Source organism: Camelus bactrianus, chromosome 14 (genome assembly GCF_048773025.1).
Source record: "Camelus bactrianus isolate YW-2024 breed Bactrian camel chromosome 14, ASM4877302v1, whole genome shotgun sequence".
NCBI classification, from domain to species: domain Eukaryota; kingdom Metazoa; phylum Chordata; class Mammalia; order Artiodactyla; family Camelidae; genus Camelus; species Camelus bactrianus.
The window spans coordinates 15,035,951-15,468,395 of NC_133552.1; the positions used below are offsets into that span (position 1 = coordinate 15,035,951).

The following is a 432,445-nucleotide window of genomic DNA, read 5'->3' on the forward strand; positions in this document are numbered from 1 at the left end:
CTGAGCAATAGCATGAAAGTTTCTCTTCAATTAGGGAGAGTGGTAGACATGCAACTTCTATCGCCTTAAGAACACAAGTTGAAGTAATCTATTTATTCATTCTAAGCTTTAGGTGTTTTTTTCTTCCTGTCAAATGGGTGGTTGGACTAGGATCACATAACGTGAGGGCCTGCAGTTCTTAAGTGACTAACTCCCTAAAGTGCATTAAAAAACATGAATTGACATTTAAGGAAAAAGACATGAAAGAAAAAGAACCCAGCTGTTTGGCTTCCCTTGAAAACCTGGAGCTTTAGCTAGACTGGCCCATAGTCTGATATAGCGACAATGGCATGAAACCTTTAAATGAGCCTGTGTTTACTGACAGGCTCACCCACCCCCTCACCAAAATGTCCTGGACGTAGCCTGGCCAGCAAAGGCTTCTAAATTAATGACCCCTGGACCTCGGATTCTCTATAAAACTAATGTTTTCTTTAATCTCTTTATGGTTATATTTCTCCCAACCTTTAAATGACCTCAGTGTCATTTGAATTGTACTATAACATCGCATGTATCTGCCATAGATTCTGAAACTAAGTTATTTCACATACATTCAAAGAAGCCCATCTGCTCCAGAAGGCAACTGTCAGGGTTACGGATCCAAATTTCCCTTAATCATTTCTACGATGACCCTAAAGGGAGAGGCTATACTCCGGAGCGTCTGTGGGCCAGGACTTGACTACTTCCTGAAAGCTAAGAAGATTATGTGTCGTAGTGGAACAAGAAGCGCAGCGGGTACAGAAATGCCAAATCTGCCAGAGTGCAGGTCACAGAACCGGGTTTGGGAGGATGAGAAGGAAACGGACGCTACAGAGCTAATCTGTTCAGGTGTTTCTTGAGTATTCATGACGTGCCAAGCACTGTATTAACAGAGGTATTCAGCATTAGAACCCACCACTGTCCCTACTTGGAGCTAATTTCGGTGCAGTAAGCCAGGTATAACACATACATAAACACATATATCACATACATATATATGTACATGTCAGGTGGAAATAAGTGTTAATTATAATACCAAAGCAGAGCAAAGGAATAGCGAATGAGGGTGGCTACTATTTCAGGAGACCCCCTAAAGACGCAATGGAGCAAACCGCAAAGCGTGCGTCCGTTTCTAATTTTCTAGGCTATGCGAAGCGAGCTGCTCCTCCCAGGGAGCCCCGCCCCCTCCTCCCAATAGGGTGCAAAGTGCCATCTCCGGGGAAGCCCCTCCCACTCCCCGCCCAGAGGCGGCCTTGGGGGCGGGGCCTCGAGCCAAGTGGAAAGCCGCGCGCTTAGGGTTCCCGGCATCCTCCTGGTTCTGTCAAGAGCAGGAGTTACCCCTGCCAGAGAGTGGCATTCTGGGAACTGTAGTTTCCGCCTGCAGCTCCGCGTCTCGGGAGGCCAGTAAAAGCCTCTAAGTCGCTTTATTGCTGCCACAGGACTTGTAGCCCTGAGGGGTTGTGGGGAGGCTTTGCTAGGAAGGGGCGGGGGTCATCCCGAGAACCACAGGGCACATCTAGCCAGGCGAGCGTCCAGGCCGGAGGCCGCCTCCGGTCACGTGACGCCAGCCTCCTCAGGCGCGCGCGGCTCCTCAGGGTTCCCGCCCCATCCCGCCAGTCTGTCGGCCTGCACCTCCCCCGGCGCTGCTGCCACCTCGCGCTCGGAGGCGTCACGGAACGTGCTCGCCTATCCCCCTCCCCCTCCTTTCCCCTCCCGCCCTCCTCTACCTCCCCCTCCCGCGCCGAGACTCGCCGCCGCCGCAGCCGCAGGAGTAGCCGCCGCTGGAGCCGCGCGCAGCCATGGCCGAGAACCCCGGCTTGGAGAACCACCGCATCAAGAGCTTTAAGAATAAGGGCCGAGATGTGGAAGTGAGTGTGCTTCCGCGGCTGGGGCCCACCCGGCTCGCCCGCCTGGCCGCGCCGGCCCCGAGGCGGCGGGGAGGGGCAGGGGGCCGGCGCCGGGCTGGTTCTCGCCGGCTCGCGGTGGGTCGGAGTTGGCCGCCGCCTCCCGTCACCGCGGCCCGGGGCTGGGCGGAGCGGGCGGCGGGACGCGGGCCGGGCTGCAGCCGCCCTCCGGAGCTGCCGACGCAGAGACCGGGAAATGCCGGGGTTTTCGGCCCCGTCACGCGGGCGCGGCCTGCTGTCGGCGAGGAAGGGATGTGGAGCTGAGGCGGGGTCCGTGGGCCGGGGCCTCGCGGGCCAGGGATGCTACCGCCCCGGGTTGTCGACCGCCCCGTGGAGGGGGCGGCCGCGGCTCGCGCCCGCTGCCTATGCAACCTCCCGCCCGGCTCAGCCCCCTCAGTGCCTCCCGCGTTGCCGCACATGGAGCCTCGGCTCTGCCGGTCCCCGCGCCTACCTTCTGCGAGCCGGGCCCAAGCGGGCGGTGGCGGCCCGCAGAGGGGGGTGGGGACCAGCCGGGTAACTGACTTGTTTGAGGGTGGTGGATGGGGGAGGGTAGGATGCGCCAGGACCATTTTCTTATATTCCAGCGCTGTTCTCTGGACCAGTCGTGCTGAGCTGTTCCAGCTCATACTCTTGTTACTGCTGGCATTTGGAGCAAACCGAAGGTGGACAATAGTTTACCATCTATTGTGTTGAGGCTTTGGAAGAGACGTTGTTCCTACCTCCGCTCGCAGGATGTGTTTTCTTAGCCTTTTCTTGTAGTGGAGGTGTGCATAGGGTAATCATTTCTTTGACATGTTTTACTGGAATAAATTGGATACATAGGTTCATACGGCCTTGTGTGTATCTCTTGCTCTAAGCTGGTAGAATTTCCAAGTGGTTGCAAAACTGTAAACATTCATCGTGGTCAGTCAGTTCGTTGCTACTCAGCATGTTGCCATTGTCTCGTTAAGGTGACATTAGCAGGTACTATTTGCAAACTCGGCTTATCCTGGCAGCGCTAGAGGTCTCTCTGCAGCTACTAAAAGCAATGTAGTATAATGCACAAACTTCACTGAGAGTCTGATCTCTGGATTTGTTAGGAGGAAAGTGTTTTCAAGTCCACAGCCTCCTTTTCTAATACTAGGTGACATGATTTGCTCTTTTGTCATTCTTGCTAAGGGGGCCAGTGTGACTAAGAAGTGTGCATTTTATCCTGTCTAAAAGAGAAAAGGTGGTGGGGAATATATACCATTCAGCGTTCTGTTTTGTAGAAAAAGATGAAATTCAGGCCATGTTTCATTAAATACCATTTGGAAAACATTAAATACCAATTGGAAAAAAACCTAAGGAAATACTATGGAATTCGCATTTGATTGAGACAAATAAAGGTCATCTATTTCTGTCCTGAAGAAATGGTTTAATTTCTTTTGTGAGAAATATTTATAAGCAAGGGTGAAACTTAGAAATAGCAACAAGAAATTTTGGAACTGCCTCTTGTTATTGGTCCACTTGATGATAGGAGTTAATTTTGAGCTTTTCCCATCAGTGATTGTTCTTGAAAGCTTACTCCCTATTATAAAGCAAAACTAAATGTAGTTTGAAAAATACCCATATTTGTATAGAAGAACTAACATTCTTTCCCCTATTGGATATTGATACAGGTTTTTGGCTTATCATTTGCCTCTGCTGTGTTCTGGGAGCTCTGTGGTACCCATTAAGGACTCTTGCACATAATACACACATAGTAAATATATGGTGATGATCAGAATATAATCAATGACTTCTAGATGCCTGAAAAAGATGCATGGTTGCTAAGCCTTTCAGGCTGAAAATATTGGTCACAACATTACAATTCCCAGGATACACGAAGGTAACAAAAGCATGAAATAGCAAACATTTAAATGGTGGTTCCATGTGGCAGACACTATACTAAGAGCTTCATGATACCTCTTTTAATCCTAATGACAGCTTTATGAGCTAGGTGTAGCATTATCCCCACTTTACAGGAGGAAAGTATTTTAGATGAGGAAATTCACAAGTGCTTATACAGCCTGCACAAGGTCATGGAGTGGGTGTGAGCATTCATTCATTCATTAGTTGTCTACAGGGTATCTAACGATGTTCAGTCTTTGCCTCAAGGAGTTTATCTTCACAGTTCAGCAGGAGTGACGGAAAAGTAAACTGTTAGTTATGATGCAGTACATCCCTAAGGGTATCCTCAGAATGCATGAGAAGATACTGACTTGGAGCTGAGCGTTCAAGGGTATCCTCAGAATGCATGAGAAGATACTGACTTGGAGCTGAGCGTTCAAGGGAGATGTTCTGTTTGATTCCTAGTCGATGAATGGGAGTGAGTTGATCCTGAAGGATGAAAGAAAGTTGGCCAGGGAAAGGGAGAGGGCAAGGAAGGGGCATTCCAGACGTGAGGGAGCAGTAATTGAAGAGTCCTGAGAGAATGCAGTAGGACCGCTAGAGAGGGATGCTAGAAATGTGACTAAAGGGTGAGCTGGGGTCAAGTCTGATCAGGTGCCTTTATTGTGGAATTTGGTATGAGTAGACACCCTATCTAATTTAGTCTTATCCATTAGAAACCATATTACACTAGAGACTTATGTTGCAGCCTAGCTCTGTGCCTAAGTAGTAGTGATTATCAGGCAATTTCAGAAACAATGAGGTGTACTTTGATGAGGTATCATTCCTACCTTTTCACATATAGGATAGATACAAGATAAAATATATTGTAAATTATATAGCCACCTGATACACAAATAAGATGCCAAGTGCTAGAATAAAATACATATTTCCTAAAGAAAGTAAAAGTGTGAAGTTATACCAGGGAATTGTGAATAGGAAGAAGATTGAGGAAGAAAGTAGTTTCATGGTCAGTTCAGTTGGAAATCACTTCGCAAAAGAAAGATTGGTGAATTTTATAGGAAGTATGTACTAAACTTGAACAGGGCATAAGAGCAATTAGTAACTAAAGATCCAGGTAAAAAAGAAGAGATTAAAAAGTGAAGAGATGAGAATTCTGAGAGTATTTCTGTGGCAGAGTTCCTTAGAAACTTCTTGATGAGGAAATATGAAGGGATTTATTCCAGCGTAGAGTTAGAAGGTGTAACATGATTACAGCAATGGAAAAAAGTGACTGGTAATAGTATCTAGAATTAATTCTAGAGGAATAGTGCTGTTATTCATATGCAAGGAGGAATTTTCCCAACAATTGAGACTGAGAGTGGTCCTAACATGGAATGAAGATTTGAACCTCCTCTTCCTTTCTCTTCCTCTTCTCTGTAAAGCTCACAGGAGAGAAAGAGATAAAGGTTGTCCTGAGGTTTACAGATGGAGATGGGGAGGGACTGATTATCACAGACCACACTATAGGGCTTGGCTGAGGGGAATGGATTTTGTACCTAAAACTAGAAAATACATAGTGAAGAGGAAACTCTTAATTCTTTTATTTGAGGTGGAATGTGTATTTTAATACCAGACCTTATGTAAGGCATTAGTTCTTAGACTTTTTTCCTTTTTGAAAAAGTATTTAAAACTTTTCAAATATACTTATGGAAGAGTGCACAAAACAGAAATGGTCCACTTAGTGAATACTTATAAATCAGACATGTAGGTAACTGCCATCCAGTCAACTTTTCTTTTTCTTGCTCCTGTATACTTCAAGGATGTGACATTTTCATCGGTGACAATAACTAATTACTATTTAAAATGTTTTAACATTTATTGAATATTTACAATGTACCTCTACCAAGTACGTTATATGGATTATTTAGCTAGTCTTCATAATCCCATGAAGTATGTATTATTACCCACATTTACTGCTGAGGAAACTTGAAGCCTACAACTCTTAAGTAGCTAGCCCTAAGTCCTAGGGTGGCTTAAGTGGCAGAGCCTAGACTGGCAGTGAAGCAACATGACGCCAAAGCCAGAACTCTTGCTCCCTGTGCTTTACTGTCTCTTCACCTAGTAGTGCCTGAGACTTGACATATCGTGTACATCTGGAAGTTAATTAATGGGGAAAATATTTAAGAAATTTTGACTATCAGAGAAATTCTTATTTTGATATTTTAAAGCCTTGCTAATAAAAACATCTTATTTATCGTTTGATTTATTTGCCGTTTGTTTTTTCACTCTTGGAAAATTTCCTTATTAGTAAGAAGCCAGTTAATTGGTTTCACTGAAAAATAACCCCCCATATCCTTGGCCTTAACACTTAAACTTTATGCTTCAGTTTCTAACACTAGGGATAAAAATCTTCTCATCCACAAATTCATCTAGCACTACCAAACTTGCTTCTCTCTCTCTCTCTGGAACCTCTGTTGGTAAGAGGTCCTACCTGAATGTTCAAGATTAAAACCTTTTCCTTGACTTTGATTCCCTTCTTCCCTTTCTTCACTTTTCTGTGTTAATCATCTGATATTTTTACCTTTCTTACCAACCTTACCACCCTGCCCTAATTTAGGCCTCTGTCACTGTCACTTATACAAGTATGACAGTGCACTTGGTTTCCCTATAACTTCCCTCCCCAGTGAATCTTACAGATTGATCTTCCTGAAATCTTTTTGTGTTATTCCTGGCAAATCATCCCATTGCCTTGAGGATAAAATTAAAAGTCCTTAGCATGCCATACATAATTTCACAAAAGACTTTGCCTTTTCTATCTCATCTACCACTTTTCCCTCTATTTTCTGTATATTTTATATTGTCATCCATGATAAAATACCTGACATGGTGGGGTAACCAATCCATTTCCTTTCTGTGCCTTTGTAAATGCTGTTCTCCTGTATACTTTTGCTGTTTTGTGGGGCTCACTCTGGCAAACTCTTTCTTCACTCAGACTCATTCATGTATTTGTGGAACGCCAAGATTATAATTCTGCCGCATCATGTCATTATAGTTCAAAAAACCCTTCAGAAATTCTCCACAGGGTCTTTCCTGACTAATAGCATACTCAGTACTATCAATTCCTATTTTTTAACTTCTCTCTAATGCTTTTCCAAGTGAATTTTTCTTTACCTCTTTGAGGTAAATTGCTGTGATGTACAGCAAATTCTGAGTATATAGCAGCTGTTAAAGCATGTGTTCCCTATCCAGAAGCCCACTGAGGGTAGGGACCTTGGGCTGGGATGGGTCATTTAGTGACTAGTATATAGCATTTAATAAATATTTAAGAGACTGAATGATATAATTGAAAACACTCTACATTTGGGAATGAAAGGTACAATATTATTCTAAAATGTTGATAATTTCTTTTGTTGTTGACTTTATGGTGCTGAAACTTGCCTGACCTCCTGTGACAATCTGTTTTGGTATAACGTATTTCTGTAACATGAACTAATTCGGACTTGAATGATGAAAAGGAATGATGTTAGTTCATGCAAAATTCATGTTGGTTTCATATTTGATTTTTACCAGCACATTAATCATTTAGCCCTCCCAAGTAACAGCAGTTGAACACAAGCAGTTGAAATGCAGAAACACAGTTGAACATAAGCAAGCCCAGGAGTACACGTCTTGGCTCCATTTAACTAATACTCTGTCTTAAAGGTGCTTCTTGCCCCAACCATATTGATATATTTCCCTCTTTCTTCCTAATTTTGCAGAATATGAAGTTTTTCAGGAATCTATATGTCATATAGCAGATATACTATATCTTGAATTCACCAGTGTGGCATATGATCTCTCCTGGTCCTTCTGCCTCATTGATTTACTCCTTTTTGGTTGGCTTTGCCAACCCTTCTTTCTGTCCATTGAGTATAGTCATGTCTTGGGATTCTGTCTGCTGCTCACTTCTCTATAGACTTTTTCTTGCCGGTTATCAGCAATTCCCTTAGTTTTAGCCATCATTTCAGTGTGAGGAACTTAAATCTGTTTTAATCATCTGGTGGAAATTAATCACGTGAGCATCACATCAGCTTCTCAGGCTCAGAGTGTTTAAAGCTATGTCCTGTCTTTGTTTTTTTCTTTTTTCTGTTTATGGCATCATCACTCTTGCTGTGACCTGAACTTGAAACTTGAGAGGCTTCTTGGACTCCTTCCTCATCTTCCACATTCAGTCAGATGCCAGTCATGTAGCTTGAATCTCTGCTGTCTCTGGATTTGGGCCCTGCCTCTCTATTCCACTGCCTCCAGCCTACTTGCAGCCTTATATTTATCACCTAGTAGTTTAAAAGTTGCCTCCAAATTGTGTTCTTTCTCCAATTCTTGAGATTTTTCAGTGAGGCTGTACCTGATTACTTCTCCAGGTTTTGTGTCCATCCCTCACACACCTCACCTCTGGCTTTTTAAGCTCTAGCGACACTGAACTTCTTATATGCTTATACGTAATCTGGAATCCCTCCCTCCCTTGCTTGCCAGTGCTATTTCTATTCTCAGGGTTACCCTGCTGACTGGAATATCCTTCCCTGCCTCCTGTTGCCTGACTAATTCCTACCCCTCTTAAATACTCAACTCTCAGTTTAGCTCTTCTGAGAAATCTTTCTGAATCCTTCCTCATCCTTCTAGATTGAGTTAGGAACATTTCTTTGCTCATTGTAGCTATGATAATATATTTTAATTATATTTTACCTGTTCCTCATATATATACCTCCATTGTCTACTTCTTAGTACAGTGGCTGAAACAAAAAGGACACTATAATATTTCTTCAGTGAGTACATCTGTTCTAAGTACTACTGGCACAGTAATTTTCCTATGGTATGTTTTTTAACTGAAACTTTTAATCTTTTAGTGTCTTTTCTTACTGCTTCCCTAATCAAGTCTAAGCTTTTTATTCTGATAGGTAAAATACTGGGAGATTAAGACACATGCATAGTGAAATAATTTTTAACAGTTTCTTATACATTATGACAATTGACTCCTGAAGACTTAAGGCTACTTCTCTAAAAAATAAGAATGCATTCTTAAATACCACATCACCCCAACACAATTAATCATTTCCTAATAGTATCTAATGTAGTCCACATTTAAATTACCTTTTTTAAAATTTAATTTTTTTTTTTTTGCATTTGGTTGTTAGAACCATGATTACAGAAGATCTGATCACATTTAGTTATGTTTTTTAAGTCTCCTTTAATCTAGAACAGGTTCCTCCTACCATTTTTTATGTATTGTGGTAAATATACAGAACATAAAATTTTGACCATTTTAAGTGTACAGTTCTGTGGCATTAAGTACATTCCCACTGTTGTGTAACCATCCCCACTATCCATCTCCAGAATTTTTCATCTTCCTCAACTGAAACTGTGTCCCCATTAAACAATAACTGCATTCCTCAATCTCCCCAGTCCCTGGCAACCTCTCTTCTTTCTGTCTTAATGAATTTGACAATTTAGGAACTTCATATAAGTAGAATGACACAGTGTTTTTCCTTTTGTGACTGACTTTTTTTCACTCTGGTAGCATCTTCAAGATTTATCCATGTTCCAGCTTATGTCAAAATTTACTTCCTTTTAATGGCTGAATAATATTCCAGTGTATGGATATACCACATTTGGTTTACCCATTCATCCACTGACAAATCCTTGGGTTGCTTCCACCTTTTGGCTATTTTCCCCCACCATTTTTAAAATGACATTAATTTGTTGAAGAAGTCATGTCAGGTTTCTTATATTAAACCACATGAAACTGTCATTTTTGAGGTTTAGAACAGCTAAATATCATCAGTTTCATATGGTTCAACCTATTAGAATGTCCTGATTACTGAATTTGTCTTTCTTTGTGGTGTTGCTTAACTTGTTCCTCCTATTTCTTAGCAACCTCTGGATTTTCTGTAAACTGGAAGTTGATTTTGAAGGCTTATCTTTAGTTTAAGCATGTTTTGATAAAGAAAAAAAAACCTTCAATTGGTGATGCTTTGTGCTTCAGAATATATCCTAATAGTGATGATAAGCTTGATCAGATGGTTCAGATGATAAAGAGTAGTTTCATGTCGTGATGTCATAGTTACTACATTTGGTGAAATGAATTTTGGTTGTTTAGATGAAATGTGATAAAAGCTTGAATAACATTTGAAGTGAAAAAGTCACTTGATTTCCTGGGACCCAGAAATGGAGTTAGAGAATATATCTAGAAAATCTAATTTCAGAGTCAGTGACATTCTTTTTCCATGACTGACAGCACTCCTAATTTGACTTTTTGTTTTTTTAGCGTAAGATTTGTCTATCTGCACATTTCCAAGTCTCTATTCCTTTACTTTGAAAGTAAAGCAATATTAAACATGTAAGGAGGATGTAGCTATACTTTGTGGCAGTTTTGCCATTAAGAAAAATTTTGTCACAGCTTAGGATACCAACATTAACAATTAAAATATGGTAAAATAAATCATGAACGTATTACTTGGAATTAATCTTTCTGAACTGTTGTGTTTTCTGGGTTATAAGTTTATTTGTTTATGTACCATATTTTTTTTCATTTTGGAATGCCAGTGTTTTTGAATATGCCTATTACATGTCTCGCCTTCTTAAAGAGAATGTAGTTTAGTTGTTCTCTTGGTTTTTAAGAATCACCATTATGCATATGGCTATCAGTTGTTACTTTTATGTAAGTGATGCCTTCAACTTCTTAGGTTTGTCAGAATTTTGGCCTTAATTTCTATGCTTGTGGAGTTTTGCTTATCATAATTTTTTTTTTTTTGGCCTGTCCTTCCCTTGCTCTTAGTCTGTCAGCTTTCTTTTTGATATTGTCAGCACGTTTACCTGTAGTAGCTCTTCTATTCCCTTTTAATTTGTTGTTTCATATACAGTTTATATCCTAGTGACTTTGATAACAGATATATTGAACATTTATCTAGCATTTGCTATGGGCCAGGCAGGCATTGTTCATTCCAAATATTATAAATATGAATAATACTGTCCTTGCTTTAAGGAAGTTCAAGTTGATGGGAGAGACTGATACATAAGCATATACTTAGTATACAGTATTAAGTTCTATGATATAGGTCCATAGTTTGCAAAGTACTTTGAGTGCATGGAGAAAGGGAGTGACTGTATCTGCAGGAACTGAGTAAGATTACACAGAAGATCACACTTGAGCTAGGTCTTGAAGGAGTGGGAGTTTGCCAAGACAAAAAGATAAATAATATGAATAACAGTGACTGTCACGGAGTGTTAAAGGCATGGCGTGTTCAAGCAACAGTTGATATGGTAACCATACACGTATTCCCCCTTCTTTTGGAAATAGCATTCTTGTCGATTTGGCCTTTGGAAGCTACTCTTCTGCCATTGGATACCTCTTGGTGGGATTTTTAATCTAAATGCTCTGGCCTCCTTTGCTAAATTAAAGTGCTTCACCCTTTCTGGATAACACAAAAAAGGCTAATCAAATGCTGTCCCCTGGCATTTAAATCTTGAGTGAGCTGACACTGCAACCTAAGTGATTCATCCTGGCAGAAATACTGTGAAGAAAAATTTCATTAATTCCTGCCACCGAGATCCATGGTTGCTTTCATCCTGATTTTTTCATAGATCTCATTCTTTAGCTTTTCCTTTGGTTCTCTGAATTGCTCTGTATTTTTCCAGTAAATTCTCCTGCCCACCCCTCTTTGCTTCTTAAATTAACTCATTTGTTTCTATTGTTTGCAACATAACTCTAATTTAAGGTGATAATTGTCCTGGTCTGCTTAGGACTGAGGGAGTTCTCAGGACACAGGACTTTGTTCAAACCAGGAAAGTCCTGGGCAAACCTTAAACCAGGCTCTATTCTAACTGAAACAGTTCAGGAATAAGGATAATGAGTTTTGGGAGCCAAATATTCAGATGGAAATATCCAGTATGCAGCTGAAAATAATGTGTGCAGAACTAGCTTGCTTCAGTTACTTCACTCAGCAGTTATCTGAATTCTGAGCTAAGTGTGAGGGATAAAACAGTGAAAGTAATGATAACCAATAATTGCTGAGTACTTACTATGTCCAAGGTACTCTGCTTAAAAGAGTAATCTTAAATAATCCTCACAAAGTTGCCATTATACAGATGAAGAAAATGAATTAAATAATTTGCTTAAGAACATACAACTAGTAAGAGGCAAAACTGGCATTCAGTCCTAGGTTTCCTGCTGTAAAAACTTGTGCCTTTAGTAACCATTCTCCTACTCTGCCTCAGGGCCCTGCTCAAGGAAGACTAGTATGGAAATGATGTAAAAACAAACAAATAATTATTATAATGGAATTAGTAGAGAGTACAGTGGGCACATAGGGGAAGTGCATAGGTGAATCTGGAAAGGCTTCAAGGAATTGATTGTGCTTAAGCTAAAACTAGAAAAATGTTTAGTTATTTCTTTGATAGTAAATCTTGGATGGGCCTGGAAGTAAGAAATAACGTCATATGTTCTGGGGAAACCAAATTCACTCAGTATTTTTTACAGGTGGAGTGGTTAGAGAGTTGGAAAAGATAGGTAGGGATCAGATTGTGAAAAAGCTCTCCTGTGGGGAAAATCTGAAATTGGGAAGTGGATTTCATGCATTGAGAACTGTTGCTTTGGTTGCGCTATAGGAGATGGATTGGTGAGGGTGGGAAGGAGCTTGGGAGGAACAGTTAGAAAACTCTCAGGGATCTCAGAGATAGGTAGGTGGTCTGACTAATAGCACTGGCATTGAGGTCCAAAGGCAGGACATTATTAGGACTATTTACTTGGTGTATTTTATCTTTTAGGACAGAGGTTAGCAATCTTTTTCTGCAAAGGGCCACAATAGTTTTAAAAGCCTAAATATTTTAGGCTTTGAGGGCCTTACTGCTTATATCACAACTATTCAGCTCTGCTGTGAGCATTAAAGCAGCCATAGACAACAGGCAAACAAATAAAACTTATTTACAAAATCGGGTGGAGGGCTAGATTTGGCTCATAGGTCCTAGTTTGCCTACCCCTGTTCTAGAATGATGCATCAGTGGTGAAGTTTTAGAAAATAGCTCAAGCAGTGATTGGAGTGTTTAAGATGGTAATATAGAATTATCTTATAGGGATAAGAGGAAGAGAGGACTAGGGGAGGAAAGAATCCCAGGAACGACATCATTTTAGGGGACTAAAGAAAATCCCCTGAAGAATGTGTCTGTAGGAACCTTACAGCATAGTGGTAGGTCAGAACTTTAGTGGAGAAGAGCTTCCTGAAGGAGGGATAATAGTTGTGTATCAAATGCTACAGAGGAGAGAGGTATGATGAGGGATAAAACAGTGAAAGTAATGAAATAAGCTGTTCATTGTAGTTGGAGGCCACTGATAAGGGGAAAACCCAGAGAGAGGTGGGGGCTGGGAGCTAGATTATGGTGGGGTAGGGAGTGAGTTGGAGTTGATGTAGATAGGATCAGGCAGTAAAAACTCAGTTTAAAAATTTGGTAGCCATGGGAAGGAGGGACCACAGCTGAGTTTGAGGAGGAAGTAGCGTTAAAGAAGGCTTTTTGCTTGTTATTTGTTGAGATTCGTGGGACTAACTAATGTGTGTTGGCTAAACTGAAGAAACTAGAGCATATGAGACTTAACCTGGCTAGAAAAGGAATGAATGATTGAGTCTGGAGTAGTGGGGAGCTGTTAGCCAGGTGAGGTAAGACGTGTACACTGTGGTTGGGTTTTGAAGCAGCCTCAGTTGGAAAGGACTTAGAGAAGTACAGACAGAAGTGAGGATGGGCTGCAGTGGGGTAGGGAAACTGGAACAGATTATGCCTGATGATGGCCTCTGTTTTCTTTTAACAAAGTTATCTCCAGAGAATAAAGGGTCTAAGAGAGGTGACACTGGAAGAAAAGGTGTTTAGGGGAATGTAAAATATCTAGAAATGAAGACCCAGCTGAGATTGGTAAAGCCGTCCCTTGGTGTTGGTGGGAGATTGGTTCCAGGAGCCCCCTTGGATACCAGAATCTGTGGATACTCAAGTCCCTTTATAAAATGGCATATATAGTAGATGAATACAGTTGGCCCTTTGAATCCAGGGATGCAGAGGACCAGCAGTACTGTAGTAGTATTTTGGTAACAGCTGTGAATAATTTTCAATTGATTGTATCAGATTTAGCTAAGAATGCATTCTAGATTATAGTTAGAATTGTTAGTTGAGACAAATATAAAGAAATCATACCTAGTTCAATCATAAAAAAAAAATTTGAACTAGCAAGATGTAGAACTTGAATCCAGACCCTTTTTCCCACAGATGTAGAAACTAAAGGCATAGAGAAGTAGTGAATGTGGTCCACTCACCTAGTTGCTAACCAGGTTTTCTGATTCCAGTACTTGGGTAACACAACACACTTAAAAGCAAAAACTATATTTTAGAAACCTTTGAAACATACAATAGTAGAGAGAATAATGTATCAAACTCCTGGGTACCATTTTAAAACAGTTTTAATTTTTAGCCAGTGTTGTTTCATGTGTATCCCTACCCACTTTTACCCTTCTCTGGAATGTTTTGAAGCAAATTACAGACATCCTGTCTTATATGTCAATATTTTAACATGTATGTCTAAGAGGTAAGTCTGATTCTGACACCAGTTCCATTGTGAGGGTTTTTTCCTCACACCAAGCAATTCTACCACATCAGCTAGGTGCCCTACAATTCAACTAAATTCTGACACTGTCTACGTGGAGATAGCGTCATAAAATCTACAGGTTAAGGGTTCAGTTCTATAAGACTGCCCCCCACCCCCACCCCCACCCCTGCACGCCTCTAAGCAACTGGCCATAAACCTCCTCGAGTTGGATTAATTTGGCTCAACGAACCCAGAGAAACATGTTACTTACTAGATTACTGGCTTATTATAAAAGTATACAACTCAGGAGCAGTCTGATGGAAGAGATGCATAGGACAAGGTGTGTGGGAAAGGAGTGGAGCTTCCATCCTCTCTCAGAGCGCACTAATCTCCAATAATCCGTATATTCACTAGCCCGGAACTGACCTTTCAAGTTTTTATGAAAGCATGATTGATTAAATTATTGGCCATTGGTGATAGAACTCAATCTCCAGCTCCACTGCTCTCCCTGGAGGTTGAGGGGTAGGGCTGAAAGTTCCAACCCTCTAATGACAGATCTGGTTCTCCTGACAGCCAGCCCGCAATCTTAGGTTACCTGAGGCTGTCAAAGGAGGGTTATTAACATAACAAAAGACACCTTTCCTGCTCTCCACACTTAGGAAATTACCAAGGTTTTAGGAGTTCTGTACCTGGAACAGTGGATAAAGACCAAATATGTATTTCATATTGTAAATCACAGTGTCATAGTAAGACATATGATATTATTGTACTTTAAACACCCCAAATAATAATTGTCATATTAAATACGCAGTTAAAAACACTTGATATGAAATTTCAAAGTAATAATACTCACTATTATACCGCACATTTGTAACCGAAAGGAGCCTTCTTGTCCAAGGTTAGAATGTGACATAGTAAATAGTATTTTTAATTTTTCCCTCTCTACTCTCTAACTAAGAAAAGGAATAAAGAAATAATCCTATCTCCCTCAAAATATGTTGATAACATGTAGTTAATTTTTAACTTCCAAAGATAGTATACAAATTATTATAGAATGAGGAGAATTTATGGAAATAAAGGCTTATTCATATTTATAATATTTTGATAGTGATTTTTTTCAGTTTTTAAAATGAAAATGACTAATGAATGCTACATATTATAAGAAATATGTTAAAACACTTTGTGTCTCTTGAACAGCTTGATATATTCAGTTTGTTACCTTGACTTAAAAAACACAAAACAAAAAGTTTTCTTATTAAATAGGTGACCTGAAAAGGAGGATCATGTTCACTAAATATCAGGCTATCGGTAGAGATGCGTGCACACCTATGCATACCTAACCTAGAAGCTGGGTGTTACACAGTGTTAATCTGTGTAGCAGAGAACCATGGACTATATACAGTTGGTATCTTTTTGTAAATTTGAACCAGTTTTGATAACTTGAATCTAGTTCCATGAATATCATATGTATGTATCTTGGTTTTGGAATAATTTATAATTAGGAACATTGATTGAAGCTTTTTTTTTCTTTTTAACTTTGCTAAGTAACTTTTTAATAACTTATGCCACCTGGTGTTTTAAACAGAAACATAGGAAGTGGATAGAGTATTTTGGAAATAGTGCTGCATAACATTAATTTGTGTACTAATTCATATTGGAAGTTAATTATCTATTAACTTACTAGTTTTACTTCTGTTTATTCTATTTGCTATTATTTAAAAGTTAAATATATTTTAAAGGGAAAGAGAAGAAGATAAAATATAAATCATGATTCTAAATAAAATTTCAGATGTATTCACAAATTTTATGGAGAAAGTTTATAAACTGGTAATTCTTAATTCAGATTTACTCTTGTATGAAAATAAATTCTCATTGGCTAAAATCCTTTCATAGGCGTGACAATAATTTAAAATGCTTCCTCAGTCCCCTTGGACAATATAAAGTTACTGTTATGGACTATGACTGGTAGCAGCAGTGTGTTTTTCAGTTATGTGTTGAGATCTGGGAACATTGTTTTTGATTGGAATAAAGGAATTGATACTTGGTTGTTAGAGTTCTGTAATTGTTGGACATTTGCTTTTGTTTTCTAAGTTTTATGAATGTGAGGCTAATGCAAACAAACATTTTTGTGTATCCTTTTGAAACTCTGGGAAAATGGAATATTTAAGGAGTTGAATTAATGAAATTTTGGAATACAGAAGGAGAAAGTTCATGTGATTATGGTAAAGTACAAATAGCATTGTTACTGAGTGACTCACTGCAAGTTCAGGTTTAACATTAATTGTGCAAACTACCTTTTTTTGATATTGTGGAGCATAGGGTAATAAAAATGAATGAAATGAGATCCCTGCCTTCAAGGGGGATTTAATCTAATAGAGTAAATAATACAGCTATAGGTAATGATAAGACAATATGATAGTTTGATAAAAGTAAAGGTGGTTTGGGAATTCCAGCCTTAAAGATTTGACAAAGCTTTATTGTGGAGATAACATGAAGTAGGAATGTTTCAAGGTTTGAACAAGATGTGGAGGTTAGTTATATATATATAGCAGAAATAATTTTTTTTCTTAAGCTAATTGCTTGACAACAGTGTATGGACGACCTTCCCTCTAGTTTGTTGCAGTGACCCAGAGCATTAGCACAAGGATCTCTTAGATCACTGTTTCTCATCTGGTATGCAGCCCTCAGGGTGGCCCGCCAGGGATCTGAGTGGTGGAGCCCTTGAGATCTTGGCCCTTAATGTCAGTGTGCTGTACAAATATTTCATGTGTGCCCTATGATCTGACAGAAGTTGGGAAGCACTATTTTACACTACTTGATAATTCTCTTCTTGTAATAAGCTCTTTAGTATATTGTTTAGCTTTTGTGAAAAACAGCTAGAATATTTTCGTAATAAGAACACATTCTGGATAAATTGTATTGGGTACCAGTGCAGACAGAATTTTCTACTAAATTAGACATTAGCTCCATGCACTGGAGGTTTTTCACTCCACTACCAGGGAAAAACTGGGCCCTACCAGTTTTTTCCAATTTAATTCTAAGGTTTTGTGTTTGTGAACATGATGGCATTTAGTGAGGATATGATGTTTGGGGTCATGGATAAACTTTAAATATAACATGACCAAAATATCCCTCCATATGCTTTTCTTCTGGTGCTGGACCTGTTTCTGAGAAAACTACGCTTCTTAGTAGGACAGGTATTTGAGAGGAAGGGAAGTTGACCAAATATGCTTATGTTAGGGACAAGCTTGACAGGAAGTCCAGAGCTGCCTTCCGAAAAGGGGCAGAAAAAGGAGAAGGAAGCAGAAGAGAAACTTAAAGTTCTGAGTTTATAACTGGAAAGAAACCAGACATCTGGACACCCAGGTCAAGGTGTTACAGGAGGGTCCTATTAGTGACTGCCACCAAGTGTTGAATTCATATAGCTATAGATTTTGAGGGGCTAGTGTGGCTCGAAATAACCCTTTCCCTGAGGGTTTGAAGAGGAGAAATTCGAGTCCCAGCTCTCTTAAATCAGTGAAAGTGACTCAGATGACTGTAGCAAAGGGATAGTTTTGGTACTACAAACTTTCAGAGGATGGCTACCTTTTGTTTTGTTTCGTTTTTTGTTAGTGAAATAGAAGATACCTGGTGTCCTCGGGTATTTTAGGAATCTTAAGAAAAGATCTAGCATCTTCCTGCTCTTCTTGTCAGCTCTTCTGCCTAGTAAACTTTAGTAATGTCAGTTTGGCTATGTAACAGTACTGTAAATAAAATCACTTTTACATAAAATAAATAAGCACAGTATTAAATAAGTGTCATATAAACATTATTATAAGTTTTATTTATAACACTGGTAAGAGTTAGTTATTGACTGCTTACAAATTTTTTTAATTACAGGGAATATGTATTGACTGCTACAGTGGTGATAAGAAACACCAGTCTGGTGCACAGAACGGTTTTTAGTAGGAGAAAAAAATTAGAATGTTATTGATAATTATACATTATAGAAAAATTAATTTTTGAGACAAATTAATTTAGGAAGGGTTTTAAATAATTTGAGTACTTTTCAGTAGAATAACGAACTTGTTTTAAATTACAGGGATAATATACACAACAGATAGAATAAATTCAAAGGAGAAAATGAGACATGTCACCCTTACCACCTCTCTTTCTGCAAGTAATAACTGCTTTTAATAAATTTTGTTGAGGTATATTTATCCATTTTAAGTGTTTAGCTTGATGAGTTTTGACAAATAATTACTCCCTTGTAACCACAATCACAATCAAGATGTAGAATATTTATTTCCCCTCAAAGTTCCCCCATGTCCCTTTGCAGTCAGTTCTCCCTTTCCCCCAGCTCCAGGCAAACACTAATCTGCTTTCTGCCACTATAGATTAGATTGCCTTTTCAACAATTTTATGTAATATAATCACAATATGTACTCCTTTGGGTTTGGCTTCATTTTGTTTACTATAACATGTAACATTAATATTGTTTTGTTTACTTAGAGTTCATTCTTTTTAATTGCTGATCCATATTCCATTGTGTGAATATGTCACAATTTATTTATCCATTCACTTGTTACTGGATATATGGGTTCTGGCCAGTTTGGGGCACTTATGTGTAAGACTGCTATGATACTTGTTTACAAGCTTGTGTGGGGGGCGTGTGTGTGTGTGTGTGTGTGTGTGTTTCCTTTGATAAATACCTGGGAGTAAAATGGCTGGATTACATGGTGAGTTTGTCTTTAAATTTGTAAGAGACTTTGAAACTCTTCTCCAATGTGGTTGTAGCATTTTGCATTTCTATCAGCAGTATGTGAATTCCAGTTGCTCCACATCCTCACCAGTATTGGCAGTTTTTTAAATTTTTATCATTTTAGTGAGCGTGTAGTGGTGTCTTGTTATGGTTTTAGTTTGCATTTTTCTCCTGTGTTTCCTTCTGGAGTTTGTTAGTTTCAGCTATTACACTTAGGTTTATAATTCATTTTGGATTAGTATTTGTGTATACTTTTAGATAGGGGTTGATGTTCATCTAGAACTCATTGAATAACCTTGGTACTTTTGTTGAAAATCAATTGATTGTATATGTTTGGGTCTGTTTCTGAACTCCATTCAGTTTTATTGATATGTATGTCTATTCCTATGCCATTATCTCACTGTCTACTGCTGTAACTTTATTGAAATCAGCTTATGTAAATCTTCTAACTTTGTCCCTTCTTTCAAGATTGTTTTGGCCACATAGCAGACACTTGTAGATCATTCACTCAGCAACAGCAGAATACACATTCTTCTCAAGTTCACATGGAACATTCCACATGTTATGGAACATATGTAGAATGTTTATATATTATGAAAATTCTAGGGTAGTTCATATGTTTGGCCATAAAATAAGTCTCAATATATTAAAAAATATTAAAATCGCAGTAAATATGTTCTCTGACCACAGTGTAATAAAATTAGAAATCAGTAACAAAGGAATTTAGGAAATTCCACAAATAACATAGAAATTAAACAACACATTTCTCAATAACAAATGGGTCAAAGAAATCACAAGGGAATTTGAAAACACTTTGAGATGAATGGAAATGAAAACACAACATATCAGGACTTCCTGAATGAAGCTAAAGCAGTGCTCAGGAAATTTATAGCTGTAAATGCCTATATTGAAAAAAGAAGTATAAACTAAACTTAAAGCAAGCAGAAGGAAGGAGAGGAAGGAAATCACAAAAATTAGATCCAGTGTAAATAAAACAGAATAGAGAAACAATAGAGAAAATCAATGAAACCAGAAGTTATTTCTTTTAAAGTAGCAACAAAATTGGCAAACCTTTAGCTATACTGCTGAAAAAAAGAAGACTCAAATGACATTACAGAAATAAAACATAATAAGGGAATACTGTGAACAGTTATAAGCCAGCAAATTATATAACTGAGATGAAATGGAGTAATTTCTAGAAAGACACAGATTATCGAAACTAACTCAAGAGGAAATAGAAAATCTGAATAGACTTGCAGCAAGTAAAGAGATTGAATTCATAATCATAAAACTTCCCATAAAGAAAAGCCCAGGACCAGAAGGCTTCACTGGTGAATTCTACCAAATGTAGTGTATCCATTCAATGGAATACTATTCAGCAACAAAAAGAAGTACTGAAATATGCTACAACATAAATTAATCTCAAAATCATTATGCTAAGTAAAGAAGCCAAGACAAAAAAAAAAAAAAAAAAAAAAAAAAGGCCACATATTATGGTTCCTTTTAAATGAAATGTCCAGGCAGTAAGATTCATAGATACAGAAAGTAGATTTGTGATTGCCAGGGACTGTGGAGTAGGGGTAGGGGAATGAATGATAAAGGATATGTGGTTTCTTATAGGAAAATGTTCTAAAATTAGATAATGGTGATGGTGGCACAACTCTGAATATACTGAAACCTGTTAAACTTACACTTCAAAGAAGTGAATTTTATGATATGTGAATTATATCTGAATAAAGCTGTTATTATAGAAGAAGGTAAATTATGCCTAATACTAGCACAAATTACCTTACCTACTGAAGGCATTTTCAGAATGGAAAAGTGTGTGTAATAAGAGTAACATGGAGTTCTGTCTTTCAATAATAGTGTAGTACCTTAGACTGAGTTACTGGACAATTATCAGCTCTGGACAAAATATATTAAATATTTCATTTAAAGGTATTAGAAAGTGATCAGAAGTAGGCAGAAACTGGAGGGGAGCCTATTATTAAAACATAACTATCTGATGAAATTTGTGAGTTAGTGTCTGAGGATCACTCTGTAATCCTCTCGCTTCTTGGGGCAGGATACTGCAGCCTTATTGGCTTGAAGTATGAGTACAGAGTTCCAGGATGACAAAACAGCTGGAAACTTAGGTGGAAATCCTGGAAGATCAAGAGCTATAAAAAGAGTGAGTCCTGCATTTTCCAGTGAAGACATACAGGTGGCCAATAGGCACATGAAACGATGCTCAATATCACTCTTAAATTATCAGAGAAATACAAATCAAAACTATAATGAGGTGTCACTTCACACCAGTCAGAATGACCATCATTAAAAAGTCCACAAACGATAATGCTGCAGGGAGTGTGGAGAAAAGTGAACCTTCCCACATTGTTTGTGGGAATATGATTTGGTACAGTCATTATGGAGGACAGGATAGATGTTCCTTGAAAAACTAAAAATAGACTTACCATATGATCCAGCAATCCCATTCCTGGGCATATATCTGGAGGGAACTCAAAAAGTTATATGCACCCCAGTGTTCATAGAGCACTGTTTATAGTAGCCAAGACATAGAAGCAACCTAAATGTCCATTGGCAGATGACTAGATAAAGAAGCTGTGGTGTATTTATACAATGGAATACTATTCAGCCATAAAAAGAATAAAATTATGCTATTTGCAGCAACACGGTTGGACCTTGAGATTATCATACTAAGTGAAGTAAGTCAGACAGAGAAAGACAAATATACAATACCACACAAATGGACTTATTTACAAAACAGAAATACATGGAAAACAAGCTTATGGTTACCAAAGGGGAAAGGTTGAGGGAGGGATAAATTAGGAGGTTGGGGTTAGCAGATACAAGCTACTATATATAAAACAGATCAACAACAAGATGCTACTGTATAGCACAGGGAACTATATTCAATATTTTGTAATAGCCTATAATGAAAAAGAATATGAAAAAGAATATACATATATATGTATAACTGAATCACTATGCTGTACACCAGAAACTAATACAACATTATAAATCAGCTATATCTCAATTAAAAAAAAAAGAATGTCCTAAAATTTGCATGTAAGATCTGCCCAAATGCTTGGCAATCTGCTGTACTATGCATGTACTGTGCATGCACAAACACACACACATGCTGGGCTATTTAATGGAAGTTGAGTCGTAGGACATTAATTCTACATAGATTGTTTTAAGGTAGTTTCAAATTGTAATCCCTAGTGAGAAAACTAATAAAATGAAAAATAAAAAAGCAAATCTAAAAGGCTAGTAGAGCAATCAAACAGAATACTTAAACAATTTGATTAACCTAAAAGAAGTCAGGCAAGTGGGAATAGAGGAACACAGAAAATAGATTGAGACAGTAGAAAACAAAAATAGCACAGCAAATGCCTAACTTCAGCTACACAATTACATTAAATATAAATGGACTAAAGTACTCCAACTAAAAGTCAGAAATTATTAGACTGGATTAAGCAGGACCCAACTGTATACTATCCACAAGAACTGTATTTTATATACAAAGATGCGAACAGTTTAAAAGTAGAAAGATGAAAAATAGTAATAGAAGTATGTACATTTTAGACCTTGATTTACATGTATGTATAAGTTAAATATATATGCTATTGGTACTCACATTGAAACTTCATGAGTTAATAAGTCACAAGTTTGAATGAATTGTTTGTATAGGTATACCTACCTCACTTTGTACAGTAAATAATCCTATTCGGTAGACATTCATTAAGGACCTGTTATTGCACATACTTTCACTTGAAATAATAAGGAAGATAGATCATGGTACCTTCATTTCTTAGAAAAGGAATCTGGGGTTCAGTGAGTTTCAGTAATATGTCCAGGATCACATAACAAGTTGGTGACAAAGCCATTCATGCACTCTTTCCATTGCATCACTCTTGCTTTAACACCTAATAAGGTACATAGAAATTTTTTTTTTTTTACAGTTTGAATCATATTCTCTAAGGCTTATTTTTTTAAAGCAGCTTTGTTGAGGTATAATTAACATACAATAAACTGTACATGTTTAAAGTGCACATTTGATAAGTTTTGACACATACAGTCATGAACCCATCACCACAGTCAAGATAATGAACATATTCATAATGTGCAACAATTCTCCTTTCTCTATTTTGGGTGGCATTCTTCTTGCATTAAATTATTTCATGGTATTGCTCAAAAATTTTAAATTCTTGAGACATGAAAATCAATCTTCTAGTCCTATCTTTCCAGCCTTCTTGTGTCTTAAAGGAATACCATTGCAGAGTTATTTGTAAAGTGAAAAATCTCACTCTCCTCAATTTTAAAAAATTCTAGTTGATATTTAGGACTACAGGTGCAATGAAAATTTGTTTGCAATGGAATTAGAATAGACGTTTTTGAGGAATTGAAACAAGTTTCAATTTTTTGATACTAGGTTTACTAGTAAACTCCATCCTTTGTGATATTTTTTAAACTGTAGCTAGCAGACCGGTGGTACTTAGTAGGGAAGGAGGTTTTGAGTTCCCTACTCATTCTTAATTTCCCATACTTAATAAGATCTTTTAAGTCAAAATAATGTTTATCTTCCAGACATGATAAAATTCAAATAACAAATTTAATATAAAGTTCTGGTTTTTAAATTCTAAGTTGTTTGCTTTTTAATTACTACTAGAAAAAGGCTAAATATTTCAAATTTTGGGCAGTCCCTCTAGCACAGGAAAAAGGACAGGAAAGTCCTTTTACCCCAGATTCATAATCCAAAATTATAAGGCAATGAGGAAATAAATCTATTATAGGTAATGTACTGATACCAAAAATAGTCTTAAATCTCCTAAGAAATTCAGTAATACAGATATCAGAGAAAGACTATAAAATAATATTTTTAAATGATTGAATCATTTAAAGAAGGAATCAGAAACATGAGGGAAATATGCCGAAGTAGATCAGGCATATTTGAAAAGGACTTAATATAGCTAGAAATGAAAAATAAAATCATTGACATGAAATACTCTGGACAGAAGTGAAGGATTTAATAATAGAAATGCTGATTACAACCTGTAGAAAAGGGAAATAAACAAAGATAACTACCTACTTTGTGATGCAAACTGTGCCTGGTACTTTTGTTAGTGTTTATCTCATGTAATCTTCATAACCACTTTTTGAGGTGGTTTAATGTCTTACGTTTAAAGAGTACTGTTTTCTACAGATAGGGTAAAAACAGGTGAAGCGAAATCAGTGAGGAAACTGATGAACTCAGTTTTGAATACGTCAAGGAACTGATGAGGTATTTGGGGAGGTGATCTAGGAGACACTCCAGCTCAGGAGAGAGGTCTAGGCTTAAAGTTTTAAGCTGCTTAAATTCCCAAGGTTGTTGGATGTGGAATATACCAAAATCTGTTTATTTACAAATATAGTGATTTATTTAAAGGATGCTGGCCAAAGGGAGCTACAGATGAAGGGATGATTCAAGTCTGACATCTGAAATTTACTGTCCATGTTGAGTGCTTTTCCTTCTCAGAAACTAAACTTCCTTACAGATACTCCCTTCCTGCCCCATCATACATTTTATTCATTTCTCATGGGTAGCAGCTTAAAAAATATAGTTGTGCACATAAACTGTCATCAGCTGGTGAGGATAATCCCTTTACCTTCAGTTTAAAATAATTTGGTATTTTCTTGTGGGGCTTATCCTTGAATGAGGTCTTCACATATGATTAGTAGTACTGTTTTAACAGTTTATCAATCAAAAGTAATGGTTTATTCATCTGTGGTACTGGCATAAAAAGGCATGTAGATCAATGGAATAGAATTAAGAGTATAGAAAAAAACTTTTACATTTACAACCAATTGATTTTCAACAGGGTGTCAAAATAATTCAACAAGGGGAAGTTGTCTTATTATCAAAAAGGTGTTGGGACAACTGAACTGGATATCCTCATGTAAAGGAATGAACTTAGGCTCAAACTATGTAAAATTAACTCAAAATGGAACGAAAACCTAAATGTAAGGGCTAACATACAGGAAACTCCAGGAGAAAAAAAAAAAGTAGGTATAAATCTTTGTGACCTTGTCTTGGGCAGTAGTTTCTTAGTGACATCAAAAATACAGCCAACCACATAAAAAATAGATAAACTGGACTTCATTAAAGTATATTTTTGCTTCAAAGGAGATCATCAAGAAAGTGAAATGAAGCCCACAGGATGAAAGAAAGTATTTGCAAATCATGTTTGATAAGGGACTTGTATCTAGAATATATAAGAGATTCTTAAAACTCAATAATAAAAAGACAACCTGATTCAAAAATAGGCAATGGGTTTAAATGGATATTTCTCAAAAAAAAAAAAAATACACAGATGGCCAATAGGCTCATGAAAAGATACTAAACATCAACAGTCACAGTGTGATGCTACTTCTTGTACCCTCTTGCACGGGTGTTGAGATAGAATGAAAGGAGAAGAGGATGTTTGAGGATACAGTTTACTGGTGATGGGATCGAGGAGGAAATTTGAATCTGCATAATAGGAAGTTGAGGGAATTGCTACTATCTAATCGTCTCTGTTTTCTTAATAAATACAAGGCCTGGTTTTCTGCGGAGAGGAAGGAGGATATGGAAAAGGGGCTTGAGAGCAGTAGCTTTTTGTACAAAATCTATCCTGAGAAGACTGGGACGATTTCCAAATAGCAAGCACTGAGAGCCTAATGGCGATTAGAGACCTAGAATAGATAGATAATGCCCATATTGGAGGTTGAGGGGTTTTGCTTGCTTGTTTGTTTTTGTTTGGTTTTTCTCTTGTAGCACTTAGCAGCTCTGCTCTTGGAGTGAGAATTGAAGTGACCCGGGGTTAGCTTTTTACTGGGGCAACAAGATACAAGTTTGGGGGGCAGAGGTGTTGAGGTATGAGGACTATGTAAGAAAGGAGAAAAACAGGAAAGGGTTAATAAATTGGGAGAGAATCAACGAGCTAAGGGACTAAAGTAATCTTTGTGGATCTAGGTCAGTCTTTCGAATGGCTAATTAATGGGAAATTGTCTAATGCCTTAATTGGATCTAGGGAGTTTTGCTGCTAGGGTCAAAGAGTCTTCAAATTAGAGAACACTGTACATAGTGTTTAAGAGAAAGCCTACCCATTTCGTATTAAAATTTGAATATTTCTTAGTTTTTGAATGAAATGTAAAACCCCAAAATTTATCCCAATTGGACTGGCACATCTGTGGCTGGTTCTTAATGAAAGGATTGCTAGAAACTTAGAAAATAAGAACCCTAGTCTGCACCTGACCAACCTCGTGAACTGGGCTGTTTGAAGGGTTGTTGAAGACACCAAGGATATTATCAAGGCTTGGTTTGAACAGGAAAACTAAGCCAAATGCTAGAGTCTTCAGTGATTATAAGGGTGCTGGTGATAAATGAGAGTAGGCACAAGGTGATACGGTTAAATGGTATAAGCCTTTTCCATAGCTGGGTAAAAGCAGCAGTCTTGAACTGGTATAGAGGTAGATGTGACTTTGACCCTGACACGTGGACTATGGCAGCATCATTAATGATGATGAAAATAGCTAATGTTCACTGAGAACTTCCTGTGCCAGACACTGTCTCTGTTGTAAACATTTACCATGAATTTGACTCATTTGTTGCAATAATCCTATGAGGCATTGTTATCATAATTTTTCGTTAAAGAAGCTGAGATGCCAGTAACATTCCCAAAATATCAGTAAGTTTGTGTGGGGGGAGCCAGGATTTAAACCTATACCAAAGCTGATGTTTCTAACCACTGTGTTTTGCCATTATAAGGTAGCATACTAATGTAATTTGTCTAATATGGGTGTATTCAATGTGTGTTGAATAATTTACGTAAGTACCTTAGAGGAAAATTGTTCAGCATAATTTTGAATGCCTTCTACTTTAGTGATAATTGTGTTTTATATTTTATGTGAGTGTTAACCTAGAGCAATGGTTGAGAATGTGGTTCCTGGACCAGCAGCATCAATACCCAATATCACCTGGGATCTTGTTGGAAACAAATTCTTAACCCTTACCCCAGACCTGCTGCTTGAGAAACTCTGGGAGTGGAGCCCAGCAGTCTGTGTTTTAACAAACCAGATTATTCTGATGCAGGCTAAAATTTTGAGAACTACTAACCTAGAGCAAAGTGTAGCATGAGAAGGTGAATGAGAGTTTTAAATTATAAAACTATTTTATAATTGAGAGTGCTATTGAGATTGCCATTGTTTTCTGGATCACTCTGAGGATTGTGTTTTCTGGATCACTCTGAGGATTGAAATCTGATGGGGAATTATAAGCATCAGTTTATGCTTTGTATGACTGCAGCTTGGTATGTTGATGCTACTGGGCACAAGTGAGATGGCAAAATGTCAGTGGATTACTACTGCTGACAACTCAGAATGCATGGTGGAATATCAGTAGTGTTCTTTCCTCTCCTTTAAACACGAAAAATTATATACTATCTATACAAAAATAGGTAATGTAGATAGAAGTTTTGAAGCAACGATAGAACAAGTATCCGTGAATCCAATATTCAGTTTAAGAACTAGAACAAAACCTACCCCTCTGATTCCATCCCTAGCTTCCTACCAAAAGTAATCCACTGTTGGATGTGTAAATTACTACTTTGCTTTTCTAAATTTACTATACATGTCTGTATCCTGAAATGACATGGTTTTTCGTTTTACTTGCTTGTTTTTTTTATAATTTGAAAAATTTGTACTGTATTTGTAACAGAAAGATTTTTTTTCGACTTGTTTCGTTCATGTAATGTTACATTTCTGGATTTATTCTTGTAGCTGTAGTTTAATCATCCACGTTGTGCTGAGTAATGAGTGTCTCACAATTCATGTATTCTCCTTTTAATGAATATTTGAGTTGCTTTCAATATTTTTGTTTTTGCTTTTTGCTATTACAAACCAATGATGTCAGAAGCCACTTACATATATCTTACAGTACATATATGCAAGAGTTTCTGTAGGAGTTATACCTTGGAGTAGAATTGTGTCCATAGGTATTTTTCAGCTTTACCAGATGTTGGCAAATTTTTTTCCCCAAATATGGTTGGACAAACAGACATTTCACCAGTTGCTCTGCATCTTTATGAACACTTGGTGATGTTATACCTACTAATGCTTTGTCAACCTTAAGTGCAAAATGGTATCTGGGTGTGGTCTTAATTTGAATTTTCTTGATTACTAAGGCTGACCACCTTTCCTTGTTGGCTGTTATTGTTTCATTCTATGAAATGCCTTTTCCTGTCTTTCTCCTGTTTTTTCTGTTTTCGTTTCTTATTGATGTGTGAGTGCTTTATATATTCTGGTTATTTATTACTCATACTTCAAGTATCCTTCCAGTTTGGCTTGTCTTTTCACACTCTCTGTGGCATCTTTAAAAGTATAGAAATTCTAAATTTTAATGGAGTTTTTCTTTTCGTTTTAGCATTTTGTGTCCTCTCTCTTCACTAAGGGATCATAAAGATATTTTTCTTTAAAAGTTTAAAGTACTGCTTTTGTAAGTTTTCAAACCATTTGGAATTGATTTTTGTGTAGGGTGATATAGTAGGTATCCAGTTTCTTTCTTTCTTTTTTTTTTTTTGGCACGTGGATAATTACTTTGTCTTTTTTCCCAGCGGTCTGCAATGCTATCTCTATCATACCAAGTTTCCATTTATGTTTGGGTTTATTTTGGGGCTCTGTTCTATTGGTGAATTTATTTTCTACTTTAATCTTTATATATTTTATTATGTATCTTTAAAAGTAATTTTTAAAATTACAGCTAAACATAATTAATAGTAGTAACTTACTATTAAATATCGAGTGTTCAGATTTCCCCAGTGTTCTTTTACATGTAGTACACACACACACACACGCCAATCTGTGTATAAAACACATTATAGTTTATTTGGATCAGTATCCAAATAAGGTCCATATATTGTGATTGATTGATATGTCTTTAAATCCTTTTTAATCTATAGGCTCCTATGCCATCCCAAGCCAGTCATCCTTCTCCCCTTCTTTTTTGCCTTGTTGCTTGTTTTTGCTGGAGAAATGGGGGTTTTATCCTGAATTTTGATGGCTGCAACCTCATGGTGTTTAGTATGTCCTGTTCACTGCATATCCTGTAAATTGGTTGTTAAATGTAGAGGCTTGGTATGCTTTATTTATTCATTTATTTTCCAAGAGTGGTTTGTATGTGGTATTATATGCATTAAAAAAATTTTTTTTGAAGTATAGTCAGTTTACAATGTTGTTTCAATTTCTGGTGTATAGCATAACGTTTTAGTCATGCATGTACATATATATTCCTTTTCATATTCTTTTTCATTATAGGCAATTAGATGGTATTGTATATAGTCACCTGTGCTATACAATATAAACTTGTTGTTTATCTATTTTATGTATAGTAGTTAGTATCTGCAAATCTTGAACTCCCTTTTTATCCCTTCCCCACCCTCTATCCCCTCTGGTAACCAACACTGTTTTCTATATCTATGAGTCTGTTTCTGTTTTGTAAATAAGTTCATTTGTGTGTGTGTGTGTTTTAGATTCCGCATATAAATATCATATGGTATTTTTCTTTCTCTTTCTGGCTTACTTCACTTAAAATGATGATCTCCATTCCATCCATGTTGCTGCAAATGGCATTATTTCATTCTTTTTATGGCTGAGTGATATTCCATTGTATAAATATACCACAGCTTCTTTATCCAGTCATCTTTCAATGGACATTTAGGTTGCTTCCGTGTCTTGGCTATTGTAAACAGTGCTGCATGAACATTGGGGTGCATTTAACTTTTAGAATTAGAATTCCTTCCGGATATGTGCCCAGGATTAGGATTGCTGGATCATATGGTAAGTCTGTTTTTAGTTTTTTGAGGAATCTCCGTACCGTTTTCCATGACTGCACCAAACTACATTCCCATTCTCTGACAATTAGCAATATTGAACGTTTTCATGTGCCTATTGTCCATTTGTATGTCTTCATTGGAGAACTGCTTGTTTAGGTTTTCTGCCCATTTTTGATTTTTTTTTTTGGGGGGTTATTAAGTTGTATGAGCTGTTTATATATTCTGGAAATTAAGCCCTTGTCAGTTGCATTATTTGCAGATATTTTTCTCCCATTCTGTAGGTTGTCTTTTTGTTGTGCTTATGGTTTCCTTTGTTGTACAAAAGCTTATGAGTTTAATTTGGTCCCACTTGTTAATTTTTGCTTTTGCTTCTATTGCCTGGTTAGACTGCCCTAGGAGAACACTGCCAAGATTTATGTCAGGAAATGTTTTGCTTGTGTTTTCTAAGAGGTTTATAGTGTCTTGAATTATGTTTAAGTCTTTAAGCCATTTTAAGTTTATTTTTGTATTGGATGTGGTATTATATGCTTAAAAATTTTTATTGAGATATAATTTGCACACATTTTCACGTCTTCTCAATGGTTTTTAGTAAATTCATACTAAACATAAGAATCGTGCAACCATTACCACATCCAATTTTTAAATATCTTCATTACCACAAAAAGAAACTTTATGCCCTATTATGTGCATTATTTAAGTTGGTTGTAACTTCTTCCTCTCCTTCTCGGTATCTGATGTAAAGTATACCCTGTTTTTACAAGTTTTTTTTTTTTTAAATGAACTTTATTTTCAGATAATTGTCAATTCACATGCAGTTGTAAAACATAATACAAAGAGACCTTGTACTCAGTTTCCCCCAGTGGTAACATCTTGCATCATTATAGTAAAATATTAATATTTATACAGTCGAGATATAAAACATGTCCTTCATCACAGGAATCTCTCCTGTTGCCATTTTGTAGCCATGCTTACTTCCTCGCATCCCACCCCCTCCTCAACCCCTGGCAACCACTCATCTCTTCTTTATTTCTATAATTTTGTTATTTCAAGAGTATTATATAAAAGGAATGACATGGTATATAACCTTTGGGGATTGGCTTTTTTTTTTTTTTTCTCTCTCAGCATAATCTCTGGAGATTCATCCAAGTTGTTGCTTATATCAATAGTTCATTCCTTTTTATGTTGGGTAGCATTCCATGGTATGGATGTACCACCATTTGTTTAAACTGTGAAGGATATCTGGGTTGCTTCCAGCTTTGGGCTATTATGAATAAAACATTTGTGTACAGGTTTCTTATGAACGTAAGCTTTTATTTCTCTGGGATAAATGTCCAGAAGTACAATTGCTAAAGCCCTATGGTATTTGCATGTTTAGATTTTTAAGAAAGTTTTCCAGATACCATTTTACATTCCCAGCAGCCATGTATGAGTTTCTGCACATCTTTATCAGCATTTGGTGTTGTCACAGTTGTTTAATTTTACTTTTCTGACAGATGTGTAGTAATAACTCATTTGGTTTTTATTTGCATTTCTCTAATGGCTAATACTATTGAACATCATTTCATATGCTTATTTGCCATTTGCATGTCCTCTTTGATGAAATGTCTCTTCATTTTTTTTTTGTCCATTTTCTGATTAGTTAATTCTTCTAATATGGAGCTTTGAAAGTTCTCTGTATATTCTAGATACTAGTCCTTTATCATATTTATGTATGGTTTGCAATTTTTTCCCCAGTGTCTAGCTTGTCTTTTCATCCTCTTCACATGGGAGCTTTCTCAGAGCAAAAATTTTAAACCTTTGATAAGGTCCAGTTTACCAAGTTATTCCTTGTATGTATCATACTTTTAGGGTTAAGTCTAAGAATTCTCTGCCTATTTTCAAATCCCAAAGGTTTTTTTCTTAATTTTTTCCTACAAGTTTTATGGTTTTACATTAAATGTGATCTATTTTGTGTCTTTTTTTGTGTAAGGTATGAGTCTTAAGTTGAGGGTCGTACATTTGTCTGTCAGTACCTACCTGAACAGTACCATTTGTTGAAAAGCTGTCTTTCCTCTATTGAATTGCTTTCACACCTTTGTCCAAAATCAATAGAGCATATTTGTTTAGGTCTATTTTGGGTTCTCTGTTTTGTTCCATTAATCAGTGTATATATTCCTCCACCATCACACAGTGTTTGTTACTGTAACTATATAATAACAAATCTTAAAGTTGGGTGGACTGGTTCCTCCTACTTTATTTTTTTTTCAAAATTATTTTAGTTATTCTAATTTCTTTGACTTTCTATTTAAACTTTAGAGTAGTTGTTTTTGTTTGTTTGGTTTTTGGTTTTTGTTTTGTATCTACAAAAAGTATTACAGGGATTTTGAGAGGAATTGTGTTAAACCTGTATGTCATTGTGGGGAGAACTGACATCAAGTTGAGTCTACTAATCCATAATCACAGTGCCTCTCCAATTTTTTAGATCTTTGAATTCCTTCATCAGTGTTGTATCATTTTCAACATATTTGTCCTCTACATGTATTGTTAGGTTCATACCTAAGTATTTATTTTTTGAGAGATTATAAATTACATTGTCTGTATTTTTAATTTCAGTGCCCATGTGTTCATTGCTAATACATAGACATGCAAATTGATTTTTGTATTTTTATCTTTTATCCTGTGACCTTGTTGAACTCACTTACTAGATCTACCTTATAAATCATTAGATTTTCTTCTTATTTGGCCTGATGTCCAGAGGCATTTTCCCTCCCTTCCCTTCCCTTTCTTCCTCTCCTTTCCCTTCTCTCCTTCTTTTTTTTTGAAATCCACTAGTCTTACTAATGTATCTTAGTATTGGTTTTTCTGGGTTGATTTCCTGGGTTTTTGGTATGCTCTTTCAGTATTTCATTTCAAATCTGTTAGTTTCAGGATTTTTTTTCCCTTTAATTATAGATTTTAATATTTGCTCTGTTTCAGTGCAACATGCTGCTCCTATGTCTTATGGCATAGAATTTGACCCTAATACTTTTCTGTTGTTCATTTTATAATAGGTTTTCCTAAACTTTTTGGAGCAAGGGATCGGTCAGGATAGCTTTTCTAGCTTTACCACTCTAGATCCCTTCTTAGTTTTTTTTTTTTTTTAACAAAGTGACTCTGTGTGTGTGTGTGTGTGTGTGTGTGTGTGTGTGTGTTCGTTCGTTCCTATTTCCTGAGATCTGGTTCTGTTTCACTAAACCACTTTCATCTGGATCCTCTCTTTCCTTTGCTGTTCTCTTGGAATTCTCCCAGAAATTTCTTTTCAGTTGTAGAGAGTCTACTCTCATCATATCTTAACAATGTGGGCATGTGCAAAAAGATCCCTTCCATTTGGAAATTTTACTACCCATGAGTTATATTATAATAAAATAATAAAACAAGCTTTAGACAGAATTCGCTATTTATACAAACATGTATTAGCAAGCAGTCAAAAAGTCATACAGCTTGTTTTGTGGGTTTAACCCTTTTAGACTCCAAACTACCACCTTGCAATAAAACTTCAAACCTAAGCAGATATCACAAAGATCTGACTAGGATTAGGGGACAGAATCCTCGAAGGTGGGGTAGGACACAGGATCAAAGGGAAGCTTAGCCTCAAAAACTTGTCTGAAGACAGACTGCAGGGTTTGCCAGATTCTTAAATTGCAAACAGGTGAGAATCAAGGCACCTAGTTAATCAATGTATCTTGAACAATTCCATTTCAGCAATAAAAAATTATTTCCAGCATCTGTTATACTAGTTAACAAACCAGTGTCTAAATTCAGATGTTGATATTGGAAGCACTAACTAATTGGGAGCAAACTCATGATTTGGGTGCTTCAAATGCTAACCCTCTCTGAGGTGTAGATTCCTAATGTAGAGTACTTAAGAGGTTAGCTCACCACCTCTATCCATGCTGAAGTAGTATTTTAATAGGAATTGCAGTGTGGCAGTAACTTGATCATATTTTGGAGGGGATAGGCTGCCTGGATCTTTTTTGTTATGTATTATCTTACAACAATTTATAAACAATTAAGTGTCGTAGTTATTGCAGTAAAAATATTTTTTCTTTTTAGTTCCAGTAACAATTGGATTAGATGCCCATATAGGCAGATTTTTAACAGTAGTGCAATTCTGATCTTCAAGTGAAGAAAGACAAAGCTCTACAGAATGAGCAAATAGCAAAAGAATCATTAAATAAAATCATAGCATACTGGATCTGGCGGTGTTTTAAAATTATAATAGACCATGACATGTAGCCTTTATGAGCCTCTATTCTGAAAATGTAAGCATTTACCATACTTACATATGTAATAAAATAACGCATCATATCAGTATGTCAAGGGGAGAGGGGATATCTAGTCATTTCAATAATTCCTGTTGAGACACTCCAGATAGATTCTCTTAGTAAACTTAGAAAGATACTTCTTAACTTCTGATAAAAAGTATCTATCCCAAACTTACTTTTATTTTTATGTGACTTTTAAGGCTATGACAAAGAGTCACTTTTTTAAAAAAAATTAATCATTTGAGATAGAATACACTGATGGCAGGCATCAGAGATCAGCTCTGGCTGGCTTAAGCAAAACCATAATTTATTGGAAAAACATGGGGAAGTTCATAGAATGAGTAGGGACACCAGTTAATTGGGAATACAAGTCCAGGACATAGGCACAATTCACTGCCTTGTCCAAATACTCCCTTTAGAAGTTAATGTGCTTTTTTTTTTCATTCCATCTTACTCAAGGTTCAGAGTTAAAGGAGAGAGTTCTGTTGGCAAAGTTTGAGTCTTATGCTAGGAGAGAGTGAGATTCCATCAATACTGTACACAGTGGAGAATATATTAGATCCTTGAAGAAACCTGAGGGTAGTTCAGAAAGGAGAATGGATCCGAGGCAGCCAAGCTTCACTTCCCACTCCTCACAGAACTAACCAACAGATACCCAGTAAAATAGACAGGAGTTCTGGCTTTTTAACCTCCTGTAGTTCATCATTTAAAGTCTAAAACTGATTAATACTTAAGAATGCAATCTAAAAAAATTTTTGATCTTAAATGCCTAGGACCTTAATTTATATAGCAGTATCAATATTTAGATACTTATGAATTTTTTGTTTTTCTTTTCAGACAATGCGAAGACACAGAAATGAAGTGACAGTTGAACTACGAAAGGTAAGAGTGATTTGTGTTTAATAAAAAGTAATTGGATTTTTCTGAAGTTAAAATTTTATATAACTTGAGTAATGAAAATACTATGGCAAATCAGTGGTCATCCCTAAAACTACACAGCATAAAACTGTATTATTAAATAGTTTATAATGGCATAGACTTATAATAGGTTCCATTTATTGAAGTACCAGGTACTGTATGAAGTACTCGATCACTATCACTGAAATTTTCACGACATCTGTTGTAGTTCAGATGTTTTCTTAATATCCTCTTTCTATGGGCTATGTGCTGGACAGAATTCCTCCACCTTCCTTATACAAAAGGTATATACATAACTTGTTAAAGATGTTTTAGAAAAATAAAAGTAGAATTGCCTTATATCTTTTTTTAAATTTTTAAAAACTGAAGTACAGTCATTTACAATGTGTCAATCTCTAGTGTACAGCACAATGTCTCAGTAAATGCATATATTCATTTACGTTTTTTTTTCCATTAGAGGTTACTGCAAGATATTGAACATAGTTCCCTCTGCTATACAGAAGAAACTTTTTTTAAAAGTCTATTTTTATATATAGTGGCTAACATTTGTAAATCCTAAACTCCCAAATTTATCCCTTCCCACCCACTTTCGCCGGTAACTGTAAGATTGTGTACTAAAGTCTGCGAGTCTGTTTCTGTTTGTAGATGAATTCATAGTGTCCTAGAATTGCCTTATATCTTACCAATTGAATGCATCTGCTGTTAAAATTTATTTTATTTTCTTCTATTATTTTTGAATTATCTTCATCAGATTGTGTTTTCATACAAGCACATTTTAAGCGAATTTTAACTATCATTTAAGAAAGTATGCATAATAAATTCTATTTACATGTACATTTAAAAAAATAGATTTGAAACATATTTCTAAATCTTAGTGTTTGTCTTGGATTAGATCCTTTTCATGATCTGATTTACTCCTGAAACTCATATATTAAATTACTGCCTTGAAACTTTTCAGTTTTAGAGAGAAGGAAGGTCTTGATTCTGAAAGTACACACACTCTCAGTGAGTCATTAGAATTAAATAAACCTGTGCATTTATTTACTCAATAAGTATTTATTTAATACCCACTTTGTGTCAGGAATTTTTGTTCAGCATTGATGATATACTCATTGGTATAGTATATAGTTCCTGAAATCTTCTGTAACCCTCTTCCCCATTTTTTATTAAATTTAAAAGATACTTGCTAATGCCTGTGTTCTTTCAACTCCTTAACTTCTTCGTGAATACTTACAGATGAATAGCAGTGATTTGGCAATCATATTTCAAGTTTTTTCAGATCCTTAGGTCATTTGGACCGCAGAAGTGAACTAAGCCTTAGCTTAATGAAGTGAGTAAGGTGAGCTCCTTGCCAGTCTTAGCACTTTGGACTTAGCTTCTTTTTTTCCCCCCCTTTTTAACTTTTTATTAACATACAGCATACATACAAAAAAGTCAATACAACTTAAGTGTATAGCTTAATGAATTTTCACAAAGTAAACACATCTGTGTAACCAGCTCCTATATCAAGAAAGAAAACATTACCTGTATCCCAAGTTCCCTTCCCAGGTGCATCTGTCCCCTAAAGGTAACCATTATCCTGATTTCTAACACTGTAGATTATTTTGCATATTTTGCACTTTATGTAGACTGGTGTGTGTCCTTTTGTGCCTGGTTTTTCATTCATCATGTGAAGATCATTCTCTTTGTTAGAGTCAGTAGGAATAAAATTGGAAGCAAGTAAGTATTCTTTTTTTTTTTGTCATCTCTTTATGAAGTACATATGAAGAAATACACCAGCAACCCCCAGATCCCCAGTAAAATCCGCTTTACTTTCCCTTAACTTTTTGTGCTTGGAATACAACTCTAAAACTTTTGTACTGATCCTGGTATTTTTCAGAACCTTCCCCTGTTTTAAGTTCTTTAGCCCTTCTGATATGCTTATAAATCTAAGCTATTCACTTATATTTATATTTGGTGATTTGTTCCTTACATAGTTGTGCTGACTTCTATTTAATTCATAGAATTAAAATTTCTTGCTTGTCAGAGTACATCTTTTTAAATACTCATCTTGGTTACCTTAGAGACCTTTTATCTCATCTTTTTTTTTTCTCCTTCTGGATAACATTATTTCCTTTCTAATTACTATGATTAATTCTTGAAAATCTTTGTAGGAGGATCTAAATGAAATTAACTAAAGAAATCTTAAGCAGTTCCTTATTTCACATTTAAGAATTCCCTGAGTAAATAGCAGAAAGTGAACCCTTCCTGAAACAAAGCCTAAACATTAGACAAAACTTAATTGATTTTAATGCAAGTTTACAGAAGTGTGGAGAGCCCTTCAAGAGAAGATTCCTCTATTCTTTATAGTCAGAGTGTCTGCCTCTGATTCCAGCCTTGCTATCTGTACTGCTCCATTGAGGAGAAAATCATAGCATTGTTATTACTGACATTGAGATTCTTGAAAACACAAGAATAGAGAACTAGTCCCCAGTGTTTCTTAGATGAGCTCTACCCCTTTCTATTAGATGGTAACCTTCTAAAGCGAAGGTAGTAACCACGCTTCCCCCAACCTCTCGCCTCATCCCAGGTCTCTCTCCCAGCCCACCTGAAAATACCTACTCAAATTCTTGACATGCAGTTGGTACTCATTAAATGCTCAAATCCAAGAATTTAATTGAATTATAATAGCTTAAAATTCTTCTTAAATTTAAATCATTTATTGAAATTTTAAGAAAAACATTTTAGATATAGAATATTGCTACTCAAAAGTCCTGATATGTGACAAGTTAAGGAGCTTGTGTCAGAATATTAAACAAGACACTACTTTCTTTACTGAGAAGATCTTTCTTCCTAAATAAATAAATGATGGAACTAAATGGTGTGTTTAGTTTCACAGTTGGTTTCTAGCACAAACTCCTTATCTTGTAACAAACTTGTAACAGTTCAAGGACTTCTAGCCAATCTAATGACCATACTTAATGACACTGATACTGATCTATCAAAATTGAAGGTGAGATCTAGTTATTTATATGTACTGCTTTACTGGCCTCAAATTCTTTTTGTTTGAATTCTCTTTTCTTCCTTTACCTCCTAGATTTCTTGCTTTCTTATTTAATTAGGCCCTTATGCATTCATACTTACGCAGAAGTCTAAACTTCTGTTTTATATCATGCTGTAAACAGAGTTACATAGGAATTAAATAACTTGCCTAAAGTCACACAGCTGAAAAATGTCAGAGCTGAGCTCTTAACCATTATGTTATGATGCCTCATACATTTATAGTGGTAAATGTTTAACTGAATAATGCTTCATAAATTGAAAATCAGTCCAAAACCTGTCACTGGCATTTATAACTTTAGCACATTTATATTATATTCTCTTGATGATTGATCAGTCATATATGCCATAGGGCTTTACTGTCATTAGATCTGGGGTTACAGCAAGTCAAGTTCTTACATAAAGAAAAACACCACCAAAATGCCCTGTTGGACAGATCAGACTAGTTGTTTGACTTTTTAGTAAAATATCTCTTTTTTAAAATATCCTGAATTCCCCATGTTAACAAGCTAAAGAAGAAAAATCATATGATCATATCAGTTGATGCTGAAAAAGCATTTCATACCCTTTCTTGATAAAACTTTCAAAAAATTATACATAGAAGGGAAAATTACTTAGAGTTGATGAACAGCATCTGCCAAAAACCCATAGCTAACATCTTATTTAATTGTGAAAGATGAAAAGCTTCTCTCCTAAATCTGGGAACAAGACAAGGATGTCCATTCTCAACACTCTTATTTAACATTAGTGCTGAAAGTTCTAGCCAGTGCCATAAGTCAAGAAAAAGAACTAAAAGATTGGTTTGGAGCAGAAGAAATAAACTGTCCCTATTTGCAGATGACGTGATAATCTATGTAAAAAATGCTGAAGAATCTACAAGAAAAAAGCTTCTAGAACTAGTAAGTGATTTCAGCAAGATCACACATAAAAGTCAGTCACTTATAAATGCTAATAATGAGCTTTCAGCAACCAAAATTAAAAGCACGATACCACTCATTGGTCACTCCAAAGAAAATAAAATGCATTGGTATATTTTAACAAAACATGTATAAAATCTGTATGCTGAATATTATAAAATGCTGATGAGAGAAATCAAATAAGACTTAAGTAAAGGGAGAAACATGCACTGTGGTAATGGATTAGAAGACTTAATATAGTTCTCAAATTTATCTATTGTTACCAAAATCTCACCAAGGTTCTTTGTAGACATAGACAGTCTTATTCTAAAATGTATATGGAAAGGCACAGGCTCTGCAAGAGCTAAAACAAATCCTGAGAAAAAATAAAATAGGAGCCATTGCTCTTTCCAATATTAAAGCTAGTGGAATAGCTAGGATAATGAATACTGTCTGGTATTAGCAGAAGGATAGATCTGTGGGACAAAAGACAGAATGCAGAAATAAACCCACACGAAAACACCCAAATGATTTTTAGCAAAGGTGCAAAACTAATTCAATGGAGGAAGGATAGTCTTTTCAACAAATGGTACTAGAACATCCATATGCAAAACAAAGGGAAAAAAATAACCTCAACCTAAGTTTCACATCTTATACAAAACACAAAATGGATTCTAGACTCAAATGTGCAGCATAAAACTTTTAGAGAAAAAATGGAGGCAACTGACCAGGAGCCAAAGAGTTCTTATACTTCACCATAAACTTGTAATTCATAAAAGGAAAATCAACCATAGCAAATTAAAAAATACTGCTCTGTGAAAGCCCATGAATAGGATGAAAATATAAGCTAGGAACTGGAAGAAAACCATATATCCATTATAGGACTATTATCTAGCATATGTAATAAACTCTTAAAGCTCCACAGTAAAAAAACAAACAATCCAACTAGAAAATGGGCAAAAGATATAAAGAGACATTTCATTGAAGGAGATATACAGTTGGTAATGATGATGATTAATGCATCATTAGCCATCAGGGAAATATGGATTAAAACCAACTAAGCATATATCAGGACAGCTTAAATAAAAAATAGTGATAATGAGGTTGGGGTATAGTGCAGTGATAGAGCACATACTTAGCATACATGAGGTCCTGGGTTCAATCCCTAGTACTTCCAAAAAGAAAAAGAAAAAAAAAATTGTAAAAAAAAAAAAAAGCAGTAACACCAAATACTGATGAGGATGCAGAGAAACTGAATCACTCATATGTTGCTGGTGGGAATGTAAAACGGTACAGTCAGTCTGGAAAACATGTAACTAGTATATGTATCACCAGCCACACTCCTAAACATTTACCCAGAGATAAGAAAATGGGTGTTCATACAAAACCTATACACAGATGTTGATAAAAACTTTATTTTATAATAGCCGAAACCTGGAAACAACCTGATGTCCTTTAGAGGGCAAATGGTTAAACTATGGTATATTCATGAAATAACACCTAGCTATAAAAAGGAACTATATTGATAGGAGCAACAGCTTGTATGAATTTCCAGAGAATTATGCTGGGCGAAAAAAGCTCATAAAAAAGATTATATATTATATAATTCCATTTAGAGAATATTTTTGAAATGATAAAATTTTAGAAATGGAGGGAGAACAGATTAATGGTTGCCAGGGGTTTAGTTGGAGCAGGCAAGTGAGAGGGAGATGGTTTGCTTATAAAAAGAGCAGCAGGAGGGCATCTCCTGGTTTTGGAACTTTTCAGTATCCTGACTATAATGGTGGATACAAGAACCTATACAGGTGTTAAAATTGTATAGAACTAAATACACATAAACACACATACAGTGAATGCAAATAAGACCTAACATCTGAATAAGATCAGTGAATTGTATCAGTGTTACTGTCCTGGTTGTGATGTTATACTATAATGTTGCAAAATGATACCATGGGGTAGTATCCTGGGCAAAGTGTACAAGGGACTTCTGCATTATTTCTTACAACTGCATGCAGATTTACAGTTACCTCAATAAAAGTTTCCATTTAAAAAACCCTGAATTGGTAAATTAGAGTCCAAGAAAAGCAGCCATTTGATAAGATCAGCTCAGTGTTCCTGCGGGAAAAGTAATTTGTGTTAGGTTGTCAGATTTTTACCTGATTGATGAACAAGTAATACTTTGGTGGGGTTTTTTTTCTTTTAATTTTCAAAGTATGACAAACTGAGCAGACTGCTCCAAATGTAAATATAACATATAAAACTCATGGGGTGAATATTCATGTAACCACCCAGCAGTAGTGTCACTTCATAAATGTTAATATTGAGGGGAAAGTCTCTCTTTTGAGCATTTTTTCTACCTCTTTACAAGCATTTAGACACAGCCAGAATTGGGCTACTTCTAAGAAGAAGCAAGCCATTGAATATATTTAAGAAATAAAAATCTGTAGCCACAACCTGGGTTCAAATCTTAACTGATATTTCCTAGGTATATAATTTAATTTAGCCAGATTCTCTGTGTCCCCATTTACTTATCTGTAAAATAAAGATTTAAATTTTACAGGAACTAAAACTAGATAAAGATTTAAGACAATGAAGATATTGCTGGGTAAAAACAGATTTAATTATTTCAGGTTTGAAATGTGGCTGGTAAATAATTATCTATCTTTTTCATAATATTTAAAAGAAGTAGCTGCTGACATCAGTTCCACAAATTTAGTATAGAATTGCAAGCCACTTTTTCCAAAATGGAATGAAAAAGAAGAATTTCAGGATATAAGATTAATAATACAGAATTTATTAACTCAAAAAAATTAGGTTAAATCATAAGAAATTGCCCATAATTAACCTTTTTGATCTACAGAGTGGCAATTCCATGTGGTTCAACCAATTACCAGAAAACAGAAGATCTAAAAAGCGTTAAGTATATGCACAGGTTAATAGATTAATAATAGATTTCTAAAGGAACTTTAAAAATGGATCTAATCTATGTGTGTGTTTGTAGATGAGATAGATGTTGAAACCAGGCTAGTTTCCATATCCTCTGAGCTCCCCTCCCACTTGACAAAAGAGAAAGATACCTTTTCTGGATGCTGAACTTGTGAATTATCTAGGAGGGTAAAAATCTCTAAATTATCAATTACAAGTTGAAGTTACTGGTTTCGATGAAGCCTCCTTTAATGATTAATCAAATCACCAGAAACCTACCCAAAGACTGATTATCTTTCCTTGGCTTGTAAATGAATTTTATTAAGAGTAAAAAGTATGACTTTCATGCCCTAGGATATTTGGGACTATGTTAGGATGTTTTCAATTCAAATGCAAAGGTTGTTACTTAATTTTTGATATAAGAAACATTTACTAAGAAGCTATAATAACAGTAAACTTGTATGTGCCTAATAACATATGTCCAAATAGATACAAAGCCAAAATTGACAGAATTACAAGGAGAAATTTGTCAAAGACATAATCATTGTGAGAGGTATTTTAGTCAACAATAAACACCCAATTAATAGGAGATTAAAAGGTAGATAATTTAATTTCCAAATATTATCTAATGAACACATATAAAATCCCACACAAATTTGAAAATTGGTTTTGTAATAGTATAAAGCCATATTTGTTGCACCGTATATTGTATACACTCCATAATGAACTCAAAGAGATATCTTAGGATATTCTAAAATTTTTGACAAAAACACAGTGACAACTTAACATTTCAGATACCACAGAATTATTAGACCTTGAGATAGTTCACAATTTAAACATCAGATTGCACTGTCTTTTTCAATCACGTATTTTGTCTGAGTGAAATAAATTTTTTTTCTTTTCATTTATATGTTTCTACCTCAAAGTACTATTAGTTGTTTGGACCTAACTACTCAATAAAGGAAACTAGTATTATCTTTTGTCTACACTATGAACTGAGAAAGTTTGGGAAACTCTGGAATAAAGCATATGTCAGCTAATTTCAGAGTGTTGTACAAACTGTGTTCTCTTATCACAATAAAATAAAATTAGAAATCAGTGAGTAAGGCAGTTACAAAAACCTTAAAATTGTGAAAAAAAAAAGTAAGCGCTTCTAAATACCTTGGGCATCAAGAAATGCTAATGGAAATTAGTAATGCCAAGATAGGATCAATAGGAAGATATTGCATGTCAGAACCTGTGGAATACCGTTGAAGTGATATTTTACAAGAGAACTTTATAGCGAGTAGAGAGAAAGGAATATAAAAGACATTAACTCATATATAGCATAGGTTTCAAAATATTAGTACATGACTTAGTCTTTGCTCCATGATGAACCACTCCAAAACTAAGTGGCTTAACACCACAGCCATTTTATTCAGCTAACAATTCTTTGGGTTGGCAGAGTGATTCTTCTGGCCTGGGCCAGTTCTCTCTCTGCTGGGCTCCATCATTCATCTCTAGTCAGTTGGTGGGTTAGCTGGTGACTGGATGAGCTAAGATGGTTTCACATGTTCCAGCTGAGACTTTGGTTGTCCTTCATATAGCGTCATCCTTGAGCAGACTAACTTAGAGTTGTTCACATGGTAGTTCTCAAATTGTAAGAGCAACAAGAGAGGACATGCTCGGTTGTGTAGGCACTTTTCAAGTCCATTTACTTGATGTCCCATTGCCAAAGCAAGTCACACAGCCAACCTAGAATAAGTGCAGGACCCAACTATCCAGGGGCATGGATATGGAAAAGGGAATTATAGCCATTTTTGCAAACAATCGACCACAATTTGAATGTGAGCAATTTTATGCCAATAAATTTGAAAACTTAGGTGAATTTTAAAATAATGAAAGAAATTATATCAGTAGCTAAAAATTTAACCTCTCCCACCCCCTGAAAAGAAAAGGTAACCTTACAGATGGAGCTCCAGCAAGCATTCAAGGAACAGATAATTTCAGCCTAATTAAATGATTTCAGAGAAGGTAAAGAGGGAACACTTAACCAGCTCATTTTATGAGGCTAGCAAACCATGACACCAAGAACCAGACCAGGACAGCATGAGAAAAGATGCTTATAAGCTAGTTTCATTTATATACATAGGTGAAAAAAATCCCCAATAAAATATTAGTAAATAATCCAGTAATGAATATATATATGTGTATGTATATTTATTTTTAATTCCAAGAAAGGTTTATCCCAGGACTTACAAGGTTCTGAGTTTAACATTAGAAAATCAATTAATTTACCACATTTATAGATGAAAGGGGAAAGTTATATGCCTATTTCAATAGATGCAAAAAAAAAAAGCACAATTTAATAAAATTCAACACCTATTTGCAGCTTAAAAAGATTTTTTTAAATTTAGCAAATTAGGATTAGAGAGGAGCTTCCTTACCAAAAAAAGACAGCAAACATAGCATATAATGACAAAATGCTATTCCTGGATTGGATTTGTGTGTATAGAGGAGGTTTTAGTTGTGTTTATGCTTTGTATTCCTTTTAAGCCTGAAATACCTGGGAGAGTAGGAGGAATAGAGGGAGTAAGATCCCTAAAAGGCCTTTGGAAGCTTGATTATTCAGGCTCTGGAATAGAGGGAGCAGAGCATGAAAATAGAATAGGATCAGGGTTAGAATAATTTTTGTTTTATCTTTTTTAATTCTGCTGAAACTTTTTAAATGGATTAAATTCTAAGAGATGCTAAAAGTTATTATATGATATAATAGATTTTAAGATTAACTGTTACAGATCACAAACTACATAGTTTTTTTTTTAATTTGGAAACAATTTCAAACTTGCAGCTTGAGATTCAGAGTTGCAAGAATAGTACAAGAAAAACCATACACTTTTCACTCAGCACCCAGCTTCCTTGATTCTTAGCATTTTTTGATAGTTGTCTTATTCTCACTGTCTCTCTGATTTTTACATATATGTAACTATATATATAGTTTTATCCACACACACACACACACACACACACACTTTTTCCCTTGAACCAGTGAAGCTGCAGCATGGTGCCCCTTATATACCCTTATATCTCACAAAAGCGTATAACTTCCTATGTAATCTTAGTGCATTTGTCAAGTTCACATGGGTAGATTTCTACTATCCAAATCCATAGACTCCATTCATGTTTTGCCAGTTTTTCCCAATAATGTCCTTTAAAATTCAAGACCTGATCTAGGATTAGACATTACAATTAGTAGTCATGTTTTTTAAGTCTCCTTCAATCCAACAGTTCCTCAGTTGTTATCTTTCATGACTGTATTTCTAAAGAGTACAGACTGGTTTTTTAATAGAATGACAGGTTTGGATTTGTCTGACTTTTCTCAGTTTGTTGTTATTATTACAACTACTACTATTATTTTAGTCAGGAATACCACAAAAGTGATATTGTTTTCTCAGTACTTCAGAGCAAAAGGCACAAAATGTTAATTTTTCCTTTACTCTTGATGATAACCTTTGCCACTTGGTCAAGATTCTGTCTGCCAAGTTTTCCCAATATAAATCATTAACTATTTTGTGGGAAGCCTCTTGAGGCTATAAAATATCAATGCATGGATTTTAATATTTGTGGCATGCATAATTTAAAAATACTGTAGAATTAATTATTTAAGTAGTTACTAAAGAAGTATACTGTGCTATAATTGGAAATTGGTAATCTCCTAAGGATTAGCATGTATATAAATATCAGTTTGTTTAAACATGCTTGCTTATACATAGTACAAAAGTAGATGTCATGTAGATAAGCCACTAAGCTTCAGATATATATTTCTAGCTTTAACTTTCTATTTGATCTGAATTATAACATTAATTTTCATACATCATCAGTAACTTTCTATTATAATCAAACACTTCTATAAATATTGTACTGAGGACTAGATAATAAACCCTTGGAAATTTTACATCAAAAAGGATCTTGAATTGCCAAAGCATTACTGAAGAGAAAGAAAGAGGCTGGAGGAATAACTCTCCCAGACTTCAGACAATACTATAGAGCTACAGTCATCAAGACAGCATGGTATTGGTACAAAAACAGACATATAGACCAATGGAACAGAATAGAGAGCCCAGAAATGAATCCTCAAACTTTTGGTCAACTAATCTTTGACCAAGGAGGCAAGAATATACAATGGAATAAAGACAGTCTCTTTAACAAATGGTGTTGGGAAAACTGGACAGCAACATGTAAAACAATGAAGCTAGAACACTCCCTTACACCATACACAAAAATCAACTCAAGATGGATCAAAGACTTAAACATAAGGCAAGATACAATAAACCTCCTAGAGGAAAATATAGGCAAAACATTATCTGACATACATCTCAAAAATTTTCTCCTAGAAGAAATAAAAGCAAGAATAAACAAATGGGACCTAATTAAACTTACAAGCTTCTGCACAGCAAAGGAAACCATAAGTAAAACAAATAAACAACCTACGGAATGGGAGAAAATTTTTGCAAATGAAACTGACAAAGGCTTGATCTCCAGAATATATAAGCAGCTCATACGACTTAATCAGAAAAAACCAAACAACCCAATCCAAAAATGGGCAAAAGACCTAAACAAGCAATTCTCCAAGGAAGACATACAAATGATCAATAAGCACATGAAAAAATGGTCAGTATCACTAATTATCAGAGAAATGCAAATCAAAACTACAATGAGGTATCACCTCACACCAATCAGAATGGCCATCATTCAAAAATCCACAAATGACAAATGCTGGAGAAGCTGTGGAGAAAGGGGAACCCTCCTATGCTGCTGGTGGGAATGCAGTTTGGTGAAGCCACTGTGGAAAACAGTGTGGAGATTCCTCAAAAGACTAGGAATAGACTTACCATATGACCCAGGAATCCCACTCCTGGGCTTATATCCAGAAGGAACCCTACTTCAGGATGACACCTGCACCCCAGTGTTCATAGCAGCACTATTTACAATAGCTAAGACATGGAAACAGCCTAAATGTCCATCAACAGATGACTGGATAAAGAAGAGGTGGTATATTTATACAATGGAATACTACTCAGCCATAAAAACCAACAACATAACGCCATTTGCAGCAACATGGATGCTCCTGGAGAATGTCATTCTAAGTGAAGTAAGCCAGAAAGAGAAAGAAAAATACCATATGAGATTGCTCATATGTGGAATCTTAAAAAAAAAAAAAGAAAAAAACAAAGCATAAATACAAAACACAAAAAGACTCATAGACATAGAATACAAACTTGTGGTTGCCAAGGGGGCAGAGGGTGGGAAGGGATAGACGGGATTTCAAAATTGTAGAATAGATAAACAAGATTATACTGTATAGCACAGGGAAATATACACAAGATCTTATGGTAGCTCACAGAGAAAAAAATGTGACAATGAATATATATGTTCATGTATAACTGAAAAATTGTGCTCTACACTGGAATTTGACACAACATTGTAAAATGATTATAAATCAGTAAAAAATGTTTAAAAAAAGGATCTTAGAATTCATTTAGTCTTTAATTTATTTTGACTTAATTCTATAAACAAACTAAAACCTTAGAGAAAATTGTAATTTATCCAAAGTTGTATATTATGTGAAAAGGCCCAAGTTGCCACTACAAAGAGTTGAAATCAAGTAAAATGTAGAAATATTTTTGCTAGTAGAGAATTCTTGTTGTAAAAGCCAGATAGCAAGAGTTTAAATCTGAGATAATGGCAAGTAGGTCGCATTTATGCTAATGAATTCCCATTCTCCAAACTCCCAACAAACGTACAGACCTTAACATTTGAACAGTGAACTTTTTCTCATTAACCTGACTTCTTAATGAATTGCTTTAGGCTACCAATAGCGATAAGTTGATGAAAGCTAGCATACTAGTTGAAATATATTTGTTAGACTTTTGTAATAATAATAATGTATCCCCAAATTTAAATCTTCACTGCAGATTAGGAGGCACAGTATTAGTCAAAACAGTTGGTGCTTAATAAATTGAGTGTGTGTGTGTGTGTGTGTGTGTGTGTGTGTGTGTGTGTATGAAAGGTGGTCTTTAAACCAGTTAATTTTGTAACCAAATCCAGAATGTGGCCTGTCATTGGTTTGCAGCATACACACTTAATTCATACTATCCTTAGGTAGAGATTTAATGTTTGTTTCACAATTGCATGATAAAACTGAAATAATTTTAATAGATTTTTGACTAATAGTAACCTTCATGACTTCTTAACCACTTACTGATTGCCTTTCAGAACAAAAGAGATGAACATTTACTGAAAAAAAGAAATGTTCCCCAAGAAGAAAGTTTAGAAGATTCAGATGTTGATGCTGATTTTAAAGCAGTAAGTTGCCATGTTCTTATAAAGTGTTTTTAAAATATTTTTTATAATAACGGGAGAACTTCATTGTTAGTCTAAGACCAATTTTACAATGATAATTAAAGTATATTAACTCTTAACTTTAGTAGACTATTTAATAAGTATAATTTTGCTATTAAACTCTTTGCTGAACTATTTTTTTTTCTTTTTAAGCAAAATGTAACACTAGAAGCTATATTGCAGGTATGTTATTAATTTAATAGCCTCATTTCGAAGTATTTTGAAATTGATTTATTTTTAATTTCTGAAATTTACATTTGGTGTTGCAGAATGCCACAAGTGATAACCCAGTGGTCCAGTTGAGTGCTGTCCAGGCTGCAAGGTAGATACTAATTTGTTCACAGAAAGAATTATGTCACACCTAGGGAGTCTTAGCTGATGGTCTAGAAGTAGTGCATTGTTATTTCTGTTCACAGTTTGAACATTGTAGCAGTTAATTTCTTATATTTGTTTTTCTAGAAAGCTACTATCCAGTGACAGAAACCCCCCAATTGATGACCTAATAAAATCTGGGATTTTACCAATTCTAGTCAAATGTCTAGAAAGGGATGATAAGTAAGTATGAATTTGACTTCCTGTTCAGTTTTTCAGCTAACTGAAAATTAGTGATTGTTATTTAACCAATGGGTTCAGTTTGGTTTTGCGTTTATTACATTTCTCATTTGTCACGCATTTTAATGTAATTTCCTTATTCTCTGATCATACTCAGCAGAGCTAGTTTCTCTTTTTAGTTTATGAAGTGTGTGTATATTTTCCAGGAAAATTTTAGCTTATTTATTGTCTATTATAACTTATCTCAAATATTTATAGTCTTTATTTGCTAGTTGTTTTTTTAAGTAATATTTTAAAACAACCCAAATAGTGTTTGAGTCACTCTTTGCTTATGCGTCTATATATAGATTAACCTCCTGACTTGAGTCAACATGAATGGCTTCCAGAACTGAGTAGCTCTTTCTTACCCTGGGAGTATTCCAGCTAATTCACTGATACTCTACAAAGTCTTTAACAGAACTCTAACTGTGATTAGTTATCTAACATCATGCTTTTTATTTGTGATAGGCTAAAAGTAAGAGGGCAGATTATAATTTTCCAAAATAGAAAGGGGAAAACACCACTTGATATCTTTTGAGGTACTGGCCCCATTTCTGTTAGTGTTTAGAGATATCTTGATGTGCTGTATCTTAAACCTCATCAGTTTGGATTAACTGATGAGAATGTAAGTTTGAACTCCAAAATATATTAAAACAAAGGCTAATGTTGCATTTAAGGCACATTTAGACTAAAACTTGGAATATTTTGCTAAATGTCTATGGGATTTTCATTTAACTAGATAAAAATAGTGGTATATAAATGCTGCCACTGAGGGTTCTTATTATTTAAAAATACTTTCTTCTGCTTCCATGGTGTGCCACAACCATCCCTCCAAAATCCCTTAACACGTTTTTATACTATCATATATATTTCCTGTAACATGATTTATTTAAGTAAAAATAACTCTTATTTCAGTTCTTAAAAAAAGTTATATGTACCTCGGCCTTTAGGGCATTCTTTGTTTTTGGTCTGCTTTTCTTTCTTCTCCTTTTTTTTTTAACTTTCCAGTCTTTGGCATAGACTCATTTGTGTGGGTATGTCTGTGAAATACAGCATATATACAGAAGAGTACACGAAAATATGTACAGAACTGTGTAACTACCACCCAAAGTAAAAATAGAAAATTGTCAGTAGTTTTGATCTGACTTGATGGATTTGTCATGGAAAATTGTGTTATAATATAAAAGACCATAGACTTTGGAGCCAAATAGACTTGGTTTAAATTCAGGGTTTGCTGTGGACCAAACCCAGGTAGTTTCTAAGCCGCAAATACCTCATCTATAAAATTTGGGTGGTTGTGAGGAATGAAATAATATATATAAAAACACTACACAATACCAAGTTTATAATAAATGTTCATTTATTGTTTACTTACTGCATTCATTATTTATTTTTTCTCTGTCTTCTCTCTCTTTTTTCAAATGACATCTTAGAAGACTTTCCTTGGCTTTGTAATTGTACTTTTTACATCTTTGTTTTCTCATTTAAGACCTTCATTTTCAGTATTTTGCCAAACCACCTAGCATAACCTAATAACCCTTTCTTCTTCCAATCTGGGACAACATACACTGTCTCATCTTTGCTCATATCATCCTTTTATTTCTCTTCTGCCCTGATACCCTCTTATTTTGCCAAAATTCATCATGTAGTTCTTGTCTGCTCCTCCATTTTCCCTTCTGTGCCATCTTTTTAACCTCACCACCTGCTATATTGCCGACATTTATTCACCATAAAACCTTTTCCTTCTTGTATCTCTCTAACCTTTTAATATTAACAACCTCACTCTCTTTCTTTGATATTTATAGTTTCTTCTAAGTCCCTAACCTGACTCTTCTTGGTTTCTGCTCTCTATTACCTCTTCCCCCTTTGGTATTCTATTTAAAGGAATTTATGTTTCTCAGCTATATCCTAATTTAATAAATATAATTTCCTTTTAACAGATTTTTTCTACATCAGTCTTTAACCTTTTTTAATCTGTTCTGCACACCATGCACTCCAATTTTATTTTCTTTACTTTTCAGTGGCACTCTATACTTAGTATATCTATAGAATTAATTTCAAGTTCTGAAACCTGAGATTTGAGTCCTGCCCCCTCCACAACTCACACACTTAGATACCCTGCCTTCCAGTTGCATCCCATATTATATTTTTGCATATCTTCTTGGCTTCAGCTCTCTTGACCTCTTCCTAGTCGTCTGTACACATCATGATTATCCCACCCATGATACTTTTATTTGTATTTCTAGCTATCAGTGCCTTTTTTTCTTTATCATTCTTTGAAAAGCTAGTTCAGTTTTCACTTTCTTTGTGAGGTCTTCCATCACTATTCCAAATTGCAATGATCTCATTCTTTCAGCAAAATTATGAAGCCTTGTAATATCTCCAGTGTTTAAAGCAGATGGTGTGGTGGAATCAGAGCTTTAAGACCAGTCTAGAAGTTGTGGCAATGATTCAGATGAGATGGTGAGGGCCTCAGCTAGCACAGTGATATTAGGGTTGGTGCTATAAATATAATAAATATTTATGAGGTAAAATAGACATGACCTATTAATTAGATGTCTGTGGGAGAGGAAGGAGTCAAGGAAAATAAAGACTGACTGAATTTTGCAACTACTGATGGACATAAAGAAGTTGGTTTTTATTGACTGACTTTGAGACCCAGTGGTGGACTTTGAGACATTCAGGTGTAGATGTCCAACATGGGACATAGCAAAGTGAAACTCAAAGACAAGGTAAAGGATAATCTATGGGTCATAAATGTAAATGGTAGTTATGTGTCTAAAGATTTTTTATTGTTCTTTACAGTCCTTCATTACAGTTTGAAGCTGCTTGGGCATTAACTAATATAGCATCAGGAACTTCTGCACAGACTCAAGCTGTTGTACAGTCTAGTAAGTACATTAACTTCCTTACTCGTTGGGCCTTTTTTTTTTAAGGAAGGAAGTGGAGTTTTAGTGTAAAGTTTTATCTTACAACATTTTTAAGCTTGTGACTATTATAAGTTACTTTTGATAGTTGATATCTTTACCATAACTATCATTAATCTATCATTAAATAATTTTAATTGTGGTTACTAAAAAGTAAATAAGAGTTTTATCTTTTTGGGTAGAGATCATCTCCTAATAATTTAAAATTTTTTGTTTCTGGTACCTCCAAGGTGCTGAGTAGCTTAGGCCTTTTAGCTTGTAACATAAGTATTTTTAAAATTTTGCCTACCTTAAGACGGGCTATTAGTGTGTTGACCCAATCTGACAAAAGCTCTTTGAAAGATGTCACTAAGTAGTCTGAAGTGTGGGGCACTTAACAGACATTAGGTGGTACTCAAGATGATGCTAAGTAGTAAATGATATAGCAATAAGTTACATTGAATCAGGGAGTGAGAATACTGTTCTCTTCCTCTTTTGTTTTAGATATTTCAGTGATGTCAGGGAGAAGGTTTCCAGTTAGATATTGATTGTAACAAAAGTGGAACAGATTTCTAGACTAGGGCTTTCAGTAGAGATTAGTGGGTATAATTTAATAACAATTTTTTGTTTTCATTTAAAATTTTTTGGTTATTTTCTATATGTGGTAAGTGATACTGGGATTCTATTTACAGAAGTGATAAAATGAGTTAAAATGCAAATATGAGTCGATTGAAACCCTCATATATTGCTGATGAGAATGTAAAATATTGCAGCCTCTCTGAAAAACAGTCTATTGAAAGGTTAACCATAGAGTTATCATATGACCCAGCAGTTCCCCTACTATGTAGAACCAAGAGATATGAAAAACAGAAAGCCTTGTACAGAAATGTTTGCAGCAATGTTACTCATAATATTCCCCAAATAGGAATAACCCCAATATCCATTAGCTGATGAGTAGATAACAAAATGTAGTATACCATGGAATATGATTCAGCAATAAAAAAATGAAATTTTTAAAAATAAAAAGAATGAAATACTGATATGTGCTACAACATGGATGAACCTCAGAAACATTATGCTAAGTGAAACAATCTAAACAAAAAAAAACACATATTATACGATTTCATTTATATGAAAATGTCCAGAATAGGAAAATCTCGAGGACTGAAAGCAGAGTAAATGGTTGCCTAGGGCTGGGAGTGGGTAGTAGGACTGTTCTGGGTATGAGATTTCTTTTGGGGGTGATGGAAATGTTGTAAAATTAGATTGTGGTGATGACCACAGAGCTCTGTATAAATACTAAAAATCATTGAATTATACACTTAAACAGATAAATTATATTGCATGTAAATTATATTTCAATAAAGTGGTTAAAAAGTGAGTCAATTTTAATTTAAATGTTAAATAAATAATACAGGTAGTGCATAGATACAGCTAAAAATCCCAGAGGTAGTATACAATTGACTGAAATTTAAGAGAAAATGATCTAACTTATGCTTAGTTTCCTACTAGAATCAGTATGATACCAGTGTTTTAGAATTTGAGTTAACGTGTAAGTTATGTAAAGAGTAAGCATTATAATGATATATTATTGTGAAATATAAAGTAGGCCTGATACGAGAATAATCAGTTCTTTAATTAATCTCATATCTAGATTGGGATCACATTGACTAAAGTATTATATTCTAAGTTTACATGTAACATTCAGGGTAGAAACTTTAATACATTTTAGATAGAATTTCATGCTGCTGTTTTCTTTTAATAGCACAATAGCAACTTTTAGACACTGTCAGTAGGTCTGTTATTTGAGTATTACTAGAAGAAAATACTAAAATTTATTATTCTTAGGGTAAATGTATTTGCCACATTTATCATTTAATGAACTATATTGGGCAACTGTAGTGCTCCAGGCTCTGTATGTTTTATCAGTTTATTTAGGCTGAAATGTGTAAACTCATCAACACTTGCAGTATAAATCGTTTTTCTTTATCGTAGATGCCGTACCTCTTTTTCTGAGACTTCTCCATTCACCACATCAGAATGTTTGTGAACAAGCAGTATGGGCTTTGGGAAACATTATAGGTAAGTTGCATTTAGGTTTGAAAAGATTCCAATTAAGTATCTCAATTAACTTTTTTCCTACATTGGCATAGCCATTACACACTATGTTTCCTCTAATTTTAACATGGCTTGACTGTCTTTTTGCCTCATAAATACTAATGTAAGATGGTACCTTTTTGAAATGGATATGCAATTTGCTATCAGGATTGGTAGGTTAAATTTGTGTTCCCCAAATCAAAATCTGGAGAAACAGCAGCCCTTGATGCCCTTGACTAATGGTGAGGAAACATAGAACATCAGTGTCCCAACATGAGTCATTGCATACATTTCAGACTTTCTCATCCTGAATGTAATTTTTTTTTAAATACAATTTTCATTTCTGTAGGTGATGGTCCTCAATGTAGAGATTATGTCATATCACTGGGAGTTGTCAAACCTCTTCTGTCCTTCATCAATCCCTCCATTCCCATCACCTTCCTTCGGAACGTCACATGGGTCATTGTCAATCTCTGCAGGAATAAAGACCCCCCACCGCCTATGGAGACAGTTCAGGAGGTAAATGAAGAATTGCAAAGGCCAGATGGTATATTTTCCCTATGTTTATGCTTTAGATTTTCATGTACAGGGAATGAAATAATGCATATTCTGATTTCATTGCAGGTATGAGATTTTTTTAAGTAGCATATCATATTTAATTTTTGATTCCTGTGAAATGAAAGTTGAGACTATTGGGGCACCTAAAAGAATGTCAGTCCACACTAACTCTTATTTTTAAACGACTATGTTCATAAAAGGAAAACTGAAAAATACAAAAGAAAAAAATAAAATCTCGAAAGTTTTATTACTACCTTGCACTGTTGGTTTAGCACTAAAAAAATAAGGGACTGCTATAGATAAAAGTAGTGTACTTATATGCAAATATTCTTAAGTGATTTTGTGTTAAGTCCAATTGAAATTTCTCTTGATTCCTGACAAAATTCATGTTCTAAATATGTGGCATGCTTTGTGTTAAATCTGCTAATTAAAACAAAGTAAAATCTTGTCTGTTTATGCTTTGTAAACAGGTTTGAGTATTTTAAGTTTTTAAAAGTCCTGTGTAATCTTTAATCATTTAAACATTTCTGTGTAGAGAAATGTTGACTGTGAATCTTTAAGCTTTTTAATTGACATCTTTCACCATCTTCTGCCACCTCTTGCTCTTATGGAAAGGGTACTTAGTGATTCCCTCCCTTTCACCCTTCCTTCCTGATTTTAAAAAAGATCTGTAATGTCTTGAGTGCAGCAAACTTTATACTTTGTACTTGTCATAATTTTTTTTTTTACTAAATCTAAGGTCAAAAATTTTGATTTGACTCAAGTAATTTATTAATTAAAATCTTATTTTTTACTTTAAACAGGTAGGTGAGACAATGATGGCAGTTTTAAGAATAGCTTTTTAAAAATAGTTATGCTATATGCTTGTATCTCCATTCTTTCCAGTTAACATTGTATATCATAAACAAGATTATTGAAAACAAATGTTTTCCTTTAAGGTACATTAATCTCTGCTAGATTTATCTGGATATTTTAGACATCTGAAGTGTATTTTTGGTTTTTCAGATTGAACTTAATCAGATTTTCATTTTCCTAATACAAATTCAAACAAAATTAATGTTACTTTTCTTGCCCTGAAAATAGTATTTACTGCTTTTTAAAAAGTCAAAGTTAATCATTTTTACAAAGACATATTCATCAACTCTAGTGTTATTTGTTGTTTATCTTCTTTCCTCAGATTTTGCCAGCATTATGTGTCCTCATATACCATACAGACATAAACGTAAGTAAAACAGAAGCTTAGATTTGAGATTTTGCCCTTGATGGCACTGAACGGGTTATTTATTCTTATGCTTTTAATAATTGTCAACTTATATCTTATTAGCTTATCAAGCTTCCACAATATATATGTAGTTTTCAGAAATAGGATAAAGGTTAAATTTATTATCTTAAATCAGACAACAAAAATGTTAACTTAAGAGAAATCACATAGGTAGTTAATTTAGTCATTTGTATCATTAGTGTTTTTAAGTGTTAATATTTATAAAGTGGTAAAGCACCTAATTTTTAAAAAATCTTATTTGATTCTTACAATACATAGGCTATATATTACTGTCCCCATTTTAAAGAATAAGAAATTGAGCCTTAGGGAAAGATGAAGTGACTTACCCAAAGTTGTTGAGCTTGTAAGGGTCAAAGTTGGTATTTAAAACAGATCTTCTGATGACAGATCTTGTTTAATTTCTGTGAAACTACACTGCCTGCCATGCTACTGCCTTTTGAGATACAGTATTGAAGGATATCAGGTATAGTTTTAAATGCAAAGGCATTTTTGGATAATCTGTTCATTACATGGGATTTAGTTAAACATTTATTATATGTATTCTGGCAAACTTTGTTATTGGGCAATCTAAAAATTCTCCTAATGTAGCAAGCAACGCTAAATGTTATTCTTCTACAGAGTAAAACAGTGGATAAGTTTCCCTGAATTTAGAATTAATTCTGGTGTTATCTAGCATTGATTTGGCTTCTCATGTTCTAACTAAGATCTCTTTCTGATTTGTTGTATATTTGTGTTTTTATAATCCTATCTTTGTCTACACACATACATAATGTGTGTGTATGTGTGTCAGAATTATGTGTAATTTATCATTGGGATGAAGAAAATACATCATTGCTAACATTTCTAAAGAGGCAATATAGTTATATAAACTTTGAACCACACATTTCCCTAGTTAATTTTAGGCCTTAGGCTCTTAGAGAAGAATCTTTTAAAGGTAACTAAAGTAACTTTTTATTTGTGATGTGTTAGTCTAAACACTCATAGAAATTCAGTGAAATCTGTTTAGTTAATATACTGTTCTATTTCCAAAATGGATATAAAAGGGATTTATCAAAAGATATAAGATAATAAATATCTTAAAAGAAAGGAGGAAGAGGCAAATTATTTTTTAAAACGTATTTGTTGCTTTTGAATGCTAAAGTTAGTCCTAAGCTTTCTGACAGCTATAATTAAAGGGGAAATAAGCAAAATACCTGATTTTTCCATTAAGACTTTTCCCCTAGGACATTATGGAATTGATTATAGGTGAAATAAAAGCTCCTAGCATCTATTGGTCATATTTATTTGAAAACTAGAGGTATTAGAGTGACAAAGTACTATAGTAATAAGTATATCTGTCAGGTTTAATAAACACAGATTATTCCACATAAGCCAGAATTGTGCCAAGAATTGTAGGCTCAAAGGTGAAGAAGACATGGAGGCTCTGCCTTCTAAGACCTAAACATTAGAAGCAGATAAAAAGAGTGAAAGGAGGGAACTTTTGTCAATGACTTGGTGTGCTGAAATTGTTTCTATAATCTCTTTTATCTTACAATCTCCCTTATATGTTTTGTTGTCCTATTTTATAAGTAAGGAGATTGAAACTCAGTAAAGTAAAAGAACCTAAGTAAACTCATACAATGTATAAGAGCCATAGCTGAGAATTGTATGCTCTTTCATACCATGATCACATAAACAAACAATATGGTTTGCAAATAATCAAGAAAAGTAAAACAGGAAAATGACCAAAATGCTAGAATTATGAAAGCACATATTCTCTCTGGCAACCAGAATGCTTCACTAAAAAGGTAACATTTGAAATAATCATTATAAGGAGAAGGATGGTTGTGGAGTGGTGATAGAGGTGGCAGGGATGAGTATGTTCATAGCTGGCATTTATTAAGGGTTTAAAATATAGGATGAGCAGGATTTTGTCAGGTTAAAAAAGTCATTTCAAGTATATAAGGAAAGATACTAAGGACTCAAGAGAATACATGGAGGGTTGTGGAGAATATGGGTAGTTAATACCCCCAACACACTTGCTGGGGAGTTAAGCTGCAGGATTTTGAATCCTGTGTTAAGGAGTTTGGGCTTTATCTTTTAATCAGTGCAGAGTCATTGAAGATTTTTAAATAGAGGAGTGATATGCTTATGTGTGTTATAGTCAGATAACTTGGACGAGGTAAGGAAGGTCTGGAACGGGGAAAGTTTGAATGTAGGCTGGCCTATTATGCTATCATAGTAGGTTTAAGGAAGTTGATGAAGGCATGAACTTGAAGCAGTTAGGGGAGATAAAGTGAGTAGAACTTCAATAGGAAAGGATCAAGAAGAAGGAGAAATAAAAGTTACTTTGGTTTCTACTTTGGCAGTCTATATGGGTGAAAATGCCATGAACCATCACCAGAAGGAGTCAAACAAAAGGATGAGACTGGTCTAGGAAGATGATGAGGTTATTGTAGGACAGACAATTGATTCTGATTTACTTGCTGTTCATGCATAGTAATGTTTTTAAGAAAGAAAAGGCAATACAGATTTGAGATTTATCAGTATTTAAGGGATTCCTGAAAATATGGACATTGAGTAAGATTCATAAGAAGGGCTAAAAATTGAATTCTGTGGAATTCTCTGCATTTGAGCAGTGGCAGCAAGGGAAAAAGAACCAGCCAAGGACCAACTACTTTTTTAAGAAGAAAGAAGGAAGCATAACTTACGAAGCAAAGAGTAGGGAAAAAAATAAGGCAGAGATTTAGCAGGTTCTAGATCATACAGAGTCTTGTATACCACCTTAAGATCTTGTAGCTGTTAGGGAACCAAAGAATAATGATCTGATTTTGTATTATGGATTGATAGTTCATTCCACTGAGTGGAGTGTAGATTTTAGAGGAAAGTGGAGTTGAGAAGACAGATCAGTGGTAATTTTGCGGTATGGATGAGAGAAAATTAGGACCAGTACTAGAGCTTAGACATTAGGAATAAAAAGACTAGGGAAGACTAGAGAAATGTTTAGATGATAAATTTGCTGGTTTTGATGTGCGTGGTGCGAGAAAAGAGGAGATGGGAATAATACCTGGCTTTCTAACTTGGATCTTAGGGTAGGACACAACCAAAAACAGGAATAGCAGCAAGGAGAGATACAGAACAGCAGGAATGACTTCATTTATCAGACAGTGACTAGTGAGACTGATGGAGAAATGGGGTTGGAATCTGGAGAGAATTAGGTAGCTTACGGACTTTAATATGCCTTTGTGACATTAAAAGAAAAATTAAATATTGACCCCGAGTAGTAGAGAAAAAATCTGGACTGATTCAGGTCAATCTGTGTTCATTTGCTTTCTAGTTATTGTGCTGCTTAAAGTGCAGTTGTGGTGATTCCATAGCATTTGATTTACCTATCCTTTTTGAAGTTGTTCATCCATGGCTTAACATGCCCAGGCAGTGTTGAGTGTTACCCAACATTTGATACAAATCTACCTTATTTTGCTCCTGGTACAGATGAAATTAGTCAGTTGTAGCAGATTGGTTATGTGCTAAGACTTGATTGTTAGTGATACTCGGTGATAAATGTTTCGGGGTCCCCCAAACCACCCTCAAGTTCAGTAATTTGCCGGAAGGAATCACTGAAAAAGCTTTTACACCCATGCTTAACATTTAATACAGCAAAAGACACTGGGTATCCTACAAGTTAATTCAATTCTGACACTATCTACCTGAAGATAGTGTCAAATCCTACACTCAAGATCTGGTGCTCAGTCCCACATGAAAGCCCCTCCTTCCCCCTACCCACTGCCCCACTTCAAATGCCAGTCACAAGCCCAGGTTATCACCTCTTCTTCTGACCAACTAGCTATAGACTAGAGGTTTCCAAGATCCTTTCCTTGAGTTCAGTTAATTTGCTAGAGTAGTTCAGAGAACTCAGAGAAACAATTACATTTACCAGCTTTTTAAAGGATATGATAAAGGATACAGATGAAAGCCAGATGAAGAGATACATAGAGCAAGGGCTGGGAGGGTCCAAAACAAAGAAACTTTTATCCTCTTGAAGTTAGGGTGTTTCACCCTCCTGGTGTTGATATGTTCACCAGCCTGGAAGCTTGTCAACCCCCAACTGTTGGGATTTTATGGATGTTTTCAAATGTAGACATGACCAATTATTAACTCCACTTCTAGCCCCTCTTCCTTCTCCAGAGTTTGAAGGGCAGGGCTGCAAATTCCAAGGGTCTAATCATGGCTGCATCTTTCTGGTAACCAGTCTTCATCCAGGAGGCCATCCAGAGTTGCCTCATTAGAGCAAAAGATGATCTTAATGCTCTTATCACTTAGGAAATTACAAGGGTTTAGGAGCCCTGTGTCAGGGATAGGGTCAAAGACCAAATATTGGAGCAAGAAATGATCTTAGTGTTCTTATCACTTAGCAATTTGTAAGGGTTTTAGAGCCCTATGCTAGAAACTGGGGCAGAGACCACTATATTTCTTATTTCACAACATTAAAATCAACAAAGGCAAAAGGCACATAGGGCAGAGTTTAGGAGAAACCTGGTGCAAGTTTCCAGTTGTCTTCTCCCAGTAGATTGGTAAGGACAGTGCTTTATTCTCCCAGCAATCATGTATGGCGACATAAGTATTACCAACCAGAAAGCTCCTGAACTTTGGTGTCCAGGGTTTCTGTTGAGGGGTCAGTCACATAATCTTGGACAGCTTGCATGACTGATTTTTAACTGCTCGATCTCTATCCCCTCCCAGAAGTCAAATTGATAGAGTGTGGCTCAAGGCCCTAGTCAAACAAAAAGATATTTACCACGGAATCACATTGTTAGCATAAACTGTCTGTCTGGTCCAAGGTCTCAGGAATGCAGTGTTATCAGGCAGGATTATCCAAGGGCTCAGAGGTTATCTTGAAGGAGCTGATCAAGGGCCAATCCTTTCTTTGCAATGTGTAGGATCTGAGCACACCAAACATATAAAGATTAATTGTAAGTATATAGTAACTTGGTTCAGCTCTAGTTGTCTCTAAAGCATGTGTGAAGTTAACATTCCATAGACATTCCACAGACATCTATCTTCTAGGAAGTGTTATACATGTTAATTGCAGTTTTCAGTAGGGGTGCCTAACAGCACATTATTTGTTAGCGTATTTACTGGAGGTGATAAAAATCAGTAAAGCCCTTTGAGATGAGTATATTCTTGTTGGAAGACTTTGCGTTGCTAGAGATTTTCCTTTGATTTATGTGATGCCAGTTTTCAAGGAGTTTGTTAGTTCAAAACCTTGACCTGAGCTATCTGTCTTTTGCATATGTGTATGTGTCTCCTACTGTGTATTTAGAGATCAGCTTTCTACCATTCATCAATTGTCTGGAATATTTCTCAAGTAAAAAGTTTTAACACTTTGTAGCAGAGAAAAACAGACATGACTAGTGAAAAAGTAACTCAGGATTGCTGAAGACTTCATTGGCACATGATTAATCTGATTATTAGCTGGAAGGAAAGGAGTATACTTGGACTATTAGTGGCTATAAAAGCCACATAGTTTAGCATAAAATCCAGAAAAAGGGAAACCAAGGAAAAAGAATAGTAGAGGGGGAAGGTGTGACATAGGAGAATCAGCTTAGATGGGAAAAGGCAGCAAAAGGTAAAATTACAAACATCAGACATTGAGTAACTGTTAGCCTGATAATAGAGATGAGGAAAGCAAACTGATAAAAATAGAAGGAACTAGAATAGCCTGATAATCTTGTGCTGTGAATTTCAACATTTTAAAACTTTTTTAAAGTGACATTTTTCAGTGAAGGCCCAATATATTATAAAACAAAACTAAAAAGACTTTAAGAGTCTGTAATTTCAGGGGGCCTGAGGCCTACCTGTAGCTTACTTTCCTCCATCAGCCTTTCAGTTGTTCTCATGGAGATCCCACCAAAAACCATTAACTGATCTCAGCTTAGAAACCTTAAATATTTTATTTTTCTAGGCTCCTGTATATTAGTTAGGGGGAAAAAAAAAGATTCTCTGCTAGTAATTAGAGGCTATGTAATGGAAACAGTTACGTTTCATTTAGTGGCCTCCTAAAACCTCCCAGACCAAAGCAACCAGTATCATTCTGCACAGTATTCCATTTTGTGGACATGATTTATTCAAACACACTATTTTGGGTAGGCAGTTAGGCTGTTTCCTGAATTCTGAAAATACAATTAATGGAGCAGGAAGTAATCTTGTGTATTTTCATATTATTGGAGATATACTTCAGGGTGAATTCCTAGAAACAGGATTGCTAGGTCAGAGAGGGAGCATATTGTAGTTTTTTGTTATATACTGCCAAATTCCCTGCCATAGGGGCTGTGCCATTTTGCATTTCCAGCAGCAACATACAAAAGTGACTTTCTCCATAGCCTTGCCAATAGAATGTGTTGTCACATTCTTAATTTTTGCTAGTCTATGAGAAAATGTATCTCATTTGTAATATATGTTTTACCTTTCTGAGTGAAGTTGAACGTGATTTCATATGTTGAAGAGCCATTTTTATACCTTTGCAAATAGCCTGTTCATATCTATTGCTCATTTTTCTGTCAGAGTTTTGGTCTTTTTTTCCTTAGCTTCTAAGATCTCTTTATGTATTATGGATATTAACTCTTTATTTGTGATACATATTTAAAATGTTTTCCTAATTTGTCTTTTGGCTTTTCTTTGGGTTTGATGTATTGAGTTATAGGTTTTTGGTTTTGGTTTTGGGTTTTTTTTCTTTATGTTGAGGAAATATCCATAAAATTCTGTTTTGAGTGTTGATGTCAAGAATGGGTGTTGGAATTTTTTATTGTCTATGAAGATAATCATGTGATTTTTCTCCTTAAATCTATTAATATGACATACATTGATATTCCTAAAATTGAACTGTCCTTGCATTCCTTGAATAATCCCACTGATCATCATGTATTATTTTCTTGATGTGGTGTGGTATCACTAATAATTTATTTAGAATTTTTACATCACTATTCATGTAAGTGATACTGGTTTGCAATTTTATTCTCTATGCTATCTTTATTTGGTATTAATATTATATGTTTATTGCATTTTGAAAGTTTAAATATTAACATTATGCTTCATTTATTTTGTAAGCTCTGGAACAATTTATATAGCATGGAGTCTGTCTGATCTTTGAATATTTGGTAGTTTGCCCCTTGAAACCTTTTGGGTCTTGATACTTTGTGGGATTAGTTCCTTGATAATTTTCTGTTTTTGCTATGTAAATTGGCTTGTTTAAGCTGTCTCTACGGGGTCAGTTTTTTGTAAACTGTTGTTATAAGAAATTGTTCATTTCACCTAGGTTTTCAGCTTTGCTTGCATGTAAGTATGCAAAGTAGTCTCTGTGTGTTTGTTTTGTTTGTTTTTAATTTATTGTTTCAAGGGTCATTTTCTTCATCATTTCTTATTTTGTACATTTGTGTTCTCTGCACCACTTTCTCTAATTGTGTTAGCTAGGACTTCTTTCCATTTCAGTTTTTCAACGAACCAGGATTCCAATTTATTAATTAGATCTGTGATTTTTCTGTTCTTTACCTCATTACTTTCTACTTTTGTATTTATTGGGGTGTTTTTGTTTTGTTTTACTTTTTTTTGATTTGCTCTGTTCTTTTTCTAGTTTTTTATTTGGGATTTCTTTTCAGTCTTTTAAGTTCTATTGTATTCTGTTGTATACATCTTTAAGGCTATGAACTTGCCTTTGAATACTGCTTTGAATAAATCCTGTAGATTCTGATATATGATGTTTTTATTATAACTTTCTAGAAAATTTTTTGTATTTTCTTTTTCATCCAAGAGTTGTTTGATATAAGGCCCTTAAATTTCCATATGGAAAGCCTTTTGATATTTATTTTATTTTTATATAATATATTATTTATTATTTATTTATTATCTAATATTTTATTTATATTTATAAAATATTTTACATTGTATCTAATTTTATTGTCTTATAATAGTTTTATAATTTCTGCTTTATATGCTTGATATTTCTTTGGACCTAATAATATTTTTGTTCTCCATATACAAGTTACAAGTTACATTATCTACTATCGAGGTTTAAATTTCAGTGTATATTCATAAAATCTATGTCCTCATTTTTTGTCTACTTGACCTCTCATACTGACAGTAGTGTGTGAAAAAAATCTACATCAGTATATTTCTTTTTCTTGCACCTTTTTAGTTTCTCCTTTGTAGTGGTGTTTGCAGAGTTATTTGGTGAATAGATGTTTATAACAGTTATATATTCATTGTAAATTGTGAATTTTACAAAGTAGCTTTCTTTGTTCTTTGTAGTACTTTGTAGACTGAATTCTGCTGGTCTGCCAACAGGACAGAAGTCTCTGCTTTCTTATCATTTACTTGGTACACTTTTGCTTGTACCTTTATATTTAGCCTTTCTGAATGACTTTGTTTTAGGTGTGTCGCTTATATACAGCATAGAGTTGGGTTTTCTTTTGGGAGCCAGTTTGAAAATCTTTTTCTTATTATAGGTGAATTAAGCCCATTCATATTGTTCGGTACATTTGGTTTCAACTCTGTCCTATTATTTTATTATGATTTCTGTGTGTTTTATTTTCTACTTAGTGTTCTTTCTTTTCTTCTTTTAAAATTTCCATTGGTATTTGGGAAGGTTTATTTTTGTTCTAATGTTATTTTTATACTTAACCCTTTTATAATGCCCTTTGCTTTTTTACCATCTGGTTTGAGAGGTTTGATGGTATTCTTTGACTCCTATATTTACCCACACAGCAAGTGATGAGCTTATTCTATTTTCTCTCTTCTCTGACCTCATCTTCCCATTTTTGAGTCTAGGTTTGTGTCTTTTGCCTAGTTTGGAAAGTTTTCTGCAATCATCTCTTCAAATGTTTTTTCAGCTTCACCTCTCTTTCTGGGACCCTAATGATACAAATGTTAGATCTTTTGTTACCATCCCTATACATTCTTGCAATCACCTCCCCCCCCCCCACCGTTGGATGATTTGTACTGATCTATCTTTGAGTTTGTTGATTTTTCTTCCTCTCTCCATTCTACTACTGAGTCAGTCCTTCCAGTGAGTTTTAAATTTGGGGTACTGAGTTTTTTTGTTTTAAATTCCATTTGGTTCTTTTTTATGTCTCCTGTTTCTTTGCTGAGACCTCCAATATTTTATTTGTTTCAAATGTGTTCATAGTACCTTGCTGAAGTATTTTTATGACAGTTACTTTTAAATCCTTGTCAGATAATTCCAATATCTGCATCATTTCAGCATTGGCATCTGTTGACTGTCTTTTCCTTTTTCAGTTGTGATGTTCCTGATTCTTGGTATGAGTTATTTTTGGCTGTATCCTGCACATTTGGGGTATTATATTATGAAGCTCTGATTTCTGTTTAAATCTTATTACCTGTTACTGCGCGTGGGTAGTAGACAAGCCTTGCTCACACACACAGCATCTGCAAACACCCTCCAGGAGGGAGGCCTTCCTGCGGGTGTGGGATGGTCCATGGGTGCAGCTTTCAGGCATAGCTTCTGTCCTCCCATTTTGAAGTTGCAATATTTCTGTTTTTCCAGAACATGTAACATTTATAAATTATTCTTCTGCTTGTATCTTCACATTTGCACTAGTCTTTGATCTACAATGAAATATTTCCTCACTTATCTTTTAGTTGAATGAAGCTCATCCTCTAGTAAAGGTGTCAGCAGATTTTTCTGTAAAGGACAAACAGTAAATACTGTAGGATTTGGGGGCTGCATAGTCTCTGTCCCACAGCTGTGGAGTAGCTTTACTGGGATGTGTTACTTTAAGCTTTCGCCTCTCCTCTCCGCTCTGGTCTCACATAGACTTAGGGCAAGAGGTCCATACAAAAGCTAGAATTCAGTTTTTTATCTTCTTAAAATTTGAAATGTATAGTATTCTCATAGTCCTAGTGATGTGGAAGGTGTGGGCTATATGTGGTTTTATTTGCTCTTCTTATTCATCTATATGGTTTTTTGAAGGATGCATGAAGGGATTTGAATTCAGGTGGCTGCTGTTACTTTAGAGCAACAGAATGTCTTTAATTTGGATACTCTGCTAGGAAACATCTCTGGATTTCACATGAGATCAGACCTGTGGTTACATTCCTCAGTAAAGACACCAAGGAAAAATACACACAAGCTCTTTGACTTTGAATGAGTCAACAAACCTGAACTTGTTTTGGGGGTTTTTCTATTATTTGCAAAATTAGATGGGTGTAAGGCATGGTTTATACTACATGCTCTTCATTTGGGGACATTTTTCAAGGACTTTGCAAATAATTAACTTTTTTTCAAAGTTAAAATGCCAAATCATTTTTTTTAATCTGTTTAATAGTCTGAAAAATTAATTAAACATGCTAATAAACATGTCTGAAATCACCAGCATAGATAGATGATCTTTCTGGTCTCTTCTAGACTTGAAGCCGCATGAAATATTGGTCTGCTGATCTCATTCTATATATAAAGTGTTTCCTTGTGATTATTGGGTATACAATTTGTGGTAGGAGGGAGAATTACTTTCTGCCTGTTTTAAATTTATCTACTTAATATATAAATGTGGAAGTTGGGATTGAAGTTGTCCCAGACTTCTGGTCTCATTTTTGTGAAGAGTGACCTGACGTAGCCGTTGAGAAAGTTTTATCTAGTACTTAATAGATTTATCAGCCAAGCAAGCTAAAGCCACCAAGCTAAGGCATAAAATTTAATAATTTTTTATGTCACCATCCCATAAGTGTGTTACGTATTTTAAGCATTCAAACAAATACATAAAAAGTGTTCATTCTTTTTTACTTCCTGTAGATTCTTGTAGATACAGTTTGGGCGCTGTCCTATCTGACAGACGGAGGTAACGAGCAGATACAGATGGTTATTGATTCAGGGGTTGTGCCATTTCTTGTGCCCCTTCTGAGCCACCAAGAAGTGAAAGTTCAAGTAAGTATTTAGGCTTTTTTTTTATTTGTATAAAATTGTATTTGCTATAACCAGTTAACTTGTACAACCAGGCTGCAGTTCTGTCTATATGCACATATCTTCAATATTTCTTCTGCTGTTTTACTGAAGCTGATTTTGTGGATTTCCAAATCTTTATCTCATCCAGATTCCTTGCTGAGTTTCAGACTCATATAGCCAGTTGTTCTTGAATCCTTAGACATATCCTGTAAGAACTCCTGCAAGCACTCCATTCTCATTTCAACCAGACAGAAATGGAACATCTCATCTTCTCCCACACACTTGCTCCCCTTCCTGCGTCCCCTCTCAGTGGACAGCAGAGTCCAAGCCAGGAACCCTAACTCCTCCTTTTATTTCCCCTCCATTACAAACCCTGTCAGTCTTTATTATATAGCTTTCAAATCTGTTTTCTTCTCATATCTAGAGCCCCTGGTTTACTTCAAGATTCATTTTCTTTTCTCCAGATAATTGCAACAGTTTCCTAACTGCATTTCCTCCTCTCTCTCTAGGTTCTCCTAATTAGGGGTAGGTGGCTGATAAATCTGTTCATCCCACTTCTGCCAAAGTGACTTCTAGATAGAAATGTGTGCCCATTCCAGGCCTTTATTAAAATCTTTCTGTGGTACCAATTTAGTAACAGATAAAAATAGCTGTTAAAAATGGACCTTTACATTTTTTTACTTTAATTTCCCTTTATTTTTAAGTCTTTTTTCCCAATAATTTTCCACTCAATTTTTCCACAGTTCCAATTTTCACAAGACTGTTGATTAAAATTCAGAACTGCTTCTAAGTTCTGCAGAACGCTTTGTGTAAGAATGCAGTAAATGTTAATCATGCACCCCTTGCATTTTTACATTTTCTCAGGATTAGAGAAAAACATAGCATCAGTTTCATCATAAACAGATACATTTATGGAAAACATTTTATCCCCACCCCAGACAGCAGCACTCAGAGCGGTTGGCAACATAGTGACGGGTACCGACGAGCAGACCCAGGTTGTTCTCAACTGCGATGTCCTGTCACACTTCCCGAATCTCTTATCACACCCAAAAGAGAAGATAAATAAGGTAAGGCACATAACAGCCTCATCACTGCATTTCTTTCTTTTTGTATGTCTCATTTTTAACTGCCTCCTTGTTTCTATCGCTACTTGTTTGTGATTCTCTTCAAAATCACTGCAGTTAAGATGAGAATTATTTTGAATCGCCCCTGCAGTTACTTTGTTACAACTGCTTGCTGTAAGTGCTGCCATGATCATCACATATTAAAAATTATTTTTATATTAACTAGTGTTTTTATTTCAGTAGATTGAGCAGTTGCAACAATCAGTAAATTAGTAGCCACTGTGTGAGAGTGCATACAAAATTTTCCTTTGGATGACTGGTACCTGTTTTTTGGGAGGAGGGCTGCCATCTTTTATTAAAAAATGGAGAGATCATAATTTAATCTCCCTACAATATTAGGTTGGACATAATACAGTACCTAAATTAAAGGATCGTTAAAATTGCTTTTTAAAAAGATTTTTAAGCTTGAGATGTAAACTTACTGTTAAATATGTGCTTAAGTTCAGTCTTCATGTCAGGCTTATTTCACATTGCGTAATGTTTTCAAGATTCATCCATGTTGGAGCACATATCGGAACTTCATTCTTTTTTATGGCTGAATAAATATTACACTGTGCATATATACCACATTTTGTTCATTCATTCATTCATTGATGGACACTTGGACTGTTTCTCCCTTTTGGCTATTGTGAATAATGCTGCTATGAACTTTGGTGTACAAGTGTCTGAGTCTCTGCTTTCAATTCCTTTGGGTATATATCTATGAGTAAAACTTTTAGGTCATATGGTAATTCCATGTTAGCTTTTTGAGGAACTGCCAAACTCTTTTTCCATAGCAGCTACAGCATTTTACATTCCCACAAGCGATGTATGAGGGTTCCACTTCCTTGTTTTTGTTTTGTTTTTTATAGCTACCCTAGTGCTGTGAAGTGGTGTCTCATGGTTTCGATTTGCATTTAGTTTAATCTAGTTTCATCTACTGAAATACCGCCATCCCCCAAACCAGCAGAACTGATCATTTCTTCTGTGTCATAACTATATTTATATAATTGCTTGACTATAATTTGACAGTTGGATTCTTATAGAAAAGTATGCTGTCAGAAATCACATTTATAGGTACTTTTGTTCCAATGAAGGGAAAGAAGCCAGTGCCTTTTAGACTCTAGGCCAGTTATTTTTACTGTAGAAATTCCAATAACATAGGTGATTTTTACAGCTAAATGTATTCTGTAATTGGAAGCAGAGCAGAGAAGTGAGGAAGCTGGACAGAGTGGGTAGAGACAAGGTCTGGCCTGTGATCCGAGATGCTCTGTGAAAGTATCATGGGGCAAAGGAAAAGGGTTCATATGGATACCTGCTCGGCTTCGGCAAGTAGGTAGTTGGCTTCAGAAGTTTTTCACTTTGAGTATTTGTGCTGTTTGCTTCTTGGTTACATTATAGTTCCTTGGAGGTATAAGTTACCAAGTCATTTTTTCTTTTATCCTCAACATTTTAGTTTGAAAATTTTCAAACCTACAAGAAATATGCAAAAATAGTGTAGTGAATACCCATATACTCTATTAAACACCAATTCACCAGCCATTAACATCCTACCACAATGGGATGGCAAAATAAATTTACAATTTTGAGGAAGAGGACATACATTGACAATTTAAAATTGCAATAAACCTATTTGTTTGTGACATAAATCCTTTAAGGTTACAATAAAATTTGTTATATAGACCATCCTAGACTAGTTAGAAGCTTAATTTCTAAAAATATCTTGCAAGTAAATATTTTTACAATAAAGCAATTCACCTTTCAGAAGCAGTTTTAACAAAGTATTAAGAAATTCAGTCTTCTATTTATTTCTGTCGTCTGTCTTTTAGAGGGAACTCATGCACCAAGAATGTAAGCTCCATGAATAAAGATTTTTTTGTCTGTTTTGTTCACTGCCATATCATCATTGTCTAAAACAGTGCCTAGCCTGCAGTCCTAGGCATCTGTATTATTGAAGGGATCAGTGCTAGTTAATGGGCCCAGATATTAGGTATAGAAGTTTCATTATATGCTTAAAATGGGAGATTCTGTATAACCTGATTGCCTTTTAGATGCATTTCCCTTAATGCAACTGAGGTGATTTTGTTATTGTATATATAAAGTACAGTAAAATAAAAATATAAACACATTAAAGATATTCAAATAAAAGTGCCTTTTATTTTGTTCAATTCTAGGAAGCAGTGTGGTTCCTTTCTAACATTACAGCAGGCAACCAGCAACAAGTTCAAGCTGTAATAGATGCTGGATTAATCCCTATGATTATTCATCAACTTGCTAAGGTCAGTCATATTATGAGTTCATGTCTGCTAATACATTATAACTAAGACTTCTTGGACAAAAATATTCATTTTAACATTTGTTTTTTAACCTTCAGGGTGACTTTGGAACACAAAAAGAAGCTGCTTGGGCAATTAGTAACTTAACGATAAGTGGCAGAAAAGATCAAGTGAGTTTGGAAAAAAACTATTATAATTGTTCATATTGCAAAGTATATACTGCTGTTAGGTTTAGAAGTTGCTGATTGTTTTTAGGACCTGTACTTTTTTTTTTTTTTTTTTTTGAGGGGGGTTGGGGGAAGATAATTATATAAGTAAGAGTATTTCTTTTCTTTTGTTTTCTAGGTTGAATACCTTGTACAGCAAAATGTAATACCACCATTCTGTAATTTACTGTCAGTAAAAGATTCTCAAGTTGTTCAAGTGGTTCTAGATGGTCTGAAAAACATTCTGATAATGGCTGGTGACGAAGCAAGCACAGTAGCTGAAATAATAGAAGAATGTGGAGGTAAGAGGGTTGATGGAAGAAAAACAGTTGAGCACTGAAACTCTGAAACATTAGTTCCTTTAAAGACAGCTAATTAGAAAGAAAACTGTCTGGTTACATTGCTGTTAACATCATTAGAGGATGTTGCTAGCTGTACTAGTATTCCAAGAAGATTTTCCAGAAAATAACTGGTTGTGAAAGTCACTCCATAACTGTCCTAGAGATTCACATTGCTCTTTAGGAAGCACACACTCCTCTTTAAGTCACATTGCATGAGAGCAAATGAAAAGCTCTGAAAAACCACTGTCGTAAAGAAACTTAAAAGCTTTGTTTAATTCAGCATTTCTCAAACTCTTTGACAGTGAAACACTTTTTTTCATGTTATACCTATTATCACGTGATTCTGTGGCCCTCACTTTATGAAATCCGATTCCATGTTGCTAGAGAAGGTTAATGATTTCAGAGTCACCTAGATATTGTGTTTCAGTGTTATGATTGCTAGAACTGCATGCTAAAGTTACTACTAGAGCAGTTACTTTGAAATTTTAATGAGAAAGAACAGTGATTTGAAATACTAAATCGTTATTTTCTCTGGTAATGACATATGAAGCATATATTTTATAATTCTGTTTTTAGAGGTGCCTGTACGTACTAAACTGCCCAAACCTTAAATTAACTTATCCTAACACCATGTTTTATTTTTTATGTTCTGATGATTAATTTGTATGATTATACTACCCAGTTTATTTTTTTAAGAGAAAACAAATGAGATAACATCATAGAATATTCAGCCTGGAAATATTTTCTTAATAACAAGAGGAAAATAGAAACGTTAAGGGGTCTTGTCCATGGTCAGAGAAGAAATAGAAGCATGATTAAAATCCTGGACTTCGTACTACTATTAATTCTCTGTTCATTTCGTTTTTAAGATATTTTACTTTTGAAGATAATTTGAAATTAGCATTGTAGTCTGTTCAGGACAACTTAACCCAGAAAGTTTTAGCTACAGAATTGGTACTCTTCAACTTTTTATCAATATAGTTGCTTCTGTCTATGAGAGAAATACTTAATAACTAGGATACATATTTACTTAGATTTTATTATTTATAAAGCACTTTACATCCATTATCTTTGACACCTATTTTCCCATTTTTCTCATTTGTATATTACTGTATAAAAAAGTAAAGTATTTCAAAATAACCTAGCAAAAAAGACATTTCAAGGAAGAATGCTTATTGTTAAGGATTTAATAGACCTGTGCATCTGATACATAAAGTAAATATATTGGGAATATAAATAAAGGCATTCTGGGAGGGGGAGGATGTTGCTCAGTGGTTAGAGTACATGCTTAGCATGCATGAGGTCCTGGGTTCAGTCGCCAGTACCTCCATTAAAATAACTAAATAAATAAACCTAATTACCTTCCCCCCAAAACAAAAGCAAAAAACCCCACAAACAAGATAAATAAAATGCAAAGAAAGAAAGGCATCCTACAGTTACTGTTCTGAAAAAATATTTCCCAAGTTCTCAGTGGCTATAGGAGATAAACACCCTATTCATTTTTTAAAAAGAAATTACTTCAAAATTTAAAGTTTTGTCTTCTATTTATATCAATATTAAGTTTCTGAAATTTTATTTTAGTAGCTATATAAAAATAATAACATTTGGAAAACAAAGAGAAAGATAAAAATTACTATATGCAATAGTCTGGTTATTATTAAAGCAGCCTGGGGAAATTTGTGTTCTAGTTCTGTCACTAACTTGTCGCATAACCTAAAATAAATCCCCTTACGTCTCTGTGCCACAGCTTCCTCATCTGTCAAATGGAGTTTTTAGGTATTTTTTAAACTGCCTGCCTCAAGGGCCAGGGTGTACCTCAAGGGCCAGGGTGTACCTCAAGGACTTCTAAAGAGAAAGAAATCAGTGGGAGCTGCTCTCCAACCAGAGCAGCTCACGTTTTTATCTATTTTTTTAGACAAACTATCATCTTTGGAGGGTGGTGGGAGAGTGTTCTGAGTTCCTTAGTATTTTCCATGATTAAAATGAACATAGTTTTGATTAGTATGTGCATAATTATTTTGATTATTTTATTTTTACAGGTTTGGAGAAAATTGAAGTTTTACAGCAACACGAAAATGAAGATATATATAAATTAGCATTTGAAATCATAGATCAGTATTTCTCTGGTGATGATGTAAGTATATGTTTAAGTATGGTATGTCCGCATTTACATTAAAATCTATACATAAAGTAAGTTCACTAAGAATCTTCCTTTTATCATTAATGTGACTTAAGTTTATATTGTATTTCTGTCACCTTGTTGCTTCTATAATTTGTTAAATGGGAAGAAATAGTAATTGTAGAAATAGTATCTGTTCAAATAGGTGAAATAAATCTACAGATACAGGAACTTAAGAATGGGATAATTTTTATATGTTTATTCAGTTTTAAATTGTTAAATTTCTTAATATCATTATTATTGACTTACTTAAATATTTTTTGGTGATAAGAGCATTCATATAGAATTCTCTCCTAAGAAGTAAATCAATTCTGCTTACACTGTAATGTGTAGTATCTTAACATAATAAGGATTTTTCTCTTACTCCTTACAGATTGATGAAGATCCTAGCCTCATTCCTGAAGCAACACAAGGAGGTACTTACAATTTTGATCCAACAGCCAACCTTCAAACAAAAGAATTTAATTTTTAAGTTCCATTGAGTGCAGCATCTTTCCCACATTCAACATGAAGCACCACCAGATGGCTACCAAATGACAAGAACAACAGCTACAAAAGGCTCCAAAACGTACATGCCTCTTTGTTTCGATGCTTCTAAAGCAAGCCATGTCTCAGTCACTTTGCAGTTGCCAAAAGCCACTATCACATGGACTGTAAATGCATATGCATGATTTCCTAAACTGTTTTAGAATTCTCCTTAACAGTCTCGACTACCCCAATTTTCCCTGTTCCCTGGTGCCGCCCGCTGACAGCTGCAGTCTCCAGTTTAGAATATTCCATAGTGGTGGCATGTCAGCTGCCCACTTGATACTCCTTTGGAAAATGGTGCGCTGTGGATCAAGACACTTTGGTATGACGCATACACACGTTGGAAGACTTTAAAGAGGTGCAGTCTGATCTGAGCCTCCGTCATTGTCCTCCACAAACATTTTCATACTCTTTATGTGGAAGAATAGATTTTAAAGTACAAGCCAAATGATTTTCATTGGTGGAACTGACACACACACAAAAGTAACTTAAAAAAAGAAACTTGGTTATTGATTAAACAGATAAGTTAAAAAACAAAAACTGTACTTCATCTACCAGTAATTGATGTGTTTATTATCTGCCTCAGAAGCCAGGGTTGGAGGAAGAACTTTAGCTATGGATGGTAATGCTTTCGCCATTATACCTAATTTTGAGAACAGCAAGCCCTATTTGACCACTCACTTCAGCCTGTGTGTTCCTGCTGTTTTGAAGTAATCAAATGCTGTGCATGGTATTTTACCTGAGCTGCAACCTGTTACGGACTTGAACTTCTGTTTAAGTTGAAAGCAAGAGTCCTTGACTATAAAGAAATAAACAAATAAAAACAAAAAATACAAAGGTCTGAAGTACCCATTGGTGATATTAAAAAAGAAAATCTTGCTTTCAGCTTTCAGGAGTTAATATTTTTTGTTTTAAATTGATAATTGGATATGGTTGATTTATATTGGGTTTAAACTGTGGAGCTTTCATGTTTACTGTAATTTAGTCTTAAAATATTTTTTACTTAGTAACCAGTGCTTTTGATAATGTGGTTGGCAACATACCAGCAACTATTTAGAAGTGTCATAAAACTTCTTTCTTTGAGTATTGGAAAGTTCATCCAGATCCTACTCGAAAAGTATATTCATATAATAAAAGATTCAGACAAGGATCTGCGTAGAGGAATAATCTGCAGTTATTTAACATAAACCTGATTTGCAGTGATCTTTAAGTAATTCTGCAAAATCTGGTATTACTATGTAAAGTCATTGCTTTTGGAAAATTGTCTGACCCAGTTAGTTATTAATGAAAGAATATGGATTTGAAAATTTTTAAACTGAATAATTTGTGCTGTCACAGAAATGGTTTTGTTGCTGTTGTTTACTGGGTATAATTTCCCAATGCATTGATGTGAAGGGATAGAAAATCTAAACTAATTTAGTTATGCGGTGGGAGGGGGGTTGTATTTACTGTGATGAAGATGAGACAGATGCCATCAGAGCTTTGTGGATCAGCAGGGGTGTTTTCACTGATAAACAACACATAGCAGGTGTGCATTCATTACAAATATATGTATCTGCCAAGGTGGAGCCACTTTAAAGAGTGAGTTTTGTCTTGTATCTAAAGTGGATACAAGCGTATGTTTAAACTGCAAGATTTTTACTTGCTAGAGAATCTGTTTTAATATAGTGGTTTGGCCTCTGATTATTTATAGGTTTTATAAATTTTAGAATCAATTTCTCTTTAAGGTGGCTCAGATTTTTCAACTCTTGTGCACATAAAATTGAGTTGAAGTTCATTGTGCCTTTTTTTCTTTATCCAAATTTTGCGTTAAAGCTTCATATGGATAACTGCATCCTGTTCAGACACTGTAGTCTAAATTTTCAAGACTGTGTGGTGTTCACTAAAAGTAGGAATAACAAAGTCAAAGCTAATTAAGGTCACAAACTTCAGTGAAACCCTTAAAGTCCAAATCTTCTTGATATTGTGAATTGTACCCCTTCCAGTTTAGTTTCTTCTGGACTCTCCATACTTACTGACAGTTACCTTTTAAATTTTGCACACATTGAGATAAAATTGGGCCTCTTCTGTGCCGATTCCTATTTCCTCTTGTGTTTCAAGTGCAAACTAACATAAGTGAACATTAGCATCAAGTAGTGCAGACATATGTATGCATTTGCTTGATTCAATTTGTTGTGACCTTATCAGTTTGGAATTGGAATTGCACCATTTCGTAGATAAAGGAAACTAAGTATATTGCTGCACTTTTAAGTTTTCAAAACAGTGTTGAAAAATTGCATTGTTTTTATTTTTTTTAAACTCAGTTTAAAAAGACTAAAACGTTCTTTCAAAAGAGGCATCTAAATGTGTTCCTAATTTTGTATATGGGCTTAGGTTTTGTAACCAATAAAAAGCTGCTATCAAATACGACAAAACATTGAAGAACTTATTTCTTAAAGTATCTTAATTTGCTCATTTTGTTTTCTATGTGGTTAAATTTAAATTTGGAATTATTTTCCAAACATCGGCCACAATGGAGGTGAATCATAAATTATTCTTGCATTGTATTTTAATATCTCCTTTCCACCATAACAAACCAGGATGACCAATAACAATGCTAGATTTAAGAGTATCTTGTCACAAATAAGCACGAAAATCTGTGCTAATTTCCTAAACTGCCGTAACAAAGTACCACAAACCAGATGGCTTAAAACAATAGAAACTTCCTGTTAAACAGTTCTGGAGGCTAAAAGTCTGAAGTCAAGGTGATGGCTGGGACATGTTCTCTCTAGGGGAGGATCCTTGTCTCTTCCTGCTCGTGGTCGTTATCAGCATACCTTGGCATTCCTCAGCTTGTAGCTACATCACTCCAACCTCTGCCTTCATCATCACATGGTGTTCTCTCTACATATCTCAGGTTTAAATACCATAACTCAGAGAAAGGTCATTTGAAGAAGGTAGGGTAATTATGACTTTCATGAAGCAAAAATTCAAACTTTATTTAACTCCTGTCTAATCCTTGAAAACAAGAACTATAGAAGATAGTAATTGAAATAAACCTAACAATTTTAACCTGTTAGAAGTTCTGGATCTAAATGAAATCTTGAATTAATTAGAAGAACAAAGGAGCAGCTAAATTTTTAGTATACAAATATTTTTACATTTGTGTATTGCCACTTCAAATTATTTTTCAAAGAACTCGGTGTGTAAGTAAGTAAATTGTAGTACTGCTATATAATCTTGCCATAATTTTCCTTCAGACCAGTTGTCCTTTTCAGGAGATTAATTACTTAATTATTGCAAGTAAAAATTTGTGAATGTCAGTGGTCTTTCAGTGATAGTTATGAATTTTCTTAACCCTAGTTGAACCGAAGATTTTAATTAAATCTACTTGGAGATAGAAAATATAATTTCTGTATATTACACCATAAGTCTTAAGGCATATAGCTCTCTACAACCCACCAGTCATCTGTCGAAAGTTTAAGAGAATATTCTTCATATAAATGTTGTACTTTGTTAAATAACTAAAAAACTGGGTAGAATGATTCTCAGAAGCATTATGTATACCTGTATTCAGTTGACCCATAAACAACATGGGTTTGAACTACGTGGGTCCACTTATACAGGGAATTTTTTTCAATAGCAAACAACACAGTACTACATGAACCGAGGTTGACTGAATCTGTGGATGTGCAACAGCTGACCCGGAGGAACTGCTGTGTGCAGAGACTGCGTATGTGGAGGGCTGACTGAATTATAGGCAGAGTTTTGAATGTGCAGAGGGGTCAGTGCCCCACCCCTACGTTGTTCAAGGGTCAACTGTATGTAGATGGGCTCAGTACTCTAATCAAGAGAAAGTGTTTAGTAAAAGGGTTGTGGGGATGCAGCCTGTTCACATCCTTGGCCTCTTTATTTGCCTATGAAATTCCTCAACTAACTTTAACCTAAGTCAGGGTTTCTCAAACCCTTCAGTATTGACATTTTAGGCTGGGTAATTCTTTGTTGTGGGAGGCTGTCCTGCGTGTTGTAGGGTGTTCAGTAGCATCCATAGGCTCTGCCCACTGTGGGTAGCACCTCTCTACTCACTCAGGACCACCAAAAATGTCTCAAGACACTGCCATCTATTTCCTGGGGACCAAAATTGCCCCAAGTGTGAACCACTGAACTAAATCAGTTCCTGTAGGAAACTTCTCCTCTCAAATGAGACAGCCTAAATCATGCCTTTTTGTTCTATGAATGGTCCCAGGCATTTTTTTTTTTTCAGATGCATAAGATAAAAAGAGGAGACCAAAATGTGCCTTTTCTCCATTCTCACTTTTAAGAGAAATCGGAGCTAGAGCTAACTACATTTCCCCAATCACCTGTGGGAACTCCTGGTGGTACTGAGCGCATCTACTGCAAAGGACTTAGAAGCAGGGATATGGAGTAACTATTCTCTTAAATGTATCACGTGGCTAAAAGTTGTATGAAACAACTAAATGTGTTGATTGCCCTTTGTCTTCTCAACACTGCCCTGTAGCAGTGTTTTCCAAACATTTTTAGTTGAAGATCTTGACGTTCTCTGGGAAAGCTGGGGGTGGACCACAAAAATTACAGCATAGTTGGAAAAACATTTGAAGCATTCTGAGAGACAGGTCTCATCAGGAAACTTACAAGTTTATTAAAAATGATTAAAAGCAGGGGATCTATGTATGGCTGAGCAAAGGATGTGTTCCTTGCAGGGAATTTCTTCTACAGTATCCCTCTTGCCAACCCTAAAGACCTACTGTCTACTTTCTTGAGTAATTCTCTTTTTTCAATCTGTGGTCCCCAAATGGGGACCGTGTGCCAAGGAATGCATGAAGCTGGAAGAGAAACCAGGCACATCTGAAGGACGGTGGTTTTACTTGATGGTAAGTAAAACAGTTTTATGATGATATAAGCCTAAGTGTAGGGAGTAAAGAACACATTTTGCATAACATTTTAAAGATAAAGTCGGTTTTTGAGGCAGGCTATTTTATGGACACATTCCTGCAGGAGGAATGTGGAGTCAGAAGAGTCTGAGAAGTGAATGATGTGGCACTTACTCCAAGTGAGCCTTTCTACTTGTAGAGAAGCTTGATTGTTACCAAGTCTTTTCTTAATACGGAATAGAAGTCACCACTCTTAAATGACCATCATTATAAATTAACTGTTCTTGATTCCAGGTAGACTTTTAGTCCCAGATGGCAGAATAGACATCTGCTTTTATCAGCTTCCTTAGCCTGAACACCCCATGCCTTTTAGCCATCCTGCTTGTAAGTCTTTCCTGGACCTGGTTCCTGTCAGCGTCATGCATTCCAAGGACCTCAGGAATAGAGTGCGGTGTGGCTAGTTTCTAGGTACCATGGAATGGCAGCATTCCTTAATCTGGATATTTAATTCTGTTAATGTTTTACCAGCTTCATCATAATTAGATTTGTGATTAAGTAACAGCTTCAGTTCCTTTGTCTTCAGGTCTCTTCGACCTAGTAGTTAGGCATTTACACTTTTCAAACCTAAATAGAAGAATTTGTGAATTTCATATTATTGATTTCAGCCAGTTTTCTTCATAAGAACAGATTCTATGTATGTATCCTTTCCATGTCTTCAGTCTTTTATGAGTAAGAATTTTGACCAAGCCTTTAGAAACATTCAAATAGTTCTTGAGCACCCTTCCCATGCCAGCTGGGGCACACGATACACACACACACACACACACACACACACACACACACACACACACACAGGAATAAAAGTAAAAGTTTTATAAATAAAAGACAAATGCTAGAAAAAAAAGATATATATCTATACAATGATATGCAACAGAATTGGCCTAGTTAGGAAGATGAGAATCAGGCTGGCAGTGAGTTCTCACTAAGTACCAGCTACTGGTATGAGCACTTGAGAAGTACCAACTCGCCCCCAACAACTCTGTGGTGAAGTTTTTATCAGGCAGAGAGAGGTTAAGTTTTCCCAAAAGTACGTAGCCGATAGTGGTGAAGAAAAAGCAGGAGTTAATTGGGCAGATTCACTGGAAAAGCTTTACTGGCAGAGGAAACAGTACATACAAAGTTGGAAGCAGCATGGGAGTTCAAGGGAGTGAGAGAAAGTAGAGCTGCAGCGCAGATGACAGTTGGGAGGAGGACTACCAGGGACAGGGGAGGGGCCAAAGAGAGGCAGGTGTCAGACCCCACGCCTGCAAGGCATATAAGGAAATTTTGGTATTCTAAGAGCGATGGTAAATCATCATTAAGCAAAAGAGATAGGAGAATCGTGTTTAATAGCAATCACTGGCTGGTAAGTTGAGAACAGGAAATGTACTTCGGGTTTAGTGATGTGTACAGGTGAAAATAGTGAGTGTGATGCACTGAGGTAAGAGATGGTGAACAGCTTGGTCCATGAAGTCATGTGACCAAGAGATACTCAGCAGCTAAAAGACAAGAGCTGGTGATGCCTTAGATCTGGAGTTTGGGGGTGATGTCTGTGTTTCTGGGTTGCTGTAACTGCTGAATGGAGGTAACATAAGATAGCGAACATTGGTGGAGACTCAGACATAGTGAGTAAAGGGTGATGGGTTCAGTTTGGGTTGTGTTGAGTGAAGACATTCAAATGACCATCAAGTAGGGCAGTTGAAAATACTGGTTTGGAGCTCAAAGGAGAGGGCTGGGCTACAAATTTGAATCCTCTGCCTATTTTGTTGGTTATTAAAGCAGGGAATGAGGGTGAGACTGCCTGGGTCCAGCATTTGGAGTTAAAACAGGGCTTAGGACTGAGTGTTGTGGAGTTCCAGCATTCAGAGGGCACCTAGAGAAGGGTGAGCTTGTAAAGAAAACAAGATATGGCCAGGATGGTGGGAAGAAAACCCTGTGCGTTTTCTCAGAAAACCAAGGGAAAAGAGATTTCAGTGCCCAGTGATGCTGCTGAGAGGTCAAGCAAGGTAAGGACGGGAAATGTCCTTTGGTTAGTGATGCAGAGGTCACTGGTCACCTTGGTGAGAGCTGTATCACCGCGGTACTGAGGGCGGAAACAGGATCAGTGGGAAGGACTGACGAGCTGGGGCAGACTATGAAGACAGGAAATCTCAGTTTCTTAGGTTTTTATTTTGCTTAGAAGGGGAACAGAGCAGGAGAGTCACTAAAGAGTGGTATGGGGGCAATTGATGGGGGAAATCTAGTTGAGGAAGACATTGAATACACAAGAGAAGAGCAAAGAGTGATCATCAATTTTCTAACTTACAGGAGAGAATCCAAAGCATAGGTGGCAGGATTGGCCACACTTACTTCTTCAGCCAACAGTTATTTAATTGAGCAACCAGTATATGCCAAACTCTAACAGGTGCCAGGGATACGGCAGTAACCAAGCCAGACACAACCCATGGCCTTGTGGAGTTTATATTCTAGTGGCAAGAGATTAGCAATACATGTCTAAAGAAATAATTTCATCTGGTGTTAACTACTATATAAAAAGTTACATAGGTAGTAACTAGGGGAGAAAGTTTTTGAACTTGTGTTCAGTGCCAGAAATCATTGTTTCAACTGTGTAAAATACACATAATATTTACCATCTTAAACATTTACAAGTGTACAGTTCAATAGAGTTAAATATATTCATACTGTTGTGCAACCATGCTCCAGAACTCCATCTTGCAAAATTGAAACTCAATAGCAGGTGAACAACTTGCCTTTTCTCCCAACTGCCAGCCCCTGGCAATCACCATTCTATTTTCTGTCTCTAGGAAAATAGTTACCTCATTTAAAGGGAATTATGCAGTCTTTTTCTTTTGTGACTGACTTATTTCACTCAGTATAATGTCCTCAAGTTTCATCCATGTTGTCACATATCAGGATTTCCTTTTTTTATATGGCTGAATAATATTCCGTTGTATGCATGTAACACCTTTCAAAACAATGAACAATTGAATGTTTTTTAGTATATGCACCCTAGTGATACATAGTATAAGTATATATTTTTAAATAATTCATTTTTTATCTGAAATTTATCATGGTGTCCAATATTTTATCTGGCTACCCAAAATTGAAGGCACAGACTTGATCAGTGTGGGTTACAATCACTTTTAACTCTGATTCCTTTCTCCAGTGCTAAGTCTCTAAGAAACAGAGCCCTATGTAAGGGAGAAGGGGAGAAGGTTAAAATCAAGCAAACAAAAAGATGCTAGCAAAACTAGAGAGAACAGGTTAACATGGTGACCTAGATGAAGTGGCACTTCATTTGAGGAGAGCCTTCGGGCGTTGGTTCCAGAAGCCCCGGTGTATACTCAACTCCGCAGACGTTCAAATCCCAGTTGGCCCTCCCTATCCGCGGGTGCCAAACCCACGAGAACGGACGGCCGACTGTAGTTGTCCATTAAGACCTCAGAGTGCAGGACAGAAAAGCAAAGGCTTTGGTTTCACCCAGTTACTGGGCCTCAGCCCAGTCTCCGAGAGTCCTTGTACGAGTTATTTATTCTGAACCTGTTTTCACATTTGTAAAACAGGAAAACACTGACCTCCTAGGGTTGTCGTGAAGTTAGATAATACAACGCAGGTGAAAGTACCTAGTTCCAAGCCGAAGGGGTCTCTTGCTCCTCTCCCCCATGCTTTTACTGCTATTCTGGATTTTTAAGAAACAGAGTCAGAGTAAACCACGAGGGCTTTAAAAAGCCGACTGGGGACTGAAAATGCCATTGGCCCGAATCTCTCCTGCAAAACTTGCAAGAGCCTAATTAGAACTTTTTGTCCCTAAAATTCTCCCTGGTCCATTGGCAAAATTTCCGCCATTTGGACTTTACCTTGCGGCTTAAGGTTTTGAACCACGTTAAAAAATAAACTGCATCAAAAGATGTGGCCCTATTACCACTTCTTTGGGCGTGGTCAGGGAACAGGTTTGGTCCTGGCAGTTACTCATTCGAGATGCTGAGCACGGTCCTGACTTCAGAAAACCTCCCGGCTCTGAGGGCGGGATAGACGGGGAGGCGGGGAGGCGGGGAGGCGGGAGGGGAAGCCTCCCCCCCGCCCCGCCCCCGCCGGGAGCCCCGCCCCGCCCTCCCACTCCCGGCTCTCCCGGTCCGCGTTCCCAGCATTCCGGTTCGGGAGCAGGAAGCATGCGCGCTGCGGGGGAGCTGGGCGCCGAGGCGGGCGCCTCGCTGCTTCTGTGCGCCGCGCTGCTGGCCGTGGGCTGCGCGCTCGGCCTGCGCCTGGGCCGCGGGCGGGGGGCGGCGGACCGCGGGGCGCTCGCCTGGCTCTGCTTCGACGCCCTGGTGCACTTCGCACTGGTAAGTGTCGTCGCCTCCCACCCACCCCTCTTTCCTTTCTGGCTCCAGGGAGTTTCCTGAAAAGGACTGGGGGACGACTCCATCCCCGCTGGCGGGAAGTCTGCGTGGAGGCCGCGGTGTCCGTGGCCTTTGGCCAGTTGCTGCAATTCTCCCAGGTCCCAAGTCCGTGAAAAGAGAGTGCAGTTTCCCTAGTGTTGCCAATTCCTCTACCAAATTAAAAAAACAAAACAAAACAAAACAAAATTGTTACTGTAAGCTGCTGAAGGGCTTTGACTTACTTGATTTTGTAACCTGCACATCAGTGTTGCACATAACTGAGAGAGAGTTTTTGAACCCCCAGAGGGAGCAAGGAGAGGTGATGAGGCACGCTGGGGCCAGTGCCAAAGCCCAAACCCCCCTTGCCCTAATAGTATTCATTTATTGAGTGACGACTTTGTGCCAGGCACAGTACTGTGTTTAAAATTTCTGGTCTTCACAAGCATCCCGTAAGCTACTTATTACTGTCACCAATTTACAGAGGAGAAAACAGACCCTGCAGAGTTGGGTGATTGTACAAATGCCGCACAGCTGGCATGATCCAGTCAATTTTAGTCTGGCTCCAAATCTTCCACTTTATTTCACACCAGGCTTTAGGAACCGTATCCCTAAAACTTCAGCCCCCTTTGTAAATGGCCAGGGGTGTTGTATTTAAGAGATTCCACTGAAAAGCCCTCTTCCCCAGGCACGCACTTTTTTTTTTTTTTTAAGTTTTTTTAAAACTGTATAGAGATATCTTTTTTGTTGTTGCAAATTTGACCCTGCTTAAATCTAGGCAGACTTATAGCTAATGTGAAGCCAGAGTGTGCAGTCAGTCCAACCGAGGATTTGGGGAGGGGGGGCAGGAAATTCCAGAAATTTCCACAAAAGCAAAACTTGAATTTGCTGCACTGAGAACCATTTATTTAGCATTTCCGTTGTATTTACAACGATTTACATAGCATTTACATTATATTAGGTATTACAAGTAAGCTAGAGATTATTTAAAATATAGGGGAGGATGTCAGGTTATATGCAAATACTACACCATTTTTATACAAGGGACTTGAGCAGTTGGGGATTTTGACTTCCCTAGGGCTTGGAAGCAATCCACCATGGATACTGAGGGAGGACTGAAGTGTTGAGAAATCTATAGATGTTTATCAGTTGGGTATGTGCATGTACAAGATGTTACTGGAATGATGAAATTCCTTCTTCCCTAACAGTCAACTTGCACAGCTAATGAGGGTAAGTGTTTCCCTCAACTCCTTTATTTATAGAATTGATTTTTAAGCTATCATTGAACACAAGGTGTCCCAAAGAACGGAGGCAAATACAACAGATTGCTAAGACCACTTCAAGAAAATTGTGTTAAATTTTAGACTTACAAAAATATAAAAACATCAAGACAGACCCAAACATCCACAACCTTGTTTAAAGTTGTCTACTTTTCAAGCACAAACCATGACAAGTGACACCATAGATAGCTCTATACCTTGAGGTGTAGACCCATGTGTGGAATCACTGCTCCTCTCTCCACCTTCCTTGTTCTGAAGGGAATGTGCCACCCCCCCCCCAAAAGCCCCATCTTGTGCCATTTACCTGTCCCAGCTGCAAAACTTCCCATTATTTGAATGCACCATACTTTAGTTCTTTAATTCTAGAATGCATATTTTTTCCCACACATTAGAACAATCAATGACATAACCATTGTGGGTTATTTTACTGATATTTTATGTCTCTGAGATGTATCTTAACAACTGATGATGAAATATAAATAAAACTAAGCCCATTTATATAGACTGGTTACATTTGGTATTTACACACAGTGCTTCAACCAGCATCTTTGTACACATATCTTAGAGATTGGTGAGGAGGGCACTTGAATTAAGCTGTTGAGGCCTGCAAGACAAATGCATGTCCATATTATCTTTGGAATTCTTGGAAATTTGTTGAAAGAAAACCTAGAAATGTGACATGAGCAAAGATTGTAATGTAAAGCCTCAAGGAGAACTGAAACCACAACTCACGTGTTGCCGCTAGAACCTGAGCTGCCTCTCCTCACCTTTTTGACTTTACTTCTCAAATAGGAGGAGATGTTTGAGGTCTGTTGGCCACCATCAAATACAGAGCTTTTCTGTTGGACAGAATTTCAAGCCAAGCATTCTCAGAGGTAGTTCAGCTCGCAGAGTGTGGTTACCTGGGGCTGCAGCACTGACCTTCAGTTCAGTTGGCTATGGCCAGGATGAAGGTCTGGCTGATCTCCCACCTGATGGGAGCCATGGCAACATGCATGAAGAAATCAGTGGTTGGCTCACCAATCCTCAGAGGTTACTATGGGCGTTTCACGCACTGGTGCATCATGGGTTTTTCCTCGTCTGTAATCTTAAGTATTGCATTCTAGGCATGGCCAGACCCTGGACACAGGATATATTATGTCTATGTTTGGGAAACATCTTGAAGTCCAGATTGATTAGAACACAAGATTTACATAGGATAAGATTCCAGCAATATCTTTTATGTGCACATATCCAACTGATAAACATCTATAGACCTAGGTGATTATCAAAAACTTTGCTTTCACTTTTCTTTCTCAATACTTCTGTCCTCCCTCAGTATCCGGGGTGGATTGTTTCCAGGCCCCCTAAAAATACCAAAATCCACAAATGCTCAAGTCCTTTATGTAAAGTGGGGGGACAGGCTAGAAAGAGAACTTGAATGACAGTTTAGACTTTGAGTTTCATTCTGTGCTAGGAAGCCATTGAAGGGTTTCAGGCAGGGAAGTAGCATGGCCAAAGCAGATCCTTCAAAAGATAATTTGATGGTGGTGCTAAGTCAGAGGCTGTGAGGGGTCTGAGATTTTGCCCTTCTTACAAGTTAAACAGGTTAGGCTGGTTGATTCTCTAAGCCCCACAGGACAATGCAGTGAGGGCCAGATGATACTTGCACATGCTGTGGGTGCGTAACAGGAGAGGAACCCCCAAAGAGATCCCAGTCAGTGCAGGAATAGGAGACATACATGGAGAATTGTCTCCCAACATGGTGCAGGGTGGATTGGAAAGAATAGTTCAGGGGCAGGAGGTCAGCCAAAAGCAACTGCAGTACCATAGAAGTGAGAAGAAGGAACTGAGCTAAGGTGGAAGCTAAAATGGGAAGGAGAGGTAAATATGAGGGACTTTGCAAAGGGAATTTTATAAGTCAAAATGACTGCTTATACATTGGGGGCAGAGATGATCTTGGAGTTTAGAATCTGGTCGTTGTGGGTACCGTTGATAATGTTAACAAAGACAGGAAGGTCAGATTTTAGAACTATGAATCTGGGGCTCTGGTGTGTAGTTGAGGGGAAATGTCCAGAAGGCAATTAAAAATGTAAGACAATTTGGAGAGACAGAGTCAGGGCAGAATAGAGTTGGAAAGTCCTCGCTGCATTGGAGGAGGCAGCAGGCATTCCTAGGAATGGGTGGTTTCTGAGTAGCGACTGCTTTGGCTGATGATTTAATCCTCGTAGAACTGGGTAGTGGCAATGCCCTTTGTTTACCAAGGTAACTCAGGACAGCGCAGGGGCAGGCAAGGGACTCTGGGATCTGTTTAGGATGAGAGGTGCTGAGTGTGTTTGTGAGCAAGAGCTGGCCGAGGGAAGAGCTAAGTGCAGAGACACGTGCCGGCAGCGCTTGGTGGCTGGTGCTCGCCTGGCGCGTGAATTGGCCTCAGGCAGAGCTGAATCTCCCTGAACCCACTTGTCCTCGGGGTGAAGGGCAGCTGTGGAGAACCTGGGCTGCAACAGTCTCTTGTTCATTCTGCTGTGACCCCCCTGGGTAGTCTTTCCTTAAGAAGTCCTGCATAATTCCATTAATTTGTGTGTTTTGGATATTACCCTTGTCCGTTTAACATCACCACCTGTTCCTTACCTTCCACGACAGTAACTTCAGCCTCTGATCTTGGGACTTCCTAAAAATTTCTTCCTCCTACTACTTTATCACTAGGTCTGAAGTCACCGTCTGTTACTGTCTCCTGTTTCCCTTTCCTTTTTTGGCATCATCATCTTCAGTTTTGCTCTAAGATAGGTATCCTCTCTGGTAAATGAATTTATAGTCCTCATGCTGTTTGGAAGACCTGGTAAATCACAGTTGGTTTAGCTGTGTATTAATGGTAAGGCTTTATGATGGTAAATTTTATGTGCCAACTTGACGAGGGACCATGGGGTGCCCAGATATTTTGGCAAACATTATTCTGGGTGTTTGTTTGAGGGTGTTTTTGGATGAGGTTTGCATTTAAATTGGTAGAGTAAAGCAGAGTGCCTTCCCTAACGTGGGTGAGCCTCATCCCATTAGGTGAAGACCTGACTGAAGCACAAAGACTGACAGTCCCTCAAGTAAGAGAGAATTCCTCCTGCCTGACCACCTTTAAACTGGAACTGCCTTCGGACTTGAACTGAAACAATGGCTTTCCCTGGGTCTTAAGCCTGCCAGCCTTCAGACTAGATCCACACCATTGACTCTCCCTGTTCTCAGTCCTTCGGACTTGGACTAGAAATAACTACATGAGCTTTCTTGGGTCCCCAGCTTGCTGACTTACCCAGCAGGTCGTGGGACTTGTAAGCCTTCATAATTTCATAAGCCAGTTCCTTATGATAAATCTCTTTAGATAGGTAGGTAGGTAGGTAGATAGATAGATACACACACACACACACACACAGATACAGATTTAGATGTGGATATGATCTCCCATTGGTTCTGTTTCTCTGGAGAACCTTAATACAAACTTAGAAATGGTGCTAAATTAAAAGCCCAAGGAATAGTGCCCATAATGACACTTTGCCCATTGTTTAGGGTGTGGGCAGACAATCCTTGTACTTCTGCAGACCCAAATTCAGTCTGTTTTCTAACATCATGAAGAAGGATGTTACTGAGTCCTAGGAATGGCTGGCTACATCACCACATCTCAGAATGGCATATATTTATATTGTTCCTCATTTCCACCAAATTTGAGTATCTGGGCACCTATGTCTTGCTGTGCTGCATAGACAGAATGGATGGCCCTCATCCTCCCAGAGCTTGTGGAATAGCAGGGTTTTTCTCTTGTTCATATGGAGAATAATAGTACTAATGTCACTTACAGTGTGAAATCCACATGAGAAATTTCTTTTGCAAATAAGTGCTAGGAGAAGCTTAGTTTCTCCTAAAAAAATTGTTTTGTCTACTCTGATGGCAAGAACAGTATAAATGTTTCTCCTTTTCACTTTGGCTGCTTGGAAGCTTACAACCACATTAAGCTCTATAATAATGACAAAACGTGGTGTGCATATATATACATTCTTATTGACCCCTGATCCAAATTCTTATGTATATTTTACCATTCAGTTGAATGGGTTTTTTTTTTTCTATAATTGACCTAAAATCTTTCATGTAAGAAGAAAGTATGTAAATACTTCAAAAAAATGTAATGCAGCTAAAATTTATTTCTTTTGGAATGGAAAGGATATTCTAGGGAAATATCATTTTTACTTTATAACACTAAACACAATTTGTAACTATTTTCTCTTCCTCTGTCTCCAGTAGCTGGCATGGTACCTGGTATATAGGAGCTATTCTGAAGTATTTGTTAGTATTGAATGAATGGAAGAATAATCCTATCCTTTTAATTTATAGCAGTTTCAGTTACTTACATTTTAAGCCTCAGATTGCTCAGATATCTAAAATGTCAGTTCTTTTTCTATGTCAGATAGTCTTTTAAGACAAAATTTTTTAAAATTTGTATTTCTATGATCATTGTAAAATTAAACATTTACATATTTAAAAGAAAGAAAAAGATAAAAATTACTCAGAAAATTGTTGTTAATATTCTTAATAGTATTCCAGAATTTATATGAAAATATGTACCCAGATAAATATTTTTGGAAATTCTTTTTACAAAAAGGGGATCATGCTATTCATTCTTTGTTGCTTTTTTCCTTTAACTGTGTTCAGTGATCATCTATATCAGTATTGAACTACCTTATAATTTTAAATAACAGCATAGGATTCCATTATACTTTATATAGGACCTACTTAACCAGTCACTAATTGTTGGACTTACAGGCTCTTTCCTGTTGTTGGCAATTATATAGAATACTCTCTGGGCATTTTCATGCACTTGTCTCAAGTATTTACCCAGGATGAATCCTGAAAGTAGAATTGCTGGCTCAAAGGGAAGCCAGTTTTTAAAGATTCCAGAAAGATGGTACCCATTTATATTCCCATCAGCAGCTTCCTCACACTCATCCAGTATGAGGTATCAACTGTGTCAGGTACCTCTTTTGCATACTCTCAGGTCTTCTTGGCCTCATCTGACCCTTGACTGTATACTCTGCTCCTGCCACCACTACAGCAACCAACTTCAGCGTCATTCCAGCCCAATCAGGCAGCACCTACTCCCACCTCCTGCCCCAGGCCCTTTGGCTGTCACTCAGGAGTGAGATCCTGGGGACCCACTCAGCTCCCACACACCATGGGATGAACCTTTGATGGTGGTATTTGGGAGCCACAGGATAAATTCTTCTTCCCTCCTCCCCCAAGATGGACTCCTCAGAGAAACAGTCGTTCATACAATTCTGGAACAATTCAAGATGGTAGACATCAGTTAGCTTGTTACTAAGCAACATTACTAAGTTACTAACCCCAGTGATGCTGCCTCATATCTGATTCATCCTCCTTCTCTGTCTCATGTCCCGTTTCCCGTCCTCTGCCTCTTTGGGATAGCAATCCCCATAAAAGTAGTAGAACATAGTATAATGCTTTCTGGGGGGACCCAGGTCAAAAGATCTTTTTCCTTAATAGTTACATACTGTTCCATAGCGTGGATATATTATAATTGAACCAACCATGCAACCTCTGCTTCATTTGTTCCCTCCCTTCCTTCCTTGAAATTCCACCTTTATCAATGCTTAAAGTCTTTTATATGCATAGATATGATTGGGGATTTTTTTTATTGAAGTATAGTCAGTTACAATGTTGTATCAATTTCTGGTGTACTGCATAATAGTTCAGTCATGAATATACATATATATATATTCATTTTCACACTCTTTTTCATTATAGGTTACTACAAGATATTGAATATAGCTCCCTGTGCTACACAGTATAAACTTCTTGTTTATCTATTTTATATATAGTAGCTAGGATCTGCAAATCTCAAACTGGGGATTTTTAAAATTTGGTTCTGTTTTATGAATCTTTTGGTTTCAGTTCTGTCTACACTATTTCTTATTATTTTAGCATATAGTGCATTTAATATCTGATAAAGCAAATCTTATCACCCTTTACAAGCACCTTAAAATGTATTATATATCCTTCCAGATGAACTTTAGATTCATTTTGCCAGTTCTAAAACTTGGTATTTTGATTTAGGATTTTCTTAAATACATTAATTTGAGATTAAGTAACATCTTTACAATACTGAGTCTCCTTTTCTAAGAACTGAGTGGATCCCAGTTTGTTTAAATCTTCTGTTACAGTCTCTTAAAATTTACTTCTAAATATTTTATATTTTCTTTGCTACTATGAAACACTTTTCTCCTGTTTTCTAACTGATTCTTGTTGCTGTAAGTGAAAGTTCCTGGGCTGCATGGCTATGTCTGTATCGTCACCAGCAACTTGTATAAATTTTCTTTTTCCACCTCCAGCTATATTGATTTAAAATGTACCCATTTTGTGTGCAGTGTGATGAATTTTGGTGATTGTGTAAAGTTATGTAACCACTATCACTGTAACAGTATAGAATATTTTCATCACTTTTTGGAAAGTTTTTTCATGCCCCTTTGTAGATGAACCCAACCCTGATCTCTAGCCCCTGGAAATACTGATCTGAGTTCTTGACATTGAAGTTTTGCTGTTTCTAGAATTTCATATAGCAGGGAGGGGCTAGCTTAGTGGTAGAGCGCATGCCTAGCATGCACAAGGTCCTCGGTTCAATCCCCAGCACCTCCATTAAAAATAAACAAACAAACAAATAGACAAACCAACCAACCTAATTACCTCTCCTCCCCCTCAAAACAAAACAAACAAAAAATAATGGTCATATTTCTAGAATTTCATATAAATGAAATCACATGGTCTTTTATTTAGCATAATTTATTGACTAGTATCCTAGTATATGGCTATATCTTAATTTATGTATCCATTTATCAGTTAATGAACATTTGGGTTGTTTCTAGTTTGGGGCTGTCATAAATAATGCTGCTGTGAGTGTCTGCTTACAAGTCTTTGGGCGTATGTTTTTATTTCTCCTGAGTAAATGCCTAGGTGTGCGGATTCTTTCACTAGTGGTTCTGAGTCAGAGGCAGCTCTGCATTAAGATGCCTGTTTGCCTCCTGGTGGCTCTTCTCTCAGGTCTGCTCCCTTTTCTACTACCTGCTGGCTTTCTCACACTTTACTCTTTTTCTGTGTCCCGTAGCATCTACGCGTGCCCATGTGGGTTGAGTTTGGGTTGAACTGAAGACGTGTTGGGGTCCTAACCCCCAGGACCTCAAAATGTGGCCTTATTTAGAGATCTGGTCTTAACGAAGGTAATCAAGTTCAACTGAGGTCATTAGGGTGAGTCCTCACCCAATACGATTGATCTCCTTACAAAAAGGGGACATTTTGACACAGACACACACTCACAGGGAGCACACCATGTGATGATGAAGACAGATCAGCGTGATGCTTCCACAAGCCAAGGGATGCCCCATCAAACCCCGAGAAGGTGTGGGGGAAAGGCATGGAACAGATCCTCCCTCACAGCCTCACCCTACTAATACCTTGATCCTGGACATCCAATCTCCAGATCTGTGAGTCGGTTAATATTGTGAGTTTAAGCCATTCAGTTTGTGGTACTGTTTCAGGCAGCCCAACCAAACTAATATCCCGTGCTTCCTGTTAACTTGAGTTTACTCATAATGTTGATTTGTTCTTGTCCTCTCCTGACTTCTCATACATATTAATTTTCAGAATCAAATTGGATTCATTCCATATTTTTCAGTTTGTGTTCCAGAGGGTAAGAATTCCATTGGTATCTGAGTGTGGTGTCTTGGATAGGCTGCTCTGTGTCCTGGCGGCCCACCTGTGTGTTGTGTGCTCTGAAGTCCTGTCACCCCTCCTTGTCCCCCCTGATCCTGTGGACCAATCCCCTGCAGTCAGAGGAGCGGCTGTCTCAGTGTAGAACACAGTTTCCCACAGCTGTCCGGGCCGTGGGGACTGGGACTGGAGGCCCATGCCGGGCACAGCAGGCATCACGACCAGCACGTCCAAAGGGATGCCCAGTACTGCCTGCGGGAAGTGAGGAGGCCACCTTCATCGAGGAAGGGGCTGTAAGAACCGAGTAGTCCAGTCTCCCCCTTGATACAGGAATTTTACTAATAGCACAGATAGACGTCAGGTCATCCACCCTTTGCTTGAAAACTTTTAGTTAGTGCTATCTTTCCAAAATGGAATAGCTCTAGTTATAAGAAGATTCTTCCTTATGTTGAGAGAAAATTAGCCCCCTCTGACTCCTGCTCATTGGGCCTAGTTGTGCCCTCTTGTGCACAGACCCAAAGAGGAGTTGAATCCTGTGTCTACACAGTAGCTCCACCTGGTCTCTATGCCTTCCATGGCTTCTCATGGCACGATTTCTTGGCGCTTTCCTGTCTTGTCACTTGTCCTCACACGTGCCACGGGCTGCTTTTCAGGAGCAGTGCTGGTTACTCAGCGCTGTTCCAGAGGAGGTCTGGCCCTTATCCAAGAAGCCCGGGGCAGGGGGGAGGGTATAGCTCAGGTGGCAGAGCGTGCTTAGCAAGCACAAGGTTCAGTCCCAGGCACCTCCTCTAAAAATAAATACATAAATGGGTAAACCTAATTATCTCCCCCTTCAAAAAAGAAAGTCTGAAAAAAAAAAAAGGCTGGGGTAGAGTGAGAAGGTGGAAAGAATATGGGCTTTGGGATCCAACAGACATGCTGTTGCAGCTGGCTCTGCCACTGGCCGCCCGTGAGACCCCTCCCTGCTGAAAATCCTTTCTGTAAGGCAGAGGGGAAGGAAAGAAGGAAGGCAGGCAGGCAGGGAGGGAGGAAGCAAGCTTGCTTTTTCTATCTCAGTTTCCTTACTGTCTTAGTCCTTTCAGGCTGCTATAGCAAAATACCAGAGACCAAGTGGCTTCTAGGCAACAGACATTTATTTCTCACAGTCCCAGAGGGTACACTCTGAGATCGGGGCACCAGCGTGGTCAGCTGAGGACCCGCTCACTGGCTCCTAGCTGGCTCCTTCTCCCGCGTCCTCACCTGGTGGGCAGGGCTCCGGGTCTCTTGGGAGCCTCTTTAAAAGGCACTGATCCCATTCCTCACGATCCCACCCAAAGGTCCCACCTCCTAATACCATCGTCTTTTGGGAGTAGGATTTCAACAGAATTTTGGGGCCATATCTATAAAGTAGGGAAATATTTTCTTCAAGTGGTTGTTATGAGGGCTAAATAAAACTTTATAATTGAGGGCAGTGGTTCTCAAACTGGACTGTGCACAGGAATCAGCTGGGCACCTGTTTACAGTGCAGACTCTGACTCCATGGTCTGGGGTGGGGTCACAGAATCGGCCCTTGTCACAGGCTCCCAGGGTGCAAAACATGCTGTGGTGGGTGGACCACATTTGAATAGCAGGGATGTGGGACCCCTGGCACAGGGCCTGGCATTTAGCAGAGTTCAGTCATTGTTCACTCTGCCTCTGTCCCTTTTGTGACCCCCTCCTTGCCATCCTCCTTACGTGGACTAACTTTTCATTTTCCTCCCATCCCTGTGTAATAGTGGGATCATACACATGTCCAATTAAGATGAGCCTTGAAAGATTTCAAATCTCTTATCTGAGAAGCAGCAACTGTCTCAGCAGAGAAGGGTATATTTTTAAAAAGGGAGAGATGTTTTTCAAGTCCTAAATCAAACACTAAGCTGCCATGTTGTAGGAACAATAGAGCTTGTGTGGCTGTTTGATACCCGAAGTTCTGAAAGGACCAGCAGGCCCATTGTTAATATTAGGCGACAGCCCATCTGCTGGGGCAGGTTCCATCAAACAGAAGTCGTCGTGTCATTAAGTGGACGACAGCTGGGCGGCATAGATGCGTGAAGTCACTAAAGCCTTGTCATCGAGGTGCCCTCGGAGGCTGAAGCAGCTGATCCTTCCAGAAACAATGATGTAGACTGTTACCATGACATGGAAAATCAAGTCTGATTAGGCTAAGATTTTGTGAGTCAGATTAGGAAATGCTAATAAATTTTGACAGGGTTTACATACTTGATTCTATTCTTACTCGGCTTTATTCTCTCACAATTAATGAACATTGCACTGTTTTTCTGGTTCTTCATTCAATGCACTTCAAAAAAAAAAAAAAAGAACCTTGCAAATACATTTAAATACAAACTCAGCCTTTACAAATACAAACCCAAATGACAAAAAATAAAATATGTGTTCTTTTATTTCTAAAAAGCCTTTTTGCTGCTAAATTTTTCTTTAAGGGTGAAATGAGTAAATTGGGCATTCCAATGAGTGAAATGGTCATTGAATTATAGATAACAGAAGCTTGCCCAGTTCAAGCTTTTTTTTTTGACTTGCAACTGTCTTAAAGTCTATAGAATACGTTGTTAAAATTACATTTCTGAAACATCTTAAGTGAAAAAATGAGACTGGCCTTAGTTACTTAATTTATTTGCCGTGATACATTTTAGCTTTTAAGCTCAAAATCTTTTAGCATGTTGTTAGCAACTCAGTTAGATACGTATAGTTCAGTCGTATTTGAGAGCATCCAATGTAAATTTTCCTATGTTTTTTAAAGCAAAATTCCTGATACAAAGAACTTAAAAATTTTAAATTCTGGCGAGGACCTGGGCGAGCTGAGCCTCAGGCTCACAACTGTGGTCCGGGGGCCCTGCTCGCGTGTTAGAAGCGTGAAGGCAGAGGGCCTCTGGGACCCCGGGGTCCTGAAATGCTAGGGGCAACAGTTGTCTTGCCAAGCTGCTAGGTATCTTTTTAAAATCAAGTTTTTCTATGAAAAATTTCAACAAACATAGAGAGAATGGTGTAATGAGCTGGTTTGGTGTTTTCAAATTTTGCTGCACTTGCTTCACTGGTCACTTTTTTCTTCTCCTCCCTCCTTCCCCTCCTTTTCCTCCCCTTCTCCCTCCCTTCTTTTTTCTTGTGTTATTGCTGAAGTATTTTAAAGGGAATGCAGACACCCTGTCATTTTCCCCCTCTGCCCTGAGTAAGTCTGTCTCTAAAAATTCAGATTATGCTTGTTAAGGGCATGTTTATGCCCCTCAGACGATCGTAGGAATGACAGAAGCTCAGGAATTCTTGAAGACATCTTCCTGCCTGGCCAGTCGGGGGGGTCTGTCCTGGTGGTTGCCACAAGCTTGGCTTTCCCATGGCTGATGGGCACTGGCAGGTGTAGAACCCACAACACATGCCCACTGAAAACGCTGGGGCTCAAACAGGCCCTGACCCCACACCCTCCCCGGGGCCCCCTCCCTGCACACCGGACCCTGTGCTGACAGGCATTCCCACCCGGGCCACTGCTCATGGGCCTCATCAGTGTGGTCAGCGGACCAAGGTCTGCGTTCAGGGCTTCCAGTCAATAAGGGACACTCTGTCAAAAGGTGAAGATGTACGAATATACGTATGACTGTGCTTGGCAAATAGTAACTAATGTTTTCAATGACTTTGATCTTAGGCCTCTGTTTGCTTAGAAGAGATCTTGTTCAGAAGCCCCCAAAGAATCTTTAGGCCCAGAAGAGCTGGTCTCATTCTGAAGATGGGCGGCCGCCTCCTGCCCCTGCCTGGCTCAGCTTTGCATTGAGTCTGTTACTGGGGGAGAGTCACCTGCAGGTGGCGCAGCCTACAGTGCTGGACCCGCGGCTGTCAATCCACGTTTCTCACCGAGTCTTCTTGTAGGATAAGGGAGGCCAATCTTAGCATCACAGAACCTTCCAGAGTTGGACCATCGGTTCCCTAGAACCCTGCTCACCACTTTTCACTGTGTTCTTTTCCTGGCTTTTATCTGAATGTTCTTCCTGTGGTGGGACACACCAGGGCTCGGTGGTGTAGGGAAGGATCACAAGCCTTAGAGCTGTCTTGGGGAAGAATCGAATAGTTGCTAATGCTAACGGTACATGGCCTACTTTATGAAGGAAAGCCAAGTGTTTGTGCATTTCTTCGGCTCCCTTTTTACATAAAGCACAAGGGCAGGGTCCCTGTGAAGAACCAGTGCACCATCCAGGTCTACACTGGCCCACCACACCTGCCCCAGGTCTATTTCTTCCATCAAACAAGAGCATTTTTTCCATGTAGTGAATGTTTTACCCAAAGACGTTTGCAAACCGTGTGTCCAGACCCATTTCATCTCTGTTATAGCAAGGGAAAACCTGAGGACAAAGAAATTAGGAGACCCAACCAACACTACATGATGATAGAATTGTCTATCAAAGCTCACCATCCATGTAATCTGTGTAAATTGTGTTAATCACACAAAGTCCTGCAGCTGAGCTTTGCTAGTGGGAGAGACGGACAGGGAAATAAACCATTATCATGCATTCTGGTGAGTGAGTGATAGAATTGTGTCCTGGTCTAGAGGGAGCACCAAGGAGAGGAGTCACTGGGGTTTTAAAGACTGAAGAGGAGTTTGTCAAGTGACGGGAGAGTGGAGGCAGGCAAGATTGGCTGCAGACCCCTTGTTCCCATGATGGATTGTCAGATCTTGCTCTAGGAGTCTTATGATAGTGGCCCCTACTCTGCTTTACCAAATGCTTTGACTTTTTAAAAAAATCTTTCTCAGCTTTTATTGAAGTATAGTTTTTACAATGTTGTGTTAGTTTCTGGTGTACAGCATAGTGGTTCCGTCACACCATGTGTATATTTTTTTATATTCTTTTTCATTATAGGTTATTACAAGATACTGAATATAGTTCTCTGTGCTATACAGTAGGACCTTATCTATTTATATATAGTAGTTTATATCTGCTAATCCCAAACTTCTAATTTATCCCTCCCCCACTTTCCCCTTTGGTAACCTTAAGTTTATTTTCTATGTCTGTGAATCTGTTCCTGCTTTGTAAATAAGTTCTGAAACCTTTGACTTTAGCAGAATAATGGGTTAATCTTGCCCATGGAGCATTCTAGCCCATCCAGTTCAAGTGCCAAGTGGTGACATCTCCACTGGAAGTACATGTATATTTTTAACAACAACAAACAAACAAACAAACAAACAATGGGCAAAAAAAATCTAAACAGACATATCTTCAAAGAAAATACACAAATGGCCAATAAACACATGGAAAGATCAGTAGTCATTAGGGAGATGCAAATCAAAACCACACTGAGATACCTACTTTGCAGCCACTAGGACAGCTGTTAACCACAAAGGAAAATAACAAGTATTGGCAAGGACATGCAGGAACCTGGGACCCTGGTGTGTGGCTGGTGGGAACGCAAAACGGTGCAGCCGCTGTGGAAAATACAGAGTGAGGGTTCTTCAAAAAGTAAAGCATAGAATGACCATGTCATCCAGCAGTTCACTTCTACACAAGTACCCAAAGGAATTGGAAATAGAATACTCCACTTGCCACATTCTTAAGTGACAAAATACTGAATGTGTAGAGTAAGAATGATATTTACATAATCATTTTGTCAATGCTGTTGATTGGCTTTTCAGCTTTTAGAATCCGCTTACAGATAAAATGGGAAAGACAGATAATGTTTACAGAAGGAGAATGGAAATGTAACCAATCTCATTGCCCAAGCAGAGCGGACAGAGGTGGAGAGTTGGAATTGGGGAGGAGAAGGAGAGAGTGTGGTGGGGGCTCTCCTCATCCTATGTGGGAAGAAGTCCAAATTCTGAGCGACACTCATGAATGAACAAGCTGGGGTTTTAAGCTTGTTACTTAAGTTACAAATTTGGATAACTAACAGAAGAATGAAAGGGAGCAATATAGCTATGAAGGGGGTTCAGAACATGTCACTCCACAGTGTGCCGCTTTGGCATTTTGATTATTTTGAACTGAAGGCAACTGAGAAACAGTAGTTGCAGGAGGGGAACCTCTGACCTCTTTCCTTTCTATCTAAAAGCGGGTCTTTGGATTTCCCATAAGAAAGGTGCCCTCCCTGTACCAGGAAGAAAAGAATGTTCTTATCGCTGGGGACTGGAGGTCAATGCTGAAATGGTCCTGTACAAACAAACCAACTAAAATACTCTCCCATTACTTTCCCTCATATATAGTCACTGTCTCACAATTTACTGTCCTTAGCCCAAGCCCCCTTGTCTCGTCACATCCCTGCAATTTATTGTTCTTTGTGTAAAAGGGGATATAAGTTTTGGGGCCTATTCGCTTATTCAGGTCTTCATTTTCCCTTCAGAGACTCCTGTGTCCATGTAAACATAATAAATAAAATGAGTAAAGCTTTTCTCCTGTTAAATCTATGTCAGTTAATTTGTAGGCCAGCTGCAGAACCTAAGAGGGCAGAAGGAAGTTTTTCCTCCCCTACGCTATCAAAACCTGGAAGGAGGAAGGGGGAGGGGAAGCAGTGTAAATTAGATCCTAATTTTTCAGGATGGGCAGTTAACTGACAATGTCTGAAGATACAGCAGTGTAAGCGTATCATGAGTTACAGTTGCCGGAGCTTCAGACAGAACTGGTAGAAAGGAGCAGCCTCTGGGGAGCTGAACTAGAAGTCAGCTTAGGGATCAGGCAGGGACACAGGTTTGATGTCACAAAAGTGGTTTTGGTAAAAAGAAATGAGGGGGAAAAAGCTGTACTGACCAGCAACAAAATTTGTTCAAAGGAGCAACGTGACAATCACATACCCCTGTGAAGTCTAGTTAATTAGTTTTGGAAATTTTAGGCAAAGAACTATTTCAGTGATGGGGAAATGCTAAGCATAATTACAGATACTTCATTACCTGAAATTTCAAAGGTAGCCTGTAAGCATTTTTAATTTTCCTAAATTTCCCCTCATTCAGGAAAATGTTCAACCCTGGTAAAGATATTTGAATGCCACTTCTGTTAAGAAAGATCTTGGATTTTTTGGGAGGGGGGTGAGACAAAATGAATTACTGTGAGGTACTTTACAAAGGTGTAAAATCCCTGGAATAATCCAGAATTTAGCTTATAACATTTAAGCACTTCCCTGTGCAGTATTTTCAAATTATCTTTTCCCCCATCAGACATACCTCTGCTTTTACAATACCAATCATTGCAAACTAGCACATATTATAAAAACATTCGGTTTGGAAATACCCATTTTCACAGTCAGGGAACCAGGCTCCTGGATCCCCACACCAGCGCTGAGGCTGCAGACTGGGATGTGGACTCCTGGGGTGCAGGGGTGCAGGGGTGCTGACGTGCACTCAGTTGCATCTGTGGTGCCTTCCTGTGTCTGTGATGCTAAATTAGAGCATGCTTTTGTCTTCTTCTCTCCAGGAAGGCCCTTTTGTCTACTTGTCTTTGGTAGGAAACATCGCAGATTCTGATGCCTTGATTGCTTCATTGTGTAAGTAATTTTAAATGTTTTCATTTTGCCATGTTTGAGGGGATTCATTGCAAGTGTGGCTATCAATTAAACGAGTACTTGTACCCCATATTGTGTGATTCTATTTACATGAATTAAAGAATGAATGAGTGGGGTTATTTTTGTGAACGTCTAAACATCCACTGATCTCTTAGTTCCGAAAGCATTGACCTTTTACTTGCGGTATTTTTAAGTTTCGGGTGCACTGTGTGGTACATTTCACCTGTTGTATGTATGTTTAAATTTAGAGAGAAAGCTTTTACTTTCACCGTTACATGGTTCCAGTTGGGTCATGGCTGGCCGTCGGCTAAGGACATGCCGGACGGCTCCCCCTGGCCTGTGGGCTGCGTCTGGCCTTTCACAGAATCTCCCCTCAGCGTGTGTCTGTGTGTTATCTCATTAAATAGCTAATCCTGTTTACTGGCCTGTCCTTTCTGTCGGGACAGTCTTTCATCAGAAGCCTTTGTCCCTGGTCCCAGAGGGATCCTAACTCTAGCCATTAAGAAACTAGACCTTTGTGCTGCTCAGACCCATCAGATCACATAGATAATTTTTGACCATTCGTACCTTTTCTAAGTAATGTGGGAGCAGTATTTAAAGGGAGAAAAGAGGTGGGGACTTTGGGGTTTTTTTCCTCTGGTTATTTGAGATCTTAGGACCAGCACATATTACTTTAATAAAAAAAGAAAGAGAGAGAGAGTCCAGCTGTAAAAAGACTTTCTGGCCTCATGGTACTTTTATAAGAAACCATCCAGATAATGGGGTCAGGAAAGATTTCTTAGGGCATGCCCACTCCCCCAAGTCAGCACAATTGAGGCTCTTGTGGTGTCTGTTGTTAGTTCCGGCTCCTGTAGCAGGACCGAAATGCCCTCTTTGTCCATTCTGGATTTATTCTGTCATCCAGGCTATATTGTTCCCCTCCCTGCTGCCCCCTCAGCACTTAATTTCTCTTTGATTATTCATAAATGCATCTTTAAAAAAAAAAACCACTTTCTTAATAATAATTTTCCCATATCTGATGTATACTTACAGACTTTGTATTGAAATTTTGAAGTAAGGAATTATAATGCATTTACCAAGATAATTGTAAAAGATTGTCTTTGCAAAATCCATGTTGAATTAATTTAGAATTCTGCTTATGATGAAAAGGGAGGAGGTAAAAAGGGCCCATATGTAAAAGCACTGTGGAAACTGCAAATTTTTTTCAAATACAACACGATATTGTTGTTGTTACCTGTGTCAGGTGGCAAAGGTGTTTTTGTCTCAGGGCTTTTCCTGCTTCCACTAAGGCATGTTGATGACTGTAGAGAGAGCGGCAGTTACTCTTTATCTCCTCCTCGGGGTGGGGGGAAAGGTCATTTCCATTGAATGTCATAAAAATGATTGCCAAACACGTAACAAAATGTATTTTGTTTTTAGGGAAAGAATACAGCAAAGCTGATGCAAGATGGCTCTATTTTGATCCAACTATTGTGTCTTTGGAAATTACGACTGTTGTCCTGGATGGGTGTCTGGCATTGGTCCTCATTTATGCCATCATCAAAGAGAAATGTTATCGGTAAGTGCACTTTCTCCTATCCTGCTGAAAAGAGGAGAAACATTAGCTGTCCCAATGCCAGAGTGACATTTGGAGAAGATAATGACCACAGTTCTTTGTTAGACGAAAAGTAGGGTAGAAACAAAAATTGTCTGATATAAGGATCATGGTACTACCAGGATCATTTCAGATGGTTCAAAATTTAAAAAAAAAAAATGAGAAATACGATTATAGTGAAAGTTTCAGTGCTGTATAGGCAAGCACAGTGTTAACAACATTGGATGCTTTGCCACCAATGTTTTGGAGAATAAAGGGTAATATTTCTGTCCTCCCCCCAAATATTTCCATCCACCCCAAATCATTCTAGGAAAATCTTTTCCAATTTTGCACCTGACACAAAGAAAAATCTCTTATGTAATTCTGTGCTAGACATACAAGATAAATAAGAGATCTTTTCACAAGCAAGATGTGGAGGGCGTGAGGAAGGCAGAGAGTGGGGAGAGGAAGGAGGAAGGTGGCAGGTTAACCATCCATCCATCAGACTCTGAAACTTTGAACTCTGCTTCCTCCCTCCCTTCCCCTCCTCTCCTTCTTAGGGACAAAATGACCTGGGACAAATAGATTGCTATCCTGGGGATGATTCCCTGAAACAATGTCAAGTAGGCACAGTGACGTTCAATTTTCCACCCTCTTGTTTCAAAGAAGAAGTCTTAATGGAAAGCTTCATAAAATTTCAGATTTGAAAGAGACCTCAAGGTCATTTAATCCTCTTTCTCTCACCCAGTTTTACATAGAGTTGGCAGAAAAAAATTAAATTTCTCTTTGGTGTCTCTGACTTTATGATCTTGGTTGTAGATTTACTACATGTGCCTATTTGTTTATTATTTCAAACATTTATAACATGTGTATCGTTTACTTACTATGTGCTGGGAGCAGTGCTGATTCCTTAATCTGTGTGTCTCATTTTAATCTCCACAATATTATTCGAGGAAGGGACTCAAATTATCCCTTTTACAATGGGTGAAATTGTGGCTTATAGAGAGATTCCCATCTTTACTGGGTCAGATGTGACCTCACTAAATCTTCTGATGAATAGGACAGGGTACCCAAGAGACCTAATTTAATTCTGAGAACAGTCTTCTAGAAAGCGTAGTATTGCTTTTCTAAGGAAGGCATGGGTCTTCCTTAATTATCAACTTGCACCAACAGAGGAGCACTACGCAACACCTGGGGCCCACATTCAGGGAGGGTTTCTGCCGTGGAAGACTGTGTTGATGCTGCCATTAAAGGAAAGATGTCATGATTTGGGTGCCAAGCTGTGCCAAGCTGACAGTTTCAGCCCTTGTCTCTTTCTCTCTAACAGGCATTTCATACAGATTACCCTGTGCGTGTGTGAGTTGTATGGCGGGTGGATGACCTTCTGCCCAGACTGGCTTATGGGAAGCCCCAACCTCAATACCAACAGTCGGCTCTACTTCTGGGTCTATCTGGTATTTTTCAATGGTGTGTGGGTTCTGATCCCGGGACTGTTACTGTGGCAGTCATGGGAGGAACTCAAGAAAATGCATCACAGAGGAACCAATTCAGGCAAAAAGTTCCAGTAAATTTTCAAAATAATCTTGCTTTATGAGCCAGAATGAGTCAAACCTTTTTGTTTTGACAAAAATGTAACACATTCCGGTCTACACTTTCTTTTTATATTGTTCTTGAACAGCCTAATTGATTTCAGTTAAATCAATTTCAGATTGATTGTAAGGTGGCAAGTTTTTGTTGTTTTTTTTCCAATTAAATGGTGACATAGGGAACAGAATACATTTTAATATATAATAATAATACATTTAATTATACATTTTTACAGCTAGCATTGTTCTACATTAATAAATTTCCATGAAATGCCATAGAGCAGGTTATATTATTTTTTTATTCCAAAGAACATGTTGTTGCTTCAACTTTTGATCTTCCCACCAGTCTTTTGGTTACTAAAGTGAAATCAGAAACAAAATTCTGTTTTGCATTTGTATTTTACCAAATTTGTGAAGCCAACCAAAAATGATAGTAGAGGAATTTGTAAGTGAGCTTGAAGAAGAAAAAAATGGAAGAACATATTCTCTAAAAAGGATACAAAAAATTGGAAAAGTTTGACTACATTAAAAGTAAGTACTTCAGTTCATCAAAATCCAACATTAGGAGAGTGAAGAAGGAAGCCAGAAGGTAGAAGATATTTGTAGTACATTTCACTGACAAAAGATTTATCCCAGTGGGTAAATCAAGTAGAAAAAGATATGCAGTCTGATAAAAAAAAGTTGACAAAATATTTGAATAAATACTTCACAAACGAGAAGGGAATTTGGAAAATGATAATTAAGGTCACAATAAGATGTAGCTACACACCAATCAAAATGGCTAAAAATAAAGAGACTGACAGTGAAGAGTGCTGGTGAAGATGTGGAGCAGCTGGAACTCTCATACAGTGCTTGTAGACTGTAAAGAGGAAACCTGCTTTGAAATAACTGTTAAACTGAACACATGCATGCCCTAAAACCTAGCCGTCTGACTCTTAGGTATGCTTCACAAAAGTGCTTACCGTGTGTACCAGAATGGCAGCATTATTCGTAATAGCCCCAAACCAGAAACAACCTAAATGAATAAATTGTGGTATAAACATACAATGGACTACTTTACAATGAGAATCACAGGAATGAAAATTAACAACCTACTTCTGCCTATGACTGCATGGATGAATTTCACAGACTTATTAATGGAGGAAGCCAGACTAAAGTGATACATGTTGTATGAATTCATTTATGTAATGTCCCAAAACAGATAAAACTACGGTGTTAGAAATCAGGATAGAGGTTGCCTTTGGGAAACCTTCGTCATGGGGAGAAGTCATGAAGGGGCTTCTGAGATGCTGGTAATGTGCTATTTTTTTTCATTTGAGCAGTGGTTACAGTTTGTGATAATTCATTCAGCTGGATCTTTATGAATGGTGTGCTTTCCTCTATATTTGTTATACTTCAGTTTTTAAAGTTTATTTATAAAGATTCCTGGTATGAAGACCTGAAACATGTGGGTTCCAAGTGGGTCCTGATGAAGAGGACGCTGTGTCCTTGACAAAAGATTTATTACATCTCAGGCTGTGTCTAACAGTGTCCCCCACGTAGGCTGAAGGCAGGATGCCAGAGAGAGTCTATAAAAGCCTTTCTATGAGGGATTACCTAGTTGTTTCCAGTATTTTGCTCTCTGCTGATCTGGCTCAATCCAAGGGTAAACAGTAGAGAAAAATGGATGGGCCACGTGTCCTGCAGACGGTCCTGAAAACATGATTTCTCTCAATTGAGTTTTTGCTGAGTATTGGATGGGAAAGAAGTGGAGATTATAGACTCTGAAAGGAACTTGGAAGACAGATACACTCTACTGACAAGTAAGGACAGATCTAAATGTTTTAACCATTAAGTGAGTTGGGAGAAGGGTTGGTGTCCCCTTATGAAAGTCTAACAGGTCACTGTGAACAGAAGCCCATCTCCCTGTGACAGGGAGGTAGGGGCAAGGTGAGAGAGGTGACACTGTATTTCATTAGTTCTAAGATAGGTGTCTTCTACACCCATGATGACATTTAGAAAGTTAGAATGCGTTTTTACAGTTGATGTGTCATAGTTGAGTTGACGGTGTTTTCTCTTTCAAAAACGTGATGCAGCTTATAATTGACAGCATCTTCTAAATAAGTACCACCTTCAGTGTTTCCTAGGAGCCAGCCATAGAAGGCATATTTTGATGGGTATAAAAAATGATTTGCAATAAGTTATGAATTGCTTATATTGAAGGTAACTAGGTTCCTACAAACTGTCCGTCCCTCCCCAGTGTTGTTTACACTGTAAATTTCCTTTGCAAACTCTTCCTTTCCAGATAATGTTGAGGCAAGTATCAATATAAACTATCTAAAATCAGAGTCTAAGTGATGTTTTCTTGTATTTAATGATGTTGGCTCTACAGCTCCTGAAGTGCTAGCCTGGGGGCTCCAGGAAAAGTCTACAGACTACAATATGAAATGGTGACATAAAGCTTCGTCCAAAAAAGGCTTGATGGAAACCAAAATGCAAGAAGCTTGGAAGAGAATCCTTAGTTTTCTTTCTTTTCAAATTGTTCTTAAAATCCATGAACCTTTGTTTGTTATGAAAGCTGGAGTTTGGATCTAAAAATAACTAATTTATGATGAGAATAATTGGGCAAAGCCTTGAATGAGAAAGGTTAACTGTTAAGGTTAAGATTGCTGTCCTTAATTTTAATAAAATGCCCTTGAGGTTATAGGGAGGGGAGGGCCTGGCAGGACTGAGCTAACTGAGAGGCAGGCCTCCTCCCCCAGCTGCCCTTTTAGAATCTCTACATCCTCTTGCCACTTTCCCCAATTCCTTGACCCCCTGGCAGTCAAGACCTAACAAAATCTGTATCCTACCACCCTTCACTGTGGGAAGCAGATCACATCCATTAATTAACATTAAGATGCAACTAACTGATAGTGGTTTGAGGTATTATCCTACCCAAATGTATTTATTTGCATTAAAAAGTGTATTATATAAATGCTACATGTCTGTTGCTGAAAAATGGAAAATCCAGATAAGCAAAAAGAAAAAACTAATAATTACCCCAGTATCATCAGACAGAACTGCTATTACAAATGTAATTTCCATTTCCCAAGCTCGTGTCTGTGCACGCATCAACATTTGGGGGAGATTTTTAACATCTGAAGGAGGATTTAACCTCTCCCCTTCCTCCCTCTCTCCCTTGCCCCAGATTTATCATCCAAAAAGTAGCCGATCTGCATGAACACACACAACTGACTGGATAGCATTACAGAACACGCCCCCATTCTTGAGAAATTCATGCACTTACAGGGAAGTAGCAGTTATCATTTATTTTTGGAGACCAGTTTCCTTAGATGTTTATGTCTACACAGATCAAGTTGACGTCTTAAAATATTGGATTGGCCACCTCCCAACTCTTCCAGGGAGGGATCAAGTGTGCTGAGCATGTTTCAGTGTTACGTTTTAGGTGTTTAATCCCTTCCCCTCCAGAAGCCTACTCTCGGTCCCCTGGCTGTCAGGAGGGGAGGGCTCTGAATTCTTGCAGTCCTTGTCTGTGTCACTTAAGTCGCCCTGTATTGTTTTTATTTTTGACATCCACCTTCCCAACTGCACAGGGGTCCCACAAGGCCACACTTAGAATCCTAGAATCATGTATTGTTTAAAGGGGCCTTCAACGGGTCCAGTTCATACACCAAAAGGCAGAGGCTCAGCGGGGTTAGATAACTTGCGCAAGGCCACAGAGCTTTTCAGCGAACTAGAACCTAGTGAATTGAAAGTGCTCTTTCTAGTCCAACAGTGTTAGACATGTTCCCAGGACCTACAAGCTATGAAAATTACTCCGTTTTCTGGATTTTTTTTTAATGGTGAAAAAAATTTAACTTCAGGGTATTTCTGATCATCTGGGTCCATTCATTATATTTGAATAGCCTCTCAATTTCATTGTTTTGATTTTGAGTTTTGTTTTGTCCTGTTAGTATTTTTCACTGGTTGGACCAAGTGGCTGGGTGACAACAGTTAACTTTAATGCAGTGGCTTTTCCAGGGTCAGGGGTCCCCACTTTTTCTAATTTGAGCCTCACTCCAGCACAGCGCACCACCTCTTGTTCCCCACAAATGTGTTTGTTGATGATGCATTTTAGTTAAAAATAAATTGAACATTCTGTCTGGGCCTCTCATTTCTGATTCACCGTGTTGTAGAGTAACCGTGAAACAGGTTTTTGGCATTTCGTGGTTACATTTTGGAAGTCAGACTGATTTCAGTCCCCGGGGGTGGGATCCTCACTAAGAACTGGAAGCAAGAAGCGGACTTCATTAAGATTCAGCGTCTGTCCGGAAGTCGGCCCACAAATATTCATGCTCCCTTTAACAGTGACATCTGGTGGCCCTGGGGTAACAGGACAGTAAATGAGTGGCTGATCTGTGAATTTTGATGAGATGACCGTGTTCTATATAGTAAAACAGTGGCCTGTCACCACAGGAGTCCCTGCTCTTTCCCAGGGAGCCCTGTTTCCTCCCGGGACACACACCCCTCCAGTCACCCCACACCCAGGAAGCACCTGCTGGGGCGCCCTCCTCCCAGCCCCCTGGCTGCCTGGCTGGGAGGAATGGGACTTGCCCCGTTGGGCGCGTGTCAGCCTCAGCCACGTTAGGCCTGGCCTGGATTCTGGTGCTCAAGGGCCAGTGATTTACTGCCTTCCTGGGCAGCAGGTGGCCAGAGTATTTTTAGTGTCTGGGGCCTTTAGGAGAAGGGTTGGCTGAGGGTAGAGGCAGCGGTGAGGACTGGGGGAGTCGGCTCTTCAAGGTTCAAGTTCAGAGTCTCGCATGATGGGATCTGTTTCCTAACCTGTGGGCTTTCAGGTTCTTGGCACATCTCATATCTGTCTGCCCTTGTCCTTTTCTTAGTTTGTAAGCAGGAGCTAGAAAAAGTGAAATCTTTGGGATGCCAAGTTGTTTGGTATCTAGGAAAAAGACAGGGTACCATGAACTCCCTGCACGTGTTTTCATTCCACTTCAAAGCACTTTTCTGTTCGCTGTATTATCTGATCCTCACGATGATTCCTTGAACCCCATGGACAGGGATTATCCTCTTCCTTCTACAGAAGAAGAACTCGGGGAAGAAAGGCGAGCATCTGCCCCACGCTTGGGGAACCTGGATCCGGGCTGTGCCGCTTTGCCACGAAGTGGTGCTGAGGTGGACCCCGCTTCCCCTGCTCATGTGCCATGGCATTCAGGGCAAAATGTTTAACTCCTCAGTCTCCTTATCCCGAAACTGAGAGTAGCGGTACTTGGCACACGCAGTTGTGAGGATGAGCATATATTAAACACTCCACCCGCTGTTCTTATCTTGTCCAAATAAAAGCTCACACATTTATTTAGATTTGATTAGGTCTGTGGCCCAGGTTCTGAATATATGACATCACTGCTGCCTGCGTGTGAGAGACTTACCTCAAAACTGACTATTTAATATGCAAGGTGCTCAGGTCTGGAGCAGAAATCCACTGTTGGAAACCGGGGCTTCTGAGCAGGAACAGCAGAGAATAGAAGGTAAACGTTAAGGAAAAGAATCTGAAAAGAAAAAAATATGTATGTGTATGTATAACTGAATCGCTTTGCTGTACACTTGAAACTAACATTGTAAATCAGCTACACTTCAGTAAAAAATAAAATTAAAAAAAGGTAAACACAAAGAGGTCTGTGCACCCAGAAGCTTCGTCAGTCCGACCATCCGAGACTGGGTTTGTGTTACTTTTGCGCTGCGGTTACCTGGTCGGGTAGGTGCTTGTGTGAGTTCTTGTCCTTGGCATCCTTGCGTTTCCTTTCTAAGGAAACATTCTGCTTGTGCTTCAGGGAAGAGGGATTTTCATCAGCACCTGGATGGAGCAGGGAGAGACCTGGAGAAACTGGGCAGGTGAAGTGACCGAGCCTCCTGCATTGAGGGAGCTGGATGCAGCTGCGATTGTGAGTTGCCAACTCCTGTATTTCGCCCAGACCAGCTGAGCTGGTTCCTCAGGCTGTCCTCCCAGGGCTGTCCCTACCACGTCCCTACCACGTCCGGAGCCAAGCCTGACAAAGGCTTGAGCCTCAAGGTTTCCAGCTGGGGGACAGGGTTGCTGTCAGGCTGATCTTAGTTTAAGGTGGGGCTGTCAACAGGCCATGGGTCTGTAGGTCCACTGGGTCCCAGCCTCCATGCTGGACCTTAGAACTGGACCTCTGCCTGCGTGTCTTGTTTAGTTAGCACTTCAGTTTCCCACAGGAATAGAATCTGTCTCAAACCTCAGTCCACCTTCCTATTGGCCCTGAAACTAAACAGAACTCACCAGTGCAGAGGGGCTTGACACACAAGGGATCAGATCCTTTTCCTGTTAGCACCACTCCCCCTACGGATGCCCAGCACCTACACTGGAAAGTGTTGTCAGTGGTTCACTTAATCTGAGGTTGTGTTCCATGTAGAAAGGGTTCGGTGGTCATGATCAAAAGCTAGATACCATACCCCCGCCTGCCATGTTTTAGAGATTGGCTATCCCCATCATCATCTTGAGGGTTCTGAGATGCCCCACAGTGGAGAAACCTGTTTAATTCCATTAAACCCGGCATTGCCCAAGCTTGTTGGGCCATGGAACCCTCTTTGTAGGCCAACAGCCCTTCGCAACCTTTAGAACATGTGATTCACAGCCACCTCGGGAGAGCTGTCTCACGAGGCTTAACTCGTGGCTGCATCCAGCCCAGATGCCATCTGCTTGGACACTGATCCCTCCCGAAAGTGAACCTGAGCTCATCCCGTCACGAGTCAGCCCTCCTGGCCCATCTCCCAGGGCCAATCCCACTCAGCCCTGGCTTTCTGCCACCTTCCAGTCTGCCTGGCAGCTGAGCCATCGCAGGGCAGCAGGGAGAGAGGATTCCCTGTGTCTTCGAATCTGCCCCTACCGCCTTCACCGTCCTGACCCAGATCAACACCAGTGGGTACTGCTCACTTGGAGGCCGGGAGCCCACTGGGCAGCCATCTCCTCGCTCTCCCCTGCTTTCCTCCCTTCCAGTTCCTCACCCTGTGCTCCCCAACACCTTGGAGTGCCCTGGGCCTGGGAGGAGCCTTTTATTAAGTGAACCAGTCCCACACAGCCTCATTCCTGATTTGGAAGACTTCTGAAAATGTATTACCCGATTTTTTTCTTAAATCCAAGCAAGGTGTGAACCACAGCCCTTGAATCTACCTGTTCTTCATCCTTGGTTTCCCTTGCCTTCGCATCTTTGGACCCCTCAAGTTTTGGTTGAGTCTCTCCCACCCGCCAGCCCCACTCCAAGCAGAGCTGACAGCAGGAAGGACGGGGCTGCTTTATGACAGGGCTGGGTGCGGTTAAATCCCAAGGGGTCCTGCCCAGCTAAGGTGCATTTCTCCCTCTGCTTCATGTTTTCCTCCTCTCTGCTTTGATGAACACCATACAGCAGTCTCTGCTTTGAATCCATTCTGAGATCTCCGGCTCTAGAACACATTGCCTGCGCTTCATTTTTTACTAAAACCTTCCCTCAGCATAGCATCTAATCAGTACATTCACATTACGTTAGGATCAACTAAACACCCCCAAGATGGAAGAGAGTTGTTATAACCAGGGCCTCCTACTACGAGAATGTGAAACTAGGAAACCAAGGAATCTAAGGATTCTAATATGCAATTTCACACAACTTAAAACCGAGAAGTAGCCATTGTCACTGCATTCTCCCCCTCCACATCCTGGAGTGCATACCCTGCTGGCGCAGTCACGTTTATATTGGACGTTTATATTGGACTGTCTTCAGTAAAAAAGGCCAAGCATATGCTAAGTATCATCTTCTGTCGCCCACCACACTTCTGTGGTTGGAAGTTCTTTTCCTTAGCTCACAAATGAGTAAAGACTTGAGCTCTTTGTCTGGTTTGCACTTGGGATACCATCCCTGAGCATGACTTTATAAACCTGTGCAGTCTTGGTGTAAAACTGTGGATGAGTAGTTTCCAACATCCAGTGCTTGTATTAGTCACCAGCACTGAGGGGGAGGGAACACAACCTTCTCCGCGGCACGCAGCAGTAAGCATTCCTCTTCAGAGCTCTGTGGGTCATCTGGGATCTGGCTGATCCTGGCTGGGCTCCGCTGGCTGGCTCGGCTCAGGCTGCAGCAGCTCAGTGGCTCTGCCTCTCGCTTCAGGTCTGGACTGCCTTGGGAGCTCTGCTCCACATGCCTTTCATCGGATCCTCCTTAGACAGCAGGCTAGCGGAAGCTTGTTCTTCTGATGTCAGTGGCACAGGCAGAAGAGGGTACACCCCAGTGTGCAGACACTTTTCAAGCCCCTGCTTGTATTCATCTACTAACATCCCATTGACAAAGAAAGTCATGTGGCCATGCCCATCTTCGACAAGGAAGGACACTCCATCTATGAGGAAGCCATAGCAAGTGTGTGGATGGAGAAAGGAGTGAAGAACTGGGGCCAGTGATACCACCAGGCTCACCCGTGGCACACAGGAAAGATAAAGGTTTCTTCTGCCAACTGCTGCTAGCAGTGTTTTGTTGCAAAGGTGCTACAGCGAGCTTGGCAGTCCTGGGAAACTTCTGAAGGTTAAACAGCTCACAGGCTCCCTGTGGCCAGAAAACCAGGTGACCACCCTGCTCCATCCGAGTCAGGTTCTGGTGACTTGGATGGGTAGCCCAGGGGCCCAAGTGAGGAGGGCGCAACAGTGGAAGTGCAGAGAGCAGCACAGCAACCAAAGAACTCTTCCATGGCTAAGGGTGCGACCCTTTATGCTCTGACACGTGCCAAGGAGAGCACTGAGGAGGTCAGAGCCCCTGGGACCAGCCAGGGCGAGATCAGCTTCACCCAAGAATCAGGACAGGAAGGAAAACCAAATAGGCAAGGGTGAGATTCTGACCTGAGCCAACAATTAGTCAGGTTTATATGCTTAAATTAACCATGATGTTCTGGTTGCTGTAGCTTTATTTATTTATCATTCAAAATAAAAAATAATACAGATGTCTCATTTAAATAAAAATAGAGGCTTATCATGGAAGTAAAAACAGAGGCTTATAATGGAAAACAGCAGTTTCCTGCCTCACCCCTACAATCTCCTAATTACTTGTCCCCAGAAGCAGCTGTTTTAGCTGTGTCTTCTGACACTTTATCTACATTTTTTTTCCAGGCTTACATAGCTATTTCTTGATTTTTCAACTTTAGACATAGTCTGTTCTCTTCCTACCTTGGAAAACAAGAATTTAACTCTTACAGGCTCCCCCATGCTCCACCCACACACCTATATTTCCCTTCCCCCATCTTCCCAATATAGATATTTCGGTTAAATAAATATTTTAGTGTTTACATTATTATGACTGTGTGAAAACTTTTCACAACTGAGCCATTTGGTGTATTATACACGATTATATTTCCTTTCAGTGCTCAACTTCTTGTTTCCCCAGGAGCCTTTTTTTTAACTGTTTGGTTTTTTTACATACTTATCAATAATACAACCCTGAACTCTCAGAACTGAACATTTCACTGACATGGTCAAGTAGATTAAACTACTAGGTTGGTTGGTTGGTTGGTTTGAGACAGCCTTCTGGGAACCTCTGTTGTTCTTGTTCTGAAAATTCCTTTGCTTCCCTCTAGTGGTGAATTCCACGTTGCCTGCGTCTCGTGTCCTCATTTTGGTTTATTCTCTTGAGGGAGCATGACTACCAGTAGACTTCTAATAAAAGATGTGTGAGTCCTTGTTTGTCTGAAAATGTCATTATTCTGTTCTCAATTGATTGACAGTGTGATTGGGTGTAAAATTCTAGGTTGGAAATAATTTTCCCGCAGACTGTTTTCTTTTAACTTTTCATTTGGAATAATTTTAGGTTTACAGAAAAGTTCCAAGAACGTCACAGAGTTCTACCTACTGCCTTCACCCGGTGTCCCCTAACGCTACCATCTTACATAACCACAGCACAGCGATCAAAGCTAAAGAATTAACTATCATGCCCCAAGAAGGGTACAACAGAAAGAAAGAAAAAAACAAAACCTTAAGAAATTAACTTTGGTACACTACTGTTAACAAAATGACGGACTTCAGATGTCACCAGTTTTTCCCAATAATGTCACTTTATTTTTCCAGGATCCAGGCTAGGATCTCACATTGTGTTTAGCTGCCGAGTCTCCTTAGTCTCCTCCAATCAGGAGCAGGTCCTCAGTCTGTCTTTGTCTTTCATGATCTTAACAGTTTTGAAGAATCCTGGTCTGGTATCGTGTAGAATGTCCCTCAACTTGAATTTGTCTGATGTTTTCTCATGATGAGACAGAGGGCTTGGATGTGGGGCAAGATTGTCACAGGTGACGTGCCCTTCCCAGCACATCTCACCTGGGGTGCATGGTGGTGCTGGGACTTCTCACTGAGGATGTTTGTGCCAGGCTTCTCCACTCTAGAATTACTATTTTTCCTTTTATAATTAATAAACATATTGTTAGACATACTTTAAGACTATGCAAATGTCTTGTTTATCCTCAGACTTTCACCCACAAATTTTAGCAGCCATTGGTGAATCTTGGCTGCAACAGTTTTTACTGTAATGCTCTTAATGGTAATTTTCTATTTCCCTCATTTCTTTTACACTTATTAATGAAACTCTTTTGCAAAATAGAGCTGTCCCTTCTCCTCCACGTATTTAGTCATTTATTTATTTGTTTCAGCATGGACTCATAGTTACTTTATTCTAGTGGTTGTAGTACAATTTTATTATTCACGTTGCCCTCTGAATTTTGAAGCCTCTGCTCAATTATCCTTCAGATTTCACTATTGCTTTAAGAAGTTTAATGCTATTATGATTCTTTACCTTTCGTATGTGACCGGTTTTTCTTTTTGGGGATGTTCTGAAATTTTACAAAATTGTGCTTTTGTGTTTATCTTTTATCATGCATTTATATCGGGCATGCCATGGACCCTTTCAAGCTGGAAACTTATGTGTTCTGGGAAATGTTCATGCTTTATTTATTTATCTGGTGATTTATCCCCATTACCCACTTTTTCTTTCTTTCTTTCTTTTTTTTTTTTTTTTGTTTTTTTTTTTTTGTTTCTGGGACACCATTATTCTGATGCCAAACTTTAGAAATAATCCTCTAGTTTTCTTATGTTTTAATTTCCAATTTTTCATCCTTTATCTTTTTGTTCTACTTTTTAGGAGTTTTTGTTTCTCCTCTATCTTCCAATTTTGTACTGGATTTTTCAGTGTAGATTTCCAAGAGCTTTTTCTTGTTTTATAAATATTTTCATAGCTATCTCTCTTCGTGGATGTGATATCTTCTCTTATTTGTAAAGACTTTTATCATTTGGGGGAAGTTTTCTTTTGCTTCCTGCAATGATCTCTTTCCTCTGAGTTGCTTTTTTGCTGTTTGTTTCTCTCTTTCTCTCTCTCTTTCTTTCATGTTGAAGACTTTTTCTCAGATGACCTGTCATCCTTTATTGTCTGTTCATATTTGAGTTAGACGTTGAACAGGATACCCACACCAGGTCCTTTGGGAAGGGAAACATGTACCTTCCCAGTGGAGAGGCCCAGCAGTCACCACCTTTACCAAGTGATCAAGCTTTACTTTCCCACTAGTGAGACAGGCAGGCATTGTGTCCTGATGTGATGCAGCATGAAGTAGAGAATTTCACCTGTGTGTCTTGCCAAAAATGTCTAATCTGAATCTAGTTGCACCTTTAGATCTACCTTCCACTTGACAGGATTTCCAGGAGATACAGGACAAGTTAAATGATACCAGACCCAATCAGACAAGTCTGATATGAGACCCTCCTTCAATTAAGTGGTCTGGTCCCTTCAAAAAGTCAGCACCATGGGGCAAACAAAAGGAAGGAAGACTGTTCCAGGAAGGAGAATAAAGGGACATAGTGACCAAATGCAATGGCATTCTAGAGACGAGGGAGATTTGAATATGGACTGAATATTAGAATATATTTGGGTACTATTTTAAATTTTCTTAGGTGTGATATGAATTTGGTTATGTACGAAAAGATTCTTATTCTTTGGATAGAGATACTGAAATATGCTGAGGTAAAATATTGTAATGTCTGCAACTTACTTTCAAATGGTTCAAAAAAACAGTATACGTACACACCTGTACCTAAAGAGAAAGCAAGTGTGTTAAGATGTTAACAACTGCAGAATTTAAGAGGTGGGTATATGGGTATTTGTCACAGTATTTTTTCTACTTTTCTGTATATTTACATTTTTCTGTAATAAAAATGTAGGTGGAGAAAAAAGGAAGATACCAAAAAGTTGCTAGAAGCTTATGTGAGCCCTGGGTACATGGGCAGGCAAGGCTCATCAATTGGGAGGCAACGATTTTATCTGGGGACCTTCAAATGTCCGTGTTGTGTGTCTTCTCTCGGTGGCTGGAGGAGCTCTCTGGGAGCTGAATGGGGAAGGGGTCCGAGCAGCCTCATCGGTCATTTCACAGACTTTCCGGGAATTCTCCTGTTTTCATGTATGTCTCACTTCATCCTCAGCGGGGTAACTCCTCAGAGAATACACTGATGGTATCCTCCCCGGGGCAGAGGGCCAGTTGCCTGGCCTGGGTAAAACAGCAAGGAGCCTGAGGGTCTGTCTCTTCATACAGACTTTCCACCAGTTCCATTCCCAGCCCCACCTCAGAGCTCCCTAATATCCCAAGTCCTGAGATCCCCTGGGGTTCGGTGCAGAAGGGCTTGCTTACCTCTGTGAGGCATGATTTCTGGGCCACACCTCTGCAGAGGTTCAAATTCTGCTGTGTGACCTGGGGCAAGTTATTTAACCTCTCTCTGCCTCATCTCCATAATCAGGGTTCAAACTTGAGCGTTGTTGGGGGATTGTATGAATTAATACACCTTCAACACTTAGATGGGTGCCCGGCACAGAGTAAGTCCTTTGACTACACACGTACATCCCAACTCCCACCAACTTAGGTTTCCACTTTCTCTGGCCTGTGAGGTCACTCTCCATCTTCCACAATTTTAGTGCAATCTCAAGCCTGCTATTCTCCCTTCTGCTCTCTTTGTCCTTGTGGGCCTTGGCCTTTTTTTTCTTTTTTAATCCCTTTACTGTCTGTCCACTGAGGTTGAGAAGATAGGAGGGTTACATGTAAGTGTGCATTCCACATTAAACCACAAGTCTCAATGACTTTGTCTCTCTCCGCCCCTCCTAAGGTCTCCATTCAGGTAGTGCGTTCATCATACTGCAGCTAAACTCGTGGAGTGTTGCAGGCAGAGCCTGGGGAGCGAACATCCAGGCTTCTCAGTCAGGTCTGGAACCAGCTCCGGATGTTATATCGAGAACCCGCTGGGTGAGTGTTCCAGGGACCCCATTCCCAAATCTACTGAGTCATCACCGCTGACTGTGGGGAAGAAAGGGCAGAGGTGGGGCTGCCCAGAAACTTGTGTAAGAACCTCGTGACCCATGGCAGTGGCAGAACCAAACAGCCAGCAGTCTTCTCGCTGGGGCTTGGCTGGGTTAATTTGCCCAGTTGGTGAGGAACAGAGCTCGTGTTCCAGTCAGTTGTGACCAACTTCAAGGCCAGACTCCAAGCCGGTGTGTGCAGCCGAGTGCGACTAGACAGCACCCTCTGAGTAACGGGTAGGGTTGCATCTCCATTTTGGTAGCAATCCTCTTAATGGAAGAATTTTCATAACCCTGAAAATCTTTATATACACTTCTTTGTATCTTTCATATTTCCCGTCCAGGCGAAGCCAACACTAAATGCCACACGAAATTGAAATTTATGGAATTCAAACAAAGAATAAAAATTGCAAAATGATACGGTGTCATGTTCATAATCCAGAGATAATTTATAGTCATGACGCCTCCTTTTATTGGAAGAATTGGGAATGCTTTTATGAGAATTAATTAGTCTAGGTTTGTAATTTCATGCTTGAAGTAGGCTGCAAAAGTACCCATGTGAACCAGGTTGCTGGAGGGGGAGCAGGGTGAGGGAGACGGATTCATTATTAGGTTTACAGCTTGAAATCTGAGGCGGAACAATGCCATTTCTCACAGAAAATATTTAAATACTTAACAATCCGTAGCCACATAGCCAAATTTCCTTGGGGATGAATATTTCAGAGGAGTGGCAATCAGGGCAAAGAGGTAAAAATAAAAGACTCATTTTTTTTTCCTTTCTAAAATTGTTTTGTTTTTTTCCTGAGCTGCTGCTTTTACGAGCCGTGTGGGAAAGGCACGTAGGGTCACGAGACTCTCCACGACTTCAGAGGCAATTATAGGTTCCCGGAATTCTGCGGCAGGTGAGAGCTGCGGGTCGTACTGAACTTGCGTTCATTGTTCCTAATTAAGTGCCCTCCAGAATCTTATAGGAGGCCTTCGGGTTGACCCTTCGCCCATGTCTTCTTGTTTCTTTTCTTTTCTTCCCTTCCCTCCCCTCCCCTCCTCTTTTCTTTTTAATGGCAGTACTGGGGATTGAACCCAGCATCTGGTGCATGCTGGGCATGCGCTCTACCGCTGAGCGCTACCCTCCCCCCGTCGCCCACGTGTTCTTACTGCTCGTGGGTGCAACCCGGAGCTCACAGAGCCCGGGCCGATGGGACCTGTTGGGGAAATACAATACTAAAAACAAATCTCCTACCAACCCAGAAAATCTTCTCCACAAAGGTAGGAGAGAAAGAAAACAGTTTTATTACTGAATAAGCGTTAAACGAGAATGCGATGTGTGCATCGCAGGCAGTCAGCTAAGAGACCGCCAAGACAGCGGGGAATCTCAGCCGCGCGCAGACGCAGCCCCTTACCGTACGAGGTAATGACTAGTCGTCACGCAACAGGACTTGAAGGCGCCCTTTGTCACACAGAGGTCATCCTGTATTGGCCTGGTAATTGGGGTCACCATCTGTGTTAGCTAATTGGCTTTAGCCTAAAGAAAAACAAACTTTTGTCTTTATGACGGGAGGTAGTTTTGCAACTTGGAAGGAGGCTCACACCTTCCCTCAGAGATGGGAGACAGGGTCCTGTCTCCCTTAACGATGGCATTTCAAAGGGATGGCTCCCAGGTCCTTGAGAAAGACATTCCTGAGTCCTAAAGCTGGCAAGAGGCTGATTGAGCTTTTTAAAAGATTTACATACGTTTCAAAGCGACAGAGGGAATTAGAGTTATGTTTTCTAAAATGACTGCTCTAAGAAGGAGGGAGGAGAAACCTCTTCCCTTCTTTTCAACAGGGAGAGTTAAGCCTCTTATTTTTAGTTTGTATTTGCCCTTTCTGCCCCAAGAGATGGCAGCATAGGTTGACGCCTCCACCTCCGCTCACTCAGGGACTCTTCCATCTTCACCCGAGTGCAGCCTGAACAGCCCTCTCCTTCCTCGACCCACCTGCATCTGTCTGTCTGCGGGGCTGGGTCTTAGGCGGAAGGGAGCGGCGCCCCACTGCCTACCGTGTTGAGTTGCGTCATGTGGGTTCTGAGGAAAGTACGAGGTGACCTCACCTCCCCACCTGACCTTGAGTTCTAAAGCCTCAAGGACCAGAAGGCAGGCAAGGTCCTGGCTCACCGGGGACCTTGCTGGGGGTGGGGGCCTGGACGCAGCTGCCCCCAGCCCTGGAGGGAGGAGGCAAGTGTGGAGATCTGTGAGGACCCACAAGTGAAACCCCCAAACGCAGCAGCACCAGACCAAAACCCAGCTCCTCGGTTCTTACTTTCACCAAAGGGATTGCTTCTGAGCAAGAGGGAAAAGAGAAACATCTTAAAAATCAATGAGTCAGAAACTGAGAAATTCAACTCCATATGCAAAGGGGTAATCAGTTCTACAACGTGGAACAAATCTGACTGTATACAGTGTTCACAGAAGAAAAAAAAAACGGGTTCGTTTATATACAAGAAGGAGATAGACACGTGCCACTCTGCATTGACAGCCATGTCCTCCCTGGCACCTCTGCACCACTTCACTCCCTCTCATGGGTTAACAGGAAGCTGATGGATCTGAAAGTGTGGGGGAATTGGAAAATACTTCTCCAGTTAGGAGAGCACCTTTTAAAAATCAAAATAAAACTGAAGGCACGATTTGTTTTTTCCTAAGGCCCCCGTGCTGTAGCTCTGTGATATAACTACGTGTGTACACATGTGTGGGTCCATGTATGCATATCTCTGAGCAGAAGAGCAGGAGGGAAGCCCTCCATCTGCCCCACCATGTCCCCGGGGGGCTCTGGCCTGCCTCGGCAGGGGAGGCAAAGGCTGAGGCGGTCCTCCTGGCCACTGAGTGCCCTGCCCTGTGTTTGGCAGTGGCCAGGGTGGTGGAATTCCCAGAAGCACCAGTGTTGACCTGTTGCCTCTCTTGCTCCTGATAGGCAAGACTAGCTCCCCCGTGGTTTTCAGGGAAGATTCTAAAAGAGGATGGTGATCCACCCTCCCTCCAGAGCCTAGAGTGAGAGCAGAAGGAGGGATGGGAGCCCTGGAGAGGGCAAGGCCAGACCACTGCCTGGGCACTGCGAAGCATCCTCGTCTCCTCCCAGGCACTGGCTCTGGGCCCTGCACCTGCTCTCACTGGTGGTCTTGGGGGGCTCAGCCTTTCCCAGAGCCCTGGCGGGGGTGGGGTCCTGCACCCGCACCACATCACCTGTGGCAGCCCCTCCACACTCTCCTCTTGGGCACTTCTTGGCCCTGTGTCCCCACTTCACACCCCTCTCTCCTACACAGACTGAAAGTCAGGTACTTCTGAGCATGATATATTCTAGAAAGAGTGTGTATGACTTTTTGCTGTTGTTTTTACAGCAGAGGATGCCCAAAGTGTAGGTTTGTGCTGCCATTTTGATTCTAAAGCCAACGCACCTCTTGGTGTTCTCATGTCTTGGACATGTTTATTCTGGACATTTCAGAGGACCTGGGGACTCCCTGCCCTCATTGACTTGAACTTGACATGGTTCTTAGGACATTTTGCTTTGCTGTCCTTCTTCCCAAATCTTATCTGAGGGTGATGATGAAAGGAGACTCCCTGGGGATAATTAAGACTGAGCACATCTGCCTTCCAGGATCTGGGGCTGTCGGCTCACACTCAGAGCTACCCGCTGCCTTCCTGGTCCACTTTGTCTTGTCCAGCAAGGAGCACACACTTGGAGCTGGGCAAGAGCATGGTTCATCCCGGTGTCGGGGGAAGACCGAGCCGGCTGAAGCGGGAGATTGTTGAGAGAAAGGGGAAAAGATGCTCGCAACGTGGGAAATTCTCAAGTGGCAGAAAAGAAGAGGGAAACCACAGCCGAAGCAGTTAAGTGAAGCCTGGAGTCCCTGGGGATCTTAGAGGAGCCAAATTTGGGCTCTAAGAGGAGCCAAAGGCTCCAGAGGTCCCTTGGGCTCTAGGGACTGGGCTGAGGTCATGGCACCTGTATGGGAACAGATGTGGCCTTATGCTTGCTTGGACGACAGAAAACTCTGATCTAAGCTCAACAGAAAAGCAAGGGCATCAAAGCGGCATTCCTTCTGTAAAAGAGGATTGGAAGATTCTGCCCACCAGCTCAGCGAGGTATGCTGAAGCAAATGGTCTCTCTTGGGATTTTGGTGCAAAGGAAAACAATCACCTGTCAGAAATTAACTTCCTGGGGCCTGTGCCGACTGAGTGCAGAGTTCAGATTTCTACAACGTGTGAGGTCCGTCAGCCCCAGGCAGAGAAACTAACATAATATTTGGTCTAAAACACTTGAAACCTCCAGGATCCTAGAAGATGCTAACGTGAAACCACTGTGGAGAAACATGGTCACAACCCAGCGCACGTGGGAGTCACACAGGAAAAACAAATCCTGCTGAAGATGAGCTTACAACAAAAAATGACAAATCATGTGAGGAGGAAATGAGCCTCCACGAGGAGGAACCAGCAGGGTGCACCCAGAGAGTCCTCGGTGCCTCCAGCCCTGCAGATCATGGGAGAGTCTGAAAGGAGCTATTAACACATTCATACCCAGCGTTTCAAAAGCAGAGCGCAGCAGTGCTGGCGCCTTCCCAACCTGTTCCCCCTGTGTCCACCTTCTCAGTCCATTCCAGTCCCTCCTGTCATGCAGACTCAAAATCTGGAGCATCTTCAAACTCTTTCTGTCTCATTTTTCTCTCTTAAAAGTGGCTCTCAGTTTTCTTGTCTTCCTGTCCTGTCATGGCAGTGATCATCTAGCTGGGCTCCCTGCCTTTCTGCCCCCAGCACCCCCCACTTCTCTTTATCTCATCCCCACACTGCCACTAAATTATTCTTGTAAACAGAAGCCAGATGATTTCACTTCTCCGAGACAAACTCCTGATTATGAACATCTAAGGCTTCTTCCCCAGTTTGGAGCTCAACTTTCTTTCCAGTTTTGTTTCCTGTCATAATACATCACCCTCACCCACCCCTCACCCCAACCTCCTGTCTCGGCCTTTCCAGCTTATTTGTCCTTCTCACACTGTCCCTCAGGCCTCCAGGCTCTCTTTCCTCCGACTAGACTGCTCCGCCATCGCATCTGCCGACTGAAGGTCAACCTTGGCTTAAACCTTCCAGGAGCATGATGTCGTGGGAGAAGGCAGGCATCATCAAGGCTAGAATATCTGGTTTCAAATCCCAGGAGTGTCGCTTAAGAGCAGTGCCTCAAGCAAATCACAACCTCTCTGAGCCTCAGTTTCCAATTATATAAAATGGGAATGTTACCTGCTTTGCAGAGTTGGGAGAATTTGAGATAATCTCTGCAAAGCACTGGGCACAGAACCAGCCCCAGTATGTGCTCAGTAAACAGTTGCTGAATTGATTCTCCATCCTCACCTTTTTATAGGAGGCTGCTTTTTATGTCCTCCTGATTCCCCAGCCAAAGCTCCATGAGGCCAGAGGCCTCGTCTCCTTTGTCTTCGCATCTGTGCACTTTCCCGTGTCTAACAGAGTTTTGGAACACATTGATTGACAAGTGGTGGAGAGAACTAGGCACACCTGACCTGATGTCAGAAGGGAAGACGTGGGCAGAGCTGCCTCCCAGATGCTGGAAGGGCCAGTTTACCTGGTGTCACTCCAGCGAGGGCAGAACCACCGTCAAGAGCTATAAGGAGACTGATGTCAGCCCAGGGTGGGAAGGACTGTCCAACACTTAGAGCTGCGTAACATGCGAGCAAGTGCCAGATGGAAGCTACTTGCCATTAACAAACTCAGATTGTACAAAGTATCCCTGGGTTGGATGAGGATAAGACCGGATCGGTGATTCTTAACTTTGGGGAGTCACAGGTGCCTTTGAAAGTCTGATAAAACTTAAATGGATCTTTTCTAGAAAAATGGCCCAAAGCATAACAGTTTGCAAATCATTTCAGGAGCTTCATGGATCCTAGGTAAGGCTCACCTGAAAAAGCACCCTACTAGGATGCTATGTTCAACGTTCTTTTTCCTAATTAATAATGAGAGGTTCACTGCTGTTATTCATATCTTCAAAATTCACACCTCCCATGTAGAGGGCCAGCTTCATATTTAAACCTCAGTGCCCTTTGCCATGAATTCAATGCTCAATGGATTTTTGGATTAAGTGAATGAATAAATAAATGAATGAAACGATTGACTAGTCATCTTTAAGGAAACCTATGTGCTACAAGAAGAGAAGAGAAGAAAAAAAGAAAACAATGAAAGGTTTTAGAAAAAGACCAGCACAGGATAACAAAAAGTTAGACATGATTAATCGGGTCAAAGGAGAGGATCAGTTTGGGAAGGCCCAAACTCGTGGCCTCTGCCCAGGGCTGGGTCCCACTGTGAGCTTCTAAACCCAAGATTCCATGGGAGCAGACGGCGTCCTGCTGGCCCTGGCCGCCTGCCTTCCCAGTGACGGTGGCACATACCAGGGGCTACCAGGGAAAATCACTCATAAGATCATGACCACATCCAGGTGATACTCTGATTTGATTTTGAAACCTCTTTTCACCCTGTGAATTCAGGTCTTATTCTGCAATCGTTTGTTCTGTTATTACAATGTTCACACTTGGTAATGAGTAACCAAACAATGTATATGGAGGGATATTTTTTCCCTTGGAGTACCATTATTCAAAAACTAGTTGAGTTTCGCATAAACGCCTATGACAATAAGTCCCAAGAGGAAAATAGCCCAAGCACAGGAGGATTTCTAGTTTGATAAACTGAATTTAAGATTCTCCAGGATTAGCTGATCTTCCAGGCCGCGGGAGCGAAGACAGGCGTCTCTGCCCGGGCGGACTTCTGCCTCTCCCCGCGGCCGCCCCTCTGCCCTCAACTGGAGACGCTGCAGCTGCTGCGGGATTTCAGGAGGCGCCGCAGGCTTTCCAGGGCCTGGGGCAGTCCCTCGCCGGTGAGCGCGCTGCAGGCCCGCAGCTCCCAACAGCGCCGCTGGCACCTGGGCAGGCCCAGCCTGTCTCTGATCTCTGGCAGCGGCAGGGCATGGGGCGCCTCCTGCTTGTTGGCCAGCACCAGCAGAGGGACGCCTGCCATGTGGAGGTCGTCCAGGACCTCCATGAGCTCAGCTGCTGCCTCGGGCAAGCGGGCTCCGTCTGTGCTGTCCAGCACGAACACGAGGATGTCTGTGCCCTCCAGGTAGTCCTTCCAGCTTTCCCTGAGCTGGCCCTGCCCACCCACATCCCAGACAGTCAGAGACACGTGTCCAGGCTCTTCAAGAGACTCTACGTTGAAACCCACGGTGGGCAGGGTCTCCACCAGCTGGTAGCCCTTCAGTTTGTACAGGAGCGTGGTCTTGCCAGCCGAGTCCAGGCCCATCATCACCACCTGGGCTTCTGCCTTGTGACCTCGGGAATTCACAGGCCCCATGGGAGCCTCTGCCCAACCCTAGGGGAGAAAGGCCGGGTGCACACATCAGCCCTTCCTTTCTGAAGGAACATAGATCCATGCGGGCACATGGAAGGAGAGCCTTTACACCCAAAGTAGGAAGTGTCCACCACATCAGGTTTCCCCACAGGCCTGGGCTTCGAAATTGCCGGGAGTCGGGGTGTGTGAGTCACCATCAACGGATCCATCTCCGGGGATGCCTGCTGCAGAGGAGAGGGCCAGGCCTCCCGGGAGACACGGAATGTGGGCTCACATTCCTCGGTGGTTAAAGAGGGGGCCCATCAACACTCTATTAGACAAACCCAGTTCAATAGAAGGGACTAATGGATGTCTTCGATTCTGGCTGGTCCGTGGCTTCTAGCCTCTGTGGTCCCCCTGTAAGCCCACAGCCCGATTGGACACTGTCTACCTTAGGGTCAGTGCACAGAGGGAGGAGGACAGTTGGCTCATGGTAACTTCTGCTGCTTTGGAACTCCCCACAGGACCAGGCTGTTGTCCTGCAAACAGTGGCTATTTATTAAAAACTGTTGACTGCGGACAAATTTTCCAGTCAGAGAAAAGTGGTTGCCTCAGGGCCTTACCAAGATAAATTACACTCGTTTTCAAGAATCCCAGATTTTAAGACTAAGACCTGATCCCAGCTTAGTCCAGGGAAACCTTGGCTGGAACAGGTGAAGGGACATCTCACCCCCAGGGAATATATTTCAGCTGCCCCTGGAGGAAGACAAGACAGCCTCTGTTCATCCCTTGTGCCAGGGGTAGAAGAGGAAAAACGACCATTACCTCGGTGTTATTAGGCTGTGTCCGGAAGCTCCCGCTCTGTGGCGGTCTCCTCCCTGCAGCTGCTCCCTGCTAAGACTCTGCTAAGTCTGCAGTAAGGTCCCAAGAGCAAAAAGTGAAGGAAATGAAGAAGCTGTGGCTGGTTCTTCTTTTTCTGCTTCCTTTTCTCGAGTGGGTGGGGGTGGGGCTGGTCCCCAGCCCCTCCCTCATCCTCAGGCTCCCTGAGCAGTGCTCCTGCCAGGGACATGCCACAAAGATGTCCCCGGCTCTGCAGCTCCAGACAGAGTGAGACCCAGCATCAGCTCCCGTTCCTCAGCAGCTCAGACTCTGTGCAGGAGGGAGGGCGCCAAGTTCAGAACTGTGCCCAAGTTTAGCTGTTTCTGGTCCTCTTCCCCTCACAGTCCCGTGATCCCTTCAGTGGAGACATCTGAGAATCGAACCTTTTCCTTCAGCCCAGTGTTTTTCTGGTGCCTGGAGATTCTTTCATTTGCTAGGAACCACATGTGCATAGAAGCTGCTTAAGTAGGATTAAAACACTGAAAAAAAAATCAATTTAAATGTTGAAGGCAAATCAAAATAGAGAAGGTAACCCATAGACATTTAAAAGTTGTGTTAATATGGTGGAACTGAAGGTGATTAAGCTTATTGCTTAATTTGTTTTTCTTGAACAGTGTCATTATGTTTTTCCCAGTAAAAATGATACCTCTTGAAAATAAGACTTTCAAAAAATTGAATAGTCAGACGCCGTTGCTTCTGTGGCTGTCTGATTCAGATCTGGAGTTCCAGGGATTTGGCTTTTTAACCGATAACTATTACGCTTCCTGGCACATTCTTTCATTAAGACATCAAGAACCATGTTGGGGGTTATGGTTCTCTCGTTTTACCAATGAAGAAACAGGCTCAGACAGGATAAATAATTTGCTCATGATCTTGTTAAGATTTATAATTCATTTATTATTCATCTCTTTCTTTTGCATCATGCAGTGTTACTCACCGAGAAAGTGCTTTGCAAATGGCAAGCACCTTATTGTTACGGTTGTTGCCGTTAGGCTGATGTATTTTATCAGGAGGAAGCGACAGGAAAAATCAGAAACACTGGCACCGCTGTGTCATGCTGCTGATGTTATCATTGTTTTGCTCTTTTGCAAGCCTGTGGTTTTGACTGTCGTTGTTCACCCCGGGCTGGGGTGTGTGTGGTGAGAGACAGAAGCATGATGGAAGGGATTTGGAGGTAGAAGTGTTGTCAAAGAAAAAGCAAAGCTGGACAATGGTTAAAGTGGTTAAAAAAAATGTATATATATATATATGATTCAGTACTATTGCAATAGGGGAAAGAGACCTTCATACAGAACTGGGCTCAATTCTGAATACAACATGGGCAAGTGGGGATTTATAGCCAAGGAGATGGGGTGGGGGGAGGAGTGCAGTCAGTGGATGGAAAATTACTAACAAGAAACATCAGGGGAAAGGGGGGTCCTGTCTAAACCAACCTAATAGGCTCTTCACTTAAGACAGGCCAAGGTGATCAGACTTCATCTGGGGGATGGCAGAGGATGAGGAATCTGATCAAATAGTGAATGTGGAGATTCTGATTAAACTGATTTAGTAGGGTTTTTGCTAAAACTGATTTTATAAGGACTGTCTGGAGCGGGGCTTGTCCGTCTCGCCCGTGGTGCTGGGCGATCAGATAAAGCTGGGACCCAGCCCTGTCCAGGCTGACGAATCAGTGGGAATCCTGCCAGGATTCAATTTGCAGGAAGATTGGGGCCAACAGAGGATAAGGACTCAGCAGGTGGAAGATAAGGGGTGTTTGGAGGCTGAGGATCCAGAGGGTGCTACTCTGGCCCTGGTTCCCCCTGTCTGAGCCTGGGGGAGGGGAGGGGACGGACAGAGGCTGAAGAAGCCATTCACTCAGAGGCACCGCACCAGGCTGCTTGGGTGCAGAGTGCCCCCAGGTGACCCAGTGAGGGAGGAACCCTCCCCAGCTTCCTGCCCAGAGGATTCCAGGGAAGCCTGGGTCGACAGGGCCAGCATGAAGGCTATCTAGTGGGCTCTTAAAGAGACATTGCCCTCCAGGGTCTAGACAGGCACGGGGGGGAGGACCCGTGACCGCTTAAATAAATGAGCCTTTCCTGAGGGCTAAGATCCCTAATGAGCTGGAGGAGACCCGAGCCGGGGGGAACCATGCTTACACTGAATGGGGTGTTAGTTCTACCCAAAGGCCTTGCGGACAGAATTACCTGTGTACAGCCCAGCCCCATGCCTTCGGCTCAACAAGGAGGGAATCTTTTCATTGGGCGCCCTCGTGTGGGAAGCTTTAGAAGGGCTGCTGTCCTGGGAGGCAACGAAGAGCAGAAGGTAACAGTGTGGGCTTTGATTTGGAACCCTGGGGTGGGGGAAACTTGGCTTCCACTACTTACTTGCTGTGTCACCCCATGCATGTCCCTGAACTTCTCTGTGCCTCAGTTTCTCTGTCTGTAAAGTGGGTGATGATTGTAATAATGGTAGCTAACTTAAAGGGTGATGGGGAGGATTACATAAGTTAAGGCACATCAGGTTCTTAGCTGCAAATCAGGTACCTCGTCCCAGGTTAGTACCATGAAATAAGGAAGGGAGCCATCAGAAGGAGAGGTGTGACCTGAGGCTGCAGCTTCTACAGCTAACAAAGAAGAGGGGCTCTGAGAGGCTCACTGATACCAGGAGGGACAAGGGTCCTGTACCCCACCTCTACTGCCCCAAGAACTTCGGGCTTCCCACCAGGGCCGCTGAGTAGAGCCCCATGGTTCAGAGAGTGAGTTTAAAAGTTTACGTTTGCCAGTGCTCATGCAGGCAGTCAGGACTGGAGGATCGAGGCACCCTCTCTGAACCCGCAAAGAAATGATCTATAAGCGGAGTGCTACTTCTTACATTTCCAATGGGATCTGCTCAGCCCAAGGTCAGGGACCAGCTTTCTGTGCGGCGCACCTGGAGAAGGCGGCGGGGGAGGAGGGGCACGTGGTAGATGCAGGGTCCTGTGTGAATCAGCCCTGGAAACCGCATCCTAACAGGCTATTTGGGCACAATGGAAAGTTGGTGGTTTTCAAGGGATTGTTTATCGTGGAACGGAGCCTGGTGATGGCTTTCATTTCTCCTCCCTACAGGTAGGTCCAAAGGAAGAAAGTGCTAGAGTCAGGGCTTTGTTCCCCTGGAAAGTGCTGGAGAAATGCTGACAGATTCCTCCTTTCCAGACGTCCTTTCCTGGGCTTCCTGGGGCCTCCAGCTTTCTGTTTGTCTGGCCTCATCTTTCCCTAGTCTCTCACTTTCTCAACTCGCACAACACTCAAGTAAGTAACTGGTTTCCAAGGACTGCATCTTTCAAAGATCAGATTTCATTTATATTTTCAAACTCTCCATACAAAATTCAAAAGGTTCTAAGGGGGTGAGTGTCGAGGAAGTTTCCCTCTCACCCCTGTCCTCCAGACAGGCCGGTCCTTTCCTTAGAAAAAATCCCCATCATCAGCTTCTTAGATATTTTCCCCAGAGATAGTCCTTGCACGTCTAAGCAAGTATGATGCCTTCGTTTTTCATGTTTTTCCTTTTTTTCCCCTAAATGGTAACAAACTTTGAGGCATTTAATCTCTTGAGTAAATCTTCTCTCAATCAGAGTTTCTTAGCCGTGGTCTCCGTCAAGGGCAGTGGGGGCCATCCCCCGGCGAGGGATGTGAGGGAGCATGTGAAAGTTGTCTTTGGGGGTATTGTGGTGGGAATCAACCCTCCAGCCATGCTCGAGGTGGACATGCTCTGAGATGTTTAACTGCATCTATGACTATCCTTTATTGCACAACCCCATGGAGCCCTAAGTAGTAAATCTGAATTAGGGGTGGTTGCCACAGGTGCAGTGTGTTTAGAGGAGCCCAGTTACAGGTAGGTATGGCCCTGGGTAGGCTTTCCCCAGGCTCGGAGAAAGTGGGCAGGCTGCACAAGGCCAGCTCATAGGCAGAGACCAGGAACTCTCGGGGCAGCACTTGGAAAGTTTGGTGAGTGCACACTGCTATATTCAGAGACTCTAGGCGCCCTGCAGTGCCCAGGATAATTCCACACAAGGAAGAACGGTTCTTGAATTTGAATTCAACTTTTGAATGCCACGGACATGTATGTCCTTTTAAAATCCCACTATTTTAAAATTATCTGATCTTAGAACCTAGTTTTGTTTTATATGTATGAAAACCCAGACAGTGTTCTGCAGTTTCACATACATTACATTTTCCAGAAATGTCACGACTCTGTGAATTGAGGAAAGCTTGCACTTTGTTTTGTTTGGAGCTTTAGCGTGAGCTCTTCACCATCGTAGAAAATCTCATCTCTGACCGCACCAAGCCTGCAGCGTTGAAGTTGTTGAAAAGACGCAGGAAAACACTGTGGGAGGTGCCTTTGTGGCCACGTTATTTCTTCTGTGTTTAGGTGCAAGAATTTGTCAGCTTTGTTACCATGATTGTGCCTGAGCATTTATGATGGAAATAGAGATTCTGTTACTACATTTACCTTCCGTTTATTTATTCCTTATCTCTTAGCTACAGCATTATATTGATTTTCACTCAAGACTATGTGGGCAGGTAGATTCTATTTCTGATTTTCATTTCTTGATGTAAATGGACATTATAAAATATGTGTTATATAAAACAAGAGGTGAGTTGCTGTTTGGAGCCCCTCCTACAGGAGGAGATAGTTGGGTAGAGGAAAAGATAAGTGAGGGGCCAGTCTTGGGGGAGCCAGGTGGAATGAAAATGGGGGACCCTAAATCAGAAGTCCTACGTCATGACAGCCGGAAGGTTCATCTTGCTGTCTGGTCAACGAGGTCTGTTCCTTCGAGGTAGTGTGCTGTCTTATCCTATGTGGATCTTGGCTTCTACCATGTCCTGAGAGCCCAGGGTGAATCAATAGGAAACATTCTCCAGAAAGTAATTTGTTCTGCCAGCGGCATGTGGAAGCAGTTTCCCTGTGTTCCCTAAATCCTGGGTGTTGGATGCTCTGAGCATCTTCACAGTGTCTGAAGAGCTGGACTGTCTTCCTGGTACATCTTCCCCACTGTCTGTGTGGAGGGTCCTGGAGCTTGGGCTCCTGCTGGGAGGCCTTCCTGGGCCGCAGCTGCAGGCCCATGTCTGCATCTTTGCTGCCCAGGTCTGCTGCTTGGCTGCCTGAAATCCAGCTAATGGCCTTAGTGGAGAGAAAATAATGCCCTTTGTGTGCCTGACGGTTATCACTGTCATCTTTTCTCATCCTTCCTCCATTTCCTGGCCAGAGTATCTTCAACAGTCCATGGCCCCCTTATTTCCTGTGTTCCATTGCACTTACTTAATAATCAGTTTGCCAGTTATAGTCTGGCCTAATTATAGCTGTTCCACGTGGTTGTAACCAGAGTGTACATACATGTCTGTATTCTGGTTTGTTTCATTTAAGTCTGTACAGAAAATTACACTGCCTTATCCCTACATAGTCTCCAATAAAAACTTTTGTGTTGGCTTCATAATTATACTACATCAGGAAGAAATATTATGATTTACTCCCAAAATAATGCTGAACTAAAGATTTTGCGAGTTAAGTTTTTCTCTTCATTTGGATTATTTCCATTGTCTAGATTGGCAGAGTTGGGATTTCTGGGACAGAAGAAATGAGCAGTTTCTGGCTTGCTCAGATCTTACAATTTGTCATCATGTGGTACTATGAGTTATGCCTTGATTTTACACGCTAGATTTTTCTTTTCCTTTTTTTTTTTTCTTTTATAGGCTGTCTGGCCCCCCAGCTTCCAGGCCCCAAACACCCATGTTTGGAGTTCCTCAGCCTTTCAGAGAGGAAGTGGTGGCTGAATGTACTGTCCCCAGAGCAGTAGGGAAAGGCTTCCAGGTGCCACGGAGACTGGGGAGTGGAGGAAACAGTTCCACTCTTGAGGACTTTGAGGTAATGGTTGTAATGACTATGATATTGGTAGCTACCATTTACTGAGTTCCTTCATGTTAGGCGTTTAATAATCTCATTTCCTCCTCACGACCACCCTGCCAGGTAGGCACTGTTCTCACCATTTTGTTAAGAAAAAGCAGAGGGTCAGAGAGACACAGTAACTGTGTTCAGCAGCAGGTTCCAGAACATCAAGCCACAAGTGGCTGAAAGTAGGTTTTCTTATGATCTCATGGAAGGAGGGAGGTGGCTCCAGGTTGATTTGACAGCTCAGCAGTGTCATCGAGGACCCAATCTCTTTCCACGTGGATGCTTTGGTATCATCAGCTTGTGGGCGATGTTTGCTTTCCTTGGGGCAGCAACACCAAGCTACTCACGCACAGAGCTGAATTCAAAAGCAGGAGGGAGGGAAAGGCGGCAGTCTTCTTGTACATTTGTGTGCAGGTGTGTGTGTATTTATTTTATCAGGAAGCCAATATTCCCCCAAAGCCTCCCAGTCAATTTTCTCTAATATCTCATCTTCCAAGAGAATGAAATTACTTGGCTTGGCCAGGCAGGTTTCACCTCTGAACAAACTGTCTCCATCTCTGATAGCTGAATACAGTTGCATTCTTCTTAGCAAGAAGAAAGTTAGATGGGCAACAGTGTCTGCCGTGTTTCCCTGACATTCCACGGTAGAAGGTTGTCTTCTTACAGCACAGTGCTCTCTTCCAAGACCTCTGTCTTTTAACATGAGTTAACACTGTGTGTGTCTATGTGTCTGTCTGTGTCCCCGTGGGCGTGTCCCAGGTACTCATAATTTGTTACTTGTGTAGCCTAGTCATCAAATCTGAAAGTAAGAAATCAGAGGAAATGCTGCAGTGATCCTTGCTTGCTTCTTGCAAACAAGAGACAGGGCAGAACAGTGAGGCTGAATCAGTGAGGCACCATCATAAGTTAGAAAGAAGGCAGGCTGAAGAACTAGGAGATCTGGATTCTAGCCCCAGACCTGCTACTTTCTATCTGCGTTACCTTGGCTAAGTTATTTGATCTTTCTAAACCTCAATTTTCTAATCTGTAAAGCAAGAAGGTTGGACCAAGTCATCTCTAAATTTCGTTCAGCTCTAATGTTCTGTAGATACAATGCAATTTTTATTAAGCAGCTATGAGCTACACTCTGTATAGTCTATCACAGTATTTGTTTAAAAACTATTCAAAAAGTATCTGCATGCCACATCAATGGGAGAGGTCAACTATTCATGTATATGAAGACTAGGACATCATGTAACAGAATTAGATACAGAATATTATAATATTGCAGGTTATTTTTAAATGTTTTTATTTTTTAAATTGAAATATAGTCAGTTTACAATGTTGTGTCAATTTCTGGTGTACAGCATAATGTTTCAGTCGTACATATACATACATATATTCCTTTTCACATTCTTTTTCACTATAGATTATTACAAGATATTGAATACAGTTCCCTGTGCTATACAGAAGAAACTTGTTATTTATCTATTTTATATATAGTAGTTAATATCTGCAAATCTCGAACTCCCAATTTATCCATTCCCACCCCTTTTCCCCCCAGTAACCATGTTTGTTTTTTATGTCTGTGAGTCTGTTTCTGTTTTGTAAATAAGTTCAGTTGTGTCTTCCTTTTTAATTTTATTTAGATTCCACATATGAGTGATATCATGTGGTATTTTTCTTCCTCTTTCTGGCTTACTTCACTTAAAATGATGATCTCCATATCAATCCATGTTGCTGCAAATGGCATTATTTTATTCTTTTTTATGGCTGAGTAGTATTCCATTATATAAATATACCACAGTTTCTTTATCCAGTCATTTTCTCAATGGACATTTAGGTTGTTTCCATATCTTGGCTATTGTATATAGCACTGTTATGAACATTGGGGTATGTGTATCTTTTTGAATTAGAGTTCCCTCCAGACATATGCCCAGGTGTGGGATTGTTGGATCATATGGTAAGTCTATTTTTAGTCTTTTGAGGAGTCTCCATACTGTTTTCCATAGTGGCTACACCGAACTAAATTCCTACCAACACCGTAGGAGGGTTCCCTTTTCTCCACATCCTCTCTAGCATTTATCATTTGTGGACTTTTGAATAGTGGCCCTTCTGACTAGTATAAAGTGATAATTCATTGTAGTTTTGATTTGCATTTCTCTAATAATTAGCAATATTGACAAGCATTTTTTCATGTGCCTCTTGGCCATTTGTATGCATTCACTGGAGGATTGCTTGTTTAGGTCTTTTGTCCATTTTTGGATTTGTTTGTTTGTTTTTTTGTTATTAAGTTGTATGAGCTATTTATATATTCTGGAAATGAAACCTTTGTTAGTCACATCATTTGCAAATATTTTCTCCCTTTCCATTAAATGCCTTTATTTTGCATTACAAATTGTACTTCCAATTATTATCACTCTAAGTAGCTTGCATTTTACATTTACAGCACAGCTCATCTTCCAGAACTTTTCTGCTGTTTCTAGTTTCCATTTGATTGGAAACACCATCTCTTTATAACCGAGTAAGGAATATGGCAAAGCTGGGGGAAATTTTTTTGCCTTTCTCTTTTCGCTTTCTCTCTCCTTCTGAACAGAAATAGTATCTTGGCAGTGGATCTCTGTTGCTTAACACACACACACACACACACACACACACAGAGGAAAAGGAAACGACAGTGGATGCTCTGCTTTCTGAAACAGTGTGAGAAAGAGCTGAAGAATGTTAGCTTTGCACTGAAGCTCCTTCAGCTGCTGCTTTTACAGCATTTGTAGGAGGTTTCCTGACACTTAGGGGCCGGAGACTGCCTGCTGAAAATATGCAGGAGGGGGAATGTGGAAGCCAAGACAAACGTGTGTGATGAGCTCCAGCCGTGCCTCAAAACAGGAGCTGATGACTGGGAGCCTTCACTGTTTTCCTTCCAAGGTTGTTTCAGTATGCAAAGTGGGTCCCTGGCAGCAGCTGCTGTTCAATCAGCCACATTTCCTGAACTGGATCATGTATTTTTAGTTGGCAGGAAAAAACCCGCTTGATTAGGAAGGCGGGTGGAAGGTCACTTCACGGTTAGAAACTCAGATCAGCACTTGAGACTTCCCCACGTTTCCCGGATGAGTTCCTGTCACTCTGGGCAGCGACCAGCAAAGTGTTTACTTCATTCTCTTCTTTTTAATAAAAAAAAATTGCATAAGTAATGGTGAATATATGTTTCTGTATGAGAGTCAGACAATTTAAAAGTCTACAGGGTGATATTCCTAAATTCACCCTCCAAATCACTAGTCCCCTCCTCGGGTAACCGTAATCCACAGTTTGATTTACATTTTTACAATTATCTTCCTATAATATACTTACATATTTTGGAGCACACGTATATTTTATTATTTTATTGGTTGTTTTTATTTGGTTAGGTCTTTTAATGTAATTGTGATGGCTGTCACTGACTGACTTCACTTAGCAGTGTTTGTGTGATCTCTCCATGTTAGTATATATAGGTTCACTGAATTATTTTTTGTTGTTATTTTTAAAAAGAATTTATTAAATACTGAGAAGGCCATAAGATGTATACTACTAAAATGTTTACAGATGAAATTATGTGATCCTGAGATTTGCTTGTAAATCATCTGTCAAAGGAGAAGAAGTAGCTTGGGATTTGGCCATAAATTGATAATTATGGAAGCGAGGTAGACTAGGGGTGCACTATAGCAGGGTTTCCATTTTGCATACATTTGAAAATTTCCATAGTAAAATATAATAAGAGGCATAAACTATTCCAGTTACCCAAACCTCTGATTTTGCTGTAGCTCACAGGCTTCTGGGGCTCCTATGCTTTGTCACATTTCACAATTTGTTCTGCAAAAATTCAAAAGTTGCCTTCTCTGGAAGCCTCACTGCCTTGGCAGATGCAAGGTGCCTTTGTTTTACCCTCACTACACTTTGTATATACAACCCCGAACACACACAACACACATACATCCTCACACAATCAAAGGACACATCTTATTAAACTGAGATTTTAAAAAGGAGCTATCACTGTACTCAGTACCTAGTCTGGATCATCCATGATATCTTCATTAGTTTATTTATTCCATCCAACAGCTCTGGGAAGATATTTTGGTCCCCATTTATAGATAAAGAAACTGAGGCTGAAAGAGATTGAGGAACTTGCCCCATCTTAGTTTTTTTCTTTTTTATTCTCAGTCAAATGTCAAATCATTTCTCAACAACTATATTTTTATAAATACATGTGAAGAGTGATCAATACAAAAACAGAAGCAAGCACAAATCTCTAAGAAGGAACGTTATCGCTGTTAGATGAGACTCCCAGGAGAAGATGAACTGTAGCGTCTCTGAGTCAGGCTGAATTTAGCTTCCTTGGGACTTCGGCAGGAGCCCTTTCTGGGGCAGTCAGTGGGCAAGGCCCTGACAGTCTTAGGAAGCACAGAGCTCACTTCGGGGGCAGCTGGCCCAGTCCAGCACTGGTTACCCATGGTCAATAGGAATGGACTGCTCTGTATTTTTAGCTCTCAGGAGCCGACAAATGAGAATACTTCTTGGGGTGAAGGGAGTATTCTCAGCTGATCCTGGCCGTAGGGCATGGAGAGGAGGGGAGAACCTTCATCAATACATGTTCAAGGCCAGCTGAATACAGATAAGAATCTGAGCCAGGGTGGCCTGGGAGTATTTTCCTCCAGGGAACGAGTGTGTGATGACAGCGATGTAGCTCGGTGATAACAGCCCTCACTGCGTCAGTCTGTTAAGTCATCCTACCTCAATTTCAACTGCTTGTTCTCCACATGGTATGCACATTCTTTGAGATTCCCTTGACCTCTCTCCTGTGTTGGATCCTCCGCTTTTGGATTCCAGGTTATCCTCTTTCTTGGGTCACTCTGTTACCTTGGTGGAGCTCATCTCCAGTAGCTTTTTGTTCTTTTTTTTTTTAATGGAGGTACTGGGGATTGAACCCAGGGCCTCATGCATGCTAAGCATGCAGCTCTACCACTGAGCTATACTCCTCCACCCTCCAGTAGCTTTTTAGATGCATAAGAGGTATGTTTTTTGAGACCTTGGATCTCTGAAAATGTCTTTATTTCACTCTAGCAAACGATTGATAGTTTGGCTTTGGGTGTGAAAGTCCAGGATGGAAATTATGTCCTCTTAGAACTTTGGAGGCATTGCTCCTTTGTGTTCTGGCTTCCACTGTGGCTGTTGAGAATCTAAAACCAGACTCTTGATCCATTGAATATGACTTTTTTTCTCTCTGGAAATTCATAAAATCTTTTCTTTGTTCCAGGAATTCTGAGATTTCATAATCAGGTGTCTTGATGTGAGTCTGTTTTCATCCATCATGTTGGAAACTTAGCGGGCCCTTTACTCTGCTGCTTACTGCTAGGAGTACATTACCTTCAGTTCCGGAACATCTTGAATTCTCCTCCCCATGTTTTATGTTTTCCCTTGCCGGAAATCCTATATTTGGTTGCTGAGCTCTGACTTATTCTCCAATTCAAAAAATATTATCTTTCCTTTCTTACACCTTTGCCTTTTCGCTCAACTTTCTGGAAGATTTCCTCAACATTATCTTTTAACCCTTCCATTACATTTTTCATTTCATCTATGATTTTTCCCCCCAAGGGCTCTATTTTGTCTCTGAATTTTTAAAATAGCATGCTTATTTTATAGCATCTCTTTGAGTTTCCACAGAACCAAGTAGAATGACAGTAGGAGGCCCTGAATCAGAAGACAAATGCAGTTAACAGCCAGATGGGTCATGTTCTGATTTTTCAGGTTAGTGGAGTCTGTCTCCTTCACAGTGGCATGCAGTCTACTTTCCATCATGGAGCCTGCCAGCCTGCTCCTACCTGGATCCTGCCTGCCACCTTGGAACAGAATGCTGTCTTGTCAATGTGTGTGATGATTGCATGGGGGTGGAGGGGGCAGGTGAAGGAGCACAAAACACTCACCAATGTAGCCCATGTGGTGGGCTATAAAATAAGTGTGACCATAGTGGAATTAAGGTAGTAATAGATAGTGAAAGATACCTGGACACCCCCTCAGATATTTTGAAATTAAATACTACACTTCTAAATAACCCATAGATCAAAGAAGAAATTGCAGAGGGTATTAGAAAATATTTTAAGCTGAATGAAAATGGAAATACAGCCTCTCAAAATTTGTGGGTTACAGCAAAAGCCCTGAGAAACTCATACACTTCAGTACTTATATTAGAAAAGACGAAAGATATAAAATCAATTATCTATGTACCAATCTCAAAATGAGAGAAAAAAGAAAAGCTAACTAAATAAAAAATAAGTAGAAGAAATAAAATAATCAAAATAAAAATGGAAATCAATTAAATGGAAAAAATACAGAAAATTGTTGATCTTAAAGATTAATGAAATTTCGTAAACTGCTGATAAGTGATTAAGCAAAAAGAGAAGATTATGAAGAATAAAAAAAGACATCATTATAAATATTAGACATTAAGAAAACTGACAAGGAGGATATTATGGACAACCTTTTACTGATAAAATCAACAACTTAGATGAATTGAATAAATACTATTTAATGAGTAAGCTATCTTTTTTTTCCTGGCTAACTTGAAATTCACCTTTATTGTACACTAATTCATATATTGACATGTAGGTGCGGGTTTGAATGTTTCTGCCTTCTATATTACATTTCATTATTGGTTTGCTCCCAGAGCAAGTGCTCCAGGGAACAAGTGGGAAGCTGCATCCCTCACCTCTTCTGACCCAGCCACAGAAGTCACATCGGCCACTTCCACTGCACTTTATTGCTGACAAGCAAATTATAAGCCCACTCAGATTCAAAAAGAGGATACACAGACTCCATCTTTCCGTGGGAGGGGTAAAGAGTTTGTGGCTATTTAAAAAAAATCCACGCTTTCTTTAGTGGCAGTGCTTCTAATGTTTTCATTAAGTATAAAATTTAGTGTAGGTTTTGCACAAATGTCCTTTTTAATAAAAAATTTGAGGACCTCTCAGATTAGATTATGGGCAAATAAAAAGAAACGAGTTGTCATTTGTTTTTCTCAAAGACAAATTAGTATAATTCATGGAGAATAATTTTTTACTGAGGTATAGTCAGTTTACAATGTATCAATTTGTGTCAATCTGTACAGCACAATGTTTCAGTCATACATATACATACATATTTTTTTCATATTCTTTTTCGGTATAGGTTACTACAAGATATTGAATATAGTTCTCTCTGCTCTACAGTGGGACCTTGTTGTTTATCTATTTTATATATGGTAGTTAGGATCTGCAAATCTCGAATTCCCAATTTATCCCTTCCCATCCCCTTTTCCCACTGGTAACCATAAGTTTGTTTTCTATATATGTGAGTATGTTTCTATTTTGTAAATAATTTCATCTGAGTCTTTTTTTTTAGATTTCACCTATAAGTGAAATCATATAATTTTTTTTCTCTTTCTGTCCGACTTCACTTAGAACAACGATCTCCAGGTTCATCCATGTTCCTGCAATGGCATTACTTTATTCTTTTTTATGGCTGAGTAGTATCCCATTGTATAAATACACCACAACTTCATTATTCAGTCATCTGCTGAGGGACATTTAGGGTGTTTCCATGTCTTGGCTGTTGCATATAGTGCTGCGTGAACATTGGGGTGCATGTATCTTTTCAAATTAGAGTTCCCTCCAAATATATACCCAGGAATGGGATTGCTGGATCATATGGTAAGTCTATTTTTAGTTTTTTGAGGAATCTCCATACTGTTTTCCATAATGGCTACACCAAACTACATTGCCACCAACAGTGTATATGTTGTTAAAAGTCTAGGAACTGGTGAACTCTGTATAAATTATTATTCTCCTTCTTCCTATGGGTGTTTTATGCATATTTGAACAGTCCTTGGATATCCCTACTGCATGACTGGGAATTCTGCCTTCTAATCTGGCTCATTGATTCACTTCTGAGTGGACTGAGATAAATCCTACTAATTGTTGAATTTGTTTCCTTGTTTGTAAAGCACTGAAGTAATCCTCTTGTGAAAGTACCTGGGCCACATTTTAAAAGATGATCACCTCTGTAGCAGGATCAGAAAAAATTGCAATAATTTTAGAATTAGATGAAGAAATGTATCTCAAAATTAAAAAGTACTTAAACCTATAGAATTTACCATAGCTGGGTGTGAATTTCTTATCAAAGGCAGTATCACATCCAGGTTGGTTAGTAAATAAATGAGAGGCAAATACAGTTAATGAGACTACATTTAACAGATGTTAGGATCTGCCACATGGTGGCAGACTTAACTCTGCATTGTGCTGCTTCTTCAAGAACCGAATCTTAATGCCTGGCTTTAACTACGTCAAACCACATCTTTTAGGTTAACTTTTAAAAAGGATGACATAAGTTACAAGTTTGTCAAGATTATATTTTCTTATAATGTCCTTTGCACTATCTAATACTTTCAATGGCACATTCTACCTCTAGATCCCAATTTCTTCTGAATTAAAATGATGGGTTTGGATTACTTGCAGTTCTAAAATTGTCATACCACTCTTATAACTAAAAGAAAGCCTAAATATCCTTCTTCAGTAACAAGCATTTCAGTCATACTACAGGTAACTTGATAAGGAATATAGTTTTTGAGTTAGATTGCCTAGGTTTGAATTTGAATCCTGCCATTTATTAACTGTGAGTTTTAGGTAAGGGACTTCGCCTATCAAAATTCCAGTTTCCTCATCTGTAAAGTGGTATGTTATAGTACACATCCTATGGGGTTGTTAGGATTAAGTGGGGGAAAAAATGTATGTGTGGCAGAGACTTTTTCTTGGGCAGTCAGCCAAATCACATTTCACATCTTCACCTGCAGTTGGTTGTGGCCATATGACTGAATTCTGGCCAGTGGGATGTGAGAGGAAGAGACACATCCTACTCCTTCGCTCAGCTCAGCTCACAAAAATCTCCTCTGTGAATTTCCCTGTTCCTTCACCTTCTGCACTTTCAATGTAAGTGGGATCCTTTCCAACCAGGATGTCTTAGAAGCCTTTGACTAAATATATGTTAAACATGGTGGGAAAAAGTCTTTCAGGAATGGAAGGAAATTTGGTCCCCAAATCATGGCGTGGAGGAGAGCTTTATACCTATTAGGAGTACTGGTTTTGGACTTTATGTGAGTGAGAAATAAACTTCACTTAAGCTACTGAGATTCTGGGATTTATCTATTTATCTATTATGGCAACTAGCATTAACTAAAATAGCATGTAAAGCACTTAGCACAATACCTGCTTAATTAATGATAGATATTAAGGTCATGACTCTTAATAATACAAACCGAGAGCCTAAAAATTCTGAACTCTGAACAAGCAATAGTATGGAGATCCCTTCTGCAGCATATGAGATATGCCCCCCTACTTCTTTTTTAAGCTGGAGAAAATCTAGGAAATAAAGTTGTGTGAAGAAGTAGTAAAAATCTGAGCAATTCATGTATGTAAATTTTAAAATATTTTGTATTTATATTGGCTACATTTGGTGGGGAATTTAACAGAATATAAAAGAAGGAAAATCAAATGAAAATGTAAATTGGTGTTATCTTTAAAATAATATCTTTTTTTAATTGAGGTATAGTTGATGTATAATATCATATGTTTCAGATGTACAACATAGTGATTCACAATTTTTAAAGGTTATATTCCATTTATAGTTATAAAATATTGCCTATATGCCCTGTATTGTACTCTATATCCCTGTCACTTATTTATTTTATACACAGTAGTTTGTCCCTCTTCATCCTCTACCTCTATCTTGCCCCTCCCCCGTCCCTCTTCTCACCGGTAACCACTAGTTTGTTCTCTACAGCTGTGTAAAATAGTATTTTAAATTATTTCTTCCCTGTGATGGCTTTGGTCACGGTTAATGATTCATTCAATGATTTCTCTCAGTATTTCACACAATGCTTATTTTTCTTTCTTGAAAATGTCTTCTTTCTTGGCTCCAACACTTTATGATTTTTTTGCATTTTTGCTCACGTCTATTCCCTGTTTTCTCTAATAAAATTCTACCTCTCTTAAAGCCCAGATCAAATTTCATATATTTAGTCAGAGACTTCTAAGACATCCTGGTTGGAAAGAATCCCACTTACACTGAACTGTAACGTTTAGACAATCCACAGCTCTTAACCATGTGCTGTCTTTCATCCGAGGGTTTACTTTTGGGTGAGTTTGTATAGCTTGCTTCTCCCTAATTAGATTGTAAAATACCTGATGAGAGAGAGGCTTTTTTTTTTTTTTTTTTTTGTATTGTCCTCAGAAAAGAGCAGAGTTCTGTGTAAATAGTTATTGATACTTGATTCATTGGTTTAAAAGCCCCAAGTATATGAGACTTCCCCTAACATTTTAATATCTGTCTTTCATTGTGTTTTATAAGAATGAAGAACAACCACTGAATAATGATTTATAGGCGGGGGACAGTAGTGTCGTGGCAGAGGTGGTATTTTATGGTCAGTGGTTTCTGTCAGAGGAAATTTACAAAGAATAAATTGGTGCCTGATATTACATACTGAAGTGAGGACAATTTTATCGGTACTACCAGTTAAACTTATTTTGGTTTTTTTGTTGGTCCTTTATCCTAACTATTCATTTCGTTCTTTCTTTTTTGCATATTTTCTTAAGATGTTTTCCTTAAAAATATTAAAAGTTATAGGTGAATTTTTAAATATTTTATATGCAACATCATAAGGACCTTAAATGTTTAACTCTGAATCTTGCCTTTCATCTTCAGTTCGATGCTGTATAATGTCCTAATCTCGTCCTGTGTTTATGCTCTAAACATTAATAATTTTGTTTAGTTAGTGTTTAGATTTACCAATGTATCTACTAATTTCTTTGCTCATTGTTGATTCTTGCATTCTAATCCTTCCTCCTGGGTTTATTTTTCCTCTTTCTGCAAGGGTCTGTGAGTGGAAGATTCTCTTAGTCTTGGTTTAAAAATGTCTTTATATTATCCTCACCTTTGAATGTTAGTTTACTAGATAGAGGGTTCTAGATTAACAGATATTTCCCATCATCATTTTGCAGATATTATTTCCTTATCCTCTGGCATCTGTTTGTGATAAAATACCAGCTTTGTCCATATAGTGTTTCTTTGTAGGTAATGTGACTTTCAGGCCAATCCCTAACATTTGTAGAACTCAGGACAAAACTACAAGTGGAGGCCCACATATCAAATGTCTAAAAATTCATAAGTTAAAATTCAAGCTAACAACTTGTTAAGTAAAATATGTTCTATTCTCATGTCTTGACAAAGGTAGCTTAAATACAGCTTTTTAATAACCTGGATGGCCACTCCTTGAATTTAGGATTCTGGGAATCCTTGGTGATCCATATTGGAACTTGACGTGGCAGGGAGAGATTACCATCCTGGTCCCTGTAACAGAGTTCCTCCCTCATCTTTTCCAATCCCAGCTTCATCCCACATTGCACAGAGCTTCACACACAAGCCTGGGGACCCTCCACTTCCAAGCCCTACAACAGCCCCTCCCTGGCCACCCCGTGGCATGCCGTCTGTCCTTGGGGGGATGGACATAAGGGAGAGGTCCATGTAGGGCCTAGCAGTGGGCTGGGAATTCCAGGGTCTTGGGCACCTGGAACATGGTTGAGAGGGAAGGGGCAAACTTTGGGTGGGTGTGTTTCTTGATGCTGCAGTAACCTCCTTAATGGTTTTCTCCTATCCAGTCTGTTTTCCACACTGTCAGAGAATTTTTCAAAAATGCAAATCCCAGCATTTTACTCTCTTGCTTAAAAACCCTTTAAAGGTCTCCAGTGCATTTGAAACAAAATCCTTTAAAGGGACTACAGATCTCTGGGTGGTACGTCAACATACTAAGCTCTTCAGGAAGAGCCTTTATCCAAGATGCTTCTCTTTTAAAACACTCTCCTACCTGCTCTTCTCACGACTGACTTCTATCTATCGTGTAGTTCTTGGCTTAAATGTTACCTCCCCTCCAAGTACACCTTCCCTGTATTTGCTATCGCTGCATCTTGCTCATTTCCTTCCCAGTACAGATCCCAAATTTATTTTACTTGTTAATTATCTTCTCCTCCAAACTGTAATCTGCCCTAGAGAGACTGTCACAGATAAGGTTTCCTGGGAAGTCAACTCTGGGATCGAGATGAGCACATAGAAAGTTTATTCAGGAGGCCTCTAATCAACACCTGTTAAACAAAAGAAAGCAGGCCTGAACATCAGTTGAGCATCAGTGACTTGGAGCAAACCAGCTCTCTTTAGCTGGCGCAGTTCCTAAGAGGGCTGCCAGCTGTGGTCTGGTCAGGGCAGCATCGCATCCAGGATGGTATATACCTTGCGCCACTCAGATCCACTTTCTTCATGTGAGTCCTGGGAGTAGCTCCTTCATGATGCTGGGGTGCCGTTTTTCCTGGGGACGCGTATAAAAGGAAGGTTAGTAAGATGGAGTGCACCCCCACCCGCAGCTGCAGCTGGTCTTAAAGCTGCATCCTGTACTCATGCCCTCCCTCCTCTGCTGGTCCTTTCTAGATTCTCCTCACCGTCAGTTAGCACCTCTGAAGGTTTAAGTAACTTACCTGGTGGAGTGACTCAGACTCTCAAAATCGATGAGTTCTAGTTACTGTTTACCATGGCTTCTCAGGCTGCACCTACCATTCTTGTCCACTTGCCATCAAAATTGCACAAGACAGTACTAAAAGACATCTGAATTTATTATCTGGGTGCCAAACACATGCCTCTCTGCCTCCATTGTGTAGTAGTAACCCTACTGCCTCTTGCTGATGAGTCAATTACCCCCACCAGGATCTTACTCTTGCCTGCTGGTCCTTGACATGAGGGGCCCAGTGTGCCTGGAAGGTGGTGTAGCTTCAAGTTCAATGCAGGCTCTTGCTGTGTTCCCTGATAGAAATGTTCCTCCTCTGGGAACCAAGACCTTTAAACCTGTGGTTATAGTTGGGAGAATGAAAACCACAAGTTCCCCAAGTGGGTCACCAGAATTGATGGTGAAAAGGGACACTCCTACTTCCACACCTTGGATCTCATTTCCAGGTATTCTCCCACTGGGGATTCAGCATCATATAGTGGTGATTGTTTTAGAGCCTTACTGTGTCCTGAAGGGTAGCACTTTATCCTCTCAGGGTATCATCTCCAAGCTGGAAGTTCAGCGAGGCTTTCAACAGGCTGTTCCACTGCTTATTAGGCCAATAGCTGCTGTGTGTTATGCCATGTGATAGGTCCAGTGGATTCCATGGTCAAGTGCCCACTGCTACCTCTCCTTTGCTATTAAATGGGTTCCCTGTTCCGATTCCATATTTAAGAAGCTCTTTCATCTGACAAAGGACACGGAAGCTATTCTAAACAGGCTGTACTGGATCACTTTTATGCATAAAAGTGATGTTATGTGGGAGTGATATTGACAGTATGAGAGGTCCAGTCTCACTCCTGGTCTAGAGAGCAAAGTCGACTCATCTCCTTATGCCACCGGTTCAGCATGACATCCGCCTCAGCACAGGTGAAGACATGGATCAGCAGAGTGACCTGCTTTAGCCAGGGCTAAGATCCTTGTTTGTTTATTTAACGTGCTTGCATGGTGAGCAAAGGGAATCCATCTGGTTCCTGGGGAGAGGGAAAAAAGGAATTAGAATTCTTTCCCAAGTCTCCATGACCACTTTTCTCAATCTTTCCTCCCACCCCTGTTTTATGCCACGTTTATTTATACCAACTCTACGAGCAGAAATTATCTCCAAAGGAGTTTTTCAATAATGATTGAGGTTGTAAAACTTACGATGACTGATCACGTTTACCTGTTTGGTTAAGTGAATTGAAATTCACGGTGGAATCTCCCCCTGGGTAGATTCTATATTTTTTTACACTTGCAAAAGCCTGAAAGTTATGTCATTCTCAATTCTCAGAAATAATGATATTGTTTTTGAGACTGTCAGACAGATTTCCTGACTGTATATTACATAAACAGGTGAGCAATTTTATATAGTGATCTAAACGTTTCCTATTTAGCCATTATAAGGGTTGGTGGTTCTCTAGCATATTTCTCCCAATCTTGACCAACCCCATGGGGAAAGAAGGGGCAGAGAAGAAAAGGTGAAGATAAGCTGAGTGCTGTCAGCTGTTTTCATTCTCTCAGGAGAAATAATATTTCAGTCTTTTGAGGAAGTAACTGAAATCCCTATTAATTTTGCTTGCCCAATACCAAGAACTTTCCGGTGACCCATGAAAAACACATCTGCCCGGAGGAACTTGAGAAGATTTTCTTGGCAAAGACAATTGTGTAAGAGGTTCAGTCAATCAGGAGTTAGACAGTCCAGCTGAAGGAAGTGGGGAAGGATTGGCTGACCCACACCTGCCCCGAGTGACACTCAGAGGAAGAAGAGCACAGTGGAGGGAAAGGAGTAAACAAAAGACAATGTTCTCATTTTCCTTTTACTGAGAAATTAACTTTTGAAATGAAATTCTGAAGCCTCCAAGAGTGATTAGAATTGTTCTCCTGTGTCCCACCCCACCTTAAACCTTACAATAACTGTGTTTCATTAGGTTCTTGAGAGATACTTTTTACCAGCATTGTCCTGTATTAACGTGGACATTAAGAGTGGTTCTCCCCCTTCCCCATCCCTGGAGGCAGAGCCCAGTTTCTTTCTTTTTTCTTTTCTTTTTTCCTTTTTTTAATTGAAGTATAGTCAGTTACAATGTGTCAATTTCTGGTGTACAGCACAATGCCAGTTTCTTTCCCAAAGTACTGCTTGAAAATTGAGCTCTTTTGCCCTATAGAAAAAGTTTAGGGGGTTCTAAAATAATCCTTTGGAACAAGTAATTTTGCTGTTTTTTAAATAGCTATTATAGAGAGCTTTTGCAGCTGGAAAAACAAGTGAAAAAAAATCACCTAGCACTAGTCCACAGGATAACTTTAGGTGAAAAGCCAATGATTTGTCTAATGGAAAGTTACTCAATCCAATAAACAATACTAATACTAATAAATATTTAATTTTTAAAAGTGTATTAACGTTAAGCTAATTAGGTTTCCTTTGTTCCAGTTGTAAATGAGGTCAAGTCCAGCCATACAGAGTTACTTGCTTTTCTTAAATAAATTGTTTAATACTTTTGAACTTACTGCTCTCTCTTCTGAAGGGTCTTTTTGCCCCTTCGTCATCTAACTACTACTACTTGTCCACCAAATTCACCTTCCCAGGAAGTTTTTCCCTAACCCCTTGTTTCATTTGTGGTCCCTCGTTTGTGTTCACTTAGTATTCTCTATCGTACTTTTCATCCTGTCCTGGAATAACCAGGCTACACATTCCTTGAGATCAGCAACCAGGTCTGACTCAACTTTTCATCCTCCAAGATGCTCCGGATACAGCATCTGGCACATGTTAAGCAGTGAATGCTCCGGAAATATTTGATCATGCAAATCCCAAGCCCCCATTTTTCCCTCAGACGAACATGTTTTGCATAAGTAATTTTGATCAGGTTGGAGCCTAAAAAAAACTGACTTTAGTTTCTTTGAGAAAAGTAGGCCTCTTTTAGTGAATTCACTGAACTGCTACTACCTTGGTCAAACTACTTCATTCAGTGGATAATGAGGATCTTCAACATGGACCCTCATTCCGTGAATACTGAGGGCACTGAAATAAGCTCAGAAGTCCCACTTTAAATAGTTTATAATGTAGGGAAGAAGATAGGGATAGACAACTTACTTCTCACAGGAAATGAATAGTACATTTCCGGGCAATGTGAGATTTATATCAGAATATGTACAGGGTCCTGGAAATCAGGGAATAAGTTACACGTGGCACCACCTGAATGAACTTCAGTTGCTCATGCTGTTGAACCAGGGGGAGGATACCAGGAAGGAAGACAAGAGTAGGTGGTATTTGACCTGGATTTTGAAAGATGAGTAGGAGAAATGATGTATACCTTGGGGCGTTGTTAAGGATAACCAACACTTGACAGTGGTTAAAGCAGCAAGAACTGACTTTATTCAGGAACTATTCCAATAGGGGAAAAGAAACCTCTCTACAAACTAGGCTCAACTCCCCTATTGCAATTATTTCTTATCAAAATCTGTTTTTACTGCTGTAACTACTGTCCGGGTCTGGTTTTCTTTATGGAAGAAGAGGGTAGTGATTCAAGGCATTTCAGACAGAGGCAGAGAGTGAACAAACGCAAAGAGGAGTAAAGTAACTTAGAGAAAATGTAAGTAATCCAAAGAAAGTTGAGTAGTCAAGAAAAATAGAAATTCTCTGCAGCCAGGGTCCTGAGCAGTGTGTTGAGCAAGTGCTGGAAGATGAGGAAAAGTATGCTTTTTTAGTAGATTAGCTGAGCTGTTTGGGGATACTTAGAAAATGATATGTTTTCCTATTTAAACGGGAAAAGTATGTTTGAACAAGATTGCTCGGAAAGTTATGCCTAGAATTTGGGACTTTATCCTGCGGCGCCAACTGGGAGTTTCCAGAGAGCAGTGCAGTATTTTAGAAAGATGACTGTAGTCTCAATAGATGATGGGCTGGATGGAGCTACAGGAAGCATCCCCACTCCCAGCCTCAGTTTATTCATTTATAATAAAAAAAAAATGGGTCATTTGCCGTCTTAGGTCCCTTCCGATCTTAACAGCCTGCTGCCGAAGTACCGCTGCCTTCCTTTCATTACCTGAGCCCTGTGCCTCACTCCCTCCTTCCTTCTGATCTTGGTCCAGTTCCCACCTTCTCTATCCCTCGGCTTTATTTAGGTGCTTTTTGACCGGTAGGTAGGTGGGTATGGGGAGTCGGGGGCGAGGGGAGGAAACGTCTCTGGAGTATAACGAATCTCTCCTCCGAGGCTCCTTGTCCCCACAGCACCACCTGAGTAGTGCCCACAGTAGGCAGAGCGCGCTATGGGGCAGGCAGAGGAGTTTCCAGTGGCTTGTCCGTCCTGGGTCCCTTTGGGGTGGCTGGACAGCTCTCCCCACGGCCAACCATCTGGGGAGGGCGGCAGGGGCCGCCACTCGCGCGTCCCGGGTTTCCTAAGAGACAAAAGCCTGAAAGTCTCGGCAGCCACCTAGCGCCACCGCCACTCTCCGCAGCGCCGGGGGCTGGACTCGGACGGCCGATCGGCTGGCCCAAGGCCAAGAGAGCGCAGGCTCGCGGCGGGCCCGCGGGCGGATTCGCCCGGAGCAGGCGGGGCGCCGGCATCACGTGAGGCGGCCCTGACACGTGACCCGGCGGCCCGCCCCCGGCGCCCCCTCCAGCTCCGCCCCTTCCCCGGCCACTAGCTGGTGATTCTCCGGCTCGCGCCGCTTCCGAGGTTCCCGCGGAGCTCCTGGTGGCCGGGCCTGGATGGACGGCGCGCGGCCGCGGCTGGGCTCCCAGGTAGCCAAGGTTGGGGGGCGGTGCGGGCAGGAGCTCGTGGAGGCCCCTTCTGCCCCTGCCTTCTCCTTGCTCCCCCTTTCCCCGCGGGGCTGTCGCCGCGCCCCGTTACTCCTGCGCCCTCCCTCCCTCGTGCCCTCCTGTCCCGGCCCCGGGATCCCCTGGCCTCCCCCACCGGCTCCCGGCCCGCAGGGCGCTGCGTCCGGGCGGGTGATGGGGCGGTCAGTCCCGCACCGTTAGCGCCTCCGCGAGCGTTTCTTCCGAGGAGGAGGTGGAGGGACAGGGTGGGAATAGGCTCGGGAAAGTTTTCCCTGCTCCCTCTCTTTTTTGAGCTGCAGGGACGCGATTTTGCTCGTTGTTAAAGCCTCACCGCTCTCGGCGCTGTTCGGCTGGGAGGAGACCGCCCCTCTTGTTCTCCCTCGGCCCTCCCTAAGATCCTAGCATCTCCTCCTTCGCCTCCAAAGGGTAGTGGGGTCACAAACCATACTCTACGCCGTTTGCCTTTCTTCCACAGCAGAGTCCACAAAGGGATTTCGCTTAGTAGGGAGTTCTATCCAGAGTGCAGTGAACGGAGTGAAAAGATATTTCTCTTGTTCTATCTCGGGTAGGCTATCTGCTCTGTTTTATTTAAGATGACCATCTAGGCACTCTGTTCTCTCGAGAGCGGCTTTTTGTTTGTATTTGTTTGCATGTGAGACACTCCGAAGTCTACTGCAGAACTCTTTGCACCTGGGGACTGCAATTTTAAAAAGCAATATTATAAGGCTTTAAAAAAAAACCCAGTTTTATAGTCTTGTTCGTCTTTGGCCTGTTCTTTGTGGGGGAGAATTATAGCTCTTGGGGGCAAAAACTGAGTTTCTGAAACGTGTGCATTGTGGGCTAGTAACAAAACATCAAGGTATAAAATGCTGAAAGGAATGAAAAGTGATTTAACCCTGACAACCCAGACAGTTTATGGTATGCTTTGAATTTTAGAAACTTCATTTGAAATGAGCCTGGGTGAATTTCACCTCTCTGAACTGCTTTCAAGGTTGAATATACAACTGTATATGTAGATTCTATTAATATAGCAGTTAATCTGTGGAATGGATATCTTTTACCATTGTGCAAAAACTCGTCTATTAATACTTCTAGACAGGTCATTTTAGACACAAAAGCACAAGGTAAAATTTATATCATCTAAAGATGAGAAGTTAGTATTTTGGATAATAAGTCCTTTTTACTATACAAATTTATTGGGTTGATGTGTTCAGATGGTGAGTTTTCAGGTTGTAACATATTGTGGTATCCAAATCCGGTTCATTCCTGAGCCTAGGAGAGCCAGTAGCAAAAGTTTGAGTTTTGAAGAACAAATCTTCAGCCAAAATTTTCTTTGGTTCTTGAGTTTAGATAGAGTTTGGATAGCAAGAGTTCAGATAGCTGGGGCTCTCTCTATTTTTTAGTATGAGATACACTTCAGAAAAAATGAGATCATTCTCCTGCATACATAATGAATTGTAAGGTGTGAGATGACTTCAGAAAATGATGAATCCCAGCCGGGGAATACTATACTCAGACCATTCCTGAAGAATGGTCTCTGTTCTCCCCACAAGCCCAGAAAAGAAAATGCCATGGCTTTTCTGAGCTTAGTATTGCACAGGGCAAAAAGAATACATTTGCCCAGGTATTCTTTCTGATGCCTAAGAAGAAATTCTGGTTTTGGAAATTGACAGTCTGTTTCTTCTCTAGGGCTTCAGTCCTGAATTCAAGTGGTATCACGGAAACATCAGTAATACTGTTTACAGCTGTGGTAGAGTGTTTCCAAAGATGACTGTCAGCAGTTGCTCCCATCCCTCTATTTGATTGCTGCTCCTTCCATCAAGGTGTGGGGTCTCTTTCTGCTCCATGTGACTTTCTTTGACCAATAGAATATGGTGGAAGTGCTCTGTGCCTGTTCTGTGCAGAGTCCTGAAGAGGCCTGGCAGCTTTAGCATTCACCCTGTAGGAAGCCAATCAGCATAAAGAGAGGCTTGAGCTAGACCAGGTGGAGAAAGAGAGCCCACCTAGAGTGGCCCAGGTTTGTGAGCAGGGCCTGTTTCGGCCCTAATCAAGCTCCCCGTGCCTGTGAGCTCATGAGTAAACCCAGCTGAGTCCAGTCAAAACTTACTGAGAGCAATAACAAATTGCTACCTTTTTAATCCACCACGTTTTGGGATGGTATGTTACTCAGCAAAAAAGAACTGAAACAACAACTTAGCACCTCTTGCCATAAAACCCCTGGTACAAATCTAATTCACATTTAAGTCAGTCCCAAGATGTGATCCCTGAGCATAAAATTGTGGTCAGCGTATACAGTAGTGTAACTGAGCAGGACCCCGTGGGACCTTCGAGGATCAGGCCCTCCCCCATATCCTCTGCTGCAGCTCCTCTCTGAAGCACCCAGATAATAGTATCTTGTATATTTCCTGAGTTTTTCAGATGCTTAAAATCACCACCAAAGGGAAGAAATTAACTACTTGGTGATGGAGAACAAGTGGCCCCCAGACCTTCTGGCGCCTAGGGGTTGATAGTGTAGATCACCCTGTTACCACAGCACCAACCAATCAGAGAAGTGAGCACAGCTGATCTCATACCCTCTGCCCCCGCCCCCCCCCCCCTTACCTGGCCTTTAAATATGCTTTGCTGAAACCCTTCGGGTAGTTTGGGCTTTTCTTGGGCATGAGCCACCTCTTCCTCCTTGCTCAGCCCTGCAAGAAACCTTTCTCTGCTCCAAACTTCGATATTTCAGTTTGGCCTCAGGGTGTGGCATTGCCTTTGGTAACAGTAGCATGCTTTAAAGATACTTAATTAAATCTTCATATTACATAGGGATGTACTTATTGAATTAGTTAAACTGAAGACTGTCTGTATCTTGTGCTCTCCTAGGTTACTGATTAAGTCAAAAATCACTTTCTTTTGTGTGATTGGTTATTATTTGTATATATGATTGTTATTATCAGTGTTAACACTTGGTGATATGATTATCTGACATGTTTTAAAGAAACTGCCCATTATTGAGATGACAGATGTGTGGTGTTCCTTGCAGTTTGTCATTTGATGAATTTAGCCCTGTGATTGTAGTTATCAGTCCTGACAGTACAGATGTAAGATCTGCAGCAGTAAACACATGTCTGAGAGGTGCTTTGCTTTCAAGGGTCGAGGAGAGTGAATCTTAATGCAAATGGTCATTTCTAGTGTATATGTTACAGGATTTTAAACAAAACAGGTGATGGATTTTTCAGGGACATTCCTCATTGCCTTCAAATGAGAAAATCCTGTGAGCAACTTTCCATTCCAACTCTGGTTAGATCGGTTTTAAAAACACACACACAAAAAACCTCTTTCCTGGAGAAGAAAATCTCAGGCAATCAGATGGGGTATCTATGTAGACTTACGGTCTCCAGCTTCCACTGGGCTCTGTCTTATCATCTTTCTTGGTTTCCCTGGTCAGTGCTCTTTCGCATCCTCCCTGGCGACTGCCTCAGATTTTCCTACCCTTGTTTTATGGCTTTACCCCACTTTCTGTTGCTACCTCTCCTCTTACTCTCAACAGAAAGCCGTCCCTCTTCCTTCATAGGGAGAATAGGTGACCTCAGAAGAGAATGCCCTCAAATGCAAATCAAACCCACAGTGAGACAGCACTTCGCACCCACTAGGATGGCTATAATGAAAAAGATAATAATCAGGAGAGGATATGGAGAAATTGGAACCCTCTTAAACTGCTGGTGGAAATGAAAAAGGCACACTCATTTAGCAGGCTCTCATTAGCAGAGACAGAGAAGGAGAAAGAAATTGCTGCAAACTCTGGTTCCCTGGTCTTTAAACTTCCTTTCTCCAGATCCATCCTTTCCTTCCTCTCTTGTAATAGAAGATTCTGCCCTTTCTACAGCTTGTCGACACCTCTCCTTCAGATCTCGTTCCCTGTTCTCAGAAACCTCATTTAGTTCTGACCTGCTCATCTTTCTCTCGGCTGGCTCCTTCGCATTAACACTTAAACCTTTTCAAGTCTCTAACATGTTTAAAATAAAAAGATCACCCAAAATATGTCCTTCAGCTCCAGCCCATTTTATAATCACTCTCCTTTCTCCTTTACAGTCAAAATTTCTTGAACAAGTTCTTTATATTCATTGTTTTCTTTTCGTCACCTTTCATACTCTCTTTGACCTGTCGCAGCCGGGGCTTGTCCATCCATGACCTCCCTGAAACTCTTGTAAAGTTCACCAATAATTTTTGTTAAATCCAGTGGGCATTTCTCAGCCCTTACCTTGCTTAGCCTCTCAGGAGCTTTTGACACTGACACCACCTCCTCTGTGTGACGCCCCAGTCCCAAGGCTTCTGAGACACTGCGTTCTCCTTGCTGGTTGTCTCCCGACCCTGCGTGGTCCTTCCCTGTCTTTGAGGCGTTCTCCTTGTCCCTTTGCAGTTGGAGTTCCTCTGAGTTCTGTCCAAGATCCCCTTCTCTTAGTCCGCACACTTTTTCCTGAGTGAGTTCCTGCCAGATTTCCAAATCTCCAAGTGAGATTGCCTTCTTGATCTTCAGATTTTATAAATCTATCTGTTGGACATAGCCACTTTGATATCCCACAGGTAGCTAGATGTAAAATGTCCAGAGTAGAATTCCTCATCTCGCCCTGAAACTTGCTGTGTTCTGTGCCATCGTGAGTGGCATTATAGTTCCCCCGGTTGCCTAAGCTCAGCATCTGAGTGTCATCTCTGGGCTCTGCCTCTCCCTTATCCAGCTCCCTCCTCCCATTCAGTCAGTTACAGAATGCTTTTGAGTCTGTCTCTGGCTGTTTTCTCCACTTCCGTTCCCCTGGCATAGGCTTCCATTCTTTCTGGCTCTGAGTCCGTCCTGTCCTCCTCCATCACCCTCATCTCTTCTCTGCATTCAGCCAAAGTACCTTTCACAGACATACAGCGGATCACACCACTTCCCTGCTTAAGATCCTTTCGTGGTTACTTGTTGCTCTTAGGATGAAGTCTAAGCTTTTTGGCTACAGCCATGCTAAAGTTCTTTCAGTTTCTCCACCAGGCTTTTTTTACCTGGCATATGTGTTCCCTGTTTCTGCTGTCTGCCTTCTCTTCAGGTATTTGCCGCTTCCCAGTTCTGGTGTTTCCACAGCTTCCAAACCTCCCGGTCAGAGCACGGCCACACTGGCCAGCATCTGTTTATGTGCTGGACCCTTCCGGCTCCCTAGAAGTTCTGCTGGGGGCTGGGGAAGGGTGGTGCTGGCTTCTTGTTTACCTAGAGGACATTCAGCAAACATTTACTGTGAATACGGTGTGGGGCTGCCTGTCCGTTGCTGGGAATTTAGTTTGGCTTTAGGCCATCACAGGGTACAGTTGATACTTTTCATGCAGCAGAGAGTAGAAGATGAGATCACTTTAGAGATATCCTGGCAGGAAAGGTTCATGATACCGCAAATAGATTTGAACTTGGGCCCCTCTGGTCCAGCCTTGGACTCATTAGAAAAATAAAATGAAGTATTATTGTGTTCTATCCATTTCTTTAACTGTTGACCCATTTATTTTTATGTGGTCTGTTTTGCAAAGTCTGTATGTTTGGTGCAACAAAGAACAAAACCGTAGAAGAAAATTATTTGTAATCATGGGGATTTCTTTTCTAGTTTCCTTTTGAAAATAAAAGTGTCTCATGAAAGCAACAGCTTCACAACCTCGGATTTTTTTTTTTTTTTTTTTTTTGCTGTTAATGTTATTGCCAGGTTGTTGTGCTAACCTGAGCACATGGCTTCGGTAGAATTGTTTCTTCACGTACAGTGAGCTGTCAGATTCCAGGTGTCCTAGAATTGCCTAAAGCTTTCGGCCTCTTGGATGATGGAGCTAAAGAATTGCTTCCCGATCACTATGGCAAATTGTGTTTCAAGTCAAGTGACTTGTTGGTGGTTGGGAAGTGACAGTTGTCTTCTTAAATGAGTGATGAATTGGAGCAAAGCTGCTGAGGCAAAGGGCAGTCACAGTGTTAGGAAATTCTAAGACAGCAGTCACGCTGTTTTTAGACGACTGTAGGAGGATTAACTCGTCACCTTTACAGCTGCAACTTTGAGGGATGGCATAACTCCTCTGGAGAATGCCTAGAGTCCCTTGTCTTTGTGAAATTTGTCAGGTATTCAGGACTTTCTTTCCTTCCCTACCTATCATTCTGTCAGTGTGGTAATGTTGCAGAAGAGAGAGGTGGTGATGCTGTTCTAGCAGCTGGGGCAGTAACAGTGTCAGTGTCTCAGCAAACCTCTGAAACATTGCTTCTTTGCAGTACTTATACCAGAGAAGAGATGAAAGTTTTAAAGTGCATTTTTATTTAAACATTTGTAAGGCTGATTCTCTTAGAGGCTTGCTTGGGCCTGGGAAATACGCCTGGTGTCTAAATCAGAGTCGTAGCATCTGCTCAGTCTCAGAAAGCTCACCAGAATAAGTATGGAAGAAATTGATGTAACTTGTGGCTCTTTTGTAACTTGAGGGTTTTTGAATTGCTTTTGCTGTAGTGTAGATATGTGACATTAAGTTGTAAATTGCACCTTCAAAAGTCCACCCCACGCCCTACAACTCCTCTGTTTGAAAGTTTTCCTAGAATTGAGATATAGTGTACTCAAAAATAGGGAAAGGTGGCCACACCCTTAAATCTTTTGTGTTCAAATGGGAACTTCCACTGGTGAAAAAGGAAGAAGGCTATGGAAAAAACTCTTGTTCCTGCAGGAAATCTGGATGATCTTCACTGAGGAAGTGCTTACATTTTGTCATGTGCTAGGATACTGAGAATTTGACTTCTGGGATTTCATATGTCAGTTTTCTGGGCGATTCAATTTTTATATAGTTTAGCTGTTGTGCACATAATTTTTTTCCACTTACACATTAACACTTATCCCGTGGACTATATATTTGCATGTCGTATCTCATTGCTTAGTTACTCCACTTACGTTGGCATTCTAGGTTTCCACTTACTAGGATTGACTTTGTCCTTAAGCTCCTGAGAGGCAGGGACCGTGGTTATATTGCTTTATGGTTTCCCCCAGCATTATTGGTGTGTGGGGTCATTGTCAGACAAATTAACATATTTTGTCATTTTGTTCACATTAGCATGTGGAAGTGCTTTTTTTTGTAAGGCATCTTAGACTTTATCAATAGCTTATTAACTATGAACAAATTCCTATTATGAGGTGACTTAGCGATAAGCTGATAACTAAAGTCATCATCCAGTTTATGAAAATAGAGAAATCTTCATTAGGGATCTTCAGTTTATATGTAAGTGCTTTAATTTAATATTTTGCAATGAAAACAATCATGTTTCATATTTGACATTCCTGTTTCAAATAGTCTGAACCTGGCTTATGGCTTGTATGTTGAAGAACGTATAGGGCATTTTTAAATGGATTGTTCCAGCATTCAGAGTCCTTCCTGTTTCCTGTGAGGTTATCAGCTTCCACCATAAAGAATGATACAAATTCACTCCATGCCCCAAGGATGACACCAGAAGAGTCAGAATCATGGGGCTAACCAGTTCTGCAGGATTGCTTGCTCTGTTTTGACCTCTTTTTCTTAGCCAGCTTTTAGGTCAGCAGAAGACGAGTCAGTCAGGAGGTGTAAAGTCCTGTCGGTGACATCAGCCTCCTTTGTGCTGAACATACCTGGTTAGAGCTGGGGGGATGAGGTCTGTGTGAAAGCCACATGCTGGCTTACAAAGCAGCCCTAAACTTTTAGTACTGTGTAGTATTGAGACCATTCTTTCATCAAAAACAAAGTTTTCCTATACTATTTTCTTCATTTCCTGTTTTTTTTAACTTTCTAAACAGAATTCAAATATATTTTTGTTAGATCAGTAAAGCAAAGCCCTCCCCCCACCTTCCCTTAATACTGGGTTCTCCGGGGAAGGGACAATAAATGTGCTGTTAGAGGGATCGAGACTGGTTGCTACGTTGCTCCTTCAGTCTTCTAGTTCTAAATGTAGATTTCTAAAATTGGAAGGTCTGTGTGTGCCCTCCTGAGTGAATTTGCTTCCAGAGTGTAAAATGAAATAACCTTTCTTCACTGTGCCACCCCCAGCGCTGAGGGACAGTGTCAGTCGCTGGGAAGAGCCAGCCAAGGGGATGGCTGTAGCTCTGTAGAGCTGATGGACACAGCAAGTCTGTGGGAACGTAGGCTGTATTTTCAGGTGCCAAAGAAAATCCAGGTGTGTTGGCATGTTGTCCTCAGAGGGCAGTAAACTCTTTTCCAGGCTCTGCTTGCTTTCCACTTTTCTGTTCTTCTATCCTTGCTTTATCTCCATCAGCAAAAGAAGAAAAAATCACTGATTCACCTCTTAATGAGTGATAATTCAGTCTGAACATATCAGTGCTATTTATGAGAAAGTAGTTCCTAAATAAAATAGTAGATAAAAATAATGTTGCAAAATTCACTATCTTATTGAACTTCAGAAGCAACTATTTAATATATCTGAAATGCTAATTACAACTCATTTTTATGATTATCAGTCAAGCCCTGGAAGGACCTGTTCATCACAGCAGTTAGTTTGGTCTAGTTTGAATTGCTGTATGTACTGGCAAGTTCTAAGATTATGTCTGTTCTAGAATTGTTCCATTCCGAATTTCCCTAATCTGAACTTGCCTTCCCAGGACAGAATTAATGAATTATGATTGTACTTTTCCAAAATTATTTTTTTAGGTCTGAAACCCTTCTACATTTAATTTTAAAAAATATATCTTAGTCCATAGCCCAAGGGTGCACCTTGTGCCACAAACTTGTGAGCTCCCTGAGGACAAAGGTCGCATTTGGTCTCCAGGGCCTACCTCCCAGTGGTTTTTGGAAGAATGAAGGAACCAGTAACATTCTCAAAGTTTAGCCAGGTTAACTGAGACAGGCATATTGTGGAATACATTTCTTTTAGAGGTAATTTTTACATTTGGAGCATTTTAAAAACAGATGCTGGTGTACATTTATGAGACAAGATGAAGTCAGAAGGACGTAGTGTTGGAGAAATTCAGTCATTAAAGGGCCAGGACTGAGGTTCTCTGTAAGAGGAATCTGAGGGGAGGGGGTTGAATCCTCCTGACTGTGCCATTTACTGCTCTGTGACTTGGGAGGTCATTTCACGTTTGAGCCTCATCGTCACCTGGTAAGAGTGGATGGTGGTCTCTTCCTTGGGAGAGTGTTATGAAGGTTAAATTAAATAATGTGTGTGAAGCTGCCTGGCACAGTATCTCCAACAAAGCAGGTTCTTGATGGTTGTTATTTGTTAATTTCTAACCTCCTGCTCTTTGTTTGCTTCCCTGGATTGTGTTGCTAGGAGTAAGTTATTTGCTTCGCCAACATTACTGCCTTTTTTGCTCTCATGAATTCACAAATCCCCCTTAGCTTCTTCATTACATCTTGAACATACAGTTGTAGATCTTTATAGAACAGCTTTTTGGGAAACCCAGGCTCAGGAAAGTTAGTGGCACATCCCACTGATTGATTAAAAGTAAACCTGGGGGTAAAACCCAGGCCTCAGGACTCCCAGTCCTTTCTAATATGCCAAGGCTGTTGCTTTTTTGAGAAGTGTGGACATGGAAGATTAAGACCTGATTTCTGTGTTGACTCCCAGGTTACAAGTGTTGGGAGAAATAGCTCGTAAAATAAAGCTTCAAGTAATTTAGCAATGAGTAAACTCAGTTCATATAATAAGCCATCATTAGGCAAGTTAGCTTGATTTTTCAGCAGATTACCATACCCTTAGGGCAGAGTTACCTGTAAACTGGTTAATGACTTCAGGGTAATTTTACTGCTCTTAGGAAATTGTATGGCTTTGAATGATAATATCCCTTTGTGTTGTAATTTTAAAGGTGGTGAATCATATTTTTATTAATTATTTCCCCCTATTTAAAATGTAATTGTATATTATATAAAATATTAAATTTTGAAGAGTGATACGGTTCATATTCTAGGAAAATAAGACTTCTGGAGTTTTGTGACATTTACCTGCTTATATTTACACTGTTTCACTTTTTGTGGTTTTTTTCCTACTGTTATGTAAGAGGCACAAGGCAGACCATTTGGGAGGCATCTTTTTTTTGTTTTTAAACTTCTAAAAGCATTTAAGACAATCTTCTTATGATACAAAGAACACTCACAAATCAAGAGCAAAGTGAAGAAAGACAGTTCAGTAGGAAAGATAGGGGCTTTATGTAAAAGGGTGACACCTGGGCTCTTAATCACATGAGACTGAGAGGGGAAGGGTGCAGACGCTGGCTCCAGGTGTTGGAGGAAAATGGGGCGTGAGATGATGGTCACGTCCTAGGTCTTGGGCGAGTCCCTGGGATGGGACATGCCCCAACAAGTAAGGGTCCTTTGGGCAGGAAGGAATTCAAGAGCGAGCTGTAGCGAGTGAAGGTAGATTTATTCAAGGAGACACATACTCCATAGACAGAGTGCAGGCTGTCTCAGTGGTCAGGAGAGAGCGACCACCAGGTGTTTGTAGGGTTGTTAGTTTTTATGGGCGTGGTAACTTCATATGCTAACAAATGGAAAGATTATTCTAAGTACTTGGGGAAGGGGCTGGGATTCCCAAGAATTGGGCTATCACCCACTTTTTGACATTTTATGGTCAGTGTCGGAACTGTCATGGCACCTGTGGGAGTGCTGTTCAGCATGCTGATGCACTACAGTGAGCACTGATACACTACAGTGAGCGTGTGATGAAGCTCAGGGTCTGCTGGGAGTTGAATCTTCCCCTCCCTTGGTGCTAACTGCTGTGTTTTAATGGTTGCGCGCTGCCTTCCCACCTTGGCATGGCTTCACGTCCTGAGTCTGCCACTTACTAATTTGAGCAGACTCGTAAAATCTCTGCCTCCATTTCCTTGTCTGTAAAGTGAGGATTAAATGAAGTAATAAATGTAAAATACTTGTAACAGTGCTTGGCACATAGTGCTCAAGACGTGTTAGTTGTTATTGTCGCCATGACTGTGATTTTTAAAAAAAATGCCCAACCTCACTCACTGTAAGAGAAATTCAAGTTTAAGCACAACTGAGACACGGTGATAATACACACTGTGCAGCAGGGTGTGGGTGAAAGGTGCTGCCGTACACGGCTTTTCTGTATGCCGGTGCTGCTTCAGTAGAGGACAGTGTGAAATCCCTGTGAAAGGTAAGACAGCCGTTAGACTTTGACCCTGCAGGAATTTATCTTAGAAACTTATGTGTACTCAAAGACATGTGTAAACAGTAATGTATGCAGCCAGTAATTTCAGTATTCCTGTTAGCAACAGACTGGAAGTGACTTAAATGTCTCAGTAGAAAGAGGTAAATTGTTGAATCCATTGGTGGAATGCTCTATAGACTCATTGAAAAGAACGAAGTAGGCCTTACACGAGCTGGTACAGAATGGTTCCAAGGATGCCCTGCTAGGGAGGGAAACGCGCTCGCCCACACTCACGCATAATGTTGGGTAGGTCTGCGCTGTCCCTGGAGGGAATTAGAAGCAGCAGCTGGGAGTGGTTGCCTTTGAGGAGAGGGTCAGGAAGGATGGCAGGGAGACTTTCCTATCCCCTTTTGTACTATTTGAAACAAAAAATTTTTAACGTGTTTATGTATTCGTTTTTAGCCTTTGCCAAATCCTTTACCAGTTCCCACCAACACACACACACAGACACACACACACACACACTCATGCGCACTTTTCAGAACATTTAAATGTTATTCCAGGAGTCTGGCTGTACAGTGATAGGGACCAGCCTATCCTGATGGTGTTTAATGCCCATTTTTTTTTTTAAGTGAAAGCAAGTTTATTTAGAGCGATACACATTCCATAGACAATGAGGTCCAGTTTCAGAAGAGAGGTGACCCCTTTAATGCTTATTGAATACGCGCTGTGACCCTTGGGGCATAGCAGGCACCTGGTCATTGTCATACAAGTTGGAGCTGTTGGGAGAAATCTCCCTGGTGACCGACACTGCATCCTTGACTGTAAGCCCAAACCCCGAGGCTGTCTCTGTAGGTGCTGTCAGAGGTGCTGGAGCCCGAAAGACCTTGGCTTGCTTGGCTATTTTTAGAGGTCTGAGAGGAGGGTAAGTAGGTAGGAACTTCAAGAGTTCTGAACCTCATTAGGAAATCCTGGTTATATTTGTCAACTATTTGGCTCTGTTTCAGTTTGCAGAGGTGAGAGCCAGAATGGAAACTCACTTAGCACGATAGATTTTACGCTTTGTACAGCCCCCTGAAATTTCAAGAAGTACTTTTTGACCCTGGGAGAATTGGAGCCATGATCAGGACTCTTTGTGTAAAACTCCTTAAATAGGTTAGATTTGGGATTTTAGGGAAATTTATGCACATCTCTACTTTCTGTAGGGTACTCATTAAGCTAATTGCTATTTGCATGACGGGTATAGTCATCGGTTCTGACACCAAGATGCCGGTGAACTGTCTTACCCTTTGTTCATATAACTTTCCTTAGTGTGAAATGAAATGTGGGCTGTATATGTGTAGAACATGTGGTCATATAAATTAGGACCAGAATATAATACTTTGCTTTATGGTTTCATCCAGTAAATCTTAGGCTACTGCTTCTCAGTATTTTTGCCACTCTGGGCTCTGAGGGATGTCCCATTTCTATCATTAAACAGTGGCTCAGTGTGGCAGTGCTTTTCTGCGAGGGATGGGGTCTTTCAGGGCATCCTGGGGCAGCAGTGGGAGAGTGGGGAGGTAGATGTGATGATTCCGACTTCCATAACACACACACTCTCTCTCCTAATCCAGAATCAATTACCTTAGACCAAAGAATGTTATAACCTTTATCTCAATACCCCGGAGGGAAAAATACCTGATGAGACCTTGGTTTCATCTAATTAGCATGTTTTCTCTCCATTATCTGCTGTCGGGTTGCAGATAAATATGTGTGTGACAGGTAAGCACTGACTTGTGGGCAAGACAGACAGCTGGTTCCTCCTGTTACAGGAAAAGGCCCAGGTTTGAAGGTGGAGGAAGGACTGGACACATTGCTGGGGAACGTGAGCGACCCATTTCACCAAAAGTAGGTGGTGTATTCTGGAATTGGCTTTTGTTTCCTTTTATTAACATCTTTCTAAGTTAGTTTAGTGGTGATTTAATTTTTTTTTTTTGGAATCCTTTTTGTTTGTTACAGCAAAGATGTCGGCTTATTTGTAGGAATTACTTGAAGCCCGAGTCATGGTGGATGTAGGCAAGTGGCCAATCTTCACTCTGCTCTCGCCTCAAGAAATTGCATCTATTCGGAAGGCTTGTGTCTTTGGCACCTCAGCCAACGAGGCACTGTATGTTACTGACAACGATGAGGTAAGAATCTCTCAAAACCCAGAGTTTAATTTGGGGGCTTGTTTTGGGGTTGAGCCTTAAAGCGTGCAGTTTGAAGACTGAGAAAAGGTGGGACATAAAGGGAACCTGAAATCCAAGAAGTCAGTGTCTTGGATAGAGTTTGTCCTTTTTTCCCATTTCTTGGTTTACTGCCCCTCGTCCCTGCTACTCTGAGTGTCATTGTGTAGCCAAATATTCTAAACCGTTAAGTTGTGTCAGCAGAGGTTGAATTTTTCTTCACAGCCACGTCGCTCTCTTCCTTCCTACTGAGCTATCAAACTGAGATTAAGTGTGTAGGACTTTCCGAGTGGAGAAGGGAGCCTTTGTGTGACTTCAGGCCGAGTGACTCAGACAGAGCTGTTTGTTTCCCAGGTCTTTGTGTTTGGACTGAACTACAGTAACTGTCTAGGAACTGGAGATAACCAGAGTACACTGGTACCCAAAAAGCTGGAAGCCCTGTGTGGAAAGAAGATTAAAAGCCTTAGTTATGGGAGTGGACCGCATGTTCTTCTCAGCACTGAAGGTACGGTGGGAGCAAATCCAGCTTCTCAGTTTGGGGGTAATTGAGCAGTGAATTGTAAGCCAAGGCGTGGCAGGGCTGTGTCAGACAGTGAATTTCGAATTATTTGTTCCTCAATTTTTGAGGGGAAGTACATAAAGCACACAAAAGTTAAACACTTCAGGCTCCCTCTGGAGCAGGCATAGGATGACTTGCAAACTTCTGAGGTTTTAGACGACGTATGTAAAGTTGTGGAAGACGAGCTAAGCGAACAAAGTGGTCCTTCAGCCTAATTTCTCAGTGTGTTTGTCGTAGCAAGGCAACGTCCAGGTTTTGCTTGGTATATTTTTATAAACACAGGTGATACTGGTTTTCCTTTCTTTGTGTAGTTTCTGAATCTTGAATTCAAGAAGTCTCAGCTCACACCCTGGTGTTCCTGTGGGTGCCACATGGAGAGGACGTGGGGTGGATTCTCCTTTTCCTCTGCCTCCTCACCATCACTGAGGGTCCTCTGCGTTCTTCCTCGGGGATGTATGTGCACTGCAGGCACCCAGAACTCTCTGAAAATCTGCTCTGTGAGGCCCAGCTTCTTCCCTGTATGTTGCAGGCGCATTAGTTCTTGCTCCGTCTCTAGCTCTTTGTTGGGTAAACTGCGTGTGGGAGAGCTGGCTTCGCTGCCTTTCTGTCTCTAGTCTGGGGAATCACAGCTTCCTTGGATGTGACTGTGGGTCTTAGGATTGAGCTTTGTAGTTGCCTATAACTTGCATCTGAATCCTCTCCAAGGTCTGCATCTTTCTCAAGCTGTGAGATCCAGATCTGAGCGTGATTGTTGAGTAAGAGCGTAACTGGTATGGAGCATAATGAGGTGATTATCTGGCTTCCGCCTTGTATAACCATGCCTCCTGGCATCACACAGGCTCTTCCAGGCAGTTGCTGCTTTGCTGACTGGTTCAGCTTGTCACCCATCATGACCTAATGATTTAATGTTTTCATAACACGTGTTAATTTTAACTAGGCACTGATTTCTGACTATAAAATACTGAAGCAGTTTTTTTTAGAGCAAACATACTAAAACATATACATTCAAATTCTTGGTTTTCTTCCAAGTGGTGACCTTGGGAAACTATAACTCTTCTTTTGGAGTTATTTTCAGAGTCTAAATTATACAGTTTTAACCATCTTGAGTGTTACAATTAAGATGTAAATAAACATAAAACATACAAATATAAAATAAGTGGTTTTCTTGTGGGCGTAGTCTTTTTGTTTTTAATTCCATTTTAATAGAATACATTTTACACAACATACATTAAACATGCTGTACACCATGTATCATGTATGCATGATACATATATGTGTGTGTTACACATTAGAACAGATAGTCACGATTTAAAAAAATTTAACGCTTTAAGCCATCAAATAGTTTATGGCTTTTAGTAAAAAAGACAGAAGGGCTCTGCCTCACCCCTCTTCACTCTTAGAAATTGCTCTTCAGAAGGAACGACTTTTTAACTCCTTCAGATGTTTCTTCTGGTATTTAATCTCGTATTTTTATGCCTGTGTTGCTATTTCTGAATTTTCAGTTTTAGATATTATCATTTGACTTTTGTAATGGAGATAGAATTCAGCTCCCTTTCTCTTACCTTCCCTCCCCTTACCCCATCACTGTTAGTGATATCACCACCATTTTGGTTAAATCAGTGTTCAGTGTTCACATTACTAGGACTCTGTAAGGATTATTTATAGCTGAGCCATCTCCTTTCTTGTACCGCTGTTTATTTTCTGAGCTTTTCTAGGCATCCATCATTAACGTGTGCCCACGCTCTTCCATAGCACAGTATTGCTTCTCAGCGTCTCTGAGCACACCGGGTCATCTCCGGAGGCCTCTGTGCCCCTGCTCCAGCCTGGACTGGTCACTCTAGGCTCCCGCACAGCTGTCGGCTAGAACTTCATTTCACCTGCATCCTGGAAGTCCTTTCACCTTTGTCCTTTCTGGATCCCCTATTTTTTGTGTCCTGTGTCTTTCTCCTTGGATTATACCCTCACTTGGGCAAAATACATTCTTTAGTAGCTTCCCAAGGAAGGGGATGTGAGAGAAATCTTTGAGACCCTGTCTTAAAAATGCCTTTATTTTACCCATGCAATTGACCAATGGTTTGGCTGAACAAAAAAACAAAACAAAAAAACCCCCAGTATTTAATGTTCCAGTCCTTTGATAGTATTTTGAGCATTTGCATCTACTACCTGGTATTCAAAACTCGGTCCAGAGTAAGGGTCTCTTCCTGTTAGGATCCATTTATAGTCCCCAGGGCTACTGGCATTGGTCCAATGTCCTCACCAGTCAGCTCTGTGCAGGGCCTTCTCCTGGGGAATTTTCCCGGTAGCCATCTGCAGTCCCTGTCTCTCTTGTTGACAGAACCATTCTTGTTGGCGTTCTGTGCCTCTCAGGGCACAAGAGGTATATATCTAGGTTTGCCTCATCTCTGGATTACTGCAGCGCCCCCGTGTCCTCTTGTTTCATGGACCCAGGGGCCACCTCAAGGGAGAGCACCAAATGGTCCACTTGGTGGCTCCAGTCACCTTCCGAACCTAGAAGGGGGTTCTTGTCATGGCATCGACACGTCCACCAGTTGTCCCTTTAACAGTCCGGTTTCCATTGCCCATCTACCCAACCACATGGCTGGGCCACTGGCTGCAGCCCATGCATCAGTGAAGACCCAAACCTGGGGACTTTTACCATTGCTCAATTCTCCCATCACCGCTAGGGAGACAGCCTGCAGTTCACTGAGCTGATTTATTCTTGCCTCCTTCAGTCAGTCTTGCCATCCGCTGGTCTTAATGCGGCTACTTTCCAAACAGGATATTATCCATTTGTCTTGGAACTGCCGTCTGTAAAGCAGGCAGCACTCGGTTGCTCAGTTAGAGCTGCTCACAGGGCACGTCCACGGGGCAGTCAGTTCCAGCATTTCCTCAGGCGGCTCTAAAGTCGGTCGTGGAGGAGAGGCTGCCTGCTTACACTAGGGCAGGCGCCTGCATTCCCCGGCAGCCTGCTCCCGTGTGAACCGTTTCCGTTTTATTATGGAACTCTGCTGGGCACTGCCTTCCTTAGTGGAGTGCTGCCCCGACATCACCCAGGACACTGTGGGTATGTCAGCTCTCATGATTATTTTATGTCCTTCTCAATGCCCAGTAGCAGGCTGCTAATTGTCTCTCAGGTGGTGTGTACTGAGAGGCAGCATCTGGGAATTTTCTGGTCTGAAATCCCAGTCATCACTGCTGGGAGGTGCTCATGGGTTTGCCATAAGCTCTTGCTGCAAAGTGCAGGTAGAAGACACCCCCAAAATCGTATCTTTGTGGGTCATAAAGCCGCAAAGGCATTGGCAGAGCCTCTCCCTTCTAATTTGGACTCGGTCTGCTCTTGTTCATGTCCCCACACAGTATAGCTTTCTTTTGGCTAATGATGTAGATGGGAGCTAGCATTGTTCCCAGATGTGGACTTTGCATCCTCCAAACACCAGATAAACCAGCCAAATGCTGGGCTGCTGCCGCTTTGGACCTAGGGGTGGGTTGCAGCAGCAGTTTAGTTTTAGTCTCCTGTGGAATATCCTGTGTGGCTTCAGCAGATTATTCCTGAGAATTTTTCTGTTTGGGCAGGCCCTGGGACCTTAACGGGATTTATCAACCAGCCCTGGTTGGTTGTGTGTGTTGTCATTGCATTCAGATTAGTCCTATCTTAATTATCACAACATTGTAAACTGACTCTACTTCAATTTAAAAAACCCAAAAAACAAATTAGTTGTGTCTTGCTCTTCAGTTTCTGATACCATCATAATGTCATCAAGACCTGCATCAAGTCCGAATCCCTTCGGACCACATTATGATAGTCAGCCAGTGAGTTCAGATAACCCCGTGGTGGCAGAGTAAGAGTGAACTGGGATCCTTCCCACGTGAAGGCAGACTGCTGCTGACTCTTCTCTGAGATGGAGACGGAGAAGAAAGCAGATGTGAGGTCAGCCCCTGAGTTCCGCCTCCGTCAGCCTGCAGAGTCTTCTGTGTGCTTGACATCGTGCGGAGAACTGCTCAGGCCGTGGGTGGCACAACTTTATTTAAGCCTCCGTAGTCTACGGTTAATCCCCACGAGCCATCCGCCTTTCTCCCTGGCCACATGCAGCTGTCGTATAGCGAATTCGTGGGCACCAGCACTCCAGCTTCTAGCACACCATTAACTAAAGCAGTGAGCTCTTCTCACCCCCCAGGTGTCCCGTACTGCTCTACAGTGACCACCTGTGTGGGTGCAGGCGGGTCTCCTGGTTCCAGTCTAGCGAGCCCAGTTAAAACCGGCGTGAGGGCAGATTTACTTGCCTTCTGTTTTATAATATTAGTTTGGGGAAGCAATGTCCAGTCAGACGTAATATCCAGCTCAATAATACATTCAGGTAAAAGAGATGTGACCACCTCACACAAAATCTGTTCCAAAATCCCAGTTTTCATCCAGACTTTCATTTGAATCCCATCAGCTGTTGCCTGTCCACTGCGTCCTCCTGTTCTGACCTTAGCTGTTAAGACTTCACCAACAGGTTGTGGAATCACAGTGCATTGGGCTCCTGTATCAAGGAGTCCCAGGAAAGTTTCTTCTCCCTCCTGCTGGCTGTCCTACCCACACTGTGCTTTTGCCCTTGGGTGCCTGGCTGGGGGTGGGGCCAGAAGACCCTGGCTTTCAGGTTAATCTTTATCTTGATTAATCTTCCTTCCAGGGGATTCCTGGTTGGGGATTCTCATCTTAATCCTTGCCTTCTGGCTTTTTAAGCACCTCTAAGCTGGGATAAAGTGGACTTGTTTGGAGTCCTTTAATGTTAGAGACCAACATGGGGTCCCATTGGTTGACCAATTTCTGGCAGTGCTGTAGCCACACCTTGATTTCAGCTTCATCACCCATCCCTCATCAATGTCTGCTTTGCTCATCCCATTTTTCAACAGTCATCTGAAGGCTTTTGCTCTACTGGTTTGAGTTCCTTCACTCTCCCCTCTGTTTCTCCCCATTTTCATAATTAACATTCTTGGTATCGGTAAGACCCATACAGGAAAGCTGAGATAGCAGATCTGATGATGCTTCTCATACTGTTCGATTTTGTAGCAGTCACAACAGGGGCACTCTCAGTCTCAGCACTTACCAGTTGGCATATTCAATGGATGAACATCCCAGTCATCGTAAAGCTAATCCCACGTCTCTTGCATACAGAGCCTCCCAGCTGCTTCGTTGAGGGCGTTCCATTTGACATTTGTAGGGGACTTGCAAAATACCTTTTCTCAGGATAAGCACACTCTACAGTGGCTTTTATCCAGTCCACCAGCTGGACTGTTACCTGGGGAATAACCTCCTGTGTAGTGTGGATCATGTACAGCCATCTGTGCTTGTTCAAAAGAGCTGTGGCTCCTGCATCCACCCACATGTGCTGTTCCACCCTGCAGCCTTCAAAACCAAAAACACCGACCTTAAATCAGTTACTGTCACAGTCCATTCAGTGCAGGTTCCTCAGGAAGCTGATGATACCGGTCCTCCACATGAGCCAGTTCCTTCACACTGTGTCCCTGGTTTTAGTCGTTTCTTGGTCTTGCCCTTCCTCTATATTAACTACCTTCCTGGTGTACAGAGGTCTTAGAGGTACTTTCTGTTGCCCCTGCATAATTTTTCCCTTTCTAGGCAGCTTTGAGGCAAACGACTGAAGCTCAGGTTGACCCAAATCTGAGCTTGGTTCAGCATCAAGGCCTGACCCGGCACTTTTTTATTTTCATTTTGGCTTACAGATAAAATAACCAAGGAATTGTATATTTAGCATGCCTCTTAGTACTTTGTTTTTCCTTATGTATCCAGTGAACCAGCCCCTTGGGAGTCGGGTCTGCTCCAATTTCTAAATTCCATTGGTAGCTTTTACCTTTAGAAACTGATCACAGTATAGCTGCAGTTTCCTACCACGGTGACTGGTCACCATCCAGGGATCAATGTTTCCTCATTTCCTGCCCTTTTATCCTTTCTCTTCAAAAGCCACATGTGTCCATGAGCCAGGGCTGTTTTTGCAAATCCCATTTCTGACTCCAACTAAACAGAGTTCCTGGACACAGTTGTGTTGTGTGTGTGTGCGTGCGTGCACATGCTTCCCGACACCAGCAAGCAGTCTTTGGATGCCAGTCTTTGGGTGTCCAAGAATTTAACCCAATTCTGACATAGTCTATCTGGAGATAGAATCAGGTTCCACAGGTAAAGGACTCAGTCCCACAAGACCACCTACCTCAGATGCTGGTGGCCAGCCCAGGTTGTTACCTGTGCTTCTGCTCAACCTGCTGCAAAAAAAAAAAAAAACCAAAAAAACCCCCCTCTCTTCAGGTTTGATTAGTTTACTGGAATGACTCACAGAACTCAGGAACATCTGTTTACCCACCAGATTACTGATTATTATAGAAGGCGACTAAAGGATATGAATCAACAGCCCGAATAAAGGAGCTTCTATCCTGTTGGAGCTTGGGGCCTGGCACAGTGGGTTGTGTAAAGCATTCGGCCTCCCCAACGTGGAAGCTGTCTGAAAAGGGGCCAAAAATCTGTCCTTTGGAATTTTTATGGAGGCTTCCTTACATAGTCAGAATTAAGTCATTGGCTAATGGCAGTTGATTCAACCTCCATGCCTCCTCCCTTTTCCGGAAACTGGGGAGTGGGAAGAAAAGTTCCAATCCTCTAATCATGTGGTTGATTCTCCTGGCAGCAGCCCTACTGTCTTTAGGTGCTTCCAAAAGTCACCTCATTCACATAACAAAAGATACTTTTTAGCTTTCTCAGCACCTAGGTTTTGGGAGCTGTGAGCCAAGAGCTATGGATGAAGACCTGATATATGCAAGAAATATATTTTCATCAGCTGAATGACCAAATAGAGATTTCTTACAAATCACAATATTGCAAAAAGAAATGAAGGTTGGGGAATGAGTTGTGTAACGTCTGGAGAAGGAAATACAGGGGTTACTGTTTCTTCCTTGAGCTGATTCTTTGTGTGTGGCCATCCTGTATAGATGGAGTTGTTTATGCCTGGGGCCACAATGGATATAGCCAGCTTGGGAATGGGACGACCAACCAAGGCATTGCTCCCATCCAAGTCTGCACCAACCTCTTGATCAAGCAAGTGGTTGAAGTAGCTTGTGGCTCTCATCATTCAATGGCTCTGGCAGCTGATGGAGAGGTAAGTGTCCTGCCTTTAGTCTTTATTTTTAAACTGTGGTAAAATACACATAATATAAAATTTACCTTCTTAACCATTTTTAAGTGTACAATTTAGTGACATTAAGTACATTTACATTGTTGCGTAACTGTCACCACCATCCATCCACAGTACTTTTCATCTTGCAAAAGCGAAACTCTGCACCCATTAAACATGAACTCTCCACTTTGTCTCCCCACCAGCCCCTGGCAACCACCATTCTACTTTCTGTCTCTAGCTACCACTCCAGGTACCTTGTGTGAAAGGAATCATACAGTTTTTATCCATTGTGACCGCCTTATTTCACTTGGCATAATGTTCTCAAGGTTCACCTGTATGGTAGCATGTGTCAGAATTTCATTTCTTAATAAGGCTGAATAATATTTCATTGTTTATCTATTTATCAATTGATGGATTTGGGGGTGGTTTTCACCTTTTGGCTCTTATGAAAGTGCCTTTATTTATTTATTTATTTATTTAGGGGGCTAATTAGGTCTATTTATTTTAGAGGAGGTACTAGGGACTGAACCCTGGATCTCATGCATGCTGAGCATGCTTTCTACCACTTGAGCTATTCCCTCCCCAAAAGTGCCTTGCTTTATTTTTACTTTATTTTATTTTTTTGAGTGGGGGAGGTAATTAGGTCTTTTTATTTTAGAGGAGGTACTAGGCATTGAACCCAGGATCTCATGCATGCTGAGCTCACATGCCCTCTACCACTTGAGCTATTCCCTCCCCAAAAGTGCCTTGCTTTAAAAAATAATGAAATAATGACCACATTTGTACTCCAGTATGGTGTTGTTAACTGAAATAAATGCACTGCCTTAAAGTTGAGAGTTATGTTTTATTTGGTGGACATTTCTGAGGACTCAAACCCCTTCGAGCCTGGGATGACACTCTCTTAGATCGCTCTGAGGGACTGCTCTGAAGAGGTACGGGAAGAGCTAGGATGTATAGAGTTTTACAACAAAGACCAGGTAGTTGGAACATTAAAAGATTACTTGTTAACTGAAGAAAACGAGACAGATCAAGTTAAAGAATTTAGCGCTTTTCTATGTATGGGAGGCAGCAAACCTTTGGGCTCATTGAATTCATTCCTTTGACAAGCATCTAGCTGTCCTGTCCTTTCTTGTTCTGAGTCCCCTCAGAGTGCACCATTGTGAGTGGCTGCAGAGGCTGGGCTGCAGGCTTGTCTTCGCTGGGGGATGGTGGCAGCGGCTGATGACTTGATGGCTTCAGGATTCTTTGCTTACTGATACGGCTTGCTGTATTTTTCATTCACAGTGTGAACATAGCAACCCTGTGCGCATAGCTAAAAACATTATGGGAACAAGCCCTTTTGCTAACACAGCTTATATTATGTGATCAGCACCACTCTTTTGATGACTTAATTCTTAAGACAGTTGAGTCTCATGCTCTTTGCTAAGACTACAAATCAGCTGTGTGTGACAACTTTCTGTATTTTTGTTTTTTTAATGACCCCATCCCTTGAAGTCTATCTTGTTTTTCAGTAAATGTAATGATGTCAGTGGGTCCTGTGCAACTTGTTTATCCCCCAAGTTCCATGCTTGTCTTAAATACTACTCGTCCTGTTGATTCTCCCTTCCAGTCTCCTGTATCCTCTTGTTCCTCTCCATCTCCATCACCTTAGGTCAGGCCTTGTCATCTCCTGGACTGTTGCTATGGTCTCTTTTATTCCATGGCTTTTTAATTGGTCTCCCTGTGTGGTTTGATTTCTCTGCCCCCCTGTAATTTCTGAGACACAGATCAGATCACATTGTTCCCTGTTCAAAGTCCTTCAGGGGTGTTACAGTGAGTCTACTAAGTAGGGCAGGTGATGGATGAAGAAGCAAAGCAGCTCAGGGAGATCAGGGTTGCATGGGGGGGATGTGCTGAAGCCAAGCCTGTGCTCGGGATCCACTGTTCCTAGGCTGTTTCTTGGTTAGTGGAACCCCAGTTTGTTTTTGTTTTTTTTTTTAAATAAAAGGCAGCTGTATTGGAAGGGGACTTGGGATATTTGAAAAGAAATGCAGAAGAATGATTCTTGACATTAGAACTTGCTAGTTTGTACAGCCTGGATTCCTGGTGCTTTAGCCTTAAGCATATGCTACTCTGGATAACTGTGGTAAATATTTGCATTATTACACTGGCTGTTCCTGTGAATCCACTTTCAGGGAATATTGCAGGTTCTTACTTTGGTAACTGTGAAACGAACCTGTAGCATATATTTTTAAGACATCAGCCCTGAGTTTACCATGGTAGCCTTGGGCACTCTCAGACATGTGAACTTAGAAGTGCTGACAGAGGAGAGAGAATTGTGGAAGCCAGAGCTCAGGATGTGAGGACCTCTTCCTGCAGGCTGGTGAAGGGGGTGGGAGGGGCCCTTACCGATTCCAGCGTTGGGGGAACTTACCTCCTCTACTGACTCTTCTCTCTAGTCCCTCTTCTTTGATAGGCTCAGTTGCTAATTCACTCGAAGTGACTTTGCATTTTGTCATCTTGGTTATCAGATTTTGACAGCCTAGAGATCTATTTATGTCTCTCTCTCCCTTAGAAATCTGGCTTTCAGTTATGCAGATCACAGATCAGAAGTAAGCAGGGTGCAGCTGTGGAGGGGAGCTGCTTGGAGCTGACAAACAGCAAATGAGAACTCAGAGAAAACGTGGCTGAGAGGGGCCTGACAAGCGGGTGTCCTGCCTGTAGGGACAAGCATCTCCTTAGTGCTTGTGAGCATTTCTGTGTTACGACTTGAAACTGTGATTGATAATTATGATTGTGATGGTCCTGAGTCATCAGGAAAGTTATGTCATGTCTCATATTGGTGATTAGTGAGACAGGGAAAAGCATAGTATGGTTTTGAAGGTTTCCATGGGGGAAAAAAAAGACTATTTGTGTCCAAAGAGTTGGGCAGATTATCTATATCTCTTATACCTATGTGGCATATACCTTGTTTCCTACTGATGCCAGATTAAAGGAACATATATAGATGCCATCATTAGAGAGGCAGTGTAGTTAGTGGTTAGGAGCACCGGTGGGCTGCTTGGGTTCACATTTGGTGTAAATTGTGCTTACTAGTATGCAACCTCAAGCAAGTCACTTAACCTCTCTGTTTCCATTTCCATGTATAAAATGAGGCTGATAATAGTATCTACCCTTGGGTCACCTTACAGGATTACTATGGGGATTAGATTAATGCATGTAAAGCATTTAGAGCCATTTAGCACATTGTAAATTCTTATTAAATAGGCTTATTTTATTTTATGATCATTATTGTTTTTTAGAGGTAGAATTTTCACCCTTTGCTTTTCTTTTCCTCTTCCATTGTGCAGGTATTTGCATGGGGCTATAACAACTGTGGCCAGGTGGGATCAGGATCCACAGCAAATCAACCAACTCCTCGGAAAGTTACCAATTGTTTACATATTAAGAGGGTGGTTGGCATTGCCTGTGGTCAGACCTCGTCCATGGCTGTTCTGGACAATGGAGAGGTGAGCAATCTCTGCATCCCTCTTTTTCCTCCCCCCTCCTCTTTCAGTGAAATGTCCTTTTCCTCGAGGGTGCATGCATTAGGTCATGGAGGGAGGAGTACTTTGTTTTGACAGCTCCATGGGTAGTTAACTGGTTACTGACTGAGGCGTAATCAGGAAATGTTTGCTTCTCGGTATGAATTTTTAAATTCCAAGATTTATCTGCAAGTAAGGATTCTAATATGTTTTTACTAGATCCAAATAGCCTAATGCTTTAGAGGTATTTGTGATTTAATGTAATAGTTTAAAGAATTCGATACTACCGCCTTCTCCCAATAAAAAAATGACCTGTGCACTCTTTAAAAGTCAGCTGATGATGTTTATAAGCGGTCAGTGACCACCAATGGGCATGAAGTCTTTGTGCCCACTCACACTTAGAATGTTTGTCCATAGGAGGAAGCAACTTGTAAAAGCAGATTTTTTTTGTCCTGATTATTGTTAGCTGCTTTAAAAAATCCACCTCTCAGTGATCCTCTATCATGGTTACCTTTGAGTTGATGGTTATTTCTATAAAATTATTCTGGTTGCAACTTCTACTTAAATGAATCTGTTACCACCTCTGTCTGCACAAAAATCACTCGGAGATGCTTCATTCTGCGCCCTCTCCCTGGAATGACTTCACCTCCATTTAGTCCTGCTCAGATTTCTGCTTTCTGAAAAGTTTTTCTGAAACTTTCTTCCTGTGGCTAAATCCTTTCTCCTCTCTCCCTACAGTATCTTGATTTTATCTCTATTATAGCTCTTGCCACCCGGCTGCAAAATTGCATATGTCCACCTCCCCTGTTGAATTGTTTCCAAAGACTTATTCCTCGTACCTTTCACAGTGTCCTGACATACAGTAGGTGCTCCATAATTGTTAATGAGCTTCAACTTCTCTTTATAAAGCAAGAATTAGGGACTTGCCCAAGGCTATCCACTAGTAAGTTTTGGAGTAGGAACTGCCAAGTTCTATCATCCCCACCCCTAAAGCATCTTCTATTTGGAGATCAGCTGTAGGATCACACGCAGCAGAGAATGAGCGTTGGCAGTGAAAAAAGTAACTGATCAGTTTAGATGGAGTGCTTTTTATCTCTTCCCTCTCGCAAGCCGTTTTAAGCCTCTTCTCCCCCTTTCTCTCTCTAAGGTGTATGGCTGGGGTTACAACGGCAATGGGCAGCTCGGCTTGGGAAACAATGGCAATCAGCTGACCCCTGTGAGAGTGGCAGCTTTGCACAGCGTGTGTGTGAACCAGGTATGTGTGGTGGCCTCTCTGGTTCCCGTCTGTCTTCCCTGCTCTGACTTTCAGGAATATTGGAGATTTATTCTTCAGTAAGTCTTTTCGAACTGTGCCTTCATCTTCCAATTTAATATTATATCCTCCCTAAATTCCCGTGATGAGAAGGAAGGCCATGGTGCTAGCACACTGGTCTTGACAAGTAAAAAGAGCTATTGGAAAAATGCAGTAGTCTCAGGTTTAGGCTTTTCTAACGCTTTTTTAATGTTCCAGAGAATGTCAGTCCACACCTGGTGATGAATTGGCATTCTGCAGAAGCTGGCTGTCACCGTTAAGTAGATGTTTTCCCCGCCCTTCCTGTTCTCCTGCTTACAGTGGCCATGTAAATTTCCTTGCAGATTGTCTGCGGCTATGCACACACCCTAGCACTAACCGATGAAGGCTTGCTCTATGCCTGGGGAGCTAACACGTATGGGCAGCTGGGAACTGGCAATAAAAATAACCTGCTAAGCCCTGCACACATCATGGTGGAGAAAGAAAGGTAATGTGGCTGTCCCACGTCTTGGGATTGTGTGTGCACTGGGACTTGGGACTGTGTGTGCTGGAGCTGTGATGTGTGGCTCTGTAACTCTTCTGTTTGTTAACATTCTCATTTTGAACAAAAGAGGATGAGTACCAGTCTGAATGAACATGAAGTTGAGGTGGTTCTTATGTGGCTTTCTAGGATAGGATAGGCTTTAATGCATCTTGATATTCCTACATATTTCTTGCTGCCTGTTTAGTAGGGAAGTAAAATAGGGTCTGTCACCAGGTTGAGATTCAGAGCGTAGTACAGACTTTTCCTTTGAGCCAACTAAAACAACTTAAGAATAAATAAAACCTGCCCCCAGAAGGGCATTATCTGTTTAAATATTGATTTGATTTAATGTGTGTTAGTGGAATAGATGCTTACTGGGTGTTCAGCCAGATTGTGAGGTCTCACCCACTAAGTCTGAGAATGCTGACTTCCGATTCCGGGGCCTTGCCTGGGAAGCATACCAGGAGATGTGGTAGGTTTGGCTTGACGTCCATTTGGATTGGGATGTTGGGAGTCCATGACCCCTAGACCAGTTCTGAGCCCTGGTTGGGGACGGGAGAAGAGGCGGTATTTAAGGAAATGGCATATGGGAGACAGTATTATTCTGCGGCTTTCTAAGCCCCCAGAACTGTCCGGACATTTTTTCACTGTCCGTGTTCCTCATTTACTTTGGTTTCTAGTCCCTTTTCCCAAGTTTTCCTTATTATTCATCCTAACTCAGAATGAGGTTAGGGTGAGAAGAGGGGCAGCCAAGAAAGGAGAAATACTGTTCTGTTGCTCCAGTCTTCTGGTTTTGTCAGTATGACTTGGCAGCTAATGTCCCTCAATCTTGGGTTGTTTTTTGAGGTGTTCTGAGCATGAACTTTTTACTGACCTTATGTGGTGTGCGTGGGCTTCTGTGAAAAGAAGTGATGTGCATTTTCTTAAAACTCTTCAGGGTAGTGGAGATTGCAGCCTGCCACTCTGCCCACATGTCTGCTGCCAAGACGCAGGGAGGGCACGTGTACATGTGGGGCCAGTGCCGGGGCCAGTCGGTGACCCTGCCCCACCTCACCCACTTCTCCTGCACCGATGATGTGTTCGCCTGCTTCGCCACGCCTGCCGTCACGTGGCGCCTCCTGTCCGTGGGTAAGAAAACTCGGGGCTGCTTCCCCTGGAAGAATGGTTACTATTAACTGATCGGTGTTCCTGCGTATTGGCTGGCTGTGGGCTCTTTTATTCTGGAATATTTTTTTCTCCATTAGCTTTAGTAACCTTTCTGAAAATTAGATCTGCATAGCATATTTATTAAACTGTTAAGAAATATTATATGGATTTATTATTTTCTCCTTTGAACTGTTTTCATTTTAATTGAGGTGAGATTCACATACATAAAATTAACCATTTTAGAGTGTATAATTCAGAGACATTTAGTACATTCACATGGTTGTGCAACCACCATTTATATGACGTTCTAGAACATTTTCATCACTGTAAAAGAAAACCCTATACAACAAACTAGTGAGTAAAACCAAAAAGAGGCAGACTCACAGATACAGAGGACAAACTAGTGGTTGCCAAGGGGGACGGGCAAATCAAGGGTGAGGGAGTAGGAGGTGCTAACTGTTGGGTGTAAGATAGTCTCAAAGATGTATTACACAGCCGGGGGAATACAGCCAATATTTTGTAATAACTGTCAATGGAAAGTAACCTGTAGAAATTGTATAAAAAATAAAAGTCATTAAAAAAGAAAACCCTGTACCCATTCAGCAGTCACTCCCCATTCTCCCTTTCGCCCAGCCACTGGCAACCACCAGTTTACTTTTTGTTTCTGTGGATTTAACCTGTTCTGGATAACTCATGTTAGAGGAATCCTACGATATGCAGCCTTTAGTGTCTGGCTTCTTTTACTCGGTGCTTTTGAGACCTGTCCAGGTTGTAGTGTGTATCAACACGTCTTTCCTTCTAATGGCTGAATAGTGTTCCATTGCATGTATGGACCGCATTTTGTTTATCCACTTAATCTGTTGATGGACATTTGGATGGTTTCCACCTTTTGACTATTATGAATAGTGCTGTTATGAACATTCATGTACAACTATTGGAGGAACCTGTTCTTAAGTGCTTTTGTTACACAAAATGTATTACATAAGTTAATATAACGTGAACCACAAATGAACTTTAAAAAAGGTGAAGAACTTGTGATTTTGTTAACGTTGTGGAGTTGTTAGTTCCACTTTTCTTTCCCTCTTTATCTTTTAACCGGTCTTCAAAGACTTTCATTTCTGAAGGGATCAAAACAAAGGTGTTAGAAAGGATAGTGGAATTGAGGGTGATTTTTGGTTACATAATCTGTCCCTTTTCTGAATACTGTCTTCTACAAGAGTCCATTGTTGATTGAAAGTGTTAAGATGTCATCACGCTGAGTAGCTGTTAACAAGATGACTTTAGTCTCTTTTTCTTTTATTTCTTGTTTATTTCTGCCGCCTTGCCCAGGTATTTCTTCTAAATTGTTCTTTTTTGTTTGTAACACAGAGGGAATAAGTGGGTCATGATACTCTGTACTTGAAAATTAGTGTAGCTCTTGACAGCACAGGGTCTGGGTTGCTCAGCAACTGGTATCGAAGGCTAGTCTGTGACTGTGTCATGCTCACGTGTGTCAGGCAGCTGGAGCTGCCCCATCATCAGGTGGCCAGTTTTTCTGATCATGGGGGCAAGAGTACATTTAGGAAACATTAAGCTGCTACTCAACTTAAAAGTGAAACGAACGGAACATTTCCAGGTTCTCTAATACAGTATATTTTTTGCAGTGAATATCATGGCTAGAAAAAATTTAGTTCATAGAATGGAACCGTTTGACCATACGTATACACCTGGCCCACATCTTCAGATTCCCATATACTGCTTAATCTGGACCTGTTTATAAAAGGCTCCCCTCAGGTTCTTGCATCTTAAAATCCTGCTTCTGAAAAGACATCCTTTTCAGAACAAGCGTCCTAACGTTTTCTTTTTTTTTGCATAAATTAATTAATTAATTAATTATTGAAGTCTAGTTGATTTATAATGTGTCTAACATTTTCTTACTGTTAAGTCTGGAAAAACTATGGTCATTGGCTGTTATCTCCTAGGTGATTTCTTTCCCTTCCACTCGCTGAAAGTTTCCTCTCAGTTAATGATCTCAGCTGAGTGTTGGGAGGAAAGTCAAGGGGTGAATTCACACCTCTGAAGACTATTTCTTCTCTGAAGGGAGGTACTATATCTCTTGCCAGAAACCAAGAAGGTCCAACCCTTAGGACTAGATGCAGGAGTGGAGGTACTAAGGAGCTGGTTTGGGGATGAGGGTGGGGAGTATTGCAGACTCTTGGACTCTCGTTCATCTTAGTTATCTCCTTTCATTCACCAGAGATCCAGGTTACAGGGTCAGGGAAGCCTGGTTTTTGAGAGCCTGCCCACCTCTCTCCACAGCCTAGAGAGCTCACATTCTGGGGGTAGGAGGAAGCTGTAGGTTAAGGTAACAGGGCTTAGGCAGATGATACTTCTTTGGGAGATTCTGTGAATCAAGCTCATGGAAAGCTTGTTTCAGCCCAGGTTTTAGCAGCAGTCCCCCCTCTAAGAGTTGCCCTGGTGACAGCAGCTGCTGAGAGTCACCTTCTCATCCTGGCGGCATCGAACCTGTCTCCTGCGTCTGTGGTACCCGAGTACCTTCATTCAGTGCCAGGGAGGGTCTCTGGAATTTTTTAATTTCCCCCTTAGCCGCCTTCTCCTTATTCTCCTTTGTTTACTCATATGAAGCACAAGAAAGCGCTTGTACAAATGCCTTTACTGTTCTTCGTGATTACACAGTTCTACTTACATATAAGTAGACTTACGTGTACTTACACCTTCTGGTCAGGCAGCATGATCACGTTTTCGTAAAACTGTCCCTTTTGAGTATACACGCCTACTAAGTAGATTTGCTCTGCTTTTAGATTCTGTGTAAGGAGTATCATTTGTACTGCATTAATTTTTAGGGTTAAGAGGGATGTTGCGAATCCAGATACTGAGGAAAAAGGGTTTCTTTGCAAAAGAACATGACTCTCAGCATATAACCACTTGCGTGGTGAGTTTGTTCTTAGGACTCTTTGAGTTGCATTTACCAGTCCCTTGAAAGTACCCCAAGACAAAGAAAGGTGTTCTTAGTGTTTCAGTCAAGGAAAACGGATAAATCTTACCCTTAAAACAGAACCACTCAACTTTTGAGAGCAGTTATATAATCCTAACGACCTATAACTTTTTCTTTTTTAAAAAATTCACATTTCTAATGTCTAACTTAGCATGTAAGACTGGTATTTGGCCTTTCCAAACATGTATTTTTTTGTAGTTTATACACTGAGGATACTTGGCTAACAGCAGGTGCTGAGTCACATTCTCAGCTTGGAGGACATCGAAAACTGTCTTCTGAGTCCACAGCAGAGTACCTTCATTCAGCGCCTATGAAGGTCTCTGGGATTTTTTGTTTTCCTGTTAGCCTGTGACATTTAATTTCTGTGAAATTGATTTTAATGTAATACTGTGAAATTGATTTGTCAGGTAAGGCCTGACTCTTCTGAAAAAATCTGGTGGAATTATCCATCATGCTAATCATGATCTTTCAGAAGTCTTCCAAGGCTTGAGTATGTTTCCTGAGCTCCCTGTGTTAATGTGCTTGCTTCTTTCAGAGCATGAAGACTTCTTAACAGTTGCAGAGTCACTGAAGAAAGAATTTGACAGTCCAGAAACGGCTGACCTGAAGTTTCGAATCGATGGGAAATATATCCATGTCCATAAAGCTGTTTTGAAAATCAGGTATTTTTGCATGAGCTTTGAGACATCAGTAACATTACTTTCTTCTGAAATGTCTGTTTCTTTGTTATTCCACAAAATGGTGACTGATAATAACCTTGACAGAAGAGAGAAATGGCACAACATAATGATTTTCTGTATTATTTTGTAAATGAAGGATCTTGTGAATACTTATTTCCACCCAAAATTTTGTTTACATGGTTTTAAAAAAATGCAGAAGGTTGTCAATGAAAAGCGTATCTGTCCTCTTTTAGTCTTAAAGATTCGTTTTCCCCAAGGAGAAAACTCTTATGAATACTGGACTTCTGGCCCTGAAAGATACCTAATTCCCAGTGAAAGGAATGTTCTTTAAATATAGTAAATGGCAGGAGTTCTTTGTATAAATGGGAGGGAACTTTGTATTTATTAATAACTGCTTGGACCATTGCTCACTGAGGCTGTCATTACAGACAAAGAGGCACAAAAAATGAGACCATTGAGAGTTAAACTGGCTACTTATAGTCTCTGAAAATTTAGTTAAAAATCAATTTACAGAACAACATGTTTTAAGGGAACCCAAAAGCTATGTCATTCGTTATTTAAGGGAATAAGTATCCGCATCAGAGCATTAATTGAAAAGATAAATGGGAAATGTTTCTATCTGTGAACCTGTGGTCAACCAGTCTGCTACTTTCATGTAAAATTTTCTGACTGATTTTATCTATTTTTCCTTGCTTAGACAACTATTTACATCCCACATGAAGTAATTTTCTTTGTAAGTGAAGCCATTCTTTTAGTATTCTGAATGGATATTGAAAATATCTTTGTGTTTATACTGTATCTCATTTTAAAAGGATTTGAAAAGGTGATTTTTTTCTAAAGCCCAAAATGTATGCTATAATTGAAGAAAATATTCAGAAATCAGTTCCTCGTATAGATGGACTTGTCCATGTAAATGCAATACAAAAAGACCCACTTAGTTTTTCTTGAAATATGTGACTGTCCTCATGAATGTGTTTTCTAAGTAAATTGGGAACAGGCTTGGGAGGAGACGGAGGGGAGCAGGTCAAAGTGAAGGAACAGAATGGGGTTGGTGGCTGTTTTGAAGATGAGTCAGAAAGGAGGGGAAATTGTCTTGTCAGGTAATGGAACAAAATCCTCTTAAACATGATCCAATTAACATTTGAAACAGTTTGAAGAATATGCTGATTACCTGAAATAAAAACCAAAGGAATCATTTAAGTGATGTTAATATATAGTCAGAAGTTTGAACACTCTTTTTTGAATTTCCTTTAATTTCATTGTTTAAAGTGCACTTCTGTACAACGTTTTCTTTTAAAAAAATGGACTTCAATTTAAATAAAAAAATAAAGTAAACCGTGATCTTAATTGAGACTGTCAATTGGAAATAGTGGTACTGTTGAAGTGCTCTGTACTCCTAGGGTCTATGCATAATTCTTACTATATAATAGGCGGGACCGTCAGAAGTGACAGTGCGTGTCTGTAAAAGGTGAATATAAAAGCCCTTACACGTGGACTATGTTTGGGTCCTCGTACGTGGAACATCTTTAGCTAAAGACTCACGATCCTGATGTGTGTGCCCTTGAATATAGAAGTTACACACACCTGTAATGTTTGTTTATCTGATTTCATCAACCTAATTAGGTAACTTTTGCTGTTCTGTTTTAGATGTGAGCACTTTCGATCCATGTTCCAGTCTTACTGGAATGAGGACATGAAGGAGGTGATTGAAATAGACCAGTTTTCTTACCCAGTGTACCGTGCCTTCCTCCAGTACCTCTACACAGATACAGTGGATCTGCCACCTGAAGATGCTATAGGTACCAGCCACGGGGGAACTGGCCAAGCCACAGGGTCAAAGAGTACATCTTCTCATATTCTTATAGCATTGAACTGTAAAAAGTTTTAGGTTTTAGTTTTAGGTTTTTACATGGATTTTAAAGAAGATTTGAAGTAAATGTCTTTAAAAATACTGTTATTTAGTTATCATGGTTAATAATTTGGACACAGTTTATTTATGACTGTGAACTTATTTCAGTTTTTTAATGTTGAAGTATAAGTTGCTAATACTTTTAATGTATCATTTTAGAAACAAAATAAGGGGGGAAATTCCATTTTTCCCCTTTGTACTTTAGAAGAAATTGTATAAAGTGAGTGTAGGAGAGGTATGTTTGAGAGGTCGGGGAGGGAGGGAGTGAAGAAGAATATATTGAATAAAATTCAGAGTATTGTTCACTAAGAAGCTTCTACTGATTTGTCTTGTAACTCTGCTCACCAGAATGAAATATATATGTGTTTATAAATTAGTGGAAATAATCATAAATTTGATTAAGCCTTCCACACTTTACTTCTAGGTCTTTTGGATTTGGCAACGTCTTACTGTGAAAACAGACTGAAGAAACTTTGTCAGCACATTATCAAGCGAGGAATCACCGTGGAGAATGCCTTTTCATTGTTCTCTGCTGCGGTCAGATACGATGCAGAGGTAACATAGAACAGCAAGCAGAAACCCAAAGCACTTAACTCCCTGTGAGCCTGTTTTCCACCCCTCTTTTTCTCAGATAAGTTACAAGTAGTGCAATGAGCAACTTCACTTCTTTTTAGGGAAGCTAAGAACTGACCCCTAAAACATGAAATATGACCTTGCTTCTTTATTCCCTGTTCACAGTTTCAAAAATGGTTGTTTCTGTACTTTCACTTTTATCTAAGATAAGAACCTAACTGCAGTCCCAGAGGCTGCACTGCAGGTTGGAGTAGAAAGCGCCACCCCTAATAGGACTAAAGACAGCATGTTTTAGTTTCCAGTATTTCTCCAGGTCAGCTTACGTATTGTCCTCAGGACACACGTTGCTGCCTCCCCTGCTTCACCCTGTCAAAGTCAGGGCTGCCTTGTGACTTACTCCTGTGTGTGCTCTGAAATTCTGTCATCGTCTGATTATCACTCGTGATTATTCATAGGTGAAGAGCTTGCTCTGGACTCCTTTTTTTGTTTACTTTTTATACTGGATTGAATTCCTCATCTGGGATCCATAGATCTCTAGAGAGTCTCTGAATGAATGGGCTTTTGGGAGTCTGAAATTTTGTGCTTATGTGCATTTTCTTGAAGTTAAGAACCATGGTATCATCAGATTGTAATAAATTTCCTGTGAGCAGGAACTGTATCTTACTCATCTGTGTGCCCTGTGGTGCCTGGCACACGGGAAGTGCACTGGGTGACAAATCGTTTCTGAACTGGGTGGCGATCATACCACCAGGAGGATGCATTAAGGATAATGACTGAACTAAAGGCTGGTTTGGTTGGTTTTACAAATACATGGAGAATAAAAGTCAAAGAGCAATAGCTTTGGAAGTCAAGATGTCTAGTGAAGGTATGCACCCTTCCAAATGACACAGTCTATTCTTACATGTATTTTGTCACCGTACTGACAAGGCAGATTACCTGGTATCAGGGAATTTACCAAACACCTGCTGAGATCTGCAGCGATGGCCTTGGAGTTGTGGTGGAGGACAGACTTCATCTTGGTCACACTTGGGGACTGAAATGGACCATTAATGTCTTGTATTTTCAAACTGTATCCTATTTTTATTTCAGATTATGTTATGTTTATAAATATTTGATGAGGTCAAATATAGCTGACTTTCTCTGTGGGCTTTTCAACAGATGGAATGATGATCAAAGTAAATCATTCCTAATAAGAAATCGAACTATAGTTTTTTCCTGTACCCTTTCTTTGACGCCATGGATGTCTATCAGAAATGCCATTTCTTCAGATTTTATTTCCACCCAATGATGTAATTTTGAATTGGTCCATGGCTTTTCTTTCTGTTTGGTGATAGACTTTAGAATCTTCCATGTCTTTCCGTACGCCGCCTCAGTACTGATGGGTTCCATATTCTTGGGATTAGGATCTTGTTGACTGAAACCAGTCACAACCACCTGGGCAGAGGCAGCTATCTCAGCTCTAGTTGCTAGAAATTTCTCTAATTATCAGCTAAAATTGACCCCAGAAAGTTTACTGAAAAGCCTTATGTAAGCTTCTGCCGGCACTAGTGATCATTTCCTTCACTTTCCTCATATTAAGTATAAGCACACTAAAAGCTGTCCCTTTTTAAGACCACAAATGCACGTGCTTCCCTGGAGTATGTCACAGTGCGAGCATGTAGATGGTGCTTAGAAATATATGTTGAGTGAAATGAACGAATGCATGTACTTCAAGTACCTCACCATGAACTTGTGCTTTTTAAAAAAAATGTAAAAACAAACGGCTCATGACCCTGCAAATACTACATACTCAGTTGTAGAAAATTAGAAAACAGAGGACTTTAAAAAGCCTTCTTTCTAGGTTGTGTTGTTTCTGGTTCTGTTAGGAGTTATATAATTGATTCATATGCCTTTACAGTGTATTTCCTTAATACTATTGAAGGTAGCAGCTAAATAAATGAAGTCTCTAGAATATAAAAACAGAACCCGCTTACTCTGTCTGGTAGTTGATGAGACGCTGCTGCAAAGGCAGATTGGAAATCGACTGCAACGTCCATTATTTTCAGAAGTTCAGCTTGGGGTTCCTAGATGACTTTTCCCTCATTCTGTGGGTTGATGGAGACTGCCTGCCTCTCACTTTTCTTCTCTTTTCTATAAAAATTGCTGTAGTTCCTCCATACTCCCTTTTGACAAGAGAATTTTTCAACAAGTGTACACACATAAAAGGAACACAAATGTATTGACTCCGTAGTTGTGAAGATTTTAAAAGTAAGCTAATTGTCGTGGAGCCCTTGTGTTATGAATGCACTGTCAAACTTTCTGCAAGTTTTAATAAAGTAAAGGACTTGGAGCACTTCGATATTCCTCTAGTATAAACCTGAATAAGTATTGACATCAAGGGAGAAAGTGTGAGTAAAACGTTTTCTCCTGATAGTTCTGATCGCATTATAAATATAAACATTTTAAAATGCTTTTATTTATACTGTTTCTTTTCAGGAAAATTTTGTTTTCTGTGCATATTTGAACATTAGAAGAAACAGTTGGGAAGTATTTGTTTAACCAGAGTAGAACTTTCCAGATAATCCTACTTTCTGAACAACTATGTCTTAAAATTTTGGTTTTGGTGGGAAGCATTAAAAATAAGCCCAGAAATCTAATTCCAAAACTGATTTGCAATGTGAGTATCAGAAAGCTTTGTGCTAAAGCCAGGTGGTCAGCATTTATTCTTTCAGGGGGCCAAATTAAAAGTTTTTCTTGATCAGTAGACTGTAAAATATTGTTTGGGTAGTGAGAGAAAGCACCTTATAAAATTTTTTTCCAGTCTGGTGAGACATTTAAATATATTCTGAAAAACAAAATCAAGCCCACTTTGATGTGGAATATTTTATACTTGATACACAGTTGACCCGTCAACAATGCAGGGGTTTATCATCTATAACCTACAGTCGGCCCTCCGTGTGCGGGCTTCCTCTGCATCCGGGGATTCAGCCAACCTCGGGGCCTGTGGTGCTGCAGTGCCCACTACTGAAAAGTACCCTGGGTGGGGACCCGCGCAGTTCAGACCCACGTTGTTCAAAGGTCAGCTCTACTGCCCAGTGAATTCTAGACTTATGGTGTTTGGGTTTTGTTACCTAATTATTTTAACAAGGCATTTGGACAGTTAGGCGCGGTTCTCAGATCTGCAACCTGAAATGGGTCTCAAGGGTGGCTTGTGACGTAAAGGCACCTTGCCCTGTCTCACGCTGGCCAAGTGGCCTTTAAGAGGAAGTCTTAGCACTCATTATTTTAGCTTTAGGATTTTAAGACTGGGTAAGAACTCTGTTGAAGTTTGCATTAACATTTTAAAAATGTGGATATTAAGACTGTCAATTCTCTGTGTTTTGTTACTACAGAAAATCTATGACAAGGAGAAACAACCTCTTTTCAGAGTATGTAGAGTGATTAGAATAATTTAAATGTTTAAAGACTTGGAATGAATTTGTAAATTTAGGTTTGCAATATGTTATTTTGGTTTTCTTTGCTAATTGCAACAAAACTGATATTTTATAAGATTTGCCTTAGAACCACTTTATAATAATTTCACCACAGAATGTCATAAACATGGACTTTGATTTCTAAAATACCAAGAATACTGTATTAGACCCCTTGATTTTAACACTCTTTCCCACTGCCCTATTCCATGCCCTTGAGAAGATGCTTAGGAACTTTTTTCATCTACTGGTTAAGTGCTCCTTCTCCTCTTTCTTGGTGGTTTTTTTTGTTTGTTTTGTTCTGTCTTTTTGTTTTTTTTTTTTGTTTTGTTAAGTCCAGCAGTTCCCTAGTTGACTTATTAGTTGGGTAAGAGTTGCATTTTCTTCTAGGTAGATGAAGCTCTGATCACTTGCAGGCTGAGGTGAACAGATCATGTAGGTTTCTATAGTATTTAAGAACTATCCGAAGGGTGTTTATCTAGTCCACACATCAGCATTTACAGCAGACTGGCTCAGGGCCAGGTTGCTAAGTGAATCTGTTTGGCTGTTGCACTCTGTGGTTCACTCAGGTGAACGTGCAAATTCCAGTTTCTCTCCAAGTATGTTCAGTGCTTCCTTCTCCAAAGATCTGCCTTAACCAAGGTTTAATTAGTTAAACAACCCAGATTTAGATTGGTTTCAGTATTCTTTAGGTAGACTTTTAATGTTTGAAACTGTTAAACATTTGTTGTTGAATACAGTTGAGCCTTGATCAGCACAGGTTTGAACTGCCCAGGTCCAGTTAGTATATGGATGTTTTCCAATAGTAGGTCCTACAGTCGTACGCTATCTGAGGCTGGTTGAACCTGCGCATGTGGAAGGCCAAGTATAAATTATACTTGGATCAACCTCTGTGTTGTTCAAGGGTCAACTGTACTGAGAAATCTCACCAAACTAATTGGAGGGGAAGGGAAGGCAGTTTGATGAAACAGTTTTCATAGATGTATGAACTGGTTTGTAATTAGGAGCACCATTTGTATACCTGGACTATATAAAAAAATTCTTAAAATTTATACTAAAGTAATCTGTACAATTAGTAAACTGAATAGGCTCACTTTTTCATAATTTTACAAAGACCTTTAATTCCAAATTAGCAGACATACAAGTGGTAAGGTTTTGCAGTGCCAGAATTTGATATACTCTTTCTCCTTTGAATCGGAAATTATGTAATTAAAACTTAATATTTAAAGATGCTTATATGATACCTTACATGGTTTGAAGAACTTTTTGTGCTGTGACTGGCTGCTTCTTCCTAAGTTATGTGTAGGTAAACTAGTGTTCTATTTTTATAATTGAGACTAAAATATGACTTTCATCTTTTTGTGGAATATAATTTAGTCCCTAGAGCTGTTAATTAACTGACCATCGGGTTATAATATGAGGAGTGGTGCTTCTTCCTTAACAGTAATGTGAGAAAGAATGTTTTATATCATTTAACATTTTAGTTTATTGTAATACACAGAGCATTCAGCTGTATATTCAGCCCACTGGGAATCTCTTATTAAAAAAACACAGATCCAGAGATTGTGCTAACATTTTAAATGCATTTTCAGTTATCTGGAAAGTAAAACTCTAGCAGCAGCTGGCTGAGACCTCAGATGTGGTTGATCTCTTACTGGTTCTATGAGTGGAGGGGGCGTCTTTCAGCTAGGGACAGAGAGGCTCTTAGAATAAAGAAGTCTTTGTTTGCAGGGGTCTGAAAGGGGTGTTTCCCTAGTGGTAAGTGGCCCTTCTCTACCCTGCCAGAGTTCTTATCTGGTGGTGGCTCGTAACACAAAGCCAAGACCCTCCAGTTTAACTGCTGTTGGGTTCCTGGTTTGGTAGAACCTTGAATATTGATTGACTTTCAGCATCGCCGGCCACGTGATAGAACTCAAGCTATTAGACTTCGTCTTTGTGTGCATTCCACGTACCTAACTGATTGATACATGTTCCAACTTTGGAAGGAATAAACAGCATGATAGTAGAGTGTTGCTGGGGATGAAAGCATGTGTCAGCATAGGGAGAAATAAGAGTTTTAAACTGTTCTGAGTTACCACTTGTTTACGCTCCTTTCCTTCTGAATGTTGGTAGTTGGTGACTTCCATCTGTCTAACTGAAAAGTCACGTCTCTGACTGTTCTACTCTGCACGGACTATCTGAGAAATCAGTGTGGTGGGAGTTGTAGTATATTCTTTGTGGCTTTAAAAGTGAAGGCATTTTTATGTAGGAGAGCATGAAAAGTCCTTGAATTTTTATTTTTCACTTGTCACTTTAGGTTGAACACATCTCTCTATCACTTTTCTGTTTCTTTATTAAAGTCTTCTCTTCCTTAAGCCAGATGACCCACATCTTAATTCTTTTCTCTGACTTTGTGTGTGTGTGTGTGTTTGTGGAAGGGGAGGTAATTAGGTCTGTTTACTTATTTACTTTTTAATAGAGGTACTGGGGATTGAACCCAGGACCTTGTGCATGCTATGCATGTGCTCCACCACTGAGCTACACCAACCCCTCCCCGACTTTTTGAATGTAGTATAAACATATGATACGGACTAAAGTCGCTTTCAGCATTTTAAAACCATGTCTTTGAGTGACTAGATTATGTGGTAACCATAAGGAAGCTATCCTCCCACCCCCCACCCAACTGTGTGTGTGTGTGTGTGTGTGTGTGTGTGTGTGTGTGTGTGTGTGTGTGTGTGTGTGTGTGTTTTGAAGAGTCAGGCTTGAGTTAGGGAAACCACTGCTTTTACTGCATGGGGAGTAAATAGTATGCATTTTTCTGACCCAGACCTGTAGTCACTTGTTTGCCTTGTTTGAGGTTTTAGGCCTCAAATCTCTTTTCTGTGGGAGGGTGAGAGATTTGGGGTGAGGGAACTGGAGAGAAGTATTCAAAGTTAATAAAAAAAGGCCTCTTCTTGTTTCTATTTTTGTTGTGTGTGTCTAGGATTTAGAAGAATTCTGCTTTAAGTTTTGCGTCAATCATTTGACAGAAGTTACACAGACTGCAGCATTTTGGCAAATGGATGGCCCTCTGCTAAAGGAATTCATTGCTAAAGCCAGTAAATGTGGAGCCTTTAAGAACTGAAGCCCGAGGCTGCTGGGTTTTGTGTGAGTGCTCTGGGGCTGGTGGTGGCCTGTCATTTGCGCTCTACGGGTGATGTAATTCTGCAGGTAAAAACCCACCAGGTTGTGCTCTTGCTGAGACCCAGTTCTCTGTGGAGGGATGTGTGAAGGGTGTACAGTGAACCCACTTTAAACAACTGTTGTTTCCAGATACGTATGTTTTAAATGTGACTTTACATTTGGCTGAGATGCTGTAAAAGGGTGAAAATTTAGCTGGTGGTTTTTTGTTTTATTTGTTTTTGATTAGAGGAACTTCTGAAGTTGGAAAGGGGAGATTTGTGGCAACTCTCCTGGCTCACATATCAACAACCCTTTTGACACCAGGAGTTGGGATAGCGTGTGAATTGTGAGGTGAACACAGAGGCCCCGCCAGGCATTCAAGATGCTGACTTGGGGCTTGTTGAAGGGCTGCATTAGTTGCTAGTTCAGTAGCCTTACTGTGAAGGAATAGTTAAGATTGTTTGAGACTTTTGTTTGTGTATTTGCATTATTGATGACATTTTTTAAACTTCAAAATAATATTCAATTTAATATAAATCCATTGTAATGCTAATTAATGTAAAGATAAATTTCTAGGCTAGTCAAGGTTTCTCTTAAGACTTAAGTACATAAGGAGTAGTGACATAGACCTGTGAAAAGTGGATAGTGAAAGAAGCTTCATTTGGGCAAAGGTGAACATTTTATAAATCAGAGTCTCCGCTACTAACAGTGTTTTATTAAGGTTAAATTTGAGAATCCAGATTTAACACCCTTCCCCTTTCCTGCTATAATGCTCCTCATAAGAGAAAAATAATGATGTATTCAGTATACTCTTGCCTTCCTAAATTGTGGTGGCTGAAATCATCAGATCTGCTACGTCTGACTCAAAAAAGTAGTTCTTAAAACCAAGTTTCTTACAGGGCTTAATGGAATTTGTTTTATCAATTTTATTAATGCCAAATACCATCACAGATTTTGCTTATTTGAAATTTCACCAGCTTTCACATTTGATTTTCCTTTCCTTTCCATTGTGTTAGGTATAATATTTGGCACAATTTAACTTCAAAAACGGATCTAAATTATTGGGGTTACTTTTTGGTTTGATTATAAAATGTGACATTGGGAGGTAAGTGTTCAACTGAGTTTTATCATGTGTGTCCCTTGAACTTGCTTCAAGAACAAAGTTCTGTTCTGCTCTCTGGCCCAAAGACTCATTTCCCTATTTGTGGGGGCTCCCTTAGTGAACTCTTTTTCCTGTTAGGAAGGTCTCCCATCTGAACTTGGAGCCTATATACATTTTCAGAGCCAAATTTACAAGAGGATGAAGAGAGGCTGCAGCTACTATTTTTAGTATTGCTTCTAAGTGTGTGTGAGGGAGGTGAGGGCCCAAAGATGGAAATTCATTGATCAGTGAAGTAAATACAAACCCAGAAGTCCCAGCCTCCTTTTCTCGACCTTGTTACAAGTGATTGAAGCCCAGGGAGTTACTGGGTTAAACTTAGTTCTGCAACATGATCCAATTTTCTTACTAGGTTAATAAATGTACATTAATTTGATTATTAGCTACTATCAGTAGTATTTGTAGTAATCACTATCTGTAGGCTTATGATCTGGACAAAACAAGGACTAAAGTATGTTTACTGTTGCTCTTACTTGAAAAAAAAGCTAAAAAAAGCACAAATTAAAGTAGTGGGTCCATTTCCATAGATAGTTCGCTCATTGAACAACTATTTACTGAGTTCCTAAAAGGTGAATAACCACTTCTCAGATTACTGAATAATTTGTATGAGTATGTATTCAGTGAAGAGAGCAGGAATAAGTCCTTCAGAAAGTAGTTGAGTATCTCTTTTTAAAAAATACACTCTTTTTTCTACTTGGTTTTGTTGTTAGTCATAGCAGGAGATGAAAACTATTCTTTGAATTGCTTTTTTTCATCCGATGTAATAATGAAAGCCAAAATATCCATATTTCTTAAAACAGCCCTACAATGTACTCTTGAACTTCTTACTGGAACAATGTTTGATACTCTAGTTACATAGGCTGTATTTATGTAATGTTTAGAATGACATGTTAATAAATAAAGCAGTCTGTTACAGTGGGCATGCAGAGTTGTTTCCCCCCTCTCTCCAAAATCAATAATAGGCGGCTTTAAAAAGGAAGGAGATTCTGACATGCTGAGGCTTGCATGAATCTTGAGGACATCATGCTAAGTGAAACAAGCCGGTCACAAAAGGACAAGTACTGTATGAGTCTACCTGTATGAGGCACTTGGAAGAGTCAAGTTCATAGCAAGTAGAACGGCGGTTGCCAGAAGCTGGGGAAAGGGAGGGGGAATGATGAGTTGTTAAGAGGTACAGAGTTTCACTTTTGCAAGATGAAAAGAGTTCTGGGCATGGATGGTCCACAGCCTTATGAATGTATTTAATACATTGAACTGTACACTTAAACATGGTTCACATGGTAAATTTTATGTTATGTGTATTTTGCCACAATTTTTAAAAAATCAGCACTCTGATTCTTGGATATTAGGCTGAAAACAGGGTCTACCACAAACATGCCAACTGTTCCTCAACTCTCCCCACCAGCCAGTAGATATGCTTTGGTTTCATTCCTGCTGAAAGATACTACAGTTGACCTGTCGCAGCAGAAAAATGTATGCGGATCTTTTGGGGGACTTATAAATGCAGGGAGAGTCGCAGTCCTTATCCTCAAGGAATGTAGATTATTAGAGAGGTTTAGGAATTAACGACATAATAATGTTTATAAACTGCTTCTTGTAAGTTAGTGACAGGAAACCCAATAGGGTTAATATGGGGAGCAGTTGTTCTGAAGGTCATGTTTGTGCAGCACAGGGGAAAACACGAAGCGTCCTTTAAGCTCATTTCCAAAATGACAGTGAGGAACTCAAGCAAAAGCTTAAGAGGTCGGGACTAATGAGCCTTCCATAACTTTACCATAAGCAAGCTTGGTTAGGATGGAGAAAATAAACCAGGACCCCTCAGAGGAAACAGTGGCAAGGGGCAGGCGTTTGTGTGTGTGTGTGTGTGTGTGTGTGTGTGTGTCTGTCTGTCTGTCTGTGTGTGTGTGTGTACATTTATGTTCCACAATGCTAGGGTACCATAAAGTAGGCAGGATTAGGCTCAAATTAATTTTTTTCAGTAGTGACACGGCTGAAGTTCAAACCTGGGTCTGTTAAATTTGCCCAACGTTTGCCACTTGACGACTGCCTCATACATGTTGCTCCATTGTGCCGAGTTACCACCACGAATGACTGATGAAATTTGAAAGTAAAGTGGAGGACAGAGGGTTTTTTAGAAATAAACAACATGACATCAGAACTGTTACTCAGATAAGCTGTGCTGTAGATGGACCGTCAGGGGAGGCAGCTGAAGTTACAGCGGTCATTGAGACCAGGGGAAGTCTTTTTGCAGTGGGTTTGGAATGGAGTCTTGGCTTCCGTAGCTTTTTAAAATTGAGGCATAGTTGATTTGCAGCATTATCTTAGTTTCAGGTATACGACATAGTGATTCAAAATTTTTATAGATTATACTCCACTTATAGTTATTATAAAATATTGGCTCTGTTCCCTGTGCTGTACAGGATATCTTTGTAGCTTGTTTTATATGTAGTAGTTTGTACCTCTTAATATCCTCCCCCTATCTTGCCCCCCCCGCCTTGCCCCACTGGTAACCACCAGTTTATTCTCTGTATCTGTGAGCCTGTTTCATTTTTATTGTATTCACTAGTTTGTTTTATTTTTTATATTCCATATATAAGTGATACCATACAGTATTTTTCTTTCTTACTCCGCTAAACAGAATACCCTCCAGGTCCATCCATGTTGTTGCAAATGGCAAAATTTCATTCTTTTTTATGGCGGACTGGTGTTTATGTATATATTATATATGCACATACATACACATACCACATCTTCTTTATTCATCATCTGTTGATGGACACTTAGATTGCTTCCGTATCATGGCTGTTCTAAATAATGCTGCTGTAAACACTGGGTTGCATGTATATTTTTGAATTACTGTTTTCATTTTCTTTAGTTATATACCCAGGAGTGGAATTGCTGGATCATATGATAGTTCTGTTTTTGGTTTTTTTCAGGAACCTTCATACTGTTTTCCACAGTGGCTGCCACCAGCAGTGTACAGGGGTTCCCTTTTCTCCACAGCCTCACCAGTATTTGTGGTCTTTTTGACGATAGCCATTCTGACAGATGTGAGATGGTATTTCATTATAGTTTTGATTTGCATTTCCCTAATGATTAGTGGTGTTGAGAATCTTCATGTTCCTGTTGGCCATCTATATGTCCTTTTAGGAAAAATGTCCATTCAGATCTTCTGCCCATTTTTTAATTGGGTTTATTTTTTGATGTTGAGTTGTATGAGCTGTTTATGTTTATATATATGTGTGTGTGTGTGTGTATTTTTAACGAATTTTTTTTGTTTGGGGGGGTGGTAATTAGGTTTATTATTATTTATTTTAATGGAGGTACTGGGGATTGAACTGAGGACCTTGTGCGTGCATGTTAAGCATGCACTCTACCACTGAGTTCCCTTATATTTTGGATATTAACTCTGTCGGTCATGTCATTTGAAAATATTTTCTCCCATTCAGTAGTTGTCTTTTCATTTTGTTGATGGTTAATGTGTCATTTAAGGCCGGTTTTTCCTTACTGATTTTCTGTCTGGATGATCTGTCCATTGATGTAATTGGGGTGTTAAAGTTCCCTATTATTGTGTTGTTAATACTTATGTCTTAACATTTGCTTTATGTATTTAGGTGGTCTTATGTTGGATGCATATATTTTTACAATTGTTATATCTTCTTGGATTGATCCTTTGATCATCATGTAATGTTCTTCTTTGCCTCTTGTAACAGCCTTTGTTCTAAGGTCTATTTTGTCTGATATAATATTGCTACCCTTGCTTTCTTTTGATTTCCATTTGCTTGGAATGCCTTTTTCCATCCCCTCACTTTCAGACTGTGTGTCTTTAGATCTGAAGTGAGCCTCTTGTAGGCAGCATATATACGGGTTGGTTGTGTTTTTGTATCTATTCAGCCACTCTGTCTTTTGATTGGGGCATTTAGTCCATTTACAGTTAAAGTAATTATTGATGTATATGTTTTTATTGGCATTTTGTTAATTGTTTTGGGGTTTTTTGTTTTATTTTGTTACTTTCTTCTTTTGTTCTCTTCCCTTGTGATTTGATGACTATCTTTAGTGTTATGTTTGATTCCTTTTTCTCTTATGTGTGCATACCTACTAAAGATTTTTGGTTTGTGGTTACCATGAGGTTTTTGTGTAGCAGTCTCTGTCTCTCTCTCTCTATATATACATATATATGAATATATGAGTATTTTAAGTTGCTGATCTCTTAATTTCAAATGCATTTTAACAGCCCTACATTTGTACTCTCCTCCCCTCATGATGACTGTTTTTGACATTTTAAATCTATTTGTCTAGTCTGTCCCTTAACTGCTTATTGTGGATATAGATGATTTTGCTACTTCTGTCATTTAACCTTCCTATACCCTTTGTGTGTGAAGGATTTCCTACCTTTACTGTGTGTTTGCCTTTACCAGTGAGCTTTTTTCTTTCAAAATTTTCACGTTTTTAGTTGATGGTTAATTAAAAACCTTTTCTTTTTCACTTAGAAAATTCCCTTGAACAGTTTTTGTAAAACTGGCTTGATGGTGCTGAACTCTATTGGCTTCCCTTGTCTGTAAAACTTTTGATTTCTCCTTTAGATCTGAATGAGAGCCTGGTTGGGTAGTGTATTCTTGGTTGTAGGTTTTTCCCTTTTGTCACTTTAAATATATTGTGCCACTCCCTTCTGGCCTGCAGAGTTCCTGCTGAAAAGTCAGCTGGTAGCTTTATGGGAGTTCTCTTGCATGTAACTTGTTGCTTTTTGATTGCTGCTTGTAATATTCTCTCTCTCTCTCTTTTCTTTTTCTTTTAGTTGAGGTATAGTCAGTTTACAATGTTGTGTCAGTTTCTGGTGAACAGCATAATGTTTCAGTCATATATACACATACATATATTCTTTTTCATTATAGGTGACTACAAGATAATTGAATTTAGTTTCCCGTGCTATACAGTAGAAACTTGTTTTTAATATCCTCTCTTTATCTTAAAATTTTGCCATAATTACATTATGTCTTGGTGTGGACCTCTTTGGGTTGATCCTGTCTGGGACTCTGTGCTTCCTGGACTTGGGTGACTATTTCCTTTCCCAAGCCAGGGAACTTTTCAGCTATTATGTCTTTAAATATGTTCTCAGGCCCTTTCTCTCACTCTTCTCCTTCTGGGATGCCTATAATGTGAAATGTCACTATACTTGTTATTGTCCCAGAGGTCTCTTAAATTGTCCTCATTCTTTTTTTTTTTCTTCTGTTCGGTATCAGTGATTTCCACTACTCTGTATCGCAGCTGATCCATTCATCTGTGTCATCTAGTCTACTGTTGTTTCCTTCTAGTGTATTTTGTATTTCAGATACTGTGTTCATCATCTCTGTTTGGTTGTTCTTTATATTTTCTAACTCTTTGTTAAAAACTTCTGACTTTTTGCTCAGTTCATTCTTCTTCTGAATTATTTGATCATCTTTACAACTGTTACCTTGAACTCCTTCCTGGGTAGACTGCCTGTCTCCACTTCACTTCATTCTTCCTCTGGAGTTTAATCTTCTTCCTTTGTTTGATACATGTTTCTCTGTCACCTCATTTTTCCTAACTTGCTGTATTTATTTCTAGGTATCAGGTTGGTTATGTTTTCTGACCTTGGAGAAGTGGCCTTTTGTTGGAGATGTCCTGGGTGTCCCAGAAATGCACTCCCCTCTCATCACCAGAGCTGTGGTGTGCCCTCCATGTGGGCTACAGGGGTCCTTCTGTTGTGGCAGTCTGGTAGGTGTGGCTGGCACCTGGTCCGGTTGGCAGCCAGGCCCTGTCTGGTACAGAGGCAGCTGGCCACTGGTTGGTGGTTGGATCATGAGGTGGCTGGCTGTGGAACCCTGGGGGCTTGGCCCTGGGGCTAGTGCTGGCCCACTGGAGCATAGAGTCAGGGTCTAAGAGATACTGGGGCTGGTTCCCACTTACTGGCAGGAGATGCCAGGTCCTGGGGCTAATGTTGGCCTCCTGGCAGGCAGAACCAGGTCCTGGGGTCTCGTTGCAGGGCCTAGGGGTCCCAGAGCTGGCGTCAGACTGCTGGTGGGTGGGGTCGGTTCCTGACATAACTGGCTATAGGGTCTGGGGTGTCCCGAAGCTTACGTTCATCTCCTGGTGGGCGGGGCTTGGGTCCAGCCGGTCCCAGGCTGACGCTGGCCTGCTGGTGGTGGGCTGGGGCCTGTCATGGCAGGCTTCAGGGCTGTGGTTGTCCTGTAGGGGTAAGGCTGGTCCCGAGGCTAGAGCAGGCTCCCTGGTGGGTGGGGCCCAGGTCCAGCAGATTCTGGGGCTGCTGCCTGCCCACTGGTGGGCGGAGCTGGGTCCCAGGGTCTCTGGCTGCAGGTCCCTGGGTGTCCCATGTCTAGTGCCTGTGCACTGGTTTGTGGGGTTAGGTCCTAGGCCCTCTGGTGGGCAGCGCTGTGTTCAGGGGTGGCTCTAGGCTCAGGGGGTCTTAAGGCGGCCTGACTGCTGGTAGGTTGGGTATGTCCTCCCCCAGTTAGTTGTTTGGCCTGAGGTATCCCTGCATTGGTGCCTGCAGGCTGGTGAGGGGGGGTGCAGCTGGATCCTGAGGCAGGTAAGCTAGAGGGTGGGTTCCAAAATGGCCCTCACTAGCACCAGTGTCCACGTGGTTGAACGGGCTCCCAGAGAGGACTGCTGCCAGCGTCTGTGTCCCCAGGTGAGCTCCAGTTGCTGTCTGCTTCTCAGGGACCTTCCATGATCAGCAGGTAGGTCTGTCCCAGGCTCCTTTCAAATTCCTGCTTCCTGGGTCCTGGACCATGTGGGATTTCATGTGCACCCTTTAAGAGTGGAGTCTGTTTCCCCCTGCCCTCTGGGACTCCCGAAAGCAAGTCCCACTGGCCTTCAAAGCCAGATGTTCTCGCGGCTCATCTTGCTGGTGCCAGGACCTGTGGGTTGGGGATCCCTGTGGCTCAGACTCCTTGCTCCTTGGGAAGAACCTCTGTGATTGTAATTATTCTCCCATTTGTGGGTCACCCACCCAGGGGGGTGGGTCTTGATATACCACATAGCCCACCACCACCTGCACAACCGCCCCATCTTGTTGTGGCTCCTTCTTTATAGCTTTAGTTGTAAAAGAACTTTTCTGTTAGGTTCCGGCCTTTTTGGTCCATAGTTGTTCCATAAATGTAATTTTGGTGTTCCTGAGAGACGAGGTGAGCTTAGGGTCCTCCCTCTCTGCCATCTTCTAAAATACTTGTAGTTTGTTAAATGCCTCAGGGGATTCTGATGTGTAGCCGTATTTAAAAACCACTGAGATTTTGCCTCTCAGGTAGTCATGATGTGGGCTGGGATTACCATTACAACAGGAATCAACATCATATTCTTCATGCAGCAGGTATTTTTGAGTATATTATGCACCAGACACCATGCTGGGGGCTCAGACCAAACTCACGTTGAAATCTAGCATTACTGTGAATCACAGTAGCATGGTAAAAATGCAGAAATGTGAATGTGAAGGGGGTCAGACGTGGTGGTAGAGCATAGAAATCTGAATTATATATTGTTAGGTAGAGAAAAATCTTCAGAGGAGTTCAGTTTTAAATGTTTATTTGGAAGATGATGTTATGCCCATGTGGTGACTAGCCAAAGAGAAATTTAAAAAGCAGACAGGTACCTTTGATACAGGTATAATATTCAAAATTTATTATAGAAAGAGGCATTATGGGCTAGAACTAGATAAAAACAGTTTATGCATTTATAGAGCACACTAGGTGCTGACAATGTGGCAGGGAGAACACAGGAATAGTTTCTGCCCTCAGACTGCTTAAACTCCACTGGTTTGATGTCTAATGCTGTGGGTTACACTGAGAAGGGACATGAAGAGAAAGTACTCTCAGATGGAATAGGTGGGAGAACTGGTGTAAGATCTGCAGGAGGAACAGGGAGAGGAAGGTGCAAGAGCAGTGAAGACTCCACAGCAGGATGTGCAAAGGTCCTGGAGGCAGGAGCACCTGGTGTGTTACTGGAGTCCATTTAGCTGAGAGGGGAGGCCACCAGGGGAGTTGCAGTGCAGAGGGTGGGAGCGATGGGAAGCATGATCCAGTTTACTCGAGTAGAATCTGAGAAATACTTCATTGGAGGGGAGAGGTAGAAGTGACATGATGATGAGGAGGAGGCAGTAAACAATCAGGCAGGAGATGCCGCTCAGCAGGAAGAGGTAAGAGGTGGTATGGATCAACGTTTTGAGGAACAAAGAGACACAAGTGTCACAGGCCTAGGACGTGTGGCTTTCATAGGCACGTCTCCAGCTTTCAGCCTGTTTGCAACTGTGCCTGATTCCCTGCTTAGGAAATGATCATTTTTAAGAAGATAGGGAAGAATCTGAAGTCGAACTGGACTGAAGGTCAGAGCACAAGGTTTGTTTTAAGTCCTGAAGTAGCTCAATCTCTTCCTTCAGTTGCCGCTGCTGTTCTTCAGATTGATGAATTTTATTCTCTATGGCTGTGACAAGAGGAAACCAGATGATTTCGGATTATTCAGTAGTTTTATGAATGATGTACTATTTCTAGCCCCTTTTGAAGGTGCATAGCACACAATGCTGTGCCCCAAATGAAAAGGATCTAGGGTCTTGTGAGCAGGGACTGATGCTTTTCTGCCTCTGCTTCCTCTTTCTTCCAATTCAGGATGGAATTCTGGTATTTTATCACACAGAAAGCTGGTCAGTAAATCTTAAAAAGTTTTGTATGCATTTATAGCAGAAAAGTACATTCTGTGTGTATCTTTGAGAACTCGAAAGCAGCGACTACAGAACCTTCATGCTGCACAGTATCTCCTTACTGAGAGACAGTAACTGGAGAGAGCATGTGGTTAGAATATCAAGGATAAGGCAGATCTTTCATAAGATGCACCCAGTTTTTAATGTTACATGAAAGCTTTTATTTAGAAACAGGAAGGCTTTTATTGTGGAAACTTAGACGAGACTTTTAGTTAGGCTTTAGAAATACTACCACTCACTGGCAGTGTCATTTTTTTTAAAAAACCTCAAAATTGAAGAATATTAAAACACACAAATATGTAATTTCTCCTTAGAATACCTGTATACCTGTAGTTAACCTTCTGGAACATTAGAAAGGCTGAATTAAGCATGAGCATCTTTATCAGTTGATGTGTGAGAAGTTAAGTCTTGTAAGTTGGTTCTCATGCAGTTCCAAATAGTGTCTCCTCCTGGTCCCACACCCCCTGAATTCTACACTGTAATGTACTTACACCCAGCTAACCCACCCAGCTAGCGACGTGTAACATGTTCCAAACATGTAACTTCTATATGAAAGAAAAATAAATATGAAAGTCCCCTCAAAAATAAAGCTTTTCAGAAAAAAATTTTAAAGGCTGCTTAAAAAAATGGATACTCCCATTAGAAGTATGCAGACTTGGTAGATTAAAAAAAATATTTTCCTGATTATAAATGTAATATGACAGTCAAAAAGAAATGTGTAATATGAAAACAAAAATGAGAAAGGTTTGTGTATACTGAGACAGGGCTATGAAATAATATTCTCTCCACAGGGAAAACCTATTTTCCTAACACGTTTGCTGAACAGACAGATCTATGGAAAAGAACAGAGAGCAGGGCACTGTGTGTGCAGCTTCCGGGGGAGCCACAGACCCCGAATTCCATGTGAACCGGTGGCCTCCACTCCCGCCGGGGGCGGGCACAGTGCCCCCCGCCTGCCCAGTTGTGTGGCAGCCTTGATGGAGAAGTCAGGTCAGACTCACTGGTGTGGAAACTAAGTCTGTTTGGAAGGCACCTGAAACAACGGTGAAAACACCTATTCAATAAATGGTTGGTGCTTTATGGAAAGGGTAAGTCTCTGTTCCCGCCAGGCTCTCTTTAAAAAATTTATTGGCTACTCTTTTTTTTTTTGGTGACGAACTTTAGAGTCAGTCACAACCCTCCCTCCTCCATTACACTGAAGAGTAATGTTGGGAGGACTGAAATTTATACACATGGCACCAAGTGAGAGGGAGACAGTTACCAAGGTGGCTGATGACTGCCTCACCAGTTCCTGCTGATTTCTGAACATGGTGCCCAAACACTTCTATCTTGCAATCAACTTTTTGTTGTTTCTATTTTTTTAAATGAGTTTTTCCCTGATTACAAAAGTACTGTGTGTATGTTGAGAATGTGGAAAGTACAATGCGGCACTAAGACAAAAGAAACCACTACAGTCCAGCCACCCACAGATGACAGTTTCCATGTGACTGGTGGTTCTGTGTGCACGCGCGTCTCTGTGTGTATTTTTTTCTTGTGCGTGAGGGCTGGCTCACACTGTGTTGTAATGGGGCTTTCTCATTTAATGAATAATGAACATTCTTCTCAGATACGAATGAAGGATTTTTATCACCTGAACAGTATTGTATTATTTCATTGTATTTTAATATATACGATATTTATAAACTCTGCTGCTTGGTTATAACTCACATACCTGCTTGAAGATTTACTAATGTGTCTTCAAACAATCTACAGTCAAAAAGTGAAGTCCCAATTTCTTCATAGTCTGGAGGGAGAAAAACAAACATTTTCAGTTTTAATTTAAATCATTTATACAGGCAGACGCACCTCACAAAATCATCCAAATAAGGACAAGCCCCAGAGCAGGCGCCCCTGCAGACTGCAGCAGGGGCGGGGCCTAGTTATCTGTTCTGACAAGCCCCCCAGGTGGTTCTGAGGGGCAGGCTCAAGTTCCAGATGTGCCTGGTCTAGAGACAAGAATAAAAAATGTCATCAGTGAGCTTTGGGAAATGCCTACTTTTAACTTCACTTTTTGGTTTTGTCCTTATAAAAAAAAAAAAAAAGCCCTTTCTATAATATTTTCTACTGTTGCCTAAAATACAGACTGCCAAGCTTCTCCCTTTAAGATAGCTATACAGTTGACCCTTGAACAACAATGGGGGTCAGCAACCCTGACCCCCATGCAGGTGAAAATCCAAGCATAACTTGAGTTGGCCCCCAACGTACGTGGTTCCGCATCTACAGATTGTGTTGCACTGTAGTATTTATTGAAAAAAAATCTGGGTGTAAGTAGACCTGTACAATACAAGCCGGAGTTATTTAAGTGGCAACTATATTTATAATACAGTTTTTAAGCTTGTAACACAGGTTCTAAGAAGGCTGAGCGGCTCTATACCTGCGTGTACAAATGGAGCTTGCGCTTCCCAGAGAGCGTTCTGTGAAAGGCCACATTTAACTAACATCAGCCAGAGCATTAAAAATTATTTCTTTGTTCTACACTTCACAATAGAAAAAAGGTCATTTGCTTTTTAAGGAAGAGAATTTAAGTCAAATCAAAACTGCAACATGATGCCATTCTCAGATCTTAGCAGCAAGTGTGCTTGGTGCGGGCGGGGGTGTGTGACTGGCTCTGGTTCTGAACACGCCCATTCTCTTGCTGGTCACTCAGTTATGAACCTCTGAAAAATACATCAGATTTTCAGGGCATCAATTTTTTTTTCTTTTACTAAATTCTTGTTGATTTATAAAAGACGAGATCAAGGAACAATGAATTGTATTAAAGAATGAGATAAAAGAAAAAAGAAATAGGGCAGAAAAAATGTGCACTATTTTGGGGGGTCGTGGGGGGCGGATTATTTCGCATGTAGGTTTGTGAGAAGTCTCTGTACAAATTTTGTTATTTCGGTACCTGATTCTGAAGTGGTCTCATCCATGAGTCTTCCCTGAATCGAATGAAGTTTGTCTAATATTTCTTCAAATAAAGTATTAAGAAGCCCTGCTTCTTTACATTTCTTAAGAAAAGTGGCTTTCACAATTGCATCTAAGAACAAGAAAACCATTTTAGAGGGAAATGGCCTGTCCCTGAGCAGCTGTCCCACATCACTTATCACTCCTTCAGACTCTACCTAATGGGTGAGCATTATTAGTTAAGATAGTACATACAGCACCTTTATCTTTTCTATTGTGATTTCATCATACCTCAAATTTTTCTAGCTAAAACAATGAAATGTTATAAAGAGTGAAAATAAAAACTTCTCTTAGAATAATTATATGAATAAAGAGGATTTTCTAAAATTTAGCTTCAAATCTTTGTGATAACAGCCTCCCTCAAGTTTTTTCCATCACAGTTTACTGTTGGTCATTACGGAGTGTCTGTTTCCTTAACAGAAAACTACAAATACTGGCTTTAGCTTCTTAGGGGAGGGGTGTCACACTGTGAGGGGTGGCATGTCATTGGATTCTGAGCTCAGGCAACCCTAGCTTCTATATCAAGAAATGTACAGAGTGATGATAGTTATGACAAAGGATTTCTACTCTTACATAATTACTACAAGCCTAGAAGAATAAAGTGGGACACCAACTTTGAACTTCATGGGTCAGCATTTCCCTAAGTACGTACAGATCGTATATGTTACAGACAAAATTTAAAGCAAACCTGTGGGTCTGCCATCCTTCTCTTTCATTTGTTTTACGAATCTATTCAACGTCATTCTTTCAAGTGGCTAGGAGGAAAGAAAAATCAACATTACTTTACACTGACTTTTTACTGTTGACATTTAATGTTGCCTAAAATGAAAACCAAACTGCGGTAAAAATAATGTTCCATCTATAGGTATAAACATCAAATATATTTTTGTTTTGTGTAACAAAGCATGAAGAGTTGTAACAAGCACCTCTTTTATAAAGTGTGAGAGGCAAAAGTTGCTGGCTTGTATTAATTTAGCTTATATAAGCTGATGTGTAAAAAAACTGTTTCAGAGCCCCAAAATGTCTTCATATGCTTTACACATAATAGGAATCCAGAAGATTATGAATTTGCAAATTAGGTGAAACGTGGATCCTGCAGCTGGGAAATACTTGGCTAGGTAAGGATGCTCCACTGCACGTCTGCCCATTTCAAGACCATAAGCACCTAGTGGGCTCACGCCCTCTCACTGGTCCGGTAGCAGGGGGTGCACTACAGGAGCCACGGGACAGCCACCTCCTGCAGGGTATGTGCTTGGATACCCAAGACACATCCCGCTTCTCTTTAACATTCATCTTATCAGCAGTCACCCTTTATCCTCATGTCACCTGAAATTCAGAATGGTTAAAAAAAAAAAAAGACGTTGTACAAAGAAACTTAAAGCTATAGTAAAATTAAGTCAGATTACCTGTATGTGATTGCCTGTTGAGGCACGTTTTTTCCCTCTTCTTTTCACTCCTGAAAAGTGAGCGGAAAGCACAAGTTATGTAGACGCTGGAATCCATAAAGGAAAAGACTGATGCTTGACTACATACAACTCTTGGATGCCAAAAGTTACTACAAAGTCAAACGATATGTCAAACTTAGACTAAATGTTTGCAAGACATGATAAAAGGCCAACCTTTAAAATATAAAAAGATATAAATTAATATGAAGGCAACTAGGTAGAAAAATGGGCAAGTGGGGAACTCTGCGGAGAGGGTTCATTAAATATAAAAACAAAGTCACAGGAAAACAAATATAATTGATCAAAAGATAGGGGAATACACGCAATTTCACCCAGAAGTAAAGATATGCAAACTACAATTTTTCACTGATCAGACTGACAAAGATGATGTTTAATATACAGCGTTTGCAAAGATTTGGGTAACTGTGTACTGCTCGTGCGGGCTTTTTGGAAGATAATTAGCCAACAGTCATCAGAAGTGCCACTGTATACTTTTTGACCCAGCAATCTACTCACAGAAAGTCTTCATAACAGTACAGTTGCATAAAGGCATAAAGATGAGTGGAGAAATGTTAACTACAGTATTAAATATGATAGAAGAAGCTGGAAATAACTTATATGTCCGTCATGCGGAGACTGGTTCAATTGTGGCTCAGCTATACAACTGAATAATAAACACTGGAATACTATGCAGGCTTTTAAAAATGAGGTAAAATCCATTTATATCCACTGATAGGGAAGAACCTCTAAGATATAAGCAAAGTATAGTCATAGGTATGTTTGTATACACAGAATTCAAAAGAAACTGATGTTTCCTCTGGGAAGAGGATTCATTACAGTGTTATAATCTGCTTTTTAAAACAGACACGTTATTGTCATCTTTCCCTGTCAGTAAAGATTGACAGCAGTATTTTTATAGTATTTCTGATAAAAGGACAATGGGTAATGGCTGAAGAGGGAGGGCTGGCATGGCAGGGAACTAAGCCTTTTCCTGCGGTCCGACTCCCGTCCACAGACAGCGTCCTGGATCCAGTGCTGCAAGACTGCTGTCCCGGCAGTTCACGGAGGCCGCTTAACTCCAGGCAGCCAGGACCCAATTCCTCAATTCCCTTAGTTAGAATGGAAATGCTAACCATGCACTCTTAGGAAAATCACTTTCAGGGAACATGCAACACTTTATCAGTTTTATCTACCAAAAATTCTGATACACTTTTTAGAAGACAAGTATCGTAAAAGTTAAAACGCTTTTTACCGTGTCTTGGTTTGGTCCTCTGACTGCAGTGAGGATGGAAGATGCCAGACAAAGGCTTCACTGAGAGTAGGTCTAGTTCACAAAGAAGAGTTAGTCCCTAACAGTGCACACCGCACAGAGACTGACAACTAAATTTTAAAAGTATAGACAATTTTAACTCAAAAATTTGTATTTTAACTGAGTGAGGCTAGTAAATCAGACGATTCCATGTCTTACCTAAATGTAAACCCATAATACTAAATTTTAGAGACTTACCATTTTGAGTGTCAGCATGTTGTTGGCAAAACACTCTGAAAACATGAAATTGCAAAGAATCAAATATTTTTATTTACACTTTCCAAATGCCTATTGTGATTTTAAAAAGGAACTAACCTATTTTTCATGACAACTTAACCCTAAATATTTGTTAAAAAAAAACAAAAAACCAACCTGCTGGTCAAGCCTGTGTAAGTTACTGGCCCACATCAAGTGGAGATGGAGCCTGTACCTGCGTCCCCTGTGCGCTCGAGCCTCAGACAGGTCGGCGTGCTCTCTTAAGGGGTGAGTGCTCCCTAAATATTTTGAACAATATTTGTTCATATATAGTGGTCACTGGGATTTTACTGTGTAAAGGTACCTAGAGATTCGACATCTAAGACACAAATTTTCATCTGACTACAGAAAGTTCTGCTGACTTTCAACAATAAGTAGCACAAAATTATATGCGTTAATTTGGGGGGGGGATGGTGGTGAATGTAGTTTTCTAACTCAACAGGCATCTCCCCCAGGTCTTAGATTTGAGCCGCATGGTCCTAGCACTGATGAGTGCCCTGGAAGAGAAGGAGGTAGAGCAGGCTTCAGCAAAGGAGTGCTGTGAGTGAACGTGGCGAGGAGCTACTCAGGCCCTGCTGTCTTTCCAGCCTTTCTTTCTTCCTCCTCAGCCCCCAGCCGTGTCTCCCTTCCTTTCCTTACGGGGTTGACCCCAGGATGCAGGGTCCCCTCGCCTAGGGGAATGTGTGTCTTCTTCCCGTCTGATACCACTTCCCGCCTCGTCCATGCAGACTTCCCAGCAAACCCCGCTGCTCCCCCAATCAGTATTAATCTCCTCACCCTTTGGATTCTGCTATCTCTGAGCTTTTTTGTTTGCAAGGTACTTAATTTTTTTTTTTATTATGGGAAATTTCAAACATATGTGAAGGTGGAGGAGATATGATGAACTCCCATGCCCCCACTCATCATCCATTTTCAACAATTATCAACTCAAGGCCAAGCCAGTTTCACGTCAGTCCCCTCCTGCCCCATCCTGCCATGTGCTTCTGCTAGTTTTGACCTCTCTGGTCCTCCCATGGGGTGATGAGTTTTAGTCTATGTCTTGTTACTCTATATTCTCACGGCACCTAGCAAGGGGCCTTGTGCATGACAGGCACTCAGAATGTTTAAATTCAATTTAAAAACGAATAAAAGTTCACCTGATACTTGACAAAATAATAACAAAAATGATTACTTCATTGAGTCTCTATTCATTGGTCCTGCTACTGTATGATCAGTATTTTTTCAAACTTTAAGGTATAACAGGAACTCGATTCCTTTTTGTTTGATCTTGTAGCTCTGCTAATAATAGTCTTTCTAGTATTCTAGGTCTTTGGAGAAGTCAAAATAAAACAAGCTCTTTGGAAAGGTAAATAATAAAAGTGAAATAGAATGTTACAAGCTATGAGTTACTCAGCAAATCGAATATAAAATTAACATATTTACGCATTTTCTTTCTAGTCTCAAGCAAGAAAATACCTATAGAAGTTATAAAATCAGATTTTAAGTTATTTAGCAAACTTCTTTTAATGTTAGGCTTGCCCGTATTTTAGAATATATGGCCCCTAAGCTTAAAGAGGATACGGTGAAGAGCAAAGACGCGAACCCTGAAGCCCATCTCTGCCACTTAACCAAATATGTGGCCTGGGTACAAATTACTAAGAATCTCAGGGCCTCAGTTTCCTCATCTGTAAAGTGGGAATAATAGTATCTACCTTACTGGGCTATTACGAGTATTAAATAGATCAACATTTGTAAAGTACTCTGAAGTATTCCTGGCATAAAGTAGGTGGTTATTAAAGTAATAAAATAAAATAATGCTGGAACACAGGTCAAATTGGGGATATGTGCCCACAGGGGAAAAAAAAATCTACCCTCCATATGGATTTGTAAAATATCATTTAGGAGTATAACAGATCTTACATGAATCATATTAAAAAATAATCCTCTCATAAAACTACTACTATTATTCTGAAGCTATGATTTAAAATATTTTACTGAAATTTAAAATGTTTAGTTCAATCAGAATCTATTCACATGCCCCAAAGAAGAAAGAGGCATCTGCCTGGCCTGTCAATGTTAATCATCCTTCTCTGTTTTATTCCATCTTACAACTTTACAAAGATCAAAACTGTTTTTAAGACTGTTTTTTTCTTTTGACTGTATATCTCGGACTGCATCTACATACAAAAAAAAAGTTAGTTGAACATGACCTCAATCAATTTAGTTAACAGCTGGCTTATGATTTCTTCTGACTAAATTATATAATAACTTAACTGAACTGACATCTTTCATCAGAAGGAAGATCAAGTTTCTTCCTGGATAAAACATATACTTCTATTGTATTGGGCTTGACATATGCTGTACTGGGTCAAAATTAACATTAGAGAATGACTGAAAGACAAGGATCAAGATTTCAAAGTCAAAGGCAACACAAACAAGGTTTCTTCAAGGACTGAATGACTGATATAACTATTTGCTAGTTTTTTAAAAAATCATTTTTAGAAGCTATTTATAGTTAAGAGGGTGGTGACGATGGTGGGAAAATACATATATTTGGAGACAAGATGGATAAAGCACAGACCTGTGACTAACATCTCAGGCTCCTTTCTTTGCAAAAAAAGAGCAAGTGTGAACTGGTTCCCAGTCTCGTGGCCACTTATTAAGTCACTTGTGCCACTGTGATAACCAGGGCTTTACACCAGGCAAGAAAGGATTCGGGGAGAGTAAAACCCCAAACCAACCAACCCCGCTTCTTTCCTTCCTAGGACACTTGGGGAAGGCGTTGTGAAGTCGGGTTCCCAACTGGGCATCCCCCAAACCATGTTCTTACTTGGTAACCATTTACATAAAAACAGCTTAAAAATACCTCCTTGTCTTAATCTAACCATTCCTTATTCCAATCCCCCATGCGTGGCTTAAAACTGTTTTATTATATACTTATAAATTCCTTGAGATTCATCAGTTTGTAGAGCTGCGCGGTCACTCTTGGCACAGAAAAAGTGGTAATTCTTGGCACAGGATCTTAAATCGCATCCCACGGTGGCTCCTCTTTCACCACAAAATGTGCATTTCTACAGAAGAATAGATTTTACTGAGTAAGCACCTGTTTTTTCGAACCTTTGTTAAAATTTAAAGTTGGAGATGTCATTAAATGTTATTTTTAAGTCGGCAGCCCTAATGTCCTCAGCTACAAACACTGCGTCCTGACATTTGGCTCCTCATTTTGAAATTTCAGCAAAACCTCAGCTAATTGTAACGTTTTATAATGATCTGATTAAAAGCAGAAAACCCTTTGTGTTTCACACACGTAAAAATCCCCTTCTCTTTAAAAGAGATTCCTAAAAAGCAGGGTTGGCAAAACTGTCCAGCTTTAGGCAAGAGATGCTGTTGGGGACAATGAGCCTGTGGCCCAGGGCAGTGCCTGGCAGTGCCACTGACAACTGTGTGATCTCGAGCCAGTCCCTTCCCCTCTCCTGGACCTGGATTCCTCCCTGGGGATAACAATCCCAGAGGCACTGCTGAGGACAATGTCAGAGAAAGTAAGTGAAACCTCTTTGGAAGCGATGTAGAAAGGCCACAAATGTAAAAAACAAACAAAAAAACCAAACCAAAAATCCCCTGAGTAATGTTTTTTCCTTAGTTCAATTCATTAGATCCCTTGCTTTGATGTGTCAGCCTACTGGTCTGATATGAAGGTGGGGTGGGGATGGGGAGGAGGACAGTAGGTGGCCACAGAAATTTAACTCTGGGGAATCTGAGCCATGACCAAGGCTGGGTTCCATCATGCTCTGCCTGGATGAAGTGGAAGCACAATGAAACCACCTTGCAAAACAGGAAGTGACAGCTTGCATGGCATCCCGAGGTCAGCACAAGCAACGATGTACATTAAAGAAAATTCAAATACTTGTGAGAAATTAGACTGTGCCAAAGGTAGAATTTCAAATCAGAGCACGAAGAATCATCATTTAATGTTGGGGGGCCATCTGAATATATGTGTAGAAAAAAAAATAAAGTTAGATCCCTACCTCACAATATATACTCAAATAAATTCCTTGTGGATTAAAGCTCTAACTATGTAAAAATAAATTTTAAAACTATAAAAATTAGAAAATAAAGGAGAAAGAAAAAAAAGCATGGTATTGAGGTGAGGAAGGCTTTCTAAGCAAGGTGGGAAACTCAGAAGCTTCAAAGAGAAAGACCAAGAGAACTGACTATGTAAAAAATTTAAGCTCCATTTTTAAGGTGATAGATACCCTAAAAAAATTAAAAGGAAAAGACTGTTTGCTGCATAGTTGATAAAGGGTTGATAACTCAAAGAAAAATAGGGAGAGGCAAATCACAGAAGAAATGCAAATGGCTCAGAAACGCTGACTCACAGAAAGACGACCAAGTAGCTGTGAAGCAGCGGGCACTGCCCTAGGACGGGGAGCCAGCGGTGGGTCTGGTACCTGCTGCGTGAAGGCAGCATTCTAGTGGAGACGACAGACAACGAGCACAGAAAGCAAACTTTAAAATATAGTGACATGCTTCGTAGAGGACTGAGATAAGGCACAGGGACAGTGTCACTGGTTCCTACTTCAGATGGGATGGTCAGTGATACAGGAGGCCTCCCTGAGGAGGCAATCTAGAAGCTTAGATTTTAATAAGAGCTCCTCGTCTGCATAAAAGCAGGGGGGAGGTCATTATAAGCAGGAGGTCTAATGTTCTTGAGGCAGGAAGCTTTCCCACTGGCAAGCTTCCAGGAGGGACAGGAGGGACAGGCTAGAGCTGCCGGAGCAGAGAGGAGGCAAGAGGTAGGGGAGGGCAGGGTCATGCAGGGCTCACAAGCCAGAGTGATGAGCTGGGGTTTTATATTCATGCATGGGGAGCATAAACCGACTCATATTTTAAAGACACTGTTCTGGCTGGGGAGGGATGGGCAGGAGAAAGCAGGGCAAGCGTCAGTAGTGTTCAGCAACTGTCTGCGAGAGTGTTATCAGTGACTTCACCATGGTGGTTGAGTGACAGTGAGAGAGAAGGGGAGGATGCAAGGCCTGTGGGGCGGTGCTGCTGTCACGATGGGCTGGGGCTGGGGAGGAGGTGATGGTGCGTAAATCATGTGCTGTCTGAGGAGAGTGGTGAACAGGACTGGATGGCCCATGATTGTGTGTGTAGGGGATGGAACTGTGTTCTTTTCCAGCCTGTTTACTATGAGATGCTATCAGATATCCATGTAGATACGTCAGGCTGGTCTCTGGGGCTGGGGATACAGAGTCCCTGGCGTAAGAACACTACTGAAGCCATGGGAATTGGATGAGGTCACTAGGAAGGATGTTTCAATGGAGGAAGGAGCCCAGGACAGAGCTCTGGGCACTTCCAACTGTAGCGGTTGAGCAGAGAACGAAAAATAGCCAAGGAACCTGGGAAGAAGCAGCCAGAAAGGTGAGAGACATTCTAGCAGTGTGTCCAGGGAGTAAAGAAGAAAATGCTTCAAGATGCAGGGCAGAGCGCCTGTGTGATGATACTGCTGAAAGGTCAACCAAGGTCAGACAAGTGACATTGTAATTGACCAGCTTTCTATGTATATAGGAGGGTTTTTTTTTTTAAAGATGACGTCAGTTGGTTGTGTTTTTATGTTGCAGCGAATAATCTAGTAGAAAGAGGGGATACTGATGTGAAGTGGGTGGAGGAAATTTCAAGAGCCTAGTCCTTAAGGAGGGAAGAGGATGGCTCCAAAGCCAAAATGGAGGGTTGATTTTGGCAGAAGGGAGGTCTGAGAGTCTGGGGACAGAGGTGTGTGGGGCGGTAGTTTGGTACTAGGAGTTCCTGTCTAATCACTTCCAATTTCTTGGTAAGAATCAGGCAAAGAAATGTACACCAAGAGTGAACTCATTAATGTAAACCATGGCCTCTGGGTGTTTCTGATGTGTCCTTGTTGTTCAGCAGTTGTAACAAATGTCCCCTCTAGTGGGGATACTGGTAAAGGGGAAGCTGTGCATGTGTGGAGATGGAGGGGAACACAGGAACTCTGTTATCTTCCCCGCAGTTTTCCTGTAAACTTAAAACTGCCCTAAAAAATAAAGTTTATCAAAAAAAAAAAACCACCAATAAACAGGCATAGTCATCAACTTGGGAATGGGAAGCTGCCATCGGGGAGAGGTTTTAAAGAGATGAAGAGGATACGAAACAGTAAATGTGGTGGGTGAAGAATGACGGTTCATTTGAGGTTTATGGCCATGAATCTAAGATCAGTCAAAACATTTGTGGGTTTTTGCCTGGTTGTTCAACTGCTCAAGTGCCAGCACTGCTCAGCACAAGCAGACATCAGACAGACACACCGCAACAGGTTGGGCTGGGGGAGGAAGGAAGCAGTGTGCGCCGGGGAGGGAGATGGGGGTCTGTAAGGGAGTGACTGCGCACTGGACCACAGCTAGGTGCGGGGCGGCCGATGTAAAGGGGTCACTGTAGTACTGCTGGATCTGGGTGAGCTGGGAGGATGGGAGATGCCTAAGGGGAAGTAATGTTCAACTTCTCCAGTGATCAGGCAAATGCAAGGTAAAACCCTGCCAGACTGGCGAACATTAATAAGGTTTGTGATACTCAGTTTTGTCAAGGGCTAGGAGAAGTGGCCTTTCATCCATGTCCAAGAACAGAAGTATAAAGTGGTATAGTCTTTCTCTGGGGTAGTTTGTCAGCACATTTCAAAGATTTTAAAGGGAATTCTCTTTGACTCAGTTGTCCCACTTCGAGGAAAGTGCTGGACAGCACCACTCAAACCAGCACAGAAGGATAATGCACAGACGTTTCCTGCAGTTAAAGTGAAAACCAGAGTCAACTCATCATCTAACAACAAGGGGATGGCTTCACGCATTCTGGTACATCCTTCCCTTCCACGGTAATGGAATACAGTGAGGTCAGTAAAGACAATGCCAAGGAGAATTCTATGCTTACGGTTTTATGAACTTGCCATGTCTTCTTTCTCGCCTTCGATGCTTTTGCATGCCCTGACCACTCGCTCTAGAATTACTCCTTCCCCATCTTCACTTTCACCCCCAACCCCAACTAGGAAGGCTTCCTGAACCCCAACTGTGCTGAGCCGCCTGCTTGCTGAGCCGCCTGCTTACTGAACACCCTGTGCTGACACCTCTCAAAGAACATCCTGTGGTGTGGAAACCACCCACATATATGCTGACATCTCGCAAGGACTAAAAAACGTTTGCTCCAGATCACAAACCTGATTGTGAATTGTGGTGTGTGGCAAGGGTGTCAGCGCTCACACTTGCTGTACTGCTGATTAAGCATGAAGGGCTGGTCACAGAGGGAGTCTATGGCCACAGACCCAGTAGGGTAACTACTCAGGAATCCTTCCTTCCCAGGGGGCGCTCACCCCAGCTCTGAGGGTAGATCCTGATGGTTATGGTCGCCTCTAGCAACAGGTATAGAAAGAGGGGTGTGGCCTAATTAAACTTTCAGAAGGACTCTTATTTCATGCTTGTGGATGAACTTTATCGCTAGACAGGAACAAGAAAGCTTGATGCTTTGGTTGCTGCCTGTGGCCACCCTATGATCACAAGGGGACCAGGTGATGAGGGCAGAGGGGGCAGGAGGGCGGAAAGGATGGTGGGACCTTGATGACATCACTGAGCCAATGAATCAACCAACCTTGAAGCCAGTTTTCCCTCTGGCTAAGTGAGAAAATAAGCACCCTTTTTGTTAAAGATAGACTGAGTTGGGGCTCCTTCTACTTACAGCCAAAGCATTCTAACTCACATCTACTTTGCTAGTGAAGCATGTTGTAGTCTATTTTAAATACTAAATATTCCGTCAAATCTCAGTTTCCAGTACAAGTCCTACTTGTTTCAGCTCTCCAACAGGCACCTTTATCCCTGCTTTATCAATCAAATAGACTTTCTTTTGACAGCAACCTTGAGGGTCTGTTCATCTTGTGTGAGTAATAAGACCATTTATACTTACCAACTTCCTTCCTCTGTTGATTTCTTTCTTCACTGACAGCACATCAAAATGTCTACCATCATTGTATGAATCATGATCCTCACATTCCACAAGTGCAGAAGAATACAGCTGCAGAATGGGAAAAGAAAAAGCCCAGAGTACGCACAAAGTAATGCTGAAAGGTACAAGTCAGAGAATGGAACCAAAAAGTACTCAGGACTGGAAGATGGGTTAGGGGTAGAACAGTGACCACCCTTCGGGGTGTGTGAGCAGATCTCAGGCCACCCTGCTTTTCTTTGGAAGTGGTCCTGATCCCCAGGCATGTTTTTTTTTTTTTTTTTTTTTTTTTTTTTTACAGCATAACCCTGACCCCTCAATGGCTAAAAGTCCCCATCCTAGGAGAGTGAACTAGGCTCTGAGCTACATGGTCAGAGCAAGTCAGTCTACATAGAGAGAAAAACAAAAGCAAGGGCTAGAGAGAACATCCTGGGTTCCTGGAGGCGTCCCAGTTCCTGTTTCTTGGACCCACTTGCGTGTCTGCCTTCAGGAACCATGAAATGCCCCTGCAACCTTATTACAAAGCCCCTTTTATATTTAGGTTGGCTCAAGCTTCTATGAGTTACTTGAAACCAAGAGAATCCAAACTACCTCTAAATGAAAGATCAACATTACACATATACTCAAATAATAAAGGGCATGAAAAACATGGGAAAAATTTGTTGACATTGGTAGAGGCAAAGATTTCTTATAAAAAGCAGAAACTATAAAGAAAAAAGTTATTAAGTTGGACTTCATCAAAATTAAAACTTTTTGCTCTTTTAAAGACATTGCAGAGAAAACGAAAAGGCAAGCCAGTGATAGGGAGAAAATATTCGTAATTCATATATCTGACCAAAATACTCATCCAGAATATGGGAAAAACTCTCGCCATTCAATAATAAGACAAAATTCAATTAAAAATGGGGAAAAAAAATCTAAAGACACTTGGTAGAAGGAGAGTTATGAATGACAAATAAGCACATGAAAAGATGAGATGCTCAATATCAACAACCTTCAGGCAAATTAAAATCACAGTGAAATACCAATACACACTCACTAGACTGGTTAGAATTAAAAAGACTGAAAATACCAAGTGTCATTGAGGGTGTGGAGCAAATTAAACTCTTACACATTGTTGGTAGAAGTGTAAAATGATGCAATCACCTTTAAAGTTAAACATGTGCTTTCTTTTTTTAAAAATTTAATTAATTGATTAATTAATTTAATGGCGGTAATTCGGGATTGAACCCAGGACTTCGTGCATACTAAGCCTGAACTCTACCATTGAGCTATACCCTCCCCCCAAACATGCACTTTCTTTATGACCCAGCATTCCTCTTCTAGGTATTCACCCAAGAGGAATAAAAGCATGTGTCCACTCACAAATGAGGCAAGAATATACAATGGAGAAAAGACGGTCTTTTCAATAAGTAGTGCTAGGGAAACCAGACAGCTACATGGAAAAAAAAAATGAAAGTAGAACATCTTCTCATATTATATACAAAATAAACTAAAAATGGATTAAAGACCTAAACCTAAAACTGGACACCATAAAATTCCCAGAAGAAAACAGGCAGAACACTCTTTGACATAAATTGTAGCAATTTTTTTTTGGATTTATCTCTAACGGCAAAGGAAACAAAAGCAAAAATAAACAAATGGGACCTCATTAAACTTAAAGGCTTTTGCATTGACAAACCATCAACAAAACAAAAAGACAACCTACTAAATAGGAGAAATCGTCTTTGCAAATGGTATGGGGTAAGGGGTTAATATTCAAAATATACAAAAGCTCATACAACTCCATATCATAAAACAACCTGACTGAAAAATAGGCAGAAGTCCTGAATAGACACTTTTTTCAAAGAAGACATACAGATGGCCAAAAGGCACATGAAAAGATGCTCAACACCACTAATCATTAGGGAAATGCAAATCAAAACCACAATGAGGTAGTACCTCACACCTGTCAAAATGGCTATCATCAAAAAGACCACAAACAAATATTGGTGAGGATGTGGAGAAAAGGGAACCCTTGTACACTGATGGTGGGAATTTAAACTAGTACAGCCACTGTGGAAAATAATATGGAGGTTTCTTAAAAAACTAAAAATAGAAGTACCTTATGATCCAGCAATTCTATTCCTGGGTATACAGGCAAACAAAATGAAAACATGAATTTGAAAAGATACATGCACCCCATTGTTCACAGCAGCACTATTTACAATAGCCAAGATATGGAAGCAACCTAAGTGTCCATCAACAAATGAATGGATAAAGAAGATGTGGTATATACATATATACACACACAATAGACTACTACTCAGCCATTAAAAAAAATGGAATTTTGCCATTTGCAACAACATGGATGGGATTGGAGGGTATTATGCCCAGTAAAATAAGACAGAGAAAGATGAATACTGCATGTTATCATTTATGCGGAATCTAAAACAATAGAACATTCTAGTGAATATAACACATAAAAGTTTATGTCCAAATGAAGACTCATATTCAGATGTTCACAGAATATTTATCCTAATTTGTCCAAACTAGAATATATATGTCTATCAACAGGTAAATGGATAAACAAATTGTGATACATCCATACAATGGAATACTATGCAGAAATAAAAAGGAACAAAAATACAGATACAAGCAACAACATGGAAGAACCGCCAAATACTGTGCTGAGCAAAAGAAGCCAGATACAAAGCATACATACTCTAGGATTCCTTTCATACAAGATTCAAAAAAGACAGGATCAATCTATAGGGGCCGGGGGTGGGGAGGAAGCAACTGCAAGGAGGCATGAAGGAACCTTCCAGGATAATGGAAATGTCCTGCATCTTGATTGTGGTGGTGGTTACATTGGTAAATACGTGTCTTAATACTCTCCGACTGTACACTTAAAATGGGTGCCTTTTAAGTGTAAATTATACCAACAAAGTTAACTAAAAACAGTAACAAACTAATATTCACAGTATATTAGAATAAAACATCACAATCAAATAGTGTTAATCTCAAATCCCAGAATGGTTAAACAACAGAAAATAAACAAGCACATAACTTATTACTAACAGATTACAAGGAGAAAATTTGAGACATGAAAACCAAATATAACCCATAAATCAGAATCTTCTGTTATAAAGAAAGTTATTAGGAGACCTGAACCTGAAACCTGGGTGGTTTAAGGATTAGGTGGTAGTAATATATTAATGTTAAATTCCTGATTTTGATGATTACATTGTGATTATGTGAGAGAATGTCCTTGTTTGTAGGAAATACATACTGAAGTATTCAGGAAAGTGACATATCGTGCCTCTTATTTCAAATAGTTCCAACAAAAAAGGTTCTCTGTACTGTATGTGCAACTAACTTTTTTTGAGATTAAAAAAGGAAAAACATCAAATTGTATATATAAAAAAATAAAATAAAGCATCCAACATTGCACCTGGCCAGAGGAAGAGAGGGAAAGAATGCAGAAAATCATTACAGTAGATGCAGGAAAAAAGCACTTCATATTATTCAATACTTTAACTTGCAGCAAACTAGAAATAAATGGGAACTTCATAGTTTTAAGAAAGTGAAAGTATTAAAAACCTGAAGTGTACACAAATTTAATGATAAAACCTTAGAAGCATCCCAGTGATAAAAGAAACAAGACAAGGCTCCCAACTTTAAATGCTTCTAATCACCATTATAACAAAATGTTCTAGAAAAAGGCAGTAAAACAAGAAAAAGAAATTAAGAGGCCTAGAAATTTAAGGGAAAAAAATTTAAATAGTTTTTATTTATAGATGAGGATTGTCCAAATAAAATATCCATGTGAATTTAAAGATTTTAGAACTAATAAGAGTTTGGCAAGATTGTTAGATAAGATTAAAAAAACTTTTTGTATATACCAAGAACAGCTCATTTAAGAAAGGTATTATGCAAAGTAACAAAACAACAAAGCCAGGAATACGCCTAACCCGAAGTTCTAGACCTCTATAGAAAAAAAAAAAATGGTTGGACATTTCTGAAATTCATAAAAGACGACCTGAATAATTGGAGAGACAGACCCTATTCATGGATAGAATAACTCATACATTACAAGGGTGTCTATTTTTTCCCAAATTCACCTATAAATTCAGGGGAATTCCAGTTAAAATTACAACAAAAATTTTTGTGGAACCTCATAAGCTGATTCCAAAATTCAAAGTGCCAAAAAAAGAAAACAAAAAACCAGCCAAGTGTTATCCTAAAATCAGAGTAATTAAGAGTGTTGTACTAGCTCAGGGATACACAAGTGACCGATGGAACAAAAGAGAGAGCCAGAAACAGGTCTGTGCACGTACGATGATAATGTTAGCAGCACATGGATAAGCCCGGGGGTTCTAGAACTAGACAGCCAGGTGAGAGTCCTGGCTCAGTCACTTGCAGCTGTGCGATCCTGAGCAAGTGGCTTAATTTGTGCCTCAGCTGTTTCACCTTTATTTGGGGTTTAATTACAATACCCACCACTCAGGTTAGTGGTGAGGATTAATAATTTATTATAGGTTAAGCTCCCAGAACATTACCTTACTCACAGTGGAAACCAAATAATAACAATAGTTATCATTATTACCACGACAAATCAGTGAGGAAAGGATAGATTATTCGATAAATAGTGCTGGGGGAAGTGGCTAATCATATGCAAAATAAATAAAAGTAGATCCCTACTTTACATGGTAATGCAAATAAATTCCAGTTGGATTAAGAAACTAAAGAAAAGCAAAATTTTAAAACTTTTTGGAAAAGAGATAAAACCTTAGTACAGAAAAGAATTTCTTAGGGGAAAAATCCTACAAATCATAACACAAAATAATGAAGAATGTTAATTACATTACAGGCTTCTGTGTGACAGAAAAGCCCATAAATAAAATTAAAATCCAACACATCTAAGAAAGCATTAGACTATTTATATATGAATATATATAAGCAAAACCAAGATCGCAAAGAAAGCGTAGTCTATGAACACAAGTCATAGAATCGAAACACAGAAGCGCAGCAAACCAGGTGCAAACCCACTAAGTAATCCAGGAACTGCCAAGGCAAACAATGAGAGACTAATTCACACCCATCGGGGAAAAAACTAAAATCTCAAGAGTATCGTGACAGACACCAAACCATAGATCCAGGGAGGCACTGTAAAGAGAATGAAAAGAAAAGCCACAGATGGCGAGAAACTATTTGTACAACATATCTGATAAAGGACTGGTAGCCAAGATATAAAGAGTTCTTAAACCTTCATAAGAAAACAAACAACCCCCCCAAATTGTTATTATGATGCCAAAAAAAAAAAAAGGAAGAAAGAAAATGAACAACCCAATTAAAAAACTGGACCAAGTATCTGAACAGACAACACCCAAGAAGATATACAAACGGCAAATAGTAGAAAAAGATGCTCAGCATCACACGCCATCGTATGTCATTATAGAATTACAAATTAGAGTATGAACAGTACGAACTCTCCCTCACGCTGGTGGGAATGGAATGGTACAGCCATGTTGGAGGACAGCTGGGCAATTTCTTACAATATTAAACATGTTCTTACCATATCTCCTCCCCTCTCCCGCCAAAAACCACCCAAAAACCTCACAGAATCAAGTATTGACAAGAAAGGAAAGAAATGAACTCTGAAACAATGGTGGAAGTCAAACTTGGTACAATCCCTTTGGAGAGCAATTTGGCACAGTTAGTGGGCTTGCAAAACTCTCCCTCCCTGTGGCCAGCAGTTCTGCTTTTAGCTGTGTGCCCCAGACCAGAGAAATTTTCCCGTGAATTAGGAGACCTAGACAAGGATGTTCACGGAAGCTGGTTAGTCACATAAAAAAACTGGAAAACCCTACATGCTCATTCACAGAATAGTTTGATAGTGATTATAGTTATGAAATGGAACCCTATAAATTTAACATTAAACATTAGAACTAAGTTTACCAACATGGATATATCTCAAAATCCACAGAATTTGACAGAAATTCTTGGACAGAAAGTCCAAGAACATGTAAAACAGTATCATATCTTAGTTTATAAATACTTCAGTATATGTGGTGGAAGCATAAAATGTAAAACACGGGACAATAAGAAACCAAATTTGTGATGGTGATTACCTCTGAGAAGGGAGGGAGAGAAGGGAACAGAGGGGAGAGCTCTTAACAATTTGTTTCATTTCTTAAAAAAAAAAGTCAAGCTGAAGCCAATACCATACATAATATCACAATTTTATAAGTCTGGGTGAAATGTCTATGGGTATCAGTTGATCTTGAAATATTTCATTAACATATCTTTAAAACAGCTTCTTCATCATCATTCTTTGTGTTTGATCAGTCATAAATAAAATTAAAAGTAATCATAAGGTGATAGAATCTGAAACAGTTTAAAAAGTTAGAAAAATATGCTCCCCAAATCCCCAATTAAAAGCCCAAAACATGGTCTGCCAACTCATTATTCTTTGTATCCAAAGTACATTTATCTATTTTGGTATGTCCTGCCTAAAAGGACTCATGTGTTTTCAAGCAACTTACCAAACAGTTTTCATGAGCAGCTATATTCTCTGACTGTGCAAAGTACAGGACACTACACTCGAAGTCTTTGGGGCAGAGTGCACACCTCCTTTTTTGCAACTTTTCTGCAACCTGAAAGACACCTATAAAGTAACATCCCTGATGAGAAATGGAAAAGTGGAAATTCCTGGTCTCCATTAACTCCTCCACTAGTCTTAAATTAGAGGGCAAGGAACCCATTTTTACAGGAGATTTTCAACTCCCAGGGAGAAAAAAATCAGGACCCAAGTGGAAAAGAAAGCAACTTTGTATTATTTTAACGGCTTAATGAAAGGGAAGGAAAAAAAGATTCATTTAAAATGCCTAAACATGAGGAAAACCTTTATCTAAGAAACATAAGCAGGAATTTAAATACAAAGCTCTCAGAACACGGCCTTGCCCATAGTAAGCTCTCAATAATAATTAATGACATCATAAATCAACAAGAAAACAACGGTGCATTCAAGAAATAGTGCTTTGACTAACTACCTATAAAAAAGAATTTAGATCCCTGTATCATACTATATCAAAAGTAAACTTGGGGTGAATTAAAGTGAGCCATGTACTTTAAATGTGCTGTAACCTAGCATTATATAGTAAGTTAGGAGAGAAAGATACATGAAGATAGGGACCAGATTTCTTTTTTTAAAGAGAGAAACAGAAGGAAAGAAACTTAAGGAGAGCTAGGAAGAACAGGCAAGAGGCCGAGAGAAAAGTCAGGTGTTCCCAATACCCCACCAAGCGCCATCAGTGAGCGGTAACCTCCTCCAACCTGTTTGCTATTAATTTGGCCACAAGCATTCATTTAACAATTTCTTTGCCCTTTCCAATGCTCACCCTCTTATTTATTTGGTTTTCTGTGGCAGAAAACACTTCCAATTTTATTTTCAAATTTTATTTTTGAAACAAAAACTTAATCACATAATGGCAAAAGTTTTTAATTTAGATGAGGTTAACTGCTTAAGTGCTTCTTAAAAGTCCTTTTTGTTACTCAAAAGTGTTAGATCTCTTGGTGTCTCTCTTAAATTAGACCTTGCAGTTCACAATGTCAGAAGACCTCACTTTGGAGCTAGCATTTATTTCATACTCAGGTGAGTTTCTTCTTTAATTAACATCTGTTCCCTCAATTTGTGTCCTACCTAGTAGGACTACAGATCAGTAATCCCCCTGCTCCACACCAACCAAGAAAAAGGGGGGAGACGGACATAAAACTCCTCAGATGGAACGCAATGGGCTAACTGCTTTTCATTCATCTCAAACCACCACAAGTTGGGAACACTTCCCATGCAAAAGTCATTGTGCTGAGAGCTCGAGACCAGGGCTGTCTGCAGAAACAGAATGTGGTCACGGTGGGGCTGAAGAATTTCTAGGAGCCTCAAGGAAAAAAGCAGAAAGAAACAGGTGAAATTAATCTCAATATAGGCTTTATTCAACCAAATATATCCAAAATACTAGCCCTTCAGCATTTAATCAATAAAACAATTATTAATTCATTCTTTTGTACTGAGTCTTTGAAACCCAGTGTTATTTGGCAATTATAGCACGTCTCAGTTGGACGAGCCCCATTTTCAGTGCTCGAAAGCTGTATGTGGAGAGTGGCAACTGTACGGAACAGCATACTACAGGACATAAAAGAGACACGAGACAGAACTGTTACCTGCAAGAAATGACAGAATAAACAAGGAGACCAAATAGCGATCAGGAAAACAAAACAACAGAATAAATGGCACAGAGTGATGCAACTGCTCGCTCAGTGGGAAATACAGAACATGCTATGGACAGAGGAGGAAGTGCTCCCTGTGGGATGGAGTGTTGTCAAGGACACAGGCCTCGAGCTGCTACAACCTGAAGACAGAGAGAAAGGGAGGCAGGGGTGGGAGGGGCACTGCAGGCAGAAACAGCGATGTGGGAAGAGGCTAAGAGGTCTGGCTGCGGACAGAAAACCAGCCGGGCTGAAGAGGAGAGTTCATGCAAAGGAATCGGGAAAAGAATTTGAGAAACAGATGGTGAAAGGCTTCCAGGAAGGATTTTTGAGCAGGGGAATAAAACGATGAAAGAACAGTTTTTAATTACCATTTCAATACATGGAGAGAAATTCTGTGTTCCTGGGTAGGAAGGCTGGACGTTACAATGCTGTCAATTCTACCTCAAATAAGTGTAGACAAAAAAACCCAAAAAAACAAACAAAAAAAAACGCTGCCTGCCATTACAGTAAACAAAGAATGTTGCCTGCCATTCAAGAACAAACGTTGCCACCATCAAGCCGTCAGCTATTCCAGCACCCCCACCCCCACCCCCACCACCCAATGGTGGGCCCTCAGGGGATTCAGGACGGAAAAAGGATACTGGCCTTAGACAGTTAAGATGTACTTCTAAAGAATAATTTCAATGAACCCAAACTTTTGTATCTTCCCGTACATAGAAAAGCACTAAAATCATTAACTTGAGATATCTGTTTTTTGTGATGAGCAGTAATCTTTTGATGTTCAACTACACGGGGTTTTTGTTTGTTTTTTTCTTAAGCAAAAACTCCTACATATCCTGACTCCTCCCTCACCTCTTCAAAGTAGTTCCTCATGGCTATCTGAGAGGCTGTCTCCCAGGCTATAGATCTCAGTAAGGTCCCAAAATCAAACATAGCTCATAATTTTTAGGTTGTGTGTTTTTCTTCAGTCGACCTAAGTTTTAGGTTTAATGTCATTTCAACTTAAATCTCAAAAAGGTAACTTTAAAGAACATGAAAAAAAAAAAAAGATTATTTGGAAGAATAAATGGACACGGGCAGTGAAGAGAACTTTGAAAAAAGAAAAAGAGAGGGCATCTGCCTGATTTAAAAATATATTACAAAGGTACAGCTAGGATAGAAGGTTGGATGACCATGTCAAAGGGAAGAACACAAAGTGCAGAGAAAAGTGGCTCATAACCTCTAATTAAGATACCATACAGCGGCGTCTGCGTTTCTTCTCTGGCACTGATGCCCTCAGCCCATTTTTCCATTGGGTTATTCATTATTTTCTTACTGACTTATAAGAGCCTGTGATGTATCTGGATATTAACTATTAGTCATGTAAGTAGCCTTTTAACTTTGTTTATAATGTTCTTTGATATACAGAATGTTTAAATGTTTTATTTGATGAAATTATATCAATGTTTTATTTTATGGTTTCTCACTCTTGGGTGAGGGTAACATAATTTAGAATTCTGACACTTCCTATTTTCATCCAGAATTTTATTTTTTACATTAAAATATTAAGATGAAATTTGCTTTATTGTAAAGTATGAGATGGAGATCTAACATTTTCATAATGGCTGGCCACTGACTTAAAATCTTTTTCATATATTTAATATTACATATATTTAGTTTGTTCCCTATACTTGTTTCGTTCCACTGACCTGCAACTTCCCCCACCAATACTACACTTTACAATTTTCAATACTTCAGAATATATTTTAGTATTTGACCACCAAAGCCTCCCTCTAGATGAAAATGGGAAAGAATAGGCCAGTATCTTATTCACTTCAGGCCCAGAATCTACTTTGATAAAATAGTGTTCCTATTTAAAAGAACATTGAAACTGGACATTAAAATTTGCAAAGCATGGACGAAAAAAAGTGTCAGGAAGATAAACTACTAGTGCTAAAATTCCCTAATAATATGATAATGTTTGACAGGATATGCAGCACCCTCTCTTGTTGTGTAAGAGCTAGACATTTTTGCAACGTCACCCTTCCCTGTGCAAAGCTACATCTTCAGACAGGTGAGGTGCACTGGGCTGAGCTATTAGGCCACCGATACCTGAGCGTGGCCCCTGTGCTTGTTCTCTCTGGGTACCCTGCCCCTCTGGGCTACACTGGCAAGTCTGCAGGGTCTTGGCACCTGGGAATACACAGGTGGTGGCAACACTGCTGTGCTCTGATCTCCACAGCTTCTACTGCTGATGGACAGAAACCCAAGGTGGGACACACAGGCTCCCCCTAATAACTTTTTCCTGCTAAAATACCCTCTCAACACAGTTTCCTAAAAGATCCTGGCTATTCTAACTTCTTTATTTTTCTAGACTCAATGATGCACATAACTCTCTGCAGTTGGAGGAGTCCCATTAGAAGCTTTTACACAGACAGGCATCCCTCACTATCTGAATGCTTGCTATATAGTATCTGAAATTCATGGACCGAATACATTTGGATAACTTGCCAGGTATCCCTCATTATCTAAACTCAAGAACTGCAGATATTTAAACAGCACGGGATGGGTATATCACTGAGGCTGAGGCATTTTACACAAGAGTTGATTGGTCTCCAACTGTAGCTGAGACCAAGAACCATGAAGATATGTCAGGCTCCCCAAGGTCCTTTTATTGGGTCTAGCAGGCTTGAGGACTCACAGAGACTGAGTCGACAAGAATTCTCAAAAATGAAACTGGTAGTTAACAAAGGTTCTAAGGAATGAAGCTGAAGAAAAATTGTAAGCCCAGAACACATGAACTATGACTAACTCAAACCAACAAAATGGCGGTCTTTCTGGCAGTCTCTGGGCCAACCTCCACCTGAGAAGGGACTCCTAAGGCCACAATCTCTGCAGGGTGTCTTCCCAATGCTTTTCTTCCCAGAGAATGGCAATCTACTGAAAGGACAGAATCTTGGGTAGTCAGAATGGCCAAGGAACATGTTCTGCCACTAACAAAATGAGTGAAACTGATGAAAGGAGATTCACTAACCCTGCTTCCATTCACAATCCCCTTCCAGGAAGGTACAATCTACATTCTGGACTGGCAACGATGCTGGCTTGGAAATTTCTTCTTCTTTTCTCCCTTGATCACTGGTTTTCAGTGCAGTTTACTATTTTAGTTCTTCCACTGTCTATCAGACGTGTAGAAGTCAATTTTATTACTGAGTCTAGTGACGGCATAAGACCAAAACAGAAGAGGAGTATACATTATTTGAGGCTTGGTAATGGACTTGAAAAATGGCTCCATCACATTGTCTCTAGATGGTGTGATCGGTTATAACTCTGGGAGAAGTTTGATTGAATATGTATTTGGGATAGCTAGAATGCATTACTGAGAACAACTTAAGAATATATAAAGAGGAATACGGATGAGTGTGTTGTAGGAGAGTGGTGATGGGCAGCCAAGGAGTAAGATGTTCAGTGGACTTCAGAGTATCCACTTGGCTCACAAGTGTACACAGGGATGACCACCAGTAGGCATGTCTGTACTATGTGACTCCATTTCCCGAGGCACAGCTGCCAGACCCAGAGGACCTACCTGCCCACCTCTCTGATATAAAGAATTCAGAATAGAAGATTTTAGTTCAGAGTGGGCTGGTTTCTTGAAGATGTGAAAACTGGGAAGCTGTGAGGGTAATCCTTTTTTACTCCAGCATCAGGAAAATTGGACCAGAGAAAGAGAAGAAGAAAGCAGATATGCTGAGTCCTGTCAAAGTTTATGGTGGCCTCTCAGGTCCTGGTTTGTGGCTCTTTTTGGAAAATGCTATAGTACCTGTGCCCCTGGAGTCTGTGAGTCTAGTCTCCTTGCTTTCCAGTAATAAGCATCCCCTTTGCTTAAGTGAGATCAAGTTGGTTTTGTACTATTTGCAGCCAACAAGTCCTATTTCACAGTGGAAATACCGTGACCGAATGTCTCTGTGTGTAGGCATGTGTGTATGTATGTGTGTCTGTGCACATGTGCGTTTAAGAGAGTGTTCTGGCAGCAGTGTGACAAGTGGACTGCCCTGCTCTCATTATCTTTCACCTGGTCCGTTCTGATAATCTCATCTCCCTGCTCTGCTTCTCCTGTCATGACTCTACTCCATTCTTCCAGTTGCTGCCAGAGTGATCTACCTAAAATGTACATCTGCCATGTTTCTTTTCTGCTAAAGACCCTTTTCCATCACCTAAAGAACAGAAGCCAGGCTCTTTAGTGGTACATACAAGCCCACTCATTCCTTCAACAAGTACTTAGTAAGAACTTACTAGGTATTGTTTTAAGCACTAGAAATAAAGCATGGAGTAAGATACAAATTTCAACTCTCACGGAACTTATACTCTAGTAGCAGAGACAGACATCAAACAAGTATTATCTTCAGGTAGTGGAAAGTGCTATGAAGAACAAGGAAGGAGGCAGAGATTAATGAGGGCAGGGGGATGGCTCTTCTAAACAGGATGGGCAGGTATCCCACCAATATTTGTCCCAAATGTCCCAAAGAAAACTCCTGCTTACCTGCACACACCCACTTATTCCAGACCTGCTCAGCCACCACCAGCCTTCCCCATTCCATTCACGCAATTGCTCAGGTCAAAACCCTAGGCGTTTTCTTTGGGACATACTCAGTTTGAGATTATTCCAAACATCGATGAAGTTGGTGTTGGGAGTCTTAAGTGAGTAGGTCCTGGGGGGACCCAGGCCAAAGTTCACAACAGCTTGTACCTGGTAAGAGGTAAATGTACACATGCGCTAGTAGCATGAGTACGCATTATGAACACTACGCATGCGCCACTGGCATTATAAAAGGACAAGTGCGTACACCTGAGCGCCACAGCGCGACCCACTTGTATTGCAATATAGTGCTATTTTGCGCCACTCCGGCTCTGCACACATTATATCGGCTCCTCCCGCCTTCTTCCGGTTGGGCAACTCACCTCCTCAAATCCCTCTTCAGCCTCCATCGGCTGACAGTTGGTTATCCAAGTCTGGAGTTTGGGGAAAAGGTCAGGATGGAACCTCATCTCCAGTAACTCCTCATCGTGCGTTCTGTATATACACTAGCTGAACAGAAACATTCAACTGCTTGGCTTGTAGTTGCCACATCTGATGTTTTGCGGCTGATGCCTTTACTTGTGTCTTCATCTCTGCCTGCAACGCCCTTTCAACCTCCTATCTCTGGGTGATTCTTGCCCTTTAAAACTAAGATACGGCATCCTTGATTCCTAAACGCTTTCCTAGAACACCTGGTTGATTTGGAGGAACCCCTCACCTGTGCCTCTGCGGTTCTTGGTGGGTCATACACGAGTTGCTCATTAGATTACCTAGGGCAGGGTCCGCCTCAGTTTCTCTTTATCCCCAGCACCTGACCCTGAGCCTGCGCCGGGCAGGAGCGCTACACCTGTTGAAGTGCAGGGACAGAACCCACTCAGGCTGTTGCCTCACTCAAGAGGGCCGCAGAGGACTTGAACTACTAACTGGAGAGGAGCGGGTGGTTCCAAAACGTCACATTCTCTGTGCAAACTTTCCAAACTGCTTCCTGATCACTTCTCTTCAGGAGTCCACCTGCAGCCTACCTCTCCCGGGGCACTTCCACAGCATTGTTTTAGCGGTGGGTGGAGCCGCGCTGAGAGAGCAAAGCTGGCGTTCTGCCAGATTTCCTTGTTGCCAGCATTTCTAGTGCTGTAGGCTGTCCCATCGGCAGTGGGCGACGTAAATGGAAGGCAAACCTGCCCCCCTCGGGAGAAGCCCTGGGCGGCGGTCTGGGCGCAGGGCCGCTGGCGGAGGACGCCCAGAGCCCAAGCGGCTGCCGAGGCGAGTCCTCGGCGCGGCCTCGGGAGGCGAGTCCCGGGCCCCCAAGCGGCGGCGACCAGAGAGTGGCCCTGGGTCCGGACTGTGGCTGCCAGACACCGCCCACCCCGCCCGTCCTGGCCGTGCCCCGCGCGGTACTCACCCGTTGGCAGAGGGCCCGCGTCCCGGGCGTCCGATCCGCTGGCGCCGCCGGCCGACTGGGGCGCGGAAGACAACGCCGCGTCCATGACTTCGCTCGGCGTCCGTCCGACGGCTGCGCACTGCGTCCGCGCTGCCGGAAGTCGGTTTCGGAGCAGCCCGCGTGGAAACCCCCCGCCCCGGGGAAGTCCCGCGCCTGGAGGGGCGCGTCGGGCGTGCAGACGGGGCCCCCAACTTCTCCACATCTACATCTGATTTTGAATGCTTTTTCAAAGTCACCCCAGGCGCTCCCCACCCCCACCCCCCCACATCTCCTACGGTCAGTGGTCAGAGGAAAGGTGGCCAAAGCCGCCCCACCCCGACTCAGCTGGAGAAATGATTGCTCTTTTGAAGGTTTACCCCTTATTTTCTAAAAACTATCCCACCAAATTTGGCCTAAATAGGTCTATCGTAAATGGACGCAGAATTAACTGAGCTTAATTCCAGTTGCTAGTCGCAAGCCTTTATTTAGCACCCATGGGGTACACAGCACCATACAAGACGAGGTTTTTGGTGCATACAACAAATACACATGAAGAGAACATAAATTTCATATAATTAAATTAGTTAAAAAATAAGTTGCTTTGGAAAACAAGCGTGTAGTAGTTTGCGGTTTGCTGAGGAAATAATCAAATGAAAACTCCTGGAGGTCTTGCTTTTTGAGCAGGTTTTAAACAGAGGAAAGGAGGCAAATTTGGGAGAGAAAAGAGAAACAATATTTAAAAGGATAATGCGGGTAGTCTTGACAAACACAAAAATGGATTACAGAAGCAAGACTGTGGGGCTGCAAAAAGGGAGAAAAGAGAAGGCTCTGGCAGCAAAGTTTTGGGTTTTTTTGTTTTGTTTCGTTTTTGCCTTCAAGCAGGAAGACTGAAGAGGTCTCCTTGCCAGGCCAAAAAGAAAGTCCTAAAGAGGCTGAATTAGGACTGAATAGTTCAGCTAGGTCATGGCGAAATAATTTTAGTGGAAGAACCCTTTCCCAAACTCTCAGTTTATAATCTCAGTTTTCCAGTGTTCCACCCTTAGGTATGAGCAGACTGCCAAAATCACTAACCAAGGAAAGACTAAACCATGAAAGACAAATACCAAATTGAAACAAAGAAACAAACCTTGGAGGTCACAGAATACTCAAGAAGAAAAAAAATTGTTATGAATGCCTGTATGGGTGTGTTATACTACAGTATTTTCAAAGAGATAAGATACTGCAACCATGAACCAAAAATAGGATGCTATTCAGAGAAGAAAAGAAAGCTCTAGAAATAAAAAAATGAGACCCCCCCCAACTCTCCCCCCAAAACCACAATAGACAAATTGGAAGATTAAGTTGAGGAAATCTCCCAGAAAGTAGAGCAAGAAGACAAAGCTGGAAATTAAGAGAGAAAATAAGAAAATAAGAGACCCAATCCTGGATAACAGGAATTCCAGAAAGAGAACAGATAAGGACTCATTAAAGAAATAGCTCAAGAAAATTTCTCTGAAGAACAAAGTTTTCATTTGAAAGATCCCACCAAGCACCTGGTACAAGGGATGACAATGACTTACTGAGAACAGAACATTGGGACAAAGAGAATGCTTTAAGTTTGAAGAGAGATAAAAGTTGGTCACATATACAAAGGATAAGAAAAAGAACGGCATGTGACTTCCAATAGTCACCCTGTAACCCAGAGGTAGGATATTTTCAGACTTCACAGCAGCAACACTGGAGTCTAGCAGATGTGTTCAAAATTGGGCATGGAAGCTACTCAAGAATTCTATACCCCGCCAAAATAGAAATCAAGTATAAGAGTAAAATAACATGTTCAAACATACAAGTCTCAAAATATTTCTCATTTTTCTCTTTCAAAAGCTACTGTAGGATTGTTTCATCAGGCTGTGGAGGTAAATCAAGGAAAAGGGAAACAATGGGATTTAATCAGAAACAGATCTGACATAAGAGCGACAAAGAGAGTTTCTAGCACGCTGATGGAAGATGATGACTGTGAACAAGTACACACCGAAGCAGATCAAGATGTCAGATTTGTGCACAAAAACATTTTCCATACTCATCAAATGTCTTCACTTTATCTTAGCGCACTGCCTAAAAGTCCTGCATCTTTACTGTGAATAAATGGACTTTTCAACTTTTCTCAACTGTCCACTGGCTGTTGGGTTGAGTTTTTTTGCTCCATTTCCTAGCTCTTTGGTTTCCCACTCCCTAAACCAATTTCAAGTCAATTTTTTGTTTACTTCAGTATTTTTAAAGAAATTAACTTGGGCCCAAACTTAGAATAGATTTTTGTTTGGAAGATAACCAAACTAAACCCAGAACTGAGTTCAGAAAAAAAGGAAAAAACCCCTTCAAAACTCAGGACTACTTTTAATTACTCCTTTTTGAGCCAGTATTCCCATCCTGGTTCCAAGGGGGGAAGTTCCTGGCAGCCAAATGTGCATCTTTGTCATGGATAAAATTAGTTTTAACTCTTGGAGATTCTCATCCCCTTTCCACTAGACACTCATGGCTAGGTAACCTACAGCAAAGTACCTCCCTTCTTCTTTAGGAAAATAATTTGCACATCATGCCCAGGAGAGTCCAAGGCTCTGTTTCAGACTTTGCAGCTCAGTAGAATTGTTCTGTTTTGTTAAGTGAAATTTTTGCCCAGCACAATCACTTCTGGCCTAAATAAGCCAAGTCTATTTTCTAGGTCTCCTTTTCTTATGACTCTGTCTAAAACAAAAATACTCCAATTTTTCCAAGTTTCTTTTTCCTCTTTTCCTTTCAGTATTTGTACTGAAGGAGTGAAGAGAAGCTTTCATCTCAAAGAGTGTGCCAAAACCTTCCCCACAGGAGAGCGTCTCTCTCTTTGCACTCGGTGGATTGATTGGATAGTGTTTCAAGGAGCCAGATTTAGCTTGTCCAACTAGTATTAAAATACACGAAGTAATATGCATAAAGTTAGTTTTGACATATTCTTTAGGCTCTGTTGTCCATCTTATGGCTCATAATGCTGAATTATTTGCCAGGAATTAAACATAAATAAATATTGTAGGTAAAGATATGAAATTTGGCCCTTTAGGGGCCATGAAAGTCAAAGATAATAATTACAAAAGCAGTAAGAAGAGCTGAAATCAACTGTGATATTTGTTTTTCTTAATATATAATTTATAAATAAGTTACAAATTATATACTGGTATTTCATATAAAATATACACTTCCATCCTACTCATGTAAAGTCAAACAGCAGTAAGAATAAAGAGATACCCAATGCATATGAAAATGTCCTTATTTTGTTCCTAACATTTCTAAGTTATGCAAGTGAACTCCCCAACAAGGGTAAACTGAGAGGAATTCTCTTGATGGATTACAACCTAAATTTATTCCACTGACCACTGGGGGTTCTTTTGCAAGGCTCTAATTTCAGTCTGATAAGCTAATTTCATGAACAGGCATTAGCTACAGATTTATAATATTTTTTTCCTACACTTATTAACCCCACATTGGCAGAGGATTTCTTTCTCAGGCATAGTTCCAGCTTCATAACCATAATCCCATGTTAGTTCTGTTCTTGCTTTCACATACCTAGAAAGAAATTTAAAAAATAATCATAAATTACTTTGAGTAACTACCAAATGAACCAAATTTGATTATATCAATTTTCAAGTTAACATAATTAACCATCCTCAAAAATACAGTTTACTCTCCAGTACCCACCAATTAGGAATGCTCTTTTACGAAGAATAATTATTTGAGTTTTATTTCAAATCTATTAAAATCCTAATTAAGAAGAAATTTGTCAATATCCACAAGGAAGGAAGTGTGTTTTGGAAGCAGTGGAAGCCAGTGACACAATGAGGCCTGTGGCTTGGTGGTTGTGGGTAGCACTGTGCATCATTTATCCCCTGAATTGAACTGGCTGAAACCTGCCATCCATAACCTTTTCAGGCATTAATGCTAAGAGAAAATGAGAATTAGAATTTCAGCTATTTAAAATTTTATTGACTACAAACAGTTTGGGACAATTGAATATTCTAGGGTACCAGATATTTGGGGCTATAGCATTTACCTTCTTTTAATATTTTTCTGTTGTTATTTTTTGAAGTCACAATTTCAAAATTAAATCATATGAAAAATTTTCAAACCTGTTGGTGAAGAACGCCACCAATGGAAAATTTCTGTCATGTGTTTCTACAAAAACATTCTGTACCAAAAGATTTGGGCAACAGCTATGCTGTTAAAAAAAACAAAACAAAACACAGAGGTTAGATACAGCATAAAGTTTGATACCTTGTTCTTTGAAGCATTAGGATACCATTCTGTTTGTAACACATCTCACTTATTTTTATTTTCTTTTTTTTCCTAACTAGTATGTAAAATAGCATACCTCATTACAGTTTTGTAAATGGTAGAAATCCATTCAGAAAAGTCCTGTTTTGACATTCTTATATTTTGCCAGTAAAAATGCAAAATGGTACAAACCTCCATAGAATATAATTTGCCAATATTTATCATTCTTTATAAATTCATTTCTCTTCTGATCCAGCAATCCCGTATCTGGGAATGTATTCTACAGATACATCTGCATGTGTATCTGTGTGTAAGACTATTCATTGAGCATTGTTTTTGACAGCAGAAGTTTGGAAACAACACAAATGTCTTAAATAAGGGGACTGGTTAAACAAACTTTGGGATACCCACACACAGGAATTTTATGCAGCTATAAACAAAACCAAAAAGAACGACAAGCTCTGTGTACTGATATAGAAAGATCTCCAGGATATACTATTAATTAAAAAAAAATAAGCCATAGGACAGTGAATATTTAATACACTATCTTTCATGTAAGGGGTATAAATAAGAACATATATTTATATTTACTCATATTTGCATAAGGAAACACTGTAAGAATATAAAGAAAGGAATAAAAATGATCTTACTATAGAGGGTGGAGTAGGGGCAAGGTGAATGGGGACAGAGTATGTGTCTTTTTTTTTTAACAAAACAAAAAGTTTACTATGAAGTAAAAAAAAAGTTTAATATGACATGTGTTTTACATCCTAGTCAAACAGGCCCTTTGGAAAGGGGACCTGTGTAAGCAATTGATTTCTCTGCTGAACACAACCATTATTTATCTTTGCTCCAAGGCTTCTAATATGATGACACTGTTTCCTTCTATTACCACCATTCTAATATTGTTCTGTTGTCCTCTAGCTGCCATCTCCACACTTCCATCGCCAGATTCACAAAGGCATCAAATCCCAGCAACATTCCTCAGATGTCTACCACCATTTAATTTCAATCATAACTTCCTGTCTATACATTGTTTTTTCAATTTGGGCTGGGTGAGCTTTACTTATGGTGCTTCCTTGGCAGAAGTTACCCTAAAACAGAATTCTGTTTGGCTGTTACATATGTATGTATGTATTCTCTATGGCTTTTATTTTATTTTAATTTTTAAATCATGTGAATGTATTGCCTATGCAGAAAATTCAATTAAAAAAAGAAAGAAAGAAAAGCCCTGTTTTTTCCCTCCTACAAACACAGGAGGGACCCAGCTGATGAAACCAAACATACTGTTCTGGGATAGCTGCCATTCAACATAAGTGATTGGAAAGAAAGCCATGACAGTTCTTTGTGGGGGATAATTCTTTAATGATCTCTTGTCACTCCTGGCATGTTTAATATCTCCTAGCATGTTTGACAATAGTGTAAAAGTGGTCAGAGTGGAACAGAGAACGGCAGTTGTGGGAAGGAAGGAAGGAAGGAAGGAAGGAGAGGATTCTATTTCCTGTTAGCCAAGTATCCTCTTAACTAGGAGAGAAAAAAAGAAACAAGCCAAATAAGCAGATTTACCTATCAAGGAAAAAAGCTCTCTAGTTTTAAAGATTTTTTAACTTAAGCATATTTTCTCTTTTGATGGCAGCTGAATTACGTGTAAAATTATCACTGAACGTAAATTTCAAACCTTTCAAAGGTCACACTTTAAAGAGGTGTTAAGCTTAGCAAAGGGAATGTGTAAAAGAATTATGGGCCATGCATGCTCCCCATTTCTTTAAGGGAAAAGTCAAAGCTGCCCATGCCACTAATTCAGCATCACAGAAAGGGAGAAGAGCTCTGATACAGATCAAAGAGAATTAAGGCCATATCCAGGGGTCAGTGTGCTAGAATAGAACTTTCCAAAGGATGTGTGAAGAGTTTCAAAGTTCCCATCCTCCTCCCAGCACTCCTCTTCACTCTCCTACACAGGCTAAGCAAGGACAAAGCGGAGCCCAGAGAGTAGGGGCATGCGGGTGGCTTCCACGTGGTTCAGTTGGCCAAAGACAGGAGAGACTATATTCACACCAGGACTAGAGTTTGAAGGGGATTTTGTTTGTTTGTTTTGGTCTGGAGGATTCCTGGGACCATACATTCTTTGATAAGTATATGATGGTAGGAGGCAGGATAGGATAGGAGTCTCATGGGAAGACCACTAGGGAACTCGAATTCTACATTGCACTGTAGTTATGACCAACAATACAAATTGTCCCTCTTATCATGAAGATGTCAGAAGTCTTAAGTGTCAATGAACCTTAAAATCAGACAAATCATAAATATTTCTCTATGTAAATGAAAATAAATCTCATTTCATGTATCCCAAACATACACAGAAACAGAAAATGACTATGGTTTGGGAATAAAAAGAGTAAGACAGTAAAATGCAATATTCCGATAAATGTACTGGTTTTCTGCGCTAAGCCACTAAATCACTTAAAACTTAGAGTAAGTAAAACATAAGTACTTCAACTGATTTTTTTGAACAGTTAGAGGCATTTCTGAATAAGACATTATATAAGACACAAAAGAGAAGCTTATTCGACATGTCCCACTGTGATTTATTTCGAAGTAACAAATCTGGAAAACGTTTCAATAAACATATATGATATTCTTACATACCATTTCTTAAGCTAATGTTTACTCTGTGCTAGGTACCGTACAAGCACTTTATAAAAATATTATTAATTTATTCTTCACAACATCCTAGACAGTTATTATCTCCATATTACAGAGGTAGGAAAAATAAGACATAGAGGTCAAGCAACATGCCCAAGGTCATACAAGTGGAGGACTGGAATTCTAATCCTGGTAGTCTGGCTTTGGAGTCTGTTAATCATATTTTCCTCATAATTTTGTTAAGAAGCATAGAAAAAAATGTGTTTAGAAATAGGACCATATACTCACATTAAGGAAGCGGCCCACGTTTCCTTCTTTTGTGGCATCCAATAAAAACACATTCCCTTTACTGAACTTCTTTAGAGAATCAGACGAAGCATTCTTGGTTTCACTTGGCAAATTTTTATCACAAAAGACTTGCTGGTTTTGACATGCCGCGGATTTTTCCTCTTGGAGTTTTTGTATTTGAACCTTAAAATCCTTTGTAACATTCTGATTATCCAGTGTGACTGCCTGGTTACATCTGCCCCCTGGTGGAGTTTCTTCTCTACATTTTGTTATATCTATCACATCTGATTCAATCCAAAGGTTGTCTTCAGAATCTTCAACTTGATTTGAGCTTGAGTCCTCTAACAAACATTTTAGAAGGAATTGTCAGGAAATATACTTGGCTGAGCAACAGTGCTGAGATTAACAATCCTAATTAAATGCTAGTTGTGTTAATTATTGCTAATCCTTATAATGTGTTAAGGTAGACAGTACTCCAACTTTACAAATGAAAACTTCAAGCCTCTGAGGGGTTAAGGGATTCACTTAACTCACAATAGTAATGAGAAGTGGGGTAACAAACCCAGAAATACCTAGCTCCAAAGTCTATCTTCTTTCTACTACATAACAAGCCTTTTTATGAATCTGTATACATGTTGCTTCCTGTTACTGTATTTAATCTACTCTTTACAGACTGACTTCCTCTTTTCAAGTTTGGAGTCTGCAGTTAAGTATATTCTGAACAGCTACAACAGAGAGGATATTTAGGGAGCACTTTAGGCCTCTGATGGAGTCACCTTCTACAAGTCCCAATAGCAAGAACTATTCCTATGGGTTTTGTATATATAAGTGTTTGGTGTTTTTGCTAGATGAGCACTCAATAATTACACTTACAAATAACAATACTTCAGAAGAAGATGAACTGCTTATTTTTCTTATCCAACAATGGATATAATTTTTGAGACTATTCAAAACTATGAATGCATGCCAAATGGAATAAGTAAAATGATTTATTTTTAGAAAGTCATTTGGGCCACAAAGAAATTCACTGCCACAAAAAATTAGACTCTAAAACAATGTTCTTGATTTAATCATCACTATTGCTGGCTGCCGTTCCTACCTGTCCTCATATTTTAATCATATGGGTTACTTGTGCACCATAATAGTACATAACTAATTTTTGTAGTGCCTGCTATATGCACTGTACTGGTCAATGAAAATGACAAAAGAACCAAAAGCAATAGTATTCATATGGCTCACATGCATTAAATGGTGATATATCAGAATGTCATCCCAAAATATGCATCTTTGACATAAGAAGTATTCTGAGCTAAGGGCAATTAAGCAACAGTGCAGGAAAAGCTTTCAGCCCTTCCTCATGTGCCTAAAAAGCAGGATATAAATTTACAGAAGTGTGTCTCCTCCTACCAGGAAGGACAAAAGTTAATTACCAGAGACTACTTTAGACCTGTATCAGCTTTGAGACTGAACCACAAGAATCTACATAGCAATCTTGAGTAGCCTTTATCCACCATTAGTTTCCCATATATTTGCCTTCCCACAATTTCCACTCCTAGAGACTCAAGGTCCTTTTCCTTTGTCTTGTTGCTCCTCTAAAGATTTATTATTCTTTGACTAACTGCCAGAGAAATCAGACTTTTAAGCCACCTCTCTGAGTTACTCATTTCTGAGTATTCACATGTGTTACATGTACAATACACATAGCAACAAACTTCTGTTTTTCTCTTGTCAGTCTTTTGCCAGTCTAACCTACAGGGCCCCAGCTGGACAACCTAAGATGGGCACAAAAAGAGGTTTTCCACCTCTACAGGTGAAATAAGGTTTTCCACCTCATCAGGTGAAATTATTATATTACATAAGTGCACATTCTTGATAGAGCTTTTCTGTCAAGGAGCTGCCTTGCCTCTTCCAATCTCCATCCTTTAAGACCAGGTAGGAGTTGGCAGTGCAGATGCAAAGAAGCCCAAAGAGAAAGGAGACAGTGGTTGGTTAGTTCTTCACAAAGGGTCATCTCTCAGCCTGTCTCCCCACTGAAGGATATACTAAAATGCAAATGAACTAAAATCTAGCTTTGTCAGGTTGCAATATTAACTATGGCAGGACTGGTAACACTGAAAGATAAGCACTCAGGGTAGCAATATTTTCACTTTTTGCTAAGCATCCCCTGCAGCAGCAATGGCTGGAATATTATAGGAGAATGATGTATCTTTATTTTCAAAGGACTGTAAACAAAGAGTTAAGGAAACGGCTGCTTTGGACAACGCTTCCAAAGACACAGGTAACACCATGGACTATGGAGACTCAGAATTGTCCAACCCATTCTCCTGCCATGCATCAGATCATGCCTGCCATCTAGGTCAGAGGTCAGCAAACTTCTGTAAGAAGACAAAAAGTAAAACTGTAGGCTTTGTGGGCCACATGGTCTGTGTTGTAACTATTCAGTTGTGCTGCTACAGTGTGAAAGTAGACAGAGCCAATACGTAAATGAGAGTGGGCTATGTTCCAATATAAATTTCATTTATGGACACTGAAATGGTAATTTCCTAACATTTTCAACTGTCACAAAGTATTATTCATTTTCCCCATTTTTTCTCTTATTTAAAAAGGTAAAAATTATCTTATCTCATAGGCCATACATACTATGGTTTGTGGGCTGGATTTGGCCCACAAACCATAGTTTGCCAAACCTCTGATCTAGACAAGCAGAAACTCTTGTGATGAATGCAGCATTTTTGTTATGGAGTCTGAGACAATGAGCCACAAATACTGAGCGAAAGAGACAAAAAGGCAGAAAAGGCAGGCAATCATAGAGTGAAACAAAGCCTACTTCTCATTTCCTTGGCTTTAGAGTTCAGATGTAGCTGGGTCGATTTAAATCCACCAGTATCTTCTGAGGTTACAGACTCTGAGGAAGTAAATCCCTTAAAAGAAAACAAGGAAGATATGTTTACTTTACAGGTCAGGAACCAGCTAGTAAGCCACAGTGCTGGAGGGCCAACCCAGGTCTACGTAATCCCATGGCCCAATCTTCCATAATTATGTGGTACTGAGGAGGTATGTTACTAGGCAGAGGGCAAATATTGGCACACCACCTAAGGCAGAGTTTTTGTTTTCAATCAACACAACCTTACTGTGAACTACCATTATGTCTGCCTCTGTTCTTTTTCCTGCATCATTCTCTGTGTCTAAGTTATAGTCTCTGACTAGTTTTCTTCTCAGTACAGACTGAAAAGTGTACCCTCAGAGGCTATCATGTAAAATGTTGCTTTCTGAATGATTCTTTCTTTAGGCTACATCTCTTCTTTCTCCCACATCTCACAACCATATCTCCTTAACCTAAATCCTTTTTTCTTATTCCGTAACACTATCAACTCTTGAACACATCAGCTTCTCCTACAAATTCTCAGATTGGATAGCTCCCAATCCCAGTAGAACACACTGTCAGACCATGACCAACATTCTCCTTATATATCTAAGTTGGGAACATGCCAACCACCATGGAGGATACTAAGTAAACAAAACATGGTCCTAACTCTTTAACAGCATGATATTCCAAAATAATAAAAGAAATCCTACACAGTATTAAGTAACATAAACAATTTGAACTAACTAAAAGATAGGAAAGTAAGATAATGTTCCCAGAAGGGTACATCTACATTTTACAGTTTTTACCATCTTTTTCCCATTGTGTTGAATAATGGTCGTCTTGGTTTTAGGACTTCTAATGACTGAATGATATTGAATTCTTGAAACATTGTTACATTTCATTTCTCTGAAAAGGAAAAAAAGTTAATTCTGTATATCAAAACGCTCTATTGTACCCTGAAATATAGATCATATCACTGTTGCATAAATATCCACTAGAAATTAGTCTATGCCTACACCTCACTAGAAGAAAATATATTTTAAAGTCAATCATTTTCGAAGTATATTTAAAAAATGAAGAAAATCTAACAAAAACTTTGCTAATAAAATGGTGATAGAAAGTAAAAAGAACTGCAAAAGTTATGACATCCATAAAGAACCTGACTAAAGTCAAAGTTTTTAAAGATAAAACTCCAGAAATGAAACACTAAAGAAATAAAGCACGTTGGCTAGATTTAAAAATCTAAGTGCTCTAAATTTCTCACAGTGTTAAACTTACAACCGTGAAGCAAGTTGGCATATAGGAGACATGTAGGCATGGGGCGGAACGAAGGACAAAAGAGAAAGAACCACTCTTGATCGATGGTATAGAGTATCGATCAGTCTTGACTGGGCCCCTAAGATCTTACTCACGCAGTAGGTTCCTTGGGATGAAGGTGGAGCTTAGGTGGACATGCCTCAGTCACAGCGCTTCCGGGATGCGTTTCCAATTCTAACGGGATAACTTCAACCTCACAATCTGCAACTTCTATTTTCCTCTTTTTTGAAAACATATTTTTCGTAATATTCTCTTCTTTTCCATTTTCTTCAATAGCATCAGGTTTGTCGGTGTTAGATCTGCTTAGTAATCTTCCTAAAGGAAAAAAGTAAAAGAGTTTAACATGACAAAAAATAAATAATGGCTGAGTAACAGAAGGGCATCTCTGTTGTGCTCCATTACTAAAGAACCGTCTAAGGTATGCCTTATTTCTAGAATGAAGATAAACACTAACTCATCCAAAACTATTGCAAGAAATAATAAATAAAAGCCCAAGAAGAGATTTCATATCTTCCAGTACATGAAAAGATATAGGGCGTCTAAAAGAAGTATCTGTTGTGGTTATATAACATGAAAGAGAAGAGATTTAGCTACAATAATATAAAATAAAAATACAGATCAGAAAGCATTCCAGAAAATTAGAGAGGTGAACTCATTTTAAAAGTGCAGCTTTTGTGTCTAGTTATAACTGCTTTATCATTTGAAACCTTCACTCTTTTTTATAAAGTGATCTATTTAAATCTGTGGTGATATGTGCCTATTGTTCTCATATTACACCCTAGAGTAATTAAAATCTTAGTCTAAAGTTCATGTATTTTCTTTCAAGGGACTCAAAATTATGGTTAACAAGTCAAAATCAGCAGCTGGATCAGAGAGATACTTTAGGTTCATTTTCTAGCAACACAGATAAAGCCAAGGATACTTCCCGTACAACATTTGGCATTTTATAGGCAGCTGACTCTCGTCAAAGAGTTATTCTGAGAAATATGAGAGACTAATGTCTAGGCAAGTTGTGTAGTATGTGTGTCTGTAAGTACTATGTGGCAGGAATCCGGGTGTGATGATTCTGAACTCCGATCATTCTCGCCCTGACGTGAACCTGGAATTTCAGATGAGGATGGTTGCTCCGGTCCCTGCTGCCTACTACACTTCCTTTAGACTGCCTCCAGAGCCCTTTCTCCAGACTTTCTCATTTCATGGGACACACAGAAAGTGAGGATTTTTGCCTGACACTCTCGGGTAAAATGACGAGGCTATTAGAGACCAATGTGTCTGGCCTGGGGGCTGTGGCCTCAAAGAATCAATAACGCACACCTGTAACACACCGGTTGGGAAGTTTTGCTCAGAATGTGGGCAACTCTCTCAAGTCCCTGAAATGGAGTGAACTGCCTAAAGTCACTGCCTGAATCATCACCTGAAGGTTTTTATTACAATGTTAACTTGTTAAATTCTAATAGCTCAAGACATAGAACAAGATAGTCTTTGATTAATAATCCTTACGTTAGCAAATCAGTCATTTAGTTTTCCAATTTAAAAAGTTTTCTTACCTTACCCCCAAAGCAGCTGTAGCCACGGAGACCAAAAAATGTGCTTTACACAATAACCCAAGTATCCCTTAGCCTTTCTTTTCTGGAATACCCAGTATCTCCTAAGGTATCCCATCCCTTCAGTGCTCAGTTTCCCAGTCACTTGTCTTCCTCTCATGCTCCTCCTATATATTGTTGCTCTTATATTTGCTAGAGATCTCAATGGCCCTGACTAGTAAAATGGAGATTCAGAAATGCAGATCCTACTGTAGAGGAATGTGAAAGTAAACCTTTGCTTTACCTGAATAAATGCAAACAAATGTCCCTCTGTCAATGTCATCAAGACAACGTACTCCCCATCCTTTCTTCTCAGTTTTGAACACTTGCAGCCTCACTTGAGGTCCATGCTGGACAACTCGGTTTTGACACATTCGCCGATTACATTTGCACAACAGGCTACATTCATAAATGCTGTTAATAAAATATACAAAAGAAAATCACCCAGACATCCTAAACTAAAAGCAAAAGCACTCTATATTGCTGTCTCACTAGTAATTACCAAGGGAGACAGACTAAGTGCAGAGGCTCCTAGAGCTGGACTGCCTGGTTCCCATCGTAGCTCCAGCACTTACTAACTGCCTGACCTTGGATTTAACCTCTCTACGTTTCAATTTTCCATTTTAAAAACGGGGATTATATGATACTATCTACCTCATGAGGTCGTTTAATGAAGATTTAATGAGTCAGTATCTACAAGGTGCTTGAGACAATGCCTGACACATAGTAAAGGTTAGCTCTTCAAAAATGTCTAGCAATGTCTGTGAAGGAGATGTCTCAGAAGGGAAACTCTAGGAAGAAACATTTTCAGTTTCTATTTTTTAACAACAACAACCTTCAAAGGCTGAAAACCCCCAATTCTCAGATGAGCTCTGCACAGTATGTTTCTTAATGGCGAAATGTCTATCCCCAGAGGGGTAAGAGACTCAAAGCAGGTGAGTGCTGAGTACACTCTGCATGCTTTACGTGTGCTCTGACTTCCATTTCCAAGAACAATTACAGCTCTGTTTTGTTAATTCCTTAATTCAGATTTTTGGTATAAGAAATTAAGACTTAACACCTATAAGACTATAAGCCACCTTCAAAGTACAAATGATAAAGTACCCACCTTCAAAGATACCAACACCCTCCAATAAATTCTCAAAGTATCTTACCCAGTAGGTATCTGTCTCAGTAGTCTTTTATATTTATATCCAGTGGTTATTTTATTACTTGACAAGGGGCAAGTCCTGGCATTCCTTGCTGTCAGTTGAAGACATGCACATTTAGTTCTAAAAGGAAGGCAATGGATGGAGAAGTCAGAATAAAAAAGCACCAAGTTAAGTAAAGAGACTGTCTTGACAAAAGTGTGAAGGATGTAATTGTATTTACAACAGTCATTTGGCTCATGGACTTTTGGACTTCTTCCCTCAGCAAAACAGACCTCTTTAAAAGACATTTACCAAAAGTTTATAATTATAAACTCCCCTGTTACTTCTATTTGCTCATGAAATGAATACTTAACTATACGAGTTTTCTTTAAACTTTTCAAATGAATTCTTTTCCTATTCAGTAGAACCTTCTTTGTGAAAATTCTCCTAGGTCTGGTCTCATACAATGGGTAAACTTCTACGTGTCAAACTCAAAAGGGCATTCATAGTTCTGCAGATGTCTTATGTTATCTTTTCCTAATGACATGAAAACAGACGAGGGAAACTGATGTTGGTTATCTGACTGCTACAATCCATTTTTTATAACACTGCTAAGCAGTAAACATGCAACCATAAAATCTTTTTCCCTCTAATTATTTAGATGATTATCTAACATGACAAGGTCTTATAACTGGATAGGGAGTAAGGAACCTGGGTATCTCAGCTATAAACTAGATATGTGACTACTGGTGAGCTGGTTAAAATCTCTGGATCTTGTCTCCTTTGTTGAGTTAGTAAGTGACTTTAAGGTCTTTTCCTCCATGATTTGCTCCTATTATTTTTCTGTATATATACAAAACACGTCAGAGTGGTAGGTACTGTTTGCAACAGAAAAAAACAAGCAATAAATTCATTAATTGGGATTCTATTTACAGATGTAGAAATCTACTGCTGCTTCTTTCAATAAGACTTTGTTTGCAAAGTTTAAAAAGTATAGAAAAATACAAACAATAATATAATAAACACTCATATTTCCACCACATAGAATTAGCTGTCATCATTTTTTTCTAGTCCTTTTTCCTATGTATATATAGTTGACCCTTGAACAACATGAGTTTGATTTTGAACTGCATGGATTTATTTACAGGTGGATTTTTTTTAGTAGTAAGCACTATAGTACTACACAGTCCCTGGTTGGCTGAATCTGAGGTTTGCTGAATCTGCGGATGTGGAATTGCAGATGTAGAACTGCTTACATGGAGGGCTGATTATGTTATATGTTATATTTTTGACTGCATGGAAGGTTGGCAACCCAACCAGTGTTGTTCAAGGGTCAATTGTAATTTAAAACATACATACTGTATATATGATATTCCTTAAAAAAAGAAGCATTACAGATAAAACTAAACTGAACATCCTTATTCTCATGCACATGCTGTAAGCATCTCTAGAATAGCAGCTTTCAAATATTTACTATGATTCACAGTAAGAAATATATTTTCTTCATGATCCAACACAGGCATAAATATTTATATATACGTGTATGTGTATAAACTGAAATAACAGTGGCATGAAACTTTACCTTATCACATGGATATCACTTGGATATTTTCTATACAATTTGATTTTTTAAATGCTAGTTACAACCCCTTAAGTGATTTTACATCCTACTAAACCTGTAGCTTGGAAAACATTGCTCTAGGTATACTTAAAAGTACTATTTCTGGAAAGGAGGTATGCATGTCTTTGTTGTGTAATTGTGTGAACACCCTCCTCTCTCCCCATACCAAATGATTATCTGGCTTGGTACAGAATTCGTTTTACATGTATCTTCCTTCAGCATTTTAAGCTAACGTGCCTCTTTTTTGTCTTCTATTATTTCTGATGGAAAGTGTGTTGTCAATCTATTCTTCCTCTTTTCTAGGTGACAGTGTGAGATTTACTCTTTACCTTAGATACTTTTTAAGTTGCATTATTTCATTTTAGATGTACTGTTATCTTCTTTTCCCTTCCTAGTACACGGTAGGCTTTTTCACTCTGAGGGTTCCTGCCTTCAGTTCTGGAAAATTCTCAGCCATTATTTCTTTGAATGATGCTCTTTTCCTCTTCTTAAATATATGTTGGAATTTCTCATTTATCTTCCATATTTTTTAACCTGCAAATTATTTCCCCCATATCTTTATCTCTCTGTATTCTGGGGGATCTCTTTAGTTTTGCCTTGCAATTCACTAATTCTTTCTCCAGCTATACCAGTGCTTCCATTTAGTTCATCTATTTAGTTTTTTTATTTCAATGACCGTATGTTATATTTCCCATTTTCCAAATGGTATTTTTCATATACAGTATACTTTTAAAAAAATTCCTTTTCTTGTTTCATGGGTGCTAATATTTTATGACTTTGGACATTTTTAAACATACCTATTTTAAAGTCTCTTTCAGTCATATTCTACATTTATCTCTGATTCTTCAGGTATGATTTCTCCCACTATGCTGCCTTCATGGTCCTAAACATCTATGTGGGCTTTGACTGTTTGAAATCATACTTTTTTGGAGTTTACTCCTGGATGCTCCTCTACTTTGGTTGCTTTCCCCATTGCTCTGGCTCCAATTCATGGGTTTCACATCTATAAACCTGGTTGTTATGCATACATAGCTAGGCCTTGTGAGAAATTAGCCTATTTCCCAATCTTGTGCAGGTCCCTGTTTCTGTCCCATGGGAGAGCTCTCTGCCATGCATGGGACATGTTTAATCCCCATTCCTGTCAGGATCAAATCCCTGGCCACAGTGCTCATGACCAGTTCCAGATCCCAGTGGGCTTCAGCCCTTGCTTATTTTGTGTGTGTGTGTGATTTCTCTTGTAATTTCTGACCAATAGATGAAAATACGTATACTCGTGGTACATGTTTTGTGAGGGTTAGTTTCTACAGTCTAAGACAAAAAAATCACAGTCAAATTTCTTCTTAAAAAACTCCATTAAACTGACCACAAAGTAAAGTAAACACTGCCTAACAGTTAGTTTTTCCTCTAGGACTGAAAGAGATTGGGCTTGGCCAGATATAGATGGGTTATATTTAGAGGCAATGCTTTAAAAAACCCTTATATTTAAACAGAATAAAACTTGGCACAGTGAGAGGTTTCCTTTAAAACAAGCCTAAAGGAACTAAGCCAAATTGAGGTAACAGCAGATTTATTTATCTCATCTCACACTCCAACTAACTGAGAGGATGGTAAAAAGTACTATCCATACTACTTTCTCTTTATCTCTCTCATTCTTTTTCTTCTTCCTAGTACAGGTAGCTAAATTTGCATTAAATTAAATGTATACATAATGCAACTCTGTTTTATATATGCATACCTATAAATACTAGTAAATTAGATACCCTTAAAACAAAAATGGTTTTCAAAGTCTTAACATATTAGAGTATATTTTCATTTTTTAATGGAATGTCAATTTTATCATTAGGCGAGGCACCATTAACTTTTTAAAAAAGTAGTAAGGAAATGATTTGTAAAAGTAAAATATAATGTATGACATAGTGGTTAAGAGCATGGGTTCAAATCCTGGTTCTTAAATTCGACCTTACAATTGGCTTCTCAACTTCCTCACTTGTAACATGGAAATATTACCTACCTCATGGGGTTTCGTGACGACTAAGTAAGAAAACATATGTAAAGCACCTGTCACCGCGCTTGGCACAGTTACATGGCATTAGCTGTAACTGTTGCTATTAAGATTATGGTACTAGATTAAAGGGAATACTTATCCTTGGAAGAAATAATTTCCAAATCACTAAAATAACTGGTAATAGAGTTTTCTTTCCTATTGCTAATGAGAGAGTACATTTTTCTATTTGAGATTCTTTAACCTGATTAGATAGATAGACAGACAGACAAACTTGATACACAGCAGGACTTCTTGACAAGTACCTCTACATTCAGAAGATTTTTTGAAATGCCATGTTTTTCTACTCACATGTCTATGCAGCCCTCAGAACAGTCACATGAATCAGTAAACATGTTGGAAAAGCTGTTTAGATAATATGCTCGTGGCCACATAGTCTTTCTGTACTTAAACAGTGGAAGCTTTCTATTGTCAATTTCATTACAGAAAGAAATGGGCACTGATTCCACTCCATTGCTAATATCCACATCAGAAACAATTTCTTCTTGCTTTGGGTAATTCCGAGTCAACTGAACATAGGTATTGAAAGAAAAGTTATCTGTAAATAGAAAGTTACACTCTGTCTCAAGCAGGTAACGAAAAACTTCCTCCTCGTTTCGTAGACTCCTTCCACAAGGGGTTTTATAACTCACGTGGAGTGCTGAAGAATGAGAGTTTGTCTTCGCATGTCGTCTTTGGAAGTGGCATTTGATTGGTAGCTGCAAAGGGTTTTCTCCCTTGAAGGTTAGCGGCATTTTCATCAGACAGGCACCAGAGCAGGCATGACTTCGGTAAGATAAATTTGAAGATGATTCTTTTTCTCTAAAGTCTGCAATTTTATTTTCCAGAGGGGGAGTTTCCTTATTTTCTGTAGGTCTGTTTAAAATTAATTATTTATTAGTATCCCTTTTCAAAAAAACACTGCACACTAAGGTGGTAATTAGTTCCTATTAGCTTCTTCTTAGGCAATACTAAAATAAGCCAGACTCTGAAATAAACATTTTACTACATTCTGCTGCTATATAAAGTTATACCCCAAAAGAGATTTTTTTCTTCTAGACACTAAATATGTGGGTTTTTCTCCAGCACCAGGTGTCCAATAATTCAGTTCAATTCTGATGCTACCTACCTGAAGTCAGTATCAGATTCCACAGGTTAAATGGAATTTAACCTGTCCCATAAGACTGCCCCATTCCAGATGCCAAATGCAATTTCCACATCACTTATACTTCTGACCAACCCATGAGTTCCCACAACCCCCTCCTCAGGTTTGATAATTTGCTACAAAGACTCACAGAACTCAGGTAAGCACTTTGCCATCACCAGTTTAAATAAAAGATACATCTCAGGAATAGCCAAATAGAAAAGATGCATGGGGCAAGGTGTACTCTCCAAGTACCTCCTAGCAATTCAAAGTGTTCACCAACCAGGAAGCTCTAGCAACTCTGTTGTTTAAAGGTTTTTATGGAGGCTTAACTGCTTACGTATGAAGGATTAAATCATTGGCCACTGGTGATTCTCTCCATCTCCAGCCCTTCTCCCCTCCCTGGAGGTTGGGAGGTAGAGCTGAAAGTTTCAAGCTTTTAGTCAAGATTTAGTTTTTCTGGTGACCAGTCTCGCCTTAAGTTATCTAGGAGTCCCTCATCAAGAGTCATCTCATGAGCACGCCAAAGGCACTCCTACCACTCAGGAGATTCCAAAGCTTTTAGAACCTGTGTGTTAGGGATTCACACAAAGCAAGCATCTTTCTGATTATACCACAATCTAATTTCAGGATATTCCAGAAAGGTGATTACAGTTCTAACTTTTTGCTATAGCACCTAGCAAACTTAAGAGTTCATTTAGGGCATGCATTCAATAAAGTGCTGAAGAAGGTTATATCTTCAGACATGCTTGGTTCAAGCTTTTTGTCTGCAAAAAGCAGTGAAGGCTAGGCAAAAAAATAATTAATTCATTAAGAATCCTTTATGCTGTTCTTTTGCCTTTCACAATTGTATCAACTGAATTTTCCCCATGATATGTAACCCACCTAGTCTCATACTGACACATCTGAAAATGGTAAACTGAGAGGAGAAAATGGAGCGGTTACTGATTTAAAAAAAAAAAAAATCTATAAAGATTCCGTGTGTTTGGAACTCAAGTTTCAAACTTTCACAAAAAAAAAACCCCTAGGTTTTTTGTTTTACGTAATATTTTCTAACTATCTTTAGGTATCTGTTATTTATTATAAAAGTAATACAGGTATTTTAGATATTTTTTAATACACACTATATAAACCAGCACTGTCCAACAGAACTTTCTGTACTGATGGAAACATTCTATATCTGTGCTGTCCAATTGGGTAGCCACTAGCCACATGGGGCTACTGAACACCTTCAAATGTGGCTAGTGTGACCAAACAACTGAATTTTAAATTTCATTTGATTTTAATTAATTCAAATTTAAATAACCACATGCAGCTAGTGGCCACCATATCAAATGCATATATATGAGGTTCCTCATCCTTTTTCTGGCTGTACAGTAATCATCTGCATAAATTCCAATTTATATAACTAGTCCTCTATTGGTTCCAATCTTTTGCTTTTACAAATCATGATTAATGAATAACCTTGTACATAATAATTTCATACACGTAAAGATATCACTGCAGAATACATCCAGCAGCGGGAGTACTAGGTCACAGGGTAAGTGGATTAGGAATTTTGTTAAGATTGCCAAGTTGCTCTGCATAGCTCAGCCTCTCCAGCAATTTATGAGAGTGCCTGCTTTCACAGAGCCTGATCAATGAATGGCTCCTGATGCTTTTGGATTTCTAATGGTCTAATAGGTGAAAGGATGTACTATAATTTATTTATAAATCTTTTAATGGTGGAATTGTGTTTCCAATTTTTCTCTATGGTACTACTTTGATGAACATCCTCATATATAAATCCTTGACCAAGTTTCTGATTATTACCCTAGGATACACTCCTTTAAAGAGGAATTACTAGGTCAAGAGGAATATATATTTAAAAAATGACTTTTATTAATAAAACTTTCAAATATACACTTAAGAGTATATTTTTCCTCATTAGAAAAGACTGATATGTTGGACCCTCATGTACTTGTGAGAACTCCAGAATTTACAGCACATCACAACCCCATCCAAACCTCTGCCCTGAGAGAGAACCAAACTCTAGCAAGGCTTCTGGCAGCATAAGGCCATGTATGGCTTTAGGATAACCCCAGCCTCCCAATAAAATGCCTGCCCGAGAAAGCTCAAGGCTGTTTCTTCTAGCCAGTACCTAAGGTAAGCCCCTGACCTACTCATTTAGTAAGAAGGTCTTATAATTATGAATCTTTCCCCCATCCCTCTGCGATGGATAAGTATCTCCTACAACTCAGGAGTGTCTTTCTTAAGGACCTGAAAGCCATTCCTTTGATAGATAATCATCAGGAAGGACAGGGCCTCAGTCCTCTAGTCTCTGCGGGAGGACACAATCCTAACTTGATGGTGGCCAGCAAGCACACACAGCTGGCCCAGGGGCATTCATACTGATCAATCTTTAGTAAGTTTTCAGTTGAGCCCCTGCTGGTCCTCCTTCCCTCCTCCCTCACTGCCCTTTAAAACACCAGTCACCTCAGCACAATTCATAATGGAGCTCAGCTTTTATTCCTGCTGACCATAGCTACTGAATAAAATGTTTTTACCACTTTAAATAATGTCTGGCTTTGTTTATCTTTGATACTTATTACCGAACTTTAATAATTACCAATATTTTGCCTATTTTATTTCATCTATTCTCCACCCCTCTTGCCCTACCCGGAAACACACTGGGGCAAATCCTTATCTGAAATAATTATGTATTTCTAACAAATAAGACTTCTAAAAATATATACTCTCAATGGTCTATCTTCGCATTTACCTGATTGTCTTAAAATATGAATCAGAATTCAAACTCCCACACACTGTATTTCATTCAGATGTCTTTTATGTCTCTAACCTTACAAAATGCTCCCTCACTCTTCATTAATGACATTTATTTGTTGAAATTAAATTGGGTCATTTGCCCTATAGTATTTCCTACATTCTGGAATTTGGCTAATGCCTTCCTTGTGGTGTTGTCATTTAACTCACTCCTTTTCATTCCTGGCAAATCAGTAGTCAGTTCTAGAAGCTGGATTTGATTCAGGTTCAGTTTTGGTAGGGAGGATAACCTGTGGGTGGTGCTATGAATTTCCTATTACATCACATAAGGAGACAATGTCTGATCACTTTTAGAGATGCTTAGATTTATAAGTGGGTTTGGGTGTTTCCATCCATTTTAAAGTTCTTTGCGAATTTTTTACTTTACAGTTTTGGCACTCACTCATGACCATTGTCTAGGCCAGTGCTACTCAAGGTGTGGTGATGCCAGTTTCCAGTGGTTTGTTACCAATTCATGATTAAGTACAACAATTGAAAGTGCAAAAGTTTAGAAACTTTTACAGCAATTTAACATTGCTACAACATTTTATTGCATTGTACAAGAGTATCACTCCTTAATAAATTGGAAGTTTAAAACAAAACACCTGTTCTGACCACAGTTCACTTGTGAGCACTGGCCTAAGGCCACTGTTTCCTAGGGGAAGAGTCGGGGGAGGATAGTTGTAAAAATAACAGTCCTCTAATTCTATATTCCTACTGCATTTTCTGGCTGAGTTCTTTTACAAAGAAATTTTCCTCATCAACTTGGGTTATTCTGAAACACAGTTAGGATAAGCAAAGGCAGAAGAGATTCCTTCTCTTTAATTACTAGTATTCAGAATGATGAGTTGTATCCTAGCAATTACCGAACTGACAGATTTTAAAAGTTTTATTATGAACTCATGGATTTTTATACATTTAAATGATTGAATCAATCACAGTGATTATTCCTTTTGATGTTCAAATTGTGCCATGTTTGGCCAGTGGGAACTACATCAAGTTTGCTCCTATACCTAACACTATTGATAGTTTTTGACAGCTCTTTTGCTTTCTTGAAGTTACAAGATGTCCCAGGTCTGGAATCAGCCTCTTTTCTAAGGGACTGTGGTTCCATTTAGTGAGAAATGACATTTAACAATTACAATCATGGTGCTAGGAGGTACACACATTTTATTCAATACAGACTGCCAAACTGCTTTCCAAAAAGGCTGGACCAGTTTACACTCTCAGTATGAATGCTGATCTACTTGAATATTATTTAAAAATTTTTCATCAATTGAATAGATGAAAAATGTTACCTGTTAATTTGCATTTCTCTAAATAAGGAGTTTGAACATAATTTCATGGTTTTTTTTGCCCTTTCATTAACTGTATATTCATATGCTTTGCCCATTTTCCTTCTGGGGACTTGTTCATCCATTCATTTGTTCGTTCATTCATTCTTCCATCAAAGATTTCTTGAATGCTTGCTATGTACTAGGTACTATGGAAACAATGAAGAGAGCTCCGTGATCTCAAGGAGCTTACATTCTTGGCAGAGAATTAAATGCTTATAATAAAGTATAAATAATGTTATGAATAATGCTATGATACATAATGTTATGGAGAGGCATTTAATTATTATTTTTCTGTTTTTTAGAGTTCTAATTTTATAATTAATTTTTCTATGGTTTGGGAGTCCAGTTTCATCCAGAATTTATTTTCATGTACCATGAAGATCTAACTTCAATTTTCCAAATGATATTCCATTGTTCCAGTCTTTTACTAAATACTGTAATGAGTTCTTCTTTCATCTTCTGATTTTTGACTTACTAACTTAATCATCTCAAGTTTTTACAAACACATAAAAATGTTCTCTTATTTTCTAGACTTATTCTGTCTCTTGATTGAACTGTTAATTCTTATACCAACACAAGATTGTTTTCTAGAGGTTGACAGAACATTTTGATATTTCTCAAGGCAAGTTCTTCCTCACTATTTTTCCTTTTAAACATGTTCTAGGTGTTTTCTGATTAAATTTATAATAGTTTGCCAAGTTAAAAAAAATCCAAGTGCCTGGATTCATATGAAATTAAATTAAGAGTATAATTTGAGAAGAATTTGTATTTTTACAATATGCAGTTTTCCAATCCAGGAACACAGTAAATTTATCCACTCATTAAAATCTTTAGTTTTAACATTCTTCATGTATTTTACTTTTTGATATTGTGAATGGAGACTTTATTTCATATTTTCTAATAGTATAGAGTTAAATATTTTTATTTTATGTGATTATGTCACTAAACCTTTTTAGCTTAATAACTTTACACTTGAATTTTAGATTTTCTAGGAAGATAAGTTTATCTACAAATAATTTTACTTTGTATATTTCCTTTTATATTTTATTGTACTGGCTAGAGTTTGCAGAAAAATACTGAATGACAATTACGATAGCAAGCATTCCTGTAAATCTTTATTTAAAGGAAATGCCTCTAAGTTCCATCAGTATATAGAAGGCGGATATTGGTTTAAGAAACATATTCTCTACCACATTAAAAAAAGAATTCGATTTCTAATGGTTCATATTGACTTAAAAATTTTTTTTTAATTTTTGAGGGGGAGAGGTAATTAGGTTTATTTATTTGTTTTAATGCAGGTACTGGGGATTGAACCCAAGACCTCGTGTATGCTAAGCACGTGCTCTATCACTGAGCTATACCTCCCCACCGTATTGATTTTTTAAAGTCTTTTGATATCTGTTAAGATAAGCCTTTTTTCCTATGGTTTAGTCCTGTAAAATAATGTATTTCCTAAAACTAAATCATTCTTGCTTGACTAGTATAATTTTTACTTGGTCATCTCATTCTTTTAATATTTCTCTGGATCAGAATTGCTAAAATTTTATTTAGAATCTCTATATCCATAAGAGCAATATTTAAACTTTTTAGGGCCATAAATCTCTTGACAATCTGATGAAAGCTATCAACGCTCTCTAGAAATACAATTAATATAAAATTTTGCATACTATTCAGGGCCTCCATAGCCCCTAGTTTAAGGATTCATCTTTATTATAATTAACTCTATATTTAGATGGTTTCCATGCTACTTCTTAACTACTATGTCTTATACATTCTGACTCCTCTTTTGATCAGCAAGAAGATTTTTGAGAAAGTTTCCCAGAAAGTTATGTAGACATACTCTTTTTAGATTTTGCTGAGGTAAAATGTGGTGCTAGCCTGATTTTTGTTGTTTGGTGGCTTTTTTGTTTGTTTCGGGACTTACAAGATATTTATACCTTATGATTGATAATAAAACTTTTAAAAAATCCGTATTTATCTACCAGTAATTTTTATTACTGTGGTACTTTTAAAACCTTTTGCCTCCAGACTTGATGTTTTCTTATACTCAGAAATTATCTTTTTGATTACTGTATCTGCTTAGTTTATTCTAGCTTCCAGTATTTTTGTTCATTTGTTTTAGTTCAGAACAAAATATGGCAGACGTTTCCACAAACAATGCTTTCGTAGGGCAAGTTTACATTATTTTTTAATATACTGAAAATGCCTACATTTCACATTTATTTAGGTATGAAAATTTTTAATGGAAACTATATGTATTTTCATTTCCTAGCTGCTGAAACAACTCTAAATAGTAGTTTAGCCATTGTGATTTCTTGCACTGGAGCTGTAAGCACAGCACATTGGCCCTAAATCTATTACCTTAGCTTGAAATTCTTAGCATTTCCTAAAGAACATAACATATGGATGATTCTGAAATTATTTCTGTAGTATCCACTAAAATTCTTGTTTTTCTTTTAATAGCATCTTTTATAAGAACATTATTCACCGTTTTCTTTTTCTTATCTGCTTGCCCTTTTCTTCTGCATTTTGGGTAATCTTATAGACCCCAGATTATACTTTTAATCTCCTTATAGGTGACTTTCACAATGAATAATTTCTTAAAAGAAAGGCTGGGATAAAACTGATCACTGCGTTACTATATATAATAGGAAATATTTGAAACAATCTAATTATCCATCCTTAAAGGAATGGATAAATTAATGTACTATTTTCACGTTATGGAAATCCAAACAAGAGGTAAAGGGAATGAAATAGATCTATACACAGCAAACAACATGATTAGATCTCAAAACTAATGCTGAGTAAAACAAGAGGGCGTATGTGTGAATATTTATGTAAAATTTTAAAACTACAAGTAATACTACTGTATATTATTTATGGCTATCTAAATATTTTTAAAAGAACTAGAAAAATAACAGAGGATACCCAGGCAAATAGGGGAAAAGAACTTGTCATGGTGAGAAGTTAGGTACGGCTCAAAGAAACTACAGTGTTTTGTTTTCTTTTTAAAGAAGAGACTGGAAGTAAATACAATGAAATGCTAATAGCTGTTAATTCTGAATGGTGTGAGTATGGGTTTTGGCTATATTCCTTTATATATTTTCAATCTTTAACATTTCTTGAAAAGACAGTAAAAAATACTGGATGAGAATGTAGCTAAAAGATCCATGCAAATCCATCACTACCCATGGACTATAATGCAATGGCACCTAATGCACTAAAAATGAGGGGGAAAAATAGAAAAAAAATGAGGTAAGGTTACGTTTTGCCTTAAACAATTTTAACGTATTTTAGCTTTTTTGAATAATGTTGGGGGTATATTCCATAGTAAGAAATATATTCTATAATGCACCTTTTGTTTTACTCTTCCACTTAACTTTCATCTTCTTTAGCCTAGTCCATGTTAGTAGTTGTTTTTATTTTTTAATTAATTAGTCAATTATTTAATTAAGGTATCCAATATTTCCTTGTTTTTTAAAGCCCATGCCTGGAACTTCTTTTTCCTTATTATTCAATGCCAGGTTCCTTTCTACCATTTTTTTCTTATAAAGCATCATAGTATATTCTGAACAATAAGCACTTCTATTTATTTATCCACCTGAGATATATATCCTTTTCTTTGGTTTCATTCAGTGTTGACTGTAATAAATTCTTTTAGGCTCTTACAGCTTTGTTCTTTGTTTTGATATAAGCTTATATACCTACATTGTTGTATAACCAGGAAACTGAATGTTTCATTTCCCTTTTCAATTTGCCTTAACCAAATAAATTATATTCCAAACTGGTTTCTGTGGCATCCTTTTCTTCAGATGTCATCTGACTTCCCCTATTTCAACTATGATCTTTCTTTGTTCCTGCTTTGCTATTTTTGGGGAAGGGGAATATGAAATACTAGTTTGAGGACTCCAAAGGTTCTTTTCTGAATATGGAGGGGCTAACTCAGAGTATATGTGAGAGAGAAATCTGAATCTGGGCTATCTTTAAATAATTTTCTTAAATAATAACTAATAATTGTACAGTAGTTTCCAGTTTACAATGTACTTTTACATAATCTCCTCATGTAACAGTAAGTACAGCTCCAAGTTAGTCATTACTGGAAAAACATACAATTAGAACTACTTAGAACTAAAATGTAATAGAAACATGTTGGTAAAATCTGTCAGTTTGGAATTTAGGATTTCAAGAAAGTTAGCTAACCCAGCTTAAAAGTACCCTTCTGGTGAATAATTTAATAAAAATTAAGAGGTGTAAGGCTCAAGTTACTAGGCAATTAAAAAAGGAGGAAAAAAATCTTTTAATATTTATAAAGAAGAGTTAGAAAAGAAGCAGGAAAACTTGGAAATGAAACACTGATATGAACCTAAGAAACATTTCTTTTCTTATCTGTGCTTCACTTCATAAAACAAATGAAAGAAAGCCAACTTACTACAAGTCTCAGGAGTTAAGTGACCTAATTTCAATCCCATTTTGTAGGGAGGCAGATCAACTTTCTTTTATATATGAAGATACGTTACTGGAAAAAACAAAAACAAAAATATAGAAAACCAATCCTATGCACAGTCCTGCAGACCTAGTTACTGACCCTCTATAAAAATGCCAGAGGTAATCAAAGGACAAGTAGGTAAGTAGGTATACCTATGTCATAGCTCACTTATATGGACTGGAAACTCAATTCAAGTCAAGAATAAGATACATAAAGCCGGTTTCCCACCAGACGTTAAGAGTTCCCATTTGATTTTGTCATTGGAAAATTGTATGACCTTGAGTGATTCAGCTAGGGTTGAGAACCCATGACTTAAGTTATTCACCATGCAGTTTGCTTATGTGACTACCGGCCTGCTAGGGGTTTGACTACTGAAAGCAAAATAAGTAATAAGCACATGATCTGCAGAGGAAATACAAAAGGAATTATTTAAATATAAACAACTTTGTCTTTTCCATCTGTAAGTATTGCCCTCTAGCTGGAAAGACAAGACAAAAATGAAAAGAAGTCATGAAAGCCTGTGACAGTTAAAAAGGGGTCCTAGAACACGAGTTCTTTAAACATACTAAAATTCTAGGCCCAAACAAATTAAATCCCAAAGTCTTCAAAAAACTTCAATTATGAATAAAAAATGGGGAAATGCCACTCTGATCTTTTAAAAAAGGAAACATTCCAGAAAGTACAGAATGGTTAGCTTAATATTATTCTCTAAGTAATTTCTGGAAGAGAGAATCTAACATGATATTTGAATACTTAGAATCTGAAAAGCCAACATGGACTATGTGAAAAAAGTACAAATTAACCCAATTTTCTTTTTTGATAAGGTTAATGATAAGGTTTGATAAAGTTTGGTAATGATTTAGAATGCTAAAGAAGTGAATCTTGATTTCTCAAGACAGCTCTGTAAGTAAGATACAGAAATGGAGGTGGGACAATGGTAGAAGTAAGTAAATTTACAGTTGGTTGAACAGTTTTTTCTGACGAGTAATGAAAAGGTGTCTAGTAGTGAAGCCAGCCAGGTTTTGCCTCTGGTCCTGTCCTATCCAATACTATCTTCAATGACCATAACAAAGACTAGAAAGCTTATTTAATATATCTGTACAAGATGAAAATCCACAAAGAAAGTATAACAGATAAGAGATTCAAAATTCAAAAGGATTCTGATAAGCTAGGATAATTAACCTAAAACCAAAAAGGGGCAATTGATAAGAAAAAACTACCCGCTGCATTTAGGTTTAAAATACAATTATCTATAAATATAAGATGGGGGACAGTTTGTTTAGGGGTAGTTTATAAGAAAAAGTCATATTTTCGTGACTTGGGGTAAACGAATTTGTTTTTAAAAGGTAATAAAATTTTATTTATGCTATATATTTAAAAGTCAGAATGTCTAGAAAAAAATTTTGTTTTGTGAGCTACTGAAATGGCCAGTAAAGGAGTTTTAAAAGTATGAACTTAGCTTTTTCTAAGATCATTTTTAAAAAAGTTTTATGACTCTTTTAGATTCAAACTGTAATGGTACCTATAATATTTATAAATGCAAATCATATGTAATAAACATCAAAGAGGAAAAAAAAGAATTCTACACTGACAATTTTTTTGGTCAAGTTAATATGTAGCTGAAAAAACTAATTAAGGCAATAAACTTAAGAAGTTTCTTTTTAAGAACTTTCTAAAGACATTTTTTTGTTCTTCAAAATTCTGTTCCCTGCCCTAGCACACAACACTTTTAGAAACTTTCCTTTAACTAAGAACTTGAAAGTATTAGTACAGGCATTACCTACTGAAAATAAAGCCTAAGTGTCAGAGTGTCAGATTTCTTCTTACACAATTCTATTTTATGCTAAGGAAACTTTACTGGAATTAGTGTTAAATGAGAAAGAAAAGATCAGAAAAATTCAGCCAATTTTCATAAACTTCTCAATACTAATTTAGAGCTGTTATGCTTTTTAAAAACTGAACTGATATTGAAGGAAATACTTTTGACCCTTTTCAATACTCCTCTTCAAAAGAAATAGTCCAGGAAAAATATTTTCCTAGTTAAAAAAAACCCAGTAAACTTTGTGTATATTAATAATATATACAAAGACATCCGAAGCTAAATTTTATTAAAAGACTTGACTACCTAGGGATAGTAACAAATAAGTAGCCTATATAGGGAGTCATGAACCTACATAAAATACACAACTTTTAAAATTTGTGATGGGAAAAAGTCCTTTTTTTAATAGATTCTATCTATTCTTATGTTGAATGATTAGCAATAGTAAATCCCTTTCTGGGAGCAAAAGCATTAACAACATAAATAAATTAAACTTATACACATACAGAGAGGTACGGTCTTCTGGAAAGGAGTCTTCATATGACGTAGATGGCAATGACCTTGATTTCTTTTCCTGTGCATTCTCGGCCACAGACGTGTGACCTACATGAAAAATTACAAACATGATAACAAGTGTGCCAAGTTAAAAATCATTCACTCTAGTATCTAAATAATATTTATTAACTAGAGATACATGGGGCCCTTAACTCTGCAAACATATTAAGATTTCAAGGTTGAGCCAAAAAATTAGGTGTCGACATTTTCAAAAACATTAATAAGATAGGATAAAATAAAAGACTTAGGATAGAAGAGACTTCTACTGCAGAAATTCTAGTTTGGCCTGAGCTTTACCTGAATTTTAATCAGCCTTTAAGGTGAACATCAAGAATCTCTATTTCTGCTTCCATTTTACAGAAAAATAACATAGCTCTTTAAGCCTCTATAAAAGGTCGCGAAACGAAAACTTTATGTGTCTTTTGTTTCCTCATTATTCTGCTATCTGTTTTTTTTGGGGGGGGGGAGGGAGGTATTTGGGTACCTCTTTTTGTCTTACCATTTCTATCTTCATTTCTCTTACTTTCTCCTATATCTTTCTACACTTAATTTCATCTCATTTCTTGTCTTTTCCAATTTCATCTATTCTTACTCTCTAACATGACTCCAATATAGAAATAAGCTGTATATATAATGAAAAAAGTTACAGATTTCCTGCTATTATTTTGAAAAAAATGGATATGTGGAATATTCTATGTTTGGTTTAAAATTTTTTTTAATTGTGCCTTTTTCCTATGCAGTGATGGACCTTAAGAAAATAAGTAATTCTAATCCCACTTTAGATTATTAACTTGCATTGGTTCTTTAGTGCAGACTAGTTTTAGTAAAAAGGAGAAAAAAGTTTAAGCAAATAGAAGAGTAGTTTAAATTATAATCCAAGGTCATCCTTGGCTAATTGGAAAGCAAATATCCCTCACAGTTCTCTAGGTAAAGAAAGAAGATTTAAATTCTGAGAGTTAAAGAGAGCTGTAACTGATTAAAAAACAAATAAGTTTTACAAATTAAAAATTTCTTATTTTTTCCCAGCTAATTTCTTTGAATGAGACATATAAATTCATACTAACAAATATGAATAAAACATGTTTATAAGCATGGTTAGAAATAAGATTTACTAAAAAAAACAATTGAGATTTTAAATTAACCATTAGATAAGGAAAGAAAGGGGAAATAATAGTTTCAAGAAAATAGTATCCAATTCTCTGTATGGGGATAAAGGAAATATTTACAGAATTATACACAAGCAAAGAAAAATAAAAGTAATTAGTGGTTTGGGGAATTCAGGCTGGATCTGGGATGGCTTGTTTTGACATCAACACCAAGTCCTTTTGTTTCTCCCAGTCTCAATATTCCTTTTAAAATAAATATTAACATGAATCTTTATTACTAGAAAGTGTCTAATCCCTGCATTATTCAGTGGCAATGTCAATTACATAACTCCCCAATTACTTTAAAAACATTGTCTACCACTAGCAAACATATACTTTTATTTTGATGAATTCATTACGCTTCAGATGAACTACATAGAAATATGAAACTGTAATATTCAGCACTTCTATTGATGAATTCATTACTTTAAAAGAACCAAACAAAAACTGAACTTTCTTTTGGTGGGAAAGATTGTTTCAGAAAGAAAAAAAGAAATGTTGTTTAGAATTAGTTCCTCTTACTACCTCCTGCATTTAAAGCTTGTCTTTAGCAAAACTAATGTAATCCCCTAAAGGTATGTTGATTCCAAGTGCTACTGAAGGCTACTGGGAGAAAGATTGTTTTAAAAAAAAAAACCTACCCTTCTAAAACTATACATTAGCTTCTGAAATTAAGAATATTTTTGAATAACAAAAGCTTTCTTTAAAATAAACTGATGATGTTAAGCCATATTTTGAGATTTAAAACCTGAAGACTTCAAAGTATGACAGTTAAAATAATCACAATGTGTTGAGATTTATAGGATAGTGATCTTGATAAAATAACTTTTCAATTTTTCTTTTTCTAATCCTGGTACATTATCTTTCTTCAATTTCTTCTAAAATGAATTTGTTTAGAGTTTAGAAGACTGATGGTATAATAATCATCTAGAAACAAAAATATTTTCCATCAGTTAATCTATACCAGAGTAACTCTTTCTAGTATTGTTTCTTACAAAGCAGGTTTATAGTGGTTTGGAGTCTTGGAACTCTATTTGCCATTCTTAGAGAAGCTTTTTGAAGAAGAGTTACATTTGTTCATTCTTTCCCTTGGAGGTTTAGTAGGGTATGCATTTCCCATCTCTGGATAGGTAGTACTTTTTATCTAATAAGGGAACTGATTTACGTATTTTACCTAAATGGATTTTAAAGTTTTATTTTAAATTATCTTTAGAACTTGACATTATCAGGCTGGCTTGCTTCAAGTCAAGAAAATAGCAGAGAATATTCTAGTTTGGGATTAGAAACATACATACCCTTTATCAATGTTGAATTGTTATTTATAGTTGCTTCATTCACTAGAACCATTGCTTGGATGTATTCTGTTAAAGAAAGGAAAAAAGAATGAAAATAATCAGCAGCAGCATCTTTACTCAAGGTGCCAGCTACCATGCTAAGCAATTTACAAACTTTATCTCATTCAATCTTCACAACTCCTCTGAGAGGTTCTCATGATTATTTGCATTAGAGATAAAAAAAATTGAGGCTTAGAGGGTAAGCCACGTATTCCAGGTGAATCAGCTAGGAAGTGGCAGAACTGGATTCCAACCTACATATATCTGATTCATGAAGGAAAGAGAAGGGATCTTATAATAAAAGACAGTATTAATTTGTGGACACACACATAATAGATAAATGTCATAAATGTCATAAGAACATTCAGAAAGTATTAAGAATACTCTGAGGGAAAATAAAGAATAGTTCTGGGGGAAAATCTGTTTGAAAATCATATGTTCTGATGGAATGAAGGAAGTTTCCACATAAAAATCTCTGTTCTACAAACTTGGGTTGAAGGCAAAAAAATAGAAAAAAGTAAAAACTTGAATGACCAAACTGATTGCCTATGTAGGATGCAAGTTTTGCTTTCAAAAGACTAGTAGGGCAAGTTCTGTTTAAAGAAGGCAAAATAGGGGGAGGGTACAGCTCAAGTGTTAGAGAGCATGCTTAGCATGCACAAAGTCCTGGGTTCATTTCCCAGTACCTTCTCTAAAAATAAATAAACCTAATTACCTCCTCTCCCTAAAATAAAAAAATTAAAAAATAATAAAGTAGGAAAAATATATTTATATATGTACTTTTATATTTAAAAAACACAAGTTGTCTCTGAATGATGGGGTAATGGATAATTTTTTATATTTTTCCATATGTACCAAATGTTCTACAATGAGCAGATATTACTTTTGCAATACACTCCCCTCTCCACCCTCCAAAAAAAGATAAAATGAGAGAGAAAAAGGTAGCCTGAGATACAAAGAGATAAATTCAGTAGCTATTATTCAAAGTAATCATCTTCATTCATTTTTACAAAATGTCCATGGCATGGTAGAAGCAAGTTTTTATAGAAGCAGAGCATGTATACATACAAAGCAAATAGAACTGATGTTTGGTTCTTAGAAAACAAATTATTTGACTTTTAAAATGAACAGCTATACTGGAAATACAATTATACTGTATTGCCAGTGGGTAATATTTAGCATCAAATGTATTAAAACTGTTTTTTTTTTCGCTTCATACCTTTATTTGTGGCAGACCCATCTTTGATCTTTCGTTTCAGTGACTGCAGTACATTTTGCACTTGTTCAAATATGAAATCCACTTTTCCATCATCTTCCAGCCCCATCCAGAAAGTTTTTGCATCACCTAAAATAAGTGAATGGCTTAAGAGCTGAACAGAAACAGACTGTAATTTCCCTAAGCCACCAGTTATGAAAAATCCACTTGGTTTCTAATTATTAAAATCAAGATTTAATTGGTTTCTTAATTTCCTCAAGGAAAAAAGATTTTGGTCACTATTTCTTTCCAAAGAACTAGACACAAAGACTGTGATCTAGGTATCTCACTTATTTCTGCTAATTAAAAAAAAAAAAAAAACTTGAAAACTTTAGTGACACTATTTCTTAACTGGAAAAAGAAGGAATGACTTCATTCCAGGGTGGGAAGGGCATATTTATAACACGTATGCAGTTTAAGTTTCAGAGACATAATCTCTACTGAGTGTGGAAATGGATGGTTTCAGAATGAAACATCTCAACAATTGTTGAAATAACTAAATGTCTAACAATAATGCTTTAAAAATGTCTTTGATATTAATTTTTTAATAATTATGTTGGCTGAAGAAAAACATACAACCTAAAAATTTCTAATTATGTTTTATTCAGGTATCTTACTGAGGACTACAGCCTGGGAGATAGCCTCTCAGACAGCTCCAAGGAACTGCTCCAAAGAGGTAAAAGAGGAGCCAGGATACATAGGAGTTTTTTTGCTGGGGGGAGAAAACAAACAAATACATAGTCTAACATCAAAAGATTACTGCTAATCACAAAAAAAACAGACACCTCAGGTTAATGATTTTAGTGCTTTTCTAGTATGCGAAGATGCTGGGCTCATTGAAATTACTCATTAGATACGCATCTTAACTATCTGGGGGCAGTATCCTGTTTTTCTCCATTCTGAATTCCCCTCAGAGTGTGCTGTTGGGGGTGGATGCAGTGGCTGATGGCTGGATGGCAGGCAACATTCACTGTTTATTGAAACAGCAGGCAACGTTTTTTGTCCATGATTACATGAGGCAAAATAATGTTTCAAGTTTTTATAGATAAAGTTACGTAGATAAGCCAAGATTTCTGACGCCCAGCAAGCTAACACCTTAATCAAAAATTTCCTAGAGAAATAATCTTTTCAAAGCTGAAAACTGAAATATGAGAAAGGCAATTAAAATAAATTGGCAAAAGCCAAATCTTACACTGTTTAAAAGTAATGAAAATACCTAAAATGTTAAATATAAATTTATAAAACATACAAAATTAATGTTTAAAATTAATAGGGCCTTAAGTAAAAAGAGGAACATAGTACTTTAGAAAGGTCACTTGAGGAGCCACTGGGAGGATTAATGAGCAGATAGTATGGAAAGTTTACAAAAAAAATACATTTTCCTTAATAAAAATTAAACATAGATCCTCCAAATTGGTAACGGACTAAGATGCTTTAAAAAAAAATAGCTTAGGCCTCAGAGTCCCAACTCTCTCTGGCAGTCACTTTACCCAAAGGGGACCTCTGGCTAATTAGGGCTGCTGCCACCAGAGCAGCCTCAGGAGGGGTGCTGTTACCAGGTTTACTCTCTGGCCTGTTGTGTACTACCCAAGACTAGCCTGCTTTTGATTCTCCACAGCACAGATCAGACAAAGGTTTCAACATCTGAAACAAATGCAATGGGAACGGACAAAAGGGATGAGGAATGATGATATAGAGACAGACAAGGGATGTCTTGTGTGCCATGCTGAGCAACTTTATTTTTATGTGGAAGGCTTTGGGGAAGTCTCTCAAGAGGTTTAAGCATCCGATTATGTAATTAGATTTGTTTCTTAAAAATATGAGTCAGTGGCAGTGGGAAAAGGGAGGAGTCAAGAATGATTTCTAAGTTTCTGACACAGGCAACCATATATATATTGTAACAGTATTCATTATGATAGGAAATAAAGGTAGAGAGAAAAGTGAGAATTTCAAGTAGGGTGAGTAAACTGGATACACAGGCTTCAGTAAGATCTAGTCCAGATGTACAAATTTTGGAGTCAACAGTACACAAATTCTTGCTGAAGCCACAGAGTAGATATCATTACAGAGAATGTGTAGAATGAGAAGAGGGTCTTCTTTAGAACATCAGTATGTAAGTGAGGAGTACAAGGAAAAGGAACCATAGACTGAGAAGGAATATAGGTAGGAGCAGGTACTTGGATGGAAAATCAAATCAGTATACTAATCTTGCCACTACTTGCTTCCAGAAATGAAGAATACTATATGATTACTCTACTGTTTGTCCAAACATGCTCTATTACTTAGCTAGATAAGAGTATTTATTGCAAGAACATAATTATGAAGCAAAAGGTATGGCAGCTTTGTAAAGAAGGGAGATAAGTAAATTACAGTTATACTACATCTCTTCCCATCTCACTCAAGATAGAAAATCTTTGTAAATAGGCAATGCTCATGAATCACACTGATCTGAGTACATTTACTAGATGAGTATTTATGGAGTGCTTACTAAATACATTGACAATGACCTAGGAATTTGTATGTGTATTTCTCCATCCATCCCTTGATGAGATTCAGGGCATTGGTCTAGAGAATCTCTAAGACATCATTAAGCTTGTGATCAGCAAAGTGTAGTCTACAAACCACTGGGAGTCCCCAGATTCTTTCAGAGATTATGCTAGGTCAAACTATTTTAATAGTAATACTAAGACACTATTTGCCTTTTTTTTCCTTCCTATGTTGACATTAGCTTATGGTTCAAAAGCATTGGTGAATAAAAGTGTTGGTGCCTTAGCATGAATCGAGGCAGTAGCACCAGAATACCAGTAAGTCATTTTATTATTTACCACCAATTTCACTTAAGAAGATCCTTGATAAAGCAACATAAATGATTACCACAGTACAACAGCTGTCTCAAGGAAAGTACTAGTGAGACTGAGTTTTAAGCTCAACTAGCTGCTTTTCTTTTTCATGGAAAATCATTTTTACTTAAAAGAACCACTAAAAAGTAATTATGGTTTTCAGACTGGTACACAGTCTGAAACATATTGGTACACATTTTCTCAAACATGAACAAAGTGACCCTGTCACTTGAAGGACAAAATTGACAGCATTTGTTACTAATGATAAAATTCAGGTTAACAAGTTAAAACTGAAAATTTAGAAAACTTGCATCTGCCATGTAAGCTTGAGAGCGCCTTGATAATTAACCACTTTTTGATGAAACTGGCAACAATATTAGTAAGTGTAATTTTTAATACTGTATGATGAAATGTACCAACCTTTGGAAAATCTGTATAATTCATTGAGCCAATGTTTTCCAAGTGGTCAATGGATGATGTTATAAAATCGCACACGTGTAAATGACCCATTCAAAGTACAAAACAAACCAGTGGATTTTAATGCAACCGAGTATAAAAAAAAAAAAGCTCACTGATATGAATTCAGATTCTACACTATAACTAACCTTGAAGAATTGACTACTTAATTGTAGTTTTGTAGTTGTATCAAAGGAAAATATCCAGTTAACTGAGAAGATAATTAAAACATTCTTCCTTTTTCCAACTTCATTTTCTTTATACGTTTACACTAAAGCAACATATCCCAACAGATTAAATACAGAAGCAGACATGAGTATTTCTCTTCTGTTAAGCCAACTATTAAAGGAATTTGTAAAAATATAAAACAATGATCTTTGTTTAAAAAAATACTTATTTCTCACGAAAATGTAATTTTTAACATGTTGGGTTTACTGTTTTTTAAAAAATGAGCCAATTACCATTTTTTAAGCTTCTCAGTTTCTAATACAGTAAATTTGAACAGATATTATCCTTATAAACAAAAACTATTAGGGGTTTTTAACTACTTTTAAGACTATACAGTGTTCCTGAGACCAAAGGAAAGTTTGAGAACCACTGGCCTATATAACAGTCCAGTGAGATCAGTATTATAGTCTGTATAATGGTGTATATATTACAAGTACAATAAAGGGCAGTGAAACTATTCTGTATGGTACTGCAATGGTGCATACATGACATTATGCATTTGTCAAAACCCGTAGAACTTTAAAGCACAAAGAGTGAAGTTCAATGTATGCAAATTTTAAAATATCATTTAAGAGATAAGGGATCCCAGGAAGGAATGCAGACTATGATAAGAGAATCTAACTGTATTACAAATGTACACACAACCTCATTGAAGAGGTCGGTGGAAAAGGTGCTGACCTAAATAACTTTGGAAATAAGTGGCATCTGTAAGACTAAAGACAAAAGGAACTGGCATAACCACTAAGGTGTCCCACCTGGGAATAAATTTCTATTTCTGATACTGTTATACATGTATACTGGAATTGAGCAATTAAAAAAAATGGAAAACAGATGATGGGCGTTTACAGATAAGTAAGGAGAATAGGCTAGAATGATCCAAGTGGTAATAGATTAGAGCAAAAACATCAGCATAAACTCATGTTTAGCTTAATACAGATACCGATGGTTACTAGATACGTGTATACACAAGTATATGTATATACACCTTGCTCTGTCAACTGAGAGGGCCTATAAGCAAGATACCCCAGTAACAACAAACACACCTATCACCCAGACCCTGATTTCTAATACCATTCTCCAATAAAAGAAACCATGGCTCATTCAAGAAGTGGCTGATTCTAGGACTACGGCAGGAAATATACAAGATGAGTCTGGAGCTTCTTCTAGGACCAGAAGATAAGGAAATGCTAAAAACCAAACACATGCAAACAAAATAAAAACCACCTACATAGATGGGATTATGTCAAAGGGACAGGAAGCTGACTGAAAGGGTGCCAATGCCAAATCCCGGGGCAATATGAGTAACAAAATAAAACAGTACTGGATTATAACTCAAAGTATAAAGCTAATATCCATGAGTCCATACCGATATAAATAAATGATTGAATAAATACATAAATCAGGGAAAGGAGACAAATCTTCGTTGTAGAAGAATTCCAAATAATTAATGTAGATACTCTGTTTTTAGAGCAGGGGAGTATAAATCCCCACTCCTTAAGTGTAGGCTGCACATAGTAATTTTCTATCAAAGAGAAAGGGAGGGGGGAAAAAGACTAGTAATTTACAGTGGAGAAACCACATAATACTATGTCAGCCAGGTAGGTGAACAAGCTCAGTATCAACAAGTGAGAAATCATGCTGATAACATGTACCCTTAATGTCATGTGGTAAAAAAATGGCACTTTCCCTCTATGGTCTTCCTCCCAAAAATCCATAACCCCAGTCTAATCATGAGGAAAAAAATTAGTCAATAATTCCAATAGAATGGCATCTTATAAAACACTTGGATACAAAATCCTACAAAAACAAGGAAAATCTGAGAAACTGTCATATCCAAGAGGACCCTAAGGAGACATGACAAGTAAATGTAATGTGGTTTCCTGGATGGGATCCTAGAACAGAAAAAGACATCAGGTGAAAACTAAGGACAAAAGAATAAACTATGGACTTTAGTTAATAATAATGTCTCAATAATGGTTTATTAATTGTAACAAAAATGTACCAGCCAAATGTAAGATGTTACTTATAGGCAGAACTGGGTGCAAAGTATATGGGAACTCTTTTACCGTCCCCCCAAATTTTCTGTAAATTTAAGTTTTCTAAAAAGTAAACTTTTAAAAAGCACATTAAAGTGCTGACTTAACATTACAGATATACAATTAGTTATAAAGACAGTCAAAATTGTTGGCTACATAAGAATAAATCCTTAATTTCCTATAACTCAGAAAAGTCACTTGCATTGAAAAACCTTGAAAATTCCACAATTCAGCTTCATTAAGTATTCTATATACTTTTAAACATGAAGTTTAACAATGGTTTCTTGACCTACCATTTTTTTCTCCCATCTTTTGGCGTCGTTTACAGAAATGAAAATCTTCAAAATTAACTTTATCAAAGAACTGAATCACTTTGATTGGAGAATATAACTGGAATCCAACTGTGGTCTCTATGAAATTTGCAGTCCTCAGAGAAAATACATCATTATAGCATTCTAAACCAAATATTCCTTGATATTTGAATTTTCAAGTAGAGATCGCAGTTGAAGAAATTTTCAGAATTGATCACTAATCCAACTTAATGACAAGTTCGTGCATCTTCATCAGATGAATACTTATAGGCGTATCAGATCACTGACAATATCTTTTTAAAAATAAAAATCAACTCCATCTTTTGGTCCATGAATGCATGAAACATTCTGTAAGGAAAACAATAAGGAATGGTGCATATTTGTGAATATTAAAATATATAAGAAAAAAGAGATTGTTCTATCTTTTAAAATAGCATGAACCATTTTAAAAAAAGAATATATATTAACTTGAAAAATGTGTAAAATATCAATATTAGGAAGATTACAGAAAAATTAAGAATCACCTATTTAATATATATGTTAATTAGTACAAACTATCCCTATTTTATAAAACTTTAAAAATGGGAATAATAATATTAACTACTTCAAAAGACTGTTTTGAGGATAAGTCTTGATCACTTAGAATAGTACCTGGCACATACAAAAGAATCAATAAATGCTAGCAATTATTATTATTCTTTAAGTACATATACTTTTAAAACAAAATTTGAATTTTAGTATATATAATTTTTTTTAATCTTTCATTGATAATATACCCTGCACTTTTCCCCATCATTAATATTTTCCTATGACTTTTAAGTGGCTATATAACATACTTTGGTCTATAATTCACCTATTAAATTACACTAAAGAATTTTGATAATTAAATTTTAATATGCTGTTAATTAGTACTATAAACAAACCTCTATTTGGACATTTAGGTTGTTTCACTTTTCCAATATAATAAACAATGCTGGCATATACTTTACGTATTTCTTTGATTATTTCCTTAAGATATACACCTAGAAGTGGAACTAAAAGGTCAAAAAGAGGTCAGCAATTTTCAGCCTCAAGATATTAGTCAACATATGATGGATTTTTATCCCACTCCTACACCAAATCCACAGAAAATGTTAAATTAAGAAAAAGGTGAAGTCATGCTGAAAACAGAAAGGAATTCTCTATAAACTGAGTCTGTGGGACCTCTTTGAGGAAAGGAAACACGAAGTTGCAGAGATAATGCCAACCACAAACGCATCAGGGCAAAAGAGCAAATCCTCTCAGAGGAGATGAGTACACAACCAAGACTGACCAAACATCTGAAGAAAGCTACACCACGAAGGAGACTTAACAAGCCCGCCAAACTGATGGACTTACATTCAAAAGGAGAATTAAAGAGCATCCTGAAAATAAGTTTAAAACAAATATTATTGTATTTACTATCCTCATAGGGCTAAAGAAGGAAACCTCATCCATGAATTAACATACCATTTTGAAAAATAACCAATTGGATATCTTGGATATAAAAACAGTTGTTGTATAAAGTCAGTAGATAGTCATAATGACAGCATAGACTCAGATGAAGAGCCAGTTAGAAGATGGAAGACTGAGTTGAGCAATGCACTCAGAACACAGAGCAAAGAAGTAACAAGAGGAGGGATAACTTGAATAAAGAAAAGGCAGTAATGACCAAAAATTTCTCCGAACTGGAAAACACATTAGCCCATTAAGGGTCCATTGAACACCGAGCAGGATAAAATTCTTAATACATATCACTAGACAAACTGGATAAACATCAGAATATCAAGAACAAAGACAAAGCATAAGAAGCTTACAGAAAATCTAGATTATCTAAAAGGAATGTGTATCAGATTGGTAATTAGACTTCTCATCAGAAACACCATATGCAAAATGTTAAGGGAAAAATAGGTCTGAACCCAGAATACTATTTCAGCCAAGTTGTCTTTCAATAGTGAGGGTTAAAAACATAGGCTTTTACAGACATTCAAACAACCACTCAGAAACTCTGAAAGAAATAAAGAAGTACTTCATGAGTAAAAATTAAGCTAGAAGGAAGTACTGAGGTACAAGAAGCAACAGTGAGCAAATGAGTAAAACACACTAATGCTAGATAAATACAGATTAAAAATGGATTTTAATAAATGAAACAAAAATGCTAGAAGATACAACCATAGGAAATTACGTTCTTTTTTGGGGAGAAGGGATAGAAGAGGATTATCGCACAATCAGAGAAAGCAAAGTAGAAGCACCCTAAGTTCTTTGTAGGGAGGATATCAATACTAACTAAATGTACACTTCGCTAAGAAAATATAAATTTAAGAACTGTGTTAAAAATGTAAAAGTAATCTATGAAAAAGAAAACAGGTAGAACAAAGAAAAAAGATAAATGGAAAATAATATATAAAAGATACAAAGAGAAGCATGGTAAATAAAAGGATGAGAAAAAGGGCAATTATGTTAATAACCACAAAAAAGGTGAATGTGTTAATCTTACTTATTAAAGGACAGACTCTCAGACTAAATTGCGAGCAAAACCTAGCTATGGTATTTTTAAATAAGAGATCCCCTTAAATCACATAAAATGTCATCAAAGGTTGAAATGAAGGAATGTGAAAAAAAGACATACTGGCAAATACAAGAAGAAACATTCACATCAAACAAAATAGAAGTTAATATGAAAACTAGTAAAAGAGACAAAAAAAATTTTATACTGACAACAGAACAATTCACCATGACTATCTAATTGAAATTATTGACTAAATACCAAATGGGCTTAAGAAGTGAAAAACCCAATTGGAGGGATAAGTTCAAAAAAGAAATTAAAACAACACTTAAAGATCTTATCAGAGCTGCATGCCACACATTCCCATATCTCATTCCCAGTATACCAGGTCCAGAAAGTTTTATAGATGAATTCTACAAAACTTTCAAGGAACAGATAATTTCTATAGTATACAAACTGTTCCAGAGCAGAAAAAATATGGGAAGCCACCCAATATTTTTTTGAGATTCGTGTAACCTTGACACATAAGAGAAGAAACTCAAGGTCAAAAGCACTTCTTGGTACAGGAGCAAAAATAGTAAGTAAAAATATGCAGCAGTAGAGTAAAAGTATTGTTACCAAAGTGTAGTTTATCCCAAGAATACACCAAAAGTTTAACATGAGAAAGTTTATCAATGTAAATTTTTACATTAACAGATAAATAGAGGAAAACTCTATTGGAGTTACAAGAGGAAGTAATCTTAAATACAGAAAAACAAAACAAAAAAATTCAATGAAAGTCAACAACTATTCTGAGGAGGGGCAGGGGAAGAGGAAGAACTCTTGCAAACTAGGAATAAAAGAGGACTTCTTTAACCTGATAAAGACTATACAACAAAACTAAGAAGCAAACATCATACTCAACAATGAAACAATAGAAGCATTTTCATTAAAGCCAGGCACTGGATGAGGACACTTGCCACCACTGCTCTTATCTGATATTTTACTGGAAGTCTTAGAAAAATACAGTAAAGTAAAAAGAGATATAAAGACTGTACAGGGTAAATCTATCTGTAGAATAAATAAGCAAAAACTAACAAACTTCAAGTTTTAACTTAAAGTTAAAAGCCAAGCAAAGAGTTAGGAGAAAATGTCTGTAATGGATTTGAATAACTAACAAAAAAGGGACATAGCCACAGACACTGAAGAAATTTTTAAAAATTATACAGGACACACAATATCCAGAACACATAAAGAACTCCTTAAATCATTAAGTAAAAGTTGATTAGATAGAAAAATGGGTAATTTTAAAAAGAAATTATAGAAATATATATATATATATATATATATATATATATATATATATATATATATATACACAGTAAGGTCAATACGCATAATTAGATACTGCAATCTTAACTAGTACTCAGAGAATTAATAAAAAAATCTTTAAATGAGTATAATTTTCACCCATCAGAAGGGCATAAAGTAGGATGATGGTATCTGGTGTTGGTTTAGATTGTAGGCAAACTGAACTTTCATAGACTACTTTGTAGGATGTGTAAATTAGTAGAAGTATTTTGGAGGCAAATTTGGCAAGACCTATTGAAATTTAAAATGTTCGTAACTTAAAACTAAGCAATTCCACTTTCAGGTGTATATCCTTGAGAAATAACACATGTACATAAGAAAACTCATACAGGGATTTCCCTGCAGCATTGTTCATAAGGTGAAAAACTGGGAACAACCTAATGCCTACCAAGAGGACAATGGTAAATAAAATGTGCTACACAATACATATCAAATAAAACATAATTTAATATAAAAACTGATAAAAGACACAAAGGTAAATATTTTACATTAACAAAACAATTCAGTAATACACTGGAACACTGTTCAGCAAATGAGCTGCATAATAGTGAGCTATACAATAACAACACGTTTACACTGTAAAACACTGTCAAGTAAATAAAGCTACAGAATTATATAGTATGATACCATTTCCATGTTAAGAATTACAAATGCTTATATGCACCTACAGAGAATATGTAAGTGTGAAAAAGGACTTGAAGGCTCTACACCAGGAGAGAGGGGGTACTCAGGATTGTGAATTGTGCTTTTAATCTTAATTTCGGTTCTAATTCTATAAAAGGAGACTGTAAAAATGTACTAATTTAAAAATTAAGCATATAGTTTTCAAAAAGGGACTGTCCATTTTAAAGGCTTCTGGAGCATACTGCCGAACTGCTTTTGGGAAATTTTCTACCAATTTATTCTGCCACCTATGGTATGGCATATAAGCACACTCAGTAACAGCATCTTTTTAAAGAAAGCTCTCACCAATGTTGTTCATACCTTCTGAAAATTCAAAAGTAACTGAATTTACAAAATTAAAACATGTTTACTGAAGAGTTTGCAAAATATAGTAAAGCACAGAGAAGAAAATTTAAATCACTCATAATCTCACCATCCAGAGACAACCAGTGTTATTTTAGAGTGTAACAGGATCTTTAAATTTGCTCATATTTTTTCCCTTTCCCGCTTTTTCATTTTGGCAGAAAAATAATCAGTCGGTTTCGCTCCAATTTACGCGTTCCTTTTCGCATTTGCATATATGCTGTTATGACCATTTCCTCTCCGTTCCGTATGTTTTAATTGTGATGACAGTAATGAACATTTACTGGGTATAAACCATGTGTCAGGCACGCTTCTAAAGACCTCATGTGTTTTTATTAATCTCCGTAACAGTCATGTGGGATAAATTAGCATGTCTTTCTCACGAGAAAGCTAAAGCAAGTCACACTGTAAGTGGCAGAGAAAAACTAAGGAACCAAGCAGCCTGGTTTCAGAGCCCTTTTTTTGGATTATTCCAATCGACTGCCTCGTTCATTAATACATACAGAACTCATTGCATGTTTCCACTTGCTGAAGAGCACAATTACATACTGTCCCTTATTTTAATTACCTATTGGGGATAATTACTTATTGGGTTGTGGTTAGAGTCAGGAGATCTTAGGATCTAATCTCAACTCCACGGTCTGGGGTAAATGATTTTACTTATTTAGGGTTTATGTCGTCTTACCTGTGAAATGGGTCAGTGATTAAACCGTCAAGTTCTGCTTCTGGATTTTGGACTGCAGTCCATTTCCCGCAGCCCCTTTTACAGCCTCAGGTTCCCAGCTGCTTAGGAATCACCTTATATGAAGGTATGCACGGGGTGACAAGACACTGAAATGGGGGTTGAGAGCTCAGAGCACCCGCGGTCCCTTCTCCAGCGCGGGACTGCACATGGGTGAAAGGACGAGGCTGCAAGGACTGGGATCCACGCGGCCGAGAGCTCCGCCAAGTTCCCGGGTGCTGGGCGGAAAGAACCGTCGGAAGGGCCACCCACGGCCGTGCCTCGGTTACACTGGCTAGACTGCGCTTTCCACGCCGCCCACCAGACCTGAGTGCTGCCCTCCGCTCGCTCCGGTGGCGAGGCTGGGTTCCCTCGCGGGTCGAGCTCCTCTCCCACTCCGCGCCGCGGAGACCCTACGGCCCGGTGCCCCTTGGCCGGGAAGTACCACACCGGTTACTAGACCTCACCTCAGCAACAACTGTCCCGCCTCGCCTCACCCGGGGAGGGAGGACCGCGGGATCTCTAACATCCAGGCCTACCAAAGACGAACCCTAAGTGGGAGGAGTCGGACACCGACTGGCGGGGAAGCAATTGGTTGCTCACTCCACGGGGGTCCACGCCTCAAAGGTTCCGCGCGCGTACAGTCCTCAACGCGGCGGCGCTACAGCGCGCCGCCTCCCGATTGGCTGTTGGAGCTCTCGGGTTGTCTCGCGCTCTCTGGATGGACCAATGGGAATATCCACAGTCCAGAGGCCGGCATCGCTGGAGTGGTAGCGCATCTGTTTCCTTCGGTAGGTGTTTGGCTGCCATCTTGTGTGTGGCTGGGACTGGGCTTCTTGGAGATTGATAGCTTACTTAGCGGCTCAAGATGTGGAGGTGTCCTGAGGGAGCAGTGGAGGGGAGGGGCTGAGGGAACAGAACTGGCCCCTCGTTACCTGCCTGAAAGGGAAAGGTTTCCCTGGTCCTAGTCTCAGCCCTGGTTAGGGAGGGCGATGAATGGTGGCGGTGATGGGGATCGCAGGCTTTGGTTTGTTTGTTGTCGTAGGGGCCTGGTGGGGACTCTGATGCCTTATCACTAATTCTTTGGGTTCAAGGGAGCTATTCCAATAATCTTTGTCTCGGAAAGATTCTGACCATCAACCCCCTTTACTGACAAAGGAGGTTGACTGATGGATGGAGTGCCTGATTCAAAAAGGAGCAACCTGGTAATGGAGGGGGAGAGAGGGAGACGCCTTCTGGACTATCCAGAGGTTCGAAAAATACATCTTCATTTTCTGTCATTTGAGAGGGAGTGACTGCTGAAGTGTTTGCTCTACTCGGTAGTTAACCTCTGACTAAGGCCGTCCTGTGAGTGTCAGGTTCTGCGTTTGGGCAGTTTTATTCGTTAGTATACAGCCAGCATTCCTGCAGTGGGGTTTTTTTTTTTTAAGCTAGAAAGTCGTGGTCTTTGCAGAAACAGTGGAAGTGAAGGAAGAATTTTGTCCAGTGTTGGTTTTCCTGGTTACAGTCTGCTGAAGATTTAGGAATCTCTTGGCATGCTTGGTAGCTTCGTCATGGGTAGGGAGAGGCTTTTGTAAGAGAAAGCATCTTAACTTATGAGCCCTTTTTGGGGTAGGAGGAAGGAGACCGGAATTACCTCCTTTTCCTCCTCATTATTTTGAAAAATGAAAGTAGAAGGCACAGATTGTCATTCATTTGAGGGGAGATTTTATCGAATCCGAAAACCTAACCGATAATAGACTAATATTTTGTGATTAATTTTAGCAGTTTGGCACTCATGAGAAGAAAGCAAAGATACTTATTGCCTTGAGTTTAGTTTTCAGTTATCCAAGGTTAAGTGGTAACCGAACCAAGTTAACAGTATCGTGTATTTTGTGGCAGGAATACCAAAGAAAACAACAGTAAAATAATTCACTAATTTAAAATTAATTTTCTTTTTAAATTTTACTTTTTAATCCATAAGTCTTAAAAACTTAAGTTGCAGGAGTTCAAGTATCAATAATTTCATGTCGAGTTGATGGCTAAGGTACTACCTAAGGAATTTTGGTGTCTGCAGAGAGTTTTGGAACCAATCCTGGGCAGATTTCAACAGTACAGTCTATCCAAGTTAAGATAGCTGGCTAACAAACACCAAGTACACAAAGTAGCTGCTCAGTAAATGTTTGCAAAAACGTGTATAACTTTCACATCTAATAGTGCCTGGCATATATTCAATAGTGTAATTGTCAAATGAATAAATTAAAAAATGAAATAATTGGAAGGTAGGGATATACGTTTTTTTGGTCTATCTTATAATTTTTTAACCTGCTTTCTGGAAAACTTGAGTTGCAGTTTGAAATAAATTTATTTGTTGCTTCCAACTTATATATATGAGTAATACTAAGGATAGGTTCATAATCCTTTTTTGTGAGGTCTGTTTGAGATGTTAGTATAGAGAAATTTAGATAATGAGAATGAGCCCTCAAGTAATAATGCCCTATTTGCCATTTTTTTTTTGAAAGCATACAGGCTCAGTAAATGAATACCAAATTTATCAGTGCTTTCAATCTCTTCTGCTGAAGAAAATTTATTGCTTTTCAATTTCCACAAGACAAAGTCAAAATATTGCAACTTTACATTTACTATATTGCATGAATATGTTCTGTAGATAAGTATTATTTTAATATAATAAATTAGGTATCTTCAAATTTTTCTTAAAGAATACAATTCTCTAGATTTCATAATAAATAATCTGAAGATCCTTAGGCATTTTTAAAAATATCACTTTTGTGTGAACTATGTCAAGTGATTTAAGTAAAAGTGATTTAAATTAGGTTGATACGTTAGAGAATTTTAAAATTGCAGTCTCATACAAATTTAGTTTTCCCATTGTCAAGTGATGCACACCATTTAATTATAAAAGAAAAAATTTGATGACACCTTTTAAATGAATATGTTTTGTGACAGAATGTAGATTATAATCTATTTATCTAATACAGCATGAAAAAAAATTAAAAACTGCTCTCAGAACCTGTTTGGAATTCTTGCATTTGGTACTTTAGAAATCTAAATGATTTTATGAGTGAAGGTTTTAGAGTGATTATAAGCACTTTTAAAAATTGTTATTAAAGTATAGTTGATTTACAATATTACATTAGCTTCAGGTATATACCATAGTAATTCAATATTTTTATAGATTACACTTAATACAAAGTTATTATAAAATACTGACTATATTTGTTACTGAACTGAACTTGGGTTCGCTCACCTGCCATGCAGCAAAGCCAGTTTATTGACACTGGGTTATGGTGAAGGAAAGTACATCGTTTATTGCAGAGCCCCACAAGGAGTATGGGCAGCTCAAGCTCAGAAGATCTGAACTCAGTGGTTTTCTCGGGCTCAGTTTTAAAGGCAACATTTGGGAATGGAGGTTGCAGGATTCATGACTTGCTTCTGATTGGTTGGTGGTGAGGTAACAGGATGATGTTTCAGGAATCTTAATCATCAACCTTCTGGTTCCAACCAGTCTGGGGAACTCAGGGAAAGCCTAGTAGACTAAAGCCTTTATCTACAAATGGGAAATGAGGGACACAGAAGGACTTTTGTACCCAGGAGGGCCCTGCAGGGTCCTGCTTGGTTTCAGTCCCCTTTTTTCTTTGATACTCCTCAATCTTGAGGGAAACAGGTGTGGGATAAGAAAGGGAATAGGTTTTAGATACAGAAGTTAATCATAAACTTGGCAGAGGAACTTGGTTTTAGGGGGACTCAGTTTCATATTCCCTGTGGTGTACTTTACTAACTTTTATTTTATACCTAGTAGTTTGTACCTCTTTTTAAAAAATTGGAATAGTTAACAATGTGTCAATTTCTGGTGTATAGCATAAAGTTTCAGTCATACACATACATATATTCATTTTCATATTCTTTTTCATTATAGGTTACTATGAGATATTGAATATAGTTCCCTATGCTATACAGAAGACAGTTGTTTTTTTATGTCTATTTTATATATAGTAGTTAGTATTGCAAATCTTGAACTCCCAATTTATCCCTTTTCACCCCCTCCCCCCATAACCATAAGTTTACTTGTTTACTATGTCTTGGAGTCTGTTTCTGTTTTGTAGATAAGTCCATTTGCGTCTTTTTTTTTTTTTTTAAAGATTCCACATATGAGTGATATATGGTATTTTTCTTTCTCTTTCTGGCTTGATTCACTTAGAATGATGATCTCCAGGTCCATCCATGTTGCCGCAAATGGCATTATTTTATTCTTTTTTATGACTGAGTAGTATTCCATTGTATAACTATACCACAGCTTCTTTATTCAATCATAATAGAGAGTCCAGAAATAAACCTACAGGCTTATGGTCAATTAACCTTCCACAAAGGAGGCAAGAATATACAATGGGGAAAAGACAGCCTCTTCAGCAAGTAGCATTGGGAAAACTCGACAGCTGCATGTAAATCAATGAAGTTAGAACACTCCCTCACACTGTACACAAAAATAAATTCAAAATGGCTTAAAGACTTAAATTATCAGACAAGGCACTATAAACCTCATAGAAGAAAACAGGCAAACATTTTCTGACATAAATCTTAGCAGTTCTCCTAGGCCAGTCTACCCAGTTTGTACCTCTTAATCCCCTTCCTCTCTGGGTAACCACTAGTTTGTTCTTTGTATCTGTGAATCTGTTTCTGCTTTGTTACATTTGTTCATTCATTTTATTTGTAAGTTCTACATATACGTGAAAATATAAACACTTCTTTATTAAAGAAAACATTAAAATGTGATAGATTTTCCCCTCAGTAACTTAAAAACCAAATTGCATATAATAATCATTCCTCTTTTTAAATTTATTTTTGAAGTACTAGGAATACCTTGCTGGGCTTTGTAAATGATTTTGACCTTATCAATGTCACTTTGGGAGAACATTTTGAGATTTTCAGAAGTATTTCTATATTCCTCATTAATTTGGTGCACTTCACCATTACTTTTCTGATCTTTAAATAATCACGTCCATTAAGGAAATAAATTGAGCAGTGTGACTAAAAGATGATATAAAATTATATAAAGATCAAAATGACTACTGCAGTTTGTGGTGTCCAGCTAATCAATGCAATTGATTGATTGCCTGAATCATGAGAATGTCCATTAACTCCTGAAAGTGCTTGTGAGGTAAACATATGGGACATTCATCTTATTTCACTTAAAGGAGGAAACGTTTAAATTATTATATATTTGGGTTTTTTCTTTAAGATAGGGGAATTGAAACACTAAAATTTTGCTTTTACAATGACTTCTCCCTTTGAAATCTCATTTGTTTCTGCTGTTTAAACTATCTTTATGTGCAAATGAACCCTAATTCTAGGTCAAGTTCTGCTCTTTTAAGCATTTAATACACATTTCTCACAGCCTTTTGTACAGTTAGATCTACTCAATTTATATACTACTCTCCCTCTTTCTTGTTTCCTACCTGGATTAATGGGATAAGCATCTTCTGAGTGGCTCAGATTTAAAACTTCAAATTCTTACCTTTCTCTTTTGTCCAGTTGTATAATCTGTAGCTTCAACCTCCAAAATGGCTTTCCTCCTCATTTTCTACTTTCATTGCCACTGCCCTAATTTAGGCCTGCCTTTTCTTTTTCTTAACCACACTTTATATGCTGCTGTATTACTGACAAATCTTGTACTCCTTAACTTGAAATTTGTATTAGTTAAGACATAGGTTTGGCTACTGTGACACAGAAACTGAAAAACATAGTTGTGGCCTAAAAAAATAAGATAAAAAATTTCTTTCTTTCCTATATGGAAGTATGAGCTGGCCAAGTAGCTCTGCTAGAAAACGTTGTCAGGGGACCAAGCTCCTTCTGATCTGTTGCTCTGTGATCCTCATGCAGCTCCATCCTGTGGACCAAGGTGGCTGTGTTACTTCCTGCCATTATAAGCCACAGGCTTCAGTCAAAGGCTAAAATGGAAGGGGGAGAGGGGATAAAATATTTGCAGGTGGTAGTAAGAGTAGGATTTTATTCTCAACCTTAAGTTTTAAAAGTTATTTCTATATTGTAACAAAAATTTTTAAAGTAACAATTTCATTTCTGTTATGATTTCAAGAGCTTTTGATGATTCTGTTGGGTTCCTACAGTTATATTTTGGAGGGTAAGGTGGGTAGCTTGTGACCCTCAAATATTATCCCTGTGGCTCATCACTTGCTGACCTAGGGACTGCTTTGTACTTTCCTTCTCTCTGTGTAAAAATGGTTTCCACTGCCCCAAATTTCTTTTGAAAGTAATCTATGCCTAGCTCAACTTTCTCCCTCTTGAAGGATAAACATGGTTCATTCAATCACAATCTCGTCTAACCAGCCTATATTCAAATTCTTCATTTCTACATATTTGCTTATAAGAAACAAAATACTCCCTGGAAAGCAAGACTCCTTCCTGAGTCAGGAACGCATGTTTGTATGCAGTTGATATTGGATAAATGTTTCTTTATTTGAAGTATATTTCATATTGCAAATAGAAGGAAGAATTGAGTGGGGAGGTCAGAGGTAGGCCTGCCTTGATTTACGGGGAAAGTGTGATCTATACCTTTGGGGAGTGTATTCATCTTTTACAAATCAACAAATAAAAACATCGGTACCCTGAAAAAATGAACAAAGCACATGAACTCATAAGAACAAGCACAAAGGGCTTCCATGAAAAGTATTTAACCTGTAGATAAAGAAATATTTAAAGAAATTTGTCAGAATGCATCAAGAAACAAAAATACGTATACTCTTTGACCCTTTCTAGGAAGCTTCTGTGGAAGTGGAGATAGAGTAAAAGCTTTATTGTAATTTTATACTTGTGAAAAATTGGAAATAAAAAATATTATCCAATGGTAAAAGAATGGCTTTATAAATTATGGCACACCCACCATGATAAACTATATTTCAACTTTTTAAAAAGATTATTTTTAACATTTTCAAAGGGTGTTTAGTGATACAGTCTATTTAATGACAAGAAAATGGTCACAATTTTGTGTTTCATGAGGAAAGTATAAAATAGTTTTTGAGGAAATGCAGTGAGATACCACTATATGACCTCTTAGAATGGCAAGAAAGAAAAAAAAAGAAGAAGAAAAGAGAAATACACAAGTGCTGGCAAGGATGCAAAGTAACAGGACTCAAATCTTGCTGGTGGGAATGCAAATCCTGTAGACATTTGGAAGACAGTTCGACAGTTTCTTGTAAAATCAGAGATGCCTTATCTTCTGACCAAGCAGTCTCACTCCTAGATTGAAATTTAGCAGCAAGATAGGAGCACTCCATTAGCTTCTCTTTCTTGTCAGCATTTGTGGCATTATGAATTTTTTAAAAATGTAGCCATTATAAAGAGATATTAAGCAGCATCTCAGTATGCTTTTAATTTGTATTTCCCCAATGACTATTGTATGCTTTTCTCATGAAAAGTGAAATGAAAACCTGTGATCTTCTCTCTGCAAATATTTATAGCAGTTGTATTTATAATCACCAAAAACTGGAAACAACCCAGGTATCTCTCAACTAGGGAATGGATTTTTAAAAACTGAAGTATGTCCATACAGTGTAACACAGGAAAACTTCTTCTTAGTCTAGGATAACATATAGATATATTAGGAAAGGGACTATGATATAACTACATAGTAAGTTATCATAAGAAAAAAACAAAAATGAGCCATAAAAGATTGCATCATATAATGAAGACACACCAGAAAAAATGTGGCCAAAAAGCAGATGAAAATGGTAATTAAATATTTCAAAACAAGCAAAGAGAAATTAAGGAAAAGATGAAACCTTTAAAAGAACCCCACAAATCAGAAATAAAAGGAGCTCAGAAATGAGATGACTAGGCTAGAGAAAGATGTGAAATGAGAGCTTGCAGAACTCCAGAAAGAATAAGAAAAAAATATTTTAAAGTGATGATTAAATTAGAAAACAAGAGTGAATATATAGAATATAGAGAGAATAGAATGAAAACTGGGACAGTTATAAAAATCTGTTACATATTAGACCACAAAAAAAATGCCTCAGTTGTAAAAAAAAAAAATAAAAAGTCAAACAAAATTTTGACCATACGCAACAAAACTAGAAAATAATTCAAAAATAAAAAAATAAAACCTGGCTCGAGGTTTCCTCAAGGATTCTGTAGGATGATGGCAATGGTCTAAATCCAAATCTCTCTATATATTCTTTAAAAAAAAAACCATGCAGATCTATAAGGATCGCAAATTAAATCACCACCATGCTTGCCTAACTAACACAATTACAAATTATGGGGATGTAGGGGAATAAACACTGAAATGCAGCAGAGCCAGCTCTGGGACCCATGCTGAAGTGACAAGTGAGGTTGAGGTTTTAGAGCAGAGGAGAGGGAAGCAGTTTCCTGAGGTCAATAGAATGCAGGTAAAATTAACATCAGGAAGAGAACCCCACCCAAAGGAGGGAAATCCTAAGAAATTTGAGACTCCTTAGATGAAAGGAAGGGACTTGAAAGTGCATGGGACCAATGAGGCAGCCTCAGAAAGGTACTGCTCTGGGAAGAGGATGACTTGGAAGGGTCACCATTTTCCTGGAGGCTTGGTGATAAAGAAAAAAAGGGATAGTAGAAATTAAGGATCTTGGTGAAATGGAGTAGAAGACAGATGAACCTCTTTTTCCCCCCAAAAAGGAGTCATTGATTTTTTAAAAAATTCTGTACCTTATTAAGCCAACAGAAGGTGCTATTGAACTAAAAAAGTCCATTATTTCTTCCAAATCCCTCACTTCTATCTACGTACTGTTGTTACGTGGTTTAGGAAAATTAAAACACATCAAAATGAACAGAAACAACATCCATATAAATTACTATAAGTAGAAAACATATAATGAGATTCAAAATATTTCAGCGGATGAATAGTCTCCCCCACAGCTTATCCAACTACAGAGCTGAAGAAAACTATCTGAATTAAATAATAAACATACTCCTTCCTGAATGAAATACCCTTAAATGAGCATTTACAGAGGTAGTCCTCAAGTTCAGAACCCCAAAACAAATGGAGAAAAAAGGAAAGCTAGGAAAAGTGAATTTACTGAACTCAGGAAATAGAATAAACAAAAAGAAAAATCGTCTCTTAAAATAAAGCTAAAGTCCAAGGTACCTAAAGGAGAATAGATTTGACTGAATATAAGGGGCATTGAGGAAATACACGAAGACAACCAAAAGAATGAAAATTATATAAAAAGAGACTGAGAGAAAGGGATTAATATAGATGATATGTAAAAATTAGAGTTTCTAAGAAGAAAAAAATAATAGAGGTAATATTTAAACTTAAATCAGTGAAAACATTCTGCAAGTAGCAGAAAACTTAAATCTACGTATTGAAAAGATTCATTGTATGCTGGGAAAATTAATCCAGAGTAGTCAACACTAAGTCACATCCTAATAAAACTATTGGACTTTCAAGATAATGAAAAGTATCTCTGGGCTTCCAGGCAGAAAGATAAAGTTAGTAACAAACTTCTCAATGGTAGCCTACAAAGCAAAATAGCCATGGAACAAATTTAAAGTCTATGAAATTGTATGCCAAGGATTTTATAACTATGACTCAGTCTCAGAAGAAAATAAAAACCATGATAAATTCCATTATATTAAAAAGATTTACGTGATGAAAAATGCCATGAGCAAAGTCAAAAGACAAGTGGGAAGAAATATTTGAACTTATATCACAAAGACCTAATCTCCTTAATGAAAATAAACTCCTAAAAAATCAAGGCAAATTACCATCAACCTGATAGAAAAATGGGCCAAAGACATGAAAACAGATTTCATGGAGAAAGAAATACAGATGACAAAACGTAGAAAAGATGTTCAACTTGAATCATACAAAGAGAAATACAAATGAAAGCTATTCTAAAAATTACAGCTACACTAAAGCCTTTCTCACCAAAATGCAAAGTTCTTCAGTATACTCTACGGACTGTGGGGAAGCCAGCACTGATTTCCCTACTGCTGGTCGGGATGGATACGAAAGCATGAAGTGTAGGAGGGAATTTGGTAGTATCTGGCAAAATCACACATGTATGTATCCTTCGACCCACACTCTGACTTCTAGGGATCTGTTCTAAAGACATGCGAGCATAAAATGTAAACTGGCATTTGTATAAGATTAGTCACAATAGCATTACTTGTATTAGCGAAAGATTGGAAACAACCAAAATGCCCATTAACTGATTGAAGTACATGCAACAATGGAACAATCTCCAGGTAGATGGTGTCCCTTCCAAGTCACTCTTTCCCCCCAGAAGTCATAAAGAGAATGTAGAAAGTCTCCAGGTACCAGTATAGGGTAATCTACAGAATATATTATGAAGTGGAAAAAAACAAAGGCACAGGAGAGTATATAGAGTATATGTGCAGAAGGAAGGAATGGGAAAGGTGCCAATGGTGAAGGAAGGATTTCTCTAATTATAACTTGTTTATGTAGTTTCAATCTTAGAATCATGTATGTTTACATATTCAAAAGTAAAATTAAATAAAAAAGTAGAAACATCTAAGACGGAATTTAAATACATTTATATAACTATATAATATTTTGTTGACATAAACCCCACAGGAAAAGGGACAACTTTAGTGACTGTAGAACATAGATTTTGGACAGTACAGTTGGCCCTCTGTATCTGCAGTTTTTGTATCTGCAGATTCAACCAACCACAGGTTAAGAATATTAGGGAAAAACAATTCCAGAAAGTTCCAAAAAGCGGAACTTGAATTTGCCACATGCCAGCAACTATTTACGTGGCATATACATTGTATTAGGTATTATAAGTAATTGAGAGATGATTTAAAGTATATGGGAGGATGTGCATAGGATATATGCAGTCACTATGCCACTTTATTTTTTTTTCTTATTTTTCCTTTTTTATTTTCTGCTATGCCACTTTATATACGGGACTTGAGCATCTGTGGGTTTTGGTGTAGGGGAAGAGGAGCTGGAACCAATCCCCCATGGATACTGAGGAATGACTGTACTGTCTTAGTGGAGTGTATTCAGTAGTATAATTGTTGTATTGCTATTTTTGAAGTATTTTATGTATATTGTTGGGTAAAATAATCGTTGCAAAGTGTTGATAATTGTTGAACACAACCCCAAAAGTTTATCAAGGCTATGACTTAGAAAATTTAGTCTGGAAAGTCCTTTGACAGATTGTGCAAAGTGGAAATGAAATACAAAACTACACAGAAGGACAGCTAATACAATATAGAGTGCAGGTTACGTGACAGGCTTCATGCTGTGTAACTTGGCTCTTGCAGCTGCCCGTTGACACTAGTGAAATTATTTTCCCAAGAGAATCAGAGATGTTGAGATTTAAACCCAGATCTATGTGATTCCAAACTCTGTGTTTTTTTTACTATGTTATTACAGGATATACATTATTGAGAAGAAAGAACATCAAGAGCTAACTGTTCTGTTTAAACCTGTAGTGGCTGCTCAGAAAATAAATTTTAAAAGATGCAGACCCCAAGTCAGTGGTTTATACATTCTTCATGTAAGAGCATTGTACTAAAGGAAAGAAGTGTAAGTTTTCTCTTATTTCTAGTGGGAAAATGTACACATACACACATGTACATACACATGTCCTTATGCTGATGTTGGAGATAAAAAAATTTTTTGAAGTTGCCATTGATGACTGAAAACAGTAAAAGATGTGAACTATAACTGGCAAAGCAGTAAAGAAAACTACATAATAGGCCTGGGTTTTTTTCATGATGCTGTTAAAAGTAGAAAACCTTTCAAAGCTTCCCTTTCAGAGCTCTTCTAAGTTTTGTGTAACTTTTTTGTACACATTGGCCTTTAAGATACTAGTTTATATAAGGTACGTTTCCTCTTGTGGAAGGTGAGGGCTGATGGAGATTTCAGTTATGCTAAAGCTCCCTTCCCCCAAACCACCCCTTCGCATTTCTGCTGGTTTCCCCTAATGTTAAAATATTTTTATTTGGTTCAATACTACTTTTTTAAAAGTCTGCCACTTGAAGTAATTGGGGTAGGGGGATTTTCCTATTTTAATTTGATATATTTGTGTATGCTGGAAATTTAATTTACAGTTCTATATACCTGATAATAATAAGAAAATAAGTTGAAATTTGTATAAATTAAAATAATATTTTTTAAAATATTAATTTTTAAGCTTTTCTTTTTATCAGAAGCTGTGTTGATCAGTGACTTTGGTGAAGGCTGAGAGTGTCGAAGCAAGTTTGCAGGTGATAAACAACTTCTAAGGTAAGCTAATACAATAATTCAGTCAAGATTATAAGTGCCCTTGACAGACTTGTAGGCTACAGTAACACACTAAAATAAAATTTATCAGGAATAATTATAATATCCTGATTTAAATTTTACAAGACAATTTTAGAAGTATTAAACAGACTTCTATTTCTGGCAAGATGGTAGGCAAGAGATCCACCAAATATATAAAATACTGGATCCAATATTTTTTTAAAAACTTAAAAATGAATGAATGAACCTATAAGAAAATAAAGGAAACTTTCTGGGGCTAGAAACCAAGGAAGTAAATTCTGTGAGGTAAAGAAGTGCTGAAGTCTCTGAATACTTGGGGGGCTTCCATGGGTTTCTGTTGGCAAAGAAACTTGTGCATGGAGAAGAATGGGGACTGGGGAAAATTCCTTGCATTCTGCAAAGTGTAGAGGGCTGGTCAGAGACCATCCTGGAGAGCGCACAGCTCTGGGTAGAGTTAAAATCTCCCTGAATTATTCCTGGTCACCAGCTCACATTCATTTGGATCTGAGGCCTTATTTTATACTATTTTCATGGTCCCTAAACTTTGCAAATGGGGAGTTTTTTTTTGGTGGTGTTGCCATTTTTTTTAAACTTTTTTTATTGAGTTATAGTCATTTTACAATGTTGTGTCAAATTCCAGTGTAGAGCACAATTTTTCAGTTATACATGAACATACATGCATTCATTGTTACATCTTTTGCTGTGAGCCACCACAAGATCCTGTATATATTTCCCTGTGCTACACAGTACAATCTTGTTTATCTATTCTACATTTTGAAATCCCAGTCTGTCCCTTCCCACCCCCTATCCCCCTGGCAACCACAAGTTTGTATTCTATGTCTATGAGACAGTTTCTGTTTTGTTGTTTTTTTTTGTTTTGTTTTTTTTTTTTTTTTTAGATTCCACATATGAGTTATCTTATATGGTATTTTTCTTTCTCTTTCTGGCTTACTTCACTTAGAATGACATTCTCCAGGAACATCCATGTTGCTGCAAATGGCATTATTTTGTCGGTTTTTATGGCTAAATAGTATTCCACAAATGGAGAGTTTTAATTTAAAACAGACTTGGGTCTGTAACGCTCTTCAGTACCTGCCAGAAGCAATCACAGATCCTCCATGAGGGAGTTATCAACCCAGTTATCAAATAATCATAGTTGAAATTCTTAAAATAAACTCATACACATTTTTTTAAAGTCACAAAATATAACAGGGGGAAAAATCAAAACATTATGAGCAAGAGTCAGCAAAAACCACAACTGAAACAGATCTACAGAGATTCCAGCTACTAGAAATATCCATCATAAGATAAAAATTTAATATATTTAATAAAAAAGAGGGATTCTAAAACATAAGTAAAGACTATAGAAGTGACCAGGCATATTAAAATTACCAATCAGAATATCAGAAATGAAAAATCCTGTAATGGAATTTAAAAATTAAATGGTATGTAAAGCCAGCATATAAGGCACAGAGCTGATTATGAGGAAAGTCAGTACTGAAGTGGACGACCTGAGAGTAAGCCTGAGATGAGCTTCACTAGAGACAAAGCGTTATCCCCTTCGAAGGGGCAGGAACAAAAAACAACTAATTTTGTTTTTAATGAATTCCCCAACTCATCACTTAAAAGTCTGCACTTCCTCTTTGTCTTTCCTTTTGATGCAATACAAAGAATATAGTAGCAGAACAGGAAAGTGATTCATAATTTTTAAAAATCAGTCGGAGATATTTTCACAAGTGTTTGCTGAGGATAAAGCAGTGAACAAAACACACACGTTCCCTTCCTTCACATTAGCTTACAGTCTAGTGTCACTCAAGTTGTCAGCTACGAAGTATAGATCAGGACGACAGCAGACTTACTCCTTTGCGCTCATAACTTTCCTCAACGTGGGATTTTAATGGAAACTCAGGAGTCTGCAGACTTCACCATGTTCACATGATACAACAGTGTAGTGTGTGTAACTTATATGTATGTATCAGAGCCTACATTTTAAAAATGCCTATTTATAGAGAAACATAGCTGTTGCTTTAAAAAACTTTTTTTTTTCACTTAAAAATGTTATGGTAGAAAACTTGATTTATTTTCTTTTTAAACTGTCTCTGTGTCTCATTGTTCTCTTCACTCTTTACTGTTGACTTCTTTTCTCATTAGGATCTTTGAGTTTTACCTCTCCACAGGCTTCCTCCTCTGACAGCAGATGTGTGGACCTAAACAACAAACATCCCTCCCTGCCCACCACTCTATCTCAGAAACCTTTTCCTATATATTTCTGTTTTATCCATGATTTTCTTTTCTCCCTTTTTCCTCGCTCTCTTTCTTTCCCGTTTCCTAACGTTTCCCCCTTCTCCTTTCATTCCAGTCTTCAAGTTTTTCCTAGAACACTTTCCCTTGCTGGGAGTATCTTCCCCTTTCCTATCCCACTATCCAAATCCTAGTACTTTTTCGAAGTGCATCTAAATTCTTCCATTAATTCTTTACCATTTCTTTCCTCACTAGGTAATCTCTATACTATCCCTTATAATACTTGGTCTCTTTATTTTTCCTTCCTTTAAAATTTTCTTCAATCTTTAAACTATGATGTAATTGTTTCATATACATAACTAAGTTTTCTCCCCCAAAGTTGTAAGCTCCTTGAAGGTAAGTCCCTTGTTGCAGACTTCTTTTTAATTCCTTAGAGAACCTAATACTACAGTAAGCTTGTAGAAACACTGATAAGAAGTTGCCTCATGTAACTGAGTGATAGTGGAGAATTAGGCTATAATGGGTAGTTAACTTGAAAATCAGTTGTATGGGTAAATCTTCAGAATCATTGGTAACATTGCATTGAAAACAGTGACAACTTTTGCATATGGTTACCAGCTACAAAAGGCCAAAATCTTCATTTAAAGTGAAACAGAGTTTATTACTATTAAATGATTACTTTATAGCTTCTTTCAAAGGAGAACTGGCATCATGATTTTCAATTCTAATTTATGCTTATATTGTCAGTGAATAAGTTAAAAATAGATTATAAAATGGTGGGGAGTTGGGGTGAAGTAGCCACTCCCTAAATGTCTACATACAGAGAGGTAGTTGACCAAACTGGTACACCAATATTAAGGTTTAATAGCAGCTCTTTAAAAAGAATAAAGTCAATCTATCAAATCTGGCATGTCAAGAAATCCAGTATCTACTATTAAGAAACACAGATAACTTACACAGCAGTGTGTGTGGTATGATCCCATTTTTAAAAAGTTGTGTGTATTGGTAAACAAACACACATAGGTCTGTGTGCGCCTGGAGAAAAAAAATGTCAGGAAGAGTAAAAGTAAATGAGTACTAGTTGTTAACTTCGGGGAGTGTAGTTAGAGAAGAGGAAGATAGGGAATTCTCAAGCAATTAGAAAAGCATATAAAATTAAAAGTTAGGTTTTTTTTTTTTTTACAATGAGCATTTATTTTGAAATCAAAATGCTGAAAAAATTTTAAATATGAATATAGCAGGAAAAGTACACTAGTTTGTATTTTATTTGTCAAACAAGATGCCATTCTGTGTTTGCATTTATTAAAGGTATTTTTCTGTGGTTAATAGTTACTAATAGATTGTAAGCATTTCTCCTACTCTAGATCATGTTTTATAAGTCTTCAGAGTTATGGTCAAAGAGAGAGGAGTTCAACCATAGTCACTGAACTACTTCTATAGAGTTTTTTCTATTCAATGAACATGTTTTATTATAAATTCTATGTGTTTGCCATCAGTGACTTTGAGTATGAAAATTAATTATCTTGTCTAAAAGTACTTTCTAATATTAACAAGCTTCAAAATGTAGAAAGCGGTACTTTGAGATTAGTTTCCCTTGACATTTTAAACAGAGTAGTTTATAACTCAAGGTTTTCTGTCCCTTTACTCAGCCTAATTCTTTGTCCTTCCTATGTTCTTTAGATCTTGTTTTTCTTCTTGGCTGTAGTGCACCAGCTTACAAATTATACTTTTAAAGATTTATAACAGAGATAACATGATTTTCCAACGTAAAATTTTTTGTGTAGCTTTGATTTCAATAATTTTTAGCAAAGTGAAAGTTTGTAAAACCTTGGAAAATTGAAAGATGACATACTTTATAAAAAGAGAACATGTGTCAGTTCTCAGTAGGTTGAGAGTTGTTCTTTTATTAAAAGCTGTGTTGTGTTCTTAATTGATTCAAGCAAGAACTTGTCAAAAAAGTACCAACCATGGAGAAAACAGCAAATAGATCCAGCAAAGAAGGGCAGGGAAATATGAGAATTATCACTATCTGGCTATGGTTATAGCTCGAAGCCCATTTTTGCTGGTTATGCTGCTGTTGTATATGTTGTATCTCAGGATCCTATGATTTCTTTCTTACTTCATTCTTTGTTATTCCTTAAATTGGAGGTTGTAGGAGTACTATAGCATGTATTTCACTTATTTACTGTTTGTGGTACAACTGTAGATGTACATGAGTTATAGCTTTTAGCTTTTCTTCTTAATACATTTATATGGTGGTTTTTCTTTTTTTTTGATAACTTCAGTTTTCACTCTGCTCAAATGCACACTCTATTACTTTACTCTCATTCTCTTCAAATGATCATAAGTCCTTTTCTGAGAAAAGGGAAGCAATCATATACTTCCTAACTTCATTCCTCTTTATCTGAACAGTTTCCTTACTCACATTTTCTCATTCCTTTTCATTTTAGAAAAATATATATCATTCTTCTTGGGGCTTAAACTTTCTGCTTATGTTCCTGATCCCGTCCTCCACTGTGGGCTGAAGAATCTTGACTCATTAATTATCCTCTTCCTCTTGCATCTTCCTCATATCTGCACCACCATTCAATCTACTGAGAGTTCAAAGTGAAAAAAAAAAAAAGCAACAAAATCCCTTTTGTTAGTCCTTCAAGCTCTCCTTCCATTCCTTATCAGACACTTGAAAACAGTAATACATGCTCTTGCCTCCATGACCTCATCCTTAACCTCTTACAGTCCTAATTTTGCCCGTGACCGTTTGCTGTGTATCAAGTACTACTAAGACTCCAGCCGCTCATCCAGTGTTCTAGGCAGGGCTGTTGAGCCACGCGACCTGGATCAGAACCAGTATTACCATCTTCCCAGAAGGACTGGCTTGGAGTCCTCCGCCTGCTTTATGCTTTGCTATACTGTGGTATGCTCTGGTGATCCCAGTCTGGCTTTGGTCTATCAGCCTGTGTCTTTAGGATTTTAGGGGAATATGAATTCTTAAAGATGCCTTTTCCTATCGTAGGTGGTTCTCTGAATACCCCTAATACTTTTACTTTGTCAGAATTGAAAAGAGGGCCTTAGGTTACAGGTCCAGGCAGGATGCTCTTCACTGCTCTCCAGCGTTCATTATTGACGCACACTCTGAGTTCCTGATGTTCTCCCTTTTGGTCGCAGTGATAGTATACTTGTCTGGTTCTCCTGTCCTTCTTTACCACTGTTTTATTAGTCTTTTTTTTTTTTCCTATGACCACTTATAGGTGTTCCCTAAAGTTTTGTTCTTGGTGCTCTTTTTGGTCTCTCACACTGCATGGGCAGAATGGGTAACCCCCAGGTATACTGCCCTGGCTGTGTTTTCCCTCCAGGTTCTGGTTCTGTATAGGCATCTATATCCAGAAGTCTTGCTGGCACCTGAAGATTGTTACATATCAAGCAACTGGTTATTTTGTAAAAATTTGCTTTTCCTTCTTTGGTCCTTATTTATTTTGAAGATATTACTATCTACTCTTTCACACAAGCATTTTCATTGTCATCTTGTCTCTTCTCTCAAGTACCATGTACATTTATTCATTTGCCAGACCTATTGTCTCTGATATTCATCGTCATCCTAGACTAGTGCAGTTGCCTTTAACTTCATCTCCTCCTGTTTCTCTGCTCTTTTGATTCTTCTTCAACACTACCAAATTCAGATTCATGAAGGAGAACTTGATTACATCATGGCTCCCTTTTGCCCACAAATTAACAGTTAACTCGTTAGCCTAGTATGAAAGGCTCTTCATAATCCGATCCTAACCTGTTTTTCTTTTTTTTTAACTGTCATTCACATAGCATTTCCTCCTGATAAATTACTTTTTGTTGCTTACATCTTGTACTTCCCAAATGTCTGTTCCTATCTCCATGTGTCTAAATTGTACCCATCATTCAAGACTGAGTTCCAGTGCACCTTTGCTGTGAAACAGCCTCTGGTTCTTCAAGATATAAGTTTTTTTTTGGCTCTTCTGAATTTTTATGGTATTTCACTGGTCTTTTCTTTCGTGATTCATAACTTTTTGCCTTACACTGTAGTTATTTTTGGTACATGTCTTATATCCCCTAATAGAATATGAATTCTTTATTCCAACTCCATATCCTAAAGAGCAGATTTCCCTCAGATGGTTGGATGAATGAATCCTGCATGTTGAAGTGATGAGAAAGTTGTAACAGATCCTTGCCATTGTAAACAAGTGTTCAGGGCCATTGCATTTAGTTGTTTGGTTTGTCCACTGCCCAAAGTCTCCTGAAATCGAGCTCACATCCCCCTCCCCCCACATCAAACTATTGCCAGGCTGGTGCAGGGCTGCATCTGCCTGGAGGATGGTGCTGTTTGCTGGTTAATCTATGCATCTGCTTGGCTGCACCTGTCCCTTTTTCTGACTTTCACCAAAGCATCATATAAACTAGTAGCAACTCTGAAAGTACTGACAGTATTAATTGAAGTTCATTATGAGAACTACTTTGTGTCACATAGAAAATACCCCAAAATTGTTTGTTGGAATGAAAGATGGATGAATAGAGTGTAAAAGAAAGCATTGTTATAGAGCATCTCCTTGATAATTTGTTATTAATTGCAAATGTACAAATATTCTGGAACCCTTGTGTCACTTCTAGAACCTCTGAGATTGCTTTTAGTTTTTTACTTAGGTCAAATAACTGATAGTCTCATTTCCCCTGCCCGCACCTCAACCCTATCTCTTGGTTAGAGTAAATTAGACAAAACTCCAGGGTTTCTGTATCCCTAACCTATGCTTTTTTAAAATGCTGCATCCAGAATTCTTTTAATAGAATTGTTTTGGTCTGGTTGGTATCTAAGACAAATTTAAAAGTCCTTAAACACACAGTTAGTGATTTGGTGGTGGTGTGGGTATGTGTGTCTCTGGAGCACTTAGTATAGCTCTGTGCATCTACTAAGTGTTTAATAAGTGAGCTTGATCACAAACTGCTTGTGACTCCTCCAGTGGATCTGCCCCATTCGAAAATAGTGACAGAGCAACTGCAAGTTGGATGATACACTTTTAATATATGCTAGAGTTTTTTTTTTTAATTTTATGAGTGGAACAGTGTCTAACATTTAACACTTAACTAAGTGCAAGTCGTGTATGTATACTGTTTCACTTGATTCTCACAACTAGTCCTGGAAGTGTATGCTATTATCTCCAGTTTAAAGATATGTTACTTCTGCATGGTTTGTTTTCATTCAAACCTAATTCCGAAGATTTATTACCTATGAAACTAGCCATTGATATGAGAAGAATGTTCAGAATAGTTTATCACATAAAGGCCTTTGGAGGCCATATATCTGTATTTATTTATTAATAAATAGATACAGGTATAGATATACTTTATCTTGGCATTAGGGAAACAAGGCAGTCATTCCTTGGACTGGCGTAGTAGATCTTATTGCTTAGGGCTAAATATTGCAGCTGCCACTGCAGCTTAGTACCAGCAGGGGGCCAGAGTAGTGCTACAAAATTAGAAAAAGATTGATGTCCTCGGCTTTAAGAGATTTGGAAATACAGCCAGTGGGTAGCAGTCTCACCTAATTTTTGTAATTTACGCTTCCGCCTTCCTAACAAAAAGCAGGAGATGGGAAGCAGAGTTAGTTATAACAGAAACCAAACTAATGAAGTTGTTATCTTGCTGAAGTTAAGATCTTTTAAAGATTTCCAAATTTGGCCAAGGATCAGCAATTAATGGATAGTTGGAAATGTGTTTTCATCCTATCAGTTAACCCTCATTTCAGTGCAAATTGGACACCTCTTTTCTCCTCTAGCATTTCTTCTGTATTCTGCTTTTATGAAAGCAGTTTGAATATCTTCAAGCAAGTTCCAAGGCCACAGTGTAAATTCTGTCTGAAATGGGAATTATGAGAAGGAAGAACTAGAGATAGCTATGGTACGTGGATACCATGACAGACTCCTAAGATAGTCAGCAGACGTTTTGCTTTGGGGCTTCCTTTTTGGCATAAGGCTACTGAAGCATAAGTCTAATGTTATTCCTGGGCTACCTGAAGGTGTAACTGTGGTATTCTGTGTCTACACTGTAGTCTTCAGGAAGAGAGAAAAATAGAGAAACAAAAGCATAAATGAGAAGTGAGAGAAAAAAGGCAGTGGGAGTAAGAAAGAGATAAATACCACTTTAAAAAAAGAAAGATCTGTAGTCACCCAAATTAGCAGAATTACAACAGGTTCACAATACTTGTTAGCATACTCAGCATATACATATATTTTTATAATAATAAAAGTAATAATCATTTCTGTTATAACACTTGTTTTGAAAACATAAATTTGTTTTAGTATGATTGATACGTTAGGTACCAGTTGGAGCATAATCCAGATTTCTTGTTTGCTTTTGTGCAGTTTCATGAATGCAGAAAACCACCTAGCTGAACCAGGCCCTGGAGAAATACACAAAATACAGACATGCACACACCTCGGACATGTACCAGCTATCTCTGTGTACCACATGTTATAGGAGTCACATTCATCCACGTTTGTTGTTACAGCTTCTCCAGCTGATTTCAGATAATCCTGTTTCCACTATTTCAAAATAATTCACAAGCTGCAAGTCTTCTAACCCCACCTCCACAAGCAAATGTCAGGTCTCTTTCAAGGAAAAGTGCCATTTTTATTGTGGTATTTATGTATTTTTTAACCACCTAACATACATAAAACTGTGCTACTGTTTTTATTAGGTTTCTGCCTTTAAAAAAAAAAGTCTGACAAAATATTTGAGTATTGAGCTCCAATCCTATTTTCCCCATAATTCCTGTGGTTCTTACTGCATCATATTGTGTAACATGGTGATTTTTAGGAAATGTTACTTCATTTTGTAGCAAAACTGTACATGTTGATTGTAGAATATTTGGATAACACAAGAATACATGAACATGATCACCAGTGTTCCAACTAATGTTAACATTTGGTATTCTTTCCACGTCCATATGGAAGGAAAGGTTCATGTAAAAATATAGAACAAAAATTGGGGGCTCATATTCTTTACTAAGTTTAGCATCTTGGATGTTTTAAGCTTGGTATTATGCAATAAATATATCCTCATTTCTTTAAATATTTTGAAACAACTTGACCATGATATTCTGTGTGGATGAATGAACTCCACTCACTTAATATTCAGCAGGTATGCTGAGTGGCTTGCAACTATGCTGGTTGTTTGGACATCTGCTTTGATTGGTCAGTGCCCATGCCACATGGAATCCAATAAGTAAATATACTCAATCATGTAGTTTTGGACTTCAGTTTCTGGGTTTTTTTTTTGTTTTTGTTTTTTTTTGCTCAGTGTTAGTGTGATAAATATTTCTGTATCTGCTTTCTCGCATACTTATTATTCTTAGAATAAATTTGTAGACATTGAATTATTAAACAAGAAGGAATATGAGTATTTTAAGTCTTTTACAACTTCCTGTTAATTTCCCTATAGAAAAATTTGTAAATTTACACTCTATGTTAAAGTACTACAGTTCTTGTTTTATTGTTTCTTCATCAACCTTAGAAGTATAATTAAGACAAACACAAGAACAAACTTGATTATCTGTTTAGGTAAATACAGTGTTATTGATCAGGAGAGAAGAACGTGGGGGAAAATAGAGGCTGACTCCTTTCTGTAGGGAGTTAAATACAGAAGGACGTGGACAATGGGAAGTGTAGTGATGGATAGAACTGATAGATAGGAATTTATTTAGGTAATAGATGAATGTACTAGGTTAGGATTTTTTTTAGAAGATGCAGGCAAGGTAAGGGTGAAAGGAGGCTGTAAAATTTGTCTTCTATCACTTAAAAATGCTGAATAATGGGGAGGGTATAGCTCCAGTGGTCTAGTGCATGCTTAGCATACACAAGGTCCTGGGTTCAATCCCCAGTACCTCCTCCAAAAATAAATAAAACAAGCAAACCTAATTACCTCCCCCCCTAGAAAAAAAATAAATAAATAAAAAGTGACTGCTGTAAAAATGCTGAATGATCCAATGTTATAAGCAAAGTCAAAAAAAAAAAAAAAGAGAAAATTTGAGAGAAAAATCTTACTTAAGACTCTCTTAGACATTACTTCCAGTTGTCAGATTTTAAGCCACCCTTCTCATGATAATGATATTGTAAATGAGCAAAGTCACAGATAAATGAAATGAATCATAGAGTAATATGTGGTTTTGCAAAGCTCCACCTGTGTAGAATTTGAGTCAAAAGATTTTGGATAAAAGATATGAGCTCATATGGGAAAGGATAACTTAAAGGGCATATCTAGAATCTGAGAGCTTAAGAACTTCCTAAGCATTGTGCTTGCCTAATGTGTCTCCAGTGTGATCACAGCCTTGAGTTAAATTAGTATGAGCAAAAGCAGAGAGGCACAAAGTATAAGAAAAATATGATTAGAATCTAGGAGAAGCCTGAAAACACAAACATCTTCTGCTTCTCCCTTGTGGGACAGTCAACCCTGGAATACAGAGCAATCTAATGGGATGCAGCCTAGGTATACGGGGAGGTGTGCCCCATTTGGGGGGAAGAGGCCAAGATGGAAGCAGTTTAACCTGGGGACTTGAGTAGTGGGCAGATCTAGGAAGCTGGTTAGAGACAAGAATCACAATAGTAGATCCAGATTCAACAATTTCTGGCTTTGATTAGTAGAAGACAAAAAGCAAAGTGATTAGAAGCCACATAATAATCTAAGACAGTTGACTTGTCAAAGAAATTCAAGCCTGAGAAATAAAAATCCATCACTTTCCATCCCTTGCCAACTCCCAGACCCCAAAATCTGACCCCCAAACAAGCAGACTGGCTTCAGCGGGAAAACTCCCAGTCAGGAACCATTCACAAATGTGACTTTGGAGACAACTAGTAGGGAGGGTTCTCCCAGGGATTAGAGAGATCAGAACCAGGGCCAACCAGTTTGGAAGCTGAGGAACTCATCCCCAGGCAGGAAAGCTTGCTCTTCTTGTCCAGCAAAATATCATATATATTATAGATTAATGTTTCTTCACTTCCCCCTTTTGATGTGGGTGTATTTAGTGCCGGTTTCCTGTTTCTCTTTGCCTTGTTCATTGGTAGTCTTGGGTAGGGGAGTAAACTTATAATTGAGCCACAGGATACTAGACCATAAGGAGCTACTTGAAACTTGATAAAAGCATAATACCAACAGAGAGCTTGGAACTGGATGCAGTAAGTGGACACTTTTGAGTAAGTGTGAGTGCACTGTTAGTGACACTTGAAAACATCCCCCTGGAGAAATGGCTCATTCCAGATGTGGGACAAAGTAAATACAAGGTGAGCCTGTGATATTTTGTTGAACAAGAAAGCAGTGAAAGTTCAAAGATTATTGAAATTGTATCAAAAGGATGCAGGGGCTATGTTGAAAGGCCAAAATTTGGGAAAATTTGAGCAATTATTTAAGATACCTCATACATGCCATCACAGATCCTCTAGGACTCACTTGTCTCATTTCAGCTCTATGCCAGCTTCATGCAGTCATAACCTAATAGCTTCAGCTCCTGTCATTCTGTAAGCCCTTTGCTACCTGCCCCAGGGCTTCCGAGTGCCCACTGCTATTGGGTCCACTTGGTGCCCAGACCCACACATGTGCAACCCAGAATAACAGAGGAGTTGAACTCAAGTGTAGGGGAGTTAGTGTCCTTTTGGGAAAGACTTTGATCAATAGAAGATGAGAGCCAGTATATAAATTCTTCCTCTTCCTTTCCTGCCCTCCAACCCCCAAACCCTAGGGGTGATTCTGAAATATACTTTATATGGCTTCTAAGAGTTCAGTCTGGTAGATTTAATAGATAGCCACCTCTATTGACTCTCCCTCTTTCTTTGTATTATTCCCCTTTCTCCCTCATTCTTGCTTACTGTGATTGGATTTCTCATTAAAATAATATTACATGAGCCTTTTGCTTCAGACCCTGCCTTTGGGGAGAACGTAGGCTAGGAAGACAGCACCATAAAGAATAATGCCTGTAATTGATTGAAACATACTGAGTATATAAAAATCTATAAAACCTATAATGATATTCAAAAGGAGAAAGACTTCTCCCACAGTGGGGTGGTGGGGAACAATCTCTCATTTGCCACCATTGGAAGTGAATATTATCAGCTTCTTACTCTCAAAACTGGTAATTAAATAAAGAGAAGCCATTATCATGCCTTTTCAATTAGAAATACAGTTGGGGAGAAGCTCTTCTCTGCAGAAAAGTGCCAGCCAATATATGTAGGAAGAACAGAATTTTTAAAGTCACCAGTTTGCAACCCTGGTGAAGAGACTGATTTAGTCAGGGATCACCAATGAATACTAAAATCACTGGAGTAAGCACTGATAGAGAATTGCATATTTGCATGTTGACAGAATATCGGTCTACATCCTACTAGCTAGTCAAAAAGGAAAACAAGTCTTTTCCATAAAGAAGTTTGCTATCATTACCCTAACTCAGTCATCAAACATACATCACTGATAGTGGGACAGTGAGACTGTTGCCTCTTGATATGATACATTATGAACTTATGACATTTTCTTGTCAAAATGTTTGTGTTTTATTATGCTTTTAGAGCAGATTTCTCGTCTATAGGAAATACAGGTGAAAGAAGAACAAGTAAAGTGGCACCACAAAACATATTCTCCAAATTTCTGTAAAAGAGTTGTCTTGGTTTTTTGAAAATGTTTCCTTTTTAAAAGGAAAGGGGAGGAGGGTATAACAAATTCAATGCATTATTCTTAAATAGATCTGGTCTGAAAAAACTGTCTTACCCAGAGAGCAAATAAATACTCACCTGTATAGCTTTTTTATAGTTTAATGTTTCATTACCAGTATTCTATTTTTATCTTGTAAGATATTTATCATTTTTATTGATCTTTCAAATAATCAGGTTTTGTTTCATTGATATTTTTCATTGTTTTGTGTCTAACTTTATTGATTTTTGCTCTTTATCATTTTCTTTTTTCTGCTTTCTTTGGGTTTAATTTACTCCACTGGTTTCTCCAGGTGAAAGCTGAGGTTATTGACTTGAAGCATGCCTTCTTTTCTAATTTAAGTAATAAATGTTAAACACGTCTCTCTAGATACTTCTTTACCTGCATCCTACAGATTTTGATGTTATGTTTTCCTCTTCATTCAGTTCAAAATAATTTCTGATTTCTGCATTTATTTCTTCTTTGACCAGTGGGTTATTTAGTAGTGTGCTATATAGTTCAGTTCTTGGTGATGATTTGAGGGGAACTCTCTGCAGATCTCTGGGGCTTACTTTGCAGCTCTCTGGTATTTTGCCGTGTAAATTTTAGTCACATTGGCCTTCTGGAATTAACAACTCTGTCTTTTCAACTCAGGGAGACTGCAATGCTCTGTATGGGTTCCCCTTCCTGCTCTGCAGCCTGGGGCAAGAGTAAGATTTACCTTTGTTTCCTTTCTTTCAGGGATTACTGGGCTGAGCTGCCTGGTATCCAGTGTCTGAAGACCATTGTTTTATTAATTTTGTCCAGTTTTTAGTTATATAAGACAGAGGACTAAATCTAGTCCCTATTACACCATCATAGCCTGAATCAGAAGTCCCTGTAATTGTATTTTTAATTCTCTGTCCAAATAATTTTTAGAAGAATGCTCTTTTTAATTTTCAAGTATTAATAGGGTTTTTAAAGAACATTTTCTATCTTTTGAAACGTTTAAAAAGAACTTCTAGTTTCAGTGTGTTATATTTAGAGAATGAAGTTTACACTACTTCTCCTTTGAAAATTTATTGATGTGTTTGTGGCCTAATGTAAGGTCACTTTTTATGATTTCTTTATGTGTATGTTAAAAAATTGTATTTAGTAGGAATCAAATATAAACATACACACATTTATATGTAGAGAGTCTAATTATATATTAAATACCTTGTCTTTATTTTGTGCCTTAGAATCCATCATAGACTGATATAAAGTCTCCAAATTTTGAAGTGACTTTAAAAAAAAAATCAGCCCTGTATTTATTCTAAGTGCTATCTTTACGAATTCTAAATGTCTTCAGTTATACCAGAACTCTTTGAGTATAATCTTAGACTCAGGAAGATAGTAGGCTCTTAATATCCCTCAGTGGTTTTCCATTTAACGTTTCTTTGAAAATACGAAATATGATTCCAAATTTATAAAACTACTAATTTGAAGTAATAGTCAGCAGACTGATCTCTAGTCTTAATGCCAATTTTTAGGTGTTAAAATTTCCTTATAATATATTTAACTTTTAAAAGTCTAGATTAAATGAGCCAGATAAAGAAATATGTATTTTATAATAAATATATGTAGGTTAAGAAATATATACTAAATATATATGATATACACGCTAGGAAAGCTAAGATTTATTCGCTCAACTTATTTTTCTTAACGATAAACTAGTATTTACAAATATTTACCTTTCACTTTATTCAAGCTCATATTCTTAGAGTTATTTCAGTTCTGCAGAGAGTGAGATGAAAGTAGTAATAGGTCTAATAACTATATCTGCCAGCTCTGTAATTGGGAGATCTGTCAGAAGAGCCCGAGCATTTTGATTGGAAACACAGTGGGAGACAGAACATACAAGTGTCAGGGGCTAAGGAACTGGAACAGAAGAGTCCACAGCAGGCTCTGACTGGCTTTCTCACAGAGTCAGCACGTGTTCCAAGCTGAATATCTTGCCTTCTAACTCCAAAGAATCCAACAAATGCCACCTAAGCCTGTCACCAACCATCCCCCTCAGCTTCCTACCTAATTCCTCATCCCCAAACCCTGCAGAGAGATTCATAATTTTAAGATATCTTACTCCATAACTATACATGTATAATGATGAAAAAAAAAATTGTAACCTTAGCTTTTCAAAGTCTCATTGAAGAGGTTTTATGCATCCTGACCAATAGTCCTTGGGTGTAGGAAGGGGGAGACATTCTAAACAAAATAATTACATTTGGTTTGCACATAAATGGGATAAGCTGCTCTATTTAATAGTTCCGGTGGTAATAACTTTCTGTGTTCTCTATAATTTCCTTTTTATAACTAAAATATTGGTTCTAAGTTTCAAAATGTACCATAGTTTTTTAAAAATTAAATTTTCACAAAATTAAATTACTTAAAATTAAATTATGAATACTCTAATTCTAACATCTTCCTTGCTTTTTAAATCTCAGGATTAAATTAATAATATTTGTGTATTTACTTGCTGTACTTTCTTATTATGTTTGGAAATAGCATCTTCCCTGAGGAACTAACATATTAGCAGATAAATCTGTTATTATCACTGTCAACACGCCTTTGTTAGAAACATTTATTTACATTTTTAAACAATATGGTCAGGCCAGTTTAATCTGTTGACAGAACTCCATGCATGAACAAATAGGATTTAAAGGGAAAAAAATGTGATGAGAAAAAATTCTTGTTTATGCCTAGACTTTTTTTTTTTTTTTGGCGAAGAATTAAATTTGCCTCAGCTTAATTGCTTTGCACATTCTTGTGACATTGCATGATTGGAGGGAGGAAATAAAAGGGAGCTGTGACTGTGTGGTATGTATCTAAATGAGTGCGTTAGAGAGGGAGAGGAGAACGCATAAGCAAGCTGGTTTGACCAGAAACAGAACTGCCTGTGACAGATTAAGAGACAAGCAAGGCTTGGAATCTGAGAGCAAGCGAAGAGAGTGGAAATTTACAGCTGCCCTGTGTGAGTGTTCAAGTGATCATTTTCTGCTAACGTTTTCCGGTGGTAACTGTTACTCTTCAAAGAGAGAGACAGAAAGTCAAGACGGGATTGTGGAAACTCTTTTCTCTGCCACAGTTTGGTAACAGGAGGTACCCTCTATTAAATGGAAGATAAAGGCTACTTCATCTAAAGTGCTTTGAGCCCCAGAGAGAGCTGTCTTCAGCACCTCACCATGTGTCTACTTTTCGTTGCTTAGACAAGTCTGGGCTTTTCTGTAACATTTGGTGAGTATCAACCGAGTTACCTATACTGCCTCACGGAAAAGAAATTAATATGATAAACTTCAGTTTTATTTGAGGCTTTACAGTTCTTGCTTATATATTCATTTTAAACCATGCTGTTACCTTGTTTCTTTGTGCATGATGAACTGCTGTTACTAGGAGAGATTTTTAAAAACAACTACAAAACAATACTTCTCTGTTGCCTAAGGCACTTGAATAATTACCAACTATTCTGTGTCCATGGAATATCTTATTTTGGAAATGAGTTTTTATTTACAAAGAGTTTCTAAAAATAAAATAGTGGCAGGATACCATTTTTCATGTTTCTCTTTCAACTGCATGAAAATTCAAAAGTTACCTCTCTGTCTATTGTCAGTAAATTTAAAATGATCATTGTGGTGTTTGGTATTTTTAGTTATTATAAATTACAGCATTCCCTCATAATTAAATTAGAAATGTTAATGATGCCATTAGTTAAAGGGATATATAATTTAAATGTTGAATGCTTCTGTTAGATCCAAAGGACACATGATTTTTTCAAAGTTCTGTAATGAAAATAAAAATTACACAATTTACATATCAGATTTATTATTTGATACAAAATGAGTGCAGATGGATTTCAAATTAAGGAATAAGCAGTTATTTTGTTCTTATAGCTGGTATATATATTGTTCTCATATAAAACTGTTCTGCTGAAGAACTGTTTTAACCAGAAGCATATATGTATATAAGCAACAGAGCAGGGAAAAAAGAATAAACTCTTAAAATGTGTATTTACATTCAGTAAAAACTTCATTTATATGATCTTAACATAGGAGATTGCATACTAATTTTATATACATCTTTTTAAAGGCATCGGTGCAAGGCATGTAATCATTCTTCTGTGGGAGGAAGAAAGTGTATATGGTTAGCTGCTCAAGTGAGTCACTGCATAAAGATGCATCATTCTAAGCAAAGTTTCTAATCTACTCTCTGCCAGCCTCAAAAAAAGATGTCTTTAGTTATTGATTCAAGTGAGTCCTTTAAGGCAGATCAATTTGGCAGAAATGAAAACTTCAGCAGAGTGTCAATGAACATACTGAAAGAGTTTGTAATTTTATTTTACAAATAATTTTAAAAGGCTGTACTTTCCCTAATATTTCCTGTATGTGTGCAGAAGCCTGTAGAACAGGTTTTGTTTTGTGGGGGTTTGTGGGTTTTTTTTTTAACCTGTTGATCTATGTATAAGAAGAAACTCCGCTGGTCTGTGAAAACCGTTTCTGGACCAATATCTTGCACTTGAAGTCAAAAGTAACTACAGTAGAGATAATATCACAAACCAACTTTTACTATTTTACAGAATTTCCCACATTTCCCTTCCACAGAATTTCCCTTCCATCCTTAGACTGATGGAAGATTTGCACACAGCTTTACGAACTTGAGAATAATTTTTTACTTTCAACTAGTAATTCATTGGTATTATCTTAGTAGTGGCCCATTTCTTAAGCCATATAGAAATAAAGAATAAGTCACCCCCAATTTGCAAATGTTTTACACCTTAGAAGTTTATTTGTGAGTGTGTTGTTGGGAATTTGGGACCCATCTTCTTTGGGAAACAGTTTAACAAATGATTGCTTTGTGTTTATTACATTTTATATATGCTATAGGAAAACCATTGCAACCCTGAAAAATATTAGAAAATTTTAGCTGTATAAAATCAATTATAGTGATGAAACTAAATATAAAGACAGTTATATTGAATAAGACATTATTTTTATTTATCCTAAATATTAATGCTTGAAGAAACTCAGTATGCTTATCAGTGGGATTTCTAGGTACTTTTCAGAGCTTCCAAGGTTGATTGCACTGCTTATGAGATCTAATCTTACATTAAAATCAGTGATGCTTCTTTTCCTTCCTACAGGAATATTTCTAGCCACTGCTTTTATGCTTATCAGTCATTTCTGAGGAGTAGCCCAGTGCCTGGCACATAAATAGCTACCTAATACATAGTTACTAGGTGAGGACTGAACTCTTTCTTTGGTTCACAAAAATGGAACTGAGTAACTTTTCCAAGGTATCTAAGAAAGGAAAGGGGTTTAGGGACACACACTTTTCATTATGAGAAAGAGATGGCCTGGCAAGAATTGAGTTTTAAGAAGCAAACAAAGCAATAGAAGTACAGAACAGGCCCAACTCAAGAGAAGACGAAAAGATGGTGGTGTAACTTGGTGGTGATCCTGAGCTGGTAGGGATGCTGATGAGGGGACGTAGTTTACAAGCCGGGTATCTTGACATGGAACGTTCTGAAGTAAGTTGTCAACTTTAACTCAGAAGAATTATGTATTTGCATATGTGTACTAGGACCTGTACAAAGAAATGTGGCCTATTTGGAAAACTCAAATTAGGCCTATCCAAATTAAGTTTAGTTATATAGGCCCCAAAAGTTTCTCTACAGTAATGGAAAATAATCTGAAATATATATATATATAATATAATTGAATTACTTTGTTGTACACCTGAAACCAACACAAACTTGTAAATCAACTATACTTCAATTTTAAAAAGTTTCTCTAAAGGGCCAAGATATAAACTGTTTAAGTTAGTAATGCAATAAACATATGTATTATTAATTAATAGTGAAATAAACAATACAGTGAATGCAGATTATACTTATCTTGGATGATTTTTAGTGGCAGAAAAACCTTTTCATTTGATCAAGAAATACTGTCTTATATTTCAGATCATATTTTAAAAGTAATGATTTTAAGTAGTCTGAAGTGCCACATAGTAGGTGCATAATATATATCTGTTGAATGATCGAATGAAATGAAGTGGAATAGTTTGACAATTTTCCATTTCTGAGATACGGATGCCTGTGGACATGTATGTGTACATATGTATTTATAATGCTGCTTAAAGATAATATTTAGCTGACATTCCTTTAGCAAGGAAAAATCTATTATAACTATATTAGCATGCTTTTTACTTATGGACATACATAATGTTCCACTGGTAATTAAAACAATTGGTTTGAAATGAAATCTTTACTCCTTGTAAATGAAACAATAAATTTTTCAGTTTTGTGAATTATGTCTTAAATTTCTAGCAGAAACTCATCTAGTCTCTTCCAGAAACATCACTGTAAATGAAGTTTCTGATTGTTTTTTTTTCTGGAAGAACAGTCTAGTAGGTTAATATTTAGAATAATAAATAAATTAGTAGTTGTATGTCTTCCTAACTTCATATACTAATTCTATTTTTGAATTATTTCAGTGATTACAAACATTAGAATTAAGAAGCAATTCCCAAGTACATGGGTTTTTCTTCTTCTTGTAAAAGAGTTTTTATCCTGATGTAAATCTGATCAAGGCTTCCAGATAAGTAAGGGTACATAAAAAATTCTTACAAGTTTTCCATTTCAATGTAAATTGTTCATTTTTAGAAAATGTCTCTCCCTCAAAGTCTGTTAATAAAACTTACAAAAACAAGATCATTCTTAGTCATTTTGAACTGAGAAAAAGGATGATCAGTGAAAGTCCTTATTTATACTTTGTCTACTGATTTTCACTCATTTCTGTAGGTTTTCAAGTACAAAACTCAATTGCAGCATCTTCTAATCACATATAGGATGTATATTTTAAAATGGAACAACTGAAGGGTAGAGGGCATTGATTGGAAGGTACTTTGACATATGCTTTATGATGGATTTGGCATCATAACATATATAACTATAATGATATACTTTGTAAATCATTATATCTGAGAAGGCAATTCTAAATTATGATTTTGTGATGGGAAGAGGCCTATTTGGATACAAATACAGTAGAACTTTTAGGTGTACTTGTTAGTAAAATTTACATTTGATCAAATGTACCTACCCATTTTAAGAGAACATTTCACTGAATATTGACAAATATATATACTCATGTACTCTCCATCCCATTAATTTTTTTTAAATGAATCTTTTTGGCCCAATTATTTGACATAGGTGCACTTTTGATTGCATTATTTCTATTTGTGAGTCCTATTTGAAATATAGATAAAGGAATAGTAATTCCTCAACTTCTCTGAATTTTTTTTTAATATGGTGGTTTAATTTTTGTTGGTTTGAGAGACGGTCCCTGTGACTTCAATTTAACTGTTCCCCTCTCACTTATTGTTGATTGTGAAGTAAACCTGTATGGAGGAAAAGAAGGCTCATTTTTGAGCTGGCTTTCTTATAGTGAGTTAGCAGCTTGGTTATATTTTTTATGGTTTTACCTGTGGAAATCTTGAGACTTTTCTTGTCTTCAGAGATAAATCCTCCACTCCCTTAAGCTTTTGTGGGAAATCTTCAAAATTAGAACTATTGTTGAACAGCACAGTTGGAGGTTCATCATAAAGGCCTAGAAATACTCATTAGCCACCTACAGATAGACATTTATTCCCCTTTAAAACATTTTAAGAGATAACAATGAGGGCATTTAATGTCCCCAAATGACCCCTTCTCCCACCTTCCCTGTCCCTGTCCCCCTTCAAACACACTCCTCTCCACTTTTGTCACTGAGCATGTTCAGATGACTCACTTGAGCGATTGGCTTTGGGCCATGTTTAGAGGAGCTCACACGTAAGTTAGGAATATGAAATATTTAACTGTGTATTAGGAAAGGGAATGCTGCCAAAATCTACTACAAAATCTACAGGGCCTGAGTGCCCTGGGAGAAGAGCTAAACACTTTTTTTGGCTTTCTCTCCAGAATCTAAGCCAAGTACTACTCTTCATGAAATTTCATAGCCAAAGTAACAGAAATCATATTTGTTTGACTAATGCTTTGAAAAGGCATGATGATCAGATATTCCACAGTTTGAACTTTAGAAAAACAATTGTTTTGTCATTAAAAATATCATCAATGAGAAGGTGTTTCCATTGTAAAAGCATTTGTATGATCTATTAAACAAAGTTTGGGGAAAAAAGAGAAAATTTGAAGGCAGAAGAAAATTAAATATTCATAAGCCAGCTACCTGAAGGCAATCACTATTAACTTTTTTAAATTATTTTTTCTATGCATAGGTTTTGTATATTTGTAATTTTGTGTGTAATTTTACATAGTTGTAGTTATGCTCTATACTATGGGATGGTGTTTTTCACAACATTTCCATTTTATTTTGCCTCCTTTGTAAACATTTTCATAACCATATACTATATGTCATCAAATCTAAGCAGCCATTGGTTGTAAGTCATATACTTTATGTACCACTAAGAAAGGAAAAAAAAAATCCTGCTAGTTAATGTAAGGTCCCATCAATTTAAGACACATGTAAATTTTTATAGGTGTTAAAATGGAAAAATTAAAAAGTTATAAAGAGAACCCTTACTAGTTTATTTTCTTAGGACAGATTGATAGAAGCAGAATTACTAAGTCAGAGGCTGTGACTATTTAAGGGTTCTAGATCCGTATTGCCAAATTACTGTCCAGCTTATATTCCCACCACTAAGAAAAGAGAGGGCCTGTTGCATCTCACCATCACTAGAGTTGAATTTTCTCAAAACAACAACAAAAACCTTTGTTATATAATGGACGAAATAGCTCTTCACTTTAAGTTTGCATTTTTTCATTATAGAGAATAAACATTTATTATATGTTTAACTGTATTTCCTCCTTTGTGGTTTTCCATTATCTATGTATTATTTCCTTAATGTTTTTCTTATTTGTCTTAAGAAATCTCATTTTATAATGTTATTAGCCCTCTGTCTTTGATATTCATGTCACTGAAGTCTCTTTGTTGTTTTCTTATAGTCTTATCTATAAAAATTCAAAAAATTTTATTAGATTTGTAGCATATTAACTGATTTGTTAGCCTTTTTCTTTGAGATTTATTTCATCACTTCTAAAATTAGAGAAATTATTTTACATGCAGAAATTTGAAAGTCACGTATAGTAACATCTGTATCTGGCCTGTTTTGTTCCATTGGTTTTTCATGTGTCACTGTTACAGTACTTTACAACACTTTTAATTTCATTCCCTCTTAAATCATCTTCCTTTTTAAAGTTTGTTATCCTTGGTATTTTGGTATTCTTGACTTAATTTAGTTACCAAAACCTTTTTTGGACTTGTGACTGGAATTGTATCAAATTATGAACTTTAGAAATAACTGACATTATAATAATATTCAACTTCTCTATTCAAAAACACGACAAGTTTTCCTGTTCAGTTATTTTCTTAGTTATATGGGTTTTTCCCCTCAAATCGATTTATTGTTTCAGGAAAGAAGAATTGTGCTCATTATAGATAATACAGAAAAATATCAGGATGAAAAAATTGTAGGTGTATCACAAATCTTATTCAGATAATACCATTAACATTAGCAGAGCCACATTACGGAAATTACTCAGTGGCTATATACCGTTAAAAGGGTGGCTTGCTGAAGGATTGAACAAATAGACACATCTTCTACATCTTTAAGTAAATCTTTCATTTGTTAGTTTTCTATTTCAGGAACAGTAATTATCCTTAAACTGAATTATCACTGTCAGTTTTACACAGTGATAGATTCTTTACTTTTAACTTTTTATTTTGGGATAACTATAAATTCATATGCAGTTATAAGATACAATACAGAGAGCTCCTGGATAGCCTTCATCTAGTTTCCCCCTGTAGTGATATCTTGCATATTCATTATCAGGTAGTGAAATCAATTTAATGGATAATAATCAGCATTTTTTTAATGCTGTAGGATAGAACAAATAGAATAGAATGGAATGTATCCAGAGGGCAGGTATTGTTTCATGAAACAATTATACGATCATTTATACATTCCTTTGTTCTGAGTCAGTGTAAAATGCATTTCTCACTGCAAGTCACTATTAAAAAAGATGAAACCACTGCACTTGAGAAATTCTCATAAAATGTACAAGAAGACATGCAAAAGAATCTGTGTTTTAATTATGTGTGCCATAATAAACAACTGAAAACAATTAGAATTTGGAGAACTGATAAACGGTGGTAGAGTCATACAGTGGGATGCTATACTATACAACAGGTACGATTAAAGGAACTAGGGATTCAAGTATTAACATGAATAAATCTCATAAGCAGAGTGTTGAGGGGAGAAGAAAGGAACTGACAATGTGATACCATTTCTATAAAGCTTTAAAACATACACAACAATACCATATATTGTCTGTGATATTAGTACAGATGTGAAAGCTTGTGTAAGTCAGATGATATGATAAAGAGGCACAGTATGAGCCAGAGGGCAATGGGATCAGAGATGAACCAAGGGAGTTGCTTTGGTTGTTTTGATTTTTCTTAAGCTGAGTGGTCCATATACAAGAACTTGTCGCATAGTTTTCTGTTTCTTCCTCTGTATGCCCCAAATATTTTATTTAAGCTAAATTAAATTAAAGTACTTAGGGGAAAAAGTCCTGCTGAAGCTTTTTGACTAGCTTGATGGTGTTAAAATCCACCTGTGAGCCAACTGCTGTAGCCAGGGCAGTGGAAGGAATACTCTGGCTGCGCTGGGTCATGTCCCCACCCTTTTGGTAGGTGGGGTGGGAAGGAGAGCAGACTGGTCTAGCGCCACAAGAAACGGGGACCAAAAAGTACCAGAGATTTTCTCTTTTTACTTTTCTGATTCAGTTATTTCTACTGCTATTGTTATTCCATCCTTATTTTCTTGGAGATTTTTGAGGCAGCTTCCTTGTTAACTTATTTAGTTGAAGTCTTATTTTTATTCCCATATGAATGAATCGTAGATTCTCACCCTCCCACATGTTCTGCCAGCAATATCAAGGCTCCCTTTCAAAAGCTATTTCTGGTTTTTAAAATTTATCCTGTTGAACTCTTGTGGGTTTGGCTCCATCTCATCTTTCTGTAAAAATTTTAGTTAATGTCCCCAGTCTATTCACACATAAATATGTTGGCTAGAGACTTAATTATGAGGTTATAGACTTTCCCTTTCGGGACTCTGTAGATTCTCTCCACCGTCTTACGACGTTTATTTTTATGAAAATCTGAAGACAAACCTGACTTTTTTCCTTTTTGTTTTGTAGGAATGAGCTTTAAAAGAGGAATGTCTGTTTTTTCCAAAAGCCACAAGACACTGTGTATTCTCCATATCTCTATAGTATACACGACACACACAAATGCACACGGAGTATCTTTCTTCATTTTAGTTTTTTTGACCTTTTCTGGCATTCTGGCAAAACTCTGTGGTGTCTATGTCTCCCATTACATCGTGTGCTCTCTAAGGCTTATTCATTTTACTTTTTTTTTTTTTTTTTTTTTACTGGTGCAATGCCTGGCCCCTTATCAGTGCTCAGTAAGTATTTTTTGAATGAATAAATATACACTGATTAACTCTGCACCTTTTGGTTGTCCTCAATCAGTTTTCTGTGGGATCTTTTCTGCTCTATGCAGATTTGTATTGCCATGCTGCATTTGGGGTATATGCATGTATATTATGTGGTTTTGATCTTTTATATTGGCCAGCTCTCTTTTTGTCTTAAGTCGTTTTCTTTTTCTCTTTTTTCCAATTATATCTGTTCTATCTCCTACAGAGAATTCATTTTGGAAGTAACCTTTCCTGTCCAAGTCCACAGGGCATTTTTCCCCTTTTCTTATGCTGGGTTTTTTTTTTTTTTAAAGAACCAATGTTATTTGTTGTTTATTCTGTTTACTCACTTTGGAAAGTAGAAAAGTGTAATAGGGCCAGTGTCAAGTCTTCTGATATTTGTGTGCTGCATAGAGCACTAACGCTGGAGGGCAGGTTGATGTGTGTGACCCCAACACAGTTTTCAGTGCCCAGGAGGCATTCATTTAGTGTCAGTCTGTTGGACTTAACAAGGCATCTTCTCCTGTTTCTGCTTCCTATGTTGCTGAAATATACTGTGTGTTCTTAAAACTCAGAGGTAGAATTTATGGAAAAATTAATCCTCCCAGTTTATCCCAAGGAAGCACCATTTTCAGGACTCCTCCATTCCTTTTGTCTCCACCTTCGCACTTTATCTTTGGCCATGATGGACACTAGGAGCTAGACTTAGCATGGATATGGACCAGTGATGAATAGCCTAGAGCTCACTGTATGTGGCCTAATTTCAAAATATGATGCTCCATCTTTCTTTAAGAATCCCCTCTTACAGTATAAAGTTTCCTCAAAAAGTTAAAATAGAACTGCATATGATATAGCAATTTCACTTTTGGGTATTTATTCAAAGGAAATGAAAACACTAATTCATAAAGAAACATGCAACCTCATGTTCATAGCAGCATTATTTATAATAGCCAAGGTATGGAAACATCCTAAGCGCCTATCAATGGATGAATGAATAAAGAAAATGTGCCCTCTCTCTTTTTATGTATTATACACACACACACACACACACACAAACACACTGGAATATTATTCAGCCGTAACAAGAATGAAATCTTGCCATTTGTGATAACATATATGGGCCTTTGAGGGCCCATTTCATAAGTGAAATAAATCAGAAAAAGACAAATACCATATGATCTCATTTACATGTGGAATCTAAAAAACAAAAAAACAAAAAACAAGCTTATAGGTACAGAGAACAGATTAGTGGTTGCCAAAGGTGAAGGGTGAAGTGTGGGTGAAATGGGCAAAGGGGGTCAAAAGGTACAAACTTCCAGTTACAAAATAAGTTAGTCATAAGGATATATTGGAAAATAAAATAAGTTAACTAAACTGGTATTAAAAAAAATAAATACAGGGTCATAACTTCTGAATCATAGTGGATCAGTTACCAACTCAGTACTAGATGGGAGTTTAATACCTTGCATTTGTTTATCAGGTAATGTTGAATGCCAGTTGGTCTTGATCGCAAACAACAAACACAGAAGAAATTTATTAAATGGATATAAGATAACTTAGAGATCTGACAGAAATCCTAGGGAACCAGATTTGGAAAGTAGGAGTCCCGGAGGATGAGGGACTTAGAACCATAGCTAAGATTATACCACAGGAATGGCTGGTTTGGGTGCTGCTGTTAATAGCTTTGTACATTTGTGTGTGATATTCTTCATTGGTTAATTGCATCATTGTTAATAAGAAAAATATGAGGAAAAAAGGAATTAAGCCCAAAGTCAATAGGGTGCTGGTAAAGTAAATTATATAATAACTTAATAAGAATTTTTATTACTTAATAATACTAATATTTGCATAATATATCTGTTTAACAGATATTGCTATAAAAATATTATAGTAGATCTAAACATACATTCATAGAATGATATTTAAGATATAAAAAGTGAGGGAAAGTTGAAAAATACTATATTTAGTATTGTTCTATTTTGGTTACAAAATATATTTTTATATGTGTAGGAAAAATTCAGGAGGATTGTGTACCAAACTGATAATAGTTGTCATCTCTGAATGATCAGTTAATGGGAGCCTTTGATTTATTACATCATATTTCTGTAATGTTTGATGTATTTTTGCTAATAAATGTAAGGTAAATAAATATACCTGTACTAATCAGACTCTTCAGGTTTTGATTTTTTTCCCTAACACTTACAGATTTTTCGTATAAATAGGACAATGACAGCTGTATTTGGCTTTCTCTGCTCTGTGTAAATAGATGGTCTCAGAAACAAGGCTTGATTTTCCTTTTACCTTTCCATTTCCCCCAACATGGTAGTCTTCATTTCATCAGGAAGTATGGCCAGCTGAATTATTGAAGAATAAATGAAAACCAGATTCTAAATAGTTTTACATTGTAATTTTCTGGTTGCTATGGAGTGGCATACTTTTTAAATGTTGCTTTACCACAGTATGTGGATCCTAATCCACTTCTGTTTCACATGTTTACTTTATCATTATTATTATTGCCATTAGCATCATCATCATCAACACTCTCTTTAGTCAAAATATCTGGTTTTAAATACCAGCTTTTTTTTCTAAAAATACTCCTTTCCCCATTCTTGCATAAATCTTGAATTTCTATTGTAGGAAAACTTTTAAACTTTGAGTAAAATTTTTAGGTAAGCTTAAAAAAATCTTCCTTAAAATATTTTACATGTTTTTAAATTTGGCATAAAAATTGATGAAACTCATTTTAGCTTGATTGATTTTAATGTTTCATATTACTGAATTAGTTATTGAAACCTTCTAAGACATTTTGGTATAACAATTTAATCATGTTAAGAATTAAATTCATAATTTTTGTTTATTTGTTTGTTTGTCTTCAGCATTCCATATTGGAAGAAGAGATTTCCATAGATTTAAAAAAAATGCCTTTGTTTAGTAAATCCCACAAAAATCCAGCAGAAATTGTGAAAATTCTGAAAGACAACTTGGCCATTTTGGAAAAGCAAGACAAAAAGACAGACAAGGTATGAGCTAAAACAATAACATTGTTATTAAAATGCACAAATAGACCAAAAACCAACATAAAGGCTTAATGAAGAATCCTAAAAGGGGAGGGTATAACTCAGTGGTAGACGGCATGCCTAGCATGTGCGAGGTCCTGGGTTCAATCCCCAGTACCTCCATTAAAAAAAAATTAATAAATTTAATTGCTCCCCTCTCCAAAAGTCCTAAATATGGTCTGTGATGCACATGTAGGATCTCTGTAAATATATTTAAATTGATTTCAGGTTTTATGTAACTGATAATTGTTTTTTTCTGACGTTGTATTTTATTTTATTTTTTTAATTTGAGAGTTATTTACTTTTTCAGTTGAAGTATAGTCAGTTTACAATGTTGTCTCAATTTCTGGTGCACAGCATAATGTTTCAGTCATACATATACATACATATTCCTTTTGATATTCTTTTCCATTTTAGGTTACTATAAGATATTGAATATAATTCCCTGTGCTGTACAGTATGAACTTGTTGTTTTATCTAGCAACTGACAATGGTTGATTCTGTTGTCTTGAACTCTTTGATTCACTATCTGGAGCCTCTGACCAAACTTGGATTTCTCTAGACTTAAACTAAGCTTAAGCTTAAACTAAGTGGTAATGGAATATTAGTCATAAAAAAGAATGAGATCTTGCTATTTGCAACAACATGGATGGACTTAGAAGGTATTATGCTAAGTGAAATAAGTCAGGTAGAGAAAAACAAATACAGTATGGTTTCATTTATATGTGGAATCTAAAAAACAAAATAAAACAAATGAACGAACATGAAACAGAAATAGAATTATAGATATAGAGAACAAACAGGTGGTTGCCAGAGGCTGGCAGAGGATGGCAAGAAGCAGGGGGAAGAAATTAGTGAGGGAGATTAAGAGGTACAAACTTACAGTTGCAAAATGAATGCATTACAGGTATGAAAGGTACAGTAACTATGTAATACCTTTATATAGTGACATATCAAGACTAAACTTATCATAGTGATAATTTTGAAATGTATAGAAATGTTGGATCACTATGTTACATAACAGAAACTAATATAGTGTTGTAGGTAAATTATACTTCAAAAACAAAAACTTAGAAAAAGATCAGATTTGTGGTATCAGAGGCAGGGGTTAGTGGGGAGAGGGAATTGGATGAAGGTAGTCAAAAGGCACAAACTTTCAGTTATGAGATAAATACCAGGGATGTAATGTACAACATGATAAATGTAACTGGCACTACTGTGTGTTACATATGAAAGTTGTTAAGAGAGTAAACCCTAAGAATTCTCATCACAAGGAAAAATACATTTTTTTCTGCTTCTTTACTTTTATATCTATATGAGATGATGGATGTTCACTAAACTTATTGTGATAATCATTTCATGATATATGTAAGTCAAATCATTATGCTGTACACCTTAAACTTTTATAGTGCTGTATGTCAATTATATTTCAATAAAACTGGAGGAAAATTCAGAATAAAAAAAATCTAAGGAGTTATTCTGGTATATAATGTTTTACTGACATGAAGGGTAAAAGAATGAATTTATGTTTAAAGACCAACTGATAGTTTCTACTACAGTGCGACCTCATTTTAACAATGTTTTAAGGTCCTACTGCAGGGCTTCCTCAGAGGAAGGGGTTTTTAGTACTTTAGCTATTCTTTCAAAGGGACATTGAATTCTTCATATTCCATTCGTCTCTAAAGTGACTAGTTTATGGCAAGATTCAAAACATCTATAAAATAAATACCCTTGATTCATAGTATTTTTCTGTCCCAGTGAATGATACAATATTGTATTCTTGTAAGGATGTAGAAAAAAATTTTTCATCTTACATCTTGTAAGGAATGTAGAAATATATTTTTAATTCTAGTGTATTTTGTAATATTGATCCAAGTATTGGCCCAATAGAATGAAGAAATGACCTTCATGGTAAGGGTAGATCTAAATGACAAAAGAGAGAAAAAAGAAAAAAAAAAAGATACTAATTTTCAATAGTAATCAAGTAAAGGCCAATTAGAACGACAGTAAATTCATGCTGTACACTTACTATCTTGTCAAAAATGAAAAATGCCTGATGATATTAAGTGTTGACAAGTGTGGAGAGCAATAAAAACTTTCACTCACTATGAGTGATGAAGTATACATTGATATTTGGAAATGAGCTCAGTATATTATCTGTTAAATATGAAAATTTACATGTTCTAAGACCTTGCAGTTCTCCTCCTAAAATAAACTCTAGTGATATTCTGGCACATGGGTACAAGAATGTCCATAGCACTGTTGTTCATAATAACCCCTCAGTGGAAACAACCCCGATGTCCATCAGCAATAAAGCTGGTAAAGAAGTTGTGGTTCAGCCACCAATGGAACACTGCTGAGCAATGAATGTTAAAAGAACTGCTGCTACATGCAGCGCCATGGATGAACCTCACAAATAGAGCACTGAGCGAAAGAAGCAAAGTACGAGCGGGTCCAGGTCCTATTCCAAATCAGCAGAACTAAACTATGTTGTTTTGGGATACAAACATAGGTAAGAAAATTGTCAAGAAAAGTAAATAAATAATTGTCATCAAAGACATAAAAGGATTTACTTCTCGGCTGAAAAGGGGGCATTCAAGTGACTTCTGGGACGCTAAAAATGTGCTATTCCTTGACCTGTGTTATGGTGATACGGGTGTTTGCTTTATAATTATTCTCAACTCTGTATATGTTTAAAGCACTCTTCTGTAGGTATATCTCACGATTTAAGAAACTTCCAACCTTTAATAAATTAAGGATTGCTTCAGTCATATTATAAAATGTATCTGGAAATTAATTTTTAAGTAGTATCATGCTACTGTGAGTTGTTTTATTTTGCTTTATTCTCCTTATTTCCTTCTCCAATTATAATGATTAGAGTATAATACTTGAAAGTAGTAAAACTGTATTTCTTTTAAAATATCCAGCAAATCGTTAACTAATTGGCCTGTTCTCCTTTCCTCACCTGTCTTTTAAAAAATTTTCTATTGAGTATAATTAACACATCGTATAATCCATCATTTTAAAGTGTACAATTCAGTGATTACTAGTATATTCACAGAGTTGTGCAACCAACACCACTCTCTAGTTTCGGGACATTTTCCAGCACCTCATCCTCCCCTCCCCAGGCGCTAGTACTCACTAATTTACTTTCTACCTTTATGGATTTGCCTGTTATTCCTTAAAATGTAGTGAGAATTTTTTTTTTCAAGTTTCATAGATAGCAAAAAGGTAATGATTATGTGTAAGAGATAAGTGGATTGACAAAGTTTATGGATTTTTGACAACATATGATTTTATACCTACTTCATTGAAAAATCAGAAGAATAGGGATTTATTGAAAAACATTAACAAATGCTTTAAAGAAAGACTGCCAGCTACTGATAAGTCTTCAAAATGGACTCAATTTAATTTACAAGAGTTAAATTTGTAATTGTTAGCAAAGTTCACTATGTCTAAGTATGATTTAAAGATTGTTTCACTTATGTTGACTAAGCAGAAATATTAAAAGTCTTTCTTTTGTAAATAAATTTTAGTAATATTTTCAGAAACAAAAAGCAGTGCCTACCAAATGGTTTTTGTCTGTGTACAGAGTTCTTTGATCATAAATAAGCAGGGCTCAAGAGGTAGTTTTTATTTGCTTTTTTGTTTATAGCCTGAAAGTTGTTATTACTCTTAACTATTAGCATTCTTTTTGGTCCCTAGGCTTCAGAAGAAGTGTCGAAATCACTGCAAGCAATGAAAGAAATTCTGTGTGGTGCAAGTGACAAGGAACCCCCGACGGAAGCTGTGGCTCAGCTTGCACAAGAACTCTACAACACTGGGCTGCTGGTGACGCTGATAGCTGACCTACAGCTCATAGACTTTGAGGTAAACCATCTGCAAAAGGATAAGTCTGCTCTCTAGTTTTTACATACATGACTACCAATATTTGACTGTAATTTTTTATTACTGTTTACATATTATTTAAAGTCCCATTTTTCCCTAAAACTTAAAATTTCTGATCTTTTTAAAAGCAAAAAGTATACTATACTTAAGTTTTATGCAGCTAAGTAGCAAGGTTGGTGCCAATAATAACAGTAAAAAGAGGTAACATTTGCCGAGTGCTTACTACCTGGTATACAGTTTCCAAGCACTCATCTCATTTAATCCTTAAAGCAACCAATGTGATCAGTACTATAGATGTATATCTACATCTGTATATACATTTTTGTTTTATAGATGAAAAATCTAAAGTTCAAAGATACTAAGTAATTTGCCCAGAGTCACTCAGTTACTAAGAGCCAAAGCTGAGATTCAGACTCACTGTCTCCCAAGCCTGTTCTTTAAATTAAAATATTTATACCAATGAGTTAAGAAGTTTGTTGAATGCTACTAATATTGGATATTTATCTCATTTTGAAAATAATTATACCTAATTATGTAAATAATAAAACAACAACTTAAAAGCAGGAGTGGTGAACATGTGTAAGCATTTTATTATCTATGGTATATCTAACTTAGAACAGTCATTTTTCAATGAAGTATGTGTATATAGGGCACACTTTAATGAAAGAAGTCTTGGTTTTTATTTGTTTGTTGTTTTTGTTAATGTTATCAGGGTTTTGATAACTATCAGGGAAGTGCTTGGGTCTCAATTAATTTTCAGAGATAAAAGAGAATGGAGATTTCTGATGTAAATTGCCTTTAGTTTGTCACTGAGGAAGTGAAAGGAAACTCATTACAGTGACTAGACCAAGATAAGGCCAGGCCTCTAGGGATCTGGGGAAATACTAGCCCACAGCTATCTGGACGGCTTAGATGGGGGATATTTTGGCCAACTGGAGCCAAGGAGGAGGAATGCAGAGCCAGACTGCTCTGGAGATGTGAAGCCAGGTGTGTAGACTGGAAGCAACCCTGCCTGAGGGAGGACCACACAGGACCCAGACTTCAACTTAGCCTTCCTTTCAGAAACACTGTTCTTTTTCTTTCCTTCCCTCTCTTATCTGTTTCTCTGTCTTTGACATTTTCTGCTCAATAATCTCTTTTCCTACTTATTTTTCTTGCCTGGCTTCTCACTCTCCCTCTCCATCTGACTCCCTCCCCATTTCCTTTTTAAACTGGGCATATGTGGAATTAAAGTGTTGTTTTATCATTGTGTTTGTATACTTTCATTTTTTAAAACTCAGTTTAAACTGAAGTATTATGATGTTGCATTGACTAAACACTTAACCTCCTCTCCCTCCTGAAACCCCACTGGAATGGCAATAAATGTATGAGTTTTGGGGGCCCAAGGGACAAAGAGAAATGGACCAGGGACATCAGGGAAAGAGATGCTCATGGAAGTTTTGGGAGTACACACCTGGGTGAAGGGGTAGGAACCACCTTAAGAAGGCTTGCAGAGAGGGATGCTGACAATAAGGACCCCAGGGAGCATCCAACAGGCCTGGGAGCCCATTTCTCTGTCCCACCTGCTCTCAGGGCACAGCCAGCTGGTGGTTACAAGAATCTACACACGTGATAAAATGACGAAGAACCACATATACACTCTGTATCAATTTCCTGGTTTTGATAGTCTACTAAAATTATGTAAGATGTAACCGTCAGGGAACTAGGTGAAGGATATATGGGACATCTCTGTACCATCCTTGCAAATCCTATAACTCTATAATTATTTCAAAATAAAGTTAAAATAAAAAAAAAAAAGAGGTATTATGGGCATTTGTAGGAGTCAAAGGTTTTTCCAAGGAAAAAAACCCTTGACTTGGATTTAGAATTGTTTATAGAATCCTTGCTCTGCCATTCAGGAGTCAGTAATGTGACCTCTTTGAAACTAAATTTTCTCATCTGTAAAATAGGAATAATACGAACTTACAGCATTGCTTTTAAATATTAAACTAAGTAAAATGTATACACATGTATATTTAATGGAAGAACACTAAATACATGTGCAAATATATACAAATGTCAGATAGTATATTCTCATCTCTCCTTCTCAAACTTAATTCAAATGTAAGCTGGTTTATTTTTGCTATAACCCTTGATGTTTGTTTCTTTGTTTATTATTTTAGTTTTAAATTTAGTTGGTGAGTGACCATAAATGAGAAACTCCCTGCTTTTGGATTACAGTATTATATTTCTATAAATCTCCTATTGTTTTGCACATATTCCTGGAAACAGCAATGTGTCAAGCTATTATCATCATTAATGAATATGTTAGCTTGAGTTAGTTTATGAGATTAGCCTAGTTTGTGATTGGATGCTGAAAGGAATATGACTAAAGATCGTTAATGTTTTGAAGAATAAGTCAGGGATGAGATGCTGTCAGGTCCAGTGACCTGGAGGAGCCTTGAGCAACCACAGAATAGCGTAGGTTCAAAGTGCCCTACAAGAACTGGGGAGGGACGAGTACACCAAAGAAAAACTTTGAGTGCCTCACAGCTTTGTTCTGCGTTGGCTTGGATAACAAAAGAGGAATAATCAGAAACACTTATGCAACTTTCCCTTATTTTACAAGGTATCCTGAAAATAAATACATTGAGGGAAGAAGTTTACTTAAAAATTATTCTGCGATTAAGGCATTTAATTACCTAAAAATTGACTTATACATTATCAAGTAGTAAACTTTTACTCTCTGGAATCCTTGGGGAAAAAATATCTTTATGAATATTTGAATTTTCCATATAACTGAAGATTAACTCTTCATATACAGAGAGTTAAGTAGATTACTTTTGTGAATTACTTTACATTTTCTTTATAAACTGCATTATATACTTGCCTCTCCTCCAAAATAATATACTCCATGTAATAATTTTTTACTGATGACAACACTATTATTTATGAAGATCTGTTATTGTAATCATTGCAGACAGTTCTTTTTTTTCAGCTTTATTGACCAGACAGTTCTTGACTTTGTTCATTCAATTGATGTAACACAATGCCTAGAATATAGTTATAAATGAATGTGATATTCAGTAAATGAAGCTGTCCTCCTCAGTCAAGCTCATAGAAAATAAATACTTATAAATACTTCTTGGTTGAATGAGTGAATGAAAAAGTTAAAATTTAAAACAATTCAGTTTTAAGCATTCCAGCAACTACACACTCACCGTATTTTCAGGAAGGAGGCACCACCATTACTAGCACCATCAGCCTACTTGCAGAAATGTGCTAAGTATTTCTCTGGACTGGAAACGTGAACGATCAGCCCACAGGCAGCAGCTTTCCTTTTCAAGCGTAAAGTATCCATATAAATGAGTGACCAATTTATAAAACTCCTCCTAACTTCAAAACTCAGTCTAATCACACAGAACCCTGCCTTCCTCATCTGTTGCTTCATAGGTAGCACTGGAACAGCCCCTTCTGGACTGAGAGCATCTTGAGTTCTAGGACTGCGTCTCTCACCCCTAGTGTCACATCCATTGGTTGGGTGAATGAGTGAATGCAGGAGTGCGTGAGAAATAGAAGCAGAGGTAAGGGAATTGGACCAAAGGAAGATGTCCTGAGGCACATCTGTAAGCCGCTTTTCTTAAGGAATTAGTACATGTGTAGAAGATAATTCAAGAGAAATTATATTTCAGTAAGTGAATAGCCTCTCCTGGGGTTTCTTCGAAGAGTACAACAGTCATTTGACTGTAAAATCTTTGGTATGTTTTCGTAACAGGAAGGAAAAGCTATTACTTTAGGGATGGGCTGCAGCTTTTGCCAGATAACCCAAAAGGATGGAGCATTCCTTAGAGAGAAAAAAAGAACTTTTGTTCAGAGGACATCTAGATGGGCTTTTTTGTTAGTTGTGAAAGGCGAGGTCTCTAGGCAGTGTTTGGAAGGAAAAGACTGAAAGAAAAGAGCTTAGGTTCCCTTTGCAGAGTAAAGTAACAGAAATTTGAGAAATGCCTTCTCTGGCTAAATTCGATAGGAGTAGGAAATAGAAGAGTGATCGGAGAAGGGTTTGGAGTAAGGGAGAGAGAAGGCTCCAGAACCATGACAGAGGAAGGGGCTTAAGGAAAAAGATGATCAGGAATGCCGAGGAACCTTTAATAATAGTGATATGTAGGATTCAACTTGAAGCTGTTTCTGCACAGTGCTATAATTACCCTTTGTTACCCTTAAACCCTTGATAAAAGAACTATGTACTAATAGTATATGTGGAGTGAAGAAGAAGTGGCGGTTCTCTACACTTGGGATAAACAGTTTAGAAAATAACTAGTTGAGAAAATAACAAGTTGTGGGAGGCAAGACAATGAACAAGGGTTGAGAGGAGTGAGGAGCAGGGATTTGAAGTGCAGAACTGATAGCAGTGATGGTGGTCCAGGGTGTTGCCTTAGACTGGGTAGTGGGGACTGACTCAGGAATCTGTGTGGCAAACCCATTTTCTCCTTCAGGAATCGAGAGGAAAGTATTGGAAGATCTTGCTGTTATGTGAATAAGGGCTAGTTAGAAGGCAGAGCTTTGAGTTAAAATTGTTTAAAAAGAAAATCTATTACTTGATGGCCATAAATTTTTATCTAATCTTTTAAGCCTTAAAATTGCTGACAGGAAAAAAAAAAAAAACTACTTCAGCATATTTTTATGAGGTTTTAAAATAGAGTTAGGCCTGAGATTGCAAGGTTTCTGATTCATGGGCTCAGGATCAAACTCAGAGCTGTGTTTTTGAGGTTTGGCCACTATTCAAGACACAGCTTTGGGTTCTTTTGATGTTTTGAAACACAATGTGATAACAGATCAAAGGATGAAAATGTATTGCATGTAAGAGTTGATGCATTCATTTTAAAGGCAGATGTGCCTTGCAAAACTAGGGAGGATACACAGTTCAGGTTGAATTAGAAAGCAGCTCAAAGAAGCAGAAAACTTTCTACTGTGATAATTTAATCTCTAATGATTATTTATTGCTACTTCTAAAAAATAAGCAGAATAAGCACTCCAGGTTCAACTAGGTAAGCCGTTTTATGGTCCTAAGTTTTTTAAAATTTCCACCCCCTGAAAATCCTTTCCTGTTCTCTAGCCCTGATTAAAGCGGTCCTTAACCTTTGGTTTTATTAGTGTGAAAATGAGAAATCATGAAGTCTTAAGACACAAGTTTTGACTGTATTTCAAGCATTTAACAATTTGAAATGCTTACTCTGTATAGGGCATTGATTTTATCTGGTCTTGATTCTGTTTGGTCGATTATGCATTTTGCACCTAACATTAGACAAACTAAGTCAAAGAATTTCCAGTCTTCGGTTGGAAAGTACTGTATCATGTTAAATGGAATTTTATGTTATTTTTTACCCTATTGTCCTCTTAAAACTAAGGAATATGAACTTCAGAAGCATTTATACTTGTAAAGGTACATTTATGGGTGATTAAAATCCTTAATTAGGTCCTTAATCAGAAGCATAATTAATTGTATTCCCCCTATAAAATGTAAGACAGTGACCATTTTAGTTTGACCTTACAATACTTTTAAAGGATTGTAACATGCTGTAAGGACTGCTTGTGCCATGTGTACTACACAAAATGTTTTGTCTGCCCAGCCCCTCCACTTCCTGAGGCATGCTCCTTCCTTCCCCACCCACATGGATACAGTGGGAACAACCATTCTGTCCCAACATGACACCCTGACCAGCACACAGCTGACTGGCCTAGCAGTGGACATACGACTGAAGCAGGGCCAGGATATTTCTGTAGGATTCTGGAACCGGTTCTGAGATAGAACCCTATGAGTTAAAGATATTAAATACAGTTTCTCCATTGGTGGCCAGGTTTCCTACCAGGTAGACTAAAGAAGTAGAGGAAGCCAGCCTGTAGAGAGGACAGAGAGGAGAATGAAGAAGGTAGGTGGAGAGATACAGGAACAGGGGTCGGGGGGAGTTCCCGATGGAATTCATGTAATAGGTAAATTTAATTACACTTAAAATGTTTTGAGAGCAAAGATTCTAAGCTAGCCTGCACTTGGATTGTCTGTTTACTAACTTCCCTAGTAAACTAGTTTAGTTTGAATTCTAGCCCCCTGCAAAAGAGCCCTTGCTAATCCGTGCAGTGAATGCCGCTCATTTTGCAGACTGCTCTGCCTGTCTAGTTCTGCGCTGAAATTGGGTACAAACATTTGCTCTCTCCACCTCAGCTCTCCCTGCCCCTTTCCACCAAGCCAGCACACCTAGGGGTAGAATAGAGAAGTCCATGACTTCAATGACTACGATTGTTTCATTTCTTTAAATTTAGGTATAATTTACAAACAGTAACATTCTCCTTTTTTAGTGCACAGTTCTGAGTTACAGAGAAATTCTATCCCCCCACCCCAAGTTCTCCAATGCCCTTTTGTAATTAACTCCTTTTCCTACCCCTCAGCCTCAGGTAACCACTGATCTATCTTCTGTCCTTGTATTTTTGCCTTTGCAAATGTGTAAATGGAATTGTACAGAAGGTAGCCTTTTGAGACTGGCTTCTTTCACTTAGTATGATGCATTTGCAATTCATCCATGTTGTTGCTCTGTATCAAGAGTTTTTCCTTTTTATTGCTGAGTAGTATTTCATTGCATGGATGTACCACAGATCATTTATCTGTCCCTTAATTGAGGGATAAATGGGGAATTTCCAACTTTTAACAATTACAGATAAAACCTTTGTAACCATTTATGTACAACTTTGTTGTGTGTGTGAATGTAGATTTTCACTTCACTTGGATAAATACAAAGGAGTAGGATTGTTGGATAATGTCAGGGTTTTTCTGTTTGTTTGCTTTGGCTTTTTAATTTTATCCATTATAGTGTTAGTGATATCTCTTTGAGATTTTAATTTGTATTCCCTTAATGACTAATGGTGTTGAACATCTTTTTATTTGTTTGTTTGCCACCATATCTCTTTTTTTGTGAAGTGTTCCTTCAGATCTTTTGCTCTCTTTTTGCTTGGCTGTTGAATTTTGAGAACTGTATATGTATTCTGTATTCATGTGAGCTGCTGCAGTTTAAAGTGAATGTTTCCTTTTCTAGTCCCTGCCCTCTTTCACACTCTCATTTGTCTTTTGTCATTTATGTTATCAGTGAAGGATGCTCTTTATCAGCAGTTATTTCTAATTTCTGTGACTGCTGTTCATCACTTCTTTGTCTTCTTTTTCTCTCTTCTTATCTGATTCCAGTTGATACTTCCATGTATATCATTCATTCAGCAGTCCATCATGGAACATCTCGTATCAGGGCTGACCTTTGTTGCATCTGCCAGCTAACACAAGTGCTTGTTCAGGTTTGAAATCTGATCAGTTACGTTATGTATAATCTTAGAATTACCGGCTAATCGCAGGCATTTGGGGGCATTTCTAGATGTTGCCTCATTATCATCAAAGATGCTATTAGGGTTTTTTTTTTTTTTCTTTTTCCTTTCTTCTGGCCTCTTCCAGGTCCAGAGCTTGAGATCTGGTAGCCTGAGGGTCACAGAACACAGTTTTGAAATAGTTAAGGCATTACTCCAGTTAGATATAGTGTAATGAATGGGTATCTACAAAGTTTGCATGCAGTGAAGAGACCATCCTTTATCATCTTGTTTCTGTTTAAATTTTCTCTAATCCTTTCCATGCTGATCCTTTCCTCTGTTTGGAAAGCTGCCCCTGGTGGCAGAGTTTGTTATCCACGGGGGGCTTCCCTAGCCTTTGCACACATTTGCTCATGAACTAGAAGAATGTTTTCCTCTGTGTGAAATTTGGATAGAGTTCTGTGGAGCTTCATTTCTACTGTTCACCGGAATGCCGTATGGAAATGTTCTGTGGCATTTCACTGGGAAGTATGAAAAACATGTTCTTATGACATTTCAAAGAGGACTGATATTTATTCTGCAGTACTACACTGTAGAGTCTAGAAAGGTTTGAACAAAACAAATGACTTCTTTCATTTCAAAATTCATTTATATTCACAGCCATACCTCTTTTATACAACAAACATATTCTTTAACATCTGTTTAAATGAAATTTCATGTTGTACGAACATTTTTTTTAGTATTTTTAAAATATGAGAGCAACTGATTCTTAAGTATCCTTTTAAATTGAAGGTTCCCAATTTTCTATTAAGATTTGGATTTTATATTATGTTTTTTCTTAAAGGAATATGTAATTTGCTTTTCCATGTACCTGTTCTTTATCTCTCTGTCTCTCCTTCCCTTAGTCTTTCTTTCTCCCTGGCTCTGTTTCCTTCTTTTCTTCTTTACTCTCTCCTATATTTCTTCCTCCCTTATTTCCACCTCTTCCTTTATTTCTTTCCATGAAATAAACTAAAAACAATGATTAGCTATAGATATTCTTTACATTTAATCATTGCCAACATTTTAATGTTTTGATTCTTTATTTCTGTCAGTTAGACATGCCACAGTTTATTTAACCATACCTAATTCTGATATATTGATTGTTTCTAACTTTATTATCACAACTACTATAAATATCTCTGTGCCTGAAACTTTTTTTCCCTATATTTAGGATTGTTATTTAGGATTCTTTTCTCAGGCTAGATTTCCCAATGTGAATTCTAGGACATCAGTCAAATTAGATTGCTTTATATCCTCACCAACAATGAATTGAATTTTATCATTTAAAAATTTACTGGGACTCTGGACCAAGATGGCAACATAGGAGACTCCTGAGTTTCTCCCCTTTGATGCACCGAATGTATAGTTACACATAGAGGAATTCCCTCTGAGAAGGAATTCAGAAACTAGCTGAGTGACTCATTGGTTGTCTGAGAAAATATCCACATCAAAATGGGTAGGAAAGGCTGAGACACATTCTCACCATAAACCCTAGTCCAGCACAGCACCATATTTTTGGGAGGGAACCCCCAACTCCCAGTTTATCCCTGGGGTTTGGACCACACATCAAGTGCCCCTACTAAGGCTGGCAACTGAGGGATGGGCCTCCAAATCGCCTATCTGTGAAAGCTACAGGGCTTGCATTCATGAGTCCCACAGGACTGTAGCAAACAAAGAAGCAGGTTTTACTGGGCACATGAGCACATTGCTACCATCCCTCAACCTGCAGGACCAGCACAGAGGGAACAGGCAAATATGTCTATCTCCTAGTCTTTCCCTGGAAGGGGTTAGACTACATGCTTCACAAGCTGCTGCCTAAGGGTCTGGTTTCTAATTAACATGTATCTAGTTGCTCTAGCTGTGATCCTCCCAGAGCCCAAAAAAACTAATGGGCACTTCCCTTGCCTTCTTCCTCCTCCAGCTTGCTCCAACAAGACAACCAAGTTGCCAGTATCTCCCTGGAAGGAGCTTCTCCACACATCTAGTGCCCTAACTTTTATGGCTGTCACCCAAGGGACAGGCCCCCTAATCAGCTGACTCTGATAGCTAATGGTATTTGCATTCATGAGTCTTGTAAACAAGAGACTCACTTCAGCTTTAAGGACACACACAGACTGAATATGAAGGGGTAGAAAAAGATACTCCATGCAAATGGAAATTAAAAGAAAACAGAGGTAACTATACTTATATCAGACAAAATAGACTTTAAGCCAAAAACTGTAAGAGACAAAGAAGGTCATTATATAATAATAAAGGAGTCAGTTCATCAAGATGTTAAAATATTTATGTACCCAATATTGGAGCACCTAAATATATAAAGTAAATATTAACACATCTGAGGGGAGAAATGCACACAACACAATAATACTTGAGGACTTTAATACCCCACTTTCAACAGTGGAGCGATCATCCAGACAGAAAATCAATACAGAAAAATTATACTTAAACTACATGTTAGACCAGATGAACCTAACAGACATAAACAAAACATTCCATCCAACAAGAGCAGAATACACATTCTCAAGCGAACATGGAACATTGTCTTGAATAGATCATATGTTAGGACATAAAACGAGTCTTAGTAAATTTAAGATGATTGAAAGAATATCAGGCATCTTTTATGACTAGAAAATTCACATATGTGGAAATTAAACAACATGCCCCTAAACAACCAATAGGTCAAGGAGAAATCAAAAGAGAAAATTTTTAAATATTGTGAGACAAATGAAAATGGAAACACATACTAAAACTTATGGGATGCATCAAAAGCAGTTCTAAGAGGAAAGTTTATAGCAACAAATGTCTACATTAAGAAAAAAGAAAGATCTCAAATAACCTAACTTTACATCTCAAGGAACTAGAAAAAGAAGAATAAGCTAACCCCACATTACTAGAAGGAAAGAAATAACAAAGATCAGAGCAGAAATAAATGAGAGACTAGGAAAATAATAGAAAAGGTCAATAAAACTAAGAGCTTGTTTTTTTAAAGTATAAAATTGACACATCTTTAGCTAGACCAAGAAGAAAACAAAGAAGACTCAAATAAGTAAAATTAAAAATGAAAGAGGAGACATGGCAACTGGTAACACAGAAATACTAAGGATCATAAGAAATTACTACAAATATACCAGCAAATCGGACAACTAATAATAACTGGATAAATTCTTAGAAACACACAACCTACTGAGATGAAATCATGAAGAAACAGAAAATCTGAACAGAGCAATAGCAAGTAAGGATACTGAATCAGTAATCAAAAGCCTCCCACCAAAACTGACCCGGACCAGATAGTTTCATCGGTGAACTTAATAAATATTTAAAGAAGAATTATGTCAATCCTTCCCAAACTCTTCCAAAAATAGAAAAGGGAACACTTCGAAACTAATGTTGTGAAGCCAGCATTACCCTGGTACTAAAGCCAGAAAAAAAACACTGTAAGACCAGAAAATTACAGGCCAGTATCCCTGATGAACATGGATGCAAAAATCCTCAACAAAATAGCAAACCAAATTTAACAGTACATTAAAAGGATTATACATCATAATCAAGTGGGATTTATTCCAGGCATGCAAGAATGGTTTAACATCCACAAATCAATCAATGTAATATACCACATTAACAAAATGAAGGATAAATATCTATGATTATCTCAATAACACAGGAAAAGCATTTGACAAAATTCAACATCTTTTCATAATAAAAACTCTGAACAGATTGGGTAGAGTTGGAACATACTTCAACATAATAAATTCTGTGTATGAAAAGCCCGTAGCTAACATCATACTCACAGGCGGAAAACTGAAAGCTTTTCCTCTAAGATCAAGAACATCTTTTACGTGCTTATAACCATCCGTATATCCTCTTTGATGAAAAGGCTCTTCATGTCTTTTACCCGTTTTCTAATTGAATTGTTTGTTTTCCGTACTATTAAGTTTTAAAGGATGCTTTACATATCTTAGATACTAGATTTTGTCATATATGTGAAGTAGTTTCTCCCAGTCTATAATTTTCTTTTCATCCTATTAACAGGATCTTTACAGAACAAAAGTCCTTAATTTTAATGAAGTCCAAATTTATTGATTTTTGTTTTATAGATTGTGCCTTCACTGTCAAGTTTAAGAAGTCTTTGCCTAACTCTATATCCTGGAGATTTTCCTTTAATTTTTCCTTAAAGTTTTATAGTTTTATGTCTTATATTTAAGTCTGTGATCCATTTTGAGCCAGTTTTTAATAAGGTGAATAATACCCTTTAAGAATGTTTTTATATTACTATTCTTCAGTACTTGGTCCATATGGTTAGTAGCTTTCAAATTGAGTAATTAATTGAATAATCTTATTGTCTTCTCTTCATTTGGGGTCTTAGTTCTTTTGGTATTAAAAAAAAAAAGTGCCACATTAATAGATAAGAGAGATTCAGTGGCCCATGTTTGTGATAAAGAGTTTTTGGATGGCTATGTCTCTAAACTAATAAATCAGTCCAGTAAATATTTAATGCTTACTATATACTGAGCCTTAATGTAACCTTGATAGTCCTTAATTTCCTTACTTATAATATGTACACTATACAGTTGTTAGCAAAAGTCCCTGGCACAGATAAGCACTAAATAACGTTAGTTGCTGTGACAGTGGTCATATAGGTGGAGGGGGAAGTAGGGAAAGAGGAGGTACTAGTTGATACAGGCAGAGATGGTGTTGTATATAGAGGGCCACTTCCTAGAGGTGAATACTCCTGAACTGAATCTTAAAGGATGACTAAAAACTAGCTAGAAAAAGAAAGGAAGGAAAAGCACTCAGGACAAACAGAAGAGGAAGAGTATGAACAAAGATGCTGAAGCATGAAATAACATGTATAAGCGTCTGTAAGTGTAGGTCCTACAGCAGTTTGGTATTAATAGAACTTGAGGTCGGAAATGGAAAGTGAGAAGTGGCTGGAGAGGTAAGCAAGACCAGGTCATGGAAAGCACTGGGCTTTTTTTCTAAGCAAAGGGAGTTGTTGAAGAGCTTAAGAGAAGAGAATCATCTGGTTGGATTTACATTTCTGGGTAGCTCACTCTGCAGAGTGAAGGATGCTTTGAGGTGGAGGGCATAACTGGAAGGCACCCTTCAATAGTTCAGTTGTGAGATGAAGGCCAGGATCAGGGCCACAGTAAATGAGAATGGAAAGTCTGGAGCTTCAACTGGAGAAACAGGCTAGTCTCAGGTTGTAGGGTGTGTGAGAGTGGCAGGTCTTGTATGTGAGGACACTAAGAAGCCCTGCCCACGATGGGCTACAGTTCCTCTGGCTCAGGCTACTGGGACTGAGTGGTGTCTTCAATTCATCTAAGTTAGGTATGATTTCTTATCATCACTTAAAGTCAAATATATTTACTAATAGAAAACTCATGTTCTTTTTTTTTAATGCATCAAAGTGGAAGGGGAATGGATAAAGTGGAAGGGGAAAATAACCATGAAGTGTATCTAAGAAAAAGGAATTCAATTCAAACCTGCATTTGCTAAAGTCTTTATTTTCTTCATATATTTTCCCTCCTTACTTATGAAGGTTTTAAAAATGTTAATGATTTTCTTCTTAATCTTCTTACCTTCTAAGAGGTAAAAAGCCAAAGAATTTAGCTGTGTCATATTTCTTACTATTTTATATTCTTCTGTGCCATTTCATTTACTACTGTGAGAAATAGGCTTCTATTTGTTCTAACTTCTTATAGTGCAAATGCTGTGGAAGGGAGCTGCATCAATTTTGTACACTCTGTGTTTGAATGTTTGAAAGTACAGCTGATTAAAGACATATGAAAAAATAAATTAATGTTTTTGCATATTATAAAGGATAGTGCTGTTTCTGAATGTGTGTGTATGTATATAAACAGCTTTTGAGATAATAATTTGCATGCCATACAATTCACCCATTTAAAGCATACAACAAAGTTTATTTCTTTTACAGGGAAAAAAAGATGTAACCCATATCTTTAACAACATCCTGAGAAGACAGATAGGCACTCGGAGTCCTACTGTGGAGTACATCAGTGCTCATCCTCATGTCCTGTTTATGCTCCTCAAAGGGTAGGTGCACGGTTTCCTTTAAAGTGGGTTTGAGTTTTAAAACGTTGTTAAAAGTACATAGCATTAGATTCACTTGAGATACAATCACTTCCCTTTTGGAATCACAATAAATGTATTTGCCATATTTGAAGTCAGCCCTCCAGGTTTATGTCTCCGTGATTACTTAGGCTGCAGCAAAATCTTTTAAATAAAGTTCCTTCTTCACTGCCTCTCTTTCCTCCACTTTCCTGTTATCTATACCTATTACATTATTGCCTGTGTTTCCCAATCTGCCCTTTTCCTGGCTGCCCATTTATCCTTTTTGCGTAAGACTGAATCCCCTCATTACACACAAACACACACACACACACACACACACACACACTATTCTTCCCACGGCTAGCATCTACTAAGATGACATGCTTCCACGTGTATGTATATGGGACCATAGGGCAGCCAAAAAACTAAAGCCTAGTCAGATAACAGATAATAGAATCCCCGATTATTACTTTTTATGTATACTCATTTATGAATATTTCATGAGCATTTTGAGGCTACCCTAACTCCTAAGACCAGAAATCTGGGTGTAGCAAGGCTTGGGGATAGCAGACTATCTTTTGCTTCCCCTTCCCTACCTTTCTGCTTTACCGTCTTGAACCTAGCATGCTGTTGCATACCTAGTCCATCTCATCTGTGTTCAATTCCCAAATCTTTTCTTGTACATTTTAAACATTTAACTATATCAGAATAATACATACCAATAGTTTAAAAATCAGATATATCAACAAACAGCAGCTCTTTGCCCCTTCTTTTCCAGTCCTCAGTCCCACTGCCCAAAGTGAACGACTTTCATCTTTTTTACTTCTTCATCTGATATTTACCTCTATATTACAAATAATGGGCTTTTACTAATCTTTTGATTTACCAATTAAAAAAAAATCTTTTAACTTTCTCATAGACTAGTTGACAATTTAGTTTCTCCACCATCACTGTTACTCCATTTTTCCCCCTCACCCTCCCAATGTACTTTATTACAATTTTTTATTTTATTAAAATCTCATTCATATTATATAGCTATGAAATATTTATTCATTGTTGAACAAAGTACTATTCTATGATTACTTTGTTTTTTGTGCAAAGTATTGTTTTTACTGGAGAATTAAAGTCTTTTGATTCTGGAAAGGGAAATATACATGTGTCATGTATTAGTTAGGGTTTCTAACAAAACTTAAGCTTTATAACAAATAGACCCCAAAATAGAGTGATCCAACTACAGGACAAGTTTATTTGTCACGTAATAGAGCAGGTCAGCAGGGGTTCCTTCAACATGTGGTTCCTAAGATCACTTTGTTGATTGCCATTTCAGCCCACAGGAAGGCAAAAATACATGGGAGAATTTATGAGCCAGGCCTGGAAATGGCTCACATTACTCCTACTCACATTCCGTTTGAGAGCACTTAGTCACTTGGCCCCTTAATTCTTAAGGGAACCTGAGAAATGTAGTCTAGTGCCCAAGAATTGAAGAATGGATTTCAGTGGACAGCTAACATTCTCTGTCACATTTTATTTCTTTGAAGATTTATTCCCTTTTGTTTTCTCTGTTCTCACTTTCTAGATCTCCTGTTAATCAAAGATAAATCTCTGGGATTGATTTCTTATCTCTTCTATTTTCCATTTCTGGGTCTTTTTGTTTTACTTGTCAGAGATGTTCTTAATTTTATCTTCTATTGAAGATAAACTCTACAAATTTTCCTTTCAGTAATGCTATTTTTAATTTATAATAACTTTTGTTTTGTTCTCTGATTATTGCTTTTTCTGGTCTCTTGCACTTCTTGGCTGTGACCCTTGGGCAAGTCACTGCTTCTTTCTAAGCTTCAGTTTCCTTATTGTTAAATAAGAGTAAAATTTGTGATATTACCTTTGCACTAAAATAATGTTGTGTTAAATGCCATTGACTATGCATTGTCAGACTGACCTGTGTTTTTAGAGTTCTGCTGTTTACTTGCTAAGACCTTGGGCAAGTTACCTAACTTCCTTAAGTCTTGGTTTCCTCACTGCAATATGAAGACGATAACAATACCTACTTCATTTAAGTAGGTCGTTATGAGTCTTCAGTGAGATAGTTCTTGCAGAGCATAGCACCAAGCACATGGTGCTCATAGATGCATAAGTGTCAGAATAATATTATAAAGGAAAGTGCTCTTTTCCAGCTCAGATAGATCTACAAGATTTAATAGGATGTGATCTGCATAGCTGGTCATTTGTAGATAAGGCTGAAATGACCAATTTGTACCTGCTTCTGGAGATTCTGATATGTTAAGCTAAAGCATTTGGCATTTTCCTGTAGGAAATGGGGAGCCATTGGAGAGTTTTGGGAAAAGAAGAATATCAGATTTGTGTTTCAGGAAGTGAAGATAAATTAATAGTCATTTGAAGTTAGTTTGTAAATAAATGATCCCTTGAGAATGCTGAAATGTCTTGTCCTAAAAATATAGTGGGGATCATGTCAGCTGATGCAGAAGAGTGGTGGTGTGGACAGTCTGAAACAGTATCTTTCACTGTGGGGTCACTGTGTGAAGGGGTGCAAGCAACTCCACATGCTTCATTCCTGGAGTGGCAATGATTGGTCTGGAGGATCTCCTTCCTGGAGCTGCTGTCACTGAATAACAGTCAGGTGATGGCAACTGTCTTGTATTTATTTTGTGCAAAGAACTGCATCAGATACGAGTGGCTCTGCTAAAGACATGGATTTAGTGTCTTCTTCCCAAGGAACTTATTGCTGTTAAGCTTTAAGAATTCAGATTAATGAAGCAGAAAAGCCATCCAATAAGTTACAAAGTATGGTTGTAGGGTAATTTTAAAGTAATTTCATTCCTTTTATGTATGGTATAATATACATATATACGTTTATACCTTCTATATGCTTTGTGGAAGATGTGAAAATTTAGCATAATGGGATATTTATTTTTTAAATTAACTTAGTGAAGAATTACAACTTATACTGAGGAAAACAACTTTATCTTCCCTTTCTAGAAATAATGAGATAGAACATAAGCAACTAATTCTAATTATTATTCATTAATAATTTAACTGCTGGAACATATTACAGATCTATAGTGAGCCTTTATTATTTGTGATGTGCACAGGATTCATTAGTGTGTAGTTGTCCCCTCTGTTTCTCTCACCGCCTCCCCCTCTTTCAGTGGAGAGAGTTGAGAAAAAAACCTGGTGATGGGAAGCCAGGCAAGGAAACTAGACTAAGCTAGGAGGTTATGTCCACTAGCACAAACAGGACTCAGAGGTGAGGAGAAAGGGATCAGAGGGAGAAAACCCACCAATACCAGGAGAGGGTTTGGGAGGTTTCATAGTGGAGACTTTAAAGTAGCTGCAGAGCGAATTAGAAGAGGAAACAGAGTTTGAGAAGTGGTGTAAGTTACAAAATGATAACTTTGAGAGACACATGATAAAGATTGGAATCTCTTTTAATAACTTTTTACTGCTGGATTATGTTTCTGATTCTGTAAAACATGTGAGGCCATGTTTTTTTTTTAAATTATGATTACATGTAAAGTTTACTGAGTATGAATAATCAGTATATCTTTATATATCTTTATTATATCTTTAATTATTTGAAAATGTGTCTCTGTCCTTTTTGGTGGTGAATTTTATGATGAATTCAAGTGGCTACTATTCTTTGACAAATTATTTGATGCAACAGATTATTCAATTTCTGAACAAACTATTAAGCTGATGTAAGTAGAAATTTTCCTTATATTTGAAATATGAACTCTTCTGTTCATTCATCATCTATATTTACAAATAATCCTGTTTTAATGGATAATTTGTAATAATTATATATCCTTTTTTCTGTATTTAAGAAAAAACTTAGTTTTTATGTATTTTCTGATATGTGGAAAAATAATTTTGAATCATTTACTTAAAATGCTACTTTCTTAATGTATAGATTTCTAAGACTCCATTTCCATGTAATTATAGCACACAATGGAAAAATAGGAATTGTTTATTTTAAGCATAACTCCCTCAATTCTGATTCATCAGGAAAGTTTTATAAAATGTCTTTCCATTTTTTCTAAAAAGTTAATCATTAGTTTAGTTTGTAAGACTGAAACTGCTAATTACTTCATTTATTAGGGTCTTCAATAATAATAATAGTAATAATAGCACTAATAATAGTAAGTAATAGTAATAGTAGTAGGTAACATAGTACTTACTACATGTCAGGTCCTGCCGTGTATTTATATAATAGTCCTGTGGGTAGTTATTGTTATTGTTGTTGTTCTTGTTATTATACCCATTTTATCAATGTGAATATTACAACCCAGAGAGGTTAAGTAACTTATCCAAAGTCACATAGCTAGTATGATTTAAACTCTAGTAGTGTGGCTCCAGAATCTGCACTCTCAGAACAACTGAGTCTTCAAGCAGTCTTCAAACAGTGAGAAGAGATAACTCATTACAACTTGTTTTTTTACCAGTATATTCTATGGGAGCACAGATGAAGAAGCCATGATCTCTGCTTGGGATGTCAAAAATGAAGCAGGTCTTAAAGTAGAAAATTGCCAAATGGACACAGAGAGTAGAAAGATTAGGTACCTTCCATGCAAAGGCATAGAGGCATCAAAATGCACAATATGTTTGAAGGATGACAAGGATTCTGATGCAATTGGAGCCAAGTATGAATGGAAAGTAGGGATGGGGATAAAGCTGGAAAGGCTAATACCAGGTTATGAAGTCTTTCATGTCCTACTAAGGAGTCTGAAGGTTATTCTACAGGCAACATGGAACCACTCAATGACTAGATGTGATGAGTTCTGGTGGCAATATGGAAAATGGCTTGGAGAGTTGGGGGTCTGAGATTCCAGCTTGGAAGAGTCCAAGCAAGAGATAATTAGGGCCAGAACTTCAGTGGTGATATTGGAAATGAAGAGGAGCAGATATTTTTTAAACTTTATTTTCTGATTCAAAGAAATATATGTTTATTATCTAAAAATTCAAACATTTTAGTAATGTATAATATAGAAAAGGAGAGCATACCTTAATTTCTCCCAAAGAACCTGTTGTCAAAATTTGGTGATGACTCCTCTGGTTTTTACTCTCTATTATAATGATTCTTCTTGTATTTTTTAACCCACCTTTAAACTCATTTCTTCACATCCTGTTTTGTAGATACCATTTATTGAGTGCTTGCTATGTGCCAGATATTGCATTCAATGTCTTTTCTTATGTTATTTCATTTAATCCTTCTAGTGTACTGTGAGGACTATGTATTCTTACCATTTTACGGATGAGGAAATTGAAACTTAGAGTTAAGTTTATTGGTCAAGATTATACAGCTAATAAATGACAGAGCAAAGTTTTCAATCCAGATCTGATTTTAAGTCCCATCTTCTTTACCTTTAATATACCCTTAATAAGATTTGAGGACCCTCCAGATGGGAAGGAAGAGGGAAATAGAGAAGGCCCTGGCGACAGGGTATACAACAGGAAGACAATGGAACCATTGTTCCGGAATCACAACTTTACCCATTATCATTTTCTAGGTTATCTTGAAGTGCTAGAGGTTTAGCCCTTTATTAAAGGCCAGAATTTTTACTGAATTATCTCTTGTAAAATTGAAAAGTTGGGACATAACTTATTGGTACATTCATACATCAAACAGTAATGTTATTTAGGGATATGATAGTAACGTGCTGTATTGAACCTATGTCTAACCATAAAGAATGTAAGACAGATTAAAAAAAAAAGAAAAAAAAAGAATGTAAGACAGAAAGAAATTGATTCTAGTCTATCAGGGAGAATCAACAAATATGAGAAACAAAACATGGTTAAAGGATTTAGAGCCCATATTTTATGAAAAGATTATTGAAAAGGACTTTCTTACCCAACAAACTTTTCTCCTAGCCCATGCAAGTGACATTCAAGGGTACTGAGGGAACTTGAGGATGAGATCACTAAACTGCTATCAGTGATCCATAAGGAACCACTGCTAGAGGAAGATATTCCAGAAGTCCAATATTAAAATAATAAATTTCTCCCACTAATCTTATTTTAAAAATTTTATTGCAAAAAGTTTCAAACATACTCAAAAGTAGAAAGTACAAAGAAATCCCATGTACCCATCACCCAGCCTTAACAACCATCGTTATTTTGCTGTGTTCATTTCATCTACTTTCCTAAAACCCCCTCTCTTTTTTTCTTTTCTTTTTTTTTTTGGCTGGAGTATTTTTTTTTAATTCTTACTTTTTATTGAAGTGTAGTCAATTTACAGTGTTAGTTTCAGGTGTACGGCAAAGTGACTTAGTGTTTTTTATATATATATATATATATATATATATATATATATATATATATATATATATACATACACACACACACACACACACACACACATATACATATATATGTATTTTTTATTTATCTTTCTGTCCCCTCTTGTCCTTCTCCCTCTCCCTCTTCTTCCTAATTCCTCCTCCTCCTCACCCCCGTATCCCTGTAGTATCATTATGGACTAGCGGATTTAGTATTTTTCCATATATCTTATAGCTGCACACTTCTGGGCATATATCCAGATAAAACTACAACTTGAAAAGGTATATGCATCCCAATATTCATAGCAGCACCATTTACAATAGCCAAGACATGGAAGCAACCTAAATGTCCATTGACAGATGAATGGATAAAGAAGATGTGGTATGTGTATGTATATGTACACACACACATATGCACGCTCAATGGAATATTACTTGGTCATAAAAAAGAAATAATGCCATTTGCAGCAACACGGATGGACCTAGAGATCACCATACTAAGTGAAGTAAGTCAAAGACAAATATATGATACTACTTATATGTGGAATTTTAAAAAGATGATACAAATGAACTTATGTACAAATCAGAAATAGACTCGCAGACATAGAAAATGAACTATGGTTACTAAAGGGGAAAGGGGTGGGGGATAGGGGTAAATTAGGTGTTTGGGATTAACATATACACACTACTATATATAATAGATAAATAACACAGAACTACTGTATAGCACAGGGAACTATATTTAATATCTTGTAATAACCTATAATGGAAAAGAATCTGAAAAAGAATATATATCTATAATTGAATCACTTTGTTATACACCTGAAACTAACACATTATAAATCAACTATACTTCAATTAAAAATTTTAAAAGCTTAAAAAAATTGATGCTCGATTATCCATCTGTGGCCTCTTCAAGTTGACCCAGGCCCTTTTAATATCACTACCATTAGTTTGTGAGAGTTTCCTTGCTTTCTGGTGCAAGATATAATAGTCCCATCTTGTACATTTCCTAACACAGACCTAGAATTAGCCATTTCTACCCAGGACTCTTGCTCCTTTTGGTGATAAATGTTTCTTAGAGTCTATAATCCAGATGCTAGGGATGCTCACTGACATTGGATTGTTGTCGCATCTCAGCCTTTTCAGTGGATGGAGTTAGCTCATTATTTTCAAGGTAAGCAAATGTTTCTAGATTATAAGCAAGATTTCTTGACTATATTGAGGCCAAGTGTTTGTTGAACAGCATTTTACAAAACTTTTCCTAGCGCTAGCTGACACTGTTTTGCTTCCAGCAATAAGTCATTTTCCCCCTTACATAACATAATCTGTGTTCTTAAGTTGAGATATTCTTGACACAAGATCTTTCTTCTAACCATTTTCTGTGTAATGATTATTGTAGCTCCCTGCTGTTACATTTTGACTTTCATTAAACTTGAAACAGATCTTGTATGCTGTTATTATTTGGATAAGCATGCACATGAAGTAGCGTGCCACACTGACACACTCCAGACTATATGATCCAAACTAAGAATAGGAAGGAAGATATAATTCAGTTCTATAAAATAGTGGTTCAACATAGATTGGATTAACCTTTATTGGCAACTGCTATTAAGTTAGTCATTATGGAGAACATAGTGATTTGTCATAGTCTTTGTCCTTGAGAATCTTATCCACAAGTAGAATAGAATAGATGATATAAATACTGATTCTTTGCCAAACCTAAGGATATTAATATTATTGGGATTTGAAACTTCAGATGGGCTTAACTTTTGGAGCATTTCTTTATATAGTAGGCAATAAACTATCAAAAGTCAGTATCTTGGAAGGTAGTCAGGTTGAAATGATGTATGTGAATTACAGATCCCTTAAAGAGTACTGAGGAAAACTAGGAATTTCTTTATATATCCCAACTTATTCCTAACTTTAAGAAGTTGTCATCTCAGAGAATAACATTTCCACTCTTGTGTACAAACTACTGGGATGGAATGATAAGTATTCTGACCCCAAGGAGTATTTTTTAAAATATTTTCTTGGTTCTCAAGAATAGTCAGTGCATCAAAGATGGTTCTAATATACTTCACCAAATGAAAAGAAAAAGAACTAATTATATACAAAAGTTCAAATAAAAACTTTTTGTAGATAGTCTCAGTTTGACAGTTGAATTAAGAAATGAGAAGATGTTGGCTAGAGACCATACAGCTTTGTCTATAAGCTGAAGTTTGTGTCTCATTAGAGTCCTCTAGTATTAAGAATTTTAGTCAGAGTTTGAAGTTTGTTAAATTCATTATATGCTTTTGTGAAAAACATTATGCTAGGCACTCTTCAGAGACTGGGGTAGGGATTGGGGGAAGGTAACAATAAATAAGACATGGATACTATATGGAGACTCTGGTAGAGGAGGAGAGGGGAAGCTAGTAGGATAAGTAAAACATATCCTCAGAAATTAAGTTGTTTGTAATGAGGTAAAGAAAGCGGATTTACAACAACCTACTGCAATGTAGTATAGAACAGATTGAGAAGAGTGCTCAAGTGGAATTACAGACAAGCTGTTGTAGAAGGATGAGGGAGGGGAGAGTGATTCTGAATGGTAGGTGATGGGAAACACTTCAAGGAGGAGGTGGCATTTGAACTAAGTATTGAAAAATGAGAGAGAATCTTAGAAGTGGAAACTTAAGGAGAAGGGCATTCTAGGTTGAGAGAATGACATAACCCCAAGGAATTAAGGGATGTGATGGAAGATGAAATTGAGAAGTTTAAAGCAAAATAAGTCCATAAATATTTTACTAATAAGTCTGGATTTTAATTGCCTGTCTCTTAAGTTCTTTCTCTTGGTCAACAGTCTTCATTTTCTATTTTCTTAAGTACCCTGTCATTAAACGGCAGTGTTTTCTCCATCACATTTCAGGAAACATACCCCTCTTTATAGCATCTTTAATAAAACCCACCTTATAACTCTTCCATGTGTACCAATAGGCTGATTTTCAAATTCTTCTAAGAAAAATTGCAAGCACTATAAATTGGTATTTTTAAAGTATTCTGCAAAGAATCATGCCCATCTGAACGTATTAGCATTTAATGTTAATATGAATTTTTCAGGGAATATTCGGATGATAACAAAAATGAATAAATATCACCCTAGTTTAATGAATTCTCTTAAATACCTTTGGCTTGCAGAGCTGCTGGTTCTTTCCTTGGAGCCTTTGCACAGTTAGTCTCTGCCTGGAGCATCTTGCTCCTTCCCTGACCACTCAGACTAAAGTAAAGCAAATCAAGTAGTCACACACTATAGGGTGCCCATTTTAGTGTCTTCAGTTTCACAGCACTGAAATACATGAAATTATCTTCTCATTGTTCATAGTCCGTCTCCTCCCCTTCCAGATGCATTCTTACTAAAATGTGAACGCTAGGAAAGGCAGTGACCTTGTCTGCTTACTGCTGTATCCCCAGCGTCTGGAGTAGTGCCAGGCACATTGTAAATATTCCTTGGGTATTGAATGAGTGGTGTTTGAATGAACTGTGACAAATGGTATCTGAGTTTTTATTAACAGCAGTATTGAAATGGTTCTTTTGATTCCATTAATATCATTTTGTTAATAGGATAACATAATTCTCTATTTCTGTCTCGTTTCTGCTTTAGATATGAAGCCCCACAGATTGCCTTACGTTGTGGGATTATGCTGAGAGAATGTATTCGACATGAACCACTTGCCAAAATCATCCTCTTTTCTAATCAGTTCAGAGATTTCTTTAAGTATGTGGAGTTGTCAACGTTTGATATTGCTTCAGATGCCTTTGCTACTTTTAAGGTAATTTTTTTTCTTAATCAGCTGGGTCATTTAGTTTCAGCATTTAGTCATTTGGCCTCTGAAGAGGCAGTTTAATTTTAAAAACCAGAAAATTATATTCCTTAGGCCTGAGCATAGCCAACTGTGTACAATGTGGATCATAGGAGGACTCAGTAAATAGAACGCAGTCTGTTAGACCCATTTTCACATTACGAAAAAAGCAACTCAGAATGCTTGTCATAAGTTCATATGAAGTGAATTCCAATATATAAGTGAAAGAGGAATTTGCAGTACTCTGTGTATAGCGTGCTTTCATTTATGCTAAAAGCAAAGGGTGTAAGCTGCCACTTAAAGTGTACATGCACGGAATCCTCTGGAAGGGTATCTGGGAAACAGTAACAGTGGTTACTCCAAGGAAAGGCCCTGGGAAGGGAGATGGACAGCTACATCTTTGGGTATGAAGGAATCACATTATTTTATCAGTGTAATTTTAAATTCCCATATGGTGAAACAAAATACTAATATATAATCACCTATATTTTTATAAGCTTATTACCTACTGTGTTATATAGGAAATAAATTTAATCTAACTTAATTTTTATTAAAAATTTTAAAACTATTAAAATACATATACCACAGAATTTATGATGGTTAATTTTTTATGTGCAGTTCAGTAGTGTTAAGTATATTCATATTGTTGTGCAACCAATCTGGAGAATTTTTTTATCTTGCAAAACTGAAACTGTTATCTTTATACTTATTAAACAACAACTCCATTTCCCAAGCCCTCCAGCCCCTGGCAACCACCGTTCTACTTTCTGTTTCTGAGTCTGACCATCCAAAAGAAGATCAAAGAGCATATTAGAAATAGTGTAGCTAATTTGCAAACTGAAATGCTAGAACTTGTACATCCAGTAAATCATGACGCATTCAAAATTTCTATTTTAGAAAACCATGTACTTATTCGTATGCTTCTGCTATTATTTAATTTATTTTGAAATCAGTATCAGTGTCTATAGCATGTTCATTTTTCAATAATGGCAAATCTTTATCCTGCAAGGGCAGATCAAAGTGTTAGAAACAGCAAAAAGCTATTTGACATCCCAGTTAGTGGATAAAGTGAGTGATGAAGAAAGTTAGAACTGTTTTGGGTTTTGGTGATAATAATTACAATGATAATAAAAATAAATTTCAAAATGACTAAAACAGAGTGATTTTCTTTAGTGTCTCCAAATTAACCCTGGCGGCCATTTTAGAAGAGGAATTCCAACAATACTCTAAGCTGATGTTGTAATAGCATCATTGAAAAAAATAGGTTTTCAAGTTAATTATAAAACAGACAAGACTCATTTAAATGTATATATGCAAATTCATTTCTTTAAAGGCATTTTAGCAATTTATTTGTTCTAGTTACATAATTCCAAATTTACTTAATTCTTTCTTTCAGGATATAAATATAAATTTTTACTTAATTATAATCCATGTGTGACATTTTATTTTTATACATTATTTTAAATACATATTCAACAACATTGACATAGTTCATATACTAATATTAAAGTATACTTTATGTGCATGGTTTGAAAGTTGCCTCTGACCTAGATGATAAATAGTCCTTTGTAACAGCTCTCCAGCAGTGGAGAAAGGTGAAAGCAGTTGTTTTTTGTGCCCAAAGCTACATATTATATGTAGACAAGGAATTTACTGGTCCTGTTCTGAGAAGGTTCCTTAAATCTATTAAAAGGTATGTTAGATCACATGGTGGCAGAATAACGGTTGTACAGTGGCTACAGATGAGCCCCCCCAAGAGTAAATCTAGAACACATGTAGGAGGGGCGTTGGTGCATCAAATAAGAAGAATGACATTTAACACTGAGGATGGTACCATTTCTTTCTGGCAAATATCTTTCCCTAAACAACTAAGGAGATGTTTTCTATTAATAGATACTGTGTCCCATTTTTCCCCCTTTTCTATCAGATGACTCTGCTGTCATGGAAACTAATTCCTTTTTTAAAAAGCTGTAAATAAGACTTCACAAATAACTGTAAACATAGAACAACTCTAATGGAGGGGAGAAGCAAATGCAAATAAGTATTTTTGAAAATTTCCCCAAAGATTTTTTTCAGCATTTAATAGGATTAACTATACTTGATGATAATGTCTCTCATGTTTGGCCCAATTCAATTTTCAGCACAATATTGAATCACAAAAATAATAATGTTTTGATTTGTATTTGAGCGTATTTTCCATTGAACTTAAGTCCTTGAAAATCTAAATAACCATAAAAAGTTTCTTAGTAAGCTGATATTGAAAATGCCAGTTTTCTATATTTTACCAAAATGCTGTGATTAATGTAATGACCATAAGTCACTGTTTTGTTTTGTTTTGTTTTGTTTTGTTTTTAAGTAGCTGGTTTCAAGGAGATTTGTTTGTTTGTTTGGTTTTATTTCAGTTTTGGCTTTTGTTTTTAACCTCTTAGACTTAACCTTTTTGTTTTGAGCTGCATGTTGACTGTTGCCCAGTTTAATCATTAATATTTTAACATTGTTGGTTTTTTTGTCATGGTATTGTATACAAATTGTCCTTTCCCTAAAAGGATTCCTTACAAGCACAGTCTCTTTCCTCCCTCCAAGAATTGACATAAGAAGTGGTTTGAATTTCATCTCTCTCTGCACCTGATTAGCTGTATGTCCTTGAGCAAGTTGGTTAACATTTGAGTTTCATTTTCTTCACCTATGAGGTGAGGAAAATCATCCCCATTTTTGAAGAGTTGTGAAGATTAGAAATAACATATGTAAGGTGCTCCATACACTGTCCAGCACGTGGTAAACCCTCAGCAAACGCAGCTGCTGCTGGCTGATGGAGTGGCATGTCCCTGCCACTGAGTGTGTCTCTGTCACTTTATACCCCGAGTTCTCCCAAGCTGTGTAGAATTCACTAGAATATCAATATCAGGTTTTTTTGGTATAATACTTAGACTGTTAGAACCTAGTCCTGTCAAAACAGAATTGTTAGGAGGTGGGATGAAAGAGTACACTATTTCAAATGATTTTTTAAATTTTTTAAATGCTTTAAAATTTGAATGTTATTTTTCTTTGCAATTTTCTGCTTTTTCTTTTTTAGGTGGGATCCTAGTTTTTCCCCACTCAGTTATTTGATCTATAATAATGCAACAACTGTATTTGTCTATGTATTGTGTGTATATATGCATGCATGTTATATGTGTGTGTATATATATATATATATATATATATATATATATATATATATATATGCATAGTCCCTCCAGTTTTGTGCATACATTTATTTTGTATTTAAATTTGAGGGTATATCTATGTGTATGTAATGTATACACACTCAAGTGTAAGAGTGTGTGCACAAATCACTTATTGGCTGTATCATCATACACATGTGCTGGAGGAATTCTACCCTACCATGCTGTATTTTCTATTACTGGATTTTAGTTATTTTTCCCCTTAGAATTGGAAGGAGCTGCTACTAGCAGAACTCCCTCCTTATTCCTCTTTCTTTGCTGTACCACTAATGTACAGTGCAAGGAAAGTCTTTCCAGGAAGCACTCATCTGCAACGTGCTCTTTCCATTGCTGCCATCGCTGCAGGTGCAGGGCCTGAGGCCATGGGAGGCTGCAGTCCTCGCACTCAAGGCTGACGACTGTCCTAAGAGTGCAGAACTCCACGGGTGCAGCAATCCAGTGTCTGCCGCAGCCCATGGAGAGAGCCTCTTTCTAACCTGGGTCAGCTCAGAAAATCACTGATACTGCTCAGGAGATTGGGGAAGAGAATATCTGAAAACTAGGCATCTTAAATATCCACTTAAAAAAGATTAGGGACCTCCAAGGATGCTGTGGAACTACCTTACTCTCTCAGGGATCCCCTGATATAGGAACTAGTTTGAATTTTGACCTCGGACAGACCAAAAATGAATTCATTAGAGGGTTTTTCTGTTTTAAAATTCCAGTTCCAGGACAGTACTTGATGTTCTACTAGGAAAAAAAGTACCATGTTTCCATTGAGAGACTCACTGGTCAATCAAGTTGTGATAATAAGTAATAGGAAATGAAATGAATAGCCAGTCTCATTATTTGTGAACTTGAAAATTGCAGTGCAAAATGCTTTAAATATTTAAATTTTTATTGAAAGGGAAGTAAGTGGATTTTACCATTGCTGCCTTCTTTTTCTCTGTGAGGTAATGTTCTGTATCTTCTATATATGCATTTAGGAAGGTTTAATTAAATATGTATTAAAGTATAAGAATTTATTTTGGAAAACTTTAACATTCTTGTTAGGTTTTTAATTAAATTCTGCATGGTACCTGGAACAGGGTATTTAGCCTTTAAGCATATAAAAAGGATTAGCTGAGGCTTGTTTTCTTTCAACGTCAAGGTGAATTAAGGATATAATTGAGTTGTGAGTTGAGAGGCAAATGTTCCTTTATGCTTGTTTTGTTCAGTTTTCTGAGAGTTATGTCTGTAATTAGATCAGGCTACTTGTATTCAACTTTGAAAGGGCACATTGTGCTACTTAGTAACTGCACGACACTTCATAGCCCATTAACCCAAGAGCAGGACAGTGCTGAGATGGCAGTTTAATGTCATTCTTGTGCTTCCCAGCATCCTAGGCACATCTCTTTTAAAAGCGATTAAGGAAAAAAACTAAAGGTTAATCATTGGAAATCTGTTAACTTGTGAGATATGGTTTTAGACCATTCCTTTTTAAAAAGTGGTTATTAATGACATTTTTAAAACAGCATCATAAACTTTATTTGAATATTTATTATCTCATATACACAATACAGAATTATGGCTTGAAGAAATATACTATAAACTTGTCTCTTAGGTGACATTTGTTTCACTAGTTAAATTATTTCTATAATATAATGATATGAATTTAAAGCACTCGGTTGTTTTAACATGAAACAAATTGTTATTTTACATGTTAAACTAAAAATGGAAATAATTTTGTGATGTAAATGCAAATATTCTTTTGAAATGTTCATGTTTCAAATTAATGAACTTATAAAATCTCAGAAGGAAAAGAAAGATTTGTAAAGTGTATTAACTATAGTAAAGTTTTTTCACTTGACTGTTCTTCTTCTAGGATTTACTAACCAGACATAAAGTTTTGGTAGCAGACTTCTTAGAACAAAATTATGACACTGTGAGTACAAGTCATTTTTAAGTCTTCATCTCATTCTTTCTTGCTTCCTCTCCCTCCCTCTTAGATCTATGAGCACTTAATCCTATTTATGAAACACAATTGAAACCAACCATAGGCTCAGTTTTTTTATTACCTGGAAACCAGGTCATCAGGAAACTTTAAGGAAGACAGAGGATGGCAGGAGATGAAGGCTTTCTTGTTTTCACATCTCTTCCTGCTATTGTGCTCTGGTGCTCCAGGAAGCAACTAGAACCTGCTCACTCCGATCCTGACTTAAGAGCATCCATGTTGCCCTTGAGAGGCCATAGGTAACCCCAAATGGAAGCTCACCCCACCCTTACTAAAGTGAATTATTTTACGTGGTCACTAAGTAGTTTTATTTACTAATAGGAATATCAAAATACATATCTGTCTTCCAGCTCCCTTCTCTAAGGGTGAATCCAACTCATCCTTTTGATACTCAGCCATAACTGTTACTGAACCAAACGTGGGTCCACTCGCCCAACATGCAGCAAAGCCAATCTGCTGACACCGATTGTGGTGAAGGAAACTTCAGTTTATTGCAGGGCTCAGCAAGGAGTGTGGGGCAGCTAATGCTCAAAAGGCCCGAATCCCCAGTGGTTTTCAGGGAAGGATTTTTAAAGGCAACATTAAAGATAAGGGTTGTGGGGGTGCCTGATCAGCTTGTGGACTTCTGATTGGTTGGTGGATGTGACAGGGTGGTATTTCAGGGGTTAACATCATCAACCTTTTGGTTCCAGCCAGTATGCGGTCTGTGTGCTTATGCTTGTCAGTGTGCAGTTAACTCCTCCCACCTGGTGGGGGTTTTAGTGTCTGCAGAACAACTCAAGGGTATGGCTCAGGATGTTACCTCTAGACCTTCAGGAGGAACTAAGGGTCCTTGATGTTGTTTTATGGTTAAACTATTACTTTGTCTTGCTTGACTGTTTTCCTTTGCTTCTGCTTTTTCTCACTTCTCTGATTAAATTTGCTCCTTGGAACTTGGGGGGAGCCTAAGAAGCTAAAGCTTTTCTACAAACAAGAGGTGGGGGACTCGGGGGGGTGTGTCCCTGGGAAGGCCCCTCAGGGTCCTGCTGGGATTCACAGTGTGACTCTTCTGGGAAGCTTTCCCTAGTCCCCCACCCCTGAACACACACGCATACATGCACACACGCACACACGCACAACACACACACTAACTCACTCTTTCTCTCTCTTTCTCTCTCCCCCCTCCGTCACTCTCTTCTCTCCCACACATTTTTCACATTGTAATATTATCTTCCTGACTGGTTCTTAAGCTCCTTAAGGGGAAGGAACCTTATCTAACACAGGGGTTCAGAATACAGTACAGACTTTAGTGTCTACTTTCTTTGCTTCAGGGTCCTGCCCTGCCTCCTACCAATTATGTGACCCTGGACAAGTTACTGCACTTACCGAAAAATGACGATATTAATAATACCAACTTCATAGGGTTGTTGTAGGAATTTGACAAGATTTAAAGTTTTTAGGATAGTACCATGGCAAGCACTCAGTATTAATTTTTATCATTATTACTTGTATCCCTACTTAATTCAGTGCCACACATTTGGTGGTGTTCAAAGAACACTGAATGAACAGATCCATCCAAGAGCTGCTGTGCTTTTGCTAAATGTATAAAGTAGAAACATAAAGTAGAAACAGCATAAAGCAGAAAACAGCACAAACCTAGAAGCAAAACTTTGTAACGTTTGTTCCAGTATTAGTGTAGCTGCTCTAGACCAGTGCTGTCCAGTTGAAATACAATGCAAGCCACTACATACTTCAACATTTTCTAGTTAGCCACACACAAAGATAAAAGGAAACAGATGACTCTGGGAAGACAGGGCATACCCTGCCTAGCAGTATCCTGTGTCTTCACACATCCAAATCACAGAAATTAAACTGTGGCTTTTTTATTCATAAATTGTTTGCGGATCTTCTTTTGATTTGAGATTAAGAATTATCAATATAATTGTAAAATCAAGTGATTTTCATATCCTAAAGTTATCAAGAAAATACCCATGAGATCAACTGAATACCTTGATCAAAGTATAGAACATGAAGGGAGAAAAATGTATTGCCTGAGGTATCCAAAAGCTTCAAGACTAAAAGAAAATCACATATTTTTGAATTTAGGAAATGAACTGTTATTATAGTTTGGTTATTCAGTAACTATTGATGCTGGATGGATCGATAAAGACTCATTAGATGCTATATTTATAATAAATGAAAATAAAGAAGGCTAAGATAGCTTATGACAAAACCTGCAGTAGAAACTTATGGCCTTTTCTATAGAAGGAGTGAGATAAATGTGTTGTGCAAATTGCATTCAAGGATAATCAGCAGCAGTTGGAGAGACCGTAACCTCACTGTCTTTAGCCCTTGTTTACCTGAATGTGTCTTGTGCCTGTAGCCCCTTTGTGTGTGTGTGGTGGCTTCACGGATGCTGGGCCCCCGTCGCTGACCTGATCGTCAGCCCCGAGAACTCTGAAGCAAGCGCGCAAGCTCCTAGAGCAGTGAAATCACTGCTGGGTTTACACGCTAATACTTACTTTCTTTTCATTAGATTTTTGAAGACTATGAGAAGTTGCTTCAGTCTGAGAATTATGTGACTAAGAGACAATCATTAAAGGTAATAACAAATTTCTTTTAGAGTTTCCAGACGTTGATATCTTGTTGGTAAATGATTGGTGTATAGTGGACAATATAGAAAAATTACTCTTTTTTTTTTGTAATTTGAGAAGTAGGTTTTATGTTATGACTGTACTTTGTAGCAAAACAATGTAAGTGCCCTGCCTCAAACAATTTTTGGAAGTAACAACATAAATAATAAGAACAGGAGAAGTACAGGATGGGCGGGGGGCGTGTGTGTATGTAACTGGACGGCATTTGCAACCTGAGCTTCTAACGCCTGTGGAAACGCCACTCCTCCTCATCAGACAGGGACAGGGCAGAGCAGGGCCACGTCTGTCTGTGAGTGGCCTTCCCTTCCTCGACGAAAAGATGCCTGGAAGCAGCCATTTGGCCAAGAGCAGGTGGGACCGTATCCTGTTCCCTTGTTAATACTTGTAAAATGGTTAGAGCAGAGCCTAGCACGTGGTAAGACCTAGATATGTTTGCTAAATAAAACTGAAGTAGATTTCATTAATAACTATGCCTCATCACTGTTCCCAGGGCTCAGTCTGTGGAAGGTGTTTATCTATTCTAATAAATACCTGGGACTAGAGTATGCGTGAGACTTTTTCCTACCAGGATGTGTTTGCATTTAAAAATAGAAGCCTGTTAATCTAGCGGATGTATGATTAGCACAACATGGACTACAGATTTGGTGGGTGGCAGAGGCGAGTGAGGACTCACCGCTGTGTGCTGCTGCCTGGCCCTCCGCTGTCCACCCTCTCTCCTCTTCACCTGGTTCTCCACCTGGAGACCTCAGCGCCATCACCAGGGGTAAAGGGCATGTGACTGTACAGTATCTGGTATAGAAATTCTCCTTTGAACGCTCCCTTTTCAAACTGATTGTTTCCTGCTTATTTACAGATCCCCCAGCCCCCACATAAGGCCTCTTTCTTGTTCTTTATTAATCCAGCCAGACCCACCACACGGGCTGCTATTCCTACCGGAATCCTTTACAGTTGACTGTCACAAATACTCGATTTTCAATATGGTAAAACTGAGCACTGGTTGGACAGTGAAAACACCAGTAAAAGACACACCAAGCTTATTAAGAATGCAGTAAGTGTTAAAGTTGTTACTGAAGAGTTGGCCTTTTAAATGCTAGGTTATAGGCAGAGAGATTGCTAAGATGGTCTTGTATCATTCTGTTCAAGGAAAGAGCTCCTTAAATATCGTTTGCTCTCTTCTTCAATAGAAAAGCATTGCTTTGGAGAGCTCTGCTGTGCGCTGTTGGGTTTTCAGTTTGGGAATTAGATCCGTGGTAGCAGAATATTCTTTTTTGACATAACCATGTTTAAATCTCTGGATTTTGTGACATTTTGCACATAGGTGTTTCATAATTATAGAAAACAAGAGGTTAGATTTATTGTAACAGTGTATTTACTTACAGTACTCTGTTAAGTAATAGACTTTCTGTAAACTAGGCTGTTTTTCTGATTCCAAAGTAGTTGCTACCTGTTGCCTTTTGTTAATCTTATTCTAAATTTTTCTGAACTATCTTGGGGTGCTTAGACTTCTGGTGTCAATAAAAAATAATTAACAGAGAAATTCCTTTTCCTTCATGTGACACAGCTTAGGAATTTATTTCTTATCTTCCTCAGAGGCCTGGCATTTAATTACTAGCGACAAAGATTATAATTCAAAAGAAGCTTGGTGGAATTTTTGGTTTTGGGAGGGCTCTGGTCAACTTCATTAAGACACAAAGGTTTTTTTTAAAAAGTCTTATTATTTCTACTTGCTATGCATGGTTTTAGTGTATACTATGAGGCCTATAAAATGAAATTTAAAGAAGTAAAAATATGATTTTTTTCATTTACTTATTAGTACAGTATTACTATGTTTTGTATTATTATGAAATGCAGCATTTTGTCACTGTCAGCACTAATTAATAGATTAACATTTAATGGCTAAAAGAGTCAGTGTAGTTGGCCAAATAATTTAACACAATCGTTTCAGAAAACTAGTGAAATTACACTAGCAGAGGATAGACTGGATAGAATTTATATGTAGGCATGCCCATGTAATAAACACTGAAGTGACAATCTGAATTTAACTCATAAATGTCACTTCAACAATGTTTATTGAATGTGTTTGTATGTACAAATTTTAAAGGTAAATTTTTTGATGAAATTTGTCTGTTACCCAAAGACCTTTTGATGTGTATATGATATATATTTTAAATAAATATTTACATAGAATCTCTATATAGGAGCCATATATATGTGTGTGTGTGTGTGTGTGTGTGTGTGTGTGTGTATGTGTGTGTGTGTGTGTGTGTGTGTGTATCTTAAGAAGCTTTTTTGTCATCTTTACAAACCAGAATTTTTTTTTGAGCATCTAAGAGCCATTCCCCTAGAATGTAAACATCTGGGAAGCAAGCACTCCCACTTCTCTGTCCAGGAGAATTTAACCTTGGTGCTTCTCTCTAGGCTATGACCCCTTGCTTGTCAGACTGATAAAAGAAGTTTTATTATTCTCTTCATTAGCTGGGTAAAAGCAATTAGCGAAAACAAATGGCTGCCTCGATGGCCAGGTGAGTTTAGGGTGAACCATGAAAGGGTGCACAGCAGATGGCATTGACAGGTTGTCTTTCATCGTGAGAGTATGTCTGGGTGCTGGATTGAAGCTGCTTGGCTGTACAAATAAGTTGTAATTTTATCTGTCTCTGTAGCGCCTTTTTCATAGATCGCCTACAGCATTGTGTTCTGGATATGCCGTTCAGTAATGAAACCACTTTCTTTCTTTTCTACACCTTGTGGAGAGGATTCTGTGTTGGTGGGACTGTATTTCCCCAACAATATTCACATACATCACACAGTTAGGCTGTGAAGGGAACAGACACGAGCAGGATTTGACACGTGCCCTCATGGTGCTTACATTCTAGGTAAGCTCACAAGTAACCGTACCGCAGGGCAGAGTGAGTACAACTAGGGACAGACAAAGAGCACAGGGGCAAGAGAGGAGACTCAGCTCAGCCCACAGAAACAGAAGGTAGGACGGTGGAGCAAGGGAAAGAAAGGAGCTAAGGAAGATTTCAGCTCTGCTCTGGGGACTAGCAGGTCACGACTCACTAACAAGGGGGCAAGGGAACTGGTTGCAGGGATGTTGAGTGTGACAGGCCAGCTGCGTGTTCAGCCGGGGCTGCCTGGGGGACTTAGAACCATGGGTATGGCGTGTAGGGAAGAAACTGAGATGGAAATGTAGACTGGGAAGCATCTTCCTGGATGCTGTAGTTGAAGCCACAGGCATGGTTGAGACTATTGGGAGATAAAAGATAAGAGGCTGAAGTGTACAACCCCTGCGCGTGTCGTGCAGAAGGGGAAGGCGAGTCAGTCACAGGCGGCAAAGGAACGCGCTGCAAGAGGTTAAGAAACAAGAAGAATGCAGTGGCCCTGAAACCAAGAACACAGGAAGTCTCCAGCAGCTTACTCAGGTAGCTTTAGACGCTGAGGAGAGAGTAAGAAAGGTGAAGACTAACAATTACACGATTGCTGTTCCATGTGTATGAGACGAACTGGTGACCGACTAACATACATCACTGGTCATCATTTTTTTACGTTTAGCGAGCATTATTTTTGTGCACTAAAATAACTTTAAAGTGTGTACCTCTTCTTTGTTAAATAGATAAAAGAGGCATCACAGGCAAGTAGGTTGTTTACTGGCAGCCAGACACACACACACTCACAAACACGCCTCTACATACTCAGCTCTGGAGTTGTGTTGCTGGAGTCTGTCGTGGTAGACAGCTGGCCCTCAGTTTCATGTGTGCTTTCTCCTCCCTTCCAGGAGTTCTGTAACCATCTGTACAATGTATTATTATCCCAAGGCACCCAGAAGAAGTCCAGTAAACAGGAGAATTGGAAAATAAGTATATCACATGTAAAATTATGTTAAGGGCACATTTCAGCTTCCTGGTTGCTGAAGCTTTGGGAGTTGCTACCACTACAGTGAGAATAAAAGTTTAGCTGGATGCTGCTAGAGGGCCTTCAGATCTCACTTTGGATATTTTCATTTTGTTTTGAAATGTCTCTGTCTGTTTGGGCTGCTGTAACAAAAATACCATGGATGGGGTGCCTTAAACAACAAACATGTATTTCTCACAGCTCTGGAGGCTGGGAAGTCTGAGATCAGGGTGCCAGCAGCAAGAGAGCTCTGCGGGGTCTCTTCTATGAGAGCACCAAACCCATTCATGAGGGCCCCCTCCTCATATCCTAATCACCTTCCAAGGGCCGCAGCCCCCTAATACCGTGGCACTGGGGATGAGGATTTCCACATATAGATTTAGGAGGACACAAACATTCAGTTCATCACATGGAGTAAGTAGTGCTACATTTTAGTAATTATTAGTCACCAGAAAATGTTTTGCTTTACTTTTTAATAAAAACTTGCTGCACATATTAAATTTCATATGGATTCAGGGTCAATGATTTTTTTTTCTGGCTGTATATCAGGTTTTGTAATAAAATTTAGGGAGAAGGTTAGAGTCACTTAACCTATTTTTCCAGTGAGCTACTAGGAGTACATTTATTCAAGTAAGGGAGGTATAATTGTCGAGTCAGTTTTGTTACTCTTATCCTATCTCAACACCTAAGGAGCAATAACACATTACTGGAAGCTAGATAATTAAAGGGATGAAAATAGTAAATTCATTTCTAGCTAGCTCTTGATGAGAGCTGTAGAGAGAGCTGTATTAAGCTGCAGCAATGACTGGCTTTAAAAAAAAAAGATTCAGAAATCCATTAAGATTCACTTAAGGACTCGATTTTTTTTCATGTCAACATTCATAACTCACATTTCTATTTTGTTTTCCAGTGAGGAGTGAGGTATATTTTTGAATAAGATGACTCTCAGACAGATTCTGCTTTGATTTTGTGTGTTTCGTAGCTGCTGGGTGAACTGATCCTGGACCGGCACAACTTCGCCGTCATGACAAAGTACATCAGCAGGCCAGAGAACCTCAAGCTTGTGATGAACCTCCTCCGGGACAAAAGCCCCAACATCCAGTTCGAAGCCTTCCACGTCTTTAAGGTAAAGTGCGAGCTGCAGCAGTAAGGCTGGCATTTGTCTTCCGGTTCAAACGGCAAACTCCCTACTTTGTATCCTCCTTTATACTCAAGAGAAAATTAAAAAAGCAGTCTTTCTGTTTTGCATGACTTAGATGAAATTTTAGAGTTATTTTAATGAATGCTTACTTGTTTCTAAAAGATTTGCCAACTATTCCCTATCTCTAAATATTTTCATTCTTTTTCACTGAGAAAATAGGTACTGTTTCCCCCAAAGTTACTAAAATAATCAGTGATGGAACCAAACCCCAAGTGTCAGAATTTGAATGCTTTGTTCTGCCTTAAGTGTTTCTTTGAACTTTAAATGAAACCTGAAGAAACACTGAGCACTAATACTCACTTTTATTACTTGTCTAGATATATTTTTAATGCATTTTGAAAGAAAACTAGTCCTATAACTCCTGCTTTTTCTTTCTAATCTTTTTTTGTTAATATAAGAGTAATAAAGTCACTTCCTAGAAACTTTAGACAATAGATTTGTTTAAGAGTAGGGTAGGTGGGAGAAATCTAATCTACAATCTCATACCACTAACTTAACTACTGTAAAGATGTCACTAAATTTTATTTTCCTATGTATGCATTTGAAGGTTTTCTCTGCAGCTGTATTCACAGTGTACACAAAACTGATACCCCAGTTTTATCACTTAACGCTTGCTATATACCGCGAATACTAATTCATTATTGTTAGTTTTTTAAAAGAGCCAGTAGTTTTATTGGCATCATAGTTTATCATTGGGTGTGTTTACTGTAGTTTACTTAAATATCCCTGTGTCATTTATATTTTGGTTATTTTCCATTTTTAGCTACAGTGAGTGTTTTATATATCCAGCTTTTTTTTTCCAGTTATTTCCTTAGGATAGTTCTCTAGAGTAGAATTAAGGGTTCAGGGAGTTCCAGGCTTTTTTTTTTTTTTTTTTTTTTGTCTTTGTAATGTATATTCAACGCTTGAATTTATAAGTCTATAAATAGGAGACACTGCAGTTTATAAAGTAATTGTTGCTTTGAGAGGTAAAAAAATTTTAATCCATCTTTCAGCCACCAGATCTTTATTGCCCAAAAAACCACTAGAGCAATTCAAATCCCAAATTAATTTATAAATTCCGTTTAATTATATTCAAAATCCTAACAGGACTTTTCCTGGAACTTGACAAGCTGATTATAAAATTTGTGTGGTAGAGCGATGGCTGAGGGTTATCTATGGCAATTTTGAAGGAAAACAAGGCAGGGAAATCCACCCTGCCAGATAGGAAGACTTGCTATGGATTTATACTCAATGGAGACAGTACTGTATTGACACAGAGATCGACAGTCCACTAGGTCTGTATACAGAGTGCAAATGTTTATTTAAAATTCTTATTATTTTATATTTTATTAAAATTTATTATTTAAAATAAAGTTCTATTTATCCCTAAAAGACAAAAAAAAAAAAAAAATAGAACACCAAAACAGAGTAAAGGGCCCAGAAGTAAGCCTATGCAAATATGAACTTGATATTTGGCAGTAGAGGGGTTACAAATCAGTGAAGAAAGGGGTACTGTTAATAAATGCTTTTAGAGTAAAGGATTATCCATATAGAAAACCGTACCCTCTACTATATTCAGAAATAAATACTCGGTAAAGATCTACACTTGAAAAGCAAAATTTTTTTTTTTAAGTTTTAAGAGAAAATCGGAGACTGCTTTTATGATGTTGGGGAGGGAAGAATTTCTTTAAAAATAACTTTAAATCACGAAACATAATAGAAAATATTTAAGTCTGACTACATTAAAATTTAAAACTTCTGTTCAAAAAGACATTATAAACAAAGTGCAAAAACAGGACAGAATGTGACACATATAATTGACAAATCATTTAGAAAAAGACAAACAATTCAATAGAAAAATGAGTGAAGGAGACAGGTTGGTAACCTGTTAGGCCAATAAATAGGTAAGATGCTCATTTTAGTAGTAATCGTGGAAATGGCCATTGAAGTATCAATGAGACGTGACTCCTTCATATTGGCACAAATGTTTAAGTCTGACAACAGCAGATTTTGGTAAGATTGGAGGGCAGTGTGAGCACTTATACACTGTAAATTGGCCCAAGCACTTTGAAAAGCAATTTAGTAAAATAAAGTACTGAAAGTGTCAGTCCCAAAATCTCATTTCTCGGCAATTTCCTAGAGATAATCTTGCTCACGTGCATAAGAAATCATGTACCAAATGTTTATTGCAACATAAATAGGTATCTACAGGAGACTGGGAAAATAAGTTATGATATATTCATACAATAGCATATAGTAACGGGATAAAATTAATAGTTATATGGATCAGTGTAGATGAATCTCAGAAACATTGAGTGGGATAAGCAAATGTTAAAAGGATATTATTTATTTAAAGCTTAAAAACACACCAAAAAAACACTATGTATGGATTCATGCATATGTAGTTGTAGTCTAAAAACCTGCCTGGGAATGAGAAACACCAAATTCAGGGGTGAGGTGGGACAGAGAATGGTACCATGAAGAAGTGTCTAATAACCTCTCATTATTTCTGTAATATTAGATTTTGACAGAGCTGACAGTGGAAACTTGAAGTCTGATACATTATTCCTGTCCCCTTCTCTGTTAGAATTATTTCATAAAGAACAAACACAATTGGATGAAACAAAAATAGGCCGCTGTAGGATTGGAAAATGCCTGCACAGTATAAAATGACAGACCCTCTCAAGACCCTTCTGACTGAAGAAATTAGAGAGGCTGTGTGTCATGTCTGCAGCTCACACAGAATTTTAAGGTATCATCTTAGATGAGAACAAGCTCCATATAATTTTGTTCCCAAAGGCAGTGTTACACAAGTGTTCAGTGGGTGGCAGAACAGAAATAACTACTTCTACTTGCGTCCCCTGAGAAGATCAGAATTTGGGTCATCTCATCATTGGATGTAGGTGCATTTGAAAATAGCTGACCACTTGTTTACTTTTATGTGTATAAACTGGGCTTACCTGGACCCTAACTATGTTCCTTCCATTGAAGTGTGAACTGAATTGTTTACTTGCCAAAAATAATACTGTGCGATTTAGAAAAGTAATGGTTAAGTCCTAGAGTTCCTTCACTGTTCTTTATTAATAGTCTTTTTCTCCAAGCACCTTCCATAAAGTATGAAAAGTGTGGAACACATTACAAAAAAATGTCTTTGCAAGATTTTTAGTGGCCAGTTTCCATTATTTTGCTGATAAGTTCAAAGATCTGAATGAAATGACATTTCATGTTTTTTCTGCTATTGACGGGCAGGATGGCAGGGTGGGAGGCACTGGGTGGAGGTCAAGAGACCTGGGTCTTTATTGCGGCTCGGTTGCCACCAGTGACTTTAGGCAACTCCGTCTCGATTCTTACTCCTCACTTGCAGAATGAAAGAGTTAAAGTCAAAAGTCTAGTTCTACAATACTAGGCTCAAGAGACCTTGGTCACTGTGATCCTGCCTCTTCCAGAGATACACCCCGTGTGAATTTAGGAATCAGCTACGAGCTGATCTCTCTTTCCTTTCTGTGTTAACCTAACAGCTAAGGACCATGTTGCCGCTTCCCACCGAACCACATGGGGGTGGTCCTTGCCTTTCAGCTTATCTCTCAGAGCTGCCGGAACATGTCCATGGCCAGGGCCAGAAACAGTCCCACGTACTACTCCTCTGCCACTCAGATCCTAGCAGTTAGCCACAAGAGCCATTTCCATGAAAACACGAAGCGCCACCCTAGCTTGCTCCAAAATACAAAGGCCGGCTTGACAATTCATCTTTTAAAAGTATACAGAACAAGAAACATCTTAGCTGAGAGTAATGCATGTGGTTTTGCTTAAAGAATTCAGAATTACAAGTTAATTTGGTGAAAGCCAACCAATGAATTACCCACTTCCTTAAGGACCCATTTTTCAGTAGGACGACGCCTCTAGTCACGATGTACCAAATCTAAGTCCATTGATAGAGAAAGCAATTGTCTAAGTGAATTTTGGAATTGGCTGTGAGCTGATTTAATAGTAATTTTTCTAAACATTTTAACAACACAGAAAAAACTGTTTTATCAATGTGACGTTCCATCAGTTGCTTTTAAATAGTATAGAATGCCCAACTTTATCGTGTCCTCGTTTGAACCCATTATGCCTTTTCTACTTATTTAACAGAGGTAGAGGAGAAACGTAAAAATCTGTAATTAAGACCTCACTTCTCTTTTCTGCTTTTAAAATACTTTAAAAGTTCATTAAAATAATCAACTCTATATTCATTTATAGAAAGATTTGCAAGTGAGCAGAGGGGATGGTGGTGAAGCACTCAACCCTTCTGAGGAATGAGGAGCCCAGAATATTTAACCAGAGAGCTATATAGGAGTCTACTTTTATGGGTTTTATGGGCATGTCATCATACATGTAGCATCTAACTAGGAAGTGTGTCCATTGCAAAATATTGCACCAGTCCGTATTATTGTTTTGAAATATTATGTTCTGTTATTATAGTTGTCCCTGTCATTTATAGTATAGCTGAGTTATTAGCCCAGGATCACAGTTTCAACTAGGAGTGCACATAAGAATCATTGTGTAACTTTATAAAAATAGACTGCCAGAGCACCACCCTATGTCTGCTGAATTGGCTCTGGTGGATGGGGCCTGGGCAGTTCTAAATTTTAAAGCTCCACATACATAAGAAAACAGAAACATTGCCAACCTCCAGGAGCAGAAGGTGAGAGTGGGGCGTCTCACCTTTGTCCTTTTCGATTTTGAGCCAGATGAATATATTATGTATGTTAAATATATTATATCTGTTGAATATTCTATTTTATATTTGATTAACATATTTCTATATTATCTATTTAATTATATGTTTTAGACAATATATATTTATAGTGACAATTTAAAATATAAAATTAAATAATTTAAATATATTAAACATATTTCTGTATTAGATATAGAAAATGGACATGAATGGGGAATTACTGGTTTTCCTCAATAAGGAAGCAGAACCCGGGGGTTTCTGTATTTTACTAACACAAGTAGCAGATGACACCCCGGTGGGACCCGTGGTTTCCCTGGCCTGCAGCCCTAGTCCTAGGTATTGGTTTCTCACATTTCAGGTGTTTGTGGCCAGTCCTCACAAAACGCAGCCTATTGTGGAGATTCTACTAAAAAATCAACCCAAACTCATTGAGTTTCTGAGCAGCTTCCAGAAAGAAAGGACGGACGATGAGCAGTTCACCGACGAGAAGAACTACTTGATTAAACAGATTCGTGACTTGAAGAAAACAGCCCCTTGAAGCCCCACCTGGTTTCCTGCCGCAGCCACTGTCTCATTTGTTCAGTTTGTACCAAAAGTGTCATTTCAAAAAGTGTTCATTCTTGGGAAGGCTTTGGAGGTGACTTTTTTTCTCAATTCATTGTTCAGGGTAGTTGGAATATAAACCTTTGAATGAAAAAAAATTAACTTAGAATAATACATTCATTTTAATCAAGTCTGTGATTCTTTATGTGAAAGTCAGAGCCATCGTATTAGACATTGATAAAAGCAGTTGCAACCCTTTCTTGATGAAAGGCATCAAGGCTGTGGGCTTGCAGACCTGAGCCCTCAGTCACCATGAGCCACCAAGTAGGAGCCCAAAGGATGGGCATCACTGAGTCCTCAAAGAGGATTAAATTCTCAGAGGAGGACTGGACATGGGGACAAGAGGCACAGAACTGTTTTGCCCATCTGCACTTAGACAAACAAGTTTCTTAAGGCACTGAAAGGCACTGAGAAAATAAGATCCATGTTTTCAGTCATTACTTATTCTGTTCCCTTGTCCATATCTCATAACTGTAGTCATTCGTTCCTAACTTCCTAGGGAATTGATGCCACCTCCCAGCTCAGCCTTCCTTTCTGCTTACTGTCCCACGTTCCATCCCAGTGCATCTCCCCAGCATGCCCGACTCATGACACACCCCCAACTCCGACCAGGCTAGCGTGGAACCAACTAAGTGCAGACAGGATGGGCTAACAAGGGTCACCGGCATGGAGGACCCATGGGCTATGACCTGCTCACTTGAGAACTTGGAACAGATGGTTAAGAACCTCAGCTCTAGCTAGAGTCACTGCTGCTTCACACTGCCTGCTGTAGGCTCAGGGAATGTTTGGAATATTTCATTCATAAGTCTTATTATGGGAAAATGTTTTGTGGTGAAACTGTATTTTAGAGTAGGAATCACTGCACTGAGATGACTAGCATGTGCACAACCATGGGTCCAGAGGGTTGCACAGGTCTTAAGTCCACTTTAGAGCACTTATAAATAAGGGAACATTGCCATTGGAAGGGCAGATGATTAAATGCATGAACAGATTCTCCAATGACAACATTTTTTTCAGTTTATTTTCTCATAAGCTGTCACTCTAATGTCACATCAACGTGTTGAGTGAAAAGGTAGAAAACCTAACAAAAATGTCTGTCTCAAGTACTAGGATGGTTAAAGAATGTGTTTTTTAAAAGAGACCATGGTTTGTGTTCAGATATCAAGTATATAAAATGGAATTTTAAAGCTACACTTGCAAGACGTGAAAGGTACAATTGTTGATCAGATTTTCTTCATAATTCTGTTTCCAAATCGTGAATTATGGCGTTCCATTGGAACCTTCGCTTTTTACAGTATGGGCGCTGTGTTCTTCAACCAGATATTTATCCACCCAGAGAGGGACAGCTCCCGCTCCGGGGTCAGCGCCCTTGTAGATTTAGCCCCTGAAGAATCACCTAGCACAGGTTCACCCTCCTCCGCTGTGTTCTGCGTGCCTAGCATGGGGTCCTGAGGCAGATGGGGGCTGGGAGGGTGGTGTAAGCCGCGGCCCATCCTTCAGTCACTGAAGTCAGATGATTTTTATAACATTCCCTGAGAGCCCAGAGTCTCAAAGAATTTGACTTCTCTGGTTTTGCTTATTTGTTTAAAAGAGATGAGTTTAAATATTTTTTTAAAGGTGCAATAATGACCATTGGAAATTTATTCTATTGCTTAAATACTATTCCACACTTCATGGGACATGTATTTTCAATTGGAAAGCAAAAGCCTTAGAATTCTTTTAGAATTCTTTTTTGATAAGTAAAAACATTTTATTTCCTCTGAGCTTGCATGAGCTCTTTCCTGGCAGCCCCTTATCCTAGTTTAGTACCTGACAAACAAAACTAGAGTCTAAGAGGCAGTAAATGAAGGAGCTGGGGCTTTGTTGTGATACAAATTTGTAATGTGAAAAGTGGGAGCTAGGAGCTCACAGTTAAAATGTCTGCACAAAAATCACTGTAAATATTGTGAGAATTGAGTTTTGAAAAGGTCATATTTAATAAGCTATTTCAAAAGCACACATTTAAATAAAGATGGACCAAATAAAAAGGTGCCACATATTCCTTGGTCAGTTTCATTCCTCTGTATGTCCTGCCTCTGTGTCCGCGTTGCCACTCCCAGCGGGGAGAGCCCCTCCGACCAGGCCCCCACAGGGTCCCCCCCCACCGTGCCCCCGCTGCCCCTCCTCCAGGGGAGCCCCCCTGCCCTGCCACCACCTGTCAGGCAGTAAACACACACACCATGTTGTTGACGCCTCACTGCAGCCAGAGTTGGTCCCATTTTATATTTGAGGAAACTGAGGCTCTGAGCGGTTTATCCCAGACAGTGTGGACTAGATTTGGGGTACAAACCGATGGTGGCCGGAGGCCAAACTCCTGCTGTTAATCCTTTTTTCACGAACAAGGGGAGGTCCGGGGGCTCGGGAACTGCGTTGTGCCCTCCCCTACTCTGCCTGGGAGGCTCCCGGGGCTGTGAAGGTCCCAGAATGAAGCCAGGAGGGACTGAGATCATCATGTTGTTGGACGAGGCTCTCGGTTAAAACCAGGCATCTGCCCAAATGTTAGGATTACCGTGGGAGAAAGGGCTGAGAGGCGTGGGGGCCCTGAGCAGCTGTTCTGCCTGCCAGCCTCCGAGGGTTCTCCTCCTGGGAGGGCTCTGGGCGGGCAGTGCCTCCGGGGAGGAGCGGCGAGCTTTCCAAAGCCTCTGTTGCCAGCCGCTTTGGTCAGTGTGTGAGACGTGGCTGCTCTGAGCCACAGCGCCCTCGGGAAGTTACACAGGACCCAAGGTGATTGTAATAATGTGAAGGAAAATGAAATTCAAAAGTCACTAGAATTCTTTTGAATAAGAAAAGATAGTTGTTTCAAAATGGATTTACAGATCTTTCTAGTCTCCTATATTAGAGGAAATGAAGATTTTATATTTTTTACTTATTTTTTGTTTTATCCAGAAGAACGTGGTACATATGGCATGAATCCCACCAGCGTTCTATGCGTGTTCTTTCAGGAAGGTTTTGGCTATTTTAGTGAGGGCCCATGGGCAGATAAAGGCCGGAAACATAAAGAGACCTGGAAAAGCTAGACTTAGTCTTCCTGGGAACACGGAAAAGATGGAAGACTGATGTGAACAAGGATGTGACTTTGTTTTGGAAATACAGAAAGTGCTGTTACGTGACTACCATTATTAAAGCAAAGTACAGCGAAGTGATCAGCCTGGCCGGCACCAAGCCTCTTCAGACACCCCAGTCAGCTGTCTCAGTCTCGTCTCTACCGAGGAGGACAAGGAATCACAGAAGGTGTTACCAAACGCAGGTCCCTGTGCCTGATGCACAGTGAGGCCAAACAATACCGAAACGTGGCTATTGCAGGGCCGAGCAAGGAGAACCTGTGGCTTGTGCCAAAAACCCCTGAATTCCCTGAAGGGTTTAACAAGGCATTTTTAAAGGCCAGATGAGGGAGGAGCGTCCCAGGGCATATGATCAGCTGTGCACAATTCTTGGATTGATTCATAGCAATCAGTCCTTAGGAGCCAGAAGGTCTGGGGGCTGCTTGCTTGTGTTCATGATCATCAAGTAGTTAATTACTAACATGGTGTTGGTTTAACATCTGAAACAATCAGGAAATATGCATGAGATAATAGCACCTGGACAATTCAGAGAGGAGCCACAGCAGAGGATATGGGGGAGGGATCTCTCCCAGGAAGGCCCCATAGGGTCCTGCTTGGTTACAATTCCCTTTTCTTTGATACTTCTCAATCTTGAGGAGGACAAGTATTGAACAAGAAGGGAAATGATGTTTTAGATAGATTAACCACAAACTCGACAGAGGAATTCGATTTCAGTATCCAACCCTGTTTCATCCTTCCCCAAGTCTTTCAGGGAATGGAGCGACAACCACTCTAGCTACTTCCTGCTGAAACGGGGTGTAGTCCTACCTCCATTTGGGGAATGGATACTGACTTGGAAATATTCCCGAGTTCCAAGTACTGGATCTGAGTTTTTGCATGATTAAGATCTCAGACCCTGAGAAATTTAGGAGAATAAGGCTGAAAATCAATGTGGACCTGGCACTCTGGGGGAGACTTGTAGTCAGGGAGCCAAGGTAGGTTTTAACTTCTGATGTGGTAGTAAACACGTATCTAACAGGAGCTATTGGCCATCACACGTCTCCTTTATTCTGCTAACATCTGATCTAAAGTAATTTTATTGTCTAAAATTTAGTAGTTGTAAGAAGAGACCTTGAGGTCTTAAGGTTACAGCTGCCACCTGCCAGCAGACACTGCTGTGAGAATGGCTGGTAGTGTCCCAAATACGACAGGGCTCAAAAGGCTAGTGTTCTCAACAACACAGGAACGTGTCTGAAACCACACGCACAGTGGCTACCTGGTGTTACCTTAGATGTCTGAACCACAGCTATTCCATTTAGACTTTCAAACACCTTCCCCTGCTCAAGGCCAGAGCAGATGTACAGTGCATGTCCAAAGGGCTATTAAACAGGCCACTTTGGTCAGTAAAGTTTAAGTTAAACCATATATAAGCCAGAATGTCTTCCCCATCCCTCACTATGTGCAGATTTTTCCATCGTTTCCCCTTTTGATTGCAAATCTTTAAATAGAAAGCATTGATGATCAAAATAGCCTTCCCTCGATGCTGGGGTGGTGGCTTCTGACCCAGGTTTAGATCATGTCCCTTAGTACTAGGCTTCCTTTCTATTTGCCTACTTACCCACATTGGGGGAAAACTGATCGATAGTATGAACAGGCTCAGGGGTATGTTAATGGGGAAACACTTTACAGGCCATACATTTTACCACTTATACCCAGCTGTTAAACAAGCATTGTGTATGTGCTTTAAGAAAACAAGTATTGTTATATATCATGAGAGTTATAGTCTGTGACAACTCCATTAGAGAATTCTCTATCTATCCTAAAACATTGTGGGAGATATTGATAGGGAGACAAATAGCTGGGAAACAGTTCAATTAAAAAACAGAGATCAAAAGCCAGTAATATTTCAGACAAAGCCAAAAAGTTACAACCATATTCATCAGTTCACTCAATCCTATGTAATGAATCCTTTTTACTAACAGCTTTATGAAATCTGAGTTTATTAGACCTTTAAAATATCTTACCCAGCTCAGCAGTATAATTTAAAAGAAACCTGTACTTGTCAAAAGTCCCTTTTAGATACTTGTACCCCAATGTTCATAGCAGCACTGCTTACAACAGCCAAGACATGAAAACAACCTAAATGTCCACTGATAGATGACTGGATAAATAAATTGTGGTATATTTATGCAATGGAATACTACTCAGCCATAAAAAGAATGCCATTTGCAGCAACATGGATGGACCTGGAAATCATCATTCTAAGTGAAGCCAAAAAGAGAAAGAAAAATACCATATGATATCACTTACATGTTGCATCAAAAAAAAAAAAAAAAAAAGAAAAAAGAAAAAGAAAAGACACAGTGAACTTATTTACAAACCGAAACAGATGCAGAGATATAGAAAACAAACATATGGTTACCACAGGCAAAAGGGGGTGGGAAGATTTAAATTGGGAGTTCAAGACTTGCAGACACTAACTGCTATATATAAAATAAGATAAACAAGTTTATACTGTATAGCATAGGAAACTAAATTCAATATCTTGTAGTAACCTATAATGAAAAAGAGTATGAAAAGGAATGTATGTATGCATATGTATGACTGAAACATAGTGTAAACCAGAAATTGACACATTGTCAACTGACTATACTTCAATTTAAAAAACAGGAAAAAAGTCCCTTTTATGAATCTTCTTGAAGATGAAGCAGTTTTGCAAAGCATCAACGTAACTGTGTATCAGTGACAAAAACTTAAAAAAGGCAAGGCAAAAGATCCAATTACAATGTTTTTGAAAAAAAAAAATCTTAATCAAGTTGCTGTGACATACAGCATTCCAAGGTAACAACCAGAATCATGACTGCCAGCGTTATACCAGGACATATCCAAATTTCAGAAACTTTATTTCTAGAATATCTATTAATAACATTTATCCATACTACACGATCTGAGGAAGCTTATCACTCATTTGTCAATGCCTCCTGGGTAATCCAACATACCAACCTATTCTAGTTAGTTTAACATTTTTCTCTGAGATGCCTCAGGGGCCCTATGAAGCATCCCAAAGTTAGCTGAAGTCAAAAGAACTTTAATTAGAACTTGATAGAAAAGTCTGTCAAAAATATCAAAAAGTTTCACACAGTCCATTATCAGAAACAGTCTAAGTAAATTATGTTCCCTTAACAGAGAGGAACCAAATCTAGTCCTGCACCAGCCTACTTTTATTAACAAAATCCATTTACCTAATTAATCTCAGCCCGACCATGCACAGAATTCCCTTTTTTAGGGCTCCCTTTCTCCAAACTTTCCAAAACTTTCTATATCCATATTAGTCATTTATCCCTGCCCCCTCTTTTTTCCCCCAATTTAAAAACAACCAGCTCCAGGACCAAATCACTTTTTATTTTCCCCCTTAACAAAATGCAGTTCTATTCCTCATACCTTTTTTTACTCAAAACATATATCATACCTTCCTAATGTATACTGAAATGTTTCCTTGTATGTTTTTAGTAGCTTTAATTACTATTTAAAATTACTATTTAAATTAGAACCCTCAACTCTTAAAAATCTTAATTTCTAGTGAATGTTTCAATATCTTATTTGGTGAGAATGACTAGCTATTCAACTATTCAATAAACTTCCATCATTTGACTTAATTTAGCACAACTAAAATTTCAAGTTCCCAAATATCTGGGGAGATCATTTTTAAGTAGACATTTCTAAAACATAATTATTTCTGAAGAGTTCACCCAAAAGCCCTTATTTGCATGCAGTTCACTTATGAGAATCTCATCATACCAAGTTAATTTTTTTCTTTCTGCTGATAAACTGCAACAGAAAGAAATGAACTTAACGACCTTCAGTAAACCTAGGTACAATGAAAGACATATCTGTATTGATTATACCAACAAGCTTAAGTTAGCTTTAATATATCAGATATCAATTCAATACTGAGTATTTCCTAGATCCCATGAACCTGAAATTTGTTCTGCCTAGCTTCTTTTATACTTAGAAGTATTCAATTTGTAAGCACTTACTTTTAAGTCAATGAAATAGAGCTCATTTACAAGTTTTTTGTTTGTTTGTTTGTTTGTTTTACACAAAAGGCAGGCAGAACCAGAGATCTCACAGTTTTTCTGCTTGAGTTTTAAAAAAGCTTTGTTTTCCTTGGGAACCCAGGTAGATCACTTACATCTCAAAGGCACAGGAAGAGAAATGCAAACTCCTCCTCTAACTGCTTTTACAAATCCCAACAATTTGGCTATTTTCAGGGATTTTTTTTTAGTTCCCAAATATCCACTTCGGTTTAAAGAAGTAACAGTAATAGACAGTAATACATAAAACATCCACTCACATTTACATGCCCCACTTTCAGCAAAACCAGGAAGAAGAAGATTTGAACCCAGGCTCTAGGACACTTGCACACAAACCTCCAAGATAAAAGCCAAATTGCAGAAGAGCCACTTTACTATAACAGCAGAGACATTACGGCCATTGTCCTCCAGATCTCAGGGAGCACTGGGGTCACACAGCGCTACAGCAAAAAATGTCATTTTCTTTCACTTATGGGAGCATAACTGAAGATACCAGTTTTGCAAAATACACCCTAGGAGAACCATAATACGGAATAGAGCTCTGATCATCCATACTTAACTGTTCACAGCCGAGGTAATCAAATATCAAGCAAACAACAATTTACAACCTTCTCTTAGGGTCACAATTCCCTAGACCCAAAAGGGAGCTTCCCAACTAATGCCCCATCAATCCAAAAGGGGAACACCCCAACCAGTGCCCCATCAGAGATGAAGCTGGAGAAATGACCAAGGGGAGTTACAAACGGGAAAATCCCAGCCAGTGCTCCACCACGGATGAAGCCAGCACAATAGAGGATACCCTGGTGTTGTCACACTTGAGCCTCATTACTCACCAAAGACATCTCAACTGGCCAGTGCAAGCACTGATACACACACGCATCCAGACAACAAACATGGTCCCACAAAACAAAGATCAGATGACGTGTAGACCAAAAATTCCACTTCCACTCCCAGACGGAGGCTGCCAGTGTGGCCTGGCTCCCAGAAGAGAATGGACTCAGAGTGGCTCCCAATGAGCCCAGGTGGAGCAGGTAGAGTTTTCCAATCCTGTGCAAGCCAGAGTGGCTCACCCCAAAACGATACACACACAAACACAAACAGCAAATAATGTAAAGTTGAACAGACAAAAAATCAGAGGAGGTGTCATCTAAAAACTCCACTTCCTCTCCCAGATGGAGGCCTCCAAACAGATTAGCCCAGCCTTCGAAAGAGAACGAACCCAGAGTGTCTCACTTCCCGGCGGGGATGAGCCCAGATGGAGTGGAGACAATTTCCAGCCTGCACAAGCTGGAACGACTCACCCCAAACAATGCCGAACGTGGACGGATGCAGCTCTGGACATCTCTTGGCTCTAAACAGCTCGTGCCGGGTGACTGGCGCCTGTCAGGGACACTCTCCCAGTCCCTGAAGCAAAGTGAGCTCCAGCAGCTGCTGGGGACCCAGGGAAGGGGCTGCCTCTTACCAAGGTCGACCCATCCTAGGATGGCTTCATCAAAATTGTTACTGAATTCATATGCCTGACACACAGTGAGGCCAAACTGAAGTCGGAGTTTGGAGCAGAGAAAGGCTTACTGCAGTGCTGAGCAAAGAGAACAGCCAGCTCATGCCTTAAAACCCCTGAATTACCCAAAGGGTTTCAGCTGAGCCTTTTTAAAGGCCAGGTGAGGGAGGGGCTTCCCAGGGTATACGATCAGCGTGCACAGTTCTCAAATTGGTTGATGGTGATCAATCTTTAGCCACCGGGAGGTCTGGGGGCTACATGCTCATGATCATCAAGTAGTTAATTTCTTCCGTTGGGTGTTGGTTTTAGCATCTGAAAAACTCAGGAAATATGCCTGAGATAATAGTATATGGGGACTTCAGGGAGGAGCTACACAGAGGATATGGGGGAGGGATCTGTCCCGGGAATGCCGCATAGGGTCCTGTTTGGTTGCAAAAGAGTAACATCTCCAGATCAAACAGCTGGCAGCCAGGACTTAGGGCCAGGTCCGGCCCCAGAGTCCACGGCTTTGGGAACTAGGCTGCATGTCTGGCTGCCTCCTGCCAGGCCTGACTTTCTGCCACCCCAGGAGCAGACACTTCATTCATCATGGCCCCCAAGGAAAAGAGGGATCCTGCATTCCTGCTAAAGGATAACTCAATGGACGGATTTCAAAAGCTAGATTCATTTAAGAGGGTAACTTTGCTCCACTTGGTTGTCTGATGTTGGAAGATCAAATTTGACCTATGTGTGGTTTAAGGGATTTGATCTTGAATTTCCCCACCATTTTGAACAATCCCTTGCCTCCACAGAGGTATGAACTTCAGACTGCAGTTCTGCACCTGCTTTTGTTTTCTTGGCTTATTTTTCAGTTGGACATAATATTAGCTTAGATTTCCTGATACACTGGTTGCTGCCCAACCGTCCATGCCTCCATTTCACCTTCCTCAGCAGCCCTGCACCGCGCGGGCAGAAGTTCTGATGAAGGTACAGATGATCCTGTTGAGACCACGGAGTCTGTTGTCACTCCTCCTGGGAGGAGGGTGTACCATTGCTGATGCCCCCGAAAGGCACAAGCCACACACAGAGTCACAGTCCTTTTACCATCAGTTAATTCAATATCGATTGTAATTTAACCACTGCACTGTGAGTTTTCTATGTTACTTTAAAGCTGTGATCACAGGGGCCCTTTGGAAGAACGTGTTGTGATATACATTAATAATTTATCCATTAGGGAAGGCTGAAAAATGAGTTCCCCTCATTTTAGTTCTGAAACTGAAAGCTTTAACAAAGCAACCAAAATATTTATTTATTCAGTCAACATCACTGAACTCATTCTCCGTGCCCATCAGAGGTTGATCTGCAGTGACACAAGGGGGTTACTGTCGGGGTCAGACCTTGTGTACTGTGGGAGCTGGGGAAGCGGCCTTCATAAGTCTGTCCCCCGTGTCTGGCACTGGGCCTGAGTCGGCAGGAAGGGGAAAGACTTGAAGTGGGCCCGTGAGAACAGTGGGAATCCATGGAAGTGATCTGGAAGCCACACCGCCTTCTCGGCCTCCCAGCCTCCACCGCTGAGGCTGAGGCTGACCACAGCCCAATTTGCCGTAGTGCTCCCTGGACTGAGCCCAGATTTGGAGCAGCTGAAGAGGGAGCTGCAGGGGGACCGGGGGCCCCAACGGCCGGCTGAGCCATCAGGTCTGCGGCAATGCTCCTGGGCTGTGATGGCACCGCCCTTCCCAGTGAAAATGTGCTGCCGCCTCACCTCCACTTGCAACGCTGCCAACGTTCTCTTGAGCCCAACCCTTGTTCATTACGTGCAGGAGAGGAGACTCTGGACATGTGTTTCAGCTTAGCTAAATGGCCTCATTCCTAACCCACCACTTAGGTGCTGCACTGGGGGAGGTGTTTCCACATCTCTTAATGTCCGTCCCCTCTTGAAGGCCTCTGGCTGTCTTCTTCTCTTGAATGACATGACAGGTTTGTGCGGAGTCAGCGGAACCACACAAACGTGGGGGGCAGCCACACCTGGACTCCATCCCAGCTCCACTGGTAGTCCTTAATCTTGATAATCACTGACCTTCAGTTTCCTACCTGTAAAATGAGGAAGAGAGAGGCCTTGTCACAGGGAATCAAGGAGCCAAAGTCTGCGGCCCGCTGGCCCAGGAGACGTGCCCGCGTCGGCACCCTTTGCCACCCCACGGGCTCACGCAATGGGAGAGGGAATTTTCCACTACAGCGTGGAATCTGGAAAGAAGGGGCCACAAGGAACATACGTGGCCAGAGACTAGCAGGTGTGTGCCCTGAGTGTAGGGCACGTGGACACTTGGAGGGAGCCAGGAGGGGAGCCTTGAATGCCATCCTGAGGGTCTAGCGCCATCACGAAGGCATCGTGCCTTTCAGCAGGAAGAGACATGCATCCTGCCCGTCAGAGCACTGTCAGCCTGGTGGGGAGCAGCCTGGCATGGGGGACACTGAGCGAGCGGGTGGGAGAGGGTGAGGACCCTCTAAGAACAGCCATGGCTGACCTAGTGCTGGCTCTGGATAGACCCTCTTCGGGTACTTCACAAATATAAACTCAACTTCAGAACCACACATGAGGTTCTTATTATCCTGACTTAAAGGTGGAAACTGAGACACACAGAGGGTTACTGGCCTGAGATTGTCCAGTGAGCACCTGGCAGAGCAGGATTCAAACCCAGGGCCCGGAGGCAGGAGCCGCAGAACTTACGAGATACTTAGGACTTAACGTTGCCTGGGCTTAGGTCCACGTCACTTCTAAAAGATCAGGGTGAGGAGGAGGGGGCCTCCCGGGCAGTGGCTGTGGTGATGTGCTAGGCTGACACGGGGCTTAGGACCAGGGGCCGGGGCTCAGAAGATGTGCAGAGTTCAGCTCTGGACCAGCTGGGTGGCCAGTGCCTGAGATACCCACGTGGAGATGTCCAGGTAGCAGCTGGACAAAGTCTGGAGCTCAGGGCCACTGAGATTGAGGGCCATCCCTTCCTCACTGCGATTCAACCCACGTTTGTATTTTCACTGTGTCCATGATAATCTGGTCTGAGACTCTCCCCAGTGAGGGTGCAGGAGGAAACCACCACGTTCCTCCCTTGTGACTTCCTCCTTTGTCCAGGTAGGGGTGATGGATCCCCAGCTACACTGCCCACCTCTGGGCCCTGTGGTCCCTGTGTCCTTCCTCCCCGATGGCCAACCAGTGCATTCTAGAGTCCACCAGACCCAGACACAGCAACGCTGTCCCAAAGTCTGTGTCTGATCTAGTTACCATGTCAGCCAGAGCAGATACACTTTTTAAATAAAGTGCCATTGGGACAAAGGGTGATTGACCTCAGGCCCTGGCCTCAGTTTCCCCGTCTCCAGCCCTAGGAGGTTTCTGATCAGGACCCCAGCCTCAGGAACAGCCCATGGTTATGACCCGAGAACCTGGGGAGAGGCGAGGCCAGCCCCGCAGGACTGTCGTTCCTGCTGTTTTCTGGGCTGAGTGTGACATTCACGTGGCCATGACCTGGCCGGCCTGTATGAATAAGGCTCTGTACTGCCTGGGGTGTGGGAGGAGGATGGGGAGGAGGACGAGGGGGAGGAGGAGAAAGGCGTTCCTGCAGCCGCCCTGTGGTGTCTAGCAGTGCCAGGCTGCCCTTCACCTTGACCAGGGACCGTTTCCAAGCAGAGTGACTGTTTCAGTGGTCAGTCCGCTGGGCCCATCCAGGCGTGGCACACGGGCTGAGCAGCCAGGACACTGGCGCCTGGAAAGAGCACGGCAGGCAGGGATCCAGGGTCTCACGAGGTCACCATCCGGAAAGGCACAGAATCTGGCCCTCGCTTCACGGCATGGAGCCCGGGCTCTGGGCGAGCTGCCCATGAAACGGGGGGTGATGAGCTCATGGGCCACCTCACTGGAGACCCTCTCCTGGTGTCCCAGCTTCTCCCCAGGCTAGAGTCTCTCCCCTCCTCGGAGGTCCTCTCTGGGGCCTCCCACCAGCCCTGTCTAGCCTTCATGACTGGCGGGGTCCCAGGACGTCCCTGGGGCCACTGAGTGAGGCTGGACATGGAGTTCATGAGTGCCCTGGTCCTGCCCTGAGAGTGCCCTGTCCTCCTCCACACTCCAGGCAAAGGGGGACGAGGCAGGAGGAGGGACTGCGATGGCTGCCCAGCAAGCCACACCTTGCCCTGACCTGGGAGTATTGGGGCGAGTGTGGCTCTGAGCACCCAGGTGCTCCTTGTGCAGGTCCAGAACACCAGCAAACCCCCAGCCCCCGGGGAGCCGGCCGCTTACGCGGGGCTCACAGCTTCGGCTCCCAGCCTACAGGTGTCTCCTGTGGAGACGTGGAGAAGCCAGTCCCTTCAGACACCACTGGTGGGAATATCAAGTGGTGCAGCTGCTGTGGAGGAGTCTGGCAATTCCTCAAACGATTAGACACAGAGTTACCATACGAGCCAGCAATTTCAGTCCCAGGTCTATACCCAAGAGAAACGAAAACATACAGGCACACAGAAACCTGTACATGGCGCTCAGAAGAAGCAAATGTTGGAAACAACCCAAATATCTATCAAATGATAAATGAAGAGACAAAATGTGTTACACCAATCAAGTATCACTCAGTCATAAAAAGGAACGAAGTACTGATACACAGTATCAGATGCTACAACACAGATGAACCTGGAAAACACTGTGGTAAGTGACAGAAGCCAGATGTAAAGATCACGTATATGATTCCATTCATATGAAAGTCCAGAGCTGGGACATCTGTAAGGAGAGAAAGATTCATGGTTGCCTAGGGCTGGGGAGGCAGGGGTTACGGGGCCATAGGAAGTGACAGCTAATGGTACAGTGTTTCTTTCTGAAGCAATGGAAATGTTCTAAAAATGACTGGTGATGACTGCACGTATCTGTGAACTAATATGCTAAAAATCATTGAATGGCACATTCTAAATGGGTGAATAGCATGGTATGTGAATTATACCTCAAGAAAGCTATTAACATTTTTTGAAAAATAGATTCATGAGAAAGACTGTTTTGTAACCTGTTTTTATGACATTGTCTCACGAACTTTCTGTTATGTGGTATTGTTCTGCCTTTTTCATGGCTGCATAGCATTCCATTGTGTAATGGTACCAGACCAGCCCACAGCTGTTTCCAGTGTACCACTTTTACAAATCATACTGCAATGAACACCATTATAACTAAACTTTTTGCATCCACCCATGATTGCTTCCTTGTAAGAAATTCCTGGAAGTCAAGGGTCACACATCTTTCTGAGTTAACTATTGCCAGATGCCATCCACACCAGCAATTAGACTTTGTTTCCAGAAATCCTTGTTCTCTAGCTTCTTCCACCCTCTTCTTAAGTGAATCCCAATTTTCTTCTTGGGTCTTGGCTCTTCCTTCTAACATCTTTCCAAGTTTTCAGGTAGTTCTTGCATGAGACGTGTTTCCAGCCCCAGCATTCCACTTCTCTCTCAGTTTCCAAATGCCTCTTGGACTTCTCCACGTTTTTAGACCCCACCATAACCCCAGACTCATCATAACTTAAACCAAGTGGGTTTACCCCAAAACTGATCCTCAACTTCTGTTAACTGTGCTACCATCTTTTCTTTTTACCATTTTTCTTGTCACAAACACTAATGTGACCTTCAACGGCTCCCTTTCCTCTGCCTCCAACAAGTAAGTCTAGGAGACCTGCTGACTTCCCCAAGTGCCCCCCAGAATCAATCTGCCACTCACCACCCTGAGTGAGCAGCCCTGAGCCCAGCGGCTGACACCTCTGTTCACCGCAGTCACCCAGGCATCCTGCCCCCACTATCCCTGACTATGGCCTAGCCTGGGCTCTCCTCGCTGCCACTGTCACCCATTATAAAAACACCTTCCTTTGTCCCTCAGCACAACCAACCCAGCTCCCATTTCCATCTCTCCTGGGAACCTTCTCAGGTCACCACATGAGTGGGCCTGCCTCCTCACCTCCCATGTACCCCGAGACCAGCCCACCCTGGCTTCCCCCACCTCCCCTGACATCCTCTTCCCTGGCCAACCAAAACCTCAGTGTCGCCAGATCCAAGGGGCGATTTTCTGTTCTCACCTAGCTCAGCTCAGCTGCAGGTGAAGGAGCTGCCTCTGCTCACAGCCCTGTTCTCTCCTGGCTCCAGAACCTCACTCCAGGTTTTCTTCCTCATTTGCCTTCTCGACTCCCCCTCCCCAACCTCACACTTGAGTAGCAGGTCTGGGGCTCTGTCCTTCCACCCTCCTCTCCAACCGCTGCCGCAGACCCTGCCTGGGGCCGCCCCACACGCTACTCCTGCCCACATCTATCTAACCCACGTGCTTTCTATCACTGCCTCTTGTTTTCTCCTGCATCCTTCGGCTTAATCTCCCCCTCCTGGCTTCCCTGACCTCGCACAAGAGCCTCTCACCCATGTCGGTCAGGCTGCCTCCCCAACCAGGTTGCCCCCGTGGGGGCGGGGCGATGTCTGTTTTCCTCACAAACACATCCCAGGGTCTGTCTAGCCCAGTGTCAGAACATAGCACATGCTCAATCGATATTTTTGAATGAACAAGTGACACATTTTTATGAATTACTTTCACTTGCATCTTTCCCTTATCGCTACCCTGGGCACCACCGCTGCACAGATCCTGCCAACTCCCTGCGAAGCCAGCCTTCTTTCTGCTCAATCCAGTCACGGCCTCCTGCCCCCTCCTCTCATTCCCTACAGACATCACCTTTGCTCAGACCTTCATCGTTTCTCATTGGGAACCAACCCCGGCCATCCCATTCCCTCCCTTGCTCCACACTGGTGGGTTCTGCACACTGAGACTGGAGGGATTATTTAAGGGTACCAAATACAACTGTGTCACCCCTCTGCTTTAAACCCTCTATGGCTCCCTATTGTGCCTCAATTTTTCCCAAGGCCCCTCCTGGTTTCACTCTCCCCTGCCACCTCCCACTTCTTGCCCACTGATGCTACCACCATATGCAGTTCCCCATACCTTCCCCCTCACACCCCCTCCATTGCTCCCCCCGCTCCCCAATTTCAAATCCCATAGAATCCAACAATGTTCAAGTTCCAGTTTCACTTGTAAGCTGCACCTGCATCAATTTCTAGGACATGCAGCCACCTGGTGGCTTAAAAACGAATAATCGCCTTTACTAGAGTATGCTTCCTGCCAGGCCCTTTCTTTTCAGTGTTATCCATGACTTGGGTGGGGCAGAAGTAACACGCTGATCAACTGTCTGGGACAGATGCCTGATTAGTGGGTATGACAAAATTAACGAGGAGTGTGACAGGCTGCAGTACTGGGCTGAATCTAACCACGGCTAGATTTGATAAGGATAAATGTGAAGTCCTATGCCCAAGTCCAAAAATAAAACTCCATCTCCACAGATAGAAGCACTGGAGCTCAAACAAGGGTTTCTGGTGACCCTGATGCCCTGAGTCTGCCCGCATCACCTCCTCCCTGGATGCTTGCAGTACCTTCCAGTGGAGCCTTGGCCACTAGTCTCTCCCCTGCCAGGCCTTCCTCCACTGGGCCTGGTGCAAAACTGCTCCTGGGGGAGCGGTCAAGTGGACACACACACAGCTGGAACTCTGAAGAGATGTGGGGCTGGAAACAGCTGTCATGACTTTGGTGGTCTCGAGGTCATGGGAGAAGATGGGGGTCCTTGGAGAGACAGAATCAAAGCAAGAGGCAAGGAAGGCACATGGTGGCCCCAGGGAGGTGAGGAAGGAGATGAGAAACATGGTTAATGCCATGAAAGCCAAGGATGGAATTTCAGACGCTCAGGATGATACAAGGCACTAAAGGGAGCAGAGACCACGCAAGGTTCGGCCACTAGGAGTTGGAAGCACCTTCCCACAGGGAGAGGGGGCAGAAAGCTAGCAGTGGCTTGTGGACTAAATGAAAGATGAGGATGTTGACAAAACTAGACAAGCTTTCAAGTGATGAAGGGAAAGGAAAACAATGGGTAAAGGGAAGTCCTTGTTTTCTGAAGTTGGAAAAATATATCAGTTAGCAATTGCTGCAGAACAAATCCCTCCCCAACTCAACCAGTTATTTTTTTCTTGCAAGTGTGGCTTGGCGTGGGGTGGGGGGGTCACTAATCTAGGCAGGGCTGGGTGAGGTGGCTGTGCTCCTTGTCTGGTGATGGGAGAAATGCAGAAGAGCAAGTGGGAACACACAAGCTTCTTGAGGCTGAACAGCAGAATTGGTTCAATGACATTTTCATGTCATTCCATTGAACCCAAAATCAAGAGCAGAGAAATACACTCCATCTGTTGATGGAGAAACTCACAAAACCATATGGTAAAGGGTGTGAATACAGGAAAGGGTGAAAAATGGGACCACTGATGCCTGCCACCATGGTTGACAGGAGGGTTGGAAGTGGAAAGAAAGAAGACACTGGAGCAGGAGAGACTGGACAAAATGTAGTGAATACTGTGAAAATTGTGACAGGCACTGAATCTGCAGAACTAGATTCATCATATCCTGGCTTTGCCAGATTACTAGCAGTGGGGCCTTGAGTAAGTCAATGAACCTGAGGTTCCATTTCATCATCTGTAAAGTGGGAACGATCCCCCTCTACATCATGGGGCAAAAATTAAATGAGGCAACATAAAAAATGCTGTACCCCAAAATGCAAACCCATGTACAATGACACAGTAAGTTCCCAGGAGAGCGGGAGGCTGTCATGGGACAGTGGGGACACAATGGCTGCTTTCAAGTACTGAAGGGCATTCATGTAGAAGGGGATGAGCCACAAAGAGCCCTGTGTTATGACCAAGGACTAATGATAGAAATGAGGTAGTGACGGTGGGTGGCGGTTACACTATAAAAATAACACTGTAGTAATAAGTCAAGTTCAGATGTGGATTCAGGAGGTGGTGATTTCTTCTTCGCTGTGGGTGTGAGAGCACAGCCTGCCCTTTTATCTCAGAGGACAGTGGGAGGTGCAGTGCAGCCACCCCAGGGTGGTTGGATTGATCAGTGGGTCCTAGCAAAGGGCAGCCCCTGCCCCAAACCCCCAGGGGTGTTTCATTGTTGTCTACATTTCTGGGTGATTCAAATGGCGTTTAATGGGTGAGGGCCAGGGATACTAAATCTCCCACAATATTCAGGACAGTCCTAAATTCGTGGGAAATGATCTCATGGAAAATGCCATCCGTGGACCTGTTGGTAAACCCTGCATGAAGTGACTTCAGAGTTCTAACCCTGAGAGTCCAAATAAACACGTGTCTCATTTTTGGCAAGTGCAACCCAGCAAGCCTCCCTTTTTTTGCCGCGATGCCTCGCTGCTCTAACTGAAAAAGTATTTGACTTCGGAAGAATCTCAGATATGACTAAACAAGCAGTAAAACATCATAATCCATTTCAACAGTACAACCATACTCAACATTTTATAAAACAGTCATAAATATACATGACTGACTGTGTAGAGGGCTGTGAAAAGGTTGTCAGGCGCATAAATCAGTTATTCTGGAGTGTAAGGAGAGCTAACTACCGTGCTTGGAGACACCACTAACTATGAAGTTAACATGCTAGCTGAAATAGAGGGTACACATTGAATGAATTATTTTGCTTGCCACTGAGAAGGCAAAAAGTCTCTTTGGAAAGATCTGTTTTTTTAAAAGAAAAAAAATTGGCTAGGCAGTTTGAACTAGTACTTTCACTTTTTGACAGCAGTTTTCACATTTTCTTAATTTGGGGGCTTGGATCAAAGTAGTAGATTCAGTAAATATTTGCTGCGACTACTGCTGTTTCCCTCATTTTTAAAAGAAAGGGCTGATCCTGCATTCTCTGTGTTACCCTTTTCTCCCTTCAGCTCATTCGGAGCCTGTGTCATCGACAGGCAGGGGGAGTGGTTGGTCAGTGAAAGGGTAGGAGAGGGGTCGCCCTTCCTGCAGGTGTCAAACCACTACCAGGTCACTAGCTGCGACTTCTTAACAGGAGATCTCAGAATGGACAGCCCGCAGAGGCCCTGATGGCGCCTGATTCCGGGCAATCCTCAGGGAACAGGGAGGCAGGAAGGACTGAGCTTCCTCTGTTCATTAGTCAAGAAAACAGGGGCCTCCCTGCCCCAAATTCACCTTAAACTGTGAGTCTCCCATCCAACGATTAGGGCACGGTTTGGACATTATTGTAGTCATTATAATGGTGGCCTTCCCTAGCATGTTTAATGTAAATTAAATTTTTTTTTCAGAAACACACACTTATGCCATAAAATATATTTAGTGTTATGCAGAAAACTTCTCCCAGATTTACCAACTAAGAGTTGGGTTTGTGGATTTGACCTACTGTAACTTCTTAGGAAATACCATCAGAGCTTCAAGTTGAAGGTACCTGGATTGTTCCATTGCTGTAAGCATGCGGGAGGTGAAAAGTTCCACTGAGAGTCATGGTCTTGGGGACAGGACTCTGCTCAGGGGCAGGACATGTGGCTCGAGTCTCAGCTGGCACTGACTTACATCATCTGCTCAGTGCCTGTGACCTCCAGCGAACTACACCTCCCGATTCTCATGGCCTGTGCAGGCCCCTCGCAAATGGACTCCGGGTGTGGCCACGTGACTGGCACTGGTCACTGAGACTTGAGCCAGCCTGACTGAAGGGGAGGCTGGGTGAGCCCGCACACCCCGGGCTTGTCCCTTGGAGCACCTCCTTCCATAGCCCTGAGCCACCAGATAGAGAGGCCTGACTACCCTGCTGGAGAGACCACGGGGACAGAGGCCTGGGCGGCCCCCAGCTGTGTCAGCTCCAAGCTGAGGCCCCAGAAATGTGAATGGAGCTTCTACGTTGCTCCAGCCTCAGCTGCCCCAGTGCCAGGCTGAGCCTCAGGTGATCCCAGCCAGCACCACGGGGGGCAGAACTGCCCCAGTCTTGCCCAGTTCCTAGCCGGCAGAAAATTTTTTGTTTTTTGTAAAAGAAAGCACTTCTTTCCACCCAATATGCCAACCAGCATATGGGTTCCTCATCAGATTACACTAAAGTGTGTAATCTCAGCAGAAACAGTGTCCTTTCATAAGGCTCCTTCAACATGAAAAAGAACCAGAAAATGACAAAATTCTCGGTGAGTAGCCACCTGACTGCGCCTTGTGCCCTTGGGATATAGCCCAGGTGTTTCCATGGAAACACCTGTCTCAGATAGTATAACTATTTGCAATTTTAACATCATTTTCTTCTGTCTCTCCAGATGGTTTCCAAAATATTTCCTACCTAAAGCTGTAGGTTTTTCCAAAACCTAAATCAATACAACTTTCTGGATCCACCATGTATAGCCGATGGTGCCCTCATGGTTATACCAGAAATCCGTGTGAAGCGAGAACTGGAGGGATGTGCGTCTGCTTTGGTCGGAAGACTGGTTCTCTTCAGTGTGCCTTTCTTTCATTCATCTTCATAAATATTCATGCCTGTCTCCCAACTAGACTATAAGCCCCCAGAGGGCAGGGTCTGTCCAGCAGCATGGAGTGCCTGGCACACAGGAGCACTCAGAGAGATTTGTTAATGAGCTGTGGGAAGCTCAAATAACCACCTCAGAGAACCACCACTGGTTATCATCTCGGATGAAACCCAGCGCATCAGACGTTATGCTGTGATGCATAGGAGCCTCGCTGCTCAAGAGCTGAACTTTCTTGAGATTTAATGGTATTGTGCACCCACAGTATCTTTGAATCTCCTGGCTTAACTCTGGCTTTTTTCATACCATGGGAGTGGGCACATCGTTCTGCACCAGGAGCTGCCAGCTGTTCAACCCTCCTCTACCCACTCCCTTATCAGGAAGAGCTGGTTCTGGTTCTATGTGCTTCATAGGCGAGTAACCTCCTTACTGCACCTTGTGCCCTTGGGATACTTCCCGGCCGAGCATCTTTAGGGGTAGGTGTCAGCACTAGGATGAACCATGACTTCTCCATTGTTCACCTTGGACTCCAATTTTATTTTTTTTAATTAAATTTAGTTTTCTATCATTTTTTTGGAAGCATAGTTGATTTACAATGTTTTGGGTGTACAGCAAGTGATTCATTCATTCTTTTTCAGATTCTTTTCCAGTCTGGTTATTACAAGATATTGAATATAGTTCCCTGTGCTACACAGAAGGTCCTTGTTGTTTATCTGTTTTTTTATACAGTAGTGTGTATCTGTTAATCCTAAATTCCTAATTTATCCCTCCACCTTCTTTTCTCTTTGGTAACCATAAGTTTGTTTTCTATGTCTGTGAGTCTACTTCTGTTTTGTAAATAAGTTCATTTGCACCATTCTTTAGATTTCACATATAAATAATATATATTTGTCATTCTCTGACTTCACTTAGTATGGTAATCTCTAGGTCCATCCATGTTGCTGCAAATGGCATTTCCTTCTTTTTTATGGCTGAGTAATATTCCATTGTGTATATATACATCTTTATCCATTCATCTTCTAATGGACATTTAAATTGCTTCCATTGTAAACAGTGCCACTATGAATACTGGGGTGCATGTATCTTTTCAAATTAGCTTTTGTCTTTTCCAGATACATACCCAGGAGTGGGACTGCTGGATCATATGATCTTTTATTTTTAGTTTTTTAAATGAACTTCCATAGTGTTCTCCATAGTGGCTGTACCAATTTACATTCCCATTCCCACTATCAATGCAGGAGAGTTCCCTTTTCTCGACATCCTCTCCAGCATTTATTAATTGTAGACTTTTGATGATGGCCATTCTGACTGTTGGGAGGTGAAAAAATTGTTGTTTTGATTTGCATTTCTCTAATGCTGAGCATCTTTTTATGTGCCTATTAGATATCTGTAAGTCCTCTTTGGAGAAATGTCTATTTCAGTCTTCTTCCCATTTTTTTGATTGGGTTGTTTTTTAAATATTGAGCTGTAAAAGCTCTTTGTGTATTTTGGAAATTAATCCTTGTCAGTCACATCATTTGCAAATATTTTCTCCCATTCTGTAGGTTGTCTTTTGTTTCATCTATGGCTTCCTTTGCTATAGAAAAGCTTTTAAGTTTAATTAGGTCCCATTTGTTTATTTTTGCTTTTATTTCCATTACTCTAGGAGACAGATCCAAAAAAATATTGCTGCAATTTATGTCAGAGTCTCCTGCCTATGTTTTTCTCTAGGAGTTTCACAGCACCCAGTCTCCATTTGGATCTTTAATCCATTTTGAGTTTATTTTTATGTATGGTGTTAGAAGAAATTCTAATTTTGTGCTTTTACATGTAACTGTCCAGTTTTCCCAGCACCTGATTTCTGAAGGTAGAAACCTGCAGAAACACAACTGCCTTAACATCTAGAGTGGCTGGGGCTCTAGGGCACAGAGGTGGTATCCAGGAAAGCCCCAGCTCAACGTCCTTCTGGAAAAACATGTGCTTTCCCTCCTAAATGACCCTGTGTTATATTCACCAGGAGCTTCTGTCCCAGCATGGACTCCTTTCTTTCTCCTCCCCAAAATGTTATGAGGGTTTAGAAATAAACATTCAGGAAAATTCAATGCAATGCTTATTTATCTTACTGTCACTAAAGATAGAGTTCAGGTTTTCATAAAGAGTGTCAGTACCGTTCACTGATGCAGAAACAAAGCTGACCAAACCGAAAAGATTTGGCAAAGGAAGGTGGGGAGGTTTGTAGAACAGTAACTTGCTGGGGTACAGTCATCCTTATAGAAATGAAAGCCATAACACTAAGCAGCAAATTAAAATAAAAAATCTGCTACATGTTGATGGATACTCACTAGTCATTTGCTGATGAGTTATTTCTACCATCACATAGGAAACACAGGTTTGAAATGTCACTGTAAAAACAGATATAGATAGCATTTCTTCACAAATTTCCACTGAATATAATCATGACAGATCTCTAAAATTCCATGAATTTGATTGTTGTGTCCTGAAACTACACTCAAATATGTCACAGAAGATTTAAAAAATACTGCAGCTGTCTCTCACCACCGATACTTTCCTTTTCACATCTTGAGGTCTTGTCAAAGATGTTCATAAAGTAAATGATTATGCTTCCTGGGGGTTCAGTAGGCAGCACCCAAGGTAAATGGCCAGGAGGTGTGGTGAGAGGCAGCCAGGCCTAGGGCTCATAAACTGACTCTGAATTAACCTTAAGCCTGAAGCCACCTAGCGGACCCATTCAAGCAGAGATCAGAGTTAAACTTGCACCAAAGTACACAGTTAGTGTGGTAATGTGTTTCTATTTTCAAGCCTTTTAAAACATACAATCAGAAATAACACATGGAAAGACATCCAAATGCTAGAGTTAAGTCCAACAAGATTTAACCCTTTATCCCCAAAGGTGTTTTTTTTAAATCTGTATGTTTCAGGTGTTCCTCATCTCCATTAAGTCTTAAAAATAGCCCTTAGCAGAAGAACATAGTCCCCTCTCACACAATATCTTTGGGGCTTACTCCCAAAGAAAAGATGCCTAATTATATTAAGAGGTGGCTATTTATACTAAACACATTAGTAAAAATGTTTAAAATGACTGTGGGAAAGAAATTTCATGCTTCAAGCCAAAACGTTACACAAAATACAAAAACGTTGAAGTGAACATATTGATTTACCTGTTTTCTACCCCCAAATCATTAAAGTGAACACAAAGGAGCTTTGTTTTGTTTAAACTTAAACTTATCCGACAAACAGAACAGAGGAATCAATGGCGACATTATGGAGGCTCTGCACTGTTCTACACCGTTCTAGATTTATCTGTTGCCTAGGTACCGTCACTGTCTTATGAGTCTGATTGACAACCCAAACCTTGAAACTCATCCCAGTGGTGTCACTAGGCTCGTGAAACAACGCCTTCAAAACTCTGAGGGGAAGTTATTCCTCGTCTAGAATTCGATACGCAACCAACTATCAACTGAATGTGTGGGCAGAATAAAGACACTGCAGATGGTCACGGTACCCACATTGTTCCGCAGCAACAGTCTTGTCTGACAGTCATCCCACCACCACGTACCCTTTCTCAGGGATCCATCAAATTGAGAGAAAGACATGGTTTCCAGGGAGCAGGGGTTCCATTCAGGCAGAAGGTGAAGGACCGCCCCTGCCCCTCCCCAGGAGAGCTGTTGAGGGGCGGGGGGAGAAGACAGCAGGACAGAGGGTCCAGTGAGCAATCAGTCCAGGCTGGACGTGGTCAGAGGCTCTGGAAGGGATTTCTTCACTAGGAAGAGATTTCTAGGTCACCTAATGTGCTTGAACGTACTGATAGAAGGAGTTAGTGATAAAATAGAAAACCAAGCCCAACCCCCCAAAAAGGGCAAATTTTAAATTCAGGAAAATAAGATTTATAAGGAAAGGAAAAGTAATCACAGTACCCAACATGACAAAGCTGTGAGCAACATTTACAGTCATAATCCCAAACAATGGATACTGAGGCCACAAAAATAAAATATGGGGAGGATGGGAAGATCAAGGTGTGTGGTGAGAGGACTGAGGAGACAGAAGCCCTTCCATAATGGAAAGGCAAGAGAAAATACCTAAAACTAAAAACTATTAAGGAACAATACAGGCACTTGGTCTGGAGATAAATACAAACTGACCAGCTAAAACAGTTGAGCCTGGAGGCCTCTGGGGATGGGTGATATAGAGGACAGGGTGGAATTTATTGTTTCAAAGTAAGGTTTATAGAGCTATTTGCTGATTGACAATGTGTAGGTATAATTTTACCAAAGAAAAAAAAGACTTAATTTACAATAACAGAAGTCCTTTAATTTACTACTGTAACATACATGTTAAAATCAGCTGACAAAAAAAAATCAGCCAACGTGTCAGCATGTACAGGACAAATGTGCACTTACATTAAAAGCAAAACTGAAAATGGAAAAAAATCCTGATACTGATTTAGGCCCTTGTGACATTCTGTACTTGACTTCAAGAAATCATTCATCGTCAGGACTCTCCCGTTTCCAGATCTGAAAAGGTATATTCTAAACAGATGAGACCTAAGTTTCTTTGAAATCTGAGTCTATTTAAATGCAGTTCATTGACTACAGAAAATGCATTTTTATGGACAAGCTTCTAAATTAAAGTATCGCACAGAGTGTTTCATTTTAAATAGGTCTCATTTTCAACTGGAACTGATTAATGGGCCTTTCAAGTTTTCCTATATGTCTAAATGTTACAATTTTAAGTGATAGCAGAAGAATGAATAAAAAGACTTCACGAACATTACACATGAAATGAAGGTTCTAAACCGTTGCTTAACCCTGACGAGCAATAGTAACAGCCTCAGCCAAATGCTAAGTGGCCACTGTTGGCAATGCCAGGACTTTAAAAAATTGGTGTTTAAAATGCCACTTGCTCTAAAGAGGGTCATAAGCAGACTGTTGTGGCAGGTCTGAAAGCTGAACTGTTCATGCATAAAATGAGGAAGATTTATGAGAGCAAATTTATTTTCAAACTCAATAAGTAACTGAGGAAGAGAAACCTACAGAAAAGTCGAATGAACGCAAAAGCTTTGGGAGCGATACAACGGACAACACACAGAGACCTGTGTGCACTTTGCCCGACCGCTGCGGAGCCAGCCAGGCCCACGCTCACCCCCACTCCTGTCGGCACATTCTGTGGTCACTTGGCAGTAAACAAAAAATGCAGAGCAATTCTTTTCAAATTATGAATTTACTACTCTCCTCCCACCCAATCTCTGAAATTAAAGATGATACATTTTGAAGTGCAAATTCTGATTTCTCAGGCTAAGGGATGAAGCCTCTAGACTGTGAATTACTAGATCTTAGTCAACACTGCTGCCCCAGGGCTCTCGGTGCAGCTCAGCAACCACTGTGCGGGCCCCCAGGCACTTTCCTTTCCTACTCCCAGAGTGACATCTATCTCCATTACTCTCTGTCAGGTGTTCATCTCACCGCCACTGCTTGCCTGGCAATGCCCCATACCCTCTTCGGGATCTCCATTTCTGGAAGCCCCTTTTTCCACGACTCACCAGTGTATGCTTGTCCTCTTTTGTGCCACCACTCTGTTCCTGCAGTTACATCCACAGCATGGTGGTTCTCAACCTTGAGGGTCATCAGAATCACCTGGAGGGATGCCAGGCCCTGCCTCCTGAGTCTGGGGGTGGTGCTGAGAATTTGCATTTCTAACAAGTCCCCAAGTGAGGCTAATGCTGCTAGTTCAGGGACCCAACTGAGAAGCATTCTCTATCACTTGATTACATGCTTGTATCTTCCACCAGACCGTGAGCTTCTTGAGATCTGGAAGCATTTCTCACACATCTCATTTCCAAGGTCTAGCCAGTGTCCAGCAGTCATGCAATCAATCAACAAATATTTATTGAGTGCCAGTTATGTGCCAGGCACTGTTATAGGCACTGGATTCAGTGGTTTAAAAAATTTATATATATATACATGTATCCCTGCCCTCAGAGAGCTTTCCTTCTGATACCACAGAGTAAACTCTCAATAAATGTTGAAATCTGACCAGATGTGCAGAAGGAAGTATGGCATTATCATGACCACTTCAATAGTGCTATGAAAATGCCAATTTTCCACTGCCTAACCGTAGTTCTTCTCATCTGTATGTTTCTCCTTTCTGATATTCTCCAACATCTAACACCTAAATCCGCAAATCTGGCAGTATACCAGGCTTTGGGTCCTTATAAAACATTTGCTGATTCATTTACAAAATATTTGATGTAGTTGATATATCAGTTAAAAACAACACATCTAAGATAAATTTAAGCATAACTTAAGCAAACCTCAGTATTTTCATATTGATAAATGTTAAAGAATAGCTTAACTACTGGTTTTCAAATTAGCCTTAGTTATCTGTAAAGGCATCTCCCCCAACCCCACCCCAGCCTCTATTCCATGCCCTGCATCTTGTGGTGAAAAGTTTACGGCAGTTCTCAACTGCCAGGTATGATGACTGAACTCCCGGGGGACCTAAGCAGGCTGCTGTCCAAGGTCACCATGTGGATTGTCCTGTGTACAATTCTGAGAAACTGGTAGGAGGCCTCGTGATGCCACAGAATGCCACGGAAAGAACAGGGAACAGCAGAGGCGAGCCTGATCACCTGCACATGGCCAGGGCCGTCAGTCCTCAGGGAAGCACACCCCAGGCCTGCGGGCCACGGGCCCTGCAACTCCCTCCCTAGCCCTAGCAAAGTACGAAACAGGTAGCTTCATCTTTGCACTAATTTCCTGAAAGTTTCTCAGCAAATAAAAATGAGAGGACTCATGAAGAGAATCTGGAATATAACTGACTTGACCATAATGTTTACTTTCAAAACTTTCAGTATTCTTAAGGTTTGCGAATGTTTTTAAAAGGCCTCCCATTCAGCCATGAGACACTCTGTGTTAATTCCATGGAGGGAATAATGGGCAGCATTTGTGAATGAAATTCAAAAAAGGCTAGCTTCAGTATTCCAGACTAAGTTACTTCTTCTGTTAACATCATAACCAAATTTGAGGTTCACTGTTAGTGACTTCAAGAGTCAGTGATATCAAATAGTAATACTGTCTCAGAATAATTTTCTCTTCCTATTGCTACCTTAAATCAGTGATATAACACCCCAGTCCAATAAATGACTGTGATTTCCACATAGCGAAAGACTGAAGAAAAATTAATAGCCTTCTTAGGAATATACTTTTATAATGGAGACCAGGTCTACCAACTTCACTTTTGCGACTCAATCCTAATTAAGTAAATTCAGATTATTAGAAATCTTTCAGTATAAATGTCAACTTTTGGTGAGCCATACACTGACTTAAAAATGGCCAGGTTGCCATTTATTTCCCTGGAGTAGTTAACTAATTATCACCTCCATAATTCAAAGGAATTAATACTTTTGAAAAGGTGTGTAATTCTCTGCTGAGATGTGATTCCAGTAAACCAGCCCTTTCAACATGGCTAATGTAAAGCTAAGACAAGGAGAAATCAATCCCTATGGTGGATTAAACTGGTCTTATCAATGACTGATACACCTCATTCGGTGTAATAAAGGAACACACCAGTACAGTCTGGAAAACACACAAATACATCTAAAATAAAAATATTCTCATTAATATCATTCATATGCTAGTAATAAATTAGCTTCCTTTAAAAATTTTTTTCAATTATTCACAAACTCCACCCTTGTTTTCTGCATTAACAAGGCTGGATTTTAAAAGTGCAATAAAAAGTCTTGAGGCCTTCACTCCAGTTTAGACAGGACTTCTTAGTGGTTTGCAAGGCGCAGCTTCTTGTTTTGGTGCTGGTCTTCCTCCAGAGGCACGGGTCCCAACACACCGTCTAGTGTTCAAGAGCAACCCAACGTCAGGAAAACGTCACTTCAAATACATGAGTATTTGTGAAAGTCACACACGTCGTAAGATCAAAATAATGCTTAAGTTAAAAAGGACTACTGACTTCATCTTATCTTGAAATTCTCAACTGTTGAGGAACAGATTCAAGACAACTCACTCCGGTAACACAATATCTGACCTTTTTTTCTTTTTGGGCAAAGAAAGGTTTATTGCAGGGCCAAGCAAGGAGGACGCATAGATGGCTCCTGCTCAAGAAAAAAAAAAAAACAAAAAAACACCTCTAAACTTTTTCAAAAACTGGATTAATTCAACAGCATACAGCCAATAATTCATAAAACTTTTTTGGGGGAAAAAGTTATTATTATTAGACTGGAGGAAACAAAATGCACCTACTTATACTCCAGGGAGAGGAGGCAGCAGTCTGTGGGGCTGGGAGGAAAACAGACCCATCTCCTCGGTCAGGTGGGAGAAGGGCCTCTTCAACCTCTCCCTATCGTTTGATCTCCATGGTTTTACTGGTACATAAACTGTGCATGTTTAAAGCGCACAATTTGATGAGTTTCGGGGGGAGGGTATAGCTCAGTGGTAGAGTGCATGCCTAGCAGGCACAAGGTCATGGGTCGATCCCCAGCACGCCAGTTAAATAAAAAATAGCAATAATAAATAAATAAATAAACCTAATCACCCCCATTCCAAAACAACAACAAAAACCAAAGCCAAAAAAAAAAAAAAATTGATGAGTTTCAACATAAGTACACATCTGAGAAACCACCGCCACAGTCAAGATGATGAACATAGCCACCACCTCCAGAAGTTTCCTCTTGCCCCCCGGCTTCCCGCCTGCCCACCAAGCCTGTGTGCTCTACTCTGTCTTCCCAATCTTAAGGGCACCTGGATCAGAGCGAGTTTTTCTAGGGTATATGCTTAGAAGTCAAATTACCAGATCATGGAGTATATGTACATTCAGTTTTGCAAAGACGTTAAATTGTTTCCTAAGGTGGTTGTATACATTTTCAGTCCACCCAGCAATATATAAAAATTGCTAACAATCCACCTCCTCACTAACCCTTGGTATTAGCAAGCTTTAATCTTGCAGCTCTAATGAGTGCAGCCATACGGGTGTAAAACATTGCTACAAGATGGTTTTAATTTGCATTTCCGTGACTGCTAATGAGTTTGAGTATTTTTCATGTGTCATGTGTTTATTAGACGTTTGTGTCTCTTCTGTTGTGAAAATACCTACAACTATCTTTTGACCATTCTCTATTAAATGTTGAACTTTCCTTATCAATCTGTAGGACTTTTCCATATGTTCTGGAAACCAATTCATTGTCATGTATGGAAAACACATTCTTCCAGTGGGCAGCTGGTCTTTTCACTTTATATTGCCTTTTGGAGAAGATAAGGCCTTAAATGTAATGTATCCTAATTTCTCAATCTTTTCTTTTATGGAGGATATATCAACAGAATCCTCAAAAATTGAAAAGCAAAGATAACTAAGACTAAAGAAAACAGAACAGATCTGAGGACCATGGGGCAACTACAAAAGGCATAATGCATGCATAATGAGAAGACCAGAAGAGAGAGGAAGGAACAGAGGTAACTGAAACAATAATAACTGAGAATTCTCCCAGATTAATGCCAGACACTGTACTACAGATCCAGGTTGCTCAGAGAACAGCAAGTAGGATAAATGTCAAAATATTAATCTAACTATATCATTAATCACTCTGAACATCAATGGTCTAGAAGCACCAATTAAAACAGACTGTCAGAGTGGATCCAAAAAAAAGGACTCAACTGTATGTTGTCTACAAGAAACCCACTTTAAATATAAAAACATACTGAGGTGGGAAGCCCCATGAATAGACTGGAAGGGCCCCAGGCAGGGCCACTATCTCCCTTTTGTGCTTCTGTAAAACGGCTTGCTTCTATGAAAGCGGAACTTACCCCTAAGATTCTATTGGTTCCCTAAGCTCACTTCTGATTGGTCCATTTCTAAAAAGCTCATTCATGATTGGTCCACTTTGTTACACCTTATTTGCCTATAATGTTGCAAAGTCTAGACTGGCAACCTATAAAAGCCTGTGTAAACCTACAGATGGGGTCCAGAGCTTGGAGTGTTGACTCCTCTGGGCCTGCCGGCATAATAAACCTGAGTTCTCCAACCCTCCAAGTGCTGCTTGGTCTCTTGCCAGGATCCAGGTTGCTGTCACAACTGAGCTGTAACACACTTTGCTGCAACAATATAGATTAAAGCAAAGAGCGTCAAACTACATGAGGAAAAAATTAGAATTGCAAAGAGGAACAGTTGAACCTATTAGCACAGCTGAAGACTTCAACACTACTCTATCAAAAATGGACACTCTGTATGCTACTATGATAATGGAAACATATCATTTATATATTTATCCAAACCCACAGAATGTTCATCAAGAGTGAACCATAACCGTAAACTGTGAACTCTGGGTGACTATGATGTGACAATGTAGGTTCATTAATTATAACAAATGTAGCATTCTGGTAAGGAGTGCTGATCATGGAGGAGGCTGTGCATGTGTAGGGGCAACAGGTATATGAGACCTCTCTGTAACTTCCCCTCAATTTTTCTGGGAACTGAAAACTGCTCTAAAAAATTGTCTCAATAAAAAAATGCAAAAAGATTTACCTTTTCCACAGAAGTCTTTAATTCACATGGGACTGGTTTTTGTAGATTCTGTCCCCTTGGAGATGGACAGACTCTCCCTTGAGTATTCTTTTCAAGAGCTAGACTTGGTTAGGGGTGGGAGTGGGTAGGTAGGAGAGGTGAGGAAGGACAAATGCTGTAAAGCCTGAATAGACCAGAGGGCAAGCCCCAGTCTAGCAATAAAGCTGGTGTTTAATTTTCGTCTGTTTGATTCCTGTGTGTCTGTCTGCCAGCTGAATCCAAAGTTGAAAGGGAATTACATCTATATGATTCCATTTATTTGAAATTGCCAGAATACACAAATCTATAAACACAAAGTAGATTAGTGGTAGCCTGGAGCTGGAGGTAGGGGGAAATAGGAATAACTGCAATGGGTAAGACGTTTCTTTTTGAGATGATGAAAATGTTCTGAAATTAGGCTCTGGTGATACAACTGTGAATCTACAAAACCCCACTAAATTCTATACTTTATCAGGGCAAATTTATGATATATATCTCAATAATTATATCTCAAGAAAGCTCTTATAAAACTGAAAAAGAAATAGGGATATTACTTATGATATAAAACATTTGTTTAAAAAAGTACACACAAAACGTTAATGAACTTATCTACAAAACAGAAACAGACTCACAGACGTAGAGAACAAACTTATGGTTACTGGGGGTAAAGAGGGTGGGAAGGGATAAATCAGGAGTTGGAGATTTGCACCTCTTGGGGAGTGATGGAAATATTCGCTATCCTGATTGTGGTGGTGGTTTCATAGGTGTATACATCTATTAAAATTAATCAAATCGTGTATTTGAAATATGTGTAGTTTACAGAACAGGAATTATACCACAATAGAGGTGTTAAAAAATACATGCAAAACATTTGCAGTTCAATGAACAGTCATAAAGCAAACATACATTTAATTATCACCCAGGTCAAGAAATAAAACATTGCCAGCAAAGCAAAAGCCTTCCTTTTGTCCCCTCCCCATCACGACCCCTCCTTCCAATCTCAGGACTTGCAACCACCACCTGTCTTCTTCCTTAGTGATCTAGGACCAATAAATCCTGGCTAAAAGCCCCATCTTGATTATAAGCAGCAAATATCTACTCTTTCATGGCTTGCCTTTGTACTTTTTTAATGGTATATTTTGACGAACAGATGTTCTTAATTTTACCATAATTGATTCATCTTTTTTTAATTCTTTTTTTTATAGTTAGTGCTTTTTGTATCCTTTCCCTAACAACACGGAATTCTTAACTCACCCCTTCAAACATTGTTACTGAATACATTCTTTAATCAGATACATGTATTTTTTTCTTTCTTCTCTTTTCCTACTTTTTTTTTTCTTGACAAATTTTTAAAAAGATGGAATTTTTTTCCAGGCTGCAAATGAAAAATATACTACTTAAATAATATAAAGCTAACTCAGAACACAGAAAATCAAGATAATCACATAGAAATTATTTTCATAAGGAAATTATATTTCCTGATTTTTCAGAGTAATGAAATCATTATTATCAAGAAGATTTTACTTATTATAGAACTTCCACCTACCTTGAAACCAAACAGAGATAACATAGCTAATATTTTAAAATAATATTGTACATCTATAATGTTCAAATTATGTGCCTGAAGAATTATAGAACCTCCCAAAGATTGTATTACATTAAAAATATCTGTGTTCACAACATTGTAAAATGATTATAAATCAATAAAAAATGTTAAAAAAAAAATCTGTGTTAATAATGCAAATAATGAAGCTCTGAAGACCATTAATTCATTTATGGTAACTGTGATGACTCTTAATTAGATTATTCAAATAACCGGACTATTTCCATTCTCTCACCAATCTGAGCACATGTGGCTTTACTCTAATAAGAATGTATCCATCCTCATAATTTGGCCCTAGATCCATCTGTATTAACTATACATATTTTTCCTTTCTAACTGCCCAAGAGGCTTTTGTTTTGGTATAGGAGAGGATTGTTGTCTGCTGTCTCATACTAGATTTAATTTATAAATTCAATTTGTACATGATTGTATTAAACTGCAGATTCCATAGGACTAGTTATTAATCAGCACTTTCCATGACACCTGGCATACAGCAGACACACAAACGTTTGTGAACAAACTGAATGGCAAAAATCTAACCTGCAAAAAGAAAATGCTCCACCTACAACCACAGCAATTTCCAACACCTGATCATAATAATTCACTATTTATCTCTTCTTAGCAATAAAGTCAACCTCAATAAAAGGACTTGTAAATACTTACTCTCTCTACTTTCAGGCTCATTTTGCTCAAGAACACAAGTTCGTGATGGATTCAGTTGCCACTGTAAAAGGACATAAACATTTTATTTATATGTTTAAGAAGGATTTAATAAATAGTATTTCAACACTGTGCTTTCAAATATCAAAATAGCTAAAACAATGTACAAAAAAAGGGTTAGCAACTCATACCAACCTAGCTCTAATAACAACCCTGAATGACCCTGAATTTTCTGACTTTGGGGATGAGAATTAATAGTCTTAGAGAAGGAAGGGAGTACAAAGATCCTCTTTCACTTTTGTTTTACAGGTAAGGAAGTGGAGGACCAGAGAGGTGCAGTGACTTGCCCGAGGTCACACACTGACTAAAGACAGCAATAGCATGAGAACCTGGGTATGCCCAGGCCAGGGCTGTAGAACTTCCACCACATCATATTCTGTCTCCAGGTCCTACAGAATCTTACAGTAGGTGCAGAAGGCCCAGATACAAAGAATGAAAATATGACCAAGATTATCCTGCCTTTTAATATAGTTGTATCATAGAAGATATACTATTATTTATACATCATAGCACATCATTTATCATATCATATCACATCTATTCTGATTACAGTTTTCTATCTCAACCATTCAGAAAAACATAGGGCAGGCTGAAGATTCTCAGCTATTACAGTGAAGACTGGAGCAGCAGATAAGAAAAACTGAGTGTGCTCAGCACCTCGTAGCACAGCCCTTCCTTTCTTACTTGGCTAGAAATCCTACCATCAGAATCACTAAAGACTTAACCAAAAAGCCCCACTAGGGCACTAGCTCCAGAAAGACACAATTAAGTGTGCAATTCCTGAAAGTTGTCCATAAACATTAATTAGTTCATCAGATTAACTATTTAATATTATGGGCCTTGAGTGGGGATGAGATGGAAGACAAACATTTTACCATGCATAAAAAAGTCCCTGGAAACGGAAGCCATCTAGACTATATAAGTCTATACTTGTGGGATGGTTAGGTCTAGCACCAGGAAAAAGAGGACTTACAAGCAGTGGGAAATTATATATGAAATTTTTTTTAAAAAAGCGTATTTCAAAACATGTCAAACCCCCAAACTCTATTAATTTGGGCAAAGTAAAAACTAATAACCCTGGATAATCATAAAAAGACTATTTCCAACAACAGGAGAATGGTTAAATAAGTTATGTCTATAGGTTAGAATATTGTATAATTATTAAAAGTTATTTCTGAAGAATTTTCTAAGACAGAAAATACATCAACATGTTAACAATGGTACCTATGAGTGGTGGGATAATATCTGTTCTTTTTTATTTTCCTAGTTCTCTATAATGAGCATGTATTATTTTCATAATAAAAAAGTCTATAACCTAATAAAGAAAAATCTATGTGTATTAAAAAGAAAAAAAGTAGTTTCTAAGTAAATGGACATGGGTTTATGTTGGCAAAATATATTCTTAGGTAGGGGGAGGAAAACAGCTCAGTGGTAGACTGCATGCTTAGCATGCATGAGGTCCTGGGTTCAGTCCCCAGTACCTCCATTAAAAATAATAATAATGCTAGAGTCCACATAACGCTCATCTGTTCAAAAAAATTTTTAGCTTCCACATATAAGCAACATGATATGATATTCATCTTTCTCTGACTTACTTCACTTAGTATGATAATCTCTAGGTCCATTAATATTGCTGCAAATGGCATTATTCCATTCTTTTTTATGGCCAAGTAGTATTCCATTAAATATATAGCACAACTTCCTTATCCAAACATCTGTTGATGGACACTTAGGTTGCTTCCATGCCTTGGCTATTGTAAATAGTGCTGCTATGAACATTGGAGTGCGTGTATCTTTTACTATATGCCTTTTATACCCACTGCAAATTATAGTATATGTTACATTAAGTGCCAGAATTATCATTAAAAAGCAACATATGACTCTGGACAGGATCCTTCTGCTATACAGAACTTTACTGGGACAAGTGGTAAATCCTGACTGGAATCTGGATTAAATGGTAGTGATGTATCAGCGATAATTTCCTGAGTTTTGTGGTTGTACTGTGGTTATGTAGAACATGCTGTTTGAGGAAATACACAACAAAGTATGTAACAGTGATCTGGCATCATGGCAACAACTTAACAAAGTTCTTCGTAGTGTTTTTGTAGCTTTCCTGTATGCTTGAGATTGTTTTAAAAAACTGTATTTTAAAAGCCTAGGTCATAAAAAAGTATAAAGAATTAAAGTTTTCTACCAACTACCTCAGCACTTTTTAAAAATATCAAATATTAAATTCCTTCTAATTGTTCTCCTGATTTTTCTCCTGAAAAACATGTGTGTGTATATGAGTCCCTCCTCCTTTTGGGTAATCTTAAACTCCTTCTATCTACCACTTCCAGCCAGAAAGAAGGGTGAGGGAAATGGTGGGTCTGGGATTTTCTTTTACTAGCCACCAGATGGCACCAGAGGGCCAACTAATTCAAGCTCTGTTAAAGTCAATGTACAACTCTCTAGAGAGACATATTCATAAGGCAGAGATCCTTAGCTGAACATTTGTAATTAGGCAAGTACTCACATATAAAAATAAACTCAATGATAATATTTTATTGAAACTCTTTAAAAGGGGGAGAATCACTAATTTAAAACACACAGCAGAGTACCTAACAACATAATAGAAAGTATATTATGAAAAAAAGTGTGTCTACTTACTGTAAATTTGCTAACACCCTCAAGTTCCCCAAATCTCATGTAAGAGATGTCTGCCTTCTTTTTTCCAACATCTACATCCCCTGCATAGATCTGTTTTATACCTGCACCTTTAATTAAAGGTACACATTCATCACATGGGCACTTTGTCACAAAAATCATACTTCTTTCTTCTGGTTTTATTTCTTGACACCTGTAAGAAATATATATAAAATATTAGGAAAGTAGTTTCTGAAAGGATAAGTTATATTTTAGAAAAATCTTTAAATACTAAAGTTGAGCTGTTTTAGAAACAGACTTACAACATTATACACAATAATGACCAAGTCTTATTCTTGCTGATTTAGTTGCTGGTAAGACTTTCAATATTAGATTACAAAGTAAATGAAAACAGATAGTGTGTGTATGTGTGTGTGTGTGTGTGTGTGTGTGTGAGACAGAGAGATAGAGTGAGAACACGAGAAGGAAAACAATGTTTTCTAAGTAGGGACTTCTTTATAATGCTTGAGTTAGGAGCTAGAACTAACACCCTCCCTAAGAATGTACTATGTATGATTAGACATAAGTCATCACGGTGGCGAAAAGATCTATCCTTTATCTGGTACCTAATGGATATTTAATAAATGCTTACTAAATTGATAGGCAAATAGATATTAAAGTTCTGCTTTGAGTTGGAGTTCCCTTACGCCCATCCCTAACACAGGATAATTTTATTTAACAAACATTTGGATTTGACAAAATAAAGCAAGTATATCTGTAATGAAGAGCACACGGTAAAAAATAGAGGAGTCTGATGAAATTTTGCATGCCAGGGTGATTTAGGACTGCGGGATGCTTCATTGAGGATCCCAGGATTGTACTTCTGGGGTCCATGGTTTACGCTGCTCTCAGTCAGCCGTCTTATATTCCCCATCACCAGCCTTCCACATCTCCACATCCATGTCCCCAGTTCAGACTCTCATTCTGTTCCCCTGTACCAGGACTGCAGAGTTTTATGCATCTAGTCTGTTCAAACAATATATCTGCAACCTAGGCAGCCATCAGTGCCATTTCACTTCCCCACTGCCTACTGCATGAGGTCTAAACACAAAGTCTTCCCTTGTCAGTCCCAATGTATCCCCACATGCTCCATGGCCCAGACTAACTGGAAGACCCACATTCCTAAACACACAAGCACCTTCCTACCTCTAGTTCACTGCTATGCTTGAAGCAAGAATGGTTTCCATTCAAGGAAGCATCTCCAATTGCCACAATCCTACCAAACCTTTAAAATACAGCTCATATGCCAGTTTGTTCACAAAGCTTTTCCCTCACACACCCCCTCCATCCATAGTAGCCCCTAAATTTCCACCCACCTTGGCCTTTCCCACACAACTGATCATGTAAGGTTGAATACAGTCTCATATCCCCTACTGCATTAGAAACCATGACTTACACAGTTTGGAATCTCTAAGATCACCCACTTAGTGGTAAATGCTGAGAATGTTTATGGAAATGATCTAAACATTAGAAGCAGGTAATGCCAGTTATAATCTCTAACAAAAGCTATGTTGAAGCAATTTGATTCATAATAAAATCTGTATACTCATAATTATAAATTTATGTGCTCTTCATTTAGAAAACAAAGGAGATCTTACAATCTAGGAATATGCAAAATCCTAAGGACAAACTTCAAGCAGTTTTATACTGGAGAGAGAAGGAAGAAAGGAAAAAAGACCTGCTCAATAAATTTGAAGGCCTGGGGGATCCCTGACAACAGCCTCAGGTCAGGCAGCAAAGACCAAGCACAAATGAAGTGATACTTCTGAAAAGAATACTTCTTGGAATTTTTTAAAAAGGCAATAAATTACAGCTGAAAGAAAACTAAGTTCAACTTGCTACATTTTAAAGAAAATACATGCAAACGAATTTCATACCTAAATGTCAAGGCATTCTGCTCGGCGTGAACAATGTATCGGAATTTCCTTATTTCTCTGTCTTTCTGTTTGTCATCCATGTGTGGGAAGTCAGCATACTCGGATCCAACAGGAAAAGCGTTATAACCGCATCCTATGAAGTACATCGCGCCCGTCCCATCACAACTTCTCTACAAAAAGTGAGCAAACCAACAAAGCTGTATCCAACACTCTGGAAAGGCATCTGGCAGTGTACCTTTAAAGCCTAGTATCATACTTGGCATAATGAATTGACTTTTCCATGACAAACTGAACCATCAAAAAAATGGTTGCTCCTACTGCAGTAAGGTCTTATCAAAGCTAAATTTCAAGCTGATCATCGCAAATATACAAACTCAAGGCAATCCTTCATTTTAGCAGTCAAATACTAGCTTGTTTAATTCATGAACTGTTTCACTTGATTCAGACATCTCTCCCTGAATAGATTATAAAATCCTAGAAAACAGAAACCATGTTTTATACCTCCTTTCTATCCTTAAAGTAGACCTATGAGAGTGTTCCATACATAGCAGGTACTCAGTGAATTACTAATTACCGTTCATTTCTTACATGCTCTGTGCTGTGCTACTGGTTAGCAAGTCAGAAATTCTAAAAATATTTTGAATAATTTCTGTTGTTGGGCTAAAAATGTGCTATTGTATGTAGGCAGAAAATAAACAATGCACTTTCCTTTAATCTTCATATTTATTGAGCCTCTATTGTGTGTGTGTATATGTGTGTGTGTGTGTGTGTGTGTGTGTATATAAAAATAGAATTTCCTACTTACGTGACTTTTTTCTTTTTTCCTTTTTTTATTGATATATAGTCAGTTTACAACACATAATTTGTTAATATGAATGCTTAATCAACTATACGAGTAAAATATTTTATAAATCATGTTTATTATAGTTTGGAATATGCTATAAACCTCACTAAATTTCAGTGTATTATAGTTACTCATGTGATAGTATCAACAGACACAGTACCATAGCAGCTTGATAAAAATCACTGTTACCATTGGTGAACCAACAAAAGCTTACAAATAAAATATTATCTCATTAATAATAAATTATTCTTGAGCATTTACTAAATGCCAAACATCATGCTGAGCTTTATATATGTTATTTCATTTAATTAACCCTCAACACATCCTAGGCAGTATGATTACAGTACTACGATTACTATTCCCATTTTACAGATAAGGAAACTGAGGCCAAGAGAGATTAAATAGCTTGTCCAAAGTTACAAAGCTGGTAAGTAACATAGCCAGAATTCAAGCCTAGGTTGCTTGACAGCAAACCCATATCTTTTCACTTTATCATGCTGGCTACACTGCAGATAATGTAACTGGAAACCTAAATTCTCCACAAAGTAGTTAAGAACCAGATGTTAAGCCAAAAGGCTGCTGAGCATTTATATAAACACAAAGGAGAGTTCCAACCACAGGCCAGGTGCTGTGCCAGGCGCTGGGGACACAGTGGTAAACAAGACAGAGAATCTAGCTTTCATGGACCTTCCAGTCTGTAGATGATAAGAAACGAGACCTGTAAATTTAACCGTGATGAGTGTCACAAATAAGTTGTACAGAATGCTATGGGAGCTTCTGGCAGAGGAACCCATTCTAGTAGGTGTTACCAATTCAAGTAGAGGTAAACGGAGTTGAAAGTTATTTTGAAGGTGGAATTCATAGCATTTGGTGGTTGACTGTATGTGTGCAATAATGGGGAACGGGATGGTGACCATGTGCGAAGGAGCAGGTTAGCAGGGGAGAAACCGAATGGACTGGCTAGGCTGAACCTGAGGGGCTCTTGCACATCCAGCCAGATGGTCGAATTACTTGCTGAAAAGTCTACTGAAGGAAACGTAGGCCCTCTACTCATCTTTCAGTCAGCCTCACAGTTACTAAGTATCTCCTGATTCCATGCCCTTCCAACCCATGTCTGGAATTCCAAGGCCTCATCATCTCTTTTCTATTAATCTCCCTATTTCCTGTCTAGCCCCTCTTCATTTTTCAAATACAAATCTGACCAAATCATCTTCCCACTGCAAATATTCTTGGATTGCACTGTCCAATACAGGAGCCACTAGGCACACGTGGTCGGTGCAAACTGAAAGGTACTGTAAGTATAAAATACACATTGGATTATGAAGACTCAATGTTCCCCCCAAATGCAAAACACTGTATTAATAATTTTTATATTGGTTACATGTTGAAATGATAATATTTCTGGATAGATGATTAAGTAAAATATATTCTTAAAATTAATTCAACTATTTTTTTAATGTGGTTCCTAAAAATTTTTTAATTATGTATGTGGCTTGCCTTTTAATTCTGCTGGTTAGCGCTGTGCCAGGGTAGCCCACTGGCTAAAGGATAAAGTCCAAACTCTACGTGGTATACAAAGTTCTTCGTGGTGCAGCCCAATTTTATGCTACTCTACTCTACATAAGACCCTGGACCCCAACACGTCAAGTCACTGCACCTTCCCACATCCTCTCCTGCACTCCCTGCCTCTGCAAATTACCCTCCTCATCCCACTAACTTGTTTTGCCTGATGAACACCTACTCATTCAAGATTAATAGCATCTTACCTCCTCCAAGAATATTTTACTCATTTCTCCAAGCAGAGTAAACATTCCTCCTCTATATTCTCATGATATCATGCTATAATTTAGTTATATACCAGTCTCTTTTTGACCTCTGTCTCTATCACTAGACTATATAAGGCCATGAAGGGTGGAATATGTGGTCTTTAACTCCCCTCTGTTCACCAAGACACAGAGCCTACCCTGTAGAAGGTGCTTAATAAATCTCTGCTAAATGAATGAATCTATCTAGAATTCTGAGAGAATGCACCAGTGTTTATAGAACTTAATAAATACACCAGTAAGAAATACTAATCCCTATGGGTCAATAAAATGCCATGTACTTATGACTGAAATATGTTTAAACAAAATCAAAGTTAAATGTTTATAAAGAAATATTTTCATACTTACAGACTTTCCTTCTGCCCAGATAACTGCTCCAACTCCTGTTTTATGATCCTCTGAAAAACACACGACATGTAATTCAGTAAAAACCAGTGATTTGTTAGTTTCAGAAATATATTTTTCCAAAAATAATAAACACATTTATTGAAATGTACTTTATAAGTGTAGTAACAATCCTTGACATTCTCACTAATTACAGAAAAGCATTAAATACTGTTGAGCATAGAATACGGGAGCTAGGTACTAACTAACTACCGACAGTGCCACTACCAAGCCAGTCATACACCACCTATGGGCAGAGATCATGACAGTGGCAGTGCCCATACTCAGGGCACTTCAAAGCTGTAATCAGAACTGACTGCAACTTTATTGAATTTCCACCAACAAGTCAGTTTTTAAATGACTATTTCTAATAGATGATGAAATCAATTAAGAAAGAAGTTTCTAAACTAATGTGTTTAGTGTAATAACCATTTACAACAATCAAATCTGTCTTCTAGCATTTTTTGCACTCTATTCATGGAAAATACATTTTATGGAAGTGTTCTTGCTATGAAAAAAGTTCAAACTCATAATACAAAAATAAACAAATCTTTACAAGCTTTCTTTTTTTCTTTTTTTTTTTTTTCCTGGAAGGTACATGCAAAGAAATTTTGATTGAAACAAAATGTTGTCCTTTCCCTGACCTGCACAGTTTACCCTGAGGGGAAAAGAATGCCAAGTTAGTGACATGAAGTTCGTTTCTACATCAAGTGGCAGAAGTTTTAAATATTAGATTACAATTTCCTGTAGAACCACTTGTTTACTTTGCAACAACTAAAGCTGTATTTCTTAAAACTATTAACCTTACACAGAAAATTTAAAAAACAAAATAGAAATTCTACATATTAAGGATTGACTTTTTCCTTCTACGAATACCAGAGTAAGTTTCAAATTTTGAAGACAATTATACACTAATTATAAAAACCATAGTATTTATCAAAAATCTTAATAAGAGACCAATGTAGTTAAGTAGGTACATTTACAGAGGAAGTGACAATTATCTGTGAACTTGCCCTTAGGCATTTTCATATTGATGAAGATTAAATGCAACTGTAGCTTCACCCTACAATTTCCTAAAAGTTAAGTAAAACTGTACTTAATACATGTATAAATCTGAAACAAAAAATGAAAAATAGAAGTTCTTCATATCGAGTCTACTTTTTCTACTACTGACACTCAGTATTTTCCATGCTATTTGTTTTTAGTCCAGGAGCCACTTTTTCTGTAAATGTGACTTGTAAACTAAGCTCTACTGCTTAGCTAAGGTTAGTTTCACCAAGAGAATATTCTTTACTAAGTCCCTTTTAAACTCAGAATACAATTTCATCCACAGACGATGGGGAGGATATTTCACCCAGCCCCAGGGTTGGATGGCAGATAAGGCAATTTCTCAAAAATCTTTTCATATCTGTAATTTTTATGTAAAATTTCTCAAAAACCTTTCAGGTCTGTAAATTGCTCCTGAGGATCTAGTCATTCACAGGGTCTTCTCTGTACACCTTTGAAAGGAAGGTCAATTCATATAATCACTGAGCCAAATTCCTGAGACTCTTCGATCACTGAAAGAGAACCCTCTCTCCTATGGTTCTGGAACACAGGCGGGGTTATTCTGGCTCCCAATACTGTGGTCATGTCAGGGTTTGTCCAAGAGTGATCCACAGACCAATTACATCAGAATCCCTGGATGCTTGTTTAAAAGGCAGACTCCTGGCTCCCATGGATATTCCCTGAAGCAACCTCTCCAAGGGACGCGGCTGACCCAGGAACCTGTACTTCTCATGAGCTACCCTCTGACTCACTGGCAACTAAAAGCTGAGAATTATGATCTGAAACAGTTAACTTTCTTGGTTACCCCAACCTACTTTCATCAACACTGTGGTTCAGAGGGAAGGCATAATCCTCAGCTTTGGAAAACGCCTAGCCCAGTGGGAATTAGGACGTAAAAAGAGATCAAAACTCACATTTAAACCAGGTAGGTAAGATGTGACACCCTCCTATCTCTTTTTCTTCTCCCAGAGTCTAAACAAATTGTCACTTTTTTGCTACCTCAAGGTATCCTAGAAACACACTTATAATAACACCTGTGGATCCTATTTATTCATCATTCAAAAAACAATTATTAAGCACCTACTTCCAATTAGTTTTAGAATTCTGCTGTTAAAAGTTTTGGAATTCATTTTAATCATATATATTTTTTTAAATGAAATGATTTAACGGAATGATTTCTTCACCTATTAATTAGAGTGAAATAAAGTTGTTAAGTAAGCTGAGGAGAGTGAAATTTAAAGTTTGAGTTATTAGAAACACACTAAGTCAAGGGAATATCTACCTTGCTGGATTGTCCTCAATATTAAGTGACGTGCATATATAAACCACCTTTCTCTGTGTTTGACACTTAGTAGGTGCTCAATAAATTGTTAGTTATTTATCATTAATGAAGAGTATCAGTCTAGAATCCCTTATCTGCAACCCCTTATGTCAAGTTTTTTCAGACAGCTTACTGCACATACATATAGTATATAAACATTATTTTTCTAAAATCTGAAAACTATTGAATTCCTTTTCATAGAACATGGTGTCTTCCCTGGAAGAGCTCATGGTGAAGTGCAGGACGTGACAGTCATACTCTATTCAGGATTTGGGTTCCAGGCAAGGAAGTCATACATAGACAAAAAATTAACCTTGAAAACTCTTTTAAATCACCCATCAAGTGCCTAAGTACACAACTCTGCACATTAACAGCAGATAAATTTATACTATAACTATACTAGTAGAGCATCTAATCAAGAATACATTTGCAAATTTACATCTCTGCATCACTGCATCTTTAAACACTGGGGGCATACGTGGTATTACGAGGTACTGTGAGAAGAGCTCCTTAGATCAAGACCAGCAGACTCACATCCCCATCTTCCGCTCACTCTGGAATCTGCGGAATTCTAATTGGCAAATGGGAATTAGTGAAGTACACTGATAACAGCTGTTCCCATTTATGTTCCTATCCTTCTAGAATGGTTTAGAGAAAAAATCTTTATAAAACTGGTGTTGGCAGAGACAAACGAATAGCCCGTGAGACAAGATAATTACATTAAATCAGACCTTTACATAATACAGTTGTTTGGCATCGTATAGTTTGTGCCTGTAGTAGAATCAAATTCTTTAATAAGAATTGAGTGATTATTAACTCTGCTGAATGCCAGAATCCCTTGCATAACTTTAAAAATCCACAGGCCTAGGACACACACGTCAAGACTAGGTTTAGTAGCTCTGGGTTGGAATTTGAGCGTTTGCACTTTTAATAAAAGTTCCACAGTGATTCTAAGATGCTACATTTGAAAAACTCCATCTTACTGAAATTACTTCAACCTGTGGTCTTTGTTTAGCATATACTGCAGACCAGTGGCATTTGTATGGACTTCTTCTGAAGAGTTTCTTTCTTCTCCTTTCTTGGGATAAGTTTTAAAAATCCTACTATAACCCACTCACCAAATCTCACTCGACTCTTCCTCCTGCCTGCACTTTCTTTTCCTCGTTTCAACATTGCATTTTAAAAAGTGATCATGATTCTACTTTGAAAAATCTTGTGTCTGGGAAGATGTAAAAATGCTGTTCTATAATTGGAATTACAGCTATTACCTTTTATCATGATAGAGAAAATTCCCAAGCAGTATTTCACTTACATACTCATGTACAACTTAACATAATAGAGTAAAAATGTTTGGCTTCTCAACTTGCTGATTGGAAGATATATCAGAAATTGGAAGAATCTGCCAAAACTACCTTTGAGTCTGTTGGTTATTTTGAATTCATATTTTTAGTTTAAAGATTTTAAAAATTTACTAAATATTGAATATATATATATACAGAATATTGAAGAGTTTTTAAAAAATGAATGATTTTGGTTCTGTCTCCTCTCTTTGTCCTATCTCTAGTGGAGGGCTCACTGAACAGTGAAACAGTCAAAGCAAGAAGCAGAAAGGGCCTAATGAAAGCCTGATTTATAAATGTAGCACCCAATACAGGTCACGAGAAATCCTAAAACTGCTCTAGGAAAGAATTGTCTACTCAAGGGTCTAATGTCTCTATATTTGTATGATCAGCCAAACTTTAGTATCTAAGAGTCAATAAACGCTACCATAGATAAGATAAACACTGCTTTACTTCCGAAACAAATACGACCCAATCAGCCCGGATTTATGAACTAAGCATGTAACTCACCAGTTCGATACGCCAATAACCTGGCCTGAATCATGCAGTGTCTTGCAATTTCTTGTGGCAAACTTTGATTGTGAACTTCATTAATCTGTTCGGTATTGCGACAATAAAACCCGTAGTGTGTAAAGTTGGGCACACTGGAAGCTACTGTGGCCAAAAGGAGGATAAGGTCCTTCATGTTTTGCCTTAGATTGCTAAAGTACGGGTTTTCACACAGGTTCTCCAAACCTATAGTCATCAGTATTTGCTTATGCATTTCTTCATTGGAAACCAAAAATATCATTTCATATTCTTTTATTCTTTCTTGCTTACATTCAGAATAAAAGTCAATGTTAGTGTCCGGCAATGTTCTTGAAATTTTTTGAATAAAGTCACATTTGTAAGAGGTCTCCTCTACAAACTGCACCATGTAACACACCAGGGGCTGAAGTAAGACACACACATGAGCCCGGCTGTTTGACTTCAATCTTTCCACTGCTTTGGCATCTAACTTTGCATCTTCGGAACTAGAAGCCTCAGTAAGCAAACTTATTTCTGGATCAGCAGGCCAATATGAAATTCGGTTTACTCCAGCTGAAATACAAAATACGAAAGGAAGTTATTAGATGCATGCTGAAATTAAATGTTTTCTTGATAAACCCACCATATTACTGCAATAGATCCAGAGGTCCCACTATAATAAATGTCTATTACCAGGTCACCAATGGTACAGCCCAAGCATTGACAAACTGTTGGCCCACAGGCCAAATCTGTCCTGTTGCCTATTTTTGTATAGCTTGCAGGTCAAGAATGGATTTCAGTTTCCAATAGCTGGGAAAATCAAAAGAAAAATATTTTGTGACACATGAGAATTATATAAAATCCAAATTTCAGTGCCTGTGAATAAAGTTTTATTGGCAAACAGACACACCTAGTCATTGACATAGTGCCTGGCTGCTTCTGCCCTACAATGGAGTAGCTGGGTTGAGAGCTGAACAGGTGTATGGATACCATACGGCCTGCAAAGCCTAAAATATTTACTATCTGGCCCTTTAGGAAAAGTTTGCCAACAACAAAGCCCACAGAAGGTGTCTGTGGAATCACTGGCTTTGCTAAGTGTGGTCCCAAAGTCCAGAGCTGGGACTATATACCAGAGTCCTCCCAAGTCAGCACATGGCCCCTGTTAGACGTATCACAGCCGACAACTGATATTGGCTGGAGTTTTGTACCTGAAATAAACAATTCACCCACGCATTAGAAATGTCCCTGTACTCTAAATTCTTCCTCTGGGAAGGTCTTCTAAGAAAATATTTGAAATAAAGGCAAAAGAAGATACAGATATGTAAATATTTAGTGCAACATTGTTTAAAACAGTATAAACATAGAAAAACTCTAAATGGTCAAAACAGGGGAATGGTTTAATGCATTACAGTACTCCTCATAATAAAATATACAGTTATCCAAAACGTCCACAAACAATTTACAATGTAAGGGCAGCAGGGAAGCAGAGGGAGGAAAAGCAATATTAATTGATTTTAAGTCCGCAAAATCAGACAAAACAACACACTGGAAGGAACATTTTTCAATCAATGTGACAGAGGAAAGGTTAGTAATCTTTAATATACAGAGAAGATTTTAATTAAGAGCACATATGAGTTGACAAGAATATTAAGGCCTCAAGAGAGACAAAAAAATATGAACAGGCAGTTACAAAAGAGAAAGCAAAACTGGATAACAAACACGAAAAAAGTTTTAAATTTGTGTTTGAGAATGAACAATGAGATGCCTTATACAGAGTTAAGCACACAAATGTTCATCAATTAATTAGTATTTTATGACAAAGACACCCCTTCGCTAGCGTCTCATGTACTTTCAGCTAGGAGAGACCTTTATGACTGTGCCCAGGAGTGAAGAGACAGATGGTCCACAGGTTTTCTGCATTCAAAGTAATAGACAAGCTGAAAAATTCAAGTTGAGCAAATGCACATTTCCATCTACTCCCCGCTACTGCTGACTCTTACTACGGCTTGGGCTGTAAAGTCACTTTGAAGGCCTCAAAGCCATTGTCAGAATGTTTCCCCTGGCTGGTTCACTTTCCCTCTGTTGGGATTCTCATAATCCATTTCCTAACCAGCACTGATGGTCAATCTTGGACGTAAGCATTCTGGTTGTTTTTAGTAATCTTGATTCAAGGAAAAGAGGGGATAACTCATGTTTGAACGAATTTTCATGTACTAAAATAGCAAATGCTACAGCAGAGGTTGTCAAATTGTTTGGTCTCAGATCCTGTTACTCCTAAAAAGCAATGAGCACCCCAAAGAGTTTTTGTTTATGTGGATTATACCCGCTGATATTTACTGTATTAGAAAATTAAAACAATTTAAAAATATTAATAAAGATCCTATTATACATTAATATAAATAACATAGTGTAACACCAAATAACTGTATTTTCCAAAACAACAATAAAAACTAGCTGAGAAAAATGGCATTAGTCTATACAAAGCTCTTTATTATCTGGCTGATTAAAAGATAGTTGTATTCTCAAATCTGCTTCTGCTTTCAATCTGTTGCCATAGGTTTTCATCAGAGTATATGAAAAGTATCCAGCCTCACACAGGCAAGCATTTAAAAAAGGAGTATTTTTTAAATTTAAAATATTGTGTTATTTCCAGATGTACAGCAAAGTGATTCAGATATATATTCTTTTCCAGATTATTTTCCATTATAGGTTATTACAAGATATTAAATATAGTTCCCAGTATTATACAGTAAATTCTTTTTATCTATTTTGTATATAGTAGTATCTGTTAATCCTATACTCCTAACTTATGCCTCCCCTCTTCCCCTTTGGTAACTAAAATTTTGTTTTCTATGTCTGTGAATCTGTTTCTGTCTTGTAAATAAGTTCATTTATAAGTTCACTTGTATTATTTTTAGATTCCACATATAAGTGATATCATATTTATCTTTGTCTGACTTGACTTCACTTAGTATGATAATCTCTAGGTCCATCCATGTTGCTGCAAATGGCAATATTTCATTCTTTTTTATGACTAAGTAATATTCCACCCAGTCAGTTCGTGTGTGTGTGTATTATATATATATCTCACCACATCTTCTTTATCCAGTCATCTGTTGATGGGCAATTAGGTTGCTTTCATGTCTTGTCTATTGTAAACAGCACTGCCATGAACACTGCAGTGCATGCATCTCTTTAAGTCAGAGTTTTCTCCAGATATATGCCCAGGATTAGGACTGCTGGATCATATGGTAGTTCTATTTTTAGTTTTTTTAAGGAACCTCCATACTGTTTCCCAACGTGGCTGCACCAATTTATATTGCCACCAACAGTGTAAGTAAGAGGGTTCCCTTCTCTCCACACCCTCTTCAACATTTATTATTTGTAGATTTTTTGATGATGACCATTCTGACTGGTATGAGATGGTACCTCATTGTAGTTTTGATTTGCATTTATCTAATAATTAGTGATGTTGAGCATCTTTTCATGTGCCTGTTGGCCATGTGTAATGTCTTCTCTGAAGAAATGTCTAGTTAGGTGTTCTGCCCATTTTTTGACCGGTTTGGATTTTTTTGATATTGAGTTCTATTAGCTGTCTGTATATTTTAGAAATTAAGCCCTTGTCAGTCACATTATTTGCAAATATTTTCTCCCATTCTGTAGGTTGTCTTTCGTTTTGTTTATGATTTCTTTTTCTGTGCAATAGCTTATAAGCTTGATTAGGTCCCATTTGTTTAGTTTTGCTTTCACTTCTTTTGCCTGGGGAGACTGATCTGAGAAAATATTGCAACACTCTATGTCAGAGAATGTTTTGCCTATGTTTTCTTCTAGTTTATGATGACATGTCTTATATTTAAGTCTTTAAGCCATTTTGAATTAATTTTTGTGCATGGTGTGAGGGAGTGTTCTAACTTCAGTGATTTGAAAAGTATTTTAACAGCCATTTCAGACAATTATGAATATTCTTCTTTCACACTACATAAAATTTTGACAAGGGATAGATTCTTAAGAGGTGAGTTACAATGTGGAATCTGAAATCACATCAACAAACTTTTTCTACTGTTACATTGAAGTCTGCTGGTCTATCTTGCACTTAGAATGGCTTTCTCACTCAGTATTTTCTAGCATCATACAACTGGTCATTTGGAAAACAGGAATACACTGATTTCATAATACTTAAAAAAAAATTTCATTCATTAATATAACCACCAATCTCATCAGAAGAGTCTTTAAGTATTGGGAAGCTATAAGTTCATTTGATGGTACATATGAGTTTTTCAAAATTCTAATTTTCACGTGAAGGCTCACATTTTGTCACTGGCAACAACTACTGCCAGCTGTTTTCCTGGAAGTGACAGGTTCACTTCATTCATTTTTGAGAAAATGTCTGCCAAACAGCCAAGTCTAAATAATTGTAGTTTGTCAGTTCATAGTATTCCATGAAAAAACCTGGATAATTTTGTTCATAACTCAAACAATTGTGTAAGCTTTCCTTAAGGCAAACTTCATACTTAGGTTTACAGCAAAAGTGCTTTATGTCCACCTCCTATTTTCTCATCACAGAGAGTATTAAAAAGATGCATACTCAAGGGCTGAAGTTTAATAGAAGTAATGTTTTTACTGTTTCATCAACAACATTCTTATATGACCCCTGCTCCCTGCTATGGAAGACTACAACGAGGACTACTGCCCTGAGTCATACCATGGCAACGGTGAGGGTGGTTTTACTCACCAGCGTTTGAGGACTATTAGCATAAATATACATTGTCATGAAAATAATTTGACTTGTGGACCATCAGGAAGACAAAGACTACATTTTGAGAACCTCTGTGCTTCAGAAATGTTTACTTCATAACTGAAGTAACAGTAATTATAACTAAACTAATTAGCTACAGCACAGGGTTAAACCATGCCCCTTACCAAGATAAATAAATAATATATAAACCTAATCAAACGTAGCAATTTTATTTATATATGGGTCTAATACCAGAACAAAAGCACTTCCATTGCATGTCCTTCCTGATTTTCCACACTTCATTATCTTTCTTACCAGGTTTAAATGTCAACTCAAACGCATCAAGCAGTAGTGAATTATTTGCAATCCCTTGTTTTTCTAATTCTTGGCTCTGAGGCTATTAAGAGTGCTTTTAGCATAATCAGCTCAGCGCAAAACACAACTTTTATTCATTCATTTACTCTCTCTTGACTCTAGAAGAGATCAGTCAACAAATCTTTGGTTCTTTTACATTCTTTCCTTTCTAGATCGATGCCACCACCTGAATCCTCTCTTACACTCTACCTAATGCGACAGTCTACTAATCAAGCCCTCAACCTCTTATCTTTCCACGTTCCAATTGAGTAACAACAACAACAAAAAATCTTAATCATGTTACATTCTGCTCAAAAATCTTCAATGGCTCCATATTATCTATAATAGAAATTATAAGTCAATTAACACAAGTGATAAAATGAATATCCAATATGCACAGTTAAGTGGGAAAAGGAGAAGAAAAATGCCACCACCACTATCACACTTATCTTCTCTATTTGTTAAGTGCAGGGGGAAGACTACAGAATCTAATAACTCAGCATAGATACCTACCTACTTGAAATACTTGTTGCAGGCCAGAAGGCTCTGGCCACCTGACCATTTTTCCTGGAAGTGCTTCCACTTGTAGCTCAAGGGAACTGCCTTGCCACCTATCTGATCAATACTCTTTAAGACTGATGTAAATAAAAATAGCTCTTCCTCAAAACAAGTTTAGGGAACTCTGTTCTATAAGATAGAGCCGAAAGGCCAGGCAGTTTTTTCAAAGTTCTCTACTGAAGCCCCAACCTGTCATTATAATCCATCTGCCACCATTCTCTCCAAGAGTAATTTTCCGATTCAAACACTAACCCCCAGAACCTTGCTTCTCACAACTTGATGACCCCACATGTGTTGTCCCCCTGACCGGGAACGTGTTCCTCCTCCTCTACATCTGACCCGTGAAGATGAAGCTTAAGCCCCAGCTCTTCACAGCAGGGCAACCTGCAGGGATCACTTTCTTCTCTGAGCTCATATATCACTTACAGCCTGCATCACTTATTTGCTAATAGATGATGTGTAACATTAAATTGGTTTTGGCCCCCAAATAACATTTTGAGGGAAAGGATTAGGAACTACATTAGCCTTTTTTCACAGAAGCTGTCTGAACCTGGTCCTTCTGGGTTTTAAGGAAGCTTCATTACACAGGTATGACTGATTAGGTCACTGGCCGTTGGTGTTTAAACTCAAATTCCAGCCCCTCTCTCCTCCCCAGAGGGGGCTGAGGCTGAAAGTTCCCCCACTAATCATCTGGTTGGTTTCCTGGGCAACCAGGCCCCATTCACAGGGGATTTCCAAAGAGTTACCTCATTAACATAAACTCAGTTGCGGTTAAAAGGGACCTGTTATGAAAAACAAGACACATTTATCACTCTGATCACACAGGATATCCACAAGGTTTTAGTTGCTCTGCGCCAGGAATGAAATGAAGACCAAGTATAGAATTCATATTACAAATCACATTATCACAGAGCCTATGTAAAAGATAAAAAAAATTTTAAGTATGCAAATGGTCTGAATACTTAGCTGGGTGCAAAACAGAACCATAAGCACAAAGAGGTTTGGTGAGTAGCCCGGTGGGGCAGAGATGGATGGTTAGCTATACGTTAATCATTTGTGGTCCTCCTTCCAAAGGGTAGAGTAGTCACTGGGAGGCAGCTGCCCAGCCAGGAACCAGCTCCCAGGATGGATGTAAAGAGAAATGATGCCTGGGGCTTCGAGGCCAGGGTTTTTAAGAAGCAGGTATGCCTCGTCTACTCTTTCTGTCTCCAGATGCAGAGGACTCAAAGCCCAAGGGGATGTAGGAGCAAGGAGACAGGAGATGCCTGGCCCACAAAACCACCTCAGGGAGAAAAGCTGCCTGCTGTTCAGCAACACCTGCACTGGACTATTACGTGGGTGATAAATGTCGAGAATATTAAGCCACTGAAATTTTGGTGTTTGTTATGGCAGCTGGCATTAGTCAGTCTACTAATACAATGAGGGTCATCTAACTAGTTAGTGACAGAACTGAGACAGAATCCATGTTTTCTGACTCTTCTTACAGTATATAAAACTGGTTTCAGATATGTATTTATATTTCTAAATTATCTCTGTGGTATTCAGGCAATTTGTTCTCACTTGATTTGTTCTCAGATAAATGCTATTAATCCCCAACAAAGCCTTAATCTGCACTTACCATTTACAATCATTTTCAAACAAGCAGAACATGGCTTTCTGGAAAAATAAAGATCACAGTTTTTCAGCCTTGATCCATGTTTTATCAGAGCAATTTTCCCAGCGTGTAAGTCTTCACTAGAACAGTGCAGGCCAACAATTTTCATGTTTTTCACCACCACAAGACCAGTTCTCTTAACCTACATTAAGATACAAAACAATAATGTATAATTTATGTGATTAGTTATAATATCTAATGATCATATCATGGATTATACTTGATGTATTAATAAAATGAAAGTTTCATTTAGTTCTTTATCTGAACAAAGTATGAACAAAAGCACATTTCTCATTAGGTCCAAAAAAATTTCTGAAAGTTTAATGTTGACTTTATAATAGAAATCTTCTATATCTAGGCTTTCTTAACCAAATAATTAAGCATTTAATTATCATAAATTTGTCCTAGTAAAAAATGAATACATTTTTACCTAGTAAATGGCAAGAACCAAGGTGACTTAATTTGTTTTTTATAGCATCTAGTCTAGGACTATGTAATATTAAGCTTCTAGATGGTAGTAAGGAAAAACTTGGAAAACCCTGTGATTTTACACATAGGTAAGTGAAGCCCGGAGAGTTTACATGACTTTCTGAAAGACCCACAGATGGTAAAAGGCAGAGCTAAAGCAGAGGTCATCTTAAATCTTTTAATGTTTTAAATATTGACTAAAATAAAGATAATTCTCAGCTTCTTTCTAAAAGAGAGACTACCAATTTTTAGGACTGTGGCAGTCTAGACTAATGTGGGTAGGATGCACCTCCTACAAATATATAGATATTTATAAATTTAAAAACGTTTTTAAATGCACAGTCAAGCTCAAAAGAAAGGAAGACATACCCTGGGGTGTTAGAAAGGAAGAGAGAACTCAAAGGGCGAGCAGTAAACTCGAGCTATCTCAGCAATATCCCACCCACAGTAAGGGACTGGGCTGACTCTGCTTCAAGTCCCAGAGGCTGGGCACTGGCTGGGGTTCTGAAGAGTTGTTATTTTAAATCTAAAGTGTCCTAACTTATACAGATATTAATTTAAAAAAGCTGCTGTAATACTATTAATATCAGATAAACCAGACTAAGATTAAAAATCAGTTCTACACAAGACACAAAATAGTCTATACTGTTTTCACAGCAAAATACTCTGAAGTAAGGAATGTAAACCTGATCGCTGGGTTCATAAGGAACTTTACAATAGGAGGGGGACTTGGGCTGAGAACAGAGTGTCCATTATTTCTACTCCCTTTCAAAGAAATTTTACTCTACAATTATTCCCAATATTTGAAATCCCTTTACAGATCAGACCAAAGCTGTATTAACTAAATTAGTCAAGTTTCAGTTTCAATTATGAGCATAAATATTTGAAACTATGGAGAATGATATTTTGTGAAATGCCTAAAAAGAAGGAATGAAGAAGATTTTATAGAATTCCCTTTCTGAGGTAACCAACCAACCCTCCCCTAAACATTAAGGACATTTAAAAGGTATACAAAAATCTTTCCCTTACAAAATAAATATTCAAAAATGTAGCTAAAATATGAATGACCTATCCATATTGGCTTTTAAAATAAGCTTTAAATTTACTTTGAACCCCTTTTCCCTCCCCATCCCAAAATTTCTTGAGTTTTATGTTCCTTAAACACACAGTATATGTTAGTATCTACATCTAAGTACTTTCAGCAAGGTTTTAAAAAAATTATCACTGATGAGGCCTTATCAAAAGATCTCTGCAAACTAGAGCTCATTTTATTAAACCAAACCAATTGTGACCAATGGGAAAGGATGCGGTTAAACGGATTTTAGCTTTAACTTTCTAAGTAGTTAAGCAGACAGAAATCAAGCCAGAAACCCTGACCACAAAAGACTTACAAAAAAAAAAAGTTGCTAAAAAATGGGAAGGATACTCATCAATTTATTTTTAATTAGAACAATCTTTTAGGCCAAGTTCATTTATCACTTTTTTGTCTAGAGTCCTTTTCACTACAGAAGATATGTTTTTCCCTCCCATTTTGTTTCTATCTAAGGCCAAAATATGAAGTTTGAGAGAAAGATTTTTCCATCCCAAACTTAAAACAAAGTCTAAGTTGCATTCCATTTTGGTACTTCCACTTACTGCAACTCCCAGAAGACTGAATCTTTGCAGTGAATCACTGTTCTGGATCCTGATTTTGCTTCACTTCACTAACATCTTGGCAAGTCGTCTATGTAATCCTAGTCACAGAGTTTCACATTAAAACATAGGCAAAAGAGGACAGTCGGCTTTGTATATGAACTAATACATTTACTTAAACAGTGACTCACTATGTTTTCCCCTTTGCCTTTCTTATAACTAAAAATTCTAAGAATTCTAAGACAAATTATTTTTATATTCTTGTTGGGTATCGTAGAGACTCACTCTCAGAAATAACCTGGTCATCTCCAGGAAATGTACATAAGAATCATCAAGGTAACTTTTTTCAAAATATACATGTTTTGTTTCCACTCCACACCCAATGAATAGGAATCTCTCTGGAAAACTCAAAAGATTAAAAAAGCAAGAAAATACTATGCAATATTAAAAAAAAAAAAAACGGTTCATCTTCTCAGGACTGGGCTTTGATTTCACCCTACTCACAAGCTAGTAAGTTAGCCTGTTACTGTATCATGGATGCTGACAGAAGACATGAACCTCCTGGGTCAGAAACAAAGGACTTTACAGTTCCCAGAACAGCAAGTAATATGAGCGTTATATTTGTGATGGTTCCCTTGCCCACAAGTCCCATGCGGGTCAGGCAGATGGGCCCCAATGGATTCCTGAACATAAAGTGGGTTGTCTTATAGGACAGGAACACTGAGCTTGGGAATTCTGTTGTGTCTTACTGCAAACAGTAATAAGCAAATCTGTTCTATATCCCAGAGGGAGGCATTACCACAACCCTCAAGGTTGCCTGCTGCAAATACAACTTTGAGAAATGCCTAGGTAAAGAACAGTTAGGGCCTTGCATTCTTGGCAGGACCAGCAGGATGTGCTGGAGTTTGAGAAAACATGGAAGAGTATTTCTCAACACATTATATGAACAAATATGGGAAGGTGACAAGAGTTAAATCTGAAAGTTTTTTAAAAAAAGAGCAAGATGTAGGCGCATATTACAGAATACATAATCCCATCTGTTTTTTTTTTTTTTTCCCCTTTGGAGAGACATGTATAGTCTTGTAAATGCATAATTTTTAGAAGAGTATACCAAAAACCCTCTTGGAAGTGGGAATGGGGAACCTCAGTGTAAAAGGGACTTTTATTCTAGTTTTGGAATTCTACAATCCCTTTTGCTTTGTTATTATGAACAGATATGCCTTTTAAAAAAATCATAAAAATTTACCTGTTTTTTGTCAGGAGATACTCTGGTCATCTCTTCATTATCCCCTAAGGCTCCATGCTTTCCCTCCTCTTTTTCCTAATTCAAAGTGGATTAAGGAGAAAAAAAGATGAGTATGTAAAACGTAATTAATTCAATATTTCCTATTCAAAGGCTGGTTTCTTTGGCTGTGGCTTTTCACGTTTTTCTTGATGAAACTCTGCACTGACTTCCTGCTTCATTCAGGTTCAAGTTCAGAATACTTAACCCAGTAAATAAGGCTTTTATAATTTGGCCCCTGAATACTTTTTCTAAAATACAGAAGAACTGAAAATAAAATTCTGTAGTTTAAGGTTTCAGAGCTGGGGCAGTTTTGAGCAGTGGAAAAGTTTGGGTGTGGCCATGGCTAAGAAGGACTAACAGGGAACAGAGGTAAATTACCTGGCACTGGGAAGGTAAGGAGCTATGTAGCAAAGGTATGAGATACGGATTGTGGCATGCAGAAGAACAGTCCCCCAAAGACCTCCCTGTCCCAGTCCCTGGAGCCTGAGGCTATGTTATATTACATGGCAAGGTTGCATATGGAATTAAGGTTGCTAATCATCTTGAAATGGGGACGTTGTCCTGGATTATCAGGTCCCCACAAAGGTCCTCATAAGTGAAAGAGGAGGCAGGAGAGTCAGTGCCAGAGTGATCCAACAAAAAAAAGACTCATCCCATCATTGCTGGTGTTGAAGACAGAAGAAGGGGTTCACAAGCCAAGGAATGTGGGCAACTTCTAGGAGCTGGAAAAAACAAGGAAACAGATTCTCCCCGAGAGCCTCTAAAAGGGATGCAACTCCACTGATGCTTTAATTTTAGGCTAGTGAGACCCATTTCGGACTTCTGACCTATAGAACTGTAAGAATATAAATCTGTGTTGTTTTAAGCCATGAACTTTGTTGACACTAATGTAGGAATGTCCACAAGTCTCCTAAAACTTGAAGTAGAAAGTTTTGAGCAAGGGGATAAATTCATTCCCCTCTCCATCCATCTATCCAACCAGTTTTTGAACACAATTTTTCATAGCAGATTTATTCTTCATTTATTAATTCAACAAATATTTATTGAATCCTTGCTCTGTGCCAGCCATAAACCTAGTTGCTCAGGATGCAGCTCTTACAGAGCTGATGATGTATGAACACAGGAAAGTGACTATGAGGTAAGCAGATGACAAGGGGAAATAGCAGAATTCTGTAAGCCCCCAGGTAGGTGGGATATGTAATAAACTGAGTAAGTCTGAAAGTGGGAATGGCAAACTTGGTGAATGCTGACCTCTTAGTCTTCTGAAACAAATGCTGGATGCTAGAAAAGGAATAACCTCTAAGCAGTTTACAGGAAAAGCCATGTCCTGGGAAAGAGGTTTCTATTCAAGTAGTACAGGAAGTGGAGGAAGTAATGATGTCGGCTGTGAAATGATGGGGGTGTGGATGGTAGTGCTAGTGATGATGACTATACAGATGGTAATAATAATAATACCTAATATTTACTGAGTGTTTATCATGTTATCAGGTCCTAAATTACCACATTTAATCCTCACAACTTTACAAAGTAAATATGATTACTCCCATTTTCCAAATGAAATTGTGGAGAGAGATTAAATATCTCAACTATGGTCACATAGCTAATAAATGGGTAAGCAAGGTAGTGAGCCCCAGATCCGCTGTCTTCAACATTATGCTATATTACTTCTGTTATGGAAAAGTAGATGAGGTCTTTTAGCACAAAAATAAGGTACTGAAGGACACAATGGGAAGAGCTGAGAGAGGGACAATATGTGATGTGTAGACAAAAATGAAGGGGAAAATGCAGTTATTCTAATTCTTACTAATGTAATATTCAGACAATTTAGATAAGTCTAACTTAAATTTAAAAACTATGAACCAGTAGGAGAGATTACTATTTTAAAATGACAACCATGGTAAACAGCACTAGATTTCTATTCCAAAACATTTAAAAAATTGTTTTTCCCTCTGAAGTCTCATACATAATTAGTTTCCCTCCCACTCATTTATCTAGTTTTTGACTGCATTATTACAATTTTTATTCTTTATACTCATTATATACATTGTTGAACAATCGTCAAGACACACCCATAAAGTGTAAACATCTGACAACACAGAAAACTCAGATAGCAGTTATATTCAGAAGTGGTTGTAGTTCGTAATTCCCTAAGGCTGGTAAAAATTACAATTTAAATGTCCAGTAATAAAGGAAGAGACATGTTACATTGATACAATGAACTTATGCAATCATTAAGATAATAACAAAATGATATCAAAACCCATACAACTCCTGGAAGAAAACAGGTGGTAAGCTCTCTGACATAGGTTTTGGCAGTTTTTTAAATCTGACACCAAAAGCAAAAGCAAAAGCAAAAGCAACAAAAGCAAAATAAACAAGTGGGACTACAACAAACTAAAAAGCTTCTACATAGCAAAGAAACCAGCCAGAAAATGAAAAGCAACATAGTGAATGGAAGAAAATATTTGCGAATCACAGGTTTGATAAAAGATTAATACCCAAAATATGTAAAGAGCTCATACAACTCAACAGCAAAAAACCAACAAATCCAATTAAAAAATGGGCAGAAGATCTGAACAGACATTTTTCCAAAAAAGATATACAGATGGCCAACAGGTACATGAAAAGATGCTCTATGTATTTAATTATCAGGGAAATGCAAATAAAACCTCAATGAGATATCACCTCACACCTGTTAGAATGGTTATTAAAAAAGACTAATAATAACAAGTGTTGGTGAGGATGTGGTGAAAAAGGAACCCTTGTGCACTGCTGGTGGGGGTGTAAACTGATTCAGGCACTGTGGAAAATAGTATGAAGGGTCCTCCAAAAATTAAAAATAGAACTACAATATGATCCAGCAATGTCACTTCTGGGTGTTTATCCAAAGAAGATGAAAACACTAAGTTGAAAAGATATCTGTACCCAATGTTCAATAGCCAAAATATGGAAATAACCTAAGTGTGCATCAGTGGATGAATGGATGAAGAAATTGTGGTGTAAGTATACAAGCACACACAATATAATATTATTCAGCCATAAAGCAGAATTAAATCTTGCCATCTGCAGCAACACAGAAGAACCTCAAGGGCATTATGCTAAGTGAAATAAGTCAGAGAAGGACAAATACCACATGATTTCTCTTATATGCAGGATTTAAAAACAAACAAACAAACAAACAAACAACAAACCCCAAGCTCACAGACACAGAGAATAGATTGGTAGTTGACAGAGGTAGGGGTAGGGTGGGAGAAATAGGTAAACTTTAAAAAAAATTTAACTTAAATAAACTGAATTTGAAAATATAGACTAGAATAGAATAAAATAAAATAAAAACAACAAATGCATAAAGTCCGTAGTATACACCAGGCACTATCTAAGACTTTTACAAATATCAAGTAAATTCTTTTTTCAATAAAAGCTCCATGTAGTATGTACCAGTAACGTTAGATTTTACAGATGAGGAATTTAACAGAGAAAGAGGTAACTTACCCAAGGTTACACAACTAGTAAGAGTGAGAGGCAGAGCCAGAATTTGAACCCAGGCAAGCTAACTGCAACCACTGGCTACTCCCAAACCATGAGACTAAGCTGTCACTCCAGTGTTTCTAACAGTATTACAGGATGAGCATTTTCCCATGTTAAATGAAAAGGGCAGGATCCAGAATGAAATGATATCAAATGAGTAAAGGAAATAGAGAAAAAAGATCAAGAAATAACACAAAAACGTCAACAGTTTCTAGGTGGTGGAATTATGGGGGATTTTTTTTTCTTTTGGCCATTTAATAAGTAATAAACATGTATTTGGTAACACATAGAAATATCTTATTTTTAGAAAGACAAAGGTTTGTAAAGTGCAAAAGCAATGTTTCTAATACAAATACATGTCAAATTGCATCTTCAAGTTTCTGTGACTTTGTATAGCAAAAGCAGAACAATTTAAGTGAAACAAATGTATTACTTTAACTTAAAGAACATTTTTCTTCTCTTAATAGGAAAAAGATCTTAACCTTATGACCATTAATTACGTGTAATTAATAGTAGAATTATTTATTTAATTTAATGCACCTGTTGAAAAAGAACTCAATTTCAGCACAGGATGTATTTCTTGGTGTGTGTGTGTGTGTGGTATGTGTGTGTATATGAATTAAAATGAGATCAAATCTTGACATTAAAAAGAGTTCCTCCAATTTATTATTTAATCTCTAAAGAGCTCAGCTTTTAACATTTATTTAATTAAAATATATTTGACATACAACATTGTGTAAAATTAAGGTATATGTTAATTTGATACATTTATATATTGTCATACGATTGCCATTGTAGCAATAATTAGCACCTCTATCATGTTTATAACTATTCACTTCTTTTTAGTAGTTGGAATAACTAAATCCTAGTCTCTTAGCGTGTTTGATGATTATAATACAATATTATTGTCTACAGTCACTAGATTGTGCATTCGATCTCCAGGGCTTATTTACTACTCGTGGGTTTGTACCCTTAAACAACATCTGTCCTGTTTCCCCACACCCCAGCCCATGGGAACCACCATCTTACTCTCTGTATGAGTTTGGCTCTCACATGTAAGTGAGATCATACAGTACTTGTCTCTCTCCGCCTGATTTATCTCATTTAGCATAATGTGCTTAAGGTCCATTTACGGTGCTGCAAATGGCTGATGTCCTCCTTTATCATAGTTGAATAACATTCCACTGTAAAGCTCAGCTTAAAAATGCACTTTTAAAAGGTGTAAGTCTCTAAACATTTGCTTCTACTCTTGTATCTTCAAGACAATTTTAATGGCAAAAAAACAAAACAAATAAAAAAAAAACTCCAACAGCTTAGAAGTCGTCTACTTTCATAAAACAGTACTAAGCTATTAACAAGGAGAAAGAATAAAGGACTTAAAAATCCATGAAGAAAATGCAGACCTTCCTCAAAGCCATTAATAATATGTGGAGCCAGGGTAGGGGTTAGAGAAGTCATTGAAAAATAGGGAATAAAAATGCATAACATTTTAAATAATGTTTTACTATTTCTAAAACATTTCACATAGGAATTGGCAGAAGACTACACCAAGAGATATTACTTTATCATAAAAAGTGAATTTCCTCTCTATATACAGACCTTACACCCTTCACAAAAATGAACTCAAAATGGGTCATAGTCCTAAATGTAAAATCCAAACCATAAAACTCCAAGAAGATAACATAGGAGAAAACATAGATGTCCTTGAGTATGGTGATGATGTTTTAGGTACAACATCAAAGGCGTAACCCATGAAAGAAATCAGTGATAAGCTGGAGTTTATTAAAATTAAAAACTGCCCTACAAAAGACAATGTCAAGAGAATAAGAAGACAAGTCACAGACTGGGAGAAAATATTTGCAAAAGATATATCTGATAAAAGACTGTTCTCCAAAGTATACAAAGAACTCTTAAAACTCAACAATGAGAAAACAACCCGATTAAAAAATGGGCCAAAGACCTTAACAGACACCTGACCAAAGAAGATACAGATAGCAAATAAGCACACAAAAGGATGTACCACATCATTTGTCACCAAGGAACTGCAAATTAAAACAATGAGATACTGCTACACTCCTATTAGAATGGCCAAAACTTAAAACATTGACAACACTAAATGCTAGTGAGGATGTGGAGCAACAGGAACACTTACTCACTGCTGGTGGGAATGCAAAAGGGTACAGCCACTTTGGAAGACAGTCTGCTAGTTTTTTAGAAAACGAAACATACCCTTATCATTCAATCTATACAATCATGCTCCTCGGTATTTACCTAAAGGAGCTGAAAACTTATGATCATGCAGAAACCTGCACACAGATGTATACAGCAGCTTCATTCACAATTGCCATAACTTGGCAGCAACCAAGATGTCCTTCAGTAGGTGAATGGATTAAATTAAGTGTGCTATATACAGACAAAGCAATCTTATTCAGTGTTAAAAATGAGCTATCAAGTCATGGAAAGACAGGGGAATCTTAGATGTATATTACCAAATGAAAGAAGCCAAACTGAAAAGGCTTCACTATATGATTCCAACTATATAACATTCTGGAAAAGGTAAAACTCTGGAGACAGTAAAAAAGACTGGTGGTTGCCAGAGGTCAGGGGTTGGGGGAGGAATGAATAAGTGGGGCACAGGAAATTTTTAGGGCAATGAAAATACTCTGTATCATATCATGATACATAAGTGTCTCAATCTACATCTACATTTGTCCAAACCCATAGAGGGTACAACATCAAGACCGAACTGTAACGTAGACTGCGTGAAACGATATGTCAATGTACCACTCTGGGGAAGATGTGAATGATGGGGAGGCTATTCATATGTGCAGGCAGGGGAAATCTCAGTACTCTCCCTCAATTTTGCTGTGCTCTAAAATAATAAATAAGTCTTAATGAAAAGAAAAAAAAAATTGAATCCCTAACTCCCTGTGTTACAATTCTTCAACAGAATCCTGATACTTAAAAGGATAAAATCTAAACTCCCTTGCAAGGCACACAATGTTTTTTATGATCTGATCCTTCTCTACCTTTCCCAGCTCATCTCCACTCTCTTCCCTCTACCCAACTTCACCATCCCACATGAAGACCACAAGTTCTCTTCAAGTTTTTCCATAAAGAGCCCCTTGGCTTAGCAATACCTACTTATTCTTCATGTCTCAATGCAAATGCAGCCTCCCCTGTGAATCCTTCCCTCACTTCCCCCAGTCGAGCCTGGTCCTCAGGCTTCAGTCTTGGTAGCATCTCTGCTTATATTTTCTACTTGACTTCACCAACTATTTGTACCTTAATTGTTTAAATGCCTAGTTTCTCTCTCCATTAGAAAATAAGGACCACATCTTTTTTTTTTTGTACCTCCAATGCCAAACACACAACCTCACTCACAATACAGAAGACAATAAAAATGAAAAAGAAAAAAAGGATGGCTAGGAATGATCTCATAAGAGTACTGTGGGAATTTAAGGATTTACAAAAAGTGTTTCTGTGGAAAACCTAAAGACATCTTTCAGCAGAATTATTGGCAAGCTGGAAACTTCAATAAGCACATGTAGAATATGATTACTATTTTGTAAAAGGAAAAAAACGTGCTTAAGAAAAAAAATTGAAGGAAAGTATCAAAATGCTGAAAGTGCAGTATTAGAATGATGAACAGCTATTGCTGCTTTCAAAAGCATGTCTGAAATGCTTAAGCTAATATTGTTTTCCACAATATGATCTTGGCTCCCTAAAAATTAATGACAGCAACCTAGACTCCAAATCTACGAATCTAAACTCCAAATCTACTAAATCAAAAGGGTGAGAACCCAGCACCATGTATGAAAGAAACCTGACTCCAAGCACAGAGGAAAATGATGAGAATGCAGCACCTTGCTGCCCTGAGGACAGGAGAAAGAAAAGGCATAGGATGCACAAACTTCCAAAATGCTGGCTTGTATAATTGTTCTTACTATACATTCCTAACCTGTTTTGATCATCTCTTTTGAGATTCAAAAAAGAGACTACTTGACACAATATTGTAAAATGACTATAACTCAATAAAAAAAGTTGAAAAAAAAAGAGACTACTTACATGGAACAAAACTAATTAACATTCATAGATGTAATAGAAGATGCTAAGAGATATACCAAGTAAAATAAGACATGGCCTCTCCCTTCAATCAATTTAGTTTGGTGGGGGGGGGGGGACCATCTAGATGAAACACCAACAGCATAAAATTGAGTGACAAATTATGTGGTATAGACAACTATCTGCCCAAACAAACACATAAATGCCATCAATAGCTAATAAATATGGAACGTCTGATAGGGGTAAATATGGCACATCTGAGAATCTATATTTAGACTGGAAAGAAAAGCTATCACACTATGAATTACAAGTATCACAATAAACCGCAGAGGTATTTTGCAAATTTAAAGGCTTGCTGAGTTTGTTTTTAAGTGTGACAGAAACTGGGGCAATAAAATCAAATTTTAGACCAGTGCTTTTCTAAAGGGAAAACCTATCTAAGGAAACAAATTATACCTGAGATTTTTGTCTTTGGGTTCCGACCACTGGGAAGAGCTCCATCCAGAGGCTGAGCAGAGTGAAGAGGTTGACTTTAGAAAGCCTTGGTATTTCACCTACAAGAGAGAAGGCAAACATTTAAAAATTTTACTGATGTTGAAAATACGAACTCAATGCCACTTGGGTGCTGCAGCCTTAGCTCGGCTATTTTAGCAGGAGACGGAGGAAAAGGATTCTTGGACAAGAGAATCAAAGCGTTTTCTTAGCAGGAGATTAGTTTCAACCTCCTTGCGGGCAACCTCCTCCAGCACTTTCCAAAGCTGGGCTCTTTTTCACCCGGCAGAAGAAAAAAAAAAAAGTATAACTGATAAACGGAGCTATGGGAACAATCCAACGGAAGTTATTAAAAGTCCTTGCATCTGATGTCATCGTGGAGCAAGCTTTACTTTAGACTGTGTGGAGGCGTTGCAACAAGGACAGTGGTTAGAACACAGAACTAAAAATACGGTGACCTTTGAAGGTAAAGCAGCTGATATATAGGAAAGCGTCGCGTACGGTTAATTTTGAAATCAAGTCAAAAACACGGTTTGGGGCATTTTCAGACTCGTCGATCCCCGGAGATTTCAGCTCCAAGTCCTGGGAGGTAAAGTAAAAGGGGGCAGTGAGCGCAACTTCAAAAGCCAGTGCAACCGGGCGGAGGGACCCCAGTGACCGAGGTGGGGACGCGCCCACGGCGGGGATGGGACGCCCAGGAGCAGAAGCGCAGGCAAAGAGGGGCAGCCAGGGAGCCCGGAGTGAAACGGAGGGATCCGCACAGAGCAGAGCTAAAGGCTGGGTGGCGGGATCAGGGTTCGGGGTACTCACCGGTCATGCTGCCAGTCTGGGTGCTGACTGACCGTCCGGCCCCCGCGCTCTCCAGATTTTGCATCTGCCCTGCTTCTTTCATCCCAAGCCCACCGGCCTCTGCTGCCCAGGAAACCTTTGGCTTTCCGGCATGATCTTTGCCCCAGCAACTCCACCTCTCAGCTCCTCCCAGCAACTGTAATAGCAACGGCCAACTCGGCGCAGCCAACTGACGTACAAGCCCGGCCGCCACTTCCGGGCGCTTTGTGTGACGTCACGGCGAGGCGTGGACGCGGCGGTGCGAGGCTGCCCGTCTGGCGGCTGCCGTGTGGGTGGGAAACGGCCATCCGTGGTATAAATTACTTGAGGGTTTTATTTGACTATGTTCGTTGGTTTTGCCTGAGTCTGGTCCCTTGAGGATGTCTTGGCAGGAAGTCCCAGGTTGCGCAGACTATGACAGGATGATGAGGGCAGCGCAGACTTGAGAGTTTTGGTCAGAGAGCGAAGGAGAGTTGAAAGGGAAAACCGCCCCTTTTGTCGGGGTCAAGGCCTTGGAGAATTTGTGGGACGAAGGAAGTGGGAGCTGGGTTGTCGGGATTGTTGTTACCCTCTGAGATTGGCCAGTCCTGAGGAACTTAGTGCCTGGGACTCTGCTTCTTATCAAACACACGAAGACATTAAGAGGTGGAACTGTAATTGTGGGAAACGTGAGAATAGGAGGAAATGGCCCCTGGAAAATCTGAGAAGTACCTGACATTGTGGATTTATGCCCAGTGAAATTTATTTTTATTGTAAGTATCCTAGGCATGACTGAGAGCCCAGTTTCCATCACTCATTTGTGTTGTAACCATAACTTGAAATATTGACAAAAAACAAGACACAAAAATCTGCTCCAAGACTATGAAAGCAAAAGCTGAACATTGTAAAAGTATATGATTTTGTAAAAGATTGAAAAGAGAATCTTTACCCTTGATGGGTATGACTGTGGTTCATTTGTTTTTTGTTACTGTATAGTATTTCACTGTAGCTGTATGCCACAATTTGTATATCCATGTTGGAGTTAAAAGACATTTGGACTATCTCCAGCTTCTTGCTATTTCAAACAATGGTGCTATAAACATTTTTGTGTATGTCTCCTTATGTTCATATGGAAGAGTTTCTTTAGGGACTATACTTAGGAGTAGAATTTTTAGGTTGTTAATGTCAAGTTTTCTAGATAATGCTGAAAAGTTTTCCAAAAAGATTAGACCAATTTAAATAGCTCTGTATCCCCCACTAATTCTTGGTTTTGTCAAACTCTTAATGTTTGCTAATCTGGTTGGCATAAAATGGTACCTTGTGGTTTTGATTTTCCCTCATTTCTACTTGGGTTGATTGGCCATACATGTGTCCTCTCTATGAAATACTTGTTTACCATTTTTCTGTTTGGTAGTTCTTATTTCTTATTCATTTATAAGCATTCTTTATACATCCTGGATATTCATTCTCAGTTGGGTGAGTGATGGTAAATATCTTCTCTTCATTTGTCACTTGCTTTTTTGCTTACTTGATGTTTTTCAGTGCATCCCTCTTTATTTTAATGTTTCAAACATACAAATAATTTTCTTTAATGAGGTTTGTATCTTTTAAAAAAGTATTTTCTACCCAAGTTTATAAAGATATCTTTTATTTTTCTGTCAATTATACCTCAATTTAAAAAAATAACTTTTAGATTTCCTCTAAAAGCCATAAGCTTTTCTTTTCCTATTTCTATCCTCATGCATCTAGAATTCATTCTTTTGTGTATGATGTGAGGGAGGAATCTAATTTTTTGCCCTTTAGGATAATCAGTTATCCCAACACTATTTCCTCATCGATCTGCAGTGTCACCTCTGTCATGCATCAAATTTCCATACAGACAAGAGTCTTGCTGACCTCTGTACTGTGTATCATTGGTTTATTACACCTCCACTAACCCCCACCAAAAAAAACCCCAAAATCCCACCTTATTTTCTTCAGGAATATCTTGATTATTCTTTGCCATTTAGTCTTCATTTTATATAAATTTTTGGATTAATTAGCATAAATTTGTTCAAAATGTTTTCTCACTGTCTTTTAATTTTCAAGAACTCTTTAAGCTCAAGAGTAAATAAACAATCTAATTAGAAAATGCATAAAAGACTCAAATAGTCACTTCACCAAAGAAGAGGTACAGGTGGCAAATAAGCACAGTAAAAGATGTTCAGTCACTAGCCATTAAAGAAATGCAGATTGAAACCATGATGAGATACAGTGCATACCTATTTAGAATGGCTGAAATAAAAAATACTACTAGTACCAAATGCTGGCAAGGATGCAGAACAGCTGGATGTCTTGTACATTGCTGGTGAGAATATAAAATGTTACAACTGCCTGGGAAAACAGGTTGACAGTTTCTTATAAAGTTAAACATATGCTTATATCAGTCAGCAGTCACACTCCTTGGTATTTATTGTAGAAGACTGAACACCTATGTTCACACAAAACTCTCTACATGAATATTCATAGGAGCTTTATTTGTAATAGTAATAGTCAAAAACTGGAAACAAGCCAAGCAGCCTTCAACTAGTGAATAGAAAAAATCGTGAATAGAAAAATTAGTTTGCTGTGGCTTACAAATGACCAAATCTCAGTGGCTCGCCACAACAGATGTTTCCGTCTGGGCCGTGCTGCAGCGCTGCTTCTCTGGGTCGCCTCTAGGATCCAGGCTGGAGGAGCAGCCTCTGTCCGTATGTTCTTTCTCCTGGAAGAAGGAAAAGTGGTGGCAAAACTAACTGATGGCACTAAGAGCAAGTCACAAGGCCAGGCCAGACGTCCGGGAAGTCAGATGTATACTCCTGTTTCAGGGACATGCTGGAAAGGCAGGTACCACGATTATCTCAACAATAATACAGTATTAGTAAGTTATCCACTAATCATGGCTCCTTTGCCTGTTACTTCACCTCTTGTCAGTAAAAGAAGTCCCCCCAAAAATCTCCCCCAATTTGCAGTTTTCAATAGTTTACCACATTTACACTTTTTTTGTTCCCTCTTTCTCTCTCCCACTTGCACACCCCTCCCCCTCATTCTTTTTTCCAAATCATTTGAGAGCAGGTTACAGACACTGTACCCAATTCCCCCCAAAACAAGGACACACTCTAACACATGCTGTAAACCATTCAAAAGAGGAAATCCACATTGATGGAACACTACTGTTTAATCCGCAGGCCTATTCACATTACAAAAAGTGTTTGAACGTGTCGTTTTCCCATCTGGTTCAGCGTCCCATCCAGAATCACTAGTTTTGCCTCTTGTTAGTTTCCTTCAACCTGGAACATTTTCCACAGTCTTTCCCTCTGTTTCACAACATTAACAGTTTCAAAGGGCACAGGCTTTTCATTCTGTAAGATTTCTGGCAACCAAGATCACTCTGAGGTTTCCCACAACCAGACTCAGGCCACCCATTTTTGGTGGAAGTGCTGAAGAAGATGCTGTGCTCTTTTCCATCAATAATGCCAGGAGGCCACTCAGCGTTAACCCCTCCCACCCCTGTGAGGCCAACCTTGACCATCTGGCAAGTTAGTGCTTGTCAGGTTTCTACACCATAATGCCATTATTTCTTACTTTGTAATTGACAAGTATTTTGTCGGGGGGGATACTCTCCACGCTGTGCCAGTGTTCTATGCATATGAAACTCCCGCACACCAACTCGGCTATCTATTGGTGATTCCCACGTGAATTAACCACCATTGTGATGGTTTTCCGATTGTGATTTTCTGTTTCCATAATTCCTTCTACATATAGTAGTTACCTTTCTACTGTAAGGAAGAGCTTTTACTTCGTCCCCATTGATTCATTCATTCATTTGTATCAGTATGGACTTGGGAATTCCTATTTTATTCAATAGGTTATAAGTTGTTATTTATTTTAATGCTCAAACTGTTCCACATTTGGCTGATGAAATACCCTTCACGTTGACTCCTTTATCCTTTTGACGTGTCCGCATCACTCTTTGAGCACTTTTTCACATTCTGGTGCAATAAAATGCTCCAGGCTCATCTTATACCTTCCCTGCCCCAGACCTGGGATCACTGATTTCCCCCAAGGACCCCTGGCTCCTCTTAGTGTTTAAAAATTAAGATCTAGGCATTAAGTGTGTTCATTGCTACTGATAGATCATTACCACCAGACCCTCAGAGCATAGATCTAGAAAATATATTTACATCTATATATGTATTATATATATATACACACATTCATATGACTGTATCTCTCTCAGTAGCTAACTGTCTACCTAAGAGTTCACACTGACACCTTCAGTTCCAGTCCAGCGCATCAGGGTTTTTTTATAGCCTTCTCTCTTGCCATATTTGTAAATCTCTTATCCTGGCTCCCACTATTCTCAGTACAGGTTTTTTCTCCCCCCCCCCCCCCCCCAGTTTCCCTGTATGTGACTAATCTCCCTAGCACAGTGGCTCCCCTCTTGGCTTCCCAGCCCCTGTGCAGCTGCCTCCACAGCGCCTGTTCCCTCCATGAGAGGGGATGGGAAAAGGAGGCAGGAGGAGGGAAAGGGGGGGCTATCAAATGGCTTTTTGACTGTATTATTCAGAGAGAGAGGAAAGTAGGTAGGAAGGAAGGAAGGAGGGAGGGAGGGGATAGAGGAAAGGAAGGAGGGATTTATGGTCATCGCAAATTTTCTTGAAAACTGAATGATCCCAAGTAGCACAGCGCTTGCAAAGAATAGGTGCTTAATATCATTAATTAGTGTCCCTCCCCACTTTGTGTTTCATTTGCTTATTCTCCATAGATAACCCGGATCTCTTCCTTTTATTCTAGGTCCTGTTGGTTGGGAATGTTAGTGCTAGCAGTGGGTTCATTTGGTCAGAATGCCCTCAAAGCAGAACAAGCTGCGGTCCCCTGCAGCTCGTCATATAGACATGGTACCTATACTGGATTTGCTGATACTGGTGGTGTTTGGCAGAGACTGAATACCTGGCTGGTGGAAGAAAACGTACCTCACACTCAATCTTGTTTTCGTATGTGGAAGGCACACTGTGACTGGTGACAGTGTCTTCTGCATGTTTGAAGGTAAGATGGCCACAGGACCGATAGGGACTCCTGGTGGCCAGTGCACCCTTGTGGGTAGGATTGGCCCTAATTTGGTCATTTCAGGCAAGGATGTAACCATAAACACCACCCTGAATTCAGAAATTAAGATTTCCTAAACAGTTCCTGGAAGGCAGTTCCTGGCAGCACTTAAACCCCAAAGACAGAAAGAGAAGCCTGAAACAAAATCCAGATGCCTTCATGGAACATTCCCTTTGCTTCAGAGGGCAGTGCTTGCTGCCAAAGAGAATGACTTCTTGGGTTTAATGTATATTGTCCCTAGCGGTGTCCTCGGCAAAGTAAACTTGGTGCCACAGAGATTAATGTGCCACAAAGTAAGACTGTCCAGGAACCCTGGGAACATCTGTGCCCCACGAGGTGGGAAGGGGGGGCAAGCCCACTTCCTGTGCTGTCCTGGGGCAGAAGGCAGGCCCACTGTCTGCGTCCCAGCTCCTCTGGGTCCCCATTTGTGAGGCGCCCTCTGGACTGGGTTTGGGCACCCCTAACTCAGCAGCCTGAAGAGGCTCTGTAATTGGACATGTTAGAAATCAGCAGAAGGGACTGGAGGGAGGGATAGGGATGAGAGGACAGGGAAGAGAGGGCACTAGTGCCAATGGAATAGCTACTTGCATCGTATGTGGAAGTCAGCTTCTGTAGCAGTGATGACGGTAATAACAATGGTGTCTTACGTTGTCGAGCATCTCCTATGTCCCAGGCTCCCGTTCTAGCTACTTCACATTTACTCCCAGCAACCTTATGAAGTGGGTATTTTTTTTAAAAATTATTATCACTACTTGTAGAAACCAAGACACTAAATACCTTGCTCAAGCAGGCTCAGCTTGAGGGGCGGGAACAGGGTATAAATGTTCAAGACTTCGTTTAATACTCACAGTAACCCTATGGTACAGATTTTTTATCATCTCCACTTTACAGGTGAGGAAACTAAAAACCTTGGACCAGCAACGTCAGCATCACTCAGGAGTTTATTAGAAATGCAGAATCTTGGGTCCCACTGCAGACCCACTGAGGCAGAACCACTGGGCTAGACCACAGGGCCCTAGCAGGTCTCAAACTCAGGCACGTATGAGAGTCACCCAGAGACCGTGTTAAACCCAGGTTCCTGGGCCCCGCCCCTGAGGCTGCTGAGTCCCTGGTATTTAGCAGTATTCTGGCCCTCTGAGGAGTTGCTCCCATCAAGTTCTTTTTGGTATCACATCATCTGATGACATTAGTTGATACTAAAAAGCAAAATTTTCATACCAGGTTAGGAGCAGGAATCAAAGTTGCATTTTAATTCTGAGATTGACAAACTTTTTCCATAAAGGCCCAGACAGTAAGTATTTCAGGCTTTGCGGGCCCCTGGTTCTCTGTCGTATGTCACAAAAGCAGTTACAGACAATATATAATATGCTTATCCTCACCAACAAGAAGGCAGTATCTTCTGTATTTTTCCTGGATAAACCACAAAACTCTTCTTTTTGCAAGATCAGTTTTCCTGCTTATGCATATAAATCAAGGTGAGGAGAGTAGAGGTGGTCATGAAAAAAACCTAAAGGAAAATCGGCAAAACCAGACAAATCAGTTGTCAGCGTCTATGGGCTCAGGGTCTGTCTCAGCCCTGAAGCTGTGTCCGCGGTACACCTGCTGAAAAGCCGAGGCCCAGGCAGGGCGTGGACACCAGCAGCAACATGCCTGGAGAAACAGTGGCCGCTGTTCCATCTAACAGTGGGAGTAACACGTTCACTTACATTCCCTTGATGAAACAAAGCCTCCACTGAAATCCTCTTTAGGGGAGCACACGGTTTCTATCACTTTCTGGTAATTTCCAAAACCAGCCATTACAGATTTTTAAAATATACTTAAAACACAATGTACTGAAGTCAGAAGCTTCATTGCATTTTACAAATGTGTTTTCCTCCCCTTTCACCCACTACTTCCTCAACATTGACTTCTCCAAATAACTGATAACTCAGATCCTGGTCTTTAGATCAATTATAGTAAACATCATTCCCAGATGACTTCTGCCCCTCCATGTGCCACCGGCAGGAGTCACACAGCAGTGCCAGCAGTGCATCTTCTTGGAGAACCCAGAAGTCTTCAAAATCTGTGAGTTCAGACTGTGGTTGTTCAACAGGTGAGGGGTCAGTGGCTGGTGGATTTGGTGAGAGGCCTGTTGGCAAAGTTACCTTCTCCACATGCACCTTACAGCTTTCTTTTCTGATTGACCAGTGGAAGGGTGTCTTTAAAAGTTCCCTCCTTCTGGCGCCTAAGGACTGACGATGATAACAGCTGTGTTGCCTCAACATCAGCCAATCAGAGAATTGAGCACAGCTGATCACATGCCCTGGGATGCCCCGCCCTCACTTGGCCTTTAAAAAACGCTTTGCTGAAGCCCTTCGGGGAGTTCAGGGCTTTTTGGGAGCACGAGCCAACCTTCTCCTAGCTCGGCCCTGCAGTAAACCCTTGTCTGCTCCAAACCCTCCCACTTCAGTTTGTTTGGCCTCACTGTGCCTCGGGCACACAAACTTGCCTTTGGTAACAATTTGGATGAAGCCAGCCTAGGAGTCTGTGCCCACGGCAGGTCAGTCCCGCCAGGAGCAGCTCCTTCCCTGAACCCCAGCAACTGCCGGAGCTCACTTCTGTCCGGACTCTCCCAGACAGGCTCTGGCCACCTCGGCACAAGGCTGTTTGGAGCCAGAAGCATCTGGAGCTATGGTCCACTTTTGGTGTCACTTGGGGTAAGTGGCTCCAGCTTGCACAGACGGGGAATTCTCTCCACTGCATCTGGGCTCATTCTTTTGCAGAAAGTGAACCTCTCTGGGTTCATTCTCTTTCAAGAACTGGGCCAATCTGGAGGCCTCCGTCTGGGAGTGAAAGTGGAATTTTTAGTTACACCTCTTCTGATTTTCTGTCTGTTTGACTTCACCTTATTTTTTGTTTGTGTTTTTGTGTGTTTCATTTTGGAGTGAGCCACCCTGGCTTGCACAGGGTGGAAAATTCTACCTGCTTCATCAGGGCTCACTTCCCTTTCAGAGAGTAAGTTCTGAGCTCATTGCAAGCCACTCTGGGTCCATTCTCTTTCGGGGAACTAAGTCACTCTGGAAGCCTCCATCTGGGAGTAGAACTGGAATTTTTGTTTTACACCTCGTCTGATCTCTTGTGGGACCGCATTTGTTTGTGTGTGTGTCAGTACTTGCATTGGTCAGTTGAGACTTCTTTGGTGAATAACGGGGCTCGGGCATGACAACACCAGGGTATCCTTCTCTGTTGCGTTGGTTTCACCTGTGGTGGAGCATTGGCTGGGATTTTCCCTTTAGGACTAGCCTTGGCCATTTACTCAGCTCCGTCTCTGATAGGGCACTGGTTGGGGGTGCTCCTCTTTTGCAGGTAGGGAATTGCAACCCTGAGAGACTGTTTTGAATTGTTGTTTGCTTGATTTTTGGTAACACTGGCCATGAATAATTAAGTATGGGTGATCAAAGCTCTGTTTCATCTTACAGTCTTCCTAGGGTGTATTTGGCAAAACTGGCAGATCTTTAGCTATGATCCCAAAATGAAAGAAAATGATTATTTTTATTGTAACGCTGTGTGAACTCAGTACTCGTTGAGTTCTGGAGAACAGTGGCCCCTAATGGCTCTGTTATTTTATCAAATTGGCCTTTTACTTTGCTTTGGTTTTGTGTGTGTGTGTGTGTGTGTGTGTGTGTGTGTTTATGTGTATATGAGCGTGTCTTGGTACCTGAATTCAAATCCTGTTATCTCTTCCTGGTTTTGCTGAAAGTGAGGCATGTGTGAATAATATATATATATTATTGTCATTACTGTTATTTCTTTAAACTGAGATAGATATTTGGGATCTGGGAGAAAATTCTCTGAAAATAGCCAAGACTCTTGGGTTTTTGTAAAAGCATTTAGAGGAGGAGTTTGCATTTCTCTTCCTGTGCCTTTGAGATGTAGGTGATGTACCTGGGCTCTCAAGGAAAAAAAAATTGTTTTAATTCAAGCAGAATTAAACAGATCTCTGGTTCTACCTTTACGTAAAAATTGTAAGAGAGCTCTATTTAAATGACTTAAAAGTAAGCACTTACATAACAGGGAAGAACAAATCTGACTATTAAGTCTGTTTCTTTTATTTTAACCTTTGTATTCTATTACTTGTTAATCACTAAAGGGATGTTGCTTATAAGCTTAAGTTATGCACAGTGGCTCATTTCTGGGAACCCGGCCTCCAGGTAATGAGAGTTAAGCTAAAATACCTTTGTTAAGGAAACATCCTGACCAGGCCCACCTGTGAATGGCTGCAGGGAGGAAGAAATGTACGTCTCCCCTCCCTGGAGTCTGGCCAGAACCAGGTCTGTGCTCCCTCTTTAGTCTAAAAGAAGCCTGAATTCAAACTCGGGGGTAGATGGTTCTCTGACACATTAGTCCACCATCTTCCTGGTCTGCTGGCTTTTTGAATAAAAGTCATTATTCCTTTCCCCAACACTTTGTCTCCCGATTTACTGGCCTGTCGTGCAACAAGCAGAATGAGTGTGGCTTCAGTAACACAAATTAAATATGTCTAAGTATAAAAAAAGCTAGACAGAATGAATTTCAGGCTCGTGTGATCTAGGAAATAGTCAACATTTAATTAATATCTGATATTAAAGCTAGCTTAAGCTTGTTGGTATAATTAATTCAGATATGTTTTTCATTGTAACTAGGTTTACTGAAGATCAGCGAGTTTTTTTTATTTCTGTTGCAGAGTTTATCAGGAGAAACAGAAAAAAAAATTAACTTGTATGATGAAATTTTTGAAGGTAGATTAGATGCAAATGAGATGGGAGCTTTTGGGTGAACTCTTTGGAAATAGTTATGTTTTGGCAATGTCCACTTAAAAAGGATCTCTCCAGATATTTGGTGACTTGAAGTTTTAGAGTTGTGCTGGACTGGGTTAAATGATGGTGGTTTGTCATCCCCAAACAGAATAAATTACTGAAATATTAATTACTGAACGTTGGCTTACCTTTGCAGAGACTCTAAAGGTATTTAAGACTGTTGATGATAAATGTTTGCCACCCTGAGATATTTTCTATAAAAAGCGCATGCTTTTGGAAATTATTGGTATTTGTGTTTGCCAGTCTACAGAATGCTAATGTAAAGGTCAGTTCGTAATTGCTTACTTCTTGGTTTTTACTGGAAATTGAGGTTTTTAATTCTTGGTTTTCACTGGAAATTGAGGTTTTTAAGAGTCGAGGATTCTAATTTAAATATGTAATTAAAGCTACCAAAAGTAACAAAGGGAACATTTCAGTATACAGTATGAAAGTAGGATATATATTTTGAGTAAAAGACAGTATGAGGAATGGAATTGGGTTTTTTTTTAAGAGGAGGGAAAAAACATTTTGCTCTGAAGTTGGTTGTTTCTAGATGAGGAAAAAACAAGGGACAAACTAATGTGTATACAGAGGATTGTGGAAGGTTGGGGGCTGGGGGCAGCTCTGGGAAAGGAGTTTTGTGCATGGTTGGGCTGAGATTGAATTGAACTTGGTTGGGTAAATGGATTTTGTTATTAAAGGTAGGCTGGTGCAGGACTGGATTTGGTTGCTCTCTGAAGAGAACAAGTTTACTTTTTATGCTGCTTTTGATAACAGATTATGTGACTTCCTTGCATTTTAAGTGATCCATATTTGCTTTTGAAATCTTTGTCACTTTAAGTGAATAAATATTCACAGTGACCTATGATTCTATCTGACCAAATATTTTTAAAACTTTTTTATTTTTTTTATTTATTTTTTGACAAACTTCCTATCAGATTCTGATTATTAAAGTTCTTTTAACTCCCAGATGACTTTGGGATACTTCAGGGGGTCCCTGAGGCATCTCAGAGAAAAATATTAAACTAACTAGGATTGGCTGGTGTGTTGGATTCCACAGGAAGCATTGTCAAATGAGTGATAAGCTGCCTTAGATTGTACAATATGAATAAATGTTATTAATATAGATATTCTAGAAATTATATAAAGTTTCTGAAATTTGGATATGTCCTGATAGAATGCTGTTAATCATGGTTTTGGTTGTCATCTTGAGATGTTTTATATCACAGCAACTTGGTGAAGCTTCTATGTCTAGAGCATTGTAGTCAGGTCTTTTGACCTTGCTGTTTTGGCATCTTCCGTCGTCCATGGATGGTTAAGCTGATGCTTTGCAGGGTTGCTTCATCTTCAGGAGGGTTTGTAGAGAGGACTTTTTGAAAAGTGCAAGTTTCTTTTGAATCATAGTGCTGAACTAGGTAAGATATTTAAAAAGTTTTAATAGAGACTGATTTTGTAGAACTATTAGTAAAAAGGGTTGGTTACATGGCATTGAATGAATTGGTGAATATAGTTTTTTGGTTTTGTCTGGAATAATGATGGTTTCTAATCTGTTTTCTAATTGAGCTGTTTACCAGGTGTTTGTCTCTCTATCAAAATATCTCCCAATGTTTGGGATAGAAAGAGGATTCTCTAATGAAGTTGTCACAGAATATAACTTCTCATGATGTATAACAATGCTTGTTTCAAGTCTTACTAACCTCAATGTTCATAGCAGCACTATTTACAATAGCCAAGAAATGGAAACAACCTAAATGTCCATTGACAGATGACTATATAAGAAGCTGTGGTATATTTATACAATGGAATACTACTCAGCCATAAAAAATAATAAAATAATGCCATTTGCAGCAACATAGATGGACCTGGAGAATGTCATTCTAAGTGAAGTAAGCCAGAAAGAAAAAGAAAAATACCATATGATATCACTTATATGTGGAATTTGAAAAAAAGAGACACAAATGAACTCTACCCTACGAGTGCCCTATGCCTGGACCATGGTACATACTGGTCCCAACCGGCATCCCAGGTGCAGCCTCCCCTCACCCTGCTTGGTCTGCTTTGTGGGCTCCAGCTCCTGGTTACACCAGTGCCCTTGCCTCCC

At 38.7% G+C, this 432,445-nt stretch overlaps 7 protein-coding genes and 1 pseudogene across 22 annotated transcripts; 4 read left to right on the plus strand and 4 right to left on the minus strand.

Moving 5' to 3' along the window:
• Nucleotides 1–1,530: 1,530 nt before the first annotated feature.
• KPNA3 (karyopherin subunit alpha 3) lies at nucleotides 1,531–75,793 on the plus strand. Its single transcript, XM_074378141.1, has 17 exons — nucleotides 1,531–1,883; nucleotides 35,061–35,105; nucleotides 48,257–48,346; nucleotides 48,536–48,565; nucleotides 48,652–48,704; nucleotides 48,842–48,937; nucleotides 51,779–51,864; nucleotides 53,875–53,961; nucleotides 54,326–54,495; nucleotides 55,712–55,756; nucleotides 66,597–66,728; nucleotides 67,685–67,813; nucleotides 70,024–70,128; nucleotides 70,224–70,295; nucleotides 70,471–70,633; nucleotides 72,712–72,806; nucleotides 73,225–75,793. The coding sequence occupies exons 1-17, from the start codon at nucleotides 1,815–1,817 to the stop codon at nucleotides 73,321–73,323; spliced, it is 1,566 nt and encodes a 521-aa protein (XP_074234242.1). The 5' UTR covers nucleotides 1,531–1,814; the 3' UTR covers nucleotides 73,324–75,793.
• Nucleotides 75,794–82,413: 6,620 nt separating this feature from the next.
• On the plus strand, nucleotides 82,414–106,470 carry EBPL (EBP like). Its single transcript, XM_074378157.1, has 4 exons — nucleotides 82,414–82,629; nucleotides 99,089–99,158; nucleotides 100,596–100,734; nucleotides 102,077–106,470. The coding sequence occupies exons 1-4, from the start codon at nucleotides 82,459–82,461 to the stop codon at nucleotides 102,315–102,317; spliced, it is 621 nt and encodes a 206-aa protein (XP_074234258.1). The 5' UTR covers nucleotides 82,414–82,458; the 3' UTR covers nucleotides 102,318–106,470.
• Nucleotides 106,471–106,612: 142 nt separating this feature from the next.
• RCBTB1 (RCC1 and BTB domain containing protein 1) lies at nucleotides 106,613–200,309 on the plus strand. Of its 7 annotated transcripts, none has more exons than XM_074378149.1 (15): nucleotides 106,613–115,607; nucleotides 116,467–116,562; nucleotides 129,596–129,767; nucleotides 160,085–160,160; nucleotides 160,272–160,441; nucleotides 160,832–160,982; nucleotides 168,012–168,178; nucleotides 171,526–171,684; nucleotides 172,847–172,954; nucleotides 173,335–173,477; nucleotides 174,451–174,641; nucleotides 178,190–178,316; nucleotides 179,982–180,133; nucleotides 180,668–180,798; nucleotides 187,228–189,485. In XM_074378149.1, the coding sequence occupies exons 5-15, from the start codon at nucleotides 160,316–160,318 to the stop codon at nucleotides 187,366–187,368; spliced, it is 1,596 nt and encodes a 531-aa protein (XP_074234250.1). In that variant the 5' UTR covers nucleotides 106,613–115,607; nucleotides 116,467–116,562; nucleotides 129,596–129,767; nucleotides 160,085–160,160; nucleotides 160,272–160,315; the 3' UTR covers nucleotides 187,369–189,485. The 7 variants fall into 7 exon arrangements, with proteins under 7 accessions (XP_074234250.1, XP_074234251.1, XP_074234253.1 ...); XM_074378150.1 differs by having other exon boundaries at nucleotides 106,613–108,253; nucleotides 115,471–116,562; XM_074378152.1 differs by lacking the exons at nucleotides 106,613–115,607; nucleotides 116,467–116,562 and having other exon boundaries at nucleotides 129,753–129,767; nucleotides 160,295–160,441.
• Nucleotides 122,359–124,333, minus strand: ARL11 (ARF like GTPase 11). The gene is made up of 2 exons (XM_010951426.3): nucleotides 123,837–124,333; nucleotides 122,359–123,053 (listed from the first exon to the last, which is right to left on the minus strand). The coding sequence occupies exon 2, from the start codon at nucleotides 123,033–123,035 to the stop codon at nucleotides 122,484–122,486; it is 552 nt and encodes a 183-aa protein (XP_010949728.1). The 5' UTR covers nucleotides 123,036–123,053; nucleotides 123,837–124,333; the 3' UTR covers nucleotides 122,359–122,483.
• SETDB2 (SET domain bifurcated histone lysine methyltransferase 2) lies at nucleotides 196,200–271,175 on the minus strand. Of its 4 annotated transcripts, XM_045514057.2 has the most exons (21): nucleotides 270,575–271,139; nucleotides 264,972–265,337; nucleotides 259,083–259,208; nucleotides 257,825–257,890; nucleotides 255,336–255,432; nucleotides 243,554–244,117; nucleotides 239,604–239,720; nucleotides 238,694–238,863; nucleotides 236,962–237,181; nucleotides 236,356–236,455; nucleotides 235,511–235,604; nucleotides 217,783–217,904; nucleotides 211,220–211,327; nucleotides 206,204–206,337; nucleotides 203,231–203,265; nucleotides 202,976–203,047; nucleotides 201,685–201,734; nucleotides 200,967–201,033; nucleotides 200,220–200,351; nucleotides 199,005–199,076; nucleotides 196,200–197,019 (listed from the first exon to the last, which is right to left on the minus strand). In XM_045514057.2, the coding sequence occupies exons 2-21, from the start codon at nucleotides 264,985–264,987 to the stop codon at nucleotides 196,880–196,882; spliced, it is 2,502 nt and encodes an 833-aa protein (XP_045370013.1). In that variant the 5' UTR covers nucleotides 264,988–265,337; nucleotides 270,575–271,139; the 3' UTR covers nucleotides 196,200–196,879. The 4 variants fall into 4 exon arrangements, with proteins under 4 accessions (XP_045370013.1, XP_074234246.1, XP_074234247.1 ...); XM_010951420.3 differs by lacking the exons at nucleotides 196,200–197,019; nucleotides 199,005–199,076; nucleotides 200,220–200,351; ... (5 more) ...; nucleotides 211,220–211,327; nucleotides 217,783–217,904 and adding exons at nucleotides 225,939–229,047; nucleotides 229,608–229,696; nucleotides 232,684–233,024 and having other exon boundaries at nucleotides 270,575–271,175; XM_074378145.1 differs by lacking the exons at nucleotides 235,511–235,604; nucleotides 236,356–236,455; nucleotides 236,962–237,181; ... (6 more) ...; nucleotides 264,972–265,337; nucleotides 270,575–271,139 and adding an exon at nucleotides 225,457–225,712 and having other exon boundaries at nucleotides 196,201–197,019.
• On the minus strand, nucleotides 229,703–231,160 carry LOC123615755 (small nuclear ribonucleoprotein G pseudogene; annotated as a pseudogene).
• Nucleotides 271,176–271,284: 109 nt separating the features above from the next.
• Nucleotides 271,285–358,126, plus strand: CAB39L (calcium binding protein 39 like). 4 transcript variants are annotated; one of them, XM_010951419.3, is made up of 11 exons: nucleotides 271,285–271,401; nucleotides 282,012–282,164; nucleotides 282,791–282,866; nucleotides 310,238–310,381; nucleotides 314,123–314,287; nucleotides 327,600–327,718; nucleotides 337,667–337,835; nucleotides 342,933–342,992; nucleotides 345,577–345,642; nucleotides 350,568–350,711; nucleotides 355,844–358,126. In XM_010951419.3, the coding sequence occupies exons 4-11, from the start codon at nucleotides 310,280–310,282 to the stop codon at nucleotides 356,021–356,023; spliced, it is 1,005 nt and encodes a 334-aa protein (XP_010949721.1). In that variant the 5' UTR covers nucleotides 271,285–271,401; nucleotides 282,012–282,164; nucleotides 282,791–282,866; nucleotides 310,238–310,279; the 3' UTR covers nucleotides 356,024–358,126. The 4 variants fall into 4 exon arrangements, with proteins under 4 accessions (XP_010949721.1, XP_045370015.1, XP_045370017.1 ...); XM_045514059.2 differs by lacking the exon at nucleotides 282,012–282,164 and having other exon boundaries at nucleotides 271,375–271,401; XM_010951418.3 differs by lacking the exons at nucleotides 271,285–271,401; nucleotides 282,012–282,164; nucleotides 282,791–282,866 and adding an exon at nucleotides 298,663–299,069.
• Nucleotides 358,127–366,052: 7,926 nt separating this feature from the next.
• CDADC1 (cytidine and dCMP deaminase domain containing 1) lies at nucleotides 366,053–420,595 on the minus strand. 4 transcript variants are annotated; one of them, XR_012511698.1, is made up of 11 exons: nucleotides 420,407–420,595; nucleotides 419,561–419,658; nucleotides 411,473–411,547; nucleotides 408,091–408,268; nucleotides 400,829–401,398; nucleotides 396,575–396,624; nucleotides 393,560–393,729; nucleotides 391,647–391,836; nucleotides 388,941–389,001; nucleotides 387,929–388,049; nucleotides 380,415–383,974 (listed from the first exon to the last, which is right to left on the minus strand). XR_012511698.1 is itself a non-coding variant. In XM_074378155.1 (10 exons), the coding sequence occupies exons 1-10, from the start codon at nucleotides 420,486–420,488 to the stop codon at nucleotides 366,799–366,801; spliced, it is 1,509 nt and encodes a 502-aa protein (XP_074234256.1). In that variant the 5' UTR covers nucleotides 420,489–420,595; the 3' UTR covers nucleotides 366,053–366,798. The 4 variants fall into 4 exon arrangements, 3 of the variants coding, with proteins under 3 accessions (XP_074234256.1, XP_074234255.1, XP_074234257.1); XM_074378155.1 differs by lacking the exons at nucleotides 380,415–383,974; nucleotides 387,929–388,049 and adding an exon at nucleotides 366,053–366,833; XM_074378154.1 differs by lacking the exon at nucleotides 387,929–388,049.
• Nucleotides 420,596–432,445: the final 11,850 nt, after the last annotated feature.

Bases quoted from the DNA above. Each gene is read 5' to 3' on its own strand.
- CDADC1 (XM_074378154.1), bottom strand. From the start codon at position 420,488: ATGAAAGAAGCAGGGCAGATGCAAAATCTGGAGAGCGCGGGGGCCGGA. The intron at 396,625-400,828 runs GTGAGTTACATG...TGTGTTTTTCAG, and splicing joins GTTATTGGCGTATCGAACTG to AGGATCATAAAACAGGAGTT. The intron at 383,975-388,940 runs GTAAGTATTTAC...CTTGAACACTAG, and splicing joins TGAGCCTGAAAGTAGAGAGA to ACGGTGTGTTGGGACCCGTG.
- CAB39L (XM_010951419.3), top strand. From the start codon at position 310,280: ATGCCTTTGTTTAGTAAATCCCACAAAAATCCAGCAGAAATTGTGAAA. The intron at 310,382-314,122 runs GTATGAGCTAAA...TTTGGTCCCTAG, and splicing joins AAGACAAAAAGACAGACAAG to GCTTCAGAAGAAGTGTCGAA. The intron at 337,836-342,932 runs GTAATTTTTTTT...TTCTTCTTCTAG, and splicing joins ATGCCTTTGCTACTTTTAAG to GATTTACTAACCAGACATAA.
- RCBTB1 (XM_074378147.1), top strand. From the start codon at position 147,101: ATGGACGGCGCGCGGCCGCGGCTGGGCTCCCAG. The intron at 160,983-168,011 runs GTACGGTGGGAG...CATCCTGTATAG, and splicing joins TGTTCTTCTCAGCACTGAAG to ATGGAGTTGTTTATGCCTGG. The intron at 178,317-179,981 runs GTATTTTTGCAT...GTTCTGTTTTAG, and splicing joins AAAGCTGTTTTGAAAATCAG to ATGTGAGCACTTTCGATCCA.
- SETDB2 (XM_045514057.2), bottom strand. The intron at 237,182-238,693 runs GTAAAGCAAAGG...TTTTTCCTTTAG, and splicing joins ATTTGTTTGCATTTATTCAG to GAAGATTACTAAGCAGATCT. The intron at 203,266-206,203 runs GTATATAATAAA...TCATGTTTTCAG, and splicing joins GAATCTCAAGGAATTTATAA to AGTGTTTTGCCAACAACATG.
- EBPL (XM_074378157.1), top strand. From the start codon at position 82,459: ATGCGCGCTGCGGGGGAGCTGGGCGCCGAGGCGGGCGCCTCGCTGCTT. The intron at 99,159-100,595 runs GTAAGTAATTTT...TTTTGTTTTTAG, and splicing joins TGCCTTGATTGCTTCATTGT to GGAAAGAATACAGCAAAGCT. The intron at 100,735-102,076 runs GTAAGTGCACTT...TCTCTCTAACAG, and splicing joins ATCAAAGAGAAATGTTATCG to GCATTTCATACAGATTACCC.
- KPNA3 (XM_074378141.1), top strand. From the start codon at position 1,815: ATGGCCGAGAACCCCGGCTTGGAGAACCACCGCATCAAGAGCTTTAAG. The intron at 48,566-48,651 runs GTATGTTATTAA...TTGGTGTTGCAG, and splicing joins CACTAGAAGCTATATTGCAG to AATGCCACAAGTGATAACCC. The intron at 48,938-51,778 runs GTAAGTATGAAT...TGTTCTTTACAG, and splicing joins TGTCTAGAAAGGGATGATAA to TCCTTCATTACAGTTTGAAG.
- ARL11 (XM_010951426.3), bottom strand. From the start codon at position 123,035: ATGGGGCCTGTGAATTCCCGAGGTCACAAGGCAGAAGCCCAGGTGGTG.